This window comes from Pseudorasbora parva, chromosome 22 (genome assembly GCF_024679245.1).
Source record: "Pseudorasbora parva isolate DD20220531a chromosome 22, ASM2467924v1, whole genome shotgun sequence".
NCBI lineage: Eukaryota > Metazoa > Chordata > Actinopteri > Cypriniformes > Gobionidae > Pseudorasbora > Pseudorasbora parva.
Genome location: NC_090193.1, coordinates 22565597 through 23142312, shown reverse-complemented (window position 1 = coordinate 23142312; position 576716 = coordinate 22565597). Strand labels below are relative to the sequence as shown.

General features: G+C 38.1%; 8 protein-coding genes across 17 annotated transcripts; 3 read left to right on the top strand and 5 right to left on the bottom strand.

Annotated features, from left to right (window-relative positions):
* The first annotated feature begins 2914 nt into the window (after positions 1 to 2914).
* Positions 2915 to 80682, top strand: fmoda (fibromodulin a). Of its 6 annotated transcripts, none has more exons than XM_067431884.1 (8): positions 2915 to 3231; positions 4377 to 4444; positions 16678 to 16714; positions 16820 to 16856; positions 18088 to 18161; positions 20354 to 20423; positions 78005 to 78913; positions 79998 to 80682. In XM_067431884.1, exons 7-8 carry the CDS (start codon positions 78031 to 78033, stop codon positions 80147 to 80149), a joined length of 1035 nt encoding a protein of 344 aa, XP_067287985.1. In that variant the 5' UTR covers positions 2915 to 3231; positions 4377 to 4444; positions 16678 to 16714; positions 16820 to 16856; positions 18088 to 18161; positions 20354 to 20423; positions 78005 to 78030; the 3' UTR covers positions 80150 to 80682. The 6 variants fall into 6 exon arrangements, with proteins under 6 accessions (XP_067287985.1, XP_067287982.1, XP_067287983.1 ...); XM_067431881.1 differs by having other exon boundaries at positions 20354 to 20542; XM_067431882.1 differs by lacking the exon at positions 4377 to 4444 and having other exon boundaries at positions 20354 to 20542.
* Positions 13999 to 16084, bottom strand: il10 (interleukin 10). Its single transcript, XM_067431887.1, has 5 exons — positions 15813 to 16084; positions 15586 to 15642; positions 15198 to 15347; positions 14662 to 14724; positions 13999 to 14523 (listed from the first exon to the last, which is right to left on the bottom strand). Exons 1-5 carry the CDS (start codon positions 15978 to 15980, stop codon positions 14428 to 14430), a joined length of 534 nt encoding a protein of 177 aa, XP_067287988.1. The 5' UTR covers positions 15981 to 16084; the 3' UTR covers positions 13999 to 14427.
* On the bottom strand, positions 33301 to 35241 carry il19l (interleukin 19 like). The gene is made up of 5 exons (XM_067432084.1): positions 35083 to 35241; positions 34507 to 34569; positions 34229 to 34381; positions 33616 to 33690; positions 33301 to 33384 (listed from the first exon to the last, which is right to left on the bottom strand). Exons 1-5 carry the CDS (start codon positions 35239 to 35241, stop codon positions 33301 to 33303), a joined length of 534 nt encoding a protein of 177 aa, XP_067288185.1.
* On the bottom strand, positions 44656 to 49858 carry prelp (proline/arginine-rich end leucine-rich repeat protein). The gene is made up of 3 exons (XM_067431476.1): positions 49658 to 49858; positions 45523 to 46505; positions 44656 to 45446 (listed from the first exon to the last, which is right to left on the bottom strand). Exons 2-3 carry the CDS (start codon positions 46499 to 46501, stop codon positions 45283 to 45285), a joined length of 1143 nt encoding a protein of 380 aa, XP_067287577.1. The 5' UTR covers positions 46502 to 46505; positions 49658 to 49858; the 3' UTR covers positions 44656 to 45282.
* Positions 60144 to 66791, bottom strand: zgc:113307 (uncharacterized protein LOC553753 homolog). The gene is made up of 4 exons (XM_067431941.1): positions 66300 to 66791; positions 65294 to 65927; positions 63829 to 64146; positions 60144 to 60295 (listed from the first exon to the last, which is right to left on the bottom strand). Exons 2-4 carry the CDS (start codon positions 65913 to 65915, stop codon positions 60144 to 60146), a joined length of 1092 nt encoding a protein of 363 aa, XP_067288042.1. The 5' UTR covers positions 65916 to 65927; positions 66300 to 66791.
* Positions 80683 to 83121: 2439 nt separating the features above from the next.
* slc6a14 (solute carrier family 6 member 14) lies at positions 83122 to 89699 on the top strand. 2 transcript variants are annotated; one of them, XM_067431045.1, is made up of 14 exons: positions 83132 to 83685; positions 83851 to 84019; positions 84239 to 84370; positions 85570 to 85707; positions 86025 to 86103; positions 87196 to 87328; positions 87433 to 87573; positions 87663 to 87891; positions 88153 to 88278; positions 88364 to 88482; positions 88604 to 88703; positions 88796 to 88905; positions 89015 to 89182; positions 89304 to 89699. In XM_067431045.1, the coding sequence occupies exons 1-14, from the start codon at positions 83623 to 83625 to the stop codon at positions 89439 to 89441; spliced, it is 1845 nt and encodes a 614-aa protein (XP_067287146.1). In that variant the 5' UTR covers positions 83132 to 83622; the 3' UTR covers positions 89442 to 89699. The 2 variants fall into 2 exon arrangements, 1 of the variants encoding a protein (XP_067287146.1); XR_010900549.1 differs by lacking the exons at positions 89015 to 89182; positions 89304 to 89699 and having other exon boundaries at positions 83122 to 83685; positions 88608 to 88703.
* A 14592-nt stretch (positions 89700 to 104291) lies between these two features.
* taf4a (TAF4A RNA polymerase II, TATA box binding protein (TBP)-associated factor) lies at positions 104292 to 123703 on the top strand. 2 transcript variants are annotated; one of them, XM_067431428.1, is made up of 15 exons: positions 104292 to 106001; positions 107368 to 107507; positions 112549 to 112662; positions 112786 to 112881; positions 113200 to 113322; positions 114693 to 114782; positions 115203 to 115382; positions 117240 to 117384; positions 117475 to 117583; positions 119345 to 119514; positions 119593 to 119723; positions 119965 to 120090; positions 122016 to 122072; positions 122165 to 122284; positions 123086 to 123703. In XM_067431428.1, exons 1-15 carry the CDS (start codon positions 105305 to 105307, stop codon positions 123251 to 123253), a joined length of 2466 nt encoding a protein of 821 aa, XP_067287529.1. In that variant the 5' UTR covers positions 104292 to 105304; the 3' UTR covers positions 123254 to 123703. The 2 variants fall into 2 exon arrangements, with proteins under 2 accessions (XP_067287529.1, XP_067287530.1); XM_067431429.1 differs by having other exon boundaries at positions 104293 to 106001; positions 112789 to 112881.
* Positions 123704 to 156946: 33243 nt separating this feature from the next.
* On the bottom strand, positions 156947 to 474494 carry cdh4 (cadherin 4, type 1, R-cadherin (retinal)). Of its 3 annotated transcripts, XM_067432318.1 has the most exons (17): positions 474239 to 474494; positions 471955 to 472066; positions 354456 to 354479; positions 273984 to 274210; positions 258997 to 259185; positions 222079 to 222234; positions 212155 to 212299; positions 203182 to 203354; positions 189219 to 189356; positions 170671 to 170856; positions 169525 to 169778; positions 167355 to 167497; positions 163793 to 164029; positions 163281 to 163514; positions 162629 to 162768; positions 162318 to 162482; positions 156947 to 158403 (listed from the first exon to the last, which is right to left on the bottom strand). In XM_067432318.1, the coding sequence occupies exons 1-17, from the start codon at positions 474302 to 474304 to the stop codon at positions 158197 to 158199; spliced, it is 2796 nt and encodes a 931-aa protein (XP_067288419.1). In that variant the 5' UTR covers positions 474305 to 474494; the 3' UTR covers positions 156947 to 158196. The 3 variants fall into 3 exon arrangements, with proteins under 3 accessions (XP_067288419.1, XP_067288421.1, XP_067288420.1); XM_067432320.1 differs by lacking the exons at positions 354456 to 354479; positions 471955 to 472066; positions 474239 to 474494 and adding an exon at positions 314339 to 314478; XM_067432319.1 differs by lacking the exons at positions 354456 to 354479; positions 471955 to 472066; positions 474239 to 474494 and adding an exon at positions 281033 to 281142.
* Positions 474495 to 576716: the final 102222 nt, after the last annotated feature.

The following is a 576716-nucleotide window of genomic DNA, read 5'->3' as shown; positions in this document are numbered from 1 at the left end:
ACAGTAGCACGCCTGGACCACACGGGTCAGCATTCGCTCCCCACGAATAATTAGCCCTGTACACGACCCTGTCGCCAGATCGCCACTGTTCCTTCCTTGGACACTTTTGATAGATACTAACCACTGCAGACCGGTAACACAACCACAAGAGCTGCAGTTTTGGAGATAATCTGACCCAGTCGTCTAGCCACCACAATTTGGCCCTATCAAACTCGCTCAAATCATTACGTGTGCCCATTTTTCCTGTTTGTAACCCATCAACTTTGAGAACAAAATATTCCACTTGCTGCCTAATATATCCCACCAACTAACAGGCACCGTGGTGAGGAGATAATCAGTGTATTTCACTTTACCTGTCAAATTATGCTAATTGAATTACATTTTCAGATTGTTCGTGCTGTTGAAAAAATGTTTTATAAAATGGATTGACATTGCCTATAAAAATATTCTAAACAATTTAGTACTGTCGAGTTACATTTGAAACATTTGATGTAGGGGAGACCGGAGATGGTTGTAGTTAGCTACAGGTGTCTGCTATTAAATGAGATAACTATTATCTTTGCAACACAAACAGAAAATGCATGGTTTAGTTTCAAACACAAGGAGTGAAATGTTACAATTCAACCCATAGTCTGGGTTAGTTGTAGCATACCCTGGGGTGAGATGTTATGAGATCCACTGGTGTAAAATATAACGCAATGAAATAATTAGGGGCCAAGCACTGAAGGTGCGAAGGCACCTTTTGAAACCGTTAGTGTTCCTATTCTTCTTCTTCTTCTTCTTCTTCTTCTTTTTCTTCTTCTTCTTCTTAGAACCTAGCCCATAGAACCGCTTGCAGGAAAGTTATGAAATTTGGCACACAGATAGAGGATAGTCCCATTAGTAATCACACCAAAGTTGGAGTTTCTAACTCATTCTCTCTAGCGCCACCACATATTTATGCTAATAACTTTTCAACCCTAATAGCTAGAAACAAAATTATTTTTTTCTCTGATTCCTTGGCTCAAGCCGATTCTATCATCATAGCACCCTATGATATCATTTTCCGGTATGCAATTTTCTTAAAAACCTAATTTTTCGAACTCCTCCTAGGCCGTTGCTCCGATTTTCACCAAAATTAAAACAGATCATCTTCAGACCATGCAGACAAAAAATCTTGCAAATCATGTTGATTCGTCATATCGTTTTCGATAGACGTGCAAAAACATTTTACGTAACGTTTGCAAAAACACACTTAAGGCAATATCTCCGCAACGCTTTATCGTATTCGAACCAAAATTGGTACCTGTCATCACAAGCATGACCTGAGGCAACATGCAGCGTTTCAGCGCAGCGCCACCTACTGGTCTGCAGAAAAGAAAAATGCCTATTTTTGATTATAACTTCTGAACCGTTTATCCAAAAATCAAATATAATGGCTGCTTGCAGCTATATTTTATATTTATATCTATATTTTGACAGCTTTTTATTCATAACTTTTCAATATAACCGATGTGTGTGTGTCACTCTCAGTCATAGTAATTGACCATAATAAATTGAACTTGAGCAAGCATTGTTTGTGTAAGCATGTGTAAACTGTCAGTCATAGCATTAGCCATAGTAAAATATTGAAATTGAACAGTTGCACGTGCGTGTGTGTAGGGTGACCATATTTTCATTACCGAAAACCAGGACACTCGGCCCGGCAATGAGATACTCAAATGATACTCGAAGTTTACTCAAACTTGCCTTATTAATTACAATACATTTAAAGTATGCCCCCTCTGTATCGATAGAAAATTGTTATGGCCAGGACATAACTCGAAGGAAATGTCCTGGGAAAACAGGACGTTCGGTCACCTTAGTGTGTGTGTGACTCTGTTACAACTAACCCAGAGTCATATCCATGAACTAGCCCATCTTACAGCTAACAGCTAAAACATTAGCGCTACTTGAATGACAAATATCTACACAGAGACACAATAAACATATTTTAAGTTTTATGTATTTAAAACAGAAATTCCTGAAACAAAAGTAAAAAAAAGTTATAAAAAAAGTACCTTTCTTACATCAAAATAGTTGTTTTACTCTAACATCTGCTATATGTCTGCCACAGAGCTCTACTTTATCACGATAAGTACTAAACTGAGCATGTGCAAAGTGAATTAGAGGTTTTTTAGTTTCTGATTGGACATATTGGAGTTGTTACAACTGCCCTGTGTTACAACTATACCCCGGTCTAACTAAAATTTTAAATTATTGTATTTAATATATATTTTTTGGCAAAGATAAAGGACAAAATATGTTTGCAGTTACATTGTGGCAAGGTAGTCAGTTACAACTCATAGGACTCAGGTAGACCTATATTTAATAAAAACAAGAGTAACACAATAATCTAGCTTGTATTGTCTTCTGAGCTTTTGATCCACCTGTTCAAAGAAAAATTATACTCATTTTACATTGCATCTGATATTGATAGACCACACTTGTGAGTTATTGACCACAGCAAAAATCTCTGTCTTTATTATTTATCGTTAAAAAAACGTTTTTTCTGAAAAAATTACTCTCTCTGAGTCGCTATTTCTAGTATTATGTTGCAAACCTCTATAGATTATAATTCTGACACTTGATTTTCAATATCTCAGTTATAAAGACGTTTACAATTTACACTTAATATCTGATTTGGGAATAAATTAGGCCTACTCTTTTTGAATCAGTCGCACCGTTCTGAGCGAGCGACGTTACTAGACAGCTTTTTTAAACGGATACATTTTTGCATGCATTTAGTCATGCTCTTTATTTATTTATTGGTTGTATGATAAATCCCGCCTAATTCAGCATCCGCCGGCCTTACCAGTTATCTAATCTCTCTCAAAAAAAAAAAAAAAAACTAACGCTATTCATGTTGTAGTCTGGTCCCAGAATAGCAAGCGCAGTTGGGCCGATTCCGGCTGAAATGCGCCACTACGCTTACTGTCGGCATCGGTGAAATGATAATGTGCCAGATCCGTGTCGACTGTGCATTACACATCTGGCTGACTGACATATTTTTTCTGTATGGGCCAGCATCGGCTGAACGCAGTTGTAGCCTACTCGCGTTGGCTGACTGACATGTAGCGACGTGTATTTACCTTCGGCCCGAGTTAAGGAACTCATCCGTGTGAGAAAAAAAGAAGTTTTGGCGGTTAAATCCTGAGAAGGATCAACGCAGACCATTTCGTTTTCGAGAGGATCATTTCAGCTGGAAAACAAGTAATTTATTTAATTTATTGTTTTTGTGTTGTTTGATGTTTCAATTACAAGATCAAATATAGTTTGCTTAATATCTAATGTTTTGCGATGATAATGGCATAGTGAGAATCCCATTCGGTCCCGGAGATACGGAGTGTCGAAGGCCTCTAGTCTAGAGCTTAAAGGGTTACTTCAGCGATTAGCATATGGCTTTGTATCAGTAGAAACCCTGGAGTATATTCAAATGATTGTGCTTTCCCCCCTCATATCCCCCTGAGACGAGAGATTTATGCATTTTATTTCTGGAAAAATTCCTCCTATGATGCAAATTGACGATTTTTGCATCATAGGAGGAATGTTTGGCCAAAGGCTAAAGACTACAGCCAGCAGAGGGAGCCATTTCCGCATGTTTTGAATCTGCGCATGGGGGATGGGAGATTATACTCAGCTGGCAGGGAGAGCTCAGCCCACAGCTACAGGCACTCATTTAAACGGAGCTATGGTGAGCAATGTAAGTCTTTTAACTTCTCAAATTAATTTCTATAAAAATTAAGCTTGCAAAGGCATGAACTGAAACACGCCAGACTGAACTCGCGTTGTGAATGTATGCCGCGAGTGTAGTCGCGATTACCTCAGCTCTCATCACTCGTGCAGTTAGTGCTCAGTGCTGTGATACTCGCGCGGTGACTCACTCATTAAATTGAACACACACGTTCAGTTTTTAATTGTAGTGTCTTCTAACTCAGTCACTGTAATCAAGTTGGTGGTGTTGGGAATGGCCTCACGGGGCAGCAAAGCATTCTGGGAATTGTAGTCTTTCATCCCCATGGGACAAAAATACATTTTCTGTCTTTTCTCAGTCTAGAAGACACCAAATTCAAAAATAATTTCACATTTCTACTACATTGATGACCCATTTTAAATACAGATTCATCTTCCCAGCGCTGAAGTACCCCTTTAAAATAGTAACATAAGCTATTTTACAGTCTATGATGTTAACCTTAAAAAGAGCTCTTTTTAAGGTTCACATACGTTAGGTTATGTAGCCTACTATTTTTTTTTAATTCATTATTATTAGTAGTAAAACTGCTGAGCTGTATCCAGTGCACTATAATGTTGGCTAATTAAATTATATCAATTTATATTCTATTTTGTTTTTAAACGAGTGATTATCGCTTTCGACGTCATATCCGAAGATAAAGAGATCACCGCGCGAATACGTCAACACATTCAGGTGAGATGTCAACAGCTTTACTGCTAACTAGTAGTGAAATAATTGTATTAAATAATATGAATAGTTGCAAAATACATTTTTGAAGACTTTAAGGGGTTTTGTGGACTATTTGTAGCTTGGAGATGGTAACTTAATCGGTCATGTATTCCTTGTAGATAGGTGTTGTCTTAGCATGAGGCAGAGCCTACCCTACATACAATATCTTTAACAAACACGTATGCACAGCCAACAGCGGTTTTTTGTCTTATGAAGATGTGTTTATTTTGAACAAATTACAGCTTTGTTCACAATCACATACAATAAGGTAACGTTAGTTTAAATTTAACAAACTACTGTAGTGTAGTGCTACTTTCTTCAAACGCTAGCTTTAAGCTTGGCATGAGTCAAGTTAACTAATTTACTTAACAGGTTTTCTTTTTTTGGTGAGTCTTTGAAGTTTACTACACATCTTATGTGAGGTAGGCTTATATTAGTAGGCAAGCGAACTTGCTATCTGAGTCATGCTAATGTAACGTTATGAGAAAATGAATCATCTTCATGTTCTTAGTACCACCACACCTAAAGGGTAATAATCCCTTTCTGATTTAGATACCCATGTCACCCCCTGTTCACCCCATGAACAAATGCTGGAAATTGATGCTAAAAGTTAGCCTAGAAATCTAGACGCACCCTAGCGGCAGCAAATCTAATCTGCTGCGAGTGTCTTCTAGCTAGTGAAGGGGAGTCGACTCCAAAAGAGTCGATTCCTCGACTCTGAATAGCCCCAGAGTCGGGGTCGACTCCAGTACAGGAATCGACGCTCGGTGTCGACTCTTTTGCTGTGTCCGAAATTAGTTTTAGTTTAATTGATGGTAGGCTATATATTATTGCAATAAATATAGATTTGGTTTCCCATGGTATCCATGTGTTTATTAAACAAACCATAAATCATAAAAATATCAAGAAGAAACGCATCAATAGTCTGCATTATTTTATGTATAGTATCTTTAACTCACCTTTTAAGACAATGATCATTTGCGATTAGCGGCATCACTCGACAACATCTTTTTTCGTGACTCTTCCTAGGTTATGTAATAGATACAGAAATGTTGATAGCCACGAAAGTCATCGCTAAATTGGACTAATTTGGATGGCCGTGCTAAAAGTGTGTGGTTTTAATAAGAGGATTTTAGGACTTTGTGTTGGGAGGAAATAATTTAAGTGTGTAACAACAGCAATTTTGTCTGATTTCTAACCCTGTATTGATGTAATGTAAATGGAGTCGAGGAGTTAATGCCATAGACTTCCGCAGTGGGAGTCGGGAATCGGAGTCGACTCCAAAAAACCTGGAATCGAACACCTCTACTTCTAGCCACTCTCAATAAACTTTTGAGTTTTAAAATCCAAACTCTGGTCAGGCCATTCACATCGCGTATAGAGTCGGTGGGCGGGACTAAACATAATGACGGCAGAGTTGCGCTGGTGTGCTACTACAGGGCTCGACATTAACGCTAGTCTGGGACAAGTGGATTTTTTGAAGGGACAAGTGAAAAAGAATTTTACTTGCCCGACGGACAAGAGCCTGCAAACAAAAAATAACTAGCAAATCACCAAAATGCACGAATGATTGTGCATTAATTTAGTGTAAGTGGCGATCAATATTGGTGGATAAAAATATATATGATGAACTGACCATAACAAGGTCGCGCTGTTGACGCTCGTGCAGCCTCTCGAGGAGAAATTACAACTCTAGAGCGTTTAAGCTGTTTCCTGAATACTATCACGACTGAAAATGACACTGCATTCATATGACTGTTTCATAAACAATTAATTAACATTCACTTACATTTACATTCACTTAAAGTCACTTACATTTTAGATGCAATATTGAGTGCTTTGGTTGATGTCAGCAGCGAAAATCGTTCACACACAGCAGAACCGTAACGCGTCTCACAGCAACAAGTGTGTTACTGATCGATTCAGTGTTCGAATGAATCGTTTGAATGAACGACTCAATGGCTGACTCATTAAGACGGCCACCTGCTGCCACCTACTGGAGGTTTAGTTTCATGTTTACCGTAAATCCTCTAATACTGGCCTGTATTCCATTAGCGGCCGGGTCTCCAACATTGGCCGGTCTCGCTGTCACCGAAGGCAAATAAAGGCCAGTCTCTAATAGCGGCGGGGGCTATTAGAACCAACGTTTTTCTGGCAGGGGCGTAGCCAGCGGAGGGGCCTGACGGGCACAGGCCCCCTCAGTTTATTTTAATATATTAATAATATTTGTTAAATAACAGTTGTTTAAATTATTTTAACATAAAATTATTATAACATCTCAAATACTGGAATAAATAAAAATAGTGTTTTACAGTCTTTTTTTTTTTGCATGATGTTTGATTGACAGCTTTGTTGAGGCAATAGGCTGTCTCATGTATGTGACGCGGCTCGCGCCTGTGACTTCATGAAGTGTGTTTACCTATTCACTTAGCCTGTAATTTGCAGTTGTGTGATAGAGAAACAGCAGCGATGCAAAATTCGATAAAAAGGACTTTAAAAAATCGCGTTGACGTGGGAGAGAACCTATCCATCAGGCCGCAAGTAACATTAAGACTTTTCAATTGCCTGCGCGAGGATGAGAACAGACGTGCAGCGGAACATGAGGAGGACGAAGAGGAGCTGTACTGAACTTCTTGTAGAGGCTGGCACTAGTGGTGAGGAGTTCGGATTCATCAATCAGAATAAATTCATTCAGAAGAAAAAAATGTCCATGGTAAATGTTTATTAGTACACAACCTTTTATTAGTACAACACACTACCCGTGAATTACAGATACATCTTGCTTTCACAGCATCTTACTTCCAAATGCAAAAAGTGCACCTTCTTTCAGTGGAACAGTTTAAGATGTGGGTGATAGTGTTGATTAGTATCTCCCTGGGCAAACAGCATTTGAAACCATTTTGTTTTAAATGTAGTTTCATTGTTGGTAAACTAACTCAATTTAGTGTGTGTGTGTGTGTGTGTGTGTGTGTGTACGTCAAACATAGCAGGCATTTAACCAATTGAGAGGAAATGACTGACAGCCTACCCAACAGACAGAAACTTGAACAAGCTGTTTCAGAATACGACATCTCACATGTTTGTCATTTCCATCATTATTTTTCTGTGTTCGGTACTTGCACTAAATTATCCAGATCAATTCAGTTGTGACTCGTGACACATTTTCTTAGACTTTTTACTTTCTTCTGTTTAGTATAAAATCTTTCAGTTCTCTGGTAATACAGTTTGGACTACGATTTGACACTTCAAGCACTCTATCCTAGTAGCATTTCTAAGAAATTGTAATGTGCAATGTTGCTTTATTTGTTTTTTGAGCAAAGTTTCAAATTGACAAAACAGTAGCTTATACAAGGTATGGGATCAATGATATACAGGTCCTTCTCAAAAAATTAGCATATTGATAAAAGTTCATTATTTTCCATAATGTAATGATAAAAATGTAACTTTCATATATTTTAGATTCATTGCACACCAACTGAAATATTTCAGGTCTTTTATTGTTTTAATACTGATGATTTTGGCATACAGCTAATGAAAACCCAAAATCTAAATCTAAAAAAATTAGCATATTTCATCCGACCAATAAAAGAAAAGTGTTTTTAATACAAAAAAACTCAACCTTCAAATAATTATGTTCAGTTATGCACTCAATACTTGTTCGGGAATCCTTTTGCAGAAATTACTGCTTCAATGTGGAGTGGCATGGAGGCAATCAGCCTGTGGCACTGCTGAGGTGTTATGGAGGCCCAGGATGCTTCGATAGCGGCCTTAAGCTCATCCAGAGTGTTGGGTCTTGCGTCTCTCAACTTTCTCTTCACAATATCCCACAGATTCTCTATGGGGTTCAGGTCAGGAGAGTTGGCAGGCCAATTGAGCACAGTAATACCATGGTCGGTAAACCATTTACCAGTGGTTTTGGCACTGTGATCAGGTGACAGGTCGTGCTGAAAAACGAAATCGTCATCTCCATAAAGCTTTTCAGCAGATGGAAGCATGAAGTGCTCCAAAATCTCCTGATAGCTAGCTGCATTCACCCAGCCCTTGATAAAACACAGTGAACCAACACCAGCAGCTGACATGGCACCCCAGACCATCACTGACTGTGGGTACTTGACACTGAACTTCAGGCATTTTGGCATTTCCTTCTCCCCAGTCTTCCTCCAGACTCTGGCACCTTGATTTCCGAATGACATGCAAAATTTGCTTTCATCCGAAAAAAGTTCTTTGGACCACTGAGCAACAGTCCAGTGCTGCTTCTCTGTAGCCCAAAAGTGGCTTGACCTGGGTAATGCGGCACCTGTAGCCCATTTCCTGCACACGCCTGTGCACGGTGGCTCTGGATGTTTCTACTCCAGACTCAGTCCACTGCTTTCGCAGGTCCCCCAAGGTCTGGAGTCGGTCTCCACAATCTTCCTCAGGGTCCGGTCACCTCTTCTCGTTGTGCAGCGTTTTTTGCCACACTTTTTCCTTCCCACAGACTTCCCACTGAGGTGCCTTGATACAGCACTCTGGGAACAGCCTATTCGTTCAGAAATTTCTTTCTGTGTCTTACACTCACGCTTGAGGGTGTCAATGATGGCCTTCTGGATAGGGTCGGCAGTCTAACCCATGATTGCGGTTTTGAGTAATGAACCAGGCTGGGAGTTTTTAAAAGCCTCAGGAATCGTTTGCAGGTGTTTAGAGTTAATTAGTTGATTCAGATGATTAGGTTAATCGCTCGTTTAAAGAACCTTTTCAATATGCTAATTTTTTGAGATTTTTTTGAATTTTTTGAGGAATTTTGGGTTTTCATGAGCTGTATGCCAAAATCCTCAGTATTAAAACAATAAAAGACGTGAAATATTTCAGTTGGTGTGCAATGAATCTAAAATATATGAAAGTCACATTTTATCATTACATTATGGAAAATAATAGGGCTGTTTCGAATGCCATTTTTTGAGCTTCGAAGCTTAGGTGGCAATCAATATCGAATATTCGAAGCTTCGGTGTGTGGGGCTAAATATATAATAATAGTGTCGGTTTGCATTTGTATCATCTTTCACGACTTCACGTTTCATTCTTCGGCATCGTAAATGTGTTGCGGCAGACCCAGTGGAGTGCAGTGTTGCATTTGGTGCAATATGATCAGGTGGCACACATTCTTTAAATATTAATAAACATTTAATAATCTTTTAAATAGAACAGTTTCCGGTACGCATTACACGGGCAGGTTTATGCTCCGAAAACGGACAGTGCACAAGTGATACAAAACACAAAGTCGGTTGAGAGCAAGAACTTTAATAAGGTATTAATAACGAACCTTTCTTTAAAACAAATGAATCCCAAAACAGAAATTAAATTAGTAACACACAGTGATTTCAATGAACTGTAATAAATAAAGAACACAGTAGCATGCTTATAAACAGTTGAATAAGAATAAATGAATTGTTTTTAAAATGACACAAAATGTAATATCTATTACAATTTGTTTTATTCTATATAAGGGATTTATTTTGTCTTATTCTGACTTTTTGTTAATTTAAATCTTTAAAATGTGCAATGCTTTTATTGAAAGCAAGTTGCGGTGTTTTTTATAATTTATTATTATTATTTCAAGCATGAGTGAGAATGAGTCCGCAACGGAAGTCACGTGTTGAAAAAAAAAAAAAGAATATTCGAATCTCAAAACTGAAAATAGAATGCCACCTCACCGAAACGAATATTCGAATATTCGATTATTCTAGTACAGCCCTAGAAAATAATGAACTTTTATCACATATGCTAATTTTTTGAGAAGGACCTGTAAAAACCAAATTCCACAAAAGCTGTACAAATTGTGAATAAAAAAGTAATGCAGTTTTTACAAATCTCATAAACTTATATTTTATTCAAAAGAATATAGATAACATATCAAATGTTAAAAGTGAGACATTTTGAAATGTCATGCCAAATTTTGGCTCATTTTGGATTTCATGAGCGCTACACATTCCAAAAAAGTTAGGACAGGTAGCAATAAGACACTGGAAAAGTTAAATGTACATATAAGGAATAGCTGGAGGACTCATTTGCAACTTGTTAGGTCAATTGGCAACATTTGGGTATAAAAAGAGCCTCTCATAGTGGCAGTGTCTCTCAGAAGTCAAGATGGGCAGAGGATCACCAATTTTCCCCAATGCTGTGGTAAAAAATAGTGGAGCAATATCAGAAAGGAGTTTCTCAGAGAAAAATTGCAAAGAGTTTAAGCTTATCATTAGGGATACACCGATCCGATACTCGGGATCGGTATCGGCTCCGATCTGCCATTATTTGCCGGATCGGGTATCGGACAGACAGGACCGATCCAAATTCGATACTGTGCGCATAATATTCTGTGTTAATGTTAAGCCCCAGTGCCCCACAAAAGGCACAAAAACCTTATAAAGCATCAACGATTCGTGCACTATATTATAAGTGTTCTGAAGCCATTCCATCGTTTAATGCGAGCACAGATTAGTTCACGTCAATGCTTCCCTCCACTGCGGCTGTCAGTCACTCTCCATTCAGCTTTAAACTGTCGCGTTCGGTTACGACACTCAACACGATGAAACTTTCCAAGTATATAGTATATAGGCCCTATTTCTATAAATATATTTACTTGTTTTTCATGAATATATATTTGTGTAACATATTTTACCAGATTTACAGCTACAGTTATTCACTTTTATGGTTTCCTTTATTTTTTCCCAACTAAATGTTTAGATTTTATACAATTTTTGTGCACTCGTGATTTTATAACTTTTGCTGCTGTATTATTCACTAATCTAATTTATTCAATTCTACACACTAAGGCTTAGAAATTCTACATAGACAAAACTACATTGGTATCGGATCGGTTTAGTATCGGTATCGACCGATACTCAACATTTTTAATATCGGATCGGATCGGTTCTGGAAAAATGGTATCGGTGCATCCCTAGTTATCATCATCTACAGTGCATAATATCATCCAAAGATTCGGAGAATCAGGAACAATTTCTGTGCGTAAGGGTCAAGACCAGAAAACCATACTGGATGCTGGAAATCACAACATGGGCTCAGGAATACTGCCAGAAAAGTCGGTGAACACAATCCAATGTGACATTTGCTATTGAAGACTAAAACTCTATAGGTCAAAAAAGAAGGCATATCTAAACATAATCCAGAAGCGCAGGCATTTTCTCTGGGCCAAGGCTCATTTAAAGTGGACTATGGCAAAGTGAAAAACTGTTCTGTGGTTAGATGAATCAAAATTTGAAATTATTTTTGGAAAACTTGGATGCCATGCCATCCGGACTAAAGAGGACAAGGACAACCCAAGTTGTTATCAGCACTCAGTTCAGAAGCCTGCATCTCTGATGGTATGGGGTTGCATGAGTGTGTGTTGCGTGGGCAGCTTACACATCTGGAAAGGCACCATCAATGCTGAAAGGTATATCCCAGTTCTAGAACAACATATGCTCCCATCCAGATGTCGTTTCTTTCAGGGAAGACCTGCCATTATCCAACATGACAATGCCAGACCACATACTGCATCAATTAAAACATCATGGATGTGCAGAAGAAGGATCCAGGTACTGAAATGGCCATCCTGCAGTCCAGATTCTTTACCCATAGAAAACATTTTGGCACATCATAAAAAGGAAGATGCTACAAAGAAGATCTAAGACAGTAGAGCAACTAGAAACCTCTATTAGACAAGAATGGGACAAAATTCCTATTCCTAAACTTGAGCAACTTGTCTCCTTAGTCCCCAGATGTTTGGAGACAGTTATAAAAAGAAGAGGGCATCCCACCTCACCAACACCGGCAATTTGTACCAGTGTCCAAACTATTTTGGAATCGGTTTGTACATACACATACAGAAGAGAGAAAAACAAGAACAGAACAAAAAAACCAAGAGAAAGAAAATAGTAGTTGCAACTCGTAACCGAGTTGCAATGCTGCTTCAAGACCAAATGTTTTAACTGTCAAACAGAAGATATGGGTGTACTGCACACAGAGCACCAGGTCTTACTCTCCCTTATGAATCAATGGTAACATGACCATCCCCGTCTTCAACAACTTGGCAAGATCACACTGTGGTTTGGTGGCTGCTTGTTGCGGAAACATTGCAGATTTGATTTTCCCATGTTATGGATAGAAACAGTGTAGTGCAGAATGAAAAACAAAATTGTAACAGTACAACACTTGCTGCTTTTTCACCACTAGTTTCTGGGGAAAAATTCAGAAGCATCAGTTTGAAGATAGCAAGACTCAATAATAGCTTAGTCACACATATTGTTTCTGCTGTCAGTGTTTCCCTGACAATGATAGTAGCGCAAGATGCTGCAAGAACTGACCCATTAAGATTATTCATTTGGCTGTCAATATCCAGTTTCCTTTTTGCATCTTAACTTGTTTTACTGTGTAATGTCTGTTTAATGTCATTGGAGACTTTTTGCCATATCAGCTTTTTCTAGGGCTGAAAACAGAACATTAGTCTACTAACTTTCATTGGGACTTTTTTATGTAGGCAATCAATGCAGTGTTGTATTTGTGTAATCAGCTGTTTTATTTTCTGCACAGTGACTTCTGGAGAAACCGCATTTAATCGCCTTGCATGTATGTAGCAATGTTTTGCATGTTGCATGACAACTCTAAACCTGAAAAATGCTGACTTTGCAGGCAGTATACAGAAGTAGAAAGGGATCAAGGCATGTCTAATTCGTTTTTATCTGGTTTTTGGATGTAGCAAGATGCCTATGGTATCCACAATTCTGTATGTGTAGTTAGCTGATAGAAAGGAAGAAAATTTATAATTCCATATTTGAGAAATAAGCATTGCATTTGCAGTCACTACATATTTGGGGCTTTGGAAGATTTTGCAACCAGTTTACGTTGGAGCTACCTTCATACAAAAACCCTGCAAGGTTTCATACACAGACTATGGGGTTGGTGTATCACTGTCCTCTGTTGTTGTGCACAAGTTTTCAATTTCATTTGCTACACCATCCAGCTAACCACCCCAAGCCTTGCTTTGCGCTCTGTCACAACTGAAACTAGAGTCTTGTTCCCATACTGTTTTGCTTACTCAGTAGCTCGCACCACGGCTGCAGGTTTAAGGCTCCACGGCCAATGTTAGCTGTTACATAGATAATCTCATTAGGGTGAGACATGCATCGCAGCATTTACAGTAAAGGGCTGACTGCTGTGCTGCTGGTAACTGCTCTATTTAGGTCAGTTATGAGGTTAACACAGTCATGTTTTAACCCTTACTCATTCATTTTGACACACCCTGTAAATGATAGTGTTAAATGATAAGTCACAAGGAGCCATATTTTGATGCATTGTCATTTTAGAACTTGTTCCCCCAAAACAATGTAGTCTTCGATGTAAACAGAAGAGATTAGTACGAACTCTTAGCACACCACGAGGAAGACAACTAAACCACATTAGCCAAAAAAGGAAATGTTTGCATTATTCAGTTGCAATAATTTATTGATAACACTTTTCTGTAACACATTAAATAAAAGCATCAGGAATATGCACAATACAGTTAAATTAACCTTGAAGCTCATAAAATATAAAAAATAAATAAAGGTTATAAAAGACATAAATATCAGTAGACTTTCAAGTTACCCCAACAAGTTTAAAAATCAACTCATTTTTAAAATTATACTGGTCAATGTGACTTAAACAACATTGTATGGTTTTAGTTCAGTGTAAAATATTGCCATTTTGACATTTTCCAGAACTTCAGAAACTGAAGGTAAGGAGGTTGGCATTGCAGTGCATCAGAAAGTAGTGTGATGGAATGGTGATGTCCAAGCAATACGTTAAAGGATAAAGTCCATTTTTTCCATATCCTACAGTATTTGCTTGATCTGTGCATTGTCCTTTCTTTATTTTCAGAGAATTCAGACTTGATTCAAGTCATCATGGCCACCATCCAATCCACAGCAACCATCCTATTAGTGCTTGACTCTCTTTGATGCCAGATAATGTTCGATGTACTTAAAGAGCATATCAAGCTCTCCCATTGCTTTAGAAACACCCTTTTCCTTCATCTAAAGAGAACAAGATGTTGTCAGTCTTTGGAATAGCGTTTGAACACAATTTGATCATGTCAAGTGATTTTAGAGTAGAATATATTTTGATGATGCAACGTTATTCTTTTTAGCATTAAATCACTGTATACAACTTACCTTTTCATATGAGTTCTTTATGCTGGCAAACTCAAAGGGATTTTGGCAAGAAAAGTAGTTCCTCTGTAACATAGAGAGACTTATGTGTTATTTCATGTAGTTTGCAATTTTAAACGGCACCTTCTTTTCCTCACCATAACATTTTGCAACAAGTACTAGGCATTTTGATTCACTTGCAACAGCTCTTGCTAATGAAAATCCACATAGGCTTTCTACATATGTGCCCTGTTACGACATCCTGAATATGCCTGAACTACGTTTTTCAAAAAAATAATCACCTCAGCCCACATCCTAACTTAAGTGACACAACTTTATTAAGGTATTGACCATCATAGGCAGAGTTCTCTGCTTAAAAACATCTTCAAATCAGTCTAAACTGATTTGCTGGTCAGCCAGAAGGTTTTAAAAGTCTGTAGATGTGTTTGTCACCAGGGTGGACAGATTTAATCTGAATGTGCCACTAATTACATCAGTGAGATCAGATCTTTCATCCTTTAAACTAATTTCACATGTTAATGACTAAAAGATGGACTTACGCATTTCACCATGTCCCGCTTAAGATCTTGAAATATACTTCCAATGGAGTCGATGGGTGTTTGGAGGTGGTTCATCTGGACTGCTGTTGGCAGAATGGTCTCCAAGTAGAAGCGCAGGATCTCGTTCATGACGTGACATCCATAAGGACTCTATGGATCAAATAAATGAGATTTATCCTTAATGAGCTGTTTCAGACACCCACCGTTTTTTACTATTTGCTACCGCCCTAGCAATGTGCAGATTTTTGGTGAGATTTTCGTTTGGTTTGCGCATGTCTTGCACAAAACCTTCAGTTTCAGTATGATTACTACTTCTGTTACTAATTTTAAATTTGAATAACTTCTGGTATGGTGCTGTGGGAGTAAATGTATGGAGCTTGGCACTTACATTGATGTTCTTTTGCACATTCTCGTTTAGTAATGGTTCTAGGTCATCATTGGTCTCCTGAGCAGAACAAATATAAACAAATTTATTAGAGAGAACCTCAAATCTCAATATAACACAACAGAAATGCCTTGCAGATTTGGATTGGCAAAGCTCAGACTTCTTGCAATGAGTCTAAATATACTTTTATATTTAATATGTATATATAAAAACATTCTAAATATACTTACATAAAACCTCTGTATTTCTCTGTATGCAGAACGGAGCTCCTTCAGCCTCACAGGAAAGCCTTCCACAAATGAGCAACACTCAGACTTGCAGTCGACTTTTCTGCACTGAGCACTTTCAGAAAGCAGAAACATGAGCAGAGCAGAAAGGATGACTCCAGAGAAAATCATTCTTCAGTTCTCTTTCTTTGTTCTTGAACCTTTCTTGATATTCAGCCAACAAAAGAGATGTACAGATGAGCTTTAGGGGTGCCGTTATTTTATAGACAATTCCTAACCAGCTTCCTGTGGTGGTTAAGTAGTGGGGGGGGTTACTTACTGGCAATCATTTCTCTTACTCTGTGTCATCATCACCTTATGCATATTACAGAAGTTTGAAAATTGAAAGGAAAATTCTGTCTATCTATCTATCTATCTATCTATCTATCTATCTATCTATCTATCTATCTATCTATCTATCTATCTATCTATCTATCCATCTATCCATCTATCCATCTATCCATCTCTCCATCCATCCATCTATCCATCTATCCATCTATCCATCTATCTATCTATCTATCTATCTATCTATCTATCTATCTATCTATCTATCTATCTATCTATCTATCTATCCATCTATCTATCCATCTCTCCATCCATCTATCTATCCATCTATCCATCTATCTATCTATCTATCTATCTATCTATCTATCTATCTATCTATCTATCTATCTATCTATCTATCTATCTATCTATCTATCTATCTATCTATCTATCTATCTATCTATCTATCTATCTATCTGGCATTTGCGGGAATCTTCTGTAAGCTTCTCAGATAAAAGCAATGAACTGAATAGATGTCTCATCTCTGACATTTCTTTTTACGCAGATGGTGGAAGCATTACATGTACATTGAGCGCTCACAGGTGAGCATGAATCTATCTGGCATTTGCGGGAATCTTCTGTAAGCTTCTCAGATAAAAGTAATGAACTGAATAGATGTCTCATCTCTGGCATTTCTTTTTACGCAGATGGTGGAAGCATTACATGTACATTGAGCGCTCACAGGTGAGCATGAACCTACACATACAGAGATGACTGTAAGGGGTCCAGAACCACAGAAATCTTTCACATTTCCCCCTTGCTCCATTTATTCTAAAATAATGCCTGCATGCTTTTCTACTGAAACTCAAGTCATTTGCCTCTTACAACCATTATGAAAACAGACGGTTATTTTGGGTACCGTATTGTTCCTGTTACACAGCTACTTAAAGGGTTAGTTCACCCAAAAATGAAATTGACGTCATTAATGACTCACCCTAATGTCGTTCCTCACCCGTAAGACCTCCGTTCATCTTCAGAACACAGTTTAAGATATTTTATATTTTAGTCCCAGAGCATATACTGTCCATGTCCAGAAAGCGAATAAAAACATCATCAAAGTAGTCCATATGTGACATCAGTTGGTTGATTAGAATCTCTTGAAGCATCGAAAATACATTGTGGTCAGAAAATAACAAAAACTACTGTTTTATTCAACATCAGTCTTCTCTTCCGTGTTTGTTTTCAAACCTCAAATAAATATTAAAACGGCTGTGAATCAGTTAATCGATCAATGATTTGGAATGCCAATGTCACGTGATTTCAGCAGTTAGGATCACGTGGTCCAAACTGCTAAAATCACGTAACATTGGTGAATTTAAGAAAATTTATGAAATTAGTCTATCAACAAGATGAGCCGCACTCATAGGTGGGGCGTGTGTAAGGCTGGGCAAGGTCTGGGCAAAGCCTTCCCCTGAACATGAAGTCTAGACTTGTGTGGAATTGTCTAGTCAAAGTCAAACCACTGCCTACTGCTCCTCATACTTCTTAGAGGGAAACGTTGGCCATGGCTGCTGGTCATCAGCTTTCTCCATAATAATGGCATATTGGCATGGCAAAACATATTTGGCAAACAATCTGCTGCATATCTGTGTTTGTGCTCTGGAAAACGTAAAGAATTCTCTTTACAATGTTTTTGCCGTGTTGAGCAATGTAGCCTGAACAAAAACTGGCATTTTGAGTGGTGAGTAGATTCTGTAAATAATTCAATGTGCAGTCGACTTCACTGATTATAAATGAAACTTTGTGAGATTGCGAACAGAGATGACTGACACATTTTTTGTGATTATAAATGGAACGGTCTTTGCGCACGTTCTGCCATGCCAAATCCCACTTCCAGTATGCTTTTCTGTTAAAATTAACAATGGTATGTTAACATAGATGCTTTAATAAAAAATAATTTATATTTATCTTTCAGTTGTGGTGCCCACCAGAACACATTTTTAACCGAGGGGGACCACCAAACGTCTCCAAACCGCTGGATGTAGCCATGTAAGAATAACAGCACTCATTAAATATGATGTACACAATTTGTAAAACCAAAGTATACCAATCTCTGTCTGAGAGGGACAAGGTCAATATTTACTGCAATATTGTATCTTTACTCATTTTTTCTCAAGTTGAGTAAACAAGTTCTTGACCAGTAAACTGACCACACACAGGGCACCCAATTTTCTTTATGCTAGATCGAATAAAGCATAAAAATGCTTTATTATGTCAAGTTGCTTCCTTCCTGAATATCTCATGAAATTATTTTTTAAATTAGTTATAAATAAGTTATTTCACCAGAAGACTTTCACAGCCGACCATAGGCTGGCCACATTAAAATGTTAAAATACCCAAAATCAGTGACAATTTTTTTTTCCATTATTACACATTGAGAAGTATACTGTGGCTTGAATAGAAAAAACTATATAAAGACATATTTGATGTAACCCAATTATGTGAAATCTCAAGGGCAAATAGCAATCTTTTAGTATAAAGTAGTTTTGGGGGGTTGTTTTTTATTAACATGCCGCTATACAGTAGCCTAGAAATTTAAACGCACCCTAGCGGCAGCAAATCTAATCTGCCGCGAGTGTCGTCTAGCCACTCTCAATGCACTTCTGAGCTGTAAACGCCAAACTCTGGTGGGGCCAATCACATCGTGTCTAGAGTTGGTAGACGGGGCTTGCGAACGGCTGCCCTTTTGAATCAGCTTTGACCGTGACTCTGGAAGACTTGGAGTTAAGCTTTTCTCTGAGAAAAGAACAAAGAACGGCACTGAAGTCATTCTTAAGAAGGGAAGATGTGTTCTGAGTTTTGCCGACCGGATACGGCGAAATTTTAATCTGTCATCGAGCTCTGCTTCACCTTCGTTGCTCTGGTTGGTTGTAGCGATATCCAATTGCGTGCTCGCCGTTCAGAGGGAGTTTGAAAGACAACTGTTTATCCCGCCTCTCGGATTGAGCCCTGTCAATAGTGAGTTTCCATACAAAACATCTTGATGTGGTCAGGCTAGTTATAAAGCTCAAACAGTGGACTAAATTCATTGTTCATTGCTTTGTTATTGTAGTTCAAATCATCTGTTTAATGGTTATACATATTTCCCCATGTTTGTATTATTTGTGTTAAAGCAATACTTTTTTTTTGCTAATGCAATAATACAGTAATTGTAATAAAGAAAAAATGCTTCTTTTCATTGATTTCCTTTGTTGAATTTTGCCTCAGTGCTGGTTATTACAAGAAACAATTGAGCACTATGGAATTGAATTAGCTGTCATTAACTGAGCAGTGTAAGCTTGAATGAGCTTACCTCTTTCCATGACTTACTATTACACCGTCTGTACAAACAATTCTAGGTGTCACATCATGCTTTAGTGTGACTAGCGGGGTAGGCCCAAACCATGATGCAAAACAAGTGGTTTTTTCTCTCCAGGGTGATTGAGGTAAAAGCCATATACATGAGCCTAACAGATAGACATAGATTACTGAAAGTTTGTGAACGTAATGGAGGGCCTTTGCATAAAAAAACAGTGGAACTTTCAATGTGCTGGTTGTACATATTTGAGCAGTGAAACATGTCCACAAGATATTTGCCCGTATAGATCACCTATTCTCAAAGATTGTGTGTGTGTGTGTGTGTGTGTGTGTGATGTTTTGACCCTAAATTATGAGGACCTAAGAACTTGCTATCTATTGATATAATATTTGCCCAAAGATGATTCATTCCTGTACAGCCATGTTTTGAACATCAAAATATCTCTAAGAAAGCATGTTATGACTTATTTGGATGATCAATATAATTGGTCAGTTTTGATTATTTGTTTGTAACCGGTTTATGTTTCAGCTAATTTCAATATATATATATATATATATATATATATATATATATATATATATATTTTTTTTTTTTTTTTTTTTTTTTTTTTTTTTAATTAGGCTAAATATGCCTATATTGCATAAAGAAAAAAGGAAGACGTGCTAATATTAAAGGGATAGTTAAATTAAATATAGTGTAATTTACTGTCTTCGGTGGATCATAAAGATATTTTTTCAATATTTTTGTCAATGGTCATCAAAAATGTTTGGTTATCAACAATCTTTTTCGGTCACACATTCTTCAAAATCAATTTTTTTTGCGTTCTGCAGGGTGGGAAAACATTTATTTTGAGGTATTGATGGGCTTTTTTGGCTTTTTACAGGAAAGTTGAAGTTGAAGATCTGGCTGCATTCATTATTGCTTTCCTACCAGCACAACTGCGCTTGATTGCTGTGAGTACACAGACAACTCATTGCCCCACAACTCCAACAGTTCTACAGGTTTGAATGGGTGATGAATTGCGGCGTGAGGTTAGAAGCTTTGAGGGGAAAGCTAAAAAGGGACTCATGAGGTAAACATCCTAAATTGCCCCTCATTGAGAACATATATTATTCATACACTTTCTTTCTTTCTTTCTTTTCCTTATTCACAATTGAAAGTATTTGCATATGGGAAGATTTGTGTTCTTAGACATTAAACATGAAACTGCTCTGCATCAACAGATATGAAACTGGCTAATGAATTTAAGCTTCTGTGCTATGCAGACAACTGATATTAGTATTAAATTATTCATTTAAAGGTTCTTCCAGTATAATATCTATTGAGTTAAGTCTTGAGTGAAATTTGACAGCTATTATTCTCAATATTTAACAATCTGATGAACTGATTTGTTTTGCAGATTGATTTTTAGTCTAATTTCAACATTCATGTAAACTGTTTTTATTTTATTTTAAGACATGCATATTTGTAAGGAGTACCAAAGATTACTTATTATTACTTAGTTATTGAACCTTTACTTTCATTTTAAATTTGTTACATAAGTTTTACATAAGTTAAATTTAGCATTTCTATCTGATGTGAAGTCCCAAATTGCATGGCTAAGAGAGTTTCTATTAAGCAACAGTCAGTTTCAGTGTTCATCCCTGTCTAAGCCCAATTTATAAAATTACGCACCCCATTTCGACTCATTGACCATATCATGGCCTTGTAATATTGGGAAGTTATTTTAAGGGATGACATCTATATTTATTCACATGATTTTATTGATCATAAGATTGTGTTGATGGACTTATTCCATACTTCCCTATGAATCAGCCATCTTCCATCATGGAAACATGAATCATTTCTGTTTCTGGCCCTTTTGTTTAACTACAAATATCTATATTAGACTGAGTTTTAATCTGTTTTTAATAAAACTTGTAAAGTCGTTCTATGTTCGCTGGGGGTCACTGCCAACCCCTTGCCCCACTAAGACTGAACGCAGCGTCTTGTCTTTAGAGGAAATCCTTTTTCTCAAACTGTAAGGGCTCACCACATCATCCTGCAGCAGTTTCAGTTTCACATTTTTTTCTTTAGTTTAACTGTTTAAGTTAAGGTGTCAAAGCCGCTTTTCTCATGGGCGTTTTGCAGTGACGCACATGAGCGCTTGCTACGAGGAACGACGGGCAGTAGCCTATGTAGGATGAAGCCGTTATGGCTCGTGCCTTTGCGGGCGCTGTAACCCACATGACAGGCTTGGTTCCAAAACAAAACAGTATGCATCTGCTGAAGCGTACCTATGGATGTTTTGCATAAAATCTCCTCCCTTCCTGTCACTGGAACACAATCTGTACATGACTTGTTTTCAAAGGCCAACATCATGATATCTTAAATCTTAGTCTGCTGAGTCGCATGTTTATGATTGGTATAAAATGCAAAATGGTGCATTAATAAAGTGCAAATAATAAAAAAGCCATGGCGTGATGCAATGAGACAAAAGACACTACACTACCTTTGTTGTTGACATCAAAGAGTGTTAAACTGAAATTGACACAAATTCATCTGTTGTTTAGTGTAGTGCAGGATAAATAGCTACATAAAAAGACAGTGGTAATGGGTAGGAAATATATATATATGACACACACAGACTACCACAAAGAGCTTTGTGAGGTCAATTGTTGGCTGCCAAAAGCAGGAAACCATCAAAATATAGGCCTTTTGAAACTAAACTCCCAATAATTTTGCAATTTTTTGTGTACAATTTTACATTTATCTCAGAATCTATACATGAAAACAGTGACAGGGGCATAATTTACTGGAAAACTAATAGAAATATACTGAAATATAGCATGCACTATGCATACATAGAAAGAGAAAAGGCCTGCCATCCCAACACAATCTGGACCTTGTTTACATTGATCGAAGAGAAGAAGAAAAAAAGAATCCTTTCACTTCCATTCACACTTTCTTATCAAATGTTCTTGTGAATGAAGTTTGCCACACAAATGACTTACCCGATTCCAAAAAAGCTGGGACACTGTACAAATTGTGAATAAAAAAGGAATTCAATAATTTACAAATCTCATAAACTTATATTTTATTCACAATAGAATATAGATAACATATCAAATGGTAAAAGTGAGACATTTTGAAATGTCATGCCAAATATTGGCTCATTTTGGATTTCATGAGCGCTACACTTTCCAAAAAAGTTAGGACAGGTAGCAATAAGAGGCCAGAAAAGTTAAATATACATATAAGGAATAGCTGGAGGACTCATTTGCAACTTGTTAGGTCAATTGGCAACATTTGGGTATAAAAAGAGCCTCTCATAGTGGCAGTGTCTCTTAGAAGTCAAGATGGGTAGATGATCACCAACTTCCCCCAATGCTGCGGCGAAAAATAGTGGAGCAATATCAGAAAGGAGTTTCTCAGAGGAAAAAATTCCAAAGAGTTCAAAGTTATCATCTACAGTGCATAATATCATCCAAAGATTCAGAGAATCTGGAACAATGCCCACCCACATACTGCATCAATTACAACATCATGGCTTCGTAGAAGGAGGATCCCGGTACTGAAATGGCCAGCCTGCAGTCCAGATCTTTCACTCATAGAAACATTTGGAGGATGAGGAACATCATAAAGAGGAAGATGCGATAAAGAAGACTTAAGACAGTAGAGCAACTAGAAGCCTCTATTAGACAAGGATGGGACAACATTCCTATTCCTAAACTTGATCAACTTGTCTCCTCTGGCCCAGAAAATTGCAGACTGTTATAAAAAGAAGACGGGATGCCACACAGTGGTAAACATGGCATTGTCCCAACTTTTTTGAGATGTGTTGATGCCATGAAATTTAAAAACAACTTATTTTCTCCTTAAAATGATATATTTTCTCAATTTAAACATTTGATATGTCATCTATGTTGTATTATGAATAAAATATTGAAATTTGAAACTTCCAAATCACTGCATTCTGTTTTTATACACACTTTGTCCCAACTTTTTTGGAATCGGGTTTGTACAACAAATCATTATTTATATTCCAGAAGTTATTGCCACATGGTGGTGTAATGCAACTTGTGATGGGCGAAACACTGACTACGTTCACACTATCAGTTTTTGAGATTGACAAATGCGTTTACTTACAGGTGGGTCTCGAAATGACCCATTTAATCATCATCTTACAGTAGCTTCTTAAATAATGTCTGCATTGTCATACTAGGGGAGTCAAGCCTGTGTTTTCTCTGTTGAATCATAGCAACAGTGACCAAAATAATATCCAAGATGGCAACGTCCATAAAACTGAACAGTCTTTAACTGACACAACAAGAGTCCCGTTGAGCCACGAGTTCATCAATCAGATCTTCATTAACCGACAGCAGATTTTATATCTATGAGCATTGGAGTCACGTATAGAACACAAAACTAATGGGAGCAGTTCTTGTAGAGAACTAATAAAATATCTAAAACCCTCATATCTTGGTCAATATAAGTTAACTAAATCACATGTGTGAAAACACACAGACACGCGTTTGTGCAGCGCTTAGTTTCTTTCTCTCACTTTATGACTGGACAGACAACTAGTCCAGTCCGGTTCTGTTCACACAGTGTAGGTTTTCCGAGAATCATTGCCGTAAAGGGCTGACAACCGTATTCTGCTGCTGTGTGAACCAATGAAACCTTTACCAATCTTTTGAATGTTTAGAAATTTCAGTGGTTCACTGCTGAGCGATCACTTTGAACCCATGAATCATGCCAACCATTGAAAACATGCAATGATTTTTACCCGATCTCTAATTAGTTTTATGCATTTGTAGACATTTTAATGGGACATTGGTATTATTAAAACAAATACAAGTGGTTAATAAACTTTTATTGGCCTATACAGACATTGAATATTTAGTGGTATTAGATGATTAGTTAATTGGATTAGATAGATTATACATACAATTTGTAGTGTTTGTAATTAGCTTTTTTATGCATGTTTGGCATTTTTTTTGTTGCATTTACACAATTTTGACCAGCAGAGTAACGGTTAGTCATATAACTAAAACTTTTTTCATGACATGGCATGGGCTTGATTTTAAGGAAGTGGTATAATCAGGCATCAGAGATGTGTGTCATATCATGTGTACATTCGCTGGAATATCATGCCATGCTGTGTCAAGAAGCATGACATTGTCTCACTGACATATAGTATAGCTGAGAGCAGGTAATATTCTGGCTTTGAAAGGTCATTAGATTTAGTGCTGCAATGCAGTCGTGAACTACCACAGGTGCTTATCATGCAACTTTGCTTGTAGTCCTGGGAAGTTTTAGAGGAAGTGTGTTAAGTGTACTGTGTATGTTTTTTCCCATTTGGTTGAGAGTGACCTACTGAACATCGAACATTTAGTTTTGACCATGCAAAACTGATGTTTTGAAACCTTAGAAATTTTAAACCATGTTGAATATTTTTACATACTGTGTTTTGGATGACCCTGGCAGTGACAGTAAATGAGACGCTGTTCGTACTGTCTGATTTGCTTTGCTTGCCTTTTTTTTTTGTATAATTGTATGTGTTAATTGATCAGCAAGAACTAAAGGCAAGAAATTTCCTGTTATGCTGATGTGGTTTCAATAAATTCACAAATACATTTTTTTAATCTGCATGAATGTGAAATGCAGGCCACGTCAGCTATCGCACGTGTCTAGGACCGTCATCAGAATGGAATCATTCCTCTCATTCGTCACTGGAAGGCTTTGAAATATTTAAAGGTTGTGCACAAATTAATTTCTCCATGACGCTAAAATGTCTCCACTACTACTAAGCACATCTCTTAATTTGGCAAGACCTTGAATTATTTAACCTAACATAGTATAATTTTGAAAACTCACCTCTTTCCTCTAGCATTTGATTAGTGTCTCTTTTTAAGTGCCAGCATATAGTGACCCCTGGCTACTATTCAAATGTTCTTTTACATTATTTTAACTCCTGCAGTTATTACCTTGTTGCCCTTTCCATTTTTAAAATATTATAATTATTATTTCTTCTTTGCCTTTCTTTGCTTACTGCACTTAGCACTTTATTGTGAAGCACTTTGGTGTGGCTCAGCCATCTGTAAATGTGCTATAGAAATAAAATTGACTATACATTAAAGTGGCTTTGCTCTATCTTCATCCTCTCATTTAAAGATATTCTTTACTTTAAATGTCTCATATCCTATATCTGTTCCAGCTTTGCAAACTTTAATACCATTATTGGCCAATAGAAGTCACTAAGGAGTCATTGATGCTAGACTTAATAATGAATAGCATGCAGCAGAGTCAAATACCCTGTCCAAATACCTGCACTTGCTGTCTTGTGGGACTGTCCCTTGGCTTAAAAATGCAAACTAAACCCACACTATTTCAAATACTGTGGGTTTAGTGTGCATATCATGCATATAATCTTGCAAAATTGCAAGATGTTGAGGAAACCATTCCACATAAATGAATCAAATTGCATATTTGGTAGTAAAACATAAAGTGTTGCACATTTTATGTGTGCAAAGATGAGCAGGCTATGTGTGTTTTGTACATTTGTAACTGATTTTTGTCATTTAATTAGAGGCACCACAATTTTTGTGAAAAATTGTTTTCTGAGTTACATAGCAACTACTTTCATGTTTTTTTTCCAAGGTACATTTATGAAAGATACTTAATGCTATTGAACTAAGGCCTAATACTGGCTTAGTCTAATCCCTGTCTGTGAAGCCAGGTCTTAAAATATTAAAGATGACTTAAAACATGTAAATATTAAAGCCTCAGAAAACTGTCTAGTAATGCGGTTCATGGATTCTCGTCTGTGGAATGCGTTACTTTCGGTATTTTGCCAGTTACTCGACACAGGTAAATTGTAATCAAGTACTCAAATTGAATCGAGGAATCTTGACAGCCCTACACTCATTCACTTCACACGCTCATTATAGCATAGTCATTTTAGACACACTGTAAAAAATTTCCCTGTAAAATAACAGTAAAGAGCTGGCAGCAGAGACGCCAGCAGTATACCGTTATTTTTACGGTATTCATATGTAAAATAATTTTACGGTAGTAGTCTGTAAACTAGAAAAACGGTATATTTCTGTATTTTTATAATTTACAGTAAAGAGCTGGCAGCAGAGACGCCAGCAGTATACCGTTATTTTTACGGTATTCATATGTAAAATCATTTTACGGTAGTAGTCTGTAAACTAGAAAAACGGTATATTTCTGTATTTTTATCATTTACAGTAAAGAGCTGGCAGCAGAGACGCCAGCAGTATACCGTTATTTTTACGGTATTCATATGTAAAATGACTTTACAGTAGTAGTCTGTAAACCAGAAATGCTGTATATGTCTGTAGTCACACTGTTAAATGATTTCACAGATTTCACACTCTAATACAGTAAACTGTGAGAACTAAAGTAACAACCTAAACAATATATTTTCAATATATAAATATATATTATAATTTTCAAATAATCACAGAAATATGTTGCATTTTTTAAAGAAGTTTTTTATTTTTTACTGTATTAGAAACACAATAAATTTAGCAGTTTCCTAAAATATCAGTCTTCGTTGCAATCAATATTAATTGCAATTAACTTCAGTATTCTCAGGGCTATAGGCAATTGCTTAAGATATGCATTATTGTGAATATTATGGAAAATAAGCAATAACTTCAAAATCAAATACCTTTATTCCAAAGAGCAATGTCAATTTTAGCATGAATACAAAAAATGGAAAAAAATAACATAAAACAAAATCCTGTTGGGCATTTCTACGAGATTTCTAGTAGCAAAAAGAGCCTAGTAGTATCTGTTTTAGACTATGGCAATAAACTTGAAGAGTTAGTTCACCCAGCCCATGATTTACTAACCTTCAAGTCAGTATATATGACATTCTTCTTTTAGATTCTTCTTTTTATTTCAAAATGCGTGCGTAACTGGTGTACAATGTCAGACGTAGCGCAAGCGTTTTGTACTGCGAGAGGCGCTACACTTTTTTCATAAGCTGAATAAGAACGGTGATTAGCCTGAAGCTAGATAATTTACTTTATAAAATTTTAAATATGGATATTTTTCTGACACAAACGCAATAATTCACTTCAGAAGGCCCTTTTTAATCCGCCGGAGCCGTGTGGAGCAGTTATATGATGTATATGTGCACTTTTATGGACTTAAAAAAACAGAACAACAATGCCGTTATAAAGCTTGGAAGAGCTAGGACATTTATTAATATAACTCTGACTGTATTCGTCTAAAAGAATAATGTCATATACACATAGGATGACTTGAGGGTAGGAAATCATGGGCTAATTTTCATTGTTGTGTGAACTAACCCTTTAAATTGCTCAGAGACTGCCCCTAACCCTTACCAAACATGAAGGGAAAAACCTAGTTAATTAAAACCTAGTTTAATTTAACACATAAGTTTGAAGACCTACAAAGTACAGTACAACATTTTGAGAGTAGGCATCAATAATATGCATCAATTAAAACATTTTAGGGTTTATTTCATTTCAGGTTACTCTTTAAATTGTCCTGTGAGGTAGGCTTGTATTTTTACCGCTTAAAGTAGTCATTTGAGGTAGCTTGTGTATTTGCATCTTAGTTAATATGGATCCAGGAGAGATGTCCATCACTTTGGTAGCCGCTGTTCCTCTCTGCAGTATTATTCCAGTGTTGTCACTGTCAAACAACAACAAACAATCATAATAATAAATAAACTGTAAAATCACGAACGTACAGTATACACTCCAAGCTAATGCTTACAAAAGTTAATAATACCAGTTCTCTTGTGGTTTAATGTGGTAATGCCAGACTGTCAAAACAAAGAGAGCGAGATTAAAGAGCTCACCGGTTTATATCAAAGTTCCATTGAAAGTCAAGGAGATTCTTCAGTAGCATGGCGACGTCTCAAAAGACTTCTTCTGGACGATCATACCGTTCTTCTTGGAGACAACCTTGCCCCTTTTGGCCTTTGTCCCTTTCTCTGGATTTATACCAACAAAGCACCTGAAATCAAAATAGTCTAAGATCAGAGTGTTGCAACAACATGCTTTCAGTTAAATGCAATGAATTGTTTTGTTTTTTGTCTTTCTTCATTGCACAAATAGAGTGGACTTGAATGACATATAAAAGTGACATCAAATTAAACTATATTAAAGTCAAGTCGACTTTATTTCTATAGCGCTTTTTACGATGCAGATTATTTCAAAGCAGTTACACAGTGTTAAACATGAAAATAATGCAACAGAATTTGATTCGGCTGTACAGCCACTCTGGAGAAAAAAAGTGATGTCATCAGCTCATTTCAAATATCATATAGTGACAATGTGGGCAGATCAGTAATTTAGTTTATTATAGTTAATTTAGTTTAGTAATTACATTTATTTGGATATTTAGTTAAAAAAATTATATACATACATATATATTTTTAATTATTACAATTTAGTATATAAAGCCTGTATAGTCAAGCAAAATACCATGTGTGTGGCTTGAAATGTACAGTACTAATACCATTTTATGCGGAAAAAAATACAAACAAATTAATTTAATTGTATATATCCATATAATGATGACAAGTAATGAAGAGTTTTTACCTCTAAATGAATTCCAGAGTGCAGGGTCCCTCATCTTGAAACTGAAGGTTGAATGTAGTTGCAAATACAGCAGCAAGCCCCATTGCAAATGTTGGTGTGATGCCCTAAGAGATTACACGGTCCTCAGAGATGATTATCCGACCTTTAACTGGGACTTGCCCAGTTGCACCTGAAACTTCAAGTCAAAGCATACATATTACCTTGTGTAAATGATATACAATGTGTCTATCGATGAATCTAAATGAAATATACTAGGCAGTATCAGACTAGGACTTGCAGGAAGACTAAATTGTCTCAATGTCAGCTGAAGTAGCAGACACCTGTAGGGAAAAAATACATTATTCTTACCATGGTAAGATTTTTAAGAAGAACAATTATAAAAGGTCAATAATTAGTAAACACTAGGTGAGAGCAAACTACAGGCAAATGAGGTAGGCTAAGTACCTACAGTCAAACTGCTAAATAGATTTGGCAATCAAAAAATTATGGGTAGCAATTTTATTTTTTACAGGTATTGGGGGAGTTCTACTGCAAATGTTACCAAATTTAAACAAAAAAAAAACCACCCAAAAGTAATATTGTTTTGGCTATTCAAATCTGAGCCTCACTGTTAAATGAAATGTTCAAATACCAAGCAAGATAAGCTCCTGAGCATCAGTTTGATATCAAAAATTATTTGCGAAATGAAAAAAATTTCAATTACCGTTTATTTTGTAGATGCAAGACCCGATAGAGGTTGATGAAGAACACTCGATGATATCCAACACGTCCTCTAAACTGTGTGTCCTCTTCTGGAAAATCTCCTATCCAAATAATGTTTCCTGAAGTCTCCCCAGGAGTTAATGGCAAATTATTTCTAGGTTTCATTAAAGAAAATTGTCCAAAAGCAGTAGCCTCGATCAAACTTCTGAACGTACTCCAAACTCCACAGTCAACACTCAGTTTCCAAAAAATACTGTCGTGTACTGTAATTTAAAACATTAGCATACTGTTTAGGGCCTCTTTCCTGTTCCTCCAAATTAAGCAGCCCACAATGCATTGCTAACTACAGTATTAAACTGTTTAACAAGAAAACGGCATTTTAGTGTTGAAAATTGGCTGTAAATTTACAGCAATTGCTTACAGGTTTACGTATATTGTGCTTTGCTATCCCCTGGTTCACCTATTATCCAGCATACATGAGGAGTGACTGTCTACTGAATATTTTTCTCAATTAAAGCTGCAGTAGGGAGTTTTTAGAAAACGTTGTCATAGCCTGAACATTTTAACAAGCACAACTCACAGGTCACTCCCCCTTGCTCTCTGCTGCGCTACAGCCCTCACTCCACAGCTCCTCCCCCATCATCACGGAGCCGGCTGTGAACGCGCAGGATAGTAAGCAAGCAGTGCCACCGATGATGGCGGATAAACAGTTATGGCACTTTGACTACAAACTTGGTCCTCAAAACATTACGTATTTTGTAATGACGCTGTACTATTTCTATAAGTAATAAATAGCTAGTAAGATAACGATAACTAACGTTACAGTATGCAAGTAATAGTTCTTATCAATATGTAATGCTAAATAAGGTTTGCTACATTATTTCAGCAACATGACAAGCCAGTGAATTAGTAGGTTTCAATAGTTGCTTTGCACAGTGCGTTACATTTTATCTGTATGTTATGCGGCTAGAGTTTTGGGTACGGGTCAATGGGCTCCGACGAGGAATTCACACCCACAGCGATAATAACTGCTCTTAGTTGTGTAGTTCCTAAAAAATGAAGCAAATAAAGCAGGGATACTTACTTGTCAAGCAGAAATGTGGCTAACTCTGCATTGGTTTTTAATTCTTTCAGGACACGCTAGTTAGGTTAGCTTCCTCCACCTTGGATAAGCTGCTCCGATATTTACCCTTGTTTTATTTTGGGCTCTATCTAATTCTTTTGTTTTGTCTTTTTTATCATCATCATCTGTCTTTTTCCGTTTACACGTCTTTATTTTATGAGCAGGTGCCACTCAAGGAATTGGCAGTTTGGATTGCAATCATGATTGTCCGCCATAAGCAAAGCTGCGGCACACTGATAATCTTGAATTTGAACGCATGTATGCGCTGTGCATGAGAGGGGTGTGATCATCACACATGATTGACACTGCTAAGACACTCCTGGCTCTGATTGGTTGTTTCTTACCGGGAGTGGTGTATTTCTGCAAATGGCAATAGGATCACTGGGAGGAGCCAGAGGATCTTGATTTTTTTCACAGATTATCTGTCATATTTTACTGTCAGGACATGATGACAGGTTTAACAAATATGTAAAAAGTACATTTTTACTAAAGTTTCCTACTGCAGCTTTAATAATTAAGGGGGGGGGGGGTGAAACACTCAGTTTCAGTCAATCTCATGTCAATTTTGAGTACCTATAGAGCAGTATTGCATCCTTCATATCTCCGAAAAGTCTTTAGTTTTATTATATTTATAAAAGAAATATAGGCTGTACCGAGTCTTTCCGGAAAAAAACGAGCGTCTGGAGGCGTATCGTGTGGGCGGAGCTAAAGAATGACGAGTGCACAAAGCGATGACGTCCTCAAGCGTGGAGAAACCCTATGGCTATCGAGCTCAGCTAATAGATATATGATCCAGAATCATTCGGAGGCAGAAATAAATTGAACAGGAGAAACAGCAACAGCAGGACGTCCGTCTCTGTGGTATGTACTGTATTTAGTGGCCTGTCAACATTTGTGTGTGTTTACTCGCAGTTTATGATGACATGATTCGGTTTATGGACTATTGTATGCGACTAAACCTTAGCAGTAGCAAGCAAAACAGTTTTGCACGTCAGACTAGTGTAACGTTATACAGAGAACAGCAATGGAGTAACCGTTGCCGAATGACGAAGCACGCGATCGTGTCGTTTACTGATGTTTACTCATGCGACGAGCCAACAGCATCGACATTTGAAGCAGTTTTACTCACCGGCTGCTTTCAAAGCAGGACCAAACCTTTATCGCTGGGACCTCTCCGTCAAAAACACACTTCTTTGGTATGATTTGGTGAAGTCCTGTGACAGCAGTGGCGTGGAAATCCACTTTGCGACGCGACTAAAGCGATGTTGTGAAGCTTCCCGTCATTTCTGCGTTCAAATTGGTCGCTTGATGTCACCCATAGGAATAAAGTGGAGCGTGGCGCGTCATAAGTGTTCACGGACGACTGGATCTGCAGCTGAGAGTGTTTATGGGCGTGTATTTCCTCTCTCGCTCTAGTCACGTGCGTGCGCACCCTACCGGGAGAAGAGCCCGTACGACCCATACAAGGACCTTCCGCTCTATTAAAGTCAAGCCGACCCATACTCGAAAAAAACTCTCCGAAACTTGTGAGAAACCGGAAGGAGTATTTTTGACAAAGAAATACTCCATCAAACGTCCAACATTAGTTTTTGAATCTTTGTCTGTTTAGGATGGGACTCCAAGTCTTTAACAGTGTAAAAAGCTCAGTATGCATGAAACAGCATTTCACCCCCCCCCCCCCCCCCCCTTAAGTCAGAATTGGATGTGGTATGACCTTCTTATATGAATAGCTGTGAACCTGTTACCTAAATTGAAAGTCTGCTGTTAGTGTTTTTGTAGACACCTGATAAAGAGGTCTGTCAGAAAACATGTAGTGATGACATGCTAAAACTTCACACCGCAGCTTTTTAGCATGGGGGTGTTTCACTTTAGCATAAACATGACAAATGTATATACTTATGTTTACTATGACGAGGTGAAATTCCAGATATGAAATGATTCTTCTTGAATGATTTCTTATGATGTGTCTCAATTAATCAGAATAGATTTTGTGATAAAATAGGTGACGCACAATAGTTTAAATATATCTTTATTTTATATATTATATATTGTTTATAAATGCATAAATACAATAAAAACAAATACATTCAAAACTGACCTTAAAGGTCTACTTTGCAACATGACATGTATACATCATGCAAATATGCTTAGAAATATTGGCCCTCACATAATATAGTATTATTATCTCACAGAAATATAGTAGTCTCACATAAACAGTAAGGAAACAAATACTGCAAAAGTAATCCGCACCCGTTATAATACAAGGCATATTTTTAAACATTAAGTAGTAAAGATTCTTTATTCTTTAATCTATGCAGATTTATAAATATAATAAATATCCATTTTCTCTTAAGTTTGGTTGTTCTCAGTCTATTATCAGTGGTGTTGGAAAGTTTGGTTGTTCTCAGTCTATTATCAGTGGTGTTGGAAACGTTCAAGCCATTCAAGTAGTGAATCCAGCTCTCCGATAGCCTTCACGGCTCCTGCTGCCTGATCAAGCTGAGAGGAAAAAAGAAAGTTATTTTTTTATTTAATTTTCTGTGCTGATTGTGGGGGAAAAGCTATTACATTTGGTGGAATGTATTTAAATATGTTTAAATAGTATTGCCAGATGAACATAAATATTTTATTATAATTAAAGGGAATACATTTATGAATGATGGGTGTAAAAAAGTCTGAGTAACTTTGCAGGCCTAGTTATTAGTCCTTTCAGTTAATAATGCCTCTTACCTTGTGATACGTGGTTTGAATGCCTGTGAATTTTAGTCTGGTATCTTCACTGCACTCACAGTGTGCATTAGCATGCTTTTGGATAGACAGAAAACATCACATGGTTAAGTTAATATGGGCAGCTAATAGCATGCTTTTGGATAGACAGAAAACATCACATGGTTAAGTTAATATGGGCAGCTAATAGCATGCTTTTGGATAGACAGAAAACATCACATGGTTAAGTTAATATGCTAAAAGCTTCCAAGCATAGTACTATCTGTATTCTTGTGCTTACAAGTGCCCAACCAATATTCTACGGCACACTTGTTTTCATTTGATTGATTTTGACAGACGTGTGTAGGTCAAAGTTGGTACAATAAAAAAAGAAAAGTCCCTCAAAATTTTGTAGCTTACACATTTTTATTACTAAGCAATATTTTACTTAAAGACCTTATTTAGGGATTTCCGATTCCATTCAAGAGCCCAAAGAAAGTATTTGGCCTTGAACTTTGTAAAAATATTTGTGAATTACGACAGTATGTTGGACTTTTCCCATTTTCCCCCCCAGTCTTACAATTTGAAGAAAAAAAACACATTTTAACTTGTCTAGTGTCTAGTATCTTGTACTTACACACACTCGCAGGTCCTTGGTGATACTGAGGAAGGAGTTGGCCAGGACGCTGGTGGTTCTGCGATGTAGAGAATGACTGCTGGTGTAGGTAATAAAGACCGTATCCATGTAAAAGTGTAGCAACTGCCTGAGGAAACAGCAGCTTTCTGTAGCCTAATAAAGGGAAGATGCATAAATCACAGATTTTTGGACAGTTTTAGTATTATATGGACCATTTTAATTGATCAGTTGATTCTTAGGTTATGATTCTACAGGCTCCACCCAAAAAAACTTGTTACCTGTAAACTGTCCATTACATCTTTTCTAAGCAATCTGATTCCCTTTTGGTCATCTGCTGAAATCTGTCAAAACAAAAGATTTTATCAGATTGCGTTTACCGTTGTAATCACTACATAACCTCAAACCACTGACGCAATAAAAAGTAGGCCACTTTAAAAATGGCTTTGTTTGATGTTTTCATTGTATGATTCGTCAGCGTGACGAAGAGCTGAACATATTGCCAGGAATTTCCACAGGCTCACTGAGGTATTCCTTTTGTGAATTTTTCCTTTGTCATGCTTAAAAGACAGCTCAAAACTGAAACAAAAAAGCGTGCCGTACCACATGCTGTTCTTTTAATTTAGACATGCAGAGTCAAGAAGAATGAAATAGCTAAAATAAGTCAGTAACCTGTTGGTTGACATGTCAAACCTGTCAAGAAAACCCATTGACATCATCGGTGACGTCATTGTTACGATAGGAATTGACTTGGCGCTATTTATATATGTTTAGCTTGCATCAAAACGCTACCAGCTATTTTAACAAGGAAATGCTGAAACGAACACATGACTAATCTAGACTGTAAGTGTGCTCACCATGCCTTGACGAATGTGCTGGAAGTGGTGCCTTAGTTCATGGGTGTGAATGTTCACTTTACAACTGCCCAAGTGAAGCCTCCGACCCTGGGCTGTGTCCCATAGACCACACAGCATGATGCATACAAACATGCTATATATGAAAATCAAGTCCTTCATTATGCTTCTGACAATTCAGCCTGGGAAATGAAGAAAAGACAGTCAAACACAACCTTTGCTAAACCTATGTGCTACATAAAATAACATTTGTTTAAGCTATATCAGTCTGTTTTATGATAAAATATATATGCAATATGTTATGTCGTGTTACCTGATGTCCGAGTGTTTTCTTCATAGAATGATGTGCACCTGTGGTGGTGATGGAAGGTGTTCTTATAGTGGGACATGAGGGGAATTTCGACAGGTAGTCCTTGATTTTCTTCTACCTCCCATTACAGTAAGAGGAAGTTAATGATTTTTAATTAATCACTAAGGTAATTAACATGGAAGGATAAAGGACTTCTGTTCAAATAATTACTGATGTACATAATGTTACAATACCTGTAGTAGCATGTTATGCTATGTAGAAATTGGTAATTTTGGGGTTGGTAAGATTTTGTAATGCTTTTTAAAGAAGTCTTGCTCGCCAAGGCATTGGTGTATTTGCTTTATCAAAAATACAGTAATTTGATGGCAAAGTTGACGGTTTGTAATGGCAAAGCTGAATTTTCAGCCAGTCTTCGGTGTCACATGAGCTGCCTTTTTTTTTTTACAGCTATTTAATTAGTATTGAGGAAGAAAGACTACTTTTTACCCCTCATTTGGTTATTCTTTTTTTAACAGATCTGTTAAGGCAGCTGACTGTACACTTGTCACAGGGACAGTCCCCCTGCGGCCGCCTTGGGTATTAGGGGCTCAGTCAAGTAATAATAACGGTTCAATTCATATCGCTTCCAAAATCTGAACCTAGGGGGTTTCGTTTACCAGCTCAGAGCTAGCATAATTATCCCTCTACCACCATGTGTACATCATTGCATGTTAATTTCCTCTGATAAAGGCTGACAGAAATGGCAGAGTTTATTTTTCAATCAAGTGTTATATTGTACACACTTTCAGTGCAGTTTATGTAAACCAAAGTGACCAAAAATAAATGTTGTATCTTTTTTTTCTCTGAATATGACAGCAAATTTCTTCCTGACATTGTTGTGTTATATGACAATGTTTATTTTTTAATTAACCCGCATTGCTTGACTTTTGAAAGTACGCTCCATGGTACAGTGATTTTCTTAAAATATTTCTTGTACTGTTGGAAGGCATTGGCAGGAAGATCTGATCTTCCTTGCTCTGTTTCCTGATGCTGCAGGCCGTTTGTTTTCTTTTTATCCTTCCTAACAATAGTTGCTCTGAATGTTTGCTAATAAACCTGTCTATGAAATACACGTAACTGTTTGTCGTAAGAATTCCTTGCACAGCAAGGAAACAAAAACGTGAAATACTTGTCATTGACAATATGTCATGTTGAAACACTTAATTCATTTGCAATAACTGAGCAGGAAGAGAATTAAAACAATTGTAATACTTTATTGTTACTGGATATAAAAAAAGTTCCTGGCTGTATTGTGTTGTCACTGTTTTATGTAACATGGGGACACCGGAAACATAATTTTAGTAGTTCACTTTGATAGGACTTGTCACAGATAAGGCTAAAAGGGTTAGTTTACTCAAGAATACAAAGTCTGTCATTAATTACTCAGTCGTTCCAAACCCGTAAGACCTCCGTTCATCTTCCTAACACGATTGAAGAAATTTTTGGTGATATCCGAGAGCTCTCTGATCCTTCCATAGACAGCTATTTAATTAACACTTTCAAGGCCCAGAAAGGTAGTTAAGACATCGATAAAATAGTCCATGTGACTCCAGTGGTTCAACCTTCCTTTTATGAAGTGATAAGAATACTTTTTGGGCTAAAAAACAACAACAACAAAAAATGACTTTATTCAACAATTTCTTCTTGTCTGTATCATTCTCCTATCATTGGCCAAAGGTGTTAGTATGAGCACCATGTGATGCTGACACATATGCGATAGTATTGCATTGTTACAGATTGTGTTAATTATGTGTACGTGATGTCTAACAGAACATACCAGCACTCTGTCAAGGCTGGAATCCCTTTTTTGTTGGTTCATTGTGATTGGGGTTCAGACTCCAAGGGAGTCAAGGGAGCCAGGATGGTAGGGGAAGGTACTGCCTTTTTCGTCTATGATTGGCTAGAAGGGCTCTCTCCGACGATTGGTTATATATATCTCACGTTCATTGCAGACTGTCAGCTAGTCTGTTTTGATCGTCTTTACAACAGAAGTAAACAATCCAACATAGCCCTATTACTAGCACTTATGCAATGTTAGGTTCACAATAAATCAAATCTCTCGTATTTGAATCATACTGTGGTGTCTCTTCTACAACTGGCTGACTGCAGCTTCATTCATCTGTATGGTTCATGAATCCACTGTCTGTCTCTCGTCGCGTATGATGTGTGTGTGAGTGTGTGTGTGGAAGCGTGCATAGTCACTCAGTGCTGATCAGCAGGACCAGCTGGTACCACTTATTTTTGACTTTATATGTGCTTTTACTTACTTTTCTTTGGTAATAATTTGGACATAATTTAGTTTCATTAAATAGTTTCTGTTGAGCAGGCAGGATACAAGTTAGGACCAACGCATCTCTCGTCACCTCAGGGAGCCTTAATTAACTCTGTTGACTGTTCTAATTGTGCTGCTTTTCTAAGCCTGTTTGCTGGTTGGGAAAACTTGTAGCCTATTTGTTTGAGGTGGTCGTCAATGTTACTCAACTGCAGTGTACAGTAGTCATTACATGTCTCACTGTTTTCCATACCTAGTTCCCTCTGTGTAATTGTTTGTATTATTTAATAGACCTTAAGTCAAAGCTGAGCATGATGATGCATCACTTATTAGTGTAGAATAGTGCACTGCACTGCACACAGCTGGGGAAAATTGTGCCATTCTATTGTATTGCATACATCTTAACCAAGGCAATACATAGGCCCAAATATGCTTATGTACTCTAACTGTTCAGTACTTGAGAGCCACGGGGAGTTAACGAAACGTAGGCTGGTCAGATTTGTACTCCCAATTTCACATGTTCGTCACATAATTTCCCCAAACAGCTAAGACTAATCTAAACACGATCTAAACATGCTATGAAATTGTAAACTTGAAATGTAAATCTGAAGACACACATATAGCGCTTTTCTTTGAAGGCTATGTTGTATTGACTATGTTGTTTACTTCTGTTGTTAAGACGATCAAAACAGACAAACCAGACTAGCTGACAGCCTGCCATGAACGTGAGATCAGAGGAGAAACCTTCTAGCCAATCATAGACGGAAAAGGCGGTACCTTCCCCTACCATCCTGGGGAAAAAAAATATTGCGTCGTGGGGCTATGTGTTTTATTTCTGTAATGATACAGAGGCAGAAACTATAGTTCTTGTCTTAAGCAGGATTAGAACCCCGATCCCCTGGACACAGAGCTGATGTGCTTCCTGAGTGAGCTAACTCAAGGTTGAGGATATTGAGACCCAAGTGCAGAAGAAAGGGCAAAAATATTGAGGAAACGAGTGGCATAAACTTCAAGTAGCTTTTACTTTGTAGATTGATCAAAAACAAAGTACAAACAAACAAAAAACTAGCATCAAAGCTTTCAATGGTCACAAAAAGGAAAACAAAACAAGCACAATGGCTCATAAAAAGACTCACGGAATGCACTGGGATACACTGGTAGGTAGGCTCAAGACTGAACAAAAAACAATGACTGAAGACAAACTTAAATAGGCCCTAACACAGGTGAGTATCATCAACATTGATTGTTAAGTAAAATAAAGAGTTCTTGCTGATGGTTTCCCCCTGGCAACTGGGAGGAGGATTGCAGGCAAAAGACCTCCTGCGCCCCCTTGTGACTGGGAGCCATGCCGCTGATCATGGCAGGAGTGTGACCCCTAGTGGCTGAACGAAGTATTGCTGGCTAAAGTCTTACAATTTCAGACAGTCTACCAAAACGTAAGCATGTTGGCAGGCCGGTAAATCTTAAAGGGGTGGTAAAACACATTCTTTCGAAGGCCTGATTGTGTTTGTGGGTGCACTGTAACGTCTTCATGCTTCGTTTAAAAAAAATTGCATTATTTTTCATATATTTTACCTTTATTCTACACTTCTCTGTATCTCCTTGTAAAAATGGTCTGATGGTTTCCGGGTTCTGCGAAGCCAGTCCCTCAAAAATACGCAATGGGCTCAGATTGGTTAGCTGGCCCAGCTGTGTTCTGATTCGCTAACCGCCTAGTTCACGTGTTTGTAGATCTGTAAGTTATCACAAGCTGTGGGCGGGGCGCCGCCATTACAGGGAGTCAGAGCCTGCTGGATTTACAACACAAGATCATCCATTTCACCTGATATATGTTATGTGACATTACGTGAGGGAACAAGGTCAAAAATTGTTGTGTTAGTTGATCTGTAAAGTTATCATGGGCTGTGGGCGTCTGGCCGCCGTTATATGTTTCAACACTGACGGAGATTGGGCATGCTGGATTTACAACCTAAGATCATCCACTTCTCCTGAATGATAAGTGACATTTTTCTGTTTGTGTAATGTACACTCTAAAAAAATGGTACTATATAGTACTAAAAGTGGTTATTTGGATTGTAATAATAGGGGAACCACTTTAAGTGCTGTATAGCACCAAATCTTGGTGATTCAGTGGTTCTTCAGTGGTTCTTCACCAGTTCTTTGGGATGACTGAGGTACTATATAGCACCGTTGCCATATACAGAACCTGTTAAGCTCCTGTTTGGTTTTTCAGTGGTTCTTTGGGGTGGTAAAGTTGCTATATAGCACCGCTGCCATACAATGAACCTTTCAAACCCCTAGGTTCTTTACACACCAAAGAACTACTGTTGGTGCCGTTTAGCACCATTATTGAGGAAGAAATAAAATGCGATATGGCACCTCTTATGGGTTCTACATAGCACCCTTTGACAAAGGTGCTGTACAGCAACCTTTAAAGATATGATGCTATTTGGCACCAAAAGTGGTTCCCTTATGATTACAAGCCAGAACCACCTTTAGTGCCAAATAGCACCAATTTTTTGAAACCTAAAAAAGACACAGCTCAAGTCAGTCTCTCAGTCTCTGGCTCAGAGCCAGTCAACGCGCTAAAGCAGATTTACATTTTTAATTTTGATATTTAATCATATATGTGATCGTACGCTGCAGGGACCAGCCTAGAATGTGATCGTACGTGTCAAACGGTTAACAAACTGGTTTGCAGAGCCAACAGCCTTGTCATATATGTTTACTTCCTAGCTCAAAACGTATAATTAACAATACAAACTATTACAGGAAAACACATTGACAAAAAATAAATCATACTTACAGGTTATAGTTATTGTGTTTGTTTGAGAAATACATTTTGAGACTGAGCACTGTAAGAGAATTATTCCAGTGGCTTTCAAAACAATCCCTCCGTCACGTGAACTGACGGGAGCAGAAGCTCATTAAATATGAAAATTTGATCCAATCATAGCCGTGGGAGTTTACTTCTAAGACTCCAGTGCGGCACGCCCACCAAAACAGAGTGTTTCTTGAGAGAGCCTCAAAACCAGTGTAGAAAATAGCCTATTACTTATTAGTTATGCTGTTTTTGAATGTATAAACCATGCAAACATCAAAAACGACCAAAGACAACCGTATAAAAAAAATTAAAAAGCCAGTTCAGACACCTTTAATGTTTGGTGGTCTGAAAAGTTCCAATGGCTAGTACTAAGAAAGATGCTGTGTTTAGTAAGCCATGTCAGCATTTCCCTGAAGCGGTCACCGATTTAAAATAAAAAAATTAAAAGCCAAAAATTGGCTTTAGAGACTGAAAGGATTTTTTCAAGTGTTGTTAAACACGAGGCTAGCAAGGCATATGCTACAGTGCTGGGCAAGTCTGAATACAGATAAGCCATAAACAAGGACAGGGAAATGTAATTAACCAGCTGCACAAAGATGCTGCCACTTCGTTTGTGGAAAGGAATAGAGAACACATCACAAGCTGTAATAGACCTAATTTTATCCTGTGCAAAACAAAACATTTCCTTTGCGTGGGTATCATGAAACTGAAAATGAAGAGGTAAACAGAGGCAACGTTTTAGAATTATGTAAACTGCTCTCCAGCTATCACCCAGTCGACGAATTGACGAAATAAACAAAATACTGGAATTTGCAGCATAATATATTATCCACAAAATAAAGGCGATTTGCACGATGAGACTGACACATACTATGCAATTTTGGTAGATAAATGTAAAGACTTGTCAAAAAAATGAACTTGTGGCAGTGTGTATTGAATACATACATAAACGCCTGTTAAAGGAAAGGGCTGTGGAGTTTGTAGAGACAGGGGACATGAGTGTAAGTGCTATATCAGCAAAGGTCCTGGAAGTATTGGAGCCGTTGCAACTGGATCCAGCTTTGTGCTTTGGATTTGGGTTCGATGTGGCATCGGTTATGTGGCATGGGGCAGTATGTGTGAATTGTAATTCCCTCCGCCTTGACATTGTCCTCTGCATAGCATCAAAGGTGTCTCCTAGCAAATCAAAAAAAATTGATGCCATTAACAACTTGCATAGTTTTATGACTAGGGCTCTCATCAGCAACATCTGCATCCAGGGAAACCTAATTTGGAGCTAGAAAGGTCATTTGGAGCTCATGGTCAACTGCAGTGAGTAAAGTGCTGACACTTTTGGGTCATATATTGGAGACTCTTCCTGAATTTTCTGAAAGCTCAAGGAAGACAAAACTTGAGGCCAACTAACTACTGCTACAAATGCAACCGAAAAAAATTCTGTTTCTACTTGTAATGTCAAACAAGTAGTTTGAAACGAGTGACTGTCACTAAGGGCTTGTAGTCTGCCACTTTATTAGTAACAGATTGCATCAATCTAATCGAAGAGCTTAAAGAGAGCTACACTAAATTCAGAAATGAAGAAAATTACCTTGATGAAGTAATGACTAATGATTTGATGAAAATGCATGACATTGTGAATTTGGACGTCACTGGGGCGTAAAAGAGGAAATAGCCAGCTAAATTGGGCGATAGGCTGATTGAGTCTACCGTAGGCAAAGCATCACCTGTCAAGGACAACTCTGACCTTAAACAATTGTGGAATGACAGACGAACAGATCATGGATCTGAACACCATTAATGAGAGCTGCCGTTGCTTGCTTGCCTCAGTTGAACATCTTTGTGAAAAGACTTTATTACAGCCAGCCGTTGCACACTTTAAGATTGCTGTTAAGGATTCTGAACATGAGGTGTTTGTTCAGCAGCTGAAAAAAAATTAATGATTAAAAGTATCAAATGGCAGCCTATTTCCATCACTTGTGGAGGTGCTCATTGCATGCACACACGACATCTTTCAAAGAATGAACCGTCTCCTATGAGCCCTCATCACAATTCCCATAACAAGCAGTACTGTCAAAATGATTGTTTTTAATTGTACATAAGATAAAAACTGGTATCAGAGCAGCAATGCTGACACGTGGACTGAACTCTTTGTCCCTGCTCTCCTTTGAACGAGAACTGACTGAATTGACTATAGTGAAAAAATTGAAAGCCCCATCGTCTCCTGTCTTCAAAAGTAAGGCAATCTATGTTTTCCATTTGTAGTAATGTATTTGCCTAGTCACTGTTTCTTTATTTCATATGGTTTATGTGGCCACTGAGCCAAACTATGTTGTTTTTACATACTGTCCACTAATGTACTATCCACTACTGTCTTGCTGATTTGATAATAGCGTTGGTTTGCGTCTGTCAGATGTGAAAAAAGTCAGTTGGTGCCTCAATGACAACTTCGCTTAGAGAAGCTGTCAATCATGACGTCACACTCCCCATTTTTTAGCATAAAATAACTACCTAAAACCAAACTTAAAAAAAAACAAAAACAAAAACACTTGAAATGACACCAGGATGATAAAAAAAAACTGCCTAAAATGACAGAAACCATCTTTGGTGAAAATGTTTTTGAAGTGTAATTTGATTGTTTTGGTTGTCCCATGTCCCATTACTTTTCATGGTGAGGGCGCGGTTTATGACCTATACTGCATCCAGACACCTGGGTGCGATCGAGATGCTTTGGCTTCACTTATCATGACGTGTGGAAGGCTTGGTTTACACCATAGACTGTTAAAAAAAAAACGTTGAAGTAAGTGAAGCCACCAGTGTTCAAATTATGGCGCTGACATCTTTGGTCTTGAGTCTGCGCAGTATTTGTGCGAAGTGAAGCCACGATATCAAGGTCCTGCGCACACTCCTGCCTAATCAACACATTTTTGTGAAATAAACATCACCCACTCCATTTTTATAGCATCATATAAAGCCAAGCTTGAAATGAACGCTTGAACTAACATCAGAGTGATTAAAACTGTCTAATATGACAGAAATTATCTTTGGAAAAATTGTATTTGAAGTTGTAATTTGATTGTTTAGTTTGGCTATGTCCCATTACATTTCATGGTGAGGACAGGGTTTATGAGATATACTATTAGCAGCCAACTGGGTGCAATCGGGGATCTATTCAGTTGCATCTGTTCTCGAGTCAGCAACTCACTGTTTCAATCTTTGATCCAGTCAGAGAAAGTCTACTTTTAGCAATTCACTAAAATTCACAAGTCTGACTCAAAAATCAGCCAAAAATGGGATACTTGGAGCTTGAGTGTACACATGTAAGCTGAAGGTGTGAAAAGGTAGTAATGCCAAATTGTATGATTTCTACATTGTTAATTAAAATCATATTTAGGTCACGACTGTCAGATGTTTGTGTACTAAATCTGCTGTAGCTGTAGTTTTTGTTGTTCTTGTTGTTGTTGTTTTTGCCAAATATTTAGATAACCTTAGATAAGTTTAGTGTTCCATATTTATCTAATAGGGTCTTTCAAAACTTGTATCACTTTTAGCCACTTCTGTATTAAACAATAAACATTAGTGCAGTGCAGTCTGAAAACAAGCCATAGCATATTTGAAATCATATTTGCCTATCATGTTATCAAGTATTTGTAATGTTAATTGTTTTAAGAACAAAGTAAATTTTTAGAGATGCTAATAGTATTTGGTTTAATATGTGTTTTCTTGATCTAAATGAAAGTCTTACCATAAAAACAAACAAACAAACAAACAAAAAACAATAGAATAAAGCATTTAGAGATTAATTTACTCAATATAATGTACTGTACATGATAATAGTTTCCACAAGATGCCGCTAAAGACACAGTTTTGTTCTGGTTATACCTAGCTTTGGAAAAGTTTCTGTATGCATAAATTACATCTTGTCTGGTTTTATTAGGGTCCAAGCATCGATGATGTGAGGATCCTATTGGAATCGCTCCATTTATTATTGTTGTATTGTATTTTTGTGTTATGTGAAGTGTATAATATAGCAGGTGCATTCTACATTTGCAGTGACAGAGTGTACTTTTGGATATCACGTCACACTTCAATGTGCACATGACCAATATAAAACCATATAAATGGAATGGTGAAATAAGTGGAAAAACCCTTTTAGTGCCATTATTATGTTTTTTTATTATTATTTTAAAACAAGTATGTTCAAATAGATTTTTTTTCTATATATATTTATTTATATGGAAATACTGACACGAGTTGAAGGCAGGGCTACACAAAGTACTTTAAAAACACAGGCACATTAAGGACATTTTCAACTACACAGTAGTTACATTATTCCCCTGTTTATCATCCTTTTTGTCGTATCTCTAATCTACCCCAATAGACCAATATACTTCTTGCCGTTTATTCATCGTAACTACAATCGTTATCTGTAGCACTATACGTCAGTTAATGTACCTTTATTTTTAGGGTTTAATTGATTCCAACCACAGGCATTACTGCTTCTGTTCTGTATAATCACATAGAAACGTTTAATGCAGAATACTCATGCTCATTTGTATTCAAGACAGAAAATTCAATAAATATGATGCATTGAAGGTTTTTAGGTTAAACACTGAAACATTCCTGAACATTAAAAAATGCATTGCCGTTTGTTCTCAATTCCTTGCTTGTTTTTTCTGGTACTGTTTGATTCAGTATGTCAAGTAGACAGGAAGGCCTGGCTGTGCACAGGCAAGCATAAATCTGTTCATCACTCATAACATCTTATATTACTATAGCATGGAGGTGCCTGAAGCACATTATGACATCAAAGGGCACAGGAGGACTCAAGTGATTGCCATCCAGACGGAGGTATCTCAATTTGGGTGCTCCATTTTCATCGTGCATGTTGTGAGAGCTAGTGGGACAGATCTCAGTGCCGTTTAGACCTGCAAGACAAGTACATCTGTTATTTTGGGGAAAATATTCTGTGGCACAACACAAAAATTGAAATGAAGTACATACTCTCAATGTTATTGTTGTTGAGGTGAAGTTGTTCCAGTTCGCAACTGAATAGAGGAACACTGCTTAGCTTGTTATGAGCCAAATGCAAATCCAAAAGTGAGCTCACGTTGAACACCATCTTTGGAAGACCTTTGTCACTAAGCTGGTTGTAGTTAAGTCTCACAAAGGCCAGGTTTGCAAAATCCTTGAAGTAGTCCTGTGGAATCTCCTCGATGTTATTTCTGTCCAAGAACAACTGGAAGAGGCTGTTGGGTATATTAGCAGGCATCTTCCGTAGGATGTTGTTGGCCAGATTTAGCTGAATCAAGTTCTTCAGATCTTTGAAAATGTTCTTGCCCAAGCTACTGTCACTGATCCTGTTGTGATGCAGATCCAGAAGAGCAAGATGCTTCATTTTGCTAAACGCTCCAGGAGGGATCTTTGAGATCTGGTTGCGGCTGAGTCTAAGCTGCTCCAGACTGACCGGCAGGTCGTCGGGCACCTCCTTTAACTCGTTCCTCTGCATGTAAAGGTAAAGCAGGCTTGGCAGCTTCTCAAACACTTGTTTCTCCACTGAGCGGATGCGGTTGTTTCCCAGATTTATCCACTTAAGCTCAGTGCAGTTTTTAAAGGAGTCTGCGGTAACTTGATCAATGTAGTTGTTCTGAAGGTACAGGTAGTGGGTTCGGAATGGGATGATCGGGACCTTCCGGAGGTTACGATTTTCACAATATAGGGCATTTGGGTAAGATGGTGGGCAAAAACACTCTCTGGGGCAGTCTGGGAATTCAGAGGGAGGGCCTAGGATCGGAGGGGGGAAATCAGTGGGCTCCTGGGGTTCGGGCTCAGATTTTGGGGCAGGAGAGGATGGTTTCTTGGGGGCAGGAGGTTTCCTGGTGGTAGATGGGCGGACAGGCTTTGGTTTTGGTTTTCGCTGGCCACAGACATCCGTGATCAGAAGAAGGACAAGAAGAGAGCAGTATGCAAGCCCAGCTTTCATGGTCCTAAAGAGAGATGCAGCAAGGAAACATTGTCATTTTTGTCATATTCATTTGATTGCATACTTTGCTAACTTGAAAAATCAAGGTCACAGTCTGAAACGCTGAGATCCTTTTTTAAAGAGACTTGTGTAAGGTTTCTAGGCTCTTTTGGGTCTTTTTTAAGGTAAATAAACATAAGAAGGAGAGAAGAATCAACTGATATTAAAGATGCGTCTTTTGTGATTTTTCTTGATATCTTGATCAGGATATGGCATGACTGACCCACAGACTGTAAAGTGTCGTTTTTTTCCCCTTTTTTGTCGTCGTCTTTGTTAAAGCAAAGCAGTCATATATGCTTCCAGTTTGGCTGGATTATTATGACTTCTACAGACTCTGGAAGAAGAAAAAATCAGCTCTGGATTTACAGGTTTTCTGCACAGGGCTACGATAAAGAATCTATTGTGCAATGCAAGACCTAGGAAAGAGTGAGTCTTAATGAGGGAAACAGGCTAAACACCCCAGGGAGCTTGGAGGAAACCAATGCTAGGGCAGTCGCTATCTGCACCACTTGGGGTTGAATTGCTGTTTGGCAGTACACCAAAAACATTACATCATTACTTGGAGAATTAAATAAATCTAGATCAAACTGAGTAGCCAACCCGCTGTACTCAACCAAAAGTGTTTTTCAAGATGTTTGTCTTTATTTTATAATTCAGTTAGCGTTCATAGGCATTACAAACTATAGAGATGAGCAGTGTTACTCGATTTCTTTCACATAATGCTAAGAATTTTAATTGAGGTTTTTAAACTGTATAAAACATTTTTGAATAATTATTATTTTTTATTTTTTAATAATTGCATATGATTTTATGTTTATGATACATTTTATTGCATAGCTGTCCAATTGGATGCCAACATTTTATGCTTATTTAATTTAATATAAATTATCAAATAAATTATTTAAAATAGCAAATTATATTATATAATATATCAATAAAGCATCTTTATCAGGCCAAACACTCTTACCAAGGGTTCTTTATCTGCTTCTTAACTCCTATATAATAGTGAATGCTACCAAAGCTTCAGTAATTCAATATCAGTATTGGTTGAACTTCAACTTTGCAGGAATTTTAAGTCAATCCCCTTTGAAACATGTTTTAAGCAAGAACTGCTCATTTTAGGCCACATCTCTTTTGGGTCTTGTCTAAACCACATCGAAATATGTTAATTCAGCTTTTTGGCCTTTCTACTGTGAAGAATTGTGTCTTTTAGATAACTATCTTGCTGTGTTTACTGAAGTGTCCAGATGTATTCGTTAGAAATGTTCTGATACAAAGCAGAATGTTTGAGTTTTATTTGCAGTTCAGCCATTTGGATGTTTTTCAGGGTCCTTGTGACTTCATAAAAGATTTGAAACCACTTATAGAAATAGTTTGGCAGGTTGGCTGCTGGAGAGTGATCTCTTACTATGGTTATGTGAAAACAATTGCTTTGCCACTGACGTAATTTTCATCATAATTGGGATTTTAGTTTTAAATGTAATTTTATATCTAACAATTGTGATTTTTTTTCATCATAATTGTGGCTATTTCATTTAAACATTCAACATTTCTCATAATGTGACTGTATTTCACAACTGCAACTTTTTTCTTTTCTCTTCAGGAATTTTCTTTGGTAGTTCTTTTATACTGCACTTGTGAAATACTTAATGGTAAAAATGTGTGAAATGAAATTAAGCAGTGTTGATATAATTGGATTAATAAATGTAGTAGATTATAATAACATGTCTAAAATATGTTCATGTTTGTTTTCACCGGGTTACTATTATGTAATATTACATTTGATTTGATTAAATGGGTCAAGCCCTAAAAACTTGTCTGCTCAACTCCATTATTTAGCCTAGAGGAATCGTTTCACTAGAGAAATGAATGTTTTATGAATCCTATGCAGAGAATCTCAACCAGGCACAAAACAAGGAGCAGTGCAGCGGGTCTGATGGATGATCGCAATCAGATGTTTGGCTTAAAGTCTCTGGCTGGGTGTCAGCTGCATGGTCATGGAGACCAGGCAGCAGGGCTCGGGCCTTGGGAGAAAGGAAACCTGGGAAAATGTTGATTTGTTAGCTCTCTTCAGCATGCCGGCTTAGGTGGGGTGCAAATTATATTGTCTTTCTATTTGGCCATTGGCGGAAACTTAGATTTTAATTAGGACATTTTTAAAAAGCTAAATATTATTTATGACCATATAAGGAAATTTGGGTCATTACTAGGCATAACACAAACTCATAATAACAAAAACATGTTATGAGTCAGTGCTGGCAGGGATCAAAATGGGAGGGAACTGATGTGTTTTTGATTTGGTTAGAGGTCAAAAAAGACAAAAGAGCTCTCTTGGATATATCATTTCTGAATCAAGAGAATAAATTGCCTAAATGGTCGGCTACCTAAGCAATTGATGATTAATGACAATGTAGGAGTACATCAATGAAAAATCTTCCCCTGACATATCAAGTGTAGGATTGCTCAGTTTGCTGGATGTTACAGATGCTAATGGATTCACTATAACCAGGCTCTGCTATACACTGTTGTGTATTATTATTATTATTATTTTTTAAATCATTTTAAATGGTTTCTGACATCTTAAATGTACACAGTAACAAGATTTTGATAGATCAGGGTGGAAGATATCTGACATCTGAACCATGTATATTTTTTTTTATAAAAATTCTATTTATATATATTTGATAATGTTTTATTTTTATTGTCCTGTCTTATAAAGTAATATTCTTATTATTACATTCAAGGAAATTTTTAAACATCTAAATTAACACTTAGATGTTTTTAATTAAATATTAACACTAAGAACAGAAAGCTTGCAAGGAAACATCTACCTGTTTTAGCCTTGTACCCAGAGGTGTTAATGTGAAAAATCTGTACATTATTAAGGCACTGAACCTGAAAGGTAGTGAGCGAACAGCCAAAATAATCATGCAATGAGCTTTAAGTAAATAAACAACTCTTGGCTAAAGAAAATAGACTTTAGGACTAAATTAATGGCTAAATGTATGTTCCATTTCTTGCCAGTATTCACAGATTTTCTGATCAGTATGCCTATATGTTGGTTGTCTCCTTTGAGACTGATTTGTGACCATTTTGAAGAAACAAAGCATTTCTTACCTGTTGCTGGTTCCTGCCCTCGTTTGATGAATCCTCTAGCTGTCACTTACTCTCACAGAGTTTTGCTCTCCCACCTTGCTTTCTCCTCCTCTCTCACTCAGTTTCAGTCCCCCTCTTTCCTCCGTACTTCCCCTGTTCTCCTGTGCTAAGCAGGCTGCCTATTGGGTCGTTCCCTCTTTTCCTTCTGAAGGTCAACAATTCTGTCTCCCTGCCCCGCCTTCAGGGAAAGTGCTTCAAATTAAATTGAAAACTCCATCCCTTAACACCAGAATCTGCTCTACCCTGCTATACACACTTGATGCATGTGAATGGGTGTTTATCAAGGACTACAGGGCCAGTGGGATGGGGTGGAGATCGATGAAGAAAGCATGGGGTCAACATTCTTTCCAGCACCATTGCCTGCCCAGTCACGCGGATCCTTGGGATACTTCACCAAAATCATGTGCTTTTTATTTAGTTTAGGACTACAGAGTACTTGACAGCTTTCTTATTTATATTTATTTTTTTAAAGGTTAAAAAAAATATTGTGTGAGCACCCTTATTTGGAATTGCCTGACTTTCATTTGGCTTTAGGTTTTTTTGTCATTTCTCTCACAGTTCCCTTTTCCCTCTTTCCTGTGATTTCAGGTCCATGAGTGTTTGTACCTAATGCAGTAAGAGCTGCAGCTGCAAAGCAGTGATGACGAGATATGCAATACATAGTTTTTAATTTTCAATGAAACCTGTTTAGCTTCCTCGCACACATTTGCACATTCAAACCATAAAGGCAGACCCACCCTTTTATTATAAACACAAGAGAATTTCAACATCTGGAGGAACAACATCTGTGATGTATAGGGTTTCAGAACTGTAAGTCTGAAGAGCTCCAACATTTAGACAGTTACATGTTTAAAGGGAGTGTTCAGTGTTGTCTTCCTCTGAGATCTTTGGCAATGTCCCAGATTTGAACATTTGTGCTAAATTAGAATCATTTCAATTGTGGGCGGTAATTATGGCCAGCCTCATTCAGAGACTGACTGGAGCGCTAAAACAGTCTAGAAGCCTAAGACCTATCATAACCCAGCACAAATAATACTATCTATCTCATGCACATAATAATAGTTCAGTCAGGACCACTTTGAGAATTAAATTTATTGACAATCTTTGATTTGCCGAAAGGCTTAGGCTCAAAGATGCTCGTGCTGCCATACTAGGCAGCTCGAGATACATCCTTGAAGCAGAATCCCCCCAGCCTTCATAATAACCAAAAGTTTCTTAGCATATATTACAGAAAATATAAATGGTAACAATAAGAGTTCTACACAGAATCCAATACTCGATAATGAAGATACTAGGGGGAGGTGGGTGTAAATGTCTGTGCGACAGTCTGAGGACACTAAATTCACAGATAGGACACTGAATTTATTTACAAACCCCCAACAAACATGAGACTTAAAATTACCAACGAGCATTGCATGCGGGAAAATTCCTGAAGCATAAGAATTGGAGAGATAAAGTTGTATGTTGCTGGTTCTCAATCGCTTGTAGCCACGTTAGATGATGCATTTTGAATTGCCGATAGGGCAGCTCAAAGGCTGTAAATGTCTGTGCGACAGACTGAGGAACATGAGTTTGAATGAGCTTAAATACTATAATTGATTAGAGTAGGTGGAGTAACAAATCAGCTGAGCTTCAGCTGATAACGTTTAGCGATCAGTGTTCTGCCTGAACTACGCTTGATTTCCATTCGATCACTCAAGCTCCATTTATAATATTAAGTTTCAATTTATGAGAAATAAAGTTGCAATCGCAAAGTATAGTTTCATTTGTCGCAGTTAATGAGAAACAAATTTGCACTTGTGAAATACAGTCACATTATGAGAAATGTTGAATGTTTAAATTAAATAGTTACAATTATGATGAAAAACAAATCACAATTGTTAGATATAAAGTTACATTAAAAACTAAAGTCACAATTATGATGAAAATTACGTCAGTGGCTGTGTAGTATTACTTCAAATACGAGATACTTGACGCTGAATGAATAATAAAGATACTTTTAATTAAACACAAAAAACACCATAAAAAGTATGACATAAAAAGTATGACATAAAAAGTCACGGTAACAATGAACAAGAACTCAGGCAAAAATAGGCTGCATCCGAAAACCGAAGTTGACTTGTTGCCTCATCAGGCAATGACTTACTAAGGCAGCGTAAGTGCACAAAAAGTACATCACAAAACTGATGGTACCAAATCAATTTTGGTACAAGTCACATAACAGTAAATGGTAACAATAAATGGTAAATGGAGTGCGTTTACAGTATACAGTGCTTTCAACAGACCCATGGCCACCAAAGCGCTTTACATCCTCACATTCACCCATTCTTTCATTCATTCATACACCAACGGTTTCATGCAGTAATAAATCACAATTACTGTATGAAAAATCAAAATTGTGAGATACAAATTTGTAGAAGTGAGAAAAATGTCATTTGAGAAAAAAAACCAACCCTAGACCTATGATTATGTTTATAAACATAATCATAATTATTATGTTTTAGTTACCTGGACAATTAAATGCAAAAAAGTTGGCTTAACCAGTGAAAAGAAGTTGGTTAAACAATGGTTTGACCAACGTAGTATTAATTGTAAATTAGATTTGTAAATGCAAGTTAACAAGCATACAAGTTGCAACAAGTAAACAGTGCATTCTGGGTGCATCAATCAAAACTCATCCATGGCTCCCAGAATACACTGCAGTATGAAGCATGTCACCATTGTTGAGATTCTGAGGCTTGATGTCTGTGGGAGTAAATCTCACAGGAGGTCAGAGAGCTTACTGTACAATCAGTTTTAAACCTTATTCGGCTTTTATGAGGAAAATCACGCTGAATCTTTTCTAGAATCACAATAAAACACAGTTAATAGTATAATGGTCATGTTAAACTCAGTCATAAAATCTGTGAATTAAGCCACTACACAATGATTAAGTTCTTATCATCGAGCAGCCGATAGAATTTTATTGTTTTCTCTTGCTTTTCTTGCAAACTCAGCAGCAACCAGAGAAACACTAACATTAAAAAGTCGTCAAACTGCTCAACTAAAGAAAACACTGATCACCATGATGGTGACATAGAAAAATAAACAAAATTCAACACAAAATAAAAAAACTATAAAAACTCAGTCAGCTGAACAAATTGGGAGACATGTGACCTTACTCAATTAATTGAGTTAACTACTTTGTTTAAAATTTGAGTCAACGCAAAAAAAAGCTGTGCAGCAAATTGTCTTACAATTTTCAAGTTGTCAACTTTTTTTTTTTTTTTTTTTTTTACAGCGTTCTGTGAGAAAATAATGTCACAATTAAGGTGAAAAACATCACAATTGCCATACACTGTTAAAAAAAAAACAGGTCTCCAATTGAAAAATTTCAAGTGACTGATCACATCGAAAAAAAAATTGATGGCCAAATTGAGTTTCTGTGAATTAAATTGCATCAATTCAGAGAAATTCAATTTGGCCAACTGAAAAATGAAATGTTCAATTGGAGAGATGATTTTTCTTTTTTTTTAACAGTGTATAGATATAAAGATTCTTTTTTACTCTTAGGCATTTAGATAATCTATTATCTAATGTGATGTGATGTCAAGAAACAGTACACTTGTACTGAAATCATAGCGTTTCAGTTTATAGATTTCTCAATAATCAATATTTGACATGTTAAGAAGTGTTTCTAGTGCTGGTCCTGTTCTGTTTTTAGGAAGATCACTTTTGTATGCTGTGAGATCCTTTTTAAGGGACTCCACTCCACTTTTGATTTCAATCTTGAAACTCACTCTCTCAGTCCTTGAAATTATGAATACTGTATGATCTCACTATTCAGGTGCAGACTGGTCTGTATCAAACATCATTACATCACTGTTATAGTGGGTGTGATTTTGTGTGTGTGTTCTAATGGGTCTCGCTCGGTGCTGCACGTGAATCATCGTGACATTTACTCTGATACCTTGTGAGATCATTTAGGTCAAATATTCTTTATGGCAAGACAATACATCTTAGACAAGACTATATTATTTAATGCAGTATCATTGCCATCTGAGGCACATCTAAAGTTTGTCATTAATTAAAAGTAAAAGTCTGGAAAGGGTGTAACTGGAATACTTTGGCAAGGAAATATCTTTTCTTCCTCTAACAACTTAAATTTATTTCCATATCAAGCTTAATTTTATGCTTTAAGATTTATTGCCAAGAGCTTAATGGTTTGGCACAGGGAGAAAACAACCAAGGTTAGTCATACAGATGATGCGGGGTTGAACTGACCCTGAGCATCTGAAGACAGATTTACCTTATTGTACTTCTAGTATTTCTAAGGTGTGATGGATTTCTTTCGGCATGTGTTTGACAGATGATTGTGTGCGTCTAATGTGTGCAGTCTTGGCATCTGGGTCAGTTTTTATTGTGTGTGCTTACACACGTTCACAGACAGACACAAATAATTGACAGATGTGCATTCTCAGACACATCGTATGTGTGAACATTACAATTATTGGAGTGTAGACTGTGCTCCCTATATTGACATCAGATTTGCATAGAATTGTTAATTCTATTACATCATGCTTAACAAAGCACCAACCAAGCTTCAATAAAATTGTGAGTTTTGCATCAGACGCAGATGCTTCACCACACAGCCCTTCCTCTGTGTTTGAATTAATGAAGTGCCAGACTTGTAATGCAGCTGTGGCCACCATAAGCATTTTGATGATGTCTACGGTGGAGGTCTGGTTGATGTAATCAGACTGAGACTCATTAAGATCTTTGCTTAACAAGCTCTTTCTCCTACCCAGAGGTTCTGACATCAATAACCACCAAAGCTTGCCAAACCCTCAGGGTAGAGGACAGTATGTGAACCCCACAAAATTTCAGAGAAATATCAGTTTTTCTGGGAAGTAGTCCAAGTAAATAAAACTTGAGCTCATTACCTACTTTCAATCATAGCAGGATGTGTGAAAACGCAGCAGGTTCAAGGCATATTGGCGTGAACTGATAAGCTGGAGGTTGCTGGTTCGGTCCCAGCAGTCGCAACCACCAGTATGTCCATTAGCAAAGCACTTTACTCCATGTTGCTCCAGGGGGATTGTCCCTGTAATAAATTCACTGTTAGTTGCTTTGGATAAAGGCGTCGGCCAAATGCGTCAATGTCAATGGGAAATTAAATGTATAGATTATTATGCAGCAATTATTGGGTCAAAGCAGTTTTTTTGTAAGTTTTGCTAACATGATGTATTATAGATAATATTGCAACAGATTGGTGTACATATATATATATACATATACATATATTGGTGTACCTAAATGAAAAACTATATGAATAAGTTTTCCATTTAGGATTAGAACAAATTCGACCAAGCTCCTTTGATGACGTGGATGATTACGTTACTGTTTATCATCTGTCCATCATTGTTTAAAGCACGCCCTAACAATTTCAATTGGTTATAAAAATACAATTGGTTTCTGTTCGGCATAATTACTACTCTATGGATCAAAGTCCAGATCGAACTGCCTGAGCTCAAATGTTGTGGGCGGGGCTGAGTTCGGCTGTCATCCAGGCTACTTTAAAGGGTTAATGCAATTTCATTAAAAATGAAAATTCTATCATTTTATTACTTAGCCTCATGTCGTTCAACACCTGAAAGGCCTTTGTTTATCTTAAACACAAGAACACAAATTAAGATATTTTTGTTGAAATCCGATGGCTCAGAAAGGCCTTTAAATCAGGATCTTTTAAATTGAGACAGAATGACAAGATATGCAGCCTATGCAGCTTCTGATTAAGAAGCACCCATTTATTCATACAGGAAAGAAATGTTAATGAGTAAGCCATTGAATAATTCACTCAGCCGATATATATATATATATATATATATATATATATATATATATATAAAATGATTCATTCAGGAAAATCACTTCCATGTTTTACTTGGAAATGTGCAACGTTTGAGTCTACTGTAGCTTTGTTTGAAACTTTTTTTTTTTTTTTTTTTTTTTTTGCAAAGCAAAAACAGACACAATATTGTGTTTTAAATGTAAGTTACTCTATATTCACCTTTTGCTTATTGGACTGTTGCATAAAATAGAAAAGGAGAGAGGTTAGCAATAGCAAGCTAGGTTTGACAGCATTAGATTTCACTCTTTCTTTTTTAGAGCTCTCTCTCCAAAGTCACCCCTCCTTCAAAACACATTAACGTGCACAGCCAGAGCAAATTCTGCAAAGAGTCAGAACTTACTAGCCACTCAGCATTTTCACCGGCCACAATTTTGCAGTTTGGAAATTACATTTTATATTGTTAAAGTTGACTTTGACATGCTTAAATTACTTGATTTTGAGTCATTTTACTTTTCTCTTTTGTCCACGCGCAGATGATGTGCGTGCAACAGCGAACTGAGCGCACAGAAACAAACGCCAACTAGATAGTGCGCGTATCCAGTGCACGAGTTGAACCCATCTTTCTGCGCTCACTGCCAAAGGAGTCCTTTGAAAGGCTCGTGCGCGTCTGAGCGAGGCAGAAAGGAACGTAGAAAGTGAAGTATATCCGCGACTTATCAGTGTTTCCAATTTGAGCTTGATCTTCAGAAATGCTTGGTAAAATGTAACGTTAGCTTGTCGTGGATGCTACTGCACTACTTGATCAACAAAAGAGCTTCGCTACTGAAAAGCTGTTTGATTGAGAAAACAGCGACGCTACCACCACGCTCCTGAAAAATGTAGTTAAGATAGTAGCGTCACTACTTGTACACTACTGCCCAGTACTGACAAGGAGAACTGATTGCGCGCGTGACAGAGAGAGAGCATTCTGTTGTGTGTCATTCAACGCGATTTCACCTATCCCGCCTTCACTAACTGCAAGTTGATCGATAAAGAATTGTAACAAAATTGTAATTTTGTGATACGACGGTCTTGGCATTTCATTTGGCTGTAGGCTAAAAAAAAATTCAACCCGTCAAAGTGGCTAGTGGGAGTGGCTGCCGTACTCGCCACAGCTGAAATCTACCCGCATTTGGTGGGCTGGCGGGTGTTAATGTCAAGCCCTGGTCACAAGAGTCATGAGTCACTACCTCATGTCTCAAAGCATATCATTACAATAATAATAAACATAAACAATGTACAGAGTTTGGACTTGTAACACCAGATTGCTGCAGATTCACTTCGCCATTGAGAGTGTTGCCAAATAAATGCATAAATCCGAGTCTGATGACATCAACAGCCCTAGGTAGAAAGTTGCCGGTTGCCATCTTGTAATTGCGGTTTTGATATGGTGTTGAATGCAGCATTCTTGTTTTGGTTCAGGCTTCAGGAGGAACTGTAAAATGTGGCTGCTGTTTGTTTCCGGCACTCTGTGACTGTCTACAACTCTGCATAGTTGGGGTGGTAGAAAAAAATAGATCCATTGTGATTCTCTCCAACGGTTCTGGATTCTGAGCTTATTTTTTTTAAGTGTGTACTTTAGAAACACCCATATTCTTCTTGCTTTAAATTCCCCACATACACCACTCAAACTTTCCATAAAATAATCTTTCATAAAAAATATTCTAAATAATTTTTTTTTAAAAAAGATTGTATTATTTTCAAGTAATTTTCAAGTGAACTTATGAATTAATTTAAAAAAATGGAATCGTATTTGCCTGTGAGGGGACTAAATATTCCCGCCCCTACTGCATAGCCTCATAATTTATTGCTATCCGGATGTGAAGAGAGTTTCAACCAGAATAACAAAAGGTTTATGAAAAAATAATTCTACCCTATTAAATGGGTATCTAAATAAAGGCTTGTATAGCACTCAGTATTTAATTGCCATCAAAGCAATTCTAAACAGCCACTGCCACTATATGCACCCCTATTTGGACCCCTATTTCTGAGGTCTGTTGTGGGACCTCATCTTCCTTCAGAGGTGATATCAATCTGTCTTTTCCCTCACAAAATGACTTTACCACAACACTGCTATATATTATTCCATTTCCCATGATTCTCTAAAGAAAACTGCTGCGTTATGTTTAGGCTGGTTTATGTATTTTCTCAACCCTCCAGTTATGTGACAAAGGCTGTACAAAATAAGTATTTAGGTAAGATAAATAAAATAAAAATAGAAAGAGTATCAATATGATGTGTAGATGATGACTTGAGTTTGAGGGGAATTATCTGAATGTAGTTCTGGTTAATCCATCATTTTCTTGAAAAAAAAGTAAATTTTTCAGGCTCTTTCTGTTGTCATGGCTCTGCTAATGGGGAATGTGGAGTGCAAAGGCTGCTCTGCAGTTTAAAAAAAAGGTCCCAGAGAGAGTTATGGCATCTTGAACACATGGTCCATTAACTCACATCTATATGGGATATTGAGTTGTTTCTTTGGACTTATTGATCAAACATATATTTTTGTTAAATGTTTTTTTTTTATTCAACAGTCAGACTGGTGAGAGTGAGTTCTTCTCTGGAAGATGCTGTGGTTGACTTCCCTGTTCCCTCTCTTATATGTCTACCGTGTCTTAAATCTTTTTTCTGTCCACACTGTAAGAAAAAAATGCTGCCTTGAATATATAAAAGGATGTTTTTGCACACTCTCTTGCACTCGGCAGTGAAAAACACTTAACTTGTTGCTAAAAACACTTAACTTGTTGCTAAAAACACTTAACTTGTTGCTTCTGCAGATTGCATCCTTTTATGTTTTTCCTTGTCGACGTTGATTTTGGTTCAGTGAGTTTACAGTGAGCATCTTGAACTGATGCTGCATAAAGAGATTCAAGTGACCGAAAAAATATAGCAGGACAGAAATTAGAGAATAGATTTATTGCTTGTCACCATGCGTTTTGTTGGGACACTGTGTTAGCCTGAGTAAGCAGAATCCGAGCCAACCAAATATGGAACTGTTATCCATATCCACTGTATTTAATAAGAAACATTGTATGTGAAACAAAAGAAGCTAAGACATCTCATTCTTTATCATGGCAGCATTTCTTTTAGTGGACTTTTTGTTTTGGCTAAACTAATTTTGTTTATGAATACTTGCTGAGGGACCTGCGATCGTTCTTTGTCACACAATGGAATGTTTTTGTGTCCAAAGATAATTTTTAGAAGTGCTTGTCACAAAATCCTTTATCTTTGTCATAGAAAATGTATTTTGCTTTTTGTATTTTTTCAACCTTGGCAGATTGCAGTATTACAGTATTCTGAGAGGAATGTTGTGTGAATAAATAGCCAGAACAGTTATCATAAGATATGCAAAAAGAGCACTTTTCAATATTTCATCATTTTTTTAGAATTTAAAACACACATATCAAGTAAATGACGTAAATTACTAAATTATACACATGAATATAACTACACTGCCAATATAATGGGTTTTATTGTAATTGGAATCTTAGAACTTCATTTTTAAGTGTTTGGAAGAAAATGCACTGTAATCTTACAGAGAGGTGCCGCAGTGATTGAATATTTATTATACTTAAGTATTTATTTATTATTATACATATAGTCTGGAAAGTAATTATACTTTCCAGAATATAGGTAACAAAAAGCCTACACTACCCTTTCAAAAGTTTGGGGTTTGTAAGATTTTGTAATTTCTTTTAATTGTTCTAATTATGTCTCTTATGACTAAAAGACTGCATTTATTTGTAAAAGACTGCATTTATTTGTCAAAAAAACTGCCAAAACAATAACACTGTGAAATATTATTACAATTTAAAATAACAATTTTCTATTAATATATTTAAAAACAAAAACATATTCTTGTGTTCATATTATTCTTCAGAAATCCTTATAATATGCTGATTAAGTGCACAATAAACATTTATATTGTTATCAGTGTTAATAGTATTAAAAAGAACAGTGTATGTATTTTAAATCGTTTAAATCTTGACTTCATCTTTCATCATTTCAATTCACTTTTTTTCTACACCCCTTAATCCTACACAAAAAACTTAAACTCTACAAAAACTACCTTACTACTGATTAATAAGCAGTAAATTGGAAGTTTATTGAGGCAAAAATTATAGTTAGTAGTTAATATGTGTTCCCCATACTAAAGTCTTACCGGAAAAAAAAAACTTTGACCCTGGAAAAACCTGACCCCAAACATTTGAATATTAGTGTATTGTCACATGTTTAACAGTTAGACTAGTTTTCATTAAATTCTTGGAACATTTAAAGTGAAGACAAGCCATAAGACTTACACTTTACATCAAAACAAAATATTGCTGCCCAGTGCCCATATACAGGACATCCAGCGTAAAATCATATTAAAACATTATAAGACCATTTACAGCATGCTTATTCAAAACATTAACACCTTAAATAATGAGCAATTCAATTCAGCTGTAATGCTTTCTAAGTGCAGACTAAATATACATATTATGTTAAAATATAATATACAGTATATTTGCATGCTATTTTAAAGTCTTTTAAAAGCATGAAAACGTAGAGCTACTCATGGCGATGATTGCTTTTATTAGATCAAATATAAATGTTATGGAGGACACGTAGGCAGAACACCCAATCAGGAGGCAGCTTGTGATACTCCAGTTTATTACCATCCAGCCTCAGAATCTTCATACGTGAATATGATGTGGGTCCTACTGTCCTGCAGAAACTGGCCACGTTGAACTCTGGACAACACAACAGCAGAACAGATTAGTTGTTGTAATTTAGATTCCATGTAGTGTTTTTTTAATGTTCATGCCACATGATAAATAATTATTATTATCATCACCACCACAAGGGTATTTATTGATTTATTTATTTGTACATATTTTCAGATTTGTCCCACTTAACTTTTATGGTAAGATACTCTATCTAGCAGGCTAAGATTGTTAAATGTCTGTCTGTTTTGAAAAAAAGTGTTACCTCTTCCACTGTTTACTGTAGACAGAAATAACAAGACAATGAGGTCAACATATTCAGTGATTAATGTGACGTGTCGTTTCAGAGAATTCGAAGCAGACATCAATCCTTCACTAGATTACACACAGTCAAACTACAGCCCTCGTAAACAGGAGCTGCTTCCCAATGGCGTGTAAATAAGTTACAGGTGCGCTGACGTTGGCATCTCTTCAATGATCCTGTTTTAGATAATGATGGTAGAATAATGGTTATATATCTAAGCTCAAGCTGCTAATGCTAAGCTTGTAGTTTAAAGGTTTATGAAGACTCTCCATGAACTGAAAGACCATGAGGTGTCTCTGGTGGCACTGAGACTATTCTTAAAACAGAATCAATATGTGTTTACAAAACACTTAAGAGGCCCTATTTAAATGATCTGAGCACATGGGGCATGTCCGACTCAACTTTTGCTAGTTAAATGACAGAAAACACGGTCCACGCATGGTCCAAAAGGGTTGTAATAATAATAATAATAATAATTAGTTAGTTACATTAGGTACTCAAAACGCTTTACATGGGGGTTGGGGGGTAATCTCTTCAACCACCAACTATACTAGTCTCTTAATGAGTCATGGGTGTGTTTTGGCTGTAACGTGCAATAAACCAAACAAAGTCTCACCTCTCATTCCCTTTAAAACACATTTGCGCTTGCTAGAGTGCCTGTGCATTGTGCACCCGCCTATAGGCGCATATTACTAACGCACCCTTTAAAAAACATTAAAAATACCGCATCGTCTATTTTGAGTTCCAGCACCCCCATGGGCAAACAGATGAGTCTGAGTGCATTTGGACGTGAAAATGAGAACTGTGTGGACCTTAAACTAGCAAAAGACACACGTGTCACGCATGGTGTTGCATTGCGCAAGGAATATGATAGGGCCCATTGTGTGTAACTATTTTTTATCTGTTTTTCCAATCTTCTACCCATCAATCCAGCAATACATACTATAATAACACTATTATTATCATCATATCTGTGTAAAAAAAACAGGGCTCACAGCATATACATCCTTATACTTGAGCCTTTTGAGTGGGGCTTGTCAATACATTTTCTATTACATTCTTTCCATATGTTTTCTAAAGGATAAATCTGACAGGTTGATGGGTTGTTTAACCTTTTCCTAACCTCCACTTCTAGGTTATAATATAGCAATTGAAAATAGAGGCTTGTTAATTAGAATATTATACTTTACTTTGAGCTGGTAAATCGCTACTAATGGCATGAGTTTTTATTGGTTCAAAACAGTGAATCATGGCCAATGCCTGAAAGAAAAAGTCTGCTGAAGTCTTTGCCTTCACCAGTGGCACAACTCTTGTAACTGAGCTCGGCGTGCTTCTGAAGAGGAGGGGGAGAGAACAGAGCGTGCTTTTAGCACATGTGGATTCCTTTTGGAGTATTCACAGATGTTCCCAAACCTTCCTTCTTCCCTTTCTCCCTCCTTCTCTTTCAGCTAACCTACTTTTTCTAGTCACCTTGTGTCTCTCCAGGATGTGTCTGTCTGCAAACACATTGTGAAAAGCGCATTAGAAAAATGAGAAACAGGGACAAGGAAACCAAGAGAGGAGGGAAAGTTTGTTATTACTCTTCTAAAATCCTGTCACATTTTCCGTCATTTTCCCATGGCCTGCCCTTTTCTGAATGTTGATTCTCTTGTGCCAGAGATTATTTCATCAGGCCAGAGAACATAGCCTCATTCCATGAGACTGTTGATCAGGACAAACATTTGAGCAGTCAAGCATACAGATTTCTGTTTAGAATCATTTCTGCACTTGGCTGATTTTTAGCAGACATTTAAGCTGGGTTGCTAAAGGTTTCACAGCATTTCAAGGCCAGGGACAGCATTCCTGACAGATTTGTGCACAATACAAAATTGAAATTAGAATGCTTTAAATTCCCAAACTGTTCTAGAATGTGAATTAAATTTGATTTTGAAAATACTGTAGCACACACAATTTAAGTATTCTTAAAATTAACTGAAGGTTTGACAAAGCTTTGTATTAAAGTTTAGAAAAGAAAATAGGTTGTATTGACCTTTTAACACCAATGAGTTTGAAATACTTGCAATTAATGTATAGGCAAATAGAAGAACTCATATGGCCCTATCAAGCATACACAATTTTTCTTTGATGGTATCAGCCCAATGCTGTTATCATTTTTACATCCAGTGCCACATTGTTTAAATAGCTACGGCACTCACGCCCGTCTGTTTGCCCATGGCCGTGCTGGTCTGAAAACGAGGTGTGTTCAGGTGCATTGCTTGCATGTTGCTATTTTGAAGTAGCTAACAGCTGTGCCATTGACCAATAAAAACCTGGTCTAAAGTCATTAGAAATATGCGTCTATAGGCAGGTGCACAACGTGCGAACACTCTGCTTATTACACACAGGGACACGCACCAGCACACATTTTTAATATTACAAATAAAAGCGTTCAGTCTTTCCGCTTTCAAATTCCACCATGTAAATAGCAAATTTGCCATGTTGTAAGTGCAACTGGTTTTAAAAATGAATAAGAGGTGACACCCTGTTTGGTTTACTGTACATTACAGCCAAAACACACCCATGACTCATTAAGAGACTAGGCACAACCCTTTTGGACCATGCACCTGGCGTGCCAACTGTTTGTTTCCGTCGTTAAACTAGCAAAAGTGGATTCATACACGCCCTATGTGCACCTGCGCCATGCGCTTCAGACTATGCAATCAGATTGTTAATATAGGGCCCTTCATTTCACCGAATAACATTTAGTATTGAATTTCTCACAATTTAGTAAATACGAACTTCCTTTACTAACGCTTCAAATTCCCAACTTCCAGTGTGGCCAATTCAATTCAAAATACACATTCCTAAGTGAAACTGAAATTGTTTTGCTTGCCACATTGAAGTGATTTTGTAGATTAAAACCTATCCATTGTTTCCTGAAGTCTGTCAGCACTGCTTTATTTCCACTATAAACGTCTTGTCTCTTGAAAAATCTGCTGTAAGATTTAAGGGTTGTGCTCTCTCTTCTGGTAAAGCAATTTATTGAGTCTTTTTTAATGTAACATCAGCTAGGTAATATCTTTAAAAAATAAAGTTCTCTGTCTTGTGTCTTGTCATAATTATCCTGTCAATACACTTGGCATGAAACACTCTTTTGGGCTGAGAAATTTCCTCTGTCAGTTTGAAGTTCAGCAGTGTTGATTTTTCTTAGTGCAGTGCTAAAGAGTAAACCTCAGTATTTTTGTTTTTGTAAAACAAGAGCCTTACATCAACTCACCTTGGATATGGTTAACCTCAAGGTACAGGTACTGAAGGGTGGTGGGAACTGTTGGGATTTCAGTCAGCTGGTTATACGAAAGGTCCAGCTCTACCAGAGATGTAAGGTTAAAGGCGCCAGGGTCAAGCCCTTCATTCTTCAATTTGTTGTGTCCGAGCCGTAGGTAACGGAGTACATTAAAACCATGAAGGCTGTTCTCGGTCAGGCCAGTCAGAGAGTTGTTGGAGAGGTAAAGTTGCTGGACAGATGGAGGCAGATGTTTGGGGAAAGTATCCAGGAGGTTGTGACTGAGATCCAAGAGGTTGAGGCTTCTAAGACCTGTTGAAGAACATGACAGATTGAGTTAATGCTGAGTTTACAGCATTATTACTTTTAATACAATGTTTCCTGGTGATTTATTGGAAATAAATCATTATTTATTTTTATATTTCAATTTATTGTGCATTAATGTACAATATATTGGTCTCATATCAGATATTAGAGATTTATTTAATTACATTTTTTATTTTATTTTTTATTTTGTATCAGTATCTGATGTTGTATATTAAATAATGTATTATTAATAATGTATATTTTCTCAGTTTTTTACATTTAGATTATATTTGCCATCATCAAACGCTTAAAAATAACTAATGTTAAATATAATATTTAGCTTGAAATTAATGTCCATTTTTATACTGTACATTTATGATGTTGTATACCAGTAATAATAATAATATTTAGAGAGGCTGTGCTATATGGTGAATAAGTCGCAGCTGAAGGGCGTTGTTAAGCACAACGCGAAGCATATTCACGATATAGCACTAGCCTACAGTACCTTATTTCTTTTATATAATGGTTACCACTTAATTAAAGCTAAAAAAAATATGTATCAATGCAACTTTCATGAAGTTAAATACCTAAAAGCATTCCTTTCCCTGGAAAAATAGTCCCTGACCATGAACAGCGATAGAAGTTATATTATTACGCCATTAGATGGGGGCAAAGACTCTCTTTATGGGTTATTGAGTCAGTAGTGTTTATATTTATTTATATTGAAAGGACTGAAACATGTTGTAAACACGGAGGAGCAAGACAACTAACAAATGCTTTGAATAGCGCTGTTAGTGTCAGGGCACGTAAAAACCCATTAACCCCTCAAGATATCCTCATAATACAGCCAGCTTCAATGAACAACAAATCCACGTTTGCTAGTTTAATGCTGGAAACAGATGGTCGCGAGTGCGTTTGCTATTTAAACAACGTGGCGCTGGACGTGAAAATGATAATCGAGTCGGGCTGAAACTAGCGAAAAGCACTTGCGTCAAAATAAAAAAAAAAATTAAATTTATTTTGGCCATTAATTGGTTAGCATCCCTAACACTAAAATAAATATCAGCTTATTTGTACCAGACAGAAAGTGCATCGCTACTTTTAGCATTTTAAAGATGTGATAATATAATAATATATAAAAACCAATAAATACCGTTTAAGTTGCTCTCTTCAATTATCTTCAGACGGTTGCCTTGTAACAGAAGTACCGTTAAATTACCCAGATTTTGGAATACACCTGCAGAAACCGCTTCGATGTTATTATATGCGAGTCGCAGTTGCTTGAGTCCGCTTGGCAGTCCAGATGGTATCTTTGTCAGGTTATTATTGTTTATGAAAAGATTTACCAAGTGGGTCAGATTGGAGAACAACACATTATCGAGTTGCTCACTCAGTAGTTGATTGTGATCCAAGATCAACCAGCGCAAGTTGGTGACATTGGCAAATGCTTTGGATCTAAGGAAAGTAATATTATTCCCTTGGATGAACAGGTACTGTGTACGGGACGGAAGGCCAGAGGGAAGCTGGTTAAGGCCCCTGTGGTCACAATAAAGGGCTGTTGGCCACTGGATAGGGCAGTCACACTCCAAAGGACAACTTTGTCCATTCACAGCACGAAACCAGCCCGGATCCATCCGATCTTTCAAAGTAAAAACACTCGGCTCTCCCAAAAAACGGTTGATCCAGAGTGGTACACCTCCATAGTCCAAATCCAGCGTGAAGGCCCAAGTCGGCCCACACAAAGAGAGTAACAAAAAAAATGGTCTGATATCCATTTTTCCGCCTGCCTAGATGAAACACAAACAGTATATAATAACCCTTAATAGAGTTTATTATTCAAACTAATCAGAAAGCTTCTTTTCTCCTTGCAGCAATAAATAAAAGTGTACACACATACTGTTTAGAGACAGATAGCTCTAGAAAATAGCTTTTCGTGTAAGTTACAGCAGCAATTCCCAGCAGAGCTTTTGCAGTCTTGCAATAATAATGTGTCGAGTATAACTTAATCTCTATATAATCTCTTTTTCATTATCAGCTACAGTTCATAAACTACTTTAAAGAGCTTGCTAAATTGGTTGAAAAAGCTACTTTACAAAGAATCTCTTTCATCACATTAATAACACATGCATCATATACATATGTGAGAAGAATGTGCATACCTTTCTCCTCTCTTCCCCAGCCGATTTTGGTTTGGAAAGCCTCTGAAAAGGTAGATTTGTCGTTTACGCTGGACACTGAATGGCAACCTGGAGAGTTTTACCCGGCTACTGAGACATTTTTCACTCAGTGATGGCCTTTTCTTCCATACAGCTCATTCACACTCCTTTTTTTCCAACCTGTCTCGGAAGCCTATGGTTGGAGTCTAACCACTGCACAACATTTGTTAGAAACATGTGTGCTGGCAGCATAGAAAGGGCAATCTTTACAGACAATGCTGTTGTGATTTAAGATCTTTGGGACTTAATACATATCACATAGTGTGTGGATCGAAATCCTGTTGTCGAGTTGTGACTTATTTCTTCAAACTTGATTATGTGTAATGCACAACTGATGTTGAATCATATGTTAATGCTTATGCAAACCATATACTGTTACATAAACAGCCTCAGCCCGCTGACTGATGAACTGTAATATCACGTCATTGAGCCTGTGAGTAAGAGGAGTATGTTTGAGAGCAGTATATTTTCTCTTTGCACAGCAGTCAGCTCTGGAACATCTAGCTCAGAGAGCAATGGTTATAGTCTTACAGCTGGAGGGGGCCTGGGGAGCCAAACAGACCCTGTCTATGAGAGAGCAGAAGAGAAGAAAAGAGGGAGAGAGAGTGTGGTTTAGTTAAGATAGCTTTAGTCCAACACTTCAAAGCTCTTCCATAGGGATGAGACAATGTTTTCGTTTACCAATGTCTGAAAAGTCAGAGTGCCCCCTAGCACTCAAATCAACCATAACAATCACAAAAGAAAGGTTCTGCATGGAGAAATATTGTCATAAATATATTGGAAGATTTTTAGATGAGACTATGATGATGTATTATTACTTTATATTTTATTATTATTTTATACTTATGATTATTGTTAATTTATACTTATTGCTTTAGATTCATATTTTAATTACATCATATAATTATTGTTCATCATATATATAACTGTAATCCCCCAACCCCACAATTTTATTAATACATTTAATATAAACGTTTAGTTTAATACATTTTTAAAAGCTCTCTTTTTATTGAAAGAGCAAAACATAAATATTATAAGCACAATATATATATTTTTTTACATTCTGTTAAATATTTAAACATTTGTAAAAAAAAATATATATATATATATTTAGAAACATTTACTTATGATTTTTGGAGTATCATGTAAATGGAGGTCATAAAATGTTGTATGGATATTCACAAAAATGTTACGTTTAATATTTTAATTTGATTATATAATTAATATTGATTATATTAATCTGTATGAATATAATTTGAATTGCAAACATAACCCCCAAAATGTTAACATTTGATACGTTTTTAAAAGCTCACTCTTTTTTTAATTGAATTAATTCATAAACTTCTTAAAGGGATAGTTCACCCAAAAATTATCCCATTATTCACTCACCCTCAAGCCATCCTAGGTGTATTATGACTTTCTTCTTTCAGATGATTACAGTCAGAGTTATATTAAAAAATGTCCTGGCTCTTCCCAGCTTTATATTGGTAGTGAATGGCAGCCCAAAATTTGAAGACCAAAAAAGTGCATCCATCCATAAAAGTAATCCACACGGCTCTGGGGGGTTGATAAAGGCCTTCTGAAGTGAATCAATGTTTTTGTGAGAAAAATATCCATATTTAACACAAATATATAGCTTCCGTCAGACCGCCCTCCGTATTCAAGTGTATTCAAGTTACGCTACATCCAATGTCATTGTCGCTCCAGTTATGCTTTTTTCCTAAGTTGAATACAGAAGACAGGAGTCTGGCAGAAGCTAGATATTTACTTTATCAAGTTTTAACCATCGATTCACTTCTAAAGGTCTTTATTAACTGCCTGGAGCCGTGTGGATTACTTTTATAATGGAGGGATGGACTTTTTTGGGCTTCATATTTTTTGCTGCCATTATAATGCTTGGACAGGACATTTTTTAATATGACTGATTGTATTCGTCTGAAAGAAGAAAGTCATATACACCTAGGATGGCTTAAAGCTACACTGTGTGATATTTTCCCCCATCTAGCGGTGTAAAGGTACATGACCATGCGGCGAATAATAGTTTCTGTTCCTCTCAATTCTGATTTCGTTTTAACTCCTACGGTGGCCGATTTAGTCCAAGATTAAAATGGCAATCCCCCTCTTTAGATTCGACACTGTGCCATAAAGTGTTAAAACGCGAAAGGCGAAGCTTGAATTTACGGGTATGTCCCTCTTTGGCTAATGTACTTTCAAGATGGAGGGGCAACATGGCGACCGGCATTCGAACCCCTAACCCGTATGTATTTTCAACGGCATATTATAAACTTACGAGAATACTTTATTACTTAAAAGAAGTAAATATACATTAATGAGCACATATATTTTTGAACGAACTAAGTGTTTTTAGCTAAGAATAAACTAAAAAAGTTACACAGTGTAGCTTTAAGTGTAATTAATAATGGGGTAATTAAAATAATTAATTAATTCTTTTTGGGTGAACTGTTCCTTTAATATAACTAATTATAGCCTCTGCAAATTCATGTTGTTAAACTATTTCTTGAAAAATTTCACTTGATTTCTTTATTTTTTATTTTATAGTCACTAAAAATATAATACGGTGAACAGTATTAGTTTAGTTTCACAATTTTTTTCCAAGCAAACTTGGCTGATCTGTTAAAAGACTGAAAAGTTTATGTATAAATTGTAATTTCTCAATTTTTTTTATTTTATTATTTGTTCTGCAAAATTATTATTTACGTTTAGTTTTTTAGGACACCAAATGAAAAGAGTGTGTCACTGACTGAAAAGTCCTTGAACTCTGTTTTAAGACTAGACAGGTAGTTTCTGAAAAACACTGACTTAACTATGTAAGTATTGCTCTGAGCCTGAACTGGAGTGTTTTTGAAGGGGGCGTTTATGTTATTCTGTTCTTTGAAACACTCTAGTCTGCCAGTGACTGCCAAATTTCTTTTCCATTTAAACAGAAGGAAATGAAGACGCTTCCAATGTCTTTTGGAATTGTACTTTGTAACCCAGCAGGCAGTGCAGCCTGACCACAAGAAGAAAAAAAGTTTCTTTTCATCCATGATACAGCAAAATAGTTTTGCCATCACATTCCTTATTTCTTATAAGTGTTTGGAAAGAAGCAAAACTAAATTCAGTTTACATCCATAATTCCTTATACTCATGTTCTTCACAGTATATTCTTCATGTTTAAATACAACTTCCAGTCAGCATAAATTATGTGTCCCGTCAAAACACTGCTTACATGTGTGCATTGCGGTTTGTGTTTGCATTTTCATGAGCATGCTCCAGTCGTGTGTGCCGTTTTTCTCTTGGCACGTTATGACTGAGATCTTTGTGACTTTTTCGCGGTTAGCAGACTGCTGTGGCAAAGTCATGCCAAGCCATGGGCACAGGATAGGCAAGCTGGAGGACATGTTACAGAGCGGGTATGACGACCAGTTCACAGGACAAGTTATTTCTGTTTTGCATTTCAGAGCTAATGCATTCAAGCACAAATGCCTTACAAGCGATTTACAGGCTTGAGTATTGCCTATGGTAAAGAAGCCTGTTTTTCATTTCTTCTAAATCCTTGTTTCATATGTTACTTTGAAAGCTTTGATCATGCCTGTTGATTCATTCCAGTCTATATGAATATGATCAGTTATTTCCTATTGAGATCATCTGCCTGTGACCGTGAATCATATCTTGGCTGCCCAATCACATGCTTTTCCTGTAACTGATGCCTAGAGGGTGCTATATCTCAAACTACTCATCATGACTACACAAAGGTCATCAGAATTATTTATATTAGTTCTGATAAAACCAATGCAATGCCAAAGTACAGCTTTGGGTGTAAATTTGTGTGACAGTAAAACTGAAAAGGTCACATTAAAACTGTAGGTTTTTTCTTAGAGTATTTAAAAATAAAAAACTTTGATAATCTAAACAAAGAGTTAAATAATACTTAAGTATTTATTCGTGTCAATATTTGTTTGAAAATATGCATTTTACACTAATTATGTGATGTAATTTAAATCACAATGAACAATTTTGCCCCGATTAAGTTAAGGTAGTGTTCTTCGTTATCACAAAAACTGTGAGATATGACCTGTGAAGAAAACAAAGAATTTGATGGTGCATAAATACTATCCAAACATTTTTTTTCTTTCTTAAATAACAAATTATACAAAAATAACAGAATTGTGTAGACACATTCATGCATACTGAGTTTTTTACACTGTTAAAGACTTGGATTCCCATCCTAAACATAGACAAAGTTTCAAAAACTAATGTTGGACATTTGATGGAGTATTTCTGTGTCAAAAATACTCCTTCCGGTTTCTCACAAGTTTCGGAGAGTTTTTTTCGAGTGTGGGTCGGCTTGACGTTAATAGAGCGGACGGTCCTTGTATGGGCCGTACGGGCTCTTCTCCCGGTAGGCTGCGCGTGTGCGTGACTGGAGCGAGAGAGGAAATGCACGCCCATAAAAACTCTCAGCTGCAGATCCAGTCATCCGTGAACACTTATGACGCGCCACGCTCCACTTTATTCCTATGGGTGACGTCGAGCGACATCAACGCTTCAGCACAGCATTCCGGGAAGGCAGCGCTGCATTTGAACCGATTTGAACGCAGAAATGACGGAAAGCTTTACAACATCACTTCAGTCGCGTCGCAAAGTGGATTTCCATGGTCACTGCTGTCACAGGACTTCACCAAATCATATCAAAGAAGTGTGTTTTTGACGGAGCGGTCCCAGCGATAAAGGTTCGGTCCTGCTTTGGAAGCAGCCGGTGAGTAAAACTGCTTCAAATGTTGATGCTGTTGGCTATCGTCGCGTGAGTAAACATCAGTAAACGACACGATCGCGTGCTTCGTCATTCAAATGCGCTAACGTTACTCCATTGTTGTTCTATGTATAACGTTACACTAGTCTGACGTGCAAAACCGTTTTGCTTGCTACTGCTAAGGTTTAGTCGCATACAATAGTCCATAAACCAAATCATGTCCTCATAAACTGCGAATAAAGACACACAAATGTTGATAGGCCACTAAATACAGTACATACCACAGAGACGGACGTCCTGCTGTTGCTGTTTCTCCTGTTCAATTTATTTCAGCCTCCGAATGATTCTGGATCATATATCTATTAGCTGAGCTCGATAGCCACGCTTGAGGACGTCACTGCTTTGTGCGCTCGTCATTCTTTAGCTCCGCCCACACGATACGCCTCCAGGCGCTCAGTTTTTTCGGTACAGCCTATATTTATTTTATAAATATAATAAAACTAAAGACTTTTTGGAGATATGAAGGATGCAATACTGCTCTATAGGTACTCAAGATTGACATGAGATTTACTGAAACTGAGTGTTTCACCCCCCCTTTAAACACAGTATAACATTTGAAATGGGGTGGAAATTACAGAAAAGTTACGATCAAAAAAGAAAAATGAGTTGACCAAAAAAAGAAAAAGAGTCATTTTCTTCATGTGATTTCAAACATGCATTACTTTCTATGTTCCATGGAAAAAGATCATAGAGTTTTGGAACAACAAATGGTTGGATGGGCAAATGATGACACAAACTTACCTTACTAACTATAAATAAGCAGTAAATTAGGAGGGGGTTTTTTTGTAGCAAAAGTCATAGTTAATAGTGAATATTAGAGATGTAATGATACCCTGATTCGGTACATATCATGATGCTGAACTCATGATACAATATTTTTTGCAATACTCCAAGACATACGGTAAAAGGTTAACAAAAAATGTACTGTTGATTAAAATTTTAAATTATTACATTGGGGTGGAAATAAATATACTTGGACTTGGTGCTGGTGCTGGTAACACAATGGACAATGATGACACCAGAATATATTTTAGACAAATATGTTTGCACTCTGTCACTGACTAGATATATTTAAAATAATCTGGGCAATTTTTTAATGGTAACATGACATTTGCCATTATCAGGATATTGTATAATATTGTAATGGGGGAATATTTGTGGTTCCTGATAATATATTCTGGTGTCATCATACAATATATTATACATTATAGATATTTATAGTATACTGTATGTAGTACTGACACTAAAACTCTGTGAACTTTCTCACACAGTAGTTTTCATTTTGGGTGAACTATACACAATACAGATTGTCACTATCCACGATACATATTGTTGCATGTGATATATTGTTACACAATATACACTATATTGTCAAAAGTATTGGGACACCACTCCAAATCATTGAATTTAGGTGTTCCAATCACTCCATTGCCACAGGTGTATAAAATGAAGCACCTAGGCATGCAGACTGCTTCTACAATTGAGTTGTTGTTGAAAGAATAGGTCGCTCTCAGAAGCTCAGTGAATTCAAGCATGGTACTGTGATAGGTTGCCACCTGTGCAATAAGTCCATTCGTATTCCACGCTAAACTGTTATTGGTATATAACAAAGTGGAAGCAATTGGGAACAATAGCAATTCAGCCACGAAGTGGTAGGCCACATAAAATCACAGAGCGGGGTCAGCATGCTTGCATTGCAACATTGGCTCAATAACAATGCATAGAGAGCTTAATGGAATGGGTTTCCATGGCCAAGCAGCTGCATCCAAGCCCTACATTACCAAGTGCAATGCAAAGTGTCAGTTGGGCGTGGCCACCCTTGGCCTTAGCTTTGGCTTAAGATTTCATTGATTATGCTATGTAGCCTAATTTTGTCTCATCCATGACGGTGCAACAATGAAGAATAAGCTATTGGGTTTTTGAGAACCAGAACCAAGCTAACTAAGAAAGTTAAACTTTAGATATAATGTAAGCTTTTTTTTTTTTATCAATATGAAGAATAACACAAAACACAATAACACAAATTCACTCAGTATTCCATGATCTAATTCACTACTATCCAGTTCAGTATTAATCCAGTACATTATAGTCAAACACATTTTTATGTTAAAATAATGAAGATTTCTGTGCCACCCCAGACTGGTTGCTGGCCCCAGCCCGGTCACCCCTATGAAAAAATCCTGCCTCCGCCACTGGTGGAACCTTCTCTGGAGTGTGAAATCATGCTTCTCTGTCTAGCAGTATGATGGACGAATCTGGGTTTGGCAATTGCCAGGAGAACGGTACTTGCCTGACTTCATTGTGCCAAAGTGTAAAGTGTGGTGGAGAGGGGATTATGGTGTAGGGTGGTTTTTCAGGGGAAGGGCCTGGCACCTTAGTTCCAGTGAAAGGAACTCTTAAAGGGTTTGTTTAGCCAAAAATGAAATTTATGTCATTAATGAATGTCACCCTAATGTTGTTCCACACCCGTAAGACCTCCGTTCATCTTTAGAACACAGTTTAAGATATTTTATATTTAGTCCGAGAACGTATCTAAGTGTATGCACACTATACTGTCCATGTCCAGAAAGGGAATAAAAACATCATAAAAGTAGTCCATATGTGACATCAGTTAGTTCATTAGAATCTCTTTAAGCATCAAAAATACATTTTGGTCCAAAAATAACAAAAACTTTATTCAGCATTGTCTTCTCTTCCGCGTTTGTTTACAAACCTCAAATAACGATTCAAACGGTTATGAATCAGATTGATTCATGATTTGGATCGCTAATGTCACATGATTTCAGCAGTTTGTCAGTTTGACACGCAATCCAAATCATGAATCAATCCGCTGATTCATTTCCGTTTGAATCTTTATTTGAGGATTCAAAATAAATGCGGAATAGAAGACTGATGCTGAATAAAGTCGTAGTTTTTGTAAGAGATTTTGCAAGAGATTCTAATTAACTAACTGATGTCACATATGGACTACTTTGATTATGTTTTTATTCCCTTTCTGGACATGGACAGTATAGTGTGAATACACTTAGATACGCTCTCAGACTAAATATAAAATATCTTAAACTGTGTTCTGAAGATGAACGGAGGTCTTACGGGTGTGGAACGACATTAGGGTGAGTCATTAATGACATCAATTTCATTTTTGGGTGAACTAACCCATTAATGCTTCAACATAGTAAGACATTTTGGACAATTTCATACTCCCAACTTTGTGGGAACAGTTAGGGGATGACCCCATCCTGTTCCAACATGATTGCACACCAGTGCATAAAAAAGGTCCATAAAGACATGATGAACCAGTTTGGTGTGGAAGAAATTGACTGGCCTGTACAGAGTCTTGACCTCAACCCAATAGAAAACCTTTGGGATGAATTAGGGTGGAGACTGAGAGCCAGGCCTTCTTATTCAACATCAGTGCCTGACCTCACGAATGCGCTTCTAGAAGAATGGTCACAAATGATCATAAACACACTCCTAAACCTTGTGTAAAGCCTCCCCAGAAGAGTTGAAGCTGTTATAGCTGCAAAGGGTGGGCCAACTCCATATTAAACCCTATGGATTAAGAATGGGATGTCATTAAAGTTCATGTGTATGTAAAGGCAGGTGTCCCAAAACTTTTGGCAATATAGTGTATTATTGTTACACCCCTAGTGAATATGTCTTCCCCAAAATAAAGTATGACCCATAGTTTTATTCTTCATTTACACAGAGGTAATCACTCAAGATAATGTGAGAAAGCATGTCTCTGAGTGATTCAGGTCACCTCTGTAGTCTGACCTCTGTGTGCTGATCACACAAATCACATATCAGCTTGAAGTTCAAAGAGGCTAAGTCACGGCTGGAGAGAGATCAGCAGGAGCAGGGACAGGGATGGCAGGAATGTAAAGTGTTTCCTGATGCTGAGTTCACCTCTCTCTGGGATCAGATCCTGTGCATTCTGGACCTGAGGCTTTTTAGAGACAATCAGGCTATGTGCTGCTAAAGTATGAATAATATTTTACAGGGCTATAGTGATAGAATCATCTGTACATGCATCCAAATAGTGTTCAGACTGAAGGGGTACTTGGGGGTGAGGATACCCATGCCGTTTCATTGTATAGAACAGGAATTTTCTGTTGCAATTCATACTAAAACTGGCTAGCTAAAGTAGTTTTTTTAGATGATTAGCTTGCTAATCTACTTACTAAGTTAAGCAATTTACAGAAATAGACTGACTTATCCTTGTGAAAAAGAAATACACTTTAGCATACTTAATATTTTTTTGACAGATAATACTTGAGGGCGAACTAATGTAATGTTTTTGGGCCCTTGCATGTTAATTGCAATTAAATAAGAATGTATTTTAGTTTAAATCCAGGTGCAATTATTGTTTTAAACACACTTTAGTAGGAAATAAGTAGATTTTTATAATTACTTATATAGCTTTTCAAAAATGGTAAAAGTCCACTGCTGAATGACAAGCATTATGGAAAATAAATTATACTTTAATGTCTATTAAATCTGGTAGGTCATATACAGATGTATTTAATGTATTTAATGATGAATTTAGTAATAATCACTGGTTACACTTTTTTAAGGTGCATTTGTTACAGAGTAAGTTTAATTTACAGTGTACTTATATTAGGGTTGGGATTTGGTTTAATGTTGGTTGCTGGTAATTATGCATAATTTACTGTTATTACTTTAGTACTTTTAGTATATGTGAGATGTGTAACAAGGACACTAAAGTGGTTACATTTTATTTTAGGGTGTCATTGTTACAGTGTAATTATACATTTTTGTACTGAATAATATAAAGTACATGTACTTACTATAGAATTAGGGTAGGATTAGGATGTGGTTTAGGGTTAGTTGCATGTAATTATGCATAATTTACTGTTATTACTATGGTAAGTACATGCAACATTAATATCATGGCTTAACATTGTGTATAACATCGTGTTACATTAATATCATGGCTTATTAGTATTAAATAAAATAAAATTACAACCACTTACTCCAGTAACTTTAGTCCTGCATTTGGAAAGTTGACGATGATTTTGTAAATGTTTTGACATATTGGCACATTAAACCAAACTAGCTATCACTGAACTAGCCAAAACATTAACAATTCCCTCAAATACCTTTCCACACCTATGGTTTTTCATGTTCTCCATTCCAAACAGTAAATAAAAGTGAAGACTCCCTCAAGACATATGGCTGTGATGGTATATTCAGGCCTGGAGCTATCAGAACATGAAGCTGTCTGGCTTTGTGTCTTGCATTGAGTCCAAAGCAAGGCACCTCTAGCACGCCACATATCTACTTGCCAAAAACCAGCTGGCAGCAACCAACCATCAAAGACCACAAAAAGAGAGGCCTCTCAGGAGATGGAGGACCTGACATTCCTCGAGACGAGTGCCTGGAGATATGAGAAACAAAAAGATATGAAGCGCACAAGAGATCGAATGGCAGACAGATACTTAATATTGGCCGCAATGTTAGCATTGACACTTCTTGTCTGTTAAATGACTTTGTGATTAATGTGATGAATATGATTCTTTTTTGAACCTGAAGCAAAAATGTATGTTGTGCCTCTTGGGCGATTCAGAGGTAGGAGTCTGTAGAGTTGTAAACAGCTCCCTCATGCACTGTTGATAGTTTAGTCAGTCTTGCCGTGAGGTCTGCATTCTCCTTAATGAGAAAAGCTTAATGTATGCAGAAGCAGATGTCCCTAACATGTTGCACAGCTGGGAGTGATCGAGATCAGCCACTCAAAACTAGTGGAAAAAAAATGGACTTAAGATGAAGAAAGGCTAGTCTTCTGTAATTGGACAGGGTTTGAGAGGGGGCTTTGGAGGGTGGAGGCAAAAAAGCTTGTAGGGGAGAAGGGGTATTTGCAATCTTTGCCAAAGTCACTCCATATTGCTACAGGGACTCACAGTGAGACAAAGAGAAGGCAGTGCCTTTGTTGATCAGGTAGGTGTGATGCTGTTTGCTACTGCCAACATGTTAGTGGAGGAGCTATTTATTTAGTTATTTCTTTTCGTGTCTTATTTTGCATTTCTGCATCAATGGAGAATTGTTGAAATTTTCCTCTTTGGATTTTGTACTGAGTGGAATAAGCTCAATGTAGCTGAATGCGGGTTGTGTGTTGCTGTTTGTTTTTGAAAGTTTTCTCTGCAGAAATAGGGTAAAGAAAGGTTGTTGTTCATATGGTTTTCACTTTTCCCCTTTCACTACACAATTTTTTAAAATACAATTTCTATAATATAACCAATATTGTTCTGGTTTGTCATGCACAAGACATACTTTTTGCCTAGTAAGGCTTTTTGCAATAATCTTTTTATCTACATGCTTTTTTTGGACCTTAGAAGTTTTTCAAGCTGCAAAACAGTTTTAAAGAAGGCTAAACTGATTTTCTGCTTTTATAGAGGTTTTGGTCATCCAGTCTGATCTGGTTTTCTAGTTTTAGATGGATTTTTGGCACTTTTCAGCTAGACAATCCAGAAGCCATGCTAGTCACCCTGCTGGGGGAAAATCAGTCTAAGATGGTCTTAGTAATTTTTAAACTGATTTCTCGTCCTGTCCAAAATGGCATTCAGCTGTTCACAGCCAAACTGATCTATTTGCTGATTTAGCTGGTCAGACAATCCCAAAACACCTTTAAAACTACCCCGGCTATGCTGAAAACTAGCTATAAATGACTATCAGCTTATCTGGGCTGGGAGGTCAACTGGACCAGCAAAGACCTCCAATCCATCTGAGGCTGGTTTTACAACAGAGTTGCCAGTAACTAAGTATATAATAATTTGAATTAATCCTATACATATTAAAATGTCCTTTCTCCCTGCAGCTGTTGAGTCTCTTGTTTCTGTGACAATGAGGCTAGTTGCTCTGTTGCTGTTGGGACTCCTGAAGTTCACATTGGCTGAGGAGAGAGATCCCTTCCATTGGCTTTCTTCTCTGCATAGCCGTGGTTACGCCTCTCTGCAGGCCGACAACACTGGGGGAGAGTGTCCCGAGGAGTGCGATTGTCCTCCAACCTTCCCAATCGCCATGTACTGCGACAACCGCGACATGAAAAAAATGCCCTACATCCCATCCCGGATGAAGTATGTTTACCTACAGCACAATCAGATCACCTCTGTCCCAGATAATGCTTTTGGAAATGCCACCAACCTTGTGTGGGTTATGTTGCACGAGAACCATATTAACTCAGTGGGCAAGCAAGCGTTTGCTAAACTGGCGAACTTGGATCGTCTGTACCTGAACAGCAACAATCTAACCGAGGTCCCATCCAACTTACCTCGCTCACTACGTGACCTTCGTCTTAATCACAATAAAATTGGCAAGTTGCCCCCCAATGCTTTCGAGGGCATGGAGAATTTAACCATCCTTTTGCTCCATAATAATGGCATCCAGGATATTGGTGGTGGCCTGAAAGGTCTGAAGTCGTTAACTCTGCTGGATGTGAGCGGTAACCAGCTCAAGAAGGTTCCAGATGGTCTTCCAGAGATGCTCCACCAGCTCTACCTAGAGTCCAACTCCATCGAAGCAGTACCAGCGAACTTCTTCAGCCAGTTCACCAACCTGCAGTATGTCCGTATTTCTCACAATGAGCTCACAAACAAAGGGATCCCCCAAAACACCTTTAACAACAGCGGTCTGGTGGAGCTGGATTTGTCCTTCAACAAGTTGGAGAGAATTCCGGTTGTTAGTACCAGTCTGCAACATCTCTATCTTCAGGCCAATCAGATCAAAGGTACAGCCCTTCTACTAAATTCTAATTTTTTGATCAATTGGAAACACTTTCATTGATTTCATTGATTTTTGTGGATATACACTTGATAAAAAGCAATTATCTCAGTCTTATTTAAGTTTTTTTAATGAAATATAATTAGATCATATTTCATGAATGTACTTATATTTGTGTAGCTAATCCAAAGGTGATGTGTGAGATACAATTTTTTTATCAACACTGGGAACTAAAACACTATAATCGATGTAATGTTAAAGGGATAGTTCACCCAAAAATGTATATTACCCCATGATTTACTCACCCTCAAGCCATCCTAGGTGTATATGGTTATCCTCTTTCAGCCGAACAGTTATTTTAAAAAATATCATTGCTCTTCCAAACTTGGAATTGATCTTAGGCTATTTAAGGAGGTTCGATATTTTTAGGCCAAACTTTGATTTGCAAAAATGGAGTGTCTATTTACACTAAGTGTACCTTATTGGCAAATGCTGTTTGCACAATCTCCACCCACCGACGTCTGGTTGGGCCAGACAAAAGGGCAAAAGATACAAGGTTGTGTACAGTTGTGTAGGGGTAAAGCATGTGGCAGAAAGTTTTGACACAAATCGACCCGAGGTTTGAATACACCTTCTGCCGAACTTACTCTAATCCTTTTTCCCATTAACATATCAGATTGGAAAGGCTTTTTTAAAAAAAATAGAAAAGAATAAAAATATTAGAAATGTGGAAATAAAGGGTCTAACGTGTGTTTATTGGTAAGGGCTTTATTTCCCTTTATTTCCCAGGTGGCATTCATTTATTAATTTTAACAAACATAATCTGTTACACTTTTATTATTGCATACTGTTTAATGTACAGCAACACTGAGGTGCAAATAGTATTTGCCAATTAATTTATAAGTATGGAAATCATCTAACTAGTGTAAATTGTAGATTTCTAAAGAAATGCTGCTATGTTCACTTAAAATTTTCATTTATTGCTACTTATACTGCTACTGTAAATAGCATTGCTTAATTGCCAAATTGCTTTATGTTTCCAGAAATGTTGAGATTGTATTTAAAACTTGAGTGTTTTCCATTTTTTTCAGAGTTTACATTGGGTAGTTTCTGTACTGTGGTGGATGTTATGAACTTCTCCAAGCTGAGAGTCCTGAGGCTGGAGGGAAATGAGATCAGTCCTGGAGACATGCCCTCTGAAGCTGCCCTGTGCCTTCGCCTGGCCTCCGATATCGCCGTGTAATGGCACTGACCAATCAACAGGGGGCTTTTTTGTTTCCCGCCAACATTATTGTTTCAAAGTGGCATAACTTTTCATTGATGTACATTTTTATAGTAGGGAAATTTATAGTGCCTTGGGATTTTGTAGAGGAATCTAATTTCCTGTGGACTTTAGAGAGAAATACAAATACAGATGGGGGGGAAGGGAAATTGAGAGATTTAGATAGGAAATGGAGATCCTCTGTAAAGATATGTGAAGCCAATCAAAAACCACATAGCCATTCTAATATGTTTTTTTGTTGGTTAGATGACACAAAATCAACATTACAGTTTGCTATTTTGCAAATGTGATTTACTGTAGGTTTGTGCAACCTGGATTCATGTCTCTTCAGGAAAGGAGTTTGAACAATGCTGTGAGTATTTATTCTACATGTGAGACAGAAGAACAGATCTGATAACAGAAACATCCTACTTGACTACATCCATCTAACTTGTTCTTTAATGTGTTATCTGATATGAAAAGTAAAACCTTTAAAATCAGTAATATCTCCTCTGATCGCAAAAAACTTTAATTGTTAAAAAACTTTAATTGTTAAAAAACTTTAATTGTTAAAAAACTTTAATTGTTTTAAGAGCAAATATATTGCATGTGAATTTAAAAAAAATGACTGAGGTCCTGGTGTTTAAACATGCTTGTAGACCTTTCTTGTGACTCAATAAACATATTATGAAGTTTTAAATGATTTGATTTGAGTATAATACATTATGAAATCAAATCGTATTTCACTAATTCTCTGTACCAACTTTCATATCTTAATATTGGTCTCATATGGTCTGTCCAAACCTGAAATTAATGTAAAACCACATTTCTGATGAATAAATCACAGCATATACAAACTGCATATTTATTTAGTCTGATACTGATATCATAGACTATAACACACAAAATGGCCCTATAATACGCCCTCCCCCACAATTGACAGAAATGAGGGAGATGTGAAGGAGGATTTTTCAGCCGGGACTTTTTACTGCGCCAAGTCGAAGTACTCTCAAAAGTGCTATTCCGCCATAAATTATAGTTCTCCTTTTTAATCCGCTTAGAAAAGTGCCCATGTTTTATTTTATGTCACCATACTAGGTCATTCAACTATTTGTGCAACTGTATTTAACTAGGGAAAACGTGAAGGTGTTTGGTCGCTTCTAACTTGATCTCTGTTTGGTACCATAGTGAATGAACTGGGCTTAGTGGGCTAAGCTAAATGCTATCAGAATGTCACCGCGCATCAGAGCGATTAAGTGCACGCACTAAGATGAGAGAGGTATGTATCAACTCATTTTAGTTAAGGGAATAACAGTTTAATATGAAAAAGCGGTGAAGTATCCCTTTAAGAGAACTAGGTACAACCCTTTTAGACCATGCGCCTTGGCGCGCTGACTGTTTTTTCTGTCATTAAACTAGCAAATGCGGATTCACTTGCACTGAGCGCTTTAGACCATGCACTTAGAATGTTAAAAAAGGGCCCTTAGTCTTATCTTACCCTTAAGACACCATTCAAGTTCAACATTGAATAGATTTTTTTCTTATTCATTTAAATGTCAATTTAGTGCTATAAATCTTATTTGTCTATTGACACATCATTTAAATGTTGATGGAGTATTCCTGTATGCAGAACGTGTAGACAGATTTAGGCCCGAATCAAGGAAGTAACCTTCAAAGAAAACTGACAGTTAGAATGTGGCTTTTGTGCTTTATGCCACAAATCAGTCACATATTAATGTAATTCAATTTACAAGTCCTGTGTTACTAGCCTTCAGGTCATTGGGAATTATTGTCACATTACACAGCTTTGAGAATGTTTTGAGGTTAATATATGTTGTTTTATTTGAGTCACCATCTGTTTGTCACAATAGGACAGTGACATCATAGTGTGACTTCAGTGAGGGGAGTAATCCATTACAATCTATTGGTAATATTTCAAATTATTTTTAGAGTATAGCGTATTTCCTTCGCATTGGAAACTCACCAGCAAAATTCTGTTTAACTGACAACCGATGACTTGTTTGATATGATAAACTAAAAAAAGTACACGAGATGTGTTGCACGTGAGATTTTTAACATTTTTGTCAAATTAACTGATTTTTGATATTTATATATATAAATGCCCTTCTGACCACAAGCACTTTTTGTAGGTGCTCACTCTAATAACATGGTTCCTCTGAAACAGGCACCGTCTTTAATGGGGTGTTTGTTTCCTTTACCTGTAATTATCAGATGAGCACTTTAATGGCAGTCAAAACACTTCTGAGCAATAACATCAGGCTGCGGCAGACAACGCATGACCTATTTCACAAATGGCTCACAAACCATACTATAATCTGACGCTTAACAAAATGACACCAAGTTAAATGCAGGCTTAAACGCAGGTGGGTGAGATGTTCAAACCTGTAGAAATGTTGAGAGTGTCGAGTTAATAAGTTGCCTGATTATTTCAGGGCTGTGCTTGATACAAAGATCTTATGTTTGCTCTCCATCCCTCCGTTGTCCAACCGTTGAGGGTCTGTGGAATGTCAATAATAGTTTTAGAATCTGCACTTTAACATGCGTTGGGAGACAAAAAAACAGGGAAGTGGATTCATTTAATCCCTGGAATCTTTTCTTGTGCATTCTTGTGATACATTTCTTTATTATAAATTCAAGGATTTGGAAACAATCAAAACACAATCAAACTTTAATTACTATTTGTCTGTGGAGTAGAAATATATAATAACTATTGCTCTGTAATACCACATTATAATCTGAACTCCAAAATAAAACTTTTTTTACGTAATAACGGAAATTTTGCTTCCCTGAAATTCCCTGAATAGCTCAGCCTCGTCTAAATGTTTACTAATAAAATGTCATTGAAAAGGGATACTCGCTAAATAAACATGAATGTCATGCATATCTAAACCTTGTGCCTTTTTTTCTTGAATCACGAGCAGGTGACGTTCATGCTGTTATGACAGAGGAAGACTGTGAAGCAACCTTTCTGAGGGAGTAAGTGTAGTTTACCAGGGGACTTGGTTTACAGTGATTAGTAGTTTATTCCGACACTCGCTTGATTCTTGGTAGAGTACTTAGTCATCACTAAAATTAGTCCAGTTTTTCCTATTTATGTAAAAAAACACACTGTATAATATTCTACATATACTATATATTTACACACTCAAGCATATTTAACTCTTCCAACAAATGCCTTTCCAACTTTCTCTGAATAAATCCAGGTAAAATGTAAAATATTGAATTAAAGTTCAGTGTTTCCATAAAACGAGATCATAATCAGTAATGTGTACTCAACTATGTTGAACACACCAAATGTGATGTTTTGTCATGTTAAAAGGGAGTAGGGAGGGGTGTATGTCACCTATATAAGACTACCATGTACAGTTTTTTCTCAAGTTCACTCGCTCAGGTTTATCCATCACTTTAGCTTTCACTCTTGAGACTGCTGAAGAATGAGGAAACACTTGAACAACATTACAGGATCACTTTTCAAAAACTCAGTTGCAGTCGAAAAGGTAACAAGCAAACAAGTTATTTGTGTATTTAACGGTGTGTTTTGATAAAGATAACAAATTGAAAAAGTTTTTTTAGACAAAAATTGTAAAGCAAGACCAACTGAAGATGTTACGTGATTTAGTAACATGTTTTTACTTATTTTTTATTGATTTATTTATTTGCAGGATAAAGATGGATCCAACAACCCAGATCCTCATGCTGGGCAGGAAGATGAGAACACTGAGAGGGGAAACTGGAGTAGCAAACGGGAGTACATGCTGTCTATGATCGGCTATGCAGTTGGTCTTGGAAATGTGTGGAGATTTCCCTACTTGGCATACAAACATGGGGGAGGTAATCAGTGCATGATAAATTAAATCAAATGTCTTAAGTACGGCATAATAGAGGGGCAAAATATAAAACTAAGTAAGATAAGCAGCCATATATTTTACATTTCCTTCATTACTTACTATAAATCTACTTGCACGGGAGCATTTATTATATGAGAACAAAATCATTTTTAAAAACATTTCTCTTATATTCCTCTCTTTTTTGAATACTTTACATTTTTAGGGGCTTTCCTCATCCCCTACACTATCATGTTAGCTGTTGCTGGCATTCCCTTGTTCTTCATGGAGAGCTCTTTTGGACAATTCTGCAGCCAAGGACCGATCAATGTTTGGAAAGCTGTGCCTATTCTGCAAGGTAGCGTACACTGAAAAAAATACTTGTACTGCTTGTTCAAATTGCTTGGTTAAAATGAGCTAAAGCAACACAATTGCTATACATTTTCTCCTAACTTAATTTGATTGTGTTCAATCCACTTAAATATAAGTCAAATTGAAGTTTACTTAATCCATTTGTGTTGTGTTACATGAATGATTTCTGTTGAATTAACTGAAACTGGGCGGGGCTTGTTATTTCCCAGCATGCTTTGCGTATGGCTAAATCAAGATAGTACATGTTGTGATTTTATATGTAAAAGTGTTATTTTATTGTATTTTTGAGTAAGATGGGAAGGGGGAGACTTGATTGGGTTTAATATAATTTAATATCCAATTATGTTGGATTCATTAGAACAATTTAAATTACAGTGGATTACCATTATGGAGGAGAGTGGAGAATTTTCTTAGACTGTGGACTAATACAACTAATGTCATAACGGCTTTGCTGAAGGAGCTTTGAAACTACTTAACCGAGTTAATTCCATGATGTTGAAGTTATGTGAACAAATTATGTTTGTTTAACTTAATTGATTCATGTGGGACAGATGTACAATTAAACCATGTAAAACCTTTTTTTTTCAGTGTATGAGCACTTTAATTGAAACCTAAAGGGATAGTTCACCCAAAAATGAAAATTCTGTCATTTCCTCACCCTCAAGGTGTTCCAAATCTGTATAAATTTATTTCTGAAAACAAAAGAAGATGTTTAGAAGAATGTCCGTAACCAAAGTGTGGTATTTTTTCCCCCGTACTATGGAAGTCAATGGTGTCTGTCATCAATTGTTTATTTACCCATATTCTTCAAAATATCTTCTAAATGATGACAGAACTTTCATTTTTGTGTGAACCGTCCCTTTAAAGTTGGTAGATCCAAAAGCTTCAGAGGTATTTTCTTGGAAATACACCAAGGATTTAGGTTGACTTTTACTGTAGTTTTTGAGCTCCACTTATGTGGTAAATGACTCAGGGCTAATTTGTACATGTATTAAACCAACCTTGAGATATTATGCTAAGGACAAATACTTTGCCGACACATTTAACATGCTGATTGCATATGCCCTCAGGACCTTTATATTAATGTTTAAGGAGGTTATGCAAATCAAGTTCATGCTTATATAAACAAATGGATTCAAATGTGTCATTTTTATCTTAAACATATCTTTTTATGATCTGTTGTAGGTGTTGGCATCACAATGATGCTGGCTAGCACTTTAATGGCAATCTACTATAATGTGATTATTGCATACAGTATCTACTACTTTTTTGCATCTTTTCAATATCCTCTCCCCTGGAGTGTCACGAACTGCAACTCAACAGGTTTGTTATGTAGTCTCTTCTCTTCTAAATAGGCCAATGTTGCTGTACCATGACTTTTTGCTCAGATAATGAAAGTATTTGGATTTTTCCAGATGAACTGGCTTTTTGAGGGAAATTAACCCTGTGAAAAAAAATATCTAATGGGAACTTACCTACAGCTGTGTTAATGATAAGTGCATGTAACTATAACTAGTTTAGATCTAACTACTGTCTTGCCTGTTTAAAGTATTTATTTATCAAGATAAAATAATTATAGTTCAGTAAATTGATGTTTATCCCTTATGTTATTTCAACGGCGTACTCCGTTTCTTTTGCAGCACTGAATGTGACTGCTGAGAATCAAACCTGCCAAAATGAAATCTCAGCAGGCCAGAGCCTCAGTGAGAAATACTGGGAGTAAGTTGACATTTGTTTTTATACAATACCTGCTTGTCAGTGAAACCAGAGTTTGTTGGCACAGTTTTTGCTCTTGGATAAAACACAGACGTGTTTAATATCACAAAATGTATCCTAAATTTGTGACTAAATTATTATTTTGTGTTGTGTCAGGTTTTGGAGGAGAAGAAGGTTTTTCTTGTTCTTTCCTGTTTTGAAGTATTTCTTGTTGAAACAGGAAGTTTAGGCGTTTTGTCTTGCCCTTTGATGTTTATAAGGCAGTCATTTTAAGATAGAAGCAACAAATGCACAAGATAAAAATGTAAAATGTTAGATTTGTTTTAAACCTAACACCACACAACTGATCTTACAATCATTTCTAATATTTTAATAATTGTATAATGTTGGTAATGATAAGCTACTGTTTTTTTTTCAGCAAGGGTGCAGTGATATTAAAGACATTTATAACATTATAAAAGATTTCTATACATTTTCTGGAAAAAGGCTGGAAAAAAAGGTTTCCACAAAATAATAGCACAACTTTGCACACTTTGATAATAATAATAATAAAATGTTTCCTGAGCACCAAATCAGAAGAATCGTGTGAAGACTGGAGTAACCACTGCTGAAAATTTTCACTAAAAATATTTTAAAATTGATTAAAATGGAAAACAGATACTTTATATATATATATTTTTTGTTAAAATTATTTCACAATACTACTTATTTTACTGTATTTTTTGATCAAATAAATGCATCCTTGGTGAGCATGAGAGACTTATTTGAAAAAAAAAAAAAAACATTTGACCAACCATAAAGATATCTAGTAACTAACATTAAAATAACTCAAATATACAGTATGTTAAAAAAAAAAACATATAATTTTGTTCTGATTAAAATTTTACAATTATCCTCACCTCAGTTTGCTTTAATTAGTCTTCAATGGGTTCATTTCACAAGGGCAAACTTTCAGATGTTAAATGTAGAAAATAACCCTGTGCCAAACAAGATCTCTACTAGAGTACTACTAGACACAATACATTCCCTCATGCATGCATTGTATGCAACTGGGTTCTTTCGCTGCAATTTTTTGACTGAATTATTTACCTTCAGTGAGGTGGCTCTTCAGCGCACCAGCAGTATGAATGAGACAGGGCCGATAGTATGGCATCTGGCCCTCTGCCTGCTGCTCGCCTGGATACTAGTCGGAGCAGCTCTCTTCAAAGGCATCAAGTCCTCTGGGAAGGTTAGTGCATCAATCTAGAAACATTACGTTTATTCTGTACAATAAATTGTATTGAGACGGCGAGAGCATTTTGGTTTCAATTTAACATAAATGCTATGTTTCAGGTGGTGTATTTCACAGCTACTTTCCCTTACCTCGTCCTTTTTGCCTTGCTAATTCGTGGTGTAACTCTGCCGGGAGCGAAAGACGGCATTGACTTCTACATTGGTTCAAAGTCCAACCTCACCAAACTGGCTGATGCTGAGGTCTCTAAAGATCTAAACACAATGGTCTAACCGTACCGGAATACACATACTGTAAATCAGACAGCTAATGGAGTCTGCATTTATTGTAGGTTTGGAAGGATGCAGCTACTCAGATCTTCTTTTCTCTCTCCATTGCCTGGGGTGGTTTGACGGCTCTGTCCTCTTACAATAAGTTTAACAACAACTGCTACCAAGACTCAATCATTGTGTGTGTTACAAACTGTGGCACCAGTATCTTTGCCGGCTTCGCCATCTTTTCTATCCTCGGACACATGGCGCATGTCTATCAGAAACCAGTGTCAGAAGTCGCGAATGAAGGTAATGTCTGAAATGTGTTATTTGTCTTTTTTTAGAAATAAAAAACAAGTAATCAAAAGTGTGTATTTGCTGGACAATTTAATTATTTTACTAAAAAGCAAATAATAAAGTAATGTGTCATGAAAGCCATAGTTTAATTTCACAATTTTGAATTGTGAGATATGAACCTTTATTTTTATGAGTGTACATGAGAATAACAGAATAACATGAGAATGAGTACAAATTATCCTTATCCTTATTAAGTGGGAATTTATGTTTTAGGTTTTGGATTGTCCTTCATTGCATACCCTGATGCTATCTCTAGGATCCCCATATCACCCCTGTGGTCAATCCTGTTCTTCTTTATGCTTATTACCCTTGGCTTGGACTCCCAGTTTGCAGGAATAGGTAAAGAAAAGATTTATAATAAATAATTACAAGAAAATCAGTACTCAAATATTGGATTTGATTTTAAATCATGATCTGTTTACAGAGGTCATCACCACTTGCTTTCAAGATGCCTATCCCAAAATTCTGAAGTCCAAAAGGGGACTTGTTACGACAGCGGTCTGCATTGTTCTCTTTCTGCTCGGCTTGCCGTGTGTCACTGGGGTAGGCAAACCATTCTGAATAGCGCTGATTGGGAGGGTCACATTTTTTCTGAGAGACCAATTCACCATTACAAAATGAAACCAATTGTACTTTTAAAATGTTTTCAAATATGTTTTGAAAGGCAGGAATATACTGGGTGAATTTAATTGACACATTTTGTGCTGGATGGATTCTCCTGGTTATTGGATTACTGGAGGTCTTAGGTTTATCCGTTCTTTATGGTAAGTATATATTTGTAATATAATAATAATACGCTATCTTCAATTATTGTTCTGTTCTTTTCCAAAATGTATAATGAATTGTACATTTTCAGGTGGTAATCGTTTCATCAAGGACATTGAGATGATGATTGGGGCCAAGAGCTCCCTCTTCTGGTTATGGTGGAGAGCTTGCTGGTTTTTTATTACCCCAGTGGTTCTTTCTGTATGTAAATTATTTTTATATAAATTATATCTAATGATATAATAATGTATAAATAATGTACAAATAATAATAATGTAAATAATGAATTTTTATTTCATTTTAAATGCAGATTATTCTTGTATGGTCTTTGTATACTTTTACGGCCCCCACATATGCCTCAATTCCATACCCGGATTGGGGCATTTCCCTGGGCTGGTGTATGATTGCATTTTGCCTCATGTGGATCCCTATTCTTGCAATCTGGAAAGTGTACAAAGCTAGCGGAAGCCCCTGGCAGGTAAAGTAGAATGTTTACATTTATATCTGTTGGGGTTAAGATGCATGTTAACATATCAGTGGTGCATTTTATTCTTTAGTTATGTACTATTCATTATGATTTCTTGGATTTTGCTTTACAGCGTATCAAAGCAGCCTGCTCACCCACAGAGGACTGGGGTCCTTACTTGGAGTGTCACAGAGGAGAGCGCTATTGTATGAGAGACGGAACTGATCCAAATATATCAGTAATCTCTAATAAAGTCACTACTAGGTTGTAAAAAATGTTTAGCACAATTGTAACAGTTGTAAATATGTAGCGCTATTCTCTATAATTTAATGACGAGATAACAATGTTGTAATATATATCATTCAATTCCCTTTGTTTGATTGAATTGTATTCTATTTTTTGTTTGTATGTTTTTTTGGATTTTATTTTTTATGAGAAGTTTGTATGTTTACATATATCATTTTAGGTACTCTTCTTGGAAAATATAATATTTATGTTTTTAATGTCCAAATTGATAGGTAATATTCATATTTATTATTATCAATTAAGTAAATATTTATTATATATATATATATATATATATATATATATATATATATATATATATATATATATATATATATATATATATATATATGAAAACAAATTTGGTATAATTAGACAATCAACTGAATGATTCTGCATCATATATTGCAAAAAATTGTATAAAAAAAAAGGGGGTAAGAAAACATTTATGGGGTAGATATGATGCATATTGTTAATCAGTGGTGCAAAGTATTACAGTAAATATAATTATTGGCTACTTTGTAGTTTTACTGCGCATCAAACATATTAGCAGTTACTTGTTCCATTTTGCATGGCACCTAACTTTTCTGCAGCACTTTATTTCTGCTACAAAAGAAGTCATATTTCCATCTACATGGCATTGATGGCTTTGTCCAAAATCACCCCTATACCATCAAAAAGGGCATTATTTGAAGGGAAAGCCATATGTAGTGGTGTCCGAAACCATAGTGTACATTAATGAGTGTACAGCTGATGTACACACAAACAGACTGTCTGAATTCATTTTCATTCACTCTGTGAACTGTGTTCGTGGACTATAGGTAATATTGATTGAGGATTTAGGGGGTGATTTCGGATTCAGCCTTTATCTTGTGCTTTTTGCCCTTACTCACCCAAACTTGTCAACACGGCTGCTTTATATATAATACAAGTGCATTAGCATGTAGTTATGAATCACAGGTGCTTCATATATGAGATGAGGGCATGACTGCAAAAAACCAGCCCAGTGCTGCCATTTTATTATTTTATTTATCTGTTATATTGAGACCTTTTTGAAGGTTATTGGTTTACCTGTGTCCTTTTTGTAGATTTGTAGATGTTTAAAAGGCTGCTGTGGCAACCTTAATTTATTGCAATGAGGTCTTCCGTTTTATTTCAATTATAGAAAATAAAGGTGATTGCTTTCTTTACAAATCAACTGTTTCTTGTTTTTGACTGTCATGTCTTTTGTGTGCATCTTTGAGCCTACATTGAGTAGGAGTAAAATACATAACTATTGTTAAAAACAGATACTCTAAGACTAAGAGTTCTATTGGAATTGATGACTTGTAACTTTTTATGGAGTAATTTTCACTGCAAGATATCTGTACTTTTACTCAGGTTTTCAGGTACTCTCTGTTGTTAAAAGTATTTGCATAAACCAGAGCATTATGATTTTTTAGTTTTTTCCAAATAAGTGATATATTCTATAACATTCTCAGGAAACAGTATATTTGCCAAATGTTATTTTACATATATTATACACCATATTTTTTTTTCTCCGGGAAATGTTACCATATGTGAAATCTAGAACAATCATTTTTAACAGTACACTCAGACAATACAGATTCTGCATGTTGCTTGTTCTTTCTATTATCCCAGACCATCATCAATGTCACTGTCCATCCCATAGCACCTCCAAAATTACATTTTATTAGCCACTGAATGTGTAAAGTTTCCAGAAAAACAGATTTACCTCTGTGTGCAAGACCTGAAGGACCTAACCTCACGCATCTATTTGTTTGTACACAGCAAGTACCAACAGCAGGAAAACTGATGACTACTATACCTCTGAATGCAGCATTTACTGATATTTTATTAGCTAATGAAAGTATATAATGGAAGCTATTAGAGTGATGGTGCTTTACGTGCCCAGGAAGGTCTTGATGTTGTCATAGCCAACGCAAACACTCAGGCTGTTGTTTGCACAGGGAACCATCTGTGAAGAATCCCATGCCTGAGTTGCTCTGATTGTCAGGAAGCAACAGATATGAGGTAGCCTGACCTAAAGTAACCATATTATTATTGTATTACCATAAAAAATGTTCATTTATTTTGTCAAATATATTACTTAAGACGTCAACCTGAGAACAAAAGTGTCATTAGTTTTCTAAAAGTAAACTCATAGTATAAAGTGTTTGGTCGGTACAATTAATCCATCCAGTACCAAGAGGGTCTTCAAATTGCTATTTTGTTGAAAAAAAAAAAAAAACATGCATCAAACAAGCGTGTTGTATTTATATGATTTAATCATGTATTGGTCCCACATTAATCAATCAAGTTAAACAAACATCATTTGTTCATGTAACTTCAACATCTTTTCATTTTAAGTGTCCCAATTAAGTCTCAGCGTGAATTTTATATGGCTTCCAGAAATTAATCAGAAATTCAATTTAATATATTCATTAATCCAATGAATGTCATATATTTAAACAACAAAATTACAAGAGATAGTTAACAAACATTTAGCTAGTAAGCACATATTAGTATATTAAATGTTCCTTCAGCAAAGCAGTTATGAAATTAGCTTTATCAGTCCACAAAACTAAGCAAATACTCCACTCTTCTCCACAATGATAACAATGGTAACCCACAGTAATTTAAATGGTTTTAATTCCAACATCTTATTACTTCTTTCAAGTAATAAAGTATTCTCGTAAGTTTATAATATGCCATTGAAAATACATACGGGTGAGGGGTTCGAATGCCGGTTGCCATGTTGCCCCTCCATCTTGAAAGTAAATTAGCCAAAGAGGGACATACCCGTAAATTCAAGCTTCGCCTTTCGCGTTTTAACACTCGATGGCACTGTGTCGAATCTGAAGAGGGCGATTGCCATGTTAATCTTGGCCTTAATCGGCCACCGTAGGAGTTGTGAGGAACAGAAATTAATATTCCCTGGATGGTCATATACCTTTACACCGCTAGATGGGGGAAAATATCACACAGTGTATGTTTGTTTTCACAACATTATAACCACCGTTTATAGATTGTCACTCAGTCATTGGAGGCAATCATAGCACCATGTACATGCTTTTCTTCATCTTCATATTTTAAAGAGGTCATGTAATGCCATTTTTGTACAAATTAATATGATTCTTTGGTGTCTAAGTGAAAACGTTGTAATATACTTTAATGAAAAATTCTCATTAGTATTGTAAGAAAACACAAATTTTACCTGGTCAAAAATAGCTGTTTTCACCAAGCCATTTCAGTGCATGTGTCTTTAATGATAATGAGCTTTGCTCGCCCCACCCCTCTGTTCTGTGGGGAGGTTTGACAGACACACACACACACACACACACACACACACACACACACACACACACACACACACACACACACACACACGTAGAGTTGTTGCCTAGACAACAGTGGAGGGGAAAGAATGGCGACAGTCGCTGAGGACCGATCTGTGCAACTTTATCAATTTGAACCGGAGTCAGACCCGGGACAATATGAGCCCCAACGAAATTTGACAATTAAGGCTTGAACAGAACGTTTCTGAATGGTTGGTTAACGTAATGTCACATTTATCTATCTTTGTACTGGCAGGGTAACGTTAGCGTAGTGAGATAGGAATCAATGCAATGTGTTTACTGATGTGTTTACTGTTTACATGATTACATGTTATACTCAAAATTGCAGAAATTTAATCACAATTTATTCTCATAACAATTTATTTTCTTTTTTTATCTTTTAAATTTTGCTTTGTAAAAAAAGACTACTGCTTATATACATTCAGAAAGTTTTCCAGGTTTGTGGAATTACACAAATGTACAGACCGGGCCACGTATAGTACTGAAAACTGATATTTTTGGTTTCTGATCACTGATTTGGCTGAAATCATTTAACTTTTAAGAAGTGTTTTCTTAGACATTGCATATCTAATTATTTGATTTATCACTAATTATATTTGAATTATCACAATGGGTAATTTAACATAGGCTATATTGTCTTTTGAAGGATTTTGTCTTTCAAACACATTAAAAGGTATGTTCAAGTTTTTTGTCATCTAAAAACTTTTTGACCTAATATACCCAGATAGCACACATACGTCGGGCCGATGTCGGCGCGATGCACAAAGTTCCATCGGAAAGACATCGATCAGAGAGCGTTTGCTAATTGGGACAAAGTCGCCGAGACATCGGCATTTGATCGCGAATGCTGTCCGGCCGACGTGTGGACGATGCAAAACAGCAAATCCTGGCCACTATTCATGGGCTTTCTAGGACCTTTATTTGGGTCGAACCTTTCGGGTTACACCCAGATAGCACACTGGCATAGAATCAACGTTACACTCACGGCATTAAAGACCAACGTCAGACACTCCATTCAAAACATCAATCTACGCAGATGATTTACTTACCTAATGCTGAATGACGTTGATGTCAGTTGAGTGAAACACGATGTTGATTTCAGTTTGATACAGTTAACGTTAACACATTTTCTGTTTTAAAAATAGCAAATACTTAATACTAACAAGATACATTAGCCTGTTTATGTAATAATCACACATAACATTCAGTTAACATTGTTTTAATATTTACAGAGCAGTTACAGATAGCCTACATGTTTAAAGCAAACAATCTATATAAATATTCAATATAATAGAAAAGGCATTTAATAGAAAAATATATATAATAGAAAAGGCATTTACATTCAAATATACAAAGAGGTAGGCTATACAGGTACATACATTAAAAGCAATATTTACTCAAGAACAACTGATCATGTACCAGACACATTATTTTTATTGGAGCACAAAAGGATATGTCAGTCAGAACATAATGAGACTCAAATCACAGGTTCTTTTCTAATGGTGACTGAGACTATGTGACTCTTTTTGTGTTACACAAAATAAATGCATATGGGTGAGTAGATGGTTTATAAAGAAAGCTTACCCTTGAAAATGTAGGGCAGAAGAATATTGCAGATGAATTGGTTCTTTTACAACTATTGCAGCCTACTATCAGCAAGTGTAAACTCCTTGGTGAAAAAGGTGACAGATGTAACCCACATTTTCAATAGCATAGAGAAAATATTTTTAATTACTTTAAAAAATAAAATGCATATTATGAGCCAAAAAAGAGGTTTAAACCACACTGAAAAGTCATTATTAAATACCGATGAGAAGGATGCAATACTAGAGAAACTGGAAAATAAAAGTTTGACCATTGGACGAGAAATACTGATCGAGTCCGCAAAGTCCAGCCAATCTCTTGAATTAAATATCAATTGTTTATATATTGACTACAAACAGAATTAATAGTTGTTAATGAAATAGGTTTGGCATTGGTAAATTGAGACTGGAAAAAATATAACCATAACATCGACTCAAACTGTGCATGTGCTGTATAATATCGAGTATTATTTTAGCAAAACTAAGCACTGCTGACAGTGGAGAAAATTTCAGTAAAGTCACTAAGAAAATGTATTAGGATTTGTAAACTTGTAGTTTTCTTTTCTCTCACAAACACAACAGTTACATTTGTACTAATCCTATTCTACAAATCACAAATTAATAAAATCGTGGGCTCATTTTTTCCATCAAGGGGGAAAAAAATCATACTCACGATCTCACATCATCTATCAAGTAAAATTTGTCCATGGCTTCACACTTTTGATACATGTGTGCACCAAACGCAGAATAAAGATACGGTCACACTACACTTTACATTACATTGACGAGAAACCTTTGTATTAAAGTCAAGTAGATATTTTTTTTATATTTTGAATATGCTGTTTTTAAATATTGAATTCATGTTTATATAAAGACTCTGCAGAGCATGAAGTCATATCATGTTTTTTCATGTTTTTATCATTTGTTAATTTGTAGAATAGGACTTGTGCACCACCAGAAAATAATTTGAAAAGGTTTAACTGTTGTGTTCTTTGTGAGAAAGAAAAGTTTGCAACTTCTAAAAAAAACATTTTTTCTGACTTTAAGGGTGCTTTCACACCTGCCTCATTTAGCTCAGTTGAATCGTACTAGAGTTCATTTTCCTCTTTGGTGCGGTTCGTTTGGTCAGGTCTGAAAGCAGCAATCGCACTCGGGTGCGCACCAAAAGCGGACCAATCAAGCGTACCGAGAGCTCCTTGAAGAGCTGGTCTCGGTGCGCTTTCAAACGAACTCTGGAGCGGTTAGCTGGTGGTGAGAACGTGATCCGGCCTCGAACAGAACCAACTGCAAAAGTACTGATAATATTTTGACTAAACCAGCTGCCATAGTTAGCTGCGCTGACATTATGTGCATGAAATTATTACCTGATAGATCGTTGGATATTTTCGGAATGAGCGTGTCAGAGTTAAGAATAATTAATGCACGCCTCCGATTGAAGTAACGAGTGATGTGCGCTCGCCGTCTGCAATACGTCGTTTTCAAGTCGCATCCGCGCTTCATTATAGAAAGGTATTGTTTGCATACTGTGGTTAATACACAATATGTAGTAGATTATGGCCAGGGACAAAACCTGCCCGCAGTCGTCTTTCTATAGTGTTATAGTTTGCTGGCTTTTCCTCTTCTGTTGAAATTTTCCCACAAAGTAAATTCTGACCAATCGAAAAGCAGTTTAGGTAATACACCATGGCCAATGAGTGATGTGGATGTTGTCACGTGTTTCAACTGGTTCGGACCAAAGCAATCAGTGTGGTGTGAAAAGGAACCAAAAAAGCTGTAAAATGCAACAATGTATTATTTAATTGTTTGGCCTTGGTTCGGACCAAATTAACTGAACAAGAGATGTGAAAGCACCCTAAGTGCACTGATGTGTGACTATTCTTTACAACTACAAATCCCACTGTCACAGGTGTTCAGTTTTTCTATAATAATACCCTCACAGAACAGGGAATTGATCAGCTATCCATGCAAAAGCAGAGGTCAGTGTGGTGGACTGTTGGTACATCTGTCCAGGCCAACATTTGATGTCTTCATGCCTTCAACTGAGGATTCTCAGAGAACCTTTAACAAAAAAAGTACAGTTCAAAATCCATTGTACATACTCATTACAAAGTATTGAATCTGGTTACACAAATTATCGTACAAGGTTCAATTTAACTTTAGCTCAATATACAATATTTGCAGCATAATATTGCACAAAAGGCACGGTTTTGTCTTGCACTCTGAATATTCCATTAATTTGGCAATTTGTGACAAGCCCAGTGACATTGTCACATTTTCTTCTCTATTTAATTTTTATACAAAATGAATGATTAATGTAAAATATAAATAATTACATAACTAAACTGGAAAAATATTAGGGATGTCACAATTCTCAATATAATATTGACCCATTCGGTACGACACCCTTGGATCAATAGGCGCTTGTGTATTGCATTAATTTCTGTGCATTTTATTTCTCTCTGAATTGGCTCTGTTTTGTGTGCCAATGAGTCTATGCTGATATGAGCAAAATATCCAATCACGATGCACTAAAGTTAGGGCGTGTTTAGCCACGGATGCAATGCTGGTGTCTTAGAGCGGTGAAGTGAGGCTGCAGTGCGCACCACCATCGTTTAAACCTGTGGTGTGGGTGGGGTGTGCGATATAGAGTTAAAGAGTTAGTTCACCCAAAATTAACCCAATAACCCAATAAATTCTGTCATAATTCCTCATGTGGTTGGACACCGGTCACACCTCCGTTCATCTTCACACACAGATGAAGATATTAGTGTTGAAATCCGATGATTTGATTTGATTTAATGGTTTATTTGAAAGGGGACAGTGCAATTTCATAAAACACATGAACAAACATGGTTAAAAAAGCCAGAATTAGCTAAAAGGCTATTTTTCATCTGTAGTCCCCTGGCCAAGATGTAAAAAAAGCAATTAAATACATATAAAAATATGTATCAGATTGCTCAGAAAGGCCTTCATTGACACCAATGTCATTTCCTCTCTCAAGACCCATAAAGGCACTAAAGACGGCGTTACAAAGCCCATCTCACTACAGTGGCTCTATAATCATTTTATGATAGTAAAGAAGTAAGTAAGGTAGTACTTTTTCAAAGTTCAGGAACTTTCGAGGGCGGGACTTGGGCGCTGAACATGCTGATTGGTTGAGCTCACGCAGCATTTTATTTCAACCGCGCGTTCGTCTCAGCCATCTTACGTGCAATGTCTGTAATAGCTAATAATAATATACATTGTCATTTTAAATCTAGCTTTACAAGCTTTCTGAATATGCTGCTGAATCTGCATATTAGTGCTCTTTTCTGTCATAACCAGCAAAAGCAGCACAGCTTGAATCTCTTCCATACTTGTTATTAATTTTTTTTCACCATGTAAACGACCTGACCGATTACTTTTAAGTGTGTGTCCTTACATGACGTGACAGCGCGCGCCGCGCTCATGTTGACAAGAGAGAATAGTTAATTTTTCTGAGGGGTAAACATTTTATTTCGTAAGTTATGAAGATAATGTTGGAGTAATGACACAGCGTATATTGCCCCAGGCAGTTTTTACTTTAACTGCGCCTGACAGAAGATTTTTTTTCCTGAGATGATTATTACACTTTACAACAAATAAATAGCTATAAATAATACTGTAATAGTCCTGGTGGCCGTTAAGAGTTGCTATGGCTACAGTTAACACATTCAGCTGCTGGAGAAAACAGCGGTGACATTTTTGATGCGGCAGACAAACTGCATGTGACAAAATGATTGCGATTGAAAGTCATCACATGTAAACACCAGATCGGTTTAGATAACGGCTCATGTAGACAGTCCACTAAATCTTTTAATCGGTATACACAAAAATGATTTCTGTCTGACATTGATGGAGGAGCAGTCGCGCAGTAGGTTACATCACCGGACTAATTTGCCTAATCTTCTCGGAACTTTAGATCGCGGTCGAAACGCAGACAGTTGCAGGTTTGGGGGGGGGTCTTGATGAGTGTCTGCTTGGATACTCATCAAGATGGACATGTTGACATACTTCTTGTGCGAGTTTGTCCGTTTAAGCGCAAGACTTGTAAGAGAACTCAATATTTGCGCGCTGTGAGACGTGCGTGCTCTCGGATGATGCACAGAGACAGATCTTCTCAAAGCGCGCTAGAGTTCTCATTCGTGTCTTCTGGCTCTACACGCGGGTAATGAAGGTGAAAATGACTGTTTTTTCTTTTATTATCACTGTTGTTGTAGTGTATAACTGAGGAGCCAGTACGTGTATCCATCGACAGCATAATTTAATAAACAAAGCATAATTTTCAAGTTATAACCCATATTATATAGTTCGGCCATATTGTTTTGGTGATGAAAGTCTTTTGGCAGAAAGCCGAAAATTTGGTGCATCCCTGCTAAATAATGACTTCTATAGTGATGGGTGATTTTAAAACACTTCTTCCTGAAGCATCCGAGCATATCGATTCATGACCAAACTGCTGAAATCACGTGACTTTGACGATCCGAATCATGATTCGATACTGATTCATAACGGTTCGAAGCTTAAGGAAGCGGTGTTTTGAAAACAGCCATCACTATATAAGTCGTTATTTTGCTTTTTTTGGCGGACAAAAACTATTCTCATCGCTTCATAAAATTAGTGTAGAACCACTGTAGTGAGATTTTTCATTTTTGGGTGAACTAACCCATTAAATTCATATAACAAGATTATAACCGATAATTCCCTTAGATTTTGAAAAATGTAATTCAATTTTGTGGAAAAGTTTTCCTTAATTTAAGTGCGTTCAATAGCTTTGTTTTTTTGTGTATTTTCCAGACTAACAATGTAACATTAAATCTATCAAAATAAATTAAAGGGATAGTTCACCCAAAAATGAAAATGTGATGTTTATCTGCTGACCCGCAGGGCATCTGAGATGTAGGTGTGTTTGTTTTTTCAGTAGAACTCAGATGAAGATTTTTAACTTTGACATGCATTATACGAGCGATATTAATCCATATTAAACCCCAAACCCTGTGGCTCGTGGCGACACATCGAAACGATCGGTTTCTGTGATAAACACAACTGTATTTGTTATTTTTTTACCTCATATAAGACAAATCTCATTTAGGATGAGTAGGTCAAAATCCCGGCGCGAACGTAGACGCCTCATTCGACCGATCCATCGAGGCACTAATAAGGCATATATCTATGATCGCACCGGGTTTTGACCTTCTTAGATGGAACTAATGGCGTTGGGAATACTAGATGAGATTCGTCTGATATGAGGTAAAAAATAACACAAATACTGGTGTGCTTCTCACAGAAAGTGATCGTTTTGTGTTTTAAGACATCAATGTGTCGCCACGTGCCGCTGTGTTTAATATGGATTCCTAAGTCTTTGTGTTTTTTACTCTCATAGAAATACACCCCATTGGCATGCATTATATGAGCAACAGCTGAGTTAAAAACCTTCATTTGTGTTCTACTGAAGAAATAAACACACCTACATCTCGGAAGCCCAGCAGATAAACAGCACAGTCTAATTTTTTGAGTGAACTATACCTTTAATACAGATTGAAGCCTGTTGTTTTCAGTCTTTTGATCTGGGATACTGGCAGCTATTGGGAAACTCACCATCTTCATGTACTAATTGTAGATGTCATCAAGGCCTTGTCCTGAAAAATCTCAGCACCAAACGCTGGGCTTTATATCTGATCTGGTAATAAGAGCACAGCAATAACTGTAAGAACTCTAATGATATCTTTACCCTCTGACACTGTATTGTGATATAATTCAAACATTTTAGAGGCTAATAGTATGAGCAGTGAGTACGCTGAAAAATAACTTAAATGCCTAAAGTTGTTGACCGCCTGAACCACAGTGAGCATTTAAAGTATTTAAGTATTTAGTAAAAGTATTTAAGACCATAACATCCTGTTATCATAATAGTTAATCATAAATACAAACTATAACACATTACATTTGTCACCTTGTCTAATTTTGCTGATTATTTTACCCTAAAGGCTTTTCAGGCGGTCTTACTGTAACAACATGGAGTTAATGTTTTTAAAATGTACAGACCCCCAACTTTTGAACAGTAGTATAATTTTTGAGGTTTTGCTTACCAGTCATCTAGTTTTTAGCCTGAGATTTTCTTCAACAGGAGTGCAGGCCATCAGCATGGAAGAATCTAGGAACATAAACAATTTATAACAGAGCCTATATAATGTCAGGCTTATTAGAAGGAAACAAGCTAGAGCAGAGGTGAAACACAGATAAGAGAAAGTAGAATATGCAGAGTATACATACAATAATTTCTTAACATAATTTGTTTTAGGCTTACTTCATTTTACATTGCTCAGTGTTACTTACATGTGGTTGTCAGAACCTTGCAAACTGTAATAAAAAATAATTTTGCAAAAGAAAATAACATGCATGTGATGTAGGTAAAATATTTATTATGGTAACACTTTGGTATGGGAAACATTCACTTAACTTTTGCCTCAAATTCATAATTTACTGCTTAATAGATAGTAAGGTAGTTGTTGTAGCGTTTAAGTTTAGTTAGATACCAGGAAGAATTTAGGGATGTTGTAGTATAAGGTCATGCATTAATATGTGCTTAATAATACTAATAAACAGCAAATGTGCAAGCTAAGAATTGTTCACCTTACTAAAGTGTTACCTTTTGTAGAAAAAATACTAAAGATCTAATGAGATTTCACCCTTCTGTCAGCAGCCCATGGGAACATCCTTTTCCTCCGTTGTTGTATTATTTTTTTTTTTTACTGAAATCACAGGGGGGAAAAATGAACGTAATTGGTATTAAATAATTAAACATTAAATGTAATTTAGGTTGTTGTTGTTGTTTTACCGTGAAAGATCATTTCATTTGATTTTGGCGTCTCCTGTAATAACATTAATTTATAGTGAAGTTAGGTTAAATAAATTAGCTCACTTCCAATAACCCATTGACAGACTACTAAAAAAAAACTATCAAAGCCTCTCTTCTGCACATAAAGACTTGATTAAAAACTCACTTTCATTAGAGCTAAAGTATATTAGCAAACTGCTAATAAAAAACGGTTGAGATGCTAACGGACTTTTTCAAAGACACTGAACAATATTAATAAAGTAAATATTCGACAGAAGCGTGTCAATTACAGTAAGAAACGTGTACGGAACAGTTTTATATTATTTGTGTAATGTTTATGGACTAAACTTACCTGAAAGCAGCGAAAATAACAGGAGCGTGTCCGTTAACGTTACTGTGCTGTTGCTGGCTTGCTGCAAACTCCGGCCCGTTTCCATGGTAACTTCCAGTGTTTGACTGTTCACCGCACGCCCGTCAAAGTCACGCAGCAGCATTACGTAAATAAACACGTACATTACCAATTTAATGAACAGTCAGTTTATTTATCAGATGATGACAAATGTTCAGACAGTTTGGCAACTCAAAAAACTTTGGCACAAGAGTATGCACCATTTCTGACTAAAAACTGTGAGGAATTCTTGGAGTGAAAACTGCGATTACAAACTGCCTGTTTTTTTCTGATTTCCTCAAGTGAAAATTTACCTAAAACCCACAGATGGCGTCGCGTCGCTTCGTCTTTCTCTCGGGTTGGTGGCAAAGAGATGAACGGGCATCATGAGCAAACAACAGATAAACACAGCATTGGCCTCCAGTATATTGGGCCGACCCAAAGCCGACGAGCTGGAAATAAAGCGATATTCGCGTATGCCTGGCCGATACTTATTCGATGTTATGATTTGGAGGCCGACGTCCGCTCTGGGGCCGACGTCGGCCAGACGTATGTGTGCTATCTGGGTAAGCTGTTTACTTGAAGGCTTTTGTCTTTCAAACACATTAAAAGGTATGTTCAAGTTTTTTGTCAGCTAAAAACTTTTTGACCTAATCAGGGCTCTACATAACGCCCATTTTGGGCTCATTTACGCCTAAAAATTACTGCGTGCGACTGTGAAAAAATATTTAGGCGCACCGGTGCGAGTGACCCGATCGATTCTCATGAATGGATGTGTACAATCGGAATAAAAACTACAACACTGACTGAATCAACACTGAGAAACTGTTAGGCTATGTTTCCTACTGCAATCAGCTGCTTTTCATGCCTTCAGTCAGCACTCAGCAGAAGAAGTGCAAAAACGTGTGCGACGGACTACACTTCAAACAACGATTGTTTACAACGATTGAAGTGAAACATGTGTGACGAGTCTGACAACGCAGCCATGCGCACTTTACCAGACGCTTCGCGCTGTTTATCAGCCAAATCAAAATTAACTGGAAATACCACGTTTGGATTATCATAAACAAGCCCAGAAATTAGCGGATGCTTGGGGCATAAATGCCATCAAACAATAATGTATTAATAATACATTTAAAAAGCCCTTGAGTTAATCTTTATCACACATGCTGTTTAAAAAAAATACTAAATGTATATAATGAGCGAGTATATCATGAAGATTTTTTCCAAACCGGGTTTTTGTCTTATTCTGAATCACTGTAACGTTACACACAAAATAAATTATTCCCGCTGCGGATTAGCACAATATCTGCGTGACTCACCACAAACAGAGAGAAGTAGATCCGGCTGCAATGTTCCCCCGCGAGACGCATGCAGTTCTGTTTATGGAGCGCCAGAGCGCCAAAAGTTACAGCTTGCTAAAGCTCCGAGTATTGGCATGATTGCATGTGTGATACTGATCTCGTACAAAAATCTAATAGACAAGTTGATATTAAGTAACAACGTTTTAGCCACAACACTGTCTATTTGTGAAAATCAAAGCCTCACCAGAACTGATTCGCATCTCCAAGCGATTCGATTCAAATGAATCTTGTGTTTTGAACTATTGACTGAATGACGTGCCGCCACCTACTGGCGGTTTTTATTTTCATATTTATACTTTGCATGGACTTTTTTTATTTAAAATATTAAACTTTTAAAGTTTAATTTGTACATATTTCTAAATTCAAAAACTTATATGTAAAACATTCATACAACATTAACTCATGCATTAAATGCATAGGTGTTTGATAGTATGAAGTCCAGTTCTGCTTTTTGTGTGTATTTGTGCTGTACTCTCAGAAGTTAATGATAATATAATGTCAGAATTATGTTGAATTTAAGAAATTGACAGATGATGCATACATTTAATAATATTAGAAAACATTGCTCTTATAATGGTAAAAATGACCCTGGACATTAAAGGACAAATATCGTCCTGTAATGGGAAAGTTATAATTGGAATGTGTTTGATGGATTAGAATGTGCTCCTAAATTTTTGACTGTGCTCCTAAATTTTTTTAATTAGGAGTACAAGTGCTCCTCAAGAAAAAAGTTAGCGTAGAGCCCTGCTAATATAAGCTGTTTACTTGAAGTACCACCTATAAGTTGATATATAATTCAGTCAATAATAATAGTAACAAATAGTAATACAATTTAATTCATTGTTCTCTGATGTCGGTTAATTGTCACACATGCAAGTAAACAAATAACATATTTCAACTTTTTAAATGTGTATTATTTATTTTTATGATTGAATTAGCCTACTTAGCTTGTAATTAAACCAGTGTCTGGAAAACACTGAAGTAATCTAATGTTATATTCATTGTTGTCTACTTCATGTTGTTGATAACAAATAATGGAATATATTTTCTTTCTCTTTGTATTTTTATATCAATATGGTAGGCTACAATATTATTCTATTCAAATCAATGTGGTAAACGAGTTAGGTTAAAAAGTAATCTAAAAGTAATCAAGTATTAGTATTTTTTTTAAATTAAGAAATAGTTTTTATTATGATGTAATGTTGTGCGATTAAGATTTAAACGCGATATCTGTCTCTCTTTTTTTTTCTTCCTTTTTGGGACCCTAGGTAGTGGCGAATGGGCATCCAAATAAACAAATATCAACACTATACCATGTAAATGAACTAATTAAACTTGAGGATACTATAAGTCAAAAGGGGTTTAAGCAGGAACCCTATGAACTAAAGGCTGCAGCACGCGTGCTCTCTATGGCCAGTCACGCTGGCAGAGGTGTGGCGCCTTTTCACGCTTTCAACACAGACGCTTCAAAACACGGGGCCATCTTGGGGGAAGACAGCCCGCTGTGAAGTTCACAGAATAGTCGCTACACGCTTTATAATCAACACATAACAAGCTAAGAGTGCCTCTAGATATACCCAAGAGCAATACGCGTATAAATCAACGGCTGTTTTTCAACTTCACAAGGCCCTTTTCTCGATGACAGACCGACTCTGACCGCGCTCCGCCAGAACCAACTGACGTTTCCCATGTCCCGCCTCCACGCAGGGAGACAACCAATGAGGATTCCGCAAAACTCTAGCGTAATGACGTTTCCGCTTCTGCGCGCATGCGCAATGTCATTTTGTCCAAAGCTCCTCACTGTTCACATCGAAGATGGCGGCAGGCTTTGACCTGCTATATAAGGATTTCTGTATTAAAAGAGTGGGAAAGAAACTTTTTTACCGACACTTCAGGTTGTATTAGATTAGAAGTTTCCACATCTTGTCACAATAAGTTTGAGGTAAGCGCCCAGGCAGCCGGAAAATCACCCCGCTGACTCCGGGAAAAGAGGCAATTCAACTAGCTAATGTTGACATTCTGCGAGCTCTTGTACATATGAACATAATGAAATCAGCTGCTCTTCAAGTGTGTTAGATGATTATTTCACCCAAGAGCATTGTTACTAGTGGACTTAAGGTGACACGGGCACTTGTCAAATCCTTATTGACATTGTGACACGAGACTCCCCTTCACTCACGCTTGTTCCTTCGAAAAGCAACTGGAGGGAAAAGCGGATGAAAACCCAAACTTCCTGAACTGATGTGTGCCAGAGGCACATATGGAAGACAGCTAAGGCGATCCGGCGTTTCTTAATGCTATGGTAACTACTTTGATCGGGACGTCCACAGTGCAAACTTTGAACGGAGGCAATGCAATGGATTCGCACACTGAAAGCGGCACTCCAGTGTCCAGTGGCCCTTCATCATCATCATCACCACCAGACGAGGCTTCAACTTCTGTACCAGTTGTTAATAACGGGCCTGGGGTGGCGAAAGGACACGGAAACGTAACTGTCGCCCCAAGCCCAAACACAGTGATACAGTCTTCTTACGTGAATCCTCCAGCATCCGCAGCATCCAATGCAGGACCTTCAGTGACGGTTGTCAGGCCATCTATGCAAACTGCTGGAACCGGTTTAACTATTAACGGGAGTAATAATAATACAACCGTTTCGGCAACTGTAGCCAATGTAGCGACCCCGGGGATAACTACTTCTACTACTACAACTTCTACTACTACGACACCTCTTTTAATGAACCAGACTCCTGCCTCTGTCTCCGCGAGCAAGTCCGAGTCCCCTAAAACTATCATCCAGTCCGCCGGCGGCATGACTCTCGGTCCTGGAGTGGCCAAGGGGGCTGTTTTGCAGGGGGTTGCGAGAACAGCAGCTCCGGCAACTGTTACGGCAGCAGCATCCAGCCCTGCCATCAGGGCCATTGCTCCACAGGTGTTAGCGCCCCGACTCCCTCAGAGCAACCCGGGCCAGAACATCCAAAACATCCAGCTACCTCCAGGTACCGACACTCACAGTAGCTTTTAAAAGTGTGTCTAATTATATGAATCTTGAGGAGATTTTTATAACACCTTGGATCTCGTGTGAAGTTTGTTGTGATTGCGCGCTCTAAACTGGAAACACACTACAAGTGCATACAACACAGTAAAGCAATTATTATTTCTGAAAAAATTTCACCCCAGGATTTACAATAGTCATTGTTTATACATCGTTTAGATATGCATAAATTTAATTCTTGTGAACAATATAACAATGGAGATGTCACACAGAATGACAGGTTCAGTCAATCTTCACTTTCATTGTATGAAGAAAAAAAATTCCGCTTAACATTTCCTTTTGTGTTCAGAAGAAAGTTTTTACAGGTTTGGACCAACATGAGGATGAGTATATGACGGCAGTTTTTTTGTTTTGTTTTTTGGTTGGGGGATCTATATTAATAGTTTAACCTTGCATGCAAGATGTTCTGATGATCTTCTAATTGAGTTTTTCCTTTAAATTAAATTCACTTTCCTTAGATTCTCCCATTCACTTTTTTAGTGTTAAAAGTTTTTCATACTAATGTGCATTTTCTCTCTCATTCCTCTACCTTCTCTTTAAGAGGCAGTTACACATGACTTTGAGCACACACACTTTCTTTGGATACTGCAACGGCCGTGATATGATGCCATGTTCTGCAGTATGATGTAAAAATACCAAAAAGTAAAAATACATGATTTACTCCACCTTCCTGCAATGCTAAAAAACCTGCAGTTTTAAAGTTTGTGTTCTTTTCATTCAAGAGGTCACGCTGTGATGAAACAATCTGTTGGTCACACGTCTTCGCGTGATACGAATTCACAGGTCAGAGTTTACCAAACTAGCAAAATGCAAAACTTCATTGTATAACTTCCGGTTTTAATCATTCACATTCATAAGAATGGAACGAAAAGTGTAGTGAGACCGTCCCTCTTATTTTGCTTTCTCACAAGCACTGGTATTTTCTTCAGAAAATGCAAATCTGATTACTCTCTTTGTAATGACTTTCTTTTTGACTGTATGCTCTGGTCATTCTGACAAGCCTGTTGTCTGGCTGGACAGAATCCTTGACAGGTTTTTCTACAAGAGGCCATCTGGATTTTCCAACCAACAGTTTCTGTTCAGAGCACATCCGTTGGTTCACACGGTAACGGGAGATGGAGTGTGTAGGGTTCTCAGTGTGCTGTGCAAATATAGGCCACCAACTGTGCGCTTTATTCTTCATGCCTCTAACCAGGGCACGGTTGCTAGACTTGACTTCAGTCAGATCAATAGGAAAAGCTCACTAATGAATAACAATTTACATGGGAAGTGATGTCAGCCATTCTATATGTGTCTGTTTGTGTTTCCAGGTATGGTGTTGGTGCGTAGTGACAGTGGTCAGTTGCTGATGATCCCTCAGCAGATGTTGGCACAGATGCAGGCCCAGTCTCAGGCTGCCCGCCCTGCTGCCCCCACCAGCACCACCCCTGGGCAGATCACCTCTGCACAGGTAATGCCACCCAACCACCCTCAAATGATTTAACATCAACAGTACACATTTCTTAATGAATGGGGCTATGAATGCAGAATAAGAAATGCTTTTGTAGTTATGCAGGTTTCTACATATAATATGTAGAGATGCTCAATATGATTTTATATTTGAAAGCAGATAACCAATATTTTGGCAAAAAAAAAATTAGGATGAGCCTTTTTACAAAAACAAGTCTCACCATTAAAGTCTCACCATGTTCCAACCACTGTACAGTACAGTAGATTATTCTTAAAGGTCCCATTCTTCGTGTGTTTTCGAAGCTTTGATTATGTTTACAGTGTGCAATATAACATGAGTTCATGTTTCGTGTGTAAAAAACACAGTATTTTTCACACAATTGACTTATCTGTACAGCGCTGTTTCCTCTGTCCTAAAAACGGCCTGATGATTTCCTTGTTCTATGAAGTCCCTCCTTCAGAAATACGTAACGAGTTCTGATTGGGCCAGCGCTTCCCGTGTTGTGATTGGACAGCAGCTTAGCGCACTTTGCCCGGAAAGGTCCCTCCTCTTACCATAACGGGGAGACGCAAGCGCTGAATGCGCGCTCTTCTCCACGTGGGAGAGCAACAAGACCACGTCCCCTATTTTGTGTGTTCATGTGGGCGGAGGGTTAGTCAACAAACGGTTCTAGTGACGTCATTCCTGAAGGAAGTGCAGGGGTGTAGTCCAAACCGGCCGTTCGCTGTAGGCTTTGAAAGGGAACTTCTGTTAAATAAAATATCTCGCTTGGCATTAAACTTTGAGCTTTATAATTTTACAGGTATTATTTATGCTCTAACAGCAACATTACATACTAACTAAAGTTTAAAAGATGGAATCGCGAAGAATGGGACCTTTAACTAGTAAGTAAGTAAGTAAGTAAGTAAATTTTATTTATAAAGCACATTTAAATTCAGCTTGCACTGACCAAAGTGCTGTACAAAACAATAATAAAAATACATTAAAATGAAAATAAAAAGAACAAAATAATAATTAAAAATACAATTAGAAAACCGTTACTAATCCAAAAATCAATAAGCAGGAAATGCTAAAACGTAAAGATGTGTCTTTAGTCTAGATTTAAAAACGGAGACAGAAGGAGCACACTTAATGTCAGGTGGCAACTGATTCCATAATCTCGGAGCAGCAACTGCAAAGGCTCTGTCTCCTTTCATTTTTAGCCGAGACCGTGGGACATATAAGAGACTTCTATTGGCAGATCTGAGGGACTTAGGCGTTAAATTTAAATGAACAAGATCAGAGATGTAAGACGGGGCTTGTCCATTAAGAGCTTTAAAAACAATCAGCAAAATTTTGAATTGAATTCTAAAATAAACAGGAAGCCAGTGAAGAGAAGCCAAGATTGGAGTGATATGATCACGTTTTTTTGTACTAGTTAACAGTCTGGCTGCTGCATTCTGAACCCTTTGTAAACGTGCCAATGAAGATTGAGGAAGACCATGGTATAAAGAGTTACAATAGTCCAGCCGTGATGTAATAAATGCATGGATAACTGTCTCCAAATCTTGGAAGGAAAGAGTTGATTTAAGTCTAGAGATTATTCGCAATTGATAATAGCTGTTTTTAACAACTGAGCTAATTTGTTTTTCAAGACAAAGCTCAGAATCCAAAATAACACCTAAATCTTTTGCATGTGACTTAACATATGGTGTGAGATTATCTAAATAACTGACTATAGAATTTCTGGTTTTGGAGGGACCAAAGATAATTACCTCAGTTTTCTCATTGTTAAGCTGGAGGAAGTTATTTGCCAACCAGCATTTAATATCATCAAGACAGTCCAAGAGAGGCTGCAGAGAGTCTCTAGATTTCAGCGGGATGTATAACTGGGAATCATCAGCATACAAATGAAAACAAATCTTATATTTCCTAATTATATTACCAAGTGGAAGCATATATAAGTTAAAAAGTAATGGCCCCAGAATGGACCCTTGAGGAACCCCACAGGAGAGAGGGACAGAAGGTGAAGAAAACTGGCCAATAGCCACCGAATATGTCCTGGACTTAAGATACGAATCAAACCACAGCAGTGCTGTATCCTTAACACCTACCCACTGTTCAAGACGTGACAGAAGGATATTATGGTCCACAGTGTCAAAAGCGGCGCTCAGATCTAGTAAAATCAAAACTGCATTTTCACCAGAATCAACTGCAAGTAACAAATCACTTGCCTATACACTCATATAGCTTGGCTATACACTCATATAGCCAGCCTTTTTTATCAAAAGAACAACAAACAAATAAATATGTTTACAATTAAATAAAACAATTCATAAATAATGCAAACAAGTCCATGGACAACATTACTTGTGTATAAAGAATCAAAATGCATGTGCCATTGATATATAAAATGGAATAGCCTCTGCATGGACAATAATGAAATAATTTTAATTAAAACAAGAAAAATAAAGTGCTAGTTATTAATAATGCATAAATGTTTTTGGAAAATAAATATTACTGTTTTTAATAACAGCATTGCTGATTGAGTTGCGTGAGCAGAAGATAACTAAAGCACTAAATTAACTAATTAACTAATCCAAACGCATAGCCTGACAAGCCTGACCCACATCAAGATGTTTGGTCTGGAAACTGACCATAGACAGGGCTCAATCCGAGGGGCGTGATAAACGTTTGTCTTTCAAACTCCCTCTGCACGCGATAGGATAGCGCTACCACCAACCAGAGTAAGGTGAAACAGAGCTTGTTGATAGATTAAACATTCACTGTACCCGGTCGGCTAAACTCCGAACACATCTTCCCTTTTTAAGAATGACTTCAGTGCCGTTCTTTTCTCAGAGAAAAGCTTAACTCCAAGTCTTCCAGAATCGCGGGTCAGAGCTGATTCGAAAGACCGCCGCCGTTCGCCAGTTTCTGTGTTTACTAGACAACAGAAGCACGCAAACGCAACTCGGCCGTCGTCATTATGGCCCCGCCCGCCAACTCTATACACGATGTGATTGGCCCGTCCAGATTGTGAGGGGAATACAGCTCAGAAGGGTATTGAGAGTTCCTAGATGACACTTGCGGGCAGATTAAATTTGCTGCCGCTAGGGTGCGTCTAGATTTCTAGGCTACCAAACGCATCCTATATGAGATTAATTTATACAATATAATCATAGTATTGCAACTTACATCTGCACAAAATGACGCAAATGCATAAGTGGGCTTGAACTGATTACGTGCTAGTCAGCATGTCTAACTTTTGTGTATATATATATATATATATATGTATGTATGTATGTATATATACAGTATATGTATATTTATATAGTATATATATATATATATATATATATATATATATATGTTTGTTTGTGTGGGTGTGTGTGTGTGTGTGTATAAATGTGTGTGTATATATATATATATATATATATATATATATATATATATATATATATATATATATATATATATATATATATATATATATATATATACATATATATACATATACACAAAAGTTAGACATGCTGACATATATATGTGTGTGGTTTTTTTTTACAATTGCACAAAACAAAAGTCTGTAAATGCACAAGCGAACTCTGCTAGTCATAAAGGTGTAACTGTTTGTGGATGCGCTCTTCCTAAAACAGGCTAAAACACGGATGTACGAAGAATTCACACCGTTATTTTACAATGGTATAAAATTCAAAAATTCCAGTCCTATTTCAAGCTATTCAAAAACATGCCAAACAGTGCATATCTGAAGTGTCTCAGGTGAAGAAAATAATCCATTATGTATCGGCCTTAAATAAATCAGCCAAATTTTCTTAATCGGGTCAGTAATGGTATCATTAAAGGGGTCATGAATTGAGAAATCAACTTTCCCTTGAGCTTTTGATATATAAAAAGTTCTGGTAATATAAGAATATCCTGTATGTTTTAGAGCTGAAAACTTGTTGGTTAAAGAAAAGTTTTTACTGACAGCTGCTCAGCAAACGAATTTGCTTCCCTAAAACATCAGAGTGCAGTGAAATGCCGCCTCAACCAAAGATGAAGAATGCCTAATTCTGTAGCCTACCACTTCACGTATGACATGTAAGGGTGCTTTCACAGCTCTAGTTCGTTTCATTTGGTCCGAACCAAGGGCAAACAATATACATTGTAGCATTTTTCAGCTTTTTTTATTCCTTTTTTATTTTATTTTATTTTTTTACCCTTTCTAACTGATGCTTCCAAGGAGCCTAGAAATCTAGACGCACCCTAGCGGCAACAAATCTAATCTGCCGTGAGTATCGTCTAGCAACTCTTAATACAGTTCTGAGCTGTAAAAAACCAAACTCTGGTCAGGCCAATCACATCGTGTATAAAGTCGGCGGGCGGGCGGGCCTTACATATTGACGGCAGAGTTGCGCTTCCATGCTACTAGTAAACACAGAAGCTGGCGAACGGCGGTCTTTCCAATCAGCTTTGACCGCAACTCTGTAAGACTTGGAGTTAAGCTTTTCTCTGAGAAAAGAACAAAGAACGGCACTGAAGTCATTCTTAAGAAGGGAAGATGTCTTTGGAGTTTTGCCGACCGGATACGGCGAATCAACGAGCTCTGCTTCACCTTCATTGCTCTGGTTGCTTGTAGCGCTATCCTATTGCGTGCACACCGTGCAGAAGGAGTTTGAAAGACAACCGTTTATCCCGCCTCTCGGATTGAGCCCTGCCAATGGTGAGTTTCCAGACCAAACATCTTGATGTGGGTCTGGCTTGTTAGGCTAGCTTTCAAGTCTATAGCGTGTAGTTTTGTGGCACATCTAGTCCAGGTAATGTAACTGAGATTACATCAGCATAATTTGACACCCGTGTTCAATGGATCATTTTGTGACATCACCACACAGGTCCTAAAGGGTAAGCGACAGTTTTTCTAACTAGCCCAGAGATCTCTCACACTGGCCCTGGGACATCAGGGCATCTCTATTGTTTGGCCCTGAGATGATGCTTGAGAGCAAGTTGGTATTTGCAGGACTCTCTTCTCATTGATGTTTGTCTGATTTCTGCGTACCTGTAGGCACCTGGAACTCCTCTAATGGCCCGACAGGTAACGCCTACCACCATCATAAAGCAGGGCTCTCCTACACCCAGCAGCACGGCCACTACCACACTCCAGAGACCACCTGTACAGGTACAGAAGGCTCATTATGAAGAAACAGCCCATTAGAAATGACATAATCAGTCTGCACTGTGATCGTATTTTTGAGTTGGCTATCATCTTCTCACTTCATACTCATTCTCTCTCATGTGTCAGCAGGCCTCCTCTGTGGGTGCAGTGTTGTCAGTGCAGGCAGGAACTGCCCAGAGGACTGTGACTGCTGCCACGGGGACCACCGTCTCCTCGGCAACGGTGAGAGGCTGCGCTAACTTTGCAGTCACACAAAGACACGCTGGTTCACAACTGAAGAGACGGTGCTGAAAATTTAGCTTCATGCTTAAAGGGTTCTTGAAACTGACTCTATCATATATGTTTTAAGAGCTGTTAAAAATGTCCATGTGTAAACCTAAATGAGAAACTGTTTTCTCAGAGTGGGAATCCCCTGATATCCCCATTAAATCTTAACCTGAACATTTATATGCGTCAACGGAACAGTTGCAAGGTAACCTTGCTGCAGAAGGAGTAAAACTGCTTTGTGCTAATACAAACACTTTTATTTATTTTTTATAGGAGACAATGGAGAATGTAAAGAAATGTAGAAACTTCTTGTCCACGCTGATAAAGCTGGCCACTAGCGGTAAGCAGTCATCAGAGACTGTCGCCAATGTTAAAGAGCTGGTCAGGAACTTGCTGGTGAGTCTCAGAGGCCAAAATATGTTTGCATGTTTTTGATTCTGTGTAAAAAATGTTGACATTTTGTGAGTCAATATCAAAGAATTTTTATTTTATTTTAAAATGACAATATGTTAAAGCTGAATTGAACGGATTCTCTTTTAGTGGCTATTTTTAAGGTTTGCATTATCAAAAATGCAGTAAAAATAGTAGTATTGTGAAATTTGATTTCAATTGAAAAAACTTTTCTATTTTAATATTTTTTAAATGTAATTTATTCATGTGACGGTAAAGCTAAATTTATTTTAGTCTTCAGTGTCACTTTATCCTTCAGAAATCATAATAAAATGCTGTTTCGATGCTCGAGAAACATTATTTATTGAAATCAATTTTGAAAACTGTTTATTATTATTGTTGTTCAGGATTCTTTGATGAATATAACATTTTAACGAACTTATTTTAAATAATATTTTTTGTAACAATAGAAACATCTGTACTGTCAATTTTTATCAATACAATGCATCCTTGCTGAATAAAAGTATTAGGGAAAAAAAGTACTGACCTGATATAATTACTGTATGTATAATTATATTCTCTCAGTGTCCAAAAGTCTTCACCCTTTATTCAAATATTAAAAAAACATGTTTGGTCAGGCTTTCATACAAAGAAATTATGAACATTGCAAAACAAAAGAGAACCAATAAAATATTAACAGCTCTTTTTGAGAGCTTTTTATTTTTTTATGCATTTATTTTTGCATTCTAAAAAAAAACTGTAGTTTTGTTGGATAAATATCATAACCACGTTTAGTGTTTTGTTCTTTTCTCATATTTAAAAAATGTATGATATAAAATATTCCCTCATATTTTGATGGTTTAATCAAACTTGTAGTGTCATTAAACTAATCCTCATCTGGACATCACATTTGGCCACTACTATATACAATTGAATTAAAAATTGTTTATTGCTAATTATATTATTGGCATATTTTCAAGTTTAATTTAAATGATTTCAATTTAGTATATTATGTGCCTTTTAATGATTGAGCTTTGTGTAAAACCTAATGATCAAGACTTTTATTTTTTTAATTTCTTTTTACGAAAGTGTTCAAATACCGTACCGTATGTTTAAAAATGTGCTAAGTTATGTAGAAATAATAACAAATGTTATATATGTCTTACTCATTTTGCATCATTACATCAATGCAATATCTTTTTCTAGAATTGTTTAATTAATTTATTTTTTTATTATAAAATGTATATTTTAACTGATTTTTTATGTGCTCTCTGGACCCCACTTTATTGATCCTGTGGCATATGAACCTCTAAATATACTAAAATGTGTGAGTTGTTCTCCCTATGTGTAAGTTGTTTTGCTGTTTGTTCTCTCAGGAAGGGGCGATTGAAGCAGAGGAGTTCACCAGCAGGCTCTACAAAGAGCTCAACTCGTCTCCTCAGCCTTATCTAGTGCCTTTCCTTAAGGTAAAGATATTTTTTCTTACAACACTCAGAAAATTTAACTCGATTCATGTAATTCGATTTGAATAAATAGTTGTAATACATGTACAGGAACCATAATTACCTTTTATTAAATAGCCAATTATACTACGTGGTTTAAAGTCCACTAATTGAAGGGAAAATTATTTTATAGCATACTGAGATTAAGTTTATACGCAGCGTTTATTGAGCAAAATTGTTATTTTAGTGAGGCCTTTTTCACAATGCACATGTAAGCAACATGTTTATTTGGGAGGTGGTTTTGACACGTTGCCTGCATTGTGCTGCTTAGCTGCATCAGCTTATGCATTCAATTATTATTTGCAATTGCTTGTATGAAAACGTAATAATTGGGACAGTCCTGTTACCCACAATTAATCTCTCCTCTTCCAAACATTTCTTCAGAGGAGTCTTCCAGCTCTGCGACAGCTCACTCCTGACTCCACAGCCTTCATCCAGCAGAGCCAGGCCCTCCAGGCATCCACTGTGGTGCTTACTAGCCCCAACACTGCTGGAACCACCGCCACAGCCCCTCGCACGCTCATCCAGCCTGCCCTCAGCAACTCCAGCCAGACTGCCTCTCTGGTAAAGACATATCTACATGCATAATTTACCTCATGTGTTTTTTTAGTGAGGGCAAGGACACTTCTGGAATAATTAATGCTAACAGCATATTGCAGGTAAAATGAAGTGTTTAGTCTTAATTTACACTGGGCTTAATGATTGGAGTTTTAATTGCTTTAGTACACCGTAAAAATGATGTTGAAGGGTAATGCCTGTCTGTGTTTGCCTTCTGGCATAGTATAAAATCATTCAAAATCTGAGCTGTCATTTAATACAAAGGTAAACATCATATGCATATCTTTATAACTAGCTGGTGTTATCTTACACAATGGTGCAGAATATTGACTGTTGGCAATATAGAGTACATTTCTGTGCCTGATACTGACAATGGATGAGGGTTTAAATTGTGAACTGTCTGGTTCTTATTCAGGAACGGGACTAACGGATTTTATGACATGGATTTGTTAATGTTTTTTGAATGACTGCATTAACTAAAGTAAGCAGAACATCATTGCTGCAGCACAGTTTTGTATCACTTGTTTATGGTTTATGTGTACTTAAGAAAGATGAGACTTAAATCAGTATAACATTCTTGTTAATATAACAATTTTTAGGTAAAGAAACATTCAGGACAGAGTTTTGTTAAAGTAAATCAACAACTCTTATAGACACAATAAAACACTCAAGTCATCATTGGCGAGTACATTTTATTTTACTTACTATATACTAAAGTATTCTAAATTCTAAAGTTCTATATAAATACAATGTTTTATATAGATAAAAAATATCAATTTCTATTATTAACAACAAGGAAACAGTCTGTAATAAAAAAATAAGATCAAACTACAAACAATAGCACAAATAAACACAATAGAAAAAAGTTCATAATTATTAAATATAGATTATTAAAGTTATTCAGTCAAGTGCATTGAATGATTAACATTAAAAACAGACAAACAAAATATTAGGCCGCTGTCACTAAGACATAATCCACGGATCCAATATACAGAAACGGTATACATGTTTTCTCAAAGTTCTACTTTCAATATGTATGTGGTTTGTGGATGTATGGATACTCGCCAATGTGCATTTTAAAATCATTTTGTGTAAAATTGTCCTTTCAAGCGCAAAAAGATATGAAAGAGGGCAATTTCGTATACATTCTAGGCTTTCTGTCAGACGTGCGACAGATACCTTTTGCATCTTCTTGTGCTTGAATGTTTAAATGGGCAAAGCTTAAAAAAATGCAAATGGTGAACTTGGATGACGACACAGCACTTGCCTGATCGGGACAGTGACAGTGCCATCAACTCTTGGTCATTAGACAGTCCTGTCGAGCCCTGCATTTAGCCCTGTACATTTTCTTTACATGACATGTAAAAAAAAAAAAAATTCATACAATTTAGTAGCCATTGTCTAATTAAATATATTTTTAGTTGTATAGTGTGAAATTTGGTTGCATATGCAAGTAATTTACAGTTGAATGCGTTTATAAAAACATTAGAATATTTTATTAAATGTATTAGTCAAAGTAGTAGTAGTAAAAACAGTTTGAATTCATTTTGAGTCCCTTACCTCATAAAGTATAACAATTATTAGTATTGTTTTTATTTATATATAAACAAATAGTTAAAACTATACATGATCAATAATAATGAATAAATAATTATTTATATGTTAAAAAGTATTTAAAAACAACTATACATGATCAATAAATATGAGATGTATATATTATGAAGCATTGGCCAAACAGGGCAAGTGAAGTTTCTATCAGCTGTCTCGAAACTCTTTGCAATCGATCTTTATTGTTGAGCCTCTAAAGTAAAGTCTTCTCTATATGGTTGTAATTATAGAATTACACTCAATGTCGTTGTTTAGGTGTTGCAGCCTCCACAGCAGGGGGCAGTAGTGAAGCCCCCTCAGGTTACCCTGACAACCACTCCCATGGTAACGCTCAGGGGTCAGCCCCACAGCCACATAGTGGTGGGTCAGCCTCAGGTGCAGCTCAAACAGATCCAGACAGGTGAGGGTGTCTGTCAGATCCATCACTGTCTGATTCGTTTTTTTAATAATACAATGACAGAAATGTAATCTCTCCCTCTCTCTCTTTCAGTGGCAGTGAAGCAGGGTGTGGTGAGCGGCACTAAACTGGCTCCCGGCTCCGTGTCTGTAGCGTTAGCGCAGAAGAATAAAGCCAAGGATGGTGCTGGAGGAACTTTCAGGTTTGTGTTGTTGTGTTTGTTAAACTTTTGAGTGATCTTTTTTGAGACCATTTCTACCATAATGTGAAATGTACGTTCCAAATTTCAGCTGCCCAGTAGTTGTTTTCACAGGGTCATGGCCATCTTAAGTGAGATTTCAAATCACAGAGAGCATATTATTTCAGTGTAATATTCATTTTTATACTGAACACTTATTTTAGTATTATATACGTACACAATTATAATATAATATGACAAGAACTAAGAGTTAAACCGTCAGAACAAATTAATCTTGATAATGTCAGATAACTTTGAGAAAGGTATGTAATGGATTACAATCAACCAATCAGCTCAGCCAATCAACCAAACAATCAATCAGCTGTAGGTAAAAAAAGAATTGCCAAGCAATGCTTCATTTTGTTCATGTCCAGTCTGTGGTGTAAAATGTCACATTAGCAATTAAACAAAAACATGGTCAGATCAAAGTGTCTGATACATTTTAGTCCCAAATTTTTATAAATCTGACTGGAAATCCACTGTATGAAGAATGTGGTATAATGTCACAGTGTACTTTTGCTTGCCTCATATATATAGATGAACTATAGTGTCCTGCACCCACTATTAAACTAATAGATCTGTTGTTTGAATAATTTTTGGTTTGACTGTATATGTGTGTAGAAAAAAACATGACCACATCTATTTGAAGTTGATAGATGATGTTTGTGTGAATATTCGCCAAGACAGATATATTAAAATACTCGAATTTTCCGTATGTGTATATCGAATTACGCGCTTTTTGAGAGTCTTAATGCGCATGCATAAGATTGTTTTTAGATTGATCACTGTTTGATCAGCATGAGTTTGAAAATCACATTTCATTGCTTCAGAGTCTTGCCAGCAAGAATTTGCTATGATTATTCACAAAGTTGGAATGCTGAGCTCTACAACGATACTTGTCTTCGGGAAGCGAGCAAAGAAAAACAGCAAATTTTCATGATTTGTTAAAACAAAGGAAACTCCTCTCAGAAAATATATAACAGTAAAGATCATTCTAGATAGGCGAGGGCTTAATGAACACATTTTTGTTGAAAACCTCAAATTCTATCAAAAAGGACATTTTTGACTTGTTTTGCCTTTAGCTTGTAATTAGCCCATGCACATTTTGTCAGCAGGGGTCACTTTGTTTTTACAAGTACATTATCAACATCAATTATTGTCTTTGTCTGTCGTTACAGGTCCTTCCAAAATTGTTTAATTTTGAGTGAACGTCTACAGAAATCAAATAAGGGCCCTATTTTAATTTTCTAAATGCATGGCGCATGTGCATTTGGGGAGTGTACGAATCCACTTTTGCTAGTTTAACGACAGAAAAAAATGGTCTGCGCACCAGGTGCATGGTCCAAAAGGGTTGTACCCAGTCTCTTAATTGAGTCATGGGTGTGTTTTAGGGATAACATGCAATAAACCAATCAGTCTCATCTCCCATTTCCTTTAAAAGCCTGTTGCGCTTGCACCATGGTGGAGTCGCTATTTACAAGGCGGAATTTGTGAGAGGAAAGACTGAACGCCGGGTGTATGATGGGGCCCTTAGTGTGTGCTGGGTCTCCATGAATCAGAGTTAATCTTTGGCATCAGAACAGTAATGCGATGGCAGATTTTAGCAAGGACATTATTACGTGCATTTTGAATTCATATACAATTGGAGAAACAAACTCAACCCTCAAAACTTGATGCTACGGATTCTTTCTAACATATATGCTTGTCTATGCTAAATCTGTACAGGGATGATGACGACATTAATGACGTGGCTTCAATGGCTGGCGTTAATCTTTCAGAGGAGAGTGCCCGTATCCTGGCCACCAACTCTGAGCTGGTTGGCGCGGTCACGCGGTCTTGTAAGGATGAAGCTTTCCTCTCCGCCAGTATGCTACAGCACAAGATATTAGAGATAGGTGAGACTTCTAGTTATGTCAAAATCTTGTATTTGCTGTTTTACCGTAGCTGATAGTTGTTTTCCTGTATATTGTCAGGCCAAAGGTTTGGAGTGACAGAGCTAGGTCCTGAGGTTGTGAACCTCGTCTCTCATGCCACTCAACAGAGACTGCAAAACCTTCTAGAGAAAGTCTCATTGATCGCCCAGCAAAAGAACATGACTTACAAGGTAAGTCTGCAGACACAGTTGTGCTAGTAGTTGGGATTGTACTTGTTTTTGCAATATTTCAGCTTGTATTTTAGTAACATTTTTATATTTCTTTACCAGAAACACTTTGTTGATGTTAGGCTTGGAATCCAATAGGCCGTTGTGGATTTTGGTCTCAAAAGTGAGACACTCCATCCTTTGGAGGTCAGCTTTTGTTTTGAGCCTCAAGGCTGTGTGTAATGTTAATGATGTGTGTGTGCAGGAGGATAGTCGGTATGAGCAGGTGGATGATGTTCGCTCTCAGCTGAAGTTCTTTGAGCAACTTGACCAGTTGGAGAAACAAAAGAAAGAGGAACAGGAGAGAGAAATTTTAATGAAGGCAGCTAAGGTTAGTAAAGCACCTCCAGCCATACTCATTCACACACGTGCGCACACACACACATACTCAGTCTTCCAAAACTCAGTGGTATTTTTTTTTTCTCATACCACAATGGATTTTATTTTATTGATGCTTGCGATTCATTATCTATGATTAAAGGATTAGTTCACTTTAAAATGAACATTTCCTGATATTTTACTCACCCCAATCTTATCCAAGATTTTAATGTCTTTCTTTCTTCAGTCAAAATGAAAATCAGGTTTTTGAGCAAAACATTCCAGGATTTTTCTTCACATAATGGCTTTCAATTGCAACCAACTGGTTGAAAAGTTTCAGAGACTGTGCACAATCCCAGATGAGGAATAGGGTCTTTTATAGCGAAACGATTGTTCATTAATAACAAAAAACACAAAAGTATATACTTTTTAACATACTTCGAAAAAGTCACACTAGACATAGGCAGAAGTACTGCCCACTTGTTTACAAATCACACATACGAAGACTAATACAAATGCCCTTTAGCAAAAAAAAAAAAAGTACACAAATGATGTTGGATGGTTTTGAAGTTAAAGATGGAGTGTTTTTTTTATTTTTGGTACAGGGCGTTTGTATTCATCATCTTGAATGAAATGGGGGGGGAGGCATTTTGAAGTGAACTAATCCTTTAATGGCATTCTTTCACCTAAATTTCAACAATATAACCGATCTGCCCGCATTGAACACTATATGATAATTGAAATTAGCTGGATAACATTGCAATGTGCTAAATAAATATTTGCATAATTTGCATAATTGATTTATTATTTGAAACTTTAACTAATAATTGGCATAACTTCTTTCGGTGTTTGGTTTTTTTCGCCCTTGGTTTACTCTTTTTCGGTTTTGGCCAAGAATTTTGATTTCGGTGCATCCCTACTGACAATGTTTTGCTCGGTATGTTGTCAGTACTCTTCAGAAGATGCCAAAACTAATAGTTTCTTTGTTGGGACTAAAAACCTAAAACTGTAAGCCATAAAAGACCACAAATCATCTAAATGCCACATCCAGGTAAAAAAGAGCGCACAGAGCCCTACTCATTTAATGAAATGTATATCAGTTCATGGTTTGTGTGTATATAAAAGAAAAGAGAAAATTTCAGTGTTTCATTGATACTTGAGATTAAATAAACTGATTGTAAAATAATTAAAAGTATTGTAGAGCTTGTAGTATTAATTTCCACATGCAGTTACACATTGTCTGTTGAAAACAAAAAAATGGCTGGAAAAAACTTTGAGTGGTTGGTAGATTTAGTAACATAACAAAATGTGAAAAAATTGAATCGCTGTGAATACTTTCCGGAAGCACTGTACTTGTCATGATTCAATGCATCACATAATATATGGATTCCAATATGACATTGCGTGCAAAACATAAGAAAGAGTCTTGCTTGTGTTTCACTTTACTTTAGAAGCACCACATCTCATAGAAGCGGCTCTGAGTGCACTGAGTTTCAGAGTTGATACTAATTTATAACCTGAATGAATGAAATTATATGAAAGAACACACAAAATAAAACAATACAAAACGGATATCTGAAGTATTAACGCAGTATCATTAGACAATTAGACAGAAGTAAAATAACTGTTTTCATTACAAATTTAAATATCATAAATATCCGTAAATATCACCCACATCATAATACCGCCTATTAATAAAAATGTTTATGTGAACACAAACATGTTAATGCAGAGGAATGCAGACTAGCTGCAAAAACATATTTGTATGCTACCATTAAATATTTGTAGTCAGTAAGATTATGATTTCTATTATTTTTCTATCACAATTACATATTTGAATCGATTGACAGCCTTCATTTTTACATATTCATTTGATCCCAGCAGATGTCTCTGTGTGTTTTGACTGTTGATCCTCTAATTGCTATTTATGTTTTGCAGTCACGCTCGCGACAAGAGGACCCGGAGCAGCTGCGGCTGAAACAGAAGGCCAAAGAGGTAAGATGGCACACTTGAAATGTTTATCTTGTCAGAGGATCATTGTGTTTGATTATGGGTCAGAGCTGATGTATGTGTGCGGGTGGCTACAGATGCAGCAGCAGGAATTGGCTCAGATTCGACAGAGAGACGCCAACTTAACGGCGTTGGCGGCTATCGGACCCAGAAAGAAAAGAAAACTGGATTCTCCTTCATTTGGGACTGACGCAGAGGTACGAAATATCTCTCCCTCGCCAAGGCAGTCAGCTCCTTCTTCTCCTTCTGTCCCCCTCTGTGCCCTCTTTAAATCATTTAGCACCTGTTGGGCAGGTTTGAGATGTCAGGTTGTACATCAAGGGTCTCAGATTTTCACAAATGGCAGACGGGACAGTGGAAAGGCATAGTAACAGTCATTTTCAGCAAATTTTTACACAATTTAAAAAATATATTCCTGTATCATCATGCTACCTTATATAATATTAATTACATTTTACAGAGAAAACAAATGTACATTTTAAAAATAGAATTCTGTATAATGTTAATTTTTGTTAAACAATATTTGTTGTATATATATTGCTATATATTATCAATCACAACATTTTTTTTTCTTTTTTTTTAGCAAAGTCACATTTGAGTAGTTTTGATGTAGAAAATATATTTTGTTATTGTGTTGTACATTTCATTCTCATTTAAACTTATTTTGTTCCTCAGAACATCCACTATTATATTATATATATTATATTAATTATATTATATTATATATTACGTTATATTATATTATATTAATGATATTATATGAATGATATTATAATAATGATATTATATTATATCCCATTTTTTTTTAAAAGAAAAATATTTTAGAAAAATTTAATTCTGTATTGTTACTTTTGTTTTACATTATTTACATTTGTTTATTTATGTTTATTTTATATTGTATTTGCATTATATTACAATATATTATTCACATAAATATTTTTTGAAGAACTGTAAATATAGTCAAACACTGGTGTCAAAGTTTGTGTGTATGTTGACAGGGCTCAGGTTTGTGCTCAAGTGCATCCGGGGGCTTAAATGCAGGAGCGTCGAGGCAGTTCACTCGCCAGCGCATCACGCGTGTAAACCTCAGGGATCTGCTCTTCTGTCTAGAGAACGAGAGAAGCACCAGCCACTCACAACTGCTCTACCGAGCCCTTCTCAAATAGCAGATAGCCCATGCTCTTTCCTCATTTCAGTCTTTAGGGCTTGCACCCTCATTCTTTCTGTCTTTTTTACTATTATCATTCTCTTTGTCATTCCCTTTTCGTCTTTCTTTATTGCTCTCTCACTTTCTGTCACTGTCTCACATACTCACACACAGTGATATATTTTCTTTTGCTTTCTTGAGCTGACTTGTGCTCTTCTCTGTTTCATTCTGTTTTTCTTTTAAGTCTTTTATTTTGCCTTGTTTTTAGCTCTCTGCCCCTAATTCATTTTACTCTTTAAATTGTGTTAAAAGAAAATTTCAATTATATATCATATGTTTTTCATAGAAGGTGGCTTTGTAATGTGCAAATTACCTATGTAAAAAAAAGAATTCACAGTGGAACTACCCATTCATTTTATATTTGTGTTTTTATAAAGATGTTTTAAGAAATAAAAGTGGACAAAGTTTCTATAAATTCTTGGTGGTGTGGTTTTATAATTATTAATATGCTTTTAACTTTTAATTAAGATATATCACTAAAACTATTTAGTTATGTTTGACTATATCGTGGTCACCCTTTAATTCACTGTTTTAGAGATTACAAACGCGTTCCGAGTCGATTCAAACAAGTGTTTGAAGAACCGTTCGTCAGTAATTAGACATCACATGGTTGTTCCCTTGTTGTACACTAGATGGCACTGTAGACCTGCGTTCATTGTGACGTTGCTTCAGGGTTGATTTAAACAGTAGTATGCAGCTAGAAATAAATGATAGTTTGTTGCTGAAAATTAAATATAATTACACATAAATTACAATTCAGGCGTGGCTGCATTTAAAGAGACGTCTTTTTACTTGTTTAATATGACTCCAGCCAGTTACTGGCTTTTCAGCCACTGTTAATGAGCTGTTTGGAGGAGCTATGTTTTGGACTCATTTTCTTTCCTGTCGTTCTGAGCAGTGGTAGGAATAGATTAAAGACTTCAGTGTTAGGCTTAGGTTTTCAAACTCAGTTACAGTCACAGTTATTCCTCCTGGATACAAAGGTTTAAAAGTTAAACTCATGACAGTTGGCAAGGCAAGATGGCTTTGGTTGAGTTAATGCATCTAGGCTACAAGTAGCTCATTCTGTCACAGCACCTTCCAAAGAGCGAAAGATTAGTGAGCACATAAGACAGAAAAATGTTGGAAATCTAAAGCTATGCACGTTCAAACAAAGGTCAAAAATCTGCCCTGATGGCTCACTTGCGTATACCGAACCACTCTACTTTATCCTGTAGATTTAACGACTCATGACAGAATAGTCATGAACTACAAGTAATGATGCCAGTCTATCCTGCAGAATCACTCTGCCATGTCAGCCTCCCTCTTTTGCCCTTTGTGTGCGGGCACAATCCAGTGTTTTCCATGGTAATTCCCTTCTTCGCTGCAAAGGGCCACTGTTCCTCTAGAGCTAAGCCCACATAAGCTCCCTCTCAAGAGAAAGAAAGAGAGATGGCAGAGGCTGACTGGTTGCCTAGCTACATCTCACAGAATGTTCTGTGTAAACAGCGGCTGGCGCAGAAAAATCACACAGACTTTGGGTTTGATTGGGTGGAGCAGTTGTAACCCGACTATTATCCCGAAGCTGTTAGGAAGCCCAAATCTTACTGTTACAAAGACCCCTGCTGTGGCATTTCATCCGACATATGTTCGTATGCGCTACAGATATCGATGCCATAAAAATCAATGTTGTCAATTAATTGGTGCACAAACCGAGGTCAGCATAGCATCAATTCATCCTATCAGGGATCGGCCTTGTGTTTCGTATGAATGTTGTAGTGGGCTCTGTGATGTAAGATTGCTTGTGTCAGCAGCTTGCTTTGGAGTCACTGTTAGACGTGCTGAGCGCGATTATGTTCCATTCTCTTTGTGCATGTGTTTATTTGAGCTACGTCAGTTTCAATTTATGAGACCCACCTCAGCAGCTGCTCTCATTCGCCCGTATTTGCTTTCACCTGTATTTGCTCAATTAAAGAGGAAACGCTCTGATTATTTTAGAAAGGAGTGATGGCATATAGAGGCTAATGTCATTCCTTTTGATACCGGTTGCAAGTTGGCTCCTTATTGGCAAAAACAAGAGCCCACCACCAAGATGGCTTGTGTAAAGTGCATACACTTAGCCACTAGTTATGTATGTGTCTATAAGGAAGGGTAGGCGATTTGTTCCAGAAACATTTTTGTTATGCTTGTTGAAAATGTCTTCGCATCCTGATAGTAACCACTAAGTAAAGTGGTCTAATTATATTTATATCTGTGGAAGGCGTAGGACCATAAAGTAGGATGACCATATTATGATTACCGAAAACCAGGACACTCGGCTCGGCAATGAGATACTCAAATGATACTTGAAGTTTACTCAAAGATTCCTTATTAATTTCAATACATTTAAAGTATGCCCCCTCTGTATGGAGAGAAAATTGTTATATTAGTGCCAGGACAGGACTTGAAAACCGGACAGTTGGTCACCCTACCATAAAGTGTTCATCCAATCATTGCATATCAATGCAGTGATACAATATCCTACCTGCAATGTCCTACCTGCATGTCAACGTATGTATTTCTAATACCTCTGCACAGACATCACGTTTCATACTATGCAGAGCAACTTTAATTTAAAGTTGTTTAAATTAATTATTATGTTCATCATTCATTGTTATGTGCTTTGAGACATGAGGTAGTTTAACGCTGTCTCTCGTGGCACTTTTGTTTGCTCCCTGCTGTGCGCGTTTGTGTGTTTTGAAGAAGGTGTGGCTTTGGAGATGCTCTGAAGGGAGCGTTTTTTCATTTTTAGGTTAATTACTTAAAAAAGTTATGAGCAATCTTGAAGAAATAAATGGGATGACTAACTTTTAAGACTAGGAGTCTTAAGTCTAAGGAGTTTATGGAACTGGCCACTGGTTTCACAAAGAGGGTTTAGATTAAGCCAGGCTTAGGTCTTAGTTCAATTAGGATATTTACACGTGTGATAACACTTTTATTATTCCTTGATCACAGCACCTGTTAGTGGGTGGGATATATTTTTGGCTGCAAGTAAAAATGTTGTCCTCAAAGTTGATGTGTTAAAGCATAAGAATTTGAGCGAGTTCGACAAGGGCCAAATTTGTGATGGTTAGACGACTGGGTCAGAGCATCTCCAAAACGGCAGCTCTTGTAGGGTTTTCACGGTCTGCAGTGGTCAGTATATATCAAAAGTTGTCCAAGGAAGGAACAGTGGTGAACTGGTGACAGGGTCATGGGCGGCCAAGGCTCATTGATGCATGTGGGAAGCGAAAGCTGGCCCATTTGTTCCGATTAAACAGACAAGCTACTGTCACTCAAATTGCTCAAGAAGTTAATACTGGTTCTGATAGAAAGGTGTCACACAGTGCATTGCAGTTTGTGCAGTGAGCACATGAGCATCAGAACTGGACCCTGGAGCAATGGAAGAAGGTGGCCTGGTCTGATGAATCACGTTTTCTTTCTTGTGGATGGCGGGGTGCGTCTGCATTTCTTATGGGCACCAGGATTCACTTTGGGAAGAAGGCAAGCCGGCAAAGGCAGTGTGATGATGCTTTAGGCAATGTTCTTCTGGGAAACCTTGGGTTCTGCCATCCACGTAGATGCAACTTTGACACGTACCACCAAAGCATTGTTGCATAACATGTGATCATGGCTGTGGCCTCTAGCAGCAGGATAATGTGCCATTCCACAAAGCAAAAATGATTCAGGAATGGTTTGAGGAGCACAAGTTTGAGGTGTTGACTTGGCTTCCAAATTCCCCAGATCTCAGTCCAATCGAGCATCTGGGATGTGCTGAACACACAAGTCCAATCTATGGAGGCCCCACCTTGCTACTTCCAGGACTTAAAGGATCTGCTGCTAACATCTTTGCGCCAGATACTGAGATACAACAGCACACCTTCAGCGGTCTAGTGGAGTCCATGCCTCGACGGGTCAGCTCTGTTTTGACAGCTAAACGAGGACCAACACAATATTTGCAGTGGTATAAGGAGAATATAAGGTCTTAATGCTATGCCTAATCGGTTTAAGTAGCTTTTTATAAATGTGCCATAGCAAAAAAACATCACTGAAGTACATCTTGAGACAAAACAATACAACTGACAAATGACACGAGTGTTAATGTTCTGCAAAGTTGTACATCTGATACGTTTTATCAGCTGGAATAAACTGTTCTGAAAATGATTCTACATTGTTCCTCTGTGTCGTTATTGATATGCAGTAGCTGTGGTGTGGACTTCCCTATTCTCTTAGAATTCGAATGAATATTAAATTTGTATAGTTATCGTGCTTGGTGTAAATGGGCCTTAAGTCTGTAGGATTTTGTCTACTAAATATTGAAGCTGCTGTCTAGTTGTTTTGTGTTCCAGATAAAAAACCCCCCCCGAAAAACCCAGAGTTTAGTGTGAGGTTATGATGGCTAGTTAGTTTAGTTTTATAGAAAAAAATGGCATCTGACTTTAGTTTTAGACTTTCTTGTAAAATTCAATCTCACCCGAACATCTTTTTCCTATCCTCAGAACTGGCACCATTAGATAACTTAGATTTTTATCTATAAACATCCGTATTAAAATAAGTAATTTCAAACAGTTCCGCATTAGTGTCAAAGGGCCTTAAGTCTGTGCATTTCCTGTCTCCACTTGTTTGTGTTCTGCATAAAAAGACTTTAAGTTCAGTCTGAGGTCATGATGGATATAGTTTGAGCCATAGGCAATACTGAGATTAGGCAGGATTCACTTTCATCTCAAACCTATTAAAAATCTGTGATTTTTGTGTTTTCCATGTTTACTAAAAACAGTTAATTGACTGTAGTGAATGAATTTGCCATAACAAAACCTTTGAAGTTGTTAATACACCTCTATTCACTTAAGGTTAATTTTAAACCGCAAAGCTTCTGGTGTCAGCCACTTCCATTATGCTGCTCCATATAGCAAACTTAGGCTATATTCAAAATCACTCTGCTTGTACCGTTCACTGTACACTCACTTTTTTATTCTTCTATTTATTTAACTTTTGCTAATGAATTGGAAGTCGCACATACACCTGGAACCACTTGCTTCTGCGTTTAAAAGGTGGGCAGTCACACAACAACACGTATAGGCCTACTGCTATAAACCTAAACATGATTAATGGGTTTAAAAAAATCATACAGTAGGCTATCCTAATATTGATTTGGTGCTAATTTACAAACACTTACACAACGAAATTAATTGTGCTTTTATTAAGCTTTATCTGAATGATGTACGCTCACATGAACTGAAGACTGAACTCATGAATTTTCTATAAACAGTGTTTAATTACGACCGGTACGGGTCACGCCCCTCATCTTGAAATTACGTGACACGCGGACGCGGTTTTACTCGTGTTGTTTGTTGATGTGAAAAGCAAAAAATAGACGATGGAACGCACTTTTTATCGCGCTTTAATAGCGGGAGCATCAGTATCTGCACGGACAAAGAAGTGGAAAAGGTCTGGAGCCAGCTGACAGAAAGACAAAACAACAAGCGTTAACGTACGGCAGGTGAAATGGCAGAGAAAGTCCTGCGTTGTGGTGCCCTTCTTTTTGCTGTAGGCCTAACAGGTAAGAGAATAAGTTATTGTGTAAACCGCTCTCTAAAACAGTATAATCTGTATTTTAATTCCTTATATTTTAATTCCTAATTTTTGGAGTCACACTTGTGTTATTCGCGGTCAAAAAGTGACCGAACCGCTGATATGCAACGTATTTTTTATTTTTTATTTTATATACCCAATCAATATTTATGTATTAACGATGCATCTTTCCTATTGAAAAAAAAAAAAAAAAAAAAAACTTACTTTTTTCTGTTGAATTATTTATCAATGCAGTATTCAGGGACTAGGCCTAAAAAAAAAAAAAAAAATTGAAGGCACATTGCGCCATCTGGTGGTAAAAACAACAACCCGTGTAATGGTATGGCTTAACCACTAGATAGCTCAATATAGCAGCCTGTGAATTGCCTAGTTGTTTTTATTTGTTATTAGATGGACGATTTTAATATACATTTTAATATACCATTTTAAAAACTACTTTTTGTCAAGTTTAAGATTTATTTAGTAACTAGTGATTTGAAGTGTTAGTTTTTGCATTATGATTACAGTCAATCTAAATGTTTTGGAAAGAGAAAGCAAGGAGCATTTTGTTAGCCTACCTATTTGTTTGATTCAGAATTTGTAAAAGAAACAATATTTACAATGCGAAGGAACAAGCCTGAGCTTCCAAGTACACGGGGTATGTGTGTATAATGTGTGTGTGAGTGAATAGGTGCGTTTATTTTAGTCTTGATGTTTTTTAGAGTCTCACCACTTCCCTGCTGAGCTTTTCCTGCATTGACTAAATTGATTTCACATATTCCTAAAACTTAGCTTTTTGCGACATAGTGGTTCATAGGTGTGTGTAAAGCCCTACTCGCAGGGGATAAGTATTATCTGTGCACCTCGTATGATTTAACCCCCCCCCCCCCCATCTGAATTCCGTGTGGTGCAATCATGCGATTTTACTCAAAATTTCTGATGTCAAGAAATATTTTGTCATTATAGGTATAACTATATGATGTATCATAAACAGATAAATGTATTCTTCCCATATGCTGCTATACATGTCAATCTAGGCTTGCTGCGATAGTTGGTGTCACTGGTGTTCAGCCACAACATCATGTGAGGGGGATGGTGATTGCAGTACCAGTTTTGGCCACAATCTTACATACTTCCTTTGAAGTACGTGTGAATCTGTGTGAGTGGGTCTGTATCACACTCGTGATGTTTTAGTGTCATACCTTTACTGCTGTGCACTTTTTCAGCATTGGGGCTGATTTGTAGATTTTGTTGTTGTTGTTGATTTCCCATTAATTTCCTATTCAAAACCACAAGTGCCAATTTTTTTTTATGACCACTTAGCCTGCTCGAATCATGCTCTTGAGGAAATTTGTTTTAAGTTCACATTACAAAAACCATAAAAGTCACCAAGTTTCGTACCGTTCCGTTTAAGCTGTGATTTCAGATATATTCTGAGATATTTCTAAAAGTGACCCGGGGCCTTATTTATAAACGTTGCGTACACACAAAAGAATGCTTATGCTGCTCTCTACGCAATAATTGGTATTTATAAAAAGCAAACTTAACAGGAAAATGTGCGGTCCTTCACGCAAGCTTTGACCCAGGCGTATGCACAATAACGGGTGAAATAAGAAATGGTGACACCATCGGCAGATGTAAGAAACACGTGAAAGTGTTTGAAACTGTAGACCGTTGTGTAAAAGAAATAGCAATACTGCCTCTCATAAATAACCTGAAGACTTCACAAAGCAAGTCTTACAATTAACAGCCTACACGAAAACCCGTTTGATCGACCTGCAGTGTAAAACCATAGACCGTAAAAAAATATGGACGACTCGACATCATCCGTTTCCGCTTGGCAGATTTGAAGCTTTCAGACGGCCTTGCACGGCGCTGACATCTTGGGACCGAGTCTGCGCAGTAGCGATTTCGGGACCGGAGTTGCGCAGTAGAGCGCAGGAAGTAGAGCAGGAAGTACAGTTGGGATATCAAAAGCCCGCCCACACTCTCGCAGATGCAGAACAATTCATTATGTTGGTGTGAAATAAACAGTTATGGAAATGTAGGAATTAAAGCTAAAGCTCTAATCTGCTCCCAAAAATTTCGAAAAAAGTCCGTTAGTGACGGCTTCACTCAGAGAAGCCGTCAGTCTCAGCTGTCAATCATGACGTCACACCCCCCGTTTTTATAGCATCAAATAACTAACTCAAACTAAACTTATTTTAAAAACGAACACCTGAAATGAAATCATCGTGATGATAACTGCCTTCAGGGGCGATCGAGGCGCGAAAGCTTCAGTAAATGAGAGGGAGACTGCAAGCTTGTGTAAAACAAACAAAATCAAAGGAAAATGACGACAAATGCAAATTAACAGAAATTAGCAAAAAGAAAAGTGAAATATGTTCTGCGATAATATTGGCATGTTGTGGAATTCATCCTGATAAATAATATGGTAACCAGAACATAGATAGATAGATGGATAGATGGATGTTTTAATTGTCCACTGGGGAAAGTTTTTTTTCATGGTAAAAATGTCTTCAACAGCTACGAATTATAGTATTCATGCTTATGCCTTTAGTTTGTTTTATTTGTTATGAAATAACGTGATGTATGTCTCAAATATTCAGAAAGAAAATAAGAAATTCTCCTCAAGAAGGGTCGGCTCCAGTGTCCACTTTTCCCACCCGTGGCGCACACACTCTGGCGGTGGAGCACTAGACGCATATTTGCCTCGACTTTGATGTCCGACCATACATAGGCGCCGATTTGTTTTCCTCCGTGGGTGCTCATGGGCGCATGCACCCTTTAAAAAAAAGACGTAAAAAAGTAGTCAAACATTTTTTGCATTTCAGAACCTAAGGAAATGGACAGCGGCCGACACGAACACACACACCTATTTAATTGATAATAAAGCCGTAAAGCAGCATATCTTTCAAATCAGGACAGCACCACTTCTCACAAATACTGACAGGTTTGGAGATGAAAAGTTTAACTGAGACGTAACCTCGATCAGCTTGGTGGGAAATTAAGAATCAATGTCACACAAGTCCACACAGTAAAATTGGTGGATAGGATATTGGAGCAGGCGATTGACAGCTACACATAGCACCAACTTTAATGTTTAATTTTAAATGAATGTAGCCTACTGGCAGTCTGGCACACGTGGATGCTCGGCATTTTCCGTGGGTGCTCGAGCGCCGGAGCACACATCTTTATTTCGGCCAAGGTCAGAGGTTGTGAGGCTACAGCATTTACGGCGTCTGCAACCTTTTGCCACTCAAGTGCCTTTTTGGCATTTGTAATGCCCACACTGTACCCCTAAACAACATTTTTCTCCTTTTTTTTCACCTCGCCAAGTATAACTTCTACTTCACATTGAGTGAATTTACGTTTTTTTGATTTCCTGCAAAAGCTGTGCTACATTTAAAATTGATTGTGATTTATTAAGGGAAAGCTGCGTAGGATGTGCGTGCACACGGTTTTATAAATCTTCTGAATATTTCGGTGCGTACGCACATCCTATGTTTCATCCGCACGCCACTTCTGACGCAAATCCTACGCAAAGCTTTAGAAATGAGGCCCCAGAGCACCTGAGGGTTAAAGAGACTGCTCGGACTGCTCTACAGCTATAGATGGAAGTGGAGTGTTTAAGACAACCTAATGCTAACTAAATAACTATTGAATTTACCTGTATAATAATAATTTTTTTACTGAATGCACCTTTAACTAGTACTAAATAGGGCTGTTTCGAATGCCATTTTTTGAGCTTCGAAGCTTAGGTGGCAATCAATATCAAATATTCGAAGCTTCGGTGGGTGGAGCTAAATATATAATAATAGTGTCGGTTTGCATTTGTATCATCTTTCAGGACTTCACGTTTCACTCCTAGGCATCGATCGTAAATGTTTTGCGGCAGACCCAGTGGAGTGCAGTGTTGCATTTGGTGCAATATGATCAGGTGGCACACATTCTTTAAATATTAATAAACATTTAATAATCTTTTAAATAGAACAGTTTCCGGTACGCATTACACGGGCAGGTTTATGCTCCGAAAACGGACAGTGCACCAGTGATACAAAACACAAAGTCTGTTGAGAGCAAGAACTTTAATAAGATATTAATAACGAACCTTTCTTTAAAACAAATGAATCCCAAAACAGAAATTAAATTAGTAACACAGTGATTTCAATGAACTGTAATAAATAAAGAACACGGTAGCATGCTTATAAACAGTTGAATAAGAATAAATGAATTGTTTTTAAAATGACACAAAATGTAATATCTATTACAATTTGTTTTATTCTATATAAGGGATTTATTTTGTCTTATCTGACTTTTTGTCAATTTAAATCTTTAAAATGCGCGATGCTTTTATTGAAAGCATGTTGCGGTGTTTTTTTAAATTTATTATTATTATTTCAAGCATGAGTGAGAATGAGTCCGCGACGTAAGTCACGTGTTGAAAAAAACGAATATTCGAATCTCAAAACTGAAAATCGAATGCCACCTCACCGAACGAATATTCGAATATTCGATTATTAGTACAGCCCTAGTACTAAAGTAATTTTCACTACAAAAAGGTCTTTTACACTACAATTGATGGCTGAGAAGCAAGGTGGCGCCGGTTGATGAGAGCGTGAGTCCGTCGTGTGATACGAGACATGAAAGTAGCGTCGGTTGCCATGGACGTATATCAGGAAATAATTATAATCAAGTATTCCGTAGAGCCACATAATAATGATAATATAAACACTAATACAGTTTAATAAAGTAAAAGCTCCAAACAAAGATGAAACTCTTTCTGAAATAAAGAGGAATCTATGAAGAATATTTAGCTTTTCTGCATGAGAGCTCTTTAAACATACCACCTCAGCAGTCCTGCAGTTGGGCAATGACCCAAAGGAGAAATTACATTTACTGAACCGGAGAATGTTTCCACCCTGGTGAGCCGGTGTGAGTCTACAACCACTACAGTTTCATCAGCAAGAATCCAGCGCCTTGGGCCTCCCTCAGCAAGGATCTCAACGGATCAAAACGAGCACACTGTTGCAACGTTGAAAGGCTTTGAGGAAAGAAGTTCACATGCTTTAAATTCTGCCCTGATTCGTCAGCTCAGTGACCATCATTGTGTGTTCTTCTCCCTAATACGTAGTTTTTCACAAGATATTATTGATGAGACACTGAAAACAGCTTGTTCTTTCAAATACTACAGCTCCTGCTAGAGCAAACCCTTTTCAAAGCCAAACATTTAACACTATCCTTTGAATCAATCATGTTTAGTGTGCACTCATCAAAATCCATACTTTTATAATGCAATTTTGACAAACTTTAAATTCAAAAAGTTTAGATTCAACTATAGAGCCCGCGAATACAACCAAACATCATCCATCAACCATTTACGCTAGTGTCTTTATTAATTGACAGTTTGAGCCTGCAATTATAGTTTAAATTGATATTTTGAAGACATAATGCATCAAAACATGTTGATTTGCGATTATTCATCCAGACAGAGGTCTAAAAAAACCATCACGAACAAGTTGAAAGCATTTAAATGTCTCGCTTGTCGTCTTTATTCTCCATCAAAACACTGACCTGCAGGAAAGGCTCTGTCATCAACAATGTGCAAGGGAAAAAAAAAATAATGTGCCGTTCCACTGTTATTTTGGTCCTATTTAATGGATCCCACTGTTCTCAGATAAAAAAGAAGCCATTAACAGAGATGCTACGTACACAAACAAGCAAGCACACAGACAATCAATCGTTATCCACTCTCAAAGTTGCTGGTGAATTTATACTTTAAATGATGGAAATTCTCTCAGGACGGTGCTTTCAGGACATAGGCAACCGCAAATGAGCACCTGCTCGACGTTTCTGTCTGTAATGGATAGAAACTTGAAGATTTGACATTGAATATAAACAGCGGATCTGTACATTTGCTGATTTCTATCTGTCTAATGAGCTGCGTCTCAGCTGGAAGGATAAACAAGATATTTTCATTTGGCTGATACCACATGTCTGAGCATGTCACGTGGCGCTGCAGCCACAGCTCTACCTAATGGTAATTGTTTGTCTGCCCATGGAAATTGTGAGCTTTAGCTGTGTTGATAATGTCAAACAGCTGCTGTTCACTAGTGATCACTTTGTGCAGTCAAAAAAAAAAAAAGGCAAAATGCTCCAGCCATTACTGGGGTCACATACTGTAGATTTAAAGTCACCTTGAGATCTTTTTTATTTATATATTTTATATTATTATTTATTATTATTATTCTATAATATATATATATATATATATATATATATATATATATATATATATATATATATATATATATATATATATATATATATATATATATATATATATATATATATATATATACATATATATATATATATATATATATAATTTATTTATATTATTTTTATATTTGTGCCCTCATAATCTTTAATCAGAATAACTGCCCCTTCCATTCTCTGATTGCGTGTTTACAGGTGCGAAGGCGGGATGACCTGTCAGTCACATAAGATCACAGCAATAGCAAACCACAATCATCCTATCAACTCCCGATGGACAAAATCAAGTTTCTCCCTACATTTTTTCTTGTCCGACAAGCCGTTTCAATCAAATGTATACGCCAATCAAAGCACACTCTTTTCTCTCCCAGTTAATTAAGTGCTAAGACCCATGCACCATGTCTGCACCCAAAAATAGTTTTATTAGGTTCAAGCAGGAGATAAAGATGGCTGTCTGCCTTTGTCAGTGTAACAACTCAATGGGTATATAATAAATGCTATTAATCTTCAGCCGATCATAATAAAACAATCAGTCCACAGACTCCAGTTCAACTCCATCTGCACAACAAATAAAAAGTAATAAGGATAATAATGGGATCAATAACATAGACAAAAACCCTAAAAAACACAAACCATGAGAAATCTATAAGTGAAATTTTATGAAGACTTTTTTGCATTTTCAGTCGAATATACTATGCAAAAGTCTTGGGCACGTTGGTATTTTCACATTAAATTGTTAAGCCCTTTATATATATATTAGGGCCGGGACTCGATTAAAAAAATTAATCTAATTAATTAGAGGCTTTGTAATTAATTAATCGAAATTAATCGCATTTTAATCGCATATAAATATTTGACCTGAGAACAATGAGAAGTAATTTTTCACATGTATTTTTAGTATACCATTGAATAATGACTGAATACATAAGCTTAATCAACAAAATATAGTTTATTTATTTGACCTGAGAACAATGAGAAGTAATTTTTCACATGTATTTTTAGTATATCATTGAATAATGACTGAATACATAAGCTTAATCAACAAAATATAGTTTATTTATTTCAGTCCAGCAGACCAGCGCAATGTTTGCCATTAAGTTTAGCAAAAGCATACTTGTGATATTTGAGGCTCGATGTGCTGCGGTGATACGCAAATTCCTTGTTGTATAGCTTGCACACAACCCTGCTCTTGACGACGCTTCCATCCTTTCGTTCTTTCGTTTTTTTAAACAAAATTTCCCATCCACGGGGCCAAGCAAAGCGGTCTCATCAGCTTCTTCGTTCATGTTCGCTCATGCCCTGCGTCTCAATCAGCTCCCTAGTTCCCTAGTCAGGGCACTGATCAAGACATAAGTCAATGGGCTGACTCCCTGATCAGTGCCCTGACTACTGAACTAGGGAGCTGATTGAGACGCACTCATGTTGTTGTCGTGACTCCGAAGCGCTAGTTGGTGTTCCAGTATAATCGGTCCGTCGAAACTGATTTATTGAAAAACGTTCCGCGGTGCAAAAATAAATGCGGTTAAATTTTTTTTTTTTTTTTGCGTAATTAATTAACGCGTTAAAGTCACGTAATTAATTAATCTTAATTAACGCGTTAAATTCCCGGCCCTAATATATATATATATATATATATATATATATATATATATATATATATATATATTTTACAACGGAAGCCTGTTTCCGCCACTAAATAACAAAATTAAAAGAGTAATTGACTTTTTTCTCTCACAATTGTGTAATATAAAATAACAATTCTGAGATATTGTCGCAATTACTCTTTTTATTTTTTGGTTTAGTGGGAGAAATGGGCTTCCATGCATCAGTACAGATACATTACTGTATCAATAAATAACAGTTTTCATTGCCAAACATTAATATTTTGCAATTAAGTGTAATAATAATACTTTTTTATGCACAAGAAGTCTGACAGCAGCCGCTATGATCTGATCCCACCATCATCAGTCTGTCTGTGATTACATGAAGAAACAGAAAAAGAGACAGACTAAATCCAGAAAAACAGACACTTTGGCAATGTAAGAAGAAACCTTCCTGCAAAACTACAGTACTGTGAAAAATGTAGGCACTTGTAAAATGCTTTAAAGTGAGAATGCTGTCAAAAATGTCATAAATAATTTTTAGGTATGAATTCAATTCTATTAACTTTATAAAGCAAATAGATATTTGGTGTGACCACCCTTTGCGTTTAAAACGGCTTTTGTCACTTGCACATAGCTTTCCATGTCGTTTAGCTGGAAGTGTCTTGGAGATGTGGCCACAGTTCTTCTGGATTTAGTCCATCTCAGTTTTTTTTGTTTCTTCATGTAATCATAGACAGACTCAATGAAGAGGAGATCAAATCTCCATGTGTGGAGCATACCGACTATTGTCAGACTCCTTATGCATACAAAAATCTCACTATTTCCTACTGACACACTACAGTAAAATATATAAATAACTTGCTTAAACCCATTTTTTTGTGTGTGTAAAATACTAACATGCCTCAGACTTTTGCACAATACTGTAATAGGAAATTGCAAATTTAGTTTCATGCTGACTTTAAGCATTATAATTATGTTTATACCATTTTTTGCAATATGTTTTTACAATTAAGTTTCTTATTTATTAGAATAAGGATTAAGGTAGCTTCATGACGGTTATAATGCATGTAAAAACAACACATACATTTTTACATAAACTATTTTTTAGTATAGATTTTGCTAATGCAAATGTGAACCTCTGCGAGTAAATGCATTAGAACTGTCACGTGTATAATCACTACAGCATGTGAGGATGAATTGAACTGCATTGAATTGCTTAAACATTGCTTGAATTTCCTGAAGTGTTAGTTAAGATGGGATTTTATAATTGCTTAATAATTGAAGTCCTAAAATAGTCTCTTACCCCATAATCCACAAAATTATAAATAATTTCATTCAGATCATTAGGAAAATTGGTATGCTGTTTCAATATCTCAACCATTCTACTTCTGTAAACCTGCAGTCACCAGACTCTCCTCACCATGCTAATGTAAATAAGTGGTGTTGACTTATCTGATTTAATCACTTCAAATTTTCCAACCTAATTAAAACCTGGAGGACAGACATTAACCCTCTGTTACTACAAATAACTGTGTGATTGTGTTACTTGTGTTTGACCCCAGCAAGAACATTCATACTTTGTTCCATTCCATTCTCCTATAGGTACTCGTAAACTCATACAAAAGTAAAAAATATTACTCAATTTTAGGCTGCTGTTTTTTGAGTTAAATGGGACTTAAGGGTCTCTCAGTATCCAAACAGAAAATAAGGGCTATAGAAGATTTGTGAACGTATTACTCTAAAGTGATTATTCTTGTTCCCTTGTTGTCCATTCCAAAACTATGAACCAGAAGACCCTGTGTTCCTCATGAAACATGGCTATTACTTCAAAGTACTGTTCCTACCTCAAATAAGTGATAATAGAATTTAATTATAGAAGAAATGTGACACAAAAGGGATAAGATTTATACATTTTTGGGCATTGTCCCAGAACACTGAGATTGTCCATTTATTAGTGAAGTAATCAATCTTCTCAATCTAAAGGATTTAAGGTCAGATTTACAAACAAAATTAGATACATTTCGGAGTGAAAGGGTCATTCAGTGAGAAGCAAAGTAGGACAAGACTTGATTTGATCCATGGGGAAATGATTGGATTGTGAAAAATGCTCTCTATATGACAGGCCATTGGAGGGGTGGGGCTTAGTGATGGACTTGGGTGGTTCAGCTGAAAAGTAATTTCAGCTATGAAGCAAGTTAATTTTTTAAGTTTACATTTTTATGAGAGATTACACTGTGTAGAAGTGTTTTGCATGTGCACTCAGTAAATTTTGATCTCAGTATTTTGAAATCAATATTTGTAGCTGCTTCAATGTTCTTATGCATTCTGCATTGCAAAGAAGTTTTCACTAAGGTTTTTCTTAGCTATTTGTTACAACGTGCTCCAGATATTTACTCTAAATCCGAGATGGGCAACTTTGGTCCTGGAGGGCATCTGTCCTGCAGAGTTCACTCCAACCCTAATCAGACACACCTCAAGAAAGCTATGGTTGGTGAGTGTTTTTTTTTTTTTTTCAGTGTTGGAGCTAAAACTCTTCAGTATAGTGGCCCTTCTGGACTGAAGTTGCCCATCCCTGCACTAAATCATAAATATGAATATGTAGGGAGCAAACTGATTTCCCATCGCAGTTCCATGGACAGAAAATGATTGTATCAAACTCCATTGCAGAACATCCAAAAGGGCCTCACAGGGCCTTCTTGAGTCAGCATATCTTCTAAATGCTTGTTTTACTGTTTTAAAACTGCTTTTAGACCACGCAAAAAGTATGTATTATACCTACATTAAAATATTGCCAATGAAAAGGGATGGTTTATCTATCCTGATCATCCAGACCATTTAGACCAGGGGTCTCCAACCTTATTTCAAAATTAAAAATCCTAACTGATACCTGAAAGTGTTTTTGTGTAATAATTTGTTACATTTACATAGAAGGGGGAATCTCCTCAACCACCACCAATGTGCAGCACCCACCTGGATGATGCTACGGCAGCAATATTGCGCCAGAACGCTCACCACACACCAGCTGATTGGTGGAGAGGAGAAAGAGTGATGAAGCCAATCAGGATATGGGGATTATCAGGAGGCCATGATGGACAGAGGCCAGTGGGCAAATTTGGCCAGGATCCCAGGGTTACACCCCTACTCTTTATCGAAGGACATCCTGGGATTTTTAACGACCACAGAGAGTCAGGACCTCGGTTTAACATCTCATCCGAAGGACTGTGCTCATTGACAGTATAGTGTCCCCATCACTATATTGGGGTGTTGGGACCCACACAAACCGCAGGGTGAGCATTCCCTGGTGGCCTCACTAACACCTCTACCAGCAGCTACCTAGTTTTCCCAGTTTGTCTCCCATCCAGATACTGACCAGGCTCAGCCCTGCTAAGCTTCAGTGGGAAACCAGTCTTGGGCTAAAGGGTGACATGGCTGCTGCATTAAATTAATGTCAATCAATAATGAATTAATGTCAGCGAAAAGAACAGAATCAGAGAATACATTTCTTTATGGAAAACAGTACTTTGTAAATTATACTGTAGTTATCTCATGGACTGTAAAAAAATGATCTCTACACATAACTAGAGATGAAACGGTATTAACATTTCTTATTGCGATTTTAGTGACCAAAAGAATCCAAGAGCTTTTTGCAAGTGGTGCAAATTAGGTGCATACATTTTTTTTGCCTACATTAGTAAAGACAAACTCACTCTCCCACTCCTCATGAAAATGTTTTTTTTCTTTTCTTTTCTTTTCTTTTCTTTTCTTTTCTTTTCTTTTCTTTTCTTTTCTTTTCTTTTCTTTTCTTTTCTTTTCTTTTCTTTTCTTTTCTTTTCTTTTCTTTTCTTTTCTTTTCTTTTCTTTTACTTCAGGTTTTTCTCATTCTGATGCCCAAAACTTTGTGGCTTATACTGCCTTCTAGCTGTATAAGCATGATGACGTCCTTCAGTGAAAATTTCACTTCAGTCCTATTCAGACGGGACTAGTTATTCAGGGGGACGTTAGAGAAATTTGTTCTTCACAAATGTATTTTAAGATTTTAATCTTGTCCGAATCTGCCAAGTCTGCACGAGCTGCATTTATCAGGGTTCAAGCATTTAAGGCCTTTAGGCATTTAAGGATTTTTGCATTTAAGGCTTTTAAGTACTAAATTAATTAAACCTCAGGTGAAATAAGGTGATAAATTGACAAAAATGTATTGAGGAAATATTGGCTTTTGGGGGGACTCTTGGTCAAAGTCACATATTGACATGATCCTATTATAGCCATCCACATGGAAAAGTTGAATTTGTGTTGGATAATTATTGACCTAGAGAGTCATGAATGAGCAGATCTAACAAATTATTTAAACATTATACACTGTCAGAAAAAAAGGTACACTGCTGTCACTGGGGCGGTACCCTAAGGTACAAAAGTGAAAAGGTACATCTTTGTACCTTCCTCACACCTAAATGGTACATATTAGTACCTTAAAAGGTACCTATCAGTACTTTAAGAGTGCAAATTAGTACCTTAAAGGTACATATTAGTACCTTTTCGGTTTTGTACCTTAGGGTACCACCCCAGTGACAGAAATGTACCTTTTTTTTCTGACAGTGTATGATAACAGATGGAAAAGACCATTTACAGCCAAAACAGGCAATTTAAGAAATGCATGGTTTTTAAAGCTTTTTAACAGTTATAGTGCCACCTATGGTCGATCTCTATAAAAGTTTGCATGCTCCTTTAGAGTCATATGCTGCATGGGCTCACCTATTTTCGTGAAGTTTTGAGTTTTTGTTCAGGATTAATAGGCTTTTGACCATGTTTTATCAGACCATTCTCTAAATGACCCTGCTATAGCTACCCAAAGGGTAAAGTTAATGTTTTTTGAGATACACCAATGTCCTCATAAACATAAATTGTACCTTGGGCCAAGACACTGCATACCAATTTTCAAGTCAATCGGACTAGTGGTTGCATGATTATAGCCATTTTTCATGTCATACCGCCACCAAGTGTTCGATCGTCGCAATTGTTTTATGCTGACCAAAGACTGAGCCCATGCATATGTGTACCAAGTTTGGTGAAATTATCTCATTGTGTTCTTGAGTTATAGCTCCACCCTGAACGGCCATTTTGGCTCCCCTTAATGACTGTCGAAATTTCAACTCTTTTTTTCAAGCAATTTTTATATTTAGTCTTAGATTAGGGCCTATATCACTGATCTATATAAATGATGCACTTGAAGCAACACAGAGTCACAGCTTAGTGTATCCATCTATGCAATATTTTTATTGAGCCGTTTCTTTTAACAGTTTAAAAATCCAGTTACCGTGTGTGTGAAGAACAATAGGCTGCAACCTCTAGTCCAGTGTTGTGATCTAACAGACACCCGGCAGAACAGAACACGATTTAGAAATTGCAATAAACTCCTGCCAGATAGTCATGTTATGCGAAACCATAGACTGTTATCTATAGATCAAGCATAATAACAGGAACATTGAATCATCTTGGAGAGAGTTTCAGTGTGTTGACTGTTGTAACCGAACTCGACATGCAGTTTGAAAGCTGAATGGAGAATTACATTGCATTAACGTGAACTTGAATTTAATGACTTAAATATTTACCTGCACCTAAATCATGGAATGAATTCAGAACACTTAAAGGGTTACTTCAGCGATTAGCATATGGCTTTGTTTCAGTAGAAACCCTGGAGTATAATCATCACGAGAGCTCAGCTCATTTATGACGTTAAATGTAATCTGACTCCTAATCTGAGATAGTGCTGTGAGACTCGATCGTTACGTTCATTATTTAATTGTAGTATCTGTTCTTCTAACTCTAACTCAGTCACAGTAATCCAGTAGTGGTGGCTTTGGGAATGGCCTCACAGGGCAGCAAAGCATTCTGGGAATTGTAGTCTTTCATCCCCATGAGACAAATACATTTTCTGTCTTTTCTCAGTCTAGAAGGCACCAAATTAAAAAATAATTTCATATTTCTACTACATTAATGACCCAGTTTAAATACAGATTCATCTTTCCAGCGCTGAAGTACTCCTTTAATATAGTGCACGAAGCGTTGATGATGCTTTATAATGTTTGCAACCTGATCTCACAGATTTCCGTGAAATCAACACCGACCTTTAAGTCAAAAATCTGTGGTAGTTTCAGGTAATCGCCGAATATTCCGTAATGGGTTCACAGAAGTGATGCCTATGTATGTCAGTGACAGTCACACACAGTGGTCCACACACAGATTCCCTGTTTCAACACCTTATATTCGTTAGTTTGATTCAGTCAGCATAGGCCAACCGATTTATTTGTGTGAAGAAAATACCCCAAAACGATCAGAAACGTCCGAGTCCATCCGGCGATTATCAATACATTTCAAATATTGCCGCCGGAAGAAACGTCAGGTTTGACCGCATTGGCTGTTGTATGTTGTGTGACCAAATGCGTCATTACGTCAGCTTTGATTGTTAAATGCCACTGGCTCTAGTGTGTTTCGTGACCGATTGCGTCATGCTGATGAGACGTCTGTATCATTTGAATGATGAGAAATATGAACGAGTGCGTGTGTGGAGCGCGATCATCATTTCAACGATTAAAACATTAAGATCAACTACATGAAGATATCGTATGACTTCAGAAGACTTGGAATGCAACATGAGTTAATACTTCTATACTGTTTCTAGTCTGTTTTTGCAATAAATAACTGTGACTGTATATTTATTTGCCTGTTATGTGTTTGATATTGTTGGGTGGGTAGGTTTAGGGTAGGAGTGGAGTTAGTAGCTCCGAAATATAAAAGTAGGCTATAAATATTCATAAAATCATGTCTACTTTTACAAATGCAAATAATTAAATGTGTTTTGGGAATCCGTGTGTGGACCACGGATGCTGACTGTCATTGACTTGCATAGGCATCACTTCCGTGAACCCATCACAGAATATTCGGCGGTTCCGTGAAACTACCACAGATTTTTGAGTTAAGGGTCTGTGTTGATTTCACGGAATTCTGTGAGACCAGGTTGAGTGTTTCTGTGCCTTCTGTGAGGCATAACAATAACACAGAATATTAAAGTTATCATGAACTGGCTTTTTTATTTTTTTATACTGTTGTCTAAGGTCAACTAATGACGTTCGTGTGGTTTTCACATTCAAAAACATCATAACCAATAAGTAATAGGCTATTTTCTACACTGGTTTTGAGGCTCTCTCCAAAACGCGGGGTTTTGTTGGGCTTCATGCACTGGAGACTTGAAAGTAAACGGCTAGGATTGGATAAGATTTGCATATTTAATGAGCTTCAGCTTACCTGTCAGTTCATGAGGAAGAGGAGAGATTGAGGGAGAAGCGGCAACCAGAATGATTTTCTCAATCACAGGGCTCGTAAACGTCTTTATCAAACATATACTCCATATACTCCTGATTTAAAGAAAGCAAAGAAAAGAGCTAAGCATCCCTCCTAAACTGCAAAACATTGTCAGAATACTGGCAGAAAAATTACGAAAGAGCTGAAGGTTTTTGAAAAAATTTAGCAATGAAAAGAACATACTGATCTGGGAGTTAAAGTGATTGAAATAGAGAGATAGAAGGCGCTGGAACTTGAGGCTTTAGGTTCTTGACGAACATGAAGGTCGTGGACATCTGCGCTGCAGTGCTTCCAGATGAAAAGGGAAAGTTTGCTACTGCTGACATGGTTCATTGCGTGGGAAAAAGGCTCATAGTGCTCTAGAAGCCAAGAGCTAAGATTCTCCTGTTCAGATCCAGGCACATCAGAGACTTATTGTGGAAAAGTGCAAAGAAAAGAAGTTAAAGTTTGCTGAAGATCGGATGGCAATTGATAAAGCTCCCAGGAGTCAGCTGTGGCCAAGTGTTGAAGCTGCACACAAAGCAAGGGGGTTTATTTTGACAGGACCAGCGTGTTTGTAGATGGTAAGGAGATTTTTGTATGCTACCATGTAAACATGAATGTTATGCAGAGGGGTTTGTAGATCTGAACTTTTTAGGCAAGTTATTCTGTGAGTATGAGTTCACTTGCTGTTTCTCTCTTAATAAGAGTTAAAATAAAAGCAATGTTTTTGTAGAAAACATTTTTATTTTATCCAGACACATCTGAATCAGACTTTCTGTTTTGAAGTGGGGCAGCAATATGTGGATGTCATATGGTAGCAATCATTCTGCAGGTACTGAATTTTTGAAGGGTGAATTTAGAGGAAAAATTGTTATTCACATTCCTTGGGTTAGATGGGTTATTACGATTGTTGAAATCAACCTGCATTATTTTGTGTTCGGGGAATATATCTGCAACAAACAGGGATGTAAGGAATAAAAGTTTACTACAAGACTTCAGAAACAAAATCAGAAACATCCTGGACCGTTTTCCTGATGCTAAACTTGTTTTTAAAATAGTTTTTGGAGGAGATTATAATTCTATTTGGGACTAAAATTTAGACCTTATTCCAGCTTGTAAAAATAGATTTAATGATTTAAATTGATTACATAATTTGTGTTTAGGATTTGATTTAATTGATATTTTGCACTTTGAGATTCTTCGGAATGAAAAGTGTGTTATAAATTAAATCTATTATTATTATTATTATTATTATTATTATTATTACATTTAAAGGATCAGAAACTAAACAAAAATTGGTGTTGTAACCGGAGTAAGGCTACTGTCCTTACTGACCCTAAAGTAGGCTTATTTATTTATTTGTTTATTTATTGGCTTATCTGGAAATATTGGTAATAATAAAAATAAGATCAAAACTCGATTTTACTCGTTAAGTAAAATGGAAAAAGGAACAATGTAAGAAGGTCAAATATGTATTGTACCAATTGGGAGAACATGCATATGAATGAATATGCTAAAATTAATTTAGATAGACCTGTAAAGATCTGGAAGTATGTTTTGTATTATTGCTCATATGACCAAACTGGAACTTTTTGGACCTACGGATCATCGATATGTCTGGTGCAAAAAAAGGCACAGCTCATGAGCAGAAGAACTCCATGGTCAAATTTAGATTTAGGTCAATAAAAAAATAAAAAATAAAAAAATAACTGTAGCTGTCTGAAGATCCTGTTAAAACTGTGGTTCAAAAAGTTGTACGCTTAATGAAAATTAATGGTACAATTTTCTAGTAACATCATTAAAGTAGATACAAATCTTTTCAACTTTATTTCAAGAAATGTCATTACAATGATCTCATAACAAAAAATAAATAAATGATAATTTGGTTGGTAAAGGAGGTTAAAGGGATAGTGGGGATAGTAAGGGATAATACTGTTAGTTTTCTCACACAAACCACTCATTTCGTGTCTTAGGCCATCAGTGTGTACGTACGATGGGGGATTGTTTAATTTGGACTTCTCTGTGTATGCTCTTTGAGGTGGTGACCATAGACCTGCATTATGTGAGGCACAGACAAGAACGGTTTGACCTAAAATGATCAAAATTGAAACTACTGGGGAAACAAATACTCCTACATCTCGGATGCCCATGAGGTAACTAAAACATATCAAAATTTAATTTCAAAGTGAACTATCCCTTTAAGACTTGCTTGACCTCAGCTCTTCAAATACAATTTTAAAGAATACAGATTAAGCTTTAGGGTAAACCAGACCTATTAAGCTCAAGTACCCATTAAGCACACTATTATCTTTGAGCTCAGACTTATAAAAGAAAAACTTATGTATCATCCTACATGATGTCTTAACCAATTGATGTGTTTACTATACACCTCCTGTAAATTCTATTTAATAATATTTATTAATAAAAAATGTTGCTGTTCAAATTAAGCACAGTGTACTCCATTAAATAAATACTTATTTAATTTTATTAAGTAAATACTTCATAAGTTTAAAATAAATTTAAAATAAATTCATAATTTTTCTCCAAAGAAATGGTAATGGTATTATATTATGTAATGGAAATGGGCATTCACCCATCTACCTATATAGAATTTATTTAAAAGAATAATATTCCAAAAATAAATCCCTAAAGAATATTGCATATTGTTGAATAGATACCATCCGGTTTAAAATGTCTGTTTTTAAAGGAAATGTGATTAAGACATTAAAGATTTAAATCCATTTATATCAGAATGTTTTGGATCAACAAAGAAGGCTTCTGTAATTGGTTGGGGATGATATTTTTATGATAAAAAAAAAAAAGTATGTTAATGACAGATTACCAGCCAATGTGGCCTTTATTTTGATCTTTGTTTGATTATAGGGAAATACATACAAACAGTTAAAGTGTTACTTTGTATTAAACCCTGGAGTATATTCAAATAATGGAATATCCCAACCCCCCCAAAAAAAATAAAAATAAAAATAAATAAAAAGTTGTATTTGTTAACATTAAAGTTCAGGTGGTCAGTTCACCCAAAAATCGGAACACAAATGTGAATATTTTTGTTGAAATCCGATGGCTCGGACAGGCTTTCATTGACACCAATATCATTTCCTCTCAAGACCCATAAAAGGCACTAAAGACGTCGTTACAAAGCCCATCTCACTACAGTGGCTCTAAAATAATTTTATGAAGCGACAAGAATAGTTTTTGTTTGCACAAAAAAACAACTAAATAACAACTTGTATAGTGATGAGCTGATTTCAAAACCGTTATGAATCGGTGTATTGATTCATGATTCGGCTCACCAAAGTCACATGATTTCAGCAGTTTGGCGGTTTGACACGTGCATCGATACAGTAAATGCCCTTCCAATGTGATGGGAAAAGGGAGAAGAGCGATCGGGTCAACCTAGATCCTTGAGCCGTTCACTTTGTTGACTACACCCCTGAAGATGTTGAAAATCTTATTTGGCCCAAACAGGCATCGTTAGGTGGAGTTAATGCAAAAGCATTGTCTTGCCAACAAGGCATGCTATTTGCACTTGGTGTAAATAGACACTGTTTTTGGCATAGCATATTTTTGAAATGTTGTCATGTTCATTGCTTGTAATTTGACTGCATGTTCATTAAAAAAAAAAAAAAAAAACTTGTTTCAAATAAATACTTTAGTTGCATCAGAGGTAGCGGGGCAGCTTTGTATAGCTCACTCTGATTGGATGAAAAGTGCAACTTGGCTGGCTATTTCCAATCAGGCCACAAGTTACTGGTAGCTTGCAAGTGACATGTTGGAGACCCCTTCCTGATTTAGACCATTTAGAGATTTCATCTACCTGCAATCATGCAAATGAGGTTCCAATTTAGATGACTCAGTGAAAGCTTCTAAAACAAAACCTGGACCATATTAAAACATGCTACCATGTTAGTGTGAGGCTTTTTTGAGCCTTGTTATTGGTATTAACTAGCTATTTAATTTCACTTACTCTTCACTTACACATTGTAATGTGTAAAATAGTAAGAGTGTGTAATCTCATGGAATGTATACGCCAAAATGAGTTTTAGTATCGTGTGTATATGTCATAGTGCGTATCATATGCACACGAAAAACCGTGCATATGAAACCCGTATTGGCATATAGCCTACATTCCAGGGCGGGGTTTTTGTTGGGAAAGAGTTCGATTAGACTGGATAAACACATGCAGCATCTTAATTTTTAAGAAAACTAAACAAAATAAATGAATAAATCAAGCCTTTATTACACAACACTAGGCTACATCATACAGCATTCAGAAAAAGAACAGTTTCAGACTTTGCGCTCCTAAGGGCTTGCACAGTTTTCCAAAAGTGGGCTCTCTTTCAGTTGACCTGCTGCTGAATTCTCCAAGCAGGGTGGAAACAAACATCGCGTTCATCAATAATATGCATCTAGAGACGGCTGAAATGGAAAATGATGGGCCGCCTCAAGAACTGCTGCTCTCGCCGCTGCACCTCTGAGCACACGTCAGGCCCTGAAACATTTCTCCTCCACAGGCCGGATTAATGGATATTACGCCAGGGAGCATTTACTACTTTTAAAAAAATGCAGGCCAGGAAGCGGGTCGGGTAACGTGACAATATTTTCTTTTTTGCAGTCCGATTTTCGGGCGGGTTAGCTGAAAACATCGTTCAGGTGCGGGTTTAAACATTGATCCGCACATCACTGATAGACAAGCATTATAAGCTAAACTGTGAGTTAAAACTCTTTACATTTGGTTTTCATGAAAACGCATCCCCGACAACGGTCTACTCAGTAACCATGTGTTAATTACCCCTAGGTTTATTTTTTCACCCGAGTTGCCCTCACCCGAGCAAATGAGGTTCCCATTTAGATGACTTGGTGAAAGCTTCTAAAACAAAACCTGCACCTTATTAAAACTTGCACATGAGCATGCCCGTTACAGATAGCTATACAGGCCAGGTGTTACATACTTTTCTTTTCTGTATCGTTTATAGCTACAAAACAAATCAAAATCTTGTTTATCTCCTTTTTAAAGTTGGTTTTGTTTTCTTCACGTGACATATGATTCTTAGATTACACCATTTTGTTTTATGAAGACTTCACCCAAGTTTTTCCGATACTTGAAACTCAGCAGACTTTTTGTATGCGATTGTTTTCTACTGCATTTGACGTCAACTCGCTCACCTCCTCGCAAAAACAAAAAATATACTAAATGTAATTCATCAGACTCAGCAAAATTATATTATTGAAGTAGAGCAGTATGACACCTTCCAGCTGAAATGTGTGCGTGTGTGTGTATATATGACAGAATCCAGATCCACAGAGATTGTATGTTTGGCCAAAGCCAATTAGTTGCATCTCTTGAGACACGCCCACTGTGGGAAGAACCAACTTTAGCATCCCAGAGGAATTTCAGAGCTCTGCTAATGCTGCGTTTTGACTTCGGTATGGATTGTCATGTTGCTGAATCAGGATTTAAACATCACCCTAGTGACTCCATCTCAAAGTTATGCTAGCAAAACAGTTACCAGCTGCCAAATATAACTGGGTAGTAATCTGATAAATTGTTTTATAATTTATTGTCCAAGGGTGACATGCTGTCTTCATTGTTGATGAAATATTACAATCTACTTTACAGTATGTACATATAATGCTGAATGATGGTAAAGTGAAACGGCCATTACAGCAGACACTGACAAATAAACGGCAAGGCGTCTTGGTATTCCATTTATTTACATAACTGAAACACTTTCTGTGATTGACTTGCATCTCACAATAGAATAGGTGAGTCAGCAAAGCCGCAAACGCATTTAGTTTTTTCAGGATGCTCTCAGCACTTACCTGTAAACATTCAATTTTGACGCTCCATTCAGTAATGTACGCAGGCACATGTACACTGTCCAAATCATTTTCAAATTGATTTGTTCTCGTTCATGGCCTTGGAAATCTAGACCTTTTATTGAGTAAAGTAAAAATATGTTTAAGTGTATTTGAAAGGGCAAACATTATTAATAACATACATACATAACATTGGCCGCGAGCCACCTGTTAAGTTTGTATTCAGGAGAGAACAATCCATCAGTGCCTTACTATATTTTCCTGCTGCCTGAAAACTGACAGTATGAACTGAAATTCATCTTATAGCTTCATTCAAACACTTTTCTTTACGAATAGGAGCCATTATTAAAGGGTTTTTTTCACCCCAGAATGAAAATTCTATCTCATTCTCATGTTATTCCGAACCTGCAGGCCTTTAATTCTTCCATGGAACACAAAATAAGATATTTTGTTATTATTTTCCATGTAATTACAAATGAATAGGGAATAAATTCACAAAACTGGACCAAATAATTTGTTCACAAATTGGTTCTCTAAAATACTTGATTGTGAAAGGTCAACCGCAGTATTCAGCAGCTCCGTGGAGCACGCTATTTGACGGATAGATGGATTTTTTTTTTATATGGACCTCAAAAACAGAGCTACAACTACTGCCATTAAATAGCTTGGATTAGTCAAGACTTTTTAAATTCAACTCCGAAAGAACGATGTCATATACACCTTGGATGAATTGAGGGTAAATCATGGGCTAATTTTTCTTTTTGGGTGAACACAAAGCCTTCTTCCATTGTAACCCGTGTTGTTTGAGTGTTTCAGTCACAAGATGGCGCCAGACAGTTGACGACAGCAGAGTGACGCGTTAAGCATTTAAGTCGTACTGACCAAGATAACGCGAAGAACCTAGATCTGTGTGTTATTTACTTTGGTGGTTGTTATCTGGGAATAACATACCACTGGAATGCGCAATCAGAATCAAGTATTACACAGAGCCATGTAATAATTAGTTTTATCATAGATCAGAAAACATTTTCTGTTGTACATGACGACGCAAAATGTCTCTGAATAATTTGAAAACAGCGCTACTTTCATGTCTCTCGTATCATACTACCGTTTCACGCTCTCATTTTCTCATTTTATTGAAAGTGACCTAAAAACACTATGGTATTAATATTATTTAAGTGTTTGTCTTTTGTATTTGTACATTGTAATGGTCTAGGTTGATATTGTTTCTTGTGATATTTGTTTATTTTACCGATACACTCTCTTAAGGTGACTACTAAGAGTCACTTTAGTCCTCCTTCAGTCCATTTAATTCTACAAAACTTGAATTAGGGTGCGTTCACACGTTAGCCTGGCTCTGCCCTCCTACGTACTTCAGCTCAATTTCATTTTCCTTTAGTACTTACTCTAGGACTGCGGTGTATTCTTAGGTTTTCTCCGAACAAATTTTTACCAGTCCAATCAGCGAACAGAGGGAGTGGCGATGAAGAACGATGAGATTGATTTAGTTTGCTAGTTTGAGTTGTAGTTCAGTAATGGTGGTGGAGAAAGATGCGAACGAAACCATTCGTTCCGTTTTGGCACCGCTGCCGAATATCCAGAAGTTAAAGCTGGAGCAATAACAATCTTTGCTGGGGTTTGTTGGTGGCCCTCCTCCTCAACAGGGTGATTTCAGGAAAAGTTTGATTTTCCAGCTCGCTCCGTTAGTGACGAAGGAGTTGGCTGAAGCCCTTATACGGATGGTAACTGTTTCTCGTGGGGTCAGAAAGTATTGCCATCATTTACAGTGGCTAGTCAGTGATTTTTATTGCCGTCCCACCACCCGCGTAAAAATCCCCGGCCGAGTTACCTACTGCTTTTGACAAACACCAAGGTTGTGTGGTGATGTAAAACCTGTCCGAATCCACATCTGAGTTTTCAAGAATATATCACTTCCAAATTCACTGTTTATAATAATTTTTGACCACTGCAGATTACCGTACGGTTGTGCTTTGCTGTTATTTGGATGTATTTCTAGACTTGTATTTCTTAAAAATGCTGACAAATAAAAATGTAAAAGAGCAATATATTTAATCACCGCTCAAACAAATTAAAATAAAAGCACGTAAACATTTGAATTGGTCCGTTATTTATAGCAGCATTTATTATCATACCAAGCATATGACATTTTATTTACAGCATACAATCATGTTACGGACCTCGTGAGCGGTGCGTTCCCGATCACAAAACTCTTCCGTCCACTGTGACGTGAATAAATCACAATCCGAATGCATGAGTTCTATAGCCTGACAAGCCTGACCCACATCAAGATGTTTGGTCTGGAAACTCACCATTGACAGGGCTCAATCCGAGGGGCGGGATAAACGGTTGTCTTTCAAACTCCTTCTGCACGCAATTGGATAGCGCTTCAACCAACCAGAGCAACGAAGGTGAAGCAGAGCTCGCTGACTGATTAAACTTTCTCTGTTGGCAAAACTCCGAACACATCTTCCCTTTTTAAGAATGACTTCAGTGCCGTTCTTTTCTCAGAGAAAAGCTTAACTCTAAGTCTTCAAGAGTCGCGGTCAAAGCTGATTCGAATGACCGCCGTTCACCAGCTTCTGTGTTTACTAGAAGCACGCAAGTGTAACTCTGCCGTCATTATATTAAGCCCCGCCCACCAACTCTATACACGATGTGATTAGCCTGACCAGAGTTTGGTTTTTACAGCTCAGACATGTATTGAGAGTTGCTAGACGATACTCGCAGCAGATTAGATTTGCTGCCACTAGGGTGCGTCTAGATTTCTAGCCTACGTGTTTTAGTTTTTATCACTGTGGGTGGCCTGTACATTTATTTTGCCGGATTTCCATGTGTGAAACAGGTGAAAGGCGCATGACATACGTCACGACCAAACGTTAGTGATTGGTTATGGCAGATCCAATAGTTTTAAACTTCAACAGAGTTCACCCCTTCGCGGAAGTAAATGCTTGTCAATCGAGTTGCCAAAATCTATGTACAAATGAAATGTACGAGAGTCTGGCAAGACCAGGCTATTCACACGTGGCATGTTTGGTAAGATTAAAATTAATTCTGGTGTGATTGCAAAAACATGAACTCTGTCATTGCGCTTCATTTGAGCATGTGCCCTCTGCACACGAAACAAGCGGACCGAGACCGCTGAAAAGATGGGTCTTGGTCCGCATCTAAATGAACTCTGGTGTGGTTTGAATGATATATGAACGCAACGCAGACCAAAAGCTTGAAGATGAGACAGTTCAGTAGACATGAAAACCGTGTCTCCACGCAGCAGATTGTGTGTGTGTTTGATGGAGGGATTCCTACCGCTGTTTTGACTCGTTTACACATTTTATAAGCTCTTCGAGATCTCAGCTGATCAGAATATCATCACATTTAGGCTACGCACTCACAACGAGCCCATTTATGCCAGCACACAGCATTGTTTTAGATGTTCGGTGAAGTCCATCTCAAAATAGGCAATACGTCATAAAAGCCAACTAATCAGGTTGTGAACGTATCCATAAGCCTTTAGATTCGGTATCTTTAGGGTTGTTCGATGATGATAATGGTACTCTGAACGCTAATCAGACTAAACGCTTTTTTGTTTTGGTCCAGACAAAACCAACCAAGTGAACCGAACTACAAGTGTCAATACACCCTTAAACACAAGCCTGTAGTACATTATTCTAAATTTCTTGTTTAACAAGTCATAGGTTTTCACTGTCTTCCTCCAAACATAGATGGGCCTACCATCTCGTATGACACCCCCCCCCCCCATTACCAACCCTTCTTGCATCTAATGACACAGGCTCTTCTAGTTTTGCTCTTTCTTCATCCCTCTCTCTTCTCGTCTGTGGGTAATTAGCAGTGTTCTGCTTGATGAGATTAAAGCAAGGGATTAATCAGAGCACTAATTGATAGACACGGCCGCAGAGAGTTCCAATCCCCTACAGCTCTCACTCTCTCCGGTGTCTGCGCACTCTCTCTCTGTGCTGACTTAACTGAAACCGCAGAGAGATACTCGTACACAATTTTGGTACATGAAGAATAGATAAAACGGAGCACATTGACCATTAGCATGCAATTCGCATAACCAAGAAGGAGATACCCGAGCTAGACTGCGAGCTGGAGTTGTACTGATTGAAACAAATGAAAGAACAATGATAAACTGTCAGTATGTATTTGTCTTTAAAATGGGCAAGAGGTTAATAAATGAGATCAGAAACAAAAGAGCTGTGGCATGCGCTAATGCACATGCTGTAGAGGTTAGAGATCGAACCAAACAGTTTTCCCTTCATTTTATTGCCACTTTCGCTGTACTATAAATATAAACGCAGTCAATTTACTGTCCATTTAATTCCATAAAAAAGTTAAAAAAAATATGACATTCACTGACTTCTAAAAGTTAATGTAACTAACTGGCGCCCATGGTGTAAGATGTTTTAAAAAACAAGATGTGATGCAACAGACAAAATATGTCTGTCTGTAGTATCATGAACAATTAAAAATATTCTGGATTTAATACTAGACCACATTCAGAGTGGAAGTCTCCTAATTGTTATTCGGATGGACAGACTGCAATATAGTAGGTTCATGATATGAAAATAATATTCACTTCTCTCTACAGATATTAAAGGGTTAGTTCACCCAAAAATGAAAATTGTCATTAATTACTCACTCGCATACCGTTCCAGACCCGCAAGACCGCCGCTCAACTTCGGAACACAAATTAAGATATTTTTGTTGAAATCCGTTGGCTCAGAAAGCCCTCCATTGGCCACAATGTCATTTCCTCTCTCAAGACCCATAAAAGGCACTAAAGATGTTGTTACAAAATAACCTAAATAACAACTTATATAGACCGTTTCATCGAACGTACTTGCGTTGCTACGGTTACGGGCCTGGCCCCAAGTTAATTTTCGGTCTGTGTGTGTTTATCGGTTTGGCTAGTGGATGGTTTGGTGTACTACTCAGTAGAAACACATTTTTGATGTACTATTCTTGGATAACATGATATAAAAATCAAGCAGAGAGTGTATGACAGCAGCACAAAAACAGTGCGCAACTCACCAGAAAGCCTTGAATGCTTCATAAATATCCAATCTGACTGCATATAGATCGGCGTCTAATGTAATTTAGACTGAATGTGTAATATAGTTTACTTAGTTATTTTGCTTGTCATCAGAAATAATCTACTGTAGAGGTAACTTATTCTGGCTGTGTTTACACTTGGCATTAAAATGGGATAACTGTGATCTGATCAAGCAGATCGGCTCATAATTTGTTTTAATTTTATTGACGTCTACCAGAAGTTACGCTTGGGCCACAAAAGCGCGCATGCGCAATGAAGTTTGTTTATGTTGCTGCCGTTGAAACAGTCTATAGTGATGGCTGATTACAAAACACTGCTTCTTGAAACCTCAGAGCTTAATGAATCGGTGTATCGAATCATGATTCGGATCGCATCAAACCAACAAACTGCTGATTCAATACACTGATTCATTAGGCTCCAAAGCTTTATGAAGCGGTGTTTTGAAATCGACCCATCACTGTTATTTTGTTTGTTTTTTTGCACACAAAAACTGTTCTCGTCGCTTCATAAAATTATTCTAGAACCACTGTAGTGAGATGGGCTTTGTAACGACGTCTTTAGTGCCTTTTATGGGTCTTGAGAGGAAATGATATTGGTGACAATGAAAGCCTGTCCGAGCCATCGGATTTCAACAAAAATATCCTCATTTGTGTTCCGAAGATGAACAAAGGTCTTACGGGTGTCAAATGACATGAGGGTGAGTAATTAATTAAAGAATTTTCATTTTTGGGTGAACTGACCATTTAATATGCAATTATTTGCAAATTGATTTAATAAAAATATCATTCAATTTATTAAATTATAATGTTAAATTGACTGTCCTATTAAAATGACCAAATTATTTGCAACAATCAATTGATTCATTCTTAAAATTGGAATTGTAAAATCTCCCAAGAGAATTACAGAGAACACTCGGTCTCTTATGACATTTTTTAATCTCATTACCCAATTGTAATTTCCTAATTTTTTTAATGGTCTTTAGCTTTAATCCCCTCCCAGAGAATCGTCATTAGTGGAGGCCTTATGTTTTAATTATGCCATATGCCCTTTGAGTACACTGACCTTTCACTGGGTTACGGGAAATAAATTCATGGCTCATTTAAATACGTGTAAAAAGGCTTGGAAACTTTCTATCAGTTAAGTGTTGTCATCACTGGACAGAGTGGTTCATTATTAATGCTTCTGAAGGCAAATGTGTAGGAGGTGCAGTCATCCAAAGTTATGTTAAGTCAATGTTAATTTAATGGTAATGCATGGAAATCTAGAAGTTCTAATGATTATCACGCTGCCATTTTAAAATGGCCTGATTTTGTGGCTTAATCTGAAATCCCAAACTCGATATATCAGCAAAATTCAATTGTCACTTAATGGCATGAAGCAATGCTCACTCATGCCCAGAAAATATTATGACAAGCAGCTGAAAGAAGCATAGAAGTATGAGGGAGAAGAAAAGAGACATGAACCTATTATGGACAGGACAGAAACTGAGAGTTTTTCTTTTCTCTTTTTTGTTATAAAACTGTGATTGTTTATTCTCTAAAGCACATCCAGTATTTGAGATGAATGGAAAGAGAAATCAGTTACACTGAATGGTGGAGCAGGCATGATTGTAAGCTTCTCTGCAATGCAGGTTTAGACCCTTATCCAGGGACAGAACAGACGAGACACACTTTCTTCAGCAAGATAAGACAAAAAATGAATGCTGCTGCATTTCTCATAGCCAAAGAATACAAAGTAAAACCTAAAAAAGAAAAAAAAAATACAAAAGACAAACATACAAAAAGAGAATTAAAAAATCCTACAGGATATAGACAAACACACACTCACGCAAAAACCAATTAGGCCCAGACACCGTCATTTAGCCCAACTCTGAGCTTGAAGAGCAGCATATGTTTCAAATACTTACTTCAAAAAAAGTATTTTACAGAACTTTAAACATTTTTGAATCTTTTTTTGTTTGTTTTTTATTTATTTTTTTCAGATTATATTTATTCTGTATGGTGTATATTCTTTGCCAACTACTTTTCACATTCTGACCACAGAGGAACAAGTGCGAGAGATTTGAGACATTGTTTTGAAAGAAGTCATGCACGTATAATATTTTAATCAACTTATAAAGTTATAAAAGGGGAATGTTCAAGACAAAAAAGAAGGTTTCTTCTGATGCAATCCTTTTAGAGTCGGGTTTCTTCAGCCACCACTTTTAGTCTCACTTTCTGGCAACTTGTCATGCCTAAATTACCTTTACAAATCGGAAACGCAACACAAAATCTTACAAGGCAGGCAAGAGTATGAGCTAAAAGGCATTCTCCAGTAATATTTTTTCTTCTTTTAAAATAAAGACTTTGATTTTTTTTTTTACACAACCATTATACAACATAACATTATATGGTCGTGGTCGGTCAAGTAAAAAAAAAAAAAAAAAAAGATTTTTCGAATTGGATCACTGTACTTCATACGCTCCAATTTCTCATCAAGGGAGAATGAGATTTCTTATGGGAAAATGAGTTCTGTGTTCATCAACAAAAGTTTTGACAAAACATTCTCTGTTTCCTTTGTCTGTTTTCCACATAGTAGTCAAAGAAGTTAATGCAGGGATGAAAGGAAAGCAAAGGGTAGTTGAGAGGAGTAGACAGGAACGGGGGGAGTGTGTGCCCAACAGAAGAAACTTTTCAAAATGGCAACCGACCCTGAGATTGCAGGAGTCCGATACAAAACACACCACAAAAGGCACTTTATCAACAACAGTGCTTCTGTTCTACTGAAATTCAAGTTGAGAGAAAAAGTGTGTGCGGAACTCTTTAGTGATAAAGCGAAGGGGAAAAACGAGCACGCGCGCACTCGTTTTTTTGAATCCCGCACGCTGAGAGTTTGCCGTTGCAACTCGATTCCATCTTGAGCCTCTAGGCGGTCCGAGAGGAATGACAAAACAACACTGAAGAAACCACAACGCGAAATATTGTAAAAAGCCGTAAAATACTTGTGGATTGCAGCAAAGGTCCAGAGCAGGGTGCAGGGCAATATCCTCCCCTCTCAATGCCTCCGTAGCGTGCAGAGGAATTTTTGTTGAGAGATAATCAGCCCACATCGGAGGCTTAGCGTACGGCTTCTCGATAAAACATCCGAGAAGCCAATTGTCCCTCCTGGCCCTCTCTGTTCCCCTCTGTCTTCTGCTAGTTCCCAACTTCAGTCCTCGCCCCCTCCTCCGTAGAGGTCCGCCAGCTTTTTGAAGCGAGGACCCCAGTCATTGAGGTAGTCGTAGTCCTGTTCCCCAGAGCTGGAGGAGTCCAGGGAGCTAACGGAGCCCGCTGTGGAGCCGCTGCCCTCGTAGTCGAACACCAACAGGGAGTCGTAGGGAGGAGCGGTGGGGTCATTATCTGCTGCGCGCAGACCCTAATATGAACATAAGACAAGGCTGGTGGAACAGATGTGTACAAAACACTCTAAAAAGACACTGCTGTAAAGTGCTTAAAGGGGTCATATCCCGAGGACACAAATCATTGTTCTCATTATCTCTTTCATTATCTCTGCAAAGTTGTAAAGTCGAAAGTGCAGCACAGTTATTGTCTCCCAAAAGAAAGAATCAACTCTGAACTGATACAAAATGCCACTAGATAAGACATTTGTATAATGCCTGCCTAACTTGGCCAGCTCTTCAACACAGGATTTTACTGGCGACTGCTTCTCAAATCTTAGTGTTCAAAGCAGTTTTCGCAAAATGCTTGTTCTTGAAAGATGGGCCAGTCTCAGTACTCAGTTTATTTGGACCAGCTTGCTCCTCAGAATCACAACCTGTGAATAATTATTGATGTATATATTTTCTACCGGGTGTTCAAAATACATTGTTTTGTGTTTTATATTGAACAGAATTTAAATTCGAATTTCAAACGGCCATCCTGATTTTTGTATTCATAATACAACACCAAATACTTATACTCAGACTTAATAGGCTATTTATTTTCATATATTTTTTTTTTTATCTGGACATGTTCTAGATATTAATTGAAAATATTCTGATTCTTTATTATTGTTCAATAACACTATACTTTTTCAGTTAAATTTTTACTTTTAAGTTAAAATAAATTGACAATGAAATACTTTCAATATGTTTTTTAATCTTGATAGTCCCTTTTGAACATTCTTTGTGTTAATTTCGTTCATGAATTGCGTTATAATTTTTGTCAACTACCTTTTTTCAATGACGAAAACGAGACGAACCCTAACTAAATAAAAACAGACGAAAATCTACATTTTTGGAAATGAATAAAAACGAGATGAAAATGTTAGGGAGGGACGATTAGGGAAGAGATACAGTCAGAACTGATGTCCTGTGTAACAGATGCGCACATCTGAATTTTAAAGTGCTGATCTAACTGCGGGAAAAAAATGAGGTGCTGTTACACGTTCTACTACAGGCTCAAGAAACAGCGTTCCAGAGCGGTTCACTCAATGAATAGCACACAGTTATACTAGGCATTTGTTTATGAACTAATGCTGATGAATAATGACTGTTTATTTTACAATGTTTATATAGTAATATGTTTTAGACAGTTGTAACGATGCATATTTTATCTCAGTCATCTGAACTTGAATAAGCATCCTGCAACTGCAATAGTAAGGCACAGACATTTCAAAATAAGAGTCAATGTGTATTTCAAGATTGTTTATAATTAAAAGTCATGCATTATATATTCGTTTATGGTTACGCAATAACTGTTTTCATTAAATTCCCATTTAATCCATTGTCAGGAGGAAAGAGTAAGAACATGTTATTTAATAATATATATGGGTTATAATAGATAGTTAAAAAAAAACTTCATTACTTAAATGTTAACTGAAACAACTTATTTGAAGCTTTAGCTTAACCTAATATACTAACTAAAACATAATTATTATTATTAAATACAATTATTAAATTATTAAAACTATATAGATGTTTAAAAAAAGAAAAAAGAATTGAGCTTTCTTTTTTTGTATTTTTGCGCTTGAACGGTCAAAACCACACAATTATGTCACTATGTCAGTTTTGATGTATTCAACTAACAGTCGGTTATGTAATGCTTAGTCTCAGTGAACCGGAAGAAGCAAGTGAGTTTTCTTCAGTGCTGTGATACATTTCCAAATTGAATATTGAATAGAGGGCAGGGTTTTACTTCAGCGCTCTTTCTCTCCATTGATCGTATATAGCAGACTAATGGTTGAAGGGGAGTGGTTAAGCATTTTCAAAACTTAGCAGTCAAACCTCATCTGAGAATGAGTTACTTTTTTGGTTTTGATTAAAGATTACCGCAACAAATTTTTTTGCACTGATTGATTGTTCACCCTAAGACCTGTAATATGCACTAACAAAGTAAACAGGGTCAATTTTGATTTCATGATGATTTTAAATGCTCATTTAATGCAATACAATTAAACTAAACACATTAGATTTTAGTCAACTAAATCTACTGTAGATTTAGTTGACAAATCTTGATATTTAGCTGACTAAAACTAGACAAAAACTAAAAACAACTCAGAGGACTAAAATATAACTAAATAGGATTTTAGTCACTTTGCATTCTGTAGACTGTAAGTAACTTTGCAACTACACGTCAACTAACACTCACTGAAGTCAATATTTCATATTATTTAATATTCTCTTTATTGTTTTGGTCCCCCAACAAACATTCTACTGAATGTAATATAGTCAACTTATTCCAAACCTAACCCTAGTTAGTAGACATGTAGGTGCAACGTTACTTAAAAGGATAGTTCACTAAAATGAAAATTCTGTCATCCTTTACTCACCCTCAAATTGTTTCAAACCTGTATGAATTTTTTTCTTCAGCTGAACACAAGGGAAGATTTTTTTGAAGAATGTCAGTAACCAAACAGTTAACTGGATTCATTGACTTCCATAGTATTTTTTTTCCTACTATGGAAGCCAATGGCTCTAGTTATCTGTTTGGTAACTGACATTCTTCAAAAAAAATCCCCTCTTCCCTTGTGTTCAGCTGAAGAAAGAAATTCATACAGGTTTGAAACAACAATTTTCATTTTAAAGTGAACTATCCCTTTGAAGGAGTACTTCAGCGCTGGGAAGATGAATCTGTATTTAAACTGGGTCATTAATGTGTAATCATTTTTTAATTTAGTGCTTTCTAGACTGAGAAAAGACAGAAAATGTATTTTTGTCTCATGGGGATGAAAGACAACAATTCCCAGAATGCTTTGCTGCCCTACGAGGCCACTCCCAAAGCCACCGCTACTAGATTACTGAATCACTTTCGCACCGCGACCGTGTTCATTTTCATAAAATCAGTTCAGTTAAAGAACAGACACTACAATTAAAAACTGAACGTGTCCGTTCAATATAATGTGATCTCACCTCTAAAGGAGTGTCACAGCCCAAAACACTGCAGGAGTCAAATGACATTGACAGTCATGGATGAGCTCGTGATGAGAGCTGAGGTAAATGCGGCATAGATTCACAGCACATGTTCAGTCTGGCGTGTTTTCAGTTCATGCCTTTGGAAGCTTATTTTTCATAGGAATTAATTTGAGAAGTTGAAACACTCACTTTGCTCCGCCGGCTGCTCCGTTTACATGAATGCGCAACTGCGAGCTGAGCTGTGAGTGCGATCTCCCACCCCCCATGCGGGGGTTGAAAACATGCGGAAATGGCTCCCTCTGCTGGCTATAGTCTTTAGCCTCTGGCCAAAAATTCCTCCGATGACGCAAATTGACGATATTTGCGTCATCGAAAGAATTTTTCCAGAAATAAAGTGCATAATTTTTTTTTTAAATGCATAAAAAAATTTAAAAACCCAGTTTGATTGGACAAAAAAAATCTGATGAGAAGCTGAAGTGCAGAGTTCTATCAAAATCATTGATCCATATTGGCAGAAGGGAGAGACTGCAAGGTTTGAATGCCTTTATCATCTGAATATGAATAGTCATTGTTTTGGAACGCACTAGCTTATAGATAACCTTAAGGCATGCATAACGTATTCATAATAAAAGCACAAAAAAAATGTGCATTTTGATTTCATGGGGACTTTAAGGCACAGATGCAACAAACAAATCATTTGATTCTAAAGGTCAGACAGAAGATTCAAATTTGATGAAAAACAAATTATTTCTACCACACAAAAAAAAAGATAGATTATATGCGGACCGTAGGAAAGAAAGTTGTTTATGACCCCTTTAAGTACAGCTTTCCAATCTCTTTGTGAATTCAAATGTATTTCCTATGCCCCCCTACAGGCATTAGTCAAACCTAAGGCCTAACTATATTATCTTCATGATGAGAAACAGAGGAAGCATACGTCAATGATGAACTCCCCGATGTCCCCTGGGTGTGGTACTGCTGGCCGAACAGGGTACTGAGATTCTAGGATAACGGGTCTCTCGTCCACTCTCCGCACACCTGCAGGTTTGCTCATTATGTGATCTAGAGACTCGGGCTGCTGCAGCTGACTCAGGTCATAGTCCTGCAACAGAAATAAAAATATAGCAGTGCAAGTCTCAAACAAGGTCAGGAATGCTCTTAAACAGGACAATAAGCAGCAAACTATTGAACATTTAAAAACAGCCTTGACTCGTCATTCGATAAAAGCACGCCGTGTGTGACGCGTACCTGATCTTCCTCTCCTCCTCCCTCTTCATCATACTTCAAAATATTATCTCTGACGTCATCCTCAGGGTCAATCAATAAGGGTTTTGTCTGACGCTCCTTCTCCCTTCGTTTCACCCACACCACAAAGAACAGAACCATACCTAAAGAAAAAAAAACACATGCACCTATTAACTAATTTTTAGGAGGCATCAGTGGAAGCCTAGTTATTTGATGCCCCAGGCAATATAAGACATGATTATATTTAACACATGTGTTAGTCCACTTAGTCTGTTTTTTAAATAAGTATCTTATGCTTACCAACATTGCATTTATTTGATCCAAATATAACTGTGAAAATGATTTGTACATAAATGTCCCTATCACTACTGTCCCTTTTGATCAGTAGAATGCATCCTTGCTGAATATTGTATTGCATTGTATTGTATGAAGTATTAATTCATTTGTTTTTAATAATAGGTTTATAAAGCTGAGAAAATGTTGACTGACTGTTAAATGAAAATGAATAATCAAAGATAAAATGGCAGGTTGAAAGGTTATTAATCACAATTTGCTGATGTTGTGAAGATTTGGTTTTGTTGAATTCTCTGATTTAATCATCCATCCATCTATAAATCAAACCATCAATCCGTCCCCTGATCCATCCATCACTTACTGAGCAGTATAATGATACAGATGAGGATGGTGATGATAGCTCCAGTTCCCAGTCCGGCCACAGTCACTGCTCCGATCACAGTACAGTCTCCGTTTTCATCGCAGGGACACACCTTCACCTTCAAGACGGAGGTGTTGGACAGGGGAGGGTTTCCAGAGTCAGAAACTAAAATGGGAACTCTGTACATGCCTGCCTCCAGGTACGGGATCCGCAGTTTTAACTGCGCATAATTCCCTAGATGGAGAGAAAATTAAACCCAAAATTAAACATGTGGCTTTTATACTGTCACTGTATTAAGGACAAAGTCAAATATTTGAATCTTTTTCTTCTATCGACTATTAATGTTAGATGTATTGACTTGAAGAGAAACATTTTCAATTCAATTTATTTGCAAAGAGATTTTCACAATTTATTCAGCTTTATTAATACATTAACTGGAGTTAAAATGACCCATTGAAGTGTTAAAAGCCTTGAAATACTTTGAATTTGATCATTTAAAATCCATGTCTTACCATTCAAACGTGAAATGGTCCAGTTACGGCGGGCAGAAGAGGGGTAAGAGGGCAGCTCAAAGACATATGGGCCGGCATTGGGTTCCGAATCTAAATCTGAGGCTGTGATGTTGACTGGATAGCCATGTCGTGACCTCTCGCAAACCAGAGCCTCTTGAGGAACTAGGACCGGCACGTTGTCATTCACATCTATCAAATAAATCTGAAGAGTACCGGTTCCTGTAGCAGGAGGGGAACCTATGAGAAGGAAAGAGGATAACGATAGTCAAGGGGTTATGGTCATAAACTTTATGTATTTGTCCTGAAATCTCTCATTTGTGTCAGATATAAGAAAGGATAACGGCACATAAATATTTCACAAAGCTGTTTTCCCTTTAATAGAGTTGGGCTCTCTCAGAGGACAGATATGTGTAATAACTTTGCCTGAAGAAACAGACACATATGCTCCCTACGGCTGTGCGTGAATCAAAGACAAAACAAAGCATACAGAGGCTAGATATGTACATACTGGCTCTCGCAACACAATCATAGACGAGAGGCATTTGTGGGAAACACGGCTGTATCATTCCCTAAGCTCTGACTGAGTAACAGGCTACATATTATAAAGATTGATTCTGTCAAATTGTGTTATTAGAACGTCCGATACGAGTCTAAAATACAACCCGGCAACCCTGGACATCTGTATCAGCTGCTAGACAAAAAGCCAGTCCCCAAAGACATATTGATTTAGGCCAATATGCCATTGTTCAGATAGGACACCTGACAAGGCCTGCCACTACAGACACCTTTGGAAACTTCTGGGAAAAACACACCAAGGCAAGCAGATAGATTGGTCGATTTCCTAATCATACCTTCCCTGAAGTTTTCTGAGCTTGTGAAACAAGAGCCCATTTTCAATTTCTTCATTTCATTTAGAGTTTGACTAAAATTAAAAAATCAAATAAAAATGTAATATGATGCTTTTTACATTTTTCCCTTTTCCTGAAGTGTGAAATGTAACTCTGCAAAGTTACAATGCTCATAGTCTCTGAAAAAGGGATTTACAGAGAACAATGATCCAGACCTGCCTGCCCGAAACCAGACCTGGCTGGGATAGTTTCTGAGAAAACTATCGGGGAAGCGGTTACTGTTAACTTATAAAATATAAAACTGTTATAAAAATGAAGATATAAAATATTCTAGCCGTTGTCCATCCTTTGTTATGTGTCCCTCTCATCCTAGACATTAAAACGGGGGCCGTAACAGGGCCGTTATCACAGAATGCATTTTTTAATTCCAGTGCACTACTTTTACATGGTTTTCTATGTAAACACATGCTAGACAGATGTGCAAAACCGTTGCGCTCGCATCTTATGTTTTTAGCAGCGTATCGCGCGCATGACGTGGCGCATTCTAAACACATGGCGATTAAGTTAAAATCAGTTCAACTTTAAAAAAATGTCTAATCTCCCCCCCCCCCCCCCCATTCCACTGACATTTTCAAAGCAAAAACGCATTCTGTGTGAACGTGCCCTTAGGTGGAGGATGGAAATGGAAAACAGTCCTGGGACAGAGGTGAGTCGGCTATTTATAGTTCTCCTCGTGCTGTTTGGGTAGATTATCTAAACGTGCACCTCCTGAAATTTGTTATTATACCCTATACACAAAATAATGACTTTTTAAAATAGCATCATATGACTTGTCTGGCTATCACCAGACCAAGCTCAATTTAAGATTGAACAGGGAGTCTGCTTTGTATTTTCTGCTGCACAAGAGGCGTGATCAGTGAGCATTATTTAAATGACTCTGTACATAATTGGATAGTCCTTCAACCAATCAGAACAGGCTTGATCAATGGGCCAAGAGTCAAGACCCATAATTTCTCTATCCGTCATTGTGTTAAACCCGCCAATAGCGTGGCAGGTCGATAAGCCAGTCTGTGATTGGTTCCCACAAAAGTGTAACAGAAGCGGTAGAAATCAATGTACAGGTTTCCAGTAGGGATGGCTCGATACCACAATTTTGGCTTCGGTACGGTACCACAATGTAATATCGAAGTACCAATATTAAATCGATACCACACGGTCTGATATTGGCGAGTGTATTGCGCGAGTTTTGAGTTTATACCACAAATGTTTACAGCAAAAATCTCTCAATGAGCAAATTGCTTCTGGCTTCAAAAGACATCGCACTTACACTAATGCCATCTGCATGTGCCGATTCAACATTATGTTCGTTCCAGAATGGCTAACGTACATCAAATAGCCTCATCAATAGATTTTATAGTATTTCGTAATAACTGTTACATTAGATAGGAGCTCAAATACCAACAACACACACACAAGGCTGTAACTTAGAGCACGCACATTCCAAATGAAGTTTCCTTAAACAGTCAAAAACACAAATTGATGCAAAAATGTCTGTCTTTAGTGAGTATTCACATAAACAGTCGCAAATGTTAATAGTGCAATAGTACGCCTGCAAATATTATGAGCTAAATGTCATTGGTGGAAACGAACGCTGGAGATTTTGTGATATTCGATCTCATGTTATGTATGTGCGCTGATCAGTGTTAAAAGAAAACAAATGCCTAAATGAGATGGTTTGAATGATTCACTGACCTGTCGATCTCTTAAGAAGTTTTAAAGGCAGGATAGTGACAGATGCTTGGCTAGGTTTGATGGTTCTTCATCAGTTTTATAAGCTAAGTAGGCTAATTACAAATTTCACTTCTACTTCTCTGTTTATTAATTCGTTTTAGGCATCTTGAGTGAGATTCAACTACTACTTTATCCATTTTGTTCATCTAAGTTGTTGTCACATTTGCCCGTTTCGCACGAGTTTGGGTAGCACACTGCCCCCTAGTGGTTACCTTCGGAACAGCAACATATACAGAAATGTGCAAAATCATGATATCGTACCGTTTAAAATAAAATATATACCAGTATTTTTCCAGTATTTTGACTCCTGCAGTTGCAAGGCGAAATCAAATCACCGGTAGATCAGGCTGGGTTAACCCAATCTATCATATGACCTCTTTATAATGTATCATTAAACATGCTCACCAACAAGATCCTTTTCTCTCATAGGTAGCACTGGAAGGTATGAATATTCTGTTGAATTGGTTGGCCTAAATTACCCTTTTTCATTAAGTCGCATTCAAAAGTCTGATAAATCCATTCGGTTGCATTGGCCTCTCATAAGTAGTTTTGGAAAATACAGACTGTCCCCTCTTATTATGTATTGAAGCAACTCCTTGTCTCTCCATTTGAGAAAGTTTGTGTAAATATGGGCAAGCAAATCACCTGTGCTTGGACAGCAGATTGGTTGGAACACCTTCTTGGTTGAATAGAGCATGAGAATGAAATCCAATCAGAATAGAAAAACGCCTGAGTGCTGATAGGTTATGAATCGATAGGCTGTGAACAGCTTTTTTTGCTCTGTGGGACAAATGAAGTTCAAGCTAACCAACCCCTCTCCAAGCTGACCTACCCAATCGTTTGATTCCATTTTTCCATACACGGCACATTTAATGCATCGACACTCACGCAAAGTTTTGATTTCTTCTTTCCAACTTTCTTACCGTTATCCACGGCCAAAAAGGTTGCTTCATATACATTCTTCTTCATATACGGTGACTCCCGATCCAGCACCGCCGTGGTGGTGATCCTTCCATTGGTCCTGTTGATTTTCAGCCAGTTGGCTGGATCCGACAGTTTGGAGTACCTGAAGGCCAAAAGCATTTGTTCATCAGATTACTCCGGATGAAAATCCATAAGCATCCGCGAGATGCTGTATAGAGCTCAACGTTCAATCATAATTTATGCTGTAACAGTATGGCTGAGGGTAATAACGTAGAACTTCGAGATCATCAATCCATTTAAATGCCGTTAAAATCATATTTAGCCTGTTATGAGGATATAGCATGTGGATTATTAAGATATGTCCCTCATTCAGTCGCAGCATGGGCTCTGTTCTGATCAATGGATCTGCACAGAGAAATGTGGAAACATTTACACTCAATCAAATCACAGATGTGACACATAATCTGTCTTCTATATATTATTGGGTAATTTATCAGGCTTCAGCGCTATTAATCCAAAACACTAAAGTTAAAAACAGTTACAGCCTATTTATCTGCCAGACCAGGTCTCAAAGTTGACAAGAATGTGACTGCACTTTTTCCTACTGGGGTTTGAATGTTATAATGGAATATTAGATTGATAATTTCATATATTGCTAATGATCAAGCCCACACCGAATCTTTTTGTTGTTTGTTTGTCTGTCAGGGCCTTTTGTTTGCTAAGCACTTCCCTGTGACTTATTTGAGCCTATAACATTGATAGATTTAGAGAGCGAGAGCGCCACAGTGTGGACTGTATTGATTGGACTGTTCCTTGCACACAGTGATCTATGGAGCAAGTCTAGAGAAGGTCCCCCGAGTGTGTGAGTGAACGTGCATGGAGGCAAACTTTGGATCGATACTTCAAGCTGGCATCTTGCCCGCACACTTTTGAGTCAAGGGGAAAAAAAAGAAATCAAGAGAGATCAAGCGTGAACGGCTGATAGAGAGAGAGAGAGAGAGACAATAGAAGAAGCAGTGTGGGGAATGGTTTGGCTCATTACTCAATGACCTTTCACCCTGTTGCTTAGCAACCCAGACACAACTAAGGGACTGGAACAGGACAGAGTCAATTAAAAGCATTTAGCTGCTCCCAGGGGTGTTAATGGTGCGAATGATACGTGCTACATCACTCAACACACAGCACAGTATAGAAAATTTGCATGTACTTCTGCCATTTGCTCACAAAGTCTGGGCTGACCAGCACCTGAGAGTGATGGATTTGATTTAAGCCTGGTTTCTATAAAAATGGCTCTTAAAACTCACCAGTCAAATAAAGTCCTTGTGGATTTATGGGAATTTTAAAACTTAAAGCATGATTCAGCAGAAAAGTGAACCGAGTGGGTGGAGTATACTAGACTTTGTGGCAGACACCTTAGGTTGATTTGCTAATGTGCTTTATTTAAATGATCAATAAAAATCACTGAGTCAATCAATCATTCAATAAGACTCAGAAACTCTGAAAGCATTTAAGTAACAGTACTGTTTTTATGAAGCGTATAAAGATTCCATAATATACATTTTCTATCTTAATATAAAAAGTCAGTTTGATATCTTTTGTGGGGCTTAATAAAAAACTGTAACTGCAATGAAGAAAAAAACTGCACTAAAAACATTATAAAGCTAATGACTAATAAGTCATAAAATAGGAAATTATATCACAGTGGATTCCTGACTTTATGTCAAGGTCATAATAATAATAAAAGTAAAGTAAAATGGGGTGCTGTAACATTCCAGAACACCTCATCATGTGCATTATTTCAAAATTCCTGGTATTTGTAAAACATTTTTAACTTGAGAAATATAATTAAATATTTGAGAGTAAAGTTTTTTTTGGTGAAAATAGTGTGTTCAAAATATATAACATCTTACTTAACGGTTGACATTAAGTCATTCAATCAGTTTAAACATTTTTCAAAAATGTGTGAAACCAGCTTGAATTTAAAGAGAATATTAATAGAACATGGCACTTTTAAACTAACCTGAATTTTTGATCTCACACATACTTTTTCATTGACCCGCGTGTGGGTTTGAGCGAGTAAGAACATGATGGACATCAGTTCACTCAGAAAGATTGACATCCTGAGTTTCAATCAGACAGACAAAAGCACTTCCTGTCATTCCTCTCTACCTGATAGTCTGCTGGATGAAGCGGTCTGGATCCAGTGCAGCGAAAGTAGCGAGGGTGGTTTCAGCAGGCACTCCCTCTTCAAAGCGGATGATTTTAGGATTAGAAGGGAACACGGGTGCCTCGTTGACATCCAGCACTGTGATTGTAACACTAGCAGAGGAGGAGGGTGAGGAGGGGATCCCACTGGCCAGGTGAGCTTGGTTGGAGACCACCACCATCAGCATGAAGGCTCCGTTCCTCTCATAGTCGACTGGCTGCACACAGTAACACAAACACAAAGGTTCCTTAAACCTTTAAAGGACATGGTTTAGCCTCAACAATGTGAAAGGTGATTTTTTTTTTTTTTAAACCATTAATTGAAACTGCAAAAAACACTCCTAAACTCTTCACTGTCAGGCTGAATGACCTGGAAGAGACTCCTAAATCCTAAAGTGTTAGAAGAGGAACAGAAAGTGACTCAGTTTGAGTTAGAAGATGAAGTGAACTCTGGAAAAAAAGGTGGGGGGAGTTGACAAGAAGACGAGTGTGAGAGGATCAGCTGTTCCGTGGATAGAAATGTGGTGTGCCAAACCGCATATGACCGTGAAAGCTGTGTAACACTTCCAAAGAGGCTGAAATACATTTCTAAGAAGGCCGAGGGCTTCTATCGCTCTTTCTTACACGCATACATGCACACACGGCCTATATGCAAATAGACAAAAAAGTGTGCAAAACATATGCATACACAAAGGTTATGAAGTTACACATCACCGACTCCTTAACATAAGAGCAATATAGACCACAAAACTGCGGGGAAAGATACAATTTTAATGCATGAGATATATATCACAATCGAAAATGTGTCAAGTATTCATTGTAATACTGACAAATAATTCATTTCAATGAATAATTAAGACACGGTAGTTTCAAACTGTTTCTAGCAGTTTAGATCTTCTGTGATCAGTTTAGATATGGTCTATGATCTTCAGTTTAAATAAAAAGCTTTTTAGTTGAATTGGTTTAAATCTATATTAAGCATATATTGTCCTGATTTTGATAAAGAAGATCATATGACATTGTATTTTGCATTAAGAACATACTAGCAATCATCTCTTAATGGAAAGTTGTTATTTTAAAAATGTTGGGTTTTCCTAATCCTACACCCACCTTAACCACTATGACCCTGCCGTCGTTGGTGATCTCATCAGTGCGTATGGCGAAATGGCCCATTGGATCTCCTCCAGTAATCCTATAGACGGCGTTCCAGTTGGGTGTATGAGGCTGATCCTTGTCTCTGACAGTCAAATTGGCCACGACCACACCCTCAGCGTTCTCTGGGACCTCTCCAATGAACTAAGAAGAAGTGACAACACGTAAAGAAAATTAGACACTCAAATTCTTTTAAAACAAATACAGTACACGTTTTTCCAAAATACATTGTGTTGTCATAATTGGAGCCAATGTATTACAGGGACAACTGACTTGGATGAACCTGGAGTTCAGTGGCTTTCTCAATGGTGATGGTTCATGCGTGGGTTATTAGGAGAAGCAGAAAACATTCAGTTAGGGTTTTGTTCAAGGACTCGCCAGTACTCTGGCTTCAGAGCATCACAATATAGTTCAAGTTAGCATCACAGACAGCGTAAGGGCTAAGTTTTAAATCTTGTTTGTTACACACGGCCCTTGAAAGAATATCACACACTCTACCAGCTACAGTATACCCACAGCCCAAGGTGCAAATGTGCGGCAGGCTGTAGCGCACAAACACAAGCTCATTACAGCTCAGTAATCTGCAGTTTAAAGGGGTTATGAAGTGTGTCTGCCAGATGCTGTTTACTGTAATGGCATCACCATGCAGCAGAGACTACAGCCAAATACACACTGCAACATGCTCAGCAGAGACCAGTGCTCCAGTAGAGGCTAACTGTAGCTTCCCAAGATACAAGCTCCTCATAAATTATACTGAGGTCAAGCTCCTCGTAGAGTAGCCAGTTACTTGAAAAAGTTGCTACACTACAAGCTACTAACAAAAGCTGTAAACAAGCAAACTACTACTTAGCTATTTAAGTAATAGTAGAGTAATTAGCTACCTAAATAAAGTAGCCACAACACAAGCTACTACACTAACGGACTAAACAGATATTCTTATAGTAATAGTTAGCAACAAAATTATCTAGCATAAAAGAATTATGCTAGTTTCAGACGTCGTGCCCACAGACCGTTGGCTGAACGACTGATGCATATGGCAGACTTTTTTTGGAAAGACTTCTTGAGTTTTGAAGTCGTCATCTAATTGGGTGATTTCTACAGGATGTCCCCAAGACGTGTGTGCTGCTCTTTAACAGTCTGCCTGGAAACAAATGCCAAACCCCCTTGTGGAAGAAGAACGCCGTCGTGTTTACAACTGTGATGATGAACACTTACTAGGATCAACTAAACGCTAGAATTTCATGTGAAGTTCGCAGCTCCATTGTTGCAGTAAACTTGCACAATGTTCTTAAAATGAATCATTAATAAATGCACGCCGGTCTGTTATTTCAGGGACTTCACATTTTCACACCACTAATCATGATGCGGAACAAAACAAACTGTGACTGGTTGTGTCAATGTGTCAACAGACAAACATCCTCTTGGGTAGTCATTGGCCAATGAAACCTGCGAAAAAGTCCAGAATGTTTGCTATTAATAAGAACTAATTAGATATTCTACATGAGTAGTCATGATGTTAGGAGAGTATGCACGTATTATAAATGTGACTCGTTGGTAAAAGTAGTTCATTAAGTGTTGAGAAATTTCAGAAAAATTATTAAATTAATATCAGCACTACATTGACTTAGCAACGCCCTATCACTGGCAAAGACGATTCAGATACTTGAAATAAATAAAAAAAGATGGTGGTTTATTTTCATGGTTTATTAGTTCAAATCGCAGAAAGGAGTGAATGATAGAGAGACAGCGACAGAGCGAGTAATATCTACTGGCTGTTGTGATGAAAACATCACAGGGCCGTCCCGCCTCTCCGGCTGCACGCTGTCTGGGATGCACAGCTGCATTTACTGATAAGCAGAAAAACACTCTGTTGAGATCAAACAAATGTGCTGTGTCCCTTCCAGGACGGGGTGCAAGAGACCAATAGAGGACAGGACAGTGGACAACATGATTGAGTGACTGATTGATCTGTGCAAAATCAGAGTCCGCTTTCTCTATAGGCTGCTGCTAGTTTGATAGATAAAAAAATCATCTGGAGGCTAGTTCAATAAGAGTTGGAAATTGCATGTGTGAGTGTGTGCGCGCAAGCAAGGAGTCATGTTTGCATGTGTGTGCAATGACAGAAAGAAGAAGAAAGAAGGAAAGTGATACTTGTTAATGATTTGTGGATTAATGTTGTGGAAAGTTGAGTGGGAAGAGATATAGAGGATAGACAAAAAAAGGAGAAAATTCATCTTTTGTTCGTTTTGGAACCAAGGGCAACATTTGAGCAACATTCTCTTTAAATATATGTAGAAATAATTCATTAAAAAGTATAACCATCTCATCGGTACCATATTAGATGTGGTAGTTTTATGTTGACAAAATGATCTGAGACAGAATTTAATTAATTACAAAATAATGGATTTACGTCTTTCATCAATATTCAAAGCATTTCAGTTCAAATCAAGTGAGTGAGTTGGAAGAACTAAATATATCATTACTTGTAACACTATTCATATTTTATGTCAGGTTTGCCCAATATATATATTTTTTAAAATCTCACTTCAGTCAAAAGTTTGCATTTGAATTTTTGTTAGCTCTGTCTTGAAACCAATTCAAATAAAAAATAAAAACATAAGTTATTTGGTGTGTGGAATCTTTTTTTTGTTTGTTATAGATTTTTATTTTAATAAATAAATATTGCAGCCCTAAAGCACATTTGCTGGGTTTTACTGTATTTTATCAGCAACCCTAAATCAATATACAATTGAATAATTTTACATAATCACAATAATAATGTTAAAAAAGATACAGAAATACTGATAAAAAATATTTACAAAACAGAAACATTGATGCTAAAAAAAACAAACAAAAAAACTTTATATATACGATTCAGCAATAAATAGAAATAAAACAAGATTAAGACATTTAGAGAGCATATAAAAACAAAAACAGAGACCAGAGAGAAACAAAAACCTCTACACTGACTGAGCCAAGATGAGAAACATGACTACGGAGACGTGCTTTTATGGCATCCTAAGGAAAATAGATTCATACCATCACAGAACATAAACATTAATGCCTCACAAGGACTATAAAGCCTGTGGTATATTAACGCTGTTTCCTGTGGAGATAAACTCTCAAGTCCACTGTCTTCATCATCATCTTCTAAACCACCACCTTCATCATCATCATGATCTCATAATTGTCATTTTAGTCATCATGGTGCTTCAAAACAGAGAGTGATCAGTTGTACGTATCTTAAAATGCAGCACTATTTCACTTTACTCTCGAGAACCGACGGCCCTTTCCATATTCATGCAGTTTTTACATGAATAAAACATACGGCTGTCTTCAAATTGGAAGCGATATATCTGCTAAGTTTACACCCCCTCAAGCAATTTCACTTAATTAGCTTGCTTACGTTCGTGAGGGTCTCCTACAGCAAGATGTATACTGCCTCATGCCTCTGTCAAATGCAAATAATCACAGAACATTTCTACCCTGCTCCGACTCAAGTCTGTGTGGGTGAACGAGAGAAAAGAGAGAGAGCGAGTGAGAAGGGATGGATGAAAAACAAAACAAATTAATTCTAGCACATAACTCGCGAATTCTGTTCAAAAGGTGGTGAGTATGTGCTTCAGCATTCTGCTGTGTCTGTCGCAAACATGCAATCGAACAAAGCACAAGGCCAATTCCACGGCCCAAAGCCATAAAGCGCAGACGAGAAGTTGATTCTGATGTTCATATTCTCAGCTTTAACCCTCTGGCACTCTTCATTTAGGGGTCGCACTTGGCTCCTTCATGGTAAAAAAGGGACTGAAAGCCTTGAAATGTAACTTTTTTCCAGGAATACCAAGGTAATATATATATTTTTTCAATAATATTTTTGGATTATTATGTAGAATTTGGAGGGAATTTTTATACTATGCAATATTTTTATGAGCTATTTTTACCCACTGCATATAATATTTTTTTTTTCTAAAATATTTTTCAATTAAAGCAGTATTCCGTTTAGAAATAGACAAGGGGCCCCATTTTAATGATCTTCGCGCATGGAGCTGGTGCACTTAGGGCGTGTCAAAACTAGGATAAGGGATTAAGCTGGGATATCATGGTGATCCTCGCTCAATTTATCCGCTAATATACAGTTATCTGTCTTAAGTAATTGTTCTTGGTGTGAGTGTGCCTTCCGGGTTACGTTTACACGTCAGCGGTGTACTAAATTTTGCATACAGATGACAAGCTCACCAAGATATCTCGGCTTAATCCCTTATCCTAGTTTTGTGCAATAGGCCCATAGTCTTTTAATGAGTCATGGGTGTGTTTTGGGCATAACGTGCAATAAACCAATCCGGGTATCATCTCTCATTCCCTTTAAAAGCCAGTTCTGCTTGCACCTTGGCAAACTCGCTATTTACATGGAGGAATATACACACCCTCAACCTGATGAATCAGTTTAAACACGTGTGTATTGCAAGCGGCAAGCTCCCCCAGTTTCTATTGAAGCCAATACGGAAGTGACTTAAACTGCAATTCTTTAACTGGCCACTAGGGACAGGCTCCAGAAGGGAGCAGAATCTCATTGAGCCCCATGTTAAAATGCTCAACTTTATAGCAGAAAAAAACATGTTTACAGCCTGGTAGAAATTGTGGTTTTGGTCTATACGGCTAATTTTGCCCTTCATTGACAACTGTGAGGTGGGTGAATTTTTTTATAACTCATTTTTAACTCATAATTAGGGGGGTGGCAACTTTGATCGACAGGTGGATAGCCATTTATCCGCTGTCTGTTACCACAGCTCCGCTCACCTCTTTCCCCATTTTCTGTTAAACAGGTGTGACGCACGAAGACTCTAAGCTCATCACTACACTTCAGAATTGCTCTTCAGAATCACTATGGGTGATGTCACAGACACTACGTTCATATTTTTCACAGTCTATGGTGTATTGCCATGATTGGTCAAATAAGTAGCCAATTTAATGAATCATAACTGCAAATAGGTAATTCTGATACATGCAATGACTATCCATTATGGTGTCTCCTTCGAATTTGCCTCACTGGCACGACATGCTCAAAACCCGTCTTCGGCGCAAAAATTCCGATCTTTCATGTATTCATACTCTTGTGTAATCGTCGCCCCATCCTAAATAAATCCGTCTCTTCCGTGATACCCTGAAATTTTGAATATTCTAATCTAATATGATTTCTGACCTGTAAAGTTGCCAGAATAATAATCTTACACGGTGTGTTAATAGGCCAGAGGAGAACTGGCACCCCGACTGAGTCTGGTTTCTCCCAAGGTTTATTTTTCTCCATCATGCCCTGATGGAGTTTTGGTTCCTTGTCACTGTCGCCTTTGGCTTGGCTTGCTCAGTTGGGGACACTAAAATATGATTAAAGTTATTCAACTTATTATACAAATAAAATGTATGAGTTAGGTCTTATTTAATTCTATAAACTATAATACTGATCTGCCAACATTGTCGCTATATGATAAATTAAAATAAGCTGATAACATCACTGTTTTCTCCAGTACGACTGTACAGCCAAATCTAATTTTGTCGCAATATTATCCTGTTTGACACTGTGAAGCTGCTTTGACACAATCGTGATTGTAAAAGCACTATATAAATAAAGTTGATTGATTGATTGATCATGACACCTAGGCATTTTTATTTTCATGTACACAATAACAATCTTTTTTTACATTGTAACCCTTTTATTTTTAATATTTGGCATGTTTGTGTGCTGTGCCCTCTGTGTAATAAGCAGAGTGCACCCACCGATAGGTTCAATAACATACCCTTTTAATAACATACAAATTCAGCGCTACTGACTTTAGACCAGGCTTCTTTTTTTCTTTTTTTTGTCATGCCATGGTGTACCCAATGAAATCATATATAGCTTTATAAAGTGGCTTGTAAATGTTCTAGTGGTTTTTAGACATAAATACTTATTTTTATTGTGGACTTGAACACTTTTTGTCAGGGTTCGATTTGTTGTTTATTTCTGAGCGAAGAGGGTTAAAGCTTGAATGAAATGTTTTTTCTGTGTTTAACTAGTAAAAGATTTCTATGAATTTCAGACACAAGCAAATCAATTTTCTGTCTTCAATAGTTTGATAGTTTTGCTCTCTCTCTTTCTTCCCAGTCTACTATTTAAAAAAAAACGTATTCAGCAAGTTTCTCACAAACCGCTGACTGAATCAACAAACCCTTACAAGTGTCAGGTAGCGCGAGCCCGTCGTAACCCAGTTGTGGGTAATTTTCTCTCGGCTCAGTGATATGTGACACAAGTGTTTGTTATTGGGAGCGAGAGCATGTGCTGAGTGTGGGACTTAATTGCTGGTGTCATCTGGGTTAACTTGCTCTGTTAGGACCTGTCATACGCATCGAGCTAAGACAAGACAACCCAACCGCCGGAGTTGTTCTTCAGTTGCACTGTATAATTATGGACGCTGCAATGGACAAGGACGTGCACGCTATACAGCTCAAGCCTGCGTGCAGGGGGAAAAACTTTCGAAACTTGACAATTTCAGAAAGTATCAAGAGTAATCAAGTGGGTGGATGAGCAATGAGTTCATTTGATTTTAGTCTTGCTTTCAATTTCGCTCTGTTTTCCCTTCACTGTTCATTCAGACAGAGAAAGTGTCTATTGCACGGATGAGAGATTCTTGGTGTGTATTACTTAAGGGAGGTGTCAAGGAAAGATGGATGGAGGCCTGTCCTGCGTCTCTCTCCCTCAGTCTGGGCCGTAAGCTATGCTAGACCCTATTTTAAATCTGCGATTAACTAAGCTGTCAGCACCCTTAAAAATCTGTGATTGTGTGATCTCTCTTCACGCTTCCAGAAAACAGCAGCTGCAGCAGCTATCTGAAGCTGTTTGCTGTGAATCCTCATTAAACAACCTTAAAGTTTGTTATATTAAGTTATTATTCTCGTCTCTCTAAAAAAATAATTGTCAAACAAGTTTTGAACTTCTTGCACTTAAAGGGATATAAAGATAGATACTTAAAAATGAATATTCTGTCATCATTTACTCACTCTCATGTCGTTCCAAACCCATCTTTGGAACACAAATGATCACAAAAGATATTTTTATACTCCATTTTTATCCATCCATTGAAATTCTAAACAGATGAACGTGAATCTGGCAATGTATTATTATAGCTTATTATGATTGTTTTCCGTAATCCAGCAGTTCAGAAATTAAATCCACTGTGAGCTAAAATAGTTAATTCTCTTTTGTGTATATACCACTAAGCTCTACACTAAACCTAAATGATAGTCTTTTAAAAACATATGTGAGACAAAAACACATTTGCTGAAGCAGCCATTTCAGGTCCTGTCCACACTAGAGCTGCACAATAACGGTAAAAATCATAATCACCATCATTATTTTGCTCAAAATCATAATCACGATTATTCTGTCAAAAAGGGTAATGTTGTTTACCAACCTACCCTTCACCCAAAAGGCCTGTAGGTGGCACACCGACTTCGTTTAACCAACTATGATAACTTTGTTAGATGGTAAATCAATACAAAACGCATGGTTTGGGTGAACGCTTTATAATCCGTATTCACATTAGATTTTTTTAATCAAAACAATTTGTCTGCAAATGAGACAAACCACAGATTCAGATTGCCCAGCAAATTCTTAAAGCAAAGAACACTGATATAAAACAATTTCTGTGGCTAGGGACATTCTAAAACGCTTAACGTGAAAATTGCTTAATGCGGCTTAATGCACTGACAGTGATATTAAAAGAACACACTCTGTAAAAATCATAAACCATAGGCTACTGTTACTGTACAGCAAAACAGTTGAGCCCAGAATATGAACACAACGCGTTTAATTACAAGCTGTGTTTTCCTCCCATAGAAAACCATTATAAAGAAAAAGCTTAACGTCACTTAGCCTACTAGTGATATTAAAAGATCAAATTCTGCACAAACCGATTTTTCTGTATAGTATGCTTTATTAGTATTTAATGTTTACTACGTTTGGTCTTTTAATGTCACTGTAGCCAACATTAAGCCACGTTAAGCTTTTTCTTTATGGGAGGAAAATGCTTAATTAAACGAGTTGCGTTCATATTGAGGGCTCATCTGCTTTTCTGTATATGCTTTATTAGTATGGTTTTCACTACGTGTGGTTTGTTAATAACACTGTCTTCGTTAATTAAGCCACGTTAAGCTTTTTCCCATTTTCATGTTGCATTTTAGAACTCACCAGTGGTGTTATCATTTTCAACTGATTCACATTATGAAAACTGCTAAAAACTTTAGAAACTTCAAAAAAACAGCGAAACTCGTAATATCATTTCCAATAATTCTAAATTAGGTTCTTTTTCCCGATTGAATTGTCACATCAGTTGCAAAGGTGCATTTATTTAGCAAACAGTAAGGTGGAGATCGGTACTTTGATTTTTTTAAAAATTCATTGCTGACGGTTTGATAATGGCAGATTTAGTCACACAAATAGCACAAGAGTCTTGTGAAGAAACAAAGACTGGCTGTATGATAATTTCACTGAAGCAGGATTTCGTTGTGGAGATCACTAAACTCCAGGGTTCGTACACCTTTTCAAAGGTCAAATTCAAGCACTTTTCAAGCACTTTCAAGGTCAATTTTAATGATTTTTCCAGCACCTAACACCGCTGTAAATTACATACCAATACATTGTCAAAATTATTATTTAGTACACTTTATCATCACATTTAAAAGATAATAATACTATAAACGGCCAAAATCGTGTTTCGTAAAGCAGCAGGATCAGATATTTAACCAAATCACAAGTTTTATTTATTTTAAATGTATCACTGTCTAAGTAGACTGTGCTTACTATCTAACCTGCCTTTGGGGTAATTGTAAAAACAATTAGCCTAAACAAAATCACTCGACGGGTTCACTTAACTTTCAATTCATTTATTGAACATTTTAAAAATGAAAACATTCGTCTTTGAGGTAGACAGTCAATCGCATGTACCTCATTGACCTTTTCTATTTATAATTAATTTCTTTTTTGTGTGGTCTAACTGTATTCAGGTGAGACACTGAATTAAAAAAAATAAACAAGTTATTAAATTTAAAATAACATTGGATTTTTATTGTAAAATTAAATACATATTAATCTGTTAAAGTTACACAAGTTAATCAGTAAAGAGCAGCAGGTGATCTTTTGTCTTTTTGTAGTTTGAATAACTTCTGCCCCTTTAAGACCTGACGCGAGTGTGGAATCAAAACACTGTTCCTGTTACTCATTCTTCTGAACCGTTTACGGCTGTATTTACGTTAATACACACCCAGATGAACAGTGTAACATTTTTTGTGTGTATTTGACCATTAATTAGCTGGGAAAAGGAGCTATTTTTTATTTTATTTACTTGTATGTCAGAGGTCGGCTTTATAACGGTATGTGCCCACTTCAGATATGAGCGCAAAATCTGCAGGAATTTGTAGAATTATGTGTCTAATCCCGTGCGAAATTCAGACCGATCGAAAAATACATCAATATTTTTGACAGCACTAAGTTACTTGCAGGGGCGTAGCCATCTTTTCAGAAGTGAGGGGGACAGAATTTTTTTTTTTTTTTTTTGGGACCAATATAATTTATCGCATCTCTTGCTTTTAATTGTGCAAGATATCAAATACACTGCTGAACAATAACCACTAATTAATATCAATAATATTATTCTCCTATTTTTTGTGCCATTTTATAATTGGTTTATATACTAGCCTACAAACACTTGTGCATTAACACTCCATAGATTTTATGCAATGTAAAAATATATATATATTCTAATGTAAACCATGCTGTTCTCTGTGTGAATATATAGTAAAGTGTGATTTATTCCTGTGATCAATTTCCTGTGAATTTATCATCATTGCTCCAGTCTTCAGTGTCACATGATCCTTCACTAATCATTCTCAGATGAGGATCTGATGATCAACACACATTTATGATTATTATCAGTTGTGCTGCTCATGGTGCTGCTTAATTTTTGTGGAAACCATCTAAAGATTTGTGGTAAAATTAAAAAAGAGAGAAATTAATACTTTTATTGATCAGACATGCATTAAATTGATCACAAGTGATATTTTTAATATTACAAAAGATGATAATATATTTAATGAATGCAAATAAATGCTATCCTTTGAACTTTCTATTCATTAAAGAATCCTGAAAAATAACATGTAGGCTATCATGGTTTCCACAACATTTTTAAGCAGCACATCTGTTTTCAACACAGATAATAATCATAAATGTTTCTTGATTATGAAATCCTCATATGAGAATGATCAGTGAAGGATCATGTGACACTGAAGACTGGAGTAATGATAAATTCAGCTTTGATCACAGGAATAAATCACTATATATTCACATAGAAAAAAAGCTGTTTTAATTTGTAATAATATTTCAAAATATTACAGTTTGAACTATTTTTGATTACATAAATGCAGCCTTGGTGAGCAGAAGATACTAAACATTAAAAGCTGCATTATTCATATGAGAGCCTATACTTTATTGTCATCAATAGCCTACATTGAGATGGCTTGAAAAACACACATAAAGCATATATATTGTCGCAATCGTCTGATTGTCGTCGTCACGTTTCATCATCATAACGAGTGTTTTCCTTCAGCTGCAGCTCCAGCGTGACTGGATATTACGAATCCACTTTTGGACGTGAGAGAGCGCCTCCTCATATTTAGATGCGAATAAAATGACAGGTCATGCAAAGATTATTTTTTGTCTCTGAATTTAAATCTTGATGTATTCACATTGGTTTCTATGTAAATACATTTGACCGTGACCTCAAGAAGCGTGCAATCAACCGAGATTAGAGAGAGCTGTTTTTAGCGTCCCTGTTAACTTGCCCGCCACCCGCGCAGGTAACGCCGGTTCGGATCCCGCTCGGAGCGGGTCGACTAGCATCGGTGAGACCCAGTAAAAGTGCGGGGGACGAAAATATTAAAAGTGAGGGGGACACGTCCCCCGCGTAATCTACGCCCATGGTTACTTGTATGATCATCTGACACTATTTTTATGCACTGAGCTAATGTTTGTAGGTTTTAATTTGTGGCTACGTTCACTGCCTATTCCACAAATGAACATGCCATAACGGACATGCTAATCTTACATTATCACATTATACATATACTCTGTCACTAATGCGAATCCCTAGCTAGCAGTTAATAGCGCAAGTTAAACAAATAGGCGCTAATGTGTAACTTAGGCTATAGTAAACTACTTTAGTTAGCTTACTTGAAAGTCTATGACTTAGCCTACCTTTCATGTGACTCGAAAGAGCAGACTCGCCCATAGTGAAAAGCTGCATGTATTTTTGCAAACTTTACAGGAGGCACTTCGTTCGTGGGGTTTGTGTCCGTTTGATCCAAAATTCGTATTTAGCATCTTTCAGCCAACGTTCAATGAAACGACAACATGGGGGCGGAGTCACACGGAAATAGACAGGCAGATCGCGAGCACAGCAGGTTTCATTTTAGGCTCTCCAACATTTTATTTCTACATTTAATAAACAAACTATTTAGTCAGATAGGTATTTGTTGTAAAAGAAATAGTTACAATTTCAAGCATTTTTAAGCACTTTATCCAAAATTCAAGCACTTTTCAAACCTTGAAAACACAACATCAAAATTCAAGCACTTTCAAGGATTTCAAGCACCCGTACGAACCCTGAAACTCACACACGTGTTTGTTTCAGATCATCAGCGATCCTTCCCCATTTAGAAGGAGCGTGTGCAGAGGGTTGCCAGATTGCACTGATTAAGTAAAACACTGGGAAGAAAGTATATCCTTTTAAAGAGAAAAGCTCTATTTGGGGGATTTAAGCTCTTCACATCTGGCAACCACAAGCATGACTGCTAGTGGAGGTCTGTTATCAACGCAAACCCCAAAGAAAAAACATGTTTTAAGGATAAATAACGAGCAGGCCAATATCGTGAAGATTATTTGAAATCAATCGACAGTAGTAGATATGGTTATCACGATTTAAATACGATTAATCGTGCAGCCCTAGTCCATACTAATACTTTATTATTGAAAACGCAAATATTTATCTTCCGTACACACCAGTTTTAATTTTGTTGACAAATAATTTTCATCAACAACCCACTGACAAAAAAGAGACGATAATAAAAACCAGTTTTGGATGACAAAAATCTTTTTCGTCAACGAATAAAAAGACGAAAATGTTAAGGAGGAATGATAAGGGAAGAGACAGTCAGAACTGATGTCCTGTGTAACAGATGCGCACATTTGAATTTTAACGTGCTGATCTAACTGCGGGAAAATGAGGGGCTGTTACACGTTCTACTACAGGCTCAAGAAACAGCGTTTTTGTCCTGCAAAAACTGAGCTTTTTGAAAAAGTACATACCTTCCCTTAATGGCACAATCTAGGTGGTTGCAGCATGGGGACTACAAACCAAGATGGCCACCCGGTCCTGGACTAAGCACAGCTGTTACAAGTGAAAGAGAAGCGAATTAATGAGCTGAGAATAGAGAGACCGCCTGTGTCTGGATATAGAGTGAAGCTAGAAGTTTCAAGTTGTTTTTTTCTGTTGAAAAGTTTTGAAATTTTGAGTTGATGATTAAAAAGAAACCAATGGCTTGATCTCTGCCTGGACTCGATTTGTGAAGCAATCCACCCTTTGGTGATACCATACCCCCCATGATGCCACAGCGTTGTAGTGTGGACTGTGAAAATGGAGTTATATGAAAACGATAATGCATGTGTAGTCGTGCCACATACTGAACCAATAGATATGTATGTTTATACCGCTATTGTGCCTGTTGTGTGCTATTTACTTTCGCACTGTTGCTTATGTTATATACTTTGTACACTATTTATACCGCAGTGCTGCAAAGGTGCATGTTTTCCTGCAGCAAAACATGAAAGCAGTTGCAGATATGGTGATTGAGCCGATTGGATGGTGAGATATTTTAGTAAATAAATCGCTCCTGCTAGAAGAATAGCATGAGTACTTTATGATGACTGTTCCGTCTGTATCATCTCAGTGAGCTTTTATGAGGTTTTATGCATGCGCAGTAAGGTGAATTTAGCGTTTTCCGATGTTTCAGAGGGGATGAGAAGTGTCTGGAAACTGTAGCAAATAGTATGTAAAGTTACGTTTTTGACGTCTTCGCAAAAATGTAGGTAGAGGCACGAATTTTCAAAGAGCCTGTATCGAGTAATCCATATGAACCCTTCTGAAGAGACATGATCGCTTCATATGATGAACATATTTAACTTTATTCACATATAAACACTGATCAACATGGAGCACATCAAATACAGGAAAACGGAAGCTCAGTTGTACTTGATGCATTATCATAGGTTCATTTTTCAAAAATGTAGGAATAAAAGCCTAAATTGTTCAGCATATATAGTGATCATATCTCTTCAAAAGACTTGGAATAAAAGGCTCAATTCTTATGTATTACTTTACAATGTCTTTATGAGCGTTTTGAAGCTTGAAAGAATTTCAGTGCAGGGATAGAAATCTCAGATTCTGTAATGACATGAGGGTGAGCAAATGATACCAAAATTTTTATGTCTATATTTTAACTATCCCTTTATCTAAAGAAATATTCATCTGAGTCGCATCAGCTCATGCTGAAGAGAGGGGTGATGCGTTGTGACCCCAAGAAAAACCTTTGACCCTGTGATTCCTTGTGGCTTCCACTATAGGCATCTCTACCCCGTCAGTTCATCACATCTCAAACCCACCAACAACAGCAGCCAAGCGCTCCACATGGGCGGAGAGACCTGTCCAAAAGCATCTAGTCCTCAAAAACTGAATTTAAGAATAAAATGACACCAATTAAAATGAACAGTGAGATAGTCTGATGCCAGATGATAGATGTCATACCGATTCACTAAGTATCGCTTGGCCTTCAAATAAATATTACAGGTAGAAGAAATGTGCAAAATAATTCAGAATGCTTCAGCATCAGACGCTGTGGCAGAGGCCTGGGGATATTACTTAATGAGAGAGAGAACGCAAGGGCACCAGAGATGAGCTCTGCGAGAGAGCGATAAAAGAGGGATGGCAGATAGCAGCAAATAAATGGAAACGGAGAGAGAGATAGACAACGAAAGCCAGAGCGAAGGATCGAGGGAAGGGGATAAATGGTTAAGCGGAGAAGGAAGGAGAGAGAGATGAAGGCTGACAGAAACAAACACTGGTAAATGTTGGAAGAGAGGTGTAGAGATACAGAGATAAAGAAAACAGGTGATGGAGGATGTAGGGAAGGAGAAAAGAGAGAGAAAAAAATGAGTGGATGAGAGGGGATTGAAGCCAGATGCCTGAAGAGGAACTACAGTCACCTAAGGGGCAGAGTTGGCATGAGGACAAAAGAGAGAGAGAGAGAGAGAGAGAGAAAGAGAGAGAGAGAGAGAAAGAGAGAGAGAGAGAGAGAGAGAGAGAGAGAGAGAGAGAGAGAGAGAGAGAGAGAGAGCACCTGATCTCACATCCCTCTCATTCCCTACACCCTCCATTTCACTCCATCTCTTCCCTCATCACCTCCCTGAATTCATTGCTCTTAGTGAATCTCTCTTTGTTTCACAGCTCCAGTAGGTTTCTCCAGCTGTCAGACAGTATTGTGTGAATTAAATGAGTATCAAGACACTGTTAGAATTCAGAAATCGGGGTAATGAGGAATGGATGCGTCCAAACAGGCAGACTACAGCTTTGTTCCAAAACCTAATCTTACAAGGCAGCATTTCTAACCATCATGGCACCTCATAAGTGACTGATTTGGAACACTCTACATAAGCAGCAAATATCAGTGCCATATTAAACAAACAAAAAAATTCTATACAATGTGACACTAGTATAAAAACAATTTTTTTGTTTGTTTTATATGCATAAGAGTTGGCAAAATAATCTTATAGTCAAAATACTTCCGGCAAAAACATTGTTTATAATAATATCTATATTTGAAGGGTTTTACAGAGGGATTTATACAGTTGTGGTCAGAATTATTAGCACCCCTGGTAAATATGATCTGTAGATGGCAAAGATGGCCATGAAAATAAATCTGCATTGTTTATCCTAATGTCCCTGGTTTCACAGACAAGGCTTAAGATAGTCAGAGACTAAAATGAATGTTTGAGCTGTTTTAACTAAAAGCAACTTGCACTAACATATCTTAAAATATGTTTGTGCCATTTTTTTTTGTTTCAAGATGCACACAAGTATTGTTTATAGTTTTTTTTTTTGGTATGGCACATTTATAAAAGCTACTTAAAAGCCCTAATTGAAATGAGATCTAATCCTGGTTTAAAGGGGGGGTGAAATGCTGTTTCATGCATACTGAGTTTTTTTTACACCTTTAAAGACTTGGATTCCCATCCTAAACATAGACAAAGTTTCAAAAACTAATTTGAAAGAAGTGTGTTTTTGACGGAGCGGTCCCAGCGATAAAGGTTCGGTCCTGCTTTGGAAGCAGCCGGTGAGTAAAACTGCTTCAAATGTCGATGCTGTTGGCTCGTCGCGTGAGTAAACATCAGTAAACGACACGATCGCGTGCTTCGTCATTCAAATGCGCTAACGGTTACTCCATTGCTGTTCTCTGTATAACGTTACACTAGTCTGACGTGCAAAACCGTTTTGCTTGCTACTTCTAAGGTCTAGTCGCATACAATAGTCCATAAACCGAATCATGTCCTCATAAACTGCGAGTAAAGACACACAAATGTTGACAGGCCACTAAATACAGTACATACCACAGAGACGGACGTCCTGCTGTTGCTGTTTCTCCTGTTCAATTTATTTCAGCCTCAGATTTGATTGTGGATCATTATCTGTATTAGCTGAGATAGCGATGGGTTTCTCCACGCTTGAGGACGTCACCGCTTTGTTCGTGATCGTCATTCTTTAGCTCCGTCCACACGATACGCCTCCAGGCGCTCTGTTTTTTTTCGGAAAGACTCGGTACAGCCTATATTTCTTTTATAAATATAATAAAACTAAAGACTTTTCAGAGATATGAAGGATGCAATACTACTCTATAGGTACTCAAGATTGACATGAGATTGACTGAAACTGAGTGTTTCACCCCCCCCCCCCCCCTTTAAGCTCTGTCTGTGAAACCAGGCCATGATCTTTCAGTCAATTTTTTTTTTGTAAAAATCTAATCTTTCATTGAAGTAAAATAATTTAAAGAATGAACTGTGAAATGTCACGTCATGAAGTCTCTGAAGTATACTGCCATTAATATTTAATTTAGCACACCAGGGTGACTAGGGACATGATTGTTTCACAGGAATGTAAATATGAGGAAACAAAAAAGCGAAATTGATCCTTTAATGATGTGCAGCAAAAGATTGTTGAATAGAATAGAAAGTCACTTTAAGAAAATAGGGTAACACTTTAGAATAATGGTCATTAACATTAGTTAATGTATTAACTAACATGAACTGTATGTACTGTATTTGTTCATCTTAGTTCATAAAAATCCAGCTCTTCATGGTTTGTTCATGTTAGTTCACAGTGCATTAACTAATGTTAAGATTTTAATAATGTATTAGTAAATGTTGAAATTAACATTAACAAAGATAAATAAATGCTTTATAATTGCTGTTCATTATTAGTTCATTTTAACTAATGTAGTTAACTAATGACCATTACTTTAAAGTGTAACCGAAAATAGCTTGCATTGGGTAATAATTAAGAAGATTCCAATCAATTAATGTTGTTACGATGATGTTACAAATTCGTCTGGAAGAGGATGTGTATCTATATTGTCTTAATGCACGGCGAGGAGGAAAGTTTCAGTGGTCAAAGACTTCCAAGGATCACAGACGAAGAATTGCAGAGATTAGTTGAGTCTTGGGGTCAAAAAGCCCCACTAAATTCCCTAAAAACCCCAACAATCACCACTTGTTGTTCAGGAGGGTTTCAAGAAAAAACCCTCATCCTTCCTTGCTCATCCAAAAACAAAACTCCAACATATTTAGTTTTGGAACTCAAAAAGGGACCACATTATATGGATCAAAGCAAAACCCCACCAGATTGATTTGGTGCAAAGAGGTGTAAAAAGTACCCATTGTGTCTGATTAAATGTACTACTGGAACTTTGTTTTTTTTGGGGAGGTCTTGGACATCTTGTTCAGATACATGGTGTCATGGATTCTAGCAAATACCAACAAATAAAAAAAATCAATACCTGATGATCCAAAACAAACATCAAAATCAAAACAAAAATGTGTCACTGAGCACAAATTGAAGCTTTTGCCATGGACGACCCAGTTTCCTGACTCTATACAAAATAAGTGGTGTGAACTGAAGAGAGCACCACCAACATAGATCTGGGAATCTGACAGATCTGGAGAGATTCTTATAGGAGAAGAGGTTGCAAAAAGTATTTAATGAAAGGTTGTCAATAATTATGTCAAAAAAGTATTTATTTCACAAAGTGAAATAAACCCCCACTTTCAATAATTTTACTTTAATGAACATTGTAAACAAAAAAATCAGGTCTCCAATTGAACATTTTCTAGGGACTGATCACATCAAAATTTTTCATTTTGCAAAATTGAATTTGTGTGAATTAAATTGCATCAATTCACAGAAATCCAATTTGACCAACTGAAAAACTCAGTCACTAGAAAATGTTCAATTGGAGATTTTTAAAAAAAATTTTACAGGGAAGGTTGGATTTTTTTTGCAATTTTTGTAATGAAAGATCAAAAGGCTAAACTATGCAGATTATTTTTTTAAATATATATATTTTTTAACCAGGGTTGCCAATTTTTTTGGATACCATATTTACCAGGGGTGCCAATCATCTTGACCACAACTGTATATAATTTGTCTGATTGTATATAATATTTTATTCTTAAAAAATCTTTTTTTTTTCCCTGGCTGTTGACAATATTTTTTCTTTATGGATAAAAAGCGATAGAAAAACCAGCCAGTTTTATTTATAATCATCATTTTTAATTTCATCCTCAAAGTCTTTGTGTAGGTACGTAGTACACATTTAGGGCCAGATTTACTATAACAGGGCAAATAGTATGAGAGAAAAAAAGTGCAGATGGGAGAGGAAAGTTCTGCTCGTGATCTACTGATGACGCACAAATTAACGAACACAGACACAATTGGATAATTTCCATAATGACCAACACAATCTGCCAAGAGCAGCGAAAATAGTGTCTGGTTTGAGACATGCTTTTTTGGGCAGTAAGTAATGGCGCAAATACCAGTAAATAGCATAAACCTTAGTAAATCACCTTGCATGATTCCTTTAAATACTCTCCTCCCATAAATTTTGCATCTGAAAGGAAAACTCCTACAAATGCATATGCAATATAGTCAGCAGCAAAAATAACTGTGTCCACGCCTTTTCAGTGCTAATTTTTCACTGTGTCTTTAGTAAATTGTCATGCAAAAATCTGGCCCTTGGTGTGTTATATAGGCAGCTCACTAGGTTTTGGAACACATTATATGGTGTGTAAATGCTCGCTGTTTGAGTTGTTGGATACTCACCATTTTAGCATCCAGCTCTGGAGGGTTGTCGTTGATGTCGGTAATGCTAATGAGGGCCGTGGCGGTGTTGGACAAGCCGAAGTTCAGACTGCCCTCCATATCAGTGGCCTGCACTATGATGGTGTACTGAGACACTTTCTGAAACAACACAGAACATGTCCATTTCAATCAATTGAAGAGACAAACACCACACAGGTAAATGAGGACGTCAGATCCAAAAATGTCATCCAATCTTAGAATTAAAACCATAACCTTTTAGGAACTACAGAAATTATATCATATGGTAATCCCATGGTACAATGATATATAAAATAGCCAAGTAACTATAATTTCCTTTTATTTTTCATATTTTCATATTTTTAGTAGTTTTGTGCTTGTGGTTTTCTATTTTGCTTAATTTATTTTTTTGTAATTATCATACTTTTTCAATTGTAAAATAGTTGCCATTCAAAATTTAAATTTTTTTAAGTTTCATTTATTAAGTTGTTCATCTAATTATATTTTATTTCAGTTAATTATAAGAAAAGGTTTTAGTTAACAATAACATACAAAACATGGTACAAAAACCTATAAGAAAATATCCAGGAAACAGTACTTTCTGTTAGTTATGAGATAATGAGTAAAATTTGCATTATAAAAACTGTTATATTCAATTTTAAATAATGTTTTAGTTACTTTTAAAACACCAACTGACATTTAAAAAAATTCCAAAAAAAAAGAAATAAAGAAATTAATCTTTAACATTTAAATTAATCCAAAAATAACTATCCACAAATAGATTTATTTTATAATATCCAAAGTAGAATTGAATTTCATGTGAGAGAACATTTACTGATTAAAATATAAATTAAGTATTATTAATAAAAATAAAAAATCTTTCAATTAAGCATGATAATTAAATTAACAGCTAAATGGAGTGTTTCATGGCTCTCTATAATATGTGACTGATTGCTCAATCGCAGCGTTTATTCACTGTTGTCCATGGCAATGCTGTCTCGATTTAGACAAACACAACTGCCGCCATCTTACTGTCGTATATTGACTGCATTGAAAAAGATATCAGAGAACTTCAGATCAGTATTAATATTACTGTAATATTGCTGGATACTGTCAGGGTTAATTTAGTTTCTGATTGCACATTATCTCTTACATAACAAAAGTTATACAGTCTACATTCTCCAAATATTCCATATGCATAATATATCACAACAAAAAAATTAAAAAAAGAACACATTTCTAGATAATACAGCAAATCAAACTTGCCCATCTGACAGCATGATTTTTCTTAATTTGACATGTGCATGCATTTCCTTAATCTTGCGTGATCCGCGTTTGTTGTGGCTGCGCAATAATAATTCACATAATAATAGTAGATTATTAAATTCCGTAATGCACTTGCATTCATCAAAAAATTTTCAGCCCTATAGTTGTAAGCGGTCCTCCTTCAGACATACTTCTCATTGCAAGTTTTGTTTACATTTACATTTACATTTAATCATTTAGCAGACGCTTTTATCCAAAGCGACTTACAAAAAAGGGGAGAGTAATAGAAGCAACGGAACAGAGAAGGCCAAAAACCTGTAAGAGCTGTAAGAAATCTCAATTAATTAGCACAATACACAACAATTTTTTTTTTTTTTTTTTTTTTTTTTAAAGACAGACATCTACAACAAAAACTCACGTCCGCAAAGTGCCGAACACTGGATTTTGATTGCTATGATAACAACCCATTAGGACTAAGGCTGTTGCCCCAGCTGTTGTCGTTAATGCAGATTCAGTGGCCCAATGGGTTGGTTTTGTATTCTAGCTAAACGCGCAGCAATAGCCATCTACAACAAAAACTCACGTACGCAATATACAGAACACTGAATTCTGATAGTTATGATAACTATGTAACATACCCGCCTGAATGTTTACACTCATTCAGCGGGGCACACAATGGTTAAACAACCCATAATTATTCACAGTATTTTGTGCCCACGGTAACAATATTGTGCATATTATTTGCCACGATAATGCCTACTTCAATGGCATGTTTTTTTAGTTTTTCTTATTTTCCCCCTCATGGCATGGCCAAATCAAAGGTCATCATGGACCAACTTTGGCACGCAGGCCCTGGTTTGGGCATCTCTGGTCCAGAAGTTTGGCATCTAAGTCTGCACAAAGCCATCTTACAAAGACATTGAGAAATGGCAGCTCTTTGTGTTTGTCTGGGGACATGTCTGTCTGTCTGTCGGCTCATGTGCAGGCTTTTCTGTTAATTAGGACAAGAGGCTACTGTTCTGCTTTGTTTTTCTTCAATACTTTGTCACTCACCATTTATAGAAATACACACACACACACACACACACACACACACACACACACACACACACACACACACACACCAACACACACACACACAATCAGTGCGCAAAAGCAACGGACATTAACCAGCCTATTTGTAACCACAGATAAAAAGCAGGGGTTGCGAGGGCAACAGATGGATAGAAACATGCGTGCGCGCACACATCGAAGTGTTTGTTGTTGCATGGCCAACATTCCTTTGGGCACAGATCTGAAACTGTGCCCCTGTCCATGCTCGGGTGAATCTGACTCCAGTTAGTCCACACTGGGAGGAGGCAGAGAGCTGAGCCTGAGCCAAAGCCTCTCCTCTGCCTATTTCAGCTCCAGCCGAATTTAATCCGGTTGGCCGAAAGCCTTCTGTTGTTGCAGACAGGAAGTAGGGGGAGTCAAGGACAAGTCAGTGTTCCATTGAGACAGGTCTGGGGGACGGTGTCTTGAAAGGAGGTGGCTGACTGCTGCTGTAAAGCTATGAATACCCTCCCAAGACCTTGTTAGAGATCTTGATGGCTTCACTTTGATGGCTTCCTTTTGTTTTTAAGATTTGATCATAACTAAACAATGCGGGGAAATGCCTTCTCTGACTTTTTGGCATTGTACTGCCTTCAAAGATATCATTAAGATATTTTCTTTTGGGATATGACTTTTTAATGATTTGGAATTATGGTGCATTTACTTGAAAAAAAAACAGTAAAATGGTATTATTGCAAAATGTTATAACAGCTGTTTTCTATTTTAATATATTTAAAAATGTAATATATTCCTGTGATATCAAAGCTGGATTTTAAAGCATCCATTACCCATGGTCTTCAGTGTCACATGAGCCTTCAGAAATCTTTCTAATATGTTGATTTGGTGTTCAAGAAAAAAATCTTATTATCAATGTTGAAAACAAAATGCTTGATATTTTTGTTTAACCATTATTTTATTTTTTTCAGGATTCTTTGATGAATAGAAAGTTTAAACAGGGGTCCCCAAACTCGGTCCCGGAGGGCCGCTGTCCTGCAGAGTTTAGCTCCAACCCTAATCGAATGAAACTGAACCAGCGAATCAGTGTCTTTATATTGACCTAGTAAGACATTGATTCGCTTTTTCAGGTGTGTTCAAACAGCGTTTGTAACCTTACAATCTTCATTGTTACTTCTGATAAATTACAAATGCATCATTGGAACTTTTTTTTACTGTCCTGTATGTATATAGCATTATCCATTAAAGACATTTATTATTGATTGATATTTTTATGATGCATAACTATGCAGAGCATTCCAGATCGGTTTCCATTTTAGTTATGTTGCCTTAGTATAAAAAAATGAAGAAGGACGTTATCAAGGCATGTCTGAAATCAATGTTTGACTAGCATCCTGCCTAAAAGATGCCTTTATTTCGTCTGGTAAAGGCAACATAACATGTCCTTCTCCGTCTACAATATTCCATAATCCTTTGCATGTGACGCAGCTGTTGGTAGAAGCTTCAAAGTAAAACAAGTAGTAAATTGATTGATAAATATATATATTTTTTTCATCTTCTGATACCATTGCTACTTGAAATATTCAATGTGGTCAATAATTATTCATTTGGCTTCCTCTAATGCTCACTTGAATTTGTTCTAGCTCATTGGTGTGACCTTATGATGCCTGGAAGCCTGTCTGAAAACCAGTTTCCTTTAATTTGAAGCTTCATACAAAAAAACGTAATAATAACTGACTAACTAGACAGGTTTAGACTGAGTCTTTCATCCTATCGTTCTGTCTATCCATTCATATTTCTCTCTCCCTCAGGTAGTTGTATTTAAGAGGCAGGTCAGTGACTCGCTCATAGTTTTAAAGCACTTAAAGAACTGCAGAGTACCGCGGACACACACTGAGAGTCATTAAAACCTGCGTCTTCTCGTTAATATTGCCCAGTTCGGCTCTATTAATGAGAACTCAATAGCGGCTGACCTTTATTAACACCATAATGAAATATCAATACTGTCTCCTCTGGTTATGCTCTGCAGAGAACAAGAGAAACAAATCAGTGTGTAATTAATCTCGCACACTTTTCATACAGCGCTGGCTGCGGGGATGGGAACGTGACACCAAGAGACGAGCTTAAACACATTTCCAGTCCTGAAGAGAATGTAAAGCGATTACACCCCGGGACAACTGGCAGAATCTTGGCGAGTCGAGAGTAGATCCAACTAGAGACGAGTTTCACCCATACAGACTCTCAACATGCTCGAGTCAACTGTTGTGAGGAGCATTTCACAGCCCAACGGGCCCTGACCCCATTTCTCCCCGACACGTCGCTCGCTCCCTCGGGAGAGAAGGGAAGAGGAGAGGTGATAAGGGGAAGGTGAGGAGAAAAACGACGGTAGAGGAGATGATAGTGCAACCAGAAGTTATGATTCTCTTCATCTCACATATACAGGAAGCTTCGGATCATCTGGGAATGACTGGGACAAACACACACACTTCACACCGATCGATTCCCTAATCAGGCGCGGCAGAGTGGACACATTCTAACCCAGACCTGACACAACTAGGCAAGCACACACACATACACACAGACCACATGGCCTCTGGCAGAGACAAGAGACAGGTAATGAAAAGCAACAGACTGGACAATCTGGCTCGAACAGATTCACAGGGCAGCAGAGACAGACATGCAGAGCTTTTACACACACTTACACACACACACACACACACACACACACACACACACACACACACACACACACACACACACACAGCTACTGCAAAACACTGTAATACATCATGATACATCTGACAAAAGAAAAGAACATTTATGCTACATTAAATTCAATAGCACCATGGGATTTAAAGGGATAGTTCACATATAAATTCAAATTCCATCCGCTCATATCTTTTGAAATTGTTTGACTTTCTGTCTTTCGTGAAACACAAAAGGAGATGTTTATAACAGATTGCCCAAGCTGCTCTTTTCTAGTGGTCGACCTATATAGATTCGTTTGATGGTCAAAATAGAAGCCCTTATTGGCCAAACAAAAACATTTTTTTTATAAAAACCTGCTTTTATATGCTTTTTATTCTTTTGGAGCTTGACAGTTCCACCTTCGTTGTATAGAAAATAGGAACGTGAACATTCTTCCCATTCCCAACGTCTCCTTTTGTGTTTCACAGAGAAAAATAAGCCGTAAGGTTTTGGAATGACACGAGGATGAAAAAATGATTCATTTTTACTTCTTTCTGCAGAATTATGTCTTTCCTAAACCCATTAAAAACAGAGACAACCAATTACATTTAATTCATGTATGATATTATACATTCATGCTATTAAAGAGAAAAGCGAAGAAATAAAATGACAGAAATGGCTGGTTGTAAAATGCGTACGATGGACATATTTGCCACGAGGGGCATAAGACAAGATGACAGTTGCGGTAAAAAGCATGCAGTGCAAAAAGACGAGGAGAGGTGCTGCTTGTTAGCTGCTGTAATCAGACAGGTGATGGCGAGCAGGTTAAGAGGTGTGCAGAGGTGATGGGGTCTCGGTGTGAAAGGGTAATTGGTATTCAGACCTGATCAGATGTCTGTGACATTAAAGTGAATGTGAACTCCCACCATTGCAAGCGACTGCACAAGGCTTCTTCAACCCACTAATTACTGCATAAATATTCCAATTAGACTACAGGTACTGATGGAGGAGGATTGCGCTCCTGATGAGAAAATGTGTGTGCGAAGGAGGCAGATGGAAATGCAGAGAGGTAGATGTTAGGATGGGTATATGTGTGTGTGTAGACAGCTGCCCATCTCCCATGCGCCACCCGTTGTGTATAACATTGAAATGGGCAAGCATATTGATGTAAAACCACCAATTGAAACTTTAAGTGGACTGCGTATGGTGGCCGAGTGGCACTGCAACTGAATAATACTCATGCAAATAATCACTACACAACCAAACACTGCAATGCGCTCTAAGTAGCAGAAGCCACAACAGAAATGTTTCAAGAGAACCCCAACAAGTGGCGGACCAGGCTGGGACTGCTTATTACTCAATGTCTACTCATCAGTGGTTGTCGATGACCTGAAAAGTGAGGTTTTTTTTAACATCCTGATCGTATGTGCTTTGTGAGTATTAGCAGCACATGTTTTTAAACTGATGAAGGCGTTTTCTTGAGTTGCTAGATGTTTTTCTATTTGCATGTATAATTAATATTGCACGTTGTTCTAATTGAATATAGTTTTCTAAAGCCCTATTCTGACGGTAATTCTTTCTTCTGTTGAACACAAAGAAAGTTATTTTGAAGAATGTTTGTAACCAAGCAGATAGAACAACCATTCACTATCATAGTAGGGAGGAAAAAAATACTATGGTAGTGAATGGTTGTTCTATGTGCTTCGTTACAAACATTCTTCAACATATCTTCTTTTGTGTTCATGTTCAACAGAAGAAAGAAACTCATACAGGTTTGGAACAACGAGGGAGACATTAAATGATGACAATTTTCATTTTCAATTTTTTAGGTGAACTATCTCTTCAATACAATGCTGCCAATGTAACTATATAGTGTTAATTACTGCCATAATAATGGCTCATTTCAAATGTTTACATGTTTTTCTTCTCTTTCTCTTTTAAGCGTTGATGAAAGATTATTCTTGTAAATACTTTCCAGCATTCCAGTAATAAAACTGTAGGCTATAGATCTTTCACATGCATCCAAATTACAGCAAAGCATGACAATATGGTGCTCTGCAGTGGTCAAACATGAAATTTGAAGCGATTTCTTGAAAACTCAGAGATGTGAATTAGGACAGCTATTACAGCTAAACAACAGGTATTTAACAGCTGTGGATTTTCACATGGGTGGTAGAAGAAAAACACTGACATTCTGGATTTGGACGGCAATTAGATCACAGACTAGCCCCTGTAAATTATGAAAATATCTTACGACCCCAAGAGAAACGATTACCGTCTGAATAGGGCTTAATTTAATATATTTTAAAGTGTAATTTAGGGTTCTTCACCCCAACATTTCTGTCATTAATCACTCACCTTAATATTGTTCCAAACCCGTTTATCTTCGGAACACAAATGAAGATATTTTTTATTAAATCCGAGAGCTCTCTGAGCCCAGAAAGGTAGTAAAGACATTGTTAAAATCATCCATGCGACTCCAGTGGTTTAAGCGATGAGAATACTTTTAGTGTGCAAAAACAAATAAAAGTAAAAACTTTATTCTTCTAGACTCTTACCTTGTTAACACAGTGTAAACAGTGCAGTGTTTCCAGAAGGTCAGCTTACCTTGATGTAATCGTTCAGCCATAGAACTAGGAAACACTGCACTTTTACACTAGGCCAACAGCATAAGAGTCTGACACAGGCTAGAATAAATTGTCATTATTTTTGTTTGTTTATGCGCACAAAACATTCTTTTCACTTCATAAAATTTAATTTGAACCACTCTTGTCACATGGATGATTTTAATGATGTCTTTACTACCTTTCTGGACCTTGAAAGTATTAATTAAATGGCCCCACTTTATATTAGGTGGCCTTATCTTCTATGTATTTACATCAAAAAATAAGTACAATGTATACTGTGTTCAAATTGTATTGCAAATCCCTTTTGCTGATATTGAGGTGGGATACGGGTAGAGTTAGGGACAGGTGTGGTGGGATGGGTCAGTTTAAGGGTAGGTTTAGGTGTAAGGGAAGTGCCAACTTTGTAATTACAAATGCTACTACAGAAATTAATTACAGACAATTACATGCAGGTATTTTTAAAAATGTAAGTACAATGTAAAAACTTGTATGTAAAAAATAAGTGCATTGTATCAAATGATTACTTAAAATGTTAGTACATAGTAGTTAAGGCCACCTAATATAAAGTGGGTCCCAAAACACTTTAGCTGACATTGAGGCGAGATACGGGTAAAGTTAGGTACAGGTGTGGTGGGATGGGTAAGGTTAAGGGTAGGGTTAGGTGTAAGGTTAGGGTCAACAGTAATTATAAATGTAACTACAAAAATTAATTACAGAATTAATTATATGCAGGTAATAATAAATAAAGTAAAACTGTGAAATGTAAAGTACAATGTAAAACATGTATGTACACAATAAGTGCACTCTATCAAATCATTAATTTAAATGTTAGTACATAGTAGTTAAGGCCACCTAATATAAAGTGAATCCGATTAAATGGTCAGAAAGCTCTCCGGTTTCATCACAAATATCTTAACTTGTGTTCCGAAGAGGAACGAAGGTCTAACGGGTTTGCTAAATAAAAGTATTACATTCATAAGAAAGAGAGAGAACTTTCTAGTGCAAAACTTTTGAATGGCAGTGTGCTAAACGCTGTCGTCATTTACTCAGCCCCTTTTGGTGTTACTCACCCCAATGTTGTCCCAAGCCTGTAGTAATATATTATCTTTTGTGAAAAACTAAAGCAGACGCTTTTTAATTTTGTATTATTTTTTGGAGCTTGTCAGTATAAATCATCATCCACCATCAGTGTTTGAAAAACAGAAGCTTGGACATTCTGTCCAACATCATCTTTTATGTTTCATGGAAGAACCAGTTATGCGGGTTTGGACTGATATGAGGGTGAGTAAATAATGACTAATGATGAATAATTTTCATTTTTGGGAGAACTATTCCTTTCAGTCTCGTCCAAAAATGTCTTCTCTGACAGAGAATGTGATGTTGAAAATCTTCCAACTGTTCCATTTGCGACGTGGCTTTGTAAACACATAAGTCTGTCCTAGTTCTAATTAGAGAGCACAGGTGGAAGAGAGTGCAATCACTGCGTTAGATTAATGAGGGTCGCTCTCTGGTTCTGAGAGGAGGACAGATTACCTGCCTGCAGTAGGCACCACGACCCACATTCATGCTCCTGAAGAGACCTTCTCAGCCAGTCTGTCTTAGTCATTGGATTAGCAGGAGTTACTGCTCCATGTATAGACTTATGATAACTTGTCAGAGAGAAAATAGAAAATCTTGAGATGACGGCAAGCGTCATCTAAGGTGGGATGAAGGTTTAAAGAACTTTATGTGCCAAGTAAAACAAGATGCCAGAGGAATGATGAGGATGATGGCTGTAATAGAACAGCAGTGCCAAAAAACCCTTAAGCAAGGGAAAAATCACCGCAATGACTGCAAAGTAGCTTATTTAAATAAAACCACCAAAGGTGATTTAATACAAGCCAGTAATGTTCACTAGGTAATTTAACAATATAACAACTTTTTAATAATAATAATAATTATTATTATTATTAATAGTAATCACAATAATATTAAAAGTATAACAAAATTATTAATCATATGACAAATAGTTCCAGAGCTCAACTGTGATTTAATAATAATAATAATAATACAAATAATAATAAATATTACTATCGTTGCTGTTATTAGGGGCCAAGCCCCCGAAGGGGCTGTAGCCCCTCTTGAAATTGTTGGTTTACTTTATTATTATTATTTTTCCCGAATGGGAGTCAATGGCAGCCCTATGAACCGTATATAGGAAAATGATGAAATTTGGCACACAAGTAGATATCTTCATCAATAATGCATATACCAAATTTGGAGTCTCTAAGACCAACTCCATAGCGCCACCACCAGTCCAAAAATTCAACATTTAAACTGTTATAACTTTTGAACCATTTGGAATAGCGAAATAAAACTTAGTACATCTGATTCCTCTCCTCACCCTCATCATTTTCAATATCTTACATTAATGCTCCGCCCCTTACAGTAACAGCCATTTTGAAAAGTACAGTATTCAGTTTTTTTGCTACTCCTCCTTCAAATTTTGTCCAATTTTGTCGTAACTTGGCAGAGAGAATCTTTGGACTGAGCCGTAAAGAAATGACCAAACAGAATTTTGATATTCATCTCTGTTCAAAAGTTATGATGTCATGAACTTAACAAGCTCGACCCAAAATTGGTTCTGAGGCTGTATCTCGGCCAAACTTTGATCAATCAAAACGCTTCATCAGACCCATGATCTGAGGGTCCATGCCAAAGTTGGGAACAGCGCCACCTAGGGGTCATGAGATATGAAAAATGGCTATTTTTGCTCATAACTTCTGAACGCTTTGTCAGAAAATCATAATTTTGGTGTCTATGGATTCCCCGCGTCATGCCGAATCTGTGGATACCGGATTTGTTAGGATCGAATGAACCACGTGACCGCCATTTTGAATTTTGTCATAAATTGCTATATCTTTTGAAATATTTGACATATCTGCACAAAATTTGGTTTGCGTGACCGTCAGTATGTCCCAAACGTACCTGAGAAGTTTCAGAATAGCGCCACCTAGTGTTCCAGAGATATAGGAATTTTTGCTAAAACGTTTATAACTTTTGAAAACTTTGTCCAAATTTGGTGTAATGTATGTCATTTTGTTCCCTGGCTTATGCAGATTACGACGATATATCATTTGTCATTTTCCAAAAAGGTTATTGTCTGCAATATTGCAACAAGTGAAAAACAGTTTTTTTGCTACTCCTCTTTCAAATTTTGTCAAATTTTGTCCAAAATTGGCTGAGATGATCGTTGGACTGAGCCGCACAGAAATGACTGAACAGATTTTTGATATTTGCTACCGTTCCTGAGATATTTGTCACTGAAGTTGACCCATCCTGTGTTTGTGTTTTTATTCTAGTTAGCTTAGCATGCCAATTGGTTATTTGCAAAATGTGCTTCTGTTCCATACGTTGAGTCATTCTGAGATTGATCTAAACATAACTTTTTAAACATTAAATGCTGTGCATTTATTTGAAAAAAATCTTCATTTTGAGTCGACTCTCATTAGAACTATGGAACTTCAGCAGGTGTTTGAACACAAGCCCGGCCGGTGGCGCAACGAGATGAGCGATGGACGCCGCACCCCGAGGTTATGGGTTCGAGACCCGTGGGGGACAGCCTTATAAAGGTGGCTCTGCATTCGGCGAAAGCCCCTTCTGGGGCTTGGCCCCGTACAACTGCTTGCAGTTCTTGTTATTACTGTTTCTATAAAATAAAAAGTATTTATATCACAAATATTTCTGGCACTAAAGTTTAACTGATAATAGCTATACTTCATCATCATCATCATCATCATCAATTACACTCGACAAACAGCACTATTTGTTGTATAATTAATATTTATGAGAGAGCGGTCTCCAGTTACTACAACTAGAAATGCTTAAATATTTTAATATGACACTAATGACAATGGGACTAGAATCTGTGGCGAGAAAAGCAAGGGATCACGTAGGATGGAGATATAACGGGGAAGTTGAAAGACTTCCCCGCAGGTCCGCTTAAGCATTCTGGGATAAATTGAATGGACCTCTGAATGACCCTGCTCATTAGTGGAGCAGAGGGAGGTTAAGGAGGAGCACACAACTGTGTGTGCGCTTGTGTTTGTTAGATAGTGTGTCTGTGTGTGCGTGTGTGTGTGCAAGAAAGAGGGATTGCTAGAGCGATAGAGAGAGGGATTAATGAAGAGGTTAAAGTGGGGAACACGTCTGGTGGGAAGGGTCAGGCTCTGAGACTCAGATGAGTTATGGGAAAGCTGTTCCCATGACCCACAGAGTTCATCTGTGTGGGTATGTGAGTGTATGCATGTATTGAAAATGAAGTCAACTGCATTCTAAAGCAGACACTAAGGAGACTCCAGTGATAAGTCGAATTAATTCTAGGTGGGGCTGGAAATAATAAGTATAACAAGACTCCAGAGCATGTATATAACTCTGTTGTGCAACAGAGTACAAGCTAGAAAATCTCAAAAACGAAACAGGCTGAATCCCAGGTCGCATACCAAGTTTGAAAAATACACTATCCGGGAATCAAGCAAATACTAGCCTGACAAGCCATTGGCAGGGCTCAATCCGAGGGGCCGGATAAACGGTTGTCTTTCAAACTCCCTCTGCACACAATTGGATAGAGCTACAACCAACCAGAGCAATGTGAAGCGGAGCTAGTTGATAGATTCAACTTTCAGCAAAACTCTAAACACATCCTTTCTTAAGTAAGATTACAGTGCTGTTCTTTGTTCGTTTCTCAAAGAAAATCTTAACTCCAAGTCTTCCAGCGTCGCGGACAAAACGGTTTCGAAAGACCGCCGTTCGCCAGTTTCTTTGTTTACCAGTAGCACGCAACTCTGCCATCATTATGTGAAGCCTGCCCACCGACTCTATACACAATGTGAATAGGCTTGACCAGCATTTGACTTTTCCTAATAGAAGTCTATTGAGAGTTGTTAGACTACACACGCAGAAGATTAGATTAGCTAAGGGTGCGCCTAGATTTCTAGCCTAAGCAAATACTTTAATAAAGTAGGAAATAATGGCAGGTGCCGAGATACGCTTTGAGGGTAATACGTTTTTTTTTTTTTTTGCTGTAGCATCTTTTTAAATCATGTCGTTCCAAACCTGTAAAAAGGAACTGGTGAAAAAGATAAAATAAGAGTAAATATTAGACCAGTGGTTTTCAAACTTTTTGACTAATTTGTCATGTGAGTGGTATGGTGGATTTCTGTGGGAAATTCAAGCATGTCTTTGCTCACATCTGTATACATAAACAAAGAGTCCGGCTAGTATCTCGCGTGAGGAGCACGTATATTTACGGCCATGTGTAGAGTTTTTTTTCCCTTTAAAAACATTTGCTATGTACTGTGTCATATTATGCCGGGGCGGCAGTGGCTCAGTGGTTCCTGTAGGTTGTCTACAAACCAGAAGGTTGGTGGTTCAATCCCCGGTTCCACCTGACCAAGTGTCAAAGTGTCCATGAGCAAGACACCTAACCCCAGCTGCTCCCGATGAGCTGGATGGCGCCTTACATGGCTGACGTCGCCGTCGGTGTATGAATGGGTGAATGTGAGGCAAAAATGTAAAGAGCTTTGGATAAAAGCGCTATATAAATGCAGTCCATTTATATATATATATATATATATATATATATATATATATATATATATATACATACACACAATAATTGATATTGAATCGAAACAAATTGAAATCTGAAAATAATTTAATCAAATCTTGTAAATGGAAATTGAATTGAATCGTGAAATCTGTGTCAATACCCAGCCTTCTTTTTTACAGAAGAAAGTCATACAGGTTTGTAATGACATAAGCAAATTTTCAGAACATCATTTTTCATAGGGCATGGGGTGTGTCTGAGATATTAGCCCAAAAAGAATGCAGAAAGACCTTTTGCAGTCTTTTTGAAATACCTTTACCACAGTATGCTAGTACACAATGATTCGGAACGCACTGATCCTTACCCAGCATACTGCATAGGACAGTATGTGAACTGAAATTCAGCCATGATATTTGCAGCATTTTCAGCATCCTAGTCATTGAAGCTGTTGTCCTGCACTGATGGGGTGTTCTGGGAGGGCAGATATCTGCTCAACTTGAAAAGGTCACAGACACCTCAAAGGACAGGCTGATCATTATGTTGATTCTAAAAGCTGTTTGTAATAGTGCAAGAGTGTCTCTTCAGAATGCTGAAGACGAGGGACCATCCGCAACAAGCATGCTCAGACAAACCACAGCTGAGAACTAATGATGTCAGAACGTGGGCAAAAAAGGGAGGCCAGGACAAACATTCCTGGAATGGCAAGGTGCACGTCACATTCTTGTATGTCAAAACCAGAGACTAAACTAACCTCTCTGTCGATGCCTGAAGCGATGGTGCTGATCTCTCCCGTGGCTCCATTAATAGTAAACATGTTAGGAATGGGGATGTGTGGCGTTTGGCTCAGGATGCGATAGTGCACCAGCCCGTTCGCTGTGGTGCTGTCGTCGGCGTCAAAGGCTGTTACCTGCATTACAGAAGTGCCTGCAGAGGAAGAGAGGTAAACAAGCGTGAATCAAAACACTAACGCATGCATAATCGCTCAGCTTCTGTCACAAAGCAGCTGTGCTTGTTTGTCCGAGTCGCTGTAAAAACACACACGCGCGCACGCAAGCGGTGGTTATTTGATCAGTGATTCAAAATTTGTGAGCTGCTGTGTCAGAGCAATGTCCAAACGTCACATCTGATCCCACGGCCTCTCACCTAAGCTGTCTCATCTTCATCAGCCCTGATTCTGCTCTCCATGCAAAATCTGCTCGGTAATGAGGGTCCGTCTGCCTCTCTCGCCTCCATCACATTCGTTATCACTCAGGCCTGCCATAGCTGAGTTAAACTCGAAACGAAAATACTAATATAAAGAAGTTTATTGAAGTTATTATTATTTGAAGTTTTTTGATGGTTTGTATTTTTGTCAATAATAATGAAGACAAGACAAACAGAACACATTACGGACAACTAAACAAATTTACCTGTCAAAAATATGAAAAAAAAATGATAAACTCATTTAAATGACTATTAAAAATACTACTAATACTACTAATTTACTTTAGTACTAGATAGTACAACTTATATGTGATATTTATTTAAATATTACATACTCAATATTTAATTAAAAAATATTAATAATAATACATTTAATAAATTATATAAATAATAAATAAATAAAAATATATATATTAATTATATGATAATGTGTATATATAAAGTGTATATATATATATATATATATATATATATATATATATATATATATATATATATATATTTAGAATTAAATCACTATATACACCGATCAGGCATAACATTATTATCCTAATATTTTGTTGGTCTTGCTTTTGCTGCCAAAACAGCCCTGACCCTTCGAGGCATGGACTCCGCTAGACCCCTGGAGGTGTGCTTTGGGATCTGGCACCAAGATGTTGGAGATGCAGCAGATTCTTTAAGTCCTGTAAGTTGTGAGGTGGGGCCTCCACGGATCGGACTTGTTTGTTCAGCACATCCCACAGAAGATCGATTGGATTGAGATCTGGGGAATTTGGAAGCCAAGTCAACACTTTAAACTCGTTGTAGTGCTCCTCAAACCATTGCTGAACCATTTTTGCTTTGCAGCAGGACGCATTATCCTGCTGAAAGAGGCCACAGCCACCAGAGAATACTGTTTCCATGAAAGAAAGAACCTGGTCTGAAACAATGCTAAGGTGGTATGAATCAAACTAACATCCACATGGATGGCAGGACCCAAGGTTTCACAGTCGACTTCTCCGTCGACTTGCCTTCTTCCCATAGGGCATCCTGGTGCATCCTAAGTGACGAACACGCACTCGGCCATCCATTTGATGTAAAAGAAAATGATTCATCAGACCAGGCCACCTTCTTCCATTGCGGCGTGGTTCAGTTCTGATGCTCACGTGCCCACTGTTGGTGCTTTTGCCGTTGGACAGGGGTCAGCATGGGCACCCTGACTGGGCTACAGCTATGCAGCCCCATATGCAACAAACTGCGATGCACTGTGTATTCTGACACCTTTATATCAGAACCAGCATTGACTTCTTGAGGAATCTGAGCTACAGTAGCTCGTAGGGTTGGGTATTGTTAGGAATTTCACAATTCGATTCGATTTCGATTCTTGAGGTTTTGATTCAATTTCGATTTATTAGCTTCGATATTGATTCATTAATAAGTAAATACACAAGTAATTATAAGTTATTTACGGGAATCAAGTAAATAATGTGTGCAGTATTATCAATGTTTAAGAACAAATTGACCCCAGCATGTTTCCATGGTTTATTTAGCTGAACAAACTGTACAATATTGTACGTGTTGAATACAAACCACAACTGTAACAAACTGGCGCTTTATTAACACTTCTAAAGTGCATGTAACTAAGTAGTCGAAAGTATTTATTTTTTCCTATACATTCAAGTTTTAAATTAAAAGTAAACAGAAGCACAAAATGTGCATTCGAAAGCAAATAACTGTATAGTGTAGTAAAGCTGTTGTCTGTCCACTTAAGCCATTCAAATGTATTGAGAGTGCTGTTTTGTTTACAACTATTGAGAGCCCTGTAATCTAAGTGACCGCGCGTGTTGTCACGAGATGAACGCATGTCGCAACAACGATCAAATGCAATGAACCGTGAGAGAGAGAGAGAGAGAGAGAGAGAGAGAGAGAGAGAGAGAGAGAGAGAGAGAGAGAGGAAGAGAGAGAAGGGAAAGGAAATGCAGCTGAATGAATACGCTGCATACGTGTTTTAAATAGCGTTAAAAAAAATTATGATGAAATGCAATATGTGGCGGCCGGCGTTGATTCTGGCCACTGTCCAGTTGGCTGAATCGATTCATATGATGAATCGATATTGAATTGAGAAACAAATAATTGCAATGCATTGATGAATCGATATTTTTACCCAGCCCTAGTAGCTCGTATTTTTGATAGAATCACACGGGCAGCCTTCACTCCCCACGTGCATCAATGTGCTTTGGCCGCCCATAACCCTGTTGCTGGTTCACTACTTATTCTTCCTTGGACCATTTTTAATAGATACTGACCACTGCAGACTGGGAACACCCCACAAGAGCTGCAGTTTAGGAGATGATCTGACCCCAATTCACTCAAATCCCTACGCTTGCCCATTTTCCCTCTTTCTAACACATCAACTTTGAGGACAAAATGTTCATAATATATCCCACTCTAGATATTAAAAAGATTATTCACTTCACGTAAGTGGTCATTATGTTATGCCTGATTGGTATATATATATATATATATATATATATATATATATATATATATATATATATATATATCATGACTGTATGTTGTTGCTATAACACAGCACACTGCATATAATATGATGTATTTTGTTTATATTTGTCTCAAATTTAAGAAATAAAATGTGAACAAATTTTGTTTTGACACATTTTAATTATTTAGTTAATTAGTGCAAATAAAACAGTTTAAATGAATAATTATAATTTGACAAAAGGACAAAAAACAAACAAAGACAAAAAAGCTATTTGTTCTAAGTTGCGTGTTAAAAACAGAAATCAGTGTGAAATGTGTTTGCGTGAGTGTGAGGTGTCATGTGTCGGATGGTACGGGTGGGGGTCCGTCTGGCCTTTAGCCCCCAAAACATGTTTATCGATTTCTGAGAGCTTGTCTCACACCATCTCAAATGTGAGCGAGCAATTAGGGGCCTCCAAATAGAGAAACAGAGGATAAACCTCCTTGCGACGTGGGCAAAATGTCACCCTGTCATTCCGCGTTAATGTCATTCTGTCGCTCCCGTGTTCCGGTCACTTCTGTCATTTAATATTAATGGCCACGGCGACCCAGAAAGCTGGTCCGAGGGGAGTGGCCGCACGTTTAGCCACGCGCGAGACCGCACGCGTTTGACCGTTTCTCTGGCCTAGCTGTAATTGTGTGCAGATAGTGCCATCATTTTGTGACAACACACCTACGAGGGGATAATTGTGGCTGAGAGTTCCATTTCAAAGTTCATTAAGTTTCAGAGCAGAATCTGTCACTACGCCCCATGAGAAAGAGGAAAAGGAAGAAATGAGCGAAGGGAGAAGAAAAACAATTAAGCCCTCTTCTGATAGGGCTACATCAATTTTTGAACAACCAGAGAGTGAGCGAGCACATGAGAAGGGATGAAGAAGACAAAAGAGTTGCATGTCAACTCTGTCTGCTTCAATTTTCAATGAGTGCCATTCTGTAACGGGATTAAATGTTCTTTATGTGTAAAAGTGAGAGAGATGACCAAGCAGGAAACAGTTAACCCCTGGGCCTTTTCAATTGCTTTTTAATTTGAAAACTAATTCAATGCTGTAATTGCTTTTCGACTTAAACCACTGAAGCTCAAAATTCCTCCTTTCATTAGACGCGTGCTGGTCGGGAGCCTCTCTCTTTCACAGGTATATAAGAAATTGGGGAGTCATTAGTTTTAACAAGTTTAACAAAACCAGGCTCAGAATAGAAACTGACCCTTGTAGCGGCAACTCGGTTAAAAGCAACTCATCTTTTCCAATCTTTCCCCGTTTTAAGGCTGTCTGATGCGAAAATAAGTATTCTTTCGAACACTAACAGCCAAAATCCATCTCGCCGCCTCTCTGTTGCAATTTTCAATTGCTTACGGTACAGCTAGATCACAACGTGCTTACATTGAAAATACGACATAAAAAGCTCTCTATACATGGCTGTCCATCCGAGACAAGCTGCTAGCCAGACTAAACCAGTCCTCCAAGCTGTTATCACTCCGTTTTCCACTGCAGATTACACTCAGCACTGTCTCACACCACCCTCACGGTGAGGCTTTCAAAGCAAATCTGTTTTGTCAGGGCCGTAGCCATATGGAGTCCTTTGAGGACTATGAAGAGGCAAATGACTTTTCCTGCTAAAAAGAGCCAGAGGCAGGCGCCTACTTTAAGTCCATTAAACTGATTGAAACATTCCTCTCTCCTCTCAGCGCTCGCTTTTACTCTCTCTTCTCCTCTCTCGTGTGCGGACGTCAGGGCCTAATTAACCCCCATGGCCAGCTGTCTGAGGCTGAACGTCAAGTAGCGTCCTATCGTCCACCGTTAGCAAATTTTCTTATCGGTTGTGTGAGCTGGAAGTGTGAAAATAAAATGTTCTAGTTGTGCCGCTCTTTTGCTTTGGCTTGTTTTTCTTTGCAACAGACAGCAAAAATATCCCCTTGTCACTGGTTATTTAGGTGGGAGAAGAGAAAGGAAAGTAAACAAGGATTCATGCGACTAAAATACGAGGCAGGATCAATGTTGATTTTGGAGGCCAGTAAAATGCAAAACAAGAGAGAATAGTTTGGAGATGGCAGGAAAAAAAGAAAGAAAAGAAATAATTTCAACGGATAATTGGCTACAGCAGTTCCTCAAGCTCGCGGATATGAGTTTTTTAAACACTGTCATTGTGTGGTGCTGCTGACTTTTTGGCATGCACATTTTTTACAGGGTATAGAGGAAAAAAAGTGAGAATTATGGTTAATTACTGTGAAAAGTACAGGAAAACTTTCTATTTCTTTGAGAATGTGAGAACTCAAATCAGCCTTAACTGCTTCATTGTTTCTAAAATGGGATAATTCCCCCAAAAATATTTATGAGGACTCCTATATTTTGCTAGTTGTACATTACATGTATAAATGTATTTCTATCTGAATACACTGATCGCATACATTCATGTTATATACTGGTATTTATTTAATATCTCATAATTTCCATATATTGTCACGGCACATTTTCCTATTGCGAAAGTATTTTAGAGCAAATAGTTAAATGTAGGACAGAACTTAAGTTAAGAAACATAAAATCGGAAACATGAATTAATAAAGTTGACAGAATCAACAGTTTTCAACAAAACTGAAAATAGTTTTATGTCAATTACCTTCAGGATCTGTAAGAAAACCACAATTTCACAATTTTAATGAAAATAAAAGCTGAATTGACCTGACATAATTTAAACTTAATTTTTTACTACAATTTTTGTTTGCCAATGAATCATCACTTGTGGAAAAAAAGGCTGGATTCATACTAAACAGTTAAATGTGATCCAGGTCTGAATCAAAGATGGATCTGATTAAACTTAAATTGGATCAGTCTTCTTACTGCACAGTAATGACAGTGATTATTTGTGTTTAGGCAGTAATGAACACAATTCAATTACTCCATGTGTCTACTCCTCCAAATAGGTATTTCGTTGGCACTGAAATCAGTAATGTATCATTTTAAAGTTGGATCCCTCTGTTGAATTGATCTGATAAGTTCACATACATCTGTGGCTGGTGATAAGGATACTTCCCTGCATGCTCCTCTTTGAACGTGGCCTGTAGTGCAGGGGCTGATGGAAAATCCGCTGTAATACTTCAGAGACACTCTGATATGAGCATCTGTTTGGTCTAAGCTTCCCTTGGTGAGTTAAACTGATAAACATGTTCCTTCAACGTTCACGTTTAAAATATACAAAACATCTGCTGTGATTAAATCCTTGTGATCGCAGAAGATCAACAGGCAATATTGGCATTGCCATTTTCAAGGCAATGAGATTAACCATGGTCTCATGAGGGCCGAGAGCGGAGTTTAGCCTGAATTCACCAGGACTTCATGTATTTAATTCACATACAGCACAGAGAATGTCAGCATGGACAGCACAGGGAAAATGGAACAGCCTGTAACACGTCCGTTTTCTATGGATAATTTACAGTGCTTGTTTAGCGTAGAGCAGACCCACGCTCTACTGAAGGGAAACAAAAAATATTGTGCTGCTCTTTTTTCCTCTTTGTTTATAAATTCCCAAGAGAATCAAGTTTTCTTTGAGGAGAGCTCAACAAAATAAAGACTAAAGTTTTTTCCTCAGAGGCAAGCTTTCTGGGCCGGAACATTACAAGAGTTGGACACAATCTGACTCAGTCTATGCTTTCACTGCTCAGCCAGTCGACTCTGATGCCTAACAAACCGAAGAGGTGGAGAATAAAGGAAGAATCTGAACCTGTGTTTGTTAGACACAACAGTGGTTCAAACAGCAGAGAGAAGCGTTCGTAGAAAGAGGCATATATATATGCATATATATATCCCCCCACCCCCCCCCCCACCCCCATATTGCTAATTATTAAACAGTTAGTTCCAGTCAATGATCCTGATTGGTCAATAGCTGAGCTTTATTCACACTAAAACACGGCCATGACCACTTCACTCATCGGTTCTATGTATCACTACACAACACCCTTAGCAACCACTATTAGCAACATAAACATGTTTTTTTCCCATTGATATGGTTCATTGAAGCTTACTGTATTATATAGAGTAGAGTTTTGTGTGTGTGTGAGAGAGAGTCCTATGTTATTCATAATGAAAAATCTGTGTAAATGTCCACTGCAATATCTTTTTTTTAAAACAGTTAAGGGTATTACCCATTCACTGACACTAACAGCGCTAGTAAAAGCATATCTAATGAGGTTATAATGTAACTTCTGTTGCTGTTCCAGGTCAGGGACAATTTTTTCCAGGTTTTTCGTGATGTAAAGGCATTGGTTGCTAATTGAGTGCTTTGGTGCTTTGTATATGTACATTTCTGAAAAACATAACTTGGACACAGTCTTCTCTGATAACAAACTACTTTCCATACTTTATATATATATATATATATATATATATAAAGTATTATATATATATATAATATATATATATAATAATAATAATATAATAATAATAATAATATATATATATATATGCGCATATTCTAGTATACCGGTACTAGAAAAGTATTGCGATACCCTGCTATTACAAACGTTACGATATGAAATTTTGTTAGTACTGGTACTTTAAGGAGGACAGCACTAATATGAGCTGTATTTCTTAATTTTCGTCGATGTGTGACAGCAGGTGTCAGGACGTGTGTGCAGAGCTCTGCTTTCACTGTTCACTAAACATTGGAAGTAGAAGAGTTAAAGGTCCCGTTCTTCGCATGTTTTCGAAGCTTTGATTATGTTTACAGTGTGCAATATAACATGAGTTCATGTTTCGCGTGTAAAAAACACAGTATTTTTCACACAATTTACTTATCTGTACAGCACTGTTTTCTCTGTCCTAAAAACGGCCTGATGATTTCCTTGTTCTATGAAGTCCCTCCTTCAGAAACACGTAATGAGCTCTGATTGGGCCAGTGCTTCCCGTGTTGTGATTGGACAGCAGCTTTACGGCACACTTTGCCCGGAAAGGTCCCACCTCTTACCATAATGGGGAGATGCAAGCGCTGAATGCGCGCTCTTCTCCACGTGGGAGAGGAACAAGACCCCCTTTTTTGTGTGTTCTTGTGGGCGGAGGGTTAGTCAACAAACGGTTCTAGTGACGTCATTACATCCCTGCACTTCCTGCTGTAGTCCAAACCGGCCGTTTGCTGTAGGCTTTGAAAGGGAACTTCTGTTAAATAAAATATCTTGCTTGGCATTGAACTTTGAGCTTTATAATTTTACAGGTATTATTTATGCTCTAACAGCAACATTGCACACTAACTAAAGTTTGAAAGATGGAATCGAGAAGAACGGGGCCTTTAAATATATACATGACAAAGAAAGCAACAGAAATATGCGCGCGTAAGAAAAAAAGCGTGGCGCGGGGCGTGCTCGCGCCACCAGACTCTGACAGCATGCGATCAGACAGCATGCGATTCAGTTCTTTCACGGATTATTGTTTGGCATTGAATGGTCAGAAATATGAAAAAATGCACGGCCTGGCGAGTATTCAGGTAAACACAGTCGGATCTGTTTTTAGTATTCAGTTGAGGTAATTAGAGCCGTGCAGGTCTTAAGCCAGACCTCATATTCTGTGTGATATATGGTATCGATTTAGTATCGGTATCGAGGTATTTTAGTCTGGTATCGTATCGAAGTCATCATTTTGGTATTGTGAAAACACTAATACATAGTGTTGTCACAATACAAAGTGGTTTGTTATCAGAGGAGACTATGTCCAAGTTATACTTGGACACAGTATAATATAAAGAGTTTGTGTATGTATAACATTAATATATTATTACCAAATAATGTACTGTATATTACACCTCTGTATAAAGTGATGCCATAAGCTGATGTCGTTTTCATTACCAGTATTGCAACATCAATGTTGTTGCTAATAATTCACTACAATTATTCCATCATCCTTGTCAATTTATGATTACCTTATGCTTTTCCTTGATGGCATATGAAATTAAATTATGAACTAAACACATCATCATCAAGAGTATAATCACTGCTGTGACCTATATTGTGGATACGTACCAGGTTTGGACCATTCAGCGACTGATCCGTTGTAGACCTGGTTCTTAAACTCGGGTCTGTTGTCATTCATGTCAATGACATAAATGTACAGATCAATAGGAGGCTCCATTTGGTTCCCGTTAATATCCACTGCATGGGCTCTGAGCTGTGGATGAGACAACAATAAAAGCACATTAATTAACAAATCATAATTCACCAATAACTTCAGCTATGCAGAGGCTTCTCTGGAAAGCACAGCACTGCTATTAAATCGGGTTTAAGAAACTCAGAGGCATTAAAGATCTCAGCGTACTTGGCGGAGGCACTGAATGGAAATTACATTCATATTTCATAGATGTTAGATATGGGATCCGTTGGGATGGTGTTGCCTTGTTCCTATCTGAAATCCATGAGTTATAATTCAGTGAGGACTTCCAGAGAAAGAGAGTATGAGATGGAGTTTAGCTTCAGAAAAATAAATAAGCAAATAAATAAATAAATAAAACCCACGCCTATTTTGGTTAGATCTCTGAAAAAAAAAAAAAAATGCACAAGGCAAGATAAAGCTTTCTTTAATTCAGATAAACAACCCCTTATAAAAAAATATTTTAGTGATAGAGCATTCTCAGGGGAAACAGGATAAGGGAGGGGTAAAAGAAAAACAAAAGAGCAAGAGATAGCGCAAGAAAGAGCCCGAGAGCGAAAAAAGAGAGGGATAGAGGAAAGGTTTAAGGCTGGATTAACTCCAAATTCTCTTCTTAGAATTTATTCACTACAGAATTACATGCACACGCACTAAATAAAACTATTATCCTAAAATCCCTCACCGGAATTACATCCCAAATAAGAGGGCTGCATTGCTCCATGCGTTATACACAAGAACATCGAGATTCTATATGCATTTCTGCAGTAATACGACACCTGCCGACAAAAGCTCTCATTTAATATTGCCCAAGACGACAGGTTTTTGTTGTGCATGGCAAAACTAACTGTCAGGTGAACAAATAAATAAAGACACACAACAGGAAAATCTGTTTCCTCAGCTGCTGTGCTTAGCATTCTGCATGGGTTGGTTTTGTGTGTGTGAGAGCATGTAGATATGTGTGAGATTGTCTGTTGTTAGTGGCTGAGACACTGGATCTTTGATCTGTCGACCCATGAGAGCGTGCAGACTGCAAATGTGTGGCTTAATGGCATTATTAACATGCTAGCTGACAGAACCGAAACACAGAGACGGAGCGACAGAGAGAGAGAGAGAGATGGGCAGAGAAACTGAAAATCCTCCTCTAGTTCTTTATCCCTTTGTTTATTTTCTTCTCTTGCCACTGTGTCAAAGCCATCAGCTCTTAAATTCTGCAACACACTCTAGTGGTGGGAGACTTGTGGGCAGTCAAGAAAAACTGCTGGATACTCAAAACGATCGGAAACTAGATATAGAGACTCAGTGTCCTGCCTGCAGCATATTCACCATGCTTATCTTTAGTATAGGGCAGTATTTCCTAAGCTTTTTTTTTAGTCTTATCTTACAGCATTAATCATTAATATTCTCAAAATAGTCATTACTTCAAAGACTTGTTTTTGAATAAAACACAAATCAATACTGCTAGTAAACTTTCCTCGTTTTAATGAGACAACTGAGCTTGTTTATCATTTGTAGGTTCTAACAGTTCTGGGCCAATCATGAAGAAACTTTGAGAAAGACTTAAAAGGGAATTTACATAATGCAGGGTGAACAAATTTTTTATAAATTCATCAAAAATCCAATGGTTTATGTCAACATAAAAAAACTTCTCCACTATTCTGTCAGATAAAGTGGCAGAACACATTATTTCATTCCCGTTTAAAAGTTTGGGGTCAGTAAGATTCAAAAGAAAAATAAATGAATACTTTTATTTAGAAAGGATGTGTTAAATTTATCAAAAGTGACAGTAAATACATTTATAATGTTAAATGTTGTTTTGAACTTTCTATTGATCAGGATCCCCCAAAAACGTATCACTGTTTCCACAAAATGCCTGATACATACAATTTCCACCTCAGTATTGTCATAAATTAACATGCAGCAATACCATAGAGTGTAAATAATTATATTTATTCAAATTATTAAATGGATGCCGCCTTAATGGGACAATAAAGCCCTCCATACACCTACCCCTACCAAATAAATGCTTTTATTATTATTAAATTTCATTACATTTACATTTAATCATTTAGCAGACGCTTTTATCCAAAGCGACTTACAAAAAAGGGGAGAGCAATAGAAGCATTAGGAAATGTATTTCTACTTTTAGAACTTTTCTTGATTTTTACTGAAAGTAAATGCCAATGTGATATGTGATGGGAAAAGGGAGAAGAGTGAGCTTGGCAAAAGGTGGATTTGAACCCGAGTAGATGGCGTCAAAAGATCCTTGAGCCTTACGCCCAATTTATACTTCTCTGTTTTAAATCTTGTCTGGCCCAATCAGGCATTGTTAGGTGGAGCTAGTGCAAATAGCACTTGCCAACAAGGCACGCTATTTGCACTTGGTGGAAATAGACACTCCATTAAAATATATGATATAAACCAGTTTTGTTTATTGTAATAATAGTTCTGCGTATACTGTCTTTTTGATAATGTAAATGTAGCCTTGGTGAGCAGATTTTTTTTTTTTTTTTTTAAATCTCACTGACCCCAAACTTTTGAATGCTAATGTATAGTTTTAATTATATATATTTTCAATGACATTGCTGAATATTACACAATAAGAGCAGTTTGAAAGCATTTTGTTAAGTATTATGAAAGTAAATCTAGTCAATTGTCATTGCATGTTGACTTAAACATCCGGTTGCTCTGTTGGTTCCTATGATGGGGGAGTCATCACTATTGCTAACACAATTGTTGTTAATCATGAGCCATCGCTATTGTTAACCTCAGGTTGACTCCTGGGGGATTGTCGATAAATAAGCATTGTTTTCTACTCAAGAAGGCTCAAATTGAATCGGCCTCCTCATATGCTATGTGAAAAGCCATGAGTATAAATCTGGGCTGTCTGCACTAGAACAACCTGAGTTAGTGCAAATTGTGAGCAGTTCTTAGATAAAAGGAGTCATATTGATACTCATGCTATGCTGAGTAACGAAAGGGTCTGTATAAGCGATCCGCCGCTTAAGACCTGAGGGGCCACTTAACCTTTACAGTGCTCCTACGCCTATCGTCCTGACTCACTAACTGCAAACGGTGTCTAACTGAAAGTAAACATGCATTTACATTCATACGCGCACAGAATCATACACATTAGCTCTGTTTCAAAACCTTTTGTCTTGCTGCCAATATTTTGCTGCCAAAAAAAAAAAAAAAAAAAAAAAATTACAAATAGAAACCTATTTGTCAAACACAAACACTACTCATCAATGAATAAATAAACAATAAAAGAATAAATGACAGAGTGAATGAATGACACAGGGTGTCGTTTTTCATAATCATAATTTAACCTATTGTGGGAAAACAAATTTTTTGTCAGTCACCAATTGTGCAAGTTCTCTCATTTAAAAAGATGAGAGGCCTGCAATTTTCATCATAGGTACACTTGGATTACAGAATAAGAAAAAAGTCCAGAAAATCACATTTTTAAAGAATTTATTTGCTAATTATGATAGAAAATAAGCATTTGGTCAATAACAAAAGTTAATCTCAATACTTTGCATAACCTTTGTTGGCAATAACAGAGGTCAAACTTTTCTGTAAGTCTCCACAAGGTTTTTACACACTGTTGCTGGTAGTTTGGCCCATTCCTCCATGCAGATCTCCTCTAGAACAGTGATGTTTTTGTCACTGGGCAACACAGATGTTCATCTCCCTTCAAAGATTTTCTATGGAGTTGAGATTTGTAGACTGGCTAGGCCACTCCAGGACCTTGAAATGTTTTTTAAGAAGCTTAGTTTCCCGGGTGGTGTTTGGGATCATTGTCATGATGAAAGACCCAACAACGTTTCATCTTCAATGCTCTTGCTGATGGAAGGAAGTTTTTACTCAAAATATCACGATACATGGCCCAATTCATTGTTTCCTTTACACGGATAAGTCGACCTGGTCCCTTTGCAGAAAAACAGCCCCAAAGCAGGATATTTCCATTCCCAAGCTTCATAGTAGGTATGGTGTTCTTTGGCTGTAACTCAGCATATCTTCTCCTCCAAACACGACAAGTTGAGTTTTTACCAAAAAGTAAATTTCTCCAAATCCTCTTCTGGATCATTCAAAGGCTCTCTAGCAAACTTCAGACGGGCCCGGGCATTTACTGGCTTAAACAAGGGGACACGTCTGGCACTGCAGGATTTGAGCCCTTGGTGGCGCAGTGTGTTACTGATGGTAGCTTTTGTTACTTTTGTCCCAGCTCTCTGCAGGTCATTCGCTAGGTCCCCCCGTGTGGTTCTGGGATTTTGCTCACCGTTCCTGTGATCATTTTGACCACACAGGGTGAGATCTTGTGTGGAGCCCCAGATAGAGAGAGATTATCAGCGGTCTTATATGTCTTCCATTGTCTAATAATTGCTCCCACAGTTGATTTCTTCACACCAAACTGCTTCCTATTGCAGATTCAGTCCTCCCATCCTGGTGCAGGTCTACAATTTTGTTTCCTTTGACAGCTCTTTGGTCTTGGCCATAGTGGAGTTTGGAGTCAGACTGTTCGAGGTTGTGGACAGGTGTCTTTTATACTGATAACAAGTTCAAACAGGTGTCATTAATACAGTTAACGAGTGGAGGACATAGGAGCCTCTTAAAGAAGTTATAGGTCTGTGAGAGCCAGAAATGTTGCTTTTTTTGTAAGTAATCTGAATTATTCTTTAAAATGTGATTTTCTGGATTTTCTTTCTCATTCTTTCTCTCATAGTTAAAGTGTACCTATGATGAAAATTACAGGCCTCTCTATTATCTTTTTAAGTGGGAGAACTTGCACAATTTGTGGCTGACTAAATACTTTTTTGCCCCACTGTAGATATTAATAAATAAAATTTGAAGTTGGAAATTATTTTAATGTTTTTGAATGTAGTCTCTTAGGCTCACCAAGGTTGCATGTTTGATCAAAATACTAATAATAATGTAATAATTGTGATATTGTGAAAAATTATTAAAATGTTATTACACTTTTTTTTTTCCAGTTTATTCATTAAATGTATCAAAATTTACAGTGAAGACATTTATAGTGATACAAAGGCTCTCCTTTCAAGTAAATGCTTTCCATCATCAAATATTCCTTAAAAAAAGAGAATCATGCTGACAATAATAATTAATAATTGAGCCTAATAATAATGGATAACAACTGAGCACTAAATCATCATTTTAAATTTATGAAGGATCATGTAAAACTGAAGGCTAGAATTCAGCTTTGCCATCACAGAAATAAATAATCTTTATTATGTTAAATTCTAATAATAGTTCACAAAAGTACTGTTTTTACTGCATTTTTGATCAAATAAATGCTTAAGAGATGGTGATGAGACTTCTTTTAAAAATATTACAAAACTGTACCGACCCTAAACAGTTGCCCAGTATTAATTATAGACATGACATATATACAATGTTAAATTTATATTATTATTTTTTAATAATAAATAAATAAATAAATAAATAAATAAATAAATAAAAATCACTGAGCTTGTCACAATGCATTCTGGCATTGCCTTTTCCATAGAGGCTTTATACAGTGTCACCTTTGATTTTGGCCCGAACGAGATATCTTAAGAGACAGCATAATTAAGTTACCTACCTTTTGGGACGGCCTACAGAATCATGCCTCCATAGACAGCTTACTATGTTTAGAAAATGTATGCACTCACACACACACAGCCGCCGACTTAACCACCGCGAGTGCTGACTTATTCAGATATGCAGACACTTACGCACACACCTGGTGAGACAAGCCTAGCCGTAATTTAGACTGATAGGTAGACGCACGGTGCCACATCATCTACTGCTCAATGGACCAGAGAGTTAAGAGAAAAGAGAAGGAGTGAGAGAGAAAAGGAGGCATAAGTCAAAAGTGGGAGCCGCAAACAGAGGAGACCTCGTTTTATAGCTGATCTAAATATATACTGTACCAAGGGCCTATTGACACTTCCTGCAAAACAGCCGAGATAAAGAGGCAGTTATAATTGTAAGGAACAACCATGAGAATCAAAAGCAATGTGTTGTGTTAGGAGTGTGTGAGTGAATGACAGTCAGGGGAAGATGTGGCGGAAGGAAGGCTGGCTGGCAGCCCTCTTGTGACAGAGGTGCGTTGACAGGCAGAAACATAAGGGGGCAGGGTCGCTGTTTGATTTGATTCCCCAGTTGAGATGAAGCATTGGGAGTTGCATACTCATCACTTGTGACAATTCAACACTATTTCACTCCCTTTCTTTCTCTCTCTCTCAAGCTCACTCTCTCATCTGCGCGTTGCTACTGAACCTTCGTCTAATTGACAGTTTGACTAACTGGAAAAAAAACCCTGACGTGTCAAAGCGTTTCTTTTCTTTGTCTTTAGCTTTTCTTCTTCACATTATTCATAAGAAAAAGAGCCACATAAACAGAATAGCAGCACAAAAACAAAACAAAAAAGCACTCTTAACAAGTGATGCCAGCCAGCAGGTCCGAAACGATTTGTTTTTAATGCATTGAAAGCAGTTTGAATAGACTTAATTGCACAATGAAGTATGAATTTTAAGATTTCTGCAAACTTTGCTTAACAAGCAGTAGCTTTACAAAGTCTGTAGTTCTGTGTTTGATAGCTAAAAAGGCTGACAAGGCAACTGCACTTGTTTTGATGGCTTTCTGGAGCCAATCAGGTTTGCAATCAAGTCAGATCTCTGAGTTTGTAGGTCTGATTAAAAGTTATTCTGAACTTTATAAAAGAATTTATATTAATTCAAAACTGGAGTTTATATATACAAAGTAGCATAAGTGGCTAAATTATTTTTTGCACTTCCTGACAAAATGAAAAATAATAATAATAATAATATTTTAATGATACGATATGAAGCAAGAAATGTATTGATCTAATTTAAATTAATAAGTATTTATACTTTCATGTTGTACAAATCTATGGAAAAATAATTTTGCAAGCAAAACTTTGGAAAATGTGTGAACTGACTTCATATATCCAATACTTTCTGGTGCAATACCACCTAGCCAAATCTACTCCAACAAAGCAGACCTGAAATATACATAAAACAAACAGATGCAAAGACTATAGACCCACAAAAATAATTATTACATATTTGTAACCTTACTTAGAAAGTGGGCTTTCTAAATTTGAAAGCTTTCTGTGTCAGGCATCTCCAGTTTTTTGTTGTTGTGTAAAAACAGTTAATTAGCATCGTAACTGGTATTTGTTTTCATATTATTTTAATTTATTGATGTACTAATAAACACACAAATTTTTTTTAAATAAACACAAACAGTTCTACTGTTTACTGTACTTTGTTAAGTCAGTCACACACCAGACGAGAAGTGCCATGCTGAGCTGCGGCTAATGAAAAGAAAGTGTCCTACTAACAGAAAATATCTCGCTTAATAAGATCTTTCTTTCCAGCAAAAAAACAGAATATAGGGCTTCATATACTTCAAGAGGGTTACCAATAGTTGTGCTTAGGGTTAAGGGGTTGGTTAGGACAATATATCAATTAAATATGAATAATAAAACAACCAAATAATTCCTGAAAATGAATAATATGAATAGAGAATTGAATAGTAAGTGCTCTACATTTTTGTACTTGTACGACACACAAAGACCTTGAGAGAACCTTGTTTAATATGATTGAAAGGGTCTCTTAAAAGTTCTGGAAAAGGTTTAGTATAATTAGTATAATTTGTTTGCGGAGGTTACTCGGTCTGATATTTTTTATGTAATCTGAATTAATTGTGTGTGTGTGTGTGTGTGTGTGTGTGTACAAAACATCCAAAGCAATATCTGAAATCCTTGTAATTTTTTGGTCACCATGAAGAAAACAGCTTATAAATCATACAGAATGATGTTTATTGAAAAAAGTATAAGTGCTGAAAGTTTTCTGTGATGGATAGGTTTAGGGTCAGGGGATAGAATAGTATAAAAAGTATATGTCAATGGAAAGACTCCATAAAACCTGTGTGTGTGTGTATATATATATATATATTAGGGATGGCTCGATACCACAATTTTGGCTTCGGTACGGTACCACAATCTAATACCGAAGTACCGATATTAAATCGATACGACAAGGTCTGATATTAGCGCGGGTATATTGCACGCGAATGAGAACAATTATGCAAGTTTTGAGTTTATAAAGTGGGAAATTACCACAAATGTTTATTAGTAAATTAATCAGCGAAGCTTATCACACCAAATCAGTCATTTGAAAACTTTCTTGTGAGAAATAATTTCAGCAAAAATCTCTCAAAATTAGCTAATTGCTTCTGGTTTCAAAAGACATCGCACTACACTAAAGCAATCTGCATAATCCGATTCAACATTTCACGCTCGTCTCGGGACGGATAACGGAAATCATTTGAACATGCAAGAGATTTTATAGCATTTCGTAATAACAGTTAAGTTACAGGAGATATGAGCTCATAACAACGACACACACACACACACACACACACACACACACACACACACACACACACACACACACGCCTGTCACTTAGTCACGCTCGCACATTACACATTAAGTTTCCTTAAACAGTCAAATACACAGAATTATGTACAAATGTCCGTCTTTAGTGAGTATTCACACGCAGGCGGCGGTGTCTAACGCGAATGTAAACAGTGCAATAGTACGCGTGCAAATATAATGAGATCTAAATGTCATTGGTTGAAACGAACGCTGGAGATTGTGATATTTGATCTTATGTTAGGCTATGTGTGTGCGTTGATCAGTGTTAAAAAAACAAAAATGTCTAAATGAGATGGTTTGAATGATTCACTGACCTGTCGATCTCTTAAGAAGTCCTAAAGTCAGGATAGTGACAGATGCTTCTTGGCTAGGTTTGATGGTTCTTCATCAGTTTTATAAGCAAAGTCATTACAAATGTCACTTCTACTCCTCTCTTTATTCATTCGTTTTGGGCATCTTGAGTGAGATTCAACTGCTTAATCCATTTTGTCCGTCTATGTTGTTGTCACATTTGCCGGTTGTTTCGGGTCAGTTGGGGTAGCGGGCTGCCATCTAGCGGTGAACTTCGGAACAGCAGCATATACCGAAATGTGCCAAATCATGATATCGTACCGTTTTAAATAAAATATATACCGGTATTTTTCCAGTACCGGTATATCGCGCATCCCTAATATATATATATATATATATATATATATATATATATATATATATATATATATATGAAGACTTCAAATGCAAAAGCCTCTAAATCCAAGTTTTTCTTTAAAATAAGCATTTTTGTCAGGGTTCCATGTGTAAGTTTCTATCAAAATACTGGTACTTCTGAATGGGCTGAGGCTGGGATTTAGTGGGTTTGAAGTGAAAGTATTTTATGAACGTATACTATGTATTGAGATAATTCACTCAGTATCGTTATCTCATTTTTGAGATAACGATAACATTTTAATTAAAAGTGGCTTTTAGAGGCTTTTGCATCTGAACTCTTCACATACAAATCCATCAACATATCCAAAATATTGTACACTCACAGAGGGAAAAAGGATTTGTTCAACCATGTCTAAAAATAATTGTTGTCTTATTTTTTCTATTTTGTTCTATAATGCAAAGGCATTCATACACTTTTAAAAGTGTCCAAATACTTCTCTGGATCACTGCATATATTAAATCAAGACAGATCAGTTCTAGTTTTATTCCAACTGGCAAAAGGCCATCAACTCTTGCAAACTGGAGCATGTTTCTTAAATGGGTTTGAGGCCAGTTCCACTTTTAATAGGATCTGAAAAGGGCAAAAAATTCTCTTCTCGAGGCAACTCTGAAAAGGGATGCACTTACATGGTAAGAGGCTCTTTCTTCTCTGTCCAAAGGCTTAGTGACAGACATCTTCCCTGTCACAGGATCGATGATGTAGACGTCACTGGGAGGCTGGTCTGCCCCGGCTCCGGTTATACTGTACCGGATCTCAATCTCTTTGTCCTGGTCCGATCGAATCTGCAATAAAACAGCATCATTAGAAGAGTTCTGTAGATAATCAAACACAAGATGCTTGACACGCACATGTAAATAAGTTCTCCGCTTTTTTTTATTTTATTTTAGCTTCCAGTACCAAGATTTTACAATGGATAACAATATGATTTTCCTGCACAAACTAAAACAACAACAACAAAAACTTTAAAATGAAGTACATTAATATTGCAATGAACAACAATGAAAATTAATTAAATCGCATGGGCTGAATTGTGAATTACAGTGTATTGTAAATGCATTAAAGGGTTACTTCAGCGATTAGCATATGGCTTTGTATCAGTAGAAACCCTGGAGTAGGGCTGCACGATTAATCGAAATCGAACCGCAATCGCGATTTGGCTTGTGTGCGATTATGAAAGCTCAAAGGCTGCGATTTTAATTAAATAAATAAATGCCCAGTGTTAGCGAAGAGCGGTTCTGTAATACACGCTGCTCCGTCTGCAAGTTGCTTATAACGTGCGTTTGAAAAAGCAACACGAGTCAAACATCTTCACAAACTAGTGAAGCGTTCATAAACCTGTTCAACAAAAGACGTTTAATAACATGTTTTACCTCAGTTCATATCGTCAGTCGAGTGTGTGAGCTGATGTGGCTTCTCATCAGAGTGAGGCAGACGACGCGTTATTTTATAGTATTCTATGCCAATCAGCACTGCATTATAATACACTTTATTACTATGAAAATACCCTTGACGGCTTGAAGAACTCAAATACTCCATATTTTGCTGCAGTCGTGTTTATTGTCGTCATGTTTAATCAAAGCATCTCTATCTTCTGTTTACACAGCGTTAGCTTCACATCATGGATTTCCTGAAAACTAACGTCAATTACTTCTCTGACGCAAATGTGGCGTTTTCCGCTCGAGGGCGCCCTCTGGCTTTCAGTATGAATGAAAAACGTTTGGCTAATCAATAATAAAAAAATAAAAAAATAATAATAAAAAATATATATATATAATTACAAAAACTCCTTAGGCTTAGACCTTTCTAATGTTTTTTAGTCATAGGCTGTCTGCATATTAATATGCAGACCCAGCAGTTTTTTTTTTTTTTTGTAAAATAAGTTCTTTAAAATATTACAAAATAATAATAATAATTAGTATTATATTGTTATATTTATTCTGACATACTCTTTTTTATTTGTAATTATGAAAATGTTATTGTAATGGTAATATTTCTTATTTTTACAAATATTTTTAGCAGTAATAATAATCATAATAATTATTATTAGTCACATTAATATAAAAACATAAAATGTTATAAACACACGCTTTTCATTTGTAAAAAATAATAATAACAATAATCGCATTTTAAATCGCAATCGCAATTTTACCCAGAATAATCGCAATTATATATTTTCCCCAAATCGTGCAGCCCTACCCTGGAGTATATTCAAATAAATGTGCTTTCCCCCTCATATCCCCCTGAGACAAGAGATTTATGCATTTTATTTCTGGGAAAATTCCTCCTATTGATGATATTTGCATCATAGGAGGAATGTTTGGCCAAAGGCTAAAGACTACAGCCAGCAGAGGGAGCCATTTCCGCATGTTTTGAACCCGCGCATGGGGGATGGAGATCACACTCAGACCTCAGCTCGCAGCTACACGCACTCATTTAAACAGAGCTATGGTGAGCAATGTAAGTCTTTTAACTTCTCAAATTAATTTCGATGAAAGTTAAGCTTGCAAAGGCATGAACTGAAACGCATGCCAGACTGAACTTGCGTTGTGAATGTATGCCGCGAGTGTAGTCTCGATTACCTCAGTTCTCATCACGAGACCTCATCAGCTCATTTATCTGACTCCTGCAGTTAGTGCTCAGTGCTGTGATACTCACGCGGTGACTCACATTGACTCATTATATTGAACAGACTCGTTCAGTTTTTAATTGTAGTTACTTCTCCAACTCAGTCACAGTAATCAAGTAGGTGGCTTTGGGAATGGCCTCACAGGGCAGCGAAGCATTCTGGGAATTGTAGTCTTTCATCCCCATGAGACAAAAATACATTTTCTGTCTTTTCTCAGTCTTGAAGGCACCAAATTCAAAAATAATTTCACATTTCTACTACATCAATGACCCAGTTTAAATACAGATTCATCTTCCCAGCGCTGAAGTACCCCTTTAACAAAATAGGAAGTGTGATTGGACATACACTGGAACAAACACTGGGCCAAATATTATACATTATATTAGCCATATTATTAAATGACAAGTTCATTTCCAACAAAATAAAGTTGTACAGTCTTTAACATTAGCAAAATATATATAGCAAGTTCACTAACACTACAGTATGGGGACTTTTGCCTATAATAAACTCTACTTTTAATAAACTACTTTACTGCTTATTAATAGTTTGTAAGGTAGTTTTTGTAGCATTTAAGTTTAGGTTTTGGGTAGGATTAAGGGATGTAGAATATGGTCATGCAGAATAAGGCATTAATAAGTGCTTTATACGTACTAATAAACAGCCAATATCCTAGTAATATGCAAGCTAATAAGCAACTAGTTAATAGTGAAAATTGCAACATGTTACTGCAAGTTCTTTATCAGCCATTAAAAAAAAAAAACAACAACAACTGTCCTATCTATATGCATGATTCGGTATTTTAATATCTGAAGACCAGAATAGACCAAATACCTTGAGAATATCTCATCTACACACTTCCAAGACAAATGTCAGAAGATTTCCATATTCATGCAATCAATGTCCAAATGATTTCTGAAAACATTCTGTCACATATCCACTGATGCTTAGTTTACATTATTAAAGTTTGCAGAAATATAGATGCTGCTCATATTTTCTGTGTTATAATTGCACTGCACAACTGATCCAATCTTTAGGCTTTGGTACCATCAGGAAATTAAAAAATAATGCAAGATGGATAATGTTGCAGTGATCTGTGGCGTCAAAAGCTTGTTTATTAATCAAAGTCAAGCCACTGTTGCTTTCCAAACAGTAAATAGTGTTCAGCATCAGGGTTTGATGCTTGACAGTTGGATGCCAAGTGAATTGGGCCATTGATCACAATGATAATGCTTTAGCAGACACATTCTCTCAGCTGCGTGACAATTGCCTGCCATACAAACTTGACTCAATAGGCCTGAGAATAACGGAAACAGGCAGAATAATAAAGACTAAAGTAACATAGACTTATTTATTAAAGTGTGTATACTTCTTTCTGTTAAAATACTTTTCTCAGATTTATGGGCAGAGACAACAATTAAAATCACTACGAGTCTGATTGCCCTCTATTGCATTCCCTGCTGGATGCAACATTAAAATCCAGATAAATGTGGGCAGGAACATCCATTAGTCTGACCACTGGGAGAACAGGGGGAGGGGCTAGGAAACCTAAAAACAGGCATTATTTTCGCAGTCACAGAAATTACACGTCAGTGAAAAAGTCATACTATATATACTTCCATTTACTGATGGCTTGAGATAATGAGTAGAAAAGTGACATTTCTGACCTACTTTTAATTGAAGCTGGATCATTACCGCTCATGAAAAATCCTCGCCTTTGTATTTTTCTTCCAAACTTTGTTTGATGTAAAGAACAGATGCATACACAATTCTCTCTCATTCTTCCCCCATCCATCTCTTTTCTGTCTCCCGTCTTTCTATCTGGCATCATTAACCATGGCATGGCTCAATGCGATAGACGTTTCCCTCTTCAGTTTTCCTTCTCTCTTGCATTGAAGCAAGAAACATGTTGCAGAACCGTGGGACATTAAACATCTGGATATCAATCTGCTTGATGCTTTTGTTTGACAGGGGATGGTTTCTCACAATGGTTCTTCTCATCAAAAGTGCGATTATAACAGATTTTGTTGACGCATGTTTAGCCTGTTTATGTAACAAAAAGCTTGTCCTATAAAAACACCAGAACACTGTTTATGGCCTCTATAATAATTGGATTAGACACACTTACTTAAAAAAAACAAGACTATAGAAATCAAGAATAATTGAAGTATATGTTTGAGGACCATTATGTTGATAAATTATGTGAAAAGTTAAGGCTGTGAAAGTTACTTTAAAATTATTTTGATTTTGATGTTATATATTTTTTCCACATTCCATTTTTAATTTTGGCAGCCACCAAAATTAATGTTTGTCCCTTCAAAGATTTAGTAGTTAATGATAACCGATATCAGAGTACCAGAATTTTAGCGTGAATTCTGTATGCTCGTGAATCCTTTTACTATAACCAAAATAGTATAAAAACAATGTCAATAAGCGAATAATTACACAGCATAGACAACTTTGTTACAACTTTGACAAGCTTTGTGTACCTCACGTTGAACTGAAGTAATTGACAGCTTGATTATAATGGCAGCGATCTTTGGTCGCTTTCTGTATACAATATATATTTTTCATGCTGCTAACTACACATTGCAAAGTTTCTGGACTGACAACTGTATTTAAACCTTTCATGCAAGAATTATGACAACTTCAGTTGGGATTTTTTTCTCATGAACTGTGAATGGTGGAAAAACTAGTGATTAGGTGTTTTCAATCTCATCTTAAATGAGCAGTATTGGAAGAAATGCATTACAAGTAACATGCATAATAAGTTACTTTTCTTATGTAACTGCAAATTACATTTATTTTATCAACAAAAAAGTATTTACAAGAACAACAGTCATTAATATAAGTATTTTAGCTGGAATATAGCTAGTGATGGGTGATGTCCAATTTAGTGAACAGACGATTAATCAGAATTTCCTCCTAATATAAAATCAATACTCTGAAAATTTTACCATGATATGACTCCTTAGATGTTTCTTGGTGCTACACTTGTTTTTCCTGCAAGAGTCTGATAGAAGGAATGGACTGATATTTCGGAACAACTTGGCATTTCTGACTGGCCGTCGGCCATCTTGGTTTAGAGCAGTGGCGGCTCATCAGTGGAGACACAACCTACCCAAAATTTTGAGGTGAAAATGGGAGGTGTAAATTAGTGCAATAAAATTCCCCGTTTTTAATTTCAATCTCATGTCAGAATGTGTGTAGCGATTTATTTTTTGTAATGCATTTCTGTAAGTGTAACCACTGCACTCTTTCCTGAAATTGCTGAATCTGCGAAACGTGACTCTCAGAGGGGATAGAAATGAGCCAATCACAACAAGTATTACACGAAAAGTAACAAGGCAGAGGAGGCTAGCATCCCTTGGTATAACAACCAATCAATGAGATGTAAATTATGTGATATTAGTTTGAACTGCAACCGCTGATGTACCAACTACATATGGAGAGTAGAGATATTAAATATTTAATTGCAAACAAATTTATCAAACTACCATTCAAACAACAGCTACAAATGAAAAATGAAGGTAAGATATAGGCTACAACAATCAGCTTCATTAAATGGCCAAACGTGCTCTTTTAACACTGAAAATTAAAGGAAAGAAGGTGAAATTATATTTAGATTGTCTTGCTGTATGCATGTTTTTCTGTAAATGTTCTGTCTAAAAGTGCAGTCTTAATGACAGAAAGGACAAAGTGTTTTCTCCAGTTAAAAATATATATATATATATTATGAGAGTGTGCCTCCTCTATTTGAAAACCAAGCCGCCACCACCACTAGTTTAGAGATCGAGGAAAAAGACCAGCCATAGAGATTAAATATAATTTTGTTAACTAAATGCAATTACTAAAACTGCAATATATATATGCATCAATATATATATGATGTGCATCAAATGACATCCAAAAATATGTACTGCTTGCATAACAATAGATATGCATTTCTGCATTGCTATAGGCTTTTTTGTTTACACCTCTGGCTTGACTATTTAATACCCACCCTTACAAATTTTACCGCACCGACTTTTCTGTAAAAAGGAATACGACAGGAAAAAATGAGAGCAAAGTGGAGATATCTTTCAGGAGATGCGTTTATATGCCCACTTATGCGTCTCCACTTTCAAGCGAGGCAACACCTCATGAAATATCACCAGATTCAAAATTATGACCATGTTTCTGTGTGTCACTGGGCTTTGCGATGCGCAAGACATTTGATGTGAGGGGATTTTGTGCTGAAGCAATCAAATGTAAACCCTGACGCCTTTGAGTCACGGGATATAAAACCTACACCCCGCCTACCCATTTCGTGAGCCGTGGGTCTGGAAACCATGCGTGAAAGTGAAATGACTGGTGAGCGTGCTACAGTCCTTTTTTTTGCATAACATATTCCGCAGACGGAGCGTGATGGCTTTCTCTTCATTTCACTCAGACACTGAACTCCCACACATGACCTTTCGGTGCAATATCTAAACCTTGCTCTCCCACTCTCTCTGCTTTGGTAAAGTTCTCTTTCTATTTAAACGGCTGCTAAAAACATCGAAGAGATACGCCGCTCAGGACATTGAGACTCTGTATATTGATTTGGTAATAAAAACATATTCCTGGTAGCTTTCAGTACAGCCCTAGCCTGCATTTAATATCAATGTTTTTTGAATAGACAAAAAGCCAGGAATCAAAGTTCAGAAGTTTTTTTTTTTTTTATCTTACTACTTTCCTGGACGAACTGGCAATCAAATCTGAAATCACAGAAATAGTTCTTTGTATTCTGCTAAGAACATGTAGGCAACATATCAATTTAGAGCCTGAAAGGGATTGGAAATTTCTTGCGGTGGAAGAAAGAAACATACCGCAGCATCCTCCTTGCAAACATTTGAAAAATGAATGGCTTTCTGGGAGGATGACAGGTAAGAGATTGGTATGTGGGCTACATAGCATGGATCAAAGAGAGTTTTTCTGCTCAATAATTCAGCAGCAGTGGTGCACCATGAACACACACCTAGAATATCCACCTTTCCTGATTCAGATGAATCGTCATTCGCCGCTCGAGCCATCCCGGTGACACATACGCTTAAATATCCCAGAGGCAAGGAGGTAAGGTCCCTTGTACATTTAAAAGTCTCTTTAAAAATCCTCCCATGGGCAGCCTGGAAGGATTTGTCACGTTTGCAGCCCTGGCCCCCCAAACTCCCAGTTTAATGAATGTTCTTTATAATACTAAATTGAATAAATGATGATCGTGCCCTCGTTAAGTCCCCTGGGCTTGATTGAGTCATCTGAATTCAGTGCTAATGACAAAAAGCAATTTTTGAAATCTTCCTCCCACTCGTTAGTTGTAGAATTACAGCGAGCGCGGGGTGAATAGGGGGAAGATGGCTAACACGTGAGGAACGTGCTCTTTCCGCAGATATCATGTTGGAGATAAATGCTGCGTTTCTAGGGCAGGTTCAGAGTGACTTCTGCCTTTTTCTGACGAGCTTTACCGTCCTGCGAGAGGTTGTATCAGAGCCCCCTTCAAAAGAGCAAATGGAGTCAGGCGAGGGATTAGCACCAGAGTACCTCATTACAAGTAGAGACACTATTAACTACATTTCTTTTTTTTTGCAGCAACAGTTTGATAGCAGTTTTCAAAATAGTGCAGCTTTTCCAACAAGCAGATACTTTTTGCAACAAAAAAAGTGGCATATTAAGTGATGCTTTTCCTGTCATTGTACAGGAACAACAAGACTGTGTTTTTTGAACGCCACACAAATACAGCATTAGACTAAAAAACTTTTTATAAATGTAGTTCTTTATAGCAAATTATATTACATTATATTAGTTTATTACAGCAGCATTTACAACAGTTAAATGATGCTGTTCGTCATTACTTTTCAACTCCGTAATATAAAATAAGTATATTATATTTAGTTGTAATCAGTGAAATTATATGTTTTTGTAGCAGCACAACATTTTTTCTGTTAAAGTTTTTCTGAAAAAGTTATCTGTTCTAAAATATTTCATATAGACTAAACTAGAGCAGAAATTGGTCTTTGTAAGTGCAAGTGCTATAACATTATTTTTTTAAACCCTTCTTTAACATTCATGAATGGCAAAAAAAGGTAACGGTAATACGTTTTGGGAACCCTTTCATGAAAAACAAACAAAAAAACAAAACAAAAAAACACCCTGTGCCCCATAAATTATAATGTTTAAAAGTTTAATATTTAAGAAAAACTGTACTTCCTTTTTGTTATCCTTTAGTTGACTTTTTCAAAACAATAGCATGCTGTAGAAAGCATTAACTACTTTAAATAAGCTTAGTGTAATAACTGATCAGCAACATGTTAACTGTAACAAACAGAAAAGGCATTAATGCAAATCAACAAACCAAGACATTCAAGGTATTTTTAATCAGTTTATGCTCCCGGGGAGTGGAACCCGTTAGTGAAGAGTTGCTAGCAGCATATCGGTTTAGATGAACCTCATGACGTGCAGGGAACGTTCAAAATGCAGTTTAATGCTCTTTTACATCAGAGACTGAATCCTTCATTAGCTTTTCTCTGCATTGCCGTTTTTCATTTTGGGATTCGGCATAATGAAACAGACAACGTTTGAATAACAAATGTACTATTAATTTCAAGTTATTTGAAGTTATTCACATGTGCAGCCGACAAAGTATGAAAACTCAAATTAAGAGAGAGTGAAAAGAAAAAACCCCAACAACAAATAACCAAATCATATCAGAAAAAAACCCTCTTAGAGTTCATTGAAATGCGTGACTGATGCCCAAAAAACAAGTTTCTTTTCTATAGGCCTCTCTGGACTCAACTAAAATGTCTTGATGGCCCTCTCTTATTTCTTGTTCATCAGTAACAGCTTTTTTCCTTGATTTTATAGTATTGCACTCTCGTTTTATGACTACTTATTGGAACTGTCTGCTCTTCCTATGAGAACCTGAGGCGTTTAAAGCAGGCTATAAGAGTCAAGAGCTTTGTGAGGTAGTTGATGAGCTGGTCAACGGGTGCAGTCTGATGAGTGTTCAGTCAGGCACTGTCCTCTAACTTACAGGCCACCTCAAGCTTCCTACAGGCTGCTTCGATAACTAAAGCACTGTGGTCCGATAGTCTCATAGCAGTCAAGCCTGTCGAATTTGTCTTTTAGTGTTCTTTAGTGCCGCTATATTCAGCCACACACTTGATATTAGGGTTTCATTTGTGGCGGCACTTGTGTAACTTTAGTTAAAGTTCTTACAAAGTGGTAAACTACAAAGTGTTCTGCTACTCAGCTGTACGTGAACACATGTGTGGGCGTACGTGTCTTTACGAAGGCTCTCTGATTACATATTGTGCTAGAACCATCACACTCAATAATACAAGCCTTTGCCCGACTATATGGAGATCAGGGCTGCTGTTTAGTTTCATTGTCTTCCGTCCAATATCCCTTACACAGATGGATACTATTCACCAGGATGAATCATCTTCCTGCCAGCATGCTAAAGGATGAGCAATGCACCAAAAAAGAAACCATGAGAAGCCAGAGTACAGAAAAGAAAGAGCGGCGGAGAAATGTTTAGAGTAATGGTTGAAACTTATTGCTTTGACAGACCATTCAAGACACTTTAGGAAATAGTCGTGCACATTTAGAAGATTAGTCATATCCTTTAAGGCCAAGGTTTAAAGTAATAAACAATAAACCTCTCTACATCCATAAATATGTGGCCAAAACCTGGCAGCTTGATACAAATTACCCTACAGTGCATCGCTTCAAAAAGTGTCTATCAAACGCTTCCTCCCTTTGTAAATTTGACAGCAGTCTACTTCTGTCAGTTTTATAACTCTCAGAATCATAACATAGTTTCTTATGTTTAACATCAAGGTGATAACCCAATAAGCTGTCTCACTGTTCTCAAGGCGTTCTGTCACATTTTGATCCTGGATGGTGTATCTCCTCAAAGCCCTGTCAGACATGATGGAAGTTCTGTGTCGATGATGGACAAATTCAAATGCGGAAATCAACTGTTCAAGCTGAGAGCGGACTAGAGAAAAATAAGAAGAAAACGAATGTTTTCATGTGATCTGGTCACATTAGTAACTAAAATAGATTTGGAATTCATCACTTATACATCACATGTATTGATTTATTTTAAATTTTTATTTATGGGTAAGTCACAGGGATAAGTTAGCATTCCTCACACTTATTTTGGGGGAAATTGTTAAAATCTGCATGTAAACATGGTCAAGTTAAATGGTGCTGCATGTTCTACGCTGTCAAAGAAAGTTCACCTTTATACCATATTTCTTCCTAAAGGCAGCATATTAGTACCTTAAAGAGGGCTTAATGTAAACTTTAGGTATTACTCCTACTAATATGAATATGTACTTATATATTCAAATATACTTATATTTATACTTATATATTATATATACTTGTACCTTAAACTTATTTGTACTAAAATACCCATTATGTGCTAATATTTATATATTATGTAGGTTATACTAATATGTACCTTTTAGCTTCTAAAAGGTACTAATATGTATATGTATTAGTACCAGAAGCACTAAAATGCACACTAATATGTGCCCCTTAAGGTAGTACTTATACTTGCATATTTGCATAACAAGTAGTAAAAATATGTACCATTTACCTAATTTGTACTAAAATGTACACTTTATGTACTAATATGGGCCAATAAGGTATTAATATGCATATGTATTTGCATTTTTCTACCTTACGTAGTACTTAAATGTTAAGAGAATTATCCTAAACTGTTATGTATCCTTTAGCTACCTTAAGGTACTAATATGCAAAATGCATAGTCCCTATGAAATCAAAATAGAAGTTTTTTGGATTTTAGTATGAATGTGTTAGTCTTATTGTTATCTATAAGCAATGACAAAATCTGAATTTAGATGATATAGAAGCATTCAAAACGTATAGTCTCTCACTTCCGTCAATATGGATCAACGATTTTGATGACATCACTGGTTTTTTGTCCAATCAAATGCTCAATAAAATCTAAAGTGTCCCACCCCCTACATTATAAACAGATGCTGAAGCAGCAGCTAAAATCAGTCACATGAATTATGAGCTTACAGAACTTCATAATTGACCTCATAATTTAACCACCTTCCACAAATTGAACATAATAAATTGAACAAATAAAAACAGTATAAATTACAAAAATAAATAAGATTTTTTTTCGTCAGGCTTATTAATTGCAAACAACATGTGCAAGCATAATCAAATTATTCTCTCAATATTCATAGTGCAAACAGAGACCAGAGCTAAAAGGAGGTTAAACAGGCCAGCCTAAGATATTTTTGATATTGGGATATTATTGTATGTCGCCTAATTTGTGCACATAAGGGAGCACGCGTTTACTTTCGCATACACAGAGTATGCGAACACGCATAATCTGTGTATAGGGAGCAGTGGTGCCGAGCACTCATTCTAGAAGATAAAAACAATTGGGAAAATATGCCTAAGCGTCTGATAAATGTCTTATCTTGTGTGAAACGGGCACTCACAGTTTCGTTACGCTCATGCCGTAAGAAAAACACATCGTTTACATTAAAAACAATTGGGAAAATATGCATAAGCGTCTGATAAATGTCTTAATATAAACGATGTGTTTTTCTTACGGCATGAGCGTAACGAAACTGTGAGTGCCCGTTTCACACTCAAGTGCTCTGCGTTTTTTTTACCTGCCGCCAAGAGTTGAAGAATGTTCAACTCTGAGTAAAACGCAGCGCTCATCAGTCACTTTTTTTAACCCAGCCATCCAATCACAGTGGAGAAGGGGCGGGACAAATACAACACCAATCAATCGCCACATTCTGCTTGTACAACGTCAACAGATGACAACAACAAGCCTAATAAGGGTACAAAATAATTTAAAACAAGAGTCAGAGCAGATCCTTTACATTGTATCGACATGTCTGTATAGAATCAATATAGAAACAAACTATCTGTGAAATTACACTTCCACGGTTGTTCCGTATCATAGCAAGCAGAGAGTCGTGAGCCAAAGCGCTCTCAAGCGCTCACAGCAAGGCGTTTTCAGAAGAGCGCCTGCCGTTTTTAGCCAGCCAGCTGCTTTGGTGGACACACGGCCTTAGGCTTTGTTGTGCAATGAATCCTCCAACCCTGGTGTTTCTTGTCAGTCATCTGACCATAAAGGGTTAATTCACCCAAAAATGAACATTATGTCATTAATCACTCCGATACCTGTAAGACCTCCGTTCATCTTCGGAACACAGTTTAAGATATTTTATATTTAGTTAGAAAGCTTTTTGTCTCTCCATTGAAAACATATGCACAGTATAATATCCCTTTCCAGAAGGACCAGAAAGGTAATAAAAAAAGGGGTGCACCGGTTGACCGGCTAAAAATTGGAACCGGACGGTTTTTGCTTCTAGCGCGCCACCGGACGTTTTTTTTCCCTTTCCGCCGATTTTTCCGGAATTTCGCCCGCTTGCGCAATCCACATACACTTATATTGCAATCATTCGTGAACATGTCACTTGTGTGGAAGTATTTAGCAATATGCGAGCAAGATTGGAAATGCAGATCTAACTGTCTGAAGCAAAGATACTAAGAAGCGAACAGCCGTTGGTGTACTGGCACACACATAAGAGCCGCTTTCCTGCACTCGCTGAAGTTGCGCGAGCTTACCTCTCTGCGCCGTGCACAAGCGTAGATAGTGAACGCTTGTTCAGCTCAGCTTCTCATGTGTTGGACGAGAAACGAAACAGACTAACTTGTGAGAAAGCTGAAATGCTTCTGTTTGTAAAGAAGAACATCCATGCACTTTTGAAGTGAAATACTATAAGTTAAGGATGATCATTTTTATTTTATTTTTTATTTTACCTTAATTAATTTTGTTTAAAAAGCACCTGATGTAGCATTTTAGTTTTCTTTGTTTTTTCGTTGCAATAAACATTATTTGATTTAACATTTTTGGAACAATGTATTTATATACTTTTACTGGTAAAAGTAACTGGTATAGACTTTTTTTCTTTACACTGAATTTAAAAACAAATGCTGATTTAAGTAAATTCTTTGTTTGGATTGTTGAATGTGTTGATTGTGCTGTTTGGATTGCAGAGTATGCAGTTGTTAAAGTTAATAGGTAATGTACATTTTTACATAGGCTCAACCTAATTTAATTTCCCATTAATTTCAGATTGCAAACTTGTTTTCATTAGCCAAAAGCCAATTTGGCCTATTAAATACCAAATAAACATCTTTTTCATGTATACTTTCTTTCTTTATTGTTTGTTACTTAAAATAAAATAATCGGAAATCAGTATCGGCCATGTAAAATCATGATCGGTGCATCCCTAAATAAAAACATCATCAAAGTAGTTCATGTGACATCAGTGGGTTAGTTAGACTCTTGTGAAGCATCAGAAATACATTTTAGTCCCAATATAACAAAAACTACGACTTTGTTCAGCATTGTCTTATCTTCCAGGTTTGTTTCCAACTATGCGATTCTAACCAACTCTCAGACTACATATAAAATATCTTACACTGTGTTCTGAAGATGAACGGAGGTCTTACGGGTGTGGAACAACATTAGGGTGAGTCATTAATTACATAATTCCCATTTTTTGGTGAACTAACCCTTTAATACCGTCACATGATCAGTGAACTGTAATTCCTGCTGCAGCTCGGGTTGGAAGTGCAGTTTACAATAGTTTACAAGTGAAGAGATCATTATCCAACTGAATTAATAGGTTTTTATTTCAATAAAAAAAGCAAAACGACAATGTAATGTAAAAGTAGTGGTGCATATTCTATGCTAATTTCACCATCATGCTCTGTCGTGGCGATATCGCAAGAAAGCTTTTCACTCGACCAGAAATCTTGCCACACTCTCTCAAGATCTCGTGGGACGAGATCTCGTCACAACCCTAGTACTGATATGTACCCTGAAGGTACATATATGAACCCATCAGTTGACACCCAAAGGTGTCCTTTTGAGTGTACCGTTCTTGTTGTATCCTCAAAGAAATCATTGATTTTATGACCATGTACACTTTTATAGCTGAAAAGAATTACTAAATTTGCAAAATGATTTAATAAACAAACATGCAAGGGGTGGGCAATGTACAAAGGTTTGCAATTATATGGCAATCTTCAGTGTTCTGTGCACACAGATTTAGCCTGCTTATGGGTTACATGAAGACAAAATGGAATATGTATGAAAAAAGAAGTCATGAATGACGTCTTTAAGATTGAGTTCCGGATGCTCAGGTTTAATATTTCTCAAGTGAAAGCTGGAGTCAGTCAAATACTCTTACTCTTAAATCCCATTAGAAACAGACGAAACTGTCTGTTCCACACAGGCTACTTTATTATGGATCCTAGCCTGAAAGGAATATAGAGCAGTATTTTGAAATATGGATTTGTTCTTCCCTACTTTTTATTTTTTTTGTCTCCCTGCCTCTTGCTTTCTCTATCGGGGTATGGATAGTATGAAGAGGAGTTCAATCTATATAAATGAGGTGGCAATGGAACATGAGGGGGTGATTCAGCCAGACTGACTTTTCGAAATTTAAACCGGCTCTATTCCAATGTACTGAAACGCGTATTATTTGACTCTTGAAAGCTCTGCCTCATTTGACTGTAATTCCTCAGGTCCTGTAGTGAGATTAATGGCCCGGCTTTAATTCCAACAGCGCTGGCTATACCTATAAAGGCGCGTTTTGTAATCGTAACCTCATGTGACTTCGAGCTACCGTATAATACCCAGTGTCATTTAAAGAGAAGTGTCCACATTCCAGCTGTAGGTATGGTGGGAAAAAAATCCCTGACATTGATTAAGTGTAAAATGAAAGTATGTACAGCATGTGTAAGGACAGAAATTGAAAAGCTATGCTGATTAAGCGCACTAGGGAAGCTGCTCGGACTGAATACAGTACGTAATCATAGAGCTAACCGATATCAGGAGTTTATCACGAGGGGAATAAAGAGAAAGACTGAAAGATGAGCCACATCGCCAGGGCTGCAGTCATGCGGATCTTTTGTCAACGTGATCGATTTCTCTGTCTCCCCTGAAAGTTGTTTTTATTTTGAGACATAGAGAGAGAGAGAGAGAGAGAGATAGAGAGAGAGAGAGAAAGGGAGAGGGAGCGGCAGTGCAGAAGAGAAAATAACCATCTGAGTGAAAAGACGAGAGGAACGGAGAAGGATGAAGAGAGACAGCCATCTGCACAGATACAGCCCAAATCAAATTGCATGAATTCACCACTGCATTCTCAGAGGAAGACGAACAGGAGATGAAGAGTGGAGTGCGCCAATAACTGCATGATGTAGATAAATAAATAAAAAATATAGTCGGAAGATGGCACAAACCAGGGGAAAAAAGAAAGAGTGGGAGCCTGTTGCTTTGGCAAGGATATATTTCAATGATAGTTAATAAAAAAGAAGAGAAAAAATATAACAGTCTAAACATGTTAGAAATGTTTTTTTTTTTTTTCATATAATAATCTTATAGATCCTTAACATATACACCATATATACAGTGGGTACGGAAATTATTCAGACCCTCTTAAATGTTTCCTTTTTTGTTATATTGTAGCCATTTGCTAAAATAATTTAAGTTATTTTGTTCTCATTAATGTACACACAGCAACCCATATTGACAAAAAAACATAATTGTTGACCTTTTTTCCAGATTTATTAAAAAAGAAAAACTGAAATATCACGTGGTCCTAAGTATTCAGACCTTTTGCTCAGTATTTGGTATAAGCACCCTTTTGATCTAATACAACCATGAGTCTTTTTGGGGAAGTTTTCACACCTGGATTTGGGGATCGTCTGCCATTCCTCCTTGCAGATCCTCTCCAGTTCTGTCAGGTTGGATGGTAAACGTTGGTGGACAGCCATTTTCAGGTCTCTCCAGAGATGCTCAATTGGGTTTATGTCAGGGCTCTGGCTGGGCCATTCAAGAACAGTCACGGAGTTGTTGTGAAGCCACTCCTTTGTTCTTTTAGCTGTGTGCTTAGGGTAATTGTCTTGTTGGAAGGTGAACATTCAGCCCAGTCTGAGGTCTTAAGGTTCTGGAGAAGGTTTTCGTCCAGGATATCCCTGTATTTGGCTGCATTGATCTTTCCCTCGATTGCAACCAGTCTTCCTTTCCCTGCAGCTGAAAAACACTCCCACAGCATGATGCTGCCACCACCATGCTTCACTGTTGGGACTGTATTGGACAGGTGATGAGCTGTGCCTGGTTTTCTCCACACATACCGTTTATAATTAGGGCCAAAAAGTTCTATCTTGGTCTCATCAGACCAGATAATATTATTTCTCTCCATCTCCAAGTTCTTCAGGTGTTTTTTTGTTGTTTTTTTTAAACAAAATCCATGTGGGCTTTCATGTGTCTTGCAGTGATGAGAGGTTTCAGCTGGGCCACTCTGCCATAAAGCCCCGACTGGTGGAGGGCTGCAGTGATGGTTGACTTTCTAAAACTTTCCCCCATCTCCCAGACGGACAGCTCTAGTAAGGGTTCTGGTAGTCCCAAAAGTCTTCCATTTAAGGATTATGGAGGCCACTGTAGGATGCCACTTACGTGCAGCAGAATTGTTATTTGTAACCTTGGCCAGATCTGTGCCTTGCCACAATTCTGTCTCTGAGCTCTTCAGGCATTTCCTTTGACCTCATGATTCTTATATTCTCTGACATGCACTGTGAGCTGTAAGGTCTTATATAGACAGGCGTGTGGCTTTCATAATCAAGTCCAATCAGTATAATGATAGCTGGACTCAAATGAAGGTGAAGAACCATCTCAATGATGATCAGAAGAAATGGACAACACCTGAGTTAAATATATGAGTGTCAAAGCAAAAGATCTGAATACTTAGGACCATGTGATATTTCAGTTTTTCTTTTTGAATAAATCTTGAAAAATGTCAACAATTCTGTGTTTTTCTATCAATATGGGGTGCTGTGTGTACATTAATGAGAAAAAAACGAACTTAAATGATTTTAGCAAATGTCTGCAATATAACACTGAAAAATTGAAGGGGGTCTGAATACTTTCCGTACCCACAGTAGATAGACAGACAGACAGACAGACAGACAGACGGATAGACAGATAGACAGATAGACAGATAGATAGATAGATAGACAGATAGACAGATAGATAGATAGATAGATAGATAGATAGATAGATAGATAGATAGATAGATAGAGTGGGTACGGAAAGTATTCAGACCCCCAGACGTGTGTGTGTGTTTTCACGGTAAGTCAGTACCATAAAAAATGTACCATCATATGCCAATTGGTTTGATAATTTGTATGAAATGAATTATTAAATATGTGTAAGCCAATGGAATTGATAATTCTGTGTCTTAAAATGTGTCCAAATGCCCAGTACACAGCATGTGCCTTGAAAGCTTATTAGTGCTGAGAACTCAATAAGACAGTCATCAAGTCATGTGTCAAAGCGTTTGGAGAGAACTCTACATACTGAAACAACATGAACTGTATTCACACATGCTCCAAAATAGTGGGCCAAGCTCTTTTCCCATCCGTGAGGAGGGAAACGGAACGGTGTTGAAATGAGATAATTAGGAAGAAAATTAATATTAATGGGTACTAAGAATTGAATCACAAATGCAATTACAGCATAAGCTTTGCAATTAAAATAGTTAGCCGCTGAATAGCTGGATACTCATGGAATTATAGAAGTTTTTCCACATATCAACAATGACATTAATTTCCCAAAGTCAGCACAATGAGTGAACAGTACAAATAGAGCCTTTATGTATTCCCTAGTAGAGTCCCACTATATTCTCCAGACATAAGACTTTCTTTTTCTCTCCCTCTATAAAAGCGCAGGGACCCCAGAGACAGTGGCACAGGCTAATGACTGCTTTCAGTCCAATCACGCTGTGTCTATTGAAAAGCACAATGGACAAATCCCTGGGTACAATCTAAGAGGTGGGGCAGCGGCGTGAAATGGGGGGGAGGGGGGACTGGGTAATTAGAGAGACAACCTCTACACGTCTGCTGGAAAAGGAGAGATGCCGTTGTGCTGCTTCTGCACTTTTTCTACTGTGCTAGTCGGAGCCATCCACCTTACCCATCTTTTCACTCTCGCTCTCTACTCCATGCTCTCATAAACACACACGCACACACATAGCATGAAGAATGGATGCAGGGAGAAATGTCAGGCGCACTGGTGAGGCAGGAAGGGATAGAGAATAAAGAAGGAGCCGGAGATGCAGATGAGAGAGGGACTTAATAAGGGGGATGGAGCGAATCATGGCTATCATAATGATGTCACTGGTTAATGGGGTGTTAGTATAGCATTATAAGCCTCCAAATGGCTTCTAGAATCTCTAGGGTGAAATTTATAGCTTTTCGAGCCACAAAATAAAAAGTGTTTTCGCAAACAAACCCTCTGATAAGGGCTAAGGATCTGTTCGGAGTGATATATTACTGTTTACCCTCCAAAGTTTATACACAACCATTCAAAAGTTTGGGGTCAGTGAGATTAAGATGCATTACATTTATCAAAAGTTAGAGTAAAGACATTTATAATTTTGCAAAAGATTTATATTTCCAATAAATTATGTTGTTTTGAACTTTCTATTCATCAAACAATCCGTTCCCACAATGGTTTTCAACATTAATAATAATAATAATAATAATAATAATAATAATAAACGTTTCTTAAGCACCAAATCAAAGCATATTACAATAATTACATTAAGTAATGATGCTGAACATTCAGCTTTGCCATCACAGGAATAAATTAAAATTTTAAATGATGTTACATTAAAATAGAAAAGTTTTGAATTGCAATAATATTTCACAATACTACTGCAGCCTTGGACAGCCCGAGACTTCTTTCAAAAACATGAACATTTCTTACAGACTTACAAAACTTGTGAAACAGTGTACAACGTGATATTGTGTTGGTCGCCTTTTTTCTGCTATAACAGCCCTGACCCGTCAAGGCATGGACACCACTAGAGCCCTTTAATGTGTGCTATGGTATCTGGCACCAATATATTAGAAGCAGATCCTTTAAGTCCTGCACGTTGCAAGGTGTAGCCTCCATGGATCGGACATGTGATATTGCTTTTATTTAAAAAGATAAAAGATGAACAATCAGCACATCCCACAGACGCTCGATTGAATCTGGGGAATTTGGAGGCCAAGTCAACACCTCAAACTTGTGCTCCTCAAACCGTCACTAAACAATTTTTGCTTTGTGGCCGGGCACATTATCCTGCTGAAAGAGGCCACAGCCACCAAGGAATACTGTTTCCATGAAAGGGCGTACATGGTCTGCAACAATGCTTAGGTAGGAGGCATGTGCCAAAGTAACATCAGAACATTGCCCGAAGCCTCACACTGCCTCCGTCGGCTTGCCCAATTCCCACAGTGCACCCTGGTTCCATGTGTTCCCCAGGTAAGCAACTAACACACACTCGGTCATCCACGTGATCTAAAAGAAAACGTGATACATCAGACCAGGCCACCTTCTTCCATTGCTCTGTGGTCCAGTTCTGACGCTCACGTGCCCATTGTTGGTGCTTTTGGGCTGTTGACAGGGGTCAGCATGGGCACCCTGGCAGCCCCATATGCAACAAACTCCGATGCCCTGTGTATTCTGACACCTTTCTATCAAAACCAGCCTTTACTTCCTGAGCAATTTGAGCTACAGTAGCTCATCTGCTTGATCAGACCACACAGACCAATCTTCGCTACCCACGTTCATCAGTGAGCCTTGGCCACCCATGACCTTGTCTGCGGTTCACCACTTAGAGGTTCATCCTTAGACCAGTTTTGACAGACACTGACCAATGCTCTGACCCAGTCGTCTAGCTATCACAATTTGGCCCTTGTCAAACTCACTCAAATCCTTACACTTGCCAAATTTTTGAGAAAATGAGCATAGTGTACACACACAGTACACATAACATAATGCAGCAGATATAGTACAATGAATATACCACTTCAAACAAACAGGTGTCCAATAGGCATGTGCCGATATCAATTTTTCATGTTGCGATTAATTGATGAAGTTTTATCACGATATACGATATTATCACGATATTTAAATAAGTTGCAAAAAAAAGTATTGCCATAGCATAACAGCTTTAAGAACTATTTTTGTAAGAACAAAAATAACTGAATGTTTAAATACAAAAATGCACCAAAATATATACAGCTCTGGAAAAAAATTAAGAGACCCCTCATTGAGAAATCAATGTTAAGTGGTCTCTTGATATTTTTCAGAGCCGTAGAAGTACAATTTTCAAACAGATTAAATTGCAAAAAAATTAGGCTATAAAGAACAACAGGTAGGCTTACAAATTACAATAAGGTCTCATTATTTAATGCATTCACTAAGATTGAGCAATAGCTACATTTGTTACAGAAAATGTATAATGTTTTTGGTAATGTTAGTTAAGATGTACTGATCATTGTTAGTTTTATCTTAGGTCCATTAACAAAGTTATTTTCATTTTAATGTTATTAAACAGTAACTAAGAAATTAACATAGAATGATTCATTCTTTATAAGTATTTTTCATTATCAGTTTGGTAATACCCTTGTCAAAAAATCCTATTGGAATTTCACTTTGTCCTATAGGATCTTATTGGATTCTTATAATCCTACAGGACAATCTGATTTATTTTAATGGAATTTCACTTTGTCCTATAGGATCTTATTGGATTCTTAGAATCCTATAGGACAATCTGATTTATTTTAATGGAATTTCACTTTGTCCTATAGGATCTTATTGGATTCTTAGAATCCTATAGGACAATCTGATTTATTTTAATGGAATTTCACTTTGTCCTGTAGGATCTTATTGGATTCTTAGAATCTATAGGACATTCTGATTTATTTTAATGGAATTTCACTTTGTCCTGTAGGATCTTATTGGATTCTTAGAATCCTACAGGACAATCTGATTTATTTTAATGGAATTTCACTTTGTCCTATAGGATCTTATTGGATTCTTAGAATCTATAGGACATTCTGATTTATTTTAATGGAATTTCACTTTGTCCTGTAGGATCTTATTGGATTCTTAGAATCCTATTGGACATTCTGATTTATTTTAATGGAATTTCACTTTTCAATGAAAACACACAGAGAGGCTTAATATTGTTATATAACCAAAGCAAAGCATTTGCATAGAAAAACAATCACACTTTCAAATGTAATAATTAGGTTGCGTGTTCCTATAATAACACAAAATACATTAATATAAAATATATAAAAGTGCCATTTTGTCTCACTATCTAGTGCAGGGGTGGCATTTTGCACCTATGAATTGGTCATATATGACTAAATTAGTTTTAAATTCATGATTTAATATCAATGAGATTTTTATTTATGTAATGTTTTAAATCTAGATGGTTATTTATCATGTAAATAATGTGTGACTGTGGCGTTTTAATGCGCATGCGCGCTGGACATTCAAATCGCGTTCTTCAAACCACACTGGAGCAGAGTTGCCATGGAAACGGGGACTCGGAGTCAAACGAGCAGCACTTCCTCAGACGCTGTTTTCAACTTTTCACTAGTTTCAGGTGAGTTTAGCCCCTAAAACCACACAAATAATACACACAACTGTTCCTGACACCTTTCTTACGTTAACTGACACACTTCAGTTGAATATTTACTTGAGAAGTGTCTTCGGGAAAAGTTGGCATCTCAACTGTTTTCGCAAGAGGGTAACTTAAGCTAACGAGATTATTATAATTGAGCCCTTGTTTATGAGAACTTGAGCTTTTAAATAAATCTTTATGTGAAACTTAAATGTTTTGATAGTTTTGTTAAGGTTTTGCTGCTAATTTGTCAATGGTACGTATCAAATCTAAAAGTATACACTGTAACATTAATGTTTATCGATGATGTCAGTTACATGGAGCACGAAAATTAGCTGCAAACTGGCAAACAAGTATTGTAAAAATGTTCTGTGATTTCAGGAGGGACAAAATAACCCATCTACAACAGAGGGGAAGATTCCAACATTTCTGGAGGAAGCTGCTGACAGAGCTGTAAGAAACGGGTGAACTGAGGAAGGTAATTATGTATTTCACATAATATTTGACATAATATCAGCATGATTTTAGTTATTTTCTTTAGCAAAATTATACATATTAAGAAGGCTTTGACATTCAAAACATAAGTGACACTGTATGAGCAATATTAAATTAGCAAGTAAACCTAAAAACACAAACCCTGTTTATATTAAAACAGGTCACAAAACTATTGAGTTTTACTGGTTTTATCTATAGTGGAGATGAGTGTGATGAGGTTCAGGTGTGAGTAATCAGTATTCGGGAGAGGGAGTGCGCTGTGATTGACTGGTGTGAGAACCTGGCAGATTTATAACAAATAGAAATTGAATTTGAATCTAAAATAGTGTTCTGTATTGTTAAAGAATTAGTTCACCCCAAAATTAAAATTTCCTGATAATTTCCATCGGTCATTTACTAAATAAAAAAAAGCATTTATATACCTTTTACCTCAAATGCACGACTTTGATGTTGTTTTCCCACTGCGTATTACGCCAGAAAGGTCAGTGCTGACCCAGTGCCGAAAACTTAAAAAGTATATGTTTATTTATTTTCTACTGAAGAATGAAAGACATGAACATCTTGGATGGCATTGGGGTGAGTAAAAGATCAGGAATTATCATTTTGGGGTGAACTAATCCTTTAATGTACATTCTTTCTGCTTTACTTTTGGAGCCATAATAATTTATGGGTTGTGAAAACACTGAATGAATAGACATCATTGTACTTGGACATTATTAAATGGCTACTCGATAGTACAGCTAAGAATTCCAGCTAGCCGTGTGTTAATGTGGTGTGTATTCTTCTCATTTTAGCTCCTACATCCTTTTGGGCTGAAGGTCAATACAGAACCAAACCAAAGCTGGACTGTAACCTGCCGGCCTATACGACAGACTTCACACTGACAGCTGCTGGCATGGATGCCGCATCACATGCTTTTGAACACTTTTCCACCTAGAATGTATTCGTCCCCCACCAGGAGACCTCATGTCTTCATCTATTGTGAGTGGATATCATTTTAAACATTATTTAAAAAAAAACACTAATTACTTCTAATTTTTATTGTGTAGTATATGTATTTTTTCGTAAAAAGAAAATACAATTTTAGTAATGTTTTTAAGTAATAAAGTAATGAATTGTTAAGTAATGTTGTTATAATCCTGTTAATTTATGTACAGTATAAATTGCAAACGTATGCTTGTTTTGGGCACATGTTTACAGCTTATAGACATTTTAGAGAAGGAAGATGCTGTGTATTTAAAGGTGCTTTAAGTCATTTTTATTTGTACAATATTATTTTTGTACATAAATCATTATTACAGTGGAACAAATTGCTATTTTTTTATTTGTAAATTAGCAACTGAATTTTTTAACCATTGCACAGCACCACTTTATCACCAATAATTTACAACTTTGTAGTTTATTATTTTATGTCACATGAGAACACATGAAAGTTTATATTTTTGTTCAGATTATGTAATTTCTGTAATAAAGTTTGTATCATAGAATGGTAACTTCTTTCTGTTGTTATTTTGTAGATGTTTGTTGTAACTTAATTACTTAAATGTACTTCAAGATAATTTAGTAAAGCCATGGCTGCACTGTGGTAATACAACCAATTTATGGCACATGATCCATGTTTTTTAAAACCATGTTTACTGCAAAAAACATGGTTGCTGCAGTCATGGTTACAATGGTTTTACTGTAGTATTACTACAATATAACTGTAGTAAAACCATGGTTGTTAAAAATACCAGTTACTACAGTAATTAAAACTACAGTTTTACTATAGTATTACTACAATATAACTGTAGTAAAACCATGTTTTTTAATTAATTTTATTATTTTTTAGTTAACCTAACTATGACGACTTCCACTCTGAGAAACCCGGAAATGTGAAAAGGGTCTAATTCTACTTTTTTTTCATTCTTACAGTGTACCAAGTATCCAGACATATTAGCCTTGGTACATTTTGCTATCTTTGCTTTGTCCGAATATGCCTTCCCTACCATGTAGAAAGCAAAGATAGCAAAACCGTGTGTGTGCGTGCGTGCATGCGTGTGTGTGTATGTGTGTGTGAGAGAGAAAGACCCAATTGGATCCAATAAAATCCTGTTAAAATTATCCTACAGAATATGTATGTATTGTCTTATAAGACAATTCTCAAAGAATCCTATAGGAATCAGATAAGAATCTTAAAGGACAAGACATAAATTATCCTATAAGATTATTTCTAACGGAATCCTATAGGAATCAGATAACATTTGGAATCTTATTGGAATCCTTTAGGATTTATCCTATGGGATATTTATGTATTATCTTATAAGACAATTCCCAAAGAATCCTATAGGAATCAGATAAGAATCTTAAAGGACAAGACATAAATTATCCTATAAGATTATTTCTAACGGAATCCTATAGGAACGGTTCCAAAATATGATAGAAATTTTTAATGGAATCCTGTACAGATTTCCATTAAAAATCCTTAAGGATTTTTTGACAAGGGTAATGAATTAACATGTTAACTAATGAAGTCGTGTCTCAAAGTTTTACTGAACAATAACAGAACGTTCTAATTATTAGGGCATGTTGTAGTCCAGATTAAAACATAAAAATGTTTAAGTTTGAAAATAAATAGCCTATATTTGGTGCTTGATGAACAACATTGAGATTACAAAAATGAATGGATGTTTTAAAAACTACACGCGGTTTTTGTTTGTTTGCGGGGTTCCCGGGGTAACCGGCTGCATTCTGCAGTTCATCAGCGCCCTCTGCTGTCACTGAGCGGCACTTCAGCAGCGCGGCTCCTTCACCGGTTCAGTCATGTGCAAACGCACGTTGGGCTTGTTTATATCTGAGCGCGTGTCCCTTTGACGCAGAATACAGCGGTGTTGAGCATTTATACGGTTGATTGGCAAAGTATTCTTGAATGCATTATAAAAAAATATATAAATTGTTAATAAATTATTATTTACGATATTTTAAAGTGCCCACGATAACAATATCGTGCATATTCATTATCGTGATAAATCGCATTATCGAAAATCGGCACATGTCTAGTGTCCAATTATAAATATGTTTCTTTTAAAGAACATGCCATGTTAGAAACCTCTCACATGTTTAAACATTTTGTATACAAATTTGAGGATTGTGTTGGCAGCAGACACATGAGGGAGGTCAGTTACAGCATTCTGCAACTTTCTCACAAGCTAAGTAAACACAATACTTTCTTGGTGTAAAACAAAAGTTGAGTTCACAACATTCTCATTACAATATTTTTTTTTTTTTTAAACTTTCAACGCTAACATTAAATACACCCACACACAACTCCTCACACATGCAAACTGGCCGCTGCATGAAACCATTTAGCATTGGTCTTGAAGCCGAAATCATGTGGGCCAACATTCAAGGAAGTTCGGTACTCAGGAAATGAACTTACTAACACTTGAGCTAAGTTTCACATTACAAGAAGACTACTATACATCTTGCTTATTTAAAGGCACAGTTATTCAAGGCCAGCGTGAGAAATAACGATCATTCAGACTCTCTACTCAAGTGAATATGTTACCCTCTGACCCATGCTTTTACTGCCTCTGATTAAGTTAGGCGGTAATAGAAGAGCCCCACCAGGACACTTACACTAGCTGTAATGCTATAGGCTATGTATGACTGCCAGTTTTATTCAAGGAGCATTCCATGAGATCTAATTATGCTTCTACCACACTGGATTTTTCGCTTGAGGTAGAGACGTGTAATCACATAGCAAGCAGCTTAGATTAGAGCTTGATGTCTCCTTTGTGTGGGTGATCGCCCTCAGATATCTCGACTCCAGTCAAAACAGAATATCTAAACTTCTGCCTTTCATTGGTATGCCCAAGGAGTTTGCCGCAAAACTATTTAGACTGTATATATATGACAATACTGCATAAACATGTTGGCCAAGACGTTGTTCTCTCAGATTGTCCTTAAAGGAACAGTTCCTTCCAAAATTAAAATTCGGTCAACATTTATTCACTATCATGCAGGGTCGTAATCACCAGACATTCACCACACACAAGAGGGTCTAATTCCCCCCAATAATTAGAAATTACCAAACTGTCCACCCAATATTTGATATAATTATTGGCAGGGGACAATTGTATTTATATTTATATTGCCTCAGCGGTCTAACAGTGTTCATCACTGTCCGAATGAGTAAGCTGACCAATCAAATCAAATAATGAAGGGCTTACTGTTCACAGAAGATCAGTGAGAATTCCAATTCAATGCTTTTGTTTCAGCAGTGAAAGAGTTGGCGCATAAGTAGTAGGGCTGTCAAAATTGCTCAAAAATGACGTTCGAATATTCCCTCTAAAACAAACACGAATATTCGAACTATTCGAACATCTGTGCGCGCATTTTGTCAATGACGCTCATTACGTCAATAACAGGACAAATTAATACAAACAGACATTAACTACTTGTATAGGTAGTCTATTTAAGTTTATACATATTTGAAAACGTATTACTTACACAAAAACAAGTAGATTGTTATTATAAATTATATTATTATTATATATAAATCAATTAACTAATGGCCAAAACCGCAGATCGCAGACCTCTCTCTCTCTCTCTCTCTCTCTCTCTCTCTCTCTTAAAAAACGGTTTAAACTTTGAGTGCTGATCAAGAGTTGTGTGCAAGCAATTTAAGGTCGCGAGACTCGCGACTCGTCCCAAATATAGCAGGCTTCATTCAATGATTGAAATGCGCTCTGAGCTAGCTGTGGTGTGGTAAACATGGAACTTTTCACTGACATGGTAAATAATCACACCAGTGCAAGCAGTGCATTTATCCTTTATTCATGCAATATCTCTTCAGCCAGTACAGTGGCCTACATTTTAGTAATGTTTCTGTTTAACGTTAAATAAAATGAGGCATGGTATGCTAACTGTATTAGCTTACATATAACTTTATCTCGTGGCTCAACAATTTTACCTCCTACCGAACAAAATCCAACGTACTTCCAGACATGGCTTTTTAGATTATGGAGTTAAAATCTCTTTCTCTGCTGCGGTCGAGTTGGGCTCTGTGTCCACTTTCAGCAGTGACAGTGCGACTCCTGTGACCTGTCCCTGAACCCCCATGCGCACGCTCACTCGCAAAGCAGACAGCCACGCCTCTAATACCGCGGCGGGGGATTTTTTTCCGCCTTTTTGTTTTGTTTTTTGTTTTTAAATTCGAATATTAATTTTCACCTTCGAAATTCGTTTTTTAAAAACTATTTGAATATTCGAATTTAGAATATTTGTTGACAGCCCTAATAAGTATCAACATTTTTTATATCCGACGACTTTATGATTGAAATATTCAGTGACCAACATTTCAGTTGAAAACACGTTACTTTTTGATGAACATTATATGATTAATGTAATTCATAACTGTATATTTACCCCCGAAAAACAAAAAAACTGTTAGCTGTTAAAAATTGCAACCAAATCAATAACACAACAGGGTTAACAACAGAATCAGTTTGACTTTCATCTGAACCAGGTCAAATGTAAAAAAGTAAAAAGATATAACTTAAAATAATGATTTATTCACAAATGTATTTCTTTCATAAACACTTATGAATGCACTAGTCATATGGATGATGTTTGACCTGGTTCAAAACAGATCTGGTTTGACCTGGATCAAAACTGATTCAGTTCCAGTTCAACGTAACCGCATGTAAAAGAGCAGTTCAAACAGTCTTTAGAATTTCTCCTTCGGGTGTTCATTGATAGAAAGGTTACATAAGGTTAAATAAATGACAGAATGTTCATCTGTTGATCTTCTAAACAGAAACTGTTCCCACTTCTCAGTCTTTAGCCCCAATAACATTGGGACTGTAATGTTTACGAACATGTACAAGCTTTATATTGCAAAACCTCCATTTCTATATCTTTTCTTGGATCCCAGATCCAGGTATCATTGAGTACCATTGTCAGGTGGAAGCAGCCATTAGTGGCATTAGCACACATACCCCTTTGCAGTTAGTTCTGTAAATCATCCATGCGATGGCAAAGCCCCTGTGCTGCTCACCAAATAATAGGACACAGACAATGTGAATACTGGAGCTGGCCAGGTGCACTGAGCTTCCCTATCTCCCCTTGGAGCTAATGGACCAATATGGGAGAATGGAAATTGATTTGAGCTAGTCAGTAAATTAAGAATTCACCACTTTCATTTTGTTTGTGCGTGGTGTGGGGATGTATTGTTTATTGGAATTCGAATTTCGCAGGTAATTGGGGATGTAGAAAATGTAAACAAGAATAAATGTGGCTTTGCTTTTATTAATGCCAATGAATCTCAGTGTTGTCCTTCAGTGCTGTGTCTCTCAAGACAAAAGGCAGAGAAACGACAATTGTGATAGAGGTTACTAGACTACAGTTGAGGTTTTAAACCTCCCAAGTCATGGGAGAATTATATGAACTCTTTTTTTAAATATAAGCAACATCACACGAGTACACCATAAACCAGAATAAGTTAGCAAAACTCAAAGAAATAGGAGATTTCACAAAACATTTTCCGGGGCTAGTCTGAGATTTTTTTTTACGGTGATGCATCTTTTTGAGATAAAATGAAAAACATAGAAAACGTACTACCCAAATGTATTAGTTGTCTGAAGTGCCATGCAAATTCATTTTTACAGACGTCCACTTTAAAAAACAATTACCATCTGAATAGGGCTTTGACACCCCTCCCACAAACCTCAATAATCAACTTAAAGGGATACTTTAAAGATTAGCATAAAGCTGTGTATAAGTAAATACCCGGTAGTATATTTGAATGACCATGCTTCCCTCTCTCATGTCCCCCTGAAATAAGATATTTCTCTCTATAGAAAAAACCTCAGAGGACACAAAAATAGCCATTTGCCGTCATCGGAGGCTTTTTTGGCCAGAGGCTAGAGACCACAGCCAGTAGTAGAAGCTAGTTCTGCATGTTTTCAACTGGCACATAGGGCGTGGGATCTCACTCACAGAATGTAAAATGCGTATGACCACTCCGGCATTCATAACGGAGCGGTGCGGAGCAAAGCGAGTAGGGGTGTAAGAAAATATCGATACACGTGAATATCGCGATATTATGTTTGGCGATATTGTATCGATTCTCAAAAACGCTGTATCGATATTTATATATTTATTTATTTACATCCAAGTTTCGTGGCTTTGTGTTCGGTTTAAACCACAGACTGTATAACACCCAACCGCTAGATGGCAGTGTTATCTCAGAACGCATAACTGACGCGGAGCCGGAGAAGCGCAAGGTGAAAGTGCTAGTGTTTACATTAGCAAACCCAGCTCTCAAGACGATAGAATTATTCCGCTCTTGCAGTATACAGAGCTGAAGTGTGGACTCATGTTGGCTTCAGCTATAAAGAAGCCACTAAGGAAATCGACAAGAATCATTTTGTTTGCAAAATAGGCCAAGTTATAATCTAATACTCGGGAAACACATTGAAACAGAGAGCTCGCTTAACATCCTGACGTCACCCGCGCTGCTGAGAAGCGTTTCGATAGAATGTCCTGCACGCTTTCCTCTAAGTAACAAAATAAACACACTCCAAAACTGACAGCGGTGGCAGGAGAACGAAAGATAATAGCGATGTGGATATTGATGCACCAGCTCTGCAGCTCAGTAACGTTACTTGAAATAGCACTTAGACTGCTAGACACAATAGACTGCTTTATAGAAAACAGCTTTAGGGTCCGATCACACAGAACGCGTTTTTCAGGTTCGAAAACGCGAGGCGCACTGCACTCCCTTTTTTGGTCGGCGTTTTTTCATTCAAAAATGAGCAGTGCACTTTAATGTTTCTAGGCAACCCCCGAATCACCTGTACTGTCAGTCAAATCAATGTAACGGTCAACACAACGGAAGGCACGCCTCTTCATTCATTCGATTGGACAACAGAACATAAGCGCGATGATGTTGCACGCTTTTCCGCTCAGAGTTGACTTTTTTTCAACTTCATGCGCTCGGAGCGCTCCTTCAGAAACGCGAGGCGCAGCAAGCGGTTTAAACGCGAGGCGCTCAGGGCGCATAAGCAGCGCGCATAACGCTCTCTGCCAACCGAAATCCATTCAAAAAAGGCTTCTCGCTGCAAAAACGCGTTCTGTGTGATCGGGACTACTGTGTTAAATATAAAACAAACAGTCATTCAGTCATGAAATGGACTGCACTTTCTGTTGTTAAATAGCCACTGCTATACTGTGAACCTTTAAAACATATACACATAAAGAATCCTGCAGTCACTTTACATTTCCCTTAATTTAGATTGCATATTGCATATGATTAGTGATATAAATGATACTGTATTAATTAAATAAAATACTTTGTCTCGTGTTTTAGGCTTATGGTTGTGTTCTTTATTCTTTTAAATTATAAAAAACAAAAACACACAAAAAAGAAATATTGCAATATATTGCCTCTCTTACAATATCGCAATATATTGCAATATATTGCCTCTCTTACAATATCGCAATATATTGCAATATATCGTATCGTAACCCCTGTATCGTGATACGTATTGTATCGCCAGATTCTTGGCAATACACAGCCCTAAAAGCGAGTGTTTTCAATGAACCGAAAAACGTGCCAGACTAGACATGCACTGTGAATGTCTATGCAGCCGTCAATGAATGAGACTAAAGCCATGAATGAATGCCTGTGCGACCGCGCTAAGTCCCCAATTGAAAATGTTCTAGTGACTGATCACATCTAAATTTTTCAGTAGGCCAAATTTAATTTCTGTGAATTAAATTGCATCAGTTCACAAAAATTCAATTTGGCCAGCTGAAAAATGTAGATGTGATAAGTCACTAGACAATTTTCAATTTTCAATTTTTTTTTTTTTTTTTTACAGTGTAGTTTTGTTTTAGAATTAGCACCAGTTTGGTGGTAGGTTGCTTGAATTGTGGGTTCATTAGCCTATTATTCTTAATGAAAAACACAACAACAAAACGGTACAATGACAAACTCACTTAACTCACTAAACTCACAAGATGCTTTTACATTTCACTTTGAAACCATATCTTCCACAATCTTATTGACCGCATTTAGACTGTAGGTCTATTAGGATTGGGACGGTTACCGTTTTACTGCGATACTGCGGTTACATGATGCCTACCGCGCGTCTGAGATAGTCACCGCAGAAAAAAAGGTTTACATTCCAGCCTTCATATTGTTTGCTAGAAAAACTAGCATGTTTACTTTATCGTGATTTGTTTTATTTGTATAAAAAGTTATAATTTACTATAAGCTACTCTGTATTTTATCTCTTTACATAAATAGTATTTTCAACTTAAAAACTACATTTTGTTATTTTAGTAACCCAAACAAGGACTCATCCGCGCTAGGTTGCACGTGAGGGGAAAAAAGTAGCTTGCTTCCACGTTAGTAGGCTACTCGTTTCTTTTCCCAAATCTTCACTCACGTCGCACTGATTTTCGCAGAGAATTATAAACGTTTCTACCTTTCGTTTGCTTAAGTCTAACCAATTCACATCTTTTACTATGGTAAAGTAGAAAAACACTGTAGGACGAAATTTTATTTAACACTAATAACACTAATAGGTCAAATAACAAGCACAGTTTACGTGACGCGTCAAGTTTATTTGAATAGCACAGTTCACACGCAGCGATTCTACCGGTACTTTTGTTTTCTCTAGCAGTGCATAATCAAACAGCCCAAATGGCTTGACCCTGTGGAAGATAAAATTCGCTCTTCAGACGTTTCACAACAAGTGTTGCTTTGCAACATCAGGAGAAAACATAGATATTCGAGACGGTATCCAGCTCGTAACCCACATTCATCTTAAAGTGCAGACCAGCATGACACATTTTGCGGGGAATTAGGCTATAAAACAAATATTTTTTAAACAAATATTACATTTTCTTATATTCTTAAGATTACCATTATTTACTTATAATCATTTAAATGTTGCAGGCTGTATGTGTTGTTTCACTGATGGAAAATAAATACGCATGCTTATGAAATGGATGTTTGAGCGTTTATTATTTTAAAATATAGACTATATCTGACTACAGTATTTAAAACAGGATATGCATTAGTTATACTCTCAATTTAATTTACAGCGCAAACTATAGAAAAATATTAGTGTGAGTCGCACTCGCAACAAGACGCAACAGGGGGTGTGGCATCACGGGTTTAAAAGCGGTTTACCGCTGATCAACAAGTAAGAAAAAATCCATACCACCTCAGCCCTAGGGACTATATCCGATATTTGCTTTTACACATTCTGACCCAGTAAAGGATATGGAACGGATACAGACGAGATGATTATTCAATGTTCTTTTTTTTCCCACACTAGCTTTAAAGCTCAGTAAAACATTGCTCTTTTAAGGCGGAGAAAAAAGAGGAGAGCCTTTGATCCCAATTCATGTCCCAATTGATGTCATTAGCGTCCTTCCCTTTTTCAATGATGTACGGATCACGTTTACTGGGGAATATCCGAATATTTGACCGCTTGCATGGCAGGTGCAAATGCACGTATCCAAATCATATTGGATTTATTACCACATATGAATGAGGCCTGAATCCAATCTGAGGATTTCAGAATTCATGCGTTTTTTGTTTTGTTTTTGTTTTCCTGTTTACACATTCATGTCATATCCGGTCTGTGCCACATGAGAGGGAGAAAACGGAATTGGGTCACTTGAACCATGCAGTGTAAATGGGGCCCCTTGTCATTCAGCTCCTCACTCTCATGATGAATGAAATCTGACTCCTGTTGCTAGTTTGTGCTGTGACTCTCGAATGGTTCACACTGCTCGTTCAGTTTTTATTTGAAGTGTCTGCTTTCTAACGGAACTAAATTATTTTATTTCTATAAAAATGAAAACAATGGTGGGGGTGGTGCCTTGGGGGCAAGTGATGTAACTGGTAGGTGTGGCTTGGGAGTGGCCTCGTAGGTAGTTCTGGGAGTTGTCTTTCATCCACATGAGCCACAAATACATTTTCTGGCTTTTCTCAGTCTAGAGGGCACCAACTTAAAAAATATTTTTTATGTTTAATACATAAATGACCCAATTTAAACAAAGTCATCTTTCCAGTGGTGAAGTACCCCTTTAATAATGGCAGTAAATCAGTTTCACCCAAATAAACAAAGAAATTAAACAATAAACTGTGACATTTATTTTATTTATTAAATACAAAGGTGTGTTTTCTTGTTATTTCAAAACACATCTCATTTTGTGCTTCATAAATGCATATCTTTCCTACTGTAAAACAATCTTAAACTACCAGGTAATGTTGTAAGTAAATACACATTTGCTATTCTTTTCTGTAGGATAGTCATGGTGACCTCTGGGAACTGTAACAGCACACACACTGAGTATTATGAATGTGGATTCATGGATGAAGGTGGCTTCATGGATGATCCTTTAGAGACTGGAACTTTTTCCTTTTATCAAATTGTCAATTTTTTTTCCAGAAGTACTGTCCCCAGGACAGTCATGATTTTTGGTTTCAGGCTATTTAGGTTGTTGTTGTTTCTAGAGTAGTATTGCAATCTCTGTCACAAAGCCTAACATGTTTTTATTTTTGTACTAATCTTGTGAAACCTCTTGTTGAAAAATGCTGTCCAAAATGAAGTAAATTGCTCTGTTTTGCTTTGTTTTCTGGCCCCTCCCCCAAAATGGCCATTGTATAGTACATTTTATTAGCTAAAGGTCTAAAATAAATCACAATTTTAAGTTAGACACACTCAATTCTTTTTAAAATGTCTTTTTAAAATGTAAATTAACTTAAATGTTAACTTAACACAGCTTGTTTATTTAAATATTATTTTTCAATAAAAAATATTTTATATAAATAACATACTGTTTTTAGTATTGAGAGGGTCCATTAGTAATAGTGATTTTTACTTGCGAAAAAGTTACATAACTGCACATTTGAATAATTTATGAATGAGTCTGTAGCAAAGACTTTTATATTGAAAAGGACTGAAAAAAGGTTGTTAACAAGGACATTATTTTTACTTTAAAGGGTTAGTTCACCCAAAAATGAAATTGATGCCATTAATCACTCACCCTAATGTCGTTCCAAACCCGTAAGACCTCCGTTCATCTTCAGACACAGATATTTTTTGCCAATGTCACGTGATTTCAGCAGTTTGGATCACATGTCCAACTGCTGAAATCATGTGTAATTACATCATAGTTTTTGTTATTTTTGGAGCAAAATGTATTTTCGATGCTTCAAGAGATTTTAATCAACCAACTGATGTCAAATATGAACTACTTTTATGATGTTTTTATTCCTTTTCTGGACATGGACAGTACAGTGTGCATAGACTTCATATGCTCTGGCATTAAAATACAAAATATCTTAAACTGTGTTCTGAAGATGAACGGAGGTCTTACGGGTGTGGAACAACATTACGGTGAGTCATTAATGACATCATTTTCATTTTTGGGTGAACTAACCCTTTAAACAACACATTATAAGACACAACTTTCAAACACATTGACTAGCGATGTAATGGGAAATCGATTTAAAGAAACAATCACAAATTAAGAGACCTAAAAAAATCGGTCAGGCTAGGTTCTGTTGAATGAAATGTGCTCAGATGTGGGTTTCAAGGACTGGGTTTCAAAATGTTTAAAACAACATGCAAATGTATGGGTGTAATTCAAGGTCTTCTGTGTTACATCATGTCCTTACAAGACTTTTTCTCCATTATAGAGACTGTTCAAAAATGCATAAAGGTTTTTCAAAATGGAATATAAGCCTCAAAATTTAGAATTCTCTATGTAAAGTGAAATCCAGAGAGTTGAAAAGAAGCCAGTTTTTTATAATTATTTTGGTAGATAATAATCTTGCTTTGACATACTCTGGATTTTGCCTAATATTGGCGGCAGAAGGTATTCTTTTATTGTTTGAAAATAGCCAAAAAAAGTAAAGCCTTACAGAACATGCCAGCACCACATATCCACAGACCCAGGTCTTTAAAGCCAAACATTTAAGGCTAGAGGTGAGAAGGGTTATCAAAACTCCTCAAATGGATTCCACACTTTTTCCTAGGTTTTCTAATCTTTCCATATGGGTGGTTTAAAGGGATGTCCATGTGTCTGCGTGTGCTTTGGTGGAAAGAGATTGTAGTAATCCATGGGTGTAATCGGAGGTACAAGTGGCCACGAGGGAGTTTATGAGGACAGTCCACAGAATGTTAAAGCCAGACTTGAGTCTGAATGACAGATACCACAAACTTAAGCTTGTAGAAGCCCATAGGAGCCCATGGATAACACACCTCAAAGTACAGCAGAGTTGCGTTTTTGTGCTGGTCTCTATAAAAACTCTTTATGAGAACACATGCTCTTCAATATTTGGAGTACCTGCTGCCATAACATCCTAGTTAGAATCTTCCAATATAGATTCTAATGCATCACATCATTCCTCTTAAAAACTCAATTCTGTTTCATCAATAATGTCATTAAATATTGCAGTTTAACAGCTCTATAATAAAATCCATCCATACTACACAGCCCCCAAAAAACAATTCTTCTTCTGATGGAGTGTGTAGCTTTTTATTTCTTAAACCATCATGTAGGAAGACATATCATGGACATACTCCAGGATGACAATGTCAAGATTCATCAGGCTCAAGTTTCAAAGAAATAATAATAATTTGGTTGGGGAGGGAGCATGAATCGTCAATCATTTTCACACAAGTCCAGACCTTAAATTCATTAAAAGTCTTTGGTATGTGGTGGAGGAGACTTTACAGGGTGTTTGAATCTTGCATTGTCAATACAAGATCTTAACCAAAAATGTATGCACATCTTAATGGAAATAATTTCCATCCAGAGGTGCATACATTTTTGTTCAAGATCTTGTATTGACAATGCAAGAGTCAAGCACTCTGTAAAGTCTCCTCCACGACATCCCAAAGACTTTCAATGAGTTTAAGGTCTGGACTCAGAGGTGCCAATTCATGTGTAAAAATTATTCTTTAAGCTCCCACCCAACCATTCATTCCCAAATTAATCTTGACATTTTCCTTCTGGAATATGGCCATGGTGTCTTGGACAGTTGTCCTGCCTGTCCGTACACTTTGTTATTCTAAGTCAGAAATTACAGATAGTGTATATGAAATTATTTTTAAGTTTTTATCAAAAATTCATTTTAATTTTAAAAGACGTTCTTAGTTAAATTCTGAGTGGCACCGAACTGTTACACAGCCACATAGCCTAGCAGTAACCCTTTAGATATGATATGATACAAAAGAACCGGCAAAACTTCATTTCTCATCTCATGCTGGAGAAACTTAAGGAGAGGCTTTGTAGAAGCATTAGATGGATGAGAGATATTGATACCCTGTGCCAAACTACCTCAAAGCCCCTTCCTCATCAACCCTTGACTCAGAGAGGGAGCACAAGTCCTCTCCTTACTTTAGAAGGGCTCTTAGCGGCAGACACAGAAGAGCTGTCTGAATGAAGGCTCTTGAAAATGTTCACCTGTGATACTGCTTTTTAACCTCTTAGGTTTCTCTGCGGTTCAAGAGATGTGGCGAGGAAAGCTCTGTCTTTCAGAAGAGCAAAAAAAGTAAAAGCTTCTGTGAGGAGACTTGAGAGAGGCTTGTTCTTTTATGTCTCGAAGGGACACTGTGAAACTTGAGCTGTTGGACTGTCAGTTCTGAAAGACACAGTTTGCCAAGATCTTTTCATTCATGGCTGAGCGTCACATCTGTCAAAATATTCTATATGATCATCAAGAAAAAGCTATGGAAATATTAAAGCAGGCAGAAGACTCCTGTGCATTTAATCAAAATAAACCTGACTAATCGTCCATGCCATTAATAACAAGAAAGCTTTGAGCCGCAAGCGTTACTGACCCTGACAAGAACTTGAGGGAAGGGTCCTCTGGAGTTTTCAGGCACGTTGATTGGTGGAATGACCCAGTCTCGCTTTTGTCGCCGCAGCCCATTGGACAAGCCTCGCTGGTGTTGTCGTGGAAACGTAATGAGCCTGGGATTTTGATAGTGGTTGTGGGAGGATCCGCCATAAATACCATCACCAGCATTCTGTGGAAAACAAATACGTACACTCCATATGAAGCAGATCTCCAAATGCTCACACATAAAAGGTACATTAAAAAGAAACTTCAAGGAATCCGAGGATATAAATAAGTCTCATTAATTTCTCAATGTTTTCATACACAGCAAAGACATTAAATGGGGAGCAAATGGAGACTGGGGACAAAAGAAGATATTCTAAAGAAAATTTAATTGCTTTTGTAAATATGTGAGGATCAAAATAACACTGAACCCATTGATTTTTATTGTATAGACAGACCCAAAAAATGTTTGGGTGAATAAAGTCCCACAGATTTGGAACAACATAAGGGTGTGTAAATAATGACAGAATAAAAAATTGAGGGATCTCTTTAAGTCTCTTTTCTTTACGTTTCTTAGATATCTAAGAAATTTCCCTTGCTGTTTGGGTGGTTCAGTATGCGGTATTACTGCTGTTTTTTCCCCCCAAACCTAATTTATCCTTATTTTACTGTATAAAAAGCTCTATAATGGAGTTATGTAGCATATATTGTTGCTTTTTAACAGACAGAAATACGTAAAAAAAAAAAAAATTATTGTTAAATGCAAAACAGCAAAAAGAACATGCCTTTTCCCATTAAAAAAATCTAAAAGAATTTTAAAGTATCACATGAAAACAACTTGTAGGTCTATGCAAAAATACAGACAATAAACAAAATATTACTTAAGCGTTAACGAAAGGGATTTAGACCTGGGTTATCATGTCCTTGTTTCGCGCTAGGAAAACCAACATATTAACCTAATGTGGTTTCAGGGAGGATCGCATGGAGGTAACAATATTCTCCGTGGCACTGATAACATTTTCCGACGGTACGCTCGTTGCAAAAACGAGCGTCAGTGGATTCACGTTGGAGTCGATGCACTCCTCATGCAGATGTGCGTGAGCTCGTTATCTGCTCGCGCTCTCTTGGGTATGGGCGCTGATGCCGAGGAAGTCCGTGACTTCAGTAGGTCTCCAAGCGTCTTTTTCTTTTAAACAAAAAATATATTTAATACAGCAACAGACAAGTATAAGACAGTTTATTGTTTAATTTAACTGACGATGTGACATTCAGTTTTGGGACAAGCTCCTTGCCATCGTTTCAGTAGGCCTATTCAAAATAAAAGAAACACCAGATACAAAAAGTTTGCCGGAAACTTACAATTTTTAATTGCCGGAAATATGCAATAATTGTATAATTATTCATTTAAATATAAACAGAGAAAAATTGTAAAACCAGGCCACAGCCACAAAAAACAAAACAAAAATCAAACAAACTGAACACTGCAGTGTCCGCATTTTCTTTTTTTCCTCTGCAGTTGGCTTGTCAATAGACAAGTTGGCATTACAATATTGTAATTACAACATTACAACAGTTGGCATTACAATATTGTAATTACAGCATTACAACAGTTGGCATTACAATATTGTAATTACAGCATTACAACAGTTGGCATTACAATATTGCGGCTATTGCGAAAAATCCTGGAATGTTTTCCTCAAAAAACATATTTTCTTTTTGACTGAAGAAAGAAAGACATGTACATCTTGGATGAGATGGGTGCGAGTAAAATATCAGGACATTTTCATTTTCAAGTGAACTAATCCTTTGAAACGGAATTAGTGATGGATATTTTAATAAAGGTGTTTTTTGTTTTGTTTTTTTTAACCTCAAATTTAGACATTTCTAACATTTATATTTAGTTTTACTTCATCTTTATTTTAATGAATGAAAACATTATTTTTTTTTTAATAGTAACACTGCTTTGGGTGGGTTAATTAACCCGTCTAGACATAAATATTTGAATACTTAGAATTCAAAATTAAACCTTCGTGTCAACTAAAAGTCCACTGACAAATGAATTAATGAATACGACATGACGAAATGTTGTTTAAAAGGAACGGGAAACACTTTGAGAAAATGTTAAATCACAACTGAGAACTCTTTTAAGTCTCCAGAGTTATAAAAGAGCAATTTAGACTGTACAACAGAAGGTTTGAAGAGACAAACACACCTTTAATAGGAGTACATACCTGTCCAATTACTACTAATCACTCATTATTTGTGAGGTAATGGTACGAAACAGTCGTGGAACGGTACGTGCACACCTGAGCCCCGAGCCAGGATCGTAAACATAGCTGTGGGGTTTCTGCTAAAACGACCAATCAAAATGACAAATCGCGTCAAGGCCTCTGTAAACCAGCCCTTATAACACAGCAATACCACAGTGACGCATACCATGACATTTCCTCATGGGTGCCCAATGAAAAAGATTGATGAAACACCACATCAATAATTTAGACAAGAAAAACTAGAGCTGCCGTTGACCCTTACTTGATTCATCCAAAGGCCAAGGAAAGGGCTGAAGCGACCAATCAAACAGCCACCGTTTTTCACAACAGCTGACTGCGAGTGTGGGGAAGAGGACAGTCCTGTGGTTCATTTAATGTCTTTAGCGCTCATCTCTGAATTGTCAGCTTTTCATGCAATCCTGTGTTGCTGTTTCTTCCCCTGACACATCAATGTCTGTGGCACTGCATTTTCGAGCTGAGGCACTTTCGCGAAATCCCAGTCCCCTCTCCCTCTCTCTCTCTCTCTCTCTCTCTCATCTCCGGCGGGGGCTGCCAACTCGAGCATGCGTAGGCAGGTCAGCCTATCAATGTCTCACAAACACGGTTTGTCGGCAGAAGAGCTCGAACAGATGTGAGGCAAATCTGAGCAAACATATTGTATTTTTTCCCCCTCTTTTGTTTTAATTTTTCACAGCTTGATGGCTCTGGCTGCAGGGGCTCGGAAAATGGAGGGATTGTGTCGTGGCAGGGCGGGAGCCGTGAATGAGCGAGGAGGGCAGCTGTGAGGCGCTGATAAAATCACTTCCGCCTCAGCTCTGCTCATCCACGAAGCTCACAGGTACCTGCTGCAGCACGAGAGAGAAGCTGCAATGAGACCTTTCGGGGGGCGGCAGGTGGAATTACTGTGCATAAGAGGGTGAAATAGAGAAAGAAGAGGTTGGAGAATGAAAAAAAAGAGATGGAGGGGAAATCAAGTTGAGCAGTGAAGGCTAAATAATCCTCCCAGACATACGGCGGCATTCAAAACTCCAGCATCCACACCGGCAATTCGGCACGTGGCGACGCCTAGGGATACACTGGGTGATGCGGGAAACGTGGACAGAATTGTGGTAATAAAAAGGGAATTTACAGTATGTAATAATAATAACAACAACATTTGTAAAACGTATTCTTTCATATAACGTTAGCATTGAGCCTAACACAGCGGTAAATCTACATTAGCCTAACATCAGTTCACACATAAGCTTATCACCTTGGTAGTTGTAGTGGGTGACTTACAAGCTAACATTACCAAACTATAATCACTGAAACATTGGACTTGTGGAAAAATACATCGGTATCATATTTGTTTGTCTTTGGTGATGAATTAATAAGTCAGTATCGCCTGTATCAAAAGAGAAATAATTTAGTCCAATGTTTAAAGTGAATAAAATAGACTTGACAGGCCTTACTGGAGTTCCACAACTGAACTTTACACTCTCTCTCTCGCGGCCAGCCCACTGTCAGTGAGGTGTGTGTGTGTGTGTGTGTGAGAGAGAGAGATGCACGGTGGACCAATCCACTGAGGCAAGAGAAGGGAGACTCAAATCTCTAAACTTAAAATGCTTTTTTTTTTTGTCCGTTTGCGTTTTTAGTGTTTTACTTACAGAATTAAGTATTTATAATTATATTATAGATATATAGTGTAGAGTAAAAAAATGCTGACCACAGTTAAGATTTTTCTTTTATTTATATTGTCAATGTCATTTATTTATAAGGTTTGGCATGCTGACCAGAAATATATTTTTTTTAATTATATTTTTATTTATTAACAAACATTATCTTTAAAACACTTTGCATTTGCAGTCAGCAGAGCCATGTTAGATAATTTCAGTTCTAGATTTTACTATGGATATTTACTTATTATATTCTATTTATATTTATAATATTCTACTCTTAATATTGCTTTTATTAGTAATAAATAAATCTACCTCAGTTTTAATAAATTGTTCACCCGTTTGGGAAGTGTTTGTCATGGCTTGACAATAAAGGATAGTCTAAAACCAGTTAACTGTCCGTTTTCTACATCTTTCACTCAGGAGCAAAAATATCCCTTTAAACTTTAAAGAAATAAAGATTTTACATTTATCGTGATATTTATTGATATCGACTGATATGGAAAATTATAGTGATCATTTTTTGGGCCATATTGCCCAGCCCTACAGCATACATTTTAAAAACGAATTGAACAAAATCGGTCGACTGCAGCATAAGAATAATAAAAGCTCCGGTGTGAACCACTGGTCTCTCTCATTAGCATTCGCTCCCACAGCTCTCGGCCCACCCTGCTTTAAACCTTGTTAACAAAATTGAATACATGCACCTATCCATGAACATGATTTCTGCTCAAGTCTGTGATTCCTTTCCATCGTCTGTAGAGGACAACTACTCCCATGATTCCACGCTCATTCCCGCCGTCATCAAGCTACATCTTGGTGTTACATATTGCGCCTTTAAACCATTGAAATAGAATCCAGAAATATTCAAAAATAAAACAATCCAAAATTCAATCCAAAAATAAAACAACAACAGAATTTGAGATAAGGGTAAAAAATGGATTTAAGGGTAAAAAACTAAATGGATTTCATAGGGTCACATGCATGGTTAGCAACGTGACCTTCGAAACGACACGTTCAGAGACGCGGTGACCAGCTGAATGCGTTAGAACACAGACAAAAGCCTTATCTCTTCCCTCACAGATCTGTTCATTAATGCGGGGTATTCATCTTCTCGATCTGTCTCTCCCTCCATCTCTATCGTTTTTTGCCTGCTGACAAACAGGACATTGGGAGCTGTGATAAAGACCTTGATTTATCAATCAGCTTTGACTGGCGCCACAGAAGCATTCCTCTAAATGTGTAGCAGGAACAGCACAGGAAGATCCAGCCTGGTTTGATGCACCATAGCATGGCCGCGCCAATGAAAGGCACAGACTTACAACAGCATGTCTAATGAAAAGACTTATTCCTCTGGTAGGGCAACAAGCACTGCACCCATTACAACAGACAGTGAGGAAAGAATAAACTAGAACAAGCATGTTGTGTTGTGGGACGCCGCACGGCAGATGTAGGGAATGTGCTGCTACGTATACGTGCATGCGTGTGTGTGTGTGTGTGTGGGCGCATTCGGGAGTCAGCGTGTGTGAAATGGCTGCCTGGATTGCCCTGAGCTCCCGTAGCTCCAGAAGAACCAGCCCTGCCAGCTGGCTCCCCATCCCTCCCCACTGAGAAGAAACCCGTTTGGGCATCAGTCAGCCTGCAGCTCTGCAGCAGACATCTGGAGGTTATTGTTCTATAGGGCCGCATTGCACTGCTTGCAACCCCGTTTGGAGTTTTTCCATTACACACCAGTATGCCACACGCCACTCATTTGCTACTTTCGTAATCAGTCTTCACGCTAGATCTCACCGTCGGGAGAAAACGGATATGTACCTGGATTTTCAGGGAAGTTCCATTTTTAAAAAGACAAGACCAAAGAGTTACTCTGGGTTCATAATTAGTACTGCAAAAGCGTTTCACTTAATTTCAGTTCAATTACGAGTCAGCATTATTTTATTATAGTAAATTATCGTTATATTATAGTATTTTGTTATATTATGAATGACAGTTTTTATTTTTACATTTTCTGTTTTAATTTAGATATAGTTTATGTTTTTTTGTCAAATGTTATTTATATATATATATATATATATATATATATATATATATATATATATATATATATATATATATACAAAATATGTAAACAAGCATATCACCGATTCCTCAAGGCCAGAGTAGTCTGAATCACAAATAAATGAGTTTTATGGGATGACTCTTTTTGATCAAAAAACAGCCTGTGAAGTAAACTAATTAATAGCAAATATGTGAATTTCTCATAGTGAACAGGAAATTCAGCATGACCAGTGTAGCGAAAAAATATTAGAAGCCTGTTCAGCAGGGTTGTGTATCATTTGAATTCTAACAATTCTGATTCCTAATCTGCTTATCGAGTTCAATTCTTGTACTAATTTAAGACATAACTGACTGTTTAAAGGAATATTTTTACATATTTTTGTGTACTTGTACATTCAAGTAGGGGTACGCGATATATATTGTCTGCGATAATATAGATATTGTTGTTTTAACTATGTGCAATCTGACGTTATCGAGTATATACCTCACACACACCCAGAGAGTGTGTGTGCACATACATTACATGATGTAGTCTAGAAGATTAGACTAGAGCGGGTGCACGCTTTCACTGCATGTATTTTTAATAAATATCACAGGAAGAATCCAGATATCAGCATGATAAAAAATGTGATATTGATTTTATATTTTTAGTTTACTAAACAAGAATTTAATATTAAGTGACTTACATTTTAGACACCATATTGCCCATTTTGACTTAATTTTGCCAACGAGAATAGTTCAAAACAAAGTCTCTGAACAACACATGCGGTGTTTCTTTACAATGTTTCGGTGACTAAGATAGATTAAAGGGGGGGTGAAACACTCAGTTTCAGTCAATCTCATGTCAATCTTGAGTACCTATAGAGTAGTATTGCATCCTTCATATCTCCGAAAAGTCTTTAGTTTTATCATATTTATAAAAGAAATATGGGCTGTACCGAGTCTTTCCGGAAAAAACCGAGCGCCTGGAGGCGTATCGTGTGGGCGGAGCTAAAGAATCACAAGCGCGCAAAGCGGTGACGTCCTCAAGCGTGGAGAAACCCATCTATCTCAGCTAATACAGATAATGATCCACAATCAAATCTGAGGCTGAAATAAACTGAACAGGAGAAACGGCAACATCAGGACGTCCGTCTCTGTGGTATGTAAGTTACTGTATTTAATGGCCTCTCCACATTTCTGTGTCTTTACTCGCAGTGTATGAGGACATGATTCGGTTTATGGACTATTGTATGCGACTAGACCTTAGAAGTAGCAAGCAGAACGGTTTTGCACGTCAGACTAGTGTAACGTTATACAGAACAACAATGGAGTAACCGTTAGCGCATTTGAATGACGAAGCACGCGATCGTATCGTTTACTCATGTTTACTCATGCGACGGTAGCCAATAGCAGAGACATTTGAAGTTGATTTACTCACCGGCATCTTCCAAAGCAGGACCGCTCTGTCAAAAACACACTTCTTTGGTATGATTTGGTGAAGTCCTGTGACAGCAGTGACCGTGGAAATCCACTTTGCGACGCGACTGAAGCGATGCCTTGAAGCTTCCCGTCATTTCTGCGTTCAAATCGGTTCAAATGCAGCGCTGCCTTCCCGGGGCGCGACATAAGTGTTCACGGAGGACTGGATCTGCAGCTGAGAGACTGTTTACAGCGTGCATTTCCTCTCTCTCCCTCTAGTCACGCGCGCGCGCACCCTTCCGGGAGAAGAGCCCGTACAGCCCATACAAGGACCTTCCGCTCTATTTAACGTCAATTAGACCCATACTCGAAAAAAACTCGCCGAAACTTGTGAGAAACCGGAAGGAGTATTTTTAACACAGAAATACTCCATCAAACGTCCAACATTAGTTTTTGAAACTTTGTCTATGTTTAGGATGGGAATCCAAGTCTTTAAAGGTGTAAAAAGCTCAGTATGCATGAAACAGCATTTCACCCCCCCTTTAAGATAGTCAAATGATTTGTTCCTGAATGAATCGGTTGAATCTCAATGACTCAATAAACACTAACAGTGACTTTCTGCCACCTACTGGTGGTTCATTTCACATTTAAAGAATCTTTTCATGTTTTAAATAATTTCAAATATCACTTTTCAACGTTAGGTGTTTAAAACATCAAAACATTATTTATGCATAACTGCAGGTTATTTGTCAGGTTATTTAACTGCAGGTTATTTGTCAACACTAAGCTCATTACAAGTCTGTGTAAACGCAAATGCAGCTTCTGTGTTTCCTCTCCATTGCGAAGATGAATTTTGTTGATACTTATTTATTTAATTGGTAACAGCCCTATTGTGTCTTATTATTATAATTCAATTTGATAAAATTCATTAAATTAACACAAAAGATGATGCTTGAATATATATATATATATATATATATATATATATATATATATATATATATATATATATATATATATATGTATATATATTAAAAAAATGCTCATAAAAGGAAAAAAATACATTTAAACTTTTTGGAAGATATGATTTCTGTCACTGCTGTGAACTTAAGCAAATATCGTCTAATTATCGTTTTTGAGAAAATATCAAGAAATCTTTTTTTGTCAATATCGCATACCCCTATGTTCAAGGTCAAAAAGATGCAGAAGAGAACTCAGTTCAGACGCACTGTTCACTATAAGAGGCGGCTTTCTGTGCACAAGGTTTCTTGCAGTTTAATTTTTTTTTTGAGTGTGCACTTTGAATGTGTGTGCAGCACAGAACACAGCATGGGGGTCTTTTTGCTATATTAAACACACACAAAGGATCAATAAAAGGAATTAAAAATGTTAATTTTATAAAAAGAATCCTGACCTAAAGTATCCGATTCCAAAATTGGAATTGATTTCCGATTCCCAACAATACTGTTTAATGAATTAACAACATACAATGTTGACATACAACATGCAATCAGTGAACTCCAATGGGTCGTTTGTTTTTTTGGAACTCAAAAATATACATTATGACCAGAGAACTACCAGAGTCGTCAGATTCCCTAACAAATGTAGTCTTATGAGAATATTTTCATTGAATCAAAAACATACATAATAAGTAAGCTCCTCCAATTCCTGATCTGATGAATCTTATGAACAAGTTCTTTTTAGTAAATTAAAAACATAAATTGTTACCTGTGAACGTCTATAACTGGAAAACAGAACTAATGACTGCTAAACACAACTCCCAGCAAACGTTAATTCCAAACTCCAGCTTCGGGGGGATATGAGGCTCATATCTAGCTAAATGCCAGCCAAAGAACAGTCCTGAGTATTTTTAGACCTTAACCATCCAAAGGCATAAAGACTTAGCTCAATAAAACATGTTGTGGGACAAAGCGTCTGCACTGTTGTGCTGAACTCTAAAGCATTCCCTGGAACTTGTCAGACCAGAAGGAGATACAACAGAATAGACTAGAATAAAAGCTGCATATGGATCAAACCAATAAAAGCCATGCCATCCAGGCAAATGCCACGCAAGTTAATAATCAACTACATGCAACCCACTGACATTTACACTCAGCAGAGGCACAAAGAATCGCACAGAGATATCTTTGTTGATATACACTTGATGAAAGCTAGCTTCCATATCAATGTCTTTCAAATCATCTCTGCAAGTTCAAAGTAACAAAAGACTTGCGTATTGTAAATGAGATATCTTATTTTAATTACTTTTATGGCAAACGAGTCATGGCGGTGTGTGCTTGTGCCCATTTCTGTATGTAATGTGTTCTTTTAAGATGATGCTGATCTAAATTAGCACTAATTTCTATGCTAATTTCCAAAGCTCTACCTCTAAAAATATCTGTTTCAAGTCAAGAGGCCAAGATAGATTAAATAAATGCATGCAATGCATGGTCAAACTTCGTCAGCAAAAATAATCTTATGTATTATGGCCATAACTATGGTAATGTGAGAGATGGTAATACCATGGTACTTTTATTATGAAATAAAATAAAATAATACAAATATGAATTATCTAAAAAAATAAGTGTATTGGAAATAATTAATTAAGTAATAATGAACTAAACATGATAATTATATGATTAATATATTTAATTAATTACAACAACAACTATTATTATTATATATACACTGAACCAAATTACTTTTGTAATTTTACACAAACAAAATACAACATTTGTCCCATTTTTCATTAGTTGAACTCTAAAGGACAATTTTCACACACGTTTAACGCATTGCGACAAAACAAAGGGCGCCAATGTGAGTGTGCACACCAACGCGAAAAACGCCAGGCAGTCACAAATCGCAGACAAATGCCCGAGATCACAGGCAAATCGGTGCTCGTGCACGCGAGTGACAATCATGCAGTGTGAATAATCAAAGACGCGATCAGAGAGAATCGTCGACGAGTCGCTGACGCCAGTGAGATATTTGGCATGCTAAATATCTGGAGCTGTCGGCGACTCAAACTCCTGCTGTGTGAACAGTGTTCTGACTGAAAATTACACCGACAGCCAATGAGAGCGTGAGATACAGGGCAGCAGGAGGTTCAGGGAGGAGTTATAGAGCATAATTTCAGTATTTTAATAGATATATTTACAATTCAATCAAACAGAAACAAAGGGCAAACATTTGCACATCCAGCCACAGCAGCAGCACATTACAAAATTGTTTATTTACCTCAAACTGTCTTTGTAGAACACAATCCTGGCTCCCTCTGTCTCTCCAACAATCTTTTCCGCCATAATCTTTTTTCTTTTTCTCCACAAATCAGCGCACATACAATTTGAAGCAAACTTTGTGAAGTTCATCATTTTTAATAACAATTCCAAGTCTCGCGCGAGAACTCCGGTCTGACGCACGTGATCTCACGTTGTTTACTTGTCACATCGCACGTGTTTGGGAAACGTAGTTTGCGCACCGGAGAGAGAGTTGTCAGCGATTCTTCCACTTGTTCAGTTATGCAGTGTGAACTCCTCTGTCGTCAAACCATCGTGCAGTGTGAACACAGCAGTGACTGAATGATACCCCAGATAGTCATGCAGTGTGAAAAGAGCAGTGACCCGGCGAGTTTGAAAATCGTGCAGTCTGAACTAGGCTTAAAAGAGTCTTTGCCTTGAGTTCGTTTCTTTTAAAAATGGTTTTAGGAAGCACGTAAATAATGTCCCTCTTCTTCTTCTGTGTGACAAGCGAGTGTCAGAAGCGTAAAGCACCACCTGTTGTACCAGGAGCACCATCTACTGAATTTGCACATTCACTTGGAGCATCGCCAGTGAAAACTGCTTGGGTGTGAACACTCAAGATGCGCCGAAAAACGCTGGCGATAAGCGCGCGATATTCATCCAGTTGTGTACAGGCCTTAAGTCTCGATATGATCTAAGACTTTCTCTATGTACACAAACGGCCTATTTCAGCATCTTGATATGCTACACCACATGAGGTGGATGGATTTTCTCGCCAAAGGAGAAGTGCTCACTAACACAGATTTAGACATATTTGTGAATTTTATGTGAAAAATAGGCCTTTTCTGTACATAGATAACGTCTTAGATCTTTGAGTTCAGCTCATGAAAAATGGGGGCAAAAACAAAAGTGTTGCATTTATAATTTTGTTCAGTGTAATATATATATATATATACGTGTATATATATATATATATATATATATATATATATATATATATATAAATACAATATATGCATTATATAAAACAACAACAAAATTGGTTTTATTATTATTATTATTATTATTATATTATTTATAGTTATAATTAATTATTATATAATACATTACTATTATAAATATTAATTAGAGTAATAATTAAAATGATAATAACAAATGCTGTTGTGGTCTGGACGCAAGCTAATAAGGTTAGCACCTACTTACATGCCTTTCAGCAAATCAGTTAAAGGGTACTGGGCAAACCATAAGCTACATAATTAATAATTATTAGCCAAACTGATAAGCTTTGTAATAATGTCTCTTTGTGAGATTGTTCCTACGCCCTGCCCTGCTTTTTGGTACTTCAGTGAGTGATTTGTTGAGAATTAGTTTGTGAAAATCACATCTGTCATAACTTAGCAACACATAGGAAATTCTGGCACGCAAATAGATGCAAACACGTCTTAAATTCTGTAACACTCAGAGCTAAACTACTTCATTTTTATTTAGATAATTTTTCTCTTTAATTATTTATAGTCTCAACTAGGTCAGAGAGTTGCAAAGAGTCACATCTCCCAGAACACCCATGTATCTTCTTGCTCTGTGTGTAAGTGTGCGCGCACATGTGCGTTTGTCCTTCAGTAACCTGCCGTAACCAGCAAGGAGACATTTCTCTAAATGGTCGTGCAGAAGGAGAGGACATGTGCGGGGTTAGGGACACGGGGATAGGGCTCGCCAGACCAGACTCCTGGATCCCTAGAGGACCTGCATTCCTGCCTCTCTGCTTGGCATTTCTAGGTCACTTTGGATGCAGAAACAGTCCGATGCCAGTGGGAAAGACATCTATATAAAGCCTGTACACCTCATCTGCTCTACACCAGAGCACAGGACATGAGCATGACAGCCACATGTATTAAAAGTTTAATGATACTTGCCAAGCAGGACACATCGTGGCAAAAGTGAGTGTGCGCGCATTGGATGAAAACGACTTGGATGAAATATTACTCCTTTCATCTTTTGTATAAAAATTACATTTGAACATTCACTTTCATAATCAGATCATGACTTTTGGTATGTTGCCAAGGGCTTGAACAAACCCAGTAAAACTACTCCACACGTGACAGAGGCGTCTGTGCATACATGCACGAGAGGGAGAAACAAAATGTAATCAATTTAAAAACTGTAACTAGTTTTCAAATTCTGATATATTCACATTTCAAATTAAACGTAATAACATCTTGCTTTTTTATTGAATTTCGTTCTTGCTCTTGCTATATGGGCAAATAATTACACTGAGGCGGCACATCACCACCCCCGAACCCCCCTAAAACCAAGAACTCAATCAATGTACATTATTTCATGCACTCCATTACTGAGCTGCTAGACTCACACATGGCTTTTCACAGCTGAAGAACCATCATAAATAACACAAAATTACAGACTAAAAATAATACAAGTATTATTATAATAGGTACAAGTTTGGGGTTTTAACAATTTATAATGTTTTTGAAAGAAGTCTCTTAAAAAACAGTGAAAAAAAAAGTAATATATTTTTTTTAAATCAGTCATTCCTCAATTTAAATTTAATTTCAATTTAAAGCATCCTTGCTGAATAAATTATTGATAACAAAAATACTGATTCGAAAATTTGGATTGGTAGTATATATAATGAATTATATACAATTATAAATTATTTACACTATAATTTAAAAGTTTAGGTAAGTCTTTTTCAAATTTAAATTTAAAAAAATATATGCAAGAATGCATAAAATGTATCAAAATTGACAGTAAAGATGTTTATAATATTAATGTTCTAATTTCAAATAAGTGTTGTTCTTTCTATTCATGAAAATTCTAATAAATCTATAAAAAACTATTTTTTTAATTCAACTTTGCGATAACAGATTTTAATTACCAAAATTTTGAACAATTATAATAAATATAATTAAAATGAAAATAAAAATAGTAACATTATATATATATATATATATATATATATATATATATATATATATATATATATATATATATATATATATATATATATATATATATATTGTATGCACACACACACACACACACACAAACCAAGCAGGCATAACATTATGACCACTGACAGGTAAAGTAAACACAGGTTATAGTTCATCAAGAGACCTGTCAGTGGATGGGACAAATAAGGCAGGAAGTGAACATTTTGTCCTCAGAGTTGATGTGTTAGAAGCATAGGATGTATTAGAATTGTACAGATTTGAGTAAGTTTGACAAGGGTTCACCAAATTGTGATGACTAGACGACTGGTTCAGAGCATCTCTAAAACTGCAGCTCTTGTGGGGTGTTCCCGGTCTGCAGTGGTCAGTATCTATCAAAAGTGGTCCAAGGAAAGAACAGTGGTGAATGGGATCATGGGCGGCCAAGGCTCACTGATGCCTGTGTTGGAGCGAAGGCTGGTCTATGTGGTCCAATCAAACAGACGAGCTACTGTAGCTTAAATTGCTCAAGTTAATGCTGGTTCTGATAGAAAGGTGTCAGAATACACAATGCATCACAGTTTGTTGCATATGGGGCTGCATAGCGCAAACCAGTCAGGGTGTCCCTGGTCCATTGTCGAAACCACCACACGAGCAACAGAACTGGACCAATGAGCAATAGGAGAAGGTGGCCTGGTCTGATGAATCAAGGTTTTTTTTTTTTTTTACATCACATGGATGGCTTAGTGCGTGTGCATCACTTGGGGAACACATGGTGCACTATAGGAAGAAGGCAAGCCGACAGAGGCAGTGTGATGCTTTGAGCAATGTTCTGCTGGGAAACCTTGGGTCCTGCCATCCATGTGGATGTTACTTTGACACGAACCACCTACCTAAGCATTGTTGCAGACCATGTACACCCTTTCATGGAAACGGTATTCCCTGGTGGCTGTGGCCTCTCTCAGAAGAATAATGCACCCTGCCACGAAGCAAACATGGTTCAGAATGGTTTGAGGAGCACAACAACGAGTCTGAAGTGTTGACTTGGCCTCCAAATGCCCCAGATCTCAATACAATCAAGTATCCGAGAGATGTGCTGAACAAACTAGTCCGATCCATGGAGGCCCCACCTTGCAACTTACAGGACTTAAAGGATCTGCTGCTAACATCTTGGTGCCAGATCCCACAGCACACCTTCAGGAGTTTAGTGTAGTCCATGCCTCGAAGGGTCAGTGCTGTTTTGGCAGCAAAAGGGGGACCAATATTATATATAACACAATATTAGGACTATATTAGGAATCATATTATAATGTTATACCTGATTGGTGTATTTATATATACATATAATACCAACAGACACAGACAAATTATATTCAAAAATAACATTTGATATAAATTACACATAATTTGTCCTTGCCTGGTTAATAGGAGGAGAGAGTGGGAGTCCGACGAGGGCCAGTTTAACAGTGGTCTCCCAGATATATTTCCCCGCGCTGTCTCTTGCCGTGACCATGAACTGAATTGGTTCGGTTAGATTCGTCACATCTTGCTCTGTGTAAAGAGAGCCATCCGGCCGAACGCTGAACTTTGGGTCACTGCTCTCAAAAGAAACCTCCTCTATTTGCTGACAGGTTTCGAACTCCACTACAGGGAAACAGAGAAAGAGAGTGTAAAAGGTGAGAAAAATATAAAATAACAATGAAACTATCAGTGCTGACAGATGCAAAAATTGTTGAAAGCGAACTTATTTTCAGCCAACATGTTTCATTGTTTTTGCTAGTTGCTCACACATTGTCTATCTTCTCTACTATGCTAGACTGCTTATTAAATGAAACATCAGGGCTAAATACAATAACATAATACTGTAGTTATTACAGTTAAGGTGAGAAGGGTATTATTGATTCAATACTTCATTTAGCCATATATACAAACAAACAATAAATAAAATGGTATATATATATATATATGTGTGTGTGTGTGTGTGTGTGTGTGTGTGTGTGTGTGTGTGTGTAATAAATAATGGGCTGTGGCTAAATCCAATAATATAAGCAATGTACAGGACCAGGCAACCATTTGTCTAATGTGCAAAATTTTCTAATTTTATAATGTTTATATATAAAATAAAAAATTGAGCAAAATCATACAAAATAATTTGAGCTTCTCTTAGCAACAGACTCCTCTCTGACAGCAGTTACAATTTAGTTTATCTTAAAAAATAAAAACAGAATAAGTGAGTCATATGCTTTCTCTCACTATGGAAAAGGTTCCGGTCAACAACAGCAGATGGTTCGTTCAGTTACACCTGAGGGAAAGTTCCACAGTTTCAGCTCTACTTAAAGTAAGCGAGCGAGCAACCGAGAGAGAGGGAGAGAGAGAGAGAGAGAGAGAGAGAGAGAGAGAGAGAGAGAGAGAGAGAGAGAGAGAGAGAGAGAGAGAGAGAGAGAGAGAGAGCCATGTGCCACGTCTACATTAATCACAGTTTAAATATTAGAGCTTTACACCAGAAATTCAGTCCTGCAACTTTAGTAGACCATCTATATATACTGGTACTCTAAGTATAGCATTACTGGTAACACACACAAAAACATCATTCGTGTAATACATGTCATACATGTAATCTTTATTTTGCTACTTTATCTGTATCTTATTCAGAATGCACAGAAATCTGTGATAAATATAACTACCATAAGACAAAAGAACTGATACAAAAGCTATTATGTAGAAGCAATAACCTTATGGGCAGTGTGGCGTCATATGCCATAGCTGTCCTGTCTGTGCACAAGAAAACTCGTGCTCGCTCAGCTCAAGGCTCAGACTTATTTGTTCATTAAAGTTGCCCTAGAATGAAAAATTGAATTAACCTTGCCATAGTGAAATAATAAGACTTCAGTACATGGACATCACATACAGTGAGGCTCAAACACCATTGCCTCCTACTTCTCATGTAAATCTCATGCATGAAAAACACCACGGAAAAATAAGTGATTTTCAACATAACGGCAACCGTGACGCAATCGTTGGGGATCATTTATATGTACGCCCCCAACATTTGCATCTGTCCAAACATGTTCATTGTCAGACGGAGCCGAATCATCGGGACCGCAGGTAAACAAAGGCACTCAAGGATAGCAAAAACGGCAGCTCTCATGACACAAATGTCATGATCCAGGCTGTGCAGGGGACGTGAGGACTTTTCTACCCTTCCCACAGATAAACAATGTCAACAGTCATGGTTGATGTTTAAAATCGGATACCTCAACAATTGAATTCAAGATCATTCGTTTGTTTGGCCCATTTCAAGCAAGCTTTGCTCAGCGTCTTAAACTGAAGAAAGTGGCAATTACAACTGTATTCCTGCAAGCAGTAAGTAGCGACTTTTTCCACTTATTGACTGTTTAAACAATTTCTGATTAAAAATGTAAAAGTTTTTTTTGAAAGTTTCTTAGAGAGACAGCATAGTCTAGATAACGAAAGACACGTATACTATACACGTTTTACCTAAACATGTACAATGTTTAAGGCTGGAATACACTACACGATTTTTGCCCCGATTTCCCCCCGATTTACAGTCTGAACAATTTGACGCTAGTTGACAAAAGTCAGAGCCAGTCTACAGATTTGAGCCGACAGATTCCATGAAAAATCGCGTAGTATATCATGGCCATAGACTGTTTGATATTTTGAGCTGATTTTAGAAAACTTATAACACATCGCTACTGAAACCGGAAATCACTGACTATAAGCCAAAGAAAATCAACGAACAAGAAATGGAGACCAGCAGGATCACAAAGTGGAACTCCTTAAGTTCCAGAAAAACGTATTCAGCTGTGACAGGAGTGCGAGTGTCTCTATAATGTGGACGACAACTGTTACCACAAAAGAGTAGACAAAGAAAAAAGCTGGTTTTATGTCATTTTAACACGAATACATATTAATAAATGACATTTTCATGTTTGACAGTCTGTAGGTTAACATAAATGCAGATATAGGCCTAATTGTAATAATAAAAAACAACATAATTATCGATTTTGCCTGCAAACGTGGCATGAGCATGGCGTTTCTGTTGTGTGTCAGCTGCGGGGCAGCTGCCTGGCGTTTTCTCTGTCTTTGCACACCAGAAGCGTGTTTCTGACGCGCCTTCCGCTGCTGCTGCTGCTATACATTTACAGGGAAGCCCTATACTTCATGTTAAATATAAATATATTGCCTATTGATACAGCAAAGACAAATAATAATACTATATTTTGCACTGATAATAAATAATAAATAATATTTTGCAAACCAAATTCTGAGGTAAACATTTGTCTTAATATATTAATTATTATATTACTATTTACCATTATGGGTTTTACATTAACGCTTTCCCAGGATACGTGTTTAAACGTGATCAAAGCGTGTCAATAGATGGGAATTATTAATTGTATTACAATAAATATGAATAGATTATTTAATAACGTAAACACGGTCGCGTTACTCTATGCTCACACATCTTGTCTGTAGGAATCAAAACAGCAAAACTATTGTATAAGTAACTTAAAGGGCCACTGAAGTGCCTTGAAACGCGCCGCATTATTCAATGTGTTGATGTAATTTCCCCTGAAACGGCTTCAGCTGTTAGCAGCTCCTCCCCTTTTTTGAAACAGCCAATAGCGTTTCTTTAAAATACAGTTTGACTAGAGCGCAAGAGCGGACCTTCTCTCTCTGTTTGGTAAAGCGAGTTTCCTCTAACTGTTTATCATCTCAATCTCCTCCATATCGCTTTGAAATGCAGCATTCTGTGCAGAATTCAAATGGGTCGATATGTTTGTTGTCAGCACGGACTCGTGCATAGGATCCGCGCTGCGCTCTTGCATCTGTTGTCTAAATTTACACCAGAGCCGTTGGGGTGTGTGCGAGGCTGCGGTGCGTGAAACTAACGTGAAAACAGACTTTATTCGCCTCAAATGAAAGCATATTTACACTGAATCATTTCCTATCACATATATAGTGAGCTATGTGCCTTTCACCATGTAGAAATTAGTAAATGTGTGTAAACAACTGACCGATTTCAGCTTCAGCAGTGTAGGGGGCGGGCTTTAGATTCTAGAGAGGATTTTGATTGGACAGAAGATTTGACGAGAAGTCTGCGATGATGTCACCAAAATCTGAGATTTGTTTTAACGGAAGTGGGAAACTGTAAATTTTGAATGCTTATATCTCCGAAATGCAAATTGTGTCATAGTTTTGGAACATACCAGCTTATTCATAACTTTAAGGCAAACACAGTCATACTAAAAGCTAAAAAACCTAAATTTTGATTTCAGTGGACCTTTAAATATTGTCAACGAAAGTAGTTCCAAACAAAGCCACACCAGAGCATGTGTGCTTCTTCGAGCAGCAGTGTTTCTTTAATGAAAATTTACAAAATGTTGTAAATAAATTAATGATTTAGTGATCTATTTATTCATATGTATCCGAAGCTGTCCTCTACCTACATGTGTTGCAATAAAATTAAATTAAATAACAATAAACGAACAGAAAACGCTTACAGATTAGACTCAATATTTTGACTCATCAGCACAGAAAAACACTTACCTCTAAGTCCTGCTGTAATCTGTAGAGACCATTACTGGCCACTTCTAGTGTGTTTTGGCTCTTTTTGTTGACTTTTTGCTCAGTGCAGAGATAGTCGCTTCAAAAATTACAGCGCTCATCTCCTGCACATCCATGTTTGTTGGTATGTCTGTCATGCGTCTCCTAGCAACCAAGCGCTTGTTTCAGTTTGTGTTACGGACGTTTTTAAAGTCTGGTAGTGTATGATGCCCAGCTTTTCTCTGTAACCATTTACAAAGTCGGCAAGTGTATGATGCCTAGTGTTTTTTAAATCTGTTCAGATTAAAAAAAACGTTTAGTGTATTCTAGCCTTTATAGGGTTGTAAATTGACCTGTAAAACTGTGTCTGGACATTTTTTGCCCTTAAATAAGCCAAATACCCTCCATGTAGATATCACAGAACAATTTAAAATATTGTTTCAACTCATTCTAGGGCACCTTTAATGACATCATCAGCGACTAGTCGATATCGACTCGACTTTCGTCACATAAATGTAGAATTTAAAAAAACGGAAGTCTTTCAACCCCTATTATGAATCAGTGTATTTAATTCATCTGAAGACCACCATTTTAAGTTCTTATTTTTAATAACAAAGATAATTAAAATTAAACAAAGAATTGTCCACCCCTAGTTCAGGTGTCTTTGTTTATGTTCTTGATGTTAAGTTTAAGGTTGATATAACTATATACGACTAAGTCAAGCAAAGAGTTTTTTATATTTAAATATTTACAATACATTTTGGTTTGTTTACATTGATGTTAAAATTATATAATCAGATTTGTGAGATTAGTTTTTGCTAAAAGACTGCTGGCACTTTCAGAGGTTGTATAGCAATGCTTTCTTTTCCCAGAAAGAATGTGAAACACATAAATGTTATCATTCTCAGGTTTTAAATATATATTTTTAAATATAATGTAAATAGATTTTACACACTTAACGCAATATCGAATCGCATATCGAATTACATGTACGACACTTGAATTACATGTTCTCACCAAAATGCATGATGCTTCCCCAAATATTACATGCCATAAATGCCTATCACCAAGTCCCTGGACAAAGACGGTTGTAAATTGTCAGTAATTTGAGAATAGTATTGTGACGCTGACATGTCAACTACCAATTTGCTTTGTGTCTGTAAATGCTGAACTAATATGTGCATGGCTGTACAAACAAGAAAAAAATAATTAATAAACACATAAAGCTACATGCATGCAAGACAACAGAAAACGGACAGATTTTCAACTTTATCTAAACCTGTGTCCATGATGCCAAACAGCTCATCAGTAACTGGATTTTAGGCTTTTGACAAATGTTTGTTAAACGTGGTAAATTAATGTTTCACATTAGACTTGGCACATTTCATGTTTCTATTCTAGCCCAAATAAATACATGAACAAACAACCTTTGCAATGCAAATTTTAAATTTGCTTTTAAATATTATGCAACTATAAATATTATACAATTCAACCTTTTTTTATTCAGAAAAAAAAAATCATAGCACAAGACAAGTTTTATGATCATTTTAAAATGTTAAATGTATATAATACATACACAGGAACATTGAATAAACGTCTTCATTGAAAGACTGGTGATATTTAGGGGAGCAGCATGCATTTTGAAGAGAAAAATGACACCTCTGGCCTTTCCGTTGGGTCGTTTTTCCAGTCACAAGTACTGTACAGACAATCCAACCCAATACGGCTTAGTTGTTCTATCTATCTTGCTTTGTCAAGCGCCAGAAGTGATTCTATATAGGATACACTGGGTTAACGGCATGCATTTCCAGTGTGGGGGAATGGACTGTTTTTCCCCAAGCTGCCTCAATGCCACGCCCCTAGTGTACTCCTCAATTTGTACTCCTCCAGTAAATATTTCTCAGCTTAAAGTTAATTTTTAAAAAGGCAATTTTTGTATAGACATATTTATTAAAGATTCTTGTTTATAAAAAGCTTTTAATGCTCATGGAAAAATAGAATGCTAATGAACACACATTGACAATAATGGAGCTTGTTGTCACACTATACGGGATAAGTTGTCACAATACAACTAGGGGTGCAACTAATGATTATTTAATTGATTAATGAGATGAAAAATGTATTTAATCCTCCAAACAATGTGTAGTATAACCACAGTTTTACCACAAATACCATGGTTAAACTATGGTTAGACTGGCAAAATCATGGTTAATTTGCGGTTACCATGATTTAACTACAAATTAACCATTTTTTATTTTTTAAATTTTTATTATTTGTAGTAAAACCATGGATCATTTTTGTAAGGGAAATAAGAATGTATGTATCCTGTTGCACATTATAAGAACAAATACACATATTAGGCCTACATTCTAAACCTAAACACAACTGATAGATTTAAATGATAAACAAAAAAATCTATTGTGTACATGGTACGAGTAACACATTGACTTATGTTAATTTATAGTCATTACATTAATTTAAACCTATACTTAATTTATAACTATATATATATATATATATATATATATATATATATATATATATATATATATATATATATATATATATAAGCAAAATTAGTCAGAATTATTGCTCTTCATTCTACTGCGCTCCGTCTGTGTGACGCGCATGCTCCCATAGGCGCTCGTTCCTTGAATACACACCGAAGACGTTTGTTGTTAGAATATGCTAAATAGAAATGCTCGCATTTACAGATAAGGATATAACCATACAATGCAGGTTATACGGATTATGTTATGAGGGAAACACATATCAGAGGCATTAAACATCACATGCATATGTTCAAAGCACAACAGGCCAAGACGCGGTAAACGCTTTGGATTGTAACATTACATGTAAAACATTCTCTTGTATCGGACAGCTTGGGTAGTCTACCTTTTCCACCGAAGCTCACTCTGTCCTTTGCTATTATCCATGTTGTCCATAGAAAATAGTTAATCTACACGTTGACGCGACGTGACTGCCTGATGGCTACCGCGCACAGCGTCCAGACGCGACTAATCGATAATAAATTTCGAGGTCGATCATTTTTATTATCGTTAATAATCGATTGTATGAATTAGTTGTTGCAGCCTAAATGCAACCACATGAACATTTATGCATTTTGCTGATGCTTTTATCGTAAGTGATTTCCAATACATTTAAGGTATTTTATGAAGTTCACACACTCCATGGGAATCGAACCTATTTTATAGGTAATTGTTTGAGCTCCAATATTTTACATAAATATTGTATAAATACATAAAAGTAAAAAAAAAGAGCATAAAACACAAAGCAAAAAATAAAATAAATAAATAAACAATGCAAAAAAAGAGAAAATGATTAAATCAAGCAGGTGAAATAATTTACACTTATAAATAACATTTAAAAAACAGGTGAACCAACAGCTAGCAAGAACAGTATACTGAAAATTGTTATGGACATAATCCTCAAAAGTGATTTAAATTTGGGAGCTAGATGTTTGAAACTAAACCAACATATAAAACCACTAGAGAAAGTGCACAATTGTACAGCCACAGAGATAGGCTGCAGCCGTTGTGACAACTAGCCCAGTCCTCCTGTGCATTAGAGACATGATTTCAGTTGTATATTTTTCAGAACCATAGTCTTCACAGACTACCAGTACTAGAGGGTCAAAGCATTCCAAATAGATTTGAGTGCCGCTTCTCTCATCTCTTTCATCCCTCAGGATTGAAAAGAAAGAAAGATGGAACTAAAATCACTTCCTACTGATTTTATCTCTCTTTCACAATCCTGCTGATAACAAGACAAATTGATTTCATAAATCACTGCGGGACCAAGTCACTTGTTAAGAGTGCTAGGCGAAAATGTTTAAAGAAAGAAAAAAAAAAATCCGGCATGAAATATCTTGCGTGACAAGCTTTTTATCAAGCCATCTATCCAATTTACCACATGGTTTCCTGCCAGAAGATGCACCAAAACAACAGGCTAATAAAGCATAGAATCCATTTCACCAATTGCGCCATGGCTCGCTCGATGCTCCGGAGTTTTGTCTGTGAATAATTGCAAATGGGAGGGGAAGAAGCCCATTTGCAGTTTTCAGAATGAGCACCAACCCACTGACACATGAAAATCACGCTGCTCAAAACAGAGAAAACAAAGTGCATCATAACATTTTACTCTTGCCTCTTGCCAGTTCTCCTGAAGATGTCTCGAAGATTTAAATCAAGCATCAGAGTGATTTTACTATTTGGCAAATGTCACAAATGGTCTGAATACACTAATTGCAGCCTGTTGTTGATGGAAAATTAGTTAATTTATTTTTTTTAAGCATCAACAAAAACATCTGCCAGCAGGGGAAGATTAAAAAACACACTGATGATAAAAAAGAGAGATGGATGTTTCTGTAAAGCAACAACGGCAGTCAATGTTTTTGCAAATTAGGCTAATTTGCTTTAATGGAATGAGCTAATTATTGTCATTGAAGGCTTTTTATCACTCAACAACTGACATGCAGTGTAAACCTGTGGATCAGGGCGCTGAGGCTAAACTTTGGGGGCTTGCATAAGAAAAACATTGGATTCACAGGAGTTGGCCAACATGATGTTTTGTTATGAGATGGGATTTTGGCATGGAACAAGAATGGTCAGCCTCAAACAAGAAATTCCAAAATTCTCTTACTTTCTCAGTACTGGTCTCTCTTTTTTTAATAATGACAAACAGGGTTGTACAGAAATCCACCCACTAGTCTCAGACTCGGATGGCACAACCATACACCGCCCACAGTCCATTTACTGATCCTCTCATTCATATTGAGCAAAAAGACTGGCTAACATGACATCTAGATGTGCTTATGTTGGTCTTTTCAATGTGTATACTGACAGCATCCAGATACAGAGTGCATGCTAATATTAAAGGGTTAGTTCACCCAAAAATGATATTGATGTCATTAATGACTCACCCTAATGTCGGTCCACACCCGAAAGACCTCCGTTCATCTTCAGAACACAGTTTAAGATATTTTATATTTAGTCCGAGAGCATAAGAGCCAAGTGTATGCACACTATACTGTCCATGTCCAGAAAGGGAATAAAAACATCATCAAAGTAGTCCATATGAGACATCAGTTAGTTTATTAGAATCTCTTGAAGCATAAAAAATACATTTTGGTCCAAAAATAACAAAAACTACGACTTTATTCAGCATTGCCTTCTCTTTCGCGTTTGTTTTCAGTCCTCAAATAAAGATTCAAACGGCATTATGAATCAGCATATTGATTCATGATTTAACTTTTAATTTAAGTTGACTTTGAAAAAAAAAACATATAAATTAGAGTAAATGGAGTAAATGACCTGTTTATATTTGACTTTTGGTTTATATTCAATTAATAGTCTGTTTGATGCTGGCCCAAGTAGAAACAAACTTGTTATTGCACTATAGCATTAGCAAAGTTATTGCTTATTGAATGACATTTTCCTTCTCCTTCTTCATAATCATAATCATAATCATAATAATAATAATAATAATAATACTTGCAATTATTCACAACACAACCTAACCATAAGCTCTACTCTTCTGCACAATGGTAACGTTCACAACTTCAACATAACAGAAATTCGTTCAAATATCAAACATAAAAGATCATTATACATTAACAGATGTTTTCCTTCACTCAAAAACACATTAAACAAAACTTATTTTCAATATGAATCTAAATTAAGCAAAGCATGCTGGGAACTAACAATGGTGTCTTTAAATAAAACCGCACAATTGAGCTAATTCTCTTAAAGGTGCACTATGTAGTATTTTTGCAGTAAATTATCCAAAAACCACTAGGCCAGTGTTATATATTTTGTTCAGTTGAGTACAATATCACAAATGTTTCCAACTATTGGTCAATTGTGAGAAAATTGCTATTTTAACTAAGGACCGTTTCAGCATAGCGTCTGAGGAAGCCGCCTGTCAAGTGTGTCATATCTGTGTTACCCTCGGTGTCGTGTTTTATTTGGCAGAAGCGCTTTACTCTTAGCAGTGTGGACAAGTGAACGCACAGAGTAGCGTCATAACATCATTTTCAACACACTTAAATGTATCTTATATGATAAACAGAGCTGCATTACTTCATGATCATAACCGGAAGAGCGGAAATACTGCAGGCGTCCGGCGAAATGTGTCCCGTCCCGTCATGATAAAAGTCCCGGTGTTCGCGAGGCAGGTATTTGTGTAACAATCGCTCCAGCAGCCGTGCTCAGCTCCACAACACTTGGTCCTGCTCTGCTTTACACTACAGTAACGTTAATAACCGCATGCATGAACATGATTTCTGCCCGAGTCCTATTTTCCACCGGCTGTGAGGTGAAGACCACATGTCCCAAGATACTGCGCTCAAACTTTGCGTCATCAAACTACACATTTGTTTTGAATAGGCGCCCTCCAGTGGATGGAAAGTTGCATAGTGCACCTTTAAATTAAACAAGTAACCTTATTTTCCTTAATTTTATCAGCTTAATCAGTTCCTCAATTCAAGCCTCAAAATTGCTTACATTTCCTTAAAAAAATGAGGAAAGTGTATCATTGGTTGTCATTAATTCCAATGTAAAACTCACTGAGCACCACTGATGCATCTAATTCTCAATAGCTCTTCAAATGTTTTATCATTGAGTCTGCAGCGTTGTGCTCTGAAGATTTTTCCTGCAACACTAAAGATTCTCTCAACAGGTGCAGAGGAAGATGGCAAGATGGACATGTATATGAATTTCTTTTTAATTTTTCTTGAATTTAAATTCTACTTCCTTTCATTCAAATTCGAATTGTAATTCTATATCCTGTTTTGACATCAATTCAAAGTCAACAGTTTAACCAGCAGGACATTTTTGTTTTGTTTTGCCATTGACACACAGACTTACAGTATGTTGATTTTTGTTATACCATAGCAAGTTTGATCCAATAAAACATACCTTTTCTCTACACGTGGGAGTTTCTTGGAATAGCAGTTTAAAACAAGCTGAAAGGTGGCCATGTGAAGTACAAAAAAAATCCAGTATCATATACAGTTACAATTTCTAATTCAAGTCACAAACTTTAACCACAGCACACATAAATAAAAGCAACAACAGCAAAAAATCAATTATCGATTGGCGTTTCAGACTGCACACTGCAGCGTTATTGAAACTGCAATTTAGATTTTGGAATGTCAAGGATTAATGTGTAAGAAGAGATGTGGGAGAGATATTGACCAAGAAGTAAGATATGAAAAAGAAGGGCAAGGCCTAGATGATTGTGTCTGTGTGACTGAGTGTGTATGAGTGTATAGGGGTGGGGGGCACAAGAACCACAGTGTACTAGCAACACAGTAGGACTGTTTTAAAGTCCCCCAGTAGTCAATAATTGAATCCCTTAAAACATATCTTTGATCACCAAAATCACTGCAGTTTGAAAGAAAAAATACTCAGCAATGGTGTTGACTTATGAATTTGCACATGGTTTGTCTGAGAGCATAATAAAAACACCACACAGACATAAAAACAACAGGACAAGCTTAATTTTCACCACATGGGGTCTTTAAACAAGCTAGTAATGTGCTTTAAAGGTGAACTGTGTTATTTTTGCAGCAATAGATGGATGGATGGATGGATGGATGGATGGATGGATGGATGGTTGGATGGATGGATGGATGGATAGATGGATGGATAAGGAAAGGCATAGCCAGAAGCAACTATATGATCATGGGGATTGAGTGGCTGTGAAGTGTGTCCTGTCTATGTGCAGGCATGACGAGCTCATCTTAAGGCAGTTCAGAGCCACAGCATTTGATGTTCTCCACAGGCTCCCCTGAAGGTCATTCAGCCCTGTGCTCACAAACAGACCAACATCACAAACTCAGGAGCTTTACAACATGCACTTTGCCTTATTGGGTAGTGTGTGACTGGACACAGAAAGGTGCGCAAGGGTCACCTGGAGCTCAAGATGAAGCCTTATCACAACACTATGAAATCAACTGTAAGTGGAAAACAACTCCTGCAATATGGATAGGATTGTGAGGGAAGTTGGCGGGTTTTATTTGATGCCTGTAAGCTTTAAGTCTGTCCGTCCGTCCAAAACTCATGATTTTGTCTAAGCTATGAATTTAAACAATAATAGAATTCATATTGTCTAATTTTATTGGTCTAATCTCATCATTTTAGTGTAGAATGAGTACATAATGTAAAGAATGCTTGTTGTTAGGATGATGTAAAAGTCCAGTGACCGACAGTAATAGTCTATCTAGTGATGCAAACTAATAGTCTGGCTATCACCTGACCCAGCTCAATTGTTTAAGATTGAACACTGGTCTGGGGAGTCTGCTCTGTATTTTCTGCTGCACAAGAGGCGTGATCAATGGGCATAATTCAAATGACTCTATACGCAATTGGATAGTCCTTCAACCAATCAGACCACAAGAGGCATGATCAACGTGCATCGATCCAACGTGAAACGTGCTTCTCTATCCTTCATCGTGTTAAACCTGGCAATAGCGCGCAAGGTGGGGATGTGTGCTGCAAGAGTAGGAGGCAAAACAGAGGAAGAGGTAAAAGAGGCAAAGCACAGTCATATTTGTGATGAAATAAGGACCACTATGGTGAACCATGCTCTGAATCATGACCTTATAATAGCTGAGGCAGGTCTAAAGGTGCAATCGAACGTTGGGAGAACAACATTTTCCTCAATCATTCAACTATTTCATAGACAGAACAGGTATGTATTTCAGGTATGTATATGTACACTATACTCTAATATGGTGTACATATTGTAGTCTTCATATTACGGTAGCATTTTCTACACTTACAGTTGCATATTACACTTCCAGGATATAGTAGCACTTTATACAGATGCATACTATTCTATGGTAATGGCATTTTACAGTAATTTGTTGACAGACCAACGGTAAAACTGTGAATCCTGTCTCTTGCAATCAATATTTGCAATCACAATTACAGTAATGTGTACATTTGTACAGAAAATGTGCAGTCTAGGGCAATTTCAATCAAAATCGAGCCATACAGTTTACATCTAAAAACTCTGACAGCGTACACTGTTATAATGACAACGTGGCTAAACATTTTGACTATCTTGTTTGTGAACAATGACACAAGGACTTGTCATGTTGATGGCACTGATATGCTCACTGACAATTAATTACTTTAGCAAGTAACACGCTTTTGCAGGTAAGCCAATGTTTGGTGCTTTTTGTGTGAATTGTTTTAAGTAATTAATTTACTGTTTTGCAGATTTTAAGGATGATGAAATGCACCAAAGCAACTGAAAAAAAACTGTAATTACTTAATATCTACAATTAGACCTAGACCTGATTTTAACATTCCTATTTATTTATTCTATTAAATCCATTTGAATCATTTAATTAATTTACTATTCAATAATAAGTCATAAGACGTTCAAAAGTCCTGCTCCAACCTGTTTCCTGTTTCAATTGGAAATATGCAAACACAATACAGGTTGGCTGTCATCATATACATTATGTACTAAACATATGTCATTGGTGTAAAATGTATGACTGTGCCACATGCACCATATTTGATAGGAGAGCCACATTCAAGGTGACGATCTTTAGTAAATCATAAAAAAGCACTACTATTCAAAAGTTTGTGGTCAGTTAAAGGTGAACCATCCTTTTTAAATATTCCCTGTCTAAAATGTTGGCTACAGAACAAAGGGTATTGTGTTAATGTCTTTGCAGGAATAAAAGATAGTCCTTCCCATTACCCCATGCCTGATCAGGTCCACCTGCCACACCACTGCAGGTAGTACTGGGAAAAAGGAGCATGACATTCACAACGACATCCACACACTCACAACTGCACAGATACACAGTGCAGATGTGTGCGTGCGCAGAGACACACATCCACGTGGCAAGGTCTTCAGGTCTGTTACCGGAGGGCTGCATTGTTCCGCTTGACTGACGGAGGAATAATGTACGGCGGCACAGAACTCTCTGTACGATCAGCAGACCCGCACAACACAAAGACTGGGGGACAGTGAGGGCACCAAACTGTTACCCTCACACACATGCACGAATCCGGACACACACGCACGGGGTCCCCCCTGACCCAAACATTCTGTCACTTTTGACAATGGCGGTTATGCTTGATCAAGCGAAGTGGGTTATAACACTCTGAGCCGTCTTACACATAACAGTGGAAGTGTACTGCGAGGATGTGAGTTATATATTCACGTTACGTGCTTAGAACATGTTGAGTAAACATTTTAATATTTTGTTTTTGCGACTTTGACTCTTTGTGACGAGTATTGATAGGTTTGGAGTTTGAGGGATAATTTGTGTCAAGAAAACATGCTCTAGCAGATAGATCAGATGTTTGTTTTAGCACTAGTATTTATAAATTTGGAGTAGGATTCATTATGTGTCAATATAGAGTCAATATGTGTTTATACGCGTATGTGTAATATATACAGTATATTTATATGTCTGTGTATATACAGTACACACACACACACACACACACACACACACACACCCCTTGGTCCCTCTTTTGCTGGCGAAACAGCCCTGACTTGTCAAGGCATGGACTCCACTAGACCCCTAAGGGTGTGCTGTGGTATCTGGCATCAAGATCTTAGCAGCAGATCCTTTAAGTAAGTGGTTCTCGACCCCCAACCATTGCACATTTTGTATGTCTCCCTTTTGTATGACCCAGTTCAAGTCTTGCAGTCTCTACTAATAAGCTGATGAATTAAATCAGGTTTGATAGCTGATGGAGACAAATAAAATGTGCAGAGGTGCGTGGTCCCCAGGACAGGACAACTATTGCTTCAAGTCCCGTAAGTTACGAGGTGGGGCCTCCATGGATCAGAGTTTGTTCAGCACATCTCACAGATGCTCGATTTGATTGAGATCTGGGGAATTTGGAGGTGAACTCAAACTCGTTGTTGTGCTCCTCAAACCATTACTAGACCATTTTTGCTTTGTGGCAGGGTCCATTATCCTGCTGAAAGAGACCACAGCCACCAGGGAATATCTTTTCCATGAAAGGGTGTACACGGTCTGCCATAATTCTTAGGTAGGTGGTATGAGTCAAAGTAACATCCACATGGATATCAGAACACAAGGTTTCCCAGCAGAACATTGCTCAAAGCATCACACTGCCTCTAACGGCTTGCCTTCTTCCCACAGTGCATCCTGTCGCTGGATAACCACTACTTTCCTTGGGCCACTTTTGAAAGATACTGACCACTGCAGACCGGGAACACCCCAAAAGAGCTGCAGTTTTTGAGATTTTCTGACCCAGTCATCTAGCTATCACAATTTAGCCCTTGTCAAACTCACTCATATCCTTATGCTTGCCCATTTTTCCTGCTTCTAACACAAAATGTTCCCTTGCTGCCTAATATATCCCACCCACTAACAGGTGCTGTGATGAAGATTCACTTTACCTGTCAGTGGTCATAATGAAACATGTTTTCCACAAAAATATCAAGCAGCACTGTTTATGACCCAAACATTTTGTCATTTTTGACAATGGCAGCTATGCTAGACTGCTAACATGTTTTGATGCTCTTTGACGACCTGTGATGGTGAAACTATACTGCATGTGGGTAATATGACATTTGCGAATGTGGTTTTCATAGTGCACTCAGGACATGTTGAGTAAACATTTTAATTCATCTTTTCGCATCTTTTCCTTCAGAATGACAAAATCTAACAAGTTGCAACGTGTATTGATAGGTCTGGAGTTTGAGAGGTAGTTTGTGTGAGGAAAACAAGCTATGGCAGAGAGATTGGACATGCTTCAAATCCTCCTCACGAAACCACATGACTGGACTGCTAATTAGTGTGAATGAACCAAAACACTTCTGTTTTCTCTCCCGCACACAGCACTTTTTGTGTGATGCTGCTAGGTGCCTGAGATACAAATATGGTGTAAAAACCATCTACCAACCCTTTGTTATTTAATGTGTCTGTCTGAAAGAACTATCGAGAGTCATCTTTTATTCTTTAGCCTTGATCAGTGAGGTTCTGCAAAGCCAAGAGAACTTAATCAGCAGGTCTTCATACTTTGTCCATAAAAATCACAAAACTATGAACTGAACCACTTTTTCTGAGCACTGCAGGCCTGGAGGATGACAACTAATGTATGACTACAGTTGCTTCCCTTCTCGCATAAACCGTACTGTTCGTTCTCCTCTGGGCAGTTTTGCACTTGACTGAGATCAGCCATCCTCAGACTTCCTGCTGCCATGTGGCTTATTTTAAGTATAGAGTTTAATTAGCCTAGTTTCTGGAGGTTTTAAATATGAGGTGCTATTTTGAAGCAGCATAAACCTTGAAAGCACGTGTGTTTTCTTCAATAAGGGTCGTGGCAGCACTCGATAACTGTGAAAAAAACATATTAATGCATTATTACAATCCAAGCTAATTATTATTACAAATTGCTCTACTAACATAAGGTGTTTATGAGCAACATGCTGAATGCTATATAGCAGTGGTATTTGGTGGTCTTCTGAAAACATACACACACACACACGCACACGCACACGCACACGCACACGCACACACACACACACACACACACACACACACACACACACACACACACACACACACACACACACACACACACACACACGCGTCTGGTTTACTATCTTTGTGGGGACTCTCCATAAACGTAATGGTTTTTATACTGTACAAACTATACATTCTATCCCCCTACACTGCCCCTACCCCTAAACCTACCCATCACAGGAAACATTCTGCATTTTTACTTTCTCAAAAAAAAACCTCATTCTGTATGATTTATAAGCCTTTTGAAAAGTGGGGACTGCTGGCTGGTCCCCAGAATATAAGTGATCTCAGGTTTTACTATCCTTATGGGGGATCCTTATTGGTCCCCACAATGAAATATAAACAAGGACACACACACACACACACACACACACACACACACACACACACACACACACACACACACACACACACACACACACACACACACACACACACACACACACACACACACACACACACACACACACACACACACACACACACACACACACAGTTTTTATTTTATTATTATTTTTTTATTTAAAAATAAGTCTCTTATGCTGACCAAGGCTGCATTTAGTTGATCAAAAATCAGAAATATAGTAAAATATTACAAATATAAAATAACTGTTTTCTATTTTAGTATATATTAAAATGCAATTTATCCCTGTGATGGCAAAGCTCAGCAGCCATTAATCCAGTCTTCAATGTCAGATAATCCTTCAGTAATCCTTCTCAATTGCTGATTTGGTGCTTAATGTTTTGTGTGTGTGTGTGGGTGGTGTAAAACTCAGGATTGTTATAATATCAAATATAAATATCAAAATAATAGCATCACTGTTGAATAAAGTATTAATAAAATAAATAATAGAAACGTTTAAACCATAGTGTATAAGAAAACTATTTTTAAAATATAATATATTAAATATGGTAACGCTTCTTTACTTTATATATGTTAATACTAATGCACTAGCTAACATGTTCATTTAAAATATATAAATACATGAAAGGGGTCATGAACTGAGAAAGAAAATTTCTCTTTTGACATATACAAGCAGCCATCATACTATGAGAATATCCAGTCATTTTTTAGAACTGAAAACTTGTTAGTCCAAAAACAGATTGTATTGTAACCAAGCGCAGATAAAGTCTCTTTGTGGAATGTGTAGATAGGTGAAAGACCACCTGTGCAGATGAAAATCAACGGCTACTTTATCATTGCGACTTTGACCTCGGCCACTGGCGTGTTAGTGAGATGATGAGGAGAGGGTCAGAATAAAAATAACATTACCTTCCAAAGGAATGTGGTTATTTATTTTCAGCAATGTTAATGTCTCAGTTGAGCATTATTTGTTGTATTTAATTCACTTCACTGTGGATTCTATGGTAAATCAGACAGACTTTTACAATATGGACACGACATTAATGCGACAAAAGTAAGTAACTGCTAATTCTAATACCTGATCTGAAACCAGTGATTTCTGTTATGTAATGATTCATGTACAGTCAGATGGTCTTTGTCTATCATGTGGTAAACTGTGATTTATAGAAAGCGGTCAAAGAACGCTCCCATTGCAATTTCTACTGTCAATCTGTGCCAAAACTCCCGTAAAACAATGCAGTTCATGACCCCGATGTACTAATTATCAATAGTATTTATAAATTACCCTAGATTCCTAAATTCTTGTTATTTCATAATTAACCTGTGAATTGTTTATTTTAACATGATTTAAAAAACTTAGTCACATCATACTCTAATCATGTTTATTTATTTTTAACCATTTTAAATAATATAAAACACAAACCACAATAAAACAGTAAAACACATATTTTTGGGTCAATTTTTCAGAGAAAATGTCCCTTGGGGCTAGAGGGATCTGCCTTAAGGACAAAGCCGTGTTTTCACCATATCGAGTGTTGATCTGCTCTCAGAGACATTGCAGATCTCTTTTCCTTCTCTTATCTCAAAATTGGAAGCTCAACAATAGAAGGATGTGGTTTAGGCCCCAGGAAAATAGAGCGGACACAAGATAAAGAAGCTGTGCGGAAGTTCTAGAAGTGGAAACAATTAAAAGAGTGGGAAACGAACATCAGTCGGAGGTGTCAAAGTGATTAATACACCTCATCGGCATGAAAGAAAGGCGTGTGTTTCTTACGAAAACATTAGTCACAGTGACATCCTATTGGGTGCGTTCTTTTGAATTGGTTCTTTTTAGTTAATAAACTGGCTGAACCCATTTCACAGACTGGACTGAATTAAACCCAAGTTATCAGCTGAAACTGAATAAGTAACTGAGTGAAATACTTGGACAGATTACACAGTTAATCGCTCACTCAATTGATCATGTCCCACTTGAAATAGACCAAAAAGCTTTGAATAGACCGATCCAAAATTACCTGAGCCATTCATTTAAAAATAGAGAAGAAAGACTTTTGCTCAGTTGCTAGGTGTGTTCTCGGTCCATCTGTCTTTAAGCGTATTTTTAGATTGCAAACGTGCAATGTTAATGGCTACTGTTATTTACACATTTGTATATTGTTTGTTTGCATGTTGACACTACAAGTGCAAAATAATATGTGGACGACTTAAAGCAACACACCTGCTATAAACCTATTTTTATTCTAAACGTTGGATAAAAAAACAGTGCACAGACACAATGTAATTAGTGTGGCAGTTACAAATGGAGCAGGGAAACAATTTACACTAATTACAACAAACTATCTAATTTACACAACATAAATGAAAACATGATAAACAGCACTATTTGACTAAATAACTATTAAGTAAAGAAACAGGTGGCTACACAGAGACTTCAAGGAATACTTTTGCCGGATGACTCAAATAGCTGAATTCTTTAAAACCGAATTATTGAAAACTTTCAAACTTTATGAATGGATCGCCTTTAATTATAGGCTTGACCAGACTCAGAGGGTTTCAGACTCCCAAGGTGGTTGCAAAAATGTACTTAAAATGTAAATAATATATTGTAATACAATTGAACAAATCTAAATTAATTGCTGTTTCATTCTTAATACTACTTGGAAATCATGACATTCATTCTATTGACTATGCAGCATCATTTTTTGTATAATTGTATTAATATTAGACTTTTTAATTAAATAATTTTATAGAAAATCAGCAACAACAAAATAAACCAAAAAAACAACAACAAAAAAACACACTTTTAAAGTAACACACCAAAAAAGTTATTTATAATGTTTATTATATTTTTAGTCATTATTAAGAATTGTAATTGAGTGCTGGACAGAACTTTTTGTATTTGTGTTTCTCGTTTTGTGTGTGTTTTGGATTTATTTAATTTTGCTGCATGTGATTACTTTGTGCTGCCATTTTGGCCAGGACTCTCTGGTAGAAGAGATGTTTCTTTCTTCTGTTGAACACAAACAAAAGTATTTTAAAGAAAGTTGTTAACTTGACGGTTGACTGCACCCATTGACTTCATAGTAAAAAAAAAAAAAAAAAAGGAAGTCAATAGGTGTCTGGTTAGCAACTTTCTTTAAAATATCTTCCCTTGTGTTCAACAGAAGAAAGAAACTGGGTGAAATATATCTTTAAAGGCACACTATGTAACTTTTGGCTCTCCCGTGGTTAAAAAACTAAACATTTTGCGGAAGAACATTGTTTTGGTTGTGCTTCGGTTCTGCGTGAATGTTTAAAAACATGCGCTTTTAAAACATTCACTACAAGGTTTACTAGCTGAAGATATGTAATTATACCCATTAATAGACACCATACACTAAGTGTATGCACACTATACTGTCCATGTTCAAACCTCAAATAAAGATTTAAACGGTAATGAATCAGTGTATTGATTCATGATTCGGATCGTGTGCCAAACTGCTGAAATCACGTGACATTGGCAATCCGAATCATGAATCGATTCACTGATTCATGACCATTTTAATCTTTATTTGAGGATTGAACACAAACAAGGAAGAAAAGACAATGCTGAATAAAGTCGTAGTTTTTGTTATTTTTGGACCAAAATGTATTTTCGATGCTTCAAGAGATTCTAATGAACTAACTGATGTCACATATGGACTACTTTGATTATGTTTTTATTCCCTTTCTGGACATGGACAGTATAGTGTGCATACACTTAGATACGCTCTCAGACTAAATATAAAATATCTTAATCTGTGTCTGAAGATGAACGGAGGTCTTACGGGTGTGAAACGACATTAGGGTGAGTCATTAATGACATCAATTTCATTTTTGGGTGAACTAACCCTTTAACCATTGGTCTTCCTTAGTAGCATACATTTGTAGACCATGATAACCACAGGTAAAATCATGCATGGCCACTCACTGCCAAAGTTAAAAGTTCTACCAGGTTCTATGGTATTTGTTGGTAAAAACAGTAGCCTAAAACTTTTTATATAAATACAAATGCTCAAAAACTGCTATAGCTTAAAAACAAAAAATACTGTAATTATATCCCATATGCCTTTAATATAGATGAAATATGTCTACAATAATAGGCTACAATAAAAAAAAAAAAAGATATTTATATCTGAATATCCCACATTTCTGCAAAAATTCCATGGTTACAGTTAGTTTTACAATATATCCAAGGTAAATGTAGTCGATTTTGTGGACTGAAAACACTTTTAACTGAATTGCTGTGGAATAATTCTCCTTCAGTTTCTTTGCCATTGTTTTTTAAGAAAGTCAGCGCTGTGTCATTTGGTTTATATCACTGAAATATTAGTGGTTTGTACTGGTGCACTCTGTGCCAGACTTGAATGTCTCTCTCTAAATCTAGTATGGTCGCATGATAGAGCCTCTAGCTTGCTCTGTCTTTTGGGCCAAGCTGATCAATGGTCTGTGTGAAGTGGTTCAAACATGTAGCATTGTTTCCTTCCGCTTTTGCTGCATTTAACAGTGCTGGGGAAAGGTACTTTTAAAACTAAAGTTACTCCCTAAAAAAGAACCTAATTCCTTAACTTAGTTACTTTTTATGGAAAATGATGGAAAATTATCTTACTTTTGCATTACTTTTTCTCCTAGGCCGGGCTGGGTTTGCTTGCTTGTTTGTTTGTTTTTTAATTAAAAAAGGTAGATTTTTGCCATATGTAAAGGCCCTTTCACACCAAAAGTGAAATGAAAAGGCCCCAGGCTGATGGAAATGCAATTTCACGTCTTTACAGTGGAGGGGGCTGCTCAAACAAATCAGCTGTGCTTGCATTGTGGATCACAAAACAATAGCACTTACTCTGGATTTCTCTCAACATGGGAACAAGAGAGGTGTCAATAAATTGGACAACAAAACTTGTTACTTGTTTGAAAAAATAACTCGTATTTTAAAGTAATGGATAAGTTTACTAGTTACTTGAAAAAGTAATCTGATTACGTAACTCGCAATACTTATGTGTTACCCCGAACTAGTGTTGCATGATATACCAGTACTAGAAAAGACTCGCGATACCCTGCTATTACAAACGGCACTATATGGAATTGTATTAGTACCGGTACTTTAAGGAGGACAGCACTAATATGAGCTCAGCTGTATAAATGGCGTCTATGTGTGACAGCAGGTGTCAGGACGTGTGTACAGAGCTCTGCTTTAACCGTTTACTAAACAATGGAAGAAGAGTTAAATATATATACGTGCAGCGCAAGACAAAGAAAGCAACAGAAATATGCGCATGAGAAAATAAAACACAGCGCGCCGGACTCTGACCTGAAGCGCGCGCACGCCTTTCAGACAACATGCAATTGCGATTCAGTTCTTTCACGGATTATTGTTTGGGTTTGAATGGTCAAAAATATGTAAAAATGCACCGTCTGGCGAGTTTTCAGGTAAACACAGTCGGATCTGTCTTTAGTGACCGTGTTCAGTTGAGGTAACTAGAGCCGTGCAGGTCTTAAGCCAGACCTCATATTCTGTTTGATTAATGTTAATCAAACAACAATGAAAAACAGAAAACCACCACATGCTTGGCTAAATAACTAAAATATATTTATTAAGAATCAGTGTATAGTTAAATTATAGAGTGAAGACTAAGTAAGCAGTTTTATATTTGATTATTTAATTTCTTTCTTTACTTGCTACTGTTAAATAGACCTAATGTAGCTGAAAAATAAAGCACTGCTTTTGTCATATTGTTTGTAATTTGCATTTGTTGCTTATTTTTTTAAAAACAAATAAACAATTAAAAATCTATATTATAATAATATAAAATATTAAATTACTCGTATCGTGAAATAAGATTTTGGTCATCCCAACCTGTTGAGAAGTGAAAGGTTAGTGAATGATAACATGATTGATAATGTGATCTCTGTAAGGATGTTCACACTGGTGTAGTTATTATAGCAATAAGAGGAAGGAATGGTCAAAAACCAGTGAAAGTGAAAAAAAAAGTAAATTGTTAATAAAAATAAATAAAACAATGAATAATAAATTCTGTTGTCATATTGTTCAATTACTTTTACTGGGGTTTTTTTTTTTTTTTTGACCATGGTATCGATTTAGTATTGGTATCGAGGTATTTTAGTCTGGTATCATATCAAAGTCATAACTTTGGTATCATGACAACACTACCCCCAACACTGCCGTTTAAGGTTTCTCACACTCAACAGAAATGGCAGCACTTAGTTACGCACATTAGCAGTTGGACCAGAGCAACCTCAAACAAAACAAAAAAGAAAGGGAAAAAATAATGATCCCAGAAATGAACATGCTATGTTTGGCTTTTTATTAAGGCTGTCAAATGTAACACATTCATGTCTGTGATTAATATTTTTGTTGCTCTGCTATATATAAGAGGAAAATAAGTATTTGAACACCCTGCTATTTAGCAAGTTCTCCCACTTGGAAATCATGGAGGGGTCTGAAATTGTCATCGTAGGTGCATGTCCACTGTGAGAGACATAATCTAAATTAAAAAAATCCAGAAATTACAATATATGATTTTTAAACTATTGATTTGTATGATACAGCTGCAAATAAGTATTTGAACACCTGTCCATCAGCTAGAATTCTGACCCACAAAGACCTGTTAGTCTGCCTTTAAAATGTCCACCTCCACTCCATTTATTATCCTAAATTAGTAATGTGTGTTTACTAATTGCCTCCCTCTCTCTTTTCTGTCAATAGGGGGGAGGGGGAGATGTGAGGGAAGATGTTTCAGCCGGGACTTTTTACTGCGCCGAGTCGTACTCTCAGAAGTGCCATTCCGCCATACATTGAACCGTTAATTCATTAATCCATTATTAATGAATTAATGAATTCATCCATTATTCGTACCGAACCGTTTTGACACAGAGCTTTCGGTTCTGTTCAAATGTATTGAACGGTTCCGAATGCAGTCTTTAACAGTTAACAGTAGGCTTGTTTTAACTAAGCACGGAACATACTTCAATCCGAGTTCCCACACGAACATAAGAAGTATTCAGTCTATTGTATCACAAAATTCAAACAATAAATGCCATTTTGAAGCTCTTTATGACTGATTACAGTATAGGTGTGTCAGTTAAAACAGCGGCACGGCACGCTAGTGAACGCGATCATCTCTTCCTAAAGAATAAACATGAATTAATATCTCTTAAGGTATGTTGAGGATACATTACAACTTACAAAAATGTATCATATGTTGTGTAGTCGCTTAATCATTGTTTCAACCGCTGAAAGCAAAACAGCTTGTAATGTCCCATAGCATCACATTTACCTCAAAAGTCATTCAAAGTACACAGCTGTTAGTTCACCAGAGAATATAACTCTTTCTATAAATATATGCACTATATTAGCATATTATATATATATATATAATATATATATAATATATATATTATAGTTAACCTGTTAGTGATGTCTTGTTTATTTAATGTATGTTTAAATAAATCTGTCATGATTTGACAGCAGTGTATAAATGATTATATTTCAACACCGAATTGAAGAAAAAAATATATATAATTAGATTTAGAAGTTAATGCAAAAACTGCCTCATGTGAAGCTTATGAGTGTTGATTATTATATCTAAAAATAAACTAAATTGAGGGTAATAGTTGGGCTCTGTTGTTAAACTTTAATATTACAATGTGTAGCCGTTATATGGACTATATGGACTCCATATATTTTACTGCATTATCTTTAAGAAACTTGTAGTTAAAATTGAATTAGTTTAAGGACAGACACATTTTTTTCAGTAAACCACTGTTGAATAAAAATAAATAAAAAGCAATTTTGTAAAACTGCTGCACCGAAATTGTAACAAACCGTGACTTTAAAACGGAGGCACGTAGCGAACTGCCAGATTTTTGTACCGTTACACTCTAATTTTTTCGAGAGCTGTATGTGTGTGTGTGTGTGTGTGTGTGAGTGAGTGTGTGTATTAGGTAGGGATTCCTTACAATCATTATATCTATATTATATATATCTGTAGCATTAAAAAGTTTGAATAAAAAAATTAAATCTTACATAAATCTTTAAAATGGTCTTCCCTTCACCAAGATGCTGTTTCTTAGAACAACCAGTCCACACAACAATACCTAGATGTTGTCCTTATCGACATCATATTTGCGACACGTTTTTTTGTTGGTGTCTCTCCAGGCCTTTGTCCTGGCTTGTTTTAAGGAGGTACAGACACCAGCCTTGAGGCTTTCTTAGGTGCTCATTTAAGTGAGGCGCAAGGACACTACAGAAGCCTGAAGCAATACTATAGAGTTGATCACCTCTCCAGAGGTGCAAGATTTCAGGTAAACAAGCAGAAGCAGAAACAGCTCTGCTCAGCCAGCCAGTTCACCTAAACATGCTGTTTGCACCCATACAAGCTGTAGAGTGTCACAGAGTTTGATATATATGTACATAGACAAGGCACTCATCCCTATTCATAGAACATAAGTACAAGCATGATTATTCAGAAGACAAAAGCCAGTGAAAATGGAGGGCTGGGATGTTTGCGTTCTCTAATTCACAGTTCCCTTGTTGTGTTGAATAGTCTTAGGCACTCAGAATATTTCCCCAGAAGGCACATTTGATAAATAATAAAATACACAGCATGCTTCTGTCAGGAAGGACTGACTGAAGTTTTGGGATGTTAGTAAGCTTTTAATTTGCGTTTCCCTCTGCTTGGCTTTATCTCTCTTTAACACTTTATTTTTTTAGCATTTCTCTCTACTTTCTCCCTTTTTTTTCTTGAAGGCAAGTAATCCCAACTCCCTAAATGGAACAGCAGTTTTAATTTGCTGCTATCATTTCTACCAGAGGTCTATGGATGTTTTTTAGCCATCCTCATTTTTGCAGTTATTTATTTATTTATACATTTTTTGCACACTCACACAAATAAATACAGATTTGAGAGAAGCGTAAAAATCTTCAAAACCACAAATATTTTTATAAAAAAAATACATCTGCTGACTGGAGATTCAGTTTCAGAGTAAAACACACAAAAACACTCTGACAGCCTCCATCAAATAAACTGACCTTGTAACTGGATGTGCAAAACTACATATTTTCAAGGCTTGCCAGTTCATGGGCTGTCTGAACGATCGGTCGACTTATCTGTCTGTATAATTGGGCAGGTTTCGGGTTCACTGACCATGTTTCTGTGGGGGATTTTACATTATACCCAAGCTTAAAGTTTAAAAAGTGCATAAGGCACATTTTTAGCTATTTTGAACACCAAGCACTTTCTTAAAAACGCAACACTCATGGTGGGACGCTCCAAACAACAGCATGAGATGCATTACAATGGCCAAAGATGTCCACCTAAATGTGTATGGCTTTAGTGGTACTTTAAAGGGGGAAGAATTCAAAGATGCTACTATGCTAATCTCCTAACAACAAAGCAATTTTTGCTAAAAATTAAATCAGCCATTCTAAAAACATCAAAGTAACCTAATGTAAGAAAGAATCTAGATACACTAATAAACCTCACTAAGAGTGGTCTAACAACCATTGTGACCCATCTCTATTTGTTTGATATAGTTATTTCTTTTTACAATTTATCACATTCTCGCTGTCACAAAAATCTGTCAGACTGACTAATGCTGTCAATTGTTCATGCGATATTTCTTTTTGCTCATAACAGTAAGATTTCTTATGTCCAGATGATTAAATCTCCCATCTGTCCCTGCTGTCACAGATTTACCAGCTCTGAACAGGAAACTGCCATTCAATACATATCTATAATTTTGTGGCAATTAAAAAGACTCCTTTCTGGAGCTGACAGGCAAAATTGGGTGCATTTTAAAAGACAGTCAAAATACTAAGGGAAGAATTCACTAACAATGAATCGTACCAGCTGACAGTGTCATTTATGTTCATACACTATCTGTGTAGTTTTAGCATCTGATTCTTTAAAGTAGGGTTATTGGTTCATGCAGGAACAGCTAATAATTAATCAAATCATAAAAATGCCAACTCGTTCATAAAATATAAAATATCAAAATGGCCAACGCCTAAAATGGTCGTCATAGAAAAACTGGATATCGTTCCATTTGGCGAGACCAGTCTTGTGACTTTTTGGCGAAATTATTCAGAAGTTATAAGCAAAAATAACTTTCGGTACACTTAGGTCATGGTTGTCATAACAGACCAAAGGGCCAGTTTCACTAAAAGCTTGTGCCAGTGCAAACACGCGCTTTTGGTGTAAAAAAAAAAACTACTGTCAAGATTTACTAAGGAAAATTAGCTCTGAAAAAAGACTGGGGAGTTATTTTGGTGGCTAAACCTTATTGCATATGCATTTAAAAAAGCAAAATATATGGGAGGAGACTATTTTAATGAATCATGCAAGATGATTTACTAAAGTTAGTCAACTGACACTTATTTACACCATTATTTAACTGCCCCCAAAAATGTAATAATTTTTAAACCAGATGCTGATTTGTGTTGCTCTTGGTAGATTGCGTTGGTCATTACGGAAATGATTCGGCTATATCTGTGTTCATTACTTTGCATGTCGCCAGTAGATCACGCACAGAACTTTCCACTCCCATCTTTTTGGAATTGCGCTTAAGCTAATTTCCCTTTTATAGTAAATTAGGGACCAATTTTGGTCTGAAGAGAGCTAAGCCTTTTGAAGATATAGCCTCACATCCACTTTAGCATGCTCTTTTTTTGATTTTGTTTGCACGCTATTTTGGCCTGGTCTGAAGATCATCTAGTTCGATATTGGTGAAAATTGAAGCCACGGTCTTGGAGAAAAATTGAATTAGTAGGGAAATGTTTTGTCTACAAGGATACAATCACATGCAAAGGTTTCAGAGGAAAATTACCTTTGCTTTTAGCAAATTTGGACAGTTGGTGGCGCTGGAGGGACTTTTTTTTTTTACTGGATTGCAGGTAGTTACTGAATGAGAGAAAATAGTTGTAGTGGACATATAATCTCCTGAGAATGAATAAGGACTGTTCAGACTGTCAGTCCAAATCAGATTTTTGTGCATATCCGATTGAAATCAGATCAGATTTAGTCATTGTGAACTGTGAAAAATCACATAAAATGCGCTGTTTCGAGCTGCATTCATATGTGGTTTGAAATCCAATTCAAATTGCATTTCTGGAAATCCGTTTCAGTCTGACTGCTCTGATCGGATTTCATGTGGTTTATGTGATTTTCTCACACCATGTAAATGTGTGACTTTGTTGTAGGAAACATGCTGAAAGTCGCTGCAGAATCAAGATCGTGTTGCAAAGCAGAAAATAAAAATATAACGGAGACATGTATTGAAACCGGCAGTAAATGACAGCACAGAATTGAGACGCTCATACCAGCCCTCCATGGTTCTGCCACTGCCTCAGAAGATGCAGTCATCCAGCGTGTCATGTTGTAAATAAGACAACATCTGCATTGCAAACATTGCTAAATATCCACCTCCTTCAGCCAAGCTACTACAATCTGATCCAGTAAATCATCAGAGAGAAAATACTACAGTCAAACAGTTTAATTATGTTGTCTTTTATTTTCAAAATAGTCTGTCTAGCACCTTAAAAGAGACGGAGAAAATCAATACCTCCCTCACCAGACCTGCAACACTCTAACGGTCAATGACGCACCTTTCAGAAATGAATCCATATTTGTCTCCTGGAGGTACCGTTTGAAGCGGCTGTGGCCTGTTCCAGAAATATCTGTTTATCTGAACATTACATTCATCTGCATGGATCTTTTTCAACGGCTTCTTGCTGCTTTTGAACTCCACTTGTCTTTGACAAAAGGATTTTTTCTAAAGCTAAAAATGACCGAAAAAAAGACGAATGAAAGACATCTCAAGGACATCTCCTGAATGAGCCATAAACTGAAATGAAAGGCGTCATAAACAAACAAAATGAGCTCATTTAGTTAAATAAAAATAATTTATTCACAAATTATACTGCTTGACCTATTTTTCAAAAAGGCTTCCGAAAGACGGTTTGCCTGATCAAGACGACAGGTGACAACACAGCATGCAAAGATATAGTTTCCACCTGCGCTCTGCCTGCTAAAGCATGCTGAGTGCTGGATACTGTAAGCTCAAAGAACGATATAAGACAGGAGTTTTGACCTTTCTGTGTCTAATTTACACATTCACATACACACATGCAAATACACACTCCCAAGGTTGCTTCCTCTGCAGGTTACTGTCAAAGCAATCTCTTCCTTTGCCATTTAGTGGCAGGTGGCCGTACTCTGGTCCACAGGGACACTCATTGTTTTCTCAAAGAGCAACGGTACAATAGGTGTGACAGGCCTCCACCGCCTGACTATCTCAGGCTTCTCCCCACGCAACGGCTGCTAAGAGTTTTTTTTTTCTTATCAGATTCTGATCTCACCACGGAACAAAACCCCTTAAAGGTCAAATGCTTGCGTCTTTGCGCCACAGTATGTTTGCTTTCTTCTCTTTGTGATTTCCTGATTTCCTTTTTTTTCATCCATTGATCATAAAGTTGACCTTCCAAAGGACATGCTCACTACAGGCCTTCCGGATCTCCAGTGACTTTTGAAACAGACTCAGTCTTCTTGATTTGTTTTTTATCCCGCTCTGCCACAAATGAGCTCGAGATGCGCATGCAATGCGCCAGTGTGCTTGGTTATTAGCGGGTCAGCTACTTTCAAACAACACAGATTTGGCGCTCAAGAAACATTCTTATCAATGGTAATATGTTATCAATTTGAATGGTAGTGTAAATGCAATGGAAAAAAGCAAAGGCAGCATGAACTAAATCCATACCATTCAGCTGGTGAACTGTAGTCTTCTAAAGGGAAGACATCAATTTGTATGATGAACAGATCAAAATGTAAGCCTTCAAATCATATCACCACTCACACAGACCAAACTTTACGTCACATGACCATGTTGATGAAATTCTTACAATTAAATAAATAAATAAATAAAAAATATTAAATAAAAACATATCAATATAAAAATATCAATATAAAACACACACACAAAAAAAGATTGTATATGCTCACCTGTATGTGACCATTAACCAATATAAGAGAACTGTAAAGATGTGACTATGTTGTTAAAATACTATAATAATCTCCAAAATATTTAGGTCAAATGATTTAGTTAAAATAGTCCATGTGACTACAGTGGTTCAGCCTTAATGTTATGAAATGACGAGAAGACATTTTGGGGAGTTTTTGTATACAAAATGTATTCTCGTCTGTATCTGTCTCATAAACTACTGATGCAGTAAATACAGTGCAGCGCTTCCAGGTTCTATGCCAGAACGCTGACTCGCTATTGGCTGATGCTGATCATGTGAGCGGCACGAGGCATGTGTGTAATGCTGAAGCAGGAGCTGGCTAATAATGAAGCACCGTTCTGACGTTGAACCTGGAAACACTACACTGTTTTTACTGTGGATAGCGTAAGAGAATACACTCTAAAAAATGCTGGGCTAAAAACAAACCAAGTTGGGTTGAAAATGAACAACACCAGAAATTGGGTTGTGTGAATTGGTGCATTCACTGGGTTCAAACAACCCACTTTCTGGTTTTGTCACCAAAAATAACAACTTTATTCAACTATCTCTTCTCTTCAACGTTACACTCTGGGTACACTCAACTGGGTACTGGGACATTCTTCTGGGTACACACAACGTTAAATGCTGAGTAAAAAACAACCCAGCATTTTTACATTGAGTGTACCCAGAATGTAACGTTGAAGAGAAGAGATAATTGAATAAAGTTGTTATTTATGGGGATGTTTTGCGTACAAAAAGTATTCTTGTCACTTCATAACACTGAGTTTGAAACACTGGAGTCACATGGACTATTTTAATAATGTTTTTACTATCTTTCTGGGCATGGAGCGTTTCAATATAGTTGCTGCCGTTGGATAGTTAAGAAGCCTCTCTGATTTCATCAAAAATATCTTAATTTGTGTTCCAAAGATGAATGAAGGTCTTATGAGTTTGGAACGTCATGATGGTGAATATTTAATGACTGAATAATAACTAACCCTTAAAGTGACTCTGATTGTGGCATGGCTGTTGGTGCCGGACGGGCTGGTTTCATAAACTTCTGATCTACTGGGATTTTAATACGCAACCACCTAGGGATGTCACGGTACTAAAATTCCAGTAGTCGGTACCTATACCGAACCGAAAACCATGGTTAAAAACTGAGGTATGTTTTGAACCGTGGACTAACTGTATTGTTGCATCCTTAATATATATATATAAATATATAATAAAATATCTTTATCAGTGCATGTTTAAATTGATAGTCCATGACATTCTTCAAAATATCTTCTTTTGTATTTCGCAGAAGAAAGCAAGCCAGAGATGAGTAAATTATGAAAATTTTCTTTTTTGGGTAATCTCTCCTTTTAAGGAAGTCGGCTTATTTTAATACTAAGCAAGTGTGATATTTGTGGGCATATTTGGCACATTTTGAATAATTCTATACCACATATTCTCTGCATTTCTATTTTCATAGACCAATCATTTGCAGAGTTTCCTTACAGCCTGAAAGTCCTCCAAAAATGATCAGGGCAAGGGAGTCTCACATACACACCCACACACTTTCACACAAACTAGCTTATTGTGTGTGGTCCAAAACCACATTCACATATTTCTCAACAAGGCTTCTCACCTCTCACACTATCTCATCAGCTCTGGAGCCTTTTGGCAGGTCCTCTGCTCCCTGTTAATAAATAAACATTTGCAGCGTGCGTGCGCGCACACACACACACACACACACACACACACACACACACACACACACACACACACACACACACACACACACACACACACACACACACACACACACACACACACACACACACACACGTGCACAAAAAAAAAAGTTTAAGCAGGACGTGTATGACCTCTCTGTCAGTCTCATCGTAACTTTTCTGTGTGTTCAGCCGTTGCAGAGCTGGAAAATCCATTAGACACGATTGCTGTGCAAGTAACGCTGCCGAGAGAGCTAAGCAAAATCCGTTTTCTGGGAGACTGAAAAATGCTAAGGTTGTCAAGCTTGAAAAGAACGACATAATACCTGACACACTTAATGGCTTACACAACTACTCTCGACCCCTTCTATTTCCAGCTAATTCACTCTCCTATACAGCATTACATTGGAAAGCCAATGATTTAAGTGTATAATTTTGATGTGAACTTTATTAGCCTCCATTTCACCATGTGAGCTTATTAAAAATTAAGACTTGTTTACAATTTCGGCCTAGCGCTCGCATAAGGCAAACTCTTTCGACATTACACCATTTCCACTTATATATAGCTCTTATTGAAATTAATCAATTTTCAGTCATCTTCAACCTTTCATATAAGTCCATAAATAGCTTGCTAACATTCAGCTCATTTTAACCTGGAAGCAGCACACATTAATATGTGCAATAAATATATCCCTGGCCATCCAATGAGTTAGACAGCCATTCATTTGCCTATAAAAACAGTGCAGTTACTGAGCCCTGCGCATAAAGAGACTGGATTGAAATGCAGGAAAAGGTAAAGTGGTTTAGATCTGATCAAGTTATAGTTCCCTTTCGGGGAACTCGAGCTGCGTCGAAACGCTGTGAGAACGCCTCTGTTTAAATGCGTCGTGAAGCGCCTGTAGAACCATTCCATCGGAAAAAAGATCGATCGTCGGCGTGATGACGTCATCGACCGGAAGCTATAAAACGTCCGTGAAAACAAACAGGAACTAGCTTCTGAGCCTTCAGCAAGCGATCTGTGTGAACCTGTCTGTCTATTTGGTGTTTTTGTCTGTCTATTATACTAGAAAGCAGAGATTTTCCACCCTTTTTGTTAAATATTCAATATATTAACAGAAAAAAGAGAAAACAAGATAGATAGAATGGCGAGTGAAAGCAGCAATTTCAGAAAGTGTGTTCCTCCCTGCCCACGCTACATCACGGGCGGGGATACACATCTTCTCTGTGTTGCATGCTTGGGAGCGCAGCATGCCCAGGCAGCCCTCGAGGGGGCTGCTTGCGAGCACTGTGAGCGTATGCCACTGAGAACGCTGCGCTCCCGCCGGGCACTCTTCGAGGAGGGTGCCTCGGCTCGTGTTCCCCGCGGCTCTGGTCCCGCTGCCGCCGAGGCGGAGCGGAGGCTGCAGTCGTGGGGATCACAATTGGATGTTGCAGAGGGGTTAGAGACGGGCGCTGCCTTATCTCTGCCCTCACCTGCTCCATCCAGCGGTTCTTCTCGGGGCATGGAAGCACGCATGGCGGTTTCTTCCCCCCCGAGAGAGCCGCCGGTACTTCATCTGTCCAGCTCTGAGGAGGTGGACGTTGAAAGTATCGATACTGAAGATTCGCCACTTCAGTCCCCTGCTAGTGAGGAGCTAGTTGAGGTTTTGACGCGAGCAGTGGCCAGGTTAAACATCGACTGGCCCACTGAAAGATCTGAGGCAGGAAGAAAACGTCATAGTAAGCTAGACGAACGCTTCCTGCCGTCTCGCGCATCAGAACCTCAGCGACGGGGCCTGCCGTTCTTCCACGATTTGCACACCGAGGTGGCAAGATCGTGGAAGAGACCGGCTTCATATCGTGTCTTCAGCCCGCAGACTTCGGTCTACAGCAACATTTGCGGGCTGAGACAGTATGGTTATGGGGCGATGCCAAAGGTTGAAGAGACGCTTGCGAGCCATCTCTCGCCTTCCTCGGCATCGTCCCTGAAGGCCCCGACTTTACCCACCAGACCTCTAAAAACAACGTCGGCGATGGTGGGTAAAGCGTACTCGGCGGCGGGTCAAGCGGCTGCATGCCTGCACACGATGGCTATCGTGCAGGCATACCAGGCTGACCTGCTGAGGGATTTGGACGGTAGTGATGCTGTGGGGGGTGATATTATCGCTGAATTAAGATCGTCAGCCGATCTAGCTCTCCGGGCCACCAAGGAGACGGCCAGATGTGTTGGCCGCTCCATGGCAGCATTGGTGGCTACGGAGAGGCATCTATGGCTAAACCCCACAGACATCAAGGAGAGGGAGAAAGCCTTTCTGCTTGATGCGCCGCTTTCTCCTGGAGGCCTCTTCGGTGACGCAGTTCACACTGTCACCGAGAGGTTCCAGGAGTCGAAAAAGCAAGCTGCGGCGCTCAAGCAGTTCCTCCCTCTCCGGGTCCAGGTCCCTGGGGCTGCTGCTGATACCACCAAGCAGCCCAAGCCGAGTACGAGCTCCTCCTACAGGGCTCAGCAGAAGCAGAGCGTCGCTGCCCGAGCTCCCCCTCAGCGTGGGGACGAGGGGCGGCGCTCTCAGACGAGGCCTTCGAGGGGCAGGGCTGATCTGCGGACAGTCCTGATCGCCAAGAAGGCCTCGTCGAAGCGTTCCTGACGCCAGAAGCGTCAGGACGCTGAGGGTGGTTCCCCCCGTAGGGAAACGGTGCTTACCCCTGCCTACGGTACCCGTTTCCCTACGGCACCCTCGGGGGGCCGCGCTGCCAACCCTGCCGCAATGCCGGGGCGCAGTCGGTCTCCGCGGGCCACCCGAGGGTGGTCCGCACCCCCTTCGGGGGGTCCCCGAGCAGTCAAGTCAGTTGTTCCCTGCCGGTCCGCCGCTTCAGGGCACTGTGCTTGTTGCTCAAAATACACCAGAGGCCAGCCTCGAGAGGCTGGTTCCCTTAGTAGATTTTCTAGACGAGTGGAAACGTCTACCAAATATATCTCGTTGGGTCCTGCAGATAATAGAAAGGGGGTACGCCATTCAATTCGGAAGTCGGCCACCTCCTTTCTCCGGTGTCCTGCCTACAGAGGTGGGCCCGGAGCAGGCTCTGGTAATGGCACAGGAAGTAGAGACACTCCTGCAAAAAGGGGCTATAGAGAGGGTTCCCCCTCCCAGCAGGGAGTCTGGCTTTTACAGCCGTTACTTCATCGTGCCGAAGAAGGATGGGGGCTTACGCCCGATATTAGATCTGCGGCTATTGAATCGCTCGGTGGCCAAGCTCAAATTCAAGATGCTTACACTCAGACAGATTGTAGCGCAGGTCAAATCGGAGGATTGGTTTGTCACCATAGACCTCAAAGATGCGTATTTTCATGTCTCCATCTTTCCACATCACAGGAAGTTCCTGAGGTTTGCCTTCGGGGGAGAGGCATACCAATATCGTGTACTTCCCTTCGGTCTAGCACTGTCACCCCGCACGTTCACCAAGTGTGTGGATGCAGCTCTGGCGCCGCTGCGTCTACAGGGCATCCGCATATTGAACTATATCGACGACTGGCTGATTCTAGCGAATACAGAGCAGATGGCGGTTCAGCATCGAGATGCTGTTCTCGCCCATATGTCGAAGCTGGGGTTGAGGCTGAACGCCAAGAAGAGTGTACTTTCTCCGGCTCAGAGAACCACTTTTCTGGGTGTGAACTGGGACTCGGTAATTATGCGGGCGCAATTATCGCCAACACGCATAGCATCGATCCTGGCAGCCGCCAAAGAACAGAAGCTAGGCCAAGCCGTCACTGTGAAACAGTTTCAGAAACTGTTAGGTCTCATGGCAGCAGCGTCCAACGTGATACCTTTTGGCCTACTGTACATGAGGCCACTGCAGTGGTGGCTCAAGACAAAAGGGTTCTCCCCGAGGGGAAATCCGCTCCGCACGATCAAAGTCACGCGGCGATGCCTACGTGCTCTGGTCATGTGGAAAAACCCGGGGTTTTTATCTCAGGGTCCCGTGTTGGGGGCTCTTGTTCGTCGCGTAACGCTAACGACAGACGCCTCTCTCACGGGCTGGGGGGCGACCATGAGTGGTCGCTCGTCCCAGGGTCTATGGCAGGAGCATCAGCGGCACTGGCACATAAATCGGCTAGAGATGCTCGCAGTGTTTCTGGCATTGAAACAGTTCCTGCCCGACCTCAGGGGCCACCATGTACTAGTCAGAACAGACAACACGTCCGTGGTGGCCTACATAAACCACCAGGGGGGTCTGAAGTCTCGTCCGTTGGACAAATTGGCACATCGGATCCTCCTGTGGGCCCAAGGGAAATTGCTGTCAGTCAGGGCAGTATATATCCCGGGGGCCCTGAATCAGGAAGCAGACAGCCTGTCGAGACAGGGGCCGAGGCCCGGGGAATGGAGACTCCATCCAGAGGTGGTGGAGCTCCTTTGGAAGGTTTATGGGAAGGCAGAGATAGACCTGTTCGCTTCGGCGGAGAATTCTCACTGCCCGCAGTGGTTTTCTCTGACCCATCCGGCCCCGCTGGGGCTGGATGCCATGGTACAGGAGTGGCCGAGGCTGCCTCTGTACGCCTTCCCCCCGATTGTCCTGCTTCCAGGAGTTCTGGAGAGGGTACGCCGGGACGGGGCCCAGGTACTTCTAGTGGCTCCGAACTGGCCGACCCGAGTGTGGTTTGCGGACCTGATATCTCTCCTGGAAGGCTCTCCGATGGAGATTCCGACCAGGAGGGATCTACTCTCTCAGGCGGGCGGGAGATTCCTGCACCCACGCCCAGAGATGTGGAAACTGTGGGCCTGGCCTCTGAGGGGGCCAGGCTCATAGAGGAGGGTCTCTCGGCCGAGGTCGTAGAGACCATCCTACACTCCAGAGCTCCGTCCACAAGGAAGCTGTACGCTTTGAAATGGAGACTTTTCTCAGCATGGTGCAGAGAACGCCAGTGGGATCCAGTTAACTGCCCGGTTGGTACAGTGCTGGAGTTCCTGCAGGAGAGGTTCTCTGCAGGGTTGACCCCCTCCACACTTAAGGTGTACGTGGCGGCCTTGGGTGCTGTCCACGTCCCTTGCAGTGGAGTGTCTTTGGGAAGACACCCTCTAATTACACGCTTCCTTCGTGGCACATTAAGGTTGAGGCCAGTTATGCACTCGAGGGTCCCGGCATGGGACTTGGCCATTGTTTTGAGGGGCTTGTCCGGACCTCCGTTCGAACCTCTGGAGGAGGTTTCGGATAAGTTCCTCACTCTAAAAACCATCTTCCTTTTGGCCATTTCGTCTCTTAAAAGGATAGGAGATATTCAGTCTCTGTCGGTAGAGCCCTCATGTCTAGAGTTTGCGCCAGGGATGGTGAAAGCATTTCTGCATCCCAGGCCGGGGTATGTCCCCAAGGTTCCTACGAGCCCACGGGGCCCCATCACTCTGCAAGCCTTCTGTCCTCCTCCATTTATGACGTCAGACCAGGAAAGATTAAATCTGCTGTGTCCTGTGAGGGCACTGGATACCTATGTCCACAGAGCTGCCCTGTGGAGAAAATCTGAACAATTGTTTGTTTGCTTTGGACCCCCTAAGAAGGGGGCCCCAGTATCCAAGCAGAGGATGAGCAAGTGGGTGGTCGAGGCCATTTCACTTGCTTATGAAGCTACCGGGCAGCCGTCTCCACTGGCTGTCCGGGCGCACTCAACCAGGGGTATGGCTGCTTCTAAAGCACTTTTGTCGGGGGCTTCCCTCCATGATATCTGTAACGCGGCCGGTTGGTCGTCTCCTTCTACTTTCGTCAGGTTCTACGAACTAGACCTGGCATCTACTGTAGGGGCACAGGTACTCTCGTAACCGTGTGCGCTTCGGCTTCACACATACGAGACACTTGGTCCTATGGCGATGTGGGTATAAGCGTTCTCACAGCGTTTCGACGCAGCTCGAGTTCCCCGAAAGGGAACGTCTCGGTTACGTATGTAACCCTAGTTCCCTGAGGGAACGAGACGCTGCGTCGCTTTGCCATACTCCCGGCGTGTCCGTGATCACTTACTTCAGGCTTTATCAGAAGTTAGTTCCTGTTTGTTTTCACGGACGTTTTATAGCTTCCGGTCGATGACGTCATCACGCCGACGATCGATCTTTTTTCCGATGGAATGGTTCTACAGGCGCTTCACGACGCATTTAAACAGAGGCGTTCTCACAGCGTTTCGACGCAGCGTCTCGTTCCCTCAGGGAACTAGGGTTACATACGTAACCGAGACGTTTTCTATTGATTATATTCACTTTTTAAAGAGTTTACATTGACATATTTATAAAAGCATGGCAACAAAAAAAACTTAAAATACTTGTTTTATGCATCAGTAAATCAACGCAGTGCCTACAAAATGATGTTTACTTTGATGGTGTGAAATGAACTATACAGAAATACAAAAATAAATATAAATAAATTATAATTACTGAAGGTGTGATTTCAACTTCACACAGCTGTGAACTGTAAATGTGAGTTTGATTTAAGGCCTGCAGTTCACCACATGCTCACAAATTACGCCTGCAAGACTACCCAACCATCAAGAAAACACTATATATATATATATTATTTTTTTTTTTATGAACATAGAACTGTTATAGTTATTGGCAGCATATATTATAAGGCTTGAACCAAAAAATGCACATAAAAACAGGAACAGACATCTATTTACTAGACAGCTTCACTGTGCACTGCAAAAGTGAAAAACTTCGATTTCATTTTGTTAAAAGTTTTTTTCCCATCATTATTCATTATTCATAGCATAGATTTATTACATTTTACAAGGGACTGGCAAACTATACATTTCTCATGTTGACTTTTTACTTGGTATTACATGGTTTGTTGACCTCAGCAAATTCTAAATCAACACAACTGCAAGCTACACAGCCATGCAACAGACTTTTTGGTTAGTCTCCCAAAGATTTTTTACTGTCCCCACCTGGCTGCCCCTTATAAAATTTCTTGGACGCTCCACTGGAGCTCACTGACTGTGTGCAGTTCTGGTCTCCTGCTTACACTCCCATTAGCATAAACTAAACTGTTTGCAAGGAACAATAAATCTCTTATTTACTTTGCGTCATGTTGATTATAATGGCACTATTCTGGTTTTGTCGCATTGCTCACTTTACTGTTTATTTGATAATACTACATCTACATTGCAAGCGTGTGGTTAGAGAACTAGCAAATCTGAAATGATTTGGAATTACGATGCTTTACATTTGTGCTTTTCCGTTCGTGCACCCAATAGAAATGTAATTGGTTACGATGCTCAACCACTGCAAGGACAGAATTGCTAAATGAAATGCTGACACTTATCACGATTTGTAAATCATAGTATCGTAATTTCCATTATTTATTCAATAAACTGTCTAAAAACCAATTTCCCTTAGAATGCTGAGGATAGACTAATGGAATCCGTTAGACTTTCAAAACAAGGAAATAATATTTCTCATCTGCCTCCAACTTAGGTGGGTGGAAAAGAAAGAGAGATTGTGACGCACACACTTAGATGTGATCCTGGCTGACAGCTGCATGTTCCTTTTATCCCTTTTTCATGTCTTGCAGGTGCTGTGCGGAGAGGGGGATAGAGAAGATTGAACGATCATGGGTCACAGATATTTCAAATGCCTTTTGCATGGTGGCCTTGGAGATAAGAACACAAAATGGAAGATCCTCAGAGCTGAAATGTTAAGCAGGAGTTAGCTCAATATTAAGCAGCAGACCTAGCTTACGTGATTAATGTTTTCTTATTAACACAGTGGTCACTGCAAAGCACGAGCAATAAAATACCACAAAAGGACAGCTCCTCTCTGGATATGACAATTTAAACTGATATACTGTAACTATGCTTACAATTCTGAATTCTGAGTACGTATGTAGATGTTTAGTCTACAGTAGCCGTACGCCTTATTCACAGGGACTTTTCACCTACATAGTAAGCAGGTTAAATGTGATCTCATGTGTATTTTTATGTAAAGTGTAGTTCTACCACACGCACATTTACTTGCGTTTTCGTACACACTGAAATGTACAATATTGACTGACATTTTACGTACAGTATGAACAGTTTTTAGACCATACTTTTTGTTTTTTATTAAAGAAAATCCTTTTTTTTATCAATATTACAATCGTGGAATGTTCCTTTTCCAGTTCATGCGGAGTGTCCTCATATATTGAGATGACACTGAAAACATCACGTATGCTTGAGTATGTGTAGTAGACAAAACCAAGCCACTCATTCACATAGATACATGCAGACTTCTTATGTTAATAGTATTTTTGCACTTTAATATTCACAGACACAAGTCCACATTGCCATTTGATTAACTGCACAGCCCTTTTGATTTATTCATAAAAAAAGGACAGTCAATTCCATTTTTATGACTGGATTCCACAATTCTGCATGTGTTTTCCATGTTGCAAAAATCATATGACCCTACCTATAAAGGATACACTCCGAGCATGCGTGTGGCACAAGAACCGTTTTTGGAAAGTGAAACCTATGAATTTCACACGGTCCGTTTTGTTTTTTTGTTTTTTTCAGAGAACAAACCCACTATATACTTTACTCCATTACCTGATTTGCATAATTCCTCAAGTGAATCTGGCGGTAGAACAACACACAGAGAACGAATCCCTCCTAACAGCTTGTGAAACGGCGTGTATATGATTTCCTGTGAGCTTGCCTACTCACGTATAGAGCTGAGCGGGGAGGTTTACTCTTACAGGAGACTGAAACAGTGTCAAAAATATCCTGAGACAGAGATAGTGGTCGATTTCTTGTCTCCTTAATGTTGCTGGAATGCACCTCATCGTCAACAAGTGAGACCGCTGGCAAAGGGGCTGTCAAAACCTCTGCAGAACCCATCGTCAAAACAGACCCCGAACAGCTCAGAACGTACAGAAACCAATCCCACGGAATGTCAACGCACGACTACCATTTGTCAGGACTCCCAAACTCTCCCCATACCCATCCTGAACCTTGCTTTACTCTCAGAAGAAGAAAAAAATACTCCTAACTTTTATCACTGTCAACAAGCAAATGCCTAGTAAGTTGTATGCACCACATGTCTCTCTGGTGCCGTGAGAGGTATCCAGCCGAGCTTTAGCTATAACAGTCTGTCTGCCTCACCTCCTCTGGGCTGTTTTTCTCCTCATGAGGAAACAGCTCTGAGATAACGTGGAGATGGTTGGCTATCTGTTGCCTCAGATTAAGGAGGAAGAAGGCAAAATAAAGCCATGGCGAAGTCAGAATGTCTTTCTCAAATCTGACAGAAGGATAGTCTGCACGAGCATGAACGAAGGAGCGAGCGCACGCGTGTGTACAAACACCTGTCACTCTGTTCAAGATATGGTCGGACAGCAGGGGAGGGAGAGTACCTGAGACACCCCGCATGGGATTGTACGTCATAAGTGGGTTTACGTCTGTCACTAGCCATAAAACCTCCTCCTGTGAGACTTCATAAGCACGGCTAGCGTGAAAGCTAAGAACGTATTCCCTTTAGCGAGATGTCAGCAGGCTAGAAAGACTCCAGACACAGTCAGAGTGACATGCTCACATGAGCCTGGTGAGGTTACCAAAAGGCAAATAGTTATAAAGGCGCTAAAAGCCAAGATGTTGCTTATCTGTGGCAGACAGCAGTTAGTCGTCTCTTTTGTTGCGGAGGCCCCTCGGCATAGCTCCATCACAAGGCCAAAGCCCCTTCGACAGTGCCATGTGGTGGACTTCAGAAATAAGTCTCCTGTCTGGATTTTGTTTTTTTTCAGTGCAACAAATTTGTTTTTTAAAGGTGCATTGTGTAGTATTTGCCGATTCACAGAAATGCACTATACATAACTGTTTTCATTGGTGTATAAAAACTTTACATCAGTATGTTTTTTTTATAACCTTAGAATGAGCTATTTCTATCTATATACACCGCCAGTCCCCTTACAGTGAAATCGGCATTTTGCACCGTCATGTTTCTACATAAGCCCTAAACGGACAAACTGCTCTACAGAGTGTTAGCCACACTCTTCTCTCTCTGGCAGTTACATTTGTGTCCCTTGTTGGCCACCGTAGCTTCTCTATGTGCTTCAAAAGGAAGGGGTGAACAGTGGAGGGTTGCAATTAACAAACTCACCACTAGATGGCGCTAAAATTTACACACTGCACCTTTAATACATTATACAAATTATGATTACAAATGGGCATATTATGGATTAAAGGTGCTAGAATGAAAAATTGAATTAACCTTGCCATAGTGAAATAATAAGAGTTCAGTGCATGGACATCACATACAGTGAGGCTCAAAAACCATTGCCTCCTACTTCTTATGTAAATCTCATGAATGAAAAACACCACAAAAAAATAAGTGGTGAAACTCTTCTCAAAACACCAAATAAACAAGTAGGCTGCACTTTATCAATCTCCATTTGAGATGTTCTGCTTAAAGTGTCATTCAGTCGGTCTGTGTTCTGTCCAAGGGGGTAATCTAGCACTCGGAAAGCGTTCCACCCATAGGGGCAGCCATTGCTAACCAAGCCATCACCTGCTGTTAGCATCCCATTGACTCCCATTCATTTTTGAGTCACTTTGACAGTGAATAACTTCACATCTGAGGCGTTTAAAGACTCCATTTGTCCATTTTTTATTTATAAAGAAACACGACAATGCATAAAAGGCTCCATTACCTTGTATCTTACACTATCGCCCCACAGAAACTGTTTTTGTAAAAATAGGCTAACGATTGCGTCATAACCAACGCGACTCTGTCGCACAGTTGAGAAATTACCGTATAGACCTGAGGAGACGCTCGCAGGCAATCTTTTACTGTCTATGAGACAGTCGGGGGGACGTGGAGACATAAAGTCTGATAAAGTCAAGGGGGAAGAATGGGGAGAAGCCGACAGTGAGCCAAAAGCAAAGGGAGAAAATATTTAAACAACGTGATTCAGCTTTCAATTTCCACAACTACTAGAAGACTTACAGCTGTCCGACAGGTTGCTCACGTCACATCTACGTCGTCAAGCTCAGTTTGAGCCTGCGCAGTTCGCTCAGCCATCAGGAAGTGAGTGCTCCTATACTGACATCACATTCCGCCGTTGACATCAATGGGATAGCTCTGTCCATTTATTTTACTGTCTATGGTTCTGTCAGGATTCATGAGCTGAACTGCTGAACTGCTGTGCTGTGAGCTGCTGAAATAAGCCAATCAGAGCAGAGCTCAACATTAATATTCATGACTCTTCCAAATAAGGCAAAAACAGAGCATTACATCCTAGGGACAATTTATAGGGTTGTAAATGGACTTGTAAAACTGTATCTGGACATTTTTTTGCCCTTAAATAAGCCAAATACCCTCTATGTAGATATCAGAGAACAATTTAACATAATGTTTCAAATCTTTCTAGGGCACATTTAATAAACACATTTTCATGTGGGTCCTTGCACACTATGATATTATTACCGCAAAACACTTTTTACCATAGTGCGCGATGTAACTAATGATGTAAACTAATATATTTTTGAGTTTCCATCGCATAAACAGCTCCATATATTTTTCTTTTCTGACATACTAAACTTGCTCATTAGCTCAGCTGATACAGAACTGCAGCCATGTCACTCTAAAGCCCAAAACTGGTTTCCCACTGAAACTAAGCAGTTTTGAGCCTGGTCAGTACCTGGATGGGAGACCTCCTGGGAAAACTAGGTACCTATTGGAAGGGGTGTTATGATGCCAGCATGGGGTGCTCACACTGTGGTCTGTGTGGGTCAAGCACCATCCTTTGGATGAGATGTTAAACTGAGGTCCTGACTCTCTGTGGACCAAATCCAAATTGCACTCAATTATCATGGCCTCATAATCATACCCATATATACTGACTGGATTAATCACTCCATCTCTTCTCCACCAATAAACCAGTGTGTGGTGGGTGTTCTGGCACAGTATGCACATTGTTGGTGGTTGAGGAGATTCCCCCTTCCATGTAAAGCGCTTTGAGTGCAGAGAAAAGCTCTATATAAAGGTAACAAATGATTAATTATTATTATTTCTACTTGGGATGCGTGAAACAAGAGTCATACCACGCTCGAAGACTTGTAGAAACAAGTTAAAATGGCATGGTTGCTCCAGCAATTGTGTTTCTTTCTATGTCACATTTGCTTTTGTTACCACTATTAGGTAGGTTTAGGGAGTAGAATAGGTGATATTTTATTTAAAAAACCCAATGGAGCATTAACCTTTTAGCGCCACTCACAGTTACATGTACAGCAACTAATACATAATAAAATATTGTCAGATTCAGTTACAGTTCATCTGTTTCAGATTAAAACTGAATAGGTCGTGAAACTTGCATGACACAATGTAAATTAATTTAGCAGAAATGTTGCCACAGATATTTAATCTGGGTAATCTGAGTCTGGGTTCTGAAAAACGTGTGTGAAAAGAGTCGTATGTCCAAATTAATAGTATTCATAAAAAAGTAGGGGAAAAGTATCAGATGACTTACTACTTCTGTCAGAAGATGGATTTTTTACTAATCCATGAAGCCACTGAAGAGTTTGTGAATGGCAGTAAAGTAATGTAACTGACACCGGTAGGTCGCATGATAATGACAACATGTTCAGTGTTACATCTGTATTACATTCATTCATACTATACACAACATACTACGTTAATGGTCGCAAAGTGATTATTTATCAATTAAAATACATTTTAAAACGTACCCACTCAAAATACCAGATTATGTGATTTTCTGATGCAGCCAGTGAATGATTCAATGACTCACTCATTAAGAGATGCAGCCATTGTCTGGCTCCTGAATGAATCAGAGTTTTGAAAAAATCATCAGAGTAAATGATTCAATGATTCACAGAGTTGCCACCTATTTGTGCAATGTAACCTGCAGAAAGACAAATATCCTCAACTTAATTAAAATATATTAGATGGAATACACATCTACTTAAGAACTAAATTAATGAATGGCGGTACTGTTTATGTATGTATATATGTATGTATGTATGTAAGTATGTATGTATGTATGTATGTACAGTGCCGTCGCTCCCACCACGCGCTGCACGTCGTATAGGCCACGTCGAAGTGCTGAACGCGACACCCATGGGCATCATAAAGTAATGGTGCGTAGGGACCCAAGGCGGCCAGCGGCAATACTGTGTATGTATGTATGTATGTATGTATATAGGCACTGTCCTCTCATGTGATTTCATTTCACACACTGTGTGGATCTCAGTGAGATTTCAATGGGCTAAAAAAACTCTTAAAATACTTTTAACATTTTATCACTGGTATCACTATTGCTAAATTAGAAAATAAGTGTCAAATATGTGTTTTACTTTTATTTATTTATTTGTTTTATAAAAAGGCACAGTCGGACAGCTTTTTGGACAAAAGGCCCCTGCCCTTAAATGTGGTCATCATCGGCGCCCAACAGCAATTATGCAAAGATCCGGCCAAATCAGAGTAATGAGCTGCAGCGTGTGTGGGACTGCAGATCAGACGTTCTAAAAAATGATGGGTAGAAAAAAAAGCAAGCGAGAGAGAGATACGTTGAAAAAAACTGTTGCTTTGATAATGGCTGTAGCTAAGGGAACTAAAATTTTATCACCAGAAAGGCTTGGAGGCTAAAATATGGAGAGAAAAAAATTCAAGAGAGTTAGAGAGAGAGAGAGAGAGAGAGAGAGAGAGAGAGAGAGAGAGAGAGAGAGAGAGAGAGAGAGAGAGAGAGAGAGAGAGAGAGAGAGAGAGAGAGAGAGAGAGAGAGAGAGAGACAGGGGTTTGATAAATGAAATAGGAGGAAATAGTACACAGATAAGAAGTACAGCAGGGTGAAAGGAAATGCGTGAAGTGACTTAAGCAACCACAACATTCTCCATCTCTCTATTCAGCAGAGTTCCTGTCTCATTAAAAATGAATAGTTCCATGATCAGAACTCTCAGCACTGGAGTAGAGGTGAAAAACGCACTAGTGTGGGCAACTGCACCTTCTGCACTGCAAATCCTTCACTCCGTGTCCTTCATTAATTCAAGGCAGCTGTTGATACAGTTGGCCCGCACAGAATATGTTATACTTTAACGGAAATATAGATTAGATAAAGGAAATTATAGCATCAACTGAAACCCCTTTTTAAAAAAATTGAAATTTGATAACCCTAAAAATAAGCATTACATGACCCTGACAAACACAAACTCTGATCCAGTAGAGTTCATTCAATAAGTAAGATTACCAGCCACATAAACATCATCTCCTGAAGGTGCAGGAGATGCACGTCCTGTGTTATTGACTTTCCCCCTGCAATCGAAAGATGGTCCAAACCATATAATCCCCATATGAACAGGATTTCATTCTGTATTACAACAAGCAGCAGTGGATTTGTAAAAGTAATCTAGTGTATTATGGTCATTGTTGTCACGGCTAACTCTGCGTTATGCGAGGGCTCGCGGATGTGTGCACGCCACTTATACAGGGGACGAGTACGGCCACGGATGTAAACAGTGCAATCAAACAGATCTGCAAGTATTTATTCAAGAGCTTTGAGTGAACGTGTTGTGGGATCGTGCTGAGCTTTTGCGGAGTGCAAAGCAAATCTGTTGCCTTGTGGTACAAAATCACTTTCCTGAACTTTCACTTACAATGTACCTATTTGAACAGTCGAGGGCTTGTCAGTAAAGGAAGTTTCACTGGCACAACAAATATGAACAGTTTGTATTGGTTTCTCAAAGTTTCTAATAAGGAATATACTGTAAGTGTATACAAATTATTGTTAATAAATATTTCTAAAGCTATTTGAGTCTTGTGTGATTAAAATTTAATTGATAAAATGTAGTAATTTAATTTGAGAAAACATTATTTTTTAAGTTGATCCAACTGTTCACTTTTTACAGTGAATCAGTAAGAAAGAAGAAGAAGAAAAAAGTTAAACTCCACTATCAGAAAAAAAGATGTACCTTTAAATTGACATAATTGGTCCCTAGTACAATTATATAGGGCTGTGTGATATTGAAGAAAAATGCGATATGCAATGCCTTGTTAAATAATGCGCTATTCAATATGCGATACAATATTGCAATTAGTGTGTAAAATCTATTTAAATTATATATTTTTAAAAAATATTTAAAAACTGAAATAATATCTGTTTCACATTCTTTCTGAGAAAAGAAAGCATTGCTACAACTTCTGAAAGTGACAGTTTATTTGGTAACACTTTATTTTAAGGTTCAGTTATTGCTTATTAGCATGCATATTACTCGTAGCCTGATGTGGTCATACTCAATTCTAGTCAGAATATGAGTCTGAAACTGCTCCATTGGGCTGTGATTATGAGGCATGTTTCAACCGAACCAGGAAAGACATCAATCGGATAGACCTTCAACCAATCAGAGCAACGAAGCCACGCATTGTTAATGTCAACAGACAGAGCTCAACTACTGTGTTGCCAAGTCCGCGTTTTTTTTCCGCGGGTTGTTTTCTATGTCCGCGGGTTGAAGCGACTATTATGTAATATATAGACCAATGAGTGCGAATTTTAGCAGGCAACCTTGCCAAAATAACACATATTTTACCTCCCAAACACCATTTTTTCCCCGGAGAACCCACCGAGAAGCTATTGTTTAGGGCTAGTAGTTGGCGGGTTTTGTTGTAAAAACTTGGCAACCCTGTCTGCACACGCGCTGAAATCAGGCTGGAATACAATTTGCCGGTGTTGTAAAAAAATAAAATAATATAATGATACACAGAGTACTTACCCAACATGATCATCATTTTTGAGAGAAATTGTGAAGGTGAATCCATATACAAACAAGCTCTCCGTTTAGGATTCGAACAAATATAATCCAAGCCCCTTTGATGACGTGCATGATGACGTTACTGTTGATCATCTGTCCGTCATCGTCTAAAGCCCGCCCTGATGATTTCATTGGTCCGAACAGTTTCTGTTCGAGGATAATTACTTCTCTATGGATCGAGTCCAGACCGAACTGCCCGAGCTAAACATTTTGTGGGCGGGGCTAAGTTCGGCTGGCATCCAGGCTATATTACTAGGATATTGGCTGTTTATTAGTACGTATAAAGCACATATTAATGCCTTATTCTGCATTACCTAATTCTACATCCCTTAATCCTGCCCAATACCTAAACTTAAATGCTACAAAAGAAAAACTTACCAACTGTTGTGGCTGATAATTATTGTTATGATTTATCATCACTCTTATTCAAGCACATGCATGCTTTTAAGACATTCATGTGCGATAGGACACAAAATAGAAGGCAGTGCATTACTACGGTGAACCTCCTGTCTGTGACACACACACACAATTGTACGCAAAGAAAGCCGCTTCAAAGAGCGTTTGCACAGACAAAAAAAAAATTATGCCAAAATGTCCGCTTTGTTGAGTATCATTTGCTTGGGATAAGAGTGTAAATTATATTACGTCTTCCTTTTGTACATACATGTGACAGGAAATGCATGCACAGTCAAAATGTAGGTGCAATAATTATGTAAAGGATACAGTTAAGCAAAGAAAATATGCCTAAGTTGAAAGCTCTGTCTAGATGTATTATACAATCAATGAGTGGGTATAGCAATATGCATGACCATATTTTCCCATTAAATTTAAATGGCGGCCCCCAAAGCGCTTTGAATGACAGCTTCCATATGGGAGATGCCATTATGAATTACAGCGATTATCTGCAGCTGGTAAAAGCAGAGCGAGGGAGAAAAAAAATAAAATAATAATAACAGTAATAAAAAAGGCTCCAAAACTGGAGACATATCTCACACTGATGAAAAGGAATAGCTGCACAGCACACTCAAGACTCTTTCCGGCCATCGAGAATGTTCCACTAATGCGTACAAATGTCAGCGTTCTTTTTGTCTCACGCTCGCTCTATCTTCAGCATAACCTTTTAAAAAATGTAACAATATGACCTTAAGAAGGAAAGAACGAAGGTAATGGCTACACTATAGGTTATGATGATGCCATCTCTGTTTGCTTTTAGGTCACCAGGGAAGGAACGAGATACAACCTATGTAATCTACTGACAAATACTATTTCACTGCAACATCTCAGTCAAACTCAGAGGTCAGAGTTATTAATGTGAGAACCATGGCAGACTTGAACACGCATGTCAGCCATTTCGCACGGGGTGACAGGGAAGGGAAACAGAGAGGATGAGGGTGACATGGAAGAACTAGATTAAAAAAAAATGTGAAAAGACAGAAATATCTGCAAAAATAACAATGAGGATGGATGAGTTAAACAGAATGAGAAATGGACCGGAGATGTAACGAAAGCAGTGACATGAAGGGCGACTTTTGAATAGTGAAGAGAAAAAAGAAGTGTGCATGAAAGCCAGGTAGACAAAAAGAAACCGTACTTTGTGAGTCAAGGAAACGGGTTGACCTTAAAACTCTCTCAACTCCAACAACGAACTACTGCAATGTTACATCAGCCCCAAAGGTCATAACACATTGCAATATTTTAATAAAAGAAGAGCATATGGTCAGACTCTGAGAACCATTCAGCTGAAAATTACTAGAAAATACTTTCCTCAAAGTCAGACAACAGCTACAGGACTAATTTATTATAATGAACAATTAATGAATTCTGTCAGGAACTCATTAGCTAACAACTTGCAGGGAGTTGCGTGAACCGAAAACTGCAGAATAATTTATTTTCCACTTCTGAAACATAAGGAAGTAGCCAAATGTTCAAGAATCTGCCTTTTTTTATGTATGTACGTATGTATGTATACTGTATACCAATCAGGCATAACATTATGACCACTGACAGGTGAATAACTGTGATCATCACTTCACCATCGAAACTGTTACTGGGTGGGATATATTAGGCAGCAAGTGAACATTTTGTCCTCAAAACTGATGTGTTAGAAGTAGAAAAATGGCCAAGCGTAAGGATTTGAACAAGTTTGACAAGAGACAAATTGTGATGGATAAATGACTGGGTCAGAGCATCTCTAAAACTGCAGCTCTTGTGGTTGTGTTCCCGTTCTGCAGTGGTCAGTGTCTATCAGAAGTGTCCAAGGAAGGAACATTGGGAACCGGTGACAGGGTCAAGGACGGCCAGGGCTCATTGATGCACATAGGGAGTGAATGCTGGCCCGTGTGGTTCAATCAAACAAACGAGCTACTGTAGCTCAAATTGCTCAAGAAGTTAAGGCTCGTTCTGATAGAAAGGTGTCAGAATACACAGCGCATTGCAGTTTGCTGCATATGGGGCTGCATTGCAGCAGACCAGTCAGGGTGTCCATGCTGACCCCTGTCCAAAAGCACCAACAAAGGGCATGTGAGCATCAGAACTGGACCACGGAGCAATGGAAGAAGGTTGCCTTTTCTGATGAATCACATTTTCTTTTACATCACATGGATGGTCATTGTGTATGTTACTTTCCTGGGGAACACATGTCACTAGAATGCACTATGGGAAGAGGGCAATCCGGCAGAGGCAGTGTGATGCTTTGGGGAATGTTCTGCAGGGAAACCTTGGGTCCTGCCATCCATGTGGATGTCACTTTGACACGTACCACCTACCTAAGCATTGTTGCAGACCATGTACATCCTTTTACGGAAACTATATTCCCTGGTGGCTGTGGTCTCTTTCAGCAGGATAATGCACCCTGCCACAAAGCAAAATGGTTCAGGTATGGTTTGAGGAGAAACCATACCCAAACCATTTTTGCTTTGTGGCAGGGTGCATTATCTTGCTGACAGAGGCTATGAGTTTGAGATGTTGACTTGGCCACCAAATTCCCCAGATCCAATCCAATCGAGCATCTGTGGGATATGCTGAACAAACAAATCCAATCTATGGTGGCCTCACCTCACAACTTACAGGACTTAAAGGATCTGCTGATAACATCTTGGGGCCAAATACCACAGCACATCGCAGCAAAAGGGGGACCAACACAATATTAGGATGATCATAATGTTATACCTGATCTTAGGGCAGGGCGGTATATCAAGTTTGTACAATATATGGATATATTTTTAAGAGAAGATACGGAATGAGGCAATACTTTGTGTATCGATATACAGCAGATTGATATAAACGCATCTGAAAAAGCGGAGTACGCAGAATCAGCTGATGCAGGGAAAGTGCATGATAGAATTTTCCTCAACATGGCAGGTTTTATATTAAGGGCTTCAAAATAACTGATATAGTTAGATATAGTTAACCCTTATAGTTTAAAGCAGCTTGACCTGTCAGATGCTCTGAGAGCTAGGCTAGTTGCGCTGACAGACAGATAAATATTTGCAGTGTTTAATACGTTTGAAATGTGGTGCTTTCCTCAGTGCATACATTTCACAGGCATATTCTCCATCTGAAAACGTTAGAAAGTCCTTCAAATATGTCCATTTTGCTGCCAGGAGAGGATGAGCCTTCTAAAAGTAAAAATCCGCTAAAATTCCAGCTTCCGTGAAAGAGTGGCGCGTGCGTGCGTCTGCGCATGGCAAACAGAAGGATCGCAATAATTGTGACTAAAATATACAGTTTTTAAAATATTTGTTGTTGGACAATAAATGTGCAGTATGGGGAATTTTAGACCTACAAGTAAGTGTATTTTTATCAAAGTGACCCTTATAATGAGGTAATGTATATAAATATAGGCTAAAATGCTTGTTTTTATTTTCATTTTTAGTTTAGTGAATTTAAAAACAAAATGATTAATTTTGTTTTTAGATTGTAAACCCCCAATTTGCACATAATATATTGCATAGCCTACATTACATTCACTGTATTTGTTTATAGTCTTCAGTATTAACATTGTTTTTAGGACATCACTGGGCAGGATGTGAAAAAATCATTATTAAAGATTTTTTTATAAACAGATTTTTTTCCCCATCCAAATAAAAAACTTTAATACTGGAATATATACCGCGTATCGCCATTCAACCAAAAAATACAGCGATATTAATTTTTGCCCATATATCCCAGCCCTACCAGATCGGTGTATATTGATAAACCAATAATGAATATTTGGAGACATTATGGACCTGTAGTAATTAAGGGTTAAATATCTATCGAAACTTCCTGATTAGCATTCCTGTTAACATTCGTATTCATCTCAATGGCTGTTGTTCAGGTGGCACTTGACCCTAGAAAGTACTCAATTTGCTTGGTGCCATCTCTGCTCAAAAATGACACATAACTAATCACTGGAGCCACAGGAAAATGTCATCCTGACAATCTGATTGGCTGATGGCTCCACAATAATTTGACAAACACTTCACAAGAGAGATGACGCAAAATTTTTGCACTTAATTAATATAAAATATTTCTAAGAATAATTTTCCATTTGATTTCATTACATAACTTTAAAATCTTATGCACATCACAGCACAAAAATACTAGCCTGGATGCCAGCCGAACTTAGCCCCGCCCACAACATTTTTAGGTCGGGCAATTCGGTCTGGCATCGCTCCATAGAGGAGTAATTATGCCCGAACAGAAACTGTTCGGACAAATGAAATCATCAGGGCGGGCTTCAGACGATGACGGACAGATGATCAACAGTAACGTCATCATGCACGTCATCAAAGGGGCTTGGATTATATTTGTTCAAATCCTAAACGGAGAGCTTGTTTGTATCTGCATTCACCTTCACAACTTCTCTCAAAGATGATGATCATGTTGGGTAAGTACTCTGTGTATCAATAAATAATTTTTTTTTTTTTTCAACACCGGCTAAGATTGTTTATTCCAGCACGCGTGCAGACAGGGTTGCCAAGTTTTTACAACAAAATCCGCCATCTACTAGCCCTTAACAATAGCTTCTCGGGGGTTCTCCGGGGGAAAAATGGTGTTTGGGGGTAAAGTGTGTGTTATTTTGACAAGACTGCTGCTAATATTCGCACTCATGGGTCTATATATATCACATAATAGTCGCTTCAACCAGCGGACATTTAAAAAGACCGCGGAAAAAAACGCGGACTTGGCAACACAGTAGTTGAGCTCTGTCTGTTGACATTTGACAATGCGTGGCTTCGTTGTTCTGATTGGTTGTAGGTCTGTCCAATTGAGGTCTTTCCTGGTTCGGTTGAAACACGCCTCATAATCACAGCCCAATGGAGCAGTTTCAGACTCATATTCGGATTAGAATTGAGTATGACCATGCACGTCAGGCTACAAAAATACAGTAAAAACTGTTATATTGTGTAATATTATTACAATTTAAAATAACTGTTCTCTATTTGAATATATTCTAAAATGTAATTTATTCATGTGACGAACATTCATGTGATTTTCAGCATCATTAGTCCAGTCCTCAGTGTCATGATCTAATATGATGAATTGCTGCTTAAACATTTCTTATTATTATCAACGTGAAAACTTTGAAATCTTTGTATTTTTGTGAAATACACGCACACTAAAAACATTTATTTTAAATTGTAATATTTAACAGTATTACTGTTTTTACTGTATTTTGAATCAAATAAATAAAGCATGTGAGCAACAACAACAAAAAAACCTCACTGACCCCAAACTGCCATCTACCAGAAGGCATCCATCCATGCAAACCTTAACCCCTTGGGTGCTACACCATTCTGAGACAAAATCCACAGCGGGCGGACAATTTGTCAAGAAAATGGTACTCAAACAGTGAACTTCTCCAACCCTTCACCAATTTGTTTACACATCTGGAACACCTAAACATGCACAGAATGTGACCTTAATATGCTCCACAGCCTTAGTCAGAAGAGTGTACACAGTCTGGAACACACACGCACACACACACACACGCACGCACACGCACACACACAGACAGACATCCCTGTGAGTGTGGTGTCTCTATGGAGCAGTTAAGTCATTAGCACACTGCTGCACACCACTAAGCACATAAGCATATGTTCTCTTACATCCTGCGCTCTCTCTCTCTCTCTCTCTCTCTCTCTCTCTCTCTCTCTCTCTCTCTCTCTCTCTCTCTCTCTCTCTCTCACCTACAGACATCCTCTCTTTCGCGTTCTCCTCCTACTCTGCAGTGTTGGAGACCATCCAAATGCTAAAGCTGTTAATTAGCACACGATGCAAATCATCCCATTCACATCTTAAGGCAGCCTGGAGAGAGTGACGAATGAAAGTATCTGTCTCGTTTAGACCTTTCACATGACTGGAGAGTTGACTTAACAGTCCCTTTGCAGGGTGTGCCACAATTACAGGGCTTAAGAGACGGAAAACAACAGCACAGTATCAGGCTGTGCGTTTGAGAGACAGAGATGAGTGGGTGTCACGCATCTATGCGCTGTGCGCACGTGTGCGTTTATGCGAGCGCTGAGCTGCACCGCCCATATATGTCACGGCCCGGCGCTCTCCAGCGTTTCTGATTAATTGTATCCCGTTTCCATAATAAGTGTTTCTAAAGAAATCAAGCTCATTTTAGGATCTCTTTACACACCCCACCCTTCAGTCAGACTCTTTAACACCATTAATTTAGCCATTAGTAGCATTAATCCTATCTACCTCCATGCCAAATGTCAGCTCATTATGCGCTGTCTAAGAAAATGATTAGAGCTGACATTTTAGAGGGCTTGTTGTGCTTAATGATAACTAAGTTTCCTGTGGTCCTTCATGTTAAGCCTTTAATTGACCTCAGCCAAAAAAAAAAAAAAATCAATGAACATTTTTTGAAGAATATTTTAATTGTGTTATGAGAGATTTCATGTAGTTTAGTTTTCATGATTCCAAAGAGCACAGTAGACCTGCTTTTTATTAAGTTTCCTCCTTTCTATATATATATATATATATATTTGAATTGTGTACATTGCAGTTTTGTGCCATCTAAAAGTGAGTGACAGCATCTGCCACAGCGACTGTGGAATGATGTGGATTTGCTTTAGGTTGAGAGAGCAAAACAGAGCCATTCATCATTCCTTCTTGAGGTAAAGACACCTGTCGCACAGTTATCTTAAGAGAGAGGAAAGGAGCTGGAGGGAAAGAAACAGATCTCCATCGTCCGTATCATCTATCTACTGACTTGCTGATGCAAAGCAATTTTTGGTCTGCGTTTGCTCTTGTGTTTATGTGCATAACCTACGGGTAGATGTCTCTTGCACGCAGCTGATCTCTTTGTCTCTGTCTCCCACTCAGACGCAATATCATTATTTAGCTGTTTGTCAAGAAAGTCTTTATCATCAGTGCTGCAAACATCCCGCCCGAGAGATGGACTGCTTCAATCGACAATTACCCCATAAAAGGTGCATCGTAGTGATCTCAGGGTAAGAATGAAGTACTGTATCTCCGATCCCCTGATGACCCCTCAGACAACCTACAAACTTTAGATAGGATCAGACAAGAACCGAACAATACCAAAAACACAACCTGAGGTTATGAGCCTTGCTCATGGGTAAAGGCGTCAGCTACGACTAACACAGTAAAGTAAATAATAAAGCATCAGAAACAGGCAGGCGGAGAGACAATGGTTCCTCCCGCAGGCCTGTGATCAGAAGGTCAAGAGACACTTTATTAATAACCCATCCACCCTCTTATTATTCCGTATAAATTTAGCAATGCTAAAAAGTGCAGTTTTTGTACGCTCATTAGGCTGATCTTTTTGGGCTTTTTGAAGTACATTCATATGCCCACACACTGTGGTCAATTATACACTCAGGGCTGTATGTCCTGCTCTATTTGTGTTCATTTAACACACACGGCAGCCATATTGTAAAGCTCATTTCCACTGAATCAGCACCCCGAAGATTCATTATCTATTCTTTAACATCCCCGACATTAGGAAGATTAAGCCGAGCTCACCGCAGTCTGCAAAGGCCACCGGTGCAGCGTGGCCTTCATACCCATAATGCCTTTAGGTGAATGGCGATTACAGTGTTTACTCAGTTCAAAGTTGGAGTAATATTCTAAGGGGAAAACTACTGCATACCAGCCTGTTATCTGAAAATGGAAGATAATAAGTGTGAATTTGAACACACACACACAAACGCCCACGCGCTCAAGCAGCCAGAACAAAACAGGCATGGTCGGTGTGCTCTTCTGAACTTTTGCCCCTCTTTAAAGCATTAGCCTTGAGTAAAGAGTTGTGTTCTCCATAATGAAGAGGCGAGACTTAATCTCAGATCAACCGCTCTTTAGAAGGACGGAGAGATGCTACGCTACAGTCCACAAGCAAGATTTTCCCCACCGCCCACATTCACTCCATTTTCTAGGCCCTTAGTGCTGAAAAGGCCAGAGAATGAGAATTGATTTCTGATAAACACGTTTCCACGTTGGGAGATCAGGACCTCTCGATTTCTTCAAGGTCGAGGAGAACGGACAATAACGTGTGGCCTGTTCTTCTTTTCTTCGCCTCTCCCCCTGAAGGCCAGCAGGGCCATAAGCATCCAGGCCGGATAATGCAAGAGGCAGGGCTCTTTGTATCTTAAATGAGAATCTTTGATGAGCTCGAAGAGCAACTTCAAATGGACAGAAGGAGAAGAGAGGAGAGTTGAGCAGTACCGACCACATGTTTATCAGGTTGTATATACCCAAGGGAGGAGGTAAAGGCTTCTAAAGTAAATGATACCAGATGGTGAAACGTGCGCGTGTGTGGACACTTGCCCTTTGAAATGAGATACAGTGGTCAAATACCATTTTAGCATATCACTTTGATGTTTGGTAATTGAGAGAGGGAAATTTCACCTTAAAAAGCATGAGTCGGGAAATGAGCTGGCAAATGAGGATCTCACAGGAGACTATAAACAGTTGCAGTGTAATTGTACGCCTCATCTATCAAAGTTCTCACAGAAACGGCCAATACACAGATAAAATGGAGCATGGCCAGCCTGGCTGCTAGGAATTTGCAAAGCGACATATTTTAATGAATTAGTCAATAGGCGGTCTAAAAAAATCTACTATATACAAAAAACTTTATAATGAGGCTTAGTGAATGATTTAACTGCTTTAATATGACATGTTCTTGCGGTAAAAAAAAACATCTAGGTTGAGAAAACAGAAACACTTTTTAAAAATGTAACAAAGTCTTTAAAAAAAAAAAATCAGTACAGCTGCAAAAAAAATATCAAAAATCGAATCAAAATAGGGATGCAGCAATGTAAAATTTTCGGCCAAAACCTAGTATGGCTGGTAACATATATCAAAATAATATACTATTCTTTGAAAAACAAATGTTCCTTAATGCTACAAGTGAATTGAAGCATCACAATAACAGGGATATAATATATAACAGGGTTCTTGAACATTTTCAGGGCAAGGACCCCAAGAGACATGGAGCAAGACTCCCAATACAAAATATGCCAAATAGAGCTAGATATTAAGCATAGTCACTTCGATATCTGCAGGAACTAATCATATTATGATTATGAATGAGTTATATTATGTTAAGACAGTCGATCACTACTATGAACATTATTGTTGTTGCACATGCATCCCTGACTACATTTACATGGACAGCAGTCAGCAGTAATCTAATTATTGACCTTAATCTGCGCTGTCTTAGAAAATGATTAGAGCTGACATTTTAGAGGGGCTTGTTGTGCTTAATGATAACTAAGATTCCTTCATGCCATCTAGTACATCGTTCCCTCCAGAATTTCACACATCAACATACAGTTAGGGTGCGTTCACACTTCACCACCACTAGTTCGGTTCGTTTGGTTCGTTTGGTCTGGACCAAAAAACAAAAACAAAACAATAGTCCTGGTCCGCTTAGCGTTCACACGGGCATTTTTAACAGCGAACTTAAAGTTACCGAACCAAAGGCATAGGGAGACACTCACAACCTGATTGGTCGGCTTATATGACGTAGGAGCTCGCTTACAGAACATTCAAAACAATGCTGTGTGCGGATTACACACGCGGGCATTTTATGCGTGTACATATGGCATTATTTTTTTACCAGAGAACTCATGAAGAGGTCATGTTCACAACATTCAAAACAACGCTGTGTGCTGGATTAAACGCGATCATTTTATGCGTGTACATGTGGCATTATTTTTACCTGCTGAGAACTCATGAAGTGTGATGAGAAGAGCCAGGTATGCTTTTTGTGTGTTTTTTCTAGCATTTTCGAAACATGCTTGACTGACCAAATGATTAGGCACTTCCTCGTTGCTCCACGTTTGCCCTCTAATGTAAAAGTTACTCATTTTGGATACACCGATCTTTCCGCGTCGTCAAATCAGCTGCATTATGCGTCGCATCTTGTGACATTATACGTCCGGTTTTTGGTCCGTTTACATGTCTTTGGTCCGTGTTGCATTCATATATCAATCAAACCGCACCAGAGTTCGTTTGGAAGCAGACCGAGACCCATCTTTTTAGCGGTCTCGGTCCGCTTGTTTGGTGCGCACCAGGGTTCGGATGGCAGCGTTCACATATGTTCAAATGAACCGCACTAAACGAGCAATCGCACCAGGATTCGTTTTAATCGAACCAAACATGACAAGTGTGAACGCACCCTTATTTTCGTTATGGTACCATATACAGTTTTTGGGTGTTTCATTTTGACATTTTACAAAAGCTTAAAAGCGCAGTTCATTATTTTTCATGATGACGGCAAATACAAATTCTCCAGCAACGGGCCTCCTCTGCCACCGAGACAAACTCTGCTTTGGTGCTGGATGACAGTACAAAGTTAGGACTGGTGGGAGAGAATTGCATGTAGCCAAGCCATGCTCTCTCGTTTGCCGTCAAATGGTTAACCACTGCCATGTGCGTTTGTGTCCTGACGCAAAATACAGCGGAAACTCCTACACAACTCTAATAATGTGATTAGTGTGTACATGTCGATAATGCACTTCGATAATGCGAATACTCCACGTCTTAATTTGATTTTTGTTTACTTCAGGTATGACTTTAGCCAGATTATTTATCTATCTATCTATCTATCTATCTATCTATCTATCTATCTATCTATCTATCTATCTATCTATCTATCTATCTATCTATCTATCTATCTATCTATCTATCTATCTATCTATCTATCTATCTATCTATCTATCTATCTATCTATCTATCTATCTATCTATCTTGTGAATAATCCCTACTATATATTCTACATGCATCATGATTTTGGTTGTCCCTCTGTTAATATTTAATGTAAAACATGTTATGCTTATTTTAAATTAATGAGGCATGCTGGTGGCAATTCATACACGCCTTGCAACCCCAATTGTTTCAATAGAATAATCATTACCATATGGACAGACAAATAGAAGTAAGACAGTAACATATTACATGTTACATAAATTATGTTCAACAGCCATAACATAATTCATTTATGGAGAGATCAACCACCCAGAAGAGAGGACAGGTTGATGGAGTGTCCTAGCTGACCGGCAGAACAACTTTGCTGCAGCGGGCCCCTTTCCGTTTGCCCGCCCTTTGGCGGGTCACACTCTCCTGCAGCGCCTTACCCTGGCACAACGTCACCCCTGCGTGCCCACTACACCACAGCCAAGAGCCAGAGAGAGCGTTCAAACATGAGTAATGATGCCATCGTAACCAAAGGAACAGCCGGAGAGGACAGCACATGCTCGCCTGCATAATGGAAACTGGAATGCCGGCAATTGGACTCCCTTCCTAACAGAATCTGCCAAATCAGGTTGGGCTGCAGAAATTCAGCATCAATGTTCCAAAGCTAAACTTGGAGAGGAGAGTAAGTGGAAGAAAAGGAACACGAGAGGTTAAGCAATAGGTCGTAAGAGCGACGGAAAATGTGCCAAAAGTGGCGTCCGGTGCGCCAGAAAAGTAGAGCGTGTCATCTTCTAGCTGAATGAAGATGAGATGTTCTCCGTTTAAATCAATTACATCAACATATTGTGGCCAATACTAGTGCATCTGTCGACCAACATATTAAATACCCACTCATGCACTGTATCCGTGAACGCAGTCTATGAACGTATGAGCGAGCTTGCCAACTGAAATTATGAAGGGAGAGAGCGGTGACAGTGATGCAGATGGAACGGTGTGATGGGAGTGTTTGCGTGACTGAGGAGGAGAGCGTGGGGAGGGGGAGACGTGAGATTTCTATCTGTGAGCATGCAACTCGGCATCTGTGAGACAGCCGCTGTCGTCTACTGAGCCAAAAGAACCAGAAGAAAAGGGCAGCATCCAGCGGACCAAATTCTTGGACTCTGTTTAGTCACGCATACAACTCAAATCTATTTAGCTAAAAAAAAACACAATTTTAACAGCCAAAATATGATGTTTACAAACCCAGATTGAAACTACATCATTATGATATCATGATGGACATGAGCAGAGGCATTATTTTCCGTTTTCTTTCGTCTCTTTCCACTCTGACAGTTCCTTTCAGCAATTGTATGCAAAAGTCTCTTGGCATCGTGCTGATGCTTAAGTTGTTGCTATAGCAACCAATGTAGATACATTAGATACTGACTACACTGTCTGAACAAACTTGCAAGATGACAGTGAAGAGAGTCAATTGTAAGGATAGTATTTGAAAACCAGACTGGATACGTGTCCAGTGTGAACAATCCTGTTGATTTCTTACAGGGATAGTGCATCCAAAATGCCATAATTTACTCACTTTCATGTCATTTAACAATTTTTTGACTTTTTTCTTCTTCACTGAAACAAAGAAAAAACATGTTTTTGAGAAAGTAAATGAGAACCAAATTAGCAAGATTACGGAAAATGTTCCGCAGAAAAAAAGTAAATGTAAATGAGTAAATGATAAGAGTAAACATTAGATATTGATTATGTTTGGGTGAACTATCCCACTAAGTAACAATGCTTATAAAGTAACAGTCATTAACAAACATACAGATTACGACATAAGTGATAATGGACCATCATAAGGTCCACTGAGAGTGGGACACGACAATTCAGGGTAAGTTGTAACACACATGGTTTAAAACTTTCCACTCATACAGAATGACAAAACTTAGTGTATTTACTAGTTGCCATATCAAATTTCTTTAGAGAGAAAAAAATGCACCATGGAGATCAATAAGATTTAGCCATGATACATATATGATTTAGAATCCGTTTTAAAAGGCTGAAATTGAACAGGAAAAGCAGCAGCAGGAGGTCTCTACCAGGTATGTAGGATACTGTAACTGCATTTGCGCGAGTTTAACAACATTTGTGTGTTTACTCGTGGTTTATGAGGACATAATTTGGTTTATGGACTATTGTATGCAATGTAATGTTAGCAGTAGCAAGCAGGACGTTTTTGCTCATCAGACTAGTGCGTTTATAAAGAAAAACAATGGAATTTAGCGCATTTGAATGAACATGTCGATAGCTAACCACACAAAGACATCTGAAGCAGTTTTACTCACCGCCACCATTAGACGAGCTACAAACCCGGAGTTGAGCTGGTCCCTGTTTATAAACCAGTGTTGCTGAAATGCAGGGAATAAACACTTGCACAACTCTGTTGCTTCTCCAGCAAAACAAACTTCATCAACTGTCCCATTAACGCTGGGTTCTTTGGAAAGCTGTGCATGGTTGTCTTGCCCTGACAACCAAAAACACAATTCTTTGGTGAACTTGTTACATGAAGTCCTGTGTCTGCATTGCGCAGCCAGCGAGCGTTTGCTCTTTCGCTTTAGTCGCGCGCGCCCTTTCGGCAGGCCCGGTTCTACGGGGGTCCTCAAACGCAAGCAAAAGCACTCTCAGTTGACAGTGATATTATTGGCGGAACAGTTTTTGCAGATGTCCACATTTGTGTCCGAGCTCTGGCATCTATTTACAGCATGTTTTTGCAGCTGTGAGTGGTGTAACCAATCACAGACACAGCGGTGAGTGATGCAGCCAATTACAGAGAGTTGTTGATCTCTGGAACGCGATCAGAATCTCACCACACAAAATTGCAGAGCTCTTATTCAATGCGGAGTGAATGCAGGCTCGCAAAACCTGTTAATAACAAACACAGTCAAGCGACTATGTAAGTAAGCCACTACGTAAGTTATTGTTGACAATTTCATTTTATAGCGAAACTTTGTGAGATCACGATGAACTGACAAAGCAACAGCTTTGTAGTGATCGTAGATCTTGGCTCTTTTATCACACTGATAAAATCGACGGCCAATATTGCTTGCTGCAAAGTTTTGGAATTGACATCTAAATATAAATGGAACTCTGCACGAGACAGAAATATCCCCCTGAGACCCAGAATAGAGGTTTGGCCTTATCTGATGTCACAATACCCATACTCGAAAAAAACTTTCCGAAACTTGAAATACTCCATCAAACGTCTAACTTTCTTTTTTTTTTTTTTTTTACTTTGTCCATGTTTAGCATGGGAATCCTAGACTTTAACAGTGTAAAAACTCAGCCTATGCATGAAACAGCATTTCACTCAGTTTTTTGTGTTTATTTAAAATAAGACAAATCTGATATTATTTTAATCTTATATCTGTCATTTAACAGTTGAGATAGTTGCTGTTGTGATGGAGTGTGTTGTAACACTGGGTTACAATGAGCCCCTATTATGCTATTATATATTTCAACCCGTTCTCACTCCCAAGGCGTCAAAATCCGAAGCATGGTCAAGTGCCTTCCGCGTCACAATTAAGACGCTAAAGGTGCCCCTGGGCGTCATTTTGCGACGCGCTGGGTGCTCCATTCATTACAATGATAAACCTTTGGCGTCATAAACAGACGCATTTAATTATTTGCGTTTATAAAAGCAGACATGATTTTATTAATATTTAAAGGCTACTTTAATATTTTGGAGCAACTAACCCAACTCCTACCCTAAACCTACCCATATCTAAACAATATAAAACACATAACAGGCAAATAAATGTACAGTCACAAGTATTTATTGCAAAAACTGACCAAAGCAGTATAAAAGTATTAACTCATGTTGCATTCCAAGTCTTCTGAAGTCATACGATATCTTCATGTGAAGAACAGAGTCGATCTTGATGTTTTAATCGCTGAAATGATGATCCCGCTGCCTCGTGAACGAACTCATTCATATCTCATTCAAATAATTCAAAAGACTCCTGAGCATGACGCAATCGGTCACAAAACACACGAGAGCCAATGACATTTTACAATCAATGCTGACGTAATGACGCAATTGGTCACAAGACATACGAGAGCCAATGCAATTTCACTATGAAATCTCACGTAACGGGCGCCAATATTTGAAATTTGATTGTGTTTGTTGATGATCTTCTGCGGATGGAGATGCTGATCGCTTTTGGGGATTTTCTTCATACAAATCAATCGTTTGGCCTCGGAAAACTTGGATTATTTAACTTTTTTGAATAACTTGTGTATGCAGTCGTATACGTCAGGCTATATCCTGTGTTTTATATCATGTTCAGACAAATGGGTAGGTTTAGGGATGGGATGGGATGGGGTTGGGTTACATGTTAAGCATGTCTAAATAGCGTAAATAAAATAAATGTAAATAAAATTATGCTTGCTGATTAAATTGAAAAACACACTCCAACATGTCATAATGGCAAAATTATAAACTAATACAATTTCACCATGGCGATAACATTACTAATACCCAGCGCGTCTGTGTATGACGCCAAAGGGTTCTCACTGAAATGAATGGAACACCCAGCGCGTCGAAACATGACGCCTTGGGGCAACTTTAGCGTCTTTATTGTGACGCGGAAGGCACTTGACCATGCTTCGGTTTTTGACGCCTTGGGAGTGAGAATGGGAGAAACCAAGAGGAAAGAGTGAATAATGGTAAATTATTCATTGTTATTATGTTTTTAACTATGCTGTATAGCTTTATTTAGCAATGCGTTTGTTGTCAAATAAAAAAAAAAGTGTATATTTTTAATTATTAAAAATATGTATATATACCCGTGCACCTTATGACTGGTTTTATGGCTCAGGGTCACATTTAAGTAAATATATTCATGTCAGGTCTCCTATGTCTGGTAAAAAAGGTATAGTCATAAAAAAACCAGACAAAACACATAATTAAAACATAATTCCATACTTAATACAACTAATTAAAATACCCATTTATATATAATTAAATTAAATAAAAATAGTGAAACTATTCTAATACAAAAATATGATGTAAAATACTGTACAGGGACTTCTGATGCTCGCTTTTATTAACCTGAAGTATGACTTAAATAAATGAGAGCAGACAGCAAAACCTTTCTAGCAGTGTTTTAACAATGCTTGAGTTGCAAATAATGTGACAAAACAGTTGTGTTTATTTATATACTTTATTGGAAAAGCTACAAAAAGAAAACAGCTGAGCTATTGTATTGCTATTTTAGATAGAAGCGCTTATTTTTTCTAGAAAGCTAAGAGTAAAGCATTGCATGACAGCTTGATGTTAAATGTCGTTGTAGTCTGTATTGTATGTTTACACAATGAAAGAAGGTCTGCACCGAAACTCCATACATTAATCCACAATATAAAGCTTTAGTTCTCTTTTGACTGACAGACAATTTGTTTAGGTGGAGAGCTTCTCTTGTTAAACAAAAGCAGCAAAGCAGAAGTTTGAACCTGAAGTATGACTTGCTTCAGAAAACCTGACAGGAAAGTGAAGTGAAGAGTTTCAAGTGTGTGTGTGTGACGTGCCTGCCGTCTGAGGCGCGAGGACAGCACTTGCATTCTCAATGCTTTAAGTCGGTGAAATATAATTCAGTTTATGAAAAGCTCTCTCTTTCACACTCCCCATCCTTTTTATTTTAAGTCTTAACACAGGCATGTGTGATACCACCTAAGCATCTCATAAACGGGGCTTGTTCCTAGTCCTCCTATCTAGAGAGAAAGGAGAAAAAGGGAAAGACTGGCGTAATGAAAATGGTTTCCCTTTTGTTCTTTGACTGTGAACAGGAGCAGAAAGGTTGTAATTTAACTGCTGGGAGTGCCATGAAGACATTGGATGTATAATGGCTTTTGCTATCTAATTTGTGTAGGGATTTGCCTGGACACAGTTGATCTCCATAGGCCTTAATGCTACACCGCCTCTGAGAGAGAGAGAGAGAGAGAGAGAGAGAGAGAGAGAGAGAGAGAGAGAGAGAGAGAGAGAGAGAGAGAGAGAGAGAGAGAGAGAGAGAGAGAGAGAGAGAGAGGTGTGAGCCTGTGTTAAAACAGCAGATGGAGTGAAAGTATTCGCCGTCAAGTCTAAATGGACTCTTTAACCTTTCTATTTCTGGATATAATGACATAATACACAATGCAAACAGTTACAGCCGGAGAACATGTAGACAAGATTTCAGCAACATTCAGAGTTAAGGTTAATAAAGGTTCACGAGCGAAACTAAATCACAGTTACAAATTACAAGTTCAGCCTTTAGGTGACATACCATCATCAGACGAGCTCTATATTAATATCGTTTGCTGTTCTGACGTTGCTCGGCAACCGCAATAAACTAACACTTTTGCCAGATTATTTGTTTATTGTATTCTTTATTATTGTAATTATTCTTATTAAAATAATGCATGTGATTAATTAATGGACATTGCTGTTTTTTTATAGTTGCTGTCACCACTTTATGCTGCCTAAAGACACTTGCCTTTAAAGCTCTTTCTAATGGGGTCATGAATTGAGAAAAGATCTACTTATCCCTGATCTTTTGACATACAAGACATCAATATACATACCAGTCAATACTGCACAATCGATCGTGTCGTGTTTGCACTGTGTTCGTTATGATGAAAGCAGAACAGAAGTTGAATAGCAATAGTGAGATCATTGAATTTGTGCACTCACCAGACTGTTATCAGCTACAGTGCTTTTTTGCATTAGGAGATATAAATATAATGTTGCAAGCGATGCTTTCAAGATTAGTGATTCTCTGCAGCTGTTAAATTAAAAATGTAGTCAAAGTTTTTAAAAGATTTCCACGTATGCAAAGATGTTACCCATTCATAGCAGTAGTCCTCGGACCAGGCAGTCGAAGCAAGTGTGAAAGCACCCTTAAATACAGCGTTTATATCAGAGGACTGAGGACGCTATAAATGGATAAATAAACACAACACAAAATGGCAGCTTTATCCTCATCTTAAACAAGTTAAAAATGTGTTAAATGAACACAAATAGTTGGTAGGACCTGACCTGAATGTAAATCAAAGAACAAAAGACAAAGAGAAAATCCCTCACTGCTCTTGACTGAACTTTTGCAGCTTTAATAAGGATTATATTTAATTTATAAGGATCTATATTTAATTTGTAATTAATCAAGATTGCGGTGGTTGATAACTTTATTTAATGTCTGTATATTTCCTCCTTTTTAGATTAAATATACTGTTGTTTCTACATTAATTTGGAGATTATTACAATATAACAATATTATAATATAACAAATATATAAAAAACTTAATTACAGAAAAAAGTTTGATTAATTAGTTTGACAGCAGAAAAACTAAATTCTTCAGCTAGTTGCCAAGGCATTTTTTTTTCCAAATTTCTTATTTCCGTTTTTTTTTACGTTAAAATGGCTTTTTTATTTCTTAACTATGACAACTTTTGTTTTAAAACATTCTACCAACATTATAAGTGCACTTTAGGAAGCAATTCATGACCCCTTTAACACGCAACATCTTGTGGCTTATTGCATTATTTAATAATAAATTACACAAATGTGTCAAACTACGGAAATGTATGCATAAAACTTTAAGTGTAACGACAGGAAAATGTGTTCCACAATCTCCCGAGATTGAATTCACAAACATAACACTGGATATTTGACCAAATTCAAAATTAGCAAAGAAAATAGGGCAGCTTTCAACTCCAGGGAAGCAGAAATAATTCTGGTGTGTGTGTGTGTGTGTGTGTGTGTGTGTGTGTGTGTGTGTGTGTGTGTGTGTGTGTGTGTGTGTGGGTCAGGTTTTGCTTACATTCTGAGGACCAAATGTGCCCTGAAGGATAGTAAAACCTTAAATATCCTACATTGAGGGACCGGCCAACAAATCCTGGCAATATGTTTGGGAGGAAGGGGGAGTCCGGGGACCTTAGCCAATGATTTTGTCTTAGATAAAATGTATATTTTCTCATTTTCTTTATCTTATCTCATCATTTTAGTGTAGAATGAGTAAAGCTGTTTGTTAGGATTACAAAAAGTTTTAAAGCTGGTCTGCTTCAGCCATCTAACAGTGTTTGTCAACATCTAAATGATCGAGATGGTCAATTAAATCAAAGAAGGCGGGTCTTACTGTCATAACGCAACGAGAGTTTGTGGAACTCAACTCAACTCAACTTTATTTCTAAAGCACTTTCAAAACCATTAGAATGGACCAAAGTGCTGTCCATGAGTATAAAACAACATCAGAAGATACAACAATTTACAATAACGCACACACACAAAAAACTACAAAGTCAAGGTATCACATGACACCAAAAATCAAACACATAATCATAATCACATAATCACTCACAGTTTCCAACCCAGTCAGACGCCAAAAGCCTGATGACATAAAAAAGTCTTCAAGTCCTTTTTAAAAGTGTCCAAGCTTTGCAAGGATTTCAGAGATAGCGGCAACTCATTCCAAAGTTTTGTGGAAAGATGTAAGATGTAAGTATTAGACTGTTTTATGATAGAAATGTGCAGTAACCGACATTAATAGCCTATCTAATGATGCAAACTACTCAAAATGTTAAGAAATTTGACTGTTTTAAATTGAATATATACCATCATGATTCATAACTCAATGTGATGAGACAAGAAACATTTGCATTTTTAAAATATTAGACATGTGAATAAGAGTAAATGTAAAGATTACATTTTAAAATTAAATATTTGTAAATAGTTTAAAATAATAACTTCATAATAAGACCTAGAACTTATTTTACCATTCTTATTTTTCCCCCCCTTATATCACGTTTAATCCTAATTTAAAAATTGCACTATGTAGGATTTTTGCAGTAAAATATCCCAAAACCACCTGGCCAGTGTTATATATTTTGTTTCCTTACTATATCTTTAATGTTTCCAAATATTTATAAAAAAATCGCTATTTTAACCAAGGAGCCGGGCCCGGGACGTCTGAGGGAGTGGCCTGTCTGTTGCGTCATATCTCCGTTACCCTCGGTTTCTGGTTTTAATCAGCAGAAACGCTTTACTCTTAGCAGTGTGCACAGTGTTACAACAGCAGCCACTGAGCGAACTCATAGAGTAACATCATTTTAAACACACTTGGGGGGGGGGGGGGGGGGGGGGGGTTCAGAGAGTTTTTTTCGATTATAGGTCCGCTTGACGTCGACAGAGCGGAAGGTCCTTGTATGGGCCGTACGGGCTCTTCTCCCGGAAGGGTGCGTGCGTGACTAAAGCAAGAGAGAAAATGCACACCCCGTAAACACTTCTGTCACGCCGCGCTCCACTTTATCCTATGGGTGACATCAAATGACTTTAACACGGCCGCATAGCATTCCCGGAAGGCAGCGCTGCATTTGAACAGATTTGAACGCATAAATGACGGGAAGCTTCACAACATCACGCTTCAGTCAAGTCGCAAAAGTGGATCTCCACGGTCACTGCTGTCACAGGACTTCACCAAATCAAGCCTGCAGTCTCCCTCTCATTTACTGAAGCTTTCGAGCCTCGATCGCCCCCCGGTGACCGGTCCCAGTATAGCCGCCCCTCTGTGATGTCTAATGGACGCGAGGCAAACTAAATAATAAAATTACACTTCAAAAATTTCCCCCAAAGGTAGTTTATGTCACTGAAGGCAGTTATCATCACGATGATTTCATTTCAGGTGTTCGTTTTAAAAATAAGTTTAGTTTGAGTTAGTTATTTGATGCTATAAAAACGGGGGTGTGTGACGTCATGATTGACAGCTGAGACTGACGGCTTCTCTGAGTGAAGTTGTCACTGAGGCACTAACGGACTTTTTTCGACATTTTTGGGAGCAGATTAGAGCTTTAGCTTTAATTTCTACATTTCCATAACTGTTTATTTCACACCAACATAATTAATTGTTCTGCATCTGCGAGAGTGTGGGCGGGCTTTTGATATCGCGACTGTACTTCCTGCTCTACTTCCTGCACTCTACTGCGCAACTCCGGTCCCGAAATCGCTACTGCGCAGACTCGGTCCCAAGATGTCCGCGCCGTGCAAGGCCGCCTGAAAGCTTCAAATATGGCAAGCGGAAACGGATGATGTCGAGTCGTCCATATTTTTTTACGGTCTATGCACCAAATCAACAGTTACCAAAGAAGTGTGTTTTTGACGGAACGGTCCCAACGATAAAGGTTCGGTCCTGCTTTGGAAGCAGGCGGTGAGTAAAACTAGTTCAAATGTCTGTGCTGTTGGCTATCGTCGCGTGAGTTAACCTCAGTATACAACACAATCGTGTATAACGTTAGTTAATTTATCAATGGAGCATGCGATCTATGGTGTGTGTTTAAATACATTTGTTTAGCTGACCAATATAGGTGTCAGTTTGTTTATTGTAAAACCACCCAAACATAAACCTAGCGTTCTCACAAAGCGTGCTTCGTCATTCAAATGCGGCTAACGGTTACTCCATTGCTGTTCTATGTATAACGTTACACTAGTCTGACGTGCAAAACCGTTTTGCTTGCTACTGCTAAGGTTTAGTCGCATACAATAGTCCATAAACCGAATCATGTCCTCATAAACTGCGAGTAAACACACAAATGTTGACAGGCCACTAAATACAGTACATACCACAGAGACGGACGTCCTGCTGCTGCTGTTTCCCCTGTTCAATTTATTTCAGCCTCCGGATCTGATTATGGATCATATCTGTATTATTTTATCTGATTGATAGCCATGGTTTATTTAAGGTAGCGTTTTCTTCTCCACGCTTGAGGACGTCACCGCTTTGTGTGTGCTCGTCATTCTTTAGCTCCGCCCACTCGATACGCCTCCAGGCGCTCTGTTTTTTCCGGAAAGACTCGGTACAGCCTATATTTCTTTTATAAATATAGTAAAACTAAAGACTTTTCGGAGATATGAAGGATGCAATACTACTCTAGGTACTCAAGATTGACATGAGATTGGCTGAGTGTTTCAACCCCCTTTAAATATATCAAATATGATAAACAGAGCTGCGTTACCTTATACTTATGCCTAGAAAAGCGGAAATGGCACCAGTGACTGTGTCCCTTAATAATAATAGTCCTGCTGCTTGGAGCTGTGTGTTGCGCAACAATCGCTCCAGCGGCCTTGTCAGCTCCCACAACACTCTGTCCTGCTCTGCTTTATACTACAGAAACATTAATAACCACATCCCTGAACATAATTTCTGCCCAAGTCCTAGCCCGATTCTTTTCCACCGGCTGTGAGGTGAAGACCACATGTTCCAAGATTCTGAGCTCAAACTGGCGTCATCAAACTACGCCTTTGTTTTGAATAGGCGCCATCTAGCGGACGGATGTATTATTTGTGCAAGTGCAGCTTTAATAATAAATAATACCCCCTCCCTTTTTGTGCCCCCTCCCAAGCTCAAAAGTGAAACTCTGCTCTACGGCTTAATGGTGTCATGAACTTGCTTTTTTTATGTTTTTATACTTGCTGAAAGTCAACTAATGACGTTTGTGTGTGGTTTTTACATTTAAAAACATCATAACTAATAAGTAATAGGCTATTTTCTACACTGGTTTTGAGGCTCTCTCCTGTACGCTGGCTTTTGATGGGCGTGCCGCACTGGGAAGACTTGGAAGTAAATGCCCACGGCTAGGATTGGATAAGATTTGCATATTTAATGAGCTCCAGCTCCCCTGTCAGTTCAGTTCACATGAGGGGCTCACAAACAGGGCTTTTTTTAATAAACACAATTATTTATTTCTCATCTACCCACGATTGATTTAAATTTAAAGGTGAACTATGTAGTATTTTTGCAGTAAAATATCCAAAAACCACTAGGCCAGTGTTATATATTTTGTTCAGTTGAGTACCTACAATATCCCAGATGTTTCCAACTATTTGTAAATTGTGAGAAAATTGCTATTTTAACTAAGGACCGGGACGTTTCAGCATTGCATTTGAGGGAGTCGCCTGTCAATCGCGTCATATCTGCGTTACCCTCGGTTTCGGCTTTTATTTGGCAGGAGCGCTTTACTCTTAGCAGTGTGAACAACTGAACGCACGGAGTAACGTCATAACATCGTTTTAAACACACTTAAATGTATCTAATATGATAAACAGAGCTCCATTACCTCAAAATCATAACCGGAAGAGCAGATCTGTGCAGGCGCCCGGCAAATGAGTCCCGTCCCGTCATAATAAAAGTATTCGCGAGGCGGGTATTTGTTTAACAATCGCTCCAGCAGCTTTGCTCAGGTCCATAACACTCGGTCCTGCTCTGCTTCACACTACAGTAACGTTAATAACCGCATGCATGAACGTGATTTCTGCCCGAGTCCTATTTTCCACCGGCTGTGATGAGAAGACCACATCTCCCAAGATGCGCTCACACTTTGCGTCATCAAACTACGCATTTGTTTTGCATAGGCGCCCTCCAGTGGACGAAAGCTGCATAGTACACCTTTAATTTTTGTATTACTTGGACCACCCGATCGGTGGATATAAGCACAAACTGCGCACGCACACACACACACAGATCAAGAAAGGAATTATTTCACTATTTGAGATTCACCAGCCTGTCGACAGGCCTACATTTTGGAAGCCCATCTGGAAAACACAAAGCCCAGGGACTACTATTACATATAAGAAAGACGTTTTACTCACATAAGTGTGTTACACCATTCCTGTTGGATCCAATATAGAAGGCACAGCATTGTGTTTTAATCTCAATGTCTGCAAATCCAGCATTGACCTGAGATTTGTTTACAAGCCATTCCGCAGTAAAATGAAGTGAACATGCATACATGTCTTCCCCACGTGAGCTGGAACTTCATTAAAGAGGTGGTTGCATGCGATTTTACTTTTTTAACTTTAGTTAGTGTGTAATGTTGCTGCTTGAGCATAAAGCACTGAAAGTTCAATGCAAATGGAGATATTGTCTTTTAAAGTTATGGCAGTTTATTGCCTAAAAAAACGGCTGGTTTGGACTACAATGAGCTTCTTCCAGGGTTTTTGACATCATAAACTCTTGCTGGTCACCGCAGATGAGACTTCTGCCCGTAATGGTAACATAAGACATGTTAAACTGTGCCCCATAAACACAACCACGCCTAGAAAAAAAATACGGAACCACCCCTTTAAAAATAAATAAAGTATCACATATTACTAATATTATGATCCGAAGGAAGCTTATGCAGTGACTGTGTTTTTCCACAACCAGGAATAGCGCAATATCTTGCAATCTTCTTCTGTTTATTACTGCTGGCTAGCGTGAGCCGAACGGCTCCTTGAGTCGGTTGGCGGGGCTATTGAATTACACGTGCTTATTATTCTGGAGAGGCGGTGTTTCGTAACACGATGACGTCAAGATGGCCTGATGTCTATAAAAGCTTTTCTTTGACTAACAATGAAGTTTTCAGGTCTGAAACTTAAAGGATATTCTTATATTACCATGACCTTTTATATATCAAAAGCTCAAGTGAAAGTTGTTTTCTCAATTCATCATCCCTTTAATAATCTTTTCTTTTTTAATTCTGTGAAAGTTGGCTTTAAGAGGTAAAGTTAGGGGACAGAAATCACCATGACCGAAACATGTATTTGTGTGTGTGTGATCAAATTTGGCTTATAAATTGCTTTGAATAAATGTCCACATGGCCGAGAGCCGTCAAGTCCAAAGCTGTCAGCCTGGACCACCGCATGAGCAGGTGTTAGCTCTAAGGTAAAAACCAAAAGCTATTCATCCATCAGTATTGTAGTGCTGAACTAACTGATAGCCGTAATACAGTTTGCTGCTGTTTTTCTAGTCTGGATGTGGAGCTCAGGCTTACAACAGAGCAGATGTGCAGCTATAGAGCAGCTGCGGCTCTGTGAAATGTATTTACCAGTGTGCTTCTTTGTATAATAAAAGACAAGTGTCATCGTCTTTTCATCATAAGAACAACATCCTAGTAAAGAGGAAATGTAAGGTCTTCCATTTGTATGAAAGCTAAATGAAAATACAGTGTTGAATCACAAACTATAAATCTGTGTTCCTAAGTGACAGTTCACTGGTGGTAACCCTCTATCACACCATCTGCCATGCCTCCTGTGCTTATATATATGAGATTATTTCCTTAAGGAGCTTGCGATGCCAAAAGGACTGATGCTTTTAATTGGAACTCAAAAGCAGTGCAAACAAACACACGCAGATGGGTACAAACAAACACGCACACACTCATACTCACACTCACACTTACACACTCTCTCTCTCTCTCTCTCTCTCTCTCTCTCTCTCTCTCTCTCTCTCTCTCTCTCTCTCTCTCTCTCTCTCTCTCTCTCTCTCTTCTCTCTCTCTCACACACACACACACACACACACACACACACACACACACACACACACACACACACACACACACACACACACACACACACACACACACACACACACACACACACACACACACACACACACACACACACACACACACACACACACACACACACGCACTGGTGCTCTCAGAAAGCAGCAAGTTCTGTGATCCAGAGGCTGGCAACAGCTGTTGGCAAATAATGTGAGGTAATGTGTGACTCTTTAAAATCGTTAAAAAGGCAGTTCCCTAAATACTCTGCGTGTCAAACAATTAACTGAAATAAACTCTGTTATACGATACCGAGAAGCTATACAAAGAATTTTATACTCGCAGGCCCCGATTTACAAAGATCCCAAATAAAAGCTGTTAATTGCTCATAAAATCTATCAAACATCTTTTATTTTTAAATTACTTCTAAAATACTTGCCGCTCTATGTCTTCTCAGTTCTGACAAAAGAACAGCATAGTGCACAACACCAATCACATTAATACCTGTTGTATTAATTCATAATAATTTGTTCACGCAGGTACCGTTTCCGAAATTACTTTCGGGATTTATAAATCCTTTGCTATAAATCCGGTGTCATTTAATCCATTTGCACTGACATCGGTCTATATTTTGCATGTTTGAAGGAACACCGCAAATTACATATTCATTAAACCCACAAAAATCCCACCTTCTAGGCCCCTACAATCTAAGCTCCTCAAACAAACCCTTATATATTATGTATTTTCCCTCCCATGGTGAACTTTTTACTGTCCTTGTGGGTTTATTTGGACCTCACAATGTTGGCAAAACCTGACCCACACACACACACACACACACACACAAGCACAAACTCTTACACACAGTAAAACCTACCCTAATTGCAGAGGCAGCACCTGTAATCTCACCGCCAATCTACAACCAGCATCTCTATCCCACAATGCTAACACGATGGTAAGGGTTTGGACAGTGCTCCCACCAGAGGCAGCCAAATTGGACGTTTCACCTCACTGCATGACTACTAGAGAGCCACTCCAATGGCGGACCTATTAGCAGGACAGATATAGCTCTCCTGGGAAGATGGAGAGAGAGAGAGAGAGAGAGAGAGAGAGAGAGAGAGAGAGAGGGACGGGTGGGATTTTGCCCGGCATTCTAAGTATGAACAGTTCATTTCTAGTTATCTATCTTCATTTCTGTCAACTGGTTTTGGATCACACCCACATTAACCTCAGCTATTAAGTTCCTCTTATTCGCTCCTTAGCGCTGTATTAAAATCTAATACTCAAGACTAATGCATTTCCTACCATGGCATTTTTTTAACATTATGACAGGCTAACAGGAGGGCCCATTTGCGACAGATATGCAAGAATAAGAGGCCAAGTCCCCTGGGTGGCGGCATTCATTACTGTATTGTATTAAAAATACAACGGCGCTGAATAAGATATTGATCAAGCTGGGTCAACTGTGAAGCTGCTTGCAGAATTGCAATAACGGTGTAGAAATCATTTACGGCAATTCATCGCAGCCAAAATAGTGTTTTGATATATTACATGCCAACAGTTCGACTCCAAAAACCATTTCCTTATTTAGTTTTTCAAAATTATAGATTACACACGTTTTAATCTTCCCCCTTTTACCCCATTTTTTAGAAATCAAGGAAGACATCTGTGTTCCATTTGTGTGTGTGTGTGTAAACTAAAAACCAGCATTGTGTTGTCTGTCACTAAATTTGATGTTCTAGCCGATGTGCACTGTGATTTGGCTGTTACACAGCTGAAGCTCCTCTTTCGCTGTTTTTTTCCCCTGCCGTGCACCTGATGGGTTTGAACAATTTGCTCGGCTGGCAGAAAAAAGCATAATCAATCGGGAGATTACAGATAAAAGGCTTTAAAACCAGCCGACCAAGGCACTTTTTACTATAACAATTACACCTAGGCCTACCTCAGCTAGCGGCAATTAAACTGCGAGAGAGTGAGGGTTTATAAAGAATGGGAGACAAAGAAGAGGAAATGGACAGAAAGAATCCAAAGCGGATTGGGATTCAGATGAAACATTGCAAAGTCACGGCCATATCGGTAATGCTTCTTGAGCGGCTACCGTTCAAAATGTTGGGGTCAGTAAGATTTTTCTCTTTTTCTGAAAGAAATTAATCATTTTATTTAACAACATAGTCAGTGGTTTTATAACTGACCCAAACAAACCACCAAAGATAAAGTCCAAGAATATAGCGGTAACGAACGAACAAACTGACGCTTTTTCCGAAAAAAAGAAGATATTGAAAAAATATGTCGTTTCATCTTGAGTAATGAGGTGCGCATAAGCTGACAGTTGAAAAGCATTCTGTCATCAAAACCGCCGAGTTCAGCCAGTCCCACACAAAGGCCAAGGACACCGAGTTCTCCCTCATTCACTCTTTCATCTTCATTCCTCCATCTCTCTTACATTCGCTTCCTTCGTTGCTTTCATTCCTTTAGTTTAAGCCATCAACCGGTATTCAAGTTGAAGAATGGAAGGAGGCAGTGAGGAGCGAGAGAGAGAGAGATTGAAAGCAACATTCAGCAAAAATACCCATATAAAGTATTGACTTGTGTGGTTATGTGTATGCAGAGACAGCATGTCCTTTAGGTGATACAGGAGGCCGGCTACGGCCCTGACATGACGGAGGTGGACTTGTAAGACAGTCTAGAATAAATGAGTAAATCACGACGGCAGATGTAAAACTCTTAAGGTTAAGGTTAACTGCACTGAAAGAGAGCCATGTGTCAATCAGATGCAAACTAAAACTATAAAGACACAAAGAGGTCAGAAAAAAAGTGTATTGTATACACTGATTTATTTAATTATTACCATGATGATATATTAAAAACTGGAAATCTGTATTTTAATTATGATATATGTTTAATGCTGTGGTTCTATGTAGAGTAAACATGCATAAGTATTAAGTACCAACCCTACATATTTGATATACACAAACATTCAAAAGGGTCTGTAAAATTGTTTGATGTTTTTGAATGAAGACGCTTATGCTGGCCAAGGCTGCATTTATTTGTAATACAGTAAAAAATTATGTTTTCTATTTTTAACATATTTTAAAATGTAATGGTCCCACTTTATAATAGGTGTATTTACTTACATCAATAAATAATTACAATGTTCTTATTGTGTCATATTGAATTGCAAAACACTTTTGCTGATATTGAGGTGGGATACTGGTAAAGTTAAGGACAGGTGTGGTGGTATCGGTCAGTTTAAGGGTAAAGTTAAGGACAGCTGTTGTGGTATCGGTCAGTTTAAGGGTAAAGTTAAGGACAGGTGTGGTGGGATGGGTTAGTTTAAGGGTAAAGTTAGGGACAGGTGTGGTGGGATGGGTCAGTTTAAGGGTAAAATTAAGGACAGGTGTGGTGGTATGGGTTAGTTTAAGGGTAAAGTTAGGGACAGGTGTGGTGGGATGGATCAGTTTAAGGGTAAAGTTAAGGACAGGTGTGGTGGTATGGGTTAGTTTAAGGGTAAAGTTAAGGACAGGTGTGGTGGTATGGGTCAGTTTAAGGGTAAAGTTAAGGACAGGTGTGGTGGTATGGGTCAGTTTAAGGGTAAAGTTAGAGACAGGTGTGGTGGTATGGGTCAGTTTAAGGGTAAAGTTAGAGACAGGTGTGGTGGTATGGGTCAGTTTAAGGGTAAAGTTAAGGACAGGTGTGGTGGTATGGGTCAGTTTAAGGGTAAAGTTAAGGACAGGTGTGGTGGTATGGGTCAGTTTAAGGGTAAAGTTAAGGACAGGTGTGGTGGTATGGGTCAGTTTAAGGGTAAAGTTAGGGACAGGTGTGGTGGGATGGGTCAGTTTAAGGGTAAAATTAAGGACAGGTGTGGTGGTATGGGTTAGTTTAAGGGTAAAGTTAGGGACAGGTGTGGTGGGATGGATCAGTTTAAGGGTAAAGTTAAGGACAGGTGTGGTGGTATGGGTCAGTTTAAGGGTAAAGTTAGGGACAGGTGTGGTGGTATGGGTCAGTTTAAGGGTAAAGTTAAGGACAGGTGTGGTGGTATGGGTCAGTTTAAGGGTAAAGTTAAGGACAGGTGTGGTGGGATGGGTCAGTTTAAGGGTAAAGTTAGAGACAGGTGTGGTGGGATGGGTCAGTTTAAGGGTAAAGTTAGAGACAGGTGTGGTGGGATGGGTCAGTTTAAGGGTAAAGTTAGAGACAGGTGTGGTGGGATGGGTCAGTTTAAGGGTAAAGTTAAGGACAGGTGTGGTGGTATGGGTCAGTTTAAGGGTAAAGTTAGAGACAGGTGTGGTGGTATGGGTCAGTTTAAGGGTAAAGTTAGGGACAGGTGTGGTGGTATGGGTCAGTTTAAGGGTAAAGTTAGAGACAGGTGTGGTGGGATGGGTCAGTTTAAGGGTAAAGTTAAGGACAGGTGTGGTGGTATTGGTCAGTTTAAGGGTAAAGTTAAGGACAGGTGTGGTGGGATGGGTTAGTTTAAGGGTAAAGTTAGGGACAGGTGTGGTGGGATGGGTCAGTTTAAGGGTAAAATTAAGGACAGGTGTGGTGGTATGGGTTAGTTTAAGGGTAAAGTTAGGGACAGGTGTGGTGGGATGGATCAGTTTAAGGGTAAAGTTAAGGACAGGTGTGGTGGTATGGGTCAGTTTAAGGGTAAAGTTAGGGACAGGTGTGGTGGTATGGGTCAGTTTAAGGGTAAAGTTAAGGACAGGTGTGGTGGTATGGGTCAGTTTAAGGGTAAAGTTAAGGACAGGTGTGGTGGTATGGGTCAGTTTAAGGGTAAAGTTAGAGACAGGTGTGGTGGGATGGGTCAGTTTAAGGGTAAAGTTAGAGACAGGTGTGGTGGGATGGGTCAGTTTAAGGGTAAAGTTAAGGACAGGTGTGGTGGTATGGGTCAGTTTAAGGGTAAAGTTAGAGACAGATGTGGTGGTATGGGTCAGTTTAAGGGTAAAGTTAGGGACAGGTGTGGTGGTATGGGTCAGTTTAAGGGTAAAGTTAGAGACAGGTGTGGTGGTATGGGTCAGTTTAAGGGTAAAGTTAAGGACAGGTGTGGTGGTATGGGTCAGTTTAAGGGTAAAGTTAAGGGCAGGTGTGGTGGTATGGGTCAGTTTAAGGGTAAAGTTAAGGACAGGTGTGGTGGTATGGGTCAGTTTAAGGGTAAAGTTAAGGACAGGTGTGGTGGGATGGGTTAGTTTAAGGGTAAAGTTAGGGACAGGTGTGGTGGGATGGGTTAGTTTATGGGTAAAGTTAAGGACAGGTGTGGTGGGATGGGTAAGTTTAAGGGTCAACAGTGTAATTATAAATGTAACTACAGAAATTAATTAGAGATGTAATTACATGATAGTATTTTTTAAAATATAAGTACAATGTAAAATTGTACTTATATGTACTTATATGTATACAAGTACACTGTATCAAATGATTAATTAAAATGTTAGTACATAGTAAGTCCACCTATATAAAGTGGGTCCAATGTAATTTATTTCTGTTATGGAACTTTACTCCATTAGCCTACACCAGTCTTCAAAAATCATTTTAATACGCTAAACTATAATTTATAAATAAATGTATATATAAAATAACGATTAAGTTCTTATTATTATCAGCATTGAAAATCATGATACATTGTTTTAGGATTCTTCAGGATGCTGTTTAAAAGAACAGCGTTTAATTGAAATAGAAATATTTTGTAATTTTCTCCATCATAACTGTCCCTTTCGATCAATTTAAATTGCCCTCGCTGAATAAAAGTATTAAATTCTTTAAAAAATAAAATAAAATAAAAACTCTTACTGACCCCAAACTATTAAATGGTAATATATTAATTTTAAATTATTTAATTTTATTATCTGTTTAATAATAATCATTTAAACATATAGTTATTACAACATGTACTATTAGAGCCCATTTTCATGACCTAAATATGGGCTTTTCAAATCTAAAGGCTAGGCCTGTGTGCACACAGTACGCATCCCTGTTTATACAGCCATATATACGAACATCTACAGTACATGGTATATACCCACTTATACCTGCAGTTTTGCATATGTGTGTGTCGGCACCTCAGGTCTAGCCACTTTGAGTCGTGCGCTCATGGCTCTTGGCAGGAGGGGAGAATGTGTGTGTGTATGTGTGTGTGTGTGTGTGTGTGTGTGTGTGTGTGTGTGTGTGTGTTTGTGCGTGTGTGTTTGTGTGAATGCATTCATGTAAAGCAGCCAGAGGAATAATGTCTGCTGTCTAAACAGTGACCGTCACCATTACTGCTGTCAGGATGATGTCGTCAACATATTTCTACATCGCTTTAACCACATGGGCCTTTCTTTTGTTTAGTTAACACCATACAAACACAGTAAAACAGGCATTAAACACTAAAATAAAGAAGTTCTCTAGTCCGCAGAGAGTTTTCACGCACTTTTAAAGCTATTCGAAGTGCTTGCATGAGCCATATTATTGTCCATTATGGTGCATTTGCAGAAATCTTGAAGGGCATCACGCTATTTGTACCAGCTTACCGTCTAACAAAAGATCATTGGCAAAGAAAGTAAAATGTGCTGGCCTGGAAATACAGACCTTGCTGGTCTGCACATATCCTATTCTTGTGCAAAGTGCAGAGTAAACGGAAAAACCGAACCCAGTGCCACATCTTGTTTCCACAAAGCATTGTGGGCGAGTGTGCTTTGAGTGCAAAACATATACAGCTCGAGCTTAGGACAGGACTGCCCTTTAAGCGCAGACTCTGCAAGGCTTTCTTCCCTCCTTTCTGATCTCTCTCTTTCTCTTCCTCTCTGAACCAATGTAGAAATGGTCAGAGCAGGTGTTTTTTTCCAGTGGCCCTAGCAGCTCTGCAGGTGGACTCTATGCATGTCACGCAGTCCATTATATCCCGCACATGCGCAATGCTTCCAATGCTCCATTTTGGAGGCAGTGTGAGGCTCTATAACAGCATAAATTCAATAGCAAAAACATACAATTTAAAAACTGCCCCCCTACGGAGTCAAATGCACATGAAAAAAGAGGTCTGTCTATACAGTGACTCCCATGGCAAGCGCCTCATCTTTGACAAACAGCCAGACTGAACGCGTGTGAACCGTACAATAGAACCGCAAGGGGTGATTGACCGAAGTGAGTCGAGAATGATTGAACGAGCATGCTGGGAAAATGTGCCAGCTCTGAAACTCTGAACAGAACCGAGGGAGCAGAGGTCAGTCTTCAGTAATCACTAACAAAGATTGGGTTCGCCGTGTCAGTCAACAGACCTGAAAGTATGCAAAGTAAATTTCAGAAAAAAGATGTACATCTGCTGCCGCAGCGATGCTCCGGTCGGATGGAGTCACCCGCGCTTGTGGACCAACATAGAAAAACAATAATCACATTTGAGATCTGGCACATTCAGAGTCATGCAGAGCTGTATCCGGGAACATATTTCTCAAGTACTCACCATGGCCAGATGACAGCAGGGTATCTGCAAGAGAGAAAACAGAGAGAAAAAAACTTTTATACACAGCATAGATATTAGCAAGTACACTCAGTCCACAGGATTTAGCACATCAAACCTTTGCAACATGTAGACATTAGGTTTAACATAACACTTTAAGACACAAGAGACAGATTAGATTTCCAATAATTGTGCTTTCATGGCTTGCTGGTTGAGTCATTTGAGTCATTTCATAAAAAATAAAAAAAACTGATTCATTCAAGTCACGTAATTTTAAATGAGCAAATCAATGAATCCTTTATTCAACGGAACCCCACACATGACGTGCAAGAAGGAAAAAGTAAATTGTGGGCACAATTTACAATTATAAATCATGTGCACGATATAGCAAATTAGTAAATTATGCGCACGATTTATAAATCAAGGGAACAAATTAATAAATCGTACACAGAATTTAGCCTGCTAGTTTTTTCCTGCATGTCATGTGCGGGGCTCCGTATTATTCAACCAATTTGTTTAAACACATTGATTCATTTAGGCATTAATCAAATGATTGCCTTTATTAGTCTTTAGAATCATTCATTCAATCAAGTCGTTTAAAGGTAGTGATTCATTTAAATGACTTTAAATATGAGTCACTGAATCATTCATTCAACCAATTTATTCAAACACATTGATTCGTTTATGTTTAGGAATTAATCAAATGATTGCCTTTATTAGTCTTTAGAATCATTCATTAAACCGATTTGTTCAAAACCACTGGTTCATTCAAATGACTGTAAATAAAGGAGTCACTGAATCATTCATTTAACCAACTCATAAAAAAAGATGTATTCAAATGACTGTAAATATAAACGGGCTGTTGAGTAATTCCCTCAAACGATAAAAGAAAAATGATTCATTCAGTTATTAAATCATTCATTTAACCAATTTATTCAAGCACAACTATTTGTTGAGAAATAATGATTCCATCAATCAATCATTTAATTCAACCCCCCTGGATGGCTGTATGAATCACAGAATCATTCATTCAACAGTTTTAAAAGAAAAAAAAAGCAGTGATTGCCTGAAGTCGCAAAAGTTGATTCTTCTTTGGCTTTGTTTGTAACTTTCTTTTAGAGAAGCAAAACTACACAAAGTAACTGGCAACATTTTTAGTATTATTAAACCAGAAATATTATCTTCTTGCCAAATCATAGCCAATATTATTGAACAACAGCACCCTTGCTTCTGTGATAATGCTTAAAATTACAATATTATTATATAATAGTATAAAATAAAATAATAATTGAGAATAACCCTGAGCTTGAATGTCCAAACAACTTTTCCAAGGTTTTCCCTTTTCATTTTTGTTGTATATTTCCAGAGTTACACTTCCCTCTCTAGGCAAAATAGGTAAGGGGAATTGAATTTCAAAAGAGCCAGCTCGACTGACTGCATCTTCTTTGGGCTGAAATACAGTTTTGTCTCTAAATTATGAATTCCTTCACCTGCGAATACGCAACCCATGTTTCAAAACTTCTGTATGTGGAAAATCATACACAGACAAAATCCAGAGTGCTGAAGGTCTTTCAAACAATGTTCCTTTATTCTACATGAATAACAATTTCTCATTTATTCAGTATCTCATCCCCCACTGCTGCGAATTCAGGCAGTTCCTCTCTCCTCCCCAAGGCTTCACGCAGACTCATTGGCACACAATCTGGGCATTTTGGCATGGATGCAGACTCGAACGCTGTGTCTGAACTCTCGCCCATGCCTAAACCTTGTAGCGCTCACCAGGAGATGACTAACAATCACTGTTACGATTTCAGACTCCCAGCACGTACGGGGCAGACTTAGCCAACTGTAAGACATCAAGGAACTTGCTTCTACCCTGAAAGAAATCTTAAAAATACATTTGAATAATGAACTAAGAAACGCTCCTCTGCCGATGATTCATTCGAGATGCAGACACACGTTTAGGTTCAATTAAGCGGCATCTGCCTGAAGAAAATAATTGTATAAAACATTTTCAGCATTCCAAGGACCCACTCAGCCTTTCCTGTCTACACGCTGTCTGTTCCCTTGAGTCACGAGCCCCCGTTATGTGTTTAAATCACTCTTGCTTGATGACTATACATGCGCTCTTTCATACATCCTCGAAGTGGAAAGGTCATCTTCATTTATTTCTCTTTCTGAAAATACAGATTACTCTGTTCAAAAGTGTTTTCGGTCAATGCTTGCATAGAGCACAATACCCAAACTAAAGCCATTGTGAATGTTTTCTATGAACCGTGCAGAACGCAAGCTCTGCTTTACATCTCGCCACTCGGGTTTTGTAGAAATGTGACAGAGCTTTGTGGTCTCCAAAGATCCTCTGCAACACATTACTGAGCACATTCTTAACAATACAGAGACAATATAATTCAAACTGAGTTAATGAACGAGCAAATGTACCAAAAAAAAGTTTCATTTTAAGAGCAAAAGTAATGCTCTATTCTGCTGGGTCTTGTTAAAACAAGCAGGAGAAAGAATGAGAAAGAAGACGGTGCAAAGAAATATATCTACCAACATAACGTTTCCACAACAAAAACATGAATAATTCATTGCACAAATGGCAACAAACAATATTCCGTTCCACATGGATTTCTGTATTAATTGGAGTGAGCGTAGTGAGAAGTAGAAATTTCCATGTTCCTCCATGTCTTTCTCCCTACTGGAGAGAAAGCCGGAAAGTTGGCTTTATACAAATTAATTAGTTGTCTGATTATGAAAAACAACAATGGACTTTATTGTTTTTGTTTGTTTTGATTAATTATTACTAATGGGTTGCGTGCAGAATAACAATGAGGTAAAAGGTTCTTGATTGCTTAAATAAGCAGAAGTGCACTGCTGAAGGTTTAGGTCGTCGGAAATAAACATCATTCTGGGGATTGTTTGCGCTATTTGAGCTTCTCTAGTAATGGAACATACATTGCTTGAATGTTTATAGTCACATTATTGATAGGAGATTTGAACCCTACCACATCAGCACGTGTGTGGATCTTTTTTCCTGTCTGGATAATGCATTCAGCCACAAAAATGTCGTCTGGATACATGCCAAAGTCAGAGCGGAAAAATCCAGCATGTTTGCTTTAATAAATTGCTGTTGTCTATTACTGATTATTTATGTGCAAGAGGATTAGCCAATAATATACTATACGCAAATATGTCACGGCTGAACATACCATTGGACATGTTAAACGTGCGCTCTTGTGCTGGGGGAAATAAGCCTCAGTACTCAAGGGGGCAGTAGAGTTCCCTTCAAATGTCTTTGCAACCACACTAAATTGTTAGATCGGACCCAACCATAACCTTAAACAGTATTATACAGGTAGCTAGCTATATAAACGCCAAATATTTCTAACTGTTGCTCTGACAAAGAACTGGCCATAGAGGAAAACATTTTGTTAATGCCTGAAATAGCGACCATTGTGGGGTAGAGGTTCATTTACATTCTATTGTCAACTGTGGAAACACACAAAAGTCACTTTCAAACCAAGGAACTTTCTATTGGTCAACACTGCGAATTCCTGCGACAAAATTGGTGTGAAATCTGCATGGGAAAATCGTTCGCTCTCGCAGAAATACAGGTTCTGTGAATTCCTGTTGAAATACCTGGAATATGGCCACAAAAATACAATGAACAAAATTAAACACACCACCGACTCCAACATAAGAACGCACCTTGCACTTTCGTCCTAAATTGCCATATGACACATTTTGGAACGGAACAACAGCTGCCCGAAAACATAGCATTTGCATTTACATAAAGTTTGTTTCTGTCCTTAAAGGGTCAGTTCACGGCAAAATGAAAATATTGTCATTATTTTTATTTTTTATTTTTTTTGGTTTAACTTAAAAAATAAGTAACCTGGTTGCCTTAAAATGTTGAGTTTATTTAAATAAAAATTGAGTTGATACAATTAAGGAAATCAGTTTAATAAATAGAAACTACAAATATTATTGTATCTGAACCACATGAAACAATGGATAAATCATGAAATTAGCACAATTGGGCATGTTTCACTGCGTCATCACAAATAAAACACATTATTACCCAATATGCTTACAAACTCGTTTAATAATATTTGAATAAAGGTTGTCGATTCTCAAAAATTTTCATTGTATTAACTCAAATTTTTAATTTCAATGAACTTACCCTCACACACCCTCATGTTGTTCCAAACACGTAAGACCTTCGTTTATCTTCAGAACACAAATTAAGATATTTATACCCCTTCATAGAATTGCCAACATAACTGCAACTTTCAAGGCTCAGAAAGGTAGTAAAGACATTGTTAAAATAGTCCATGTGACTTCAGTGGTTCAATGTTATGAAACGACAAAAATGCATTTTACACGCAAGAACAAACAAAAATAACGACTTTACTCAACAATCTATTTCTTCCGTGCCAATCTCCTATGCGATTCACGAATGCACCACAACGCATGCATGTGGTCATGGGATTGTGCTCGGCCAATAGTGAGCTAGCGTTCAGTTGTAAAACCCAGAAGTGCTGTACTTTGTTAATAGCCCAACAAAGGGCCTGTCCCAAAGAAATGGCACACTTCATGTGCATTTCGCGTGTATATGATACGCACTTTATGGCCATAAAGTGCGTATCATATGCACACGAAAAACCGTGTACCATACGCACGCCGAAACTCATTTTGGCGTATACATTCCATGAGATTGCAAACTCGTACTATTTATACGCATGACCATGAGATCGTGTTGCATTTGGGACAGGGTCAAAGTGAAAAGTGTAAGAGAGTGACAGGGAAGAGAAGAGATTGTCGAATATAATCATTATTTTTGTTTGTTTTTGCGCACAAAATGTATTCTCATCGCTTCATAACATTAAGGTCGAACCAATGTAGTCCCATGGATTATTTTAACAAGCAATTAATGAAAGAATTTTCATTTTTGAGTGAACTAACTCTTAAACCTGTTGAAAAGACCAACATTGTTTGTCACTAGCATGTTTTTACTAGGCTTCTTAAAGGGTTAGTTCAGCCAAAAATGAAAATTCTGTCATCATTTACTCACCCTCAAGCTGTTCCAAACCTTATTGTTTTTTTCATCGGTTGAAGAATTTTTTAAGAATGTGTGAAACCAAACAGCTTATGGTCCCCCTCCCCCCCAATTCAGTGTAAATCATTGGGATAAATCAACTGTTTTGTTACCAACATTCTTCATAATATCTCCTTTTATGTTCAACAGAATAAAAAAAAAAGAGTAAAATATACCTTTAGCTAGCTTAACAGTACTGGTTTTGCTGGTGAACACCAAGAAAATCCATGCTGGTCTTTTCCACAGGGTAGGCTTTATGTTGATCTTAAGGATCTAGCTTTCAGATAATGCGAGGATAGAAGTACAAACCATATTCTGAACTGAAGTCCAAAGTGACCAAATAACAGCACTTTCAATCTAATAACCAGGCTCAGTAGGTCTGGAGCATGCATGCATCATCTCATATCGCTAAACCTTAGCAATTGTGGGCACAGCCTCTCTCTGTCATGTGACACAACATAAAAGAAGTAATATCCTGTAGGTGTGACATGGTTAAATCCGGCCGTGTGCAACCGTAGAGCAGATCAGGAGGATTTCACACATTCAGCGAGGTAATCGAAAAGAGTCTCCACAAACATACACACACACACACACATGGCAGAGGTAACGGAACAACAGAGGGATGCACGTACAGCACAAACAGATTGTGAGGGTAATTCAATTTCCTGCTGCAGCACTGAGGCTCAAATGGTCTCCATCAGTGGTTCAATCAGCGGCTGGTTCTGTCATTTCCCCAGCTGGACTCTCACCTCGTCTCACGCATTGAAGGGATGCACCCGGACCAGCGCTGATACTCCAGCAAAATACTAAAGTACAGAGCTAGCACTTTAGACGATACAGTAGAATTCTGTGATAAGACAGCACACGGACTGTTAAACCTGTTGTTGCAACATAAAGGACGATACACCCTTTACAGCATAGCTAAAGGAATGCTGCTGAAAAAGAACTTTGCTGTAAATTTGTAGCAGGGTATCCTCTATATATATATATATATATATATATATATATATATATATATATATATGGCGGGAAGTCTTGTTCTCCAGTGTTTACATGAACCCTACATCAGTGTTTGGAAATTCTAAGATAGGCAGCGGACGTTTTTTAATTCATAAAAAGATTAAATTGCTACATCACAGGCGCAGTATAGCCACAGGAACAGATGATTCAAGAAGTAATGTACATTTACAAAATTACAGAGGTAAGAAGTCATTCCAGCAAGCCAACCTGAAGATGAAAAATGATTACAATGCCACATGAACAGTGCCACAGGGGTAAAAAGGTTCTTTTTTTTTTAGTATGTTATCGAACTACAGTAAAACGGTTCCAACTTTGCAGCTTGGAATTGGGGTTGTGCGCTTCACCGCGACGGCTGCTCTATATATCTCATTAAAATGAGCTGTAGTCCATCATATCGCCAAATGCTTTCACATTTAAAGCTAATTTGCGCTGAAATGCTACATAAAATACTGTAATAACCTGTTTTAATCTGTAAGCTACATAGAGACTATAATATTAAAAGCCTTATGGTCAAATCTGACATTGTGATTCTTAGCACAAAGGCCTAACTAGACACAACTGGTGCTGATCCAGACTTTTGGATTCAATAACTTCTGCAAATTAAGAGAACATAGACGTCTGACCATATGGCTCGCTGATTTTTGGACGAAAGTAAGCATAAATTCTTGCAAAGCTAAGATGCTCATAATATGCCTGCTTTGTCAGGAGCAAATTAATGCAATGCTGGTAAGATATTATTCTTTTTTTTTTGGTAAGAAACTGCTGATGAACAATATTTATGAGTAAATCAACTGAACCTCATGTTATTAAGTTTCATCTATGAATGCAATATCACGCTCCCTTAGTGCAGTTTTCACGATCTAAAAAAAACAAAAACAGAGATAAGAGATACATTTTCTTGCATCAGTGTTGACTGGTGGCCAGTATAAAAATGCTTTCCTCGTCTCTCTCAGGAGGAAATATTTGAATGTTTTGATGTCCGTACTGCACATCAACGCATTTTGGCACCACCAGGCAAAATATTTTCCCTTGTTTTTATATGCGCTTGCATGTTTGTTTTTATGAGAGTGTTCTATATGCGTTTCTTTGACTAATTAGAAATGAAGGGTAGTCAGCCACAGTTTGAGGCTCCCCCCACGCTAATGTCACAAACAGAGGAGAGAAAAGTCTAAAAATCACGCTTGGTGCCAAACCAACACTGGCTGTGGCAGATTTTATTTATTTTTTTAAATCCAGTTCCCTTTGTGCTGTTCAAGAATAGAAAGATGAAAACAGAAAAAAAAAATCATCTGTTTGAAAGGTATTTTGGTAGATGTGTCAGAAAAGAATGAGCTCAGAGAAAAGGAGGTAAACAGTGCATTTACAAACACTGCAACACAAATTCTCCTGACTACCAACAGAGAGAGATCTCCAAAGGCTAGTAGGGGGCCAACAGCTTCATCAGCAGATTTTGTTATACACAATCATTGAATTCTTTTTCACTCGTTGCCTGCTGTTTTGACAAACATTCAAAATTGGATGAGAGTCAATATGAGAGTTCTGCAGTCATATGTCTTACTGTCACACTGTTATTTTAAGTCACCATCAAGGAAAGTGGAGGATTTTGTATTTATCCACTGCATCACACACACCACTTGAGCTGCTTTAAAATATAAAATAACCAAAGTTATAACCAAAAAAAATCTTTAAAATAAAAGATCTAGTTCCGCATTTTTAAAAATAAAAAATAAATAAAAATGTGTATAGTAAAATAATATAGTATAGCATAAAAAAACAAACATTTATTATTATTATTTATTATTACTATAACTTTAGAACTATTATTTGATTTAACAATTAAAAAAAAAACAATGTATAGATATTTTATATTATATATATATATATACATATATATATATATACATACATATATATATATATATATATATATATATATATATATATATATATATATATATATATATATATATATATATATATATATATATATATATATATATATATAACAATGATTATAATAAACAAATAAATAAATAATACAAAGTTATTATTATTAAACAAATAACAAATATGTATCAATATTTTACACTGAATAAACATTTTAATATAATAATAATAATAATAATAAACAAATTTTTCAATTTTTATTACTTTATTAAGTAACAACAACAAATAAATGTAAATATTGAAATATATAATACAAATACAAATACAAATACTACTACTACTACTACTACAACTACTACAGATAATAATAATAATAATAATAATAATAATAATAATAATAATAATAATAATAATAATAATAATAATAATAATAATAATAATAATAATAATAATAATGCCAATACTAATACTAATACCAATTAAACGTTTATTTTTATTTTACTCAACAACAATGTATAGGTATTTTACATTAAATATATTCTAATATAATAATAATAATAATAATAATAATAATAATAATAATAATAATAATAATAATAATAATAATAATAATAATAATAATTAAAAAATAAATATAATAATAATAATAATAATAATAATAATAATAATAATAATAATAATAATAATAATAATAATAATAATAATAATAATAAATTATTTATTATTATAAAATACAGCCATTAATATTATTATTATAACTATTACTCAAGATGTACTATTTAGTACACAATAAGCAAGCTAAAAATTAATAATAGACGCACATGCATAATTCAACATCATCATCACAAACATAGCGTATTTGCTCATCAATATTAATTATAAGACATTTTGTCCATTAGTCCTAACTGATTTTGCTGAAAGGCAGATGTTAAGTAGGCACTAGGCATATATTACAATTACACTTCACCCTTTTGTTTTTATTTTTTGTCCTGTGGCTTGTAAATTCAAGTGACGTCTCAGCGATTACCGCTTAAAGCTTGAACTGCCATTTTACACAGCGAACCAAGCAAAACAAAACTCTTAAAATATAATGATCTTCTCTCAAATCAAGAAGCAAAGGTGAACTTTTAAAATCGGGGAGGAAATATCCGCCGGCTAAATTGGTTGCTACGGTTGATTGCCATCGCATCATTATATAGTGCTCAATGTAAAACAGTGTCTCTGTGGTGGGTATGTTTAGGGTCCACAGTCAGTAAACGATTGTGCATGCATATTCAGTCTTATTTCTGCGTCTCTCAGTCACTTTCTCTCTCCCTGCCCCGTCTTTTCTCTTTCCCTTCATCATGCAGTCGGAGCCTGTGGGCACAGTGTGGGAGATAGTGCAGTAAGCTCTCCTCTCCTCTCTCTAATCTCATTTCCCACTGCCTGGATTAAACAAATGTCTGTCATTACCGCTCACTGGTGGAGGGGAGGAGGGTTTAGGGTCCACAGGAGCGGCAGAGAAAAAGGGAGGGTGGGAGTGACAGAACGGCAAGAGAGGGAGACAGAGAAATGGAAAATAAAATAACTGGAAGAAAAAAGCGAGAGCAGGTACTAAAGAGACCATCAAATGAGGGACCCAGGGAGATAGCGAGAAATTGAGACAAAATAAGAGCGAGTGATGGAGCGGGAGACTGAGAGGGAGATATTTTCAGAGCAGTCTTCTCTTACTTTCGACAAACCGCTCACTCTAACTGCCCACAGATGGGCCGGGCCATAACAGAGCCAAACACCCCTGAAAAGAGCTGCACAATATTGTACGGACATAGGAAAAACTGACATTGAAAATAAAAAAATTAATAAAAAAATATATGCCATGAAAATATTGAAATATGAAGAAATACAGGAATGTTCACCAGACAGAATGACTCATTCTAAAATGAGTGGAGAGATTTTGTTATTGTGAAATAAAACAATTTTTTGAGTGCTTTTAGGGCTGAACGACGTGGGAATTTATTTTATTATTTGTGTACTCACACAAACCTGTTACCAAAAAGTGAAGAGTTCACACTCTACATAGGGTGCGGTGCGATTTGTGAAAAATGCAGCGGGCAGGATGTTTTTAAACATAAATCACAAACCACAGAGGGTATTTTGCGCATCTGTTAAAAGCCCCTTTCACACAGAGCATTGATCCCAGAAAATTGCCATAGAATTGCTAGAGTGCCTTCTGTGTGAACGCGAACACATCCCGGGATCGATGAAACAATATTGGACCGTTTTGAAAAAAGGAATATTTTAATACATCTTTACATTTCAATTCAAGTTCAATTTTGAAGCTTTTTATAAAACAAAACAAAACAAAACAAAAAAAGTATTTAATAAAAAGATTCCTAATTTTCATAATTTTCAAACGTTCACCCTTTAAGGAGTCTGAGCTGATTTTGGAGCCCTTTAGAAGTTGACATGCTCTGACATTATGTGCTTTGACATTTCAGTTGTGTATAAACACATTAATGGCAAAAGTGTAATTACACTGTATTCAGCACAAACTGTGCTACCTTAATATGCGAGAAACATGTATGTACATGCTTGTATTTTTGAGACAATAATGTTCATGCGTAGGTTTTGAAAAAAAAATGAAGGCCTCAAAACACGCAATAGATATGCAGCCACAATACTTTAGAATAATGGATGTTGTTGCCTAGAGTTTTTGCTTCAAACTGTATTAGAGAATCATTGAGCCAGCTAATTCACATAATACAATACATTGATTTAAATTTTGTAAGACACTTTTTCGTTACAAAGGCGAAGAGGCGTGAACGATCATGAATATATATATATATATATATATATATATATATATATATATATATATATACCTGAGACACAAAAGACCCACATAAAGAATTAGCTTCAGGTATGTGTCTGAGATGGAGCTGAGCAACAGGACAAAGGAAATATGTTTTGTTGTAGTTTATTCAGAATATAGTCAACAAAGGCACATCACAAAGGCCTATTATATTTTAAATTACCAAAAGCATTTGACTACACTGAAAAAAATGCTCTTCATATTTATATATTTGTTTCTTGTTTTCAGTCCAAATATCAAAAAATTAAATCAAGATTCAATTACAAGATAAGTAAAATAACATTGGTATTGGTTCTTGTTTTCTAAATCTAAATTTGTGAATTTTTAGGGTAAAACAAGAAAAATGCTCTTCCCTTTTTTTTGGAGGGGGGGGGGGTGCGTAATTAATAATGAATTGAACACAATTCATTATTCAGTAAATGCAAGTAACTGAATAATTGGTAATAATGAATGTACAAGTAAAATATTTGGGATGTAAATCAACATATTCCAATGCAATTATGATTGCAAAGAGTATAGGATGAATTCAGGTTGATTGGGACACTTTTTTCCCAGACCTTTTATTTTGCAGAGCGTCCCCCAAATGTCTGCAAGCGCTGGGCGAAACTCGGCACTTTGCACGCGGGCAGATCACGGTCCGGTGAATCGCTGTATCATGGGCTGCACGCATGTGGAAAAGCAATGTCATTATGGGCCTGGTAGTGCATTTATTTATTAAATTACATCACACTATGCCATGTCACGATATCAATTTATTTTCATAAATCGTCCAGCCCTCGCCCTGAATGGAAACAGAGAAAAGAGACTGAAACGAAGAAGATCTGACAGTAAGACAGAGAGCGAAACACCCCCCCCCCACCCCCACCCGCCCGCACTCCCGTCGGTAAGAAAAATTGCCAGCATGTGGTAACACTTCATCAGAACACCCAGTGGCAAGCCTTCCACCATCATCAACCAATCCAATGTCTTTTTCATTGAAAAAAAGCAACTCTCCCACTATCAGCACATAAAGAGCGGTTATACACTCAAGGTGCAACTAAAGCCCAAAGGGGGTCTGTTCGACTGCATCTATAGTTAGTCCGCTTGGGGTTCATTTCAACATTACCGTCCCCTTTTCACCTGCGGTCTGTTTACAGCCCGCTGGCAGAGAGACGTTGTCAATCCTGATAGAGTTTATATTCCATATTTCAAAACAGACATTTAGATCCACAAAGGGCCCATTGAGGCTGAAATGGTGTGAATCCATTTCACCACGGGGAGGGGGCGGTCGACATAACGCGGTCGCATTCGTCCTCCCCGCCTCCGTCTGGTTTATTACACTGCACCTGACTGGCTGGAGGTCCCGGCTGATGGACCTTTAAGTATTTAGGACTACGAGAGCAGAAATAATTTCCCTCCGAGGGAATGCTCGCTCCAGGTCAGTGGAAGGTAGTCTGACCGTGGATGACTCACAAGAGGTTTTCTTTTCCGCAGCATTCCAAACACAATGGCCTGTGAAAGCAGAAGGAGACACGGAAGCGCGAATCATTCGACTTTATTTCGCTATTCAGATCTCGTCGGGGGGTCTAATCAGCAGTAATCTCGTCAACGGAATTACTGACAAAAATGTTTGCTGACAAATGTAATTTTTTTTGTCAGTGATGAAGAGTTATAGCACGCTATTGACGAAAATATGGTGTGAAAAAACAACACTGAAGGATATTAAGGAAAGAAATAGAAATGTTGTCATTTACTCGCCCCCATGCCATTCCGGCTCAGTAACATTTTCTTGCTTCTCTGAAACACAAAAGATCTTATGCAAATGTCCTTAGGCAGCTTTTCTATACAAGGAGAGTGGATAGGGATTTAAAATGCAAAACCAAAAAACAATAATATATGATATATAATTTGCTTTGATTTTTTTAAATGTATTGTGACACAAAGCTATCACACACATTACTGTTCAAAACTTTAGGGTCACTAAGATGTTTTTAAAAAGTTGTGCATGGAAGTTTATATCTTCAGAAGACCTTATTGTAGTTATCATACCATACATACCAGAAGGGAAAAAAAGTTCAACAGTGTTACATAGTTCAACACGATACATTTTTTGTCTTTTTTGGAGCTTGCGATGTCAAATCCCCAAGTGTCAATGAATGGAAAAGCTGCCTTAGGACATTCCTCCTTTGTGTTTCACAGAAGAAAGAAAATAATACAGGGTTAGAATTGCATGGGGTGAGGAAATGATGACAATGTTTTCATTTTATTTCACTATACCTTTAACAATGCATTCATGTTTTGACAGAGGAAATCTAGAAACAACTGATCCAAATAATCTAATCATAGCATGCTGTTTATTGATTCACTTGATCTAAAAGAGCTGAAGAGTGAACTCATCCATTCTGATTCATTTACTCAAACACATCCTATACACAGTACGTGATTATATTTCCTGTCTCCACAAAATAAATGACAATTTAAATCTAGTAATACATCTAAATTAACAATAAATGCATAGGTGAACTCACACATTCAGACCACCATATAACTTAGTTCATATCGCACTGTGAATACATTGCTGCAGTAACAATACAACTACATACAGTATAATGCAATATCCATAACTCATAAAATTATGTTTAAAGGTGTTTTTATAAAATAGAACAAGACCTTAATATTGAGAAACTTACATTTTAGGCACAGCATTGTCAGGGTTTTATTTATGTATGTTTAGCTTTATTATGTTTGGTTCTGTTTTTCCTGTTCCCTGTCATTAGTTCCCATATAGCCGTTAATGAGTTAGACACTGTTCCCACTGATCACCCTCCCTTGTAATCCTTCAGTTCCTTAAGCCTTCCGTTCATTCAGGTCTTTGTTTGGTGACTTCGGTTTTGTTTATGTTTAGGCGTTTTTCATTTATTCTCCTTTATTATTAGATATCTGCATGCTATTATTATTGTTATTAATTTAAAGCGATAGTTCACCCCAAAAAATATATATATTTTTTTCTCATGATTTACTTATCCTCAAGCTAGGTGTATATGACATTCTTTTTTCAAACAAACATAATCAGAGTTATATAAAAAATGTCCTGGCTCTTCCAAGCATTATAATGACATTGAATGGGAGCCCAAAATTTTAAGCCCAAAAAAGTGCATCCATCCATTATACAAGTACTCCACACAGCTCAGGGGGTTAATAAAGACCATTTGAAGTGAATCAAAGGGTTTTTTTTTGTAAGATTTTTTATTTATTTTTTAAACTCAATACAGTGTGGTGTGGGGGTTGTTCCATGTCAGATGGAGGGGGGGGGGGGGATTGGGTGTTATTAACATTGTAAAATTTCACATTTAAAGAAATCTAGTATTTGACCATGTCTAACATTTATTCAAATGTACACAGCAAATTACTGAGGGATAAAAACCTGGTGTTGGGCATCTAGTGATAAAATCTGGTGTTAATTTACAAATATTATATGCTTTATCACTTGTTTAGTGTTAAAGCACAGTGTTTCCTTTGGGTGATAAAGCACAGTGTTTCCTTTGGGTGTTAACAATCAACATCTGCGCATGTGCAGAGCATTTTAAATTTCCCAGCTCATCCTTCGGTCTCTCCATCTTTATGGATTTCCCTGCACACACAACGGTTACAAGGACAAGGTATAGTATAGTATTATTATCTTATCAACTTGTGATTTATTAATGAGCTTGTATAATGAGTAATGTAGCCGATGTGGATGACTTAACTCTTAACTCGTTTTTTTTTTTTTTTACCTCAGTTTAAATTTAGCGCGCTTTTGATCCGCCATTCAGTTTAACATAACTGAATAACCCCCACTAACACACTAAATTCGTTAATGGAGGACGAGATTTACGTAAGTGACTTAATTTCGTTGTATTAATTTTGTAATAATGTTGCAGCATTAACATTATGTGTCATTTTTTAACTCACTGGACTTGGATAGTTATTTCTTCTCATTTGGCATAACGTATCTTTAGGGCTTCCAACCTTTATAAGACCGTTTATATCTTTCACCCCGTAACTACGAGTTAATTCTGGTGTTTTGAAATGTCATTCAAATGAGAAAGCAGACGTTAATCGAATGAATTAATTGCTCTTAATTTTTTTTTTCTTGTGTGACGCCGGGGCTCGATCCCTGGCCGAGCACCCACGGATAGCACGGTCCATCATTGTCGGCGCTGCGCATACTGATCGGCCTGCAACATTTTGCGAGTGAAATGCTCTGTGTGTTCTAGCAATCTTCTCGTTGTACTTTGATAACATACGCCGACCATTCTGTACAGCGCTCCAAAATGTCGAAAACATCGTAGGACACGCTTTTCTTCATGAACTGCTTCAGTCATATAGAAACTCAAGATCGAGTACGAGTGTGCAATGTCGTGGAATGTATACGCCAAAACTCATTTTGGCGTGCATATGATACGCTGTTTTTTGCGTGCATATGATACGCAATTTATGGCGTATTATACATACGAACCCCCCACCCCACTACCCTAAACCTACCCAAGAGAGCGTGTCATATATACGCCATAAAGTGCGTATCATATGCACGCCGAAATGAGTTTTGGCGTATACATTCCACGACATTGCACACTCATACTATTTGACATTTTTCGTCTTATTTTGTATTAGTTGAGCAGACATGCATTAGTGCCCTTCCATGCGCGATTTTTTCTGTACAACTTAGTTCTAGCCCTTTCTAGTTGTAGTATTGTAAATCTGTAACAGTAGTGCTTATGTTTTGAATATAACATTTTCTTGCTATGTGTTGGTATAAAGATAACCTGAAGTAAAACACAAAGTGACCTGATTATTTTGAGTCTTTTAGTTTGCTTTCTGCTTTGGAGGATTTTTGTTTCATGGAATATTGTTTATTATTGCAGAAGGAAACCACTTAAGGCCACAATCTATGTATGCCCTTGGCATTATTACTCTACAAACCTAAACGATCCTGAAAGGAAGACAGGCTATGTAAGTATCTCTGCTTGTTGATTGAAGATGTTTGAAACTTTATATCTTAGATTTTTTTAATGTGTTTGTTTTAACCAAATGTGTCTCTTTAACAGGAACGATACTATGTGTTTGGATCATTTTGAGGAGCGCTATCAACGCCAAGATCGTGGGATCGATGAATTGGGAAAGCAAGAACTGAAAAAATGTAAAAATGCGTACATTGAATGCAATGTAAGTCGCTTTGGATAAAATCATCTGCCAAATGTAAATGTATTAATTTATAAAGGAATAGTATTTTTTATCAGAATGAATTACAAACCAGACAGTTTTTTAACATTAAGGTTGATTTAATATATACAATGTTGAATTTTTGTATTTTCAATTAAAACATTACTTGAGGAATGTTTCTTTGTTTAATCTTGTTTGAAACGCAGTAGAGATTTATCATGGTAAGATGTTATAGCATTGGAGTATAACAAGAAATTGTTTTATTCAGTTGTATGTGTGACTACAATGGCTTTACTGTAGCGATTCCCGGCGAAAGCAAGAACTGACAAAAATGTTTTTTTTTAATTAAAAATGGTATTGAATGCAGTGTAAGTCGCATTGGATAAAAGTGTCTGCCAAATACATAAATGTAATGGAATTGATATATTACAATTTCAATAAATATTCAAATAAATTTGTAGTCACTTGATTTTTTTGGGGAAAAAATAAAATAATATATATAAATTGTTTTAAATTTCATTCACAGTGCCATTTTAGTATTTAAGTATTTACATTAAATAAACATTAAATACACTGGGTGTGTGAGATTAATCACCATAAAGTGTTAAATGTACACTTATGAGTAATACATTTCTCAACACCTTGAGTGACTAAAAAGAAACACTAACACAGTGTTTGTATAACGAACACTTTCGTCAGTGTTGTTTTAACACTAGCAAAGACGGACCTGTATGTTCACCCGGAAAGTGATAATTTTAACACCCGTGGTGATAAATCTCCCAACATGTTTTTTGCTGTGTATAACCTACAAATAAGTAGGAAGTTATGATCTGCAATACTTGGATAATTTTCAGTTTTGGGTGAACTATCCCTTTAATAAATGTTTATACAGTATGTTGCATGTTTATGTCATTTGGCACAACATTTTTGTAATCTGTAAAAATGTTAACATTTCAAAGTAAAAATGCTCAGGGCCCGGTTTCCCGATAATGCTCACTCTTAGCACTCTAAGAAGACTCGAAAAGATATATCTTACCAAAGTTGTTCATGTTCCTAAGTATGTTCCCTGAAGTGTCTCTTAGGAAGCTTCTTAACACGCTGCCTCTAAGAATGACTTAACAAAGGCGCTGTCCCAAGTGAAGGTGCTGAATCGATTGCACAGAGATCGATTTTCCACTTCACGCGAAGGTGCATTATGGCTTTAAGAAAGACAACACGTTCTAAGCAAATTAAACATTCCTCAAATTATTACAGTAACATGTATTTCAACATAGTTTAAGTTATCCGATATGTTGTGAAGGGTAGACGGGTATCCCTTGCTAATCATCCACCCTCCTTACTTCTAAAAATTATGTAATACACTTTTATATTAATGGTACACTCTAAAAAATGATGAGTTCATTTTAACACAATGTATTGGCCTGTATCCATTAAAATGAAAATGATCTTAAAATGTCCATAACATAAAATCATTGTTTTTATTTTGTACTGTACTGCGCTGATTTCTAAGGACTGCTGCACAGTGGCGGCGACTAGCGTCTTGAGCTTAAACAACGCTAAGAGAGCGCTACGAATGGTCCAGACCAACCTTACGAAAGTGTGACTTACATAAGATATACTTAGCGTACGAACGTTTCGGGAATCGTGCCATAGGGTTAAGAGAGAGGTTAAGGAATAGGTTAAGAACTACTTAGCGATAAGAACGTTTTGGGGAACCGGGCCCAAAATATTAATCAAATTTACAGGTAAAAACAACAACAACAATGACTAGACCAACAACAGCAAAAAGAACTTAGGATGTGCAGGCTAACTGAGTACACAATTTCTGATCTCGCTAAAAAGGCAGAGACAAATACACAAGCCACTAGCAATGAGGCATGTCAAAAGTCCTTCCGAAAACTTTACCCAAACCCATTTAACAAGTACTGGAGGCAACGTCGCACCGATCTTTTCCACATGTTCACAACGCCACATCTAATTCTTTATCTTTAGGCTTGATTCATTGACTGTGGGATCCTGTTCCTCCGATGTTCTCCTCCCTGCTCTCTTTCAGTTAGCGCCTCCTCTTAAATGGCTAGAAATCCATTGCCCTGCTTGTGCCTGTCCCAACGGGCTCTGCACTGATTTTAATGAACAGGATGGAGTGGATGAAGAGAAAGAAAGAGCAAGAGAAAGAGCTGCAGGCTGCAGAAAGATCGTTAGAGCTTTAAGCTCCATTTCAAGACCTCCCTTCTGAGGTCTTACGGCTCTCGCTTTCTGTCTTTCTCACTGGTCATGATGAAAGTGAAATAGAAGTGCTGAATACGAAGAGCAATTTAGAGAACAGAAGCGGAAAACAAAAGCCGCGAGTAGCCCAAGGGCACTACATTGGCCTTTGAGCAGGGCAGCAGTTCATACTTTTGACACAGCCTCCTCAGATCTAAACCGAGAATGTTTAAAAAAAACAAAACAAGCAGTGACGATCTGTGTCAAAGTGTGAAAATTCAAAACATTGTGATTCAAAACACAAATGTGAATTGTTACAGGAAAAAAAAACCCTGCCAGTATTAGAGCAACTCAAACTAGCTCAAACATGGGAACTGCAATGTAGAATGATTTTTAATGCACATTTCCTCCACTTTGGAAGACTTATAACCACTTGATATTATCCACCTTGGATGGGATAAATTAAATGATTCATGTTCGATAAGAGTCATGCAATTCAAAAAGAACAAAGCATTGTATAAGAGAACCTCTAAATGTAACGCTCATTCACTATGGCAATAACAGCTCTGCTGAGCGCATGCAATTCAATCCTCTGCCACATCTTATTTCAATAAAAGCAATGGCGTGAAAAAAACAACAACAAAAAAAAACACAGATCAAATCATGTATTTTAAATAGTAACCACTCCAAAAGTAAAAATCTTTCATTCTCCTTTCTCTTCGGGTTTAAGCTTATTGGTATACATATTTTTGTACTTGTTTGTCTTGCTTGGTGTGTTTTTCCTATATGGTGTTGTGTTTAAAGTTTGTGATTCATAATGCAGGGATGTGTCTAGTGTTTGACAGTGCATTTTATTCTAACAAACAGCACTATACACACAAATATAAATAACACTGAGAAATATGCGCGCTGTTGTTGTCAAATGTCAGAGTAGCAAGTAATCAAGAGATATTGAGTAAAAAAGCACGATTGCAATATTTGATAACGCTTTCATACACAACACACCCTTAATATAGAACAACTTACATTTTAGACACAGTATTGCAATTTACCTGGTTTCTTTTCATTTCGAATATGAAAATATTTCCAAACAAAGCCACAACAGAAGCATTGTGTGTCTCCACCAACTAGCAGTAGTGATGTTTTGTCGCTGAATGAATCATTAATGAATGAGCATTTTAACAAATGGTGGAGTGAATGATTCAATGACCCATTCATGTTTTGTTCCTAAATTAATCAAAATGTTTAAACGAATCGTTCAAATTAATTGTTCATTGACTAAAATGAAAGAATTTTGTAATGAATCAGCTATTTTGAACGAATTGGTTGAACGATTCAATGACTCACTCAAAGAGAGCCGCTTCATTAGGGAATGAATCAATAGCTGCTTCTCGTTTTATCGCATTTGAACGGAGCATACATCAACGAGGTGGTTTAATTTCAGAAAATTAAACTTTAGATTGCAAAGTAAGTATTAAAGCTACACTGTGTAACTTTTTTAGTTTATTCTTAGCTAAAAACACGTATTTCTTTCAAAAAATATATGTGCTCATTAATGTATATTTACTTCTTTCAAGTAATAAAGTATTCTCGTAAGTTTATAATATGCCATTGAAAATACATACGGGTGAGGGGTTCGAATGCCGGTCGCCATGTTGCCCCTCCATCTTGAAAGTACATTAGCCAAAGAGGGACATACCCATAAATTCAAGCTTCACCTTTCGCGTTTTAACACTCGATGGCACCGTGTTGAATGTGAAGAGGGGGATTGCCATGTTAATCTTGGACTAAATCGGCCACCGTAGGAGTTAAAACGAAATCGGATTTGAGAGAAAGAGAAACTTTTATTCACTGGAAGGTCATATACCTTTACACCGCTAGATGGGGGAAAATATCACACAGTATAGCTTTAAATTACATTTTTTTCCACCTCATAACGAAAAACAGTCTTTTCTCAGACAGGTTATTTTTCTTAGACAAGACATAATTGATTATGTATGCAGCCTTCAAATGCGACCTCCGGAGGACGCAGCCTTCGAAACGAGACGCAGCTAATGTTTTCAAACAAATCAGTTCAACTAATGACAAAAAAATAAAAAAATAACTCGTCACCAACTACTAGCTTAATTGACCTATCGGTAAGCCCCTCCCCTCGAACACAGATGAGCCAATAGCAGTTGAGCATCAGACATCTTTAGTTTTCAGCGTCATAGAGAAACATCGGAAAATCTGATGCTTTCATCGGTTTGATGGTGTTTCTGCTACAAAAACGGTAAAACGATGTTCCTGGGGTACTGTAACACTGGTATCCTGAGAGGAATTTTATTTTTTATTTTTGGTTGTCACAACTCTCATTAAGTTACAATTGAAGTTAGTGATAGGTAACTAACTGTTCTCACCTCATGTAACGATATAAATGATGGTCTACATTACAGTCCATCTGTCATATTAAAAAGGTGACATGTAAATGAATTTAACCTAACCCTGTGGTACATGAACAGTGTTGGTGTCCTGGATGTTATCATCTGCGATCGTAATAAGGCTTCTCCTCATATTCTTCTTTATCGTTTAGTTTGTTTTTGTAAACATTTTTGATATTTCTGTGAGTGTAAATATGTTTAAGGTCTCCATTATCTGTCGTACTATAGTTGAGGGACTCCTATTTTGATATGTATTCTAGTTAACTGGTAGTAAAAGGGAGCGCTCGAATACAGCTCGTTTATTGGAGTTGTATTCCAGATACAGACTTACCAGTTATAAACTGCACCCACGAAAAGGCACATGTTTGTTTATTGTTAGTTGTTGTTTTTGTGTAATTTGCTGTGTATGTTAAAGATAATGCAACGGAGATAGAGAGAGTTTGTGAATGAGACGGTAATGCACACGCTTTGTTTGTTCAGCTAATTTGTTTTGGAGTGAAAAACGATAAACGATAAAGACGAATAAACTTCACAAACCACCAGAAAAGTGGGGTAAAGGGGTATACGCTACATTTTGTGTCCAAAAACATCTTGGGATGAGGTTTACACACTGACAGCTGTCATTGTAAGACATAGCAAAATCCGTTTGTTTGTCCGAGTTAGCAACAGTAACTAAGGGGAGGGGACCTTCAGAAAGAGTCACTAGAAAAATTCCCCACCAATATACATTACAAATTACATTACATTACATTATATTATTACAATTATTGTAATTATAGGTGTGGATGCAAGTGTATCTTATATGTTATAAATATATTTGACACTGATGATGACTGTCAGTTTCCAACAAGGGTAGTTATGGATCAGTGCTGGTGACCGGAAGGTTGCTGATTCATTCCCTATAAGGATCCATTAGCGTTGTGCCCTTCAGCAAGGCTCCAGGAGGACTGGTCCTATAATATTTTCATAGCAAAATCACATGGAAGTCCACCAGTGCTGGTCATGCAGCAGTAAATAAAGACTCAAAGCAAATTGTTCATACTTTTTATCATGCAACTGTTCACTCAGCAATCTTTCATGATGCAGAATGTCTATGGCATTTGGCCCATCATTAACATTTTCCAAACAGATATAACCTTTGCAGTGAAGATTATAGTGGAGAATATATAGGCTACAGTACCTCCTTACGCTCGGCTCAAAGTCAATATATGCTGAATTGGATAAAATGTAAAGAAAGGCCCGCTCTGAGAATGGCTTTGTCTGCGAGTTAAGCTTGAACTTTCTCTGATGTCTCCATGTGTGAGATGGGACCACTGTGCCTTCTCTTAAAGCACACAAGCCTTTGACCAAGGCCAGATTTTCTAATCCTCTGCACATTGCCCACAGCCGGTCAATGGAGCAGATAAAAACAGGAAAGTGTGAACGCAGAGTTTGAAAAATTGACATTTACTTAACTTTTTAAAAACTTACAAGGGTTGAGAAGAATCCTTGAAGCAGAGCAGAATTAAGGGCCTTACTCTAAAGTAAATGGTCATAAAGCAAGACCTCAGAAAGCCACATTTGCTGATTCACCCTCACATCTGACACACAGATTTCATATCCAGTGATAAAGCAAGACAGCAAATTTGACACAAGGTGATCGTTCCTGCTACATGAATATATGGGTCATTCTTCAATCAGTGGCACTTTTGATCTTGAAAAATAAAACTTTTCTCCAACTTCATCTGTTAAAACATTTATCAAGTCTGGGGATCCGATCATGGCCTTGATCAATCTTCAAGTGGAGTTTGGTATAATGTGATAGTCTGAATATTTGATATTGTGCATGATGGTAATGATGTGTGATGGTAATGACTTTAAAGTTAGCAAGGAGTTGGCTATGATACAAATAACTTCGAACTCAAAAATAAAAAACACATTTAAAATGGTTGTTTATGAGGGTTTAGTGACAAAAAAAAGAAGAAGAATAAAATGTTATATTTTTGCTACAAAAATAATCACAGTTATTACAAAATTACAAGACTATTCCAGCTTTTTTATTGTTTTTGTATTATTATTTTTTATTAGATGTTAAAGACCAAATATAGAAATATTTAGGCTTATTTAACACATTAAAATGTTTAAGTAAAAACTGTTTCAACTGTTACGTTTAAATCTGTTCTATAGTATACAACCAAAAGTTTGGGGATGAGACTTGTCATAATGGTTTGTTTTTTAATAATCTTTTTATTATTATTTTTTTATTATTATCTTATGCCTACCAAGGCTGCCTTTATTTAATCAAAATACAGAACAACCACACTGTAAAAAATATTAAATATTGAGCTGAAAATGTTTTAATACAATGAAAGGAATTGGTTTAATAAATAGAAGCTCAAAATATTATGTTACAACACTAATTATTTAAGTTGATTTGACAAAATATATAAAGTTGTGATAACAAATCATATTTTGTTTACAATGCAGTAATATTGTAAATATTAACGTATCTTTTTACATGTAATATAGCATTCAGTGTCACATGACCCTTCAGAAATCATTCTAATATACTGATTAAATGATCAAGAAACATGTTATTATCAATACTAATAACATATTTTTCCATTATTGGAAGTATATGTTCAAAAGTATATGCTCAAAAAACTTTACTATCACTTTTGATAAAATGATGCATCCTTACTGAAGAGTATACTGAATAAAAGTGAAAAATAAACATGTAAGTTGTACAGTAGAGTATTTAATTATTTATTATTTTTAAATAATTTTGTCTTTAAAATCATAAAAAGGGGGCAGAATTGTTCTGTCTAATTGAAGAATCACCCATATATGCACTGAAAACAGTTTTTTATGAAACAGTTTTTTATAAGTTCTTGGTTCTCCCATGAAAATCTTTTATGGGTAATAAATAAATGTGCAGCAAAGGAGGAAATGGAAATCATGATTTTATAAGCTGAAATCTAATTATGGCGTTTTGTGTTATCTGTGACTCGGCATGCCTTAGTTTTTTCTCAGCCTTGACAGGACCATTAAAACACGAGCGACCAAAAACATTAACGTTTTGATGTAGTAAGGACATGACAGGTTATGATTACATTTTATCCTGAAAAAGGGAAGCAGAAGCCAAGTAAGACTGAGATGGCATGGCTTTAATTAACAGTAATGCTGGGAAAGAGAACCAAAGGGATAAGAAACAGTTTGTTCATCTCGAGCCTTGCATGTTTTTATTTAGTTTTTACAGGTCTCGTGGGTTGTTACCTGTTTTCCGAGACAATAAGAAGGTTAATTGCTCAGTTAGGCTGCAACTCTCACATACAGTAGAGTACAGACGACGGAGGCGGTTGGCGGAGGGCCTTGTATAGATTTGCGCAACACATTCCTGTATTTTGCCTCAAAAACAAGAGGACTTTTCCTCGTTTTCAACCATGTGGATGGTATAAATAATTTATAACAGTAGACTGCTGTTGCGTTGTCTTCGGTCCTGTGGGAGAAACAGTTCAAAGTAATAAAGCCGGAGATAAACGCGCAAGATTGAATGCATTTATTAAAAGCCCTCAGAGTGGGAAAACAGCCCTGTTCTGCAACGGTCTATGTTGCAGTTCTGAAGGCCTTTGAAGTACAACTCCTGGCATTTTCCCCTAAAATAACTTCTTCATCTTTATCCGTGTTCCCTCATGTCCCTTGAGTCCACTAAAAAGACCCCAACACACGCCGTAATGACTTCTTTTGAAATCCAAACAGGTAATTTCCCCCTCCATTTTCTATTTTTTACAAACAATCCATATTGTGGCCAACATTTCCGATATCTAGATATAATGATAGCTATAATTTTGCATGTGGATGTGTTCTCCCCGTGGATGACATCCTCCCATCGTAAGTTATATAAACTATTATGCTTTTTTTTTTTGCTTTTTCACATGAATGCAAAAAGTAGAGGGTTAAGCTTAGACTAATACAACTAATAAAGGGGAACGGCAACATCACAGCAAACATTTGCTGAAGCGTCTCGGAGGCATTTCATCAACAAGGCTGCTAATAAATTATTAACCTAGTAATGAATATATTGCTGTGAGGATTATGCAAACTTCCAACAAAGCCACAGTGGACTGCAATGCATCCTATTATCTTTCTGAAAAATACATGAATATATTTCTTTTTGATCTTAGACGCCATCGTTCCCTGCGAGAGCACCTGGGTTGGTCGCGGAAGACATAAACTGTATAAGCGGAGGCCGTACTTAAGTGCTGTAGTATTTTTTTTTCTTTCATCTTAAAAATGGCAAAGCTTTTAAACATTTCAAGCAGAGTTCAAGCGCAGACACTTGCCAGAACATAAAACCACACGCACCTGACACACAAAGTGAGGGTGATGAAAAAAAGGGAAGGGGATGAAAGCCTCCCGTGACTGAAGGCGATGAGAGGGACAAAACTGAATTTCGGAATTAGGAGATGACAAAATGACTTCGCTTCAAACCTCGAGCCTGGTTTTGAGTAGCAGTTTTACCACCACTGAAGGCATTGAGGAAGTTTTTGTTGTTGTTGTTGTTGTTGTTTTTCTTGCCGGTTAAAACCACTGCAGATGTATTTAAAGTTACATTGTAGAGAATTAATACTTAAAACTATTACTTAAAACCAAGGACACAAACTGTCTGCTCAAGGCTTGCTGATATGTGACTGCACATGAATAAAGATGAGCCTGTAGGCAATAATGTGCTAGTTGCAATAACCCTGTTATTCATACAACAGATTAAAATAATAGATCAGCAAGAAGAAGGAATTAATTTCTACTACAAATCCGTGTGCTAAGTGGGGGTGTGTGTGTGTGTGTGTGTGTGTGTGTGTGGGGGGGGGGGGTAGCATACTTGGGAGAAGCAACGAAAGGGTACCGCTAACTGTACAGTATACAACACAGTATAATATGTAGCATTTATGCATTGAATGATTAACTTTTCCAGCGTAAATGTGCTAAATCGAAATAACCTCATTACAGTGTTTAATTAGTGTTGCACTTTTATCACATTCATCAAAACAGTTTATCACTTACAAAAGCTATTTTACATTTTTAATACAATTTTGATTTTTTTTTATCTTGGCAGTCTGATCAAACAGCTTCAAACAGATGTCCAAAACCACACGTCACTCACCGAAACCATGTGTAAATGGAAGGTCAAGCTCAGTGCAGTGCATTGTGGGATACGGCATCCTGTAAAGTGTTCTGTCTTATCTATTGCACATTTTTCTATGCATACAGGTATGTGCACAACATAGTTTAGTATGCTGGTGTGTTATCTAACATAATATACACTGGCTGAAATTATGGGCGCTTTTGCACTGCATGGTACGGCTCGGTACGACTCACTTTTTTTTTTTTTTTATGGGGGGGAAAGGATTTTTTCAGCCGAGACTTTTTACTGCGCCGAGTCGAAGTACTCTCAGAAGGGCTATTCCGCTATACATTATAGTTCTCCTTTTAATCTGCTTAGAAAATCGCCACGTTTTATTTTATGTCATGATACTTGATCGTTCAACTATTTGTGTAACTGTATTTAAATAAGGAAAACGTGAAGGTGTTTGGTCGCTTTTAACTTGATCTCTTTTTGGTACCATAGTGAATGAATTGGGCTTAGTTGCCTAAGCTAAATGCTATCAGATCGTCACCATCTTAGTTAAGGGAATAACATAGTTTAATATGAAAAAGCGGTGAAGTATCCCTTTAACACTATTGGGTAGGTTTGATGTAGGTGTATGTGAAGGAGCATTAAGCTTTTAGTCCCACTCACCGGTCGATTCACTTTGAAACTGTCGCGAAACATGCACAAAGCAATGTATTTTACTTTGTGCAAAAATGTTGCCACAGGTACATTTTTCAAATGAGACTGGGCTGGTTCTGCCATATGGTTTGCTGGAGTGCTGAATTCCGCCACGGTAGAAGAGCAGAAAAAGCAATCCATGAAATAACATCAAGATAATCAAGATGTGATCTTATGACATCCAATTTAGCCCTACTGTATTACTACATGAAAATATGTACTATTCTATAACAATCAAACTATGTACCTTTTATACCAAGCAGCAGTATGTAAGTTGTAATTCACCCGTGGTGTACACAAGGAAGGACGCCGTCAGCCATTTCTGCCACCTCAAACTCATTTTGCCAGGACCAACTGGCAAATGAACTCGCTGCAAATGTACAACTATATAATGAGCTGCATGTTCCCTGTGCCTAAAGGTACACTTATGACCTTCAGAAACACACTCCGCAGTGATGTGTGTTTCCCCCCGAAAGCCTTTGAAGTACGCCCGCTGACATTTTTCCCTTAAAATGACTTCTTCATCTTAACTGTGTTCCCACCTGTCCCCTGAGTCTACAGCGTGTGGACAGTCTACTCCTGTTTGATGATGGCCCCCACACACACGCGCGCGTGAGTGGACTTCTGCCAAAATTTATGTTCACTCTTATAGTGAGACCAATGGCTTATCTATGCCTGGAAACTATACTCAAAAAAGACATGGAAGGCCAGTATTCTATTACACAGCACGCACACACACACACAATCCAGGCAATATTCTGTTCTGTTATATTGTTTCTATCACATTTTCCATTAAAACTGACATTTCATCTCAATAAAGCCCTTGAGGCGGAAACCTAAACACTAGCACAGAGGTAAGAATAAATGTGTGTATTTGTAGGTTCTTCTGTATAAGTGTGTGAATGTGTGTAAAAGTGGTACATTAAGAGAATGGAAAATGACACATACTGTCATTCTATGAAGGTACAAGGGTTCATTATATGCACTGTTATTGAAAGAGTAAAGCAATTACACCTGTCGGTGGTGGGGCCGGTTATCAACGCACAAGACAATTATCAAAAGGACAAAATGAACGTCCTCTCTTTCTCGCTGTTCTGCTTCTCCTTCTTTCTGACTTCTGCTGTCAATTCTTGGTGGATTCAAATCAACAATAGACAAATGTAACATTAAAAATGTCACTTTAATGCACAATGCACTCCTTCTGATGCATCATCCTAAACCATCATACATTTTCAATAATTGTCGAAAGATTAAAATGTCTAAAATGACCCCAAACGTATAATAAGTACATCTTGTTAATATTAATCAGTACTTAAATATGTAGATACACTGTAACAATGACACCTTAAAATAAAGGGTTACTTTAGATTAAAGTGTCATTTTTCAGGTGGATCTTACGAAAATGCGTATAAATAGTACAAGCGTGCAATGTCGTGGAATGTATACGCCAAAACTCATTTTGGCGTGTCTATGCCACGCTGTTTTTCGCGTGCATATGATACGCACTTTATGCCGTATTATACATACGAACTCAACACCCCACCACCCTAAACCTACCCAAGAGCGTGTCATATACATGCGTATCATATGCACGCGAAAAACAGCGTATCATATGCACGCCAAAATGAGTTTTGCCGTATACATTCCACGACATTGCACACTCGTACTATTTATACGCATTTACATGTGATCGGGTTGCATTGTTGCAATGTAATTATATATTTAAGTACTGAGTAATACTTCAACTACATACTATAGGGTTAAGGTAGGATTAGGGTTTGGTTGAGAGTTATTTGCGTGCATTTTTTACTGTTATTATATGGTAAGTACATGTGACATAACAAGGACACTGTAAAATAAAGTGTTGCCCAAAGAAATTTTAATCAAATATTGTGCGGTATTCCTGTCTGTGTGAATAAAACAGCTGCCCTAGACCTGTGGAAAAGAGCATCCGACACACAATTAAATATGCCAGTGTTCAAACGTTTGGAGTCTGTAAGACTGAATTAATTGAAGATATTAATACTTTTTTTTTTTTTAGCAAGGACTTTAAATTGATCAAAATTGACAGAAATCTTTTGCAGCATTATAAATCTCTTTTCTATTTGAAATAAATACTGTTCTTTTTGGACTGTTATTATGATTTCTGAAGGAGGAGTAATTTCATTTGACACTGAAGGCTGGAATAGGCTGCTGAAAATTCAGCTTTGCCATAACAGGAATAATTTACATTTCAAAGGATTAAAATAGAAGACAGTTATTTTAAATTGTAATAACATTCCCATTATTAGATTTACTGGTATTACTGTATCAAGTAAGTGCATGAGCATACAAGATTTCTTTCAAAAAACATTAATATATCTTATCGACCCAACAAACGTTTGAGTTAAAGTGTGGATAGCATTGATGTTATGCAATGTAAAAAACATGGCTTTGTAGTTTAAACATTATTATATTTCATTTACAATGTGCACCAAAAATGCAGCATACATAGCCTAGAAATCTAGCCACACCCTAGCGGCAGCAAATTTAATCTGCCCGCAAGTGTCGTCTAGGAACTCTCAATACCCTTCTGAGCTGTATTCCCCTAACTCTTGCCGGACCAATCACATCGTGTATAGAGTCGGTGGGCGGGGCCATAATGACGACGGCCGAGTTGCGTTTGCGTGCTTCTAGTAAACAAAGAAAATGGCGAACGGCAATCTTTCGAATCAGCTTTGACCGCGACTCTGGAAGACTTGGAGTTAAGCTTTTCTCTGAGAAAAGAACAAAGAACGGCACTGAAGTCATTCTTAAAAAGGGAAGATGTGTTCGGGGTTTTGCTGACCGGATACGGCGAATGTTTAATCTATCAACAAGCTCTGCTTCACCTTCGTTGCTCTGGTTGGTTGTAGCGCTATCCTATTGCGTGCAGAGGGAGTTTGAAAGACAACCGTTTATCCCGCCCCTCGGATTGAGCCCTGTCTATGGTGAGTTTCCAGACCAAACATCTTGATGTGGGTCAGGCTTGTCAGGCTACAGCATACAGATATTAAGGGGAAAAAAACCCATAGTTTATTTCTAGTTTAATTTTATCTGACTTAAAGGTGCACTATGTTACATTTTTGCAGTAAAATATCCAAAAGCACTAGGCCAGCATTATATATTTTGTTCAGTTGAGTTCTTACAATATCTCAAATGTTTCCAACTATTTGTAAATTGTGAGAAAATTGCTATTTTAACCAAGGAACCGGGACATGTGAGGGAGTCGCCTGTCAAATGTGTATATCTGCGTTACCCTCGGTTTCCGGTTTTATTTGGCCGAAGCGCTTTACTCTTAACAGTGTGCAGAGTGTCACAGCAGCCGCTGAGTGAACGCACAGAGTAACACCATAAAATCATTTTAAACACACTTCAATGGAGCTGATATAATAAACAGAGCTGCGTTACCTCAAACTCATGACTGGAAAAGCAGAAATGGCACTGACAACTGTGGCCTAATAAAAATCCCGCTGCTCGTGAGGCATGTGTTCCGTTCATTTTATTAACAATCGCTCCAGCGGCTTTGCTCAGCTCCACAACACTTGGTCCTGCTCTGCTTCATACTACAGTAATGTTAATAATCACATCCATGAACAGGATTTTTTTTTCCACCGGCTGTAAGGGTAAGACCACATGTCCCAAGATTCTGCGCTCAAACTTTGCATCATCAAACTACGCCTTTGTTTTGAATAAGCGCCCTCTAGCGGACGGAAAAGTTACAGTTACAGAAGTTACAGAAAAGTTACAGAAAAGTTGTGCAGCTTTAAGTTATACCTTTAATTGATCCTAATGACTGTTGATATATTTAAGGTATTGAAGACAACTTTCAAAACTTTAGGCTAAATTGTTTTAAAATACATGAGCAAAAAACAAAAAGTCTCTAATTACATCTCTGTATCTCTTTTATCTTCTATGGTCTCTGTCTCTTTCTCTCTCTCTCTCTCTCTCTCTCTCTCTCTCTCTCTCTCTCTCTCTCTCTCTCTCTCTCTCTCTCTCTCTCTCTCTCTCTCTCTCTCTCTCTCTCTCGCATGAACGAGTGATCCCATCCTATAGACCCCTGTAGAGTAACTAAACCTTCATCTGTGAAGCGGACTGCTCTCAGGAGGACAATAAATGCACACATACCCACGCACAGTCTGACAGTTTGTGTCCTCTCCTGAGCAAAATACACAATCCCATATATGCATTCAGATAGAGATATGACCACTATGTCTCACCACCAGCTTGTGAATTCCTCATTTTCCAAGCATTACATCTCTTTTTATTAGTTTTGATAAATATAACCTATGAAAAAAAGAGTTTTGCCCCTTGTAAGCACTCAACATTTCCATTCTTCATGGTGTTTAAAAAAAAATCACTTTAATCATTTCATATCAAGTTTGAGAGCAACTGCGAGTAATTTGCAGCCAATTCAATATTTAAGAATAAATATAGCTGACAGATGAGCAAAACTTGACATATTTATGACGGTAATTTCCAAGAATTTTTAAAATAACATTTTTCATTTTCATCGTATTTTATGGATGGATTGGGGAAAATTATTTTATGCTTTTGCAATTTTATTAGATTTTTTGTTGTTGTTGTTGTTGTTTAATTTTTTAAAATTTTATTTCAGTTTTAATAATTTTAGTATACGCCAAGGTAACATTTCTACATTTCATTTAAGATTATTTCCATATTTTGTTTCATTATATATATATATATATGCAGAGACTAAATTCACATTGTACAATTACATTGATTAACATTCACTTTAGGCACCGTTTAATTAAAAAACAAACAAACAAACAAGCAAACAAACAAATAAATAAATAAATAAACAAATGGCACACTCTACTCACCTCTTTTGAGTTTCCTTTTATTGAAAATCCACTGTTTTGCTATTTCGGCTGCCATCTTTCGACAGCACATGTATTGGTGCATTTAATTGTTTTTAGCCAACATGTTTAATTATGCACTGCAGCGGTATTCAACAGTAGTGGAGTAATTGTCTAACTCAGTGTGCAAAGGTCTTTATTCTCTTTGTGGGGAATATTGACTTTTCACTAATCAGCTAAAAAAAAAAAAAAATCAATATTCAATTTCTTAAAAAAAAAAAAAAAAACGTCAATCTGTGCATTCGGAGAAACCTACAGGAAAACAGATTTTTTTTTTTTTTTTAAACAATGGAGACTTTTTCTATTAGTATGCAAAACAATAAAGGCATTGTGCATTTGTAGCAAACACACGCACGCTCTTCTATTCATGCAGAATTAGACTAATGTTGCTCTGTTTTATTACACCACTGAACAACAGATATCCGCGTGTGCGGTTTTTATGTGTGAATCTATTTTAGTCTGATCCAATAAGGAGACGTCAGTAATGCTCAGTCCTGACAGGATGTGAAAAACGCAATGTTCCGCATCAATTACCTCCTACTGGGTCACAGAAAAGGTTACCTGGCACGGCTACCCCAAATCGGGGAGGGTGACAGGGGTTCAGGGCGGGCTCCTATTGTGAGGTTGAGTATAACCCGTTTCACCCTTCCTCAGATGCTGACGATGACGAGAAGGTGAAAGACAAAAGGAAGCGTTGAGAACAAAATGAGTTCAGTCAACAATTAAATGCCTCAGTCTTGCAGATTAAAAATGACAGGTGAGAACAGGGAAAAAAAGGAGGAAGAAAAACAGAGGGGGAGATGCGGGAGAACATAAAAGACATGTCTTTTCATTTAAAGGGATTATAAATTGGATCTGATAAGCAATTAATTGACTAATTGGCCATAGGAGAGGAGGTTATTTCCCAAGAGTTGGCTGATTTGCTTGCTGTGCTGCACTCGGGCAGAGAAATAGTGGTGAATGCACAGTACTACATTCATCACATGTGTCCATGGCATGTGGGTGCTGGGTACGAAAAGAATGTCTAGTGAAAAAACGTGAGACATTTTAGTGAGGAACAAGTGGGAGATATATATGCCCTAAAGGATAATTCAAAATGGCACATTTGTGCTAATTTACCTGCAATTATCGTTACACTGCCTCAGGATTTACCGAGCTGCGCCTATTAGCACATTTCACACAAAAAACTCAAAAGTGTCCTTTGTCAGGAAGTATCAGTCTTATTAGCATTTAATGATGTTTTCAATTAGAAGTTATTTTTATATTTTCAAGTTTCATTTTTATTCGTTTGTTTTTGTGCTGTCAATCCCAATTAATCGCAACCAAAATAAAAGTTTTGGTTTACATAATGTTTACATGTTTACATAATATGTGTGTATTGTGTATATTTATTCGGAATATATAAATGCACACTCATTCATGTATATATTTTATATAAACAGTGTGTGTGTGTGTGTGTGTGTGTGTGTGTGTGTGTGTGTGTGTGTGTGTGTGTGTGTATGTATGTATGTATGTATGTATGTATGTATATTATTATTATTATTATTATTTTTATATTTAGCTTTATTTTAATTTAAGTTTTAATAATTTTAGTATAGCTACTCCAAGGCATCATTTCTATAGTTCATTTAAGATTTTTCATTTAACCATTCATTTAACAAAAATGGTTAGTATTCTACACAATAAAATAAAATAAAATAAAATAAAATAAAATAAAATAAAAAATAAAATAGCAAATAGTCTGACCACAGATTGCTGTTTTCTCTGCATATTAAATTTGCAGTATAAAGTATTATTACATTGAAATATATATATATATAAAATACTATCAGCCAAACTTTTGAAAATATTGCGATACTGCCCACGCCTAATATGAACATATGCGAAGGTAAAGGGAAACATACTGTGCAAATGTCTGCCATTACATTTGGTTATCTAAACAGAAATAATAAACTGTGCTTAATTTGGTTCCATTGTGCAGTAAATTCAAAAGGGGAACATTTGGTCGTTTTCTTGTATTAATACCAATCATTTTTCTAAATTATAAATAATTACATATTTTTTTAAATGTTGTGCATTTGCCCAAGTATGTGCTGGCAAGCATCCTTGGTTGATTCCAAGTGCCTGTTAGTAAACAGAGTGATCACATTATCCAAAGCCATCTGCTAATATGTAAGAATGTGACATTCATCGTGAGTCTGAGCTGGCCCGCTTCCTGACGTGCTGTCGGTCATTGAGGACAGGGACTGTTGAACATGAACCAATGAATGTGGTACACCTAGTGAAGAGGACACAGTAAGCACTAAAACTGTTTCGTTTGAAGTATGCCCTGACCATTTTTAATCACAAACACATCAAATGTGTCACATAAATATAGCACATTGGAAATCAAACAAATTAATATTAATGAATTTAAACACCCGGCGCGGCAGACTGAAAACTATTGGTGTCAATCACAGGCCTGAAATATGTCGGCTCTGAAAGGACTATCTCTCTCGCTCTTCCTCTATATTTTTCTTCCACAGCCATGACAGGTTGATCCACGGCCATTGGCTGTCATCTATACCTTCTGAGTCAGCAAAAACATTGGTGGACAAACTCAAAACACACTTTGGTTCCTTCTCCCTCTCCTCCCATCTCCCCAGCAGACCTGGCTGCTAATCCGAGAGGAGAATGTTATCAGGAAATCACTCTGCTTTAATTAGTTATGTGGCGTTACTCTCTTCAGATCTTGTCTCCTGCTGCTCTCAGCACGAGACTGAGCTGCTCAGATTAAAGTGTGTGTATCTGTGTGTACATATGTGCATTAGTGTCGTGTGTACGTGTCCTTCAAATTAGATCCACTCATGCATCATTAAGCAGTTGCCGGCATAGTTATTGCAGGATATGTTACATTTAAATTAATTTCAGACCCATAATACAATGACAAACTAGTACACACTCATTCAAACTAATGCGGTTCTGAATTAATTACCTGTTGAGTTGAGGGAATTTAAATGAAAGAGTAAATTGAACTCATTTGACCCAAAAGGTTAAAAAAAAAAAAACATCCAACTGCGCCATACGTTTCAGAGGCTACTGTTCAAATGATAGGGGTCAGTAAGTTTTTGAAAGAAAATAACACTTATATCCAACAAGGATGGATACAATTGATTGTAAGTAACAGCAATGCCCTTTATAATTTTCCAAAACTTCTTTGTTTCAAAAATTGCAGCTCTTTTGAACTTGCTATGCATCAAAGAATCCTGAAAAACTATCGATTTCCATAAAAATATTAAGCAGCACAACAGTTTTTAACATTTGTTTTAACAAATGTCTCTTGAGAACAAAAACAGCCCTTGAATGATTTGTAAAGGGTTATGTGACACTGAAGATTAGAATAATGGCTCCTGTCATCAATACATTACATTTTAAAACTTACTAAAAAAGAAAATAGTTATTTTAAATAGAAATATTTCACATACGCACGCACGCACGCACGCACGCACGCACGCACGCACGCACGCACGCACGCACGCACGCACACACACACACACACACACACACACACACACACACACACACACACACACACACACACACTCAGTGTTTCCATGTTTTATGGGGACTTTCCATAGGCGTAACGGATTTCATACTGTACAAACTGTACATCCTATCCCCTTACACTGACCCTGCCCCTAAACCTACCCATCACAGGAAACATTCTGCATTTTTACTTTCTCAAAAAAACTCCTTCTGTGTGATTTATAAGATGTTTTCCTCATGGGGACCTAAAAATGTCCCCACAAGGACAAGGATTTCTGTTTTTTTGCCATCTTTGTGGGGACATTTTCCCCATAGCGTGGGGATTACCAGGTCTCACACACGCACGCACGCACGCACACACGCACGCACACACACACACACACACACACACCTTCAGGTAGATAGTCATTTTAGTAGTGGAGAAACTTGTATGCTGACGAATAAAAAAACACTTTTGAAATACTGATGAACTGTGCGGCCACATGTATTAAAGTAAATGTCTTTTTTTATTTATACTTGAAGGTCGGTTTGATCAGTAAACCTTGCTTAAAGTAAATTTCAGAGGCTATCCTACTGCCACAGAACAATGGCTGGCCAATGTCCTACACGTTTACTCTTATCTTCATTCATATACAGTATCAACTGGAACAATATTATCTTCATCTTCTGGTGTTAAAAACAACAGTATCTATTCTACTTCCTCTTTATTACTTTACCAGGAATGGGAAGTTTCTCAGCGTGACTAAAATATGATTCTATATGTTAACGCTGGTAATGAAAAAAAGTCAAATTAGATAATCGCATGTGCTAATGCGCTAATGCTAATGCATGTGCTAATGTGAACAAGTGTTAATATATTCATCGTTGTGACTTTCCAAACAGTTTTGATCCCGTAAATGCTCTACTAAACAAGAATTTTGAGATGTGAAAGATGCAGTAGTTTATGCTATAAACCGTGTTTATTTTAAGAGAAGTAAGGAAGTTCTGTATTTCATTATATGCCCCTTTAAATGTTTCCCAGCTCAATTCCTTAAGGTGAGGAAAAGAGCCTCAGCTCTGCATTTCAGGCTCATAAAAAACTACATTGTTTTCCACTTGACATAAATACCACCTGAAGACCACCCCTGTGGTGGAGCTGCGCAGCACCGCAACGCTGTCTGAGAAACATATCAATTAGATTCCCAAACTGTAGTGAAACAAAGCACTGGAGGCAGCCTACTCTCCACACAACAGCAGCAAATTAACAACACATCTCCACCCACTCTTTACTGTCTGTTTAGATATGGAACAGGAGGAAGACAAAGAAACAAGGAGGAGAGGAATAGCGAGAGAGCCTCTTTGCTATTGGAGTCGAGCCTGCTAATGGTATTCCATTACCATTAATGGCAGGCAGTCCCTGTGAAGACCCGCTATTTGCCAAGAGGCAATTCCTCACTGTTTAGGTCTGCCATTGACAACGTGAACATTAAACAATATCTCAAGTACGGCTGAAGTAGCAAGAGACCAAAACTGACCTGACCGATATTAATTGTTAAATATTTTCAAGATTTTACTAAGACCTGACACTGCAAGAGGACCAAGGTATAAAAAAAAACCTAAAAGAAAAAAAACTGGGACTCTGAAAATGTGAATAATTGAAATTCACCTCCATTAATCATCGTAACTTGAGGGTCATTATGTTGACATTGTTTAATTATTTATAACAGCTCTGTCTGGAAGAACTGTGCTACATATCAGAAATGACAGAGTGTCATTTCCCTTTAAAAAGTACCCATCAGTGGCTCGTCTCTGCCATTCCAAGCTCTCTGTTTTTTCCCCCCTTCATTTTTCCGCTCTTAAAGTCCCCTATTGATCTGCAACTGGCTGCCACAGCACAGGCAAGCACTTTTCCTCTATTTGTCACTCTTCCTACCGTTCCCCAGTCTTTTCTTGTAGTTTTTTCCCCCTCGTTCCCGACATCTGAGCCAACAATCAATGCGGTTTCATTCTAGTGAGGAACGAAAGGAAACCCAGCTGAGAGAAAGATAGTGGAAGTTAGAGCGGTGGCATGCATACGAGTACATGCATGCAAACATTGAGGTCCGGTGGGGGCGTCACACGCAGACTTGCAATTTCAGATGCACAAACACCTACGTACACCCACAGTGGCTTTATTCTGATAAAACACAGGGGAGATAGTAGATGAACAGGTGTTATTGAGCAAGAGATTCACACTATAGAACATATTTAATGACTGTCTCGGTTTGGTTGGGGCGAATTGCATGATTGAACCGAATACTAATGAGGAACAGAGCCCTCAACAGGAAGCTGTTACAGCTAACTTGCATTTAAATTGGTCTTGTAGAGAAACTATAAATTAACAGAACAGACAGTTCCTGTCTTCCTAAAATAAACTGCATATTTAATCTAACACAGCAATGTGCAGAAAGAATCATCCACAACAAAACTATAAGTTGCTGTGTTTGCAAAACAAATCTTTGCGAATTAGAAATTACACATACATTATAGATTCAGTTTTGCACTCTTTGCATTGATTAATAAACGCATGAACATCATGCTGTATGCGCACCACCGATTGAAACTTGTACTGTGCATAATTATATTTAAAAATTCCTCATAAAGAAAACCTCACTCTTACTGTGTTTGTTGCAGTTGTCATGAATGTAAAAACGCCTTTCAACAACATATTCATTGTTTCATTTAAATTTTGCATTCATTCATTTAGCGACTTTTCAGTCGAAGTGACAAGTGCTTGCAAATGTGTAACATCAATTACTCAAAGATGGAATAATACTATATGTTCTACACTGTAAAACATTTTTTTAAGTTGTAAATTCAACAAAGATGATTGGAGAACTTGTTAAGAGTAAATACTACTTGCTTTCTCTGGTAACACATGAATGAATAACTACACAGGAACAGATGAGTACTGCACCACATTCTAGTAACTTCTATTAACTAACCAGAAACTCTGATGAACGAATTAATAAGTAATAGAACTCAGTTGAATGTGGTAATTCACTAGCTAAGCAATAACTTCTATTTTTTACATAACTCACAGAGGAATACTAAGAACTAGTATATACAGGTTCATAATTAACATGAATAATGTCTAATATAAAATCATTTCTAAAGTGAAGTTAATGGTAACCCACTAGTAATGACTTAAGTGTTACTACATCCTTCTAATGGAATGACTTATTTTTTGGATCGGTACCCTAAAGTGTAAAACATAATAGCTATGTAATAATTACTGAACTCACTGTAAGCTTTTAAAGTTTTTGTGAAGGTGTGGAAAGTAACACTTAAGTAATTTCTAGTGGGTTATTATGATCTTCACTTTAGAATACTGATCCAAATCACTAGTAATTCCAATAGAAGTATGTAGTGACACTTGAGTCATAGTGGGTTACCATTACCTTCACTTTAGAATTAATTATACATTATGCACTATTCACAATAATTATAAACCTTTATAGTTCTTAGTAGTCCTCTGGGAGGTATCACAACATAGTAGTTACTGAACTGATTAGCTAATAGTGAATTATTACAGCCGAGCCGACTAAGCACTATTACTTACTAATGTATTAATCAGAGTTTCTTGTTAGTTAATAGTAATTACTAGTGTTAATACTGGATTACTCACTTGTTCCTTTGTAATTATCTATCGATGATGGCACAATATTCTAAAGTGTTACCCTGTTTCTTAGGGTGCTTTCACACTTAGTTCGATTGCCTGGACCGAACCATAGACTGTAAAAAATATGGACGTAGTGTCTGTGACATCACCCATAGGATTCAGATAAGCCACTCTGAAGCGTAAAGTAGGGGCGAGCTGGGCGTCGCCATCTTGCGAGCGAGTCATCGTGTGTCACTCCCGGATAACAGAAAATGGGCATAGTGGCGGAGATGTAGGCGGAGCTGTGACGGCTAACCGACAGCGAATAAATGGCTATCCACCTGCCACTCAAAGAAAGTACGCCCTTAATTATGCAGAACTTTAAGAAATTTATATAATGTAAATGAATGAGTTATAAAAAAAATTCACCCCCTGACAGTTCTCATGAAGGTCAAAATTAGCCATATAGACAAAAACAAAAACAAAAAAAACAATTTGTACCAGGCTATAAAAATGTTTTTTTTTCTTCCATGGGGCTCTATGAGATTCTGCTCCTTCTAGAGCCTGTCCCTAGTGGCCAGTTGTGGAATTGCATTCTAAATTACTTTCATATTGACTTCAAGAGAGACCGTAGGAGATTGCCGCTTGGCTATACCCCTTCTAGCCACAACTCTTCTTCTCTATTTTTAGCCTATTTGTGTGGCAAAATTACAGCGCCACATACTGGCCTGGCATGTATACTACATTGTTTTGAGTCGGTTTCAGCAATCTCGTGTGTGCGCAGATATTTCTTGAAACGAGGGGAAAAAAAGATTGGATTAGGAAAGCTCTGGCTTCGTGTGGACGGGGCCTTATAGTTTTGTTTGTGAACCGTTGGTTTTGTAACAAAAACTTCAGTACGCAATGGCACTTGTGTCTATATGCCGCAAATGTACTGTGAATGCTCTAAAGAATGCTGAAGATGAGCAGAAATTAGATCTACAGCTCTACAGTGTCTTGTGAGTGAAACACACAAAAAACACACTATTTTATCAAATCATATAGCGGTTCACTTCCGCAGTTTAATATGATTGCATTCAACCGAACCTTTTTAAGTGGACTTGGGTGCGCGCCCGAGTTCGGAAGAGAGCGTTCACGTCATCCAAAGGAACCGAACTCTGACGTCAAACGAACCCAGGTGTGTACCAAAAGTGCTAGTGTAAATGGGCGAAAACAGGTTGAAACTAACCGTATTAAAATGGATCCAGAGAAATGTCGGTAAAATAACTGTATTTAGACGGTAATTAAAGATTTGAAAAACACGATATATGAACTAACAAAGCTTTAAGAGCTGCATAAATTGGAATATAGAATTACCACAAGAGTGTTTACATGAACGTAGACATCATGTTCTGCCTTGTCTTAAATCATAAATTTAAAAGTAGTGAGGCGGATGAAATTGAATTTGTTTCCCTCAGCTTGTGCTGAAGGCAGAACTGCGCGCCCTGAAGTCTCACCACGCCACCCTCTCTTGCCCATTCTCTCCCTGTCCATCTCTCTGGACGTCAGCTGCTTGTAATAGCCACAGGCACATTTTCCCTGGCCCAGCTGACCAGCTGCAACCTCAAAGACGGAAAGAGAGACACAAAGACAGACTCTATAAGGAAGAGACAAATCCGAGATGGATGAATGACAGTAGAGGCTGATTATGGACAGAATGAGACAAAGAAAAATGAAGAGGGATCAGGATATTGAGTAGGATATTCAAGAACAGGAAAAATAACCTTGATTGAAGGCGGACGGAGGCGGGAGGGAGGTGCAGGGGGATTAAAGGATGACAGGAAAGGAAGAGGTCTAAAACATGTGTCCAGCTTTAAGCTGTAGCCAAACAACATTGACAATGTTTTGAAGAACAAAGGCATCAGCGGTTCCTCTAAATCGCATCTTATCTCTTGCGGTTGGAAGCTATTATTCACAGCGGGGAGAGAGCAGGAGAAGGAAACGAGACAGTTGGTGTGAAGAAACACAACATGGGAATTGTGATTGTATTCAAAATGGTCGAAGACATTCTGTTCATTCAAGGACATACTCTGCGAATCAATCTCGCAATTCACACAAAACCATTTCTACATCAAAGAATGAGCGTTTTTGTCAATGCGTGTTAGGTGAGATCATACAGTGCAGGCTAAATGGTGACAAATTCACTTTTAGCAGACATACGCTTTTAAAAGTGGATGACTCATCCTGCACCACACAGATTTTCGTCCAATCAAATGCTCTCCGGAATGAAAATGCAGCTCCCTATATAACCAACAAATACAGAGTATGCAAAAAGCTGAAAAACTGTGAAGGAGCTGAGGAAACATCCGATTTAGACAAGTTTAAGAGGGGAAAAAAGGGAACTTTGAGTCTAGTGTTTTTTTTTGTTTTTGTTTTTTATATTTATTTTATTTTACTTTACATCACTTCATAAATGTTGTTCCTTAAAGCTACACTGTGTAACTTTTTTAGTTTATTCTTAGCTAAAATCACTTAGTTCTTTCAAAAATATATGTGCTCATTAATGTATATTTACTTCTTTCAAGTAATAAAGTATTCTCGTAATTTTATAATATGCCATTGAAAATACATACGGGTGAGGGTTCGGATGGCGGTCGCCATGTTGCTCCTCCATCTTGAAAGTACATTTGCCAAAGAGGGACATACCCGTAAATTCAAGCTTCGCTTTTCGCGTTTTAACACTCGATGGCACTGTGTCGAATGTGAAGAGGGGGATTGCTTGAGGCTGCTACACTCTAAAAAATGCTGGGTTAAAAACAACCCAAGTTGGGTTGAAAATGCACCGACCCAACAATTGGGTTGTTTTAACCCAATGGTTGAGTTGTTCTTACCCAGCAATTGGGTTGTCTTAAGCAACATTTTACCCAACCACTGGGTTAAAACAACTTAACCACTGGGTTAAAACAACTCAACCATTGGGTTAAAACAACTCAATTGTTGGGTCGGTGCATTTTCAACCCAACTTGGGTTGTTTTTAACCCAGCATTTTTTAGACTGTATATGATGATGGAGGATCACTCTTAAGCCCCTTTCACACTGCACGTCGGACACGCAATATTCCCGGAACATTGCCGGGTCGCCTTCTGTGTGAAAGCAACCACGTCCCGGAATTGATTACCGAATTCAACCCGGGTCGGGGACCTAGTAACATTGCGGGATATGTATCAGAGTCGCTAAGGAAGCGGAAAAGAGAATTAAGACGGCAACGCAACGGGCAAATCAACAAGACAAAAGTAAATATTGGAGTGGACTTTCCAAGATGGAAAGAGCTCATGAGGAGCAACGATTTTAAAAAGAACGCCGACGTTGCCTGCTTTCTTCTCGACAGCAGGGGCGGAGCGGGGGGGTGGCTAATTGGGCTTAAGCCCCGAATGTTTTGTCAAAAGCCCCGAATCTTTTAGTTAAAAAAAAAAAAAAAAATTATTTTGTTTCATTTCCTCTCAGTCTTACAGACTGGAGCGGCAAAAAATGAAACAAAAGCTCCTTTACCGTGTGTGTGGCGGTCGGCAATGCGTCGCACATCACTCATCTTGTTTGCCAATGCCATCAGCCAATAAAAACTAACGAAGAAGAATATACATCTTCCTTCTTCGTCGTTGTCATCAGGAATTGGCGCGGGCTTTTGTATTTCACCGGCGTCGTAGTTATATAGTTAACATGGACACTACACATTTTTTTAAAAAGGAACACTAAACCTCACCGGCCAGAGAGAGATTCTGCGTCAGACGAAAGTGTTGCAGGTTTGTGAATCCGCTGTTGTAACACTTGAGTTACATGACTGTATTGCTGGCTAGCTAGAGTTAACGTTAGGTGTTACTTATTAAGGCGAGACACGACAGGTGAAAACATAGTAAATTTTGAGATTTTGGGCCAGTTTACTCCCTTAACATGTAAGCTTTCATGTCACAATAAAAAAAGGCAACATTACACATTTAAGGTGGTTATTTCATTATATTTTGTCACCGTGCGCCTTTAGATTTCTACCTGAAATCATCCAAAGTTACTCTAACGCGAGCTCCCGTGCCGTCTCCATTCACAGAAACATGTCATGCCTGGTATCATTATAAAGCTCCCAGTCTCACACACACCGCTGTCTAATCCAAATATGGGCATTTCCTTTGAAGAACTAACCAACCGCGAAAGTTTGCAGCCGAAAACAACATCTGATTTGTCATGGATTCTGATGTAGCAAATTTGTCAGCTAAGCACAAAGTAAACCAAACTGAACTCTAAAGATTAATAATGATGTTTACACCAAATCCTAATTTCACCTATGCAGGCTAACTTAAACATAGTCAGATAATGGTTGCCTTTTTTATTTGCCAGGAGTTAAAATGAGTCATCCTTAACATGTTTGGTGTTTTGGATTCACTACAGCTGGAGAACAGTTAAATACCAAACAGGTTGTAGGCTCTACTGGCTGAATTTTTTAAAAGTAACTTATAATTTTCCCAGATATTATATAGATTTTTGGCATTCTATTATCTCAAACAGCCTGAAAAATAGTGCATTTAGCTGATGTAAATGGGAAAAAAATCTCCCCGGGGGAGTATGCCCCCGGACCCCCCTAGGTTTGGGCTAAGCCCCGAATGTTTACATCGTCTGGCTCCGCCCCTGCTCGACAGGTAATATTAATTCAGCCTATTTGTGTATATTGGAAGTTTTATTGTTGCTTGGCTAATTATATCATGGTGTGCTGTGCATAACACTAGAACGACGTCAAGGATAGTTTTTCTCGCGCCAATGATGAAAAAGTATTGTTTACCTTGTAACATAAATCCGTGTTCTATGACGGATAACATGAGATTAATATTTTAATTGCATTATAATTTGTTTGCCTTACGCTAGTGATGTCGTACAATATACAGAATAACGATAGCACTGATAAAAGTTACTTTACTAAGATTAGCTTGCATTCGTCTGGGAACCTGATAGCTGATGTTAGCAATGAAATGGTAAAAAATAACGAAAACGTTAAACTATTATTCATTTTACATAGATTAATTTGATCATAGATCATTTGGCAAATTAAATAACAGCAAATTATAATAGTTTTCAAAAGTAACCTCATCACTTGAAGCAACACTCACCGAAGAGGTCGAACTGGAAGCCATGACTAAATCGTCCACCGTAGGAGTTGAAACGAAATCGAAATTGAGAGGAACAGGAACTATTATTCACTGGATGGTCATATACCTTTTCACCACTAGATGGGGGAAAATATCACACAGTGTAGCTTTAAAGGTGATTCATCAAGGTGATCAATTATACATTATTTTTGTGGTTGCTGATAAAGGTCAAAATGGCCACTGTACCGCTATTTATACTATGCATACTTAAAGTATGTACCTCATTAGCAGTCAAGACTGCATCGAATTCAAGTATGAGATATGGTGCAACTCAGACCATGGCTGTGACACAACTAATATATTCTGCATAAACCAGGAAATCAAAACATGAAAGAAAACTTCTCAAGCAATTTCATGGGATTTAAAAAATGTTCCTCAGAGTCTAAGAAGATAATGAGAGTTGATTATCATCAAGGATTATGTGCAAAAAAAAAAAAAAAAAAATGCAAACAATTGATGAGCCAAGAATGTTATAAAATAAAGCTATACTTAACAACACAGTGAATTTAAGAAAGCAGCATGTAATGTGGATGCGTCGAGGTCATTCACTCGCGGCGTATTGTGTCCCTCATTAAAAGAGCCTTCTTCCCTTAAAATCTTTATGAGCCTTGCAGCCTTCATAGTTCATGCAGTGCCAACTGCACATATGTGCATGCTAACTCACACACACAAACATAAGAAAGATGCAGCCTTTGACTTGTAGATTACATCAAACGTGGACATTCTCCATATTGCTGTCCCTCAATAAAAAGACCTGTTTACCGTGTTATAAGAACAAAGAAAACAGACATTAACATTATAATAAACCCACATGCTAAATTAGCTCTCAAACATTAGGCCAGTATCTTTGCTCTAATCAACTTAAAGATGTGACAGTTGAAAAACAGCTTGTCTGTACTTAAAGGCCACAAAGTGGGCTTTCACAGTTGACTCTAACTGCATTATTTTTCAACTTTAGTTTCAATTCTCAGTATGCAATTTTGCCATTCAATGCCACCCATATCTTTCCAGTTTCTTCCACCCCCCTCCCCCCACTCTCTCGGTCTCTCAGCTTCCTATTGTTGTCACCAGATTTTACTTTAGGAGAGATTTGTTTTGCTCAATCGGCTTAAGAAAGCAGAAATTCATTCAGTAAAAGAGCATTTTAATATAGGCCCTTTCAAGTATAAGAGCCCTCCCTACTGTTACAGGCCACCTTGCCCATCAAATGTGTGCCCTATTTTCTTTTGACTACATTCTACCAGATATTTCACAATTGATGAATGAATCCCCTTATAACATAAAATCTAATATTTTGGTCAACACACAAACAGGGCAGAAACACTTTCATGACATCAGCACAGAAGGGCACCACCTACAATATATTATTCAGCAGGGAACAATTAAAAATATAATAATAATAATAATAATAATAATAATAATAATAATAATAATAATAATAATAATAATAATAATAATAATAATACAATAAAAGTGCTAATTTAAAATAGATAAACATACAATTCATAAACGAAAAAAGCATTATCTGCTCATACTTCAAACAACCCTGCAGTAAATCATTAATGACTAGCTCTTTCAAAATAGACCACAGACTGTGGCTCAATATTTATCTCCTGTGTTAAGAAATGCATATGTCACTCTTTTACTCAGAATATTTCTCACTCCCTCTATATTGACATCTCCCGCAGCGATGGGTCGGTAGATTTCTCGCACCAATGGACATTATCTTCCTTCCTCTCCAATGACTCAATAGTAGAAGGCATTGTTTTTATCAACAGTAATGTAAGGAGCTTCTCTGCTGTCCTTGATCTGTTACCGATCGGTGTTGGAGATACGTCTCCCAGAGCACTGTCACCAGGCTGTCATGTTGGGGGACAGTGATACTTTACTAATATTGGCCTTTATGTCTTATTGGAACTTTCTTAAAATAATTGAATGAAGGAATTTGGAGCATCTGATTTCAAACTGGGATTTTTTTTTGTATTTGTTTGTTTGGTTGTTACATTCAATTTGTGTTCTGTTATGAAAAATTATTTGACTTTATTTCTGCTCCCTTTTTCTCAAGGCAAAGCAAAGCAAAGCACAACAAAGTATCTGCTAAATGGATAGCAAATAAACAAAGCAAAGGAAAAAAAAACAGCACAACACAACACAACACAAAATAAACCAAAACAAAACAAAACAAAAAGTATATAAAGTATGTAATAGTTTAGAGCCCCCCAAGTATTTGAAGGCCTCTGGGCAAATGTCTTGCTGGCCCATTAATCTGACACTGTGTACTACGGTCTTGGTAAAATGTAACTCTAACCAGAGCAATATACACATCTCAGGGGAACTGGAGGACAGATGAAGTCTCGAGCCTGTTCTGAAAGGGAATACACCTATATATTCCCTGTTCTGTTTTAGCCAGTTATAAGCCCTCTCAGATGGCCATATTCTGTATCTTTGGGTTATTAAAGAATCGAGTGAGAAGACTATTATGGAAGTGTGACATTTAGCAGTCGAGTTTCTTTTCCGTTATTAGCACTTATCTAAGTTCCTCATTATTAGTGTCTGTCCATCAATATTTAAATTATATGTACATTTCTGAAAACCACCCATGTGCAGTAAAATTGTCAAACAATGGCAACAGTATTTCTTTACTGATGACAAGGTAACACTAATGAGGTGAAAACATCCATTTAAATCCCACATACACTCACATAAAATTGTAACATTTCCAGAATAATGGTCAAGAAATTGTCTTTAGCCATAGACCCAATATAGAACTGCCATGGCATCATTCATACACACACACACACACACACACACACACACACACACACACACACACACACACACACACACACACACACACACACACACACACACACACACACACACACACACACACACACACACACACACACACACACACACACACACACACACACACACACACACACACACACACACACACACACACACATAAAGAGTCTTAAATTAAATGTCCTTTTACTTTCAAATCCTTAAAAAAAAAAAACTGAACGCTTCACCTTCCCAGTATGCTTATGCCCAACTGTAAACATAAATGTGGGTAATCTTTTCTTCTTCTTTTTTTTCAAAAGCTGCACTACACTGTCCTTAAAATTAGTGAATCCAGCATGCATAATTGAAAAACCAAAATGGGGCCAACTAATTACAAAGCAAAGCACAGCAAGTGTTTAAAGAGCAGAGAGTTTGTTTAGGAACTAATTTTCTTGGCATTGCCTTTTTCAGCAACAAAACAGGGCAGAACTAATATGTGGTGATTCCAAATGAACTGATATTTTTCACAAAATGCGATGGCAGGGTACTATTTTAATTAACTTTAAAAGAGTTGGACGGAGAGAGGAAATGAAACTTACAGCTGCAGTAATGAGGAAATGGACCAAGATCAATACCAGAGACAGTAGAAAGACTATATGTATTAAAATGAATAGGAGAAATTACAACATTCAATATGGCGGCTGGAAGAAAGGAAGCCCAGCCTTTCAGATAAAAGAGCCAATCACATTAGTAAAAGCAATGCCTTGAAGAAATAAATAAATAAAATATGTGTGTGTGAGTGAGTGAGTGTGTGTGTGTGTGTGTGTGTGTGTGTGTGTGTGTGTGTGTGTGTGTGTGTGTGTGTGTGTGTGTGTGTGTGTGTGTGTGTAGCTGTAGCCTCATTTAAGGCAATTTGTTTGAATGGACGAATAGGTGATTTGACATACAGTAAGTTATTGAAACATATTCAAACAAACTGCTCAGATAGAAAACAGATGCCTGAGGGTTTTGCCAAAATGGCCGCCGAGTGGACTGACTTGCCTTAAAGGGACTTTTATCAATATTGCCTCTGGCATATAGCACTATTCAAAGATGCCATTTTGTATTTGGGTCATAAATGGAAAATAAAATTATTTGAATTACAAATGCAACAATAGTCTATTTTTATGCTGTGTATTTCTTCATACATTACATGACTAGGCCTATATATGATCTAAGGTTGTTAAAAGTGACACAGCTACACAAAATCCTAATAATCAATCTGCTTTCCTGCTCAATTAAGACAATATATATGTAACGTACCAATATTCCACAGTCTTAATGTTGCATTACTAATAATGTGTTCTAAGAACACACACACACACACACACACACACACACACACACACACACACACACACACACACACACACACACACACACACACACACACACACACACACACACACACACACACACACACACACACACACACACACACACACACACACACACAAACACACACACACACACACACACACACACACACCATTATACATCATTGATTCAATGCATTATAATCCTGTGTTATTTTTCATGGACCCACCAGACCTGCATTACTAGATAAACACATCAATGCAGACAATGTAGACAGAGAGAGAGAGAGCGAGAGATAAAAAAAGGTCAAAGTGGACAGAGGTCAGTCAGTCCATCATGGTGGAAAAAGACAAGTGATGAGACATGGGTGATAAGCTTAGTAAGCAGAGGTGAAAACTTTTCCTGTGGCCACAAGATAATGGGCTCGAAGTTGCAGGAAAGGTCAAATGAAAACCATGTTCATTTGGACTAAACATTCAGCGAGACTCACAATCTGAAGCATAAGTGTTCTGTCCACTCACATGCCAGAAACATACCAGTTCACAAATAACATACAATCTCTTTTAGCACATACACAAAAAATGGATAGATTTAGATTGTCTATATGCATCTGTTAAGCCAGTCAAAATATGATGCAATCATTATGGGTGACAATGCTTTGGGGTTTCAATCAATTACAATTTGTAATTGTCATTTTATTTTTAGACCATAAAAAGTCACTAAATATGTGTGTTTTGGGTTGTGAGGGAAAACAAATCCTTGTTCACCTTGCCAAATAACCCAGCATTAAGGAAACAGTGGATGCAGTTTATTTTTCTGGAGCAGCAACGGAGTTCTGCAAGTGTGTTTGTTTGTTTTATTTCTGATGATGCAGTGAAATATGCCAAATAGGGCTATTTTCATGATTTATCACATTTTTTATGTGGTTCAGATACAAAAATATTTGGAGTTTCTATTTATTAAACTAATTTCCTTCATTGTATCAACTCAAATTTTTAATTCCAATAAACTAAAAATTTTTAAGGCAACCAGGTTACTTACTTTTTTATGTTAAACCAACAAAAAACTAAAAATTTTTTACTGTGTGTTTGTGTGTGTGTGTGTGTATATATATGTGTGTGTGCGTGTGACTTTAGCTCCGCCCACTGCATGCCTCCAAGAGCTCGGCTGTTTTTGGAAAGAATCAGTATCTGACTTTTATAAATATGATAAAGCCATTCACTGCCTACAATTTACAAAATAAAAGAAAGCTTAATTATATAGATCAATGTTAAGTGGTCTCTTAATTTATATATATATATATATATATATATATATATATATATATATATATATATATATATATATATATATATATATATATATATATATATATATATATATATATTAAGAGACCACTTAACAATAAATCACTAAACAAATCAAATGTATAGTCCTAGCAATGACAGAACATTTCTCCTACACTCCATTTACAGACATTTACAACCACTTGAAAAAAACAAAAAACAAACATTGCCACTTCTGTAAACAAGTGGATGTGTAGTGTACTTATTATTAAAAATGTTCTAGATAATGGAAAATGTAGCAATAAATTAAAAGACATGTTACTGTGTGTGTGTGTCCTGTATTATCAGTACAACGATGGGTTACAACATCAGTGCATCTATGTGACATTTTTAATTACAGGTGCTCAGTCTATAATGTAGTATCACTGCAGGTAATAAGCATCATGTCAGATTCTGTTACCCGTGTCAGGTTTTGTAGCATCTACTCCTGTCATTATTACAAAACACACAAATAGGATATAAAAGATTCGTACTGTCAGAGTGAACCCGTGCTCGCGAATGCCCTGCACGGTTAAGTTGCAAAACTAATTTGAAAGACGAGCATTTCAATATTGTAATTCTTAGCATGATTTCCATTGCAGCTGCAAATCTCTGGTAGTCTGAGCTTGTAAATAACATAAGCCCCTACAGCCTTTAATACAACACAATTGGCTCAGCCCTGCTGTAAATCTAGAGCTCTAACATTGAAGTGGATAACAGATATTGCTCCTTAATGGATTTAAATTATATCAAATTTTTCTGCCTATATGGAACTCTTTACGCTTGCATATCAACCCTTTTCCAGCTTGGGAAACCTCATTTTGCTGTTGACCGATCACTTCTTCAAGTAGAAGCTGATTTTTCATCCAGCCGACCTAATGTCCAATACACAAAAATGCAATTTTCAAAAGTGAGAGTCAGCATATTCACTCAATCCAGTGGCCACAGCAGCATTGGACTAATATTACCAGACTTCATGGCTGGTGTGGTTCACTCTGCGCTACCTCTAGGGATTGCAAAAATAGCTTTTCAGTTTTTCCTTCAGATGAACGGCATATATTCTAAATCTGAAATGGATGGGTGGGGAAATCTTCCAGATCGAAGTCCTCCCAGGAGGATCCGAAAGCATGAGAACGCGTCATTCTCCCAAATGCGCAATTTGGGAACAATCACAGAGAAATGTTTGAGTCCCTCCCTCCTTTGAATAGAAAACGACACCATTGTTCATAATGACAGCACTAGCTTGCTAACAGATATTATCCAGGGAATATCACAGTCCTGGAAAGGGAAGGAAAAGGGGGAATGTGACAAAGAAAAAAAGCTGCAGACCGCAGTGAAGTGTACCGCGACATACCGCTGCACCACTGTGGTCTGATGTGGTTGTCACACTGGTTGTAATTTACAGAGTGCTAATTACAAGTGCAGCTATTTTTGCTCTTTGCTTTTCCCACAATCCTATCCGAACATCATACATACATTTCACATCTCTTATTGTCCTCCTCCACAGCAGATCATATCATGATCATAATATGTCACTGTGTGTTACAAGGCAAACTTTTTTAAGCACTATAACAGTTCTAGTACTGTCAAACAATAATAATAATAATAAAAACAAATTATTCACACATTGTTTTGCTGTAAAACATTTTTTCAAAACAGAAACTTAGAAACTTAGAAATATTTGAAATATTTGAAATAAAATATACATTAAAATATTTTTATGAATGAAAGCCAGTATCACTGATACTAATACTACACTTGTCACATTTAGTCAGCCTGTTTGTCTTTCAGTTGTTTTCACCCTATCACGTGTTCTTTTGTTTTAGTTTCCCACCGCTTGTTTGTCACCATAGTTACCCTCATTAGTTATATTTGTTTCAGCTATGTTCAGTCAAATATCTTGTTTCTGTTTCCTATTTAAGTTCTTCTTGTTCACTCACATTTTTGTCTGGTCACCGTTACGTTAAGTTGACTTTGTGAATAAACTATACTGTGGAACGTGATTTGTCTGTATTCGTCTTGCTGCCTGCACAAACCTGATGTCTCTATGAAATTATTTTTTCCTTTGTCACATTCGCCGGTTCACTGTTCCTTCCTTGGACCGCTTACTGACCACTGCAGACCGGGAACACCCCACAATAGCTGCAGTTTTGGAGATGTTCTGACCCAGTCGTCTGGCCATCACAATTTGGCCCTTGTCAAACTCGCTCAAATCCTTATGCTTGCCCATTATTCCTGCTTCTCACACATCAACTGTGTTATGTTCACTTGCTGCCTAGTATATCCAACCCACCACCAGGCACTGGGTCTGGGATGAAGAGATAATGGGCCGTATCTTGCACCCAGCGCAATTGACTTTGTACACCGACGCATGTGTCATTCCTATTTTGCACCTGCGCAAAGCGCGCTTTTCCCTCCACAGAAGCACGTCGCTAAACTAGTGAATGAACTTGCGCTACCCAGGTGGTTCAGCGCAAAAAAGGAGGTGTGTTCCGGCGCAAACAATCCCTGGTGCTATTTTGCTGTTCCAATAAACAATTGTGCCACTGACATAGAAAAAACCTAGTCTAAAGTCAGTAGCGCGTTGCGCGTTGTTCATTATGCTATTTTAAGGGCGCATGCTTGACCATAATGTATAGCGTGCACAACGCGCATACACTTTGCTCATGTAATCTACACAGATGCAACAGTTATTTTTGCAAATCATAAATTGTTACATAAAAAATATTAACACATGAGATGACGGAAATCATTGTGGTGTGCCACGAAGATGTGAAAAAATAGGTATAAATCTAGCTTACAAATTATTCAGGCTGTGAACCGCTCCTGGCGTGCGCCTTGTAAATACGCCATAATAATAGCAATCCATAATGGAACTTGCGCAGCTGCTTTTAAAGGGAATGTTGGATGACGTTCTGATTGGTTTATTCACGTTACACCCAAACCACACCTATGAATAATGAAGCTACTTCAGACCAACCCATTTTAGATTTGCGCCTGGCGCAAGAGCCATTTATCCCGCCGGGAAAATAGCAACAGCGCCGAGACCCGCCCACAAAGTTACTTGCAGTTCGCGCTTTGACACTTGCGTTTCAGATCGTTAAAATAGGGCCCAATCAGTGTTATTCACTTTACCTCTCAGTGTTCATAATATTATGCCTGATCAGTTTATCGTGGTATAAGTTCTCATTGAAAAAAGGAATTGTAAAAGGGATGTATATTTTTTAAAAATATTTTATAATATAATGTACACAAATCCTGTAGCAGATCTAGGCATGTGGAGCCAGGGAAGAAGGAGGGTTTCAGAGGAACACCTACAGTAAACACTCAACCAGACTATTTAGAATGTTGAGCAAGCAGTTTCATTGGCTGCAGATCAGAGGCCAATCAGCTTGTGCTATGCAGTAATGATGGGCGTGCTTGCAGATTGCATGTAAAGAGCCTGCACCATCTATATATACGTATATCAAAGTCAAAAGTTTACATTAATATTTTAGCAAAAACATCTTTTGAAAGAAGTATCATGCCCATCAGACCTGCATTTTTTTGATCAACAATACAGAAAAAAACATATCATTGAGACATTTATGCAGTTGAAACTGTAAAGTGTTTGATAACTTTATTCAGTTTCTGTAGCCTATATTAATTATATATGAACCTTCATTTATAATTAATATAGGCTTCAGAAATTACATTTCTTTTAATGGCTTTATGTGAAGATTGTTTTAAGTTCACTTAATTAAAAGTTATTTTAAAAAATAAATAAATGCTGAAATTGATAGCTTTCAATCATACTGCAATTTTTTATGTCTATTCCAAAACTGCAGCTCTTATGGGGTGCTCCCGTTCTGCAGTGGTCAGTATCTATTAAAAGTTGTCCAAGAAAGGAACAGTGGTGAACCGGTGACAGGGTCATGGGTGGCCAGGGCTCATTAATGCACGTGGTGGAGCGAAGGCTGGTCTGTGTGGCCCAATCAATCAGACGCTACTGTAGCGCAAATTGCTCAAGAAGTTAATGCTGGTTCTGATAAAAGGTGTCAGAATACACAATGCATCACAGTTTGTTGTGGGGCTGTATTGCAGCAGACCAGTCAGGGTGCCAATGCTGACCCCTGTCCACCGCCGAAAGCGACAAAAGCGTCGAAAGCAATTTTTTTCCATCATGCGGATGGCTGTGTGCGTCGCTTACCTAGGGGAACACAAGGCACCAGGATGCACTATGGGAAGAAGGCAAGCTGACAGAGGCAGTGTGATGCTTTGGGCAATGTTCTGCTGGGAAACTTTGGGACCCGCCATCCATGTGGATGTTACTTTGACTCATACCACCTACCTAAGCATTTTTGCAGACCATGTACACCCTTTCATGGAAACAGTATTCTCTGGTGGCTGTGGCCTCTTTCAGCAGGATAATGCGTCCTGTCACAAAGCAAAAATGGTTTAGGAATGGTTTGAGGAGCACAACAACAGTTTGAGGTGTTGACTTGGCCTCCAAATTCCCCTGATCTCAAGCCAATTGAGCATCTGTGGGATGTGCTGAACAAACAAGTCCGATCCGTAGAGGCCCCACCTCACAACTTAAAGGATCTGCTGCTAACATGTTGGTGCTAGAAACCACCGCACACCTTCAGGGGTCTAGTGGAGTCCATACCTTGGGCTGTTTTCACAGCAAATGTGGGACCAACACAATATTAGGAACCAGGGTCATAATGTTATGCCTGCCTGATCAGTGTAATTGTACAGTTTCTCAAACCAGCCACAAAGGAAGCCAAGGCTGCCACTAGTGCCCCTTAAAAATGATATGCATGACACCCATGAATTTGGTAAATGCTCACAATTTGTTTCAAACTTTTGGGCCAAAGCAAAGCCCTGAGTGTTTAAGGTCCTGTACCTCGTTTCTATACGACTGCCTTTCAACCTGGAGGTTAGTATTTAATAAGCCAAGGGAAATAAGCCACACTTGGGGAGAAAGAGTACCTTAGCCTGCGTCATCACTCACACACAGCCTGAGACACTTTCAGTCTCGGTTAGACTGGAGCAGATATCAGTCTACTCCACTAGCACCAGCTCATTTCACCCATGAGTAAACTCAAGAGAGAGAGGGAAAGAAACAGAGAATCAGGCAGAGAGAAAGAGAGAGAGAGGGATGAGAAAGAAAGACAGGTAGGAGACACAAATGGAAAGGATGGGCAGCTCCATTAGTTTCCTTTCACACTCCTGTTCTCCCCCTCTATCATGAGAGGATGGTGGGTCTGTGTTAGGGCCTGTCAATGTGCCTTTGGTTTCAATTTTGGACTTGATTTTTGAAATGGAGACATGAAAGGCCCGAGGCAGGAACAAATTGTACAAGGACATGAATTCTTAAACGTATCCTCGCGCTCTCTCTCTGTGTGTGAAAGATTAGCACTGTATATAACAATCTATAACAGTACATCTCAACAGATAGGCTGGACTCTCTGGATTGTTCATTACGACCATTATGTGGCATTTTCGGTTTGTTTCTTTCACCATGATATTCAGAATGTTTATAGTAGCCATAGAAACACAGGTAAATTAAATCATTTTTAGAATAATGCCTTGTGACATGTAAGACGACAAAAATGTAAAAAAAGAACTATTTAATTATACCATAAGGTCATATTGAGATATTGAGAGAGAGAGAGAGAGAGAGAGAGAGAGAGAGAGAGAGAGAGAGAGAGAGAGAGAGAGAGAGAGAGAGAGAGAGAGAGAGAGAGAGAGAGAGAGAGAGAGAGAGGAAAAAGTAAAACAAAAAAGTAAAAAGTAAACAAGTTTGACCCCCCCACCCCGCGAATCACCACCCAATGTCTTTGGGCAAGCCTTTAATAAACATTGTACATGTTTTTTTGTCATGACTTCATTTTCTTGTACCTCTTTTACAGTACAAGTGAACCTGGATGCAGAACTGAGCAAACATGCAAATCATGATTTTTCATTCGCTAGCCAAGCACCTGCTCCTGAGGTGAGCGGGAATGTTAACTCATAGCTCTTCTCCAGATATCTCCTGTATGCTAACAAGAAAATCCAATGAAAATCCAATGCATTTTTAAACATGACATTTGAAAGACAAAAGCAAAACAAACCTTGAAAACATAATCAGAAGTAGCATTCGATAACTCAAAGCAAAGAGCAGCTAGCTTATTCGTTAGCTAACTGGCAGCTTCTTCAGAAGCTCCACAGACTACTAAAGAGTCTAGATGCTAGGAGCCGCACTCTGGTCCAACAAAATATTTTTTTTGAACACTTAAGTCATTCAAGTGTACGATTTTCAAGTCGGCTTCCATAAAAAAACCTCTGTCATTTTCCTGGCAGTGAAAGAAGGGGGTTGAGCCATTGTGTGTCAAAGCAGCAGTGGGTTGCTCAGAAGCAGCGTGCTAGCCGTGAACCAGAGCTAGCTCTATCTCTCTTCTTCTTAAACAAGCAGGGGCTATTAGAGCTCAATGCTTATTTCAAAAAGAATTCATACATTTCCAGCAAATTCTACAGGCCATGTGCTAAAACTCGGCAGGGCGTTAAAATAGCCTCACAGAAATGCGGTGGTGTTGTATTCTCGCTATGCTAGTGTTTTAACAAAGCCCTTTTCATCCATGCTCATTAGGCAGTTGACAAAGAGAAAGTAGCAAGGAGCATTTAAAAGAAGGTAGTTTTTCTCTGAGCTCCATTTAAATTAGTTATTAAACTGAAGTTATTATGGCTCTCTTCTGTATGGGAACCTGCTGTTTAATGTTAGTATATGCCCCGATCCGACAAGGGCACTTCTGCCACAGCGATAATGCCAACTGGCATAGAACACGATCAGATAAGAGACGGAGAGGGCACGGTGCTGCCATTCTGACTTTCTGTCTCGTTCTCATTCTCTCTGTGTGTTCCCATGCCTACGGAGCGTCACATGGCTTTAAAAGAGAGCCTACATAAATTTGCAGTTAAGATATGTACGCTAATGGCAGCATGAGGGTGAAGTTCTCACAGTGGTTGGTCCGGTCCGCCAGTGTTAATGTCAGGAGTCGTGAGAGTGCTCTCACATTATTATTATCATTTAGTGCGATTTGACAGGACTGTCTTCTAACCCCGATGACCCGATCATGCCGGGGGTGGTACTTAGTATGACATTCAGCATTAATGGCTGGTAATGGTTTGCCCGTTCCTAACAATTGTCGGACTTCAAGCGTCGACGGCTTTGTCGAAACTCGCTGGAGCATGTTGTGACACAAATATTAAAGAAAAGAAACAAGCTAAGATATTGTAAAACTTGTAAATGTTAAAAATGATTTTCAGGCGATAAGCACATGCCTATCCGTTAGTGTTTTCCCTTAACATACCTTAACATGTTAGCGTGGTGCTAACAACGCCAAGGTCATGGGTTCGATTCCGAGGGAAAGCAAGAATTGACAAAAATGTAAGTGTATCTTAAAAAAAATGTAATGTAAGTCGCTTTGGATAAAAGCTTCTGCCAAATACATAAATGCAAATGTAAATGTAAAACACGTTGGCCTTTGCGAGCCCCTTGCCCATACATTAAATGTCCGATCTGATCTGTTCTGATCCCGAAATTGCAATGAATCAACACATAAGGGATTTTCCAGCCTGTTACAGCGTGCTATGTTTTGTTCTGTTAGACATGTACACATAATTAATACGATCTGTAACAATGCAATTCTATCACATATAAAAAAAAAATGTTTTACTCACAAGTGTTTTGCACCATTCCTTTCAGATCTAATATAGAAGGCACAGCATTGTGTTTTAATCTCAATATGCCTGCTAGTTTAGCACGATATATCGGTACTAGAAAAGTATTGCGATACCCTGCTATTACAAACGGTACGATATGGACTTTTATTAGTACCGGTACTTTGCGTGGATGTGTGACAACAGGTTTCAGGACGTGTGTGTGAGCTCTGCTTCCACCCTTCACTAAACATTGGAAGTCGAAGAGTTAAATATATACAAAGAAAGCATCAAAATTATGCACGCATGAGAAGAAAAAGCTTGACTTGGGACGTGCTCGAGCCGGACTCTGACCTGAAGCGCGCGCACGCACGCCTTTCAGACAGCATACGATTGCGATTGAATTATTTCGCGGACTATTGTTTGGGTTTGAATGGTCAAAATATGTAAAAATGCACCGTCTGGCGATTATTCAGGTAAACACAGTCGGATCTGTCTTTAGTGACCGTGTTCAGTTGAGGTAATTAGATCCCTGCAGGTCTTAAGCCAGACCTAATATTCTGTGTGATTAATGTTAATCAAACAACAATGAAAAACAGAAAACCACCACATGCTTGGCTAAATAACTAAAATATATTTATTAAGAATCAGTGTATAGTTAAATTATAGAGTGAAGACTAAGTAATCAGTTTTATATTTGATTATTTAATTTCTTTCTTTACTTGCTACTGTTAAATAGACCTAATGTAGCTGAAAAATAAAGCACTGCTTTTGTCATATTGTTTGTAATTTTCATATTTTTAAAAACAAAGATACAATAAAAAAGCTGTTATAATTATAAAGTTACATTTAAAAAAATATTTAATTACTCGTATCGTGAAATAAGATTTTGTTCATCCCAACCTGTTGAGAAGTGAAAGGTTAGTGAATGATAACATGATTGATAATGTGATCTCTGTAAGGATGTTCACACTGGTATGTAGGTATTATAGCAATAAGAGGAGGGAATGGTCAAAAACCAGCACAGAAACATGCTGGCCAAGTAAATTATTAGTAAAAAAAACAAAACAATGAATAATAAGTTCTGTTGTCATATTATTCATATTATCTGTTTTTTTTTTTTTATTATTATTATCATTATTTTTTACCGTGGTATCGATTTAGTATCGGTATCAAGTTATTTTAGTCTGGTATCGTATCAAAGTCATAATTTTGGTATCGTGACAACACTAATGCCTGCAAATCCAGTGTCGACCTGTGTCTTGTTTACACACTATTATCTTCGGCATGTTTATTGCTTGTTTAGCTCCACGAGTCGGTGGGCGGGGCTACAGAAGCAGTCTACACATAGAGGCGGCGTTGTATCCTTCTAATATGTCATTGATTTAAGAGCCTTGTTTTCTGGGCCTGGTGTCTATAAAAGCTTTTCTTTGAATAACAAGGATGTTTTGCAGCTCCGAAACTTACAAGAAATTCTTACATTACCATGACCTTTTATATATCAAAGGCTCAAGGGAAAGTTGATTTCTCAATTCATCACGCCTTTAAGTCGAAAGTCACATGAACAAACAGGAAAAAAGCTCTCTTCACATCTGCTTGTTGGAGAAAGTGTTGAGTTGTATGAACTGATGGCAATATCAGTAACACTACTCTACAGTGTCCTTATTACATATGTTATATGTACTTACCATAGTAATAACAATAAATTTACGCATAATTACACGCAACTAACTCTCAACCAAACCCTAACGTACCCTGACACTATAGTAAGAACATGATGTCAATTAATATTACTCAGTACTTAAATATATAATTACACTGTAACAATGACACTATAAGATAAAGTTTAAGCGCAATATCTACGGACGGTTGCGCTTTATTTGGTTACACTTTATTTTATGGCGTAATTATTTATTTAAGTACTGTGGAATAGTAATTAACTACATGTACTTACTATAGGGTTATGGTGGGATTAGGGTTTGATTGAGAATTATTTGTGTGTAATTATGCATAATTCACTGTTATTACTAAGGTAAGTATATGTAATGTGTAACAAATACATTGTAAAAAAAACATTACCCTTAATTTTATACGTGTACTTACTGTGTATTTACGTATTAAATTATTTGGTTAATAAAAGGTTTATGGATTCATTGGTTCAACATTGGTTAAGGTTCGGCTTAGGGTTAGTACCTTACCCAGTTATTTAATAAGTATAATAAGTGTACATGCAAAACAGGACTGTAAAATGAGGTGGTACTCTTTGGACCTTTAAGGTAATCAGCGAAAGCCAGTAAAATTTATTGTTGGCGTTATATTAATTTTTAATATCCTTAAGTCATTGGTTATGCTCATCTTAAGTAGCTTCTTTGAATCCATCTCAAGTAAAACAGCTTTATATTTAATGAAGCACATATTAAAGACCTCAACCTTAAGTGATGCAACCTGTTTTACAGAATTCAGAAGTTGCACATAACCCACATCATCCACATAAAGGTAATCTAAAAGACATGCAAAGCAACAAACCACAGTATGTCTTGTTAAATATGAAGTGGATGATAGCACAATAATCAATCAGCCAGAAAATACACTCGTCTCTGCAAACAGTGCAAATATTTGATAAAAGACAGTAATAAGTTATAAAATATTTATATTTCGAATAAATGCTGTTCTTTTGAACTTTCTATTCATCATAGAATTCTGAAAAAAAATCATGCAGCTGTGCAACTCTTTTCAACATTGGTAATACGAAATGTGTCTTGCACCACATTTAAACTTGAAATCACCACATTAGAATGATTTCTTAATGATCGTGACACTGAAGACTAATGGCTGATGAAAATTCAACTTTGCCATCTCATGAATAGATTAAATATTCAATATTCGTTATTGAAAATGTTTATAACATTTCACAATATTACAGTTTTTACCTGAGAGTTTTTAAAAAACAGTAAAAACAAAACAATTTGTACAGACCCTAAAACTTTAAAAGTGTGTGTGTGTGTGTGTGTGTGTGTGTGTGTATATATATATATATATATATATATATATATATATACACACACACACACACATATGTATATGCAAACCTTTTTTTATTATGATTGAATTAAATCATTTAATTGACAGCCACTTGTTGCATACAGTATAAATAGTGTTAACCCCTAACAATAGCAACAAAACTTTAAAGTAAATTCATTTAGGTCAAGTGTTTTGCTTGTGAATTAACCATGCATTGTTATAGTTTCTAATTACATATATCTTGTTAAATTAACAGAGCAAAACATTATGAGCTCATTATACAGTGTCCCTTTGTGCTGATATAATACCAAACAGAACGTGGTGATATTTAAGACAAATTCCCACTGGCTGTTCAACAGATAAAAGAAAATTGCATTGCAGCAGATGATGCTGGAGATACGATATGATTGCGGGAACGATCCTTTGGAGGCAGGCTTGGTGGATGATTATATGTGTGAGCGTGTGTATGTTGGGAGGGACCTCGGGAGACACGAAGATGTGGAATTGTGCCCTCTGCGTAATCAGGTTTTAGGACAACAAGAACTTGAAACTGACAGCTGCACTGAAGCAGCAAGTTGAGGGGTTGGAGTGTGTTTTTGTGCGTCTGTTGGGGCGGGGAGTGTGCTTTGTTAGGAAGTACGGAAAGGGAGGAAGAGGAAGAGAGGGATTGCACCTGTATAGGGGCAGAGGGGGGCGGGTGGGGAGTGGGGTGGAAGCTGAGAGTGGAGCTCTAGGGCTGGATTGATTTTTCTCCTCCCTGCTCTCTGCTTCAGCAGCCAGTGCTCTCAGATAATGGAGCTCAAGTGCTATCTCTGGTCCCCAGTGTCTGTGAGAGAACCCGACTCCTCACCCCAGTACACATACAGTGTGCGTGTGTGTGTGTGTGTGTGTGTGTGTGTGTGTGTGTGTGTGTGTGTGTGTGTGTGTGGAGGCACATGTAGAAATGAAAGAGATAAAGAGAAGTTGCTTGCACACCTGTTGGAGTACAGTATTTTAGTGCACGCAGAGGGGGCTGTATAAATTAAAGGAGGAGGAGGAGAGAGAAAAACAGAAGGACAGACGGAGGGATAATCAGGGAAGAGTGGGTGTGTGGAAATTATAGAGAGAATGAATCAAAGGCAAAAGAGGAAAGAAACGAAGCGTGTGCACCTGATGTGTGTGTATTAATTTATGTTTGTTTATGTCTGTGAATATTAATTATTAGACGGGCACTTCTCCTCAAAGGCTAATAAAGAGTCCTAATCGATCTTTTGTTATGCATTTTAACCATTTGAAATAAAAAAATAACAAATCAACATTTTTTGCCACAAACCTCAACCAATCAAAGCCTTTGCTTACACACAATGAATGTCGAGTTTTTGACTAGCAAACTTTGATCAGAAATAATGATTTAGCTCACAAGGTCATATACTTATAGTATTTCTTGAATGCAATGAGTGCAAACTGATTTAGCTTGTGGCCCATGATGGACTCAAGTCATGACCTGTTGACTACTTCAAGTTCAAGTTTAAGCATTTTCTCTTGAAATGAAATTGTTAAGAAATCAGAACATAGCGCTCATATGGGCAAATTTTTAGTGCTTTTATGTGTTTTTTTTTTTTTTTTTTTTTTTTTTGAGCAGCTTGACAGCCACCAACGGCATATACAAATATATAATGTGTATATACAAGTGCTGGTCATATAATACAAATATCTTTAAAAAGTTGATTTATTTCACGAATTCCATTCAGAAAGTGAAACTTGTATATTATATTAATTCATTAAACACAGACTAATATATTTCAAATGTTTATGTCTCTTAATTTCTATAATTATAGCTGTCAACTAAGGAAAATCCCAAATATTACTTAAGACAAATACAAAGAAAGGATTTTTAGAAATCTTGGCCAAGTGAAAAGTATGACCATGAAAAGGATGAGCATGTACAGCACTCAATACAGTTGGGGCTCCTTTTGCCTGAATTACTGCAGCAATGCGGCGTGGCATGGAGTCGATCAGTCTGTGGCACTGCTCAGGTGTTATGAGAGCCCAAGTTGCTCTGATAGTGGCCTTCGACTCTTCTGCATTGTTGGGTCTGGCATATCGCATCTTCCTCTTCACGATACCCCGCAGATTTTCAATGGGGTTAAGGTCAGGCGAGTTTGCTGGACAATTAAGAACAATGATACAATGATCCTTAAACCAGGTACTGGTTGCTTTGGCATTGTGTGCAGGTGCCAAGTCCTGCTGGAAAATGAAATCTGCATCGTATTCTATGACCAGCACCTGTACACACATATATATTTATATATTCTCTTTGATTTAAATTGGTAGGTCATGACTGTCAAGCTGCAACTGGTGGATGGATGGATGGATGGATAGATATTTTATTATCCCAACATTCAGATAACATTATATATCGAGTTTTGCGCTTCTCTATTTTGAACGATGCACCACCTATCATTGTTTGACTGGTTGTCAGGTTGAGAAAGACGACAGCTTCTCTTAACCTGTCCTTAGCCTCACAGGTTCAGGCAGCGACTTTGAGTGGATGGGTGGGTTGAGGGGCACAGACAGGAGATATGTCCTTCTGCTCCACCTCCTGATTGCTCCATTTCTCTTCCTGTGCACTCCAAACACCAAGTGACCTTCTAAAATTGTTTCCTGTGGGAGTAAAGATGGTGGATGGCATAGGTATGACCCGACCTGCCTCAGTCAGGCACGCAAACTCACTCTCAGCCCGAAGAAAGGTTTAGGTCGGTCAGTAGGCGAGTTCTATAAATCCAGAAAAATTCAGAAATATGGAGGATAAGAATATCAGCTTTAAGCCTGGGAGGAAAAAAATGATAAAAGGGAAATATGGCAGCTTTGCTTAAGTACTGCACTCATCTTTAGCGGTTTTGAGAAGCAGCTAGCGCTCTCAGAGAAGAGCTGTGAGTTTCAATGTGCATGCATTCGAGATGTATAATGCTGATGCTGAGGAAAGGTGGCCGTATCTCCATCCCTTAATCCCTCATTCTCTGGCCTGTGGATGTGTTCGCTCGCAGTTAAAAGGGAGGAGGTGGCTAAATATAGCAAGATGCTAACGAGCTGCAATGCTGCAGTGCTATCTGCCTATTAACACCGGAGGAAATTGGCCTGTTATCTCTTCTTTTCGCTCACTCCCCCTCGTTCCCATCCCTCCCAACCCTTCTTCTCCATTTTAGTCGAACGCCCTCCTCCGCCTGAAACTATTTTCCCCCTCTTTTCCTTACAAGTGGCATCTAATGGCTTATGACACTGATGTTCGGAGGCATTAGCGCTCTGATTGGTGAAAGCAAAGGCCCCGCTGTGTGGCTCAGTGACTGGACAGACGGTTATTTGCGAAAGCAGGTCGCCATGGCTCAATTATTCTGATTTCTTCCTGAAAACTAGTTCGCTATACCTGGGAAAGAACAATTTTTTTTGAAGTGCTTAGATTAGCTTAGAATTCTAGTCTGACAGGCTGACTGTATTGCTCATTTTCCTCATTGTGTTAAACACGAACGAAAGGTCAAAGTACACGGCGTATCAGGAATCGGCACTTGTCCAGTAAAGCTTTATCTGTATCTCCCTTTCTAGCCAAGCAGTGCCGTGTAGCACAATGCTAATTAAAAACGACAGGCTTTTTAAAGGCCTTAATTAACTCTGATCATAATCAAAACATGACAGACATTAAATTTGTCACAGCCTGCCATTGCCGCAACCTGCGTTCAGGCTCTCCATCCGCGCGAGAGCTTGTTTCCACCTCTGAAATGTCAGGACAAATAAATCAGATAAGCATAGCATGTGGAGAAGAACTGTCAACAATGCATAGTTTTATTGTTTTTATGCAGCTGCCACAAATTAACTGTGGAGCTTTACTATTCACCACGAAATGCGACCACAGGACAGTTTATCTGAGGAATTTTAAGAGTAGACCGGGCAGATTTGCTTTCAGCATTCAAGGGTCATGGCATAAATCAATTCATGGGTCGTAGCAATCCGAAATGATCTACATAGGCATTCCGGCACTATTTATTTTTATTTTTTAAAGGAACAAAATAATGGCTGTATGTTTTTCAGTCCAATCCATTTCCAGTATGGTGCATAGATCACAAAATAAAATCTAACTATACAGTGATAGTAACTATATGTATTTGTTAGCATTAATGAATACACTACACCAACATTAACAAACAATGAAGGGCTAGATTTTTCTTAACTAGCATTAAAAAAGATTAATACATACTGTAACAAATCTTTAGCGCAGTTCATGTTAGTTAATACATTAACTAATGTTAACAAATGAGACCTTATTGTAAAGTGTTACCAAAATGTTAAGCAAAATAAATATTATTGTAATATTTTACAATAAAAAATAAATAATCAAATAAAATCTAGTATTTTAAAAATAATATAGCGATACTGCAATTTATATTTTACAGTTTAACTGTCAAATGGCAACACTAATATTTATGGCTGTCTTAAAGGCGCACTATGTAAAATATCCAAAAAACACCTGGCCAGTGTTATATATTTTGTTCAGTTGTCATCTGTGTCATATCTGCGTTACCCTCGGGTATATATTTGGCAGAAACGCTTTACTCTTAGCAGTGTTCAACTAGGATCACAGCAGCCGCTGAGCGAACATATAGAGTAGCGTCATAACATCATTTTAAACACACTTAAATGTAGCTAATATAATAAACAGAGCTGCTTTACTGCATACTCATGACCGGAAAAGCAGAAATGGCGCCGGCGACCGTGGCCCTTCATAATAAAAGTCCCGCTGCTCGCTAGCCGTGTGTTGCGCAACAATCGCTCCAGCGGCCTTGCTCAGCTCCACAACACTCGGTACTGCTCTGCTTCATACTACAGTAACACTAATAATCACATACATGAACATGATTTCTACTCGAGTCCTAGCCCAATTCTTTTCCACCGGCTGTGAGGTGAAGACCACATGTCCCAAGATTCTGAACTCAAACTTGGCGTCATCAAACTGTGCTTTTGTTTCGAATAGGCGCACTCATAGTGTAGCTTTAATTTCCTTATTTTCAAAAGTTAAACAGTCATGCTTTTATTTTGGCGGGGAAAAAAAAATCACAGCGAGACCTTAAAGTTTCTCTTTTGTTGATAACAGCCGGTTTATAAGCACTTCTCATTACAAATTTGGAAAGAGGATTGGCACATGTTGTGTTCCCAAATGCATGTTACAAGCAATCCAAACTCACAGGCTTGCAGAGATGAATTTGTGTGAAGCAGCATTTATTATAACACTGAAAACACCAGATCACGAGCTGCTTGTGTGCAAAAGTGTTGCAATTTGATAATCACTATAAGCCATATCATTATTTTGGTGATATGCAGTAGCAGTTTTGCTTAGTTTATTTAAAAATTGGTACCTGAGGCTGATCATTTTAAAACTAGTTTTGCTACAACTATACAGATAGATAAAACTACCATAATGCAATAAGAAACAATACAGACAAAACTGTATATTGATATGAGTCATTGGGAGCATGACTCATATGATGCAAAGAATATAGTGTTCACTGAAATAGGGGCTGATAAAACAGAGATAATCTACATTTAAATAATGGAAAAAGTTCCAAAGATAAAAAAAGAGACAAGCCTTTAGGACATATAGGTTTTTGGATATTTGAAGACAAATGAATAGCCTGTGGTCTTAAATGTCTAGACACTAAGAATAATTCCATTCTCATGAATACTCCCCATCCCAAAGAAAAAAAAGTTTTTATTAGTGTCTAGTATGATACAACATGTCCTGACATGATATGAGAGTATCATGCATCGGATCTGCGAAGCTTGTGTAAATGCTTTGGATCTGCAGAAGCATTTGGGCCAAGGGTCTTAAACTCAGATTACAGGGGAGCCAGTGGCCACATTCAACATTTATTTGGTGTTGCTGCCTGACAGCATGCTGTGTTTCGGCTGAGATGGATGAACCACATTTGCTTTGAGGGAGTTGGCAGTGGACACCCTGACAATTGCCTGGAGATGGGCATCAGTCAGTCTAGTTTATTTTATTTTTTTATAGTTCACAGTAGTGTCACTTTGATATTTTATTCACTTTCCTTCACAAATAAATGTTTCAACTGGTGCATGCACCAGAACATCCTAGAGCTCCCGTTGACTTCATTCCACATTGGAATCATCTGACAGCAGAATATAGAGGGTCTATTTAACCTTAAAGGTATGCTCTGGGTAAAAGTTAAGCTTAAACAGCATTTTTTCCCCATTATTTTGATTACCACAGAGATTTGATTCAATCCTTATTAATTTATAGATTTATTTAAAAAAATCTAAATGTGTGGTTACAGTAAGCCACTTTCAATGTTTAAAAAGCATGCCATACACTAACATTCAAAAGCTTGAGGAAGATTTTTTTTTTTTTTTCAGAAGATTTTTTTGTTTTGTTCAAGAAAGACATGGTTTAATAGTGACAGTAAAGGCATGTATAATGTTACAAAAGATTAATATATTAAATAAATGCTGTTTTTAACCTACAAAAATACTAAGCAGCGTAAATGTTTTCAACATTTATATAATAAATGTTTCTTGAGCCCCAAATCAGCATATCATGATTCCTGAAAGATCACGTGACACTGAAGACTGGAGTAGAGGCTACTGAAAATATATTAAAACAAAAAATATTATTTAAAATTGTAATAATACTTTACAAATTATTAACTGTTTTATTGTTTTTTTTTCATCACATAAATGCAGCCTTGTTGAGCATAAGAGACTTCTTTAAAAAAAAATAAAAAATTAAAATCATCATCTAGATGGTGAAACCACAGTTTGAGGCAGAATATATTCTAGTAAGCATGTTAAAATGTACAATATATACAATATAAACAGTAGGTTATTTACCTTGCCTTGCTTAGTGTAACAGAGACCAGCTATAGTAGTTGCTGTGTGAGTAAACCTCACTCCTCTGATCTAAAGAGACGTGACTGACGCTAGAGGTTACAGCCTTTAGCCTCCTTGAGCTTCTGACTTGCGCGGGTTCGAGTCCTGCTTGGAGCAGGTGGTTTGAACGGGATGGACTTCACTAGCTCTGTTTGCTTCCCATTATAGGTGCCTTATTATTAACTTCAATTATTGCTGATTAATGCTGAGGGATGATACTGAACCATTTCCTGTGGAAAACAACATTATATTGGTTGACCCTACACTGAATGCAGAATATTCCTTTAATTTTGGTTTGTGCTCTCAATACTTCAATCGTGAGGCACCGGCTAACATTAAAACATATTTTCTGTAAGCATAATGATCTCTGCTTGTCCTCATTTTTCTCCCCTTCACTTCTTTCTCGTCGTCAATCCGTTTGTCTTAACGTTCAGGCATCCATTTACTTTTCACCTTCTCAGTTTGACAGTGAAAAACAATAATGAATTATGAAACAATAAAACAATAATGATTCTTTTAATGAAAATAATTAACAAGCCTTTGTGTATTTCATCAAGCTAGTGCTTGATAGCAGTGCTATAGCTTCGCATATGTATTTGCGTGGTCACATTTGTGTTGTTTGTGTAGTTTGTGTGTGTGTGTGTGTGTGTGTGTGTGTAACATATGGATAGTCAGATCTATATCTAGTCCCGAGGGTCTGTCGGTTCATATCACATCACAGATTCATAATGAGAGGAGACGTGATGCGAGCTAGGAGCAACAGCTCAACCCAGCTGCTTACGCAAAGACAAAGACTTAATACAACAATAAAACACCACATATTGCTTAAAGAGCAACAACGACAATAAAAATCTCTTTAACATTGTATAAAACAGCCATCAGTGACCTGGGAAATGGCTGTGTGGGAAATCTCAGTTTCACTACTATGGCGTTCAAAAAAAAGAAAGTCAGGATTCAATCTAAATTGATTTACTTTTACTTTCAACAAGGCCGCTTATGTTTCAACCAACAGGTAGATTTCCACATCTGACAGCAAACTGTGGTATGAAATGCTCACTTTTCAATCAATACATTATTCTTGTTCTATTTTGAAGCTTTAAAAAAAAGAGAGAGGCAAAATGGTCATGGGGTACTGTCTCTTCTAGTTTTGTTCAAGTTTTCATGACTTTTATTTTGTATATTGTCATATGGTAGGTTCAAGTCCTCCTGGGATGACAAGAACAGGCTTAATCAATCAAGATTTAAGCAATTTTGCAAATTTTTTTTTTACTATACAGGAAATGGCAAAGTCACACAGTCTGTGAGGGAAATATTGTCAACAGTGGGTCCTTGTGCCCTTGCAGGAAATCCAAACATTCCCATTATCATCCAAATATATGGTCAAATATGGCTTATCATTTAAAACGAGTAAGTAGTAGCAACTTGGCCGGTCACTCTAACTTTAAAGCTCCCATGGCATGAAATTTTAATTTTAATTTTAATATTAATTTAATATTATTAAGTTTCCCTAGCCTGAATATTGTCCCCAAGTGGCTAGAAATTTAGATCGGTTCTGGCAGTCTTTCTCTGCCTTTGAGAAAATGAGAGCTCAGATGAGCTGATCTTGAATTATCCTGTTATGACGTCATGCCAGGAATGGTTTCCTCCCCTTCCTCTGCCCAGAGAATTTGGCACAATGTCTGAAGCTGTCAATCACTCATATATCTGCAGTGCACCCTTGTCCAAACTGCCGTTATAATGAATGACGCTGTTAAGCTCAACAGAAGCTCTTACTGTATTCATATCGATGTCATGTTTGCTGTTAGTTGTGGTCAAAGCATTTTGAGAGAGAAATAGCGTCGCAATGACTTGTATTTATTCAGAACTTTCAGATACAAAGAAATTAAACTCACACTCACAGTGCTCTCAACAAAATGTAACTGTCTCAGCAATCTTAATCGTCTCAGTCTGCCTCTCTCTGGCTGGCAGCACTTGCATGCAGACGACCTCTCTAAACCACTCCCCCTCCGCCACATACGGTAAACTAATACTCATTTCAAATGTAAATGTCAGCCAATCACAACCGTGGCCATTTTCACTGAAGTCTCACAGCAGAGACGCCTCTTGAAACAGAGCATTCAAGCCAGAGGGCTAATATCACGAAAGAAAAATGCCTTTTATTTCTAAATTATGACATTTTATGATGTAAAAATCATATTAACAATTTAAGTACACCTCAGGAAACATTATAAAATAAAAATCCATGCCATGGGACCTTTAACCTTTAAAGATAAATGTGCACTATTATTAGGTGCATTTCCAATTGTCCTTGCAGAGTGTAGAAGCTAAAGTTTAGCACTTCTACTGCATGACACTGAGGCACCGGCGCAATCACTTGCATTTCTTAAAACTTAAAATACTGTTATTTTTGGTCATACATATAAGAGTAATACAACTATATTACATCCCCCATCTCCCTGAACTGCAGCAGAACCAAAACTCAGCTACAGACATGAGAAATATATCTATTGAAAGCTTGAAATGTCTACTTTTAAATAAACCAATCACAAACAAAGACTCTCTGGTTATGAAATTTGCACTTCTTTCTTTAGGCATGTTCACTACTACAGAGATGAGTCAACATCACCAACTTTAACATAATCTTAGTGAAAGTGGAAAACAGATTTGGCTTGCTGTCTGCTATAGAGGGGCTCAGAGAGGATATTATACCCATGCTCCGATTGCCCCCCATAGCAAATTTTTACAAAAAAGGAGGTGCAGGGGAGGAGGAGGGATGCTGCAAGAACTAACAACGGGAAGAGGTAAGATGCTGGTTTAACACCTTGGTATTAATTGGAAGATTATTACCGAAACTTCCCTTGCAGCCAACACTGGCTCAGAAAACAGTAGTTTATTAGTAAATAATCAAAACAGTAGATGGAAGGGGGAGATTTTCAATGAATAACAGCATTAATTTCAGTCTGTTCTTCACATGAATTTTCATATTTTTGGTAAACTATCCCTTAACAGTTGATGTTTTTTATGCTCAGTTAACTGATCTCTTAGATAAATGATTGGCATAGATTCCAGTGCTTTTTGATATCATTATGTAGATAGCACAGGTGGGAATGGAGCAATTGGACAAAAAACGGCAAGAGCAGATTTACTCAGCTGGGCACATGAGCTGACTCTAATTAAATCACACCCGGTTTTGGTCTCCATTTGTGTGATTTGTGAATTTTGTTTATTTGGGATGTTCGACTGAAGGCAGACTACTTCAATTACAAGCACATATTAGGTCTGTAGCCTGCAAGCATGTATATGAAACTAATAAAAAAATAATCACAAAGCTGTCTGTGTATTTAATTCAATGCAGCATTGTCTCAGCATTATAATAATAACACTTATGCTGTCTAACGTCCTGTTTTGCTAAGTGCTCAGATTGAATAAAGGCGTGAAATATGTAATAATGAATACTAAAATGCCATGATAAGGCAGGGCAGTGAATTGGCAAGCTTTTCTATTCTTCTTCTTGCTGATTTGACCGTGAAAGCTCTTCAGCATCAAGTGACACATTTTTTAGGCGCTTAGTAGGGAAACTTTAAACTGTGGTAAAAATTGTATCATAAACATCTGAAAAGACTATAGTGCTATATTAATTAACACTTTTCGTATTAGAGCAGTAAAATGATAATTGATATCATACAACACACACACACACACACACACACACACACACACACACACACACACACACACACACACACACACACACACACACACACACACACACACACACACACACACACACACACACACACACACACACACACACACACACACACACACACACACACACACACACACACACACACACAGAGAGAGAAACTCTCCAGGGGCCAAGTATATTCTCTAACCCCTCTTGGGAGAGTTCATTGTTGTAAGGCATGGATTGTCAAAAACAATTATCTCGTCCTGACTTTCATTCTTCCTCCTAATTTAAGCTGATAAGCATCTCCTCGTAAATTAGTGTCCAGCCACAGGGCCATCTCAGTCTCCTGAGATAACAGTATGGCAAACTGTGCATTGTAGAGTGAACACCTAACCTCCCAAGAGGAGATAGACGGAGAGAGAGAGAGAGAGATCGAGAGAGACTGACTAATAATAGCCTTAGAACAGGGTTAGTATTTAACAGGGCACTGACCCCAGCTCTCCGACTTCACAATCAATAGTAATTTACTGTCACTCAGAGTCTGGGGACATGGCTCAGGCCAAGCCGCATTAGTGAATGCTTTCAGGCTCTCTTCTCCGCGATGGGGCGTTCTAACCAAGAAGGTCTATGTACTTGGTCTATTTGTTTCTGTTCAGTTCCATGCCACTTGCTCAACTTGTGAAGGACCACCGGGATGTATGGGATTTGAAGTCTGCAGGAGAATTCTGAAAAGTACAGCATGCATTTACATTTCCGGGGATTTCAGTAGCGGAAGTAGTCATAGTTGGGTAAACTTCTAGAGTGAACAGATTCATCTTGAATCTTGATAATGTCAGATCATTTTGAGAAAGGTATGTAATGGGTTACAAACAACCAATCAGCTGTCCAATTTACACAATTAGATTTAGGTCAACCAATTACCAAGCTGTGCTAGTTTTGTCCGGTCTGTGGTGTAAAAATTAAAGAAAAAAAACACTTCAGCAAAACACAGTCATGTCAAAGAGTCTGAATACTTTTGGTCTCATATTTGTATCCATTTTACTGTCAGCCCACTGTATGAATAATCTTTGGGTATTATGTCACACATTTTAGTAATAAATAAAGTAATAAATTACTTTATTTTGCCATCCTCACTTTACATAAATGAACTATTGTGTCCTGCACCCACTAGTAAATAATATCTGCTGTCTGAATAATTGTTGGTCTGACTGTTTAACAAATTTGTTGTGTGTGTGTGTGTGTGTGTGTGTGTGTGTGTGTGTGTGTGTGTGTGTGTGTGTGTGTGTGTGTGTGTGTGTGTGTGTGTTTGTATTTGCTACAATAAAAAATCCATGACAGCATTTCTTTGACTTTACAAAACATGACAAAATTATTGATTGATAGATTATGTTGGTTAGGAGAGAGAAAGGTGTTAAATTGCCATCAAACCCTCAATCGTTGTTTTAGAAACACTGGCACAGCAGCATTATCTAGTTTTCTGTTATTTAATATATATATAACTATTTACAATGTTAATAACTTTGGAAATGTGTCATCACAGTCTGTGAAAGGGGTTCATTAAAAAATTACTTTAGCATGTAGAGAATAAAGATGCATCAATATATTAATATATTAAGGACAATTTATGGAAACATTTGCTAAATAAATTACTTTCGCACAAACCAAGGAAATCATAAAAATTGTGCCCATCATCAGTTTAAGGGTAAAGTTAGAGATAGGTGTGGTGGGATGGGTCAGTTTAAGGGTAAAGTTAGAGACAGGTGTGGTGGGATGGGTTAGTTTAAGGGTAAAGTTAGAGACAGGTGTGGTGGGATGGGTTAGTTTAAGGGTAAAGTTATAGACAGGTGTGGTGGGATGGGTTAGTTTAAGGGTAGAGTTAGGGACAGGTGTTGGTATGGGTAAGTTTAAGGGTAAAGTTAAGGACAGGTGTGGTGGGATGGGTAAGGTTAGGTAAAGTTAGGGACAGGTGTTGGTATGGGTTAGTTTAAGGGTAAAGTTAGGGGACAGGTGTTGGTATGGGTAAGTTTAAGGGTAAAGTTAAGGACAGGTGTTGGTATGGGTAAGTTTAAGGGTAAAGTTAAGGACAGGTGTGGTGGGATGGGTAAGGTTAGGTAAAGTTAGGGACAGGTGTTGGTATGGGTAAGTTTAAGGGTAAAGTTAAGGACAGGTGTGGTGGGATGGGTAAGGTTAGGTAAAGTTAGGGACAGGTGTTGGTATGGGTAAGTTTAAGGGTAAAGTTAAGGACAGGTGTGGTGGGATGGGTAAGGTTAGGTAAAGTTAGGGACAGGTGTTGGTATGGGTAAGTTTAAGGGTAAAGTTAAGGACAGGTGTGGTGGGATGGGTAAGGTTAGGTAAAGTTAGGGACAGGTGTTGGTATGGGTTAGTTTAAGGGTAAAGTTAAGGACAGGTGTGGTGGGATGGGTAAGTTTAAGGGTAAAGTTAGGGACAGGTGTGGTGGTATGGGTCAGTTTAAGGGTAAAGTTAGAGACAGGTGTGGTGGTATGCGTTAGTTTAAGGGTAAAGTTAGAGACAGGTGTGGTGGTATGGGTCAGTTTAAGGGTAAAGTTAGAGACAGGTGTGGTGGTATGGGTTAGTTTAAGGGTAAAGTTAGAGACAGGTGTGGTGGTATGGGTTAGTTTAAGGGTAAAGTTAGAGACAGGTGTGGTGGTATGCGTTAGTTTAAGGGTAAAGTTAGAGACAGGTGTGGTGGTATGGATTAGTTTAAGGGTAAAGTTAGAGACAGGTGTGGTGGTATGGGTTAGTTTAAGGGTAAAGTTAAGGACAGGTGTGGTGGGATGGGTTAGTTTAAGGGTAAAGTTAGGGACAGGTGTGGTGGTATGGGTCAGTTTAAGGGTAAAGTTAGGGACAGGTGTGGTGGTATGGGTTAGTTTAAGGGTAAAGTTAAGGACAGATGTGGTGGTATGGGGTAAGTTTAAGGGTAAAGTTAGAGACAGGTGTGGTGGGATGGGTAAGTTTAAGGGTAAAGTTAAGGACAGGTGTGGTGGTATGGGTTAGTTTAAGGGTAAAGTTAGGGACAGGTGTGGTGGGATGGGTAAGTTTAAGGGTAAAGTTAGGGACAGGTGTTGGTATGGGTTAGTTTAAGGGTAAAGTTAGGGACAGGTGTGGTGGGATGGGTAAGTTTAAGGGTAAAGTTAGGGACAGGTGTGGTGGTATGGGTCAGTTTAAGGGTAAAGTTAGAGACAGGTGTGGTGGGATGGGTAAGGTTAAAGGTAAAGTTTAGGACAGGTGTGGTGGTATGGGTCAGTTTAAGGGTAAAGTTAGAGACAGGCGTGGTGGGATGGGTAAGGTTAAGGGTAAAGTAAAGGACAGGTGTGGTGGTATGGGTCAGTTTAAGGGTAAAGTTAGAGACAGGTGTGGTGGGATGGGTAAGGTTAAGGGTAAAGTTTAGGACAGGTGTGGTGGTATGGGTCAGTTTAAGGGTAAAGTTAGAGACAGGTGTGGTGGGATGGGTCAGTTTAAGGGTAAAGTTAGAGACAGGTGTGGTGGGATGGGTAAGGTTAAGGGTAAAGTTAAGGACAGGTGTGGTGGGATGGGTCAGTTTAAGGGTAAAGTTAGAGACAGGTGTGGTGGGATGGGTAAGGTTAAGGGTAAGATGTAAATACATGCAGGTATTTTTTATATTTAAGTACGATGCAAAAACATGTATGTTAACAATAAGTGCATTGCATCAAATTATTAATTAAAATGTTAGTATTTAAGGCCACCTAATATAAAGTTGTTCCAGTGGTTAAATTGGGCCAGGGCTTTCCGGGGCTAACCCCCGACACATAAGCCTGCTCATTTGTGTCCTGATGTGCCTGCCGGCAGTTGCCTACTGCAGACATCCCAAGTCTCCCGGAAGTTCCGGGAGTCTCCCGCATATTGTGGGTGGCTCCCTGATGTGAGCAACCATGCAATTCATGCAAACTTGCAGTTTTTCACATATCATGTAAGACTCAGTTTCTCCATTTCTTTGCACAAAACTCTCCAGAAAGTGCCATTTAATTATTTATTTTTTAAAAAAGAATTCACTATGGGGAGCATACCCCCGGACCCCCCTAGGGAGAGCACCCCCACATAATAAATCCCATTTTAACCACTGGTAGCGGTACAGTGGAAAATACAATTTTGTTGGGACGCAACTTATCGCATCTTACACTATATGTTATAAAATGAGTTTACGCGCGCAGGTGTCTACCAGCCAGACACTGAGCCAAATACAAAACCAAGCTACTCAGTGCAAGATATCCACATCCACCAGCTAAATAAGCAACAGGAATGAGGGTAAAGAATATTGATTAAACTATTCGCTTGGCTGACCAGCGCCTGGCAGACTGTGCATCTATGCAGTAAACCAGGTTAATTGCACTTTATACCTAAATTTGTATACCACAAGGCTGGTGGCAGAAATCAATAACAACATCATGTTGATAATGAGCAGAACACTTTGAGCTTCTCAGTGCGCGAGTGAGAGAGTGAGTCAATCAATGAACGGATGAATGAATGACGAAAAATGTGTTTTGAAGTGAAGTTTACACACAATAAGTGCGGCTTAATGTGAATCAGGTACAAGTGCACTCTTTTAGCGAAGCACTTCGCTAGAAATCTGTTTTGTGCGGATGGAATGATCAAAGAAATATGAGCAATGGATCAGACACTCAGTCGCCACTATAGCAGCACACCCCCGTGAATGCTGGCACCAAAACATCAGCAAGAACAAAGTGTACATTTATCCAACACTTTACAGAGAGAGAGAGAGAGAGAGAGAGAGAGAGAGAGAGAGAGAGAGAGAGAGAGAGAGAGAGAGAGAGAGAGAGAGAGAGAGAGAGAGAGAGAGAGAGAGAGAGAGAGAGAGAGAGAGAGAGAGAGAGAGAGAGAGAGAGAGAGAGAGAGAGAGAGAGCAGGGAGAGGGAGAGCGATGGTTCAAAAAGACTTATGAATAAATGCAGGAAAGAAATAGACTTAATAAGTTCTTTTGAACACCTGGTTTGGACCGCCAGCCGAGATGGCAAAGGGTCTTGTGCACTTGCTTTGTGCACAGAATGCCACTTCAGCCGGACACAAAACAAGCGAACTCAAACGACAGCGGTGTACACAACAGTTTGTGGGAATCACGCATTTTGCACATGTATTCTCTTCCATCCTGTGGGGCAGTTGCTTTCGCTTCGTGTAAGCAAAACTGACATCCTTTATGAAAGATTTATGAGGCTAAGATGCAAACGACACAGCACAGCATCTCAAGGGAAACAAAACCTCCATCTGCGAGCAAAGTCACCTGTTCGCAGGTACGCCTGGGCCAGGTTTGAAATTTTACCTGTGAAAACCGTTAAGCGTGGCGAGGCTAGACAGAGCTCACTAGACAGCTGGAGCTTTTTCTTGAGGAAAAAGTAATTGAATGTCCTAATGCAAAAAACACTATTATTTTCAAAGATAGATTAAATTACCTTTGGAGTTGTGTGAGAAAAAAAAAGAAGATTAAAAGAAAGAAAAGAGAAAAATGGCCTGAGGATATAGAAAAAATAATTGGGAACGTGTTCTTTGATGCATACTGAGTATTGAAGGAATAATTTATATTTTGCACACAAGCTAACTTTCTAAGGATAAACATTGTCATTCGAAACGAGATAATTTGTTTTCAGACATGTTGCCAAACCGAGGGAAACATTTTAAGGTGATCGAAACTTAGTTCCGCTCAGTGGTTAAATAAAACAGCTGTTTGGTTTAGGATGTTTTGTAATTGTCCTCACAATTGCATAGAAGGTCGATTAAACAGTTTTAAAATAATTATATTTTAAGTTTAAAGTGATACGTTTGTCTGTCATTTACTTTGTTTTTTCTCTTTAAAACTGTTTTACTTGTCCTTGTTTATATTTTAATTCGTATGCATGGTATTCTTATTTCTACCCAAAAGACTCAGAAGGCGAGAATAACATTTGAATAAGATTTAATTACAGTTGTTTATAATCAGTATCATAGATGAAATGATACAGTCCTTTGGGACAAGCGTAAGGATTTGAGTGAGTTTGACATGGCCCAAATTGTGATGGCTAGATGACTGGGTCAGAGCATCTCCAAAACTGCAGCTCTTAAGGGGTGTTCCCGGTCTGCAGTGGTCAGTGTCTATCAAAAGTTTACCAAGAAAGGAACAGTGGTGAACCGGCGACAGGGATATGGGTGGCCAGAGCTCATTGATGCATGTGGGGAGCGAATACTGATCTGTGTGGTCCAATCAATCATATGAGCTACTGTACCTATCAGAACTGTTACCTGTACCTATCAGAACTGTACTTCTATCAGAACTGTTAATGCTAGTTCTGATAGAAAGGTGTCAGAATACACATTGCATCGCAGTTTGTTGCGTATGGGGCTGAACAGCCGCATACCAGTCAGGGTGCCCATTCTGACCCCTGTCCACTGCTGAATGCACCAACAGTGGGCACGTGAGCATTAGAACTGAAACCAAAGCAATGGAAGAAGGTGGCCTGGTCTGATGAATCCACTTTCTTTTACATCACGTGGATGGCTGTGTGCGTGTGCATCGCTTACCTGGGGAACACATGGCACCAGGATGCACTGTGGGAAAAAGGCAAACCGGCAGAGGCAGTGTGAAACTTTGGGCAAAGTTCAGCTGGGATACCTTGTGTCCTGCCATCCATGTGGATTTTACTTTGACACGAACCACCTACCTAAAAGCATTGTTTCAGACCATGTACACCCTTTCATGAAAACGGTATTCCCTGGTGGCTATGGCCTTTTTCAGCAGGATAATGCACCCTGTCTTAAAGCAAAAATGGTTCAGGAATAATTTAAGGGGCCCAAAACGAGTTTGAGGTGTTGACTTGGCCCTCTAAATTCCCCAGATCTCAATCCAATCAAGCATCTGTGGGGTGTGCTAAACAAAAATCTTGGTGCCAGATACCACAGCACACCTTCAGGGGTCTAGTGGAGTCAATGCCTTGACGGGTCAGGGCTGTTATGGCAGCAAAAGGGGGACCAGCAAAATATTAGGTAATAATAATGTTATGCCTGATCAGTATATACACTTTTATGTTCCACAGAAGATAGAAAGTGAAACATGTTTGAAACAGATTTTTCATTATTGCATGAACTGTGCCTTTAAGTGACCATCCAATGCACAAATAAATCTTTATCAACAATATGAGAGTAGAAATACAAAGCTGATACTGAAAACACAGTACCATCATTTGTGTGGGAGTGAGAGCATGTACACGGTTTAGTTTAACATAACCAGCTTGGCCAGTATTACAAACATTCTGACCCCTAATACAAACAGTTACCATTGTAAACGGCACTCAGACTGCTATTTATCACATAAAAATGAAAGAATAGCTACAAAGATTTGCTGAATTCTGTTCCTAGAGAGTCTCTTTCAACCACATCTCCCCATAGGCACTGACTTTAAACAAAGAGAGCTTTGTCAGGTTGGGCAAATTGTGTGCCCACGCACACACATACACCACCCCTCCCTGTTTCCCAGGCACCCTCTCACCACCTATAGCCTTAAAACCCGCAAGACAATCCCATCCTCAAGTTCAAAGAGAGGTTGCACTTGTAGCTCTCAGAACATTTTCTTCTCAGGACTTCCAAAAACAACAGAGCTCTTCAGCCACTTCTCATTCAGGACTTGCCAGTAAGAAAACACTCTCACTTATCTCCCATGACCAGGATCGGCGCTAGTGGAGCACAAGGGGACTGTAGCCACAATAAACTGACGCCTGTTCATACTATTGTTCATATTATTATTTTTTAAAATGGGAGTTTTATGACTTTTAGTTCATTTGTATTGTCTTATGCTCGCCAAAGCTGTTCAAACTACTGTAAAAACAGTAATAGTGTGAAACATTTTATGGTTTCACGACACTTACATCAAATTAAAGGAGGGGTAAGTGCTATCTGGTAACCGTTGTTGGTATTTCAAATCACCAAAACAAACACGCCCCAACCCCCAAAAGGGTCTCGCCCCTATTTTGATAGCGCCGCCCCACACATACGGAACCCAGAGGCATCAACGGCTATGGCAGAATCTCTGTGTATCGAATCCAGGTCGAATATTCAATTAAAAAGTCATCCCTTCTATCACAAAAACACAAACCGTTCTTGTGAACAACTCGATAGTACACGAGCAAGACAGTCCAACTAACGAACATATTACAATTATGACAAGATTAGAGTTACAGCAATCACAAAAACACACACAAACCATTCTCATGAACAACTCGATAGTACACAAGCACACAGTCCACCTAACGACATATTACAATTATGACAAGATTAGAGTCATAGCGATCACAACATCACAAACTGTTCTCATGAACAACTCTATAGCACGAGCCGACAGTCCAACTAACGCCATATTACAATTATGACAAGATTAGAGATAGCGATCAAACTGTTCTCATGAACAACTCTATAGAACACAAGCACGACAGTCCAGCTAATGACATATTACAATTATGACTGGATAAGGGTTATATAGATCATGAAAAGAGTAAGCAAACATATATTAGGAGTATAGGGTCTTACTTGTCTGAGACATTGTGTGAGCTGATGCTTGAAGCGCACAGGGAGGAGATTTAGATGCTCCATACGGTGTGGAAATGAACGGGTCTTTATCATCGCTGAAGTGAGACACAATACGATCGCAAATGGACTAACAAGCGAACATGACACACGAGCATAGTCAAGCAGCATATATTAGACTATAGTTGTCGGCTAATGTCCGTCATGCGTGACTCGTGTGTTTTGAATAATGACGTGCACAGAGCGAGAGCGAGTGCTCTTCTCACCATCAATAGTAGACACGCCCCTTACCTGCTGATAGGCTACAAGTTTGTTATTCCACTCGGCCCGTGTCCTTTTTCTAAAACGGTTTTGAAATAAGACTTACCCCACCTTTAAATAGAGTAAAGATTATGCGTATTTGGCGTGCTGTCCAGGGGAGGGCTCCGGGCTTGGAATTTGGCCCGAACCCAGAGTATCCCCCTGTGATAGAGATAGTCTTGAACCAGACTGAAGTGTATTATAAATTTGGGTTGACTTCTAATAAGAGTTTGTTAGAATCAAGTGAGGAGATGGGGTGGTGGAGGGATGCTAAAAATGGTCAACAAAAGAAGGTAAATCTGTTGTATATATACACACCTCTTATCGTTGATTAGCTTGATGTGCTCCACTTGTGTTTAATTAGGTTTAATTATCTGAGCGTGCTCCACTTGTGTTTAATTAGGTTTAATTATCTGCACGTGCTCCTCCCTAAATTTTGTTAATAAAAACATCACTTAAAATTACAATTCTATTATAAAAGGAAAGGTGGCCAATTTTGGAGTGTCTAACAATAGCAAGCTAGCTTTGTAAGCATGGGATTCCACCATCCCTTAAGAGCGTCTCCAAAGCCACACCTCTAAAACCCATGAATGTTCACGGCCAGAGCAGATTCTGCAAAGAGCCACCGAGAGACGTTGTTAAATGACATAATGTCTCAAAGCACATAGCTTTAGAATAATAATGAATGTAAATGGCTTAAAGAGCTCTGACTTGTACCACCTGACTGCTGCAGATTAATTTCGGTGTTGATACTGTCGCCGCATTATTCTGAGTTCAGGGACGTGGCTCAGAGTAGAATGTCACGGGTCGACATATATAAATATTATTGACCCCAAACTTTAGAATGATAGTGTATATGCTAGTATATTCTCAAATGTTGACTACATTCAGTTTTAGCATTGACGAGAGAGACGCAAAAAGAGGAGAATTCCAGCTGTACTGCCAGATACAAGTCAAACACAGCCATGTAAGTAGGGCTGAATAGTAGATTGGCATGTTGTTGCTGTGAGAGATTGTGAAACAGTTGGATCTACACTACTTGATTAAAACTAATCAGTATGGAAAAGAATTCAAGCAGTGTCAAAACATTCAACAGTCATGTCAGATCACATCATGTATGCATTCACAAATATACACATGTATACACTTTTGTGAGAAATTTAAAAATAAGGTTTTAAATATGGATATTTTTCTTACACTAATGTATCGCTTCGCTTCAAAAGGCCTTTATTGACCCCGCAGAGCCGTGTGGAGCAGTTATATGATAGATACATGCACTTTTTAAGGACTTTGAAAACGAAACAAAAATGCACTGCCATTATAAAGATTGGGTCAGCCAGGCCTTTTTTAATATAACTCAGATTGTATTTGTCTAAAAGAAAAATGTCTACACCTTGGATGAATTGAGGGTGAGTAAATCATGGGCTAACTATCCCTTTAAGCATGTAGTTTTTTTGTTGTTATTTTTACAAACAAATACATGAATACTTTTATTCAGCAAGGAACCATTTAACAGTGACAGTAAAGACATGCATAATGTTACAAGAGACTTTTGACTATTTGAAATAAATGCTTTTCTTTTGAACATTCTATTAATAAAAGAATCCTTAAAAATGTATCAGGGTTTACACAAAAATAATAAGAGGCACAATTGGTGAGCATAAGATATTTTTTTAAGTATTTTTTAACTTTTCAATTGTACCTGAAATTCAATCCAAAATTAAATGTTCTCAAACACATGCTAAATTATTCAATTATGGAAATATATTATTTGATGTGTTTAAATATAGCCCATTTTATTTTTTTATTTTTTAATGTAACGTAATGTCGCTATACCACATGCTCTCTCACAAGCATGTCATTTCAGTTCCCGTCTCATAAAACATTTGTGAATTGCCTTGCCACAACAATTTCAATATACAACCGATGTAAATGGTGCATTCATACATGTGATTCAAAAGAGAATCTATTGTTTGCTAGAAGACCAACTTGAAATGAAATGGAAAGAAATACAATTGAACTCAGGATGTACATGATTGCCAGTCTTTTGGAGTCTCTTTAAAGATTAGTGTGATTCAATTTCAGCACTAGGCTTTGGAACATATTGTACGTTAAATATTTGCTCTGCTAGATCTGAAATATATCTATATATCTACACACACACAAACACACACACACACACAGACACACGCACGCACGCAAGCACGCATGCACGCACACACACATCAGATTTGTGAGAGAAAATATTTAACATACAGCATGTTAGTGAGCTGCCTTGTAGCCTACTTAGTATTCCACCAGAGAAGGAACCACATAAGTGTCTGGTTTAAAATGCCCTACTTAACCAGGAACTCTGTGCACCAGAGAAGAAAATCTCTCAATTGATTCTAATTGAGTTTGACATTAGCATTTTGCTAAGCTAAAGATTAGCTTGATAGTCACAAAGCAGGGCAACTTTCTGAAATTACCTCAAAAGAATCTTCTTCTTAATGTTTTAATTATCAAACCTTTTTTTTTTTTTACTGTAAAGAACCATGAATGAATTACATTTATAATGAACCATAGATGCTACATTAACGGCATTAAGGTCAAAGATTTTGCCAAACTAACACAACACAAGACGAGGGCGTGAGCTAACATGACATTAAAAAGATACCATAGTCTAAAAACCTGTAATATTAAGTTATAAAAACACAAACCAACTTTTGAACAACTTCATATTTTTTTTCAATCTCAGATTTTAAGTCAACATTTATGTGATTCAAGTCGAGTCAACATCGACTAGTCACTGAAGACATCATCAATGAACAAATATGCCTGAGTCTCGAGCTGAGACTTGAATGCAGGTTGGCTTGTACACAGCTATGGCATACGACAGCGCTGCCTACACGGCTATTCCTCCAACATAGCAGCTTATTTTGATTAATTCTTTTGTCTTAGGGTCATTATATTTCACACCAGTTTCAGCTCGTTCTAAATCAAATGCAGATAAAGTAGCACAATCAACATTTATATCAATGAATTAGCTATAGTGATTGCGTGTGAATTAATTCTCCTTGGCATAGTTACTAAGAAATATATGCTATATACTTTTCAGTTTCTAAGCTATTTAGGTAAACCACAGAACAGTGAGTATTTCTTTATGTGTGTGATCTGGGTGTGATTTGCAAGCTATGTGTGTGCGTTAAAATGAAGCAACGCATTCGTTTAGAACGGCGATTAAATTACGCGTACAATAAGGTGTTTAACTCTTTCCCCACCAAACACGGAAATTTCCGTTATTTGTGAGAAAAGGCTTCAAGGCCAAAGGGGCGCTATTGCGCATCTTCTGAATGAGTACTGAATATACCGATCAAAACACACGCGAGTAAGACGCAGTAAAACAAGCGATCACATGTAATCATATGTATATGAAAAATAATGTGATCATCATCATTAAACAGCATGTGAATCTGAATCTGATCTGGTAACAGTCTTTCACCATAACTTGATTTTTTCAGCCTTTTTTTTTAAATGTTGCTTTTTTAAATGAAACTTTCTCATATTGAAGTGTTGATAAATGCATGAAGCTAGAATAAAACTTTTTTGTTGTTTAAAAGAAGAGGGTCAGCTCTTTGTTTTGATATATTGCATGTTCAGATATTCATTAAGCTAAATATTCTATGGGCTATTACATTTTTGTGAAAATTGTCAAAAACCCTGGCGGTGGCTGACAACTTTTTTTAAAACACTGGCGGGAAAAGAGTTGAAACTTGCATTCACACGATCAATTTTGAGCATCCAGATGGTATAATCAAATTTCTCTTGTGGAGCGCTCTCAGAGTATGCTTTTACTTGTAATTTTAACTATTTGGAAACAGAGCATAAAAGTTGAATTCAAAGATTTCTTATCCTGCAGTGCCCTCTATAGGCCATGATCAGTGACTAGTTGATGTCAAGCTTAAAGTGTCATGGTCAAGTCAGGTCAGAGTTAAAGGTCAGTTAAAGTGTCAAGTCAGAGCTGTCTCATATGGCACACTTATCTGGAAACAGGAGTTTCAAAGTCGTCATCTGATTGGATGAATTCTACAGTATGTCCACGAGACATGTTTGTTGCGTTCTTTAACGGTCAGCCTAAAAACAAATGCCGCGACTCCAAACTTTTCATGGAACAAAACAAACTGTGTTCGGTTGCGTTACATGTCAGTCAAACGTCTTTTAGGGCGGTCCTTGGCCAATGAAAGCTGCGATGGAATCCAGACCTTCTGCCGTTAGTCTGAAGGTATCTGGCTACGCGAAACTACTAGTCGACTAGTCTGTGCAACCCTTAAATCAACACACTCAACTGTGAAAGGTTATCCCATTTCTTCAGGAATTTAAATGTCGGCGGTTTCACAAACCAGAAGCTGCGCAATGCTGTGGCATCGTTGATTTTTACTGTTAGTGACGCCACATTGCCCGCTCCAAGATTACAGGCGCGCTGACGTGTCTGAAGTCAAATGTGCATCTACATACACATATCAATATAATCAATCTCATTTTCTGGTCCATCCGCCATCTTGGACTAATCTTTTCATTGAGATTTCATTTGTCACTCCATAATACATGTAAAGTTGCCCTAGAATTTGGCTTTTGCTTTAGGAGTATGTCTATTATGCCATAAAATGATGCAGCTATATGTGATCAAAAATATATGTAATGAAAGATGACTTTGTTATTAAAAACTCTTTTGAACGATGTAGTTACCTGCCTGTCTTTGAAGTTGCAGAGACAGAAAACTGATACAACGTAAGCTGACCTGAACGTGTTGATGTTGCAGTGTTCCGTAGCTGTGCTGTAGTGTAAACTTTTTTACATTTCTAAAAAAATCTCCGTGCCATCCCAACAGAGTGATTGCTGGCCCCTGCCCAACCAACCCGTGTGAAAAATCCCTGCCTCTGCCAGCAGCCATGACACCATATCAAACACACACAGAGCGCTGCATCTCACAAGACAGACCTCAGTCCTCCGCTATTCTGTTTTTCTCCATTCATCTTTCCACAATAGAGACCTACTTAGTTCTGTTTTCATTCCTTTTCTTTCCTCAATGTCAAACACATACTTGTGAAATATGGCAAATTTGCCACTGAATATCGGCGGCACCACGTGCGAGTGCCATCATTTAGAAGGTCATTAGCATTTTTCATAGACAGTTTTCATAAGATTGGTGCTCAGCAATAGTCATTCCTCAAGAGTCAAATGAATGACCAAGAAACATCTGAAGATGAGCGGAAAAATCCCAGACGAATGTAAAAGCAGAATGAGATAAATTATCCTCATCATGTTCTCCCAGTTTAATGAAACGTTCTCCACAGCGCTGTGGAAACCACCATCATTTAAAATCCATTACCAGAGAGAGAGATGGGGATGTGGCCACCATTATACCAACATTAATTGCACCATGTGGCCATTACTCTTGTAACCTTTGACCTTTAAGATGTCTATTGGAGACAAGTGACGTAAAGCCATTTGGGTCAAAAATCAACTTTCAGCTGCGGCCATTCTCGACCATTATTTCCTTCAACTTCAAATTGCCCTTCGCCATATTGCCGTATCAAGTTTTCTTTCAAGTCCAGGGACACAGACAGGTCAAAGCAGACAGTAATAGTAGCCACCATAAGGTCGCTGTTAATAAAATATCTCCCCTCTCTCATTTACTCTCCCTCTCAGTTTAGATCTAATTTACTCCATTCGACACATGCTGCTGAGTCGACTGAATTCACTCGCTTCCTATTCCTTCTCTCTACACTTCTGTTGGCCCAGTTTACCGCCCCACACACACACACACACACACACCCACACCAAAATATCGAATTAAGGCGTCGCCATGCATCACAGACCACTTTGAGAGGCAGACGCGCACACACAAACACACACCGCCACACTTCATCAGATGACCAGAGCTCTGTGAAGGGCGACCGAAGAAGAAAGAGAGAAGTCGATTCAAGCCGGCACAGGCTTGGCTTTGGGTGAAGAAGTGTGAAATATTAAATAAATGAGCATGATACTAGGCCGGTGACAAACAAATATACCATAATTACACACTAACAGTGAGCAATGATTAAGTGAAACGCATTTCAGAGGGGCACTTTTGTAATGGGCACATAAAGATATTTATGACAGCAGTGACACTTCTAGTTCACAATCTCCCGACTACATCTACTATATAACAAATCAAATTATTTATGGCTGCTGGTTTTAATGCTTCATTTGCAGTAACAATAAACTACTGTACATAGGCCTAACAACAAAGCACAATAGTAGAATTGTGGTACAGTGATGATATCAAATTGTAAATCTATGGTATGTCAATATTTAATGGTAAATTAATATTGTAATTGTGGTGTTGAAAGATGTAAAAAACTGAATATTTTAATAATCATCTAGTTGGTGGGCGGTCTAAATGACAAGGAAATCCTGTATAATTTAGAAAATTAACCAAAATACTAAAATATAGTTCAGTTCCTAAATTGGAATATTATGTAGAACTGTAATTTGAATTTTAATGTAAAGAAGTAGAATTACAATAATACTTAAAATGCTACTAATATAAATTGATACTTGAGTTAATACACCAGTTTTTAATTTCTTGAAAATCCATTCAAATTCAATCTGAACTTAAACTTTCTGTGCGACGTGGTAAATTCAATTCACACTAAAAAGGAAGCCAATTCTTCAATTCCGAAGTTTCATTTCTGAAAAAAAAAACCTTGTATGCAACATTTAGAATTGAATTATTCTTTAATACTGAATAATGCTTAAGGTAGTGGATTTGTTACATGAGCATTGCTTTGATGGATAGTTAACCCAGCTTACCTATCCTCATAGAGTACTTTTTTCGAAGTGCAGTTCGCTCTGCTCTCTCACCGTCATTTCTAAGCCTTTTCATATGTATCTAGAACCAGATCCCCTCTCTAGAGTCTACATTCCTCCATTTTCACCCACTTTTCAGGTTCCTCCATCACGCTCTCTGTTAGCTCAAGGCTCGGGCCTTGCTGACAGCGCTGGGACTCTTAGAAAGGAAGGGGACTGAGATTCTCATAATTGATTTGGGACCAATTCCCTTGTATAAGTGTTTGCCGTTTTTTTGTTCACACATTATGCCCCTGTCTTGTTGAATAGGATTTTGAAAAAAGGCTAAATTAGACCCACTGGCTAATCCAGCCTTGCCAAGTTCATGGAGAGAATGAGAGACACATTCAAGAGGGGCTTAGCACAGATACTATCTTTGTGTCGCTGTTGACAATGCGAGAACAGCTTTATGTCTGAATCTCGAGAAGCTAAACCGTTGGCAACCTTCGGATAAGTGTGCCGTTTACACTCAAGGGCAGCGCTGAGAAAACAGCTCGCACCCAGACAGACGCCACTTTTGCTGTGAGCTGTATTTTATGTGGGTCTGCATTAAAATTCAGTTCATTGAGTTAATAATGTCCCCAGTGATTACCAAACTGTCAGCTTTTTGCTAAAATTAGTAATGGGTCCCACTGGGAACAGCTCCTGCGGTACTGTGAGGAAGTACCGTGCTCAGGAGCGGGTGCAAGTCTGAAGGAAACATATGCTCTGTGTCATCATTCTAACAACAGGCAACACCTGTTTGACAAGTAAAGGGGAAAAAAAGTTCAGTTGCCAAAAAATCCTCATCTGAGCATTCTTTATGGCAAAATCCTGGAGGTTAATAACCAACTCTGCTGAAAAGCATATGCTTTGGGTAGGGTGGGATGGGATGTCGGTGTGCTGGTTTTCCCTAAGCTAGTGTTAGCTTTTTTAAGCTAACTTAACAGCAAGACTTCATCCAGACTCATCCAGGCCATGCAGACCAGCAGTATATACATATATACAGAATATATATACAGGGCTTGACATTAACTTATTTGCTCACCAGGCACTGTGGCTAGTTGTTTGCTAAAGTTACTGGCTACTCAGCATTTTCACTGGCCACAATTTTGACATCAATACTATGGGAGAAAACTGCCATGCAGTAGGGCTGTGCGATATTAAAGATTATTGTCAAAAACCCTGGCGGTGGTAATAGTCAGGTAATAGTCGTGTGCCCAGTCTATTCTCTGCTCTATGCATCAGCCTAAAACGTACACTTTTCACAATGCTGAAGTAGCCTATTAAAATAATTCAGATATTGCATGCCATTGCGATATGCTTATTGCAATATGTACATTTGCGATATTTCGATATTTTCGATATGTTGCACAGCCCTACCATGCAGATATTTTATATATTATCTAAAGCCATGAAGCATTGACCCATTATACTGTTACACAAGAATTTTCTTCTCCACAAACATAACTGACTGTGTTTAAGTGAAAACTCTCCAAGACAGGCATTTTGACATTATTTATATGCTTATTTGAAAGTTTAAGCGCAATAAGTAGCAACAAAGAACTCAAAAAGAATATAGTACTGAGAGGTGGCTTTGGGTGTAAGCACAAAATCTATGGTAATGAGTAAAATTTTGCAAAATACACAAAAAATGCAAATCTTCTAACGCCAACAATATTGGGTTTGTGTGTCAACTCGCTGTCTGAGAAAGGAGGGTGAGAAAGTGCAGCTTGTGTTGTCTATCTATCCAAAGAACCTTTTATGCTAAAAAGGTTCTATAATGGTTCCATATATAACCTTCTTCCTGGTTACAAAGAACCCTCAAGGGTTCTTTTGATTAAAACCTTAACAAAATATTCTATTGACAACAATACATTGCACTTAGTTATTATTTCAAATGCCTTTTAAAAAGACTTTAATTGAAAAATGTATATATTATATATTAAATTCAACACTGCTAGCCTGGATGCCAGCTGATTTTAGCCCCTCCCAGAACATTTGTGTTCGGGAAATTTAGTCTGGACTTGATCCATTGTGGAGCAATTATATCCAAACTTGAGCTTTTCGGACCAATTCAATTGTCACGGTGGGCTTTCTATGATGATGGACAAATAATAGTAACGTAATCATTCACGTCACCAGGGGCGTTTTTAGGATTTTCATTTTAGGGGGGCTTAGCCCCCATTGAGGGTAGCCTATGGAAACAAAATTCACACTTTAGTTTGGGGTCCAAATTGTGCTATTAACTAGTAGCTTACTAATATGCATACCCATAGGATATTGGCTGTACATATGTGCATTTCAAGATGTTCTGAAGGCAGTAGATTATTTGTCTTTCTTATCTCCACATCTCTCTTTTTCTCTGTTTTTATCTTCCCCTGTCTCTTCCCCTCATAACGCTGAGCTTTGACTGATATAGACTAGTTTTTCCATTTTCGTCAGTGAAGAAAGTAAAAATATGGTTTACATATTAACATACTGATATTTATATGTTTTATGAATAATTTTCTTAGACATGTTAATTTAAGTACTGTTTATTAAAGTTTAAGTTTATTGAATTAATTCACTATATAAACACCTTCATTACTCATATGCCCAATACTGAAAAAAACTGAGATTTTTTTTTTAATTTAGGCAACTGAAGGTTACAAATGAAATTATATTAATTTACAATATAAACACATTCATTATCAATATGCCTAATCTGATGAAAATGGCTTTAATATTTCTTGTTCGTTAATTAGGCCTAGGCTACATTATGAATCATAGGCATATTTTCAACTCAAAATGACGAAATTAGACAAATGATTATTAATTTGCCTGAATATTTTTGTCTATTGTTTAACATTTCTAACTTAAAGCAGCAGCTGTCAAACATAAATGTTTATTTCAACTGCTTACATTTCTCTCACTTTACGTTGTCGAGTTGCGCTGCTAAAGTTCGCACTCATGGCCTCAGCAGTTTCTGTGTGACCATAAAGCCCGCCTACTCTGATTTGATTGGTTTTCTCAAATATTTTGACATTGACGAGCGGTGACAGACCAATGAGGCTCAGATTTACACACACACACACACACACAAACACACACACACACACACACACACACACACACACATATACACACACACACACACACACCTCTGCTTCAGACGTGCGCTCTGCTCGGCGCCGCTGAGGCAGCGAGTTGAAGAACTCAACACACAGACAGACTTAAAGACGGGACGAAGCCTAAGCCTGCTGCCAGTTTCATATGTTTTAAAGGTTAATCGCATATTTTTTAGGGGGGCTGAGGCATAAGTTTAGGGGGGCTGAAGCCCATGCACGTCACCAAAGAACGCTTGGGTTGAATTTGCTCTAATCCTAAAAAGAGAACTTGTTCATATATGCATTCACCTTTACTATTTCTCTCTAAAATGATGATTGTGTTAGTAAATACTCTGTGTATCCTTAAATTCTTTTACAACACCGGCAAAGACTGTGTACACTCATTTTCCTCTTCCAATTCTTCCAGTGTGCATGCAGTTGAGGTCTATTGACAACTAAGTGTCGCTAAATAAAATAGCACAAGAAAAAACAAATAAGGAAAAAGAAACATACAGACAACACACACACAAAAAAAAATACAATAAAATAACAGTATATAATATATCTGTCAAAATGGTAGGAAGCCAACACAAAGAATACCCGAATTCACTCTAAAACCAATGACAGAATTATGTTGGACATTCTCAGGAGAAACATAAACACTTTTTGTAATGTTAACAATACACTGAAAAAGAACCGAGTAACAGGAACAGGAAGTACTGAGGTCTAGTCCACACATACACAAGTTTTTATTTTATTTTTTATAAACAGAGTTTTCCCACCTTTGTTTAAAAAATCCCTGTCCACACAAGAACAGTAAAAAAAAAAAAAAAAAAAACTCATTCCACATGGCTATATAACCCTTACCGTAAAGCCATGTTGGCCAGTAAGATGCCTGAAAAAAGGTTATTACCAGTCCATATAGGTGCATGTACTGTATGAGCACAAACATATCGCAATAGTATATAATGATGTAGGTCATTAATGTATAAAAACAAATACCAATGACCAATATCATCGGAAAAGAAAGAAAAATAAAAGACAACAAATCTTCAAATCTCAGCAGAGGAAACAACAACTAAACGGTTCAACTGGGAAGTCACAGGGTTACATAATCATATTAATAAAGGCAAAATTAACTTTTTAAATGTGGTGGTTATCGCTCCAGTTATATCAGTGCCATATTTAATTCAGTTTGCTATAAAGACAAATGTTTTTAAAACTTGCAATAGTGTGTGTGATATCAGGACTTTGTGTGTGTACGTGTGTGTGTGCGTGGATGAAAAGCTCAGCCAGATGGTAGCAGGAAGTCCTAAATGCCTTCCCTAAGTGAGTAACACTCAACTGAATACCAATTTCTCCAGGGAGGAGGCAGATTGAAGGCAACTACAGGGGAAAGCCATTGTGTGTGTGTTCTATTTGCAGGTCTGTAGTTGAATTCTACGCATTCATTAAGCCTCAGTGAAAGGGACCCACGACACTGGAATTCCATTCATTCAGACCCTGACATGGCCAAACTGATGAAAAGTGATAGAGCCTCTCCGGTGAATAGCACAGAGAAAACGGCACAACTCGAACCCAATTAAAGAGCAATGATTGCAATTCTCAGTTACGAGGCCATTTTGTTCCAAGCTCATGTGGAGTAATTGAGAATCCAGACATACCAGTAGTTCTTTACTTTGCACATCTCCTGGAAAGGCAGAAAAACAAAGGATGGAGAGGAAGAAAGAGAGGTAGAGGTCAACATTGTCCAGAGACCTAGATTATCAAGTACGTAGCAATCAATCAACTAATGTTATTATGGGATCCATATTCTGTTATACAACAGTCGGTTGCACCACTTGGTCAGTGATGTTATAACTAGCATTGACCAAAACCAGTGACAGATTTTTTTGGTTATGGAAGTAATTTTCAGTAGTCATTAAGGATTAAACCATAAACCAAACGAACCAGTTACATGATTAATAGCTTAGAGTAATATCCAACATAAAAATTTGAATCTATTTACTGAATTTCTTTAGGTTTAAAGCATAATCTGCAATATATATGCAATGTATGGAGGAATATGATTTCTTTAATACACATGTTCTTTAATATTTATGAATGCCCTGGGTCCTGAGGACACATTTTTTCCCCTGTACAGTCTAGCAGAAGGAGCAGATGAAGGCCTCACTGTTTTTTTCTGTAGCTATTTTCCACATGAACAAATGTAACCTGAAATAGCTGGCCACAGCAAACACAGGAACAGGAAGTTCTGATATGATTGGTGACCCATCCTTCCACGTCCTAGACCTAGACTGACCAGCACTAATCTAAATGAGCATGGACAAAGAGTTATCAAACTGGACACTGATGGATCGAATGATTTTAATGGGCAAAACACTGGTTCTATTCAGCTCGCTCACTCACTGTTAAATAGGATTTAGTCGCTGACATTAAAAAGACGATCTTCATTGGTCATATTTATGTTAATGTTGTCATGTGCAAGTGTGTCATTGTCATTTGAATGTTTATTTATTTATTCTATATGCTTTGGAGTGTGCATGTGCACGCTTAAATGAGATAGTTTACTCAACTATACAAATGTTGTACATTTTTTATTGCTGCCATGTTGATCCAAATCCAAAAGCTAGTATATATTTCAGTAAAATGTAACAATGGGATATTTGAAGCACCTTTATGCAGTTGGACTCCAAAAATCAATCAATGAATCAATCAATGAATCAATCAATGAATCAATCAATGAATCAATCAATGAATCAATCAATGAATCAATCAATCAATCAATCAATGAATCAATCAATCAATCAATCAACCAATCAATCAATCAATCAATCAATCAATCAATCAATCAATCAATCAATCAATCCTTTATTCATTCATTCAGTCAGTCAGTCAGTCTGTCTGTCTGTCTGTCTGTCTGTCTGTCTGTCTGTCTGTCTATCTAGAATATCTGTGAGAAGAAAACAAAAAGAAAACAAGGGGAAAAAAGCACAAGGGTGGGTAAATAGCAACAGAATGTTATTCTTGGCCTTTCTAAACAGATGTTTAATTTTGCACGTGTGCCCGTCCATATTCTCACACAGTTGTGTATGTGTGTCTAGTACAGCCCCTTTAGCCTCCTTGAAGCTAATACAAGCCAAGTGAACCAATCTAAGATCCATCACCAGAGGACAGTGTGATAAACGGCTCTGTCAGGCCAGGCCGCTATGGCCTTGACTTGCAATGCGAAAACATCACACCTCACCCTGCACCTCAGAACCCCTCAATGTTTTTCCCTGACCATTTTCTGGATATAGAAAACCTTTGGGCACATTTCCTGCATGTCAATGCTGCTTCGTTTGCTTCTGAATGATATAAAGACTCATTTGTGATTTGCATTTGTTTCATAAGCTGATCGTTTTATTATTTTTTTTTTTTTTACTTTAGATGGTTTTTAGAATTATAGTTTAAATATTTTACAGCACACATGGTAAATTCCAGCGAAAATGTTTTTGCAAAGTAACATCATCTCATTAGGGGAGACATTAAGAGTGTTCAGAATTAGCTTTAAAAGCACTTCACAGAGTAATTGTCTCTAAAGAAATGGGTGTATTTAAACCCTGATGTTCCCTTTGTTGACCGAACATTTTACCAAATGAACCAAACGCGACATTGCCGAAAGCACAGTGGCAGAAGCTAATGAAATCTCATAGAGTTAATGAAGTCATTTAAATAAACTAAGCTTCATCACGTACAGTCTGTGAAATTAGAAATGTTTCTGAATGTCAGGCACGTCTTTTGCCCTTGCTGGGGTGTTTGTGTGGGTGGACAGTTGGACACTATGTAACTTTGTGCGTTCACAATTTAATTATATGTCTATCACATTTGTAACGTAACACACGCGAACAGGAGCTCTAATAATGGACACGAAGGTTGGACGATCGAGCCAAGACAGCAAGACAGCCAGAGAGGGGGAAAATAAATGTGGATGTAAATATAAATAGACAGATAAAGATAGACAGACAAAGAGACGGAGTCACCCAGAGGCAAAAAATAGCACCCTTCATCCTTTGTCATCTTCGACAGTGTACTAAAAATGACTCAAGACCCTATGACATCAAAATTGGAGTTTTGTGGCTTCTAGACCGTGCCTGTGAGCTTCGAGGTCATCTATATACTAGCGTACTCCCGCCCAAAAAAATGACAAAAATAACTCTTGGCAGCTTGCACATTTAAACTTTACAGTCCTTTTTTTGTGAAAATGGACAATATATACTGACGCCTGCTCATAGTACCACATACCACAAATCTCTGACTAGCAAGTGGTCTATAATACCTAGAGACAGCTATTTGTTAGCATTTCTATTCATCTTAAAAGCAGTAACTTGGCTGGTCATGCCCTAACTTCATGTATGGGAAGGATGGCTCTATATAATATGATTATGACTGATAGGATATGAACGAAATTAATGATATGAGATGATATGAGATATGATAAATGAATATAATATAATAGAATGTAATAGAAAACCTCAGAAAGCTGAGTCTCAATCTTAGCTGCTGCTGTTTGTGATTTAAAAAAAAAAAAAGATAGACAAAGCAGAAATAAATAATTAAACAATCATTAACAAAACTACACGGGAACAAACAAACAGGAACATTAACATGGAATCCTCAGACTTTATTAGACTACTGTCTGAACCAATAAATCAAATAAACAGAACATAACTAGGTCTTGAGATGAGCCTCATAAATAACAAATCAGTGTTTCGCTTGGTTGCATGTTCATACAATCTAAATAAGGTTTGGCATGGAGGCGTTCAAACATGAGCTGCCCCAAAAGACACTGTAATCACAATATCAAAAGATGGATTATATTAAATTCAGATCTTGCCCTCCAACAGAGCTCCCAAATCTGGGCACTTTTAGTTCATGATACACGAAGTTCAAACACGCTCGCATAGGTTTCCACAGTTAATAACTTGAGTGTGACCAGAACATTTATTTCAACAGCATCACATACCATTATGCGTACATCTGAAAATACGCAAAATAAGGTTTCTATACCTTAAAATGTATTCCTAGATGCCTAATGTTATTGGTTTAAATAGCTAATTATCCCTATAAGGGTGTGGAATCCCACTAAGCAGCTAAACAGGCTAGAGTGAATCCTAGGACTTGTTATCATATTGGACAGATGGATTCTGACACCTGTAGTCCCTGTTTCCGTTTGAAAAGCACGGCTGGCCTCCCAGGGCCCAGCTTCTTTCTGCACTCTTCTGTCAGCTGTCACTGAGGCAGAGACCCCTCGGGCCATCACCATCACTGTGACGAGGGTAACTGTTGGTGACACACGAATAACTCCTGGGACCTGGGCGCTGGCTCACAGCCTTGCTTGTGAACAAAAGTCAAAGGTCAAAGGTCACTGATACAACCACTTTAGAAGAAAGTTTATATACAGAAGTTCTACATACTGTATGGGGGTTTGTCGATTACCCCTATAATGCAGTGTTATTCAAATTGTGTACCACGGTCCGGTCACGTAACCATGGGCCATAATTGCACCATTGTACCTTTTCTACAGATTAAAGTGAGCAGAGCGGCAAAACAACGGAGCGGTACGCACCACAAGCGCACAGGGTCATTTATGGTAATGATCTTTCTGCGCTACATCCTCTAATATGTTTATCTAGAGCCAAATGTGTTTCATTCAAGCCCTTTCCGCTCCATGCACATTGCTTCTCTCTCCAGCAAAAGACGTGCAGAGCTGCAGATGACGCGCTTACTTTAACAACACTAGCAGAAAGACGGTGAGCAGAAAAACAGATTCGTTTGCTATAACACTGCAGAAAACAAGAATGCATTTTCTTGCATATATATACATATTTTTATCTTTCATGCAGATGTGTGATATGTGGCACCTTTAGATGCCCCCCCCCCCCCATACATTTAGCATAATTTATTTCATAATAAACAGTGTTATAATTTGTAAAATAATTTAGAGATGGGAAAGGAAGACAAAAAACTGAGATTTCTAGTTAACTTTGTTTTGTTCTCATGATTTTGATTATTAGATTATGTATATTGTTTTTTTGTAGTTTATTACTTGCAAATATGCAAAATATTTAAAAAGTCCATTCTTTTCTTAAGAGTTAACCCAGCACCTCAGTATGTTTTCTTAGTCTTATGTGCCATAAACGTAGGTGTCTACATTAAAAAAAGAAAGAAAGAAAGAAAGAAAAAGAAAAGAATCCTGGTAAAACTTCTGATAACCTTTTTGTATTCATATGCAGTTGGGAGAAATATTTACTTTCTTGGTAAATATTGTTAAAAATACATCATAGCTTTGACTCTCGGGGCCTAAGATTCTCATCTTTGATGACTATTTTGAGTGTTTAGGACTTTTTATTTTACTTAGTACTGCTGCTGCTCCGATGAAAATGTATATATGTTCCAAAAAAAAAAGTACTGTCTGCTGGGAAGGATATATAGAGACCGGACCTCTTGGAACATCAATCGAACACCCTTTCTGTAATGCCTACAATATCATATTTGAAAGTGCAAATTTATAAGACCTAAATTTCTAGAATTTCTAGGATTTTTTTAAGAATTGCGAAATTATCAACAAACCTCCTGAACACACTCTTCCACAGGCCTTCTGTCATCTGATGGATAGTTTATACTTTTGTTGCAAAAATAATTTCACCTTCAGGCTGTACACATCTTTTACATATAAACTAAATATAAACTTAACTTAAATAAGCTGAACACTTACTGGGTTTATCCACACATAATGTTTTGATGTTAAATTCTGATCAGGCTCTTTAGGAACATGTTTTTGTATGTCTCTCAATTATCGTATTGCGTTGCATTATATTATATTTTGCCCTCCACAATAAACACTAGAGAGCTTTGATCATAAAACTAAATCATGCAAAGAAATATTATTGCAAGATACAGAGTGACGACTGATATGTAAATACATTTTATGTTAGTGCTATACTGTCATAAAAATTGCATTGATTTACACTGAGAGCTGTCAGAATTTCATCATAATTGTTGGCTATGTAAATATTATCAACTGCACCAAATTGCATAATTTATGCTCAGTTTGGCCCTCAGTATGGTTCTTAATAAAATAAGAACCATAAAAGATTGATGTATCAAATGTATCAAAAACGTATGCATTTTAAAAAAATTACTAGGCTATTTATTTTGTCTAAAGGCTAAAAAAAGGTTTTCTGATTAACATTTTTAGCCTTTGCAGGGTTGAAAACATTGCTTTCAAGTGACATCTGCATGTATGTCAGTTATATCACCCTTCTCCATCATTTGCTGCCATGATTAATAGAAAATGTACATATCCATCCTTGCTTAGTATAAATTCTGTTTACTGTCTGCTTTCTGTAGGTGGTAATAGCGCAACAGTAATTGTGAGAAGCAAAAAAAACAAGTAAATAAGGAGTAAACCTTAACAAGCTTTTTTGTGCATTTAGTTGCTGATTTAAGTGTACTGCTATTGATTTGTGAATAAAGACAGATTTTTGTGCTGAAATAACGCTTTTTTTGTGAATATTACTTAAAGTAATACAAGTTGCTTACGGAAAAGCTAACAGATCTTTTCATTGTTATACACTGAGAAAGTTTTTACAGCAAACCATGTTCAATTCCACTTGAGCAACTTTGTTTCATCAGCATAAACCACAAATCCAGATGGTATAGTAAATCCCATTTTCAGCCAGATAGGTGCCAACAAGAATGAAAAGATGGCAGCTGCGAACAACCACACCAGCAGCCACATCTCACGTTCGTAATTAGAGAAAAAACAATTATTCTCCTTCACACAAAGACATGAGACAGCTGCAAAATCCCGAGGGCACACACTATGGTGCTCTTTAAGTAGGTGATTTGCTCATGATTCTTGAGTCAACATTCATGGCTATGCATAGTTAAGCATGTTACATTGCTGCCAAAGGGGTGTAAAGAAATATGGGATTGTGGGCAACCAACCATTGATCTGATGTCAACTGTGTTGGGCAAGCTACTCAAAGCTATGCAAGCCACTAACTACTCTAGACAAGTCAGATAAAGCAACCCAGTCACACTAAAAGCTACATAAAAATATTATACAAATAAATGGTTATGCTTTATTTTAAAGGAACACACTGACTTTTTGGGACTTTAACTTATTCACGTCTCCCCCAGAGTTAGATTACTCAGTGTGTGCCATAACTCTGTTAAAAGACTGGAAGACACTTTCCTAATTACATGTTGTGATGTGTATAGTTACATTGTGTACTAAGACCGACGGAAAATGAAAAGTTGCGATTTGCCAGAAAGATAGGGCTAGGAACTATACTCTCATTCCTGCGTAATAATCCAAGAACTTTGCTGCCGTACCATGCCGTACCAAAACGTCGGCATGTTCCTCTTAAAGTGTACTTACTCTAGCAAGTATGGAGCAATATTAACAAACTACATGTACTTACTTAGAGTTACGATTAGGGTTTGCTTTAGGGTTATTTACTTGTAATTATGCATAATTTACTGTTATTACTATCATAAGTACATATTGTCAGGGTTCTGTCACTTCGGTCTAGTTTATTCATTGTTTTGTGACACTCCTGCATTTGTCTTGTCATTGTGTGAGCGTAGGGTCTCGAGTGTGCTCGAGCCATGCGCTCTCTTGTCTCCATGTCTTGTCTCCTTGTTCTCATGTGAGCGTACGGGTTGTGTTCTTTCACTCACTGTGCGCTCTTGTCTTGTGAGCACTTGGTTAAAATTTTCTTTGGCCAGGCGCTCTTGTGTTGTCACGTTCTCTGTAGCACACGGTTTGTGTTTTCACTGGCCGTGTGCTTTCATGTCGTCATGTTTTGTGTGAACTTGTAGTCTGTGAGTGTGCTCATTGGCTATTTTTTGTTTTGTGAGCATATTATTTGTTATTTTGTCTTCGCTGGCCATGTGCTTGTGTTTTTCATGTGTCATGTGTGTGAGCACATGGCCTGTCATGTATTTCCTTGTGCCATGTGCTTTTCTGTCTATTGTCTAACCCCGCCCATCTTGTTTCCTGATTATTGGTGTTTCAAAGTCAACTCATGGCTTAATTGCCTTGAGTAAAGCTAGGAAAACATCACATTTAGGTAAATAAGGAGACATAATGGATATAACTTGTCCTTTTCTTGGAGGTGAAGAAACAAAATTCTTTATGACCTGCAGGATTTCTTGTAAAAAGATTTTGAAACAAAAGAAAAGGTGAGAGTCGGCTGTTTTTGTCGTATTGTAAGTTATTTTTTATTTATTTATTTTTATTCAGATTTTTGGTTTAAATGTTTTTGCACTTGCGTGAACATAGTAATATAGGCCTATAGCTAAATAAAGGCTATGTAAATGTACTAGGCTATAAATGTACTATAGGCTATATAAATATAAAGTAATGAATTAAATAAAACTTTGTTTAAATGTAGTGCGTTTAAACCCTTTGGTGTGGACAACCCTTCAACCAGGAGAAAAAGTAAGAGGCTAAAAACAAAAACAAAGCTAAAACTATTTCAATAAAATCAAAATAACTAAATGAATATTGTAAATAATACTAGTGCATACAGTACAATTTCATGCCATGACAACAAATCCATAGTATAAAAGTATTACCATATTCATGTGGCCTACTGTCTTCCTAAAGCACTTAAAATGACAACTTGGTACAGCCATGGCATTTTCTGTAATTTGTGTATTTTGCACTGTTAGTGTTTTGATACTCTTTTAGTTGGCAAATGTACTGGCAGTACAAGCTACGTCTGCATGTGCAGAACTTAATAAAGAGCTTCTTCATCTTCACCAAATCAGAATGCACTTGGTTTCAATTGACTGTAAGTAAATATCCCGTTCATCCAGCATTCTTTTTGTTCACTGCTTTCTGAAATATCTGATTACTCTTCTACAAAGGGAGAATGTGCTTCAAATGAATCCCCGAATGAGCTGTCTGGATGATTCTGACTTAACCATGAACCAGACAGTTTTTACCAGTTCGACCTATTTATTCGGAATAACTGCTAGATTCACAAATTATTTTTGATTCTAAACATCTAAAAATGTCCACGCTTTCCCGCTACTTCATCAAGTATATATTAGTGCTACCGCCCGGTAATGTAAAAAATAGCTACACTAACAGCTTCAATATATTTGTAGTGATGCTACAGCCCAACACTGGATGTCAAATCAACCCATTATTTATTTATATATATATATACTTATTTTTTATATAAGTAGTAACTATGGACACCTAATAAGTGTGATCAGTAAAGCTGAGTTGATATATTTGCAAATTTGCAATTCATCTGCCAATGAAAATATATCCTAACAGAGGCATTAAAGAACATGCATGTGTGTTTGTTTTGTTACTGAATGAATCAGTCTTTGAATGATGAATGAATTACTAAAAATGACTCCAACTCATATTGCATCCCAATTTTCCTATTTACGACAGTGGTTTAATTGAAGAGGTGAATTTAGTCCGGTCCAATTATGCCATCTCAGTAATCATTACAGACAATGTCTGTAAAGATTACGCCAACTTTTACCTCCTGGAAAAAGATCTGGAAAAATTATCTCAGGTAATACTAATCCTGTCTGAATAGAAATGTCCACCATTTCCTGTTTAAAAGTATTTTTTTCTGTGGGTTTTCAAGTGGAGGCACTCAAAGAAGCATTCAGTTGGATTTTAGGCAGCATAACCAGTCTTTGGTAAACCTGCCCACGTGTTTTCTGCATACCATTCAGATCAAAAAGAAGGTAGAAAGCACTTGTTGGAGGCACAAAACTTCTTTTAGCTTTAGGTAAGTGTCTATTATACAATCAATTAATTTAATTTGCGTTCGGCTGAACCTAACTGTTATGCTTTTGCAGATTAACATTAATGAAGAACTTAAAGGTGAATTATTAAGTTTATCTAGATCGTTATATCTTTTTTTTGAGTACAGTCTATAGAAAAAAAAAAAAAAACTCGAACCGTATCGGTCCTTGCAACACAGAGCTAATACAGTTGATGCCCAGAGCCCCCACTCAGCTAAAACTGCAGGTATGGGGGCATAGACGTAGACGTCTTTGTGCCTCCTAACAGACATAAAATGCAATTAAAATGTCTGTCCAACAAGAACAGGTCCCTTACATGACAACAAGATGCGTTTAGTCACTTAGTCATTGTTTAAATTCACCTGTTTTAGACGGCTAGCTGTAGTCTCCCGCTGAAGTCCCGTGGGAACTAGCCAGAAAAAAGGCAAATAGTCCAGTTGGGAAGAGTGTCCCAACTGGGGACACTTGCACACAAAACACCTAATAAAAAAGTAGAATCCCTTTTTTTATATAGCAGTCTTCTCAACTGTATCTCTACTTTACTGTCGGTGTAATGCACATTAGCCATGCTTGTAGTTCTTTTATTCTGATTTGTAGTTCTGAACTGAAACCTTATCCCAGTGCGCAGTGGGTTGAGGGCAATATCAGTCGTTAATCGTTAGAGTGATTTGAAAATCAGTTTGAAAATCTACCAGAAATAGTACACTTATTCTAATCTCACTTACTATTTAGGATGGAAGATGTGCACATTGGGACAGAGGGTAGCCATGTGTTTCACTCCTCAATAAATCAGTATTTCGAATGAACCGGTAATGAATTCAATAATCCACTAATAAAAGCACGTCACTTGTCCCCACCTACCTGCAGAAAGAGTCATAGTAAAAGGTTCTATATATCTCTTTATATACGGAGGTAGAGATGGGATTGGAAAGCCAAAAAGGTAGCAGACGAAATATAAAAAGCCAGAAGCCTCAGGATCAGGAAGTAACTAGTAGCCTTCTGATCTGTGTAACCCTTCCAGTGCTTCCTCCAATATCATTATACTTTCAGATCAAAAATCACCTCCTCAGCTCAGTAACGCAGAGTGTGTCTTTGAATGTGTTTTGTGCGTTTGTGTGCAAGGGTCTTGTGTGCACTTTTCTGTCCAATGACTATGTGTGTGTTTGTGTATTTTGTAAGCTTTGCAGCTTCAAAGAAATAAAGTGAACCTTGAGTTTTGTTACTCCGTGGGAGGTGGCAAGGAAAATCCTGGTATTTTCCGGTACTGATGTTTGGAGAGAATCTAGAAGATTCCTGCTGCTCCAGCTGTGATAGGCATTTCTCCTGAGATCTAAACACAATGACATCACAGAATGCGACCGTTTAACGGCACATTCACATGGGGTTGCAGGGATCCGGGTGCAAAATCCGAGTCTGAACATCTGTGCGTCTTTGTGCATTGTGTTGAGTTTGTATGTATGTCTATAAAGTTGCTCACAGAGGGGCTTTTTGAAACAGGTGTGCTGCTGAAAATGAACATTCTGTGTTTAGTACAAATTAAGCTTGATCAACACACTCGTGGCCTAATGTCGATAACTAGAAATATAAATTTTGGGGGTGGGGGTGGGCATGGGAGCTTACAGTGTAAGTGAATAGTGGCCAAATAATATACATGCAGGAATTTAGTGTGAAAAGTGCCTAAACCTTTAAAAGTACCATAAAAATGATGAGAACAATGTTACACCCGGTTTCACAGACAAGGATTATGCCTGAAATGCATGTTTTAACTGAAACCAACTTGCACAACTCTATGTTAAAATACATCAGTGCCATTGTTTTGTTTCAAGATGCACACCAGACATGTTTTTTTCTAAGGCACATTCATAAAATCAGCTTAAATGCCCTAATTCAACTTAGGTCAAACTGTTTTAAATTTTAAAAAATTATTTTTATTTTTATGTTTTTAAGTAAATTATGGAGTAAACCGTGTTTTCAAAAAAGTAATGAACACTTTTTTAAATGACCAATGACAAGCCAGTCGCAAGACCTGAAAGTGGAGGTGTTGGTTATTGCAGTATATTTTTAGTCTACAATAAAATGAAAAATGTCACAAAACAATCCAAACTCTTTTCGTTCACATTTAAAACAATATTAAACACATTAAAGTTACACTATGACAAACTTTTTCCATCCACTAGAGGTCGTGTATTCAAAACAAAGGTGTAGTTTGATGACGGCAAGTTTGAGCTCAGAATCTTGGGACTCTGTGTGGTTTTCACCTCACAGCCGGTGGAAAAGAATCGGGATAGGAGAGAAATCATGTTTATGAATGTGATTCTTAACGTTACTGTAGTATGAAGCAGAAGCCTGACAAGCCAGACCCACATCAAGATGTTTGGTCTGGAAACTCACCACTGACAGGGCTCAATCCGAGGGACGGGATAAACGGTTGTCTTTCAAACTCCCTCTGCACGCGATAGGATAGCGCTACACCAACCAGAGCAACGAAGGTGAAGCAGAGCTAGTTGATAGATTAAACATTCGCCGTATCCGGTCGGCTTAACTCCGAACACATCTTCCCTTCTTAAGAATGACTTCAGTGCCGTTCTTTGCTCTTTTCTCAGAGAAGTCTCCAAGTCTTCCAGAATCTCAGTCAAAGCTGATTCGAAAGACCGCCACCATTCGCCAGTTTCTGTGTTTACTAGAAGCACGCAAACGCAACTCGGCCGTCGTCATTATGGCCCCGCCCGCCGACTCTATACACGATGTGATTGGCCCGTCCAGATTGAGGGGAATACAGCTCAGAAGGGTATTGAGAGTTCCTAGACGACACTTGCGGGGAGATTAAATTTGCTGCCGCTAGGGTGCGTCTAGATTTCTAGGCTAATGAAGCAGTGCAGTGATGTTGAATGTTGAAGGAGCTGAGCAAGGCCGCTGGAGTGATTTTTTTTACGGCGGGACACAGTCATCGGCGTCATTTCTGCTTCTGCTTTTACGGTCATGAGTATGACATAACACAGTTCTGTTTATCATATTAGATATATTTAAGTGTGTTTAAATTTATGTTATGACATTACTCTGTGCGTTTGCTCAGCGGCTGCTGTGACACTTGTTCACACTGCTAAGAGTAAAGCTGCCAAATAAAACCAGAAACTGAGGGTAACGCAGATATGACCCAATTGACAGGCGACTCCCTCAGATGTCCCGGCTCCTTGGTTAAAAATCGCAATTCTCTCACAATTTACAAAAAGCTGGAAACATTTGTGATATTCTAAGAACTCAACTGAACAAAATATATAACACTGGCCTGGTGGTTTTTGGATATTTTACTGCAAAAATCCTACATAGTGCACCTTTAATATGTGGTCCAGACACATGTGCATATATGATTGTCAATGTAATAAAATTAAATACGACATAAAACACAACCCAGTCACTTTTTGATAAATGCCAGTTTATGTATGATCAATATGTGCCATTATAAAAGTATGAGTACTACAAGGTATAAGAAGCTATACAAGAAATAAATCAAACAATTCAGTCAAACATACAAAGTCAGCGCTTGTAGGCTGCAACAGTAACGTAAAGTTCAATAGCCTAAAAAATATAAAGAAATGAAACTTCACTTTGCCCTCAGCCTAAACGATTTGCCAGGGAACAAATTGCCAGGGAACAAATTATACAATCATGAGACCAAAGATCGGCGGTTTGATCTACACAAGAAGAATTATATCTCATGTTTAACCACTACAGATACAGCAGAGCCAGCGGCAAACGTCAGAAGGTCTAGCCGGGGAAAGGCTGCTCTCGGTGGGGTTAACGAGCGCTGAGCGCTGCTGATCGACTGGATCTCACGGCTCCGAAAACACCAGATCAAATATTCAAGTAGGCGCTCTCTTTGAAAATGAACCACAGATTTGAGCTTTAAACAAGCATATTCTCGAGTCTTAAAACTACATTTCATCACACATTAAGTAATATTTTTAAATTACGCTGGGTTTCTCATCAAGACATTTTGTATCGCTGTCTGCACCACACAGCACTCTTGTTGCGGCTGTTGTTATAGCAACAAAAGACGCCCTCGGCTGCTATTTTGAACCAAATGCTGCCAGCTTCTTCTTTTTTTAACTAAAAGAACGCTCTTGTCAACTTTTTCTTGTCAAAAAAGACGTCAAGTGTGAATGCAACAGTAAAAGCAGGGAAATAGTGAAATATTACAACAATCTATTTTAATATGATAAAATATAATTCACTCATGTGATGGCAAATCTGTCAGAAATCATTCTAAAATGCTGATTTTGGTACCCACATTTTCTGTTTTAATTAGTATTATCAATATTGAAAACAGCTGTTTGTTGTGAAAAATTTTTTTTCTTTTTTTTCTTCAAGATTCTTTGATTAATATTTCTTTGAAACTGAAAACTTATGTAACATTAAAATGTCTTTACTGTCAATTTAATGCATCCTTCCAGAATGACGGTATTAATCTGCTTAATTTTTATTTATTTATTTTGAAATCAACATTATGCCACACATGCTAATTGAGCTTAACTTGTTTTGAACCCAAAATATAGTTTAAACCGTATTCACAAATCACATAAACATGAACAGACACGAACAGCTCCACACCAGAAGCAAAAGCCATCTCGCGGTCTGCCGGATCCAACTGGTACAGCCAAAACCACAGGTATATTATTTAATGGCACTATTGATGTTAATGATGTGGTAGACCCTCAAACGACTCTCAAAATTCCTTAAGCAGTCAGAGCCAAGGCCTAGAAATATGATTTTGTGTCTGCTACATTATCATTAAAGGAAAAAAGTCAAATAAAATATTCATGGAATTTCTGAATGTGAACTAACACTGTACTTCACAGCATTGCTACAATAATAGCACTCTTGCAGTACATGACTATGGTGATAATTAGTTTTTACAGCACAAATACCATTTACAGTGTCGAGCATACATGCAGTCTCACAGACTTTCCTTAAATACACTCAGACATTTACCTTTCACAAAGAGATTCGTTTGATTATTTAATGCCATTCAGAACTCTGAGTCTTTTGTCGTTTTTCTTGGTATACTTCTTATTCGATAAATTACTGGCAGCACCTGTTTAAATGTAAGTTATAATTATTTCACTTGAAGTGCTTAATTAAATCCATCTTACAGTTATATGTAACTGCCAAAACGAAATGTTACAGGGTTATTTAAAACCGAGACCCTAGAAGCACAAGTGCAGCAATGACTCAGTGAGTGAAGCGGAAAGGGATTTATTTGTGCTATTTAGTATTTTCACATCTAACACAATGGCCGTTGGACATTATGGGCATTTCATTCACATTCAGGTCTCATACCTCACCTGCAAATTATCTGTTGTAAACAGCATTCATGATTTGAATAAATAAATAAACCGAATATCAGCCTAGGGTCTGTTGGTGGTTTACTTTTTTCATATGAAACTGCTGCATTTGGTGATAATGAATATTGTATACTTGCAAAATTCAAAATTAAGCCACTGGTAGCCAGGGATGAAATTTGAATAGTCCTTTTGCAAACATAATTTTTACCCACCAATGGCCAAGCTCTTTATCAGCGCAAAAGTGCTGAAGCCTGTGCCAACATACGTCTTTTTATTTACAGACCACAACAGTTCAGTGCACACGAAGAGCTTGTTGCAGGCCAGTGGAAAATTTATACAAAGTCTGGAGAGGACAATTTAGGCAGAAGATATTTTTTGATAATCATATTTGCATTCCTGGCCGACATCCAGGGAACTCCAGCAAGCTTTGGGAATTTAAGAAGACACAGACCTTGAATCCTTGATTTCTTCTTTTTTCGGCTTCCGCAATCTCACCTGGCTTCTTGTCCTTCAGCATTTTTACTTTTCGAGTAAGTTTGTGTTTGTACGAATGCATGTATGAACGTATAAATACATCTCCAAAAGAATCTTCTGAAGAGGCGATCAATGCTATAAGTGAGTGACCATGTTGAACTGGCAGCACAGTGGAAATATGTATTGATTTTTCCTTGCTTTACTCCAGTCCCCAAAGCACCTCCAGGATTCTAGAAACGTCTACAAGTTCGAGCTGATATTCATAATATACAAGAGATGCCTCCCCGTTATGGACAATATAAATGACTTAATAACAAAAGAAATCAATGAAAAGACAGACGCAGATATGGATAGTTCAGTATGTTCCTCAGACAGGGAAAAAACGGGCCGTGTATACAATGGCTTGAAATGAATCAATAGCCAAATGCTTGGGATTTATATTATGAAGTCCACTATATTTCTATTATTACCATTCCCTTATTTATAGTCTGATTTATTAATATGCCATTTCACCAGCCTGTAGAGCATATTTCATAATTTTACAGAACTTTTCAAAAAGTTGCCTCAAATCAAACTTAAAGGAACAGTTCACCTCATGCCTTTACGAACCCATATGACTTTTTTTTCTAGTGAAAAAAGTTTTAATAAAACGTTCACGTTTGGGATCAGAAGTATTCCTTTCTGCAAGTGATGTTACAGTACCAAAATTCCAGTAGTCTGTACCAATAGCATTAAAATTTGACAGTACTCTGTACCATTTTCGGTACAACAGAAAAGTGTTTTATTTGTATTTTATTTAACTATTTTTCAAAAATATTATCCAATTCAATGAATTTATTATTTATGATGATAATCAATAAGTAAATAATACATAAACATTTAAAGGCTGTATGCTGTTTAAAATTAAACAGTGTTTATAAAAAGAGTAAAAAAAACATCTAGGCATAATTTTTATTATTAATAGAACCATATTAGTATTACATAGATCTAAATCTACAACAGTAGCCTAATATATTCTGTCAATTTCTTGACGTTACACCAAATTTTTATTTTGACGGGTTGCCGTGAAGACCTCTGAGTGTCTGTGTGTCCATTCATGATATGACCGACTGTTTTCTCAAATTAAACAGAACTATCATGAAGTGATATATATATATATATATATATATATATATATATATATATATATACAAAATTACTACTACAACTAAAATGTATTTAAAAATGTAAAATACAAAAAAACTACATATTAACAAAGAGTATAATAATATTTAAATAATACTACATTTTATTAACATTTTTAATATAATTTATTTTATTTTATTTTATTGTGCTTTTTTAGTCACTTTAGGCCTTGAACGAATTGTTTATAATATGGAAAAGAGCAGCCAAGACATTTAAAAATAAATGACATGAGGTTGAGTAAATTATGACAGTATTTTCATATCTGGATGAACTATCGCTTTCAAATAAGCATATGTGCATGATAATATCATTTACAATGACACAAGGTTTCAATAAAGATCATAAAAACGGAGCCGAGCGAGAAACCAAAAGACCAATCCTCTCTTCCTAACACCCAAGTTTCCACTCGTCTCTCTCTCTGTCCCTCTCTCCTCCTACTCCTTAATGAGTCAAGAGATTGACAGCTGGATTACTGGGCCAGTTTGTAATCCTTTAATTTCTCCATTTAAGATAATCACTCACTGAATGGAGGGATGCTTCCACTTCCTGTGGCCCTTGTCAATCAAGTCAGAGCGCTGTAAACACCAAACGCAACCCCAAAGACACAACAGAATGACAAACTGTCATGCTTGAGAAGGGTCTGCGTGCCCGTGCTTGTGTGTGCATTCAAATTCATCAAACGTAAGCCAAATATCCACAGCAACACCTTTTCTGTTTGTCCGTTTGTATTTATCTCCACTCAGGAGTCCTGCATTTATATAAGTAAACAGACTAAATGCATGTCCGACAGTCCCTGACCACAGCCCTCTCAACAGAATCTCTTTAAGACAGCCTAAGGACTTAAAGTGAAGCTGTCGGCAAGCCTCAAAAAGAAGACAGAAAGCGAGAGAGAGAAGCACATAGATAAGGATAAACTAAGGCTGCATCTTATGAATACAATTAGCATTCCTCACCCCTTGTTCGCATGCTCCCTTCTTCATCCCCCCCAGCCCTTCGCCAATCTCCAACACCGAGTAAAAGTGCTACACCTCACCTCTTTCCTATTTTCTTCTTCAGCTCGGTTTATATTGGTGCCAAACCTTAAGACTCCATGGGCTGAATCATGTTCGCTTTCCCGGTGGCGTTTTAGTATTTGCTCCTTAAAATAAACCCACCATGTCAAAGGAAGAAGTAATTAAAACAGAACCTAAGGGCACGATGAGGAATTAAAGACACCGGCAGGTCACAGTCATGAAACTCATAATGTCCCGCTGAGAACACAAATGCATATGTATATAGAAAAAAAAGTGAGCGAGATTGTTTAGTTTAACATACATGTGTATAAACATGTATTTTGTATATTATACATACACTATATGGTATAGGCGCTCTTAAAAGGACAGTACACTCCAAAAAAAGAAGAAAAAAAGATTACATACATTGCATGTTATCCATTTTTCTTTTATGCCAGTCCCACATATATATTTTGTACATTTCCTACTGTAATTATATACAAAATATATTATTACTAGTAATATGCCTTGTTACGGACTTAATCTTGACAACTTTAAAGGCGATTTTATCAATATTACAGATGTAGTATCTCGTATCTCAGCCTTATCCTAACAAACCATACATCAATAGAATGCTTATTTATTCAGCTTCCGTATTATGTTTAAATCTCAATTTCAAAAAATTGACCCTTATGACTGGTTTTGTGGTCCATGGTCACACACACACACACGCACACACACACACACACACGGTTCATTATCTTTGTGGGGACTCTCCATAGACGTAATGGTAATAGACGTAAACAAACTTTACATTCTATCACCCTACACTGCCCCTGCCCCTAAACCCATCACAGGAAACATTCTGCATTTTTAAAAAACTGCATTCAAAAAACGCTGGCTGGTCCGCACAATGTAGGTGATCTCAGGTTTTACTATCCTTCTGGGGGCATTTGGTCCCAACAATGTAATATAAACAAGGACACACACACACACACACACACACACACACACACACACACACACACACACACACACACACACACACACACACACACACACACACACACACACACAAACACACACACACACACACACACACACACACACACACACACATCACTGTAGCGCCTCAGTTTTTTTTTTGTGATCAAATGTTTAAATGTTTATTGAAAGGAAAAGAACTGTAGTGCCTCAGTTAAAGCTGCTCATGAACCGATCATGCTTTGTCGGACAAAACAGTCAGATTCTGCGATGTGATTGGTCAGATCGCCTGTCAGTCAAACTTGCAGCGAAGGGTAAACACGAAGCTTTCGAGCTTCAAAAATGAAGAATAAAACCATAAACCATACAAAATAATCCATTTGACTTGACATCTGCCCTAGCTGTCCTGGCATTTTCAAGAGAAAAGTACAGTACAGTAACAATGTCCAATTTAATGTCCATTATTTTTAGTCAAATGTGGTCAATGAATCTGAGTCTGAATCATTTGTTCATAAAACTATTTCTTTCTATTTCCTTATATTTCATTCTAGCCGGTAATAAACATGTCTGATCACGTAGATGTGTTTTTACTGTAGATAAAAGTTTTGCTTTTGACGTGTCCTTGCATACATGTCATATTTTTCACCCTGATATATAATGAACTGAAATTTCAAAAAAAAAAAAAAAAAAAAAGCGTTCACTTCAGTATTGGTAATAATAAAAAATGAATTGACATCAATGTTTTCTTTCAAAAGCAGTGTGCTCAAGGCCTTTCCACAGAATCAAAGCCCACTTCTGTCACCTCGATCTAAGGTTAATGACCTTAAGCACATGAATATGTTAGATCAGAAGAGGGGTGGGCGACATGACTAAATTCTTATTTCACAATATTATTTAGTGTTATTTTATCTAATTTATGTTATAAAAAAGAATGGAAAAAGCAAATTACAAACAATAGGACAAATACAATACAACACAAATATGAATTAAACAAATTACGTTTTTCAGGAACGATATGTGTATTTAAACGTGCACTGTGTAAATTTTTGCGGTATCTAACGGTCATGTTGTGAATTGCATAAACTGTGAATTGGGATAAACGGTTGTCTTTCAAACTCCCTCTGCACACAATTGGATAGCACTTCAACAAACCAGAGCAACATGAAGCAGAGCTAGTTGATAGATTAAACTTTTGCCATATTCGGTCGGCAAAACTCTGAACACATCTTCCCTTTTTAAGAATGACTTCAGTGCCGTTCTTTGTTCTTTTCTCAGAGAAAAGCTTAACTCCAAGTCTTCCAGAGTCACAGCCAAAGCTGATTCGAAAGACCACCGTTCGGCAGTTTCTGTGTTTAAAGTAGCACACAAGCGCAACTCTGCCGTCATCCTGCTAAGCCCCGCCCACCGACTCTATACACAGTGTGATTGGCCTGACCAGAGTTTGGTTTTTAAAGCTCAGAAATGAATTGAGAGTTGCTAGACGATACTCACGGCAGATTAGATTTCCTGACGCTAGGGTGCGTCTAGATTTCTAGGCTATATGGTTCCACAAAGAACCTTTAATATCCAAAGAACTTTTCTATTGCACAAAAGGTTCTTTGTAGTGCAAAAAAGTTCTTTAGAATACAAATGTTTAGAAAAAATGGTTCTTTAAAGAACCTTTCATAAAACAGTTTTTTGGGGAACCATAAATGGTTCTTGTATGGCATCACTGTGAAAACCCATTTTTGGTCCTTGCTGGCACCTTTATTTTTAAGGGTGTAGAACAGTTTATCCGTTTAGGGCTACTGTAGATACATGGTGGTGTAAGCAGATAGAAATGGCTCATTCTAAGGTAATAAAAACAACAGTTCAGTATGTAAGGTCTTTTTACACAACTGAAAACAACTGTTTATATATTATATTGCATTTCTTTCAATAGATTCTCATAAATAATACATTGCACCTTTAAGATGTAGTTAGAATTAGTACAGAAATGCAATCTAAATCTAAATTAAATATTAATTTATTCTTATTAAAGCTAAAGAAAAAAGTTATTCATTCAAGAGCAGTGTTGCTTTTTTCTTTTGTTTGATTCACATTAATGACACAAGCAAGCAGGTAGGCAGGTAGTCTACTGTCACTTTAAGACCAAACGCATGGATCCATTATACTGATACATATCTGGTTTGCACCAAACTGTAAACTTTCAATTGAGACATAACCTTCTGTGTTTACATGAATGCTCCACACAGTGGCCATTTTGACAGTTTCATGTGTATTCGCCTATTCAAATGTAATAAGTTGTAAAAGAGCGTTGAATTGGCGATTGCATGTTGAGAGACGCGACTTTCTGTGAGCGTGCATTGAGTACATTTTCACTACTTCTTGTGTTTCACAACACGTCCCATATTCACGATCGCCTCCTGAGAGAGGCAGCTTTTGTGAGCGCATTTTTGTCAGCACAAGCACTGCGCCGAGTTCCTTTTCAGGATATACTGTGCTTATAACTCCTTTTAACATCAAGCACATCCGTCTCTTTATTTTTTAATTCATACAATCACTCTAAAGTGTCAATAGTGATGTATATTTACATCCCACGATAAAGCAAAATCTCTAATAATCTAAATTTTATACCATTGTTATGATATAGTATATTGTCATACCACCCAGACCTCCATCAGAATATAATAGAAGTGACGACGGTCAATGCCAATGAGAGATGCCTTGCTGACTTTTATCATACACACAGCCAGCAATGAAAAGTCTGCTTTTAAGATGAAAATCCAATCTGATTTATATTCAAATAGACATTGAACCATGGTTTCATATGAAAACTTAATTAAGAACTGCTAGGTGAGTGGCAGAGACAGAACATAAGCGAGAGAGACATGGGAAGGAAAATATCTATGCAAGTCAAGATTTTCCTTTAATATGGATTGATATACCATACTCACTATGCACGGTGTGGAAAAAAAATCTAGATGGAAATGCAATGGAAAAGTAAATCAGGCATGAAACAAACCAAGTCTGTGTGTATGGTACACTCTTGTCTTGGTCCACTTGAGCTGAGAAGCAGACCTTGCTGGCTTCTGCTGAATAGCACCATATATTGGTGTAGGAATAGCAATTTTCATCGTACAACATGTTTTCTTATGCCATGTCAAGTGTTAAACATCCCTGAGCAATAAAGAACAGACAAAAACAACATTGCTTCAATTGCTCACTGTGCTAAGTTGTTTATTTCAAAACCAAAAGCTGTAGATTTTGTAAGCTGCTATTTTCCAATACAAGGCCATGAGATGGAAAACAAATCTGAATAAAATGTGTTAAGAAAATGAATGCATAGTATAATAAATATAAAAATTGCTACAACATATTAATGTGATAAATGCAAATCATGTCATCATGCAATAGTAGTAATAATTATTAATAATCACATTAAGCCAGATCATTTATTATAATTTTTTTCATCAACAACTATAACAACAATAATAATACATTATATATTATTATTATTATTACTACCGTCTGCTGTTCACGCTGACTTTGAATCCTGCACATCCAATCCGAATTCAGTCCAAACTCTCTGTTTTATAATAAACTCTTAACCCTGTTCTGTTTGTGACTGCAAAGCTCCACACAGGGCTCAAGCAGTACCATCCTAATGAGCTTCTGTGAATGTCTGTATCCATGAGAGGTTCCACAGCACGGCGTAAGTATGGAGAGCAATGTGTTTGCTAGATAATGAGGTAAACTTTAAGACGCGACTGGAAAGCAGAGAGAGAGCCCGGGAGTCCATGCGCAGAGCATCTCCATCTCACAGGTGGAGTCCTAGTTCTGGTTTTATTGTAAAGCTGCCTTAAGATGTCTGTGTGTTTGGATTTAATGGATGTCCTTGTGGGAGAGGCATATTTCTCTTTTAAAGCGAAAGGACAACTGAAGTAGGGACTTACTATATTTCATTGATGATAAAATGTGGTATACGTGTAGAATATCGTGGAAATCCAAGCAGGCACTATATTTTGTTGCACTGCAAATGCCACAAATCTGCCAGAGAAGTCAAATGACTCTGACAATGCATAAGCACTAGTAATTAAGATGATTAATGGCCGCCTCTGAACCAACGGCAAAGGCGACTGACTTCCATTTCCCTCCAGCACTGTGTCGGATATTAAAGGGTTATGCACTGAAGTTCATCGCTCATGTTCTCTTGAACACATTCTGACAGCATCCTTTCAGACCACCATTTAAGGGTAAGTGCAACTCAAATCAGATTGCTCTTTTGTGTGCGAGAGTCTACCTGTCCTCCCACCATCTCCATCTCTCTGTCTTTGGCTTCAAAGTGCCTGATCCTGCTCTTAGACCAAGATGATGGTTTACACTACAATGTGCAATCAGTGGAATATCCGTTTTCATGGCTTATCTCTCCCAGGTGGGGTTCTGCTCTGAAAAAGGCCCAGGCTCAAATGCTTTGTTAGTCTTCATGGACAATTTACTCTCATAACAATGTTTTTTTTTATTATTATTTATGAATTTTCCTCAGGTAAATATATGCATCTGATCATATGTATTCTATACTGTTCAAAAGTTTGGGTTCAGGACATTTTTTTAAGACAATGAATACTTTTATTCAGCAAGGATGCATTAAATGAATCACATGATGACAGTACATATATTCATAGTGTTATAAAATATACTAGATTGTATTCAATGATGTTTGAACTTTCTACTAATCTAAAAAGTATGGTTTCTACAAAAATATTAAGTATCACAACAACTGTTTTCAACATTGAAATTAATAAGAAATGTTTCATGAGAACTCAGCAGATTATTTCTGAAGGATCTTGTGGCACTGAAGACTGGACTAATGATGCTGAAAATTCAGCTTTGCCATCAGGAATTTTATTTTATTTTAAAATGTATTAAAATATAAAAGTTATCTCAAATTATAATAATATTTCACAATATTATTTTTACGGTATTTTGATTATATACTCTATATGCTATGTGTGAATTCATATTATTTAATGTATTTATTTCATCATATTCACTGTAATTTTACACACACACACACACACACACACACACACACACACACACACACACACACACACACACACACACACACACACACACACACACACACACACACACACACACACACACACACACACACACACACACACACACACACACACACACACACACACACACACGCACACGCACTCCTTAATATTTGATTGCTTTTTTTGCATAAATGCATTGACTAACATTAACTTACAGTGAGCAACACATTTGTTACAGTATTTATAAATCTTTGTTAACAATAATTAAAAAAATACAACTGTTCATTGTTGTTTTTCATTGTCAATTCATGTTAACTAATTGGAATCTTATTGTAAAGTGTTACCAGGGCAACAGCACGTACTCCATAGGTTCATGACCTGTGACCTTTACAAAATCATTTTGACAAGTTTGCAGAAATGTCACATATATGATCTATAAAGCTCCTTTGTTCTTTCAAATGTAGTTTTTTGAGTGCGTTCTCAAACACTGGACCACACAGTACAAGCCAACACAGCAAGACGGGGCGTTTATGCAAGAGTTTATACGTCTATAAATGTTTGCATAAACGCCAGAAGACATGACGTAACATAATAAAACCTCATAAAATATCATTTTCTCCTGAGCTAGACTGCCTACCGCAATAACGAGCCACGCTTAATGATCGCATCATCACTCAATGTTGCACGCGGTTTGAAACGTACCATCAAGGATCTGGAATCCAATCATGTAAAACACAAATGCTTACCATACCTATTTACTGTGGCCATGCGGGTGACTTTCATATGCTCCCGAGGCCAGCTGAATATGTGACAACCCTGGCATTTATATTTTGTCAGCATAAATGATGAATCTTTTCACATGCTGAGTGAAGATGAATCACATCTAGTGAGGCAGAGCGCCTGAAGGGACTCACGCTGTCTGTTTTTACTGTGTAAAAGATATTAGAAATGTTGGATGGTTGAATTACAACCACTCCGGTCAACTTCATTCGAGGGCCGTGTCTGTAATAGGCTCGTTATCCTTAGAAGTACAATGAAAGTGATCATAAGGAATGGAGGATAATAGGAATAAATGCACTGCTGTTGTCATAATATCCAAACTTTGCTATAATTAAACACCTTCGTAAATGAATAGAAAATAAACACAACAAGCTACTGGTGTAATTAAGCGGAATCAGCAAATTGCATCGCAAGCAGCTGCGAGACCAGCAGACAGCTGGCAGACACCCTGACTCCTCTGGCCATGAAAGAGCAGTCATATCTGATTCTGTTTGGATGGCCAGGCTTTAGAGACCAATGCTAAGCAGTACCTAGAGAACTGAGATGAATCGCTCACTCTCACCTCAGTGCACCGCAGCCATATTAAACAGTTATGGAGGCAACTCAAGCGGAACTCTCTACTCTCGATTCCTCCGCCGAGTTCAAGTCTCAGACCGCACCGCGCTCCTGAGAATTCCCATCTTGGCATTAGCATTCTCGAGGTGTCAGGCAAATGTTTACAATCACTGCTAAATTGACGCTGGATTTTCTCGACTTGACGCTCGCTGGCCCAACCGAGCGCACCGGCTCACCCATTACTTTCCCCTTTGACGGTTCTGGGTTACACAAGGCTGTTATCATTAACGTCCCTGTGAGGCGACCCCACTCCCCGATTACTACGGTTCCTCTGAACACATCACCCTTCCTCCAGGCCGGTGACTGTACATTAATCACTCTCTGTAAGGGCTCATACAGCAGCCTGACGATATACACCCAAGTGCCGAGTTGTGCTGGGGTAAGCGTGTTTTTAAAATGAAGAGTGCACTATAGGATATTGAAGGAAAGGTGGCTGGATATTGTGGGCACAGGCTCGAGATTCGATCCCAGCAAAACGCTCATAACTAAATCCACGAGTAAACAAAATGATTGACTCACACTCGAGCACTTGGACACGCACGCCGACACTCAACCGACTTGCTGTGTAACAAGCGCATCTGACATGTCAATGACTGACAATGTTCCCTCAACACCTCCACAGGCTGGAATCAAAACAAACAGGCCTTAGAAGAACGATTAAAATAAATAAATAATAAAAGTACGCACTTCCAAACCAGTCACGCAATTTCTGCAATTACAGCGCAAAAGTTGCAGTCAGATTGAGAACAACAAATAAGTCTCTCTCTACACGACCACGATTGTGTGAATAAATCCATTGATTACTCTGATAACTGTTATACTCAATCAAGGTTTGAATGCGGTGGTAAAAAAAAAAAAACAGGTAATTGATCGAATCAATGTGCCATTTTCTTGTATGATTTGTTTCTGCAAGTCCAATTTTCCCCCCGACATCTTTTCTCCTACCATAACAGCAAAACAAAATCCACAGATAAAGCATATCCTCGCATAGCACACACACACATGCACGCACAATGGCAATGAAAAGCAACAGAATAAAAGGACGGCTGAAATCTTGCTGAAAAGAAGTGGGAAAGAATAGAGGAACTGTATTACATGCAGGACAGAGGGGGAATGGTGGAGGGGGGGAGCAAAAGCTTAAAGCTCAAAGCAGAAAAAAAAAAACACCCAGCGTGAGCCGAACAGAAGATTTAAATGAGGCTTCAGTAGCCAACCGGGCTACTGAACTATCCATTACATTCAGATTATGGGTTTATTTCCATTTTTTTATTTCTTTATGCCTTTAATCATCCATCCAAGGTTTGTCTGGTAGTCAAACTAAAGCTGAATAATATGCATATTGATTGTGATCAGTAGGAGACACCGGCTTTGTGCATTTTATTAAAGCAGACGTGTGCCAACTGTAGCTCTCGCCGATTAGGAGCGTGTATCCGTTTATGACACCCACCTAGATGCAAGCGTCGTTTCTGGCACAGCATAGATATGTTTCTTTAAATGCATCACCTGACGTTTCTCAGACCTTGAAAATTGCATTTGAGAAGCATAGTGTGTTTTAAACGTGTTCTAATTGCATTACTGGTCCTGCGTGTGCTATCAACATTCAGCACGCTGGCATATCTGCATCTCCGCTCCTCCTTTCTAAACCATTTTTTTGTGCTTGTTATTCCACACTGTGCTTATTTTGAAGCCGGCTGAAACTGGTTTTGAATCACTGTTAACACCTTTTGAGGAATCATACAGCACAACTAGTCTAAATTACTGCATAAGTGAGAGGAGCGAAGAATATTCAACAACATCCACTTCCTGATCATTTGGAAGTCATTGTACACTCTCCATAAATATGCAATAATCAAGCTAAAATCATATTTAACATTTTACATTTAGCCTACACACAGAGAATGAGGAATGCACAAGCATTTACATTCACCCACAAACCTGTTGCTAAAGCTCCACTGAGATTAACACACACACACACACAAACCTGTGCCGAATCATGCAATGCACTGCAAGCTCTTACCTTTATGAGTGTTCAGGCCTTGCAGCACACCCCTGGGGACAAATACGGTGTAGAAGCTCTGGGAGAAACCTGGTCTGCATGGAGCGATGGTCTGAGCGTTTCCGTGACTCCCCTGAGAAAGACAGACATTATTGGTTATGAAGACACAGGAGAGGGGAAGTGGTTAGGCAAATTGATTTGTGACCACAGGGTTGTGGTTCTTATTCAAGGTTATCGAAACCGATATAAATACCTTCAGGAGGCAAACTCACAGAGCAGGGATGCAACCGCTTACTTTTAAGAATGTTCAATAGACAATAGCTTGAAACCATATTTTGGGTTAAGGCTCAAGCAAACCAGAATTGTACCTTTTGACGATGTAATTTAGCTTTATTAATATTACTAGTAAATCACATTTATGTCAATGATATGACGACTATAGGCAGTCAATATCATTAGAATCAGTAGAATCTAAATAATCTTAAGTAAAATAACAGTATAAATAATTATGTTCCAAGAAACCTGTTCTGTTATGCACATTTATGGCAATAGTTTTATATAATTCCTTAAAGGATTCTTTAAAAAAATATAAGATTAATCAGCAAAATTAGTTATTTTAAAATTATTCAAATTATTTAATTTAAATATATATATTTTTGTTCTATTTTGTAGCTCTAACAAAGCTAAATCTTTCCAAGTACCCCCTGTAACCTGCTTAAATACCCTCCGGAGTGCATGTACCCTTGGTTGTGAATCACTGCTGTAATCCAGCTGAGTGTTTGAATATTCAATACTTCTATGCAAATATGCAAATTAACTAATTCTAAATGAAAAGCAGCAAATCTGTGATTTAATTCGCATTCAGAGGCCTGCATTCTTATGCCTGATCATAGTTTTAAAAAAAATGTATTCAAGTGAAAACATCAAGAGCTTCTCTAAAAAATTAACAAGAGCTAAATGAGCCTGTTTGATGATTAAAATAAACCGAGGGACAAAACGAGGATGCGTTTCAAGACAGTGAGTGCATAGGAAAGAAGGTTGCGCTGGAGTTCTGCCATGCGAATCAGTAGAGAAATTGTGCCCATTACAGTGGCATCTATTTTAGGACAGTGACCTAGTGTGTGTGTGAAAGTGTGTGTATGCATCAATGGATAGTGCTCACCATGGAGATTTAGCATAATTAGATGGTGGGTCATATTCAGGTTATCCCTGTCTCAGTATGGTAGGCTTTTTTGAAATGATCCAGGGTTCAAGCTCAGGCCTTGCTGTGTCTAAACTGAATGAGAGGTTGCCTTTAGGGGTCTCTCTCTCTCGCTCTGCCTATATTTTTCTATTCTGGAGCCCAGACAACTATGAACCTGAAAAATCAAGACAACAAAGAGCCGACGCACTAAGCTCTTTCATATATCCATGGAGGAACAGTCTGTCAAAGCATCCCTACAGATCACATTAGTCAGAGGGCTGTGAGATGGTTACTTTCTAAAGCAGCGCTGCCTCTGCCCACCATGTGAATGCAGCTTTATAGCTACATTTCACCCCCAGCTGGATACAGATTTTATTCCGAATGAGTCATCAAAGAGAATGTCAATATCTGCCATACATCCAACAGTAATATTTCCAGAACTTATATTTACTCAACACCCCAGCACCTCCTAGATTTCATTTGCTGGTGTGTGTGTGTGTGTGTGTGTGTGTGTGTGTGTGTGTGTGTGTGTGTGTGTGTGTGCGTGTGTGTGTGCGTTTCTAGTTCTTGAATGAGTGTTTCATAAATCCTAAACGTATACATCACAGACCAAAGCAACTAGTTCCCTAGTATGCTACAAGTTAAATCATTCCCGATGTCCCTATTAAGAACGGGATAATGAATACTCCACAGCATGAATATTAATATTAATACAATTAATTTGCATATTCACATACTCCTCTAGTAACGACAGAGCAGCACTATTACCAGACACACCACAGGCATCGCCGCATCCTCTGCAATGTGTGTTAAAAGTGCAGCTGCAAGCCACTGCAGCTTACTGAGAGACGACCAGTGTTCAACACAAACTGATTTCTTTGTCTGAATTTTATTTAAAAGAAAAAATAAGAAAAGAATCGACTGTTGCAGAAGTGCAACGAAAGCAATTTTTGATTTTCAAACAGACAAAGTGAACGTTCGATGCACCACTATATTATTTTACTAAGTACGCACATAGCATGCGCAAATACAAGTGTACTATTCAACATGTTCTGCATACGAGAGTCTAATTTTAATTACTGTTACTTCCAGAATGTTTGCAAATACAACATTTGGACTTACCAAAGATGTGCCCACAACTAAGGCACATGCCACAAGAATCGCGCTGCCGGTTTTCATTTTTGCCATCAGCAGAGGAGGCAGATGTTTGTTATTCACAAACGTGGAGATAATTCCTGTGAGATGTGCTGTCGTTAGCAGGCTTCCGCTGAACGATGCGCAGAGAATATTGTCCCGGTCGGTCTCGCGCCCTACTGCAGGTGGACAGGCGCTGTTCAGCTCAGCACCACGGACGGCTCTGCTGGCGGCGTCACAACCGCTACAACTCCTCCTACCGCAGCGTACTACTTAAAGAAACACACTGAGACACACTACCGCACGCGACAGTTAACCAGGCACATTTTACACTATATGTATGCACATTCAACATATCTACTTGAGATGAGAACAACTTGCAGCTGAAATCATGAAGCGAATAATTAAAGGAGGTTTAGAGGGGCTCTGACCATCATAATTAAAGGGTAAGTTCACCCAAAAAAATTAAATTAGCCCATGAGTTACTCACCCTCAAGTCAGTCATCCTAGGTGTATATGACATTCTTCTTTCAGACGAATACAATCGGAGTTATGTTAAACATGTCCTGGCTCTTCCAAGCATTATAATGGCAGTAATGGACTGTATAATGGCAGTGACTGCATTTTTTAAGTCCATAAAAGTATCGATATCCATAACTCCACACTCTGGGGGGTTAATAAAGGCCTTCTGAAGCAAAGCAATGCGTTTGTGTAAATAAAATATCCATGTTAAAAACTTTATGAAGTAAAATATCTAGTTTCCGTCAAATCGCCTTCCGTATTCAACTTAGGAAAAAAATGTAGCACCTGCACCTCTCGAAGTTCAAAATGATGACATTGCACACCAGGCTAGTCAGACATAACGTAAGCATTTTGATCTGCGAGAGGTGTGGCAATAATTTACTTTATAAAGTTTTAAAAATAAATATTTGTCTTACATAAATGCATCAATTCACCTCAGAAGGCCATTATTAACCCCACAGAGCTGTGTGGAGCAGTCATATGATGGATAGATGTACTTTTATGGATTTCAAAAATGACCCAACAGTCACTGTCATTATAATGATTGGATTATAATGGCACATTTTATTAGGATTATTAGGACATTAGGAGTTGGATTATTAGGACATTTATTTTATTTTTATTTTTTTATAACTCTGATTGTATTCGTCTGAAAGAATGTCATATACACCAAGGATGGCTTGAGGGTGAGCAAATCATGGGTTAATTTTCATTTTTGGGTGCACTAATTCTTTAATGTTTGCAATTTTGGCATTTTACACATAGGTTAATTGTTTATTTCAGCAGTACAACAGTTTTTACCAAATAGCCAACAGTTCGCTGCTCTATTTATTATTTCAATTTTTGTGGAGGCTTACAAAACACTTTCGAAATCATGCCAAATAGTGAAGAAAAGAAATTTGAATTGGGTGAAATAAGGGTGATTGGGATATAAGGTTGAATGGGACAGTATAACTATATCGAGTTTATTTTCTCTCCTGATGAGTGAAAATACAAAAACTTTTTCCCCCCTCAGCCCTAGCTGTGAGACTGCATAATCAAAATTGCATGCCCTCATTTGTGTGACACCACGTGGGTGTGCGGAGCAAACATCAAACAAGACGTTGACCCTGCATACATAAAATTGTCATAGCAAATATATTACCAAAACCTTTGATTGAAACATGATTATGATGTTTTACTGCAGCAAAATCAGTAAAATATAGTTAATATAATGTTTTCTTAAACACTCACACATTTTTACTGATTTTGTTTTTGTAGTAGTACTCCATAATAGTCATGTTTCCTTTAAAGTTTTGTGCAGTATGAACTATGTACTATGACAATTTACCCTAATACACTAACTACGTTCAAACTGTCAATCCAAATACATTTTTTGTGCATATCTGATTGGAATCATTTATCAAGTGTGAACAGCAAAAACCTCCCCTTTCTCAAAATCTGTTTATGTCTGACCAGAGCACTGTGATTGGATTTCACATGGTTTATGTGACTTTCTCACTGCATTTAAAAGCGTAAACATCAAACGTTGTTATAGGAAACATGCTGAAAAATGTTGCAGAAACAAGGTTTATACTGCCTAATAAGATGCTGTGGTCCAGAACCCGCAGCTGCACAATGTCATTTTGTAAACAAGACGAAAATGAAAAAGCTGCATTGACACACAAGTTGGATCTTAAGAGTTACGATACAAGGTGATGAACTAACTTGTGCAACAATGCTTACACTAGCCGAAATGAATGACAAGATGTACTGTCCCAATCACCCAAATATTTCCAAAAAAATACAAATGTTTTGGCTCAGTTTACATAAAAGTGTTTTGTCGCACATGATATTTTGACACTTTAAATAATAGAAAAAAGTAAGTACATATATGGGAGAGGTAACACATATGCATATGGTATCTTTTTATATGCATTTAAACCATTTTTTTTTTTTTTTTTTTTTTACTGAAAAACAAGCAATCAGAAAATGTAGGCATCACATTATTGACCCACATACATTTACTTTAAATCTCAGGGGTGTATTCCAGAAAGCAAGGTTAACTTACCATCACATATACCTGTGGCCTGTTGCACAAAGCTTCAGTTGTTGTTACCCAGGTAAGTTCGAGATTAGTTTGAGCAAACTCTGGTTTTTCGGGCTCAAGAAGGTGGATTGGTCTTCATTAGTGTTTATCACCATGGTAACAGACACTATACAGCTAACCTGCTCTGGAGTAGGTTTTATTCTGGGTTTGCAGGATAAAATGTCATTGGGTTTATTCGCAAACCCAAACTGGACCAATCAGCAGCAAGTAAAGATACAAAAAAGCCACAGCCCATGTATGTCTCATTCCAAATCAAAGCAGTTCATAATGAAAAACTTTTGAAATTAAATTGTGCATCTTTTGGTGCTAATTATTTATTATATTTATATTATATGAATTATAATCACTTTGAATTCATATAACATGTTCATATAAATATTATTTTAATTGACAAGTAGACAAATAGTAATATAAATATAATACATGGATTCATAATTCTTTTAAACAACGTGTATTTCTTTGAGCTCTTTGTGAACCTATAATTATTAGGCATATTTCTTTGATTCACATCATGCATTGATATTGTCAGATATCCTTTCAGCTGCCTTCTCAAACTTTCTCTGCAGCAGCTGTGTTTATTCCTGCCTTGTAAACATGTAATTTCATAGTAATTTTCAAAAAAATCTCTCAATCTTCAGAAGAGAAGTGAATCCAACGGACACTGTGATTGGCTGTTTGTCGCACGTGTCACACTTTCAGGTGCACACGCTTCAGAGTTGATCGCTAACTCTGGATTAAACCTGAGTTGACAGAGAAAGTTTATACCGAGCTTTGAGAAACGGTTGAACTTGATCTAAACCAGGATAGATTTATCTGGATTTGTCAACTTTAAACCTACTCTGAAACTCAAGAGTTTGTTCAGCTAGCTTCATGCAACAGGCTTCTTGAACTCTCGGTTGTTAAACCTTAAGCTTGCTTACTCGAGGTATGCTGATTTCAAAAACGTGTCAGGGAGTTACTACAGACAACTCAGAGTATGTTCCCAGTTAACACACAAGACATTCTCGACAGAGCGACGAATCGATGATTCACCATGGAAACAGACGCTAAGAAGAAGCATGCCATTCTACTTCCTCTTCTTCTTTTGTTTAATGGCGATTTACATAACAATTGGGATGCAGGGCTTGTGTCCACCAAAGCATTTTTTTCACGTAGCTGGCTGACGTTTTCAATTGTTTTTAATGGGAGCTTCGCGTTTTAGGACGCCTGGAGCGCAACGAGGCGCTGAGCGAGTATTTCATTCTTCTTTTTTTACTGGTCGCCGAGAGTTGAAGAATGTTCAACTATGAGTAAAACGCTGCGCTCATCACTGTCACTTTTCACACAGCCGTCCAATCACAGAGGAGGAGTGTGTTATTTTGGCAAGATTGCCTGCTAAAATTTGCACTCATGGGTGTATACAGGTCCTTCTCAAAAAAATTGCATATTGTGATAAAGTTCATTATTTTCCATAATGTAATGATAAAAATTTTACTTTCATATATTTTAGATTCATTGCACTCCAACTGATATATTTCAGGTCTTTTATTGTTTTAATACTGATGATTTTGGCATACAGCTCATGAATTCTTATCCCAAAAAATTAGCATATCATGAAAAGGTTCTCTAAACGAGCTATTAACCTAATCATCTGAATCAACGAATTAACTCTAAATGCCTGCAAAAGATTCCTGAGGCTTTTAAAAACTTCCAGCCTGGTTCATTACTCAAAACCGCTATCATGGGTAAGACTGCCGACCCGACCCTGTCCAGAAGGCCATCATTGACACCCTCAAGCGAGAGGGTAAGACACAGAAAGAAATTTCTGAACGAATAGGCTGTTCCCAGAGTGCTGTATCAAGGCACCTCAGTGGGAAGTCTGTGGGAAGGAAAAAGTGTGGGAAGGAAAAAGTGTGGCAAAAAACGCTGCACAACAAAAAGAGGTGACCGGACCCTGAGGAAGATTGTGGAGAAGGACCGATTCTAGACCTTGGGGGACCTGCGGAAGCAGTGGACTGAGTCTGGAGTAGAAACATCCAGAGCCACCGTGCACAGGCGTGTGCAGGAAATGGGCTACAGGTGCCGCATTCCCCAGGTCAAGCCACTTTTGGGCTACAGAGAAGCAGCACTGGACTGTTGCTCAGTGGTCCAAAGTACTTTTTATGGATGAAAGGAAATTTTGCATGTCATTTGGAAACTATAGAACACAATAGTTCTATAGAACACTGCAAAAAATAAAAAAAAAATGCATTTCTTATCTTAGCAAAAACTCTTCATTTTGACTTATTTTTCCTCCAAAATAAGACAATTACTTTTGCTTGTCTAGTAAATACTTCTTGTTTTAAGAATGTTTAGATGTTTGGACTAGAAACAAGACAAAAATACTAAGTAAGAAAAGCATTTTTTGCAGTGAACCTTTTAAGGGTTCCAACTACGTAGCGCCGATAAAACCTTTTAAGGTTCTATATAGAACCCTTTCTTCTAAGACTGTGCCATTTGGAAATCAAGGTGCCAGAGTCTGGAGGAAGACTAGGGAGAAGGAAATGCCAAAATGCCTGAAGTCCAGTGTCAAGTACCCACAGCCATGTCAGCTGCTGGGGTTGGTCCACTGTGTTTTATCAAGGGCAGGGTCAATGCTATCAGGAGATTTTGGAGCACTTCATGCTTCCATCTGCTGAAAAGCTTTATCGAGATGAAGATTTCTTTTTTCAGCACAACCTGGCACCTGCTAACAGTGCCAAAACCACTGGTAAATGGTTTACTGACCATGGTATTACTGCGCTCAATTGGCCTGCCAACTCTCCTGACCTGAACCCCATAGAGAATCTGTGGGATATTGTGAAGAGAAAGTTGAGAGACGCAAGACCCAACACTCTGGATGAACTTAAGTCCGCTATCGAAGCATCCTGGGCCTCCATAACACCTCAGCAGTGCCACAGGCTGATCGCCTCCATGCCACGCCGCATTGAAGCAGTCATTTCTGCAAAAGGATTCCCGAACAAGTATTGAGTGCATAACTGAACATAATTATTTTGAAGGTTGACTTTTTTTGTATTAAAAACACTTTTCTTTTATTGGTCGGATGAAATATGCTAACTTTTTGAGATAGGAATTTTGGGTTTTCATGAGCTGTATGCCAAAATCACCAGTATTAAAACAATACAAGACCTGGAATATTTCAGTTGGTGTGCAATGAATCTAAAATATATGAAAATTTAATTTGTATCATTACATTATGGAAAATAATGAACTTTTATCATATATGCTAATTTTTTGAGAAGGATCAATGGAGAAGTATCTATGGTTAACGACTACCTCAATCTCAATCAGCCATTGAATGAATTGTTTGAATGAATGACTCACTCATTAAGACTCACCTGCTGCCACCTACAGGAGGTTTAGTTTCATGTTTAAACATACTTTCTAAAAAAATGTATTTATCCAAAAATACAAATCTCATAACATTATTTAAGGCAGTTGATCAAATTTAGGAATATAATATAAGATTAGGGGTAAATCTTAAAATTAGGGGTAAACAGATTAACATTAGGATTAGGTAAATAAGATTAAGGGTAAAAAGGCCCTTTAAAAAAGGTAAACATTTCACAAATATGCCAAAGCTGATTGAACACTGCTGAGAATATTGCTTCAGAATAAACAACACAAAAAAAAATAAACCTTTTTTTCCGGACAATCACATTTTTTACTCGGACAAGTGAATGGATTTACTTATCCGAAGGACAAGCACATGAACATGCTTAATGTCGAGCCCTGTAATGAATGGTGTGAAAAAAATCCAATTAATTATCAGTAGAATTTTCAGATAAAAAATGTTTCTTTTGAAAACCAGATTTTATATTCAGGGTCGTCCTATATTCTGGTATATACGGTAATTATATAACACACTGAATACCTCTTAAGCAAACTAACCCTAGAACATAACCTACTCTGGAGCAGGTTATGTTTATTGAGTGAGTTGCCATGGTGACTAACATACCCTGAAAATTAACTCAGTGTTTGGAAACAAAAGTTGAGGTTATCCGCTAACTTACTCTTAAACATACCCGGGTATGTCACATAACCGGCTTTCTGGAATACACCCCAGGTTATCTCACCATAATATTTTGCTAGCCTTAACAAACTAATTACGAAAATGTACACTTGTTAATATGTTAACAATAGCATGGAATAACACCTACTGAATGAGTACATCAGTGTCAGGGTTCTGCCCTGGCATCCTTGTCTCTGTTGTCTTTGTTCCCTGTGTCCCAATTTGCATACTATCCATACTAAATATTATTAGAAATAATAAATATTTAACATACTACCCAAATCGTAATATGTTGAAAAGAGTATGCCAAAGATACCCAGAGGGTCTACTATTTCTGGTCAGAATTCAGATCAACACACTCTAACGTCTGATATTGCCCACAACCCATTGTGAGTTTGACGTAATTTCAATTAGAACTACAAATGCTGATAAAAAAAGTGTTTAAAAAAACTACAAACATGACGGATGTGCGAGTCCGATGGTTAAAGGGGGGGTGAAATGCTGTTTCATGCTGTGGTGTGACAGGCAGCGGGGCGAGGGACTGCGAGAGCGGGCCGGTGATTAATGTTGACAAGTGCCAGCTGCGTGGCACACCGGTCTCGTCTCGCGGCCATGTGACGGGAGCATAAAAGGAGGAACAAGAGCTGCGGAAGACGAGAGAGAACCAGGCCTGGAATTTATGTTTAGTTTTGTTTTTGTGTTTGTGGGCAGTCGTCCGTGAGGGGCTGCCCACCTTTTATTTTGTGTGTTCGCGGGCAGTCGTCCGTGAGGGGCTGCCCGCGGTTTTACTTTCATTTTGTTTATTTCTTTTGAATAAAGTTTGTTGAACGTTCGCCGGTTCCCGCCTCCTTCCTTCCCTCCACGAACAGCGTTACATTGGTGCCGAAAACCCGGGAGGAAGGAGGGACGCGCTGTCGGAGAGCCCTCGCTGCTGAGGGGGATCGCGGTGCTGAGGAGTTCGGGCAGCGCGGATGATGAAAGACCGCGAGTGACTGCCCGAGGCGATGGTGCTGGAGCGAGTGAAGACCGGTGGGACGGAGAGCTCGCTGCCGTGCCCCTGGGTCGAGGTGGGGTGGCGGCCGTCCTGGAGGGAGTGGAGGAGTTGCCGGTGTTCGCCGTGGGCCGGAGCCTGCTGCCATCCGCCGGAACGGGGAGGAGTAGGGAACGCGGAGCTCGCTGCCGACTGCCCTCAATAGGAGGAGCCACCGCCGGCCGCCAGGGGGCGGAGGAGGATCGGGCCGTCCACCGGGCGTCCAGCACCATCGCATAGCACCGCGAGGAAGAGCCTCTCGGCTGGTGAGGACCTGGCGGCAGTGTGTCGGGGAACCGGACCAGAATTTTTTTTGTCTTTCTTTCTTTTTTCCCTCTCTCCCCTCTCTCGTCCGCGGGCTCCTCGTGCTCCCGTCTACATTTCTCTCGCCTCTCTGTCCTTACCCCCAGGTGCCGCGGCCGCCGTGATCGCCACCCCCCCCCCCAGAGGGGGGGAGGGGGAGTAGAGCGCAGTCTCGGGAGTGCCCCCGGCCTGCGAGGGGTGATGGGGGTATGTGGTGTGACAGGCAGCGGGGCGAGGGACCGCGAGAGCGGGCCGGTGATTAATGTTGACAAGTGCCAGCTGCGTGGCACACCGGTCTCGTCTCGCGGCCATGTGACGGGAGCATAAAAGGAGGAACAAGAGCTGCGGAAGACGAGAGAGAACCAGGCCTGGAATTTATGTTTAGTTTTGTTTTTGTGTTTGTGGGCAGTCGTCCGTGAGGGGCTGCCCACCTTTTATTTTGTGTGTTCGCGGGCAGTCGTCCGTGAGGGGCTGCCCGCGGTTTTACTTTCATTTTGTTTATTTCTTTTGAATAAAGTTTGTTGAACGTTCGCCGGTTCCCGCCTCCTTCCTTCCATCCACAAACAGCGTTGCACATGCATACTGAGCTTTTTACACTGTTAAAGACTTGGAATCCCATCCTAAACATAGACAAAGTTTCAAAAACTAATGTTGGACGTTTGATGGAGTATTTCTGTGTCAAAAATACTCCTTCTGGTTTCTCACAAGTTTCGGAGAGTTTTTCCCGAGTATGGGTCCGCTTGACATCGATAGAGCGGAAGGTCCTTATATGGGCCGTACGGGCTCTTCTCCCGGAAAGGTGCGCGCGCGTGTGACTAGAGCGAGAGAGGAAATGCACGCCACCCATAAACACTGCTTTCAAGTGCAGATCCAGTCGTCCGTGCAACACTTCTGTCCCACCGCGTTTCACTTTATTGACATCAAGCGACTTCAACGCTTCAGCACAGCATTCCGGGAAGGCAGCGCTGCATTTGAACCGATTTGAACGCAGAAATGACGGAAAGCTTTACAACATCACGCTTCAGTCGCGTCACAAAAGTGGATCTCCACGGTCACAGCTGTCACAGGACTTCACCAAATCAACAGTTACTAAAGAAGTGTGTTTTTGATGGAGCGGTGAGGATAAAGGTTCACGGTCCTGCTTTGGAAACAGGCAGTGAGTAAAACTACTTCAAATGACTATGTTGGCTATCGTCACGTGAGTAAACATCAGTAAACAGCACAATCGTGTATAACGTTAGTTAATTTATCAATGGAGCATGCGATCTATGGTGTGTGTTTAAATACATTTGTTTAGCTGACCAATATAGGTGTCAGTTTGTTTATTGTAAAACCACCCAAACATAAACCTAGCGTTCTCACAAAGCGGTTACTCCATTGTTGTTCTCTGTATAATGTTACACTAGTCTGACATGCAAAACCGTTTTGCTTGCTACTACTAAGGTTTAGTCATATACAATAGTCCATAAACCGAATCATGTCCTCATAAACTGCGAGTAAACACACGCAAATGTTGACAGGCCACTAAATACAGTACATACCACAGAGACAGTATTTATTTCAGCCTCCGGATCTGATTCTGGATCATATCTGTATTAGTTGAATCTGATCGATAGCCATTTTCTTCTCCACGCTTGAGGGCGTCACAGTTTTGTGCGCGATCGTCATTCTTTAGCTCCGCCCACACGATACGATATATATACAGCCTATATTTCTTTTATAAATATAATAAAACTAAAGACTTTTCGGAGATATGATGGATGCACCCCCCAGTGTTTCACCCCCCAAGTTTGAGTGACCAACTATCAATATTTAACCTGACAAAAAGATATTTATTGTGTTGTCCACATTACATTTCACCAGCAGTAACATTGTGAACTTTTGTAATGACATGTTTGTCCATTAACTTTTTCAAGCATCATCATATTAATTTAAATATAATGAGGCAGTTTAAACGGTGACGGGATGCGCGTAACCAGCAACAGAGTCCGTTAAAGATGACGTATGTGCCAAAACTTGCATGCGCGTTCAAGACGCTCCATTAGAAATATGTCATAAAACACCCCTCTGCCACTTCATTTTCATAAAAAAAATATTAAGCATTAACAGCCACACAAATGTGGTTCAGCCAACGCAATAACATGGATTACCTGGATCTTCACTGCATGTGTATTTTTATATCCTTAAAAAATATAAAGTTATGAAACTTCACTTTGCCCTCATTCAAAATTATTTGGTAGACAACAATAGTTCCATTAGACCCCAGATAGCCCATTAGATGTACACAAGAAGAATTATATCTCATGTTTAACCACTACAAAGACATCCGAGTCAGCGGCAAACGCCAGAAGGACTGGCAGAGGAAAGGCTGCTCTCGCCGGGGTTAAGTGCTGAGCGCCCGGTGATCGCCTGGATCTCACAACTCTAAAAACGCAAGATTATTTTTTTTAAATAGTTACTGTCTTTATAAATAAACTACATATTTTAACTTTAAACAACAACATTACCATCTGAAAACGATTAAAACTACATTTAGTGACAAAATAACAGTATTTTTTTTAATTAGGCAGGGTTTCTCATCACGTCACTTTACCATGTGACGGCTCCTCATTGGGTAACAGGGCCAAAATGATGCCAAAGTTCTAATTTTCAACTCGGGTGTAGACGTTAATTCGTTTCAAAAGTGTGAATGCACAAAAAGCACGATTCGCGCATAATGCGCAAGATGCTCAATTCGCTTCAAATTTGCAAATTGAGGTGGAATCACGTCCATCGTGCCATGCGAAACACGTCTATCGCGCCGCAGGACCTCCAGACGCGCGTCAACGTACCTTTCCATTGACTTAACATGGAAATAATTTGCTCCAGATGCTCTATTCACATTCGGTGTGAACGTACCTTTACCATGCCCCCTTGTTTTGCCTGATCTAGTCCTCATTTGACTAATTGTGCTCACCGGATCCTCATGTACTCTGGTCCCTTAATGTTGTGCTACTTTCCCTCATGTTCTTGCTTGTTCGTTGCGTTTGTTGTGCAGCAGTTCTCTATAGTGCCTTGTTAGTCAGTGCTAGATTTAGTTTTTCTTGTCTGAGATTACCCTTTTTGATAAATTCTAATTTTGTAGTTTTCCCTAGCCTTATTATTTCATTTTCTTGTTTTGATAGCTTAACTTTTATTGTATTTCTCTCCAGTCTCCTGAAGGAGTGTGGTCTTTTTCCCCGTTTCTATTTTTTAGTTCAGTCATTTATAGAGATTGGTTTTATATTATTTTTCCTCTTTTGCTAGCTCCAGTTATTATTTAGGTTTTGTTTTCTTTAGTCATACTTTTTACTTTAGTTTGCCTGTTATCTCTTGTGTTGTGTGGGTTTTTGCCCTGTGCCCTGAGCTTTCCCTGACCACTGTCTCTAACTGCCTGACAGTCAAGGCTGGAGCTGATTCTGTGAGAGAACATCCTGCCGCAGGTTCCTGGTGTTCCTCCCTGGATTTTTCCACCATTGCTCAGCCTGGTGTTGTCTCCCACACCATCCTCAAATTTGGTGTGTGTGTCCCTGGAATGGTCTCAGTGGTCATCCTCCTTGCCTGTCATCGTGGTGTCTGTCCCCTGCCCTGCTGTTTTAACTCTCACACCTTGTCACTTCCTTGTCGTGCCCTGTCTAGAGTCTTGTCAATAAATTGCCTTTTGTTCACTCTGCATCTGGGTACTCCATTTCAGAATACCTGACAATCAGCTTAAAACCTTGCCTACTCTCAAACCAAGCAGCATGTGTCACTTGAAAACATGAATCACTACTAAATCTCCCTTGCCATGAATCTCTTACAAAAACATAACTGTAAACTCAAAATAAAATTAAAGGTCTAAGCACTCACATCTAATCTGTTTAAGTTTGTCCTACTCAAACCAAATAAGTATTTTTAACATTAGGGCTTACAGTGTACCACATTGTCAGTGTTTTATTTAAAATGTTAAACATAGTTAAACTACTCACATAACATCTAAAGAACATTGTTCTTCTGTTAAATCAAAATGGTGATCAAAATGTAGAATTTGTCTTCTGTTATGTCATATTAGTATGGTAATAATAATACATAATGCATACCTTTTGTAATTGACCATCCAATCATCACGTTCACTATTATGACGTCAGGCAAGCCAAAACATTTTTAGAATGTTTGGGCAGTCATTCGTTAAAGATGCACTATGTAGGATTTTTGCAGTAAAATATCCAAAAACCACCTGGCCAGTGTTATATTTTGTTTGAGTTCTTACAATATCCTAAATGTTTCCAACTATTTGTAAATTGAGAGAAAATTGCTTTTTTAACCAAGGAGCCGGGACGTCTGAGGGAGTCACCTGTCAATTGTGTCATATCTGCGTTACCCTAGGTTTCTGGTTTTATTTGGCAGAAATGCTTTTCTCTAAGCAGTGTGCAACAAGTGTCCAAAATAACATAATTATGAGTAACGTCATAACATATTTTTAAACACACTTAAATGTATCTAATGTGATAAACAGAGCAGCCTTACCGGAACTCATGAGCAGCCTTCCAACTCATACTCGTGACCGGAAAAAGAGGAAATGGCGCCGGGGACTGTGTCCCTTCATAATAAAAGTCCCGCTGCTCGCGAGACGTGTTTGTGAAACAATCGCTCGAGCAGCCTTGATCAGCTCCACAACACTCGATCTTGCTCTGCTTCATACTACAGTAACATTAATTACCGCATCCACGAACATGATTTCTGCCCAAGTCCTATCCCGATTCTTTTTTCACTGGCTGTGAGGTGTTCAAATATTCGATATTCAAATATGCATTCGAAGATGACGTGAAATATCCATAATCGAACTATAATTAAACTATCCGGTTTTTAAAGTGCCATGTAGCGCAATTTTTTTTACTGTCGGTGCGTTTACATGGAGCACTGTAATCAGTTTAAAAGTCCAATCTGAAGGAAAATGCTCCATATAAACACCTCAATCTTAATAAAAATGCCCAAACTGAATGAAATTGTAATCGTTTAGAGATGGGTGGATAAACCTTTTCATGAATCGATCAAACTAAACATTTCACCATGTAAATGACCTGACCGGATTACTTTTGAGTGTGCGTCCTTATGTGATGTACACAGCGCATTCACCACTGAAGAGCACACGTCGCGCTTATGCACCAAGCAGGAAAATACATTTTTCTGAGGGATAAACTTTTCATTTCATAAGAGGTTACGAAGATAATGTTGGCATAATGACACTGTCCCTACGCCTATAGCAAACAATCATTAACTACTTCAACTGCGCCTGACATTAGAATTTATTTTTTCTGAGATGATTATTACACTTTACAACAAATGAATAGCTTTTATAAAACCGTATAAGTCCTGGTGGCCGTTGAGAGTTGCTATGGCATCCGTAAACACATTCCAGCTGCTGGAGATGACGGCGTTGTAGATATTTGAATATATTCGAATGCATTGCTTGATATTTTAATTCCGTTCAAATTAGATTTTTTTCAAAAATGACAGCCCTAACGGACAGTAATCATTTTTGTGTGTACCGATTGAAAGATTTAGTGGACTGTTTACATGAGACGTTATCTAAACCGATCTGGTGTTTACATGTGATGACTTTCAATTGCAATCATTTTGTCACATAAGCAGTTTGTCTGCCACATCAAAAATGTCAACGCTGTTTTCTCCAGCAGCTATGTGTTAACTGAAGCCATAGCAACTCTTAACGGCCACCAGGACTAATAAAGTATTATATTATAAGCTATTTATTTGTTTAAATAATCATCTGAGAAAAAAAAAATCTTCTGTCAGGCGCAGTTAAAGTAAAAACTGCCTGGGGCAATATACGCTATGTCATTACTCCAACATTATCTTCATAACTCACGAAATAAAAAGTTAACCCCTCAGAAAAATTAACTTTCCTCTCTTGTCAACATGAGCGCGGCGTGTAAGACTGATTATTACTGAACGTAGACCGAACCTCGCAAAAGACTTTTAAAAATGCTGAGTTGAAATAAAATGCTGCCTGAGCTCAACCAATCAGCATGTTCAGCTCCCAAGTCCCGCCCTCGAAAGTTCCTGAACTTTGAAAAAGTTCTACCTCGCCAGCAGGGCCGTTTGGAGGGGGAAATATTTACCCGGAACTTTATTTAGACGCTGGTTCCTGCGGTCTAAACACACCGAGTACCATCCAAAGTTCCTGGTTCCTGGGTAAAGTTCCTGTGGTGGAAACGGGGCTAAAGCGTCTCTATCTTTTGTTTACAGCGTTAGCTTCACATCATGGTGATTTCCTGAAAACTAACGTCAATAACTTCTCTGAGGCAAATGTGGTGTTTTCCGCTCGAGGGCGCCCTCTGGCTTTCAGTATGAATTAAAAACTTTTGGGTAATCAATTATAAGAAAATAATACTTAATACATTTTAAAACTTAATAAACTTAAAAAATTATTAATTTGTTGGACAATCCATGTATTTCTTCAATGTACAGTTGTTTTTTTCCCCTACAGTGGATGCACAAGAGGTTCATATTTCATATTAAAGACAGAATAACTCCTTAGGCTTAGATATTTCTAATGTTTTTAGTCATAGGCTGTATGCATATTAATAGGTAACACAGCAGTTTTTTTTTTTTTTTTTGGTTGTTGTAAAATAAGTTTTCTGTAAAATATTACAAAAATAATAATAATAGTGTTAATATTATATTGGTATATTTATTCTGACATACTCTTTTTATTTTTAATTATGAAAATGTTATTGTAATGATAATATTTCTTATTTTTAAAAATATTTTAAGCAGTAATAATAATCATAATAATAATAATTATTAGTCACATTAATATAAAAACACAAAATGTTATAAAGACACACTTTTCATTTGTAAAAAACAATAATAACAATAATCACATTTTAAATCGCAATCGCAATTTTACCCAGAATAATCGCAATTACATATTTTCCCCAAATCGTGCAGCCCTAATATATATATATATATATATATATATATATATATATATATATATATATATATATATATATATATATATATATATATATATATATATATATATATATATATATTAGGGGTTTAACGACTTCCATTTTTTTAAAGTCGACATTTATGTGATGAAAGTCGAGTCGACGACTTGTCGCTGATGACGTCATTAATTAACAAATAAGCCTGAGCCTCGAGCTGAGACTCGAAACTCGGGTCTTCTTGTGCACAGGACAGCTATGGCATATGACACAGCACTGCCCATAAGGTTATTGGTCCAACAAATAGGCGTAATTTACGGGTGGGATGGGTGGGACATGTCCCCACCAATTTTTTTTTAAAACATCTTGCTTCACGGATGAACATAACTAATACAAACAAAACATCTCTGGTTATAGAAGTATCGAGTATCGTTTTTTTCGTTTGTTAAATAAGAGGCGATCAGTGGTGCAGATTTCTTTTGTGGCTCATGCAGTCTTCACACAGTCGAGCGCTTTAATGTAAGGCTTTAGCGCCGTTGCACACTTTCTATTTGTTCCGGTCAGATCACGAAACAAAATGCACAAAAACTGTCCCTGCTCTTGATGTAGCCTACTGATGATATTCGGTTTTGATGAGAGAAAAAAATAGGCTACGAGGGCAGATTAGAAACCATAACTTCTAACAGGTTTAACAGACTAGACCAGGGATTATAAGCAAAGTATGCAAATCTATGCCTTTATTAACGTGAAAAATCTTGGCACAACTATTTAGATGCAATAATTAAACGAGATCTATATCAATAAATTAACTATTTAGTTGATTTCCGGACATCTTAATACTAATTTTTCTGCAATTGTTATTTTACATATTTTATATCTGATATAACATTTTATCAGCAATTTTCGCGAGCATATAATACGCAATTTATGTCCCACCCACTTTTAAAAACAAAGTTGCCTGCCACTGGTCCAACATAACCCCAATTTCCTATCTCAAAAAATTAGCATATCATGAAAAGTGAAAACTTCCAGCCTGGTTCATTACTCAAAACCGCAATCATGTGACTGCCGACCTGCCTGCTGTCCAGAAGGCCATCATTGACACCCTCAAGAGAGAGGGTAAGACACAGAAAGAAATTTCTGAACGAATAGGCTGTTCCCAGAGTGCTGTATCAAGGCACCTCTGTGGGAAGGAAAAAGTGTGGCAAAAAATGCTGCACAACAAAAAGAGGTGCCCGGACCCTGAGGAAGATTGTGGAGAAGGACCGATTCTAGACCTTGGGGGACCTGCGGAAGCAGTAGACTGAGTCTGGAGTAGAAACATCCAGAGCCACCGTGCACAGGCGTGTGCAGGAAATGGGCTACAGGTGCCGCATTCCCCAGGTCAAGCCACATTTGGGCTACAGAGAAGCAGCACTGGACTGTTGCTCAGTGGTCCAAAGTACTTTTTTCGGATGAAAGGAAATTTTGCATGTCATTCGGAAATCAAGGTGCGAGAGTCTGAAAGAAGACTGGGGAGAAGGAAATGCCAAAATGCCTGAAGTCCAGTGTCAAGTACCCACAGCCATGTCAGCTGCTGGGGTTGGTCCACTGTGTTTTATCAAGGGCAGGGTCAATGCAGCGAGCTATCAGGAGATTTTGGAGCACTTCATGCTTCCATCTGCTGAAAAGCTTTATGGAGATGAAGATTTGGTTTTTCAGCACAACCTGTTCACAGTCCCAAAACCACTGGTAAATGGTTTACTGACCATGGTATTACTGCGCTCAATTGGCCTGCCAACTCTCCTGACCTGAACCCCATAGAGAATCTGTGGGATATTGTGAACAGAAAGTTGAGAGACGCAAGACCCAACACTCTGGATGAGCTTAAGGCCGCTATCGAAGCATCCTGGGCCTCCATAACACCTCAGCAGTGCCACAGGCTGTTTGCCTCCATACCACGCCGCATTGAAGCAGTCATTTCTGCAAAAGGATTCCCGAACAAGTATTGAGTGCATAACTGAGCATAATTATTTGAAGGTTGACTTTTTTTGTATTAAAAACCCTTTTCTTTTATTGGTCGGATGAAATATGCTAATTTTTTGAGATAGGAATTTTGGGTTTTCATGAGCAGTATGCCAAAATCATCAGAATCGTCATCAGAATAAAATCAAACTTATTAATGTAATGTGACAAGTGTCCCGAGCGCTCATCAGCGTCGCCCTGGAAACAAGGCGGGAACACCTGCACCCGCTCATCACAGGCTGAGCCGTCACAGCTGCAACTCATCAGCGGGCGGCTTTATAAGCCTGCCCGGCGCCCAAAGAGGTGAGAGATGTCTCCAGAAGACTCGGCTAACTGTTGTCTCAATTCTCCCTCCAGAGAGCAGCGTGTGACGGCCAGCACTCACTCTGAGCACGGATCCAGATCACCGCGAGCACCGAGGACGCAAGAGAGACGACACCGAGCACGGAGCACCCCACTCAACGCACTTTCACTTGCACCTTTGTCAATAAATCCACCCTTCGGGGAAATTCACCTGCCCCCCTGTGTCGTGTACTTCTTCACCCCGTCACACTGGTGGAGAATGCGGGCAAGAGTGTGAAGAAGTACCGACATCAGGTTCACGTGGAGTGGTTCCCGTTTCCCCGAGACTTTTTCCCTGGATTTATTTTTTCCCCACACTTATTGGTTTTTTCCCTCTGTTTCCCCAGGTGGCGCTCCTCCCCGCAACGATGGAGGAACTGTTGAAACACCTCACCGAGGTGAGCATCCGCCAGCAGCAAATTATGGAGCATATGGCCTCTCGACAAGACACTACAGAGCGGGAGCTGCTCACACTGCGGGCGGCCGCTGCCCAACGCGCTCCGCTGCCTGACCCTCGCGCCCAAGCAACCCAACTCGTGCCACGGATGACTGAGCACGACGATGTCGCCATATACCTGGAGATGTTTGAGACCATCGCTACCCGCGAGGCGTGGCCAGAGGATGAGTGGGCTCGCATCGTCGCCCCGCTGTTGACCGGGGATGCGCAGCGGGCGTACTTCGCGCTTCCCCCTGCGCAAAGCACTTCGTATGCGGTGTTAAAGAAAGAGATCCTGGGCCGTGTCGGGCTATCCGCGATCAGCGCTGCACAACTCTTCCATGACTGGTCCTATGACCCACGGCGCCCACCCAGACTCCAAGCCGCGGATCTCCCTCGTCTGGCACAACACTGGTTGCTGGCCGAGGGTTCCACCGCCATCCAGGTAGCGGAGCGCGTCGTCATTGACCGCCTCCTGCGCGCGCTCCCGCGCCACCTCCGTCAAGCCGTGGGGATGCGGAAGCCCACCACCAAGGATGAGCTGGTCGAGGCTATTGAGCTGGCGGATGCCACCTTCCACCGGGAGGTCGGGGAGCGAGCGTCGCCTTTTCCCCGAAGGGTGGTCCAGGAGCGACGCACGCCGGAGGGTACCTCGCGACCAGTAGGCAGGCCGGCGGTTCCCGGGCCTCCGGACGAGCCCATGCCCACCGAAGCCCCGCGATCCCCTGGACGAGCATGGCTGGCAGGCTGCGCCGTGCACACAGAGAACGCGCCCCGGGCGGAGGTGAAGATTAACGGCCGTCCCTTCCTGGCTCTCCTGGACTCCGGCAGCGCCATCAGCCTCGTACAGGCGGCAATCCTGCCGCCGCGAGGAGATTCGAAGACCTCCGTCCCCATTGTGTGTGTGCACGGCGATACCCGAGAAGTCCCCGCACGTCGCGTGTCCATCGAGGCCGCCCCGGGCACCTGGGCCATCGAAGTCGGAATCGTCAAGGATCTGCCGGTCCCCGTGTTGCTCGGAAGGGACTGGCCGGGGTTCGACCGTCTCCTCACCGCCGCCACTCAGCCTGTCAGCCAGCCCGGGAGCCGCCCAAAGCGCCGGACCGCGCGGAGACCCAGACGGCGTCCTGTGCTGCTGGCTTCCGACAGCCCCCGAGACGGTGAGTCCACCCCCCAAGCTGCTTACCTATTCTATGATCTCTTCCAGCAGGTCTCGGGGGCCAGGGCGTTCGCCCGCGAGCAGCACGAGGACGACCGTCTGAAGCACTGCTGGGCTCAGGTACGGGTCGCGGAGGGGAAGGACCTACAGCCCGCGCCGCACCCTACGCCCCACTTCAGAATTGAACAAGGCCTGCTCTACTGTGTCGCTCAGCGAAGGGGGGAGGAAAAAAACCTGCTCGTCGTGCCCCGCAGCAAGACCGAGGCAGTGATGGAGATCGCCCACGCACACCCCATGGCAGGCCACCTCGGGGCTCAGAACACCATCCAACGGATCCGAGATCGCTTCCACTGGCCCGGCCTGGAGGCCGAGGTGAAGCGCTTCTGCCAAGCCTGCCCCACCTGCCAGCGGACATCGCCACGAGTTCCTCCCCCCAGCCCGCTGATTCCGCTGCCCATCATAGAGGTGCCCTTCGAGCGAATCGGAATGGATCTGGTGGGACCGCTGCCGAAGTCCGCCCGGGGGTTCGAACACATCCTCTTCATCGTGGACTATGCCACCCGCTACCCAGAGGCCATTCCCCTCCGGAAAGCCACCACCAAGGCCATCGCCCAGGAGCTCTTCCTTCTGTGTAGCCGGGTGGGCATCCCCGCCCAGATTCTGACTGACCAGGGCACCCCGTTCATGTCCCGGATGATGGCAGATCTCTGCAGGCTCCTGAAGGTCCAACAGCTCCGCACAACGGTGTACCACCCCCAGACCGACGGCCTCGTCGAGCGGTTCAACCAGACGCTCAAGCAGATGCTGCGGCGGGTGGCCGCTGAAGACCCGCGGGACTGGGACAAGATGCTGCCCTACGTCCTCTTTGGCATCCGGGAAGTCCCCCAAGCGTCCACCGGCTTCACCCCGTTTGAGCTCCTCTTCGGCCGGCAACCCCGCGGACTGCTCGACGTGGCCAAGGAGGCCTGGGAGCAACAACCGGGGGTACACCGTTCCACGATCGAACACGTGCGGCAGATGCGCGACAGGATCGACCGCGTGATGCCCATCGTCCGGGAGCACCTGGCCAAAGCCCAGCAGGCCCAACGGGGGCACTACGACCGGGCCGCCCAACCCAGAGAGTTCCAGCGCGGGGACCATGTCTTGGTCCTGGTCCCGACCGCCGCCTGTAAGTTCTTGGCCACCTGGCAGGGTCCCTTCACGGTCGCCGAGAAGGTCGGGCCCGTCACCTACCGGGTCCGGCAGCCTGGGAAGAGGAGAGCCGACCAGCTGTACCACATCAACCTCCTGAAGCGCTGGGTCGGGACCGGGCCCCAGCTCTCCGCGTTCACGGACTCCCCACCCGTGATGGTAGACATGGACCCCCAACTGTCGGCGGCCCAAAAGTCGGAGCTGCAACACCTGGTCAGTCAGTTTTCTGCGGTGTTCTCCCCTCGCCCCGGGCGGACTCACGTCCTGGAGCACGACGTCCGGACGGCCCCAGGAGTCGTCGTTCGGCAGCGGCCCTACCGTGTTCCGGAGGCTCGGCGACACGCCATTGAGGCAGAGGTACAGGAGATGTTGAGGTTAGGGGTCATCGAACCATCACGCAGCCCGTGGTCCAGCCCGATTGTGATGGTCCCAAAGCCCGATGGCACCTTCCGCTTCTGCAACGACTTCCGCCGGCTCAACGAGGTCTCGGAGTTCGACGGCTATCCCATGCCCCGCGTAGATGAGCTGCTGGACCGCCTGGGGAGGGCGCGGTACATCTCCACCCTCGACCTCACGAAAGGGTATTGGCAGGTACCCCTCTCCGCTCAGGCCAAGCCAAAGACAGCCTTCTCCACTCCGAGCGGCCACTGGCAATACCGCGTCCTCCCTTTCGGCCTGCACGGAGCACCCGCCACCTTCCAGCGGCTCATGGACGTCCTGCTCCGACCCCACCAAGCCTACGCGGCGGCCTACTTGGATGACGTGGTGGTACACTCCGAGACCTGGGAGGACCACCTGGACCGGCTGCGGAAGGTGCTGTCGGAGTTACGTCGGGCTGGGCTGACCGCCAACCCCCGGAAATGCCACCTAGGACTCGCGGAGGCCAAGTACCTCGGCTACCAGGTGGGACGGGGCCTGATCCGACCCCAGCAGAAGAAGGTCTCTGCGATTCTCTCCGCTCCCCGTCCCGCCACGAAGACGCAGGTACGAGCCTTTTTGGGGTTGGCGGGTTACTATCGGTGCTTTATCCCTGACTTCTCCTCCTTAGCCTCTCCCCTGACAGACCTGACCAGGAAGGGGCAGCCAGAGAAGACCCAGTGGAGCACCGAGGCGGAGGCGGCGTTCCACCGCATCAAGTCGGCCCTCACCTCGGCACCGGTCCTACGAGCGCCCGACTTCAATAGCCCCTTCCTGCTGCAAACGGACGCCTCCGACACCGGGTTGGGAGCCGTCCTCTCCCAGGTCACCGACGGCGAGGAACACCCGGTGATCTACATTAGCCGAAAGCTGACCCCAGCAGAACAGCGCTACGCAACCGTGGAACGGGAGGCGTTGGCCGTCAAGTGGGCAGTCCTGGAGCTCCGGTATTACCTCCTGGGCCGCCACTTCACCCTGACCACTGACCACGCACCACTACAATGGATGGCCCGGGCCAAGGAGACGAATGCCAGGGTGACGCGGTGGTTCCTGGCGCTCCAGGACTTCAACTTCACCGTCCAACAAAGTGCCAGGACGGCCAACGCCAATGCCGATGGTCTTTCCCGGATGTGGTCAGCTTTCGCAGGTCTGTCAGGCTCCACTCCCCAACCCCCCCCAGTTTCCCCGCTTCTCCGCAGGACCAGGACGTCGCTTAGGGGGGGGGAGTGTGACAAGTGTCCCGAGCGCTCATCAGCGTCGCCCTGGAAACAAGGCGGGAACACCTGCACCCGCTCATCACAGGCTGAGCCGTCACAGCTGCAACTCATCAGCGGGCGGCTTTATAAGCCTGCCCGGCGCCCAAAGAGGTGAGAGATGTCTCCAGAAGACTCGGCTAACTGTTGTCTCCATTCTCCCTCCAGAGAGCAGCGTGTGACGGCCAGCACTCACTCTGAGCACGGATCCAGATCACCGCGAGCACCGAGGACGCAAGAGAGACGACACCGAGCACGGAGCACCCCACTCAACGCACTTTCACTTGCACCTTTGTCAATAAATCCACCCTTCGGGGAAATTCACCTGCCCCCCTGTGTCGTGTACTTCTTCACCCCGTCACAGTAAGTTGAATTTACATAAACATCCAAGTTTAAATTGCTTACACAATTTAAGTCGGAATTTTACAGTGAAAAGAGAAATTAACAATAATAACTTTCCTTGTGACACTGTTTAAAAAAAAAGGGTATCACAGGGCTAACAACAATCGAATGTTAAATCCAAGTTTGAGACACATACATGTAAAATAAAAAAAACTCTGACTTACAGATGTTTAAACACTCCCCATTCTCCCCTTCCATAGTAATATTGTGTAATTGTACTTCTGAATTCAAGTAAACATTCGACTGGCTCTTTCCACGAATGAGTAAGGTAGGTTGCCCATAGGTACAAAAAACGTCTGTCTTACAGGCTTCATATAACCGACTGCATATAGACTGCAACACAGGAAGCTATTTCACACTCCGTTTGTTTCTCTCTCTTTTGATCATGGCTGAGTCTGCCGCGTTACACGCTGTGATCCGTTGTAAAAGACCTGTATCCCATCTGACGTAACTGTTTTAAGCCAGTCAGAAACAAATATAGCTCTCCAAGTTATTCATAATTTACTTCCTCAGCGACAGTCTTTTTGCCCAGAATGAAAGTAATCAAAAGGCCGTCGTCCACATTTTAATGACGCTGACATTTTCTCGCTCATCTGAGTTGGTAGCTCAATTTCCATATCAGAAGGACGACGCTAGTCTGATCCAATCAAAAGAAACATGAGAGAAATGTGAACGTGCTCTTTTATGCCAATTAGGACAGACCAATTCGTTTACCTGACTTTTTAACATTCTTGTCTGCATACTAAATAAAGCACCAGTTTAAGAGGCTATTTTGGTACAACTTTAATACTCTTAATACAAATTAAAACAAGAAGAATAATAGGTACTCACAGCAAGTACCACTTCACCAAATTTGAATGAATTCCCTGCTTCAAACTGCGAGATATTCAACCTCTACATATCTGATTGTAGACATAACTTGGAGAAAGAACCATTGTGGATTAATCACAGAGTCTTTGAGGAACCAGAGTGTGTTGACTTGTTCACAATGTTAAAACCACTTTTGAAACGTCCAAACAGTCCGCACACACATGTGCAAACAGACGGATATCCAGGAAAGACCTTTTATTTTTATTTTATTGTTGAGCTGAATATCAGCAGAGCAGCATGTGGTGAATTATTCTGAGTTCTGTGGATTGCAGGGCTTGAAGGTACTGTAGCAGGGCTTTTTTAAGGTGTGTAAATTATTCTACTTGAGCACTGAACATTTGCCTAATAAAAACACCATCTGGGCACTTGAAGTGAATTGGTTTAAGGCCGTGTTAAATTATTAAGCAAATCTCATGAAATGGTTCCCACTTAACATTTTTACAGAAGACGAGAGCTATGGACCAAACACTGTAGATATCTTTGAAAACTTTGTTACAATTCGAGAGCCTCACACATGAAAAGCCATTGTTTTTTTTAAATGGCTTTTCTCAGGTTACATTGACATATTTAAAGTAGTTTGACACTAAGCTTTCTCTCACAGCTTTGGTCTGCAGCTTCTCCGTTTTCGCTTGTTTGACAGAGGAAGAGACACACCAGATGTTAATACCTATACTTAGCATTCTGCAGCCTGGCTTTGTTCATCCAAACATACTCTACATTTAGTCCCTGAATTCAAATGACATGATCAAATGTAATGCAACGAATGAGAAGCGCAGCATAAATTAAATGGCATTTTCATCACGACTAAAATAACGTGAACACCTCAGCTCCTTGTGGGGGTTAATTTTATAAATAATCCATTGTTACGTTTAAAAATTCATGGCTGTGTAAGTTGTTGATGTCATCAGCCTTAATGGTTTGAAGACACCTGTATCACTCCGGTTACTTGAGGGAATCTGGATTGATTGTCCAAGCATTTATTTAAGTGTTCTAAATGCCTCATGCTGCAATTGGCGGACAAGGCCACATTTACGATAAGCACACTGTGCAAAAAAATCAAGTCTCCAACTGAAAATTTTCTAGTGAGTGATCACATCTACATTTTTCAGTTGGCCAAATTTAATTTCTGTGAATTAAATTGCATCAATTCACAGAAATTCTATTTGGCCAACTGAAAAATGTAGATGTCATCTGTCACATTTTGGTAACACTTTAGTATGGGGAACACATATTCACTATTAACTATGACTTTAGCATCAATAAACTCCTAATTTACTGCTTATTAATAGTTAGTAAGGTAGTTTTTGTAGCATTTAAGTTTAGGTAGGAAAACTTAGGGGGATGTAGAATATGGTCATGCAGAATAAGGCATTAATATGTGCACTTTATAGTTAATAACTGAACCTTAAAATAAAGTGTTACCAACATTTTCAATTGGAGACATTCATTTTATTTTTTATTTTTTTGTACAGTGCATGTGAACCACAGCACTTGTTCTTATGACTGATAATAATTTTGATGTTTTGTTTGAAATGCAGAAATCATGAATAGCATCAGTGCAAGTTCACAAATCCATGGGGTGAAATTGGAAAAGCTTTAATGAAATTTAACTTAAATATTCACAGTTTTCAATGCCTGGAAAATGTTAACAGACACAGCACACTGGCGAAGCACAAACAAGCAAAAGTAGAACACAGACTTATAAAAATTTAAAAGTTTTGTTTCAAAAACAACACCTTTGAGATGAAAACACAGCACTACATTTCAAATGAAATGGATGTGATTTTAGTTTATCATATGAAACCTCAGGCTGTTGAAAGTGAAAGCAAACCCTTCCAAAATAATGAAGGAATATTCCAAGTTAAGCGCAATAAACATTATATTGTTTACCAAATCAAAAAGGTTACAGTGCAGTAAGACACTTACAACAAAATAGAATTTGTTAAAACTTCAATAGTAAAGCCACAAGACGCAAACAATATAAGTATTCACATTAATTTAGTGTGAAAAAATATTACGGTTAGACTTTTTTATGGTGTCATTGTTGCAGTGTAATTATATATGTTTAAATACTGAGTAATATGAACTACATGTACTTGTTATTGTAGGTTTAGGGTTTGGTTGAGGGTTAGTTGCATGTAATTATGCATACTGTTATTCTAAGTACATGTAACATATGTAAAAAGGACACTGTAAAATAAAGTGTTACCATTATTAATAACATTTTCTCTGTAAATTAACTAACTTTGTGCAAAGCAAAAACAAAAGGTGTAAATGCAAAACCCTCATTTCATTTTTTATTTAAACAACTTTAAGTTTTCACAGGATACTTTTATAAACTTCACATTTGATACAATTAACCAAAAATTGGCCCCATCATGCATCTTTGTAACCTCTAAAAATAATTTTTTGTGGTAATCAATATTATGCCACAAATGCTATCGATTGAGCTTAACTTGAACCTAGATTGAACCTAGAATATACAAAAAGACTGCAGAGAAAATATTTCCCCTGCCTATCTACATGCATGGCGTGCAAGGAACAGTCACAGAGATATAAAAATCCGGAATGTATAAGCAATTTCATCCATGGATGAAACTTGGGAACCTCTTGACTCCTAGTGCACAGTTACAGATAAATATTTGTGTGTGTACACTACACAATCCACACAATAAGTCCGAATGTAGCAATATTGCCACGTAACAACGTTAGCTTGTTGTGTAGATTGAATCACAAAGGAAGAGAAAGTGAATAAGCAGCTCTTCTCGCACCAGCCACATGCTACAGACAAAAGTTGTCATCCAAGTAAATGCATTTCGTATCACCGGAGACAAATGGAAGCGGTGTGCTGTCTGCTTCTTCGCATGACCTTTTGGCTGCAGTTTTGGAACACAATGATTGCTTGATAGGCATGCAGAGCGAGCGACATTGACAAACGATGGCAGATGTCATTTGTATTTTCATTTGAACCGTAACCCCGAATACACTTTGCTTAATTAACCTCACATTGGCTGTTCCTCTTGGAGGGCTTCCTATTCACATCTTACCTTAGGGAAGAGGTGCAATCTGCTCCTGTAGATCTTGCATTTCACACACAATTTGCAACGATGGAGACGTCACACGTCACAGCACCACAATGAAATGAACATAATGTTTTCTATCAGTCAAAGGGGTCATTAAAGTAATGTAGCTGTTTGGCTATAAAAATGCATTCTTTGATACTAACATCATCAGACAACATTTGCGGAGTGTGCGAGTTATGTAACTGCGCCTCCAGAATGTAATGTGCAAATGTTGTAATATATTTCAAATATGTTAGCTTCTCTTCTGCTGGAGAACAGTCCTAATCATTAAGATGACTTTATAGAATAGTCCAGGTTCAATAAAAGTTAAGCTCAAACTGACAGCACTTGTGATGGTTCTTAAAAGGTTCTTTACATGAGGTATCAGTTCTATTTAGAACCACATCATCCTGCATAACCGTTTTATGATAAAATGATTCTTTGTGTTAGAACAGGCCTTCTCAACCCTGGTCTTCGAGGGCCACTGTCCCTGCAGAGTTTAGATCCAACCCTAATCAAGCACACCTGAACCTGCTAATTAAGATCTTCGGGATTACTAGAAAGCAACAGGCGGGTGAGTATGATCAAGACTGGAGCTAAACTCTGCAGGACAGTGGCCCTCGAGGACCAGGGGTCCGTTCTAAGCATGTAACATAATACAGCTGAGATGATTTGACAGATCCTGGATCTTCTAATCGTGATAACTGATCTCTGGCTAATTTGGATTGGATTAATATATCTGGATTAAATTGTCTTAGTTCCTGTGTTCCCTGAAGAGGGCAGATGCTTCAATACTCAAAACCACATTTTTTTTTTTTTTAACAATTAATTTCTTAACCTTTATGGAAACAACATAAACATTAAAATAGATAAATGAAATGTGTAAAGTTTTTTTTTTTTTTTTTTACATGATTCCCAATTATTTATATTCACAATTTTATAGTATTTTTATTTCAATGTTGTAGTTAGCAGTTAGTTTAATTCAATTTGAAGCACATTTGTAATGAGACAGTATTAATTAAAGTTCAAGTTATGTGCATCTCCTGTGCCACATCAAGCCATAATATCCATCATCACTCAAATTAATGCATGGCCACAATCAAGTGAATCAATACGTTGATTCATAACCATTTGAATCTTTATTTGAGGATAGAAAACAAACAGGGAAGAGAAGGCAATGCTGAATAAAGTCGTAGTTTTTGTTATTTTTGGATCAAAATGTATTTTCGATGCTTCAAGAGATTCTAATGAACTAACTGATGTCACATATTGACTACTTTGATTATGTTTTTATTCCCTTTCTGGACATGGACAGTAAAGTATGCATAAACTTGCATACGCTCTTAGACTAAATATAAAATATCTTAAACTGTGTTCTGAAGATGAACGGAGGTCTTACGGGTGTGGAACAACATTACGGTGAGTCATTAATGACATCAATTTCATTTTTGGGTGAACTAACCATTTAAGCTTACGAACCTGTTGCTATGACAGCAAGTTCAGGATGAGCGTTGAAGAACCAAACAATCCAAGATCATGCCATCAACAATCAAATCCAGCTAACTGAGATAGCGACATACAAAGAACGGATCCCTAGAAGGCTGGCGCTGAGCTGCTGGAACGGGGAGCTCATGGAACTGAGGCAGCCATCCAGCCTTGGATGGCTGGAATGATGATGTGGCGAGTGAGGCCGACGGGGAGGCTGGAGGAAGGAAGGAACTTGCTGATGGCGTAGGGGTGCAGGGTGAGGGCGAAGCCCGAATCACGGAAGTCCATGGCATAGGCTGTGCCTCGACCGCCGGAGGCCAGCCTGGAGTGACGTGGGAGCCCATTGGAGTTTCTGGGCAGACAGCCCACGGAGGCAATGTAGGAGCGGTGAGCCAAGGCGATGGTGACGGGCTGAGAGGCTGAGGTGGAGATATGCCTGAGGTGTAGCAAAGGAATTGGCCTCTAGATGAGCTGGTGCCAGGGAAGCCCGAGGAGCGGACGATGAGCCTCACGGAATGAGCTGCAGGGATAGAGCCGAGGAGCTGGACGACACCCGTGGTGCCGATGGATCCAGAGGGCTTGCTGTGACCAGCGATGGAGATGGTATCAGGAAGACAGACAGGGAATCCGACAGAGGCTTGTCCACGGACCCCATGGGCATCGCTGTTCCGAGCTTGAGTCAGACTTGAATAATAGCGTGCAATTTTCTCACTCAAACCACTGCCACCTGCTCCTGCTTTTAGAGGGAAACGCTGCCATAATTGCTTGTCTATGATCTGTTACTCTCGTAATCCTCTGTAATAATTCATAAAAATAGCATATTATTAGCGAAAAGGAGCTAGAAAAAGATCCATTGTTTATCTGTATTTGCATTTGTTAAATTATTACATTTCCAACATGTTTTCGCTTTGGTGAGTAATGTATCCAACCACAGACATGTTTGTAGACTTCTACAACGCAGTTGGCCAATCACAGGTGTTGAATTTCGAATCCACTCACCACTCAAGCACTTGCCCAGGTGCTGAGTTCAGTTAACATGTGCGTCAATCCTCTGTAAGTGCAGACATTGTGAAAATAAGAGATTCATTGTATACCAGCTTCACTGCGGAACTTTGTGAGATTGCGTTTATTGAATAAGTAACTTAAGTGAATAAGTAAAACTTTTGTTTTCCATTCTTGACAAGCTGCCACATAGCATTCAATACACTGACCCATCCGCATATACATGCGGAATTCACTCGAAAAATGTGATGATTGACAGTTATAAATATTATAAATGTCGAAATCAGGCTCATAAAAATGTCAGGAAAACACGATTCCTGGCTGCATGTCATTATCCATGGATCACTGAATCGCTGTTAAGTTGTACGGAACACTATAATGAGCCGAACCTTTAGTTTAAACTGATAATCGTTTGCTCTACTCACGCTTTCCTCTATTAACTGCAGTCACGCAGCAGCTCTTCATTGAAGGAGGGAGCTAATAAGACACAGGTGGAGATGATAAACTAATAAGGGATGAATGAGCACAGGTGAAGACAAAACAGAACACAATTGTAAAAATAGAGGAGTTATATTATCTTAGATAAACCGTTCTTTCTCTGAAACTAAGGTGAGTAACCTTATTATGCATCAAGGTAATAAATGAAATATTATTTGTTATTAACTAGCATAATTTATATTTGTCTAACGTAAATTAGAAAATCATATACTGATAGGCCAGATGAAGTAAGATAAAGTAACGAGTTTATTAACAGACCAGCAAGTATTATAAGTAGAGGTTCTTTGACATAGCTTTTGTCTAAACGGACTCTGCATTTCCTGCCTGAAGATGAAGGAGGTAAATGTTGATGTCAGCATCTGCAAACTCAGACATGTATAAGTGACCATCTTTTATACTCTGAGAGCTTTCATGTCTCTGGAAAGAGGTTTGGTTAAGTGATATTTAAGTTCCACATGGTTGAGAAAGCAGTCTAATGGCGGTCACTTCTTCCACTGGGTGACAATGCAGTGGGTAAAAGCTGGAATCCATTTCAACAGCCTTGAACACGAAGATCTGTAGGATGCTGATCTCCTGGAGCACCGCAGGGTCCTAAAATCTGGAACACGCAGATGAGGCCCTGAAGTAGGTGCAGAAGGTCCTTTGCTATCCTGAGCTTAACCTTGTTGCAATTAATGTCTCTGTGTGTTTTCTGTCTCTTGTCCAGACACTCAGAACTTGGTTAATCCGCTTTGGTCTCTCTGGTATGGAGGTTTAGGATGTGCTGTAGTCATCACTGTCTTGCTGGACTAAAACTCTGAATGTAGTGTTTGTTAATGTTTCTTTCCTTCCCGAAGGCTCAGAATGTGGTCGTATCTGTTGCTGCCTCAACAGCTGTAGACTCTGATCCTCAGATCTTTGGTTGTCGCTCTAGATTAACTAGAGGCTCAGAATGTTACGGTGTATCCGTTATGTCTCATCCTTAGTGGCCTTGGTGAACTTTTTTCTCTCTCTCAAGGAGTGACTCAGAACTTGGTGATCTGTTTCAGTCTTGTCCTTGCAGTACAGATTCAGAACAAGCAGTGTCTGTTGAAAGGTTACCTTTATCCCCTTCTGATGAGGAGGAGATTGCAATTTGGCGATTCTCCATTGCAGTGTTGCAATTGGCTACTGGCATCAGAGGGGGCACACAGTGTGGCCCACCCTTCTTTCCCCTGTGGAACTCATCTGTATACTGTACACACTGTACACAAGTCTCAGTTTCCAAACCACAACCAGAATACCCTTGGCAATATTCTACACAAATAGACACCAAAAATTATGGAAAAATATTTTGTTATAATTAGGGTTGGGCATCGTTTTGATTTGAACGATTCTGATTCCGATTCGTACTTTCGATTTCGGTTCTTTTTGATTCTTAATTCTGATTCTTTGAGGGGTGGAGTCAAAACATGTCATATCGATATTCAATGCTATTTTCGATACTGGGTGGGGGCACTGCATATACTGTCGAATAGATATTTTTAATATAATACTTTTTTTGTCCGTCTATTGAAATTCTAGGCGATTAGTAGAATTATGTGCAATTTTGTGCGAAATTCAGACCGATCACACACTAAAACACCAACACGCTGTCATGAGGAAAAGGTCCAGCAGAACGCACGTTCGCCGTGTTCAGAGGTTAACCGGGCTAAATGAGAATATGCAAGAGCGTGTCAACTCGCTGTCAGTCGGAGAGGAGAGTGCAGCTTGTATCGATACTGTAGAAACTGAGTATCGTATCCTTTCAGATATTTCAGTATCGATAACTTTGACATAAATCCACAGAACTAGTTTCAAATAGTGAAATAAATCCACACTTCAGAGCGACGCTTTACCGTGCTCCATGGCTAAAAGAACTTCGTAAAAGAACAAGCACTTCCAGAAATCAGGTGGCCATGGAAACCAAAACTTGCGCGTTTAGAGCCGATGATCGGAATCGAAAACAAATTTTCTAAATGTTTCCAATGAAATTGTTATTCTTTAAATGGTTCCAAGTTAGAACCGGTTCTCGGTGCCCAACCCTAGTTATAAAATAACGGTTAATTAATTTCTTCATTAACAGCTGAATCTGTGTAAGATGTTGCAATACAAATAGCTGTCCCTGAGAATACATATTTCTCTGAATAAGTATGAAATAGAGGTGTGTATTTTATTCGGGAGAATAAATACTGTGACAATTATCCATTTATTAATAACCCAGAAAATAATAAAGTACTTTGGCATAGGCCCTGTCCGTAGCTCGCAATCTGAGGGTCCAGACTCTGCATATCCTGCCTGAAGACGAAGTTTTCTTCGTGTTAGTCCAACAAGATCCAACCAAATGTAGCAAACCTTTGTCCACTGTTATAGGCAGAGAGGGGCCCGGCCATAAACTGGGCCCTGGAATGTGGTGTCCACCTTTAAACAACCATCTTTTTTAGAGTGAGATATTGAATTTATGAACCATATTATTAAGTTTTTCAATTATTACTTGGGTTTATGTTTGAGAGCAAAAATAATTATATTATAATTAAAGAAAAATAAAAAGTCTCCTGTACTTGATAAGTTTTGCTATTTATTACTTTCTTTTTGTATTAAAACAGCTTTAATGCAAAAAGAAAGTAATTAATAGCAAAACTTATAAAGTACAGCGTTAGTTCAGTCAGGCCACGTAGGCACAGTGCTGCTGTCAGATCATTGATCATCGCACATTTATACATTACTGTTCCACTAAAGACATTACTAAAGCCCCTTTCACACTGCACGTTGGACCTGCAATATTCCCGGAACATTGCCAGGTCGCCTTCTGTGTGAAAGCAACCACGTCCCGGCATTGATTACCGAATTCGACCCGGGTCGGGGACCTAGTAACATTGCGGTATTCGACCCGGCACGAGCGCTGTGTGAACAAAAGCCGAAACTAATGCCGCAACGTGTACGTAGTTATCGTGCGACTCCTAGAGCTTGTTTTTTCAATAATACAACCCTGCAGCGCCAGAAGAGCTAGTCTGTGTTTTAAACGCAGAGAGTGTTCATATACATAAGAAACTAAAATTAAACAAGCAGAAATGTGCGCAAACTGGACACAAGTCGAGACCACGGAGCTCCTTACTATCCGCGCTGAAGCTGAGATCGCTCGCCATTATACGTCACATCAGGATGTCACGTGTCAACTCGACCTGGGACCGTTAAGCGTTGTGTGTGAAAGCGCACATATTACGGTATTTCAATGGCAGTGTGAATGGACCAAATCTAGTGGCCCGGGAACAAATGCCGGGTCGCATTATCCGCGTATTTGCCGGAATCGCAGTGTGAAAGGGGCTTAATTGTGTCTTATATTACCTGTATGTATCACTCAAGTTGATAGTTCTGGGGGGTAATGCAAAGCTCTTGTACGTTCTATTAATCAATCATGGAGCAAGAACCCCATAAAGGAACCATACCCCCAAAGATAAACTATGTTTCAATAAACTGAAATATTTGCAGTGCGAGTAATCTTTGCTTTTCTATGTGCAGTTTTCATCACAGATGCACAAATTTGCTCTCTGTTCTGCTGTCATTGTTTGCGACTTAAACTTTTTATTGTGTACTTCAGTGTGCAGAATGAAAGACCTGTTTCTATTGGTCACTTTCACTTGGCATGAGATTTTGACCACGGCCACTACGCCGTTATATGTGTGTCTAATTGGAATCGGATTTAAAAGTATTGACTGTCCACACTACATATCGCAACTGTTCAGATCCAATTTGTACGTACCATGCCACTCTTTAGTTTTCTGGAATATCTGCTTTGGTTTCTATGGCAATGATATTGCATTGGTAGACATACGCCAAAAACAACAACAACAACTGCAACATGGAGGGGTTTGGACTACAGATGTTGTTTTTTTACTGCAGCAGTAGCATTTTTACTCTGGTTGTGTTTGCTATAATATTTGAATAATATTTGATTAAGCTAAGCAGCCTCCACGCTGGATTACTGTCTTATTAGGTGGAAACGTAGGAGGCTGGTATGTGTGTCTTTATTCTGTGCTGTCTTAGTTTACATTTTCCGTTATATTGTCATTTTCTGTTTGTCCGGCACTTTGCACCAACACATCCTTGTTTCTGCAGTGACTTTCAGCATGTTTCCTCTACTGTAACGTTTTCATGACGTGAGAAAGTCACATAAACCATGTGAAATCTGAGCAGTCAGACTGAAACGGATTTCCAGAAATGAATAGGATTTCAAACCCCATGAGTGTATTTCATGTGATTTTTGGCCGTTCACACTAGTTAATTAATAGTCAATCAGATGTGCACAAAAACTGGATTTGGACTGATAGTCTGAACATAGGCTCTGACTCTGACAGAGAGCGGGATTGTGGAAGCCGTCTGGCATCACAGCCTCACAGGGTGTGTTAGATACTGTTGTGGTTGTTTACCAGTTCTTACAGACAGGTGTTCACAGCTCTGTCTAGACACAATCTTATATTGAACGCAGAAAAATATATTTGCAGCCCCAGAAATAGACTTTGTTGGCCTTTGGGTAACCAGCTCAGGTATCATACCACTGCAGTCCAACGTAGAGACCATCCTCAACCTTCCCGTGCCAGTTATGGCTGGAAAGCTTGCATCCTTCCTTAACATGATTGCTTACTATCTCAGATTCTTACCTCAGTATTCTGCAATCACTGCCCCCTCTACAACAGCTGCTCAAACACAACACCCCCTGGGCATTAACAGCAGAGTGCAAACGTGCAAACTGGAATTACCATTGGCCAGGCTGCACCCACCTCATCAGCTCCCAGCTCCATAGTTACAATGAACATTTGCAAACAGTTGTGTGGTTGCAACGACAGCTCTCGAACTGTAGTTAGAAGCATAGTTTCTTGTTTGCATGACATGTGGAATTAAATCCTTATCTTGAGCAAAATAAACAAACTGGCATTTAGTACAATCTAAATCTTTTATTTTGAATACATAAAAAAATACATTTTAGTTTGTCAAGAAATTTAAAGCATCTTTTTTGAAGAGTGTGCATGTGCCTATGTGCTCTTCTATATATGAATGATGATTGAATCTGGAAATAAAGCAAAATAACAGCAGTGATTACTCCACCAGCTGTGTGACATCATCAATCAATGTGGTTGAACAATTTGTGACAATACGGTTTTGGGAAACCGTCATGACTAGCTAGTTGATTTGTTCAACGATGCAACGTACTGTTAGCCTAGAAATCTAGATGCACCCTAGCGGCAGCAAATCCAATCTGCCCGCGAGTGTCGTCTAGCAACTCTCAATACCCTTCTGAGCTGTAAACGCCAAACTCTTGTCGGGCCAATCACATCGTGTATAGAGTTGGTGGGCGGGGCCATAATGACGACGGCCGAGTTGCGTTTACGTGCTTCTAGTAAACACAGAAACTGGCGAACGGCGGTCTTTCGAATCAGCTTTGACCGCGACTCTGGAAGACTTGGAGTTAAGCTTTTCTCTGAGAAAAGAACAAAGAACGGCACTGAAGTCATTCTTAAAAAGGGAAGATGTGTTCGGAGTTTTGCCGACCGGATACGGTGAATGTTTAATCTATCAACAAGCTCTGCTTCACCTTCATTGCTCTGGTTGGTTGTAGTGCTATCCTATTGCGTGCAGAGGGAGTTTGAAAGACAACCGTTTATCCCGCCCCTCGGATTGAGCCCTGTCAATGGTGAGTTTCCAGACCAAACATCTTGATGTGGGTCTGGCTTGTCAGGCTAACGTACTATGGTACACTGAAAGAAAAAAAAGTGTGTTGGAGTTACATTGGATTTAATTGTGTACATCGGCCCCAAATGAATCAATTAAGTTAAACAAACATCATTTGTGCATGTCATTTGAATGAATACATTTTAAGTGATCCAATTAAGTAGTTTCAAAGTAAATTTTATATGGATCCTTGACATAATTCAGCCATTCAAAATCATATATTCATTCATCTACTTCGGTTTCATATATTTTAATGTTACACAACTGAATTATAATACCGCATTAGCTAGGTGACAAACTTTTTTCCAACCTAATTAAATATTAAACACTATAAAACACAATCAAGTCTCCCCCTTTCTCATCTTGCTCAAAAAATACAAATAAATAGCACTTTTACATATAACATGTAAAAACAACATTTATTCTCTCTTGATTTTGCCATATGCAAAGCATGCTGGGAACTAACAAGCCCTGCCCAGTTTCAGTTAATGCAACACAAATCATTATTGTAACACAACACAAATGGGATAAGTTTGACTTCAATTTGACTTATATTTAAGTGGAGTGAACACAATCAAATTAAGACAAAATGTATATCAATTGTGTTGCTTTAGCTCATTTTAATTAAGCAATTTGAACAAACAGTAAAAATCAAGCAGTGAGTAACGTTGTTTTACGGGAAACACAATCCCAGAGCGGGATTTGAACTAGGGCTTCTGCTCCCTAACACACCTCTTGATGCCAGGGGAGTGAGGTTTACATGCACAGCTCTTACTGGCCTACATCTGTTACACAAGCCATAATTACAATATACTTATTTGTTGCTCTCAAACTGTTTGTTTCATTGCATAATAAAGACACAGAAGTAATTCCATAGGGTTTTAGCTAATGAAATGAAGCATGTCACCGGAGGATCGGAAATCGGAATTATGACATTTTGATTAAAAATGGCAGTTTAAGTCAAATTAAATATAATTAGCATATTATTGCAAATAAAGCAAAAAATAAATGAAACCTATGAAAGGATGACTTCTTCAAAATAAGATGTATTTACCAAAACAGTCTTTCATTTCATGTCAACTTAAACAGTTTTATTCAACAATAATGCATCCTGTCTAACTCATTTCCTGTTGGCATCATGTCATCTTTAGTTAGAAAGGCCTCTCGACCCTGTTGCTTTTTATATTTACTTTGTTCATCAATTTAATGGAGGTTTTATTTTCTGTTTGGTTTGTTCCCTGCTTCACTGATAGATCTCTGCAGGCAAACAAACAATACAGCTGGCCCAGCAACTTCAGCACAGCACCAAGAGGATAAAACTTTCCCCACTTCACCATCATATCAGCACAATGCCCTGCCATTCCAAGCAATAATATAAACAACAGTGTTGTTGGTTTTTTTAATGCTCATACAGAAAAATGTTTTGCTCATTTTGAGTAAAATGCTAATGCAGCATTTTAAAGGAATGCATTCTGAATCGCTTCTGTGCTCCTTTTTGGAGGTGGAGGGGGATAAATTAATAATAAATGGCATCTCGGGAAGGGTTTCGGGGAGAACGTTTTGCTGTTCAATAATAGCAACCTCACAAGTTCTTGTGTTTCAACAAAAATGCAATAATGTGCAAAAGTGTTGTTTGAATAATGCAGAGGCTGCATGCATAAATAGTACATTAGAACTGATTTAATTATGCCATGGAGAAAGCCTAGTTTGGTATTAAACAAACAAATGCAAGAAAGCAGAATGAGTCGACCCTGTGGCGCTATGATCACATGACTCCTGTACTAGTTTAAAAGTTCAATGTCTGAATCAGGTCTTTTTTTCCGCTCTCTTCACGGTCACCATGTAGCAGTCCTTGATTTATACTCTTGGTAAGATGAGACTTCACCAAAGAAAAATTACTGACATATAATGAATAGTCATTGTATGTAGGCTATCAGAATTACCTATTTGCTAGCCTAGAAATCTAGACGCACCCTAGCGGTAGCAAATCTAATCTGCCACGAGTATCGTCTAGCAACTCTCAATAGACTTCTGAGCTGGAAAAAACAAACTCTGGTCAGGCCAATCACATCGTGTATAGAGGCAGTAGGCGGGCTTAACATAATGATGGCAGAATTCCGTGCTACTTGTAAACACAGAAGCTGGCAAACGGCGATCTTTCGAATCGGCTTTGGCAGTGACTCTGGAATACTTGGAGTTAAGCTTTTCTCTGAGAAAAGAACAAAGAATGGCACTGAAATCATACTTAAGAAGGGAAGATGTGTTCGGGGTTTTGCCGACTGGATACGGTGAAAGTTTAATCTATCAACAAGCTCTGCTTCACGTTGCTCTGGTTGGTTGTAGCGCTATCCTATCGCGTGCAGAGGGAGTTTTAAAGACAACCGTCTATCCCGTCCCTCGGATTGAGCCCTGTCAAGGGTGAGTTCCCAGACCAAACACCTTGATGTGTGTCTGGCTTGTCAGGCTACCTATTTGCAGCATTGACGAATGAAATTGGTTAATTATTTGACCAATCTTGCCAATACACACATGTACTTAAAATGACTCCGCTTTTCACGTTGTCTATATTCCGCTGTGTAAAAGTGTTTCTAATGTTTCCAGTTGCAATGCATGTCTGCAGCTGGATTCTAGAGAAAGGTATATTTCAGTGTGTATTATATGTTGCGGTCTAAAGTATAAGAATTGATAGATTGCAAAGCTAAGGAAGCTGACAGGCAGCGGCGTAGCACCAAATTTTGGGCCCAGGGTTGCTGGGCCCCCATACCAAATACCATAGTGATAACAATGGGTGGGTATTGCATTTTAATCATAAAAAGACTTAAAATGTAAACAAAATAAGCCATTTGTACATAAACAATACAAATGTTAGTGATGTATATGTATGTATAGAAAACTGACTTCTAACTGACCACCAAAACCCACCAACCCCCCTCCCCACCAACACCCCCGCCCGCCCGCCTCGGGCCCTGGTTACTTGGTACCCTTTACCCCCACAGTTCGACGCCCCTGCTGACAGGACTTGTGAATTGTTAACAGCAATGTATGAATACGTTACAACTTTGTCATATTTGTATGCACTATCACCTTCTAGATGTGAAATGTTGACCTTGATCTGCCTTCATTTCGACTCAGTAACTCATTATATGGTAAGCACATGGTCTTTTTTAAAGCAAGTTTGAGAGCTTCGGGAAAAGCAGAGGGTGAGAAATGTGAACTGATTGGAGACTCCCTTTCTGGGTTGAGGAGTTTAATATGAGGACCTTAATCTGGACTGCACACCTGCACCATCAGAAAATAAGGGTTGGCAGAAACGAAGTGAAGACCCAATCTACCTGAACCCCGTGGCTAGCATTACACCGTACCTTTGAAAGTGATATTTCGCTGTTATCCTGGAAACCTGCCCTGAGAACAAAACAGGCCTTGTTCAACTCTGGTTAGAAAAACCTCTACTCCTGCTCTACTTGAAAGAATCAAAGCAGCAATTACACTACATAATTGAATGGTGCATTTAGTAAGTTGTTGTTTGTTAATGTTTCACTGACTGCACCCTTTTTTGATTTACTAACAACCGTTTACAGCAATGATATTTATGCTATGTGAATCCCCTTGAGTTTTGGATAAAAATGCTATAGATAAACACATTATTATTGTTATTATTATTACAATTATTTAAAAGTTTTGTTCTAGAATAGAGTTTTTCAAACAGTTTGATGCCCCAGATATTTGATCCAAATATTTCGAAGGAGCTATATATTTTCATAAAGACCTATTTATATAATGACAAATAACAATTATAACTGTGTAAAATATTACTGTGAAAATTAATATTAAAATATTATTTTGAAAATAGACAGATATGTATGTTAATATTTAAGTATGATAATGTTAATATTTAAGTACATCAATACATAAATAGTACACTGTAAAAAATTATTTGGTTTTATATAATATAAAAATTATATAAAAAAGTTACCTGGTTGCCTTAAAATTTTGAGTTCATTGAAAATAAAATTTTGAGTTAATACAATGAACATTTTTTGAGATTCGACAACCTTTATTAAAAGATTATTAAAATATTTAGTAAGCATATTGGGTAATTATGTGTGTGTTATTTCTGATGACGCAGTGAAACATGCCAAATAGTGCTATTTTCATGATTTATCACATTTTTTATGTGGTTCAGATATAAAAATATTTTGAGTTTCTATTTATTAAACAAATTTCCTTCATTGTATCAACTCAAATTTTTAATTTCAATAAACTCAAAATTTTAAGGCTACCAGGTTACTTACTTTTTTAAGTTAAACCAACAAAAACCACCACAAATTTTTTACAGTGTACAGGTACATTCATACACTGAAAAAAATGTTTTTTTCTGCTTGTTCAAATTGCTTAAAGCTGCAGTCCGTAACTTTTTGCGCTCTAGGGATTAATAAACAGAACTGCATGCGACTTGCAGAAGAACATTGTAGCCGGAGCGAGTCACGAAAGGACCGTGCACCTCCGCAGTGGTACCTACCAGACCGGTCTGAATATATAGTCCTAATATAAACACTTATTATAAGTGTACCATACTGTAATGATTCAGGGTAAGACAAAAACACGGTTTGGAAAATGGATTTATGTTGTACATTCTCATTATAACATTTTTATAAATCTTATACAAAAGTTATGGACAGCAGCTTTAAATAAAATGAGCTAAAGCAACACAACTGTTATACATTTTGTCCAAACTTAATTTAAATGTGTTCAATCCACTTAAATACAAGTCAAATTGAAGTCAAACTTAATCTGCTTGTGTTGAATGATTTGGTGATGATCAAACATGAATGATTTGTGTTGCATTAACTGAAACTGGGCGGGGCTTGTTATTTCCCAGCATGCTTTGCATATGGCTAAATCAATTATTTTATATGTAAAAGTATTTTTTTATGTATTTTTGAGCAAAATGAGAAAGTGTGAGACTTGATTGTGTTTAACAGAGTTTAATATTCAATTATGTTTAAATTATTAGAACAATTTACATTTTTGTGCGTTACCATTGTGGAGAAGAGTGGAGTGTTTGCTTACTGTGGACTAATACAACTAATGTCAAAATTGCTTTGCTAAAATAGCTTTTAATGCTTTACATTTAAGATGCTAATGTGTGCTATTGCTAGCTAGAAGTTTGTCAACTATCTATTGAAATATTATAATTCAGTTTTGTAACATTAAAGTATATGAACTTGAAGTGGATGAATGAATATATGAAATTGAATCTGAGTCATGACAGGGAGCCATATAAAATTCACTTTGAAACTACTTAATTTGGTCAATGTATTCATTCCAGGATGTTGAAATTAAACAAATTATGTTTGTTTAAAGCAATTCATTCATGTGGGACCAATGTACACTAATAATGTAAATCCAAAACACTTTTTAGTGTATTATTATGTGCATTATATTAATGAATATATTTAATATTCAAGTATAAAAAATAAAATTGACACCATATACTGTATATAGCTGAAGGAATAATATTCTTGAGGATATGCATTCTTTTAATGCTACATTTCTAGGGTAATATTAATTTCCTTGTGACTAAATCTATTATAATTACAAAACATTAGAACATTTAAAAAAATCTGGATACTATAATTCTAATATCAGATTGTTAATTACAACACATTTATTTTGCACCAACAGTGCTGCACATAAAAAGCTGTGAAATGACAAGCAGCATAATTTGAGAGATAGATGTGAATTGCTTTTAGACGTTTGACCTTTATCGCCCACTTTCAACTAGCAACACAGTCGAATGTGTGCGCCGTACATCTTTGCCTATTTGCATTGCGACTGCCCTCTGTATCTCCTTCAAGGTATAGATATGATATATTGACTGGAAGCTCGGGAGATGTGGGTCCCCTCGGCAATTTCACTATCAAAGTGCCAGCACAGCAGATGGGGGGTAGAGAGGAGAAAGAATCAGGCAGTCTAAGAGAGAGGCTTTGAAAAAGAGGGAGGAATGCCTGGGAGAGAGGAAGAAGCCTCTCAGAATAGAGTGCATAAAAATGAATGTGGGTCATAAAAACAGATTGGGGTCTCTTAATGGGCAGTAATTACATGCTAGTGGTGGATTTGGCTGTTCTGTGGCAAAAACCAAAGCAAAGACGGGAAGGGGAAGGAGTAGGCTGTTTGTGGGTTGAACTGTTGTGGCCGCACTGAAAACAAACAGTATAGCTTTGTCATTATGCATCTAAATGAGAACAAGTGTGTGAAAATCACTGACTTGTTTTCTACCACCAATTTGATTGCAAAGAATCTTTTGGTTTGAGATTGCTTCTAATAAATGTCCATAGTAAAAGCATAAAAGCATCAATAGCTAAGTAGCATGAAAAAAACTTTAATTAGCGAAAGCCTCTGACCATTTGTAAGCCCATTACGTGCCTTTAAAACAGACCTTTCACTGTTTATCAAAGACAAAGAGACTTTATAAATTAAAATAAAGCATTTTAATTCAATCAAAGCCATTGTACACTGTAAAATGAGAATTAATCAAATGATAACTTCCAACTTTAACATCAATAGAAGATCCAGAATGAATCACACGTCAGAAATAATAATCGAATATGCCAAGTGTTTTTCTATAGCAAGATATCCCTACTTCAGAACACATCTCCTTCATGACAATAATTTGTTCAATTTACAGTAAAAAAAAGGCCATAATGACCCACATTGCATGCTGTCAAATGAAATGCTTTTTTCTTGAGTCACTATACCATTAATCTCTGAACCTAAATATCAATATTTCTAAAACATTGCCAAAGGATTTCCAAAGCCATCATTATCGGTTTTATAAGTAAGGGATAATGTACACCCAGCCGGTTGTTATCGCAGAAGGTTTATTCTGCGATAACGACCTGCTGGGTGTATATTATCCCGCTTATTACACGGCTACTAGTCTCAAATAAATAATTATTAGACACAAAATATTGTCTTGAGATTAAATATTTTATTAGCTCTTACGCAAAGCTTCCACGAAGAAAAACAGCTTCAACCTGCTTTAAGCCTTTATCTATTGCTGAAGATTTGCCATATGCCCTTGCTAAATGTTGAAAATGAATGCCGAAAGGGTTAGTTCACCCAAAAATGAAACCAAGCCTATGATTTACTCACCCTCAAGTTATCATAGGTGTATATGGCATTCTTCTTTCAGACAAATACAATCGGAGTAATATTTAAAAAGTCCAGGCTAACGTTAATCCCAGCAGTAGTTGTAGTTGTGTTTGAAGTCCATAAAAAATGCAGCTGTCCGTCAAATAACGTGCTCCACACAGCTCTGATGGGTTAATAGAGCCTTCTGATTCGAATCGATGCGTTTTTTGTAAGAAAAATATCTATATTAAAAACATTATAAAGGAAACCTGCCTTGAAGTCTTATATAGCCAGCGTTAAGCATAGAAGTAGTACTGGTCAAGATAACTCGTACCCGTATGAGCGGTTGTTATCTGGAAAGAACATAGCACTGGAATGCGCGATTGACCAATCAGAATCAAGTATTTCACAGAGCCGTGTAATAAAGTTCAATAACATATCTTCAGCACCTCACAAATATGATGTTTAAATTGTAATTGTGACAGCATTTTGTCACAAAGGGATTGTTCACTTAAAAATGAAAATACAGTAATTTACCCTCATGACGTTCCAAACTTGACTCCAGTGACTTTCTATCTTCTGTGGAACACAAAAGAAGGTATTTTGAAGAATGCTTCCACTTTTTTTGTCCGTATAATATCATTTTATAAACAAAAATACAAAATATATTCAACATATATTTGACTGATATTTGATATATTTGCACACATATATTAAACAGATAGATTTTATATTACATCATAAATATACAGTATTACATAGCACAGCATCAATATGAATGTAATGGGGTCCCAGTTCTCTGCACCAAGAGAGGTCTGACAAAATTTGAGAATTAGAACTTACTTTAGAGCACAAAGGAGTACTACAAAACAAAAATCAAGACTGACAAGCGATAACACTCATATCCCTAGATGCACAATATGTATTTCAATTATTAACTCATGACTTGAAGTAATACGAATTTTAATACAGGGAAGTAAGGCTTATCTCAAGTGGGAATCATGAGTGCAGGACAAGAACTCTGACGTGCCACAAGTACCCTCCTTAAGTACTCTTAATTTGCATTCGCTCAGGAAGAACTAAATCATACCTCTTTCGGTCGTTGAAGTTCTCCCAAAGAAATGAATGTCCTTATTTAACAGAAGGTCTTTAAAATACACTTTCCCTTGCCATGTAGTATAATGAACAATGCTTAAGAACCAGGACAGTTCTATTTATGAATAAAGGGGTTTCATCTCTATTAAAGTCTAGCTGAAGAGCTTAGGCCTGGAACTGGGCCTAATAGAAATTGTGAGGAAACTTTCTGAAAGATTGTGACAAAGAGCACTGAATATGCGAGGTAATTGTTCCATGTGCAAGGGTGAATTTACACCCCGTTTCTATTATTTATTATTAGCAGTCCTAGTATGAAGCAATGCTGCTGTGAACACGACGATCTGAAGAATTCTTGGATAATTGGTTCGTGAAGCCACCTGTGAGTCTTAACTGAGAGGTGATGCAGATCTGGCTCGTGTCAGGGGAGCTAATAGCGAATGTTGTTCTTGAAGGCTTGCCTTTGTGGTAATTTTAATTATTATTACTCTACTATTTAAGCTTCTTACTTGTTTTTCTTCTTCCAAGACTTTAAATAGAATACAACAACATTTAAACAGTATCTCCACCTAGTGCTTTAAAGCTACAACCACCAGACTTCAGAGTAGTCTTACTCGGGTTGGTATCTTTTGTAACAGATTTGACTTTGGATGATTTTTGATCAAAACTACAAAAATTCATACTTTCGTTGACTTACAATAACTCGAAGTATATAAGTTTCATTCACCAAGAATGTAATGCTGACAAAGGAGCTGTCCAATCAGAAGCCAATAATATAATGAATTAAAAATACCACTTAATTTCACGGAAGTGCGGCAGTTAATTCATGTTAGCAACATGCTTATTTACACTAGAAAAGTGTTAAAAAGTGATAACAACATGTAAATTCATGCTAAAACATGCCAATTAATGCTAACAATGTGCTTAAACTTGCAACATGTAAAAAACATGTAAATTTTTTTTTGCAACATACTAATTCATGTAATTCATGTGCTAAACAACAACGACAAACATGTTCAAGATAATGCTAGCATGATAAAACATGCTAGGAAGCTTAAAGGAACTGTATGTAAGAAATATATATTTCAATTAATCATAAAATGCGATTTCACTTCTTTAACTTTAGTTAGTGTGTAATGTTGCTGCTTGAGCATAAACAGTATCTGCAAAGTTACAGCGCTGAAAGTTCAATGCAAACGGAGATATTGTCTTTTAAAGTTATGGCAGTTTATTGCTTAAAAAACGGCCGGTTTGGACTACAACAAGCTTCTTCCCGGGTTGGTGACATCATAAACCCTTGCTATTAACATAAACACTGCCCCAGATGTGACTTCTGCCCTTAATGGTAAGCGGCATGGCATTTCCGGACAACCAGTGCTTGGCACTTCAGCCAATAAAAATATACGAAACTACGTTTGGCCATCTAACCAATCTAAGACCATTGGGTTTTTCGGAGGGATGGGCTTCATAGAAGCAGGAAGCAAAGGAAACGTTCAAAGGACAGTGGAGCCAGCGGTGTGGAATAAAGGTCATATATAAGAAAAATACAACGTTTAAACAAATAAAAAGAAGTATTAAGACATGTTATTCTGTCCCCCATAAACACAACCAAGCCTAGAAAAAAAACACCCCTTTAATTTCAAATACTTATCACTGACAACAGTAGTCCGGCCAGGATATTGTCATTTAAAAGTTGTCGTTGCAGCCCTCAACTGATGTTGATGTTGACATGTTGTGTGTTGGCCTGAAGCTCCACCCTCTACATCTGGGTTGCCAGATCTGGTCTTTATACCACAGCTGCAGCTACAAACTTTCAGACAAGGCTTTGTCAATTCTTTTTGTAACTCTACTGTATATATGTGGCCATTAAGAATCCTATTGTTTCAGCAAAAACTATCAGAAAGGCAAATAAATTTTCAAATATTATTTGAATGCCATATAATTGTTTTGGACAAAAATGTATAAACTACATAAATAGCACATTTATTCAAGGACATTATATACATATTTCTTAATTTATATACAAATATTAATGTGTTATTTTTTTTAAATATGATTTTACTTTTTTTTTTATATACTTATTTTACACTGGTTTTATGTTAAACCTGTCTTCTAAATCTAATATATGCAGTTCTATATGACTGTAACGCTGTGCAAAGGGTGATGTTGAAGCTTCATTAATTTCTTCTGGTTCCAGGGAACGCTTCTCTCTGTAATTGCAGGAGTGTCTGCATTATCCGCAAAAGTTAACTGATAAGGAGTAGGTTCCTGCCATGGACACTGACTCTTTTGTTTCATTTGTGCTTTAAGGGAGATGTTTGGAGACGGTGCTTTTTATATCAGACTGTGAATATCTTCAGATGCTTCTCTTCCTTCCTTGGGAACTCTCATAATAAATATGTCTCACATCATCAAACTCTGCAGCTGGAATTTGGCTTAAAGAAAAGCACATACAATAAAAGATATTGTGACTTTATTCAGTATGAATTGAAAATAAAATATGTATTTTCTTTTTTACATATTCTTTTACTGCATCCTGCCCCTCTGATTATTAGTAAAAACTAGGACTTTCAATCTAACGCTAATTTAATAAAAATTAAATTCTCTATTAACTATAAAAATGCATTAATACAACTTGGACTGGACAGCCAGCCATGCAGTGATAGGCGGATGTTTAGTGATATGGAAATAAAACAAACATTCCACTTTAGATTTACAATATGAATTTATATTCCATATCAGAAAGCTACTCCTTATCAGTTACCTTTTGAAGACAATGCAGACATTCCGGCAATTACAGAGAGAAGCGCTCACTAGTACCAGCAGAAATTAATGAAGCTTCAACATCACCCTCTGCAGAGCATTACAGCCATATGGAAATTGCATATATGAAATGTTTAGAAGCACACAGAAGAAATGTGTGTGTGTGTGTGTGTGTGTGTGTGTGTGTGTGTGTGTGTGTGTGTGTGTGTGTGTGTGTGTGTGTGTGCGTGCGTGCGTGCGTGCGTGCGTGCGTGCGTGCGTGCGTGCGTGTGTGTGTGTTATTAGATTAATTAGTAAAAGTATGTACAAAATAAAAAAAATAGTACATTTATAAACAGTGTATGAAAGTTTACTTTTGAAATGTATTACAGATTACAAGCTACCCAATAAAAAAATAAATAAAAAATAAGTAGTAACTATTTCAATAACTTTATTAAAGTAATGTAACTGATTACATATTTTTTATTTGAGATCGTTTTGAGGTTAAATACAGATTTCTGGATGAAAGGATTTTCAAATTTCCAGCACTTTTTTTTTATCACTCACTAGACAGGTTGTAGCCTAAAGCTTTCAGCTGCAATGTGTATTGATGTAATTGGCAGATATGGTGTGCCGCAAATTTAAACCAGAGAGCCAATCAAAAGCATCAGAACAGCATCGCATTACTAAATGTCCTTTAAATGGCAGGAGGTGTCATGCAACAGGCAAAGCAACAAATTAATATTATTCAAAATATCCTATCTTTTTACAGAAAACATTCATATGTAACCCCCTTTGTAATCAGTAACTTTTTCTTAACTGTAATTAATCATGCATTCTTCCTCATTAACTGTAATGGATTACAGTTACATTTATTTTGTCATTTAAATTACATAATCTAAATACATGTAACTAGCTACTCCCCGACACTGTTTAAACATAGTTGTTATTAATATTTTTGCTATTTTATAGTGGTTTTACTGTTTACATTTTGATGAAAAGCCCACAAAAGACATCATTCTACGACGGCTTTTCTCTGTAAATATTAATGCGAGTAATTGCAAATAATCCATATAGTTAATCAGCATGTTGGGATTATTTTGATAACAATTTTGATTTGACTGACTCCCTTAGTAGTCTGTCTGCAAAGCATACGTGTACATACTGTACCCAAAAATCATTGGTATTTTTATGCAAGCAGCACGCATTCAGAAGCTGGATATGGAGGTAAATATATATATTTGCTTTTCTGTATACCAGTATTTGTGTGCCCTGCTTGCTGTGCATCTGTATTTATAGGAGCCTCTCACTCTGCACAAGTCTGTGCATTTGTCCCTCTGTGTACAGGTGTGTGTTTGGTCTTTCTCTGTCATGTCCCTGAGGGCTGAGAGCTGGCAGCAGAGGGCCAGCGCGAGCGAGAACGAGTGCTCATTATTTAGTCCTCCTGAGGCCTGTCCACTGTAGCAACAACAGCTTCTCTCCGGGCCCGTAGCAGCCTGACTGACCCCGTGTCTGCTGTTTATGGAGACATCACTTCATTAGCACAGTGCTATGCTCAACAGACATAAGGGTGCGCCATCTGCCTCTCAATCACGGCCAAGGTTAAACGTGGACACCTCTGGTCGAAATCCGGCTTGGGATGGGGCGCGGTTCTGGTATATTTTAATTACGTTGTCACCTTTAGAACAAAAAGAGTTCGATGCATCTGAAAGAACAAACAAACAAACATGCTTGCATCGGAAAGCAAACAAGCCTTCATTAAACAGCCTAGCCTTTTGGCTGTCACGACTTGTTCGGATCCACACCAGCATAGCAGAGCACTTTAGGTGCCACAGAAGCACACAGGTTAGCCTGTAGCTAAGAGGGCTCGGTAATATGGCTAATTGTCTTACCTGCTCAAATGAGGGAGTCCATTAGCAAAGGCCGTGGCCTGTCCCTGGAGCTCTGATTCAGCAAGGCAATTAAAAACAGCATTTTAAAAAGCATTTTCTGCCAGAAATGTCCCTCGCTAAACTAATAACGAGGAGAATAAAAGGCTGGCAAAACATAATTTCATCGTCGCTAACTAGCAAGGCTAAGGAAATTGCCATCTTAAAAGCATATAGTGTGGAAACGCAGATGCACGCACTCATAAACATTTTTCCTCGGCTAAAGATGGCTGAAGCAATTTGTTGAAAATGATACAACAAATTGGATTACACAATAATCGTCAGGCACTTTGTGACGGCGATAATGAAGAAGAATGACCCTTTGGAGTGGGATTGGGAAGAGCAAACAGTAGCTTCTCAGTTTACACAGAGCATAATGATCATTAGAGAGAAGGAGTGGAGCTCCTCACAGAACCCTCCACGTCTTAACGAGCGCCGCTAAAAGCGCACCGCCACCGCACTGGATGGCTTATATTAAAACGGAGAAAAGGTTAGGTGATTTTTAGCCCCATCTCTGTGAGTCTAATTTAATCCTCCAGGGCCCTTTTCAATAAGACGTGATGCATTACTTCTCGCCTGTCCCTAATTAATATCGTATCATTTATTATTAGGAGCTTTGATTCACTGGCTCCCCCCTCTGTTTATTTCCAGCTCATCTGCCAAAGATCTCAACTGAGGCTTGCGGAAACGCTGGGTAATACAAATAATATTTTACGCCTCAGTGACGGCCGTTTGCAGCCAGGAGGAGAGTTAATCATTCTCTGAGGGATGATGGGATTGGAAATATCAAGGCAGAGCCAATGAGGTTATTCTTATCAAAAAGTCAAATGAAATCAGATACTGAGACAATTACAGAACCCGGGACACAAAGGACTCGGCACTGGTCAAAGCTGATGCCAGAACGGAGGATTTTTATCATACGTTAGTTCGCTCATCCCAGCCATTGATTAAAATCCATCCCTGGTGTGTGTGTGTGTGTGTGGATACAGTGAGTGCTGATCTCCATACAAATCTCCATTTACTTGAGGCCCAATTACACACCAAGCAAGCAGGAAAGAGAGCAAGAAAGGAAGATGGCATGAGTGAGGGAAAAGGAGAGGGAAAATAAGTTGCCTCAGCACCACTGAGCAAGCAGCACAGTGAGAGCTCTAATGGCCTTGACCGCATGATTGGATGCAGAATGCAATGTACAAATTAATGACAATCCATATCATCAGATTGAATCCAGCACTGGATATGAGCAGCAGGAAACACCGCTTTTGTACTTCCATTTTTTTGGATATACTTTGCTCTAAAATGGACGTTCAAAATGAGCAGTTATTTTCGAACTGGTGCTAATGTAACCCCCTGTTCAAACCGCCATGCTCAAATCAGGGCTTGAACCCGGGTCTGCCAGCATAAAATGTTGAAAGTGAGACATTTTGAAATGTCATGCCAAATATTGGCTCATTTTGGAGCTACACTTTCCAAAAAAGTTTGGATAGGTAGCAATAAGAGGCCAGAAAAGTTAAATTTACATATAAGGAACAGCTGGAGGACCAATTTTCAACTTATTGGGTCAAATGGCAACATGATTGGGTATAAAAAGAGCCTCTCATAGTGGCAGTGTCTCTCAGAAGTCAAAATGGGCAAAGGATCACCAATTCTCCCAATGCTGTGGCAAAAAATAGTGCCGCAATATCATAAATTAGTTTCTCAGAGAAAAACTGCAAAGAGTTTAAAGTTATCATCATCTACAGTGCATAATATCATCCAAAAATTCAGAGAATCTAGAGCAATCTCTGTGTGCAAGGGTCAAGGCCGGAAAACCATACTGGATGCCCATGATCTTCGGGCCCTTAGATCGAACTGCATCACATACAGGAATGCTTCTGTAATGGAAATCACAACATGGGCTCAGGAATACTTCCAAAAAACATTGTCGGTGAACACAATCCACTGTGCCATTCGCCATTGCCGGCTTAAACTCATAGGTCAAAAACGAAGCCATATCCAAACATGATCCAGAAGCGCAGGCGTTTTCTCTGGGCCAAGGCTCATTTAAAATGGACTGTGGAAAAGTGGAAAACTGTTCTGTGGTCAGACGAATTATAATGTAAAGTTCTTTCTGAAAAACTGGGTCGCCATGTCATCCGGACTAAAGAGGACAAGGACAAGCTAAGTTGTTATCAGCGCTCAGTTCAGAAGCCTGCATCTCTGATGGTATGGGGTTGCATGAGTGTGTGTTGCATGGGCAGCTTACACATCTGGAAAGGCACCATCAATGGTGAAAGGTACAGTATAGCCAAGTTATAAAACAAAACATGCTCTCATCCAGACGTCGTCTCTTTCAGGTAAGACCTTGCATTTTCCAACATGACAATGCCAGACCACATACTGCATCAATTACAACATCATGGCTGCATAGAAGGAGTATCCGAGTACTGAAATGGCCAGCCTGCAGTCCAGATCTTTCACCCATAGAAAACATTAGGTGCATCATAAAGAGGAAGATGCGACAAAGAAGACCTATGACAGTTGAGCAACTAGAAGTCTGTTTCAGAAGTCTGTTTTATTCACAATTTCTACAGTGTCCCAACTTTTTTGAAATCGGGTTTGTAAATGGTAAAAATGGTAAATGGACTGCAGTTATATAGCACTTTCAACAGATCCATGGCCACCAAAGTGCTTTACATATTGCCTCACATTCACACATTCATTCACTTATTCATCCACCGACGGCGGTGTCAGCCATGCAAGGCGCGACCCCCTCACTGGGAGCATCTGGGGTTAGGTGTCATGGACACCTTGAAACTTGGTCAGGTAAAATAAGTGTTCGGTCACAGCATACAGCCATATAATATACACAGCTAGTGTGATATTGCATTTATACAACAGTTCAACGGCACAAGTGCGCAAATAAAACAAACCCTGTTTTGTGGGAACGACTTCCTTCCACCATGGATTTAAATCTCAAAATGACAGCTTGACAAATGAGCCCAAGCCCTCCATAACTAATTCTAAAACGTCACTTTAGAACTAGTAACTAAGGAACACTTATTGCATTATTTAGAGTAGAGTATTATAGCGTTATGAGACAGAGATTGACTAAGCGAGCGAGTGCATTACCTGCACCTAGCTGATATTCTCCTGTTCAATCTTATACTCATAATCCCAAAATCAGTTTAAATGTTCGCTGAGAGAAGCAATATCTTTGTCTTTGTCCTTTTAACAGTTAAAGGGTTACTTCAGCGATTAGCATATGGCTTTGTATCAGTAGAAACCCTGGAGAATATTCAAATTATTGTGCTTTCCCCCCTCATATCTCCCTGAGACGAGAGATTTATGCATTTTATTTCTGGAAAAATTCCTCCTATGATGCAAAATGACGATTTTTGCATCATAGGAGGAATGTTTGCCCAGAGGCTAAAGACTACAGCCAGCAGAGGGAGCTATTTCCGCATTTTTTGAATCTGCGCATGGGGGATGGGAGATTACACTCAGTTGGCAGGGAGAGCTCAGCTTGCAGACAGGATCATTTAAACGGAGCTATGGTGAGCAATGTAAGTCTTTTAACATCTCAAATTCATTTCTATGAAAGTTAAGCTTGCAAAGGCATGAACTGAAACGCGTGCCAGACTGAACTCCTGTGTGAATGTATGCCACGAATGTAGTCGCGATTACCTCAGCTCTCATCACTCCTGCAGTTAGTGCTCAGTGCTGTGACACTCGCGCGGTGACTCACTCATTATATTGAACAGACACGTTCAGTTTTTAATTGTAGTGTCTTCTAACTCAGTCACAGTAATGAAGTTGGTGGTGTTGGGAATGGCCTCACAGGGCAGCGAAGCATTCTGGGAATTGTAGTCTTTCATCCCCATGGGACAAAAATACATTTTCTGTCTTTTCTCAGTCTAGAAGACACCAAATTCAAAAATAATTTCACATTTCTACTGCATTGATGACCCAGTTTAAATACAGATTCATCTTCCCAGCGCTGAAGTACCCCTTTAAAGGGATTTCCCATGGCAGCGTTAGTTATGCCGCCTTCATGTCCTGTCGGAAATTTGATAATTCTCACTTCTGAAGTCATGATTACGAGCTCATGGCATTCAAATTTTGAAATGGGAGAGCGTTCATGTGCAGATTATTCCTAGGAAACTTGTATTTATGATAATTCCAAAAGCACATGAAGGCAGCATTAATGCATTTGTATTTTACGTCCATTTTGTTTACAACCATGTTCTGTCCTTTCAATATAAAAGTCTTTGCTTCCATATAATGATGTAATCATGTAACTTTCCCTAAAGTCGAAATCACAATCAAAGGATACTTTCCAATTATGCAAAGGCATGTTATTTATATAAAATATTACTTATTGACCAATAATATTAAAATAAACAATATAAGCCATTTTAAAAGTACAAATACATTTGTAAAATAGGAAATAAACACAATAAAACAGTCAAAAGTACAAAAGCAGTTCAAAATAAGTAGCTCATGACTCAAAAAGTAGTTAGAAAATGTGGTGTATAAAGGTTTTAGCACACAGGTGCAACCTAGACACATCATCAGGGATGTAACCTGGGGTCATCGGGTGTTTCGGGTCTTTCAACATCATACACCCTCGCCCAGGTAAGCCAGCCAGAGATGTTCAGTCCCTGACTTGTGTCTAGGTAGCTTGTGTGATCCATGGATCATCCCTTTTGATCCACAGCCATCTAGATACCTTTTCATCGGCATCCGTGTTGTTCCTGATGGCTTTTTTCTTGCGCAGTCCTCTGATTCCCAGGAGCTTGAGGGCACTGCAGATCGACTGGCCAGTAAAACCTCTGCAACCAGCCTCGATGAAAAAAAAAAAAAAAACATCTAGTAATTTGTTAAATCATAATAATTTATATTATTTCAGTTGTTTTAAATTTTTTATAAAAACATACATTTATTAACAAATGGTAATGTGTTATATATTATATATAAAATAACAAGTTTAACATATAATTAGCTTTTACTATTGTTTATTATTCATCAGGTTGTCTTCCTGGAACTGTCCATATTTCACAGAAGAAAAAAAAAATTCTGTGTGACTGTTTTCTTCTGTTAAATATAAAAATAAAAATATATATTTCTTTATTTATTTTAATTTTTCATTAAACAATCCCTCTAAGAAAGAACATTGGTTCAATTTTAAATTCATGTTGACTTTAATTAAAACATGTTATTTTTGCTGTTTTATGTTTTAAACATAGCCTGGCATCGATTGTTAAACATAATTGTCTATTGATAATCAATTAAGTTACATTCCGTTTTGCTGACTTGTGACTTGCAGCGCAATGGAAAACCACAACACGTGTCAGAATATCGCAGCTGTTCCAGCTAAGGTTCACAATTTTGTCCAGAGTTTCTTACAAACATGAGTGCACACATAGACATGCCTCTCACACAAGAAAGGAGCAGCAGTCTATAGCAGAAAGGTGAAACGAGGGACAAACCTTCAGAAAGCAGTGGGACAAGTGTCTGACAGGACCACAAACTGACAAGCTGAATAGATCTCCCTCCCTCACTCTCTTTTTTCCTCTTTCATGCATCTCTCCCTTCTTTTCTCTATCTTTTCTCCTCCCTCAGCTGTCTCCTCGCACCTCGCCATCACTAATCATACAAGCCTCACCTCTGCAGAGAGGACAGTAGGATGAAGGAAGAAGCTGACAGCACAAACTGTCAGCACAAGGCGTGTGAGCCGTAGCCGACAGCAAGGATGTTTAGATTTCTTCAACACCTTGCAAAAACTGTAAAACACAGTAGAGCAGCTTCTGACAGCAAGTGCTATAGGGGAGAAATACAAGGGAAAACAACAACTGACCAAACAATATGTGCTGAATCTCCTGCACCGTAGAGTATTGTGAGCTATGAGTCAGTTTCTGCTGCATTCTTCTTCGTCTTTACACTGGTTCAGTTTCTGAATTACATGCAAAGGCTTTATTATCAAAGGAGAGATGTTAAAAGTACATTTAAATCATTGATTAAAACGCTGTCAACATTTACTCATCATCATGTCCTTACAAAACCAAATGATTTTCTTCTGAAGAATACAAAAAGAGATATTTGGGTCAATGACATGATGCTCATCTATTGATTTATTCACAAATGTTTTTTAAACATACATTTCTTACATGACAAGCATGTTTTTATTTCTGAATTAAAATTCCTTTAAGAAATCATTTTTGAAGTCAAAGTTAAAAAAACAACAACTTGTCAGGGTAAATGACACACATGTAAATATGTGTCATGTGAAGATAACATTGAAACATTTATTAAAAGATTAAACTTATTTAAAAGAAAACGTCTCGGTTAAGTGTGGTAACCCTTGTTTCCCTGAAGGAGGGAACGGAGATGTACGTCGGATGACATTGACTGAAAGGGAACCCTGTTAAATAGTTTTAGGCTCAAATGGTTAATATAACTAGCATGAGCCCTAAAACCCAGAAAAAAGTCATTGTATTTTATTGTTTGGAATATTTACAATTTTAGTGATATATATACTTTTTTTTTTGGCTAAATGACTAAACTAATATGATTAACTTAAAAAAATAGAAGCTTTTATGTCTTGAGAAGGAAGCTAACAAGCTAATCAGGACTTCAAAGGTTTTTGGGGACATTAAAGGTTTCATGAACTTTTTTATTTTTTATACTGTTGTCTGAGGTCTTATGATGTTAGCTTGGTTTTTATAAAAACACCATAACTAATAAGTAATAGGAATACTATTTTCTACATTGGTTTTGAGGCTCTCTCCTGAACGCTGGGTTTTGATGGGCTTGCCGCACTGGAGACTTGGAAGTAAACACCCACGGCTAGGTTTGGATAAGATTTGCATATTTAATGAGTTTTAACTCCCTTGTCAGTTCATGGGAGGGATTGTTTTGAAAGCGGCAACTGGAATAATTCTCTGACAGGGCTCTCAAAATTTATTTATCAAACAAACACAATGATTTATCTCATCCACCCGCGATTTGATTGGAACATTTTTTTTTATTACTTGCCTGACCGATCGGTGGATATATAAGAGTGAAACGCACACACACACACACACACACACACACACACACACACACACACACACACACACACACACACACACACACACACACACACACACACACACACACACACACACACACACACACACACACACACACACACACTTCAAATATTAAGTCAAGAGAGTGAACAACGCAGATCAAGAAATTTTACTATTTAAGATTCACCGGCCTGCCGACGTGCTTATGTGTTGGTCTTGAAAACACATAGCCCTGAGACTTTGGCCTTTGCGAGCCCCTGGCCAATAACATTCCACGAGTCTGTGAACGGGGCTACAGAAGCAGGCGTACACATTTATCTGTAGAGGCGGCATTTCCCCCTTCTATTATGTCATTGATTTGACTAACAAGGAAGGTTTCAGCTCCGAAACTTACATGATATTCTTACATTACCATGACCTTTTATATATCAAAGGCTCAAGGGAAAGTTGATTTCTCAATTCATCACCCCTTTAAACATCATCACGGCAAACAGGAAAACTCATCTAGTCACATTTACAACCTTATTATGTTCATTATCGTGCAAACTCTTTTAACTCAAACTTTCCAACTTTTTAAAGGCACACTTAAAAATGAAAATATCCATAAACCACTTTACATTTCCCAAATGTTTCCAAGAATTTTTAAAAATAAGCTATTTTAATCAGGTCATGGACCATTTCCGTGCATCACTTTTCAATTATATCATACCTGCATTACCTTCGATTTATGGTTTTATTTTGTAGAAACCTTGGAAACACCAAAGACGCTTTGATATATTATGTGTTTTATTAGACAGGTGAGCATTGGTGAGTTTGAATGCATTCACCAGCAGAAAACTAACCATTGCTATGTAGCTCAACACAGTTAGTCTTATTGTTCAAATCTCGTTATAATGATTTACCGCAACTACCATGTTTTACTATGCCTAATATCAATCTAGCTACTGCAGTCCAACAAGTGTCTCACAGTAGCCACCGAGCAAGTGCACAGAGTAGTATTATAACTAGGGCCGGGACTCGATTAAATTTTTTTTACACATTTTGGCTTTAAATATGGGTAAAAGAGTTTAGGCTTAGAAGATTAGTGGTTAAGTGTGAAAGTTCAACTTTTTACTTCTTTCGGTTGTATTTAAGCTTCAAAATGTGTTACATTTGGTTAACTTGTGAAGATTATCTTGATAAAAAAACAAAATTTTTGTCGGTAACTGATTTTGAGCTTATTTTGAGCTTACTTTCTCAAATAATCCAAAAGCTAATGAAAAAAACTATTGTCTTTAAACAGGATGATGCTAACTTTCTGTGCGGCTAAGATGTCCCATTAAAAAGAAAACAGGAAATTATAGTATATGATAGCTTTGTGTAAGGAACATACCAAATACAGCTTGACAACCTGATCACCATTCACTTTCACTATGGAAAAGAGCAGCTCGGACTACCTGATATACAGTATCTCCTTCTGTTTTCCACAAAACAAAAAAAGTCATAAGGACTTTCCATTTCCATCCTATGGAAAGACATTAACGTGAGAAGGTGAAGACAGATTCGTCATACTTGGGTGAATTATTTCTCTTATTCAAATAACACAAATGAAAGAAAGAATATGTGGTAAAAATAGGATCCTCTTACCACAGGGCAAACCATTCTTGACGATATCTAAACTAAGCCTATTCCCTGCAGAACAGGTGGTAAACACACTATATCCATATTACAGCCATAATGCTTTTTATAGCCTGTCTGCAGAGCCGAAGAACTGTAATGGGGAGTGAGTTATGACAATAATAACTCTGTCTCTTCATAATCAGGTAATCAATTCAATCTTCTGCCAATTGTCTCAGACAAATGCTTCTTCCGCATCCCCTGTAGAATGTAATTGAAGGGTTCTGTCGTTATTGACTCATGTAGAGTAAACACCTGTGAGGTCGTTGTCTGTTGTTGTGGGTGTCCATTAATTTCAGATGAGGAAGATTAACAAGGTGTATGTAAATTCATATTTTGCCATTTGAAACTTCTTTATACAACTTGAGGTCCCTTTATTAGCATTAAGCTACAGACATATCTTTAGAGCTATCCAATTTTGAATAAAAACTCATACCATGACTAAAAATCCATAAACATACCCTTGGTACACTTAAAGAGAATTTTCTGTGGGGGGAAAAACATGAAATTGTAGATGGAATTATTTGAATATTTTGAGCTTTTAGCACAGAGACTTAAAAAAGACAACAGAAGTTGATGTGTCCTCCTCTCCGGGCATAAGCGAGGGGAGCTTTTCCTGCAGAGGAAATGCTAAGCTGTGGCAGAGATGCAAGGAGCCGGGAGCTGTATCGATCGGAGCTTTAGCAAAATCTACCGTTGCATCTGTGCCAATGAGAGGAAGAAAAAAATTAGATCAAAACCTTCTGTCCGCGATTGAATCATGCTGGTGTCACTCAAAAAATCTCTAAGAGCGAGGCACGGCTCCACAGAAATCAATATGGCATGGATAGATATTAATGTTTGGTATTATCAAGTCCAATTGAAATCACATTGAGCAGAAGATACCTAATCGTTTTATTAACAGTTTATACTCAAAGCGTGTTACAAGACTCTTCCATCTTTTAAAAGATGAACCACTAGCATTGAAAGCAGCCACTGTCAATGTCATCCGGCTAAAAATGAGAGTCTATATTGATCTGGGCATTCAGAGAAGAGTCGTGTAGCACGATCTTGTAAATCAGAGAGATGAAAGCATGACAACAATTGGACAATGACGGACTCTTACTGTTTTCTTTAAACAATTGTGCATCAGTGGTCAATATTTTCTTCTTTGACTGGGTTTGACCCAAAGAGGTTTTTAAGAAAACAAAGCTGTGCATCGCAACCCTGGGATTTCGCTGCGGTTTTGTCAGGGTGACAAGTTTATTCTGCTCATACACAGCAGATGATCAAAGATACTCAGTGGGTTATGGCGAATCACACAAGAAAACATGAGCCTTGAGTAAAAATAATGCGTAGTCCTTTTTACAATGTGAAGATGATGTCATTGTTTTCCAAATGCACCTTTAATTTTTTATCATTGCAGGGTCACTTCCGTGAAATACCTGAAGCACAATAGAGACATTGCTAGCCATAACCTGAGGCAGCAACAGACTGCAGAATTCATGACTGTCAAAGCACAGATCTCTGTTGAGTATAGCTGACGGTTTGATTGATCGGCACGGTCCAGTAAGCCCCTAATGGTAAATGTTGCAACTACATCTTTTTGACAATGAGTGGTACTCAAAACAAGGATACATTTTCCCTCCAAAATTGTTGCACAATTAATTACAAGTAACACACTGAATTAAACATGCAATTTTGTGTGTAATAATAAAAAACTAGCTTTATAAAATAAATGTATTTATTTATTATAGCACTAATGTGGGGAAAAAAAGTATTTAGTTAGCCACCAATAGTGCAAGTTCTCTTACTTAAAAAGATGAGAGAAGCCTGTAATTTTCATCATAGGTAGACTTGATGAGAGACAGAATGAGAAAAAAAATCCAGAAAATCACATTTTAAAGAATTTATTTGCACATTATGGTGGAAAATAAGTAAGATTACTTACAAAAAAACAAGATTTCTGGCTCTCAAAGACCTGTAACTTTTTCTTTAAGAGTCTCCTCTGTCCTCCACTCATAACCTGTATTAACATAAAAGTATATAAAGGCTACCATTATTAACACACTAAGCCGCCAGTGAATCAAATCCTGCAGTGTCAGATGTCTCCCCCTGCTAAAGCCAGTACATGTCCCGGCCCGTCTGAAGTTTGCTAGAGAGCATTTGAATGATCCAGAAGAGTATTGGGAGAATGTCATATGGTCAGATGAAACCAAAATATAACTTTTTGGTAAAAACTCAACTTGTAGTGTTTGGAAGAGAAAGAATGCTGTGTTGCACCATACCTACTGTGAAGCATGGGGGTGGAAACATCATGCTTTGGGGCAGTTTTTTCTGCAAAGGGACCAGGGCGACTGATCTTTGTAAAGGAAAGAATGAATGGGGCCATGTATCATGAGATTTTGAGTAAAAACCAAGGGCAGCAAGGGCATTGAAGATGAAACATGGCTGGGTCATTTAGCATGACAATGATCCCAAACACAGCACCTGGGCAACGAAGGAGTCGCTTCATAAGAAGCATTTTAAGGTCCTGGAGTCTCCTAGCTAGTCTCCAGATCTCAAGCCCATAGAAAATCTTTGGAGGGTGTTGAAAATCTGTGTTACCCAGCGACAGCCCCAAAACATCACTGCTCTAGAGGAGATCTGAAAAGAGGAATGGGCCAAACTACCAGCAACAGTGTGTAAAAACCTTGTGGCGACTTACAGAAAAGTCGGCTCTACCTGGGTTAGACCTAGAGCTCAGCCATCTCTCAAGCTCTGTCACCGACCATGGCCACCTCAGTTTGCCCTCTTTCCTCTGGACCCACACCGTCATTGAGGCAGGTCGCCGATTTGGCTTTGTCGCAGTCGCCAGGTCCGTCGTCACCACCACCTCGCCCCAGACCTTCAGCTGCATGGTAGGCTTTCTCTCCATCATCCTATTGCTGTCACCCTGGTGGTGTCAGGACTTTTACCACTATGGCTCGTATAATGAAGCGCCATTCTAGCTGTGGCCTAAACACATGCCATCACGCCCCTGCTCAAGGATCCTCCCTGGCTCTCACCACTGTCTGCACCACCCTGGTCCCTTCAGTTCCATCTTCTCCTAGTCATCTGTCCTCCACCTGAACCTCCTCCAGTTTCCTCTGACGGCATGCTACCCTTTTTCATCCCTTCCCCAAAGCACCCCCCATCCCTACCTTCTTCTGTTATGGTGTGAAATCACACCTACTGGGAGGGGGTGTTCTGTCACAGTTATGTTTTGTTGATCTTAGTCATCATGGACTTTTATTTTGTTTTCATTCATCCTCATATGTTCCTTTGTTTGATTTTCCGCCACTCCTTTGTTCCCATGGTTGCATCATTAGTTAATTCAGTTCATGTGCACGTCATTCATCATCTTGTTTGAGTCACTATTTAAGTTCTGTCTTCACAGTCTGTCATTGTCCAGTCACGTTTATGTGTGCTGTTCCTGTCTGTTCGCCTATTATTTGGATTATTGTTATTAAACCTTTATGGTAGAATTCTATTCGTCTTGTTTGCCTATTTGCCTGCAAACACCCGTGACAGTTATATTACCGGTTTATCCATCAGTGGAAAAGATTGATATTATTATGTATTTAATTAAAAAGCTTGAAGAGGTCCAGATTTGAAACATTGAGAAATTGACAAAATCAGTTTAACAGTGAATTGTTCCGTATCCGGCACTGTTTGTCCAATCCACCACCACAAATCTGTGAAAGAATTGGGCTTTGAAAACACTTTCAAGTTTTTTTTTTTTTTTTTTTGAGAACATGATCTGAGTCTCCATGGTGACAGGTTTATTAGGTAAAGACATGTTTTTAAACCTTTTGCCAGGGCTTTGGTTGAGGACATATAGATCATTAATGGCTTTGTGATTCACTCTTTGCAGGCTATTATAGAAAATATATAGCTACTGGATGTGAAGAAGATATGAACATTCAATGCTTCAAGAGGAACTACCCATACTCAATGTGTTTTATTTTTATTTTTATTTCTGTTTAGGATTTAAGTCAAATTTGTGATCTATGGTTCATGAAATTCATGAGAATCACTGCTGTCTCCAGTTAAAACTGAACTTTAGTCTTATAATAAACTGTTTGCAGTATTACGTTTTTGCTTTTGTGTTTATCTCAAAATTGCTGGCTTTACAATAATTGCATACAAATGTATTATATTTATTACTAAGGATTTCAACCTCCAAGAAATGATGTTTGATGAAAGGGCACTTTGAAATCCCAGAAATATGTTCAGCAGCATAATAAAGATATTTTATGCTGTTAGAGGGCCAACTGTACTCAGCACTATTTTTGTCTGACTGTTGAATAATACAACACATGTTGAGATGTGTTTGTCAGGCAAAAAGCAGAAGGCAAAACCAGACCACCTACTGCATAAAATATTGCATTAAGCTAAATACAAGGTACCAAGTAAGATAAAAATGAATATTAATGTACTCAGGGGAGCACAGGTGGTGTAGAGTAAATATATGAAGCTTTTCTGAGATATAAGGCACAGTTTATAAAATAAAATCTTGTGAAATCGTGATAATGAAATAATCAAAGTCCAAACAGTATAACTTTTAAAAATGCAAGTAATGAACAGGTGAAATATATAAAATGACAATGCTGTTTCTTTTGGGGCTCATTACAGATAAATCCCCCGTTGATCCCTCAATGATTTTGAGAGTGTGAGTAAAAAACATCAATATATTTGATATATTTGGTAGTCTTATACCCATACTAAGCATGGAATCTGTTATAATAATATATAACAAATAGTGTAATAAAGCACTCTGTCACCAATTAAACACATGACTGAAAGCCTATCATTAAATCTCAAGTAGCACAATAAAACCCATTATCTGAAAGTAAAAGTCGACATTATGCAAAATGCATATCAACAACCATATGTTATTAATGAATAATGTACTGAGTGGTGCGAGACAAGTATTTCAAAGTGGAATACATAATTACATTGACTGGCAGGCCATCACTGGTCCTCTAGAAGCAAATAGTTATACTAATAATAGTGGCAAATTGTTTTGGTTTTACCTTTTATTCCAAAAGCTCCAAATTTAAGCACAAAATGTGTCAAGAAAAAATGTCACTCATCAATTTGTGTAAGCCAAAACTGTCAGTGAATGTGCAACTAGAAATGTGCAAACGTTCATAAATGTTCTTCAGATAGTAAGTGTGAATGCTTTGCAAAACTCAAAAATAGGCTGTATCAATTAGCTGCCTAGAATCACATAAGTCTTTAATTTATTTCAATACAAAAACTGACTGTAACACCTGAGAAACACATTAATGCTTGACAGACAACCTTCCTGTAGATGTTATTAAAAATAGTTAGCCTAGCCAATACCAGTACTGCACATCAAAACATCATGACTTCTATAACCCTGACAACCCTGAAGCCAAGTAAGAGTCACAAGTCTGTATTTTTTTAAGCTCTTGACAGCTCATAAATACGCTAAAACACCTTTATATATAAGACTTTCTCTTCTTCTATTGGTTGACATAGCCTATAGCCTATTAAAGCAAACAGTTACGTAATGTTAACGGATTACATTATCTTTGGACTGAAAGCAGTTGAAGTATCCTGTAATAGGCAATGATCTGATAACACTTTTCAGTATCACATAGAGTCCAGATTTTGTTCTTATTTATATATATATATAACTTATGTAAGTAAGACATTTATGTAAAGCTTCTTAAGGGGCATGATGCTGGGACAGGGCCTGGAGCAGCCCACAGTTAAGTGCCTCGCTTAAGGGCACAAAAGAGGAGGGAATCTCAGTAATTCTCCACCTTAGTCACCTCACCTGGAAATGAAAAACTGAAATTTGTTAGTCGTATACATCCACAAGGAAACCATAATCAAAATGATCATTGTTCCCTGAATTTTGCATGTCAGCATTCAGTCAAGAACATATATCCTTCACTCAGTTCAGCCCTCCTGTCATTCACTAAGAAAAGCTGTATAGAGTATCCCATACTGCAGGAATGAAGTGGAGATGTCCATGAGCAGTGCGATTTACAGGAGAATGTTCTCATAAAATTGTAAGAAAATTATTGGATATTGTTATGTGTTCTGTAATAAAGTTTGACATTGTAAAAGTATCTTTTAGCTGCTGTTAAATATTAGATTATGGGGTAATGCGAAAAAAAAAACCCCTGCTAATTAGAATCAAGACATTTACAAATTTACATCATTTTCCAGATTGTTGGATAATTTAGCTTTATTTTAAAACTATCCTATCACATACGACTTCAAAAGACATAGAAAAAGAATAAGAAAAACATGTCTAAATATGAAATATGACAACGGTTGCTAAGGTAGAATTAGTCAGGAATCTTTTAAGGTGGGCCAATTGCTGCAGTACATTTTTAAGCACATAATTGAACACAGAGGAAAAATACTACTTCTTTCAAAAGAAGCCATGATGAAATGATAAAAAAGTGTTCCTTTTCGAAAGGAACTCAACGCTGCGTCATAGTGTTAATGCTATGGGAACAGTTCTGTGTGACTGCTGTCTCATGCATGTGTGAATACACACCAATCATGATTAAGTGACATAAGGTGAGGTGATGAAGCATAGTGCATCAGCAAGACCATGGAAATGTTTTAGATGTGCTTCCACTTTATTATGGGAGCGACACGCTGAACAATGTGTTATGTGTTTGGGAGCGGAGCATGCCCATTCAGTCTTCGAAAAGTCTTACTGCCCTCTTTGTGAATGTTTCACGTTAGTGGAAGCTCTGCTGTTGTCTGGCTCTCTTCTTGAGCGATCAGAGTCAGACATTTTGTGCCTTGTGGCTCAGGTCCTGTGTTTGCTGAAGTGGAGCAGTGGCTTTGATTAGGGGGACTGCAAATTGAATTGGCAGATTCCGAAGTTTTGCAGAGGTGGAATGTTGGAATATGTTTGTAATTTGGGTTGAGGGGCTGTTTTGTTAATCCTCCACGTTTGTGTTCAGAAAGCAGCAGTCTCTAGCCGGATTTCTCCCTGTCTGTTCAGCTTTCCTGTCGGAGTTTGGTGCCCACCCTCCTCCCCTCCTTAGTGGTCATTGGGACACTAACGGTTAAGGCAGTTTTACCCATGGTGTAAGCTGGGCTCTAACTTTTTCAATCAGTCCCCTTCAGGCTGTTCCCTGCTAGAGAGCTGTTTCAGGGCACAAAACAGAGCAATTCATTTTTATATCGACAAGCCCTGATGCTATGCCATTCAGTGGCCTGAGGGCAATCCTCTTCAGGGTAAAAGTGTGTCACACCACAATAAAATGGGTGCTCACTCTTCCTTGATGCCCACATTGGGCCATCCCACCACATTCTATGTTTGGGAAGAAGCAGTCTCCAGTAGGGCTATTTGCCCCTGGAGAAAATAATAGCAATATCTTTTCAACTAATCTGTTCTTTATAATGTTCAGTTGTTCCTGTCAGCAAGGTGTTACATGGCATTGAACATAGCATTGGGTTGCATCCAGTTTTGGTTTTAACACAGAAAGTGTCTTAGGTTTGTTTTTCGGGGCAAAGCGAGTGCGTTCTACCACAGTATTAGGGGCTTACTCTACCTCAATGTCCTTAAGGTCTTGCTAATGCGCCACATTCTGTGTTTTGGGAAGCAACAGTTTCTAGTGGGATCCCTCCTGAACTCTGCTCAGCAGCACTCAGTTGGAGTGTGGCACCCACTTCCCTCTTCAAAGGACATCAGGCTAGGCTTTATGAACTAGGCATTAAAACATTTGAGAAACTGTCTATATTTCGTGGCATGCAAATCTTGGAGTAGGCATCCTGTTGAGGCGGGGGGAGCCTGAGGTCCAGGCAATGGCGACTCCACTCACAGGGAGTTGAGTCCATATGGCAGAGGTTTGGCTAAGAGGAAGTGGTCTTGTTAGTCTCCAAGGAGTCGACCCACTGTCACCTCTGGTTTGCCCTCACAATCTATCACCCCCAGCCAGAGACCTAAAAACATTGGGTCTTGGGCGTGAGGGGCACCACTCATAGATTCCAGTCTCTTAACTATGGTTGTTGAGATGATTCTGATTTCCAGAGCTCCCTCCACAAATAAATGATATGCCCTTAAAATGGCTGCTCTTTGAATCAGGATGTGAAAAAAAATGCACTTGAGCCTAGTCCACTACCTCATTGATGCAGTGAAGGAGTTCCTCCAAAAGCGATTCACAGGAGGGTTAGCCTCTGCTGCCCTCAAGGTATATGTGGGCCCTATCCACATATTTTCTGTAAGGGAGCGCCTCTGTGTCTTCATATGTTCATGGTGCCAGGCAGCTGAGGCCTCTCTAGAGGCAGCAAATGCCTTCCTGGGTCCTTTATGTGGTTTTGGAAGGTTTTTCATAGGCTCCATTTGATCCCTTAGAATCAGCCTCAGAGAATTTACTCTTCTATTAATATTCACTATGTTTAGAAGAGCAGGAGATCTGCAGAATCTTTTAAAATAGCCTCCTTCTGCTTACATTTTGCACCCCAGCCCGGATTACATTCAACATTACATTCAGTCCTCAAAGGGAATGACTTTGTTCATTGTGAGCATTTCTCCATAAGGCTTACTGCTTCTGCCTGGCTCTTTTCTTGAGGAGTCAGGTTTCTGTGCCACATGGTTTGGGTTCTTTATCTGCTAAGACACGGCATCTTAGATCATGGTTGTTGCAAGTGGAGTTGGAGGAGCTTGAGATGGTAGTCCCCCGTTCTCTTGCCAAATCCACAGATTCAGAGGATCTCTTTTTCAGATTTGGAAGCTCGCTCTGCAAATTCTTCCAATCTGAACTAGGATCCAATGCTGTTTGAATTCGGCTCCGAGAAGTAAGATTGGCTCACACCTGATGCAGTAACAGCCTTCTGCGACCCCTCATTTGGTCATAATGCAGGCCTTCTTTCTCCGCTGCATGAATCACCAGAAAAGTCTCACATTCTTGGGATTTACATCCACTGCTGAGAAGGGAACTATATGCTAATTTGTCTCACGTCGGTCATGTCTCTGTAGCCCCCTTCAGACAATCACAAATCTGAAGACTCCGTAGGTGCCCTTTTATGGTCTTGATGCACTATGTCTCATTATATGACAATCATGATTTCTGTGTTTTCAAAATTTAGACACGGTCATGCAGAAACTGTATTGTAGCTAATTTGAGTCACGTTCTGCATTGCAACAGTTACTTGAAACTTTAATCTATTTCTTTGAACTTAATAAACGTATTTTTTGTACGGATGTCTCTTTGCCCTCCATGGTAACGAACATGTGTGCCCTATTTCCATTAATAGTAATTTTCTCTTTCTCTGAAAAAGGGGTGGTGTAGTCAGCATGTTTAAAGGAGTTGGTATTTGTCAACTATTCACCCCCACCACCACGCCACACATTGTTTATCGAGTAAACTTACTCAATTTCTAAACTGTTCGGACCAATGAAATCATCAGGGCGGGCTTTAGACGATGATGGACAGATGATAAAGAGTAAGGTAATCATGCACGTCAAAGGGGCATTTGTTCAAATCTTAAACTAAGAGCTTGTTTGTATATACATTCACCTTCACAATTTCTCTCAAAAATGATGATCATGTTGGGTAAGTACTCTGTGTATCATTAAAATCTTTTATTTTTTTACAACACCGGCAAAGATCGTTTATTTCAGCGCATGTGCAGACAGGGTTGCCAAGTTTTTACAACAAAACCTGCCAACTTCCCTAAACAATAGCTTCTGGGGGGGAGGGGGGGGGTGTCCTCTTCCTCTGTGGGTGTCTGTCCTCTGTGGGGTTGATGTCGCTTTGTTGCTCTGATTGGTTGTAGGTCTATTCAATTGAGGTCTTTCCTGGTTCGGTTGAAACACGCCCCTTAATTACAGCCCAATGGAGCAATCTCAGACTCATATTCTGACTAGAATTGAGTATGACCACGTCAGGCTACTATGTAGTATTTTTGCAGTAAAATATCCAAAAACCACCTGGCCAGTGTTATATATTTTTTTTCAGTTGAGTTCTTACAATATCTCAAATGTTTCCAACTATTTGTAAATTGTGATAAAAATTGCTATTTTAACCAAGGTGACTGAGAGAGTCACCTGCCAGTTGTGTCATATCTGCGTTACCTTTTTATTTGGCAGAAATGCTTTACCCTCACTGCGGTGTGCAAAAAGTGTCACAGCATCCCCTGAGTGAATCCACAGAGTAACGTCATAACACACTTAACCCTTAAATGCATGACTGTTTCGTCAAACATTCTTACATATTCGGGTCGTTAGTGACCCGGATCTATATTTAACATGGATAGACCGTTACCTGTTGTGATAATATATAAAACTCCTGATGTTAGAGTAACACTTACAGAAGAATAAAATAAAACTTATTTCGTTAGCTTTTGGAGCTTGGAAGGATTCAGTTTGAGCAGATGTTTAATACCAACACCATCTGTCCTCGTCAGAGTTCGTTTACCAGTATATTCAGCATCTGCCTCATATTCGTGATCTCGAGCATATTCTCCAAACTTATTTTCAAGGTCCTCAAAATCAATATTTTGATCACTGACAGCTTCTTGACCACATCCATCATCAAGAGACAGTGACACTAATATTTGATTGTGTTCAGTACTTGTGTAAGAGAGGCCAGCTAGTAGTTGCTGTGCAGCAACTACTACTAGCTGGCCACTTGCTCTCTGCTGTAAATCACTAAGCCATTTCACGTTTTCTGTCAGAGGTAACTATGAGTGAAACGTCACTTCATCATTGCGTATCAGACATTGCCACCTTGTGGAATAAAGGTGAATTGCACCCTAATTACTTATTATAGATTAATTTATCATTGTGCAAAAAAAATATACATACAATCCTACACACCTCGGGTCGTTAGCGACCCTATACAATTTTGACAAAAAACTAGTGAAAAAACAGGCTTTCAATTATAATTCTATTATTGTTTTCTTGTTATATTGTTTAAAATGGATTGATTGAGGAATACTAAGAAGGTTGATGTCTAACTTTAAAAAATGAATGAGGAGCAGGGTAGTGAATGATGTCTCGGGTCGCTAACAACCCGAGGTATGCATTAAAGGGTTAAATATATCTAGTATAATAAACAGAGCTGCTTTACCTCATACTCATGACCGCATGACTGACTGTTTCCCGTCATAATAATAATAGTGCCGCTGCTCACGAGCCGTGTTTTCGGCAACAATCGCTTCAGCGGCCTTGCTCAGCTCCCTCAACACTCGGTCCTGCTCTGCTTCATACTATAGTAACATTAATAATTGCATCCATGAACTTGATTTTTGCCCAAGTCCTAGTCTGATTCTTTTCTACCTGCTGTGAGGTCAAGACCACATGTCTCAAGATTCTGTGATTAACTGTCAAGATTAGTGTATAACTGTTCATTTCAGCAGGCAAAAAAGTGTACAACTTCATGCTCACACATGAAGTGAAGCTATAGGTTGGGGTTTACACACAGACCTGTAGCATTATATAAACATCACCATAAACTAAAAGAAAAATACATAAATATATCCTTCAGCTGGCAGACACCATTTTCATCCTGCCACAAGTACTTTGTGTGAAGTGGTTGGGATTATTTAGTTTAAAAAGAGAGAAAATGAGAGAGAATCCAATAAAGAGGAATGATTAATGAAGGAGATAAATGGAGAAGAAGCATTTAGAGGTGATTTTGGGAAATGGGCAGGGTGGTGGAGTTACGCAGCAGGGTGGATGTTGAAGGCTAGTGAGAAGTTTCAGAGAGTGTGATAAATTCAAGGAGTTATACCTTATTAAAGTCAATTAACTGCACAGACAAACCTCCTGGAACTCATGAAAACACATCAGGTGGAGGTAGAGGCACAGTATAGATTTCTTCCAACCAAAAAAAAATCAGCTTTTTTACAATAATCCTATTTAAACTACAGTATGGGTCTGTAGCTTTGTGTCAGACTTATTTTTTTCCTCTGCTTCTGTGCAAAAAGAAAAAAAGAAAAGTAATATGAAGTAGCATGTTCATGCATGACCATCACCGTTGTAATGAAATTTTGATGAGTAAGAATGTTTGAAGTGTCAAACTGTGTGTTGAAATAGAAAAGTATAAGATGAGGAAATCTCTGAGCTCAGTGGCTTATCAGTGGCATACAGGTTGATGGTAATTGAGAACTTGCATGAAGCTTTCAGAGAATTTAAATACCAAGTAGTGCCTCTTGGTTTTTTTCTCTGGAGAAAGCGCTTGAGATAAAAGGTAAGTGAGGGATATATCTGCTATGGTCAGGTGATTTGAATAGACTGATATATTCAACCCTTTGAAAATCAATCTCATTACGCTCAAGAGATCTCAGGCCTTTGATATTCCTATTTGCTGTTGAAGAGAACAAGATTTCTCTTTGTTGGTAAGACAGTGTAGTATTTACAATTACATTATCTGTCATTACCAGGCTGATGAATATTTGTTCAGGACATAATATTTCTATTCCGCATAGACCAAGTGTGTCAAGTTTATGAGAGAAAATGCAACAATATATCATATACATATCAATATACTTGCAAGAAATGAACCTTTGATATAAAGTAGATGATAGTACTTAGACATCCATCTATCCATCCTATCTCCCTAACCGTCTGTCTGTCTATCTATCATCTCTATCCATCTATCTTTCCATCTACCCACGTTTATCCTGTCCGTATCTGTCCTAGATAGACAAATAGGTGGGCAGCCACCTATCTATCCATATATCTAGGCCTACATATCTATTCACCTATCTATCCATCTATGTTCCCACATACCTGCCTACACTTTTACATATCTATCATCTATATACACCCATACTATACTATACCAGCTACAGTATGCACATATCTATCCACCATCTATATACCTGTTACTTATATATGCACTCATATGTACTGTATATTTAGATTCCACATTTGACTACTCTAGACACTTCGAATCATCCGCCATCTTGGAACGGTCAGCTTTTCAGATGTTCCCATGACTCACAATAAAAATTAATTTGTTTTCCAAGGATCTACAACAACAAAGGTTGTAAAAAAAAAAACGCCAATACTTAAATTCCCAAAGCAATTGGATAACCTTTCAGAGGTGAGAATGTGTTTGCATTTTTATGTGTTAACTTTATAATACAGGGTTTTTATTTTAAACTGTCATGTCATGTTAGCAAGCACCTTCATCTTTTCCTTCATCTGCTAAAGCATTTTGCAGATATAGATATTCATGCATAAGTATAGGTATAGTTGCAGGTAGCTTGCCCTTGAGTGTTTTTTACATCCATGGAAACAGCCATTAATTATAATATATCTGTCTATCGATCAGTGATGTGTGGTAGTGTTTTAAAATGATTAAATCTCATTGTTTATACTGTAACACAAATGTAAATGTCCCTGTTAAGCTTAATGCTCCTTGTTAAATAAACATTGTATATAAAAAATGAGACACCAAATACAATTCTATTTTGTATTTTTTGCTATAACTATGTAAATTGCTACAGAGCCCCACACATGACATGCAGTAAAAAATTGTGCGCACAATTTACTTGTTCGGACAATTTATAAATTGAGGGAATTAATTAGTAAATCTAATTAGCAAGTCGAGGGCGGAGTAGTAAATCGTCCGCACATTTTAGAAAATCAAGGGTACGACATAGTAAATTGTGCGCATGATTTTTAAATCGAGGGAATGAATTAGTAAATTGTGCGCACAATGTACTTTTGCAAGGCTCTGCAAATTTAAATTTATTAAACCAAGCATACATTTCATCAAGTTAATGTTTTCATGCATTTTTACATTTATTACAAAATAATAACTAAAGGCAGTTACAATTTAGATGTTCAGACATTAACATTGTTCAGCTTTTGTTTTTAATTGTCATTTTATTTTCAGCAGCTCGATAAACACTGCTGGTCACAGACACGAAGATGTAATTCCCCCAAGCTGATTGCTAACTTAAAGCTGCTGTCCAAAACTTTTTTGTGTTCAAGATTCACAAAAATAATATAATGAGAATGTACCACGAGTCCTTTTTCCAAACTGTGTTTTTGTCTTAATCTGAATCATTACGGCAGTCTTATAAAAAGTGTTTATATTGGGACTATTTCAAACCGGTCTGCATCTTTAAACACGGTCATCATGTTTTCAGCCCATTTTGAGATTTTTATGTGATATAACGTGGTAAAATGTCTCAGTTGGTCTTCCCATTAACAAAAACAAGAGTAGGGATTTATTGCATGAACCAATCATAAGCGATCATATTCAATCATAGCGCAATGAAGAACATTGCCTCCTCTCATGTGACTTTCCCCTTCTCATTCTCAGTGACCCCTACTAAACTCACTGCACGCATTAGGGGGTCTGTTCTAAGTCAATGGGGATAGAGAAGGCGGGCCTCCCGCTGTAACTTCCTCTGTGGGTGTCTGTCTATGTGTCTTTCTGCCTGTCCATCCGTCCATCCATCTAGCAAAATCTTGTATTTCAAAGGAATAATTCCAGACTGAACAGTGTGATTGAGTCACAGACCTGGAGATTAAACAACATAAATTACTCTGATATGAATCTGTGGTGCAGGACATAAAACCATCATGCTGGCTAAGATCACCACAGGCATAACAGACTCTGGCCAAATGCTGACAAAGGGACAGCCAGTCTTAAACCTCATTAAGAAACACAAGTGTCAAGAGTAAGGCTGCGAGTAAGGAGGCGGCTTTTCCCACCGTGTGTCCCCTCGGGCAGAAGAGGAACATAACCACCAAGCATCTGATGAAGACAGGCGTCTTAGAGATGGACATTGTGATGTCCTTAATGACCATCCCCGCAGGGCACTAGGACGGATGGATGGATGGACAGAGACGACTTGCCAGCAGGCCAAATGAGCAGAGGAGAAGGAAAAAAAACAGCTGCAATGAACTTGTAATGAACGCAAGCTGTGTCCCTCAGGCCAGGTTTGGCCACTACTATTGTCTTGAGTAGGAAGAGGATGTGAACAGTATTGAATAAAATCAAACAGTGACCTTGTCCTTGTGCAAGTCAACACCTGCACAACAATGATGCAGGGATGTTTTCTCAGAGAGGCCGTAGCTAAAAAACCCATACAACACAAATATAACAATATATATATATTTAAAAATTAAAACATATAAAATACACAAAATAAATATAAAACTGTATTTACTATATTATAAATAAATAAATAAATAAATAAATAAACTACATTTTACTATTGGTTGTCCGTGCAGAGATTGTGTAATTTATATTTGATGTTAAGTGTGTTTAAATATAGCACTTATGTATTCAAGGACAAAAAAGTTCATACAAATTTCATGAATTCCATTGACTACATGGCTGCCACGTGACATTTGCACCTGTGAAACACATCAGAATCCTTGAGCGGAAACTTGACCAAGAAGAGGAAAGAGAATATCTAATGAGCAGACATGTTACCATGTGTTTAGCTACCAAAACAGTCCAATGATTTGTCCCTAATTTCGAGGCTTTACATTATAGATTTGTCTCTTTCTAACCACAGTAAACGACAGACGAATTGACTTATGAACCCAATCTAGTGACTAAAGATTCCTGTGATGGCCAACTTTAAGGGAAATCATTACCTCTGAGGATCTCCATGGAGAGAAAGCCACAAGCGCCTTCTCAGATATTCAATCAATACAGACCAGCCATGATCTCTCCCAGGAAAGACAGCTGTGAACCGGACATAATGCCATTTACAAATTCCAGATCTCTAATCTTATTTGGGCAACACGTATGAGGTAAAAACCAGGTTACACAGAGTTCAGTGGCAGGCTAACCTCACCTCGCAGGTCCTTAATCCTCACATTTAGGAAATATGTTTACTCCCAGTCCCCCAAGACCACCCTTTTCCCTCAGAAGCTCTTAGCTATTTCTGGGGGCTGTTTTGCAGCTATTTTCCAGTGGAGTGGCTTCTTAGCGTATAGCACTATGATTCTCTCATACCACCCCAACCCCTCTACATCACAGCCCTTCTAATGCTTCATGTGCTGTTTGCCGGCTCCACAGTGGCGTCTCGCTGTATTCTAGAAAAAAGTGTTGTGGTAATGCTGCGAGCAACAGAGCGCCGTGTGTTAATTTATGAGCAGTTGGTCCAGCTCAAGAACATTCATTATGAGCACCACGACCGATTGGAAAATGAGGGATGACTGTGCCTTTGGCACGACAAACACAATTCTCACCCAGCCGCAGATTAAATTGTTTGTGTGAAGTGGTTGGGATTATTTCGTTTAAAAAGAGAGGGGGATGAGAGAGAATCCAATAAAGAGTAATGATAAATAAAGAAGATAAATGAAGGAGACGTGAATTTTTGGACACGTGTGGTGGAGTTACAGAGCACACTGCAGAAAATGTCTCAGATCAAATAAATAATGATGAAAAAACAGCTATTTTTTTATTTGATTGATTATTTGAGTGTATTTACTATTGAAAACTTTCAAGAATAGAAGTAAATATCTTGATACAACAGTTTTTTTTTTTTTTTTTTGCGTGATATGCTCTCAAGGTGAGATAAGAATAAAGGTTTTCTGGTTCATCTCTCCAAAACAAACTGGGCATTGGTAAAACATCTGCTATAAGAATGCAATATTGCGATTAAATGTTGCTTGTAAAAAAATTCACTTGACCTTGGTTCAGTCACTTACCTTTTCCCAGCATGCATTGTGGTATGAATAATTAATACGGATGAATTGTTTGACCATTTACTGGCTTTATTTACATTGCTGATGTTGATTTTGTAGTTGCATTTAGTAGCATATTGTCTTGCCTGCAGATGAGTTTGTTCATCTACTTAAAATTAGCATTTGGTTGTTACCTTTTCAACTTGTGTTAAATATACCAAGTGTTGAGGTTTGTGTGTGACTTTTTAGGATATTTTCCTAAATATAGGAAATATATAAGTTTAAAACAACAGGCACTTTGCTTACCATTGATGCCAGTTTTTAAGTAATCTAAATTTAACATTTCAAGTTCACTCAAGATGCATAGTTTTTACAAACCCCTCAATTTTTGCAGAGAATGTTGGATGAAATAAAAGATATGAATTTCAAAGATGAATATAAATTTTGTTGACGAATAAAAACAAGACTAAATGTGGTCGTCAAGTTATTATTTTGCAGTATTTCTGTGTCTCTCACTTCAGGGACTGCACACTGTCGCACTGCGCAGATGCAGACAACGTCACTTCCTCAAGCCCCACTTGTGGCATTATTTAGAAGATGCAGCTGCGGTGAGTTAGCGTAAATGACAACAAACAAAGTTCAGTCTGACACACAGGGCCGATGGCCGGTCAGCCTGGGTTCGTCTTTAGCCCTATTCAAATTGGTAATTGTTTCTCGTGGGGTCATAAGTATTCTCATCATTGATGGGGTGATTTTGTTGCTGTTCAAATCCAGAATATCAGAGTTTTTCTCCCAAATCCCCAGCCAAATTACCTACTGTTTTTTGACAAACACCAACGTCGTGTGGTAATTTAATTGCCATCTGAATCCACATCTCTGAGTTTAAGAATATATCACTATAAATGTTTAAATAGCCAAGCAGCATTATGTTTACCTCATGTAAATAAAAGGCTGTATTAATATAATTCTGCTTATTTCCATGTGGAATAAAATTTACATCCTTTATTCTGAGATAAAATGGAGACAGAAAACCATTTTAACTAGCCTATAATTCACATCTATACATCTTCATATTTTTAAACAGATTTAAATAATTATTTTCCTCTTATTAAATTACATATGCATTTATTCTTATTATACCAAGCATATGACATTTTATTTACAGCATAAAATCTTGTTATTGACCAAGTGAGCAGGTTCCAAGGTGTGCAGAATCACAAAACTCACTCCTCCACTGTGAATAAATCACCATCCAAATGCAAAGTTTTATCACTGAAGTGACATGCAAATTTATTTTTACGATGTCCACATGAGAAACAATTACCGTCAGAATAAGGCTATGGAAGTGGGAAAGAAAACCGAATGTGTTATGGAAAAAGATGGGAAGAAATACGGCCGGAAAAATCACCACAAACCTTAAAAGACATCTAACATGTTTGGTTGATAAAATAAATGTTGTAAATTCAAATCAGAGCATCTTTCGTGTCTGGAATGGATGCATTTTTGGGCCTGTAAGGTAACAAAAATAAAATTAAATAACCTTGTTTAAAATGGGTTTGGCTAAAATAAATTTGATATGGTCTATACTACTAGGTACTTATACTATATTGACTAAATAGACTAAAATTAAATAAACTAAAATTAAAACAGGCAGCCAAAGACCACACTACTCACAAGGCTCCCTGTCTGCGGTGGACTCAGGCAGACGTTCTGTGAAGCTGTGTGACTTCTGGCTGGGCTCTGGGTTTGAAGTGGGGCTGGTATCATCTTCCGCTGGGTTGGTAAAAAACACAGACCTGTAGGAATCCAGAACCCATTCCACATATGTGGCAAGGCTCCCTCAAGGTCCATCCCTGGAAAATTGGAACTGGAAAATGAGATCTTAAAACTCATCTAAATTGTCCTCAAAGGAGCAGTCTCCCTGCTCAAGGCACAGCAAACAAACAGAAGGAATGTCAATGGTGATAGTGAATATATATATAAACAACCTGTCACAAACTGGCTGTAGTAACACGCACAACAAAGAAAAATAAAGATTCAAGATAGTCTTTAATGATAGGTAACTCCAAACAAAGCACAACATATGCGAGACCATACAACTAGAAGCAGAAACACATGAACTTAAATACACCACATATTGAGAGAACACAGCTGAATGGGATAATCAAATCAAATCAATAACCATGGCAACAAAGAGTGACAACAGCAGTGAGTCCAAACAAAACAGAGCAATGATGCCAATAAAAAAATAAAAAATAAAAAAACAAAAATTATTGGCAGCTTTTAAGTAGAGGCCATTTGACACTTTAAGTTCTTTCAATACAAAAACTTTTTTTTTAAGAACTCACAATGAAACTTTTTTTTGTGTGTGTGTGCAATGTATAGCGTGGATGAAAAAGGCTCAAGGAAAAACATGAGGCTGGAAAGATGAATATCAATAAGTGTTAATCCTTGAGGTAAAGCCACATATATTTGTTTTGACTTTAGATTGCATTTACATTGTCTATATCGCTTATTTCATAAATAAACATCTTCAGATATAACTAGATATGCAGTTCTTTATATAAATAAAAAAGCTACAGCACAATGTAATCCACAGCTCGGAGAAAAGCTGGTGTCATGAATACTGCATCATTCCTGTACCAATGCCGGAATGGAGAACAAGGAACCAAAATGTAATGTGTGTGTGTGTGTGTGTGTGTGTGTGTGTGTGTGTGTGTGTGTGTGTGTGTGTGTGTGTGTGTGTGTGTGAGAGAGAGAGAGAGAGAGAGAGAGAGAGAGAGAGAGAGAGAGAGAGAGAGAGAGAGAGAGAGAGAGCAAATGTCATTAACCCTCTGTTCTGCTCTACATCTGTAATGGTCTGCTAGGTCAAAAGTAGACAGTTGCTACATACCATCACAAATGATCATAACCCTCTTAATGGTGCAATGGGTCCCAATTACACCCAACAATATGACAGCTGCTGCAGCATTGCACACACACACACACACACACACACACACACACACACACACACACACACACACGCACGCACGCACGCACGCACACACACACACACACACACACACCCTTCATTATAGAAGAGAGACTGCTGGAGAGACTGCTGTCGTAATACACATTCACATTTCACACACACTCTATCTCTCTCACACGCAGAGACGCACACACCTTCGTCTGATGGCAGAAAGCAGAGAGTGGAGATTGTTAGCAGAGAGGTCATTCGGGAGGCCAGTGTCTCAGTAATCCCAACAGAATAGACTCTAAAACACATGGCTCCACTGTACACAATTAAAGTGTATACGAATGGAGTCTTCATCCACCCGAAATCTGACCGTGATGTTACATCACAAGCTGTTCCAATTACATCGATTATCCACAAACATTTGGACAAAGCCGGACTATTTGACGTGGGAATGCTGGCCGGTAATGATTTTTCTGTTGTTGTTGTTGTGAACTCAGTTCAATCTGAGACATGTTTAGAAACTTTCCAACTGAAAAGTATTACTGAGAAAATTATGATGGTAAATTCCTCCAATTATTTTTCATCTGAAAGGCTCGCCGATGGCTCAAGGCTCCAGGTTTTTTTTTTTTTTTTTTTTTTTTAAATTCTGTAGAGAAGTAAATGCTCTTTGGTTTATTGTCCTCTTAATTAATATTCTTTAAGAATACAAGCTTTGTGCCCAGAAGCCAACAGGGCAGACAGATCACGGGTTATTATTTTTCTTTAACTAATCATCTTAAATATTAATTGCACAGTTTGAGGCCCAGTGGAATATGTATAACTACTGGCAGTGTTTTTAATTCTGCTTTCTTTTTGAGCGCTTTATTGGATATATTATTCATCCCGGTAGACTGATTTTTTTCTGGCTTCATGAACATTGACTCATTTGTGACTGGAACTGAAGACTTCATCTCAGCTTGCTAAAATATTTCATTATTTTTTCATGACAAAGGAAAATTTTGGTAAGTTTTTTTTTGGGGATGAGGACTGTCTCAGTAGATAACTGGGCAGTTAAAACCTTATATGCAGCTCTGATTAAACATGACATTAAAACAATATTACTTATCTGTGCCACAGATGCTGTTGCTTTCCACTGAAAATAATAATCACTCAATTTGTGTAAACAAAAATCATGTTTACAACAAATGCATTTATAACATGATGCAACTGTTCACTTAGTATTTTTTTTTTTATATGGAGCGAACTCCACTGACTGGAGTTGCATCAGCAATACACAACCAGATGTAAATTATCATAATAAAGATTAGTGTAAAACATGTTCTGTTGTCACAACTGCTTTAGAGTGAGCTTAAACAAAAATATTTCTGTAATTAATTACACACACCAAACATGCTTTTTTTTTTTTACCTAACACAAAATAAGACATTTTGAAGAAAATGCTGGTTGCTCTTTTGAGTAAAATAACAATGAATGGAGACTTAAGCATTTCCAGCTTCAAAAATGAGGTAAAAGCAACATTAAATGATCAAACCGAGATCTTTGTGACAAAGTTCAATTTAAATAGTTATTCACTGATAATACTGACATCCTGTGTGTCTAACGAGCCCGACCACACGGAAATGCGTATCGATAGTACAAGTGTGCAATGTTGTGGAATGTATCGGCCAAAAAGAGTTTTGGCGTGCATATGGTACACAGTTTTTCATGTGGATATGATACACACCTTATGCACAAGGTGTGTATCATACGCACCCCCCCCCCCCCCCCCCCCCCAGGCACATCCAAGAGCGTGTCATATACATGCCATAAAGTGCATATCATATGCATGCGAAAAACGGCGTACTATATGTATTTATTTTGGTGTATACTTTCCACGACATTGCACACTCGTACTATTGATACGCAGTCTCATGTGATCATGTTGTTTGTTACGGCCAGAACTGTATCAGTCCAACCCAATTTCATTACAATTTGTAGAGGTGATGAGGTGACTAATTCATACGAATTTATATAACCTCACTCGTGCGACTTGCGAGTTGGTCAGTTTGTATTATTCCACACTTGAATTCAGAAAGAAACAACATGATGTAATTTGGAAATATTGACAGTTTTCAATTCTTCAACTCTTTAGCTTTGAACACGTTTAATAGTAATGTGTTTTTACTGATACTGGGAAGGATAAAGAGAGAGAGAGAGAGAGAGAGAGAGAGAGAGAGAGAGAGAGAGAGAGAGAGAGAGAGAGAGAGAGAGAGAGAGAGAGAGAGAGAGAGAGAGATGTGCAAATATAGAGTATATAAGTATATAAGCATTCTATTTCCTTTGTGGATGAGTTCAGAAATTGTTCCGATTAGGAACCATTATTCAAATGGAACTAAAGTAATTTCAACTTCAGCTATTATTATCAGGTCGGGTCTTGTCCAATTTTTCCTTTATACTGTAAGGTTACACAAAAATCTGAGGTTCATTTTAAGTGCATTTATCTTGGCTCTAGTGCTGTTAAAGCTTGCCCTTGTGTAGGACAGAGGTAAAATGCTAAATGAAAAATAGACAGTACGTGTGTATGTGTGTGTGTGTGTTTGAACATGCATGCCCATCTTACACATTAACACTCCCACTCTCCTGTTCAGATGGCATATTTCTGATTTATAGTACTTAGCGTTTCAGTATAATGTAGTCAGCTTTGCCTAGCGTGTTTTCAGCCCTCCTGGTGACAGCTTTTCCCTATTGCAAGATATAAAAAGAGGGACAACATGCTGTGGTCAAATTACTTTCCTCATCACTGCTGTCTTTGAAGTGCAATTGGACATTTTGTCACTTTGGTTTGTGTCGACCATTATGTTTGAGATTCACAGCAAGCAGTGCGAATGTAGAAAGACTTAAGGATTCTGCTTAATCTTACGAATTAAAAGTAGTGTCGAATGACTCACTCTGGGGTCCTAGTCACAAACTGCATTTGTCATCTGGTTCATCTATCTATCTATCTATCTATCTATCTATCTATCTATCTATCTATCTATCTATCTATCTATCTATCTATCTATCTATCTATCTATCTATCTATCTATCTATCTATCTATCTATCTATCTATCTATCTATCTATCTATCTATCTATCTATCTATGGTATTTTGAGTTCATTGAAATTAAAAGTTTCAGTTAATACAATGAACATTTTTGAGAGAAGACAACCAGGTTACTTACTTCTAAGTTAAACCAACATTTTTTTTTTACAGTGCAGGCATCGCATCTGTCTATGAATTGGTTTCTGTTTTGTTTGTTTGGTTTCTGATTGTTAAAAAACAATTAATGCTCCTATACACTTACATAGACTTGGAAAAAGAACGTCTAGCTCTTACATCTGCAGAAGTGTTTACTTGGCAAGATACACAAAACACTTTAGAAACCTTGCAAGCATCATAATTCCTTTTCACAAATGCCTTTCATTCGCTAAATGTATTGGTGATTTAAATTCCATGGGAACAGGAGTGTGTCGGTTTTCTGCACACAGAAGAATAAATTAACCATTAGAAAAGCTTTATCCTTCAATCTAAACAAATGTAAAACCTTATCAGGAAGGAATGCAGAGAGTTATCACCTGTTCGGCTGCTGGAGTCACGCCATCCACCAAGCCGGAGGTCGTTCCAAATCTCAGTGACATCTATGAACTGATAATTTGCCATTATATGTCATTTAAGAGCACAGAGCTTAGTAGGCAATTTCCTGCATAAAATTACTCCGATTTTATAATGACATCAGTTTCGTACAGTGCAAATCTGTCCCAGTAAGGAAAGTCTGAGCTGTAGAGCTCCATAACTCTAATGGATCCTTTACCTGAAAGAGGCTGCTGGTTTTACAAACATGAGGAGGAGGGGGGTGTCTGGTGTGAGTGTGTAGCTAATGTTGATGGAACAGGAAAGTGGGTAATAATTTCCTTTCCACCCTGCAGCTTTTCCTCTTGGCGTGTGCATCTCCAGAACTCAGCCTACATTTTATTGACACACGAATTCTAGGAAAAGGAAAAAGGATAAGATAAAAAAAGAAGCAGTTCATAGAAATTGGCCTTGCACACAAACACACAAGGCAAGCATACATATGCAATGTAATTCCCTGTGCGTTTTTTATTTTATTTCATGACCTCACAATACAAGCTGACTGCACTAATGTTCAAGATGGTACATTTTATATTAGGCCTGCGTCCACATGAAATCCCCATCAGATAGAATTTAGAATTCGCTCCTAAATAGTGCCTAATAGCAGAATGTGTAAGAACACTTCAAACACAGCGTGTCCTACCAGCATCTATCCTGGGGATAGACTTTGATCACTGCAGTACCCTTAAAAACCATAATTTCACAAACGCCTATATCATCAAAGGGATGCAACAATTAACGGCTTTATAAAAGCTCTTTCTTTGCATTTGAAGTCATGCCATGTTGTAATGACGTCAATTTAGAGAAATCTGCCGGTAAACTTTCATAGTTCAAGATTTGCCAATGTTTACTGAATTTAACAAACATCATAATGGACTGTGGTATGTCACATTAGCTCTCTGAATTGGCTACAGCACATATTACATTTAAAAGGATAGCTCACAAAAAAAGTTTGTCCAGTAGCCTATTGAGGGTAACGCATTACAAGTAAGTTATGTAATCAGATTACCTTTTTTTTCTCAAGTAACTAGTAAAGTAGCATTACTTTTAAATTTACAACAAAATTAGGTACTTTTTCAAACAAGTACTTTGTCTTCCCATGTATTGACTGACCGCATGTTGAGAAAATCTGGAGAAAGTGCAAATGCGTTGTGTGTAAACACGAGGGTTATTGTAGTTTTTGAATAAATGTGAGCGTGCATTTACTCATCTCGCACAAAAAAACAATCAGTATTCGAAAAAAATTATAAATCTGTGAAATGCAAACTCAGTATATTTTATGTTATTTCATGCATCCTGACTGATTTAGTGTTAAAGAGTTTGGTTTTTCATGCTAAACACATTTTTTTTTTTTTTTGGATGACATTACCCCTTAATTTGGGGGGGGGGGGGGGGGGTGATGTTTGAGCGCGTTGCAGCGGAATTTTTTTAAATTACGTTAGCCGCTACTATGGTGTCGTAGAAACAAAATACTGTAAGTACTTATAAGCTCTGTGTGGTTCCTAGATTTCTACAAAGCGTTCAATACCATTGAAAATATGAACACAATTTTTTTTTCCTACTTGTTTGGATTTGGTTAAAAATTTACCAAAAAATTATAAAGATTATATATATATATATAGATATTAATAGTTCAGTTCTCTTACAATTTGATACATTGTAAGAGGGGAGTAGACAAGGTTGTGGACTATCACGCTTTTTATTCCTGTTAGTTGTGGAATTACTCTCTTTGAATATTTTGAATAATCCTGATATCAAAGAGTTATGCATTTTTTGACAGAGAGATTAGAATTTCAAAACTTGCGGATGACACAACCCTGTTTTTGAAAATACTAATCAGATAACAAAAGCCCTTGAAATTATTAAATCCTTTTCAGAGACTTCTGGCTTCAAACTAAACATTCCTAAATGTTCTAGTTTGAAATTTAAAATTCTTTGTTTATTTGATAACATTGAAACCTCTGTTTGTAATATACCCATTAAAGACAGTGAAATATCTTGGCATCTATATATCTAAGAAAATCACTTTTAGGCAAGAAATGAATTTTCTTTCTATGGTTAAAAAGACAAAAAAAAAAAAAAGCTGATGGAGGCTTTGACATGCTTTTTTATATTACAGTTTTTCTCAGTCGCTTTGGTACATTTCTCAGATCAGAATTGAAATTCTCAGAACTACCTGTTCCCTTTCGAAAGGGAACTCGCGCTGCGTCAGCTGACGCTACGGGGAACGCCTTCAGCGTGACAGGTGTCTGAAATCGCTATCAAATCACAATCCTACTGACCGTCGGCAGCTGGTGATGTCATCACCGTGCGACCAGGAAGTATAAAAAGGCACCGTGCCAACATGACAACATCCTTTCGTCTTCAGGGACTGTTTTGTCTGGTTCGCTGGAAAGTCAAAAAAAAAAAAAAAAAAAGATGAAGTGCACACGCAAAATGAAGGGAGCGTACAGGAAGTGCGCTGATCCGTGTCCCAGGTTTCTCACACCTGAGGACACACACACCCTTTGTGTGCTCTGCCTGGGGGAAGAGCACGCGCGGGAGGTTCTCGAGGGGGCTTCCTGCGCAAACTGCGAGCGTTTTCCGTTGAGGACGCTCCGCTCTCGCTTGGCCTTCTTCTCGAGGGAGGAAGAGCCAGCATCTGGGAGCGGTCCCGCTCAAGCTGAGGCTGAGCGGCGCCGTCTGTCCTGGGGCTCCCAGATGGACCTGGCTCATCGTCTGGAGAGTACAGTTCTCGCGGACGATCAGCCAGGTCGCGAGAGCAGGCTGACGGAGGAGGAGTCGGATGGAGACTCCTCCTCGTCGTCAGTCCGTGCTTTTCCGGTCGATCAGAGGATGGCTGTGGATGAGGAGGGAAATGAAGCTGAGGCTGAATCCTCCCAGCCATCCTGCCCCGTGTATAGGGAGCTGATAGATGTAATGGGGCGCGCGGCGCTGAGACTTCAGCTGCCGTGGCAGAGAGCCAGGGGAGAGGCCGCCCGCCCTGACAGACTGGGCGATCGGTTTCTCCCCGACCATAGCCGCCCAGCTCCCGGGAGCCTTCCATTCCTCCCCGACCTTCACGAGCAGGTCGTGGGGGCATGGAAGAAACCCTACTCGGCGCGAATCCATCGACATCAGCGTTTTAACTTCGCTGATGTCGAGGGATTGGCCGAGGCAGGGTATGTGTCGATGCCGCCCATCGACGAGACGTTCGCGAACTATCTCGCGTCTGGGCGGCCGTCGACACTAAGAGCTCCTGCCCTGCCGTCTAAACCATTGAAGACGACCTCGCGTCTTAACGGCAGGGCATACACGTCGGCAGGTCAGGCGGCGGCGGCCTTGCACACAATGTCAGTGTTGCAGGCCTATCAGGCCGATCTGCTGAGGGACCTCGATCAGGGGGAGGGCCTACCCCCTGATGCGATGGCTGAGTTGCGCCGCACCACGGATCTCTCTCTCCGGGCGGCCAAACACACAGCAGTCGCCATCGGACGATCGATGGCGGCTATGGTCGCCACGGAGAGGCATCTGTGGCTGAACCTGGCGGACATCGGGGGGAAAGAAAAGGCCTTTCTCCTCGATGCCCCGGTCTCGCCCTCTGAACTTTTCGGCACCTCCGTCGAGGCGGTGGTGGGAAAGTTCAGAGAGGCGAGGGCGCGCTCAGCGGCGTATAGAACATGTATTCCGCTGAGGTCCGGGGTGGCGCCCAGGCAGGAGGGTGTCCCTGGCTCTTCGGGATTCGAGGATCACCGACTGGGCCAACGCAGCAGCGTGGCCTCTCGTGCGCCCCCTCCGTGGAGGAGTAGGACGCAGAAGAGGCGGGACACCCGCAACAGGAGGAGGGACATCGGGGAGAAGAACCGCTTCCAGCGCCGGAAGCAAGGAGGTGGTGAGTCTCCGCCCCCGAGGGCGCGGAAGTGAGTTTAGTGTCCCCTCCTTTGTTTTCTTTTCTTTTCTCTCCCCGGGCGCGCTTTACACCAGGCCGCGCGGGCCGATGATGAGCGGATGTGAGACTCTGACGGCCTGCCAAGCCGGTGTGTGAGAGCGCCCCACCCTCAGGTTAGTGCGACGAAGCATGCATGTTACATGAAGCGATGAGGCACTGAAGACAGCGGGTGAGTCCCCTTTTAGGGCAAACATTCTTCTTTTCAATGCCGTATGTTTGGACTCTATGCTTCCCTGAGGGATATTTTGTCGAGGAAAGTATTAACAGATGGAAATGTGGGCCTGTAGTTCCCTGGCAAAGGTGGCTAGAACGATGTTTGTATAAACACAGTGGGTGTTTGTAGGCTGATGTTTGCTAGTGTAGCAACAGTAGTTTATAAGGCTGCTTCTCTTCTGGATATGTGTAATATGAGCAGATGAGGCCACCGCACATGCCGCGGGCATGTAGCGGCGATTTAAACTGGCGTATGTTCTCCTGGCGAACGTTTTTAGCTGTAGCCACCTCTGGGTAGCGGTGGCACCTCTGCTAGTGAAATATCTAGATGAATTTGCGAGGTTGGGCTAGCGCATGAACTACAGTAAGGTCTGTCCCAGGCCTTCTTAGGGCCGTTGTTGTGGGATTATCAGACCGATGCTAGTGCATCAAGTTGGCCTAGGCTGTTGATGGGATGACGGTGGCGTCTCGCGGTGGCATATCGCCCTGGCAGTTGCCCCGGGCTCCTGTCGGTATCCCCGCAGGAGCTTTGTATCCCTACCCGGCCTCCCCGTAGTAGGGTTGTCCGGCCAATGCCCACCCCCCTTCTGCATTTGGGGGTTGTTATTAATGCAAAAAGGTGTGTAGCAGATTGAATCGCGACTCAGCCAGTGGTCGTGGGGACGGGGTAGGCGTCTCTTCGCGGTGCGCAGTCAGACTGGTTTTGCTAGCCCCGCCCCCCAGAGCTAGTGCGGCCGCCACTTCGGGGCGGCCCCCCGGCTTGGTTCAGGAAATGGCCGGTTGTGTGTGTTCAGTATATTTCACTTTTTGCTCTGTGTCTTCTGCTTCACCTTTTAGGCTCGGGTCGAGCTGTACTTCGCAACCATCTGAAAGCATCGGTTGGTAGGATGCTCCCCTGGAGTCGAAACACTGTCACGGCTGACGCCCTTGCGCGGACGGCGGACCGCTGGACGACCAGACGGCCGCCCTGGAGGCAGGTGGCGTAAGTTGTACTCCCCTCGCTTTAGAGGGTACAAGGCGTTTTATGCTGAGTGCACTGCTGTGGGCATTGTGTTTTAGGTCCACGCTGGTAGGCGCTGCCTGAGAGACTGCGCCGTCGCAGAAGGCTGCTATGGGCCGCTGGGGCGGACCGACAATAGAAGGCGGGCTGGCGGGAGACGCCAGCCGAGGCAGTCCGGGCAGTTAACTCTGGGTCAGGTGGTAGGCCTCAGTAGGCCTCCCTGCGGGTGAGTTCCGACATCGTGGCCCATGTGAGCAGGGAGGGTTCTCCCCAACGATGTCGGCTGCAGCAGAAACCTCGTCATAAGTAGGCCCCTAACGGCCTCCCTGTGGATGAGTCCCCAGGTAGTGACTGGATACCCAGTCCTCATCAGCCAGCAGACAGCCACTGTCAGCCCGACTTTAAGGGCTCGCTGAGTTTCAGCACGCCTCACATGGCGTCCCCTGAGGGGGTGACCTAGGGTTCCGACCATTGGTTGACAGGATCTAGGCCGCTTTGGCCTCCTGTAGGGTGAGCCCCGGTTCCCAGGTCTTGCGACAGTGTGCGTGGGTGCTAGCCAGGCGGCTAGCATAGTCTGCTATCAGGGACGGGCCGCTGCAGGCCGTCCTATGATCGTTTCCCGGCCCTGCGGGGTTTTCCGGTGGGATTTGCCATCGGATAAGCACCGTATGTCACCAATCTAATAGGGAACTGCCATTCGGCAATAGGCCTCTCCAGGCCGCCCTAAAAGGTGGGAGGGGATTCCCGGACCAGGTCTCGGTGACAAGCTAGCCATTAGCATAGGTGGCTTCTGGCGTTATGGCCTCATGGGCCCCTGAGGAACCAGTAAAGCCACCTTCCTGCGGCTCTTAACAGCTAGCACTGGCGGTGCCAGGTAGAGGCGCCTCCTGGCCTCCCTGGAGGGGAAACGTTCCCCTAAGCGGGAACATAGAACTGGCTTTGGCTGACAGCTAGTGGCTGCCTGCCGTTGGGTCCCGGCCTGGGCCGGTATAACTCAGTGGCGGGCTCGTGCCCTAGCACAACGAGACTCCGTTTCTGCTGCGCAGTCCCTTCAGGACAGGGACTGGCTAGCCTACAGCATGGGTTACCTACCAAGCTGGCTTAAGAGCTCCCCTCATTGAGGGTCGTCTGCGAGCTTACGGCCGCTTGAGGCTGATCAGACGGGCAGGCCCCCCTCGGGGCCTCCTGGGCAGATCAGTCCATAGGCCTTTTTAGGCCTCCTGAGCACCCCTGTAATAAATGTGCTCAGTAGATCCTAGGATCGAGCAGAAGAGACTCCCCTCGATGGCAAGGGTAAGAAGCACTAAGCTGAGTACTGCTCTCCAGGATTCCCGTCTCCGAGTTCCGGTCTGAGGAGGACACTGCCACTTTGCAGTCCCTCAGTCTGGATGCTCATAAGTAGAGCGATGTCCGGAGGCTCTGTTTTGACAGACAGGGTTGGCCAAGCTGGGGTGTCCCACAGAAGTGATGCCAGGTGAGGCCTCCCTGGTGGCATTCGGTGAAGGGGTTTCCCGAATTAGTGACGGCTGGTGGCACCCTCGGGTCCCCTAGCCACATTCCCTTAAGGGACTCCTTCCTTCGAAAGTAGTAGGTCCCAGGCCCTCGAGCAAGCCGAGAGTAGGAAACCTCAGTTAAAACTTGTTTAGGTTCTCTCTTAGGCATATAGCTTGGGCTATGACCGTAGGGAATGATGTCACTGGCAGCCGGTGTGGCGAGAGGGGGAGTGGTTCAGACTTTCCGCGAACATTCGTCCAGGCAGTTCTCACTGCCAGTAAGGGGCGTGCACTCCCCTCAGCATGGCGGCGTGGGTATATCGTTCCCCGTAGCGTCAGCTGACGCAGCGCGAGTTCCCTTTCGAAAGGGAACGTCCCTGGTTACGTATGTAACCTTAGTTCCCTGAGAACAGGGAACGAGACGCTGCGTCACATGGCCATGCTTCAAGGTGTGCCTGCCCACAGTCCCTTCAGACGAAGCGGATGTTGTCATGTTGGCACGGTGCCTTTTTATACTTCCTGGTCGCACGGTGATGACATCACCAGCTGCCGACGGTCAGTAGGATTGTGATTTGATAGCGATTTCAGACACCTGTCACGCTGAAGGCGTTCCCCGTAGCGTCAGCTGACGCAGCGTCTCGTTCCCTGTTCTCAGGGAACTAAGGTTACATACGTAACCAGGGACGTTCAATTCTCACATTATTGTGTCACTTGTGCACAGCACACTTGTTTGTCATTTCTTTGAACAAGTTGCAAATGCTTTGATACATCCATGCAAATGATTATGTACAATTCTCTGTTTCCTACATTATCAGTTGCTTATGTCATGTTGATCAAAATGTATTATATTGGGTCTCTGTGGAATAGTCTCACCCCCCCACAACATTTAGGCACAAGCTCATAGCATAAGTCTTTACATGCAAAATGGTTGAATAAGTTATCATAATATGTCAAGCATATTTCTATACTGTCTATATTTCTATTAGACTTTTTTCTAAATCTGTCCTGAATTGGTAAATTGCTCCCAGGTGAATATATATATATAGACCCGACCTGATAATAATAGCTAAAGTTGAAGTTGAATATATATATATATATATATATATATATATATATATATATATATATATATATATATATATATATATGTGTGTATTTTTTTTACAGATGTTTTGAGAAATGCACTTACTGTTTTGCAAATTTTGAGTTTGATTCGAGAAATGTACCAAAGCGACAGAGAAAAACTGTAATAATACTTTCAAAGTGAACTGGGTAAAGAATTGGGTTAATTCACCAGACTCAAAATATCTTTAAAAAGTTTGAGGGCTTACATTTCTGCTAACTTGTAACTTCTCTTATTCTAAACTACACAAAAAGCTTTCTAAATTTCATGGACAAGCTCTTCTGACATGGAAACTTTGATTTTGCTTGAAAATTGGCATGAAAATGGCATGGATTATCTCGGTGATGTAGATTCTCAAGGGAAAGTTTATTCTTGTTATAATTTCATGTCCAAATATAATTTCCCTGTTGTATATAAGGAATTTCTCACATTGGCAAAAGCTATACCGAAAGGATTTGGTAATTTAATGAGAAGTCTTTTTTTTTTCTTTTTTTTTTGGATGATGATGATGATGATGATGATGATGATGATGATGATGAGATAATTAAAATTGAACAGAATTTCCTTATTAAAGACAAGAGCAAACAAAAGTCTATAAGAAACATGTTTCAGTTAAGAAAAATAATCACCCCAAGGTGATTTTTTTGGGTGGATTTTTTTAATAGATAAGATCAATTGGAAAAGAGCATGGTTATTACCTTATGCATTTTGTGTACCAAATAAAGTTAAAGAATTACATTGAAAAAAATTACATAATTTTTACCCAACAACTGAGATTAGATCTAAATTTGTTAATGTTAATTTGAATTGTAATTTTTGTAATTCCAGTACTGAGTCAATTGATCATCTTTTCTTCAAGTGCTCCCTTATCAAAGATAAGGGTCTGATTTGTCAAAATGTCTTGCTTCAAATTCCAGTTGTCATTGATTTTACCATGTGTGACATAATTTTTCTATTTTTCTGATTGTAATCATAGTATAGAATACACTGAAATGTATGTCTCTTGTTGGCAAAATACTATATTCATAAATGATTTTCATCATTATATCCAAATTGAATAATTACATTTGTGACTTGAACTAATTAATTGGAACACTTAAACAATGTATTAAAAAATTGTCAAACTTGTGAAACTATACAATTATTTGTTAAAAAATTATGTAATTTTACTTCTTGCCTCTGTATTTTTATATGTATTTATTTATTTATTTATTTATTTATTTATTTATTTATTTATTTATTTATTTATTTATTTATTTATTTATTTATTTATTTATTTATTTATTTATTTATTTATTTATTTTACATCATTTACTTCATGTTTTTTTATTATAACGTTATACTGTCATCCATAGTTGCTATTTTTATACTACTACGTCATTTTTTAAACCTATATCTGCAATAAAAAAAATTAATTAAAAAAATCTATGTGTGATCAGCTGAAAACAAAGTAGGATATATATATATATATAAATAACTTTCCCCATTAACTTTCATTTTATGTACATAAAAATAAAAGTTAAAAAAATATATATACATATGAATATATTTTGTGTTCTACAGAAGAAAGAAAGTCATACAGTTTTAGAACAACACAAGAACAGAATAATATTATTTTGTTTGGTGAATTATCCCTTTAAAAACCATGCATGTAATTGAGAAACCTTGCGTCGTTTATGATATAGTGAGTCTGAAGTTAATCCAGCTAACAACCAGACTGTACAAATAAACACTGCATGGTACAAAGACTCAATGATTTGATTAAATAACCAATAAGGCCTTTGATCCTGTCATTTCAAAAACAAAACAAAGTGACTTCGTTAAATTAATGCCCTGAAATATTAAGGAAGAGGTTTGTAGATTAAAAGATCAACTCGGCAGGGGCCGTTGGAGACAAGCTGAATATAAATAATCAGACATTACAATTAAGAATTGCCCTAGATTTAACTCTGGGGGAAACAAATGTGATGATCTGTGCTGCTCTGATCCACCCCGCCTCTCATGCTCCAGCCAGAGTATTTCAACTGTAAAGCTACACATCTCAAAGGTTGTATCCCTAATAAAGCAGAAATGAAGTAGTTTAAAAATCGCTTGATATCTCTAACATCCCGTTGTATGCATTTGATCTGTTCGGTGTCACGAAAATTCTGGTTTAAAAGAGGAATGGAATATTTTGCACATCAGAGGGACCTGGCATGTTTGTAGCTCAAGTCATAGGAGATATAGAGGGGTGTTTGAAAACTGTTGGCAGTGGGGAAAGAAGGAAGGAAAGCACGAGAAAAGAGATGGCACGGCATTGCTATAAACGCAGTTGCAGTCAGAATCTCTCTATTTCTGATTAGTTTTATCTTACGCCTGTATTCACTCTGCCTTTCCTCTCACTTTTTATCTATTAAACGCTCAACGCCTACATCTAGGTGCACTTTCCAGTTCCATCTGAATTTCAAGATTGTTAATAAATTGTTTTTATGTTCTTATCTTAATAAGCTAATACATGGGCTAGTTTAAAAATGCACACATGGCCCTCTGAGAATTAGTATCTGTAGGTGGAGTGTTTTAATTCCCATAATCATTTCTTAGTTTGATTATATGTAGGTAATTCTCTTTAATTAAGAAGCTAATTATGTAGCTTGATTAGTTGCGCAGACCTTGATGTAATGTATGAAAGAAAATGCACCTGTCACTTACACACTCTCCTGCGGTGCACACGGCAGCGCACACACAGACACACAGGTCGGGTTTCACATGTTTTATGGGGACGTAAACATGATGATTTTTATACTGTACAAACTGTATATTCTATACCTTAAGCTTAAGCGTTCTCCTAAACACAACCCTTACAGACAACTTTCTGTATTTTGCAAAAATTCATCAATTTTTACATTTGTCATTCCACACCCGTAAGACCTCCGTTCATCTTCGGAACACAGTTTAAGATATTTTATATTTAGTTAGAGAGTGCAAGTGTAGGCACACTATACTGTCCATGTCCAGAAAGGGAATAAAAACATCATCAGAGTAGTCCATATGTGACATCAGTTAGTTAATTAGAATCTCTTGAAGCATCGAAAATAAATTTTCGTCCAAGAATAACAAAAACTACGACTTTATTCAGCATTGTCTTCTGGACATGGACAGAATGTGTATACACTTGCATACGCTCTCTGACTAAATATAAAATATCTTAAACTGCACTCTAAAAAATGCTGGGTTAAAAACAACTCAAGTTGGGTTGAAAATGGACAAACCCAGAAATTAGGTTGTTTGAATGTGTCCATTTACTAGGGTTCAAACAACCCAATTTCTGGGTTTTTCCATTTCCAACCCAATTTAGGTTGTTTTTAACCCAGCATTTTTTAGAGTGTGTGTTCCAAAGATGAACGGACGTCTTACGGGTGTGGAACGACATTAGGGTGAGTCATTAATGACATAAATTTAATTTTTGGTTGAACTTATCTTTTAAGAGAGGCCTACACTGTAAAAAAAATTGTGGTGTTATTTTGTTGGTTTAACTTAAAAAAGTAAGTAACCTGGTTGCCTTAAAATTTTGAGTTTATTGAAATTAAAACTTTGAGTTGATACAATGAAGGAAATTAGTTTAATAAATAGAAACTCAAAATATTTTTGTATCTGAACAACATAAAAAATGTGATAAATCATGAAAAAAGCACAATTTGGCATGCTTCACTGCGTCATCAGAAATAACACACACATAATTTTCCAATATGCTTACAAAATCTTTTAATAATCTTTTAATAAAGGTTGTCGAATCTCAAAAAATGTTAATTGTATTAACTCAAAATTTTAATTTCAATGAACTCAAAATTTTAAGGCAACCAGGTAACTTTTTTTCTAAATAATTTTTTACAGTGTAATATTTCCTAAATTACACAAACGTTTTTTATTAACATATTCATTTACAAATCCCCAGTCACTCATTGAGACTTTTGCAATCAAAAGACAAACAGTACACACACACACACACACACATGTTGGTCTATGTGGTTTACAGGGACTCTCCATAGGCGTAATGGTTTTTTTACCGTACAAACCGTATTTTCTATCCCCTTACACTGCCCCTGCCCCTAAACCTACCCATCACAGGAAACATTCTGCATTTTTACTTTCTCAAAAAAACATAATTTTGTATGTTTTTAAGGCCATTTGAATTATGAGGACATTTGATATGTCCTCATAAACCACATTTATAGTGTAATACCAGTGTAATACCCATGTAGTTATACAAATTTGTGTCCTCATAAACCACATAAACAGGCTCACACACACACACACACACACACACACACACACACACACACACACACACACACACACACACACACACACACACACACACACACACACACACACACACACACACACACACACACACACACACACACACACACCTTCTTTAGCTCAAATCAAACTAACTTGCTCAAGGTAAGGTGAATATGCATGAGTGTATTCCAGAATAGATAAACACCATCTGGAAAACAACTGGCTCTTTTAAAATGCCCCTATTATGATTTTTTGGATATTACCTTTCATGTATTGTGTAATATAGCTGTTAGTCCCTTCGAAAATTTCTCAAATGAACCACACACATTTTTAAATAAACAAAAAAATGGTCTCATTTCATTTCCACATGTCCATCTACCCTCATGCCCTCCATTTCACCTATACAGTCTAATATTTAACTGAACCACTTACCGTTATCACTTTTTCATTCTCAGGGGCAAACCATCAGCCTGCTTGTCACCATGTTGCTTTTACCTGATAACCGTCAGGTCCTGAGGCTATTACCCAGCATAACCCCTCCCCCAACACCAGGCAACACTTACAGCGGCCATTTCCAAAAAAACAGGAGATTCGTTCCTGTTGAAAAGACCAGAGTCTGGCCACGATAGCTGCTCTCAAGTAAGCACAGGATCAATACCACTTCAGATCTCTAGTACACAGTACGCATTACACCTTCTGGATATTAAAAGAGTGAAGAGGTGATGTTTAGTTCACAGCCTAACTTCTGAACAGATTGATCTAGATGTACTTCGGGAGCTTTTGTCATGAGAAAAACATTGTTTTCCTTCTATATCTTTTTTTTCTTTTTTGTCTTTCTGTATGTGTTTTATAAATAAATGAAAAAGAGAGAAAGGTAGAACGAGGAAAAGCTTGAAAGAAAATCGGGCAGGGAAAGAAATACGATACAGTCTGCACTCAAGGTCACCGTCATGGTCATGCGGCCCTTTGATGATATCAAACCCTTCACCTAGTCCAGCTCCGGCATCATAAATGAATGAGGGAGCGCGAGAGAAAAACACAGAGCATCCTGTCAGGCTCATCATAAACAATACATCAGACGCAAGAGAATTCGGGACATGATAGGTTGATCTTCACAAGACCTTGCAGCAACAAGTGATCGCCGGCCTGCTTTGCCTTCGTAGACGAGGAGCTCATATTTCTCTTTCTGGCAAAGTGCAAATTTCGCTTGCGCCGTTCACCTTGTTTTTTACAATTGCACCAAGCACATGCATTATAAAACAGCTCTGTTAAATGGGGATCTAGCTTGTTTCTGGAAATGTCTTCTAGAGGAAAGTGCATAAGGGTGCAGAGCAATTTCCATGAATATTTAATTCTCCCGTCAGGTCCTTAATGACTGTCCGTAACGCAAACAGCTCTTGCCCCAAAAGCAGGGAAATTTGACTCCTCGTACTCAGATTAACTCAGACATCGGGCAATTAAAGCACAGGACTGCTCTCTCATCTCTCCGGTTGATGCAGATTAAAGAGATAGTTCAGCCAAAAAGTGATAATTCGGTCATTATTTACTCATCCTCATGTCTTTCCTAACCGGCATGCTTTTATTTTTGTCTATTACACACAAAAGGAGGAATTTGTCGCACGGTTCTTTACAACATTTTAAAAAAGGAACACAAACACCAACAAAAACACCATCAAAGTTCAAAACAGCATTGATGTTCAGTCAAAAGACAGGAAAACCATTGATAGTTATTTAAATTTAGAGATATAATAGAGGGGAAGATTTTCAGTAAATATCAACTTAAATTGTGGTCCGTTTCATCACAAAAAAAAAAAAAAAAAAGCTTTATACTGATTCAGAGGACTTAGAATATAGCGCCTGAATCATATGAACTACTTTTATACTTTTGTGCCCTTTTGGAACTTGACAGTAATAGTCATTGGGCAGATTTAAAAATATATGCTCCTCAGTTTAACAATGTGAACACTGTCAGAGACTGACACAAAAACTGTTGAATAATGTTATTTTTGTTTTTTCGCCCACAAAAAAAAACTTGTCACTTCATAAAATGAAGGTTTACGGAGCCCCGCACATGACATGCAAGAAAAAAAAAAAAGGTAAATAGTGGGCACGATTTACTATTTAGTTCCCTCAATTTATAAATAGTGCGCACGTTTTACTACAGTTTTTGCCCGTTGCTTGAACACATTTTGCAAAACTTCGCTCACTGTGCCAAAACTCTACACACAAGTAAACATGACAAAACACTGGGAAATATACCATTCACACATGTGTTAAACTGAAACTCTGCTATCAAAACCTAACATTCCTTTGTCAAAATGTAACTCTGATGACAAAACGATACACACTTGCATCATATGAATACACTTTCAGATCAGGGGAAACACACTAGTCTACTTTATATAAAACACTGCAGTCTTTAGTTTCCACTGTTTTTATTCAGTTCATCAGTTAGCATTCTGTGAAGCAATGCAACACTTACAGTTTCTGTTCTTTTTTTTTCCAACAAAGGTTTTCACAACAACCAAAAAACGAAAGTATTGAAATGTTACAAATGACATAATACTGTACATCACAGTACTATACTTCACACTACAGTACAATCTCAATGGTACAGTGCTATGTACTGTATGTTCCACAAAACTACCATTTTTTGTTACTAAAGGAGCACTAGCCAACTTGCAATACAGTAATGTGATGCGGTACAGTGCTGCAAATACAGATACAGTCTGGAATGGAGAGTTGCTGTTTTTCAATCTGAATGTCCTTATAATGGATGAATCTGTGAACCGGCTTAGATGTGGGTGGACTCTCTGCCCAGCTTCCCTGACTGTCAGGCCATGACTTACCGCAGGAACCACCAAAGTTGCTCTAATATCATCTGAAATATTGTTCTGTTTATAGCCTCTTTGACCATCTCTCTCTCTCTCTCTCTCTCTCTCTCTCTCTCTCTCTCTCTCTCTCTCTCTCTCTCTCTCTCTCTCTCTCTCTCTCTCTCTCTGCATGCAAAGTTCTCAAAATGGCATAATTGAGGCCTATTTGTGGTTGGCTGATTGGTGTTCAGTTTTGCAAGTAAGCGCCTTCAGGTATTTGAGTGGTTGCAATTACACGATGTGCATTGTATTTTGGATACATATGTTTTCCAAATGGCACCCTGAGATTTCCTTTTTGAACGAAGTGTCTTGAAAGGTTAGTAAGGAGTAAGTGTGTTGCAGAATTGCAACTAGAGTGCAAAGCAGCGCTTTTGTTTAAGGTATGGGTACATGTGTTTGAGGTATGGTAACAAAAGCTTCAAGTTGTGTTACTTTAGTCTAAGCATGGGTCTATAGTGTTCAAGCAACGGGCAAAAACTGTAAATAGCATAATATTAAAATACTACCAGATTTGTCTTATTTTAAATAAACACAAAAAAACTGTGTACAGCAGCTTAAGAGCAAGAAGTTACCTAACGGAACGGATTTTGGACAGCCTATTGAAGCAGCACAACATTTTAATGATCTACAGAAGGGCTATTCAAATCTTGCCCTGGAGGGCCAATGCGCTGCAGAGTTTAGCTTCAACCCTAATCAAACACACCTGAACATGCTAATCAATGTCTTCAGTATCATTAGAAAATCACAGGTGGGTGTGTTTGATCAGGGTTGGAGCTAAACTCTGCAGTGCATTGGCCCTCCGGGCAAGATTTGAATAGCCCTGATCTACAGCAAAATAATGCGATTTTAATGAGAACTAAACAAGTCTACTGTATAATTACTACAGCAATCATTTCTTGCTAGGAATTACATCAGAAGTGTACAACTTTGGTCAAAAAACATACATTTACACACAAACTGACCAGCCACCTCAACTTTCAGACGACATATTTGTCACCGAATGGAACGCATAGGATTGTGGGATATCAAAGGCAGCAAAGGATACATACTGTCTTCAAAAATCCATCAGGAGGTCTCTCAAGATTCGGACGTACTGTGATGCATTCCTACCTTGAAATGTTTCCTTCAAAGGCAACATTTTCCAGTTTTCAGACACAACCCTGGTGACAGATATGTCTGTGATTGGCTACAATGGTCAACACACGGAAGCTTTGAAAGCACACAGAAGTCTTTGAAAGTGTTTTGAAAGCAGGAGCGGGAGAGTTTGAAAGCACGAGCAGTCTATCAGCAGATTAGTTTTTTGGTCACATAGTAGCATTACAAAGAGGGCATTTGGGACACTAACAGAACATTCCCACATGGTCCTCTGTTGGTCATATAATAATGTTCCTTAAATGGGATCCGTTCCATTTTGGTTATTCTATGGTCACATAGCAACGTTACAAAGAGAACATTTGGGATGTTAACAGAATGTTCCCACATGGTCCTCGGTCGGTCATATACTGTAATAACTTTCCCGATCACATTATTTTTTGGTCCTTCCATCACATTTACTGAATGCAAACTGAACATGTTTGTGTGAATCTATATACACAAGGCTGCTTTGCAAATGAGGGTCAGTAAAACACATGATTTGCTTCTCAAAGATCCTGCAAACATTATGGGCATGTAGTGTGGAGGGAACATGTAATGGCCCCCTAAACATTTCCAGAACGTCCTGAATGTTTCCTGGTCCACCAAATATGTTCCCCCAAACCTTAAAAGAACTCCACATCGTGACTGTCTCAGAATGTTCTGGGAACGTTACCAGATGATGTCCTTGACACCAGTGGGGATGTTCTGGGAACATCAAATTTCCAAAAATATGGTCCCCTAAACGTTCTGAGAACATCCTGAGTGTTCCATGAAGGTCCGCCAAATAACATCCCTGAACTTTTTAAAGTACTCAAAGTCATGACGGTCTCAGAATATTCTTGGAACATTACCAGGCGACATCCTTGACACCAACAGGGACCAAGTGTTTTTGGCAACACTAGTCCTATGAAATAATTTTTTTTGTTGGAAAAATGTTAACATAATGTAAACAAATTCACCATTTTGTATTGTCTTTTTTATATTGCTGGACGTGATCACAATGAACTTTTGTTGTATAGAAAAGAGCTGCATGACATTGTATTCCAAATGATGGTGAATGATCGATTATCAGTAAAAATAATAGTATTAATAATTATTATTATTATTAATAATATAATTATTAAAATAAGTTTGGAAAAATATGAGGGTAAATAATGCCAAGTAAACTTTTAAGTGAAGAAAATGTAATCAAAAGCTATTGTAATCACTTTTACTGTACTTTTAGTAGATAGTCTGAAACAATAGTCTCATTATGCTGCCCTGATGCTTTAAAAGACACATCACGAATGCTTTAGGCATGCTTTTCTTTGTATGTGCAAGTTCAAATACAATTAACAGTACGTGGTGTGGAAACACAGCGATAATCAATTAGCTGACACAATTAACAAGTAATTTAAGAAATAATTTACATAGACTAAAGCAGACAACTGCATTATCATGCACTGCACCTTTATTCTTCTTCTGGACTGTAAATGATTCCAATCAGTATTCCTTATCCCACTGCAATCATTCCTTTAATTAAAACATTCAAAGCAGCCGTCAGAATAATTATCCAAAGTGGACGTATACGTCAGCAGACAGCAGATTAGTAGATTTTGGGCAGAAGAAAAAAGACAAAGTAAAAGAAGGTGCTTAACTGCAGAATTAGAGGGAGAATGGGTTTTTAATCGCACAGTTAATGTTGAGGAAATGTGCAGCTTGGAGATGGCTGACAGTGCAAATTACCTTTTATAGTTCATGAAGGATATGACACCAGCTGGGCTCTACTTCTGACATCGCTCCCACACACACATGCTTCTTCTGAGTTTGGCTGTTCTAGCAACAAAGGAAACGGTTCAAACAGAAGAAAATGAATGCGGTTTTGATGGACAGTTTTCATCATCATACCATAAAAATTAATCACAGTGTATCTCGAACGGTCTTTATCTTTGTCAAGGCTGATCCGGGTTTATTGAAACAATGATTTAAGGTAGTGTGCGCCCTTCCAAGAAAATCAAATGATCAAACTTCCCTACACAGGAACACAACCCCTCCGTTTCAATATGTCATCCTTCAGCTTGCTTTCCATTCATTTTTATTCATCTCTTTTCTCTAAAATCTCACTCAGTTTGGAAGAATGCACGCCTTGTGAATATTTGGTTTTAGTAATGTACTAGATATTGTTGCAACAAAATCTATTGTTTAGATGGGTTGGGTAGGCTACGGTGGCCCAGTAATGCAGCTGTACTAAATTAAAACACAACACAACGAAATCACCATGCTCCCGACCACGAGGTGCTCTCGGAGTGCAATAAAAGTTAGTTTCCCTTGCCATTGCTCTTTAGATTGGCCAGTCTTACAGAGATTTAAACACTACGACCAGTTTTAAGTGTGTAACCAATTGTATATTGACATGATATTTCAATTCAAAATCACCTACAGGCATTATAGCTGCATATTTATACTCGAAAACGCTTTTACACGCTGCCATGGCGCTTGATGCCCAAGGGAACGTCTGCCAATTCCACCTTGCAGTTGAAACGTAATTTGTATGAATTAAAACTACTTTTAACATTTAAAAACAGATATGTTAAAATCCCACAGCTTTTTTGTATTCTAAAAAACTGACTCAATGCATAACATTGGAATTTGAACATTTAAACAAAAAAAAGTAATTTTAATTAATAAAACTATACGTTTCAACCACTTGGTGGAATTGGCAGACGTTCCCTTGGGCATCAAGCGCCGTGATCTCGAGTAAAAACGTTTTTTGAGTATAAATATGCAGCTATAATGCATGTAGGTGATTTTGAGTTGATATTTCACGTCGATATACAATGGTTACACACTTAAAACTGATCGTAGTATTTATATCTTTGTAAGACTGTTCAATCTATAGAGCAATGGCAAGGAAAACTAACTTTAATGCACTCCGAGAGTGTGGTCTCCCCTCGTGGTCGCGAGCATTTCAGTTGTGTTGTGGCTCGTTTCCATTGTGTTGTGGGGTTATTTCGTTGTGTTGTTGCTGGTTTCCGTTGTGTTGTGGTGATTTCGTTGTGTTGTGGCTCGTTTCTGTTGTGTTGTGGCAAATTCGTTGTGTTGTGGTTTCATTTAGTATGGCTGCACTACTAGGCCACTGTAGTTTGGGGGATAGAACCAGTAACAATATTGCAAAAAGAAAAACAAGAAAAGAAAAACTATCATGCACAAAGCAGCACAGAAAAAAAAAAATCCCCATAGTTGATCCCTGACACTCACAGCAGAAAAATCCATATAGCTTCAAAACATCCACAAATGCACTAGATGAAGGCTATGCTATTGTGACATATGGCACTATATGTATATAGACTGCACAATATCCATGATGGTCACAGATGGGTCCAGTCATCTAATAATGGAGGGTTGTGACAAAACTCGGGTACATCTACAGTTTCCCGACCCTAATGAAACAACATGAAGAGCTCTCATTAGGATGGATCGGCGTAACAAAATGGCAGAGAAAGAGAGAGGGAAAAAAAGAACAACAGAGAATAGCTGGAGAGCTCACACTCTTCATCTCAATTTGTTCCAGGGCTACATGACCTCCATTAGAGATTCAGAAATGAGGAGGCATTATGAAAATTGTAAAGTTCTTTTTTACACACAGTTTTTCTGAATAGCGTAACCTCTGTGAAGTTAAGAGATCTTTCGTGAATGTTTTCAAGCTTTGTGGATTATTCCTTCCCTCCCATTCTGCAGTTCACCTCTGAAAGTGTGAGGTAACCAAATGAGATATAGAAAAACAACAACCAGAAACTGTTTTGCAGATCCTCTGAATATATGGCAATTTTACAAGAGCAAGAGGGCTCGACGATTTTAATGAACGGGATTCTAATGTCAATGGGGGCTACGTGGTTTCCTTTTATCATTTTATTGGAAGTGACATCTATCTAATTCAGCATTTTTATAGGCTTGTGAGCATGACAATAAACAAATCCTATATGATTGTAAAATAATAGCAGGAAAATTAGGCATGTACAGTTCATGAACTGACACAATCAGTATTGAATACAGTTCAAGCATTACTGTCAGAATCAGTTCAAACATTTGGAGCTCTTTGGTACTTTGGATCTATATTTATTCAATGTGGAGGTTTTAATATATGTGAGGGTAAGCAGGCGTAACGTTGCATGATCAATGAAGGTGAAGAATAATATCATCAGCTCCTAGCAACAGGTTCACTGTCTTTAAATATTATCACTTTGAAAGTGAAGTACTTGTTTTGATGTCAAAAAAGTTGAAAAAAATCTCATAATATGCATGCAACCCAACAACTATAATCAAAGGCATAGTGACTTTGACTTTTACTGAATGGAAAAACCCCACCAAAACCACCTTCAAAATATATTTTATGTCATGGGCATGAATGCAATAGTGAATCAACAATGTTTTTCTCTCTGATCCACATATACGTTTCAAATATTAGAAATTAAATTTTTTACAATAAAGCTGAATAGAAATATAAAGGAAAATAAAAAGGCAAAATAATTCAAACTTAAAATAAATTAAAATATAACAATAAAAACCTAATTCAAATAGGCCTATTGATACATATTTTAATAGTATATGACTAATACAAATAATAAAACACTGAAGAGATTAATATATAAATTCCAAAATGTAATAATCAATTCAACAGATTCAATCTTAATGATTATGTTTCGCCGAGATGAAAAAAACTCATACTGGTCTGGAACGACATGATGGTAATGATATAAATGATAATGATTTTCATGGTTGAACTGTGCCTTTAAGCTATTTTTGGCTGATTTAACACAAATAAAGAACATCATGACCTCATGCATTAAAGCACCCATTAAGGAGAATGAGAATGGATAGCTTTTGCCAGGTATTATAGGTCTACTTGGTTTGAAAACAAAGAGATGCATGGTTAGAAATAAAAATATACACCTTTAAAGAAATATACTTGAACTAAAATGGAAGCTAAAAATGCATTTAATGTTAGAATCACATTGATATGCACATGTTGTCTGGCTATAAGCAGACCGAACTCGATTTAAGATTGAACACTGGTCTTGGAAGTCTGCTCTGTATTTTTTATTGCACAAGAGGAGTGATAAACGAGCATAATTCAAATGACTCCTAGTCCTTTAACCAATCAGACCACAAGAGGCGTGATCAACAGGCATCGATCCATCGGTTCTCTATCCATCATCGTGTTAAACCCACCAATAGCGCGCCAGGTTGATAAGCCAGTCTGTGATTGTTTCACGCAAAAGTGTAACTGAAGCGGTAGAAATTAATGTCCAGGTTTCCAGCCTGAGCTGCAGGGCAGAATAAAATCTCTGGCAGATCAGGCTGGGCTTACCCAGTCTAATGCACATGCACATTCAGGAGCAAATGCTATGTTCTCCTGAAATTTGAAACCTATACCAACATGTTCTTACACCCAACTCGTCTCACTTTGACGTCTGGTCAGGACCCTTCAACTTCAACTATTAACGAACATGTTACCCCTATAGCGTCTTTTCTCGATGTGTGGGGTACCACATTGATTACAATGAGAAACATTTACTGTCATACACAGATGCTTTAGGCATGGGAATGTTATTGTCATGATGTTCCATGAAGAACCCCACCCCTAAACCCATTTGGTGTATTATATGATAAAAAACACAAGATATAACACTGCCTGTTATACAAAATATGATAGCCAAAATCCACACAGAAAGGATCATAGTACCTTAAGGTATGTATTTGCACTCTAAGGTACTAATAAGGTACTTTTATTGCACTCTAAGGTACACCCTTTAGGAGTAAAAAGGTATGACAATGTCAGTTTAAGGGTCCTGCCCCTGGGACAAGCTGTTGTACCCCTAAAGGTACAATTTCGACACCCTTTTTCTCTGTGTATGACTGCAGGCACAATTTATTCAAAAAGTACAAATATTTCAAGTGTTCTGAGGCCAAACATTTTTATTTGTGTGAAGAAAATCCCCAAAAGTATTCAGCGTCTCCATCCGCCGGAGATCATGCACACAACCAAAAACTGTCGCCCGAAGAAACATCAGCTTTGATAGTGAAATATCATATCTCTGTGTCTCGTGACCGATTGCCGTACATGTTTTATATTGTTAAGAAGTGCTTTAGGGTAGGAGTGGGGTTAGTTGACACAGAGGGGTCCTGACCGAGCATCAATATCCTGTATGATGAGTTAGGAGGGAGGACGTGTTGACTAAGGCTAAACAACATGGGTGCCAACTTTAGTGAGATTAGATCTCATAATGAAAATAGTCCTGTTTGAATGACCTTAAATGGGCTCCAGCTGAAAGTCTAAGATGGAAATTCAATCAGAAAGTTGGCTGCAGTGCTGACACAATCAACAAGGCACATTACATTTTAGTTTTTTCAAAGATGTCAAACTGTAGTTTATACAGACATTTCCTTTTCCTTCCTAATAGGCCCTAGTGATGGCAGCTGTGGGCAGGGAGGAGATTTATTTTTCTTTTTGCAGAAAGTTTTTCTCCCATAGGCAGATTTGAAGTGTTGTTATTATATAATTTCCCATACAGCACAATTTGGAAATATTGTGTGATAGGCCAGCGGAAGAACGTTTCCTCCTGGTTACCTCATAAAACCCTTGAAGGATCAGGATAACAAAATAAATAAACTTTGATTTTAAGAAGCTGCTTTGCCAGACCATCTGAGCGCAGTGTTTTTTTCACAGAGCAATCTCTTTTGGACAGTTAACGGTTTCTTTTTTCTGGTATTTGTTCATTTTGAAAAACAAGAAGCTGGATCAAAGCTTGCTGTCACACA

Excerpts from the sequence above, each read along its gene's own strand:
- il10 (XM_067431887.1), bottom strand. The coding sequence starts at position 15,980 with ATGATTTTCTCTGGAGTCATCCTTTCTGCTCTGCTCATGTTTCTGCTT. Across the intron at positions 15,348-15,585 it reads ATGTGCAAAAGAACATCAAT|AGTCCTTATGGATGTCACGT; the intron begins GTAAGTGCCAAG and ends TTTGATCCATAG. Across the intron at positions 14,725-15,197 it reads AGCGGGACATGGTGAAATGC|AGGAACTACTTTTCTTGCCA; the intron begins GTAAGTCCATCT and ends TCTATGTTACAG.
- il19l (XM_067432084.1), bottom strand. The coding sequence starts at position 35,241 with ATGAAGGACTTGATTTTCATATATAGCATGTTTGTATGCATCATGCTG. Across the intron at positions 34,570-35,082 it reads AGCACATTCGTCAAGGCATG|ATTTCAGCAGATGACCAAAA; the intron begins GTGAGCACACTT and ends TTGTTTTGACAG. Across the intron at positions 34,382-34,506 it reads ATGTAATGGACAGTTTACAG|GCTACAGAAAGCTGCTGTTT; the intron begins GTAACAAGTTTT and ends TCCCTTTATTAG.
- prelp (XM_067431476.1), bottom strand. The coding sequence starts at position 46,501 with ATGAAAGCTGGGCTTGCATACTGCTCTCTTCTTGTCCTTCTTCTGATC. Across the intron at positions 45,447-45,522 it reads CAACAACAATAACATTGAGA|GTCTAAACGGCACTGAGATC; the intron begins GTATGTACTTCA and ends CTTGTCTTGCAG.
- zgc:113307 (XM_067431941.1), bottom strand. The coding sequence starts at position 65,915 with ATGGATATCAGACCATTTTTTTTGTTACTCTCTTTGTGTGGGCCGACT. Across the intron at positions 64,147-65,293 it reads TGAAGAGAGCAACTTAAACG|GTCTTAGAAGCCTCAACCTC; the intron begins GTATTTATTGGT and ends GTTCTTCAACAG. Across the intron at positions 60,296-63,828 it reads TGAGGTTAACCATATCCAAG|AGTTCAACGTGGCCAGTTTC; the intron begins GTGAGTTGATGT and ends TGTGTTGTCCAG.
- fmoda (XM_067431882.1), top strand. The coding sequence starts at position 78,031 with ATGAGGCTAGTTGCTCTGTTGCTGTTGGGACTCCTGAAGTTCACATTG. Across the intron at positions 78,914-79,997 it reads TCAGGCCAATCAGATCAAAG|AGTTTACATTGGGTAGTTTC; the intron begins GTACAGCCCTTC and ends CATTTTTTTCAG.
- slc6a14 (XM_067431045.1), top strand. The coding sequence starts at position 83,623 with ATGAGGAAACACTTGAACAACATTACAGGATCACTTTTCAAAAACTCA. Across the intron at positions 85,708-86,024 it reads CACGAACTGCAACTCAACAG|CACTGAATGTGACTGCTGAG; the intron begins GTTTGTTATGTA and ends TTTCTTTTGCAG. Across the intron at positions 88,483-88,603 it reads GCTTGCCGTGTGTCACTGGG|GCAGGAATATACTGGGTGAA; the intron begins GTAGGCAAACCA and ends ATGTTTTGAAAG.
- taf4a (XM_067431428.1), top strand. The coding sequence starts at position 105,305 with ATGGTAACTACTTTGATCGGGACGTCCACAGTGCAAACTTTGAACGGA. Across the intron at positions 106,002-107,367 it reads AAACATCCAGCTACCTCCAG|GTATGGTGTTGGTGCGTAGT; the intron begins GTACCGACACTC and ends TTGTGTTTCCAG. Across the intron at positions 117,385-117,474 it reads GCTCAAACAGATCCAGACAG|TGGCAGTGAAGCAGGGTGTG; the intron begins GTGAGGGTGTCT and ends TCTCTCTTTCAG.
- cdh4 (XM_067432318.1), bottom strand. The coding sequence starts at position 474,304 with ATGGCAAAAATGAAAACCGGCAGCGCGATTCTTGTGGCATGTGCCTTA. Across the intron at positions 259,186-273,983 it reads TCTCTCCTCCTATTAACCAG|AATGCTGGTGATGGTATTTA; the intron begins GCAAGGACAAAT and ends TGTTTTCCACAG. Across the intron at positions 169,779-170,670 it reads GCAGGGTCATAGTGGTTAAG|CCAGTCGACTATGAGAGGAA; the intron begins GTGGGTGTAGGA and ends TACTGTGTGCAG.